General features: G+C 48.0%; 2 protein-coding genes across 4 annotated transcripts; one reads left to right on the forward strand and one right to left on the reverse strand.

Moving 5' to 3' along the window:
• Positions 1-30948: 30948 nt before the first annotated feature.
• On the reverse strand, positions 30949-146393 carry LOC122550216 (protein FAM83H-like). Its single transcript, XM_087987737.1, has 5 exons — positions 146141-146393; positions 107519-107988; positions 101316-101480; positions 35975-36099; positions 30949-34753 (listed from the first exon to the last, which is right to left on the reverse strand). The coding sequence occupies exons 2-5, from the start codon at positions 107963-107965 to the stop codon at positions 31885-31887; spliced, it is 3606 nt and encodes a 1201-aa protein (XP_087843863.1). The 5' UTR covers positions 107966-107988; positions 146141-146393; the 3' UTR covers positions 30949-31884.
• Positions 146394-171441: 25048 nt separating this feature from the next.
• LOC122550355 (IQ motif and ankyrin repeat domain-containing protein 1-like) lies at positions 171442-421513 on the forward strand. 3 transcript variants are annotated; one of them, XM_087986874.1, is made up of 15 exons: positions 171442-171899; positions 171983-172101; positions 203599-203721; positions 305260-305378; positions 334275-334439; positions 341467-341658; positions 346818-346943; positions 348241-348380; positions 351058-351112; positions 369440-369532; positions 381168-381276; positions 391098-391197; positions 408611-408745; positions 410164-410292; positions 421068-421513. In XM_087986874.1, exons 2-15 carry the CDS (start codon positions 172023-172025, stop codon positions 421228-421230), a joined length of 1728 nt encoding a protein of 575 aa, XP_087843000.1. In that variant the 5' UTR covers positions 171442-171899; positions 171983-172022; the 3' UTR covers positions 421231-421513. The 3 variants fall into 3 exon arrangements, with proteins under 3 accessions (XP_087843000.1, XP_087843001.1, XP_087843002.1); XM_087986875.1 differs by lacking the exon at positions 203599-203721; XM_087986876.1 differs by lacking the exons at positions 171442-171899; positions 305260-305378 and having other exon boundaries at positions 171989-172101.
• The last annotated feature ends 20987 nt before the right edge of the window (positions 421514-442500 follow it).

Here is a 442500-nt window from a genome sequence, read left to right on the forward strand (position 1 = left end):
CCATGACTACTGGGTCGGGTCCACGCCCCCCAACAACCCATCCTCCCCTACTGGCACCTTCCCCTGCCACTGCAGGAATTGCAAAACTTGTGCCCACACCTCCTCCCTCACCTCCGTCCAAGGCCCCAAAGGAGCCTTCTACATCCATCAAAGTTTCACCTGCACTTCCACACATGTCATTTATTGTATCCTTTGCTCCTGATGCAGTCTCCTCTACACTGGGGAAACTGGACACCTTCTCGCAGAGCGCTTTAGGGAACATCTCCGGGACACCTGCACCAATCAACACCACCACCCTGTGGCCTAACATTTCAACACCCCCTCCCACTCTGCCAAGGACATATAGATCCTGGGCCTCCTCCATCGCTGCTCCCTCACCACCCGATGCCTGGAGGAAGAATGCCTTATCTTCTGCCTCAGGACCCTTCAACCCCAGGGCATCAATGTGGACTTTACCAGTTTCCTCATTTCTCCTCCCCTACCTTACCCCAGTTCCAACCTGCCAGCTTAGCACTGTCCTCATGACCTGTCCTACCTGCCAATCTTCCTTCCCACCCTCCACCCTCCTCTCTGACCTATCACGTTTAACCCCACCTCCATCTACCTATTGCACTCTCAGCTACCTTCTCCCCAGACCCACCCCCTCCCATTTATCTCACCACCCCTAAACTCCCAGTATCATTCCTGCTCCTCAGGTACTGCCTGACCTGCTGTGCTTTTTCAGTAACACACTCTCAACTAATGTTCACAGTAAACTACCCAACCTTCCAGACAACATTGACCGCAATACCAAGCAATCCTGCCACGGCAACCTCTGCAAGACATGTCAGATCATTGACACAGATACTGCCATCACACATGGGAACACCCCTGACCACGTACCTCGGCCAATATTGTCTTTCTCATACACTGCATTCAAGGATGCCCCGAGGCATGGTATATTGACGAGACCAGCAGATACTATGACAAGGCAGCCTTCGAGATACAAAACTACACAGAATCGCCGAGCAGAAACTGATAGCCAAACTCCATACCCATGAAGACAGCCTCAACTGTGATCGTGGGTTCCTGTTGTGCTATTTGGAACCCTACCATACTGTTCTGTATTTGTAAAATCTTCCTTATTGCCCTGTTTTGACACCATCACGTGATAACTTGCTATGATCTCTCCACCTTCATTAGTTTGTACAGTTTTGGATTACTTGTTACTTTGGTAGACCCTCAGCATGTGACTGTTAGACCTATCACGTTATTCCAGCCTTTTGGTTTGTCTCCAGCACCACCTTATTTTTTATCTCTCTGCCATAATTGATTGGATTATAGGTGTTCACTTGCTATTCAACTGTTAACACTTTACTCACACCATCTGACACTCTTGATCGCCCGCAGAGACTTATCGACTCTCCTCACACCATTAGTATGATCTTTTGCTCTCTCTGCCTATAAATTCTGTGCCTATATGCCTTTCTTCACTTCGCCTGATGCAGGAGCAGTGCTCTGAATGTTCGTGATTTCAAATAAACCTGTTGGACTATAACCCGGTGACGTGTGACTTCTGCAGATGCTGGAGATCAGAGTCAGGAATGTGGTGCTGGAAAAGCACAGCAGGTCAGGCAGCATCCAAGGAGTAGGAGAATCGACGTTTCAGGCATAAACCCATCATCAGGAATGAGGCTTGTGGGCCAGGGACTGAGAAATAACTGGGAGGGGGTTGGGGCTAGGGGGAAGGTAGCTGGGAATGTGATCGGTGGATGATGGTGGGGGTGAAAGTGATAGGTCGGAGAGGAGGGTGGAGCAGATAGATGGGAAAGATGATGGACAGGTAAAGAGGGTGGTGCTGAGTTGGAGGCTTGGGACTGGGATAAGAAAGGGACAGGGGAAATGAAGAAACTGGTGAAATCCACATTGATGGTGTGTGATTGCAGGGTCCCAAGGCGGAAGATGAGGCATTCTTCCTCCACGCAGCGGGTAGTTGGGGTTTAACGATCGAGGAGGCCCGGGAGCTACATGTCCTTGATGGAGTGGGAGAGGGAGTTGAAGTGTTCAGCACGAGGTGGTGGGGTTGGTTGGTGCAGAGATGTTCTCTGAAACGATCCACAAGTTGGCATCCTCTCTCCCTGATGTACAGGAGACTACATGGTGAGTGTCACTTCCGTTGCAGATGTCACTCCTGATCCCATAAACACGCCCACTCCAGTGGCAGTCTCTGCCCCCATTCCAGCTCCAACCCCACACCAGATCCTAGTTCTCAGCCCTGCCATGCTTTTACCATTCCCCCCAGACCTCCCCCTTACTGAGGATGAATGATCAGTCCTCAGTAAAGGCCTCACCTTCATCCCGCTACGCTCCCAGATTAATGAGTTCGACATGCCTTGCGACATTGCAAGTTTCTGATGCCACCTCTGCCTCCAGGCCCACCTTTCCATCAAGACTCCCGCCCACCCTCCGAGGACCCCTTCTCCCACTTCCAACACACTCCATCTACCTGGACACCCCGTATTGGTCTGTTACCTGCCCTTGATCTCTTCATTTCCAACTGCCGCCATGACATAGACCGCCTCAACCTACCCACCTCCCTCACCCACTCCAACCTCTCACCCTTGCAACGTGCAGCACTCCACTCCCTCTGCTCCAACCCCAACATCACCATCAAAGCAGCAGACAAGGCAGGCAGTTCCTCCAAACCAAAGGGGTAGGCATGGGCCTCAGCTACGGCTGTCTCTTTGTCGGGTACGTGGAACAGTCCATCTTCCGCAGTTACATTGGCACCATTCCCCATTTTCTCCTCCGCTACATCAATGACTGTATCGGCGCCACCTTGTGTTCCCATGAGGATGTTGAACAGTTCATCAACTTCACTAACACCTTCCACCCCAACTTCAAATTCACCTGGACCATCTCAGACACCTCCCTCCCCTTCCTGGACCTCTCCATCTCTATCTCCGGCAACCGACTAACCGTGGACATCTACTGCAAACCCACCAATTTCCTGGACTACGCCTCCTCCCATCCTGTCTCCTGTGAAAAACACCCTCCCTTATTCCCAATTCCTCCGCCTCTGCCACATCTGCTCCCAGTAGGACCAATTCCACCATTGACCATACCAGATAGCTTCCTTCACAGACTGCAATTTCCCCTCCCACATGGTCGACGATGCCCTCCAGTGCATCACCTCCATTGGCCACACCTCCGCCCTTGAACCCCACCCCACTAATCACAGCAAGGACAGAACCCTCCCCCACCCCCCCGGTCCTCACCTTCCACCCCACCAACTTCTGGATACATCGCATTGTCCTCTGCCACTTCCGCCACTTGCAAACAGACCCCACCACAAGGGATATGTTTCCCTCCCCACCCCTATCTGTGTTTCGGACAGACCATTCCCTCTGTGACTCCTTTGTCAGATCCACAGTGCCCACCAGCCCACCCACTATTCCCAGCACCTTACCACCACAAGAAATGCAAAACCTGTGTCCACACCTTGCCCCACACCACCATCCAAAGTCCCAAAGGATCCTTCCACATCCGACAGAAATTTACTTGTACTTCCACACGTCATCTACTGTATCAGTTGTACTCAATGTGGTCTTCTCTACATTGAGATAGGATGCTAACTTTGGATCATTTCAAAGAACATTTGAAACCCCCACACCAACCAACCCCACCGCCCCGTGGCTGAACACTTCAACTCCCCCTCACACTCCACCAAGGACATGCAGGTCCTGGGCTTCCTCCACTGCCAAACCCTAACCACCCGATACCTGGAGGAAGAATGCCTTATCTTCCGCCTTGGGACCCTGCAATCACTCGGGATCTATGTTTTTCACTAGTTTCCTCTTTTCCCCTTCCCTCACCTCACCTCACCTCAGCTTATCCCAGTCCCAAGTCTCCAACTCAACACTGTCCTCTTGACGTGTCCACCTTCCTTCCCACCAATCCGCTCCAACCTCCTCTCCAACTTATCATTTTCACCCCCAACTCCATCTACCTATCACATTCCCAGCTACCTACCCCCCCAACCCCACCCCCTCCCATTTATCTCTCACCCTCCCAGCCTACAAGCCTCATTCCAGATGAAGGGTTTATGCCCAAAACGTCAATTCTCCTGCTCCTCAGATGCTGCCTGGCCTGCTCTGCTTTTCCAGCTCCAAACTCTTGACTTGTGTGACTTCTGACCTTGTCCATCCCAGTCCAACTCTGCCAACTCCACGTCATTTCAGAGGACAGAAATTTTTGCCATTGAAAGAGTGCATGAAGGTTCACCAGACTTAGTCTGAGAATGGCAGAACTGTTCCATAAAGAGAGATTAGGTAAACCGGACCTGTGTTCTCTAGAGTTTTGTAGTTGAGCTTTTTCTTAGGAATTTATGTTTGTTGTAAACTAAATATTAATGCTTCATTATTCATTATTATTATCATCCTGCACGTGTCATTGTGGTTTTCCTCCAGGTGCTCCAGTTTACTCCCACAGTCCAAAGCTGTGCAGGCCAAGTGTATTAACCATGGCAAATGCAGGGTTATCAGGATAGGGTAAGAGGGTGGGATGCTCTTCGGTGGATTGGTGTGGACTTGATCGGCTGAACAGCCTGCTTCCATACTATAGGGATTCTTTAATTCTGCAAGAGAGCAATTGAGAGTCAATAATGCTTTGGGTCTGGAGTCACAAACAAGCCATATCATGTGAAGTTGACATATTTCCTTCCCTGAAGTGAACCAGATAGGATTTTTCTGATAATCAACAATGGTTTCAAGATCATCCATAGATCCCAGAGTTTTTCTATTGAACTCAAATTCACCACCGCCATGGTGGGATTCAAACCCAGGTCCCCAGAACATTCACTGAGTTTCTGGATTAAACTCTAGTGATAATGATAATACCACCAGAGAATGATAATGGCCTTAACACTAATTTGCCTTCAAACAGCTGTCCCAGTCTAATTTCTCCAGTTCCTGATAAACTCTATTGTAATTGGCCTTTCCTCAATTTACCACTGTCACTGAGGACCAGTTTTATCCTTATCCATTGCTTTCTTAAAACTTATAGAATTTTGATCACTGTTCCCAATATGCTCCCCCACTGAAATTTTAATCGCCTGACCAGGCTCATTCCCCAATATGTGGCCCCTTCTCTGCTTGGATTATCTACATATTGTTTCAAAAAAAAAACCTCTTGGATGTATCTTAACAAATTCTGCTCCATCTAAGCCCCTGGCACTAAGCAAGTCGCAGTTACTGTTGAGAAAGTTAAAATCACCCAGTAAAACAACCCTGTTTGAATAATCGAATCCCTACAGTGCACGAAGGATGATACGATGTATCTAGAGGTTGGTGGGGTGGTAGGTGAGGACCAGTGGGGTTCTGTCCTGGTGGCAATTGGAGGGGCGGGGTTCAAGGGTGGAGGATCGGGAAGTGGAGGAGATGCAGTGGAGGGCATCGTCAACCACATCTGGGGGGAAATTGCGGTCTTTGAAGAAGGAGGCCATCTGGGGTGTTCGGTATTGGAATTGGCCCTCCTGGGAGCAGGTGCGGCGGAGGTGAAGGAATTGGAAATATTCCCTTCAGACGTGGTTGACAATGCTCTCCACTGCATTTCCTCCACTTCCCGCTCCTCCGCCCTTGAATCCCGCCCCTCCAATCGCCACCAGGACAGAACCCCACTGGTCTTCACCTACCACCCCACCAACCTCCAGATACATTGTATCATCCTTCGTCATTTCCGCTACCTCCAAAAACAGACCCCACCACCAGGGATATATTCCCCTCCCCTCCCCAATCAGCGTTCCGGAAAGACCACTCCCTCTGCGACTCCCTTGTCAGGTCCACACCCCCCACCAACCCAACCTCCACTACCGGCACCTTCCCCTGCAACCGCAAGAAATGCAAAACTTGCGCCCACACCTCCCCCCTCACTTCCCTCCAAGGCCCCAAGGGATCCTTCCATATCCGTCACAAATTCACCTGCACCTCCACACACATCATTTACTGCATCTGCTGCACCCGATGTGGCCTCCTCTATATTGGGGAGACAGGCCGCCTACTTGCGGAGTGTTTCAGAGAACACCTCTGGGACACCTGCACCAACCAACCCAACCACCCCGTGGCTGAACACTTTAACTCCTCCTCCCACTCCACCAAGGACATGCAGGTCCTTGCCTCCTCCATCGCCAGACGATGGTAACACGACGCCTGGAGGAAGAGCGTCTCATCTTCCGCCTAGGAACCCTCCAACCACAAGGGATGAATGCAGATTTCTCTAGCTTTCTCAATTCTCCCCCCCCCCCACCTTATCTCAGTCACAACCCTCGGACTCAGCACCGCCTTCTTGACCTGCAATCTTCTTCCTGACCTCTCCGCCCCCACCCCCTCTCCGGCCTATCACCCTCACCTTAACCTCCTTCCACCTATCGCATTCCCAACGCCCCTCCCCAAGTCCCTCCTCCCTACCTTTTATCTTAGCCTGCTTGGCATACCCTCCTCATTCCTGAAGAAGGGCTTATGTCGATTCTCCTGCTCCTTTGACACTGCCTGACCTGCTGTGCTTTTCCAGCAACACATTTTTCAGTCCTCACTTTCTCCCAGTATGTAGATGGGCCTACTAGAGAAGGGGCAAAGATTAACCTCGTCTCAGGAAATAAAGCAGGGAAAGTGATGGAAGTGTTGGTCAGGAGCACTTTGGGACCAGTGACCCTAATTCCATTAGTTTTAAAATAGCTATGCAAAAGGACCAGCCTGGTCCACAAGTTAAAAGTTCGACACTGGGGCAAGGCCAATTTTAGACAGGAACTGTCAAACATTAACTGGAGGAGGCTGTTTGCAGGCCATGTGGGAGGCTTTAAAAAGTGAGTTAATGAGAGTTCAGGGTCAGCATGTTCCTATTCGAGTGAAGGCTAAGGCTAATGAAGGGCATTTGCCCGAAATGTTGATTTTCCTCCTCCTCAGATGCTGCCTGACCTGCTGTGTTTTTCAAGCACCACACTCTCGACTCTGATCTCCAGCATCTGCAGTCCTCACTTCCACCCTGAAGGCTAAATCTGGCAGGCACAGGGAACCCTAGATGACTCGAATTATTGAGGCCCTGGTCAAGAAAGAGGAGGCATATGATATGTAAAGGCAACTGGGATCAAGTGAAATCCTTGTGGAGTCTTGAGAGTGTTGGAGTATACTTCAGAGAGAAATCAGGAGGGCTAAAAGGGGACACAAGATGACTTTGGTAGATCATAGAGTCCCTACAGTGAGGAAACAGCCCATTCAGCCCAATAAGTCCACACGGACCCTACAAAGAGCAATCCCCCAGACTCATCCCCCTACCTTATCCCTGCATGGCTAACGTAGCTAGCCTACGCATCCCTGAACACTATGGGCAATTTAGCATGGCCAATCCATCTAACCCACACTTTCTATCTGTATTCTAAATTCATCCATACTGTGATCGCTCTTTCCAAGAGGATCCCTAACTATGAGGATTATTCCTGTCTCATTACACAAGACCAGATCTAGAATAGTCTGCTCCCTTGTTTGTTCCATTACATACTGTTCAAGAAAACTATCACAGATACATTCAATTAACTCCTCCTCAGTACATTTGGATTGGCTCAGGCTGGAGGCCGAAGGGCCTATTCCTGGGCTGTAAACTTTCTTTGTTCTTCTTTGTTACACTGACCGAGCTGGTTTGACCAGTCTACATGTAGATTAAAATCCCCATGATAATTGCCGTACCATTTTTATAGGCATTAATTATTTCTTTGCTTATTGCGTGCCGGAATGTTATACTATTATTTGGTGGCATATAGACTACGCCTATCAGTGACTTTTTTTCTTAGAATATCTCATTTCCACCCAAATCGACTCAGCCTTATTCCACATAGAACCTACATCATCTCTCACCACCACCCTGATGTCATCCTTGAATATGAGAGCTACACCACCTCCCTTACCTTCTTGTCTGTCCTTCCGAATAGTCTGATACTCCTGGATATTTAACCATCCCGCAACCATGTCTCCATAATGGCTACTAAATCAATTCATTCACAATGATTTGTGCCGTTAGCTCATCTACCTTGTTTCGAATGCTATGAGCATTCAGGTAAAGTGCCTTTATGCAAGTTTAACAGTAACTCCATTAACAGTATCTCCTGAGTTATCCTTCCTTTTAGTTTCTTTCACAGTCTGCCCTGTAGTTAAACCCTCCTGCACACATGCTAACTTGCTGCTTACCTTTCCATTTACCGTCATACTTCCTGTCGTTCTTCCCTTCCCTTCCCCCTGATTCACTAGTCTAAAGTCCTAGTGACCACCCTATTTATCTTTTGTCACTAGAACACTGCTTCCAGATCGGTTCAGGTAGAGACTGTCCCATCGGTACAGATCTCTCCTGTTCCAAGACTGATGCCAATGCCCCATGAAATAGAACTCCTCTTTCCCACAGCACTCCTTTAGCTACGTGTTTACTTAACTAATTTTCTTATCCCTAAGCCAATTTGCACGTGGCTCGGGCAGTAATCTGGAGATTATAACCTTTAAGGACCTGTTCTTTAATTTTGTTCATAGTTCCTGATAATCTCTGAACAAGTCCTCTTACCTAGCCTTGCCTATGTTGTTGGCCTGACATGGACCACAACATTTGGATCCTCCCACTCCTGCTCCAATCTCTTTTCAAGTCAGTCAGAGATGTCCTGTACCCTGGCACGGTCAGACAATATACCATGTGGGACTCTCGATCCTGCTTACTAAGGATACAATCTATCTCCCAATCCCCTCCATCACTGGTTCAGTATTCTGGAATGCTGTATCAGAACACCAGGAGTGAGGTTAAATGCAGCCATTGGCTCCTAATGCAGCAACTATAATGTCATACATAGTTGAGAACAAACATTTTAAAAATCCTTGATTCCAGTCAAAGTTTGCACTTGAAATGGTCAGATTTCTATCTGAGCATGTGGCTTTACGGTAGTGTTGCTTTTCGCCACAAGGTGGCAGTGTTGTACATTGCAGCTCACACTTGTTAAATTTATGACAAAGAGAAACCTCATTGACAGATTGAGAGAAACTATGTCTGAAGGTGCAATGTGCAATGGAACTAAGTCGTACTGAGGTGTCACTAGATCACCTGATGACTGCTTTCTTTTTTTTTAGGTTTTCCGTAGTCTCATTGGGAATTTGGAATAGCGGGAATGGAGGTTAAGCCAGTTGAATGTTCCTCCTATAGAATATGGGAGGTAAAGGCCACCACTTGTGTCCCTGCTGACTGCATCTGTGGGAAGTGCACCCAACTCCAGCTCCAGCTCCTTGAAATCTGTGTTGGGGAACTGGAGCTGGATGAACTTCGGATCATCCAGGAGGCGGAAGGGGTTATTGAGAGGAGTTACAGGGAGGTGGTAGCACCTCAGGTAAAAGAAGGTTACTGTCAGGGGATGGTAGGGGAATGGGCAGGCAGTGCAGGGATTCCCTGTGGCCATTGCCCTCAACAACAAGTATACTGTTTTGGCTACTGTTAGGGGACGACGTACCAGGGGTAACCAATGAGGCACAGGTCTCTGGCACAAAGTCTGTCTCTGTTGCTCAGAGGGAAGGGGGAAGAGGAGCAGACCTTTAGTTATTGGGTAGTCCATAGTAAGGGGGACAGATAAGAGGTTCAAAATAAAAGCAAATTACTGCGGATGCTGGAATCTGAAACCAGATAAGAGGTTCTGTGGGAACGAGAGAGACTCAGGGTTGGTATGTTGCCCCCAGGTGCCAGGGTTCATGATGTCTCAGATTGTGTTTTCGGGATCCTTGAGGAGGAGGGGGAACAGCCCCAAGTCACGGTCCACACAGGCACCAATGATATAGGTGGGAATAGGGATGGGGATTTAAGGCAGAAATTCAGGGAGCTAGGGTGGAAGCTTAGAGCTAGAATAGAGTTGGTATCTCTGGTTTGCTGCCCGTGCCACATGCTAGTGAGGTGAGGAATAGGGAGAGAGGAGCCAAACACATGGTGCAGGGATGGTGCAGGAGGGAGGGTTTGGATTCCTGGATAATTGGGGCTCTTTCTGGGGTAGGTGGGACCTGTATAAACAGGATGGGGAAATGAGGAAACTGGTGAAATCCGAGTTCATCCCTTGTGGTTGGAGGGTTCCTAGCCGGAAGATGAGGCGTTCTTCCTCCAATCGTCGTTTCGCTGTGGTCTGACGATGGAGGAGTCCAAAGACCTGTATATCCTTGGTGGAGTGGGAGGGGGAATTGAAATGTTGAGCTACAGGGTGGTTGGGTTGGTTGGTCCGGGTGTCCCAGAGGTGTTCTCTGAAACGCTCCGCAAGTAGGCGGCCTCCCATCCCCCCAGCCTGTCTCAGTCAAATCCATCAAATTCAGCACCGCCTTCCTAACCTGCAATCTTCTTCCCGACCTCTCCGCCCCCACCCCAGTCTGACCTATCACCCTCACCTTGACCTCTTTCCACCTATCACATTTCCGACGCCCCTCCCCCAAGTCCCTCCTCCCTATCTTTTATCTTAGCCTGCTGGACCAACTTTCCTCATTCCTGAAGAAGGGCTAATGCCCGAAACGTCGATTCTCCTGTTCCCTAGATGCTGCCTGACCTGCTGCGCTTTTCCAGCAACACATTTCCATATCCTACGAAGAGGCAGGCATAGCTGGGGCCCATGCGGGTGCCCATGGCTACTCCTTTGGTTTGGAGGAAGTGGGAGGATTGGAAAGAGAAGTTGTTCAGGGTGAGGACCAGTTCAGTCAGTCGAAGGAAGGTGTCAGTAGAAGGGTACTGGTTGGTACGGCGGGAAAGGAAGAAGCGGAGGGCTTTGAGTCCTTCGTGATGGGGGATGGAGGTGTACAGGGACTGGATGTCCATGGTGAAGATAAGGCGTTGGGGACCGGGAAAGCGAAAATCATGAAGGAGGTGGAGGGCGTGGGTGGTGTCCCGAACGTAGGTGGGGAGTTCTTGGACTAAGGGGGACAGGACCGTGTCGAGGTATGCAGAGATGAGTTCGGTGGGGCAGGAGCAGGCTGAGACGATGGGTCGTCCGGGGCAGTCAGGTTTATGGATTTTGGGCAGGAGGTAGAAACGGGCAGTGCGGGGTTGTGGGACTATGAGGTTGGAGGTGGTGGATGGGAGATCCCCTGAGGTGATGAGGTTTTGGATGGTCTGGGAGATGATGGTTTGGTGGTGGGAGGTGGGGTCATGGTCAAGGGGGCAGTAGGAGGAGGTGTCCGTGAGCTGGCGTTTAGCCTCAGCGGTGTAAATGTCGGTGCGCCAAACTACTACCATGCCTCCCTTGTCTGCTGGTTTGATAGTGAGGTTGGGGTTGGTATGGAGGGAGCGGAGGGCTGCACGTTCCGAGGGTGAGAGATTGGAGTGGGTGAGAGGGGTGGAGAGGTTGAGGCAGTTAATGTCGCGGTGGCAGTTGGCTATGAAGAGATCAAGGGTGGGTAAGAGGCCAGCACGGGGTGTCCAGGTGGATGGGGTGTGTTGAAGGCGGGAGAGGGGGTCGTCAGAGGGTGGGCGAGAATCTTGGTTGAAGAAGTAAGCGCGGAGGCGAAGGCGGCGGAAGAATTGTTCGATGTCACGCCGCGTGTTGAACTCATTAATCCGGGAGCGTAGGGGAATGAAGGTGAGGCCTCTGCTGAGGACTGATCTTTCATCCTCGGAGAGGGGTAGGTCTGGAGGGATGGTGAAAACACGGCAGGGCTGGGAGCTAGGACCTGGTGTGGGGCTGGAGCTGAGTGTGGGGGTGGGGTTGGGCCTGGGGGCGGGGATGGAGATCGGCGTGGGCGCGGAGTTGGGCATGGTGACGGAGATCGGCGTGGGGGCGGGGTTCGGCGTGGTGACGGAGATCGGCGTGGGGGTGGGGTTAGGCGTGGTGACGGGGATCGGCGTGAGGGCGGGGTTAGGCGTGGTGACGGAGATCGGCGTGGGCGCGGAGTTAGGCGTGGTGACGGAGATCGGCGTGGGGGCAGAGTTAGACGTGGTGACGGAGATCGGCGTGTGGGCGGGGTTAGGCGTGGTGACGGAGATCGGCGTGGGGGTGGGGTTAGGCGTGGTGACGGAGATCGGCGTGGGGGCGGGGTTAGGCGTGGTGACGGAGATCGGCGTGGGGGCGGGGTTAGGCGTGGGGGCGGAGACAAATGCGGCGTTGTGGTCGTGCCGGTTAGTGACGTCACTCGGGGCAGAAGTGGCTGCGGCGACGGCAACCCAGGGGGCGGAAGTGGCTGTGGTGACGACAGAAAGAGTGTTATTCCCGATAGCCGCGGAGGCTGCAAATCTGTCGGCGATGGTCTTCCTGGCGATCGCGGAGGCGGTTGTCTGGGCGGCGATCGCGGAGGCTGCGAGGTCGGTGGGGGCAGAAGTGACGTCATGGTCCGCGGCGGCGGTTGCTGCAGCGGGCGTTGTAGCGGCCGCGTGGTTAATGGCGCCGGACTGATTTCGGAGGCCGATGGAAGATTCTGGAACTGTTGAGGAACCCAGAGTGTGGGGGTAAGTACATGAAAGTTTTTGGTACTTACTGTCTTTAATTTCCGATATGGCTAGGAAGAAATGTTTGATAAGTGTATGGATCCTTCTCTGGATGAAGAACAGTAGAGGTCCTTTGTAGGTCTGTGAGAGTGTTGTCCTGAGCTGGGGCAGGTCTGTGAGAGTGTTGTCCTGAGCTGGGGTAGGTCTGTGAGAGTGTTGTCCTGAGCTGGGGCAGGTCTGTGAGAGTGTTGTCCTGAGCTGGGGCAGGTCTGTGAGAGTGTTGTCCTGAGCTGGGGCAGGTCTGTGAGAGTGTTGTCTTGAGCTGGGGCAGGTCTGTGACAGTGTTGTCCTGAGCTGGGGCGGGTCTGTGAGAGTGTTGTCTTGAGCTGGGGCGGGTCTGTGAGAGTGTTGCCCTGAGCTGGGGCAGGTCTGTGAGAGTGTTGTCCTGAGCTGGGGTAGGTCTGTGAGAGTGTTGCCCTGAGCTGGGGCAGGTCTGTGAGAGTGTTGTCCTGAGCTGGGGCAGGTCTGTGAGAGTGTTGTCCTGAGCTGGGGAGGGTCTGTGAGAGTGTTGTCCTGAGCTGGGGTAGGTCTGTGAGAGTGTTGTCCTGAGCTGGGGTAGGTCTGTGAGAGTGTTGCCCTGAGCTGGGGCAGGTCTGTGAGAGTGTTGTCCTGAGCTGGGGCAGGTCTGTGAGAGTGTTGTCCTGAGCTGGGGAGGGTCTGTGAGAGTGTTGTCCTGAGCTGGGGTAGGTCTGTGAGAGTGTTGTCCTGAGCTGGGGCAGGTCTGTGAGAGTGTTGTCTTGAGCTGGGGCGGGTCTGTGAGAGTGTTGTCCTGAGCTGGGGCGGGTCTGTGAGAGTGTTGTCCTGAGCTGGGGTGGGTCTGTGAGAGTGTTGTCCTGAGCTGGGGTAGGTCTGTGAGAGTGTTGTCCTGAGCTGGGGTAGGTCTGTGAGAGTGTTGTCCTGAGCTGGGGTAGGTCTGTGAGAGTGTTGTCCTGAGCTGGGGTAGGTCTGTGAGAGTGTTGTCCTGAGCTGGGGCAGGTCTGTGAGAGTGTTGTCCTGAGCTGGGGTAGGTCTGTGAGAGTGTTGTCCTGAGCTGGGGTAGGTCTGTGAGAGTGTTGTCCTGAGCTGGGGTAGGTCTGTGAGAGTGTTGTCCTGAGCTGGGGCGGGTCTGTGAGAGTGTTGCCCTGAGCTGGGGCAGGTCTGTGACAGTGTTGTCCTGAGCTGGGGCGGGTCTGTGAGAGTGTTGTCCTGAGCTGGGGAGGGTCTGTGAGAGTGTTGTCCTGAGCTGGGGTAGGTCTGTGAGAGTGTTGTCCTGAGCTGGGGCAGGTCTGTGAGAGTGTTGTCTTGAGCTGGGGCAGGTCTGTGACAGTGTTGTCCTGAGCTGGGGCGGGTCTGTGAGAGTGTTGTCTTGAGCTGGGGCGGGTCTGTGAGAGTGTTGTCCTGAGCTGGGGCAGGTCTGTGAGAGTGTTGTCCTGAGCTGGGGCGGGTCTGTGAAAGTGTTGTCCTGAGCTGGGGTAGGTCTGTGAGAGTGTTGCCCTGAGCTGGGGCAGGTCTGTGAGAGTGTTGTCCTGAGCTGGGGCAGGTCTGTGAGAGTGTTGTCCTGAGCTGGGGAGGGTCTGTGAGAGTGTTGTCCTGAGCTGGGGTAGGTCTGTGAGAGTGTTGTCCTGAGCTGGGGCGGGTCTGTGAGAGTGTTGTCTTGAGCTGGGGCGGGTCTGTGAGAGTGTTGTCCTGAGCTGGGGTAGGTCTGTGACAGTGTTGTCCTGAGCTGGGGTAGGTCTGTGACAGTGTTGTCCTGAGCTGGGGTAGGTCTGTGAGAGTGTTGCCCTGAGCTGGGGCAGGTCTGTGAGAGTGTTGCCCTGAGCTGGGGCAGGTCTGTGAGAGTGTTGTCCTGAGCTGTGGCAGGTCTGTGAGAGTGTTGTCCTGAGCTGGGGCAGGTCTGTGAGAGTGTTGTCCTGAGCTGGGGTAGGTCTGTGACAGTGTTGTCCTGAGCTGGGGTGGGTCGTGAGAGTGTTGTCCTGAGCTGGGGTGGTTCGTGAGAGTGTTGTCCTGAACTGGGGTGGTTCGTGAGAGTGTTGTCCTGAGCTGGGGTAGGTCTGTGAGAGTGTTGTCCTGAGCTGGGGTAGGTCTGTGAGAGTGTTGTCCTGAGCTGGGGCAGGTCTGTGAGAGTGTTGTCCTGAGCTGGGGCGGGTCTGTGAGAGTGTTGTCCTGAGCTGGGGAGGGTCTGTGAGAGTGTTGTCCTGAGCTGGGGTAGGTCTATGAGAGTGTTGTCCTGAGCTGGGGCAGGTCTGTGAGAGTGTTGTTCTGAGCTGGGGCGGGTCTGTGAGAGTGTTGTCCTGAGCTGGGGCGGGTCTGTGAGAGTGTTGTCCTGAGCTGGGGCAGGTCTGTGAGAGTGTTGTCCTGAGCTGGGGCGGGTCTGTGAGAGTGTTGTTCTGAGCTGGGGCAGGTCTGTGAGAGTGTTGTCCTGAGCTGGGGCAGGTCTGTGAGAGTGTTGTCCTGAGCTGGGGTAGGTCTGTGAGAGTGTTGTTCTGAGCTGGGGCGGGTCTGTGAGAGTGTTGTTCTGAGCTGGGGCAGGTCTGTGAGAGTGTTGTCCTGAGCTGGGGTAGGTCTGTGAGAGTGTTGCCCTGAGCTGGGGCAGGTCTGTGAGAGTGTTGTCCTGAGCTGGGGTAGGTCTGTGAGAGTGTTGCCCTGAGCTGGGGCAGGTCTGTGAGAGTGTTGTCCTGAGCTGGGGTAGGTCTGTGACAGTGTTGTCCTGAGCTGGGGTAGGTCTGTGACAGTGTTGCCCTGAGCTGGGGCAGGTCTGTGAGAGTGTTGTCCTGAGCTGTGGCAGGTCTGTGAGAGTGTTGTCCTGAGCTGGGGCAGGTCTGTGAGAGTGTTGTCCTGAGCTGGGGTAGGTCTGTGAGAGTGTTGCCCTGAGCTGGGGCAGGTCTGTGAGAGTGTTGTCCTGAGCTGGGGTAGGTCTGTGACAGTGTTGTCCTGAGCTGGGGTAGGTCTGTGACAGTGTTGCCCTGAGCTGGGGCAGGTCTGTGAGAGTGTTGTCCTGAGCTGTGGCAGGTCTGTGAGAGTGTTGTCCTGAGCTGGGGCAGGTCTGTGAGAGTGTTGCCCTGAGCTGGGGCGGGTCGTGAGAGTGTTGTTCTGAGCTGGGGCAGGTCTGTGAGAGTGTTGTCCTGAGCTGGGGCAGGTCTGTGAGAGTGTTGTCCTGAGCTGGGGCAGGTCTGTGAGAGTGTTGTCCTGAGCTGGGGCAGGTCTGTGAGAGTGTTGTCCTGAGCTGGGGCAGGTCTGTGAGAGTGTTGTCCTGAGCTGGGGTAGGTCTGTGAGAGTGTTGTCCTGAGCTGGGGCAGGTCTGTGAGAGTGTTGTCCTGAGCTGGGGTAGGTCTGTGAGAGTGTTGTCCTGAGCTGGGGCGGGTCTGTGAGAGTGTTGTCCTGAGCTGGGGCAGGTCTGTGAGAGTGTTGTCCTGAGCTGGGGCAGGTCTGTGAGAGTGTTGTCCTGAGCTGGGGTAGGTCTGTGAGAGTGTTGCCCTGAGCTGGGGCACGACTGTGAGAGTCACCACGCCGTCACCACGCCTAACCCCGCCCCCACGCCGATCTCCGTCACCACGTCTAACTCCGCCCCCACGCCGATCTCCGTCACCACGCCTAACCCCGCCCCCACGCCGATCTCTGTCACCACGCCTAACCCCGCCCCCACGCCGATCTCCGTCACCACGCCTAACCCCGCTCCCACGCCGATCTCCGTCACCACGCCTAACCCCGCCCCCACGCCGATCTCCGTCACCATGCCCAACTCCGCGCCCACGCCGATCTCCATCCCCGCCCCCAGGCCCAACCCCACCCCCACACTCAGCTCCAGCCCCACACCAGGTCCTAGCTCCTAGCCCTGCCATGTTTTCACCATCCCTCCAGACCTACCCCTCTCTGAGGATGAAAGATCAGTCCTCAGCAGAGGCCTCACCTTCATTCCCCTACGCTCCCGGATTAATGAGTTCAACACGCGGCGTGACATCGAACAATTCTTCCGCCGCCTTCGCCTCCGCGCTTACTTCTTCAACCAAGATTCTCGCCCACCCTCTGACGACCCCCTCTCCCGCCTTCAACACACCCCATCCACCTGGACTCCCCGTGCTGGCCTCTTACCCACCCTTGATCTCTTCATAGCCAACTGCCACCGCGACATTAACTGCCTCAACCTCTCCACCCCTCTCACCCACTCCAATCTCTCACCCTCGGAACGTGCAGCCCTCCGCTCCCTCCATACCAACCCCAACCTCACTATCAAACCGGCAGACAAGGGAGGCGCGGTAGTAGTTTGGCGCACCGACATTTACACCGCTGAGGCTAAACGCCAGCTCGCGGACACCTCCTCCTACTGCCCCTTGACCATGACCCACCTCCCACCACCAAATCATCATCTCCCAGACCATCCATAACCTCATTACCTCAGGGGATCTCCCATCCACCGCCTCATAGTTCCACAACCCCGCACCGCCCGTTTCTACCTCCTGCCCAAAATCCACAAACCTGACTGCCCCGGCCGACCCATTGTCTCAGCCTGCTCCTGCCCCACCGAACTCATCTCCGCATACCTCAACACGGTCCTGTCCCCCTTAGTCCATGAACTCCCCACCTACGTTCGGGACACCACCCACGCCCTCCACCTCCTCCATGATTTTCGCTTCCCCGGTCCCCAACGCCTTATCTTCACCATGGACATCCAGTCCCTGTACACCTCCATCCCCCATCACGAAGGACTCAAAGCCCTTCGCTTCTTCCTTTCCCGCCATACCTACCAGTACCCTTCCACAGACACCCTCCTTCGACTGACTGAACTGGTCCTCACCCTGAACAACTTCTCTTTCCAATCCTCCCACTTCCTCCAAACCAAAGTAGTAGCCATGGGCACCCGCATGGGCCCCAGCTATGCCTGCCTCTTCGTAGGATATGTGGAACAATCCATCTTCCGCAACTACACTGGCCCCACCCCCCACCTTTTCCTCCGCTACATCGATGACTGTATCGGCGCTGCCTCGTGCTCCCATGAGGAGGTTGAACAGTTCATCCACTTTACCAACACCTTCCACCCCGACCTCAAATTCACTTGGACCGTCTCAGACTCCTCCCTCCCCTTCCTAGACATTTCCATTTCTATCTCGGGCGACTGAATCAACACGGACATTTACTATAAACCAACCGACTCCCACAGCTACCTAGACTACACCTCCTCCCACCCGTCCCCTGTAAAAACGCCATCCCATTTTCCCAATTCCTTCATCTCCGCCGCATCTGCTCGCAGGAGGACCAGTTCCTATACCATACAACCCAGATGACCTCCTTCTTCAAAGACCGCAATTTCCCCCCAGACGTGATCAACGATGCCCTCCACCATATCTCCTCCACTTCCCGCTCCTCCGCCCTTGAGCCCCGCCCCTCCAACCGCCACCAGGACAGAACCCCACTGGTCCTCACCTACCACCCCACCAACCTCCATATACAGCGTATACTCAGCACCGCCTTCCTAACCTGCAATCTTCTTCCTGACCTCTCCGCCCCCACCCCACTCCGGCCTATCACCCTCACCTTGACCTCCTTCCACCTATCACATTTCCAATGCCCCTCCCCCAGGTCCTTCCTCCCTACCTTTTATCGTAGCCTGCTGGACACACTTTCCTCATTCCTGAAGAAGGGCTTATGCCCGAAACGTCGATTCTCCTGTTCCTTGGATGCTGCCTGACCTGCTGCGCTTTTCCAGCAACACATTTTCAGCTAAGATTAAGGCCAATCAAGGATAGTAGTGGGAAGTTGTGTGTGGAGTCAGAGGAGATAGGGGAAGCACTAAATGAACACTTTTCATCAGTATTCACACTAGAAAAAGACAATGTAGTCAAGGAGAATACTGAGATCGAGGCTATTAGACGAGACGGAATTGAGGTGCATAAGGAGGAGGTGTTAACAATTCTGGAAAGTGTAAAAATAGATAAGACCCCTGGGCCGGATGGGATTTATCTGAGGATTCTCTGGGAAGCCAGAGAGAAGATTGCCGAGCCTTTGGCTTTGATCTTTATGTCATCATTGTCTACAGGAGTAGTGCCAGAAGACTGGAGGATAGCAAATGTTGTTCCCTTGTTCAAAAAGGGGAGTAGAGACAATCCTGAAAATTATAGACCGTGAGCCTTAGTTCGGTTGTGGGCAAAGTGTTGGAAAGGGTTATAAGAGATAGGATTAGTGGTGCTGGAAAAGCACAGCAGTTCAGGCAGCATCCAAGGAGCAGCGAAATCGAGGTTTCAGGCAAAAGCCCTTCATCAGGAATAAAGGCAGGGAGCCTGAAGCGTGGAGAGATAAGCTAGAGGAGGATGGGGGTGGGGAGAAAGTAGCATAGAGTACAATGGGTGAGTGGGGGAGGGGATGAAGGTGATAGGTCAGGGAGGAGAGGGTGGAGTGGATAGGTGGAAAAGGAGATAGGCAAGTAGGACAAGTCCTGACAAGTCATGGGGATGATGCTGAGCTGGAAGTTTAGAACTAGGTGAGGTGGGGCAAGGGGAAATGAGGAAACTGTTGAAGTCCACATTGATGCCCTGGGGTTGAAGTGTTCCGAGGCGGAAGATGAGGCGTTCTTCCTCCAGGCGTCTGGTGGTGAGGGAGCGGCGGTGAATGAGGCCCAGGACCTCCATGTCCTCGGCAGAGTGGGAGGGGGAGTTGAAATGTTGGGCCACGGGGCTGTGTGGTTGATTGGTGTGGGTGTCCCGGAGATGTTCCCTAAAGCGCTCTGCTAGGAGGCGCCCAGTCTCCCCAATGTAGAGGAGACCGCATCAGGAGCAACGGATACAATAAATGATATCAGTGGATGTGCAAGTAAAACTTTGATAGATGTGGAAGGCTCCTTTAGGGCCTTGGATAGAGGTGAGGGAGGAGGTGTGGGCGCAGGTTTTACAGTTCCTGCGGTGGCAGGGGAAAGTGCCAGGATGGGAGGGTGGGTTGTAGGGGGCGTGGACTTGACCGGGTAGTCACGGAGGGAACGGTCTTTACGGAAGGCGGAAAGGGGTGGGGTGGGAAATATATCCCTGGTGGTGGGGTCTGTTTGGAGGTGGCGGAAATGTCGGCGGATGATTTGGTTTATGCGAAGGTTGGTAGGGTGGAAGGTGAGCACCAGGGGCGTTCTGTCCTTGTTACGGTTGGAGGGGTGAGGTGTGAGGGTGGAGGGGCGGGATGTGGACGAGAAGCGTTGGAGGGCATCTTTAACCACGTGGGAAGGGAAATTGCGGTCTCTAAAGAAAGAGGCCATCTGGTGTGTTCTGTGGTGGAACTGGTCCTCCTGGGAGCAGATACGGCGGAGGAATTGGGAATATGGGATGGCATTTTTGCAAGAGGTAGGGTGGGAAGATGTGTAATCCAGGTAGCTGTGGGAGTCGGTGGATTTGTAAAAAATGTCAGCGTCAAGTCGGTCGTCATTAATGGAGATGGAGAGGTCCAGGAAGGGGAGGGAGGTTTCAGAGATGGTCCAGGTAAATTTAAGATCAGGGTGGAATGTGTTGGTGAAGTTGATGAATTGCTCAACCTCCTCGCGGGAGCAAGAGGTGGCGCCAATGCAGTCATCAATGTAGCGGAGGAAGAGGTGGGGAGTGGTGCCGGTGTAATTACGGAAGATCAATTGCTTTACGTAGCCAACAAAGAGACAGGCATAGCTGGGGCCCATACGTGTGCCCATGGCTACCCCTTTGGTCTGGAGGAAGTGGGAGGATTCAAAGGAGAAATTGTTAAGGGTGAGGACCAGTTCGGCCAAACGAATGAGAGTGTCGGTGGAAGGGTACTGTTGGGGACGTCTGGAGAGGAAAAAACGGAGAGAAAAATGAGGCGGTCATGGCGGATGGAGGTGTAGAGGGATTGGATATCCATGGTGAAGATGAGGCATTGGGGGCCGGGGAAACGGAAGTCTTGGAGGAGGTGGAGGGCGTGGGTTGTGTCTCGAACGTATGTGGGGAGTTCCTGGACTAGGAGGGATAGGACAGTGTCGAGGTAGGTAGAGATGAGTTCAGTGGGGCAGGAGCATGCTGAGACAATGGGTCGGCCAGGGTGGTCAGGCTTGTGAATCTTGGGAAGGAGGTAGAACCGGGCAGTGCGGGGTTCACGGACTGTGAGGTTGGAAGCTGTGGGTGGGAGATCTTCTCAGGGGATGAGGTTCTATGTGGTCTGGGAGATGATGGTTTGGTGATGGGGGGTGGGGTCATGGTCAAGGGGGCAGTAGGAAGAGGTGTCCTCGAGTTGGTGTTTGGCTTCAGCGGTGTAGAGGTCAGTGCGCCAGACTACCACTGCACCCCCTTTATCCGCTGGCTTGATGGTGAGGTTAGGATTGGAGCAGAGGGATTGGAAGGCTGCTCGTTGTGAGGGTGAGAGGTTGGAGTGGGGGAGGGGGGTCGACAGGTTGAGGCGGTTAATGTCCCGGCGGCAGTTGGAAATGAAGAGGTCGCGGGTGGGTAATAGGCCAGCGCGGGGTGTCCAGGTGGATGCACTGTGTTGGAGGTGGGCGAAGGGGTCCTTGGAAGGTGGGTGGGAGTCCTGATTGTGAAAGTAAGCTCGGAGGCGGAGGCGACGGAAGAATTGTTCGATGTCACGGCGTGTATTAAATTCATTGATGCGTGGACGGAGGGGGATGAAGGGAGTCCTTTGCTGAGGACTGATCATTCGTCCTCAGTGAGGGGGAGGTCTGGGGGGATGGTGAAAACTCGGCAGGGATTTATAATCATCTAGAAAGAATAAGTTGATTAGGGATAGTCAACACAGTTTTGTGAAGGGTAGGTCGTACCTCACTAATCTTATTGTGTTCTTTGAGAAGGTGACCAAACAGGTGGATGAGGGTAAAATGGTTAATGTGGTGTATGTGGATTTCAGTAAGGCTTTTGATAAGGTTCCTGATGGTAGGCTATTGCATAAAATATGGAGACATGGGATTGAGAGTTTGGATCAGAAATTGGCTAGCTGAAAGAAGACAGACGGTGTTGGTTGATGGGAAATATTCATCCTGGAGTTCAGTTACTAGTGGTGCACAGCAAGGATCTGTTTTGGGGCCCCGATGAGGGCGTAGGAGGATGGGTTAGTAAATTTACAGATGACACTAAGGTCAGTAGAGTTGTGGATAGATTCAAAGGATGTTGTAGGTTACATAGGGACATAGATAAGCTGCAGAGTTGGGTTGAGAGGTGGCAAATGGAGTTTAATGTGGAAAAGTGTGAGGTGATTCACTTTGGAAGGAGTAACAGGATTGCAGAGTACTGGGCTAATGGTAAGATTCTTAGTCATGTAGTTGAGGAGAGAGATCTCGGAGTCCAGATACATTGATTCTTGACAGTTGCCACCCAGGTTGATAGGGTTCTTAAGAAAGCACGGTGTTTCAGCTTTTATTAGTAGAGGCATTGAGTTTTGGAACCCTGAGATCATACTGCAGCTGTACAAAACTCTGGTGCGGCCACACTTAGAGTATTGCGTAGAGTTCTGGTCACCACATTGTGGGAAGGATGTGGAAGCTTTGGAAAGGGTTCAGAGAATATTTACTAGAATGTTGCCTGGTATGGAGGGAAGGTCCTATGAGGAAAAACTGAGAGTCATAGAGATGTACAGCATGGAAACAAACTCTTCGGTCCAACCTATCCATGCCGACCAGATAACCCAAGAGACTTGAGGCTGTTTTCGTAGATAGAAGATTGAGAGGCGACTTAATTGAGACATATAAGATAATCAGAGGGTTAGATAGGGTGGACAGGGAGAGTCTTTTTCCTCAGATGGCGATGACTAGCACAAGGGAACATAGCTTTAAATTGAGGGGTGATGGATATAGGACAGATGTCAGAGGTAGGTTCGCTGCTAGGGTGTGGAAAGGACAGCCTGCAACAGTGGTAGACTTGCCAACTGTAACGGCATTTAAATGGTCATTGGATAGACATAAGGACAAGAATGGGTAAAAACAAGGACTGCAGATGCTTAAACCAGAGTCCAGATTAGAGTGGTGCTAGAAAAGCACAGCAGATCAGACAGCATCTGAGGAGCAGGAAAATCGACGTTTCGGGCAAAAGCCCATCATCAAGAATAGAGGCAGGGAGCCTCCAAGGTGGAGAGGTAGCGTAGAGTACAATAAGTGAATGGGGGTGGGGATGAAAATGATAGATTGGGGAGGAGGGTGGGAGAAGGTAGCAAAGAGTACCATGGGTGAATGTGGGTGGGGATGAAGGTGATAGGTCAGAGAGGAGATTGGAATGGATAGGTGGAAAGGAAGATGGGCAGATAGGACAAGTCATGGGGACGGTGCTGAGCTGGAAGGTTGGAACGGGGGTGAGGTGGGAGGAGGGGAAATGAGGAAACTGTTGAAGTCCACATTGATGCCCTGGGGTTGAAGTGTTCCGAGGCGGAAGATGAGGCGTTCTTCCTCCAGGTGAGGGAGCAGCGGTGAAGGAGGCCCAGGACTTCCATGTCCTCGGCAGAGTGAGAGGGGGAGTTGAAATGTTGGGCCACAGAGCGGTGCTGTTGATTAGTGCAGGTGTCCCGGAGATGTTCCCTAAAGCGCACTGCTAGGAGGCGTCCAGTCTCCCCAATGTAGAGGAGACTGCATCAGGAGCAACGGATACAATAAATGATATTGGTGAATGTGCAAGTAAAACTTTGATGGATGTGGAAGGCTCCTTTGGTGGCAGGGGAAGGTTCCAGGAGGGGAGGTTGGTTGTAGGGGGGCATGGACCTGACCATGTAGTCACAGAGGGAGCGGTCTTTGCGGAAAGTGGTGAGGGGTGGGGAGGGAAATATATCCCTGGTGGTTGGGTCCGCTTGGAGGTGGCGGAAATGTCGGCGGATGATTTGGTTTATGTGAAGGTTGGTAGGGTGGAAGGTGAGCACCAGGGGCGTTCTGTCCTTGTTACGGTTGGAGGGGTGGGGTGTGAGGGTGGAGGGGCGGGATGTGGACGAGATGCGTTGGAGGGCATCTTTAACCACGTGGGAAGGGAAATTGCGATCTCTAAAGAAGGAGGCCATCTGGTGTGTTCTGTGGTGGAACTGGTCCTCCTGGGAGCAGAAATGGCAGAGGCGGAGGAATTGGGAATACGGATTGGCATTTTTGCAGGAGGTAGGGTGGGAAGAGGTGTAATCCAGGTAGCTGTGGGAGTCGGTGGGTTTGTAAAAAATGTCAGTGTCAAGTCGGTCGTCATTAATGGAGATGGAGAGGTCCAGGAAGGGGAGGGAGGTGTCGGAGATGGTCCAGGTGAGTTTAAGGTGAGGATGGAATGTGTTGGTGAAGTTGATGAATTGCTCAACCTCCTCATGGGAGCACGAGGTGGCGCCAATGCAATCATCAATGTAGCGGAGGAAGAGGTGGGGAGTGGTGCCGGTGTAATTACGGAAGATGGACTGTTCTACGTAACCAACAGAGAGACAGGCATAGCTGGGGCCCATACGGGTTCCCATGGCTACTGCTTTGGTATTCACCTGGAAACTTCACCAACACATTCCACTCTGACTTTAAATTTACCTGGACCATCTCTGACACCTCCCTCCCCTTTCTGGACCTTGTTACGGTTGGAGGGGTGGGGTGGAGTGGATAGGTGGAAAGGTCATGGGGACGGTGCTGAGCTGGAAATTTGGAACTAGGGTGAGGTGGGGGAAGGGGAAATGAGGAAACTGGTGAAGTCCACATTAATGCCCTGGGGTTGAAGTGTTCCGAGGCAGAAGATGAGGCGTTCTTCCTCCAGGTGTCTGGTGGTGAGGAGCGGCTTTTGCCCGAAACATCGATTTTCTTGCTCCTTGGATGCTACCTGACCTGATGTGCTTTTCCAGCACCACTCTAATCTGGACATATGGATAAGAATAAAATAGTGTACGATAGATGAGCTTCAGATTGGTTCCACAGGTCGGCGGAACATGAGGGCCGAAGGGCCGTACTGTGCTGTAATGTTCTATATTCTATATCAGACTGGATCCGTCAAAATGCAATTCAGTCTCACCTCCCCTTAGATGAAACTGACAATTGCTCAAAAATTAACCAGCAGACTGGTAATAATGCCTTAGAAACATAGAAACATGAAACACAGGAGCAGGAAGAGGCAGTTCCTCATGATCATGGCTGATCACCCAACTCAATAGCCTAATCTTGCTTTCTCCCCATAACCTTCGATCTCATACCTAGCTGTCTCTTGAATACATTCAATGTTTTGGCGTCAATTCCTTCCTGTGGTAATGAATTCCATAGGCTCACCACTCTTTGGGTGAAGAAATGTCTCCTCATTGCCATGCTAAATGGTCCACTCTGAATCCTCAGACTGTGACCCTGAGATCTGGACACACCCACCATCAGGAACATCCTCCCTGCATCTACCCTGTCTAGTCCTGTTAGACTTTTACAAGACTCTGAGAACCTCCCTCATTCATCTGAAATCCAGTGAAAACAGTCCTAACCTCATTAATCTCATACATCAGTCCCACCTTCCCCATAATCAGCCTGGGAAACCTTCGCTGCTCTCCCTCAAGAGCAAGAGCATCCTTCCTCAGAAAAGGAGACAATACTCTAGGTATGGCCTCACCAAGGCCCTGTGTAACTGCAACCACACATCCCCGCTCCTGTCCTCAAAACCTCTCACATGAAGACCAACATCCCATTTGCCTTCTTTACCACCTGCTGCACCTGCACGCTGACCTTCAGCGAGTGGTGCACAAGGTCACCCAGGTCCCACTGCACACTCCTCCCAGTGTACACCCATTCAGGTAGGAATCTGCCGCCTTGTTTTTACTTCCAAAGTGAATAACCTCACACTTATCCAAATTATACTGTCATTGATTTGCGCACTTACCCAACCTGTCCAGATCATGCTGAAGGATCTCAACATCCTCATCACAGTTCACCCTCCCACCCAACTTGGTATCATCTACAAACTTTGAGGTGTTATATTTTGTTCCCTCATCCAAATCATTAATATATACTGTGATTTGCTGGGGTCCCAGCACTGATTCTTGTGGTACTAGTTACTGCCTGCCAATTTGAAAAGGACCCATTAATTCCTAACCTTTATTTCCTCTCTACCAACCAGTTTCTATCCTCTCAATACACTTCCCCCAATCCCATGTGCTTTACTTTTGTACAATTTTTTTTTTATGTGGGACTTTGTCAAATGCTTTCTGAAAGTCCAAATATATCACATTGACTGGCTCCCCCTTGTCAACTCTACTCATTCATCTACGTCTTCATAGAATTCCTTTGTCAAGCATGATTTCTCCTTCATAAATCCATGCTGATTCTCCTTTCTACACTCTCACCTCCTTTGGTTCCTTTTCCCTTCTCCCCATTTCCTACAAAGGTAAACCATCTGAAAGAAATTCCTGCTCCAGCCCTAACCCTGATTTCATTTCACCCTCCAGTTACTTTTGAAATCTCCCAGGTCCTTTCCTTGTCTCACCATGTCCGTGACAACAGATTCTTGACCTCACTACCCACTAACAATTCAGCTGTCTTTTCTGGGCATTCTTCTAGCTGATACTATAAACTCTCTCCCTCTTGCAAAACTGCTGTCATGGCTTCTTCGTATCCACAAAAGTTTTGGTAACATTCTAGACTGTAGATACTTCAGCTTCCTCCATCATCTCTATCATTCCTGAACTTCACTTTCTCTGCACAGTCATCTGTCTCTTGCTTTCCTTTCTTAACTATCTTAGTTCTATATTCTGCCCCTCCCTTTGAGTGTCTCCTGTTCTTCTTTCTCTGCCTTTTTGTCTCTTGCTTGCTTTATTGGTCATTTTTGTTTTTGTTTAATCAAAAATAGTGAGAAAAGGCATCACCCTAAACCATTTCCTCTTTATGACTCCGCAGCTACTCAGCTGTTGTGGATTTGCAGCATCTGCACAGATGTTTTTTCAATTCTTCAATGTTCAGCAATGACCATAGGTACAACAGAAACCTTCCATTAATGAAAAAAAAACTTTTGTTCATGAAAGAGCCATTGTGATTGATTTTTTTAGGAGACTGGGGGGGGGGGGGGGGGGAATCTTATAGAAGTCTATAAGGTTGTGAGAGGCATGGATAGGGTGAATGCAGTCAGTCTGTTTCCCAGGGTTGGGGAATGGAGAACCACACAGCAATAGGTAAGGTTAAGGGGAAAGAATTTTAAAAAGGAACCTGAGGGTCAACGTTTTTACAGAGGGTCATATGCAGAACAGTATAAAGACTCGCCACCTTTCTCATTTAGCATTCTCAGTTCATTATTTTTATTGTTACACAAAGCCCCATGAAGTATTTTCCGCAATAAAGATGCAATAAGAATGTAAGTTTGTCATCCGAAAAAAGCAGCCGGTTTTGTACAGTAGACATGACAACTGACTCAATATAAACCATACACTGTTTATTTAGCTGCTGTTGTGCTGAAATACAAGAGAATATGGTTTATTACATATTGTACTGAGATTTCCAGAACAATACGGTCAGTAATCAAAGCATTGTACATGTATAAAAGGTACTTTTGTTCCAGTTATATTAGCATGTGTGTTGAAACTTGCCTAGTATTTTGTTAATCTGCCCCATCCCCTACCCTGTTAGATTAAACAGATATCTATCCTTGATTTTGCAAATAAATTTGGAGAGTATGGTTCCTTTCAGAAGACCATATTGCATTTAAGTTAATTGAAGATAAAGAGAATGCTACAAAGGCAGTTTTCTCTGCTCTCCCCTTCCTCACTGGTGCAGCCAGGTCACTCTGATATCACCTGGAATAAAGCAAATCTAACATCACACTTGTTCATGTAGTCTGCATTCCTCATCCCCACAGAAATACTTTAACACTTGTTTTTTCTTAAATAAGACCGAGGTTTGGGGGGGGGGGGGGGGGGGGGGGGGGGGGGTGGTGGAGGGGGCGTGGGCCTTCTAGACCATGTCTTATCCTCTGCCTCAATGCCATTTTCCCAAGCTATTGCCATATGACTTGATGTCATTAGTAACTGAAAATATATTCACCTCTTTATTGAGCTTAATGACTGATATTCCACAGTCCTCAAGAGCTGAGAATTCATCCTTCTGAGTGAAGATGTTCCTGCTCATCTCAGTCCTAAACGGTTTGCCTTCTATTCTGAGACTGCTTTCCCTGGTTCGAGAATCCCGCTCTGCCAGCGGAAACACCCATTCTGCACCAAATCTCTCTATTCCAAAAATAAACTTAGAAAATACAAGGAGGCCATTCAAAATGATGACAGTTGATGATCCAACTCAGTACCCTGTTCCTGCATTCTCCCTAACCCTTTGATCCTTTTAGCCCCAAGAACAATATCTAACTCCTCATTGGCCTCAATCACTTTCTGTGGCAGAGAATTCCACTGGCTTGCCACTCTTTGGGTGAATAAACCTCTCCTCATCTCAATCCTAAATGGCTTCCCTGTGTACTTAGACCTTGAGCTGGAAATGTGTTGCTGGAAAAGCACAGCAGGTCAGGCAGCATCCAGGGAACAGGAGAATTGACGTTTCGGGCATAAGCCCTTCTTCCTGAAGAAGGGCTTATGCCCGAAACGTCGATTCTCCTGTTCCCTGGATGCTGCCTGACCTGCTGCGCTTTTCCAGCAACACATTTCCAGCTCTGATCTCCAGCATCTGCAGACCTCACTTTCTCCTACTTCGACCTTGAACCCTGATTCTGGACTCCTTGGTCACCGGGAAATCTATATATTGTGAGCTTCTATCAGCTTGCCTCTCATTCTTCTAAATTCCAGAGAGTACTAGCTTGATCTGCTTAATCTCTCCTTCTAGGACAGTTCCCCATCCCAGGGATGAGTCTGGTGAACCACTGCTGCACTCTCTTAATAGCAAGAATATCTTTGTTTAGGCAGGGGGACCAGACAGAACTCAAGACTCCAAAGTGCAGTCTCGCCTGTGTTCCACACAGTTGAAGCACGTCTACTTTGCTTTTGTATGTCTTCACGGGTAATATTTTCTCTTGATTTGGAGCAGGCAAGGCTTATGACAGTGCAACCTGGGATACGGCCAAATACAGACTCAGTTGCCTTGGCAGAACAACGGTTTAAAAATTTTCTTGTGGATGTGGGCATTGCTGGCTGTCCAGCATTTATTTCCAATTCCTAGTTGCGTTTGAGAAGATAGTGACGAGCTGCCTTCTTGAAGTGCAGTCCATCTGAGGTTAAAAAAAAACTAGCCAGAGTAGCCCTGTCTGGTAGAAGGCAAGTATATCAGGACAGACTTTGACTGGGTTACGTCTTCCATGGCTGGCTAAAGATGAACGGCCAATTGAGGAAGGTGCCTAATGCCAGAGCTAGCATGACTCTGAAAACTGGAACTAAATTAAAATTACCACAAAATGTTCTTCCCAGATAAACCTTCCTTGTCTTGGTCAAGGAATGCTATTAACATCAAATGTAATAAACTACAGAAAATATTCCCTTCTAGGTGTAAAATATATGGACACACAAAATAGCAAAATTTAATTTAAATAATTCCATGTTTCTCCCTTCCTGAAGATCTAGATAGTTACAGTGTCCAGGGGGCAATAGGAAATCCTGCTTTTTCACAGCAGAGGCTGACATTGTATAATTTGTTGTCTGACTGTCCAATCATCTTTCCAATAAATATTACAGTCATTGGAAAGTGGATTTGTACTCTCCAAAAGCCTTCCACATCTTCACATCCATTAGCTTTGAACTTGTTGAAGGGCTTGTGCAGCAGATTGCAAGACTTTGCATTTCAGGGGCATACTGTCAATACTCAACACATTCAGAACAGGGACAGCACGGGATAGATACAGAGTAATGCTCTGCTTACGCTGTCGGAACAGTACAGGAGTAAGATAGATAGAAATCTATCTGTACTCTTTTAAACTGAAAGTAAAGCTTTCTTGACACTGTTCCCTGATTGCAAAACTACAGAGTGGATGGAGGATGTTCCTACTGGTGTCCACCTTCAGGGTTACTTTGACCTGCCGCCTGCTGGTCCAGATTCCTAAGGGATCCACGACATCTGTGTTGCCTCCTTCAACCTGCATGTACCTTCCCAGGAAGGTCAGGACATCTGCTCCTCCAGAATACTGAATGACCTGGACAGAGTGGACATTGGGAAGATATTTCCATTAGCAGGAGAGACTACGACCTGAGGGCACAGCCTTAGGAAGACCTTTTAGAACGGAGATGAGGAGAAAATTCTTAAGCCAGAGAGTGGTGAATCATTGCCACAGAAGGCTGTGGAAACCTGGTCATTGAGTATATTTAAAACAGAGATTGATCCCCTTGACAATCAGGAACCTACATAAAGTTACGGGGAGAAAGTGGGAGAATGAGTTTGAGAAACTTCTCAGCCATGATTGAATGGCAGAGCAGATTCGATGGGCAGATGGCCTAATTTCTACACTTGTGTCTTATGGTCAGGCACACCCATGTTAGGTATGATAGGGGTTAGGGGTGAGATAAACAGAAAAACTTCCTTTACACAATCACCAACAATCATGCCCAGGACAGGGACACTGTGGGGTTACATATAGAGTAAAGCCTCCTCTACTCTTTTAAACTGAAAAAAAAAGCTCTGTCTATAGGGTCCCTGACTCTCTCAAGGACATGTACAGCAAAGGCTTAAATACAGAGTGAATTTACATTTGTTAATGTAAGCCTTTCCCTCATCTTTCTTATTACAAAATAACAGCTTTGTGAATGGATGTAGACAGCGAACTTGCACAGTATTGAAAATATTTACATTTGGTATATATTGCATAAATAGCTGTTTCTAATCAAGCTCACAAGCACAGTGTAGCTATTTCATCTATCAGTGCATTCAAAATGGAACTGAATGTCTATCATGAGGAAGAAGAAAAGCAAGTACTTGTTAATCCCATCGATTAGATTTAGCAATATAAGATAGTCATCAAGAAATCAAAGGCATGGTTTAGAACCTTGCACAGAGCAGACAGTATTGCTCTATATAAGAGGAAGCTAATTTTAAAAACACAAGGAAGATAGAGTGAATTCAATGAAAACCTTGTTTATCATAGACATTATTATCAGAAACCAAAGACTCCATAAGTAGCTCACACATTCTCAGACTTGGGAGAAAACAATATCTGACAGGGTGCTCACATCAGTGTCACTCGTTGGAAAAGGCGTGTGCATGAACAATAAGCAAGACAGTGATGTCAGATAGTTTAAATCTAGGCTAACAATTAAGAATTGCCACATTTGTGAGGGATGTGAACACAGCCAATGTGTGTGATGCTGTACCTTAAACACAAGTTCCTAACTTAGGATAGGAGAGGAAATGGAAAGTGAAAATATTTAAACTGAACTGGTTTGTGCAAAAGATTCACAACATAGATGTTAACACTGGTCAAGTCTGGAACTAGTAGGTGAAATTACTGGCTTTATACATAGCAAACAATTGACCCAAATAGCTAACCCATTTGCACTATGCAAATCTGAGGTTACATTACATTTGCTTGACCAATTGTAGACATTTAACTGCTACCAACGTTTTTTTTTAGAAAAGCAGAAGGAAATTATAACTTCCCACTTAGTCATGAAGAGGATCCCATGTTATAAATGCAAGTTTGTATATGGCTGGCTGCATCTTTGGCATTGCTGGCATTTTGGAATGCCTCACTTCTTGTACACAACTTGTCTGATGTATGAAGGCAGTTATTTCTCTGTTCATCTCACTGTTTCTCTTGCTACCCCTTAAATAGCCCATTTAAAATCAGTCTTCTTCACTTAATATTTATCTGGGCGAAAGTGAGGACTGCAGATGCTGGAGATTAGAGTCGAGAGTGTGGTACTGGAAAAGCACAGCAGGTCAAGCAGCATCCGAGGAGCAGGAATATCGACGTTTCGGACAGAAGCTCTTAATCAGAAATGAAGCTGGGACTGTCGGGGGTGGAGAGATAAATGGGAGGGGGGTGGGGCTGGGGTGAAGGTAGCTGAGAGCAAATATTTATCTGCTTTTGTGTACTCTTCCCCAATTTCTGAGAGTGCTCAATCTTTTCTTCTTTCAAGGTGACTCTATGTTCAAGACTATGTTCAAGTACCAGTATTCCAGTGCTATTGATGACAAGAGACCCGGCCCCACCCAGTTCAGTTGTTGACTTTATAAGATTGTATATATTCTGCCAGCACCATGAAATCCTAAACATAAGGTAGATTGTAAAATGAAAATATTTAATGCCCAGGTCTACACACCTTTCTTCTCCAACCAACTCTTGACTCTCATCCAACTTTTAAAGATTCTTTCATTACAGTGAGTGGATCAGAGTGCTATCTTCCTTGTCTTGCTGTATGTTACTGCACTTATCTAAAATCTGATATTTGAAGCATTTGTATATGGTTAACTGTTCTTACAATTTATAGCAGTGTTCGATATTCTGCACCTTTAAACAAAAATCACCAATATAAGCACCCAACAACTAGCAGTCTGGGTACTTATGGTTCAACTCCACTTAGTTTAGTAAATTACATAGAGCATTAAAACCTCCTAAATGTCCCAAGAAGCTTGGGAATTATTTTTGAAGCTTTCTTTTTGTCTCCACTGTCTGTGTCCTTCGAATCTTGTGATCCATCACCTTGTTGGCCTGGAGAAGTCTCTTCTTTTGAAGAGTCCTCTTTCTTGTAGAAAACTTCAAACCTGCTGTATACTCGTTTCTCTTTTCGAAAACTGTCCATCCTCTTAATTAAAGGATCTATATAGTCAGGTGTATCCTGGGCTTTGCCTTTGTTTTTAATCGAGTTTGAAAACCTTGCTGAGACACCAAATTGCTGCTTTTTATCAGAGTCTGTTTTATCTGACTCAGGAGTAACCTTTTCCTCTGATTCTCCAGGAGTTATATTCTCATTGGTGCTGGCATGATGCACTTTGGCACTCTCAGCTCGATTCTTCTGGCTGTTGGCAGAGATTTGCTCTAGGATGACCTTGGTATCATCTCGAAGATTGCTGCTGTAAAGGGCATTGGAGGTAGATGTGGAAAACCTGCTTCCTTGGACTGTTTGTAAACCTTTGGGTGCAGTGGGGTTGACTGGAGTCCTACGTGGTTTCTCCTCTTTCTCGGAGTTGGCAAGTACCATCTCACTATGGATAGTTTTTGATGGCTTTTCAGGATTCTTATTTTCTATGGCTGGAGTCAGAGGTTGCCCTACGTCGACATTGCTGTGCATTTCTTTTGATTTTGTATCACCAGGAAGGTTGAGAGAACCTTTCCATCTTGAAGGACTCTTTGAAATGGAATTTAAAATTGCAGATTCCACTCCTGTCTCATCCTCTTTACTCTCTCTTGTGTCCAGACACACAGCAGATGAATGCATCTTAATCTTTGCTAAATTGCCATTAGCATCTTCCAATTTTGAGGTAGAAGAGGATCTTTGGGGATTGCTAGCATTATTTGGAGAAGCTGATTCAGAGGGTGGGAATCCTGGCTGCAAAGACTCAATAGCTAACTGAGAGGGTGGGGGTCCTTGCTGCCCTGCTACAGAATTAAAGGCCTTTTCTGGTTTGTCCAGAGGCAGCTTTTCAGTCTTTGCTGACAGTACGACATGTGGTGTTTTAATTTCTTTTGATAATGATGTACGCTGGGTCATTTTGTTAATGGCATCTTGTACCTTTTTGCTCAGTTGAAGGTCTACTTTTGGCCTTGCTTTATGTTGGTCACTCGTTTGAGTGTCTGGGTCATGACCACCCAAAGCAGAGTCAGTCTGCTGCCTACCCAGGTCCAAATCTAGTGGTTTTCCAATAAAAACCTCTTTGGAATTTGGTTCAAATGTTTTGGGAGTTTCATTTGGCAAGTTCTTGTCAGGCATTGAATATTGGATTAGTTTGGTTTGGTCATTGCTACTATTTTCCTGCAAATCTGCAGCTGCTTTAGATTCCCGAATCCCTTCAGGTTCCTTTTCTTCTTCCTGTTTCTGCTCCCTGATGCTCCGGATTCCTTTCCCTTTTTGTGCGATATGTTGTTCTGTTTTGGAATTATTGAAGATCAGTGAAGAACGCAGTCTGGAGCTCCTTTGCAACATAGGGTTGAGTTTACTACGCATGGATTCATGTTTTGCCAACTTCATATTCCGCTCCTCAAATCCTTTATCCGATGAAAGAGATTGGTCATCAGTTAAGTCTGCTTTTGGAGACTTTGAGTTATAGAAATCCAAACGTTTATAACTTGTAATATGTGTAGGTTCTCTGAACAAGGGTTTCTCTAAAGGTGCTGTGTTTTGCCTTGAAACATGAAGCACTTCGTTGTTGCTCTGAGATTCATCTGGTATAGAAACATCATCTTCAAGCTGCTCGGGGTGCTCATCCTGATAACTGAAATAGGAGCCAATTCTCCATCTTCTCAGCCCATGTTTGGTGGGTTGATCATCAGACTTTCGACCCAGACTGGACTCTGTGAAAAGCATTTTTGGATCCAGAACCTGTTTCTGAGTTGGTGACTTTTGACAGGCATATGATTGGCCAATGTTGGGCCGCTTCTGTATTTTCTGCCCTAGCCTTCCATCACCTACTGGATCAAGATCACTTGAACCATGCCGGACCTCTTTGGAGGAGTTGGAAGGTTCATAGTTTGCCGGAAGTGGATGGAGCGGTAAACCAGTCAGACAGGACTCTTCACGATTCTTTAGATCGTACCAGTGCCTTGGTTGTTCTGCTGACTCATTGTACTGATGCTGAGTTGTTCTGTTTTGTCTAAATCGTTCAAGTATTCCCAGGCCATCATTTAGATGCTTACTGTTAAATGAGCTGAACCTATTCCTTGTTAATCCAGGCTCCAAAGGATACCTCTTTTCTCTGAATAATTGCTCAGATCTAGCATCTAATTCATCATAATGCTCACTTATTCTTCCGTATCTACGTTCCATAGAATCGTAACTTTCAAAAGTCCCTTCTGCATAACTTCTCCTTTTAAATGCGTTAATTTCCATCTGCTTTGCTCTCATAACAGCACTGGATGTAGGATCAAACCGAAAATCGTCCTGTTGAATCTGTGTAAACTGTCTCATGAAGCCTCTGATGCCAACTTCCTCCTTGTTTTGCCTGTAGACATCATTCTGTCTAAAACTGTGGCCAAACTGATCACGATCTGGGTCTGCCCATGAATAACCAGAATGCTGTGAAAGCATGTCCTCTTGATGCTTAAATCTAGGGCTTTGTTTGCGTCGCCATCTGTCAGTAGGCTGGTATGGTTTCACTGTGTAAAAATTATCTGGTTCTGGCATGAGATTCTCTACACCAGGGAGAGGGTGAGACTGGGCAAAAAGAATTCGAAATTCTTCATCAAAAATTGCTACAAGTTCTCCCTGAAATCGTTGAACAATACTGCGATGAATCTTCTCAAAGGACCACATAAAGCTGGAGGATAAGGAAAGAGAAATTAAATAGTACCATTGCATTAATGAACATTCAATCTCAAACATCACTGATGATCATAGTTCTGTTCCCTAGAAACATTCCATAAAAACCGAACACTCCACAAAACACTCCTAGTAACATTCTGGACATGGAAATGGAGATGAGTGCCACTACTGCCTTCAAAGCCAAACCAGTGGCTGCCATGTCATTTCTTTTAGGTAAGAGATCATCATCACCTCTAGCAGAACAAGCTTTAATTTCTCATTGTCTGAGACATATTTAGCAAATTTGCCAAGAATGAGTCTTTAACAAACTTCCACAAGCTTCCTCCATTACTTATTTCAATTGTCTGACAGTTTTTATTAATTTCCTTTGAACGCAGATGCAATTCCATTTGGATCTCCCCAGATCCTAGCCTCTCATCATTAAAAAATATTCTTATTTGCCTTTGGTGGAGCTAAAATAAACGGCCTTACAATTCTCCACTGTGAACTCTACCTACCATTATGTCACTCATTCAGTTAATCTGTCCATGCTCTTTTGTAGGTTTAGATTTAGCCTCTTCCTTGTCTGATTGATGAAAATGAAAGGTCCATTCACATTTTTCAAGTTCTTTCACAAATGACTACTGAAGCAAACAGCCAAACTTTATTCACTCAGCCCAAACTGACTTTACAGAGTGGAGTTCCTGTCTTGATCAAGACAATCCTTTCAACTCTCAGATTAATGTATGAGAGAAAATAGGTCTATGTTCAACAGTGAGTAAACAGCGCACATGCAGCAATGAACTGTGAAGATAAGACAAGATGTGGGGGTGCTAGTGTTGGACTGGGGTGGACAAAGTTTAAAATTACACAACGCCAGGTTATAGTCCACCTGGTTTATTTGGAAGTACTTGCTTTCAGAGTGCCTCTCCTTCAAATTAGTATCAACAGCTTGTAAACACCTCAGGCTGTTGGCATTAGAAACAGGTTTTTCCTGTGGGAGATAATGATCTTGCACTGGATTAAAAGGGCTGTGTATCAGTATTAGCATACTGCATGCTTCAGGTGGAATTCTTGACCTGCAGTGATAGTGTCCTAACATCTGAGCCAGGAGGCCTGGTTCAAGTACCATCTGCTCCAGTAGTACTAACATCTCTAAGAAGGTTGATTAGAAAATACCTACTGCATGCTTCAGAGGTTAAGTATTCTGATAAAGGATAGTTAGTCTATCACTTACCTGTAGGAACCACAGAGAACTGCATTACAATCCACCAGCATGAATCGTTCTATCAAGCTGCCAGTAAAAGACATCCCAGATTTGCAGGTGTAGGTTGATCCTGTTAATGTCCTCACTCTCAGGAACTGAAGAGAACGAAAAAAGATAGGTCACATATAAGGTAGTCTCCATTTCTGTTTACTCACACTGTGGTGTGGCAGCACATTATCATTAAACTCACTTGTAACTCATTCAATGCCTTTTCAACTAGTGAATAAAGCTACCCACTAGAGACTACATGAGGATTAGCAAATCCCACCACTGGCAATTTTAACTTAATCAGGCTAACACATTGTGGGTGACAACGGAAAAAGAAATTTTCAGAAGAACTCAATGATTCACTAATATCTTACAGGGAGCCATCTTTACTTTTCATGGCACATAGATGTCACCATTAAGGCCAACATTTGTTGGTTATCCTTAGTGAATGACTTACTCAACTCATTTAGGATAATTAGGGCAATTAAGAGGCAACTACTTCACTTTGGTTCTGGAGTCCCGTGTAGATCACAAGAACAGTACCTTCTTCCTTAACGACTTTAGTGATCCAGGTAGGTTTAAAAAAACCTTTGACTAGCTATATATTCCAGATGTATCAGGTGAATTTAAATTCCACCAGCTACTGGTTACCATTACACACTGTCTCTAGCCCACAAAGTTCTCCAGTCTTATACAATGTTACTGGTGTGGTGGTATCATTGTGCAATTGAGGGTTTGATCGATTATTTCAGAACCAGTCGTGTCACATGGATGTTGCATTTGGCCTGGCCCTGTGGTCCCCAGTGTCCCTGCCAATTTGATTCATTATTAAGAATGGCTTAAAGCACAACATACAAAGATGGCTAAAAGCCATGACAACATTCCAGCCACAGTAAGATCACAAGATCATATGAAACAGGAGCAGCCGTAGGCTATTCAGCCCATTAAGCCTGCTCCACTATTCAATAAGCTCATGGCTGATCGGATTGTGTGCTCAATACTATTTTCTCACCACAGCCCTCTAACATCCCCAATAATTCAGGCCAAAACAAATGTCTGTGTAACTGTAGGACTGTAACAAAGACTGGAGTACTTTGTGGGCTAGGGACAGTGGTGTAATGGTAACCAGTAGCTGGTGGAATTTAAATTGATTTCATTCATCTGAAAGAGAGACAGGATTAATATCGATGTTTTAGATGAGACAGAGGAGGAGGAAGAAGTAGTTGCATTACTGGTTAGGGAGCATATCATGGCAGTGTTGAGGGAAGATGCCCTGGAGTAATCTTGCTGCTCATCAGTGCATTGAGTATTGGAGTTGGGAGGTCATGTTGTGGCTGTACAGGACATTGGTTAGGCCACTTTTGGAATAATGCATTCAATTCTGGTCTCTCTGCTGTAGGAAAGATGTTGTGAAACTTGAAAGGGTTCAGAAAAGACTTACAAGAATTTTTTGCCAAGGCTAGAGAGTTTGAGCTATAGAGAGAGGCTGAGACTCGGATTATTTTCCCTGGAGCATCAGGGTGACTTTAGGGTTTATAAAATCATGAGGGGAATGGATATGGTGATTAGCCAATGTCTGTTCCCCAGTGTAGAGAAATTAAAACTAGGGGGCGTAGGTTTAAAGTGAGAGGGGAAAGATTTAAAAGAGACCTGAGGAGCAACATTTTCACACAGAGGGTGGTACGTGTATGGAATGAGTTGCCAGAAGAAGTGGTGGAGGCTGGTACAACTACAAAATTTGAAAGGAATTTGGATGGGTATATGAATAGGAAGTGTTTAGAGGGATATGGGCCAAATTCTGACCAATGGGACTAGATTAATTTAGGATATCTGGTCGGCATGAACGAGTTGAACCAAAGGGTCTGCCTTTCTGCTGTACAACTCTTAGTACTATGAGTATAGCTCAGGAATAGGAAAGATGCAGTTACAATGCTGGGATTATACTACAGACCTCCCAGCTACCAGTGGGAGATAGAGGAGGAGATAGAGAACAAAGAACAAAGAAAATTCACACCCAGGAACAGGCCCTTCAGCCCTTCAAGCCTGAGCTGATCCAAATCTACTGTCTAAACCTGTCGGTCAATTCCTAAGCAACTGTATCCCTCTGCTCCCCACCTACTCATGCATCTGTCCAGACACATCTTAAATGAATCTACCGTGCCTGCCTCTACCACCTCTGGTGGCAACGTGTTCCAAATGCTCACCACCCTCTGTGTGAAATATTTGCCACATGTATCCTCCTTAAACTTTCCACCTCTCACCTTGAAAGCGTGACCTCTCATTATTGAATCCTTCACCCTGGGAAAAAGCTTGTCTCTATCCAGCCTGTCTATACCCTTCATGATTTTGTAAACTTTAGTCAGGTTCCCCCCTCAATCTCCTTTTTTCTAATGAAAATAAAGATATGTAGTCAGATTCTGGAAAGATGTTAAAGTAATAGGGTTATTGTGGTGAGTGACTTTAACTTCCCCCATATTGACTGGGAATCACTTAGTGCCAGGCATGTGGATGGAGAGCAATTTGTTAGGTGTGTCCAGAAGGGTTTTTTGAAACAGTACGTGGATAGTCTGAGAGAGTTGTTGTACTGGACTTGCTATAGGAAATGAACCAAATGATCAAAGTTTCACGGGGAATAGTGATCATAGTTCTGTAAGTTTTCAGAAACTTAAAGATAAGAGCAAGAGTGAACCTTGGATGAAGGTATTAAACTGGGGACAGGCCAATAGTAGCCGAATTAGGCAAGAATTGGAGAATGTGGATTGGGAGCAGCTTTTTTGGATAAATCCACATCTGACATAGGGGAATGTTTTAAGGACCAATTGTTTAAAGTATAGGAAGGCATGTTCCTGTGAAAATGAAGGTCAGGAATGGCAGGATTCAGGAACTTTGGATGTCAAAGGAAATTATCAATTTTTAGTCAAAAAAAAAGGGAAACATACCTAAGGACTAGGCAACTAAAAATAGATGAAATCCTTCAAGAAGATAGAGAAAGTAGGAAGGGACTCAAATGGGGAGTTAGGAGGGTTATATTCTGGCAGATCAACATAATGAACTGTTGAGTGTCTTGAAATGTATTAAGGCTTACAGGTCCCCAGGACCAGACGGAATATATCCCAGAATATTGTGGGAGACAAGGGAGGAAATAGCTGGGGCCTGAACAGATTTCTTTTCATCCTTTTGACCTCAGACAAGGTTCCAGAGGACTGGAAAATGGCCAATATCGTTCCTTTGTTTAAGGAGAGATACAGAGATAATCTAGGTAATTATAAGCTGGTGAGATTGATGTCAGTGGTAGGGAAGCTTTTTGGAGAAGATACTGAGAGACAGGATTTATTCACATTTGGAATCAAATGGATTTGTTAGTGATAAGCAGCATGGGTTTGAGAGGGGAAGGTCATGTCTCACCACTTGATTGAATTTTCTTTGAGGAGGTGACAAGAATGATTGATGAGGGAAGGGTAGTGGATGTTGTCTACATGGACTTTAATAAGGTATTTAATAAAGTACCTCATGGCAGGATAGTACAAAAGGTAGTCTCATGGGATCGAGAGTGAGCTGACTAGATGGACACAAACCTGGCTTGGTCATGGAAGACAGTATCAGTGGAAGGATGCTTTTTGGAATGGAGATAAGTAACTAGCCATGTTCTGCAGAATGATTAATGCTGAAACCTTTGTTGTTTGTAATATATAGAAATGGACTGCAGGAAAAGTGGGTGGTAATTAGTAAGTTTGCGGAAAAGAGCAAATTTGGTGGAGTTGTAGATAGTGAGGATAGAGCATCAAAAGATACAGTGGGATATAGATAGCTTGCAGATTTGGGCAGAGAAAAGGTTTAATCCAGTCAAATGAGAGGTGATATATTTTGGAAGATCAAATTTAAATGCCAATTATACATTTAATGGCAGAGCCCTTGGGAGCATTGACATACAGAGGGATCTGGGCATACATGTCCACAAATCCCTGAAAGTGGTAACACAGGTGCTTAAGATGGTCATTAGCCTTCTTTACTGGGGTATCGAATGTAAAAGTTTGTTGAGTTTTATACAGCTGTAACACAACTTTAGTTAGGCCATACTTGGAATATTGTATGCAGTTCTGGTCACTAGACTACCGGAATATGGATGCTTTGAAGAGGATGCAGAGAAGGTTTACCAGGATGTTGCCTGGTTTGTAAGAATTTAGTTAAGAGGAGAGGTTGGATAAACATTGAAGATAAGAACTAAGAGCAGGAGTGGGCAGTCTGGCCCTTCGAGTCTGCTCCGCCATTCAATAAGATTTTGGCTGATCTTTTCATGGACTCAGCTCCACTTACCCGTGTTTTAACCATATCCCTTAATTCCTTTATTTTTCAAAAAATGTATCTATCTTAGCTTTAAAAGTGATTACTGAAGTAGCATCAACTACTTCACTGGGCAAGGAATTCCATCGATTAACAACGCTCTGGGTGAAGAAGTTCCTTCTCAGTTCATCTCTAAGCCTGTTCTCTAATTTTGAGGCCATGCCCTCTTGTCCTAGTTTCACCTGCCAGTGAAAACATCCTCTCTATTTCTACTTTATCAATTCCCTTTATAATATTATATGTTTCTATAATATCCCCCCTCATTATTCTGAATTGCAATTAATATAATCCCAATCTAATCAACCTCTCCTCGTAAACCAACCCCCTCAACTCTGGAATCAACCCAGTGAACCTCCTCTGCATCCCCTCCAGTGCCAGTACATCCTTTCTCAAGTAAGGAAACCAAAATTGCACACATTACTCCAGGTGTGGCCTCAGCAGAACCTTGTACAGCTGTAACATAACCTCCCTGTTTTTAAACTCAACCCCTTTAGCAATGAAGGACAAAATTCCATTTGCCTTCCTAATTATACACTATAGCTGCAGACCAACGTTCAATGATTCATGCACAAGGACACCCAGGTCCCTCTGCATAGCAGCATGCTGCAATGTTTTACCATTCAAGTAATAATCGGTTTTGCTGTTACTCCTACCAAAATAGATGACTTCACATTTATTAACATTGTTTTCCATCTACCAGACCTTTGCCCACTCATTCAATGTATCTATTTTGCTGTGCAAAGTTTCACAATCCTCTGCACACGTTGCTCTGCCACTCATCTTAGCGTCATTGGCAAACTTTGACACCGTACATGTGGTCCCCAACTCCAAATCATCTATATAAATTGTAAATAATTGTGGTCCCAACACCGATCCCTAAGGCACACCACTAGTCACTGAATGCCAACCAGAATAGCACTCATTTATCCCACTCTTTGCTTCCTGTCAGTCAATCAACCCTCTATGCTAATACTCTACCCCGAATAGCATGCATCCTTATCTTAAGTAGCAGCCTTGTGCGCGGCACCTTGTCAAAAGCCTTTTGGAAATCTAGGTACACTGCATCCACTGGGTCCCCTTTGTCCACCTTGCTTGAAATATCTTCACAGAATTCCAAAAGATTTGTGAAGTGTGACCTGCCCTTCATGAACCCATGCTGCATCTGTACAATGAGACAATTTCTATCAAGATGCCCTACTATTTCTTCCTTGATAATAGACTCAAGCATCTTCCTTACTGCAGAGGTTAATCTCGCTGGTCTATAATTCCCCAACTTTTGTCTACTTCCCTTTTTAAACAGTGGCATCAAACTTGCTATTTTCCAATTTGCTGGGACTGCCCAAAGTCCAGCAAATTTTAGAAAATTATCGCCAGTCCACCTGCTATTTCTCCCACCATTTCTTTTAGTACTCTGGGATGCATTCCATCAGGGCCAGGAGACTTGTCTGTCCTTAGCTTTATTAGCTTACCCAACACTAACTCTTTCATAATAATAACTGTTTCCAGTTTCTCACCTACCTTCGTCTCTTCGTCACTTACTGGCATTTTATTAGTATCCTCCACTGTGAAGACCAATGCAAAATACCTGTTCAATGCCTCAGCCATTTCGTCATATCCCATAATAAACTCAGAGTGTTTTAACTGAAAAGATGGAGGCTGATGGGAGACTTGATAGAGGTCTACAAAATTATGAGGGGCACAGATAGGATGGATAGTCAGAGGCTTTTTCTCAAGGTGGAAAGGTCAACTACAAGAGGGCACAGGTTCAAGGTGAGAGGGGAAACTTTAAGGGAGAAATGCAGGGAAAATATTTTATACAGAGGGTGGTGGATGCCTGGAACGCATTTTCAATGGAGGTGGTGGAAGCAAGCACGTTAGCAATGTTTAAGATACATGAATGGGAGACGGACAGAGGGATAGATAGCACATATGGGCAAGAGTAGCAGATCTGAATAAGAACTAGGAATTGGTGCAGATTTGGTGGGCTGAGAGGCCTGTTCCTGTGCTGTATTGTATAGTATAACTCAGTCTTTGGAATTTATTCCACAAACTAATTACCTCTTGAGAAAATAAATACGTCTTCATCTCCAACCTAAACAGGAGATCCTGTTTCTTTAAACATTGTGGCCTAGTTTTAGAATCCCCCACAGGGGTCAACATTTTGTCAGCATCTACCCTATCAAGCCTCCTTGTACTTTACATATTTTACTAAGGAGAACAAAAGGTGAAGAAAGGCTGAGAGACTTGAACCTGTTGTCATTGGCAAGAAGATGTCTAAAATGGGATTTGATAGAGACATACAAGATGATCAGAGGATTAGATAGGGTAGACAGTGAAAGTCTTTTTCCTAGGATGATGACGTCAGCGTGTACGGGGGGGCACAACTACAAATTGAGGGGTGATAGATTTAAGACAGATTCTTTACGCAGAGTGTGGTAGACAATAGACAATAGGTGCAGGAGTAGGCCATTCTGCCTTCGAGCCTGCACCACCATTCAATATGATCATGGCTGATCATCCTTAATCAGTATCCTGTTCCTGCCTTATCTCCATAACCTTTGATTCCACAATCCTTGAGAGCTCTATCCAACTCTTTCTTAAATGAATCTAGAGACTGGGCCTCCACTGCCCTCCGGGGCAGAGCATTCCACACAGCCACCACTCTCTGGGTGAAGAAGTTTCTCCTCTTCTCTTTCATAAATGGTCTACCCCGTATTTCTAAGCTGAGTCCTCTGGTTCGGCACTCACCCATCAGCGGAAACATGTTTCCGGCCTCCAGAGTGTCCAATCCTTTAATAATCTTATATGTCTCAATCAGATCCCCGCTCAGTCTTCTAAACTCAAGGGTATACAAGCCCAGTCGCTCCAGTCTTTCAGTGTAAGGTAATCCCGCCATTCCAGGAATTGACCTCGTGAACCTACGCTGCACTCCCTCAATAGCCAGAATGTCTTTCCTCAAATTTGGAGACCAGAACTGCACACAGTACTCCAGGTGTGGTCTCACCAGGGCCCTGTACAGCTGCAAAAGCACCTCTTTGCTTCTATACTCAATCCCTCTTGTTATGAAGGCCAGCATGCTATTAGCCTTCTTCACTACCTGCTGTACCTGTGTGCTTACCTTCATTGACTGGTGTACAAGAACACCCAGAACTCTCTGTACTGCCCCTTTACCTAAATTGATTCCATTTAGGTAGTAATCTGCCTTCCTGTTCTTGCCACCAATGTGGATAACCATACATTTATCCACATTAAACTGCATCTGCCATGCATCTGACCACTCACCTAACTTGTCCAGGTCACCCTGTAATCTCCTAACATCCTCATCACATTTCACACTGCCACCCAGCTTAGTATCATCAGCAAATTTGCTAATGTTATTGCTAATACCATCTTCTATATCATTAACATATATTGTAAAAAGCTGCGGTCCCAGTACTGATCCCTGCGGTACCCCACTGGTCACTGCCTGCCATTCCAAAATGGAGCCATTTATCACTACTCTTTGTTTCCTATCAGCCAACCAACTTTCAATCCAAATTAGTACTTTGCCCCCAATACCATGAGCCCTAATTTTGCTCTCTAACCTCCTATGTGGGACTTTATCAAAAGTTTTCTGAAAGTCCAGATACACTACATCTACTGGATCTCCCTCGTCCATCTTCAGAGTTACATCCTCAAAAAATTCCAGAAGATTAGTCAAGCATGATTTCCCCTTCATAAATCCATGCTGACTCTGACCTATCCTGTTACTACTATCCAGATGTGTTGTAATTTCATCCTTTATAATAGACTCCAGCATCTTTCCCACCACTGAGGTCAGACTAACTGGTCTATAATTTCCTGTTTTCTCTCTCCCACATTTCTTGAAAAGTGGTACAACATTAGCCACCCTCCAATCCGCAGGAACTGATCTCGAATCTATCGAATTCTGGAAAATAATCACCAACGCATCCACGATTTCTCGAGCCACCTCTTTCAGTACCCTGGGATGTAGAACATCAGGCCCCGGGGACTTATCAGCCTTCAGACTTAACAATCTCTCCAACACCAATTCTTGGCAAATATAAATTCCCTTAAGTTCTGGTCCTTCACCCTTGGTAAGGGTGTGGAATGCACTACCTGCTAATGTAGTAAAAACAATGACTGCAGATGCTGGAAACCAGATTCTGGATCAGTGGTGCTGGAAGAGCACAGCAATTCAGGCAGCACCCGAGGACAGGCAAAATCGACGTTTCGGGCAAAAGCCCTTCATCAGGAATAAAGGCAGAGAGCCTGAAGCGTGGAGAGATAAGCTAGAGGAGGGTGGGGGTGGGGAGAGAGTGGCCTAGAGTACAATAGGTCAGTGGGGAAGGAGATGAAGGTGATAGGTCAGGGAGGAGAAGGTGGAGTGGATAGGTGGAAAAGGAGCTGGGCAGGTCGGACAAGTCCGGACAGGTCAGGGGATCGTGTTGCTGGAGGTTAGAAGCTAGGATGAGGTGGGGGAAGGGGAAATGAGGAAACTGTTGAAATCCACATTGATGCCCTGGGGTTGAAGTGTTCCGAGGCGGAAGATGAGGCGTTCTTCCTCCAGGCGTCTGGTGGTGAGGGAGCGGCGGTGGAGGAGGCCCAGCACCTCCATATCCTCGGCAGAGTGGGAGGGGGAGTTGAAATGTTGAGCCACTGGGCGATTTGGTTGATTGGTGCGGGTGTCTCGGAGATGTTCCCTAAAGTGCTCTGCTAGGAGGCGCCCAGTCTCCCCAATGTAGAGGAGACCGCATCGGGAGCAACGGATACAATAAATGATATTAGTGGATGTGCAGGTAAAACTTTGATGGATGTGGAAGGCTCCTTTAGGGCCTTGGATGGAGGTGAGGGAGGAGGTGTGGGCGCAGGTTTTACAGTTCCTGCGGTGGCATGGGAAAGTGCCAGGATGGGAGGGTGGGTCGTAGGGGGGCGTGGACCTGACCAGGTAGTCACGGAGGGAACGGTCTTTGCAGAAGGCGGAGAGGGGTGGGGAGGGAAATATATCCCCGGTGGTGGGGTCTGTTTGGAGGTGGCGGAAATGTCGGCGGATGATTTGGTTTATGCGAAGGTTGGTAGGGTGGAAGGTGAGCACCAGGGGCGTTCTGTCCTTGTTGCGGTTGGAGGGGTTGGGTCTGAGGGCGGAGGTGCGGGATGTGGACGAGATGCGTTGGAGGGCATCTTTAACCACGTGGGAAGGGAAATTGCGGTCTCTAAAGAAGGAGGCCATCTGGTGTGTTCTATGGTGGAACCGCTCCTCCTGGGAGCAGATACGGCGGAGGCGGAGGAATTGGGAATACGGGATGGCATTTTTGCAAGAGGTAGGGTGGGAAGAGGTGTAATCCAGGTAGCTGTGGGAGTTGGTGGGTTTGTAGAAAATGTCAGTGTCAAGTCGGTCGTCACTGATGGAGATGGAGAGGTCCAGGAAGGGGAGGGAGGTGTCAGAGATGGTCCAGGTAAATTTAAGGTCAGGGTGGAATGTGTTGGTGAAGTTGATGAATTGCTCAACCTCCTCGTGGGAGCACGAGGTGGCGCCAATGCAGTCATCAATGTAGCGGAGGAAGAGGTGGGGAGTGGTGCCGGTGTAATTACGGAAGATCAACTGCTCTACGTAGCCAACAAAGAGACAGGCATAGCTGGGGCCCATACGTATGCCCATGGCTACCCCTTTGGTCTGGAGGAAGTGGGAGGATTCAAAGGAGAAATTGTTAAGGGTGAGGACCAGTTCGGCCAAACGAATGAGAGTGTCGGTGGAGGGGTACTGTTGGGAACGTCTGGAGAGGAAAAAACGGAGGGCTTGGAGGCCCTGGTCATGGCGGATGGAGGTGTAGAGGGATTGGATATCCATGGTGAAGATGAGGCGTTGGGGGCCGGGGAAACGGAAGTCTTGGAGGAGGTGGAGGGCGTGGGTGGTGTCTCGAACGTATGTGGGGAGTTCCTGGACTAGGGGGGATAGGACAGTGTCGAGGTAGGTAGAGATGAGTTCAGTGGGGCAGGAGCATGCTGAGACAATGGGTCGGCCAGGGTGGTCAGGCTTGTGGATCTTGGGAAGGAGGTAGAACCGGGCAGTGCGGGGTTCCCGGACTATGAGGTTGGAAGCTGTGGGTGGGAGATCTCCTCGATCCCCTGACCTGTCCGGACTTGTCCGACCTGCCCAGCTCCTTTTCCACCTATCCACTCCACCCTCTCCTCCCTGACCTATCACCTTCATCTCCTTCCCCACTGACCTATTGTACTCTAGGCCACTCTCTCCCCACCCCCACCCTCCTCTAGCTGATCTCTCCACGCTTCAGGCTCTCTGCCTTTATTCCTGATGAAGGGCTTTTGCCCGAAACGTCGATTTTGCCTGTCCTCGGATGCTGCCTGAATTGCTGTGCTCTTCCAGCACCACTGATCCAGAACCTGCTAATGTAGTCAACTCAGCCAAATTAGGGAGATTTAGATAAGCACATGGATGATTTTGGGATAGTGTAGGAGGGCAAGCTGAGAATAGTTCACAGGTTGGCGTAGCATCAAGGGCCGAAGGGCCTGTGCTGCGCTGTATTGTTCTATGTTCTATGATCGAAACTCAGTAAAACCTTTTCTCATAAGACAATGTTATCATCCCAGATACTCCTACACCCACACAATCTCACACACACACACAGGCACTCCTATACACACATGCACACGGACACACATACACACAGACACCCACACGCACCCTTACAGACACACACATTCACACACTCACACATGCACCCCCTCACAGACTTAAGACACTCTGCACTCACTACACACACACATACACTTTCTCACACTCACAACCCCCAACCCAGACAGACACACACACAGACAAAGATCCACATGCACACATATATTTTGTGGGGTGAATTTGTACTTGCAGAGTTACATTGTACTTTGCTCAAAAACTGCATGAATTTATGTAAAACTCCGTTATCTCACTTTTTAAATTAGAATCAATCTAAACATCATGGCATAGACAGAGAACACAGGGGACCAACACCTTCAACATATTGTCTATCTATCACCATTGTTAACAGCTAACCCGAGAATGCACTTTTTTAAAAAAAGGTTTTGTGATTTACACATGAAAGAAGTGAAACTATCACTGTATTCTCACAGATGAAAGGCCTAACAGGCAATCAATTTTTCAATGTATAATTTCAGCTACATCACACTGTAAATTCTTGCTATAAATTCTGTGTGTTAGGATTGAGCCCTCCACTACCACCTGATGAAGGAGCGTTGCTCTGAAAGCTAGTGCTTCCAATTAAACCTGTTGGACTATAACCTGGTGTTGTGTGATTTTTAACTTTGTACACCCCAGTCCAACACCGGCATCTCCAAATCATCCCAGGAATCCACCTGGTACATTTTCTCTGAAATACTTAACGCAAGAATGTCCTTTTTTAAGTAAGATAAATAAATCTCTACACAATACTTGAAATGTAGTATCAGCAATGTTCTCTAGCAAAACTTCTCTACTTTTAAATTTCTTTTAGATCCCTATGTAAAACACTTCATGTGCCAATCTAATTACTTACTGTATCCGCAAGTAACATTTTAAAAATTCATTTATGGGATGTGACATTAGTGGTTCCACAACATTTATTTCCCAAACCTAGTTGCCCTCGACAAAGGCTTCTTGAATTGCTGAAGTCCCTTGGCAAGTAGGGATATCCATAATAATGTGAGAAATGGACTCCAGGATTTTGCTCCAGTGACACTGAAGGAGGAGCAACATGTTTCCAAGTCAGGATAGTGAATGGCTTGGAAGAAAGCTTGCAAGCGGTCATGTTCCCATATATTGCTGCCTTTGTCGTTCTATGACTTAGAGGTGCCAGTGTTGGACTAGGGTGGACAAAGTTAAAAAATCACACAACACCATAGGTTTATTTGAAAGCACAAGCTTTCAAAGGTCAGCTCCTTCATCAAGTGGTTGTGGAGGATAAGACCATAAGATACAGATTTTATAGCCACAGGAGTATAGTGTTATGGAGATGTAATGATACATTAAACAATTTTAGATTCAGTCTTTCATCTTTTAGAATGGGATGTGCTGGTTTCTGCTCTTTGATATGTTAATCCCAGAACTTCTTTTCAATTAAATAGAACATAGAACATTACAGCGCAGTACAGGCCTTTTAGCCCTCGATGTTCCGCCAATCTGTGGAACCAATCTGAAGCTCATCCATCCTACACTATTTCATCCTTGTCCATATGACTATCCAATAACCATTTCAATGCCCTTAAAGTTGGCAAGTCTATTACTGATGCAGGCAGTCCTTTCCACGCCCCTACTACTCTCCGAGTAAAGAAACTACCTCTGATATTTGTCCTTTATCTATCACCCTCAGTTTAAAGTTATGTCCTCTCATGCTGGCCTTCACCATCCGAGGAAAAAGGCTCTCCCTGTCCACCCTATCTAACTCTCTGATTATCTTATATGTCTCAATTAAGTCACCTCTCAACCTCCTCTTTAACGAAAACAGCCTCAGTTCCCTCAGCCTTTCCTCATAAGACCTTCCCTCCATACCAGGCAACATCCTAGTAAATCTCCTCTGAACCCTTTCCAAAGCTTCCACATCCTCCTACAATGTGGTGACCAGAACTGTACGCAATACTCTAAGTGTGGCTACACCAAAGTTTTGTACAGCTGTAATATGATCTGATGGCTCCGAAACTCAATCCCTCTCCCAATGAAAGCCAATAGACCACATGCCTTCTTAACAACCCTATCAACGTGGGTGGCAACTTTCAGGGATCTATGTACATGGACACCGCGATCTCTCTGCTCATCCACACTATCAAGAATCTTACCATTAGCCCAGTACTCTGAATTTCCTGTTACTCCTTTCAAAGTGAATCGCCTCACACTTTTCCGCATTAGACTCCATTTGCCACCTCTCAGCCCAGCTCTGCAGCTTATCTATATCCCTCTGAGATACTGAAGTATTTCCCAGTATTTTTTTTCTCCATCCATAACACCATGTCTTTTGTCTATACATATGTAGAGGGAGGGAGTTCAGAGGACTATATGTTGATAGTTTAAAGCTGTTTCTGCAGTGAGAACATAGAGTGTTGCAAGTGATGGGTATGGACAGAGTGGTTGCATTCAGAGTCTTATTAACTCTAATACAGCGTCCGGAAATTGTTTAAGACCATTCGTGACCAGACATTTTGTAATCATCAGCAAACATGCCCACTTTTGACCTTATGGTGGAGGGATGTTCGTTGATGAAGCAGCTGAAGATGGTTGGCCTAGGGCACTATTCTGAAGAACTCCTGCAGAGATGTCCTGGAACTGAGATGACTGACCTTCAACAACTACAACCATCTTCCTGTGTGTCAGGTTTCTCCCTAATGTCCACTGACTCTAGTTTTGATAGGGCTCCTTTACACCACACGGTCAAATGCTACCTTGAGGTCAAGGGTAGTCACTTTTACCTTAGTAATTTCTGGGAAGGCCTGTGAAGACAGATTGGTGAGAATGGCTCTTGTTCTCTGGCATTTAGAAGAATAAGAGGTGATCTCATTGCAACTTAAAATTCCTAACATCATAGATAAAGGATCCTCCCCCAGGGACATTGTTGGAGAATAAAAGGGAATTTCAGATATGTGGCTGGAGGAGGAACAGGAATGATTGATGCAGATTCCGGGATTTAGATATTTCAGTAAGAACAGAGAAGATGGTAAAAGAGGGGGGTGTGGCATTGTTAATCAAGGGTAGTGTTAGAGCAGCTGAGGTAACGTTTGAGGACTCATCCACTGAAGTAGATTGACTGAAGTAGAAACAGGAAAGGAGGTCACCCTGTTGGGAGTTTTCTGTAGGCCTCCGAATTGTTCCAAGGATGTAGAGGAAAGGACAGCAAAGATGATTCTCGATAGGAGCAAGAGTAACAGAGTAGTTGAAATGGGGGACTTTAACATCCCCAATATTGACTGGGAATACTTTAGTTCAAGTAGTTTAGATGGGTCAGTTTTTGTTCAATGTGTACAGGAGGGTTTTCTGACTCAGTATGGAGACAGGCCAACAAGGGGAGATGCCATATTGGATTGGGTACTGAGGGATGTACCAGGCGAGGTGTTAGATTTGAAAGTAGGTGAGCACTTTGGCAATAGTGACTACAATTCAGTTATGTTTATAATTGCAATGGGCAGGGATAGGTATATACTGCAGGGAAATAGGTATAACGGGGAGAAAGGCAATGATGTGATTTAGGATGGGGAAGGAAACTGCAGGGGATGGACACACTTGAAATGTGGAGCTTATTCAAGGAACAACTATTGTGGGTCCTTGACAAGTATATACCTCTAGGGCAGGGAGATAGTTGTTGAGAGAGGGAGCCATGGTTTACTAAAGAAGTTGAAGTTCTTGTCAAAACGAAGAAGGCAGCTTATGTGGGGAGGAGGCGTGAAGGCTCAGTTAGGGGGCTTGAGAGTTATAAGGTAGCCAGAAAAGAACTGAAGAGAGGGCTAAGAAGAGCCAGGAGGGGACATGAGAAGTTGTTGGTGGATAGGATCAAGGCAAACTCTAAGGCCTTCTATAGGAGTATCAGGAATAAAAGAATGATTAGAGTAATATGAGGGCCAATCAAAGACAGTAGTGGGAAGTTGTGTGTGGAATCTGAGGACATAGGGGAAGGGCTTAACGAATACTTTTCATCAGTATTCACATTGGAAAGGGGCAATGTTAATGAGAATATGGAGATACAGACTACAACATTAGATGGGATTGATGATGACAAAGAGGAGGTTTTAGCAATTTGGAAGATCTGAAAATAGATAAATCCCCTGGGCCGAATGGGATTTATCCTCGGATTCTCTGGGAAGCCCGGGAGGAGATTGCTGAGCCTTTGGCTTTGATCTTTATGTCATCATTGTTGACAGGAGTAGTGTGAGCAAACTAGAGGACAGCAAATATTGTTCACTTGTTCAAGAAGGCTGTAGGGCCAACCCTGGTAATTATAAGCCAGTGAGCCTTACTTCGGTCGTGGGTAAGGTGTTGGAAAGGTTATAAGAGATAGGATTTATAATCATTTGGAAAGGAATAATTTGATGAGGGATAGTCAACACGGTTTTGTGAAGGGTAGATCGTGCCTCACTAACCTGATTGAGTTCTTCAAGAGGTGACAAAACAGATGGATGAGGACGAAGTGGTTGATGGGTTGTACATGGACTTCAGTAAGGCGTTTGATAAGGTAGGCTATTGCACAAAATACAGAGTTTTGGGATTGAAGGTGATTTAGCAGTTTTGATCAGAAATTGGCTAGCTGAAAGAAGACAGAGGGTGATGGTTGATGGGAAATGTTCATCCTGGAGCTCAGTTACTAGTGGTGTGCCACAAGATTCAGTTTTGGGGCCACTGATTTTGTCATTTTTATAAATGATTTGGATGTGGGCATAGAATGATGAGTTAGTGAATTTGCAGGAGAAAGTGAGGTCTGCAGTGCTGGAGATCAGAGTCGAGATTGTGGTGCTGGAAAAGCACAGCAGGTCAGGCAGCATCAGAGGAGCAGGAGAATCGACGTTTTGGACCGGAGCCCTTCATCAGGGATCCATCAGTAAATTTGCAGGGGACATTAAGGTAGGCAGAGTTGCGGATAGTGGCAAAGGATGTTGTGGGTTACAGAGGGACATAGATAAGATGCAGAGCTGGGCTAAGAAGTGGAGTTTAATGTGGAAAAGTGTGAGGTAGTTCACTTCAGAAGAAATAACAAGAATGCAGAGTACTGGGCTAATGGTAAAATGCCTGGCTGTGTAGATGAACAGAGAGATCTCGGTGTCCAGGTGCATAGATCCCTGAAAGTTGCCAACCATGCTGATAGGGTTGCTAAGAAGGCTTATGGTGTGTTGGCGTTTATTGAGAATGTAATTTTTAAAAATAGTTTAGCGATTTACTTATGAAAGAACTGAAACCAACATGGTCATTCTAAAAGATGAGAGACTTAACAAACAATCAAGGTCTTTTTCAATATATAATTTCAATTACATTACACTGTAAACTTTTGCTATAAATTCTGTGTCTTACAATCTTATTCTCCACAACCACCTGATGAAGAAGCAGTGCTCTGAAAGCTAGTGCTTCCAAATAAACCTGATGGACTATAATCTGGTGTTGAGTGATTTTTAACTTTGGTAGGGGGATTGAGTTTCGGAGCCACGAGGTCATGCTTCAGCTGTACAAGACACTGGTAAGGCCGCACTTGGAGTATTGCGTACAGTTCTAGTCACCGCCTTATAGGAAGGATGTGAAAGCTTTGGAAAGCGTTCAAAGGAGATTTACTAGGATATTGCCTGGTATGGAAGGAAGGTCTTATGACGAAAGGCTGAGGGAACTGAGGCTGTTTTCATTGGAGAGAAGAAGGTTGTGAGGTGACTTAATCGAGACGTGGAAGATAATCAGAGGGTTAGATAGGGTGGACAGTAAGAGTCTTTTTCCTCGGATGGTGAAGGCTAACACGAGGTGACATAGCTTTAAATTGAGGGGTGATAGATTTGGGACAGATATCAAGGGTTGTTTCTTTACTCAGAGTAGTAGGGACTTGGAATGGCCTTCCTGTAACAGTATTATACATGCTGATGTTAAGGGCATTTAAATGGGCTTTGGGCATACAAATGGATAATAATGGAACGGTGTAGGTTAGATGGACATCAGATTAATTTCACAGGTTGGCACAACATCAAGGGCTGTACTGCACTGTAACGTTCTATGTTCTATGAAAACCATTTAGGACTGAGATGAGGCAGAACCTCTTCATTCAGAGGATAGTGAATATTTGGAATTCTATACCCAGAGAGCCATGGAAAAGATAGTAGTGGGAAACAAGGAATAGCTAAGGAACCAAACAATTACTTCATGGTGGAAGACACAAGTAATATTCCAAAGATTCAAGAAAGTGAGGGGTCAGAGCTGAGTATGGTGGCCATCACCAAGGAGAAGGTGCTAGAAAAACTGAATGGCCGGAAGGTGGATAAATCACCTGGACCAGATGGACTATACCCCGGAGTTCTCAGGGAGATAGCTGAAGAGATAGTGGAGACATCAGTGGTGATCTTTCAAGAATTGCTACAATCAACGAGAGTCCCAGAGGGGTGGAAAATTACTAACGTGACACCCCTTTTTAAAAAGTGAGAAAGGCAAAAGATGGAAAATTATAGACCGATTAGCCTAACCTCAGTTGTGGGTAAAATCCTGGAATCCATTGTGAGGGCTAAGATTTCTGAATACTTGGAAATGCACAATAAAATAGGGCAAAGTCAATATGGTTTCATCAAGAGGATGTGGTGCCTGATAAATCTGCTAGAATTCTTTGAGGAAGTAACGAGCAGGTCAGCCCAAGGAGACCCATTGGATGTTATCAACCTGGACTTCAAGAAGGATTTGGCAAGGTGCCACATAGGAGGCTACTGAGTAAGATAAGGGCCCATTGTGTTTGAGGCAAAGTATGAGCATGGATAGAGGCCTGGCTGTCTGGCAGGAAGAAGAGAGTGGGGATAAAAGTCTCCTTCTCAGGATGGCAGCCGATGACAAGTGGTGTTCCGCAAGGCTCGGAGTTGGGACCACAGTTTTTCATTTTACCCACGAACGATCTAGATGAAGGAACTCAGGGCATTCTGGCTACATTTGCAAATGATACAAAAGTAGGTACAGGGACGGGTAAGATTGAGGAGGAGGGGAGGCTGTAGATGGACTTGGACAGGGTAGGAAGTGGATAAAGAAGTGGCAGAGGGAATACAATGTGGGGAGGTGTGAGGTTATACACTTTGGGAGGAAGAATAGAAAAATGGATTATTTTCTAAATGGGGAGAACATTCAGAAATCTGAAGTACAAAGAGACTTGGGAGTTCTTGTCCAAGATTCTCTCAAAGTAAACTTGCGGGTTGAATCAGTAGTTAGGAAGGCAAATGCAATGTTGGCATTTAATTTGAGAGGACTTGAATATAAAAGCAGGGGTGTACTTCTGAGGCTCTATAAGACTCTGGTCAGACCACATCTGGAGTATTGTGTGCAGTTTTGGGTCTCATATCTCAGGAAAGATGTACTGGCCTTGGAGCATGTTTAGAGGAGGTTCACGAGAATGGTCCCAGGAATGAAAAGCTGAATATATGAGGAGCATTTGAGGACTCTGGGTCTATACTCGATGGAGTCCAGAAGGTTGGAAGGATAGAGTCATAGAGATGTACAGCATGGAAACAGACCCTTCGGTCCAACCCGTCCATGCCGACCAAATATCCCAATCCAATCTAGTCCCACCTGCCAGCACCTGGCCCATATCCCTCCAAACCCTTCCTATTCATATACCCATCCAAATGCCTCTTAAATGTTGCAATTGTACCAGCCTCCACCACATCCTCTGGCAGCTCATTCCATACACGTACCACTCTCTGTGTGAAAACGTTGCCCCTTAGGTCTCTTTTATATCTTTCCACTCTCACCTATGCCCTCTAGTTCTGGACTCCCTGACCCCAAGGAAAAGACTTTGTCTATTTATCTTATCCATACCCCTCATGATTTTATAAACCTCTATAAGGTCACCCCTCAGCCTCCGACGTTCCAGGGAAAACAGCTCCAGCTTGTTCAGCCTCTCCCTACAGCTCAGATCCCCCAACCCTGTGTAAACCTTTTTTGAACCCTTTCAAGTTTCAAAACATTCTTCCGATAGGAAGGAGACCAGAATTGCACGCAATATTCCAACAGTGGCCTAACCAATGTCCTGTACAGCCGCAACATGCAGCACCTTGCATTTATCTGAACTAAACTCCATCTGCCACTTCTCAGCCCATTGGCCCATCTGGTCCAGATCATATTGTAATCGGAGGTAACCCTCTTCGCTGTCCACTACACCTCCAATTTTGGTGTCATCTGCAAACTTACTAACTGTACCTCTTTTGCTCTCTTCGAAATCACTTATGTAAATGACAAAAAGTAGAGGACCCAGCACCGATCCTTGTGGCTCTCCACTGGTCACAGGCCTCCAGTCTGAAAAACAACCCTCCACCACCACGCTCTGTCTTCTACCTTTGAGCCAGTTCTGTATCCAAATGGCTAGTTCTCCCTGTATTCCATGAGATCTAACCTTGGAAATGAGGAAACTGGTGAAGTCCACATTGATGCCTTGGGGTTGAAGTGTTCCGAGGCGGAAGATGAGGCGTTCTTCCCACCACCCAACGCCTGGTGGAAGAATGCCTCATCTACCACCTCGGAACACTTCAACCCCAGGGCATCAATGTGGACTTCACCAGTTTCCTCATTTCCCCTCCCCCCACCTTACCCCATTTCCAACCGTCCAGCTCAGCACTGTCCTCATGACCTGTCCCACCTGCTAATCTCCCTTCCCATCTATCCACTCCACCCTCCTCCCCGACCTATCACCTCCATCCCCACCCCCATTCACCTATTGTACTCTGTGCTACCTTCTCCCAAGTCCGCCCCCACCCCCCCGCCCACATTTCTCTCTCCACCCTGGAGGCTCCCTGCCTCTATTCCTGATGAAGGGCTTTTGCCCGAAACGTCAATGGTCTCTGGGAGAATTCCGGACAGGGGGAGAAAGGCTGTCTCCGGCCACAACCCCAACCCCCAACGTTTCCGGGGAAGACATTCCAAAACACCCAGGGGATTACTCCCCACGCCCCCAAACCCCCTCTTCTCCCCTCCCCCTCTACTTTTGGGCTCCCCTACCTGGGGAAAAGACCTTGGCTATTCACCCTGTACATGGTCCTCATGATTTTATAAACGTCTGTATGGTCACCTCTCAGTCTCCGACGCTCCAGGGTGAATAGTCCTGCTTATTCAGCCTCTCTCTATAGCTCAACCCTTCAACCTTGGCAAAATCCTTGTAAATCCTTTCTGAGCCCTTTCAAGTTTCACAACATCTTTCCTAAAGCACAGTGACCAATATTCCAAAAGTGGCCGAACCAATGTCCTTGGCAGCCACAATATAACCTCTCATCACTTGTACTCAATGCTCTGACCAATAAAGGCAAGCATTCCAAACGCCTTCTTCACTACCCTGTCTACCTGTGACTCTACTTTCAAGCAACTTTGAATCCTGCACTCCAAGATCTCTTTGTTCAGCAACACTCCCCAGAACCTCACCATTAAATGTATAAGTCCTTCCTGGATTTTCCCTATCAAAATGCAGCATCTCACACATTTATCTAGGTTAAACCCCATCTGCCATCCTTTGATGTGTCCATCTGATCAAGGTCCCATTGTACTCTGAGGTAACCTTTCTTGCCATCCACTAATTTTGGTGTCATCTGCAAACTTCCTAACCATTCCTCATTTATTCACATCCAAATTATTTATATAATAGGGTGAATAGCCACGGTCTTTTCCCCAGGGTAGCGGAGTCCAGAACTAGAGGGCATTGGTTTAATGTGAGAGGGGAAAGATTTATGGAGACTTTCAGAGCAATATTTTCACCGAGAGGGTGGTACGTGTATGGAATGAGCTGCCAGGAGAAGTGGTGGAGGCTGGTAAAATTACAACATTTAAAAGGCATCTGGATGGATATATGAATAGGGAAGGTTTGGAGAGATATGGGCCAAATGCTGGCAAATGGGACTAGGTTAATTTAGGATATCTGGTCAGCATGGATGAGACGGAATGAAATGTATGTTTCCATACTGTACACCTCTATGACTCTAAATGACAAAAAGCAGTGGACAGAGTCTTGTGACACACCACTGGTCACAGGCCTCCAGTCCAAAAAGCAAACCTCCAACACCACCTTCTGTCCCCTACCTTCGAGCCAGTTCTGTATCCAAATGGCTAGTTCTCCCTGTATTCCATCTTGCTAAACAGTCCACCATATGGAACCATGTCAAACGCCTTACCAAAGTTGATAATAGACAATGTCCATGGCTCTGCATTCATCAATCATTTTTGCCACTTCTTCAAAAAAAACTCAATCAAGTTAATGAGAGACAATCAGGCCATTCCCTTCATCATTGATGCCATTTCAAACTTGCACTGAAGGCTTTCAGTTAATGGCAGATGTTAGATGGTGCAGATAGCCTAGGGACTCAGTCACAGTGGGGATTTACAAACACCTGCCATTAGATGGAGCCTGGCCAATACAAAATATAGGTTATTGTATTTTCTTTAAATACTTGAACTAATTATAAAGAAAAACAACACAATAATACCCTGTACAGTATCTTATTTTGCAAGATATTTCAGCGACATGTATGGTACAGTATTTTCAACTTGCATTTTGTCTTTCTTCCTCTCAAAAGATCCAAAGGACCTTAATCTGTGCTTTAAGTCAAATGACTATAACATCGATTCCAATAGGAATCTATGATTCATTTAAAGTCTCAATTTTCACGAATGAAACCACAGATTTTGCTCATATTCCTCGGGGGCATGGTGGCTCAGTGGTTAGCACTGCTACCTCACAGCACCAGGGACCCGAGTTTGATTCCAGCCTTGGGCCACTGTCTGTGTGGAGTTTGCACATTCTCCCCATGTCTAGATGGGTTTCCTCCTGGTGCTCCGGTTTCCTCCCACAATCACAAAGATGTGTATGTTAGGTGAACTGGCCATGCTAAATTGCCCATGGTGTTCAGGGATATGTTACGTGTATTAGTCAGGGGAAAATGTAGAGTAGTAGGGTAATGGGTCTGGGTAGGGTTATTCTTTGAAGGGTCGGTGTGGACTTGTTGTGCCAAAGGGCCTGTTTCCACGCTGTAGGGATTCTATGATGCCTCAGTTAAAATTAGAGAGCAATACAGTACATCTTCACTTAATTAGCATGTAATTCCATTTCTCCACCTGACTTCCTCTCGCCAGATTCTCACTTTAACACCTTCACTGTTGGCTGTGCACTCAGCCAGCTCGTGCTATCTGCTCCACATGTTGCAGTATACTTGTCATATTACATTAGCACACTTACAATTCCTTGAAACAACTCCCTTAATGACTTGGTCTTTGCAATGACAAAATGTCCGATTGCTTATAGTATGTGTGTTGAAGTTAGATGTGGTGTTAGGGTAGATGGTCTCATGAGTAAACATATCACAAGTCCATAAATAAACTACTTGTAGGAAGGGAGGCGGCGTTTCAGGGCATAGGGTGTGTCAGTTTACACAGTGTGGAGCCAACTTTGAAAGATGACTGAGCAGCAATAAAATATTCATGGTGAATAACCTGAACAACAAAGGCTGTAGCATTCCAATCAACTCACGCAGTTTAAAGTTCACATTAAGTGTCATCAAATAATTGCACAACATGTACTATGAACAGTGTAAGCCAAATGAACACTTTCTGCGGGGAGACAGATTGCATGCCTGGATGTGTGTAGCAGCAGTTGGTGCTTGAGTTAGCATTTCCCAGAGTACAGAGTGCAGCTTGTGTGAAGATACAAGTACAAGTTACTAGGGAACTAAGCATTGTCAAATAAGGTCAACATTTGCAAGTAGTTCATTTTAAAAGCCCCTTGTAAATATACATAGAATCTTGCTGACCGTCTATAGATAGCGTCACATTGCTCAAGACCCTTTAATACCTGTGATAAATAGTGAGGATGGACGGACATACATGACAGGAGGATGTCATTCCTGATGAAGGGTTATGCCTGAAACGTTGACTACCCTGCTCCTCGGATGCTGCCTCGGTGTGCTGCTGTGCTTTTCCAGCAGCACACTTTTCAACTTTGATCTCCAGCATCTGCAATCGTCACTTTCTCCAACAGGAGGACATAGACTGGATGGTCAGATGGGCTGATCAGTGACAATGGAATTCAATCTGGATAAATGTGAGGTGCTACACTTGGACAAGCCAAACTGGGCAAGAGAATATATGATAAACAGTAGGATCCTGGGACACATGAAGGATCTCAGTGTGCATATCCACCGACATATTGGATATTTGCCTTTATTAGGCAAGGTGTAGGTTAGAACGTAGAACATAGAGAAGTACAGCACAGAACTGGCCCTTTGGTCCACGATGTTGTGCTGAGATTTAATCCTAATGTAAAATATAGTAACTTAACCTACACACCCCTCAACTCACTGCTATCCATGTGCATGTCCAGCAGTCACTTAAATGTCCCCAATGACTCAGCTTCCACCACCACCGTTGGCAATGCATTCCATGCATTCACAACTCTGCATAAAGAACCTACCTCTGACGTCTCTATTATACCTTCCTCCTAATATCTTCTCGTACCAGTCCATCCTGCCCTGGGGAAAAGTCTCTCTATCTATTCCTCTCATTATTTTGTACACCTCGATCAGGTCTCCTCTCTTCCTCCTTTTCTCCAAAGAGAAAGGTCTGAGCTTATTCAACCTTTCTTCATAAGGCAAGCCCTCCAGTTCAGGCAGCAACCTGGTAAACCTTCTTTGCACCCTCTCCAAAGCCTCTGTATCTTTCCTATAGTAGGGTGACCAGAACTGGACACAATATTCCAAGTGTGGTCTCACCAGGGACTTGTAGAGCTGTAGCAAAATCTTGCAGCTCTTAAACTCATTCCCCCTGTTAATGAAAGCCAAAACACCACATGCTTTCTTAACAATCCTATCCACTTGGGTGGCAACTTTGAGGGATCTATGTAATTGCACACCCAGATCCCTCTGTTCCTCCAGACTGCCAAGAATCCTGTCTTTAATCCTATATTCAGTATTCAAGTTCAATCTTGCAAAATGGATCACTTCGCATTTATCCAGAGTGAACCCCATCTGCCATTTTTCAGGCCAGCTCTGCATCCTGCCTATGTTGCGCTGCAGCCTGCAGTAGCCCTCTATACCATCGACGACACCTCCAACCTTTGTGTCATCTGCAAATTTACTAACCCATCCATCAATCTCCTCATTCAAGTCATTTATAAAAACTACAAAGAGCAGAGGCCCAAGTACAGAGCCTTGCGGGAGCCCACTCAACACTGACCTCCAGGCAGAATACTTTCCATCTACAGCCACTCTCTGCATTCTGTCAGCCAGCCAATTCTGAATCCAGATTCTATGAGCTGGGAGGAAATGGTGGAATAGGCCACAGCTAGAGTACTGTGTGTAGTTCGGGAATCCATGTTATAGGAGGGATCAGTTGTGAAGACAGAACAGATAGATTGGGATTGTTTTCCTAGGGAGAGAGGAGATTGACAGGGGACATGATTGAGATGTATAAAATTGAGGGGTGTAGATAGGAAAAGAGCCTTCCTCTTAATAAAAGGATCAATGATCAAGGCCATAGATTTAGAGCAAGAGGCAGGAGACTTAAAGGGGATGCAAAGAAAAATATTTTCACCCAGAGGATGGTTTAAATCTTGAACTCACCGCCTGTGAGGGTGGTAGAGACAGAAATCTTGATAACAGTGAAGATGTATTTAGATGTGCACAGTGATGCCAAGGCAAGCAAAGGTGTGGGCCAATTGTCAGAAAATGGGATTAGAATAGGTTAGGTGGTTGTTTTTGACTGGCATAGACTTGATGGGCCTTTTTATGGCTGTAGATCTGTAAGATTCCATATTCCTAGGGAATTATATAAATATTGCAATTTTCACAAATGCCCCTGTAAACATTTAGACATGGGGATGTCCCCAGGTAATGCCTGAATTCCTGGGTCATCCGATGAATATTCACAGTTCCAAGCCCCTATAGTTAAAAACTCCTAGTGACGATCGTTATGGTGGCTTCATATTTACTTGTTTTTGTGGATTTGAGTTTGAAGCTTTGTAGACAGCCTGAATATTTTATTTTGATGCACAGTGATGCACAGCTTCAATTCCAACACAAGCTAAGGTCATCATGAAGGTCCCACCATCTCAACCTCATCCCTCACCTAAGGCATGGTGATCCCTCAAGTTAAATCACCACCAGTTGTGTTCTTCTTTCTCTAAGAACAATCCAATATGCCTCTGGGACTATGATGACTTTAGCATTTTAAAAAAAAATCTCAATGAATGGAACACTTTTTTAGACTAATTATTTCTTAGAAGTCAAGGTTTTGTCACAGTACTTGTTTACTGCAGAGAATTTATGACTGTCAGGTTCCAGCCTGTGTTTTGGAGATTGTTTGGGTTTTTCAGGTAGTGATTAGCCAGGGAAGGAGAAGAGCTTCCCAACCCAGCTCTCCAGTTTCTGAAATACCTTTTCTTGTGAGTAGTCAGAGATATCTGGAGCTCTGGCTTGAACCCTGCTTATCCTCCTGAAAAGTATCTGACATTGACAGACATCCTTGTTACCTGTTTGGCCATAGCTGAGATCCCAGAGCACTGTAAACAATGCTGTGAACAATGTTGTTCCATTGTTTAAATGTAACAGGAATAATCCTGGAAATTACAGGCCTGTGAGCCTCACATTGGTGGTCGGAAGATTATTGGAAAAGATTCTTTGAGACAAGGTGTAGACACATTTAGAAGCAAATCCCCTTAACCATTGATAGTGTGATTTTGTGCAGGGGAGGTGTGCCTCACTAACTCGACTTTTTTGAGAAGGTGAAGATGATGATTGATGAGGGAAAAGCAGTTGATGTTGTCCACATGGACTTCAGTAAAGCCTTTGACAAGGTCGCTCATGGCAGACTTGTATAAAAGGTGAAGTCAGGAGTGAGTTGGCAAGAAAAAGTATGAGGAGTAAGCTGGCAGGATGGATACAGAACTGGCTTCCTCATAGGAGATAGAGGGTAGTGGTAGAAGGATGCTTTGCAGAATGGAGGGCTGTAACTAATGGTGTTCCACAGCAATCAATGCTGGGACCTCTGCTGATCAACATAAATGATTTGGAGGAAAACATAGCTAACACAAACATTGGTGATGTTGTGGAGGATTGTCAGAGGACACTGCAGGATACAGATCAGTTGGAGGCATTTGCAGAAAAATAGCAGATAGATTTTAATCCAGACAAATGTGAGATGATGCATTTTGAAAGGTCAAGTACAGCTGGAAATTATACAGTGAATGGCAGAACCCTTACATGTATTGATATGCAGAAAGATATGGGTGTGCAGGTCGACAAATCACTAATGGTGGCAGCACAGGTAGGCAAGGTTGTAAAAAGGCGGCCTATGGCACGCTTGCCTTCATTGGAAGGGGCATTGAGTATAAGGATAGACAAGTTATGCTGCAGCTTTATGCAACTATAGTTAGGCCACAGTTGGAATATTGTGTACAGTTCTGGTCACCACATTACGAGAAGGATGTTGATGTTTGGAGAGGTACAGAAAGGTTTACCAAGAGTATGGGGGATTTTTAGCAAAGAAGAATGGTTGGATATACTGGGTTCGTTTTCACTGGAACACGTGAGGTTGAGGGGGTGACCTGATAGACGTTTATACGATTGTGAATAGCATGGATAGAGTGGGAAGTATGAGGCTTTTTCCCATGGTGGAGGGGGTCAATGACTAGAGGACACGTGTTCAGGGTGTGGGGTGGGGGAGTTTAAAAGGCATTAGCGAGTTTTGAGAAGATTTGTAGCTCAGGCTGAGGCTTTAGAAATAGGTTTGCTCGCTGAGCTTAAAGCCTCATTTCCAGATGTTTCGTTACCCTGCTAGGTAACATCTTCAGTGGGCCTCAGGCGAAGCATTGCTGAAAATTTCTGCTTTCTATTTATATGTTTAGGTTTCTTTGGGTTTGTGATGTCATTTCCAGTGGTGAAGTCACTTCCTGTTCCTTTTCTCAGGGGGTGGTAGATGGGGTCTAACTCGATGTGTTTGTTATTAGAGTTCCGGTTGGAATGCCATACTCCGAGGAATTCTCATGCATGTCTTTGTTTGGCTTGTCCTAGGATGGATGTGTTGTCTCAGTCAAAGTGGTGTCCTTTCTCATCCGTACGTGAGGATACTAGTGAGAGAGGGTCATGTCTTTTTGTGGCTAGTTGGTGTTGAACAGCTTGAACAAATTGATATTAAGGCATGAGTGAGACAGGTTTTTCACCCAATGGGTGGTGAATGCCTGCAATACTTGGCTGGAGGTGGTGGTGGAGCAGTATTCAAGAAACAACTGGACAAGTACATGACTAGGAAGGGAATAGAGGGATCCAGATTCTGTAAGTGAAGACAATTTTAGTATGGAAGGACAAAAAGTGTCAGCGTAGGCTTGAAGGGCCAAAGGGCCTGTTCCTGTGCTGTACTGTTCTATGTTCTAATCATTGGTACTGTGTTTCCTGAGGAAGGTGCATAATAGTTGACAGGAGAAGAGGAGCTTCTCATCGAGAGGAAGAAGGAAGCTTACTTAAGGATCCGTCACAGCTTTAGAGAATTACAGGGTAGCTAGGAAATAACTCAAAAATGGACTGAAGAGCGCGAGAAGGGGACATGAAAAAGCCTTGGTCGGAAGGCTTAGGGAAAACCCAAAGGTGCTCTGCACTTCTGTAGGAATAAGAGAATGATCAGAGAGAGGGTAGGGCCGATCAGTGACAGTGGAAGGAACTTGTTCCTGGAGTCTGCGGAGGTAGGGGAGGCCCTAAATGAGTTTTTTGCCTCAGTATACACTGTGGACCAGGTTAATAGGCTTCAACAGATTGATGTTAAGAAAGTGGATGTGTTTGAAATTCTGGGAAACATCAAGATAGATAAGTCCCCAGGGCTGGACCAGATATATCCAAGGGTACTACAGGAAGCAAGGAATGAGATTGCTGTGCGTCTGGCGATGATCTTGCATCCTTGCTCTCCACGGGAGTAGTATCGAATGATTGGAGAGAGGTAAATGTTGTTCCTCTGTTCAAGAAAGGGAATAGTCAGTCTTACATCTGTGGTATGCAATGTACTGGAAAGGATTCTGAGAGATAGGATTTATGACTATTCAGAAAAAACATAGTTTGATTAGAGATAGTCAGCATGGCTTTGTGAAGGGCAGGTTATGCCTCACAAGCCTTATTGAATTCTTTGAGGATGTGACTAGACAAGTTGACAAAGGTCGAACAGTGAATTTCAGTGTATGGATTTCAGTGAGGCATTTGATAAGGTTCCCCACAGTAGGCTCATTCAGAAAGTTAGGAGGTATGCGATACAGGGAAGTTTGGCTGTCTAGATACAGAATTGAGGAGAAAGTGAGGTCTGCAGATGCTGGAGATCAGAGCTGAAAATGTGTTGCTGGAAAAGCGCAGCAGGTCAGGCAGCATCCAGGGAACAGGAGAATCGACGTTTCGGGCATAAGCCCTTCTTCTGGAATTGGCTGACCTAAAGAAGACAACGAGTAGTCGTGGATGGAAAGTATTCCGCTTGGAGCTCGGTGACCAGTGGTGTCCCACAGGGATCTGTTCCCGGGCCTCTGCTCTTTGTGATTTTTATAAATGACTTGGATGAAGAAGTGAAAGGGTGGGTTAGTGAGTTTGCTGATGACACAAAGGTCGGTGGTGGTGTAGATAGTGTTGAGGGCTGTGGCAGGCTACAACAAGACACTGACAGGATACAGAGCTGGGCTGAGAAGTGACAGATGGAGTTCAACCTGGATAAATGCAAAATGATTCATTTTGGAAGGTCGAATTTGAATGCTGAATACAGACAGGATTCTTGGCAATGTGGAGGAACAGAGGGATGTTGGGGTCCATGTACATAGATCCCTCAAAGTTGCCACTCAAGTTGAAAATGTTGTTAAGAAGGTGTATGGTATTTTGGCTTTCATTAACAGGGGGATTCAATTTAAGAGCAGTGAGATTTTGCTGCAGCTCTACAAAACCCTGGTTCGACCACACTTGGAATATTGTGTCCAATTCTGGTTGCCTCAGTATAAGAAGGGTGTAGAGAAAGGCATGTGGGCTTTAGAAAGAGTGCAGAGAAGATTTATCAGGATGCTGCCTGGACTGGAGGGCTTATCTTATGAAGAGAGATTGAGTCAACTCGGGCTTTTCACAGCAGAGAGAAGGAGGAAGAGAGGTGACTTGATAGAGGTGTACAAGGTAATGAGAGGCAGAGATAGAGTAGATAGCCAGAGACTTTTCCCCAGGGCAGAAATGGCTGTCATGAGGGGTTATAATTTGAGGGTGATTGGAGGAAGGTATAGGGGAGATGTCAGAGGTAGATCCTTTACAAAGAGAGAGTGGTGGGTGTGTGGAATGTATTGCCAGCAGTGGTAGTAGAGTCAGAGACATTAGGAATATTTAAGCGACTGCTGGACAAGCACATGGATGGGCACATGGATGGCAGTAAATTGAGGGGTTAGGTTAGGTTGATCTGAGATTAAGATAAATGCTCAGCACAACGTAGAATCATAGACATATGCAGCATGTAAATAGATCCTTTGGTCCAACTTGTCCATGCTGACTTAATCTAGTCCCATTTGCCAGCACCCAGCCCATATCCCTCTAAACCCTTCTTCTTCATATACCCATCCAAATGCCTTTTAAATGCTATAACTGTACCCACTTCCACTAGTTCTGGACTTCCCCCATCCCAGGGAAAAGACTTTGTCTATTTATCCTATCCATGCCCCTCAGGGGTTTTATAAATCACTATAAGGTCACCCCTCAGCGTCCAACGCTCCAGGGAAAACAGCCCCAGCCTGTTCAACCTCTCCATAAAGCTCAAATCCTCCAACCCTGGCAACATCCTTGTAAATCTTTTCTGAACCCTTTCAAGTTTCACAATATCTTTCCAATAGGAAGGAGACCAGAATTGCACGCAATATTCCAACAGTGGCCTAACCAATGCCCTGTACAGCCGCAACATGACCTCCCAACTCCTATACTCAATACTCTGACCAATAAAGGAAAGCATACCAAATGCCTTCTTCACTATCCTATCTACCTGCGACTCCACTTTCAAGGAGCTATGAACCTGCACTCCAAGGTCTCTTTGTTCAGCAACACTCCCTAGGACCTTACCATTAAGTGTATAAGTCTTGCTAAGATTTGATTTCCCAAAATGCAGCAACTCGCATTTATCTGAATTAAATTCCATCTGCCATTTCTCAGCCCATTGGCCCATCTGATCAAGATCCTGTTGTAATCTGAGGTAACCCTCTTCGCTGTCCACTACACCTCCAATTTTGGTGTCATCTGCAAACTTACTGACTATACCTCCTTTGTTCACATCCAAATCATTTATATAAATGATGAAAAGTAGTGGACCCAGCACTGATCCTCGTGGCACTCCACTGGTCACAGGCCTCCGGTCTGAAAAGAAAAACATCCACCACCACCCTCTCTGTTCTACGTTCAAACTAGTTCTGTGTCTAAATGGCTAGTTCTTCCTGCATTCCATGAGATCTAACCTTGCTAACCAGTCTCCCATGGGAAACCTTGTTGAATGCCTTACTGAAGTCCGTATAGATCATATCTACCACTCTGCCCTCAATCCTCTTTGTTACTTCTTCACAAAACTCAATCAAGTTTGTGAGACATGATTTCCCAGAAACAAAGCCATGCAGATTATCCCTAATCAGTCCTTGGCTTTCCAAATACATGTAAATCCTGTCCCTCAGGATACTCTCCAACAACTCACCGGTCTATAGTTCCCTGGCTTTTCCTTATCACGTTTCTTAAATAGTGGTAACACGTTACCCAACCTTCAGTCTTTGCACCTCACCTGTGACATTCGATGATACACACATCTCAGCAATGGGTCCTGCAATCAACATCGTGGGCCGAAGTCGAAAAGTGTCGTGCTGGAAAAGCACAGCCAGTCAGGCAGCATCCGAGGAGCAGGGAAGTCAATGTTTCGAGCATGAGTGTTCATCAGAAGAAGAGCTAATGCTCGAAACGTCAAATCTCCTGTTCATTGGATGCTGCCTCACCAACTGTGCTTTTCCAGCACCAAACTGTTCGACTCTGATTTCCAGCATTTGCAGTCCTCACTTTCCCCATCGTGGGCTGAAGGGCCTGTACTGTTCTATGTTCTGACAGTTGTTGTGTGCCAGTATGTTGGGCCCATAGCTGTCTGAACATTCTGCACATAATTTCTGCATCAAGGTGACTTATTGGACAAAAACTATTTCTCCCCCAGTGTGAATCTCTACAGACAAACAAGGGCATTTTTTCCCCCTGATTATCAAGCTCCTTTGTTTTAGATTAGATGGATAAACAGCTTGTAACATGGCAATGAATGTAAGTGTAAGTTAACCAGTCCTGCATCTTCAGTGAATAGGTTTTGCTGGGGACCGTGAGAATCTGGTATTGAGATGCAAGATAACTTATGATCATACTGAATGTTAAACCAGGCTCAAAGAGTCAAATGGCCTACTTCTCTTTGCTTCGGAGTTTCTGATGGATATTATTTAAGCCTGATGTACAAAAAGAGTGACTGGCCCTGCAAATAAACAGGTAAAACAGGTAAATTGTGACACATAGAATCAAGGGATGAGGGAAAGACAATCCACTTTTCTCTTGTTGGTCATAACATCATTAATATTGGCAGAATTTCAGAGATCCCTACTTAAAAGAATCCTAGAACTAGGCCATTCTCCCTACTCTCAAATGCAGTGAACTATTAATAGCTCCAGGATTTATCTTTAACTTAACATTTTCTCACTCTCCCAGCTCCAAACTGCAACCAACTTCTCCCAGCAAACATACACCCAGATTAATTAAAACCAGAGAATCGTAAGTTCCAGCCATCTCAATGATGACATAACCTGCTCCAGGCTGTCATTAATTCTCATAACCAAAGGTTTAATTAACTTTCTGCCTTTAGTTTTTGTATAGGATGTGGGTGTCACTGCAAGGCTGGCATTTTTTTTTGTTGATTCCTGGATCGCCTTGATTCAAGTGGCTCTGAAGGCCAATTCAGAAGGTAGTTAACAGTCAAACCATGTTGCTATGGGTCTCCGAGTCACACACAGGCTAGACCAAGTAAGGACAGGAGAGAACCATGTTGATCTTTACACCAATTATAATAGGTCACCATTAGACTAGCTTATTCAGTTTCAGAATTAGTGAATGCTTTTCAGCTAATTTAGCTACAGTTTCCTCCGGATCGGCTTATTAGGCATCAGTCTCCAGCCAAACTGAGCTGCCATATTTACAGCTACATCTCTTCAATTCTGATTCAATTAAATAAATTTAAATAATTGTCTGAACTGCCATCTGTTTTAGGTGTTCTGGCAATCAATAAAACTCAGAATTCATTTTCGTTTCTAGCTGTGAACCTCTTAAAAGCGACAGAACCCCAACCTTTAAAGTACATTAGTCTTCAAGGTTCTTCATTGCATTTATCTTATTTTCTATTAAATTTTAATTGCTCAAGCCAAAACAATACATTTACACGAACTATAAACTAGTTAAATGCAACATCATTATCAACACTCTCTGTTAACTCACCAAAAGACACAACAAGTGAGTTAAATGCAATCTACCCTTAACAAATCCAGTTTGGCTTTTTTAGTTCACCCAAGCGACTGTTAACTTAGTTCTTATTTATCATTCCGAGTAACATAGGACAGTGCAGGACAGTACAGGCCCTTTGGCTCTTGGTGTTGTGCTGGCCTTTTATCCTACTCTAAGATCAGACTAACCTACATACTCTTCATTGTGCTATCTTCCATGTGCCTATCCAAAAGTCATTTAAATATCCCCAATGTCTCTGACTCTCCTACCACTGCCAGCTACGCATTCCACACAGCCACCACTCTCTGTGTTAAGAACATACCTCTAACATCTCCCCAAAAACCTTCCTCCAATTACCTTAAATATATCCCCCCTTATGACAGTCATTTCCGCCCTGGGAAAAAGTCTCTGGCCATCTAGTCTATCTATGCCTCTCATCATCTTGTACATCTGCATCACATCACCTCTCATCCTTCTTCGCTTCAATGAGAAAAGCCCTAGCTCCCTCAAATTTTCTTCATATGACATGCCCTCCATTCCAGGCAGCATCCTGGTAAATCTCCCCTGCACCCTCTGTAAAGCTTCCATATCCTTTCTATAATGAGGCGATCAGAACTGAACACAATATTCCAACTGTGGTCAAACCAAGGCTATACAGAGCTGCAGCATAACCTCATGGCTCTTAAACTCAATGCCCCTGCTCATGAAAGCCAACATACCATATGCCTTCTTAACATCCGAACAACTTGGGTGGCAACTTTGAGGGATCATGGACATTTACCCCAAGATCCCTCTGCACCTCCCTACTGCCAAGAATCCTGCCTTTCGTCCTGAATTCTGCATTCAAATTCCACCTTCCACTTCATATTTTTCCAGGTTGAAGTCTATCTGCCACTTTTCAGCCCTGTTCTGCATCCTGTCAATGTCCCGTTGCAACCTACAACAGCCCTCCATACTATCCACAATCCACTAACCACCATGTCATCAGCAAACTTACTAATGCACTCTTCCACTTCCTCATCCAAGTCACTTATAAAAATCACAAAGAGCAGAGGTCCCCAAACCAATCTCTGCGGAACACCACTGGTCACCGAGCTCCATGCTGAATCCTTCCATCTACCACTGCCCTGTCTTTTACGGGTCAGCCAATTCCGTATCCAGACAGCCAAATTTCCCTGTATCCCATGTTTCCTTACTTTCTGAATGAGCCTACAAAGGGGAACCTTATCAAACACCTTGCTAAAATCCATGTACACCACATCCACTGCTCTACCTTCATCAATGTGTTTTATCACATCCTCAAAAAATTCAATAAGGTCTATGAGGCATGACCTGCCCTTCACAGAGCCATGCTGACTATCTCTAAGCAAACTATAGTTTTCCAAATAATCATAAATCCTGTCTCTCAGAATCCTCTCCAGTTCTTTGCCTACCACCGACATAAGATTGACTGGTCTGTAATTCCCAGGATTATCCCTATTCCCTTTCTTGAATGGGGGAATAACATTTGCCACCCTCCAATCATCTTGCACTACTCCAGTAGACAGTGTGGACGCAAACGTCATCACGAAAAGCGCAGCAATCTCTCCCCTCGCTTCCTGTAGTAACCCTGGATATATCCCATTTGGTCAAGGGGATTGATCTATGCTTATGCTTTTCAAAACTTTCAGCACATCCTCCTTCTGAACATCAACCTGTTCTAGCAAGTCAGTCTGTTTCACACTCTTCTCAGAAACGTCAAGGTCCCTCTCAATAGTGAATGCTGAAGCATAGTTTTCATTAAGGACCTCCCCAACCTCCTCTGACTCCAGGCACAAGTTCCCACAAGTTTACATTTAAACTAAGTAGCGGGGGGGGGGGGGGGGGGGGGGGGGGACAAACTGGATGTTTAAGAAGGAAATTGAAGGGAAAGTTAGAACAAGGGAAGTCAAGAAAGGCAACGGTATCAATGAAGCAGAAAACTCAAAAAGGGATCATGTTGTAAGGTTGAGTGAAATATGAGTTGATGGGAAGGGGGAGGGCAGTAACAAATTAAAAATACTATACATGAATGCACGAAGCATTAGAAATAAGATGGATGAGCTGGAGGCTCTTTTGGAAATTGGCTGATACGATATTGTGGGGATAACTGAGATGTGGCTTCAAGTGGACAGGGCCTTGGAAATGAATATTCAAGGCTATACGTGCTATCGTAAGGACAGACTGACAGGCAGAGGGGGTGGGGTGGCCATGTTGGTAAGGGATGATATTCAGTCCGTTGCGCGGGAGGACCTAGAAGCAGGGGATGTAGAGTCAGTGTGGATAGAGTTGAGAAATACTAAGGGTAAAAAGATCCTCTTGGGAGTTATCTACAGGCCCCAAACAGTAGTCTGGATGTCGGATGTAAGTTGAATCAGGAGCTGAAATTGGCCTGTCGCAAAGATGTTACTACAGTTGTTATGGGGGATTTTAACATGCAGGTAGACTGGGAGAATCAGAATGGTATTGGACCTCAAGAAAGAGACTTTGTGGAGTGCCTCCGAGATGGATTCTTAGAACAGCTGGTGCTGGAGCCTACCAGGGAGAAGGCAATTCTGGATCTGGTATTGTGCAACGAACCAGAATTGATCAGGGACCTCGAAGTGAAGGAGCCATTGGGATACAATAAGCTTCAATCTGCAATTTGAGAGGGAGAGGGTACAATCGAAAGTGACAATGTTTCTGTTGAATAAAGGGAATTATGGAGCTATGAGGGAGGAGCTGGACAAAGTTCAATGGTGCAAAACCTTAGTAGGGATGACAGTGGAGGAACAATGGCAGGTATTTCTGTGTATAATGCAGAAGTTGCAGGATCAGTTCATTCCTAAAAGGAAGAAAGATCCTAGGAGGAGGCATGGGTGCCGTGGCTGACGAGGGAAGTTAAGAAACATATAAAGTTATAAGAGAAAAAGGATAACGTAGCAAAGATAAGTGGGAAAACTGAGGACTGGGAAGCTTTTAAAGAACAACAGAGGATTACTAAGAAGGAAATACACAGAGAAAAAATGAGGTACGAAGGTAAACTGGCCAAAAATATAAAGGAGGATAGTAAAAGCTTTTTTAGGTATGTGAAAGGCAAAAAAATGATTAAGACTAAAATTGGGCCCCTGAAGACAGAAACAGGGGAATGTATTACGGGGAACAAAGAAATGGCAGAAGAATTGAATTGGTACTTCAGATCTGTGTTCACTGGGGAAGACACAAGCAATATCCCTGAGGTAACAGTGGCTGAAGGACCTGAACTGAAGGGAATTTATATTTGCCAGGAATTGGTGTTGGAGGTACTGTTAGGTCTGAATTCTGATAAGTCCCCGGGGCGTGATGGTCTACATCCCAGGGTACTGAAGGAGGTGGTTCGTGAAATCGTGGATGCGTTGGTGATTATTTTCCAGAGTTCGATAGATTTGGGATCAGTTCCTGCAGTTTGGAGGGTGGCTAGTGTTGTACCACTTTTTAAGAAAGGTGGGAGAGAGAAAGCAGGAAATTATAGACCAGTTAGTCTGACCTCAGTGGTGGGAAAGATGCTGGAGTCTATTATAAAGGATGAAATTATGACACATCTGGATAGCAGTAACAGGATAGGTCAGAGTCAGCATGGATTTATGAAGGGGAAATCATGCTTGACTAATCTTCTGGAATTTTTTGAGGATGTAACTCTGAAGATGGACGAGGGAGATCCAGTAGATGTAGTGTACCTGGACTTTCAGAAAGCTTTTGATAAAGTCCCACATAGGAGGTTAGTGAGCAAAATTAGGGCGCATGGTATTGGGGGCAAAGTACTAACTTGGATTGAAAGTTGGTTGGCTGACAGGAAACAAAGAGTAGTGATAAACGGCTCCATTTTGGAATGGCAGGCAGTGACCAGTGGGGTACCGCAGGGATCAGTACTGGGACCGCAGCTTTTTACAATATATATTAATGATATAGAAGATGGTATTAGTGATAACATTAGCAAATTTGCTGATTATACTAAGCTGGGTGGCAGGGTGAAATGTGATGAGGATGTTAGGAGATTACAGGGTGACCTGGACAAGTTAGGTGAGTGATCAGATGCATGGCAGATGCAGTTTAATGTGGATAAATGTATGGTTATCCACTTTGGTGGCAAGAACAGGAAGGCAGATTACTACCTAAATGGAATCCAGTTAGGTAAAGGGGCAGTACAAAGAGATCTGGGTGTTCTTGTACACCAGTCAATGAAGGTAAGCACACAGGTACAGCAGGTAGTGAAGAAGGCTAATAGCATGCTGGCCTTCATAACAAGAGGGATTGAGAATAGAAGCAAAGAGGTTCTTCTGCAGCTGTACAGGGCCCTGGTGAGACCATACCTGGAGTATTGTGTGCAGTTCTGGTCTACAAATCTGAGGAAAGACATTCTGGCTATTGAGGGAATGCAGCGTAGGTTCACGAGGTCAATTCGTGGAATGGCGGGACTACCTTACGCTGAAAGACTGGAGCGACTGGGCTTGTATACCCTTGAGTTTAGAAGACTGAGAGGGGACCTGATTGAGACATATAAGATTATTAAAGGATTGGACACTCTGGAGGCAGGAAACATGTTTCCGCTGATGGGTGAGTGCCGAACCAGAGGACATAGCTTAAAAATACAGGGTAGACCATTTAGGACAGAGATGAAGAGAAACGTCTTCACCCAGAGAGTGGTGGCTGTGTGGAATGCTCTTTCCCAGAGGGCAGTGGAGGCCCAGTCTCTGGATTAATTTAAGAAAGAGTTGGATAGAGCTCTCAAGGATAGTGGAATCAAGGGTTATGGAGATAAGGCAGGAACAGGATACTGATTAAGGATGATCAGCCATGATCATATTGAATGGTGGTGCAGGCTTGAAGGGCAGAATGGCCTACTCCTGCACCTATTGTCTATTGTCTATCCCTGATGGGCCCTATCCTCACTCTGGCCATTTTCTTGTTCCTCATATAAGTGCAGAGTGCCTTAGCCATATCCAATAAAGCTTTTCCATGCACCCTTGTAGCTCTTCGAAGTCCATTCTTCTGTTCCTTCCTGGCAACCTTGTAACCCTCTAACAGCCCTGTCTGATCCTTGCCTCCACAACATTACATAAGCTTCTTTCTTCTTCTTGACTAGATGTTCCACATCCTTTATCCCCCAAGGCACTGCAGGCCCTTCGGCCCTCAATGTTGTGCCGACCTGGTGGAACCAATCTGAAGCCCATCTATGGTACACAATTCCATTTTTATCCATGTGTTTATCCAATGACCATTTAAATGCTTTTAAAGTTGGCAAGTGTACTACTGTTCCATGCCTCTATGACTCTCTGAGTAAAGAATTTAAAGCTATGTCCCTTCATGCCAGCCAACACCATCCGAGGAAAAAGGGTCGCATTGTCGATCCTTTCTAATCCTCTGATTATCTTGTATGCCTCAATTAAGTCACCTTTCAACCTCCTTCTCTCTAACGAAAACAGCCTCAAGTCCCTCAGCCTTTCCTTGTAAGACATAGAACATAGAACAATACAGCACAGAACAAGCCCATCGACCCTCGATGTTGTGCCGACCTGTGAACTATTCTCAGCTCGGCCCCTACACTATCCCAAAATCATCCATGTGCTTATCAAAGGATTGCTTAAATCTTCCTAATGTGGCTGAGTTAACTACATTGGCAGGCAGGGCATTCCACGCCCTTACCACTCTCTGCGTAAAGAACCTGCCTCTGACATCTGTCTTAAATCTATCACCCCTCAATTTGTAGTTATGCCCCCCCCCCCCCCCCCCATATAAGCTGATGTCAACATCATAGGAAAAAGACTTTCATTGTCTACCCTATTTAATCCTCTGGTCATCTTGTATGTCTCTATCAAATCCCCTCTTAGCCTTCTTCTTTCCAATGAGAACAGACCCAAGTCTCTCAGCCTTTCTTCATATATCCTTCCCTTGAGACCAGGCAACGTCCTGGTAAATTTCCTCTGCACCTTCTCCAATGCTTCCACATCCTTCCCGAAATATGGGGACCAGAACTGTACACAATATTCCAAGTGTGGCCGCACCATTGTTTTGTTTTGTTGACGCATGATGTTGCGGCTCCGGAACTCAATCCCTCTACGAATGAAACTTAACACACCATATCCTTCTTAACAGCACTATCCACCTGGGTGGCAACTTTCAGGGATCTATGTACATGGACTCCAAGATCCCTCTGCACATCCATGCTACCAAGAATCTTTCTACTGACCCAGTACTCTGCCTTCCTGTTATTCTTACCAAAGTGCATCACCTCACATTTAGCTGCATTGAACTCCATTTGCCACCTCTCAGCCCAATCTGCAGTTTATCCAAGTCCCCCTGCAACCTGTAACATTCTTCCACACTGACCACTACTCCACCGACTTTAGAGTGGTCTGAAAACTTACTAATCCATCCACCTTTGTTATGCCTGCGTCTCAGTCATTTATAAAAATGACAAACAGATCCTTGTCACTGGACTTCAGGCTGAATATTTTCCATCAACCACCATCTGCTGCCTTCTTTCATAAAGCCAGTTTCTAATCCAAACTGCTAAATCACCCTTAATTCCATGCCGCTGCATTTTCTCCAACAGCCTATCACGCGGAACCTTATCAAAGGCTTTACTGAAGTCCATGTATACCACATCAACTGCCCTACCCTCATCTCCATGCTTGGTCACCTTCTCAAAAAACTCAATTGAGGTTTGTGAGACACGACCTGCCCTTGACGAAACCATGTTGACTATCTGAAATCAAATTGTTGCTTGCTGGATGATTATAAATTTTATCTCTTATAATCCTTTCCAAAACATTTCCTACAACAGAAGTAAGGCTCACTGGTTTATAATTACCTCTACTGCCCTTCTTGAACAAGGGCACAACATTTGCAATCCTCCAGTCCTCTGGTACTAAACCTGTAGACAATTACGACTCAAATAAAAAAGCCAAAGGCTCTGCTGTCTCCTCCCTAGCTTCCCAGAGAATCCTCGGATAAATCTCATCCGGCCCAGGGGACTTGCCTACTTTCACTCCTTCTAGAATTGTTCGTAATTAACCTCGATCCTTTCCAGTCTAATATCTCGTACCTCATTCTTCTCCTCCACAATATTCTCCTTTTCTTGACTGAAAAACGATGAGAAATGTTCATTTAGCACCACTCCGATCTCCACAGGGTCCACGCTCAACTTCCCACTTCTGTCTTTGACTGGCCCTATTCCTACCCTAATCATCCTTTTACCTATCGGAAGCTTTAGAGTTCTTCTTTATTCTATTTGCTAAAGACAGCTCATGTTCTCGCTTTGTTCTTCTTAACTCTCTCTTTAAATCCTCCCTCGCTGATCTGCAACTCTCCATCACCTCATCTGAACCATCTTGCCTCATCAACACACAAGCCTCCTTCTGCTTAACAAGAGATGCAATTTCTGTTGTAAACCATGGTTCCCTTACCTTATCACTTCCTCTCTGCCTGACAGGGACATACCTATCAAGGACACACAATATCTATTCCTTAAACCAGCTCCACGTTTCCATTGTCTGCATCCCCTGCATTTTGCTACTCCATTCTATGCATCCTAATTCCTGCCTAATTGCATTGTAATTGCCCTTGCCCCATTGATAACTCTTGACCTGTGGCATGTACCTATCCCTTTCCATCGCTAAATTAAACATAACTGAATTATGGTCACTCTCTCCAAAGTGCTCACCTATAACTAAATCAAACATCTGGCCTGGTTCATTACCAAGCACCAGATCCAGTGTGGCCTTCCCCATTGTTGGCCCTTTGACATACTGTGTCAGGAAACCCTCCTGTACACATTGGACAAAAACTGATCCATCCGACTTACTAGAGTTATAGCATTTCCAGTCAATGTTGGGGAAGTTAAAGTCCCCCATAATGACCACCCTGTTCCTTTCACTCCTACCCAGAATAATTTTGCTAATCCTCTCTTCCACCTCCCTGGAACTCTGCAGAGGCCTATAAAAAAACTCGAAGCAGTGTGACCTCTCCTCTCCTGTCTCTAACCTCAGCCCACACTCCCTCAGTAGATGAGTCCTCATCAAAAGTTCTCTCAGCCACTGTTATACTATCCTAACAAGGCCACACCTCCCCTTCTTTTACTGTTTTGCCTGTTCTTAATGTGCATAAGGACATTGTTCCAATTCCCTAGTCATCTGGCACCATACCTGGGCCTAAGGGGGATTAGAAAGCTGTGGTCAATGCCTAAGCAACTTCCTCTCTCCTTTTTCTGTGAGTGAGAATAGCATGCCCTGGGATTATGCCAAATGCTCACAATTCAAACAGTGCTACATTGCCTAGCAACAATATCTTTAAGCCTGAATATTTGAACACAAACATACAAAAAAAATCAATGAAATCAGACTTCATTATTTCAACCAGCATTCTTGCTAAATCCATTTGTGAAAAGCAGAAGCTGCAGGACCAGTATTTATCGAAAGGGCCTGTCAACTGCCATAACTGAGGAGATAACACAAAAACTCATTATCTAACTGCAATCTTAACCTGCTTCCAGCATGATCAAACATTACTCATAATACTTGGGCCAATGCTGCTTTGAACATTCCCCTCAATATTACTGACTTCAAGTCGTATTTCGTTTTCCTTTCAGACGCATCACTTTAAAATCTAGATCAGTTACCCCAAACTCATTCTTTTCTATGGACACAAAATTATGGAGTGAATGCCTACTTTACCTTGGCACTTCTTCCTAAATCAGATATCTCAGAACTACAGAATACTGATCTTACTTCCTCACCCTGAGCCAGATTCATTTTATACCTTGGTCCAGCACCTCTCACTAACAAAACATAAGACCATAAGACATAGGAGTGGAAGTAAGGCCATTCGGCCCATCGAGTCCACTCTGCCATTTAATCAGGGCTGATGGGCATTTCAACTCCACTTACCCGCATTCTCCCCATAGCCCTTAATTCCTTGTGACATCAAGAATTTATCAATCTCTGCCTTGAAGAAATTTAGCGTCCTGGCCTCTACTGCACTCCGCGGCAATGAATTCCACAGGCCCACCACTCTCTGGCTGAAGAAATGTCTCCGCATTTCTGTTCTGAATTGACCCCCTCTAATTTTAAGGCTGTGCCCACGGGTCCTAGTCTCCTCACTTAACGGAAACAATTTCTTAGCGTCCACCCTTTCCAAGCCATGTATTATCTTGTAAGTTTCTATTAGATCTCCCCTTAATCTTCTAAACTCCAATGAGTACAATCCCAGGATCCACAGCCGTTCGTCGTATGTTAGACCTACCATTCCAGGGATCATCCGTGTGAATCTCCGCTGGACACGCTCCAGTGCCAGTATGTCCTTCCTGAGGTGTGGGGCCCAAAACTGGACACAGTACTCCAAATGGGGCCTAACCAGAGCTTTATAAAGTCTCAGCAGCACATCGCTGCTTTTATATTCCAACCCTGTTGAGATAAATGCCAGCATTGCATTCGCTTTCTTAATCACGGATTCAACCTGCATGTTTATCTTTAAAGAATCCTCGACTAGCACTCCCAGATCCCTTTGTACTTTGGCTTTATGAATTTTCTCACCGTTTAGAAAGTAGTCCATGCTTCTATTCTTTTTCCCAAAGTGCAAGACCTCGCATTTGCTCAGATTGAATTTCATCAGCCATTTCCTGGATCACTCTCCCAAACTGTCTAGATCCTTCTGCAGCCTCTCCACTTCCTCAGTACTACCTGCCTGTCCACCTAACTCCGTATCATCGGCAAACTTCGCTAGAATGCCCCCAGACCCTTCATCCAGATCATTAATATATAATGTGAACAGCTGTGGCCCTAACACTGAACCCTGCGAGACACCACTTGTCACCGGCTGCCATTCCGAAAAAGAACCTTTTATCCCATCTCTCTGCCTTCTGTCAGACAGCCAATCCTCAATCCATGCCAGTAGCTCACCTCGAACACCATGGGCCCTCACCTTACACAGCAGCCTCCCGTGTGGCTCCTTATCAAAGGCCTTTTGGAAGTCTAGATAGACCACATCTACTGGGTTTCCCTGGTCTAACCTACTTGTCACCTCTTCAAAGAATTCTAACAAGTTTGTCAGGCATGACCTCCCCTTACTAAATCCATGTTGACTTGTTCTAATCCGACCCTGCTCTTCCAAGAATTTAGAAACCTCATCCTTAACGATGGATTCTAGAATTTTACCAACAACCGAGGTAAGGCTAATTTGCCTATAATTTTCTATCTTTTGTCTTGATCCTTTCTTGAACAAGGGGATTACAACAGCGATCTTCCAATCATCTGGGACTTTCCCTGACTCCAGTGACTTTCGAAAGATCTCAACCAACGCCTCCGCTATTTCCTCAGCCACCTCCCTCAGAACTTTAGGATGTAGCCCATCAGGGCCAGGAGATTTGTCAATTTTAAGACCTTTTAGCTTTTCTAGCACTATCTCTTTTGTAATGGCAACCATACTCAACTCAGCCCCCTGACTCCCTTTAAGTGTTGGGATATTACTCATGTCTTCCACTGTGAAGACTGATGCAAAGTACCTATTAAGTTCTCCAGCTATTTCCTTATCTCCCATCACTAGGCTTCCAGCATCAGTTTGTAGTGGCCCAATGTCTACTTTTGCCTGTCGTTTGTTTCTTATGTATTGAAATAAACTTTTACTGTTATTTCTAATATTACTGGCTAGCATATCTTCATATTGGATCCTCTCCTTCCTTATTTCTCTCTTTGTTATCCTCTGTTTGTTTTTGTAGCCTTCCCAATCTTCTGATTTCCCAGTGCTCTTGGCCACTTTATAGGATCTCTCTTTTCCCTTGATACATTTCCTGACTTCCTTTGTCAGCCATGGCTGTCTAATCCCTCCCCGGATAATCTTTCTTTTCTTGGGGATGTACCTCTGTACTGTGTCCTCAATTATACCCACAAACTCCTGCCATTTTTGCTCTACTGTCTTCCTGGCGAAGCTCTGCTTCCAGTCGATTTTCGTCAGTTCCTCTCTCATGCCCTCGTAATTACCTTTATTTAACTGTAACACCATTACATCTGATTTTGCCTTCTCTCTTTCAAACTGCAGACTGAACTCTACCATATTATGATCGCTGCTTCCTAAGTGTTCTCTTACTTTAAGATCTTTTATAAAGTCTGGTTCATTGCATAGCACTAGGTCCAGAATAGCCTGCTCCCTTGTGGGCTCCATGACAAGCTGTTCCAAAAAGCCATCCTGTAAGCATTCCATGAATTCCCTTTCTTTGGATCCAATGGCAACATTATTTACCCAGTCTACCTGCATATTGAAGTCCCCCATGATCACCGTGACCTTGCCTTTCTGGCATGCCTTCTCTATTTCCCGGTACATGTTGCGCCCCTGGTCCTGACCACTGTTAGGAGGTCTGTACATAACTCCCATTTTGGTTTTTTGCCTTTGTGGTTCCTCAACTCTACCCACACAGACTTCACATCATCCGACTCTATGTCATTCAGTTCCATAGATTTAATTTTGTTTTTAACTAACAAGGCCACCCCGCCCCCTCTGCCCACCTCCCTGTCTTTTCGATAAGTTGTAAATCCTTGGATGTTTAACCGCCAGTCCTGAACCCCCTGCAACCATGTCTCTGTGATGCCTACCACATCATAATCATTCACGATGATCTGTGCCGTTAGTTCATCTACTTTGTTATGAATGCTACGAGCATTCAGGTAAAGTGCCTTAATGCTAACTTTCTTATCATTAGAGATATTGGAAGTCATAAGATGTCCTAAGTTATCCTTCCTTTTTGTTGCATTCCTAGTCTGCATCAAGCTTAAATCCACCTGCATACATGCTATGCTCTTACTTATCTTTCCATTTAACTCCATACTCCCTGTCGCTTGCACTTTCCCTTCCCCCCAACTCAGAAGTTTAAAGTCCTACTGACCACCCTATTTATCCTCTTCGCTAGAACATTGGTACCAGATCGGTTCAGGTGGAGACCGTCCCAACGGTACAGATCCCCCTGGTTCCAAAACTGATGCCAATGCCCCATGAAATGGAATCCTTCTTTCCCACACCAATCCCTTAGCCACGTGTTTACTTCCCTAATTTTCTTATCCCTATGCCAATTGGCACGTGGCTCGGGCAGTAATCCGGAGATTATGACCCTTGAGGACCTGTACTTCAATTTCCTTCCTAGCGCTTGATAATCCCCAAACAGGTCCTCCACCCGAGCTTTGCCTATGTTGTTAGTCCCAACGTGGACCACAACAACTGGATCCTCCCCCTCCCGCTCCAATATCCTTTCAAGCCGGTCAGAGATGTCCCGCACCCTGGCACCGGGCAGGCAACACACCATGCGAGACTCCCGATCCGGCTTGCATAGGATACTATCTGTCCCCCTAATTATAGAATCCCCTATAACAACTACTTGTCTTTTTGCTCCCCCCTCTTGAATGGCCTTCTGCACCATGGTGCCTTGGTCAGCTGGCTCATCCTGTCCACAGCCCTTTTCCTCATCCGTACAGGGAGCAAGAATCTCATATCTGTTGGACAAGGTCAAGGGCTGAGACTCCTGCACTCCTGAACTCAGGCTCCCCCTGTCTGCCTCACTTACAGTCACACTCTGATGTCCCTGATCACTAACTGAATGAATTACTTAATCTCCCAGGTGTGACTGCCTCCTGAAACAAAGCATTCAGGTAACTCTCCCCCTCCCGGATGTGCCGCAGTGTTTGAAGCTCAGATTCCAGATCATCAACTCTGAGCCGGAGTTCTTCCAGCAACCAACACTTGCTGCAGATGTGGTCACTGCCATTCACAATGTGATCAGCCAGCTCCCACATCATACAGCTACAGCACATCACCTGCCCAGCCATCTCTGCTTAGTTAAACAAAAAACAGATATACCAATAACCAAAATGTCTTGAACATCACACAAATTATCAACTTCAAATTACAGAACTTAACTTTTGCTAAAACTTGTGCAGTTGAGTTCAGTTTCAGTGACAGCCACATATCCTTAACAAATCCATTTTGACTTTTCGAGTTCACCCAATCGACTGTTAATTTTGTCCAGATTCATTATTCCTGGTGACATCTCCACATTGTGATTAAACTATCTGTCTATATTAATCCTTGCACTGTGTCTTCATTGGATTGACCACCACTCTAAGTCTGCATTGTCCAATATATAGTACATAGAACAATACAGCACAGCACAGGCCATTCAGCCCACAATGTTATGCTGAGCATTTATCTTAATTTATAATCGACCTAACCTACACACCCCTCAATTTACTGCCGTCCATGTGCTTGTCCAGCAGTTGCTTAAATGTCCCTAATGTCTCTGACTCCACAATCACCGCTGGCAAAGCATTCCACACATCCACCATTCCCGGTGTAAAGGACCTACCTCTGACATCTCCCCTAAACCTTCCTCCAATCACCTTCAAATTATGACCCCTCGTGACAGCCATTTCTGCCCTGGGGAAAAGTCTCTGGCTATCTACTCTAACCATGCCTCTCATTACCTTGTACACCTCTATCAAGTCACTTCTCTTCCTTCTTCTCTCCGCTGTGAAACATGCAAGCTCACTCAACCTCTCTTCATATGACAAGCCCTCCAATCCAGGCAGCATCCTGGTAAATCTCCTCTGCACTCTCTCTAAAACATCTACACTCTTCCTATAATGAGCCTGTATTCAGCATTCAAATTTGACCTTCCAAAATGAATCACTTCACATTTATCCAGGTTGAACTCCTTCTGTCACTTCTCAGCCCAGCTCTGTATCCTGTCAATGTCTTGTTCTGGTCTGCAACAGCCCTCAACACTATCTACAACACCATCAACCTTCATGTCATCGGCAAACTCACTAACCCTTTCACTTCTTCATCCAAGTCATTTATAAAAATTACAAAGAGCAGAAGCCCAAGAACAGATCCCTGCGGACACCACTGGTCACCGACCTCCAGGCGGAATACTTTCCATCCACTACCAATCACTGTCTTCTTTTGGCCAGCCAATTCTGTATCCAGACAGCCAAATTTTCCTGTATTCCATACTTCCTAACTTTCTGAGTGAGCCTACTGCGGGCCTTATCAAATGCCTCACTAAAATCCATATACACCACATACACTGCTCGACCTTTGTCAACTTATCTCGTCACATCCTCAAAGAACTCAAAAGGCTTGTGAGGTATGACCTGCCCCTCTCAAAGCAGTGCTGACTATCTTTAATCAAACTATATTCTTCCAAATAGTCATAAATCCTATCTCTCAGAATCCTTTCCAGTTCCTTACCTACCACAAACATAAGACTGACTGATCTGTAATTCCCAGGTATGAGATGGTTTGGATGGAGCCGTTTGGTGTGTTCAGGAGTGTTTTCTATGTGGACAGGCCGACCAGCGGAGAGGCCATTTTGGATTTGGTGCTCAGCAATGAGCCAGGACAGATGTCAGATCTCACGGTGGGAGAACACTTTGGTGAAAGTGACCACAACTGCCTCACATTTACCATAGCTGAAACTTTATTGCTGGAACAGCACAGCAGGTCAGGCAGCATCTAGGGAACAGAAGATTCGACGTTTCGGGCACATGCCCTTCCTCAGGCATGTGCCCGAAACGTCGAATCTTCTGTTCCCGAGATGCTGCCTGACCTGCTGTGCTGTTCCAGCAATAAAGTTTCAGCTTTGATCTCCAGCGTCTGCAGACCTCACTTTCTCCTCACATTTACCATAGCCATGGAGAGGGAAAGGAGCAGTTACCATGGGAAGATATTCAATTGGGGAAAAAGAAATTATGACGCTATCAGACAGGAATTGCGAAGTACAGACTAGGAGCAATTGTTCCACAGAAAGGGCACAACAGACATGTGGAGACTGTTTAAGGAGCAATTGTTGCGAGTGATACACAAATTTGTTCCTCTGAGACAGGTAAGGGGTAAGATTAAGGAGCATTGGATGACATGAATAGAGGAGCTTCTCGTCAAAAGCAAGAAGGCAGCTTACATAAGGTGGAGGAGAGCTTGCTAGAAAGGAACTCAGAAATGGACTGAGGAGAGCCAGGAGGGGCATGAATGGCAAGAAGGATTAGGGAGAACCCAAAGGCATTTTACTCAAATGTGAGGAATAAGACAATGATCAAGGAGATAGTAGGGCAGGTCAGGGATAGCGTAGGGAACTCGTGCATGGAGTCTGAGCAGATAGGGGAAGCCCGAAATGAGTTTTTTGCATTGGTTTTCACTAAGGAAAGGGACCTTGTTGTAAATGAGAACTTCGAGGAGCTGGGAAACAGGCTTGAACAGATCAAAATTGATGAAGTTGATGTGCTGGAAAGTTTGGCAAACATTAAGATTGATAAGTCCCCAGGGCCAGAATCAATTTATCCTAGGCTGCTTCCGGAAGCGAGAAAGGAGGATGCTAAGCCGTTGGCGAGGATCCTTGCTTCCTCAAAGGATTGGAGGGAGGTGAATGTTGTTCCTCTTTTCATGAAGGGGAATAGGGAAATCCGTGGCAATTACAGACCAGTCAGTCTTACATCTGTGGTCAGCAAGGTTTTGGAAAGAATTCTGAGGGATAGGATTTATGACTATTTGGAAAAGCATAGTGTGATTAAAGGAAGTCAGCATGGCTTTGTGAGGGGCAGGTCATACCTAACTAATCTTATTGAGTTCTTTGAGGAAGTGACGAGACAGGTCGACAAAAGTCGAGCAGTGGATGTGGTGTATGTGGACTTCAGCAAGGCATTTGGTAACGTTCCCCATGGTAGGCTCATTCATAAAGTCAGGAGATATGAGATACAGGGAGATTTGGCTATCTGGGTTCAGAATTGTTTGGCAGAAGGCAGAGAGTGGTTGTAGATGGAAAGTATTCTGCCTGGAGGTCAGTGTTGAGTGGGGTCCCGCAGGGCTCTGTTCTTGGGCCTCTGCTCTTTGTAGTTTTTATAAGTGATTTGGATGAGGAGGTTGAGGGGTGGGTTAGTAAATTTGCAGATGACGCAAAGGTTGGAGGTGTCATTGATGGTATCGAGGGCTATTGCAGGCTGCAGCGCGACATAGACAGGATGCAGAGCTGGACTGAAAAATGGCAGATGGGGTTCACTCTGGATAAATGTGAAATGATGCATTTTGGAAGATTGAACTTGAATGCTGAATATAGGATTAAAGACAGGATTCTTGGTGGAGGAACAGAGGGATCTTGGTGTTCAAGTGCATAGATCCCTCAAAGTTGCCACCCAAGTGGATAGGCTTCTTAAGAAAGCATATAGTGTTTTGGCTTTCATCAATAGGGGGATCGAGTTTAAGAGCTGCGAGGTTTTGCTGCAGCTCTAAAAGTCCCTGGTGAGACCACACTTGGAATATTGTGTCCCGTTCTGGTCGCCCTACTAAAGGAAAGATACAGAGGCTTTGGAGAGGGTGCAAAGAAGGTTTACCAGGGTGCTGCCTGGACTGGAGGGCTTGCCTTATGAAGAAAGGTTGACTAAGCTCGGACAGTTCTCTCTGGAGAAAAGGAAGAAGAGAGGTGACCTGGTCAAGATAATGAGAGGAATAGATAGAGTCAATAGCAAGAGACTTTTCCCCAGGGCAGGATTGACTGGCATGAGGGGTCATAGTTTTAATATATTAGGAGAAAGGTATAGAGGGGATGTCAGAAAAGTTGTGAATGCTTGGAATGCGTTGCTAGCAGTGGTGGTGGAAACAGAGTCATTAGGGACACTTAAGTGACTGCTGGATATGCACATGAATAGCAGTGAATTGAAGGGTGCATAAATTTGATTATTTTATTTTAGATTATTTTAGATTAGGAATAATCCTCAGCACAACATCACGGGCCGAAGGGCCTGTTCTATGCTGTACTTTTTCTATGTATTTCCCTATTCTCTTTCTTGAACAGAGGAACAACATTTGCCTCCCCCCAATCAGCCGATATTACTCCCGTGGAGAGTGAGGATGCAAAGATCATCTCCAGAGGCGCGGAAATCTCATTCCTCGTTTCCCATAGTAACCTTGGATGTATCTGGTCTGCCCCTGGGGACTTGTCTATCTTGATGTTTCTCAGTATTTCCAGCACATCCACTTCCTAAATAACACCATGGGCGGCATGGTGGTTAGCACTGCTGCCTCACAGCGCCTCCGGGTGCTCTGGTTTCCTCCCACAGTCCAAAGATGTGCAGGTTAGGTGAATTGGCCATGCTAAATTGCCTGTAGTGTTAGGCGAAGGGGTAAATTTAGGGGAATGGGTGTGGGTGGGTTGCGCTTCGGCAGGTCATTGTGGACTTGTTGGGCTGAAGGGCCTGTTTCCACACTGTAAGTATTCTAATCTAATCAATCTGTTTCAGCCTATTAACTTGTCCATGGTGTTCTCACTATCACTCTCTAATGAATACTGAAGCAAAAAACTCATTTAGGGCCTCCCCTACCTCTTCAGACTCCAGGCACAAGTTCCCTCCACTATCCCTGATCAGCCCTACCCTGTCTCTGATCATTCTGTTTATTCAAAGAACAAAGAAAATTTACAGCTCAGGAACAAGCCCTTTGGCCCTTCAAGTCTGAGCCGATCCTAATGTACTGTCTAAACCTATCGGTCAATTCCTAAGCATTTGTATCCCTCTGCTCCCCACCTACTCATACATCTGTCCAGACGCACCTTAAATGAATCTACCGTGCCTGCCTCTACCACCTCTGCTGGCAACGTGTTCCAAATGCCCACCACCCTCTGTATTCCTTATCTAAGTGCGGAATGCCATTGTGTTTTCCCTAATCCTTCCCACCGAGGCTTTTTCATGCACTCTCCTAGCTGTCCTCAGGCCATTTTTAAGTTATGGAGTCATAGCAATGTACAACACGGAAACAGACCCTTCGGTCCAACCCGTCCATGCCGACCAGATATCCCAACCCAATCTAGTCCCACCTGCTAGCACCTGGCCCATATCCCTCCAAACCGTTCCTATTCATATACCCATCCAGGTGCCTTTTAAATGTTGCAATTGTACCAGCCTCCACCACATCCTCTGGCAGCTCTTTCCATACACGTACCACCTTCTGCGTGAAAAAGTTACCCCTTACATCTCTTTTATATCCTTCCCCTCTCACCCTAAACCTATGCCCTCTAGTTCTGGACTCCTCCACTTCAGGGAAGAGACGCTGTCTATTTATTCTATCCATGTCCCTCATGATTTTATAATCTCTATAAGGTCACTTGTTGGGCCGAAGGGCCTGTTTCCACACTGTAAGTAATCTAATCTAATCTAATCGTGGGTGGCACAGTGGTTAGCACTGCTGCCTCACAGCGCCAGAGACCCGGGTTCAATTCCCGCCTCAGGCGACTGACAGTGTGGAGTTTGCACGTTCTCCCCGTGTCTGCGTGGGTTTCCTCCGGGTGCTCCGGTTTCCTCCCACCATCCAAAAGATGTGCAGCGTTAGGTGAATTGGCTATACTAAGTTGCCTGTAGTGTTAGGTAAGGGGTAAATGTAGGGGTAGGGGTGGGTTTCGCTTCGGCGGGTCGGTGTGGACTTGTTGGGCCGAAGGGCCTGTTTCCACACTGTAATCTAATCTAATCTAATCTAATCTAATGACTGCAGATACTGGAAACCAGATTCTGGATTAGTGGTGCTGGAAGAGCACAGCAGTTCAGGCAGCATCCAAAGAGCAGCGAAATCGACGTTTCGGGCAAAAGCCCTGAAGCTCACCTCGTACCATAATCAGTTAAAATTTGAGAGCCAAAGAATTATCCCAAAAATCACTATTTAAAGTAACAATTGAAATTTTTTTTTAAAATCTAACAGAGAATATTAACTAACAACTATTTACAATTCCTTTTTCCTAAACCTATCTTTTACCTCTCCCTCTACAATACTAGTCCGATTTTTAAAAAATCCCGATTACGATTTACAGAAAAATAATCAGGTTTCATTGGTTTTAATATTATCAAAATACTAAATTCAAACTTAATTGGGGTTTGGTATCTTGGGGCATAATTTAAACTGATTGGCTGAATTTGAATTTGTTTTTGTCTCATGGCAACCCACGTACTCTAGCTGTTTCGACCAAATGTTACCTTGTTCTGGACCTTCTGTGCTTCTCTAAGTCCTTGTGAGCTTTTCAACTGTCTTAAAGGTACAGTACCCCTACACCTTCATAACAATCACAAACAACAGTGGTCCCACCATGGATCCTGTGGAACACCACTGGTCATAGTTCTCCATTTTGAGAAACCCTCTTCTACTACTAATCTCTTACCCAGCCAGTTCTCTATCCATCTAACTAGTACACCCTGGACCCCATGCGATCTCATTTTCTCCATCAGCCTACTATGGGGAACTTTATCAAATGCCTTACTTAAGTCCATGTATTTGACATCTGCAGTCCTTCCCTCATTAATCAACTTTGTCACTTCCTCAAAGAATTCTATTAAGTTGGTAAGACATGACCTTCCCTGCACAAAACCATGTTGCCTATCACTGATAAGGCAATTTTCTTCCAAATGTAAGTAGATCCTATCCCTCAATATCTTCTCCAGCAGGTTCCTTACCACTGACTGTGTTGCTGGAAAAGCGCAGCAGGTCAGGCAGTGTCCAAGGAGCAGGAGAATCAACGTTTCGGACATGAGCCCTTCTTCAGGAACTCTGAAGGGCTCATGCCCGAAACGTCGATTCTCCTGCTCCTTGGATGCTGCCTGACCTGCTGCGCTTTTCCAGCAACACATTTTCAGCTCTGATCTCCAGCATCTGCAGTCCTCACTTTCTCCTTACCACTGACATCAGGCTCACCAGTCTATGATTACCTGGATTATCCCTGCTACCCTTTTTAAACAACAGGACAACATTAACAACTCTCCAGTCCTCTGGGATCTCATCAGTGTTCAAGGATGCTGCAAAGATATCTGTTAAGACCCCAGCTATTTCCTCTATCATTTTCCTCAGTAACCTAGAATCGATCTCACCCGGACCTAGAGACTTGTCTGCCTTAATGCCTTTTAGAATACCCAACACTTTCTCCCTCCTTATGCCGATTTGACCAAGAGTAATCAAACATCTATCCCTAACCTCAACATCTGTCATGTCCCCTCCTTGGTGAATACTGATACAAAGTACTCATTAAGAATCTCATCCATTTTCTCTGACTCCACCCATATCTTTCCTCCTCTGTCCTTGAGTGGTCCAACTCTTTCTGACACCTGCCAAGGTGTCAGAAATCCAATATGGCCTCTCCCCTAGTGGGCCTCTCTGCAGATTGAGTCAGGATCCCTTTCTGGACACACCTGACAAAATCGACTCCATCCAGACTATCTGCACTAAGGAGGTTCCGCTCAATATTGGGGAAGTTGTAGTCATCCATTACAACAACTCTGTTACATCTGTACCTTTCTGAGATCTGCTGTCCAAGCTGTTCTTCCATCTCTCTGCTGCTATTGTGGGGGGGAGGCGAGGGGGGGGGGGGGGGGGGGTCTATAGAAAACACCCAATAAAGTGACTGCTCCTTTCCTGTTTCTGACTTCCACCCATACTGACTCAGTAGACAAACCCTCCTCAACAACGTCCTTTTCTGTAGCTGTGATGCACTCTCTAATTAACAATGCTACTCCCCCTCCTGTTTTAGCCCCTTCCCTGTTCTTTTTAAAAGATCTAAACCTTGGAACATCCAGCAACTATTCCTGCCTCTGTGAAATCTATGTCTCCATTATGGCCACAACATCGTATCCCCAAGTACTGATCCATGCTCAATTCATCACTCATATTCCTGACACTCTGCATTGAAACAGACATCCTTTAACACATCCTTTTGCTCTATCAACTGTGTCTTCTTCCTCACAGACTCTCTGCATTCTATTTCTGCCCATTCAACAACTACCCTCTCCTTTATCTGTAGCTCAGATTCGCACCCCCCTGCCAAACTAGTTTAAACCCTCCCGAAATGCTCTCGCAAATCTCCCGCCCAGGACATTGAAACCCCTCCAATTTAAGTGCAATCTGTTCTTTATGTACAGGTCCCACCTTCCCCGGAAGGTACCCCAATGATCTATGTATCTGAAGCCCTTCCTCCTGCACCAGCCCTCTAGCCACATGTTTAGCTGCACTTGCTCCCTGTTCCTTGCCTCACTAACATGTGGTACCAGGAGTAATGCTGAGATTACTATCTGCTCGCTCTGCTTTTCAGCTTCCAGCCTAACAGCTTGCAGTACGGAGGTGACATTTTTGTGAAATATGAATCCACAGTTGCATCAAAGCAATTTCTCTACACAGCTAAATAAACTTCATCTTGCATGCAAATTTGCCATTGAAATGGAACAAACAAACAAGCTACTTTTCCTCAATGTATTAGTTGAGGAACCAGCCAGTGGGTTCTGCATTATCTACTGAGAGCCTATGCTTGCTTGTCACATGCATTGGGATTCCTACGGTTCTATGTGCTAAAAGATCAATTTTATTGCCAAACTCATGAATATGGCCCTCATCGTCTGCTCATAGGCTTGAGGCTGTAATAAGGTGTATTAAAGCTATTCTGTGTGATAACACTCTGATCAAATCATCAATCATTCTATTTACAATTCTATATGGAATGAGCTGCCAGAGAAAATGATGGAGACAAAAAAAAAATACTGCAGATGCTGAATTCCAAAGTAAACCGGCAGGAGACTGGAAGTACACAGCAGCATCAGGAGGTGGGGAAGTCAATGTTTCGGGTATGACTCTTCTTCAGGACTGGGGTTGGAATTAGGAAGAACTGCAGATAAAGTGGGGGAGAGGAAGGACAGGAAGGGTTATGGGTGGGGAGGGGACGGAATGGAGAGGTATGATAGGTGAATACAGACGGTGGGTACGACCTGTTTGGTCGATAGGAGGAATGAATCCTGTTGGTAGCTGGAGGGAAGGGTCGGTTGGATGGATGGAATGGAGGAGGAAGGGTTGGAAAAGGAGTTTGGGGATGGGCAAGAAGGTTACTTGAAATTGGAGAACTCAGTGTTGAGTCCTATCAACTGTGTATGCATCCTAACAGACACTCTGCATTCTATTTCTGCCCATTCAACTATCCTCTCCTCTGATCTGTAGTTCTGGTTCCCATCCCTTGCCAAACTAGTTTAAATCTTCCCGAAATGTTCTAGCAAATCTCCCGCCCAGGACATTGGTGCCTCTCCAGTTTAAGTGCAGCCCATCCTTTATGTACAGGCCCCACCTTCCCCAGGAGATGGGCAGCCCAAGCAGAATATGCTGCGTTGTTCCTCCAATTTGTAATCTGATTCACTGTGGCAACAGAGGAGACCCAGTGTGGACATGTTGGAAAGGAAGTGGGAAGGGAAATTGGAAGGGGCAGTGACTGGGAGAGTCAGGCTGGCCTTTGTGGGCCTAGTTGAGATGCTCAGCGGAATGTGCCCTTGGTTTACATTCGGTCTCCCCGATGTAGAGGAGACCACATCAGGAGCACCGGAGACAGGAAGTTAGGTTGGAAGAGAGGAAGGTGAGCCTCTGTCTCACCTGGCAGGACTGTTTGGGGCCCTGGATTGAGTGGGGTGGTGGGGGGTGTACCAGCAGGTTTTGCATCTTTTATGGTTGCAGGAGAAGGTACTGGGGGGGGTTCAGGTGTGGTTGGTGGGGCGGATGGCATGAACCAAGAAATGGAGAAGGCAAGTACAATTACAACCTTGAAAAAGACATTTGGACAGGTATTTGGATTGGAAAGGTTTAGAGGTATATGGGTCGAAAAGTGTGGCACTGGAAAAGTAGGTCAGGCAGCATCCTGGGAGCACAAGAATCAATGTTTTGGGCATAATGAGAGGTGGACATAATGAGGGAGTCACGGAGGGATTGGTCTCTGCGGAATGCTGCTAGGGGTGGGAAGGGAAATATATCTCTGGTAGTGGCGTCTCACTGTAGGTGGCCAGAGATGATGCATTGTATCCAGAGATTGGTGGGGTGGAAGATGAGGACTGGGACAGGGATGGGTCTATCCTTGTTGCGGTTGGAGGGGTAGGGTTCAAGGGCGGAAGTGCTGTAAATGGAGGAGATGCACTGGATACACGTCCATCCGCCATGGCAATGGCCTCCAAGCTCTCTGTTTCTTACTCTCCCGCTGACCCAACCAGTACCCCTTCACTGACGCATTCATTCGATTGGCTGAACTGGTCCTCATCCTCAACAATGTCTCTTTTGCATCCTCCCACTGGACCCCAGCACAGCTCCTTCAAGGATACAGACATGTAGGCTATAAGTGTCTATAATGGGGGAATCCATATCAAACACGACCTTCTAATCACTGTAACGACCATATCCTTTTATTTTTCTTTATTTTGGATTGTGGACCAAAATGGGAAAAACTGGTGTGAACCATAGACTGTTGAAAGAGTTGCTGCACTTTCAAAACACTGGAGCTCATTGTGAGTTGTGTTTACATTGCTGCTTTGTTCAAGCAGCAGAGGAAGATGTTTGAGACCAAACCTAATCATGGGCGTGTGTTCAGTAGGCTTCACTCATAAACAGCCTACTAATTTGGTTTCTTCAGTTTGGATCATCAAAGCCAGGAGACATCTGCATTAAAAATATCTTTTAATGATTCCTGCGCAGGCAGACGGCTTGGGTGTGAATAATACAGAAGAGTAAGAGACAGCATCTGTCTTAGCCTTTCTGTAGTGAAGTAAGGCAGAACTGAAAGGTATCTGATCTCTCCCAACATTTGCTATTTCTACTGCTAACCTGCAGCCAGCTGACACTTCTATGGATGTGCAGTCCTTATACACGTCCATACCATACAAGGATGGCCTCCAGGCCCTCCACTTCTTCCTCTCCGACAGACCCATTCAGGCCCCCTCCACCAATACCCTCCTCCGCCTCACCAAACTGATCCTCACCCTCAATAACTTTTCCTTTAACTCCTCCCATTTCCTCCAAATCCACGGGGTGGCCATGGGCACCTGGATGGGCCCCAGCTGCGCCTGCCTCTTTGTCAGCTATGTCAAACAGTACCTACACTTCCTTCACCCAGGCTGAACTGGAGCAGTTCATCGACTTTGCCCACAACTTGCACCCCACCCTCAAATTCACTCCATTTCAGACACCTCCCTCCCCTTCTCGACCTCACCATTTCCATCTCCGGTGACAGTCTACAGACGATGTTTACTACAAACCTACACACTCCCATAACTACCTAGACCATCTCCTCCCACCCAGTATCCTCATAGTCATAGAATCATAGAGATGTACAGCATGGAAACAGACCCTTCAGTCTATTTAACGTCCCGGCCTCCACTGCGCTCCATGGCAATGAATTCCACAGGCCCATCACTCAGGCTGAAGAAATGTCTCCTCACTTCCACTCTAAGTTGATCCCCTCTAATTCTAAGGCTATGCCCACTGGTCCTAGTATCCTGCCTAACAGAAACAAATTCCCACCGTACACCTTTCTAAGCCATGCATTATCCTGTAAGTTTCTATTAAATCTCCCCTCAATCTTCTAAACTGTAATGAATACAATCCCAGGATCCTCAGCCGCTCATTGTATGTTAGGCCTACCATTCCAAGGATCATCCGTGTGAATCTCCGCTGGACACGCTCCAGTGTTAGTGCGTCCTTCCTGAGGTGTGGGTCCCAAAACTGGACACAGTACTCCAAATGGGGCCTAACTAAAGCTTTATAAATTCTCAACAGCACATAACTGTTTTTACATTCCAAGCCTCTTGAGATAAATGACAACATTGCATTTGCTTTCTTAATCACGGACTCAACCTGCAAGTTAACCTTTAGAGAATCCTGGACTAGCACTCCCAGATCTCTTTGTACTTTGGCTTTATGAATTTTCTCACCGTTTATTCTTTTTTCCAAAGTGCAAGACCTCTCATTTGCTCATGTTGAATTTCAGCCATTTCCTGGACCACTCTCCTAAACGGTCTAAATCTTCCTGCAGCCTCCCCACATCCTCAGTACTACCTGCCTGTCTGCCTAACTTTGTATCATCGGCGAACTTCACCAGAATGTCCCCAGTCCCTTCATCCTGATCATTAATGTATAAAGTGAACAGCTGCAGCCCCAATACTGAACCTTGCGGGACACCGCTTGTCACCAGCTGCCATTCCAGAAAAGAACCTTTCATCCCAACTCTCTGCCTTCTGTCAGACAGCCAATCCCCAATCCATGCCAGCAGCTCACCTCGAACACCATGGGCCCTCACCTTACTCAGAAGCCTCCCGTAAATCACCTTATCAAAGGCCTTTTGGAAGTCTTGATAGATAACATCCACTAAATGGGTCTAACCTACTTGTTACCTCTTCAAAGAATTCTAATAGGTTTGTCAGGCATGACCTCCCCTTACTAAATCCATGCTGATTTGTTCTAATCCAACCCAGCACTTCCAAGAATTTAGAAATCTCATCCTTAACGATGGATTCTGGAATTTTACCTACAACCAAGGTTAGGTTAATTGGCCTATATAAGTTTCCATCTTTTGTCTTGATTCTTTCTTGAACAAGGGGGTTACAACAACGATTTTCCAATCATCTGGGACTTTCCCTGATTCTAGTGATTTTTGAAAGATCACAACCAACACCTCCGCTATTTCCTCAGCCACCTCCCTCAGAACTCTAGGATGTAGCCCATTGGGGCCAGGAGATTTATCAATTTTTAGACCTTTTAGCTTTTCTAGCACTTTCTCTTTCTACCATACTCAACTTTGCTCCCGACTCTCCTTAATTGTTGGGATATTACTCATGTCTCCCACGGTGAAGACTAACACAAAGTATCTATTACGTTCTTCAGCTATTTCCGAATCTCCCATCACTCACCTTCCTGCATCAATTTGGAGCAGCCCAATTTCCACTTTTGCTTCTCGTTTGTTTCTTATGTATTGAAATAAACTTTTACTATCATTTCTAATAGTACTGGCTAGCTTACCATCATATTTGATCCTCTCATTCCTTATTTCTCTCTTTGTTATCCTCTGTTTGTTTTTGTAGTCCTCCCAATCTTCTGATTTCCCAGTGCTCTTGGCCACTTTATAGGCTCTCTCTTTCTTTATGATACATTTCCTGACTTCCTTTGTCAGCCATGGCTGTCTAATCACCCCCCCTCCCCCAGATAATCTTTCTTTTCTTTGGGATGAACCCCTGTACTGTGTCCTCAATTACACCCAGAAACTCGTGCCATTGTTGCTCTACTGTCTTCCCCAGTAGGCTCTGCTTCCAGTCAATTTTCGTCAGTTCCTCTCTCAGGCCCCTGTAATTACCTTTATTTAACTGTAACACCATTAAATCAGATGTTGCCTTCTCTCTTTCAAACCGCGGAGTGAACTCTACCATAGTGTTCAGGGATATATAGGCTAGGTGCATTAGATAGGGGAAGTCCAGAGTAATCGGTGTAGGGGAATGGGTCTGGGTGGTTGATGTGGACTTGTTGGGCCAAATGGCCTATTTCCACACTGTAGAAATTCTAATACTAATGGAAACAAGTTCTCCACGTCCATTCTATCCAGGTCTCTCAGTATTCTGTAAGTTTCAACAAGTTCTCGAGTCCTCAGCTGCTCCTCATACGACAAGCCCTCCATCTCTGGAATCATTATTTGGAATCTCCTCCGGACCCCTCCTTATTGCTCAAGCCGCAAAAGCAACCTCAGGTGGAAGCAAAGATTCAGTACATGACAGGAAATCACTTGACTGAATCTCGTCAAATCAGTTGCCTTTCTCTAATGATATTAGTTCCTAAACATGATCTGTCAACTAGATTCCGCATAGATGACAAAAGTAAATGCATTAAGCAAAACAGATTCTTATTTAATAGCTTGGTTTACAGATAGCATCAATAATAAAGAATAAGATAATGTCACTCCTAAGATTGCTTTACTGGAAGGGTATTGACAATTTAACAATGCTTTCATATTAGGTACCATTCAGGTGAAGAGAAATCAGCATCACTACACTATTGTATCAGTGTTGTGGTTCTGTTCGCCGAGCTGGGAATTTGTGTTGCAGACGTTTCGTCCCCTGTCTAGGTGACATCCTCAGTGCTTGGGAGCCTCCTGTGAAGCGCTTCTGTGATGTTTCCTCCAGCATTTATAGTGGTTTGTCTCTGCCGCTTCCGGTTGTCAGTTCCAGCTGTCCGCAGCAGTGGCCGGTATATTGCGTCCAGCTCGATGTGTTTATTGATAGAATCTGTGGATGAGTGCCATGCCTCTAGGAATTCCCTGGCTGTTCTCTGTTTGGCTTGTCCTAAAATAGTAGTGTTGTCCCAGTCGAACTCATGTTGCTCGTCATCTGCGTGTGTGACTACTAAGGATAGCTGGCTGTGTCGTTTCGTGGCTAGCTGGTGTTCATGGATATGGATCGTTAGTGGTCTTCCTGTTTGTCCTATGTAGTGTTTTGTGCAGTCCTTGCATGGGATTTTGTACACTACATTGGTTTTGCTCATGCTGGGTATTGGGTCCTTAGTTTTGGTGAGTTGTTGTCTGAGAATGGCTGTTGGTTTGTGTGCTGTTATAAGTCCTAGTGGTCGCAGTAGTCTGGCTGTCATTTCAGAAATGACACGACCAGCTATCCCTAGTAGCCACATACGCAGACGACAAGCAACATGAATTTGACTGGGACAACACTACCATTATAGGGCAAGCGAAACAAAGAACAGCCAGGGAATTCCTAGAAGCATGGCACTCATCCACAAACTCCATCAACACATGGACCTGGACCCAATATACCGGCCACTACAGCGGACAGCTGAAACTGACAACCGGAAGCGGCAGGGACAGGCCACTATAAATGCCGGAGGAAACACCACAGAAGCGCTTCACAGGAGGCTCCCAAGCACTGAGGATGTCACCTAGACAGGGGACGAAACGTCTGCAACAAAAACTTCCAGCTCGGCGAACAGAACCACAGCACATCCATTATTGTTAATAAATACCTATTCCCACTTTTTGTTTGAGGTAGGGAACCTACGCAATCAATCAAGACTCTTGTGAAAGGTTCCTCAAATGCTGGAATAGGTATTAAAGGTGCAGGTTTTATTACTGCCTGTGGTTTTCCGATTAGTTGATATATATGACACGTCTGGCAAAATTCAACTACATCTTTGTGTAGTCCAGGCCAGTAAAAATGTCTTTGTATTTTAGCCTGTGTTTTCCTCACCCCTAAATGACCTCCAAGTGGTAGTTCATGTGCCACTCGCAACACCTCCTTTCTATACCCGACTGGCAAAACAATTTGATGAATCTCTACCCATTTCTCATCTGCTTGAATGTGTGATGGTCTCCATTTCCTCATTAAGACATCACTTGTTAGGTAATAACACACAGGGATGCACTCACTGTCCTTCCATGTATATGCCTTTTGATACAACTGCTTTAAGTTCTCATCTATCTGTTACAACTCAATGAGTTTTGCAGAGGTAAAGATATTTGCATGTTTACTATTTGCACCTGCTCTGTCCCACTTATCTGATCAAAAAAAAGTCTCTGATAATGCTACTTCAGCTTCCTTACCTGTGCCTTTTGATCTCTCCTGCTTCAGCTTGTTACTCTTTGATCTCGTTACTATACAATCAGGGAAGATTCTTAGATTAAACATCCTGCATTTCTTCAGTTGCCTGCATCTTCACTGGCTTTTCAACTAGAGTAGGCAGCATGCCTACCGGTGAATCAGCTGTATCATTTCGAAGGACAAACTGTATTCCTGGTATTGAGAGTTTTGTCCAACAATCCTGCCACAAATTCTCCACTCCTCTCTGGACTCTCTCGCCTCACTTTACATAACTGAGCACTTTTTGTCTCACCATGATATCCTGTTACCAGTACCTTCTCTGGCAATAGTCGCTCAGGAGTACATATCTCCTCATCCTTTAGCATTACAGACTGACAGGATCCCGTGTCCCTTAATATTGTAACCTCCTTACCTACTACTCCTGGCCTATGTGAATAAACTTTACCCTTACATGTATTTTTTTAAGTAGATCTGGCACTTCTTCCTTAATCAACGTCTGATCAGCTTGTGCACTTTAGTGCAGCTTTCTAGCTTCCACTGTGCTTTCTGTTACCATTCCAACAAACCTTCCAGGCTTGTCCTGTTTTCCTACATCTGGCTTTCTCCCAGCTCACCAACACTTTGATTTTGTCTGGCTCACTTTATTACAATGAAAACACCGGAGCTTTTTACCTTCTTTGTCCCCTTCAAGGATTTCCTTTATACCCTGCGGTAAATTATCCTTATGATTTTCACTGTGATCGATCTTTCCTTTTCCATGTGAGGATTTCTCTTTGCCCAATTTCTATCCCTCATGGACTGAAATTGATTCTGGAAGCCAAGCTGAGTTTTATTGACCAGCTCATAACCATCAGCCCCTTCAGCTGCTAACCTTGCCGTTTTAACTCTCTGCTCTTCCACACTAAGCACACCTTCAGCCTTTATCGCCAACCCATAAACTAACTTCCCTTTCTAAGTGTCAGTTTCTTAAGTTCAATCTCTCTCTCTTCCCTCTCCTGCTAATAATCGTAACTTAAACTGTTTCATTTCTGCTGCCCTTTCCTTATCGCTCGCCTCTAACTCGAGCTGCTTCATTTGCAATTGAATTCTTGCCATCTCTATCAATCCTGATGGATTTTCCAGCAAGTTTAAATGCTGCACTACGGCTGTAAATCTCTCTCCTTTCCTTACAGAAGGAAGCAGCTCCAACCCTAGCTTGTCTGCTAATTCCTGCAGCTTGGCCTTAACCACCTTTTGCAAAACTACCAAGTTCACCTCGTCCACCTCCAGAAAACCTTTGGCGACTGAAAGAGCCATTACTATCCCAAGCTTTATCTACCCAACCAAACCAACACCCGAAATAAAGACACTAGCACCTACCACTTGCTGTTTAAAATCCCACAAAGAGCTCCCAATCTGTTATGGACTAGGGCAGACCACTCAAAACGTTCTTCAGCAGGCAGCCCAGACAGTAACTTTGTTATTTGTTTCAGCAAGCATACAGTGAAAATTACCCGGATTAAGTTAGCTAAGTTGACTACTGGGTTTTAAAACAGACAAAAATTTATTCACAAAATTAAGGAATGTAACACAAAGAACAAAATAAAGAACATCTACAGAAATCAATCTATCCAAACGAAATGTAATTATGCTGTTTCGAACATGCACAACAATCCCAATAAACAAACCCCTTAAACATAGTAAAAATGAAACAGAGGCTTACAGATCGAAGTTAGAAGGGCAGAAGGAGGGAGAGTCTAGCAGCCTGTTTCCACACAGCCCACTGCTACACTGAACTGCTCAGCTCGAGAGCTGGCCATGCCCCCTTGACTTATATAGGTTACTTCTAAAACATAAAAGCTTTGACCTAAAGTCTCATTTGTTTACATTAAACAAAAAGCCTCTCAGTGAACCCTTTTATCTCTGTGTCAAACCAGTCAATTCGGAGCCTGGACTGGTTTACAACCCCTCTGAAAAAAACACGGACACAGTATCCTTGAGAAAAGGAACAGGTTTTAGAAAAAGGGAGCAGCTTTGTGACAGATCCCTTCAGCTTTCAGGAGATCAATCATAACTTGTCATGAGAAAGGCATGCTCACAGTCCAATCTCTGCCAATACCTGTTCATTCACAAAGAACAGTTACATCCGAAACTGAATTATGCTAACAGCAAACATACTTTGGGTAGAGAGGGAAGCGTCAGGGGCATAATCACTTTTTAGCAATACAGCAGTGTATCATCACCCTGAGCAGAATCTCAGTTGACTGAATTTTCTCAACGCAATTTATATGAACACAACGCACCCAGTTGCTAACAACTGACATCTTAATAAATTATGATTTCAAACCATGATCCCCTGAGGGATTGTACAAAGGGCGGGGCTCTTCAGACAGTCTACGTGTTTGTCAGTATTTATAGGAAATCCCTGGCTAAGAAATGATTTGTAGGAATTGCTGTGTAAGAACATAAGAAATTGCGGGAGCAAGACAGTTATTCCCTTAAACCTGCCCTGTATTCCAGAAGATCATGGCTGGTTTGTCCAGGCCTCAACATCTCTTTCATGCCAGTTCCTTATAGTCTTTAAATCTTGAATAACCCTTGTGGAGGCAAGATCATTGAAAATCTCACCCTTTCCTCTTTAAATATTTTTAAGTGATCTAGATTTCACTGCTCCCTGCAGCAAAGGATTAGAGATATTCACTACATTCAGAGACAAAATTCCTTCACATCCCAGCTTTGAATTAATATCCTGCAGTTTGAGATTCCCCAAGTGATTGAAACAACTTATCAACATCTACCCTGTCAAGGCCCCTCAACATTTTAAATGTTTCAAGATAATCCTCATTCTTATAAACTTTGATGAATAATGGCGTAACCAATTTACCCATTCTTGATATCTCAACCGCTTCCAGGGGGGTGGGAATCAAAACTGTATTTTGAGTATACAGGAGGTTGAGAGTAGTGAGGTCAGAACTAAGGTTTCAAGGTCACAAGAGGGCACTGGCAAGCTACTTCAACACCAGGAACATCCGGAATAAGGTGGGTGAACTTGCAGCATGGGTTGATATCTGGGATTTCGATGTTGTGGCCATTTCAGAGACATGGATAGAGCGGGGATAGGAATGGTTATTACAGGTTCTGGGATTTAGATGTTTCAGTAAAACAAACAAAATGATAAAAGAGGGGGTGGTGTGGCATTGTTAGTCATGGACACTATTACAGTTGCGGAAAGGATGTTTAAGGACTTGTCTACTGAGATTAGAAACAGGAAAGGAGAGGTTATTCTGTTGGGATTTTTCTACAGGCCTCCAAATAGTTCCAGAGATGTAGAGGATAGGATAGCAAAGATGATCCTTGATAGGAGCGAGAGTGACAGGGCAGTTGTTGTGGGGGACTTTAACTTTCCAAATATAGACTGGGAATACTATAGTTCAAGTACTTTAGATGGGTGAGTTTTTGTCCAATGTATACAGGAGGGTTTCCGACACAATATGTAGACAGGCCGTCAAGGGGTGAGGCCACTTAGATTTGGTGCTGGGTGATGAACCAGACCAGGTGTTAGATTTGGAGGTAGGTGAGTACTTGTGATAGTGACCACAATTTGGTTATGTTTATTTTAGTGATGGAAAGGGATAGGTATATACTGCAGGGCAAGAGTTATAGCCTGGGGAAAGGCAATTACAATGTGATTAGACAAGATTTAGGATGCATAGGATGGGGAAAGAAACTGCAGGGGATGGGCACAATTGAAACCACCTGATGAAGGAGCAGCACTCCAAAAGCTAGTGCTTCCAAACAAACCTGTTGGGCTGTAACCTGGTATTGTGAGATTTTTAACTTTGTACATCCCAGTTCAACACTGGCACCTCCAAATCATGACAGAGTAATCATATCACCAATTCCTGTTAATTTGATACTGATGGTTTTGTTCGAGGGAACGCTGTGTACCAAAGAAATTGGGTCCACTCTCTGACATTTCAAAAACAGTGTAATGAAATTTTCAAAATCCAGAGACAAGCTCTGTCAAGCTAGCACTCTGATAGTCCTGCATTGGACTCCAAACCTGTTGAATAGACAGAACTGATTCCATGGCCAGCCAATTCAAGAGGCAAGTCTCAACAATTGACCCAGCCAAATTCATCAAATCTAGAGGATGTGTATGCTTTCACTAGAACATTCACTGACATTGCATGAACACAAAACCTTCACATAAAGCCTCACATTTAACTCTCAATTAGGGGACTGTCATGTCATATCAGATTCACTTGAGCTTTGAATCACAAGATGAAGTACCAATATCTATACTAGCAACCATCCAGCTGCTCAAACTTGAAAACAGCTCCTCCTGAGCTTCATAGTCAACCGGATGAAAAGATTCTTACATGCATGTGACTCAGATTCACTTGGCATTTCTTGACCATGTCCAGAAAGTGATGAGACAACAGTTCATCCAATAGGAGGTAGACAGGAACCCCACGACTTGCAGCCTCCAGCACCTCAGCAAACAGATCAAGATCAGTGAAAATATCCATTACAATTGCGATAACCTGCAGTCGGGTTGGGAGGGTGGGGTGGAGGGAGAGGGGGATAAATCAAAACAAAACATCAGTACAACATTCGAAAAAGGCCAATTTTGACGATATTAGGCAAGAACTTTCAAAAGCTGACTGGGGGCAGATGTTCGCAGGTAAAGGGACGGCTGGAAAATAGGAAGCCTTCAGAAATGAGATAACGAGATTCCAGAGAAAGTATATTCCTGTCGGGGTGAAAGGAAAGACTGGTAGGTATAGGGAATGCTGGATGACTAAAGAAATTGAGGGTTTGGTTAAGAAAAAGAAGGAAGCATATGTAAGGTATAGACAGGATAGATCAAGTGAATCCTTAGAAGAGTATAAAGGAAGTAGGAGTATACTTAAGAGGGAAATCAGGAGGGCAAAAAGGGGACATGAGATAGCTTTAGCAAATAGAGTTAGGGAGAATCCAAACAGTTTTTACAAATACATTAAGGACAAAAGGGTAACTAGAGAGAGAATAGGGCCCCTCAAAGATCAGCAAGGCAGCCTTTGTGTGGAGCCACAGAAAATGGGGGAGATACTAAATAAGTATTTTGCACAGTATTTACTGTGGAAAAGGATATGGAAGATATAGGCTGTAGGGAAATAGATGGTGACATCTTGCAAAAATGTCCATATATCACAGGAGGAAGTGCTGGATGTCGTGAAACGCATAAAAGAGGAAAAATCCTCAGGACCTGATCAGGTGTACCCTAGAACTCTCTGGGAAGCTAGGGAAGTGATTGCTGGGCCTCTTGCTGAGATATTTGTATCATCGATAGTCACATGGGAGGTGCCAGAAGACTGGAGGTTGGCTAACATGGTGCCACTGTTTAAGAAGGGTGGTAAGGACAAGCCAGGGAACTATCGGCCAATGAGCCTGATGTCGGTAGTGGGCAAGTTGTTGGAGGGAATCCTGAGGGACAGAATGTACACGTATTTGGAAAGGCAAGGACTGATTAGGGATAATCAACATGGCTTTGTGCATGGGAAATCATGTCTCACAAACTTGATTGAGTTTCTTGAGGAAGTAACAAAGAGGATTGATCAGGGCAGAGCGGTAGATGTGATCTATATGGACTTCGGTAAGGCGTTCGACAAGGTTCCCCATGGGAGACTGATTAGCAAGGCTCGATCTCATGGAATACAAGCAGAACTAGCCATTTGGATACAGAACTGGCTCAAAAGGTAGAAGAATGAGGGTGGTGGAGGGTTGTTTTTCAGACTGGAGGCCTGTGACCAGTGGAATGCCACAAGGATCGGTGTTGGGTCCCCTACTTTTTGTCATTTACATAAATGATTTGGATGTGAGGATAAGAGGTCCAGTTAGGAAGTTTGCAGATGACACCAAAATTGGAGGTGTATTGGCCAGCAAAGAAGGTTACCTCAGATTACAACAGGATCTTGACCAGATGGGCCAATGGGCTGAGGAGTGGCAGATGAAGTTTAATTCAGATAAATGCGAGGTGCTGCATTTTGGGAAAGAAAATCTTAGAAGGACTTATACACTTAATGGTAAGGTCCTAGGGAGTGTTGCTGAACAAAGAGACCTTGGAGTGGAGGTTCATCACTCCTTGAAAGTGGAGTCGTAGGCAGATAGGATAGTGAAGAAGGCGTTTGATATCTTTCCTTTATTGGTCAGAGTACTGAGTACAGGAGTTGGGAGGTCATGTTGCAGCTGTACAGGACATTGATTAGGCCACTGTGGGAATATTGCGTGCAATTCTGGTCCCCTACCAATTGGAAAGATGTTGTGAAAGTTGAAAGGGTTCAGAAAAGATTTACAAGGATGTTGCCAGGGTTAGAGCATTTGAGCTATATGGAGAGGCTGAACAGGCTGGGGCTGTTTTCCCTGGAGCGTTGGAGGCTGAGGGGTGACCTTATAGAGGTTTACAAAATTATGAGGGCATGGATAGGGTAAGTAGGCAAAGTCTTTTCCCTGGGGTCAGGGAGTCCAGAACTAGAGGGCATAGGTTTAGGGTGAGATGGGAAAGATATAAAAGAGACCTAAGGGGCAACTCTTTCACGCAGAGGATGATAGGTGTATGGAATGAGCTGCCAGAGGAAGTGGTGGAGGCTGGTACAATTGCAATATTTAAGAGGCATTTGGATGGGTATATGGATAGGAAGGGTTTGGAGGGATATGGGCCGGGTGCTGGCAGGTGGGACTAGATTGGGTTGGGATATCTGGTCAGCATGGACGGGTTGGACCCAAGGGTCTGTTTCCATGCTGTACATCTCTATGACTGTATTCCACAGCAGGATGTTGACAAAACCACAGTTCTGGTTGGTGAAGGGTTAAATTGTACAACAGACTGAATAAACACAAAAAAACAGAGGATTGCAAATGTTCAACCGTATTCATTTCTGGTCTCCCTGGTATAGAAAGGATATTGTGAAACTTGAAAATATTCAGAAAAGATTTACAAGGATGTTGCCAGGATTGGAGGATTTGAGCTATAGGGAGATGTTAATAAGCTGGGACCGATTTTTTCTAAAGCATCAGGGGCTAAGAGGTGACCTTATAGAGGTTTAATGATGAGGGGCATGGATAGGGTGAATAGCCATCGTCTTTTTCCTCAGGCAGGGGAATCCAAAACTCGAGGCCATAGGTTTAACGTGAAAGGGGAAAGATTCAAAAGGGACCGATAGGACAACTTTTTCATGCAGAGAGTGGTTCGTGCATGGAATGAGCTGCCAGAGGAAGTGGGGGAGGACTGTACAATTATATCATTTAAAAAGGCAACTGATTGGCTATATGAATAGGACAGCGTTAGAGGGTCATGGGCCAAATGCTGGCAAAAGGGACTAGATTAATTTAGGATATCTGTGTCAGATCAAAGGGTCTGTTTCTGTGCTGTACAGCTCTATGACTCCAAGTAAGGAGATAGCGATGAACACAGCAACATCCTGGCAGTCAGTTAAACAGCAGGGTGTGGAACAATTTCAGAGAATTCACTTTGGGAGAAGTCTGAAGAAGCAGCCCATTTGGCTCACCAAGTCTGTTCTACCACTGAATGAGATCAGGGTAACCAGGGTAGTCAGGGATAGAATTAAAGTGTAAAAAAAAAGCACGTACAATGTGGCAAAGATTCGTGTTAAGTCAAAGGATTGGAAAAATTTCAAAGGAAATAGGGGTCTAAAAGTATGAAGCTATATAAGACACTAGTCACACCACAGCTGAATACTGTGAAGCATTCTGGGATCCTCATCTAAGGAAAAATGTACTAGCGTTGGAATAGTCCAGAAACTTTTCACAAGGTTGATCCCTGGTATAGAGGGATTTTCTTATGAGGGGAGGGTAAGCATTTAGAGTACATAGTACATAGAGTATAATTCTAATACTCTTTGACAAGTAGACCCTGTACACATTGAAGAAGAATAGAAGAATAAGGCAATCTGCTTGAAACATACAAGATTCTGGGGGACGTAACGAAGTAGATGTAGAAAGATTATGGGAAATTCTGGATCAGTGGTGCTGGAAGAGCACAGCAATTCAGGCAGCATCCGAAAAGCTTCGAAATCGACGTTTCGGGCAAAAGCCCTTCATCATGGGAAAGTCCAGGACCAAAGGGTATAATCTCCGAATAAGTAATCCCACAGAGATGAGGAGGAATTTCTTCTCTCAGAGGGTAGTGAAACTGTGGAATTCTTTGTCACAGAGGGTTGTGGACATTGGGTCGTTAATTATATTCAAGGCTGAGATAGACATTTTTAAATGAGTTATGGAATCAAGGGTTATGGGAATAAGGCAAGGCAGGGAAGTGGATTTGAGGATCATCAGATTAGCCATGACTTCTTTGATGGGCAGAGCAGACTCGATGGGCTGAATGGCCTACTTCTCCTCTGTCTTATGGTCAGCAAAATGAAGGAATGTTTAACTGACTGTTCAACTGATGGCAATGATACCAGTACACTTCAAAATAGCGGCTGTAACATTCAGCTCTCTCTGCATAATTCAGAGACTGATCCATTTTTTCCATTTTTTTTAAAACAATTTTTTGTCCTTTTGGAATCCCCTTTTATTTCTAATCTTGATGGATGTATGTGCCATTACTTTTTCTTCTCACTAATTTTAAAAAATAAACTCACTCTTTTTCCTGAAGAAGGGCTAATGCCAGAAACGTCGATTCTCCTGTTCCCTAGATGCTGCCTGACCTGCTGCGCTTCTCCAGCAACTCATTTCCATCTCACTCTTTTTTAACTCAAGAAAGCCTGGTTAAATTGCATCCGTGTAAAACGCCTGTTTATTTAGGTCGACAAGGAAAAGTATCCATAGATATATGGAAAATAGGAGTCAGAACAGACCATTAGGTCATCAAGCCTGGGCTGCCATTCTATACAATCATGATGATGACCATCCAATTCAGTAGCCTGTTCCTGCTTTCTCCCCAAGTCCTTTGTTCTCTTTCGCCTGACTCTAACTCCTTTTTGAAAATATTCAATGTTTTGTCCTCAAACAAAATGGGTAATCTCACATTTATCCATTTAAACTGTATCTGTCAATCACCCACTCGCTCAACTTGTCCACATCTCACAGCCATCTCTGGATCCTCCTTTCAGCTCAATCTCCCATTCAGTTTTGTGTTATCTGCAAACTTGGAGATGTTACATTTAGCTCCCCCATACAAACCATTAATATATATTGTGAATAGCTGGAGTCCAAATACTGATCCCTGCAGTACCCAACTAGTCACTGGCTGCTATTTGGAAAAAGACCATTTATTCTTGTTCGTTCTTGTCTTCCAGAATCAAAATATATATTTAATTGATCTGCCATTCTTTGTTCCCCATTAGCACTGCTGCCTCACAGCGCCAGAGACCCGGGTTCAATTCCCGCCTCAGGCGACTGACTGTGTGAAGTTTGCAAATTCTCCCCGTGTCTGCGTGGGTTTCCTCCGGGTGCTCCGGTTTCCTCCCACAGTCCAAAGATGTGCAGGGTCAGGTGAATTGGCCATGCTAAATTGCCCGTAGTGTTAGGTAAGGGGTAAATGTAGGGGTATGGGTGGGTTGCGCTTCGGCGGGTCGGTGTGGACTTGTTGGGCCGAAGGGCCTGTTTCCACACTGTAAGTAATCTAATCTAATCTAATCTAATCACTTTCTCTGTAACAAAAATAGTAATTGCTGGAGAAACTCAGCAAGTCTGGCAGCATCTGTGGGAAGAAAGTTAATATTTTGAGTCCAGTGACGCTTCATCAGAACTTTCCCTGTTTCTTACTGCATTCATTCTGTGCTCCTATATTTGTCCTAACTAATCTTTTCTCTTCACATACTGATAGAAGGTTTTACAATCAGTTTGCATGTTCCCCATAAGCTTACTCTTGCACTCTGATTTTTCGCTCTCATAATCAATCCCTTTATCAATGCCTCACCAATCACAGAGATCCATTTTTAAATTAACCTTGTTGCAACCAACCAAGTAATTGTGCCAATAAAGCAGGGAAGCCAGTTCATCCATCCTCATCCAATGGCTTAATTATTTGGATATTTGGAGCTGTAATGAATTGGGGAATTTCACCTAAGAATTATCACACTGACTAACAAAAATGCTGTGATAAAGTTGTAAAGGGTTCGAAAAAGGATTTTGAAATTTGAGTTTGTAAAAGGATTTACTAAATTATATGATAGACTTGTTGGCAAAATTATAGCCAATTAGACGAAAGGACAAGTGACAAAATGGATCTATAATTGTATATGGACAGCTAATTGTACAAACATTGTTTGGTTTAAATTAGAGGCAATGGTGTGGCACACTAGTGAAAGGGCAGTGACCAATTAGATTGCTCTCTCACAGCCAGTCAGTATCTGCATGTTGCACTGAATAACAACCTCCTGCTTTGCATTAATTTAAATTCTAAAGGCCAGTTAATACCATAATGCATGATTGTTAAAAAAAAGTTCATGAGAAGTTTCTAGGTTTCAGTGTGCAAACTACTTTCTCAATGGCTCAGAGAGAATTCGTATGGATGAATCAGGCTCCAGATATTACCTTGTTATGTAATTGTCCTTATTCAGGTCATGAATCTCCTTACCTGGGTAGCTGATCTGATAAGTCTCCTGAATTCCTCCTTGATGCTGAGCGTGTCAGGCGCTGGTGGATGCACAAAAATAGTAACATCAGAGGGTCCCCTGCACATGTGAATATTCGGCCAGCCTAGATCCAGTGCTGGCGCAGCAATGTCAGTTTGAACTGGCCAATAGGTGCCTGATGAGTCCGATTCATCATAGTCGCCTCCAACAAACTGAAGCTCATCCAAAGGTACCAGAGGTTTCTTCAGGTGCTTATTAATGTGCTCAATCTCAGTGCTGCTGAGAAAATCCACCTCTTTCTCTTCTGCCAGGAAATGGTAGTAAGCATCGATTCCCTCCTCAGCGAGGATATCAACAGCAATGCGGTAATACTCCTTATAGTGAGGTGGGACATAACTGGGATCATTATCTACATCACCCAAAGTCGAACACTGAGAACGGTGTGCCATGTCACAATCACTGCTGCTGCAACCTGCATACACAAATCGGTATTAATCACACAGAGCTGAAACAGTAACACTTACTGAAACATTGCTGCCATTCTTTGTCATTAATTTAGACATAGGGTGAGAGGGCTGAGAGCTCTAACAGAAAATAGGAGATTTTGGACATCATTATGAATCCTAAAGGAAACCATAAGTGTATTATATTAGGATAGAGAAATGAACAAACAACTAAAAGCATTTTAATTAAAATAAGAGTTGGATATGTTGATTCTGGAAGGAGATCACCATCCCTGCAGAGAGGTTTGTGAATGCTGTTGGGGAAAATATAAACCAGATTTTCAGAGGGATCATTGCTAGCTCAACACTCCACATTATAGGGTATTCAGATGAGATAGAGGGGATGGAAGAGGAAGGAGGTGTTACAATATTGATCAAAGGATGAATTCTCACTACCTTGGATGATCATCAAAAGAAGCCATGTGGGCAGAAGGCAGAAATTATTTTTATTCATTCATCAGATATGGGAGCCACTGGCTAGGCCAGCAGTTTTAGTCCAAAGGACAATTAGGAGTCAGTATTGTTGTGGGTCTGGAGTCACATGTAGGCCAGATGACGTTCCCTAAAGGACATCAATGAACCAAATGGGTTTTTCGAACCATTGATTCATGGCCTTCAGACTTTTAATTCCAGATTTTATTCAAATTTTATTCCATCTGTCATGGCAGGATTCAAACCCATCCCAGAACATTGCCTGAGTCTCTCGATTAACAGTCGAATGATAATACCACGAGGCCATCACCTTCCCTAAACGCTGTGGATAGACAGTGGTTGTTTTCCTTGGAGCAGGCAAGACTGAGATGGGTCTTACTAGAGGTATGTAAGATTATAAGGGGCAGAGATAGGCAGAATAGGAAAGTACTTTTTCTGTTTGTAGAGAGATCAGTAACAAGGGGCATAGAATTAAGGTATGAGGTAGAAGGCTGCGATTAGAAGTGCAAGTTTTTTTCATCCAGAAGATGTTGGGAGTTTGGAACTTACTGCTGCAAGGGTGGTTGGGTCAGAAATTCTAGTGAACATTGAAGCAGAATTTACACATTCGCTTGTTTTGCCAAAGCCTCCAGGGATCACAAAATAGGTTTGGTGTTAATTAGATTTTTGATGAGCAGCAGCGAAGTAATGGCTTCCTTCTATGCTGCAAATATTTAGGAAACTAAGAATCACAATTGCTGACATAGGATTTATGTAGGTAGTGCAGTAGGCATGGTGTATGTGGTTTATCAAATGCCTTTCTCGAAAGCGTCCTCTTTGGAAAAGAGATGTAAATGTTAAAGGAGGAGATGGTAAGTCGGGTATTTGATTGGCTAAGGGATAGATTGCATAGCTTAGTTTTCTTGTCGAGGGAAGTGTGCAGATTTGATTTATTGTAGTCACATATCCCAAAGTCCAGGGAAAAGTTTTGTGAGCAGTACAGTCAACTCATAGCAAACAAGGCACACAGATCACAGGGTGCTTAGACAGAGCGAGGCATACAAGGTTACAGCTGCACAGGAAGTGCACAAAGCAAGATCAACATTCAATTTGAAATTAGAGTCCATTCAGCAGTCTAACAAGAGTAGAGAAGAGGCTGCTTGAACCTGTCAGTGCATGTGTTCGAGCCTCTGTATTTTCTGCCTGATGGAACGAGCATTATCAGGGCAGGAGGGTCTTTGATGATGTTGCAGCAACAAGAAGTGTAAATGGAGTCCGTGGATGGGAGGTTGGCTTCCGTAATAGTCTGCGCTGTGCACACAATCTTTTGTAGTTTCTTATGGTCCTGGGCAGAGCAGTTGCCATACCAGGCTGTTATACAGCCGGATAGAATGATTTCTATGGTGCATCTGTAAAAGCTGTGAACTATCTCAGGATTCAATATAGTGATCACTGCTTTTCTCCTTAAACGCAAATGCCTTGCACTTGGTAATAGGGAGCACAAGTTAACAGTGATACTCTTTACAATACTGCGAATTTTCAGAAGAGGACAGTTAAGACAATAGACAATAGGTGCAGGAGTAGGCCACTCAGCCCTTCGAGCCTGCACTGCCACTCAACATGATCATGGCTGATCATTCCTAATCAGTATCCTGTTCCTGCCTTATCTCCATAACCCTTGATTCCACTATCTTTGAGATCTCTATCCAACTCTTTCTTAAATGAATCCAGAGACTGGGCCTCCACTGCCCTCTGGGGCAGAGCATTCCAAACAGCCACCAGTCTCTGGGTGAAGACGTTTCTCCACATCTCTGTCCTAAATGGTCTACCCCGTATTTTTAAGCTGTGTCCTCTGGTTCGGCACTCATCCATCAGCGGAAACATGTTTTCTGCTGGCAGAGTGTCCAATCCTTTCATAATCTTATACGTCTCAATCAGATCACCTCTCAGTCTTCTAAACTCAAGGGTATACAAGGTAAAAACAATGACTGCAGATGCTGGAAACCAGATTCTGGATCAGTGGTGCTGGAAGAGCACAGCAATTCAGGCAGCATCCGACGAGCAACAAAATCGACGTTTCGGGCAAAAGCCCTTTCATCAAGAATAAAGGCAGAGAGCCTGAAGCGTGGAGTTTTTGAGGAGGTGACCAAGCATGTGGATGAGGGTAGAGCAGTGGATGTCATATACATGGATTTTAGTAAGGCATTTGATAAGGTTCCCCGTGGTTGGCTTATGCGGAAAGTCAGGAGGCATGGGATAGAGGGAAATTTGGCCAATTGGATAGAAAACTGGATACCCGGTCGAAGTCAGAGAGTGGTGGTAGATGGCAAATGGTTACAAGTGGAGTTCTGCAGGGATCAGTTCTGGGTCCTCTGCTGTTTGTAATTTTTATTAATGACTTGGATGAGGGAGTCGAAGGGTGGGTCAGTAATTTGCAGATGATACGAAGATTGGTGGAGTTGTGGATAGTGAGGAGGGCTCTTGTCGGCTGCAAAGAGACTTAGATATGATGCAGAGCTGGGCTGAGGAGTGGCAGATGGAGTTCAATCCTGTCAAGTGTGGGTTGTCCATTTTGGAAAGACAAATAAGAATGCGGAATACATGGTTAACGGCAGGGTTCTTAGTAAGGTGGAGGAACAGAGGGATCTTGGGGTCTATGTTCATAGATCTTTGAAAGTTGCCACTCAGGTGGATAGAGCTTGTAAGAATGCCTATGGTGTATTAGCGTTCAATAGCAAAGGGAGTGAATTCAAGAGTCGTGAAGTGATGTTACAGCTGTACAGGACTTTGGTAGGCCACATTTGGAGTACTGTGTGCAGTTCTGGTTGCCTCACTATAGGAAAGATGTGGAAACTTTGGAGAGGGTGCAGAGAAGATTTGCCAGGATGTTGCCTGGAATGGAGAATAGGTCATACGAGGATAGGTTGAGAGTGCTAGGTCTTTTCTCGTTGGAACAGCGAAGGATGAGGGGTGACTTGATAGAGGTTTATAAGATGATCAGAGGAATAGATAGAGTAGACAGTCAGAAACTTTTTCCATGGGTGCAACAGAGTGTTACAAGGGGACATAAATTTAAGGTGAAGGGTGGAAGGTATAGGGGAGATGTCAGGGGTGGGTTCTTTACCCAGAGAGTGGTGGGAGCATGGAATGCGCTGCCTGTGGGAGTGGTAGAGTCAGAATTTTTGGTGACCTTTAAGCGGCAATTGGATAGGTACATGGATGGGTGCTTAAGCTAGGACAAATGTTCGGCACAACATCGTGGGCCGAAGGGCCTGTTCTGTGCTGTATTGTTCTATGTTCTATAAGCTAGAGGAGGGTGGGGGTGGGGAGAAAGTAGCATAGAGTACAATAGGTGAGTGGGGGAGGAGATGAAGGTGATAGGTCAGGGAGGAGAAGGTGGAGTGGATAGGTGGAAAAGGAGCTAGGCAGGTCGGACAAGTCCGGACAGGTCAAGGGGACAGTGCGGGCTGGAAGTTTGAAACGAGGATGAGGTGGGGGAAGGGGAAATGAGGAAGCTGTTGAAGTCCACATTGATGCCCTGGGGTTGAACTGTTCCAAGGCGGAAGATGAGGCGTTCTTCCTCCAGGCGTCTGGTGGTGAGGGAGCGGCGGTGAAGGAGGCCCAGGACCTCCATGTCCTCGGCAGAGTGGGAGGGGGAGTTGAAATGTTGGGCCCACGGGGCGGTTTGGTTGATTGGTGCGGGTGTCTCGGAGATGTTCCCTAAAGCGCTCTGCTAGGAGGCGCCCAGTCTCCCCAATGTAGAGGAGACCGCATCGGGAGCAACGGATACAATAAATGATATTAGTGGATGTGCAGGTAAAACTTTGATGGATGTGGAAGGCTCCTTTAGGGCCTTGGATAGAGGTGAGGGAGGTTGCAGAGTCTACAACCGGGGACACAATTTAAAAATAAAGGGGATGCCATTTAGGACTGAGATGAGGAGAAATTTTACTTGGAAGGTTGTGAAATTTTGGAATTCCCTCTCACAGAGCGCTGTGGAAGTTTGATCTTTGTGTATGTTAAAGTAGAGGTTAATACATTTGATGTTATGGCATAAAGGTTATAGATATACTTTGGGTAAAAGGCAATGAATTGTTTGGTCAGCCATTATCATACTAAATGGAGGAGTAGCCTTGTTGAGCTGAAAGGCCCTTTCCTGTGTAACTCCTCCGATCTGCTCTTGTAGCTACAGTATTTGTATGTCTAGTCCTATTTAATTTCTAGCCAATGGTAATCCCCCACATGCTAACACTGTGAGGAAATGTGAAGTTATTCAGTATGTTCATAAGAATAGAAAAATTGAATATTTTTCAAAAGGTGTAGAACTCAAAGTTCAAAGAGGTTTTGGTGTACCTTGAGCATGCAGGTGCAGCAAGCAATTTGGAAGGCAAATTACACACTGGCCTGTTTTATAAGGGGATTGGAGAAGGAGAATAAAGGAACTAGCAATAATTGTATAGGAACTTGGTGAGGCAACATCTTGAGTACAGTGCGCATGTGAAGGATTTGCTCTCCACATTAAGAAAGCATATGCTTTGGAGATATTGCTGTGTGTTTTCAGGGCAACCCTTTTATTGCTGTGACTATGATGAGAGGTGGCATAAATTGGCCTGTATTCTCTGGAGTTCTGAAGATTGATGGGTAATCTTCTTGAGATATACAACATTTGGAAATGGTTTGGTACAGTAGAGAGAAAGTTTCTGCTGCTTAGGAAATTTAAATTGAGGTGGCATATTTGACTGATCAGCTCCTTATTCTAGAAAATTAAGATCAGGAAAAAGTACTTCATTTAGTTATCGTCATACTTATGAAGGTTATGAAGCATGAGCAGGAAAGTGGAGTTCAGGCCTCCACATCAAATGTGATTGAGTAGCAGTGGAGATGTGATGGGTGTGTGGTCTGTTCCTGTCCCTAGTTCTTGTGTTACTGGAGGTCGATCACCTTGGCCCAAGGGCAGCTCTGCAGGAATTCCTCAGGGTAGTGACCTAGGTTCAATCATCTTCAGCTGCTTCATCATATGACCTTCCCTCCATCATAAGGTCAGAAATGGGGATGTTCTTATTTTAATTCATTTTCCTGTGGAACAAGTGGGCATTGCTGGCTAGGTCAGCATTTGTTGTCCATCCCTACTTGCCCTTGAGAGGATGGTGGTGAGCTGCCTTTTAGAACTGCTGCAGTCGACATGCTGTAGGTTGTCCTACAATGCCAAACTGCACTCATCACTGAACTATGTTCATGACCATACATGACTCCTCAGATACTGAAGTAGGCCAGTCCATTTTCAAAAAGACCTGGACAATTGTAAGGTTGGTCTAGCAGTGAAGACAGTGGAGCAGCAATGGCAGGAGTTTCTGGGAGTAATTCAGGAGGCACAGCAGAAATTCATCCCAAGGAAGAAGACACATAATAAGGGGAGGACAAGGCAACTGTGGCTAACATGGGAAGTCAGAGACAGCATAAAAGCAAAAGAAGCAGCATACAATGTGGTAAAGATTAGTGGGAAGCTTTTAAAAACAGCAGAGGACATATCAGAAAGTAATACGGGAGGAGAAGATTAAATAGAAGAGTAAGTTAGCTAGTAATATAGAAGATTGAAAGAATTTTTTTTGGATGTGTAAAAGGTAAAAGTGTACATTGGATCGCTGGAAAATGAAGCTGAAGAATTGTCATGGGGGAAAATCTGAATCTATGCAGGAGATTGCAGAGGCATTGGTAGTAATCTTTCAGGAATCACTGGAGTTAAGGAAGGACCCAGAGGACTGAAAAATGGCAAATCTACCACCCTGTTTAAGAAGGAAGGGAGGCAGAAGACAGGAAACTAGAAAACTGAAGGAACTGTGGAGCTGTAACTCAAACAAAAATAGAAATTGCTGGAAAAGCTCAGCAGGACTGGCAGCAAGGTTCTGAGGAAGGGTCACTCGAACAGAAACGTTAACCCCACTTTCTCTCCACAGATGCTGCCAGACCTGAGCTTTTCCAGCAATTTCTATTTTTGTTACAGGAAATTATAGGCCAGTTAGCCTGACCCTGGTCATAGAGTCATAGAAGTATACAGCACGAAACAGACCTTTCGGTCCAACCCATCCATGCCGACCAGATATCCCAATCCAATCTAGTCCCACCTGCCAACACCCGGCCCATATCCCTCCAAACCCTTCCTATTCATACAACCATCAAATGCCTTTTAAATATTGCAATTGTACCAGCCTCCACCACTTCCTCTGGCAGCTCATTCCATTCACGTACCACCCTCTGTGTGAAAAAGTTGCCGCTTAGGTATCTCTTATATCTTTTCCCTCTCACCCTAAACCTATGCCCTCTAGTTCTGGACTTGCCCCACACCAGGCAAAAGACTTTGTCTATTTATCCTATCCATGCCCATCTTAATTTTGTAAACCTTTATAAGGTCACCCCTCAGTCTCTGACACTCCAGGGAAAACAGCCCCAGCCTATTCAGCCTCTCCCTATAGCTCAAATCCTCCAACCCTGGCAACATCCTTGTAAATCTTTTCTGAACCTTTCAAGTTTCACAACATCTTTCCGATAGGAAGGAGACCAGAATTGCACGCAATGTTCCAACAGTGGCCTAACCAATGTCCTGTACAGCCGCAACATGACCTCCCAACTCCTGTACTCAATACTCTGACCAATAAAGGAAAGCATAGCAAACACCTTCTTCACTATCCTATCTACCTGCAACTCCACTTTCAAGGATCTATGAGCCTCCACTCCAAGGTCTCTTTGTTCAGTAACACTCCCTAGGACCGTACCATTAAGTGTATAAGTCCTTCTAAGATTTGCTTTTCCAAAATGCAGCACCTCGCATTTATGTAAATTAAACTCTATCTGCCATTTTCCAGCCCATTGGCCCATCTGATCAAGATCCCGTTGTAATCTGAGGTAACCCTCTTCGCTGTCCACTACACCTCCAATTTAGGTGTCATCTGCAAACTTACTAACTGTACCTCTTATGCTCATGTCCAAATCATTTATGTAAATGATGAAAAGTAATGGACCCGCATAAAGGGGTCTTTTTTTCAGGATGGCAGCCGGTGATTAGTGGAGTTTCACAGGGGTCAGTATTGGGATTACAACTATTCATGTTATACATTAATGGTCTGGACGGAGGTGCTAACACCACTGTTGCTAAGTTTGCAGATGACACAAAGATCGAAGAAGGACAGGTAACGTTGAGGAAGAGGGCAGGCTGCACAAGGACTTGGACAGGCTACGAGAGTGAGGAAAAAAGTAGCAGATGGAATAAAATGTGGGAAAGTGTGAGGTTATGCACTTTGGTAGAAAGGATAGAGATGTAGACTATTTTCTAAATGCAGAAAGGCTTCAGAAATCTGAAGCACAAAGGGTCTTACGAGGCTTATTCCAGGATTCTTTTAAGATCAACATGCACATTCAGTTAGCATTAAGGAAGGCAAATGTTCGCATTCATTTTGGCAGGGCTAGAATACAGGAGCAGGGATGTAATGAAACTGGATGGACCACCCAGCCTTGACCTTGGCACCGGAAACAATAATGGCAGAAACATCTCTGTCGACCTTGCAAAGTCCTCCTTTCCAACATCTGGTGGTGAGTGCCAAAATTGGGACAGCTTTCTCTCAGATGAGGCGAAAGTGAGGACTGCAGATGCTGAAGATCAGAGTCAAGAGAGTGGTGCTGGAAAAGCACAGCAAGTCTAGCAGCATTTGAGGAGCAGGAAAATCGATGTTTCGGGCAAAAGCCCTTCATCGGGAAACTTTTGCCCGAAGTGTGGACTCTTGACTCACTGTCTCTCAGATTAGTCAAGTACCAGCCTGACATAGTCATGCTCACAGAGTCATACCTTACAACAATGTTCTAGAAAGCATCCTCGCCATCCCTTGATATGTCCTGCGCACCGGCAGTATAGACCCAGCAGAGGGAGCGGCACAATGATATGTCATTGGGAGAGAGTTGCCTTGGAGTCCTCAACATTGTCTCCAGACCCCATAACATCTCTCAGTTTCAGGTTAAACATGGGCAAGGAAGCCCCCTGCTGGTTACCATGTACCATCCTTCAGCTGATGGATCGGTCCAAGTTGAACAACATTTGGAAGTGTTGAGGATGGCAAGAACACAAAATGTACTCTGGTTGGGGCGGATTTCAGTGCCTCCCAACAAGAGTGTCTTAGCAGCAGCACCACTGACCAAGCTGGTCGGGTCCTAAAGGACATAGCTGCTACACTGGATCTGCCGCAGGTGGTGAGGGAACTAACATGAGAGAAAAACATACTTGACCTCATCCTCACCAATCTGCCAGCTGCAGATGCATCTGTCCATGACAGTATCGGTAAGCATGACCACCACACAGTCCTTGTGGAGACAAAGTCCTGTCTTCACATTAAGAATGTCCTCCATCGTGTTGTGTAACACTATCGCCGTGCTAAATGGGACAGACTTGAATAGATCTAGTAACTCAAAACTGAGCATCCATGAGGCACTGTGGGTCATCAACAGCAGCAAAACTGTACTCCAGCACAATCTGTAACCTCTTGGCCCGGCATATCCCCCACTCAACCATTACCATCAAGCCAGGGGATCAACCCTGGTTCAATGGAGAGTGCAGGAGGGCATGCCAGGAGCAGCACCAGGGATACCTGAAAATGAGGTGACAAACTGTTGAAGCTACCAAACAGCACTACTTGCACGTCAGGTGACATAAGGAGCAAGTGATAGACAGAGTTAAGTGATCTTACAACCAATGGATCAGATCTGCAGTCCTGCTACATCCAGTCATGAATGGTGGTGGACAATTAAACAACTCACTGGAGGAGGAGGCTCCACAAATATCAATGATGGAAGAGCTCAACACATCAGTGCAAAAGATAAGGGGGAAGCAATCACAGCCAGAAGTGCCAAGTGAATGATCCATCTTGGTCTCTTCCAGTGGTCCCCAGTGTCACAGATACCAGTCTTCAGTCACTTTGATTCATTCTGTGTTATATCAAGAAATGGTTTGAACCACTGGATTCTGGAAAAGCTAGGGGCTCTGACAATATTCTGGCAATAGTATTGATGACTTGTGCTCCACAATCTGCCACTGCCCTAGCCAAGCTCTTCTATTCCAGTTACAACACTGGCATCTACCCAACAATGTGGAAAAGGTGCCCAGGTCCATCCTGCACACACGAAAGCAGGACAAATCCAACCTGGCTAATTCCTGCTCCATCATCTACTCTCCCTCAGTAAAGTGATGGATGGTGTCAGTAATAGTGCTATCAAGCAGCACCTGCTCAGTGACCTGCCAGGTTTGGGTTCCCCCATGGCCACTCAGCTCCTGACCTCACTACAGCCTTGGTTTAAACATGGACAGAAGAGCTGGATTCCAGAGGGGAGAGTGATAACCCCTGATATCAAGGCTGCATTCGATTGTCTGTGGCATTAAGGAGCCCTGGCAAAACTGGAATTAACAGGTATCAGGAGGCAAACTCTCTGCTGGTTTGGGTCAAATAGAGTCATAGAGATGTACAGCATGGAAACAGACCCTTCGGTCCAACCCATCCATGCCGACCAGATATCCCAACCCAATCTAGTCCCACCTGCCAGCACCCGGCCCACATCCCTCCAAACCCTTCCTATTCATATACCCATCAAAAAGCCTCTTAAATGTTACAATTGTACCAGTCTCCACCACTTCCTCTAGCAGCTCATTCCATACACGTACCACCCTCTGTGTGAAAAAGTTGCCCCATAGGTCTCTTTTCTATCTTTCCCCCTCTCACTCTAAACCTATGCCCTCTAGTTCTGGACTCCCACACCCCAGGGAAAAGACTTTGTCTATTTACCCTATCCATGCCCCTCATAATTTTGTAAACCTCTATAAGGTCAGTCCTCAGCCTCCGACACTCCAGGGAAAACAGCCCCAGCCTGTTCAACCTCTCCCTACAGCTCAAATCCTCCAACCCTGGCAACATCCTTGTAAAACTTTTCTGAACCCTTTCAACTTTCACAACATCTCTCCGTTAGGAAGGAGACCAGAATTGCATGCAATATTCCAACAGTGGCCTAACCAATGTCCTGTACAGCCGCAACATGACCTCCCAACTCCTGTACTCAGTACTCTGACCAATAAAGGAAAGCATACCAAACGCCTTTTTCATTATCCTATCTACCTGCGACTCCACTTTCAAGGAGCTATGAACCTGCACTCCAAGGTCTCTTTGTTCGGCAAAACTCCCTAGGACCTTACCATTAAGTGTATAAGTCCTTAAGCACTGATCCTTGTGGCACTCCACTGGTCACAACCCTCCACCACCACCCTCTGTCTTCTCCCTTTGAGCCAGTAATGTATCCAAATGGCTAGTTCTCCCTGTATTCCATGAGATCTAACCTTGCTAACCAGTCTCCCATGGGGAACCTTGTCAAAAGCCTTAATGAAGTCCATATAGATCACATCTACCGCTCTGCCCTCATCAATCCTTTTTGTTACTTCTTCAAAAAACTCCATCAAGTTTGAGAGACATGATTTCCCGCTTACTATCCCTAATCAGTCCTTGCCTTTCCAAATACGTGTACATCCTGTCCCTCAGAATTCCCTTCAACAACTTGCCCACCACCAACTTCAGGCTCACTGCTCTATAGTTCCCTGGCTTGTCCTTACCACCCTTCTTAAATAGTGCCTGCCTTCCCAGGAACAAGTCTTCATTGCTTGATGGGCACCATATCCTCAAATATCCACTCACCCCGCCACTGATGCTCATTTGCAGCATTGTGTACGATCTACAAAATGTACTGGAGAAATTCAAAGATCCTTGGACAGCACCTTCCAAACCCAGAGCTATTTAGGAAAACAAGGGCTGCAGATACATAGGAACACGCCCTCCTGCAAGTGCTCAACCTCATCATCATGATGTAAAAATATATCATCATTCCTTTGGTGTCACTGGATCAAAACCCTGGAATTTCTTTCCTAAATTTGGTCTCTACAGCAAAACCATTGATATACATGGTGAACAGAGGCCCTAGAACTGAACCTTATGGCACATCACTCATCAGTGTCTGGCAATGACAGAATGACCCACTTAGTGCTCCTGCCTGTTTTCTATCCATAAGGATGACAGGTTAAATCTTGAAAGGCTCTTTACCCTTTAATTTCAAAAATGCATTTTTAATTTAAAAAGTGTACCACTACATCTGTAAATTCAGTGATTGGCTGACAAGATTTCTGTGGGACAGATTGGATGTAACGCCTAAAGATGTCAAAAAGACTGGATTGTGATCCCATGTCTAAAAGATCACGAGGACTGATGACATCCTGCTCTACAGCAAGCCACACCCTACAGATTGGGTGACAAAACTGCAGATGCATTGTATTCTTTAAAGGGAAAAAACAAAGGTGATGGAAAGACGGCAATCAGCATGGGGTTGCCTCGCCACATTTGGCCTGATTTTGAGAGGTCCAGAGTCAATGTTGATGATTGCTAGAGCAATTCTCCATATCTGCATATCACTATATCGATTCTTGTGCTGGTTATGCCTTGTCAGTGAAGTAGAGCATTCCTATGAAACCTTCCATAAGCCGAAATGGCGGAAAGCGAGGAAGCATTAATTTATATGGGAAAAATTGCCTTTTCTCATAAAAGCGAAAATCCTCTTCGGATTTCTTTTGGTTAGCAAAACCAGATACAAATATATATCTTTGGGCGGTGCGGTGGCTCAGTGGTTAGCACTGCTGCCTCACAGCGCCAGGGAGCTGAGTTCAATCCCAGCCTCGGGCGACTGTGTGGAGTTTGCACATTCTCCCAGTGTCTGCGCCGGTTTCCTCCTGGTGCTCCGGTTTCCTCCCACAGTCACAAAGATGTGCAGGTCAGGTGAACTGGCCATGCTAAGTGTTAGGTGCATTATTCAGAGGGAAATGGTTCTGGGTGGGTTACTCTTCAGAGAGTTGGTGTGGACTTATTGGGCCAAATGGCTGGCTTCCCCATTGTAGGGAATCTAATCTAATCTTTCATAAAGGGGAACTGGCATAAAGTGAAAGTTCAAAAAGCAGGGGATACCTATACTCAAGAGTGGTATTGAAGGAGTCTAGGATATTGGCTCAGAGGTATAATTTGGTGAGCATAACGATATGAGGCTGTTACTTGATCTGGCTTTCCCAATTTTGGCACAAGTCTTCCCTGTAATCATGAGGCTATTTTGCAAGATCAACTGAGTAAAGCATATCTTCATGTTTCCGGTCAAGCCAAGTGGTCTGTCTTTTGTAAAAAAAAAAATTTGCTTATGGGAATCGCTGGCTGACCAGCGTTTATTGAACGTGCCTAGTTGCCCTTGAAGTGGTGCTGGTAATCTGTCTTCTTGAAACGCTGCAGCCCACGTGCTGTAAGTTGACCCACAATGCTGTTAGGGAGGGATTTCCAGGACTTTGACTCAGTAACACTGAAGGAATACTGATATATTTTTAAGTCGGAATGGTGATTGACCTACAGGGGAACTTGTGCTGCCCTTTTCCTTCTAGATGGAAGTGGTTGTGTATTTGAAAGGTGCTGTTCAAGGATCTTGGGTGAATTTCTGCAGTGAACAGGCTTTGGGTGTCTAGTGGGGAGTTATATGCTGCAGTATTCCTAGCCTCTGACCTGCACTTGTAGACACTGCATTTAAAAAACAAGCCCAGTTCAATTTCTGTGCAACAGAAACCCCACGATTTGATAGCAGAGCATTCATGGCTAATTGACATTTCTGAGGGTCTCTCACTTCCATTATCCACCAAACCGGCATATCTTTGGACTGTGGAAGGGCTTATGCCCGAAACGTCGATTCTCCTGTTCCCTGGATGCTGCCTGACCTGCTGCGCTTTTCCAGCAACACATTTTCAGCTGTGGAAGGGAAGCCTGAACACGCAGAGTAAACCCACGCAGACACGGGGAGAATGTGCAAACTCCACAGACAGTCACCCGTGGGTGGAATCAAACCCGGGTCACTGGTGCTGTGAGGCAGCAGTGCTAACCACTGAGCCAGCTTCCACATGAGTCTTTGTCAAATCCCTTGCTACAATCCATGTAGACACAATCAACTACACTGGCCTTATCAAGCCGCCTTGTTATTTTCTCAAAACATTCAATGATGCTAGTCAGACACAACCGATGGGGAAAAGATGGTGCAGTGGTAACATCAGTGGGTTAGAAATCCAGAGACCTGAGCTAATGTGGTTGGGATGTGGGTTCAAAACCCACCGAGGAGAAAGTGAGGTCTGCAGATGCTGGAGATCAAAGTTGAAACTTTATTGCTGGAACAGCACAGCAGGTCAGGCAGCATCCAGGGAACAGGAGATTCGACGTTTCGGGCACAGGCCCTTCTTCAGGAAGACAGATTACCAGCACCACTTCAAGGGCAACTAGGCACGTTCAATAAACGCTGGTCAGCCAGCGATTCCCATAAGCAAATTTTTTTTTTTTACAAAAGACAGACCACTTGGCTTGACCGGAAACATGAAGATATGCTTTACTCAGTTGATCTTGCAAAATAGCCTCATGATTACAGGGAAGACTTGTGCCAAAATTGGGAAAGCCAGATCAAGTAACAGCCTCATATCGTTATGCTCACCAAATTATACCTCTGAGCCAATATCCTAGACTCCTTCAATACCACTCTTGAGTATAGGTATCCCCTGCTTTTTGAACTTTCACTTTATGCCAGTTCCCCTTTATGAAAGATTAGATTAGATTCCCTACAATGGGGAAGCCAGCCATTTGGCCCAATAAGTCCACACCAACTCTCTGAAGAGTAACCCACCCAGAACCATTTCCCTCTGAATAATGCACCTAACACTTAGCATGGCCAGTTCACCTGACCTGCACATCTTTGTGACTGTGGGAGGAAACCGGAGCACCAGGAGGAAACCGGCGCAGACACGGGGAGAATGTGCAAACTCCACACAGTCGCCCGAGGCTGGGATTGAACTCAGCTCCCTGGCGCTGTGAGGCAGCAGTGCTAACCACTGAGCCACCGCACCGCCCAAAGATATATATTTGTATCTGGTTTTGCTAACCAAAAGAAATCCGAAGAGGATTTTCGCTTTTATGAGAAAAGGCAATTTTTCCCATATAAATTAATGCTTCCTCGCTTTCCGCCATTTCGGCTTATGGAAGGTTTCATAGGAATGCTCTACTTCACTGACAAGGCATAACCAGCACAAGAATCGATATAGTGATATGCAGATATGGAGAATTGCTCTAGCAATCATCAACATTGACTCTGGACCTCTCAAAATCAGGCCAAATGTGGCGAGGCAACCCCATGCTGATTGCCGTCTTTCCATCACCTTTGTTTTTTCCCTTTAAAGAATACAATGCATCTGCAGTTTTGTCACCCAATCTGTAGGGTGTGGCTTGCTGTAGAGCAGGATGTCATCAGTCCTCGTGATCTTTTAGACATGGGATCACAATCCAGTCTTTTTGACATCTTTAGGCGTTACATCCAATCTGTCCCACAGAAATCTTGTCATTCCTGAAGAAGGGCCTGTGCCCGAAACGTCGAATCTCCTGTTCCCTGGATGCTGCCTGACCTGCTGTGCTGTTCCAGCAATAAAGTTTCAACTCAAAACCCACCGGAGTGAAAGCTGAATTCAATAAGAAAAATTTGGAAAACAATGATAGCCTATCAGGAACCACATTGAATTCTCATTTTAAAAAAACCCTGGTTCATTAATATCATTTGGGGAAGAAATTCTGCCAGCTTTACTTGGTCTGACCTCCATGTGACTCCAAGCCCATAGCTGATTCTATTGCCTTCTGGCAGCCAATCAGGGAGGGGCTAGCCAAGGCAGCACCACCCCCATCCCAGGAATGAATTAAAAAGGAACAAATCTGGGCTTTTCCAAGTGAGAGAGTTCTTTTTAACCTTTCAGAACATATTCTAATAATTTGCCCACTACTACCCAGACTGATTGAAACACATAAGATTCTCAAAGGGCTTGACAGGATAAATACTGAGAGGCTGTTGACCACTATGGGAGAGTCTAGGACCAGAGGCAATAATCCCAGAATAAATGGGTGCCAATTTAAAACAGAGATAAGGAGGAATTTCTTCTCAGGTTTGACAGTCTTTGAAACTCCTTGCCACAGACTTCTGTGGGGCAGTGTCCTGGTGTATATTTAAGGTAGGAGAAAGTGAGGACTGCAGATGCTGGAGATCAGAGCTAAAAAATGTGTTGCTGGAAAAGCACAGGAGGTCAGGCAGCATCCAAGGAACAGGAGAATCGTTTCCTGAAGAAGGGCTTATGCCCGAAACGTCGATTCTCCTGCTGTGCTTTTCCAGCAACACATTTTTCAGCTCTGTATATTTAAGGTTGCAATCAATGGATTCTTGCACAGTTGGGAAATCAAGGGTTACAATGAAAATGCAAGAAAGTGGAAGTAAAGATTGGCAGATGAGCCATGAGAGCATTGAATGGTGGAGCAAGATTGAGGAACTGGGCCTCCTCCTGTCCCAAATTCATTTCGTTCTCACCAGCCTGTAATTGCTTTGTCTACCCTGGCACCCTCTGCAAAAAAAACAGTAACATGTTGCTGTTCTTCATTTGACCACACACACCAGTTATTGACACACACAGGGACACGGGCACTTCCTGCATGTGCGCGCACAGAGATACGGGTACTTCCTGCGTGTGTATACAAACACACAAACATACACACACAGGTGTATGGGGACTTGCCTGACGGATACACACACACGGGAAACGGGTACTTGCCTGTGCATACACACATGGTAAAATGTAAAATGGGTACTTGCCTGTGCATATACACACACACACGGAAACGGGTACTTGCCTGTGCAAACACACACATGGTAAAACAGGTACTTGCCTGCACGTACACACACACACACACGGGGAAACGGGTACTTGCCTGTGCGTACACACACACACACGGGAAATGGGTACTTGCCTGTGCGTACACACAGGATAAAACAGGTACTTGCCTGTGCATACACACACACAGACACACGGGGAAATGGGTACTTGCCTGTGCAAATACACACATGGTAAAACAGGTACTTGCCTGCGCGAACACACACATGGGGAAACGGGTACTTGCCTGTGCGTACACACAGACACATACGGGGAAACGGGTACTTGCCTGTGTGTACACACACACGGGGAAACGGGTACTTGCCTGTGCGTGTACACACACACGGGGAAACGGGTACTTGCCTGTGCGTGTACACACACACGGGGAAACGGGTACTTGCCTGTGCGTGTACACACACACACAGGGAAACGGGTACTTTCCTGTGCATGTGTACACACACACGCACAGGGAAACGGGTACTTTCCTCTGCCTGCGCATACACACACGCACAGGGAAACGGGTACTTTCCTGTGCCTCTGTATACACATACACACACACACACACACAGGGAAACGGGTACTTTCCTGTGCCTGTGTATACTCACGCGCACAGGGAAACGGGTACTTTCCTGTGCCTGTGCATACACACACGACAGGGAATCGGGTACTTTCCTGTGCCTGTGCATACACACACGCACAGGGAAAGGGGTACTTTCCTGTGCCTGTGTATATAAACACACACACGCACAGGGAAACGGGTAATTTCCTGTGCCTGTGTATATAAACACACACACACACAGGGAAACGGGTACTTTCCTGTGCCTGTGTATACACACGCACAGGGAATCGGGTACTTTCCTGTGCCTGTGCATACACACATGCACAGGGAAAGGGGTACTTTCCTGTGCATGTGCATACACACACACACACACAGTGAAACGGGTACTTTCCTGTGCATGTGCATACACACACGCACAGGGAAACGGGTACTTTCCTGTGCCTGTGTATATAAACACACACGCACAGGGAAACGGGTACTTTCCTGTGCCTGTGTATATAAACACACACACAGACAGTGAAACGGGTACTTCCTTGTGCATGTGTATACACACACACACACACACACACACACACACAGGGAAACGGGTACTTTCCTGTGCCTGTGTATACACACACGCACAGGGAAAGGGGTACTTTCCTGTGCCTGTGCATACACACACGCACAGGGAAAGGGGTACTTTCCTGTGCCTGTGTATACACACACGCACAGGGAAACGGGTACTTTCCTGTGCCTGTGTATACACACACGCACAGGGAAACGGGTACTTTCCTGTGCCTGTGTATACACACACGCACAGGGAAACGGGTACTTTCCTGTGCCTGTGTATACACACACGCACAGGGAAACGGGTACTTTCCTGTGCCTGTGTATACACACACGCACAGGGAAACGGGTACTTTCCGGTGCCTGTGTATACACACACGCACAGGGAAACGGGTACTTTCCTGTGCATGTGCATACACACGCACAGGGAAACGGGTACTTTCCTGTGCATGTGTATACACACACACACACACAGGGAAACGGGTACTTTCCTGTGCCTGTGTATACACACACACACACGGAAACAGGTACTTTCCTGTGCCTGTGTATATAAACACACACACACGCACGTACAGGGAAACGGGTACTTTTCTGTGCCTGTGTATATAAACACACACGCACAGGGAAACGGTTACTTTCCTGTGCCTGTGTATATATACACAATCACACTCACACACACACACACACACACACACACACACACACAGAGGGAAACGGGTACTTTCCTGTGCCTGTGTATACGCACACACACAGGGAAACGGGTACTTTCCTGTGCCTGTGTATACACGCACACACACACACACACACACAGGGAAATGGGTACTTTCCTGTGCGGGTATACACACACGCACAGGGAAACGGGTACTTTCCTGTGCCTGTGTATAGAAACACACGCACAGGGAAACGGGTACTTTCCTGTGCCTGCGTATATACACACGCACAGGGAAACGGGTACTTTCCTGTGCCTGTGTATAGAAACACACGCACAGGGAAACGGGTACTTTCCTGTGCCTGTGTATATAAACACACACACACACACACACAGGGAAACGGGTACTTTCCTGTGCCTGTGTATATAAACAAACACACACACACACAGGGACACTGGTACTTTCCTGTGCCTGTGTATACACACACACACGGAATCGGGTACTATCCTGTGCATGTGTGTATATACACACACACACACAGGGAAACGGGTACTTTCCTGTGCCTGTGTATACGCGCACTCACAGGGAAATGGGTACATTCCTGTGCATGTATACACACACACAGGGAAACGGGTACTTTCCTGTGCCTGTGTATAGAAACACACGCACAGGGAAACGGGTACTTTCCTGTGCCTGTGTATATAAACAAACAAACACACACACACACACACACACACACACAGGGAAACGGGTACTTTCCTGTGCCTGCGTGTATATATATACACACACACACACACAGGGACACTGGTACTTTCCTGTGCCTGTGTATACACACATACACACACACACACACACACACACACGGAATCGGGTACTATCCTGGGCATGTGTGTATATACACACACACACAGGGAAACGGGTACTTTCCCCTGTGCCTGTGCATACGCGCACTCACAGGGAAATGGGTACATTCCTGTGCATGTATACACACACACACACAGGGAAATGGGTACTTTCCAGTGCGTGTATAGATACACACACACAGGGACACGGGTACTTTCCTGTGTGTGTGTGTGTGTGTATGTACGCACAGGAAAGTACCCGTTTCCCTGTGTGTGTGCTTGTGTTTATACACACGCGCACACGCAGGGAAACGGGTACTTTCCTGTGCGTGTCTGTATACACCCACAGGGAAAGAGGTACTTCACTGTGTACACACACACACACACACACACACACGCAAGGAAACAAGTACTTTCCTTGTGCGCGTTTATACACACACACACACTCAGGGAAATGAGTACTTCCCTGTGCGTGTGTGTATACACCCACAGGGAAACAAGTACTTTCCTTGTGCACGTGTACACACACACGGAAACGGGTACTTTCCTGTGCCTGTGTATATAAACACACACACACAGTGAAACGGGTACTTTCCTGTGCCTGTGCATATACACAGGCACACAGGGAAATGGGTACTTTCCTGTGCCTGTGTATATAAACACACACACACAGTGAAACGGGTACTTTCCTGTGCCTGTGCATATACACAGGCACACAGGGAAATGGGTACTTTCCTGTGCCTGTGTATACACACGCACACACACAGGGAAACGGGTCCTTTCCTGTGCATGTGTGTACACACACACACACACACACGGAAACGGGTACTTTCCTATGCCTGTATTTACGCACACACACAGGGAAACGGGTACTTTCCTGTGCCTGTGTATATACACACACGCACAGGGAAACGGGTACTTTCCTGTGCCTGTGTATATACACACACGCACAGGGAAACGGGTACTTTCCTGTGCCTGTGTATATAAACACACGCACAGGGAAACGGGCACTTTCCTGTGCCTGTGTATATAAACACACGCACAGGGAAACGGGTACTTTCCTGTGCCTGTGTATATAAACACACGCACAGGGAAACGGGTACTTTCCTGTGCCTGTGTATATAAACACACGCACAGGGAAACGGGTACTTTCCTGTGCCTGTGTATACGCGCGCACACACAGGGAAATGGGTACTTTCCTGTGCATGTATACACACACACACAGGGAAATGGGTGCTTTCCTGTGCGTACACACACAGGGGCACAGTATTCTGCAGTACGTGTATACACACATACGCACAGGAAAATACCTGTGCCCCTGTGTATACATACACATACACACAGGGGCACAGGTATTTTCCTGTGCGTACACACACACACACACAGGGGCACAGGTATTTTCCTGTGCATACACACACACACACGGAAAGGGGTACTTTCCTGTGCGTACACACACACACAGACAGAGACAGGGAAAGGGGTACTTTCCTGTGCGTACACACACACACAGGGGCACAGGTATTCTCCTGTGCGTACACACACACAGGGAAATGGGTACTTTCCTGTGCGTGTATACACACACACGCACAGGGAAACGGGTCCTTTCCTGTGCCTGCGCATACACACACGCACAGTGAAATGGGTACTTTCCTGTGCCTGTGTATACACACGCACAGGGAAACAGGTACTTTCCTGTGCCTGTGTGTATACACATGGACAGGGAAACGGGTACTTTCCTGTGCCTGTGTATATAAACACACGCACAGGGAAACGGGTACTTTCCTGTGCCTGTGTATATAAACACACACACACAGGGAAACGGGTACTTTCCTGTGCCTGTGTATATGCACACACACAGGGAAACGGTTACTTTCCTGTGCCTGTGTATACGCACACACACACACACAGGGAAATGGGTACTTTCCTGTGCATGTATACACACACACAGGGAAATGGGTACTTTCCTGTGCGTGTATACACACACACAGGGAAATGGGTACTTTCCTGTGCGTGTATACACACACACACACAGGGAAATGGGTACTTTCCTGTGCGTGTATACACACACACACAGGGAAATGGGTACTTTCCTGTGCGTGTATACACACACACACAGGGAAACAGGTACTTTCCTGTGTGTGTGTATATACGCACAGGAAAGTACCCGTTTCCCTGTGTGTGTGCGCGAGTGTTTATACACATGCGCACACACAGGGAAACGGGTACTTTCCTGTGCGTGTCTGTATACACCCACAGGGAAAGAGGTACTTCCCTGTGTATATATACACACACACACGCAGGGAAACAAGTACTTTCCTTGTGCGCATGTATACACACCCTTGCATGGAAACGAGTACTTTCCTGTGCGTGTCTGTATACACCCACAGGGAAAGAGGTACTTTCATGTGCGAACACACACACACACAGGGAAAGGGGCACTTTTCTGTGCGTACACACACACAGGGAAAGGGGTACGTTTCTGTGCGAACACACACACACACACAGGGAAAGGGGCACTTTTCTGTGCGTACACACACACAGGGAAAGGGGTACGTTTCTGTGCGTACACACACACACACAAACACAAACACACAGGGAAAGGGGTGCATTCCTGTGCGTGTGCGTACACACACACAGACAGGGAAAGGGGTGCTTTCCTGTGCGTGTGCGTACACACACACAGACAGGGAAAGGGGTGCTTTCCTGTGCGTGTGCGTACACACACACAGACAGGGAAAGGGGTGCTTTCCTGTGCGTGTGCGTACACACACACAGACAGGGAAAGGGGTGCTTTCCTGTGCGTGTGCGTACACACACACAGACAGGGAAAGGGGTGCTTTCCTGTGCGTGTGCGTACACACACACAGACAGGGAAAGGGGTGCTTTCCTGTGCGTGTGCGTACACACACAGAGACAGGGAAAGGGGTGCTTTCCTGTGCGTGTGCGTACACACACACAGACAGGGAAAGGGGTGCTTTCCTGTGCGTGTATATATATATACACACACACACACACACACACACACACACACACACACACACAAACGGGTAATTTCCTGTGCCTGTGTATACGCGCGCGCGCGCACACACACACGGAAATGGGTACTTTCCTGTGCGTGTATACACACACACACACACACACAGGGAAATGGGTACTTTCCTGTGCGTGTATACACACACACACACACAGGGAAATGGGTACTTTCCTGTGCATGTATACACACACACACAGGGACACGGGTACTTTCGTGTGTGTGTGTGTGTGTGTGTGTGTATATACGCACAGGAAAGTACCCGTTTCCCTGTGTGAGTGCGCATGTGTTTATACACACGCGCACACACAGGGAAACGGGTACTTTCCTGTGCATGTCTGTATACACCCACAGGGAAAGCGGTACTTTCCTGTGTATATATACACACACACACACACAGGGAAACAAGTACTTTCCTTGTGCGCGTGTATACACACACACGCGCACGGAAACGAGTACTTTCCTGTGCGTGTGTGTATACACCCACAGGGAAACAAGTACTTTCCTGTGCGTACACACACAGAGAGGGAAAGAGGTACTTTCATGTGCGAACACACAAACACACACAGGGAAAGGGGTACTTTTCTGTGCATACACACACACACACACACACACAGGGAAAGGGGTACTTTTCTGTGCGGACACACACACAGACAGGGAAACAGGTACTTTCCTGTGTGTGTACACACACAGACAGGGAAAGGGGGGCTTTCCTGTGCGTGTGCGTACACACACACAGACAGGGAAAGGGGGGGCTTTCCTGTGCGTGTGCGTAGACACACACAGACAGGGAAAGGGGAGCTTTCCTGTGCGTGTGCGTAGACACACACAATCAGGGAAAGGGGGGCTTTCCTGTGCGTGTGCGTAGACACACACAAACAGGGAAAGGGGGGCTTTCCTGTGCGTGTGCGTAGACACACACAGATAGGGAAAGGGGGGCTTTCCTGTGCGTGTGCGTACACACCCACAGACAGGGAAAGGGGGGCTTTCCTGTGCGTGTGCGTACACACCCACAGACAGGGAAAGGGGGGCTTTCCTGTGCGTGTGCGTAGACACACACAAACAGGGAAAGGGGGGCTTTCCTGTGCGTACACACACACAAACAGGGAAAGGGGGGCTTTCCTGTGCGTGTGCGTACACACCCACCGACAGGGAAAGGGGGGCTTTCCTGTGCGTGTGCGTACACACCCACAGACAGGGAAAGGGGGGCTTTCCTGTGCGTGTGCGTACACACCCACAGACAGGGAAAGGGGGGCTTTCCTGTGCGTGTGCGTACACACCCACAGACAGGGAAAGGGGGCTTTCCTGTGCGTGTGCGTACACACACACAGACAGGGAAAGGGGGGCTTTCCTGTGCGTGTGCGTACACACACACAGACAGGGAAAGGGGGGCTTTCCTGTGCGTGTGCGTACACACCCACAGACAGGGAAAGGGGGGCTTTCCTGTGCGTGTGCGTACACACCCACAGACAGGGAAAGGGGGGCTTTCCTGTGCGTGTGCGTACACACCCACCGACAGGGAAAGGGGGGCTTTCCTGTGCGTGTGCGTACACACCCACAGACAGGGAAAGGGGGGCTTTCCTGTGCGTGTGCGTACACACACACAGACAGGGAAAGGGGGGCTTTCCTGTGCGTGTGCGTACACACACACATACACACGGGGCACGGGTATTTTCCTGTGCGTACACACAGATACACACAGGGGCACGGGTATTTTCCTGTGCCTACACACACACATGCACACAGGGGCACGGGTATTTTCCTGTGCGTACACACACACAGATACACACAGGGGCATGGGTATTTTCCTGTGCCTACACACACACACACATACACACAGGGGCACGGGTATTTTCCTGTGCCTACACATACACACACATACACACAGGGGCACAGGTATTTTCCTGTGCGTACACACACACACATACACACAGGGGCACAGGTATTTTGCTGTGCGTACACAGACACACATACACACAGGGGCACAGGTATTTTCCTGTGCGTACACACACACACACAGGGGCACAGGTATTTTCCTGTGCCTACACACACACACATGCACACAGGGGCACGGGTATTTTATTGTGTGTACACACACACACACACAGGGGCACAGGTATTTTCCTGTGCGTACACACACACACACACACAGGGGCACAGGTATTTTCCTGTGCGTACACACACACAGGGGCACAGGTATTTTCCTGTGCCTACACACACACATGCACACAGGGGCACGGGTATTTTCCTGTGCCTACACACACACATGCACACAGGGGCACGGGAATTTTCCTGTGCCTACACACACACATGCACACAGGGGCACGGGAATTTTCCTGTGCCTACACACACACATGCACACAGGGGCACGGGTATTTTCCTGTGCCTACACACACACACAGGGGCACAGGTATTTTCCTGTGCGTACACACACACACACACACAGGGGCACAGGTATTTTCCTGTGCGTACACACACACACACAGGGGCACGGGTATTTTCCTGTGCCTACACACACACACAGGGGCACAGGTATTTTCCTGTGCGTACACACACACACACAGGGGCACAGGTATTTTCCTGTGCGTACACACACACACACAGGGGCACAGGTATTTTCCTGTGCGTACACACACACACACAGGGGCACAGGTATTTTCCTGTGCGTACACACACACACACACACACAGGGGCACAGGTATTTTCCTGTGCGTACACACACACACACAGGGGCACAGGTATTTTCCTGTGCGTACACACACACACATACACACAGGGGCACAGGTATTTTCCTGTGCGTACACAAACACACACAGGGGCACAGGTATTTTCCTGTGCGTACACACACACACACACACACACACACAGGGGCACGGGTATTTTCCTGTGCATACACACACACACACATACACACAGGGCCACAGTTATTTTCATGTGCGTACACACACATACACACAGGGGCACAGGTATTTTCCGGTGCGTACACACACACACACAGGGGCACGGGTATTTTCCTGTGCGTACACACACACACAGGGGCACAGGTATTTTCCTGTGCGTACACACACACACACACAGGGGCACAGGTATTTTCCTGTGCGTACACACACACACAGGGGCACAGGTATTTTCCTGTGTGTACACACACACACACACACACAGGGGCACAGGTATTTTCCTGTGCGTACACACACACACACACAGGGGCACAGGTATTTTCATGTGCGTACACACACACACAGGGGCACAGGTATTTTCCTGTGCGTACACACACACACACACACACACACACAGGGGCACAGGTATTTTCCTGTGCGTACACACACACACAGGGGCACAGGTATTTTCCTGTGCCTACACACACACACATACACACAGGGGCACAGGTATTTTCCTGTGCGTACACACACACAGGGGCACAGGTATTTTCCTGTGCGTACACACACACACACACAGGGGCACAGGTATTTTCCTGTGCGTACACACACACACATACACACAGGGGCACAGGTATTTTCCTGTGCGTACACACACACACACAGGGGCACAGGTATTTTCCTGTGCGTACACACACACACACACACGGGCACAGGTATTTTCCTGTGCGTACACACACACACACACACACACACAGGGGCACAGGTATTTTCCTGTGCCAACACACACACAGATACACACAGGGGCACAGGTATTTTCCTGTGCGTACACACACACACACACACAGGGGCACAGGTATTTTCCTGTGCGTATACACACACACACACACACACAGGGGCACAGGTATTTTCCTGTGCGTACACACACACACACAGGGGCACAGGTATTTTCCTGTGCCTACACACACACACACACAGGGGCACAGGTATTTTCCTGTGCCTAAACACACACACATACACACAGGGGCACAGGTATTTTCCTGTGCATACACACACACACACAGGGGCACAGGTATTTTCCTGTGCCTAAACACACACACACATACACACAGGGGCACAGGTATTTTCCTGTGCGTACACACACACACACAGGGGCACAGGTATTTTCCTGTGCGTACACACACACACACACAGGGGCACAGGTATTTTCCTGTGCGTACACACACACACACACAGGGGCACAGGTATTTTCCTGTGCGTACACACACACACACACAGGGGCACAGGTATTTTCCTGTGCGTACACACACACACACACACACACACAGGGGCACAGGTATTTTCCTGTGCCAACACACACACAGATACACACGGGGCACAGGTATTTTCCTGTGCGTACACACACACACACACAGGGGCACAGGTATTTTCCTGTGCGTACACACACACACAGGGGCACAGGTATTTTCCTGTGTGTACACACACACACACACACACACAGGGGCACAGGTATTTTCCTGTGCGTACACACACACACACACAGGGGCACAGGTATTTTCATGTGCGTACACACACACACAGGGGCACAGGTATTTTCCTGTGCGTACACACACACACACACACACACACACAGGGGCACAGGTATTTTCCTGTGCGTACACACACACACAGGGGCACAGGTATTTTCCTGTGCCTACACACACACACATACACACAGGGGCACAGGTATTTTCCTGTGCGTACACACACACAGGGGCACAGGTATTTTCCTGTGCGTACACACACACACACACAGGGGCACAGGTATTTTCCTGTGCGTACACACACACACATACACACAGGGGCACAGGTATTTTCCTGTGCGTACACACACACACACAGGGGCACAGGTATTTTCCTGTGCGTACACACACACACACACACGGGCACAGGTATTTTCCTGTGCGTACACACACACACACACACACACACACAGGGGCACAGGTATTTTCCTGTGCCAACACACACACAGATACACACAGGGGCACAGGTATTTTCCTGTGCGTACACACACACACACACACAGGGGCACAGGTATTTTCCTGTGCGTATACACACACACACACACACACAGGGGCACAGGTATTTTCCTGTGCGTACACACACACACACAGGGGCACAGGTATTTTCCTGTGCCTACACACACACACACACAGGGGCACAGGTATTTTCCTGTGCCTAAACACACACACATACACACAGGGGCACAGGTATTTTCCTGTGCATACACACACACACACAGGGGCACAGGTATTTTCCTGTGCCTAAACACACACACACATACACACAGGGGCACAGGTATTTTCCTGTGCGTACACACACACACACAGGGGCACAGGTATTTTCCTGTGCGTACACACACACACACACAGGGGCACAGGTATTTTCCTGTGCGTACACACACACACACACAGGGGCACAGGTATTTTCCTGTGCGTACACACACACACACACACACACACAGGGGCACAGGTATTTTCCTGTGCCAACACACACACAGATACACACGGGGCACAGGTATTTTCCTGTGCGTACACACACACACACACAGGGGCACAGGCATTTTCCTGTGCCTACACACACACACACAGGGGCACAGGCATTTTCCTGTGCGTACACACACACACATACACACAGGGGCACAGGTATTTTCCTGTGCGTACACACACACACACAGGGGCACAGGTATTTTCCTGTGCGTACACACACACACACACACGGGCACAGGTATTTTCCTGTGCGTACACACACACACACACACACACAGGGGCACAGGTATTTTCCTGTGCCAACACACACACAGATACACACAGGGGCACAGGTATTTTCCTGTGCGTACACACACACACACACACAGGGGCACAGGTATTTTCCTGTGCGTATACACACACACACACACACACAGGGGCACAGGTATTTTCCTGTGCGTACACACACACACACAGGGGCACAGGTATTTTCCTGTGCCTACACACACACACACACAGGGGCACAGGTATTTTCCTGTGCCTAAACACACACACATACACACAGGGGCACAGGTATTTTCCTGTGCATACACACACACACACACGGGCACAGGTATTTTCCTGTGTGTACACACACACACACACACACAGGGGCACAGGTATTTTCCTGTGCGTACACACACACACACACAGGGGCACAGGTATTTTCATGTGCGTACACACACACACAGGGGCACAGGTATTTTCCTGTGCGTACACACACACACACACACACACACACAGGGGCACAGGTATTTTCCTGTGCGTACACACACACACAGGGGCACAGGTATTTTCCTGTGCCTACACACACACACATACACACAGGGGCACAGGTATTTTCCTGTGCGTACACACACACAGGGGCACAGGTATTTTCCTGTGCGTACACACACACACACACAGGGGCACAGGTATTTTCCTGTGCGTACACACACACACATACACACAGGGGCACAGGTATTTTCCTGTGCGTACACACACACACACAGGGGCACAGGTATTTTCCTGTGCGTACACACACACACACACACGGGCACAGGTATTTTCCTGTGCGTACACACACACACACACACACACACAGGGGCACAGGTATTTTCCTGTGCCAACACACACACAGATACACACAGGGGCACAGGTATTTTCCTGTGCGTACACACACACACACACACAGGGGCACAGGTATTTTCCTGTGCGTATACACACACACACACACACACAGGGGCACAGGTATTTTCCTGTGCGTACACACACACACACACAGGGGCACAGGTATTTTCCTGTGCCTACACACACACACACACAGGGGCACAGGTATTTTCCTGTGCCTAAACACACACACACACAGGGGCACAGGTATTTTCCTGTGCCTAAACACACACACATACACACAGGGGCACAGGTATTTTCCTGTGCATACACACACACACACAGGGGCACAGGTATTTTCCTGTGCCTAAACACACACACACATACACACAGGGGCACAGGTATTTTCCTGTGCGTACACACACACACACAGGGGCACAGGTATTTTCCTGTGCGTACACACACACACACACAGGGGCACAGGTATTTTCCTGTGCGTACACACACACACACACAGGGGCACAGGTATTTTCCTGTGCGTACACACACACACACACAGGGGCACAGGTATTTTCCTGTGCGTACACACACACACACACACACACACAGGGGCACAGGTATTTTCCTGTGCCAACACACACACAGATACACACGGGGCACAGGTATTTTCCTGTGCGTACACACACACACACACAGGGGCACAGGTATTTTCCTGTGCGTACACACACACACAGGGGCACAGGTATTTTCCTGTGTGTACACACACACACACACACACACAGGGGCACAGGTATTTTCCTGTGCGTACACACACACACACACAGGGGCACAGGTATTTTCATGTGCGTACACACACACACAGGGGCACAGGTATTTTCCTGTGCGTACACACACACACACACACACACACACAGGGGCACAGGTATTTTCCTGTGCGTACACACACACACAGGGGCACAGGTATTTTCCTGTGCCTACACACACACACATACACACAGGGGCACAGGTATTTTCCTGTGCGTACACACACACAGGGGCACAGGTATTTTCCTGTGCGTACACACACACACACACAGGGGCACAGGTATTTTCCTGTGCGTACACACACACACATACACACAGGGGCACAGGTATTTTCCTGTGCGTACACACACACACACAGGGGCACAGGTATTTTCCTGTGCGTACACACACACACACACACGGGCACAGGTATTTTCCTGTGCGTACACACACACACACACACACACACACAGGGGCACAGGTATTTTCCTGTGCCAACACACACACAGATACACACAGGGGCACAGGTATTTTCCTGTGCGTACACACACACACACACACAGGGGCACAGGTATTTTCCTGTGCGTATACACACACACACACACACACAGGGGCACAGGTATTTTCCTGTGCGTACACACACACACACAGGGGCACAGGTATTTTCCTGTGCCTACACACACACACACACAGGGGCACAGGTATTTTCCTGTGCCTAAACACACACACATACACACAGGGGCACAGGTATTTTCCTGTGCATACACACACACACACAGGGGCACAGGTATTTTCCTGTGCCTAAACACACACACACATACACACAGGGGCACAGGTATTTTCCTGTGCGTACACACACACACACAGGGGCACAGGTATTTTCCTGTGCGTACACACACACACACACAGGGGCACAGGTATTTTCCTGTGCGTACACACACACACACACAGGGGCACAGGTATTTTCCTGTGCGTACACACACACACACACACACACACAGGGGCACAGGTATTTTCCTGTGCCAACACACACACAGATACACACGGGGCACAGGTATTTTCCTGTGCGTACACACACACACACACAGGGGCACAGGCATTTTCCTGTGCCTACACACACACACACAGGGGCACAGGCATTTTCCTGTGCGTACACACACACACATACACACAGGGGCACAGGTATTTTCCTGTGCGTACACACACACACACAGGGGCACAGGTATTTTCCTGTGCGTACACACACACACACACACGGGCACAGGTATTTTCCTGTGCGTACACACACACACACACACACACAGGGGCACAGGTATTTTCCTGTGCCAACACACACACAGATACACACAGGGGCACAGGTATTTTCCTGTGCGTACACACACACACACACACAGGGGCACAGGTATTTTCCTGTGCGTATACACACACACACACACACACAGGGGCACAGGTATTTTCCTGTGCGTACACACACACACACAGGGGCACAGGTATTTTCCTGTGCCTACACACACACACACACAGGGGCACAGGTATTTTCCTGTGCCTAAACACACACACATACACACAGGGGCACAGGTATTTTCCTGTGCATACACACACACACACAGGGGCACAGGTATTTTCCTGTGCCTAAACACACACACACATACACACAGGGGCACAGGTATTTTCCTGTGCGTACACACACACACACAGGGGCACAGGTATTTTCCTGTGCGTACACACACACACACACAGGGGCACAGGTATTTTCCTGTGCGTACACACACACACACACAGGGGCACAGGTATTTTCCTGTGCGTACACACACACACACACACACACACAGGGGCACAGGTATTTTCCTGTGCCAACACACACACAGATACACACGGGGCACAGGTATTTTCCTGTGCGTACACACACACACACACAGGGGCACAGGTATTTTCCTGTGCGTACACACACACACACACAGGGGCACAGGCATTTTCCTGTGCCTACACACACACACACAGGGGCACAGGCATTTTCCTGTGCCTACACACACACACATACACACAGGGGCACAGGTATTTTCCTGTGCGTACACACACACACATACACACAGGGGCACAGGTATTTTCCTGTGCCTACACACACACACACACACATACACACAGGGGCACAGGTATTTTCCTGTGCGTACACACACACACACACAGGGGCACAGGTATTTTCCTGTGCGTACACACACACACACAGGGGCACAGGTATTTTCCTGTGCGTACACACACACACACAGGGGCACAGGTATTTTCCTGTGTGTAAACACACACACACACACAGGGGCACAGGTATTTTCCTGCGCGTACACACACACACACACAGGGGCACAGGTATTTTCCTGCGCGTACACACACACACACACAGGGGCACAGGTATTTTCCTGTGCGTACACACACACAGGGGCACAGGTATTTTCCTGTGCGTACACACACACAGGGGCACAGGTATTTTCCTGTGCGTACACACACACAGGGGCACAGGTATTTTCCTGTGCGTACACACACACAGTGGCACAGGTATTTTCCTGTGCGTACACACACACAGGGGCACAGGTATTTTCCTGTGCGTACACACACACAGGGGCACAGGTATTTTCCTGTGCGTACACACACACAGGGGCACAGGTATTTTCCTGTGCGTACACACACACAGGGGCACAGGTATTTTCCTGTGCGTACACACACACAGGGGCACAGGTATTTTCCTGTGCGTACACACACACAGGGGCACAGGTATTTTCCTTGCGTACACACACACAGGGGCACAGGTATTTTCCTGTGCGTACACACACACACACACAGGGGCACAGGTATTTTCCTGTGCGTACACACACACATACAGGGGCACAGGTATTTTCCTGTGCGTACACACACACACACACAGGGGCACAGGTATTTTCCTGTGCGTACACACACACACACAGGGGCACAGGTATTTTCCTGTGCGTACACACACACACACAGGGGCACAGGTATTTTCCTGTGCGTACACACACACACACCGGGGCACAGGTATTTTCCTGTGCGTACGCACACACACCGGGGCACAGGTATTTTTCTGTGCGTACGCACACACACCGGGGCACAGGTATTTTCCTGTGCGTACACACACACAGGGGCACAGGTATTTTCCTGCGCGTACACACACACACACACAGGGGCACAGGTATTTTCCTGCGCGTACACACACACACACAGGGGCACAGGTATTTTCCTGTGCCTACACACACACATGCACACAGGGGCACGGGTAGTTTCCTGTGTGTACACACACACACACACACAGGGGCACAGGTATTTTCCTGTGCGTACACACACACACACAGGGCACAGGTATTTTCCTGTGCGTACACACACACACACACACACGCGGGCACAGGTATTTTCCTGTGCGTACACACACACACACACACGCACACACACACAGGGGCACAGGTATTTTCCTGTGCGTACACACGCACACACACACACACACACAGGGGCACAGGTATTTTCCTGTGCGTACACGCACACACACAGGGGCACAGGTATTTTCCTGTGCGTACACACACACACACAGGGGCACAGGTATTTTCCTGTGCCAACACACACACAGATACACACAGGGGCACAGGTATTTTCCTGTGCGTACACACACACACAGGGGCACAGGTATTTTCCTGTGTGTAAACACACACACACACAGGGGCACAGGTATTTTCCTGTGCGTACACACACACACACACAGGGGCACAGGTATTTTCCTGTGCCTACACACACACAGGGGCACAGGTATTTTCCTGTGCCTACACACACACAGGGGCACAGGTATTTTCCTGTGCATACACACACACAGGGGCACAGGTATTTTCCTGTGCGTACACACACACACAGGGGCACAGGTAGTTTCCTGTGCGTACACACACACACAGGGGCACAGGTAGTTTCCTGTGCGTACACACAAACACAGGGGCACAGGTAGTTTCCTGTGCGTACACACACACACAGGGGCACAGGTATTTTCCTGTGCGTACACACACACACAGGGGCACAGGTATTTTCCTGTGCGTACACACACACACACACAGGGGCACAGGTATTTTCCTGTGCGTACACACACATACACACAGGGGCACAGGTATTTTCCTGTGCGTACACACACACACACACAGGGGCACAGGTATTTTCCTGTGCGTACACACACACACACACAGGGGCACAGGTATTTTCCTGTGCCTACACACACACACAGGGGCACAGGTATTTTCCTGTGCGTACACACACACACATACACACAGGGGCACAGGTATTTTCCTGTGCGTACACACACACACATACACACAGGTATTTTCCTGTGCGTACACACACACACAGGGGCACAGGTATTTTCCTGTGCGTACACACACACACACACAGGCACAGGTATTTTCCTGTGCGTACACACACACACACACAGGCACAGGTATTTTCCTGTGCGTACACACACACACACACAGGGGCACAGGTATTTTCCTGTGCGTACACACACACACACAGGGGCACAGGTATTTTCCTGTGCGTACACACACACACACAGGGGCACAGGTATTTTCCTGTGCGTACACACACACACACAGGGGCACAGGTATTTTCCTGTGCGTACACACACACACACAGGGGCACAGGTATTTTCCTGTGCGTACACACACACACACACAGGGGCACGGGTATTTTCCTGTGCGTATACACACACACACACACACACACACATACACACAGGGGCACGGGTATTTTCCTGTGCCTACACACACACACACAAAGGGGCACAGGTATTTTCCTGTGCCTACACACACACACACAGGGGCACAGGTATTTTCCTGTGCCTACACACACACACACAGGGGCACAGGTATTTTCCTGTGCCTACACACACACACACAGGGGCACAGGTATTTTCCTGTGCCTACACACACACACACAGGGGCACAGGTATTTTCCTGTGCGTACACACACACACATACACACAGGGGCACAGGTATTTCCCTGTGCGTACACACACACACACACACACACAGGGGCACGGGTATTTTCCTGTGCGTACACACACACACACACAGGGGCACGGGTATTTTCCTGTGCGTACACACAAACACACAAGGGCACAGGTATTTTCCTGTGCGTACACACACACAGGGGCACAGGTATTTTCCTGTGCGTACACACACACACACAGGGGCACAGGTATTTTCTTGTGCCTACACACACACACACACATGGGCACAGGTATTTTCCTGTGCCTACACACACATGGGCACAGGTATTTTCCTGTGCCTACACACACACACACACATACACACAGGGGCACAGGTATTTTCCTGTGCGTACACACACACACACACAGGGGCACAGGTATTTTCCTGTGCGTACACACACACACACAGGGGCACAGGTATTTTCCTGTGCGTACACACACACACACAGGGGCACAGGTATTTTCCTGTGCGTACACACACACACACAGGGGCACAGGTATTTTCCTGTGCGTACACACACACACACACCGGGGCACAGGTATTTTTCTGTGCGTACGCACACACACCGGGGCACAGGTATTTTCCTGTGCGTACACACACACAGGGGCACAGGTATTTTCCTGCGCGTACACACACACACACACACAGGGGCACAGGTATTTTCCTGTGCGTACACACACACACACAGGGGCACAGGTATTTTCCTGTGCCTACACACACACATGCACACAGGGGCACGGGTAGTTTCCTGTGTGTACACACACACACACACACACACACACACACAGGGGCACAGGTATTTTCCTGTGCGTACACACACACACACAGGGGCACAGGTATTTTCCTGTGCGTACACACACACACACACACACACACACACAGGGGCACAGGTATTTTCCTGTGCGTACACACACACACACACGCGGGCACAGGTATTTTCCTGTGCGTACACACACACACACACACACGCACACACACACAGGGGCACAGGTATTTTCCTGTGCGTACACACGCACACACACAGGGGCACAGGTATTTTCCTGTGCGTACACGCACACACACAGGGGCACAGGTATTTTCCTGTGCGTACACACACACACAGGGGCACAGGTATTTTCCTGTGTGTAAACACACACACACACACACAGGGGCACAGGTATTTTCCTGTGCCTACACACACACACACAGGGGCACAGGTATTTTCCTGTGCCTACACACACACAGGGGCACAGGTATTTTCCTGTGCCTACACACACACAGGGGCACAGGTATTTTCCTGTGCATACACACACACACAGGGGCACTGGTATTTTCCTGTGCGTACACACACACACAGGGGCACAGGTATTTTCCTGTGCGTACACACAAACACAGGGGCACAGGTAGTTTCCTGTGCGTACACACACACACACAGGGACACAGGTATTTTCCTGTGCGTACACACACACACACACACACACACACAGGGGCACAGGTATTTTCCTGTGCGTACACACACATACACACAGGGGCAGAGGTATTTTCCTGTGCGTACACACACACACACACAGGGGAACGGGTATTTTCCTGTGCGTACACACACACACAGGGGCACAGGTATTTTCCTGTGCGTACACACACACACACATACACACAGGGGCACAGGTATTTTCCTGTGCGTACACACACACACACACACACACACACAGGGGCACAGGTATTTTCCTGCGCGTACACACACACACACAGGGGCACAGGTATTTTCCTGCGCGTACACACACACACACAGGGGCACAGGTATTTTCCTGTGCCTACACGCACACACAGGGGCACGGGTATTTTCCTGTGCGTGTACACACACGGGGGCACGGGTATTTTCCTGTGCGTGTACACACACACACCGGGGCACCGGTATTTTCCTGTGCGTACACACACACCGGGGCACAGGTATTTTCCTGTGAGTACACACACACACACCGGGGCACAGGTATTTTCCTGTGCGTACGCACACACACCGGGGCACAGGTATTTTCCTGCGCGTACACACACACACACACACACAGACAGGGGCACAGGTATTTTCCTGCGCGTACACACACACACACAGGGGCACAGGTATTTTCCTACGCGTACACACACACACACAGGGGCACAGGTATTTTCCTGCGCGTACACACACACACACAGGGGCACAGGTATTTTCCTGCGCGTACACACACACACACAGGGGCACAGGTATTTTCCTGCGCGTACACACACACACACAGGGGCACAGGTATTTTCCTGCGCGTACACACACACACACAGGGGCACAGGTATTTTCCTATGCGTACACACACACACACAGGGGCACAGGTATTTTCCTGTGCGTACACACACACACAGGGGCACAGGTATTTTCCTGTGCGTACACACACACACAGGGGCACAGGTATTTTCCTGTGCGTACACACACACACACAGGGGCACAGGTATTTTCCTGTGCGTACACACACACAGGGGCACAGGTATTTTCCTGTGCGTACACACACACAGGGGCACAGGTATTTTCCTGTGCGTACACACACACAGGGGCACAGGTATTTTCCTGTGCGTACACACACACACAGGGGCACAGGTATTTTCCTGTGCGTACACACACACAGGGGCACAGGTATTTTCCTGTGCGTACACACACACAGGGGCACAGGTATTTTCCTGTGCGTACACACACACACCGGGGCACAGGTATTTTCCTGCGCGTACACACACACACACACACACAGGGGCACAGGTATTTTCCTGCGCGTACACACACACACACAGGGGCACAGGTATTTTCCTACGCGTACACACACACACACAGGGGCACAGGTATTTTCCTGCGCGTACACACACACACACACACACACAGGGGCACAGGTATTTTCCTGCGCGTACACACACACACACAGGGGCACAGGTATTTTCCTACGCGTACACACACACACACAGGGGCACAGGTATTTTCCTGCGCGTACACACACACACACAGGGGCACAGGTATTTTCCTGCGCGTACACACACACACACAGGGGCACAGGTATTTTCCTGCGCGTACACACACACACACAGGGGCACAGGTATTTTCCTATGCGTACACACACACACACAGGGGCACAGGTATTTTCCTGTGCGTACACACACACACAGGGGCACAGGTATTTTCCTGTGCGTACACACACACACAGGGGCACAGGTATTTTCCTGTGCGTACACACACACACAGGGGCACAGGTATTTTCCTGTGCGTACACACACACAGGGGCACAGGTATTTTCCTGTGCGTACACACACACAGGGGCACAGGTATTTTCCTGTGCGTACACACACACAGGGGCACAGGTATTTTCCTGTGCGTACACACACACAGGGGCACAGGTATTTTCCTGTGCGTACACACACACACAGGGGCACAGGTATTTTCCTGTGCGTACACACACACAGGGGCACAGGTATTTTCCTGTGCGTACACACACACAGGGGCACAGGTATTTTCCTGTGCGTACACACACACACAGGGGCACAGGTATTTTCCTGTGTGTACACACACACACAGGGGCACAGGTATTTTCCTGTGCGTACACACACACACACACACACAGGGGCACAGGTATTTTCCTGTGCGTACACACACAGGGGCACAGGTATTTTCCTGTGCGTACACAGACACAGACAGACAGGGAAAGGGGTACTTTCCTGTGCGTACACACTCAGGGGCACAGGAATTTTCCTGTGCGTATACACACACACACACACACAGGGGCACAGGTATTTTCCTGTGCGTACACACACAGGGGCACAGGTATTTTCCTGTGCGTACACAGACACAGACAGACAGGGATATGGGTACTTTCCTGTGCGTACACACTCAGGGGCACAGGAATTTTCCTGTGCGTATACACACACACACAGATATGAGTTGGTGACACTAAGAGGAGCAGTTTGCTCACCTGGACACCCAGCTCGGAGGATATGAAGCTGGGACTTTTCGCTTGTTCAGAGTGCGGAGAGTTGCAAAGATCTTGGACCCCTCCCTGTTACTGAGCGGGCTGCTCGCTCTCTCTCTCTCTCTCTACCTGGCGCTTGCACCTGATCCGCAGCGAGAGAGCCTGCTCCCTGAAGCGGATCACCGACTGACCGAGTTTGGCAGGGGCCCAGCCTCAGGTCGCAATCTGCCGCCGGCCACAACCAGGAAAGCTGTTCCCACTCCAGAGGAACCTGGAACTCCACATCCGGTGAAGAGAGCTCGTCCCTCCCAGGAAGGTGTGGAGGCTGAGGGCAGGCACACCCACACTGATCAAGTTAACAAACTTTCACCCAACTGGAAAGTCAGGGCTCGTCAAATATCACAGGCACCTTCATATGAAACTGCACAACAAACACAAGATAAAGTTCACCTTTAAAGGTGTCTGGTCAGGTTTATTGAGCTCAATAAGCTAGTCCTGCACCTTTCCAGGATTGCCCTGAAATCACTAGAAGTTACAGAATGAATGTGATTAATTAGTGAGAAAGACAGGTACATATTTAAAATAATGTTTCATGCTGATAATCAGAGAGGAGATGAAAAGGCTGTTTTCCTGAGTAGGAATTCCTACATGCCAGGAAATTAGCAGCAAACCATGTCTGTTGTGGTGCCTGTTAGGACTTGATTTCACCTGGTGGGAACACAGGTCCTTGTACAGTCCTGTATTGGAACAATCCAAATTCCAATTCACTCAGTCACTTCCACTGAATCCCAACCTGCATACTTTCTGCTGCAAAAACTTTTGGAATTATTTCTTTCACCCAACCCCAAACCAAAGTTTTCAGCTTCTATCCTGAGGACGTTAACTCATGTCAAATTATTCTATGTGGAGCAGGCATCCTTAAATATATGACCAATCAGGGCGGACTTATAACTCAATGGTAAGGTCCTGGGGTGTGTTGCTGAACAAAGGGACCTTGGAGTGCAGGGTCATAGCTCCTTGAAAGTGGAGTCGCAAGTAGATGGGATAGTGAAGAAGGCATTTGGTATGCTTTCCTTTATTGGTCAGAGTATTGAGTACAGGAGTTGGGAGGTCATGTTGCGGCTGTACAGGATATTGGTTAGGCCACTGTTGGAATATTGCTTGCAATTCTGGTCTCCTTCCTGCTGGAAGGATGTTGTGAAACTTGAAAGGGTTCAGAACAGATTTACAAAGATGTTGCCAGGGTTGGAGGATTTGAGCTATAGGGAGAGGCTGAATAGGCTGGGGCTGTTTTCCCTGGAGCGTCGGAGACTGAGGGGTGACCTTATAGAAGTTTATAAAATCATGAGGGACATGGATAGGGTAAATAGACAAGGTATTTTCCCCCTGGGGTGGGGGAATCCAGAACTAGAGGGCATGGGTTTAGGATGAGAGGGGAAAGATATAAAAGAGACCTACGGGGCAACTTTTTCACACAGAGGGTGGTACGTGTATGGAATGAGCTGCCAGAGGAAGTGGTGGAGGCTGGTACAATTGCAACATTTAAAAGGCATTTGGATGGGTATATGAATAGGAAGGGTTTGGAGGGATATGGGCCAGGTGCTGGCAAATGGGACTAGATTAGTTTATGATGTCTGGTCAGCATGGGCAAGTTGGGTCTGTTTCTCTGCTGTATATCTCTTTGACTCTATGTAATTGGTCATCCTGTCAGTGTTTGTAGGTTCCTTGGCAGATGCCACAGCTGAAGCCAATCCTGCTGGAGACAGTGGCTGGTCAGGAGGTGATGGAAGTACTGGAATAGATGTAATGTCACTGGGCTAGTAATTCAGAACATTCAGGCTAATGCTCTGGGGGACATGGCTTCATATTGTATGAGTGAAATTTGAGGTCAGTAGAAAATATCTGGCAGAGGATGAAGAGTCTTGTGGTGCAGTAATAGAAAACCAGCTTCAAGTTGGTGCCAAGCTCAAATGAGGGAAGGAATAAACCGATAAAAGAGAGAAACCAGTGGCTGTAGGGGTGGTCTAATCTTCAGAGATTTGGGCTTTTGGACCATTGGGATCTCAAAGGCCAGAAAAGACTGCTCAAAAAAGGTAGATTTCACCTAAACTGGAAAGGGACCAATATTCCTTGTGGGGAGATTTGCAAGTTCTATTAAGGGAGACTAAACTCTTAGAGAAGCGGGGTGCGGTGAGCCTAAGTAGCAGAGTAAATGGAAAGGTAGATGAGAATGGTTCTGAATCTGAAAAGAACAATTAGAAAAGACAAGCAAGAACAAATCTTAATGGGATTACACCATAGTCTCCCCAATAGTCCGAGGGAAATTGAGGAGCAAATATGTCGAGAGATTTGGATGTAAGTAAGAATATTAAACTTGTAATAAAAGTTGAAGTTTTTAATTGGAGTAAGGCAAATGTTAACGGTATGAGACAGGAACTTTCAAAAGTTGATTGGAGTAGACTGCTCACAGGTAAAGGTACCTCTTATAAGATAAAGAAATGGAGGCTAGAGAACTTGGGAAAATAAATATAGATGTTTTGAAAAGGGTTCACATTACAGAGGAAGAATTGCTGCAGGATCTGATTTGGTGTATCCCAGGATTTTGTGGGAGGTTACAGAGGAAATTGTGGGGCCCCTTGCAGAAATATTTGTGTCATCTATAACTACGACTGAGGTGCCAGATGACTGGAGAGTGGCGAATGCTGTACCTTTGTTGAAGAGAGGATGTAAGGAGAAACCTGGGAACTATGGACCTGTGAGTCTGACTTTGGTGGTGGGTAAGTTGTTGGAAGTGGTTCAGAAAGATGGAATATGCAGACGTTTCATTACCTGGCTAGGTAACATCATCAGTGGCGACCTCCAAGTGAAGCGAAGCTGTTGTCTCCTGCTTTCTATTTATATCTTTCTCCTGGATGGGGTTCCCAGGAACCCCATCCAGGAGAAAGATATAAATAGAAAGCAGGAGACAACAGCTTCGCTTCACTTGGAGGTCGCCACTGATGATGTTACCTAGCCAGGTAATGAAATGTCTGGATATCAAACCTACAGCTCAGCGAGCAAACCTACACCCTAAACCTCAACCTGAGCTACAAACCTTCACAAACCTTGCGAGATGTAATATGCATTTGGAGAGGCAAGGAATGCTTAGGGATAATCAACGTGGTCTTGTGCAAAGGAAATCATGTCTCACAAACTTGATTGCTTGAACTTTAGTAAAGCCTTTGACAAGGTTCCATGCTGGATACTAATTAGTGATGTTAGAGATCATGAAATTCAGGATGCGCTTGTAAATTGGACACAAAATTGGCTTAACAATAAGAGATAGAGAGTGGTGGTGGCAACCTGTGATCAGCAGTGTTCCACAGGGATTGGGTGCTGGGTCCCCTTTTGTTTGTCATTTGTATAAATGAGTTAGATGAGAATATAGAAAGCATGGTTAGTAAGTTTGCAGATGGCACTAAGATTGGTGGTGTAGTGGACAGTGAAGAAGGTTACCTAAGATTACATAGAGATCTTGATAAATTGGGTCAATGAGCTGAGGAGTGAGTGGCAGATGGAGTTTAATCTGGATAAATGCAAGGTATTACATTTTGGTAAAATAAATAAGGGCAGAACTTGTACAATTAAAAGTAAGGCCTTGGGTAGTAGTGTTGCTGAACAGAGAGACCTAGGGCCCTCCACACTATCCACAACTCCACCAACCTTCATTACTAGCCCACCCTTCCACTTCCTCATCAGGTCAGTTATAAAATCACAAAGAGCAGAGGTCCCAGAACCGATCCCTGTGGAACACCACTGGTCACCAAGCTCCAGGCTGAATACTTTCCATCTACTACCACCCTCTGTCTTCTATGGGCCAGCCAATTCTATATACAGACAGCCAGGGTTCCCTGTATGTCATGCCTCCTTACTTTCTGAATGAGCCTACCATGGGGTACCTTATCAAACACCTTGTGAAAATCCATGTACACCACATCCACTGCTCTACCTTCATCAATGTGTTTTGTCACATCCTCAAAGAATTCAATAAGGTTTGTGAGGCATTACCTGCCCTTCACAGAGTCATGCTGACTATCTCTAATCAAACAATGGTTTTCTAAGTAATCATAAATCCTGTCTCTCAGAATCCTCTCCAATACTTTCCCCGTCACAGACATAAGTCTGACTGGTCTATAATTCCCAGATTATTCCTATTCCCTTTCTTGAACTAGGGAATAACATTTGCCACCCTCCAATGATCTGGCACTGCTCCAGTGGACAGTGAGGACACAAGATCATCGCCAAAGGTGCAGCAATCTCTCCCCTCGCTTCCTGTAGTAACCCTGGATATATCCCATTTGGTTAAGGGGATTGATCTATGCTTATGCTTTTCAAAACTTTCAGCACATCCTCCTTCCGAACATCAACCTGTTCGAGCAGGTCAGTCTGTTTCACACTCTTCTCAGAAATGTCAAGGTCCCTCTCAGTAGTGAATGCTGAAGCATAGTTTTCATTAAGGACCTCCCCAACCTCCTCTGACTCCAGGCACACTATCCCTGATTGGCCCTACCCTCACTCTGGCCATCCTCTAGTTCCTCACATGAGTGTAGAATGCATTAGGATTTTACTTGATCCTACTCGCTAAAATTTTTTCATGCCCCCTTCCATCCCTCCTAAGTCCATTCTTCAGTTTCTTCCTGGCTATCTTGTAACCTGTCTGATCCTTGCCTCCTCAATCTTAGCTAGGAGAAGATGAGCTCTTGTGCTGCCTGGCCTGCTGTGCTTTTCCAGCACCACACTCTCAACTCTTCAACCTTAAGTAAACTTCCTTCTTCCTCTTAACTAGATGTTCCATATCCCTTGTCACCCAAAGTTCTTCCAACCTACCATCTCTTCCTTTGCCTCAGTAGGACAAACCTATCGAGCACAATCAACTGGTGCTTCCTAAACAACCTCCATATTTCGGTCTTGATTTAATGTCTTATTAAATGTCAGATAAGACATTAAATCAAGGCCCAGTCTGCCCTCCCAGGGAGACAGAAAAGACCAAATTGCTAGTCAGGAGGAAAGGCTCTTGTGGCAGTATTGGGAATGTCCATCCCTCTGGGCTCAAGTTCCCATCTGTGGAGAACTGTTGCTGATCGCTCCAGCACAGACCAATCCATTCAACGTCAGTGGTGGAGAAACTACAGAAACAATAACTTGGAGTACAGTAGTCACACGGTCAATTATGGCTGAATTCGGGAGAGCTAGTCTGGCATAACTTACTGCTGTTTTTTTAAACAGCTAACAATGTATGTTGCTGAGGGAAGTGCTGTTGATGCAGTGTACAGAAACTTCCAAAAGGTATTGGGTACAGAACCAAACAACAGACTTGTGAGGAAAAATCAAGTTGATGGATTAAAAGGGACAAGATCTTGTGTCATAATTGTAGCTTTTCTACCTCTGGGTTCAAGACCCAGCTGTTCTGGAGATCTGTCATAACCTATTCCAAACAGGCTAACTAAAACGAACAATGAAAGCAACAGTGATTGTGTGGAAATAAAACAATAAACTAGAGTGGCTGGAAATCTCAATCGAGCAAAAATGAAAATTGCTGAAGAATCTCCGCACTTTGTGGGAATCTAAGGATGAGATTGCTGGACCTCTTGCTGAGATATTTGTGCCATCAATAACCACAGCTAAGGTACCAGAAGACTGGAGGTTGGCTAATGTAGTGCCATTATTCAAAAAGGTTGGAAGGAAAAGTCAGTGGACCTTTCGTGGGTAACTTGTTGAGGGGGATTCTGAGGGACAGGATTTACATACATTTGAAAAGGCAAGGACTGATTATGGATAGTCAACATGGCTTTGTGCATGGGAAATCATGTCTCACAAACTCGATTGAACCTTTTGAAGAAGTGACCAAGAAGACTGAAGGCAGAGCGGTATTTGTTGTCCATTTGGACTTCAGCAAAGCATTCGACAAGTTCCGCATGGAAGACTGGTTAGCAAGGTTAGATCATATGGGATCCAGGGGGAGCTAGCCAATTGGATACAAAATTGGCTCAAAGGTAGGAGACAGAGGGCGGTGGTGAAAGGTTGCTTTTCAGACTGGAGGCCTGTGCCCGGTGGTGTAGCACAAGGAGCAGTGCAGGGTCTACTGCTTTTCATCATTTATCTAAATTATTTGGATATGAATATACGAGGTATGGTTAGTAAGTTTCTAGATTACACCAAAATAGGTGGTGTAGTGGACAGCGAAGAAAGTTCCTGATGAAGAGCTTATGCTCAAAATGTTGATTTTCCTGCTCCTCGGATGCTGCCTGACCTGCTGTGCTTTTCCAGCAACACACTCTCGACTCTGATCTCCAGCATCTGTAATTTTCACTTTCTCCCAGCAAAGAGAGTTATATCAGAGTACAATAGGACCTTAATGAAGGTACTGCATTTTAGTAAGTCAAATTAAAGCAGGACTTATACAGTAGGACCCCGGGAAGTATTAGAAATGCAGGTGTATAGTTCCTTGACAGGGGCAATGAAGGAGGAGTTTGATACACTTGCCTTCATTGGTCAGAAAATGGATTATGGAGTTGGAACGTCATGTTGCGGCTGTACAGGACATTGGTAGGACCACGTTTAGAATACTGTGTACAATTCTGATTGCCCTGCTAGAGGAAGGATGTTGCTAAATTTAAGAGAAAAGATTTACAAGGACACTGCCAGGATTGGAGGCACACTAGCTTTCAGAGCAACGCTCCTTCATCAGGTGGTAGTGGAGGGCTCAATCCTAATACACAGAATTTATAGCAAAAATTTGCAGTGTGATGTAACTGAAATTATACATTGAAAAATTGATTGTCTGTTAAGCCTTTCATCTGTTTGAATACCATGATAGTTTCACTTCTTTAATGTGTAAATCACAAAACGTTTTTTTTAAAAAGTTGCATTCTCGGGTTAGCTGTTAACAATGGTGATAGCTAGACAATATGTTGAAGGTGTTGGCCCCCTGTGTTCTCTGTCTATGCCATGATGTTTAGATTGATTCTAATCTAAAAGTGAGATAACGGAGTTTTACATGAATTCATGCAGTTTTTGAGCAAAGTACAATGTAACCCTGCAAGTACAAATTCACCCCACAAAATATATGTGTGCATGTGGGTCTTTGTCTGTCTGTGTGTGTGTCTGGGTTGGGGGTTGTGAGTGTGAGAAAGTGTATGTGTGTGTGTGTAGTAAGTGCAGAGTGTCTTACGTCTGTGAGGGGGTGCATGTGTGAGTGTGGGAGTGTGTGTGTCTGTAAGGGTGTGTGTGGGTGTCTGTGTGCGCGTCTGTGTGTATGTGTGTCCATGTGTATGTGTATATAGGAGTGCCTGTGTGTGTGTAGGAGTACCTGTGTGTGTATAGTGCAATAGTGGTCACCTGTAATGTGACATGAACCCAAGGTCCCAGTTGAGGCCCTCCCTATGGGTATCAAACTTAGCTATCAGCCTCTGCTCGGCAACTTTTCTCTGCTGCCTGTCCCGAAGTCCACCTTGGAGGAAGGTTCGAAGCTGAATGGCCTGGACGACTGAAGTGTTCCCCAACTGGGAGGGAACCCTCCTGTCTGTTGATTGTACTCAGGATGCCCGCACAAGAACGGGATACGATGTCCAACTCATCGACCGCCTGTTCCGATGTGCCACAGCAAGGAACCGTAATGACCTCCTCAGGAGACAGACAAGTGCTGCAACTGACAGGGTCCCCTTCATTGTCCAGTATTTCCCAGGAGCTGTAAGACTACCCCATGTTCTTCACGACCTGCAACACATTATCAATGAGGATGAACACCTCGCCAAGACCTTCCCCACACCTCCACTGCTCGCCTTTAAACAACCACCAAACCTCAAACAGATCATTGTTCGTTGCAAACTGCCCGGCTCTCAGGACAACTCCATACAACCCTGTCACGGTAGGTGCTGCAAGACGTGTCAGTGTGTGGACATAGATACCACCATTACACGTGGAGACACCTCCCCCCATGTATGTGGCAGGTACCCATGTGACTCAGCCAACATTGTCTATCTCATACGCTGCAGGCAAGGATGCCCTGAGGCATTGGTGAGACCGAGCAAAGGCTACGGTAACGGATGAATGGGAACCGCACAATAATCAACAGACAGGAGGGTTCCCTCCCAGTTGGGGAACACTTCAGCGGTCCAGGACATTCGACCTTGGACCTTCGGGTGACCATCCTCCAAGGCGGACTTCGGGACAGGCAACAGAGAAAAGTGGCCGAGCAGAGGCTGATAGCTAAGTTCGGTACCCATAGAGAGGGCCTCAACTGGGACCTTGGGTTCATGTCACATTACAGGTGACCACCATTGCACTATACACACACAGGTTAAAAACAATTTTACTGCAGATGCTGGAAACCAGATTCTGGATTAGTGGTGCTGGAAGAGCACAGCAGTTCAGGCAGCATCCAAGGAGCATCGATTTCGCTGCTCCTTGGATGCTGCCTGAACTGCTGTGCTCTTCCAGCACCACTAATCCAGAATCTATACACACACAGATACTCCTACACACACACACACACACACACACACACACAGGCACTCCAATACACACGGACACACATCTACAGAGACGCGCACACAGACACCCACACACACCCTTACAGACACAAACACTTCCACACTCACACACGCACCCCCTCACAGACTTAAGACACTCTGCACTCACCACACACACACACATACATTAACTTTCTCACACTCACAACCCCCAACCCAGACAGACAGACACACACACACACACAAAGACTCACATGCACACACATATTTTGTGGGGTGAATTTGTACTTGCAGAGTTACATTGTACTTTGCTCAAAAACTGCATGAATTCATGTAAAACTCCGTTATCTCACTTTTTAGATTAGAATCGATCTAAACATCATGGCATAGACAGAGAACACAGGGGGCCAACACCTTCAACATATTGTCTAGCTATCACCATTGTTAACAGCTAACCCGAGAATGCAACTTTTAAAAAAAAAGGTTTTGTGATTTACACATGAAAGAAGTGAAACTATCATGGTATTCAAACAGATGAAAAGCTTAACAATCAATTTTTCAATGTATAATTTCAGTTACATCACCCTGTAAATTTTTGCTATGAATTCTGTGTATTAGGATTGAGCCCTCCACTACCACCTGATGAAGAAGCGGCGCTCCGAAAGCTCGTGCTTCCAATTAAACCTGTTGGACAATAACCTGGTGTTGTGTGATTTTTAACTTTGTACATCCCAGTCCAACATTGGCACCTCCAAATCAGGATTGGAGGGTTTGAGTGAAGAGGCTGAATAGAATGGGACGTTTTACCCTGGAGCATTGGAGGCTGAGCGGTGACCTGATTGAGATTAATAAAATCATTCTTTATCCATGGTCGGCGAGTCCAAAATTAGAGGGTGTAGGTTTAAGGTGAGAGGAGAAAGATTTAAAAAGGACTCAACAGACAACTTTCTCATGCGGACAGTATTGCATGTATGGAACGAGCTGCCAGAGAAAGTCGTGGAGGCAAGTACAATGATAATATTTAAAAGGCATGGGTATTTGAACAGGAAGGATTCAGAGCGAAATGGACCAAATGCAGGCAAATGGGATGAGGTCAGTTTGGGATGTCTCATCAGCACAGGTGAGTTGAACCCGACTGGCCTGTTTCCGTGCTGTATAACTCCATAACATCCAGATTCCACATCCACATTCCAGAAATATTTTCCCCAAGAGGCAGCCGCCAATAAAATTACCTGCATTCTTCAAATTGGAGGGTAAATGCGGGAGGTTTTGATTGAGAATCAAACTGAATTAGTAAAATGTTTAATCAAGAAAGAGTTGTTTGGTCTCAAAATATACTGTTTTCATCAAATGAGTCTGAGGCCCATCTGATGTTGACTTGACTAAGTGGGCAACATCTGAAATGAGCAGAACATGGGCTCAACATGTAATCTGTATTGAGGACACATTGAATCTGATGAGACAGTGCTACATTGCCAGAGGTGCCATCTTTTTGATCCAAAATTAAACAAAAACACTTTCCGCTGTCTATAAGAAAATTCATATCACCAAATGAAAAGCCTATGGGCCATTGGAGCAATTTTAAAATGCTGCACAGGATGTGTTAACAGGTCTCTCCGAGTTGAGTGTTTTTATCAGTGCAGGATAATAGTGTAAGCAGCAGTCCAAACCTGGCCAGCTCCAATGCTGCATGGATATCCTTCAGACATAAGGTTAGACCAGCTTCACCATACCTGTGAACCATAGTACAGAGAAGCCTCAATTATCCGGCATTTGATTATCTGAATATCGGATTATCCAAACAAGATCGCGAATTCCCAATGCTTGGCTAAACTATGTTATCCAGCATTCGATGAACTGAATGAAATACTCCCTGCCAGTGTCCTTCGGATAATCAAGGTTCCTCTGTATGGGTTTAGGAGATCTTTAAAACAGTAGATTCAAAACATCTTTCCCATGCCCATGCCCATCCCTCCTTCTTGCCCCAGTAAGCACTTCATGCTGCAAAACAGACCTGCTACAACTTGCTATATGGAAATAATGAGGCGTAAATATCTACCACAGTGCTGAAATTGCCGGGAGCATTTTATTTCCAGTTTTGTGCCACATGTAGATAGTCAGCTGGACTTGGAACATAATTATCTATTGGAATTAAGCCACTGTACCTCATGACCCACCTCATTAGCTACAGTGTTTAAAAAGAAACTGTGCTGGTCCAAGGGTTCAGTCTGCTGGGATTCAAACAGGGCTGGGGATATACAAAACAAAAAACAAAGGTACAGGCAAGGCTGTTTGGTGTGATAGTGTACTGTCTACATAGTCATTATCTCTTTTTCTCTGTATATACTCTTGTTGGTCTGTGCATACACTTGTGGTAATGTATATGTTACAAAAGATTGCTATCCTGTGTGTATATCTCAACCCTGTTGTGTATACAACTATCTGGTTTTCTATAAACTGTTACAGATGTCCAGCATCCACAGTATGTTGCTTTATTGATATATACTGTCCCTGACTGAATATCCTGTGACTCTTTTCAATCATATTCACCCCTTATCTCCATCCAGAACATGGGAGTGCTCGGAGAATCTCTGTGCATTGTCTTTTTACTTTTAACCTCTAAAGTCACAGCGGCTGTAAAGTAGAAAGGGGCCCGAATGTCTCTGTCTTATTGTTGCAGTACTTCTCAATTCCCGGGCATGTGCTTGAAGAGGAAAGCTGGAAATCTGAGGGAGGGGAAGTGCAGCTCCGTTTGGAACATTGGAATCCAAATTAGCTGCAAGTTGATAGCTGGGTGTGCCAATGCTGACAAGTATTGACAAGGTGTAGTCAGGAAAGGAATGTAGAGGACTGGATGACAGCCAAAGACAGCCTCCAGGTGACAAGACAAGGATTTCTTTGTGACAGTGGGTCTTTTGAAGGGACCCTCATTAAGTTATTTGAGGTCACAGCGTGCTGAGTATCGAAGGCAGCAGCTTATCTCAATATGTCAGAATCAGTGGGTACCAACTGCACATCGATCCCATCAGCTCCAATCACACGGCCCTGCTCTTTCTCATTGCTGGAAAGATGAGGTTACTCAGCAGCTGATTCAGGGAAATTGTCCACTGTTATTTTATGCACAGGTGTAACTTAAAAAGAAATTGAAAAGCTAGATTTTCTGTAGCACCTTTCACATCCTCTGGATGTTTCAAAATGTGTGAGAACAAGTGGAGTTTATTTTTAAGAATAGTTACTGTAGGAATAGAACGTCAAACATTACAGCACAGTACAGGCCCTTCGGCCCTCGATGTTGTGCTGACCCGTGGAACCAAACTGAAGCCCATCTATCCTACACAATTCCATTCTCATCCATATGTTTATCCAATGACTATAGACAATAGACAATAGGTGCAGGAGTAGGCCATTCAGCCCTTTGAGCCTGCACCGCCATTCAATATAATCATGGCTGATCATCCTTAATCAGTATCCTGTTCCTGCCTTATCTCCATAACCCTTGATTCCACTATCCTTGAGAGCTCTATCCAACTCTTTCTTAAATTAATCCAGAGAGTGGGCCTCCACTGCCCTCTGGGGCAGAGCATTCCACACAGCCACCACTCCCTGGGTGAAGAAGTTTCTCTTGAGCCCTGTCCTAAATGGTCTACCCCGTATTTTTAAGCTGTGTCCTCTGGTTCGGCACTCACCCATCAGTGGAAATATGTTTCCTGCCTCCAGAGTGTCCAATCCTTTAATAATCTTATACGTCTCAATCAGATCCCCTCTCAATCTTCGAAACTCAAGGGTATACAAGCCCAGTCGCTTCAGTCTTTCAGTGTAAGGGAATCCTGCCATTCCAGGAATTGATCTCGTGAACCTACGCTGCACTCCCTCAATAGCCAGAATGTCTTTCCTCAAATTTGGAGACCAGAACTGCACACAGTACTCCAGGTGTGGTCTCACCAGGGCCCTGTACAGCTGCAGAAGCACCTCTTTGCTTCTATACTCAATCCCTCTTGTTATGAAGGCCAGCATGCTATTAGCCTTCTTCACTACCTGCTGTACCTACATGCTTACCTTCATTGACTGGTGTACAAGAACACCCAGATCTCTCTGTACTGCCCCTTTACATAAATTGATTCCATTGAGGTAGTAATCTGCCTTCCTGTTCTTGCTACCAAAGTGGATAACCATACATTTATCCACATTAAACTGCATCTGCCATGCATCTGCCCACTCACCTAACTTGTCCAGGTCACCCTGTAATCTCCTAACATCCTCATCACATTTCACCCTGCCACCCAGCTTTGTATCATCAGCAAATTTGCTAATGTTATTGCTGATACCATCTTCTATATCATTAACATATATTGTAAAAAGCTGCGGTCCCAGCACGGATCCCTGCGGTACCCCACTGGTCACTGCCTACCATTCCGAAATGGAGCCGTTTAAAGTTGGTAAGTTTACAACTGTTGCAGGCAGTGCATTCCACACCCCATTACTCTCTGACTAAAAGAAAACCCTCTGACATCTGTCCTATATCAATTACCCCTCAACTTAAAGCTGTGTCCCCTCATGCTAGCCATCACCATCCAAGGACAAAGGCTCTCACTGTCCACCTTATTGAATCGTCTGATTATCTTGTATGTTTGTATGAAGCCACCTCTCAACCTTCTTCTCTCTAATGAAAACAATCTCAAGTCCCTCAGCCTTTCCTTATAAGACCTACCCTTCATACCAGGCAACATCCTAGTAAATATCCTCTGTACCCTTTCCAAAGCTTCCACATCCTTCCTATAATGTGGTGACCAGAACTGTACACAATACTCCAAGTGCGGCCACACCAGTGTCTTGTACAGCTGAAGCATGACCTCATGGCTCCAAAACTCAATCCCTCCATCAATAAAAGCTAACACACCGTATGCCTTCCTAACAACCTTATCAACCTGGGTGGCAACTTTCAGGCATCGATATACATAGACACCAAGATATCTCTGCTCATCTACATGACCAAGAAGGTGAAGGTGAGGACTGCAGATGCTGGAGAACAGAGTCTAGATTAGAGTGGTGCTGGAAAAGCACAGCAGGTCAGACAGCATCCGAGCAGCAGGAAAATCGAAGTTTCAGGCACAAGCCCTTCATCAGGAATGATTCCTGATGAATGGCTTTTGCCCGAAATGTTGATTCTATACCTTCTCAGTACACATCCCCATTGCCCAGTGTCACTGAACATTACAGTACACAACTACATTCCCCAGTATCACTGTCCATTACAGTCACACCCGCATTCCCCAGAGTCACTGTCCATTACAATACACACCCACATTCCCCACTGTCACTGTCCATTACAGTACACATCCGCATTACCCAGAGTCACTGTCCATTATAGTACACACCCACATTCCTGAGTGTCACTGTCCATTACAGTCACACCCGCATTCCCCAGAGTCACTGTCCATTACAGTACACATCCGCATTACCCAGAGTCACTGTCCATTACAGTACACATTCCCAATACCCAAAGTTACTATCCATTACAGACAACACCCATATTCCCACTGTCACTGTCCATTACAGTACACACCCACATTCGCGAGAGTCACTGTCCATTACAGTACACACCCACATTCCGCAGTGTTACTGTCCAATACAGTATACAGCTACATTGGCCAGTGTCACTATCCAGCATCACTGTCCATTACAGTACACACCCACCTTCCTCAGTGTGATAGCCCATTACAGTACACAGTCCATTACAATACACACCCACATTCCCCAGTGTCACTGTCCATTACAGCACACAACCCCATTGCCCAGTGTCACTGCCTATGACAGTACACATCGCACATTCGCCAGTGTCACTGTCCATTACAGTACACAACCGCATTCCCCAGAATCACTGTCCATTACAGTACACACCAATATTCCCCAGTGTCACTGTCCATTATAGTACACACCCTTATTACCCGGCGTCACTGTCCATTACAGTACACATCCACATTCCCCAGTGCCACTGTCCATTACAGTACACATTCACATTTTCCACTGACACTGTCCATTACAGTACACACCCACATTCCCCAGTGTCACTGTCCATTACAGTACACACCCACATTCCCCAAAATCGCTGTCCATTACAGTACACATCCCACATTGCCCAGTGTCACAGTCTATTACAGCACATATCCACACTACCCATACTCACTGTCCATTATAGTACACACCCACATTCTCCAGAGTCACTGTCCATTACAGTACACACCCACATTCCCCAGAGTCACTGTCCATTACAGTACACATTCACATTCCCCAGTGCCACTGTCCATTACAGGACACATTCACATTTTCCACTGACACTGTCCATTACAGTACACAACCACATTCCGTAGTATCACTGTCCATTACAGTACACACCCACATTCCCCAGTGTCACTGTCCATTACAGTACACACCCACATTCCCCAAAATCACTGTCCATTACAGTACACATCCCACATTGCCCAGTGTCACAGTCCATTACAGCAGATATCCACACTACCCATACTCACTGTCCGTTATAGTACACACCCACATTCCCCAGAGTCACTGTCCATTACAGTACACACCCACATTCCCCAGAGTCACTGTCCATTACAGTACACATCCCCATTCCCCAGAGTCACTGCCCATTACAATACACACCCACATTCCCCAGAGTCACTGTCCATTACAGTACACATTCACGTTCCCCAGTGTCACTGGCCATTACAGTACACACCCACATACCCTAGAGTCACTGCCCATTAGAGTACACACCCACATTGCCCAGAGTCACTGTCCATTACAGTAGACACCCACATTCCTCAAGGGTCACTGTCCATTACAGTACATATCCCCATTGCCAAGAGTCACTGTCCATTACAATACACATCCCCATTCCCCAATGTCACTGGCCATTGCAGTACACACACACATTCCCCGGTCTCACTGTCCATTACAGTACACACCCACATTCCCCAGAGTCACTGCCCATTACAATACACACCCACATTGCCCGGAGTCACTGTCCATTACAGTACACATCCCCATTGACCAGTGTCACTGCCCATTACAGTACACATCCACATTGCCCAGTGTCACTGTCCATTTCAGTACACACCCACAGTCCCCAGTCCCACTGTCCATTACAGTACACATCCCCATTTCCCATAGTCGCTGTCCATTACACTACGCACCCACATTCCCCTGAGTCACTGTCCATTACAGTACACATCACCATTGCAAAGTGTCACTGTCCATTACAGTACACACCCACATTCCCCAGCATCACTGTCCATTACAGTATACCTCAAATTCCCCATTGACACTGTCCATTCCAGTACACATCCCCATTCGCCAGTGTCACTGTCCATTACAGTACACACCCACATTCCCCAAGAGTCACTGTCCATTACTGTACACACCCACATTCCCCAGCATCACTGTCCATTACAGTATACCTCAAGTTCCCCATTGACACTGTCCATTCCAGTACACATCCCCATTCGCCAGTGTCACTGTCCATTACAGTACACACCCACATTCCCCAAGAGTCAATGTCCATTACAGTACACCTCCCCATTGCCCAGTGTCACTGTCCATTACAGTACACATCCCCATTCCCCAGTGTCCCTGTCCATTACAGTACACACCCACATTCACCAGTGTCACTGTCCATTACAGTATACACCCAGATTGCCCAGATTCACTGTCCATTACAGTACTCACCCACATTCCCCAGGGTCACTGTCCATTACAGTAGACACCCACATTCCCCAAGGGTCACTGTCCATTACAGTACACCTCCCCATTGCCCAGTGTCACTGTCCATTACAGTACACATCCCCATTCCCCAGTGTCACTGTCCATTACAGTACACACCCACATTCCCCAGTGTCACTGTCCATTACAGTATACACCCAGATTGCCCAGTGTCACTGTCCATTACAGTACACATCCACATTCCCCAGTGTCACTGTCCATTACAGTACACACCCACATTCCCTAGTGTCACTGTCCATTACAGTACACACCCAGATTCACTGTCCATTACAGTACACACCCACATTCCCCAGTGTCACTGTTCAATACAGTATATACCTACATTCCCCAGTGTCACTGTCCATTACAGTACACATCCCCATTCCCCAGTGTCACTGTCCATTACAGTACACACCCAGATTGCCCAGATTCACTGTCCATTACAGTACTCACCCACAATCCCCAGTGCCACTGTCCATTACAGACAACACCCACATTCCCCAGTGTTACTATCCAATACAGTACACACCCACCTTCCTCAGTGTGACTGCCCATTACAGTACATAGTCCATTACAATACACACCCACATTCCCCAGAGTCACTGTCCATTACAGCACACAACCCCATTGCCCAGTGTCACTGTCTATGACAGTACACACGCACATTCGCCAGTGCCACTGTCCATTACAATACACATTCACATTTCCCACTGACACTGTCCATTACTGTACACACCCACATTCCCCAGAGTCACTGTCTATTACAGTACACAACCGCATTCCCCAGGGTCACTGTCCACTACAGTACACAACCGCATTCGCCAGAATCACTGTCCATTACAGTACACACCCACATTCCCCAGTGCCACTGTCCATTATAGTATACATCCTTATTACCCGGCGTCACTGTCCATTACAGTACACATCCACATTCCCCAGTGCCACTGTCCATTACAATACACATTCACATTTCCCACTGACACTGTCCATTACAGTACACACCCACATTCCGCAGTATCACTGTCCATTACAATACACAACCACATTCCCCAGAGTCACTCTCCATTACAGTACACACCCACATTCCCCAGTATCACTGTCCATTAAAGTACACATCCCCACTCAGTGACACTGTCCATCACAGTACACATCCCACATTCCCCAGAGTCATTGTCCATTACAGTACCCATCCACATTCCCTAGTCACTGTCCATTACAGTACCTATTCACATTCCCCAGAGTCACTGTCCATTATAGTACCCATCCGCATTCCCCCGTGTCATTGTCCATTACAGTACCCATCCACATGACCCCATGTCACTGTCCTAAACAGTACACACCCACATGACCCCGTGTCACTGTCCATTACAGTACACATCCCCAATCCCCAGTGTCACTGTCCATTACAGTACACACCCAGATTGCCCAGATTCACTGTCCATTACAGTACTCACCCACATTCCCCACTGACACTGTCCTTTACAGTACACACCCACATTCCCCAGTGTCACTGTCAATTACAGTACACACCCACATTTCCCAGTGTCACTGTCTATTACAGTACACATCCACATTCCCCAGTGTCACTGTCCATTACACTACACACCTGCATTCCCCAGAGTCACTGTCCATTATAGTACCCATCCGCATTCCCCAGTGTCACTGTCCATTACAGGACACACCTACATTCCCCAGAGCCACTGTCCATTGCATTACCCATCCACATTCCCCAGTGTCACTGTCCATTACAGTACCCATCCCCATTCCCCAGAGTCATTGTCCATTACTGGACACACCCACATTCCCCAGAGCCACTGTCCATTGCATTACCCATCCACATTCCCCAGTGTCACTGTCCATTATAGTACCCATCCCCATTCCCAAGAGTCATTGTCCATTACAGTACCCAACCACATTCCCCAGTCACTGTCCATTACAGTACCCATTCACATGACCCCATGTCACTGTCCATTACAGTACACACCCACATGACCCCGTGTCACTGTCCATTACAGTACACACCCACATGACCCCGTGTCACTGTCCATTACAGTACACACCCACATGACCCCGTGTCACTGTCCGTGGGGGCTGCCCTGTCTTGGCCATTTCCAGTTTCTGATTGGTGCCAGTGCCTGTTGGAGGGAGCACTGGAGCTTGCACGTGTGCAGCTGGCAGTGACAGGGGCGGGGCTAGCATGCTGATGTCACATCCGTGTGTCTCGGTTGCTTAGAGATTGCCAAGACATCAATGAAACAATGGTAACAATCTGCAAGAGGGCTCGCAGTTTTGGGGGCAACATGCACATACACAGACTACTATACTGGCAGCAGCACAGTGACAGATAAACAGACAGACAGACAGGGAGTGCATTCCCTGTACTGGGAGCAACAGAGAGACAGACAGACAGACAAATTTGGGGTTGGGGTGGGGAGAGAGAGCACTGTACTGGGAGCAGCAGGGAGAGAGAGAGAGAGTGCAATACTGGGTGCTGCAGAGAGAGAGAGTAATATTGGAGCTGCAGAAAGAGAGAATTCAATACTGGGAGCACACAGGGAGAGAGAGAGTGCTATACTGGGAGTGCACAGGGGAGAGAGAGAGAGTGTAATACTGGGAGTGCACAGTGAGAGCGAGAGTGCAATACTGGGAGCAACAGGCAGAGAGAGAAAGAGACTGCAATACTGGGAGCAACAGGGAGAGAGAGAAAGAGACTGCAATACTGGGAGCAACAGGGAGAGAGAGAAAGAGACTGCAATACTGGGAGCAACAGGGAGAGAGAGAGAGAGAGCAATACTGGGAGCAACAGGGAGAGAGAGAGAAAGAGACTGCAATACTGGGAGCAACAGGGAGAGAGAGAGAAAGAGACTGCAATACTGGGAGCAACAGGGAGAGAGAGAGAGAGAGCAATACTGGGAGCAACAGGGAGAGAGAGAGAAAGAGACTGCAATACTGGGAGCAACAGGGAGAGAGAGAGAGAGCAATACTGGGAGCAACAGGGAGAGAGAGAGAAAGAGACTGCAATACTGGGAGCAACAGGGAGAGAGAGAGAGAGCAATACTGGGAGCAACAGGGAGAGAGAGAGAAAGAGACTGCAATACTGGGAGCAACAGGGAGAGAGAGAGAGAGCAATACTGGGAGCAGCACAGGGAGAGAGAGAGAAAGAGACTGCAATACTGAGAGCAACAGAGAGAGAGAGAGAAAGAGACTGCAATACTGGGAGCAACAGGGAGAGAGAGAGAAAGAGACTGCAATACTGGGAGCAACAGGGAGAGAGAGAGAGAGAGAGCGCAATACTGGGAGCAACAGGGAGAGGGACAGAGACTGAAACACTGGGAGCAACAGGGGGGGAGAGAGAGAGAGAGAGACAGACTGCAATACTAGGAGCAACAGGCAGCAAATAGGGAGAGTGCAATACTGGGAGCAACAGGGACAGAGCGCAATAGTGGGAGCACACGGAGAAAGAGGGAGACTGCAATATTGGGAACGCACAGGGCAAGAGAGAGAGTGTGCAATACTGGGAGCGCACATGGAGAGACAAAGTGCAATACTGGGAGTGCACAGTGAGAGAGAGAGTGCAATACTGGAAGTGCAGAGTGTGAGTGAGAGATTACAATACTGGGAGTGCACAGAGAGAGAGAGACTGCAATACTGGGAGCAACGGGGAGAGAGAGAGTGAGTGCAATACTGGAAGGAACAGGAGAGAGAGTGCAATACTGGGAGCAACAGGGAGAGAGAGAGAGTGCAATACTGGGAGCAACAGGGAGAGAGAGAGAGTGCAATACTGGGAGCAACTGGGAGAGAGAGAGTGCAATACTGGGAGCAACAGGGAGAGAGAGAGAGTGCAATACTGGGAGCAACAGGGAGAGAGAGAGAGTGCAATACTGGGAGCAACAGGGAGAGAGAGAGTGCAATACTGGGAGCAACAGGCAGAGAGAGAGTGCAATACTGGGAGCAACAGGGGAGAGAGTGCAATACTGGGAGCAACAGGCAGAGAGAGAGTGCAATACTGGGAGCAACAGGCAGAGAGAGAGTGCAATACTGGATGGAACAGGGAGAGAGAGTGCAATACTGGGAGCAACAGGCAGAGAGAGAGTCCAATACTGGGAGCAACAGGGGAGAGAGTGCAATACTGGGAGCAACAGGGAGAGAGTGCAATACTGGGAGCAACAGGGAGAGAGAGAGTCCAATACTGGGAGCAACAGGCACAGAGAGAGAGTGCAATACTGGGAGCAACAGGGAGAGAGTGCAATACTGGGAGCAACAGGGAGAGAGTGAGTGCAATACTGGATGGAACAGGAAGAGAGAGAGTGCAATACTGGGAGCAACAGGGGGAGAGTGAGTGCAATACTGGGAGCAACAGGGGGAGAGAGAGTTCAATACTGGGAGCAAAAGGCAGAGAGAGAGTGCAATACTGGGAGCAACAGGGGAGAGAGTGCAATACTGGGAGCAATAGGGAGAGAGTGAGTGCAATACTGGAAGCAACAGGGAGGGAGAGAGAGTGTAATACTGGGAGCAACAGGGAAAGAGAGAGTGTAATACTGGGAGCAACAGGGAGAGAGAGTGAGTGCAATACTGGAAGGAACAGAGAGAGAGAGTGCAATACTGGGAGCAAAAGACAGAGAGAGTGAGTGCAATACTGAATGGAACAGGGAGAGAGAGAGTGCAATACTGGGAGCAACAGGGGGAGAGAGAGTGCAATACTGGGAGCAACAGGGAGGGAGAGAGAGCAACACTGGGAGCAACAGGGGAGAGAGAGTGCAATACTGGGAGCAACAGGGGAGAGAGAGTGCAATATTGGGAGCAACAGGGAGAGAGAGAGTGCAATACTGGGAGCAACAGGGGGAGAGAGAGTGCAAGGAGAAAGTGAGGTCTGCAGATGCTGGAGATCAAAGTTGAAACTTTATTGCTGGAACAGCACAGCAGGTCAGGCAGCATCCAGGGAACAGGAGATTCGACGTTTCGGGCACAGGCCCTTCTTCAGGAATGCATTCCTGAAGAAGGGCCTGTGCCCGAAACGTCGAATCTCCTGTTCCCTGGATGCTGCCTGACCTGCTGTGCTGTTCCAGCAATAAAGTTTCAACGAGAGAGAGTGCAATACTGGGAGCAACAGGGGAGAGAGTGCAATACTGGGAGCAACAGGGAGAGAGAGAGAGTGCAATACTGGGAGCAACAGGGGAGAGAGAGTGCAATACTGGGAGCAACAGGGAGAGAGAGAGAGAGAGTGCAATACTGGGAGCAACAGGGGAGAGAGAGTGCAATACTGGATGGAACAGGGAGAGAGAGAGTGCAATACTGGGAGCAACATGGGAGAGAGTGCAATACTGGGAGCAACAGGGAGAGAGTGCAATACTGGGAGCAACAGGGAGAGAGTGCAATACTGGGAGCAACAGGGAGAGAGTGAGTGCAATACTGGATGGAACAGGGAGAGAGAGAGTGCAATACTGGGAGCAACAGGGGGAGAGAGTGCAATACTGGGAGCAACAGGGGAGAGAGAGTTCAATACTGGGAGCAAAAGGCAGAGAGAGAGTGCAATACTGGGAGCAACAGGGGGAGAGTGCAATACTGGGAGCAATAGGGAGAGAGTGAGTGCAATACTGGAAGCAACAGGGAGGGAGAGAGAGTGTAATACTGGGAGCAACAGGGAAAGAGAAAGTGCAATACTGGGAGCAAAAAGCAGAGAGAGTGAGTGCAATACTGGAAGGAACAGGGAGAGAGAGTGCAATACTGGGAGCAACAGGGAGAGAGTGCAATACTGGATGGAACAGGGAGAGAGAGAGTGCAATACTGGGAGCAACAGGGAGAGAGAGAGTGCAATACTGGGAGCAACAGGGAGGGAGAGAGAGCAACACTGGGAGCAACAGGGGAGAGAGAGTGCAATACTGGGAGCAACAGGGAGAGAGAGAGCAACACTGGGAGCAACAGGGGAGAGAGAGTGCAATACTGGGAGCAACAGGGGGAGAGAGTGCAATACTGGGAGCAACAGGGGGAGAGAGAGTGCAATACTGGGAGCAACAGGGGGAGAGAGAGTGAAATACTGGGAGCAACAGGGGGAGAGTGAGAGTGCAATACTGGGAGCAACAGGGAGAGAGAGAGAGTGCAATACTGGGAGCAACAGGGAGAGAGAGAGAGAGTGCAATACTGGGAGCAACAGGGAGGGAGAGAGAGAGAGCAATACTGGGAGCAACAGGGAGAGAGAGAGAGAGAGCAATACTGGGAGCAACAGGGAGAGAGCGCGAACGAGCAATGCTGGGAGTAACAGGGAGAGTGAGAGAGAGAGTGCAATACTGGGAGCAACAGGCAGAGAGAGAGTGAGTGCAGTACTGGAAGGAACAGGGAGAGAGAGAGAGCAATACTGGGAGCAACAGGCAGAGAGAGTGTGCAATACTGGAAGGAACAGGGAGAGAGATTGCAATACTGGGAGCAATAGGGGACAGACACAGAGACAGAGACTGCAATACTGGGAGCAACGGGGGACAGAGACAGAGACTGCAATACTGGGAGCAACAGGCAGAGAGAGTGTGCAATACTGGGAGGAACAGGGAGAGAGATTGCAATACTGGGAGAAACAGGGAGAGAGAGACAGAGACTGCAATACTGGGAGCAACAGAGAGAGAGAGAGCAATACTGGGTGCAACAGGGGGACAAAGACAGAGACTGCAATACTGGGAGCAACAGGGGGACAGACGCAGAGACGGCAATACTGGAAGCAACAAAGAGACAGAGACTGCAATACTGGGAGCAACAGGAAGAGAGAGACAGACAGACACACAGAGAGAGACAGCAGTACCTGGAGCAACAGGAAGAGTGAGAGAAAGAGAGAGACTGCAATACTGGGAGCAACAGGGAGAGAGAGAGAAAGAGACTGCAATACTGGGATCAACAGGGAGAGACAGAGACAGATACTGCAATACTGAGAGCAAGAGATAGAGAAAGCAATACTAGGAGCAACAGGAAGAGTGAGAGAAAGAGAGAGAGTGCAATACTGGGAGCAACAGGGAGAGAGAGAGAGTGCAATACTGGGAGCAACAGGGAGAGAGAGAGCAATACTGGGAGCAACAGGGAGAGAGAGAGAGTGCAATACTGGGAGCAACAGGGAGAGAGAGAGAAAGAGACTGCAATACTGGGAGCAACAGGGAGAGAGAGAGAGAGCAATACTGGGAGCAACAGGGAGAGAGAGAGAGAGTGCAATACTGGGAGCAACAGGGAGAGAGAGAGCGCAATACTGGGAGCAACAGGGAGAGAGAGAGAGAGAGTGCAATACTGGGAGCAACAGGGAGAGAGAGAGAGTGCAATACTGGGAGCAACAGGGAGAGAGAGAGAGTGCAATACTGGGAGCAACAGGGAGAGAGAGAGAGTGCAATACTGGGAGCAACAGGGAGAGAGACAGAGACTGCAACACTGGGAGCAACAGGGAGAGAGAAAGAGAGAGCAATACTGGGCGCAACAGGGAGAGAGACAGACAGTCAGACTGTAATACTAGGAGCAACAGGGAGAGAGACAGAGACTGCAATACTGGGAGCAACAGGGAGAGAGACAGAGACTGCAATACTGGGAGCAACAGGGAGAGAGAGAGTGCAATACTGGGAGCAACAGGGAGAGACACAGAGACTGCAACACTGGGAGCAACAGGGAGGGAGAGAGACAGAGACTGCAATACTGGGAGCAACAGGGAGAGAGAGAGAGAGTGCAATACTGGGAGCAACAGGGAGAGAGACAGAGACTGCAACACTGGGGGCAACAGGGAGAGGGAGAGAGACTGCAACACTGGGAGCAACAGGGAGAGAGAGAGAGACTGCAACACTGGGAGCAACAGGGAGGGAGAGAGATACAGAGACAGATTGCAATACTGGGAGCAACAGGGCAGCAGAGAGAGTGCAATACTAGGAGCAACGGAGAGAGACTGCACACAGGGGGAGAGAGAGACAGACAGACTGCAATACTGGGAGCAACAGGGAGAGAGAGAGCGAGAGCACTACTGGGAGCAGCACAGGGGAGAGAGAGAGAGACTGCAATACTGGGAGCAGTACAGAGTGAGAGAGAGAGTGCAATACTGGGAGCAACAGGGAGAGAGAGAGAGAGACTGAACACTGGGATCAACAGGGAGAGAGAGCAATACTGGGAGCAACAGGGAGAGAGTGCAATACTGGGAGCAGCACAGGGAGAGAGAGAGAGAGAGACTGCAATATTGGGAGCAACAGGGAGACAGAGAAAGAGCAATATTGGGAGCAACAGGGAGAGAGCGAGAGAGAGAGAGCAATACTGGGAGCAGCACAGGGAGAGAGAGAGTGCAATACTGGGAGCAATAGTGAGAGAGACAGAGACAGACTGCAATACTGGGAGCAACGGGGGAGAGGGAGACAGAGACTGCAATACAGGGAGCAACAGGGAGGGAGAGAGAGTGCAATACTAGGAGCAAAAGGGAGAGAGAGCAATACTGGGAGGGCACAGTGAGAGACAGAGCGCAATATTTGAAGCGCATAGGGAGAGAGACAGAGACAGACTGCAATACTGGGAGCAACAGGCAGGGAGAGAGAGAGAGTGCAATACCGGGAGCAACAGGGAGAGAGAGAGCGGTACTGGGAGCGCACGGGGGAGAGAGAGAGACAAACTGCAATACTGAGAGCAACAGGGAGAGTGGGAGCGCACGGGGGGGAGAGAGAGAGAGACAGAGACAGACTGCAATACTGGGAGCAACAGGGAGAGAGAGAGATGGAGACAGCAATACTGGGTGCAACAGGGAGAGAGAGAGACAGATACTGGGAGCAACAAGGAGAGGGAGATACTGTAATACTGGGAGCAACAGGGAGAGAGAGAGAGAGAGAAAGAAAGAAAGAGAGTGCAATACTGGGAGCAACAGAGAGAGAGAGTGCAATACTGGGAGCGCACAGGGAGAGAGAGAAAGACAGACAGATTGTAATACTGGGTGCAACAGGGAGAGTGAGAGAAAGAGATACTGCAATACTTGGGAGCAACAGGGAGAGAGAGAGACAGATACTGGGAGCAACAAGGAGAGAGAGAGACAGACAGATACTATAATACTGGGAGCAACAGGGAGAGAGAGAGAGTGCAATACCGGGAGCAACCGGGACTGAGAGTGAGAGAGAGAGAGCCCAATACTGGGAGCAACAGGGAGAGAGAGAGACTGCAATACTGGGAGCAATTGGGTGTGAGAGATAGAGACAGACTGCAATACTGGGAGGGGGGAAAGAGTCTGGAATACTGGGAGCAGCAGATGGTGGGAGAGATGAGAAAAGCGTGAATCAGACCGTTGAGGCTGGAAGTTAATAATTGCGAATTTTTGTTGTCTTGTGTCCTGCTAACCAGTCTGTGCAGTGTATGAGGGAGGCCCTTTGTTCACTTTTATTACATGGCAGCGGTGGTCCATACGTTGCTGCAGCTGGCTGGCAGGCTGTATTCAGCAGGGTCTCTCTGCCTGAAAGCCCAGCTCCTGCTTTGACTTGCCGAATTCCACTGGAGACCCTTCTCCCTGCTTTGTAAGTGCCTGTGTTATCCTTCCCGTCTTCGACAGAGGCGAGGCAGCACCACATTAACATGAGATCAATTCTCTCTGTTCTAGTGACGCTGGTTAGCAGAGAGTTTTTCAAATGTGATAAACAATGTCCAGTCGGAAAGGAGGGAAAGCAAAGCCTGGAGCTGGGAAAGCACCGAAAAAACCCAGCCAAGCACCAAGAAAAGGTACTGCTCGTGGACGGCAAACTATTTAGGCACTGTGTTGGGAACGGTCGGAAATATGACCACAGAGGCCAGCTGATTATACTCCTCAGTACTCGGCTTTGGGTAGTTCCTTTTACCTTCCTCCTTCCACTCCAGTCCATTCTACAAAGACTCGTGGTCCCAAATACCTCACCCCGCTCTCCCAAATATTTGTTTTCTCTTCAGGTCCTCATTCAATTCTATGCACTGTTGCAATGAATTCCAGAACTTAAGCATTCATTGTGGGCAAACTGGGTTTCTTTTGCCATTTGCCTTAAATTATGCCATCTGGTTTTCAACTATTTCACTCGAATCAATTCTCCTCATTCTAAAGCCCTGCTGATTTGGGACACAGCTGTTAAATCTCCAAGCCTGTCAATCTGAGTGAGAATCCCAGCTTCTCCAATTTATTAACACAATAGAAATGCCTTATTCCTGGAGCCATTCCCATAATTTTACCATCCATACCACTTCCATATTTTCCTCAGAATGAGGTGTCAAAGTTGAGATATCCAATTTGCCAGCTCCCCCTGGATTCCATACGATCTAACCTTCCAGAGCAGGCTCCCAGGTGGAACCTAATCAAAGGCCTTACTGAAATCCATATAGACTACGTCTACCGCCTTGCCCTCATCATTCTTCCTGGTTACTTCATCAAAGAACTCGAACAAATTTGTAAGGCATGACCTCCCATGTACAAAGCCATACTGACTATTCCTCGTCAAACCCTGCCTTTCCAAACACGTGTATCTTATCTCAGAATCTTCTCAAGTAACTTGCCTACCACAGACATTCACCTTATTGGTCTCTAGTTCCTAGGCTTTTCTTTGTATCCCTTCTTGAATAAGGGGACAACATTCACTACCTTCCAGTCTTCTGGGACCTCACCGATGGCTAACGATAATGCACAAATATCAGCCAGAGCCCCTGTGATTTCTTCTCTAGCCTCTTGCGGTGCTTTTTGATATATTTGGTCAGGACCAGGAGATTTACCCACCTTTATACATTCTAGTATATCTAACACAACCTCTACTATGATATGGACTTAATTCTATAAAGACTCACTTGACCTTCCTTTTGGAATCTGCCTGCCTATTTATAAAGCCCAGGATTCTGTGACAATTTGAACTGTATTTTCAACCTATCCTACCACCTATCTATACCAACTTGTGCCCTGATAGCCTCAGGTGCTCCTTTCAAATTGATTTGGCGATGTCAGTATTGGACTGATCACACAACACCAGGTTACAGTCCAACAGGTTTATTTAGAAGCACTAGCTTTTGGAGTGCTGCTCCTTCATCAGGGGGTTGTGGAGAATAAGATTGTGAGACACAGAATTTATAGCAAAAGTTTACAGTGTGATGTAACTGAAATCATATATTGAAAAAGACTTTATGCTTTCCTTTATTGGTCAGAGTATTGAGTACAGGAGTTGGGAGGTCATGTTGCAGCTATACAGGACATTGTTTAGGCCACTGTTGGAATATTGCGTGCAGTTCTGGTCTCCTTCCTATCGGAAAGATGTTGTGAAGCTTGAAAGGGTTCAGAAAAGATTTACAAGGATGTTGCCAGGGTTGGAGGGTTTGAGCTATAGGGAGAGGCTGAACAGGCTGGGGCTGTTTTCCCTGGAGTGTCGGCAGCTGAGGGGTGACCTTATAGAGGTTTACAAAATTATGAGGGGTATGGATAGGGTAAATAGGCAAGGTCTTTCCCTGGGGTGGGGGAGTCCAGAACTAGAGGGCATAGGTTTAGGGTGAGAGGGTAAACATATAAAAGAGACCTAAGGGGCAACTTTTTCACACAGGGTGGTACGTGTATGGAATGAGCTGCCAGAGGAAATGGTGGAGGCTGGTACAATTGCAACATTTAAAAGGCATTTGGATCGGTATATGAATAGGGAGGGTTTGGAGGGATATGGGCCGGGTGCTGGCAGGTAGGACTAGATTGGGTTGGGATACCTGGTCGGCATGGACGGGTTGGACCGAAGGGTCTGTTTCCATGCTGTATATCTCTATGACTCTATGATCTGGATTGTTTGTTAAGTCTCTCATCTGTTAGAATGATCACGTTGGTTTCAGTTCGTTCATATGTAAATCACAAAACCTTTTTTAAAAGTTACATTCTCAAGTGAACTTTAACAATTGGTGTCTGTTAGCCCAGATAATGTATTGAAGGTGTGAGTTCCCCTGTGTGATACTGTCTGTGCCACAATATTTAGACTGAGTCTAATCTATTAAAAAAATTAATTTACAGACTCTGACATGGATCCATGCACTTTTTGAGTGATGTGAAAAGTAATTCTGCAAGTACAAATTCATCCCACAAACTTATATTTGATGTGTCGATGCTGCCTGAATTGCTGTGCTCTTCCAGCACCACTAATCCAGAATCTGGTTTCCAGCACCTGCAGTCATTGTTTTTACCTTATATGGAATGTGGGTGTGTGGGGAGGGTGGGGAGGAATCAGGTGTTGTGAGTGTCTGTGAGAGAGTGGGTGCATGTGTGTGAGTATAAATGGGTAAAAGTCTGTGAGAGGGTGCGTGTGTGTGTTAGAGCAGTGTGCGTGCGTGTGTGTGTAGGAGTGGGTGTATGTAGGAGTTTGTGTCTCTGTGTGTGTGTAGTGCAATAGGGTCGCAACTTGGCTATAAGCCTCTGCTTAGCCACTTTCGTTGTTGCCTGTCCCGAAGTCTGCCTTGGAGGACGGTCACCTGAAGATCGGAGGTTGAATGTCCTGGACCGCTGAAGTATTCCCCAACTGGGAGGGAACACTCCTGTTGTTAATTGTTGTGCGGTGTTCACTCATCCGTTGCCGTAGCCTCTGCTTGGTCTCATCAATCTGAAGATACTAGATTGCAAGGTTTGTAGCTCAGGTTGAGGTTTAGGGTGTAGGTTTGCTCGCTGAGCTGTAGGTTTGATATCCAGACGTTTCATTACCTGGCTAGGTAACATCATCAGTGGCGACCTCCAAGTGAAGCGAAGCTGTTTTCTCCTGCTTTCTATTTATATGTTTGTCCTGGATGGGGTTCCTGGGGTTTGTGGTGATGTCATTTCCTGTTCGTTTTCTGAGAGGTTGATAGATGGTATCTAGATCTATGTGTTTGTTTATGGCGTTGTGGTTGGAGTGCCAGGCCTCTAGGAATTCTGTGGCATGTCTTTGCTTAGCCTGTCCCATAGATGTGTTGTCCCTGTCGAATTGGTGGTTTTTTTCATCCGTGTGTAGGGCTATGAGGGAGAGAGGGTCGTGTCTTTTTGTGGCTAGCTGAAGAAAGTTAGCCACCAGGATACACGAGCACCAGCTAGATACTAGATTTCCAGCATCTGCAGTCCTTGTTTTTATCTAATCAATCTGAAGATACACAAAGCCAATACACCAGGACGTCCCATCATATCAGGCAATGGGACCCTGAGTGAGAACCTCTCTGGCTATGTCGAAGGCATCTTGAAACCATTGTACTGGGGACCCCCAGCTTCTGTCGCGACACTATGGATTTCTTACAGAAACTCAGCACCCACGGACCAATCAAACCAGGAACATTCCTCATCACAATGGACGTTTCCGCACTCTACACCAGCATCCCCACAATGGCAATAGCCTCAGTACTCAACACCAACAGCTGCCAATCTCCGAGCACCGTCCTACAACTCATCTGCTATATCCTTGATCACAGTGTCTTCACAGGTGACTGACAGTGTGGAGTTTGCACATTCTCCCCGTGTCTGCGTGGGTTTCCTCCGGGTGCTCCGGTTTCCTCCCACAGTCCAAAAATGTGCAGGTTAGGTGAATTGGCCATGCTAAATTGCCGGTAGTGTTAGGTGAACGGGTAAATGTAGGAGAATGGGTCTGGGTGGGTTGCGCTTTGGCGGGTCGGTATGGACTTGTTGGGCGGAAGGGCCTGTTTCCACACTGTAAGTAATCTAATCTAATCTAAACCAGTTCTTCATCCAGACACATGGAACAGCCATGGGGACCACATTTGCACCCCAATATGCCAACATTTTCATGCACAGGTGCGAACAAGACTTCTTCTCTATGCAGGACCTCCAACCAACACTATACACCAGGTACATTGATGACATTTTCTTCCTCTGGACCTATGGCGAGGAGTCACTGATAAAACTACACAGTGACATCAACAAGTTTCAGCCCACCATCAAACTCACCATGGACTACTCTTGACTATCTGTCTCGTTCTGGGACACGTGCATCTCCATCAAGGATGGACACCTCAGCACCACTACCTAAAACTCACAGACAACCTCACACTGCTACACTTCTCCAGCTTCCACCCAAAACATATTAAAACAGCCATCCCCTATGGACAAGCCCTACACGTACACCGGATCTGTTCAGATGAGGAGGAATGTGGGGGATGCCCTCATAAGAACGGGATACGATGTCCAACTCATCGAACGCCAGTTCCGACGTGCCACAGCAAGGAACCGTAATGACCTCCTCAGGAGACAGACAAGTGCTGCAACTGACAGGGTCCCCTTCGTTGTTCAGTATTTCCCAGGAGCTGTAAGACTACGCTATGTTCTTCATGACCTGCAACACATTATCAATGAGGATGAACACCTCGCCAAGACCTTCCCCATGCCTCCACTGCTCACCTTTAAACAACCACCAAACCTCAAACAGATCATTGTTTGTTGCAAACTGCCCGGCTCTCAGGACAACTCCATACAACCCTGTCACGGTAGGCGCTGCAAGACGTGTCAGTGTGTGGACATAGATACCACCATTACATTTGGGGACACCTCCCCCCCATGTACATGGCAGGTACCCATGTGACTCAGCCAACATTGTCTATCTCATACGCTGCAGGCAAGGATGCCCTGAGGCATGGTACATTGGTGAGACCGAGCAAAAGCTACGGTAACGGATGAATGGGCACCGCACAATAATCAACAGACAGGAGGGTTCCCTCCCAGTTGGGGAACACTTCAGCAGTCCAGGACATTTGACCTCGGACCTTTGAGTGACCATCCTCCAAGGCGGACTTCGGGACAGGCAGCAGCGAAAAGTGGCCGAGCAGAGGCTGATAGCTAAGTTCGGTACCCATAGAGAGGGCCTCAACTGGGACCTTGGGTTCATGTCATCCTACAGGTGACCCTACTGCACTATCTATATATATATATATATATATATATATATATACACACACACACACCCTCTCACAGACTTATACCCATTTATACTCACACACATGCACCCACTCTCTTACAGACACTCACAACCCCGACTCCTCCCCACACACCCACATGCACACATACAAATATAAATTTGTGGGGTGAATTTGTACTTGCAGAATTACTTTTCACTTCGCTCAAAAACTGCATGAATCCATGTAAGATTCTGTAAATTAATTTTTTTAGATTAGACTCAGTCTAAATATTGTGGCACAGACAGTATCACACAGGGGAACTCACACCTTCAATACATTATCTGGGCAAACAGATACCAATTGTTAAAGTTCACTTGAGAATGTAACTTTTAAAAAAGGTTTTGTGATTTACATATGAAAGAACTGAAACCAACGTGGTCATTCTAACAGATGAGAGACTAAACAAACAATCAAGGTCCTTTTCAATGTATAATTTCAATTACATCGCACTGTAAACTTTTGCTATAAATTCTGTCTCTTACAATCTTATACCCCACAACCACCTGACGAAGGAGCATCGCTCCGAAAGCTAGTGCTTCCAAATAAACCTGCTGGACTATAACCTGGTGTTGTGTGATTTTTAACCTTTCAAACTGTACCTTTGTTTTATGATACCTCTCATCATATTTTAAAATCACACAACACCGGGTTATTGTCCAACAGGTTTAATTGGAAGCACTAGATTTCGGAGCGACGCTCCTTCATCAGGTGGTAGACTATCACCTGATGAAAGAGCAGCGCTCTGAGAGCTACTGTGTTTCCAATTAAACCTGTTGGACTATAATCCAGTGTTGTGTGATTTTTAACTTTGTACACCCCAGTCCAACACCGAAATCTCCAAATCATCTCCTTATATTGTCTTCTTTCTTTAATTTGACTGGGAGGAAGGAAGCCAGAGTTGCAGACAGTAGGTGGAAAGACTGGTTGCAAAAAGAATGCAAATACTTTACAACAAGATATTGATCTGTTAAGTAAGTGGGCAAAAACTTCACAAATGGAGTACAATGTTGGAAAATGTGAAGTTGTTCACTTTGGAAGGGAGAACAAAAAGACAGTCTTATTTAAATGGAGAAAAACAACAAGAAAGTTATAGCACAAAGGGACTTGTAGGTGAAACCCAGAAAGCGAGCACACAGGTGCAGCAGGTAATCAGGAAGGCCAATGCAATGTTGGCCTTTATTTCAAGGGAGTTGGATCATAAGAGTAGGGAAGTTTTACTGCAACTGTAGAAGGTGCTGGGGAGGACATATTTGGAATACTGTGAGCAGTGTTGGTACCTTTATTTAGGGAAAGATGTTATGTTATTGCCAGAATTTCAGAGAAGGTTAACTGGGATGATCCCTGCTGTAGAGGAATTGTCTTAAGAGCAAAGGTTAAACAAATTGGGACTTAACTTACTGGAGTTCAAAAGAATGTGAAATGATCTCATTGAAACAAAAAGGATTTTAAAATGTGTTCATTAGTGGGATGTTTCGAGCTGGGCCCAGCAGTTATTGCCTGCCCCTAGTTGCCCTTGAGAAGGTGGGGGGGTAAGCTGCCTTCTTGAATTGCTGCTGTCCACCTGCTGTGGGTCAACCCACAATACCATTACAGAGGGAATTCCAGGATTCTTAAGGGCCTTGACAGGGTAAATGCTGTTTCTCCTCATGGGAGAATCGAGGACCAGAGAGAATAAAGGGGTGCCATTTGAGTAAGAGTGAGAGGAGGAGGAATTTCTTCTCTTTGGAGGGCTGAGAGTCTTTGGAACTCCTTGCCACAGAGAGTTGTAGGGACAGAGTCATAAAGATGTACAGCAGGGAAACAGACCCTTCGGCCCAACTCGTCAATGCTGACCAGATATCCTAACCTAATCTAGTCCCATTTGCCAGCACTTGGTCCATATCCCTCCAAACCCTTCCTAAACATTTACCCATCCAGATGCCTTTTAAATGCTGTAGTAGTACCAGCCTCCATGACTTCCTTTGGCAACTCATTCCATACACACATCACCCTCTGTGTGAAAAAGTTGCCACTTAGGTCCCTTTTATATCTTTCTCCGCTCACCCTAGACCTATGCCCTCTAGTTCTGAACTCCCCCATCCCAGGGAAAATACTTTGTCTATTTATCCTATCCATGCCCCACATGATTTTATACACCTCTATAAGGTCACCCCTCAGCCTCCGACACTCAAGGGAACACAGCCCCAGCCTATTCAACCTCTCCCTATAGCTCAAACCCTCCAACCCTGGCAACATCCATGTAAATCTTTTCTGAACCCTCTTAAATTTTACAACATCCTTCTGATAGGAAGGAGACCAGAATTGCATGCAATATTCCAAAAGTGGCCTTAACTAATGTTCTGTACAGCCGCAACATGACCTCCCAACTCCTGTATTCAATACTCTGACCAATAAAGGAAAGCATACCAAACACCTTCTTCACTATCCTATCTACCTGCGACTCCACTTTCAAGGAGCTATGAACCTGCACTCCAAGGTCTCTTTGTTCAGCAACACAACCTAGGAAGTTAACATCACATGTATCAGTCCTGCTAATATTTCCTTTTCCAAAATGCAGTGCCTCACATTTATCTAATTTAAAGTCCATCTGCCACTTCTCAGCTGTTGGCCCATCTGATCAAGATCCCATTGTACTCTGAGGTAACCTTCTTCGTTATCCACTCCACCTCCAATTTTGGTGTCACTTGCAAATTTATTGACATATAAGTGAGGAAAAGTAAATGATCCAGCACCGATCTTTGTGCCATTGCACTGGTCACAGGCCTCCAGTCTGAAAAATAACCCTCCACCACCACCTTCTGTCTTCTACTTTTGAGCCAGTTCTGTATCCAATTGGCTAGTTCTCCCTGTATTCCATCTGATCTAACTTTGCTCACCAGTCTCCCGTGGGGAACCTAGTTGAATGCATTTCTGAAGTCCACCGTTCTGCCCTCATCAATCATCTTCGTTACTTCTTCAAAAATCTCAATCAAATTTGTGAGACATGATTTCCCACGCACAAAGCTATGTTGAATATCCCTAATCAGTCCTTGCCTTTCCAAATACATGTACATCCTGTCTCTCAGGATTCCCTCCAGCAACTTGCCCACCACCGAGGTCGGGCTCACTGGTCTATAGTTCCCTGGCTTGTTCTTACCACCCTTCTTAAACAGTGGCACCATGTTAGCCAACCTCCAGTATCAGCAAGAGGCCCAGCAATCACCTCTCTGGCTTCCCACAGAGTTCTTGGGTACACCTGATCAGGTCCTGGGGATTTATCCACCTTTACCCATTTTAAGACATCCAGCACCTCCTCCTCTGTAATCTGGACATTTTGCAAGATGTCACCATCTATTTTCCTACAGTCTATATCTTCCATATCCTTTTCCACAGTAAGTACTGATACAAAATATTCATTTAGTATCTCCCCCATTTTCTGTGGCTCCACACAAAGGCCGCCTTGCTGATCTTTGAGGGGCCCTATTCTCTCCCTAGTTAACCTTTTGTCCTTAATGTATTTGTAAAAACTCTTTGGATTCTCCTTAATTCTATTTGCCAAAACTATCTCATGTCCCCGTTTTGCCCTCCTGATTTCCCTCTTAAGTATACTCCTACTTCCTTTGCACTCTTCTAAGGATTCACTTGATCTATCCTGTCTATACCTGACATATGCTTCCTTCTTTTTCTTAACCAAACCCTCAATTTCGTTAGTCATCCAGCATTCCCTATACCTACCAGGCTTTCCTTTTACCCGAACAGGAATATACTTTCTCTAGATTCTCGTTATCTCATTTCTGAAGGCTTCCCATTTTCCAGCTGTCCCTTTACCTGCGAACATCTTCCCCCAGTCAGCTTTTGAAAGTTCTTGCCTAATACTGTCAAAATTGGCCTTTCTTCAATTTAGAACTTCAACTTTTAGATCTGGTCTATCCTTTTCCATCATTATTTTAAACTTAATAGAATTATGGTCGCTGGCCCCAAAGTGCTCCCCCACTGACACCTCAGTCACCTGCCCTGCCTTATTTCCCAAGAGTAGGTCAAGTTTTGCACCTTCTCTAGTAGGTACATCCACATACTGAATCAGAAAATTGTCTTGCACACACTTAACAAATTCGTCTTACCCTTAACACTATGGCAGTCCCAGTCGATGTTTGGAAAGTTAAAATCTCCTACCATAACTACCCTATTATTCTTACAGATAGCTGAGATCTCCTTACAAGTTTGCTTCTCAATTTCCCCCTGACTATTAGGGGCCTATAATACAATCCCAATAAGGTTATCATCCCTTTCTTATTTCTCAGTTCCACCCAAATAAATTCCCTTGATGTATTTCCAGGAATATCCTCCCTCACCACAGCTGTAATGCTATCCCTTATCAAAAATGCCATTCCCCCTCCTCTTTTGCCTCCCTTTCTATCCTTCCTGTAGCATTTGTATCCCGGAACATTCAGCTGCCAGTCCTGCCCATCCCTGAGCCATGTTTCTGTAATTGCTATGATATCCCAGTCCCATGTTCCTAACCATGCCCTGAGTTCATCTGCCTTCCCTTTTAGGCCCCTTGCATTGAAATAAATGCAATTTACTTTTTTAGTCCTACCTTGTCTCTGCCTGCCCTGACTGTTTGACTCGCTTCTGTTCCCAACTGTACCAGTCTCAGATTGATCTCTTTCCTCACTATCTCCTTGGGTCCCATCCCCCCCACCTTACTAGTTTAAATCCTCCCGAGCAGTTCTAGCAAATCTCCCTGCCAGTATATTAGTCCCCTTCCAATTTAGGTGCAATCTGTCCTTCTTGTACAGGTCACCTCTACCCCAAAAAAAGATTCCAATGATCCAAAAAATGTGAATCCTTCTCCCAAAAACCAGCTCCTCAGCCATGCATTCTTCTGTTCAATCCTCCTATTCCTGCCCTCACTAGCTCATAGCATTGGGAGTAATCCAGATATTACTACTCTCGAGGACCTCCTTTTTAAATTCCTGCCTAACTGTCTGTAATCTCCCTTCAGAATCTCAACCTTTTCCCTTCCTATGTTGTTGGTTCCAATGTGGACAATGACCTCTTGCTGGCCCCTCTTCCCCGTGAGAACATTCTGCACCCTCTCTGAAACATCCTTTATCCTGGCATCAGGGAAGCAACACACCATTCTGCTTTATTGATGCTGGCCACAGAAACGTCTGTCTATTCCTCTGACTAGAGAATCCCCTAACACAGTTGATCTGTTGGAAGCCGACGTACCCCTTGTTGCATTAAAGCCAGTCTCAATACCAGAAACTTGGCTGTTCGTGCTACCTTCCCCTGAGAATCCATCACCCCCTACATTTTCCAAAACCGCATACCTGTTTGAAATGGGGATATCCACAGAAGACTCCTGCACTAGCTGCCTTCCTCTCTTACCCTTCCTGGAGTTAACCCATCTATGTGACTGTATCTGAGACTTTCCCCCCTTCCTATAACTGCCATCCACCACATACTGTTGCTGTTGCAAATTCCTCATCGCTTCTAACTGTCTCTCCAACCAATCCATTCGATCTGATAAGATTCGCAGCCAGCATCATTTATGGCAGATATAATCCATAGTAACCCTTAAACTCCCACATCTGACAAGAAGTACATATCACTGTAAAGGCCATTTTTTTTGCTCCTTCACAATCTACAGACCCAGAAAATAACACCGTCTTATTCCTCTACAAAACACTGCACCAGGTTAAATTTGTAGTTATATGGCTTATATTTTAAATTTAATCAAGAGACATATCTCCAAAAACATATAATCAAGAAAGAACCCACTCTACTCACTACTGAAGATTCTCTGTAGGCCACACTTAAAATAACGATAACTTATCTGATTCTGTGCTGTGAACTTCACCCAACAGGTTCCTCCAAGATCAGTTGTGAATTTCACCATTTGTTAATTTTCCCAGATGCACTCCGATGTCCAGCGATACATGAATTCAAACAGCAAAGGCAGTAACTGTGCAGGTTCTCTCTCTCTCCTGCAATGACCTCACCATGTGCTTCCTTTGTCTATTCTTCTCCCTTTTAAAACTGCTGTTGTTTTGACTTTTTTTTCCTAAAATTCCAAAACAATGCAACAGCATATAAAACAGGAATTGCTGTTCCTGGAATTCGAGGAAATCACCTCCAGCACCGAAAATACCTCAATAAAGGAGCAGCTGTTACAGCCAGAAATTTTTCCCGTCCTCCATCTTGGATTACCCAGAAGGTGCAATCCGTCCATCTTGTATAGGTCACTTCTACCCCAGAAGAAATACTAATGATCCAAAAATGTGAATCCCTCTCCCCTACATCAGCTTCTAAGCGATGCATTCATCTGCTCAATCCTCCTATTCCTACCCTCCCTCGCTCGTAGCACTGGGAGTAATCTAGATATTGCTACCCTCGAGGACCTACTTTTTAAATTCCTGCCTAACTCTCTACATTCTCCCTTCGGAATCTCCTCCTTTTTCTTCCTATATCATTGGTTCCAAATTGTACAATGACCTCCTACAGGTCCCTCTCCCCCTTTTGAGGGTTCTGCACCCTCTCTGAGAAAACCTTGATCCTGGCACCAGTGAAGCAACACACCATTCTGATATTTCAATGCTGGCTGCAGAAACATTTGTGCTTTTAACTAGAAAGTCCCCTAACACAATTGATTTCTTGGAACTCGATGTACACCTCATTACATTAGAGCCAATCTCAATACCAGAAACTTGGCTGTTTATGCTACATTCCCTTGAGAGTTCAACACCACCTACATTTTCCAAAATAGCATGCTTGTTTGAAATGGGGATAGCCACAGAAGGCTCTGCACTACCTGCCTATCTCTCCTACTTTTCTTGGAGTTAACCCATCTTTGTGACTGTGTCTGCGGCTTTTCTCCCTTCCTGTAACTTCTATCCATCACACCGCCTAGCTGTTGTAAATTCCTCACTGCCTCTTACTGCTGCTCCAACCGTTTCATGTAATATGATAAGATTCACAAGCAAAGACACTTCCTCCAGACATAATCATCAGTGACATGGAAACTCTCACTAATCTCCTACTTCTGTCAGGAAGAGCATATCACTCTACTAATGGTCATCTTTGCTCCTTCATAATCGACAGACTCAGAAAATAGCACCATCTGTTTGCTCTAAAAACAGTGTCCCAGGCTAACTTAGTACTTACAGTTTATATTTTTAAAATTTAATCAAGAGACAGATCTCAATACAACATATAATCAAGAAAGAATCCACTATACTCATTACTGCAGACTTACAGCAGGTTACATGTTAAAAACTAGGGTTAGGTACATTAGTCAGGGGTAAATGTAGCGGAATGGGTCTGGGTGGGTTCAGAGAGTCGGTATGTACTTGTTGGGCCAAAGGGCCTGTTTCCATACTGCGGAGAATCTAATCTAATCTAATCTAATCTGAACATCTTCACTTACTCAGCATTGACTGCTCATTAGAGAAAGAATTCCAAAGATTATTCATACTTGAACCACAGGCTTTTCACTCGTTAGGTGAAAGACATTTCTCCTCACCTCACTGGTTTACCCCGAATCCTCTTACAAAGTCAAAAGCATGGATGTTCACTTTGAAATAGAGGGTGTTTGCTAAATATTGAAGTTCAGGCTCAGCTGCTCGAATGAAAAGGCTGGGAGATGGGTTGCTCCATAATAGGTGCTGAAAATGTGTTGCTGGAACAGCGCAGCAGGTCAGGCAGCATCCAGGGAACAGGAGAATCGACGTTCGGGCATAAGCCCTTCTTCATTTCCTGAAGAAGGGCTTATGCCCGAAACGTCGATTCTCTTGTTCCCTGGATGCTGCCCTGACCTGCTGCGCTATTCCAGCAACACATTTTCAGCTCTGATCTCCAGCATCTGCAGACCTCACTTTCTCCTGCTCCATAATAGGGCCATGTAACAATTGGCTGTTAAATGGATGCCTGAACTTTGGTTGCTGTTTTGACAAAAATTTGAATTTAACCAAATACTTTAAATTATAGCCAGGATACTAACACCCAATGGAATTTGAATTTTATTGTTTTGACACCTGAAAGCTAAGCAATTTATAAGAATTTAATGTGTCAAGGGAGGCACATTAAAATGTGTCAAGGGAGGCACATAATAAAGCAGGCATTTTGAAAATTGGTGAGAGAGCAAACTGCCCATCTAGCGTCTTGCTCTCAAAGAAATTAGAAAACGTTCTCTATCAATGGGTACCATTTCATGTAAAACCTAGCTGCAGTAAAAGGAAAAAAGAAGACTACCCAGAGAGATCATCAGCCAGAAGATTGAAGGCAGTGCGGAAGACAGAGATTGTGTGGTCTTGAGATTAAATTAATGTTTAATAAGTAGGTTATTGGAGCAGCATATTTTTATAGAGATGGTGTCAGATAGTAAGTAGTAAAGAAAAGGGGGGACTGAAGATTTGTGAATAGTTTTGTTTAGTGTTCACTATTCAAGTTAGGAAAATATATTGTTATTTTCTTTAAATAGTGGAAATTAGGAACACTCTGTCACTCATATTTTAACAGATTGCAAGGTGAGCTTTTCTAGGTGTTTGGTTTAATTAACAGAGGGGTTCCCCTCCATGTCTTAACAATCCTTACATTGTCATCCCTGGTCTGGAGTCCTCTGTCATCAGAAATGTCCTTCCTGCATCTAGTCCTGTTAGAATTTTACTCTTCTGAACTGCAGCAAATAACGCCATAGTTGATTCAACTTCTCCTCAGTCAGTCAGTCAGTCCCACCATCTCAGGAATCAGTATTGTAAATCTTCACTGCACTTCTCTATAGCAAGAACATCCTCCCTCTAATAAGGAGAACAAAATTGCACACAATACTTCAGTAGGGTCTCACCGAGACCCTAAACTAGTGCAGCAAGACACCCCTGCTCCTGTACTCTAATCCTCTTGCTATGAAAGCCATCATATCATTTTTTTTAATCGTCTGCTGCACCTACATGCTTACCTTTAGCAAATGATTTATGAGGACACATAGGTCTCATTACACATTACACTCTCTCTATAGGCATTCAGATAATAATCCTGCCTGCATTTGCTACCAAAGTCTCCACATAAAAGGGGGGAGGAGTTGCATTGTTGGTCAGGTGTAATATCACGGCTATGCTAAAGGAGGACATTATGCGTAGTGAGGCATTATGGGTGGAGCTGAGAAATAAGAAGGGTGCAGTTACATTGTTGGGGCTGTATTACAGGCCTCCCAACAGTGAGCATGAGGTAGAACAAATAGGTTATCAGATTATGGAAAGATGTAGAGGCAGTAGGCGACTGGTGATAGGAGATTTTAATTTTCCCAACATTGACTGGGATACACTTAACGTCAGAGGTCTGGATGGGGCAGATTTTGTAAGAAGTGTCCAGGAAGGTTTTCTAGAGCAGTACGTCAATAGTCCGATGAGGGAAGGGGCCGTATTGGATCTGGTGTTGGGGAATGAGCCAGGCCAGATGGTAGAAGTTGCGGTGGGGGATTTCTTTGGGAACAGTGACAACAATTCTGTAAGTTTTACAATACTTGTAGACAAAGATGAGAGTGGTCCTAAGGGAAGAATACTAAACTGGGCCAAGGCCAATTATATCAAAATTAGGCAGGAGCTGGGAAATGTGGATTGGACACAGCAGTTTTAAGGGAAGTCCACATTTGAGATGTGGGAGGCTTTCAAAGTTAGATTAAAATAGTGCAGGATAGGCATGTCCCATTGAAAGCAAAGGATAGGAAGGGCAACATTCGTGAACCATGGATGACAGGGGAAATTGTACGAGGAGCCAAGAGGAAAAGGGAAGCGTACATAAGGTCTAAGCAGCTAAGAACAGAACGGGCCCTGGAGGAATATTGGAAGAGTAGGACCAGCCTTAAACGAGGAATCAAGTGGGCTGAGCAGAATTAAGGAGAATCCCAAAGCCTTTTCGTTTTATATAAGAAGCAAGCGAGTAACTAGAGAAAGGATTGGTCCACTAAAAGATAATGAAAGAAGGTTGTGCGTCGAACCTGAGAGAATGGGTGAGATTTTGAATGATTACTTTGCATCAGTGTTCACTAAGGAGAGGAACATGATCAATGTAGAAATAGAAGTTTGATTAGTCTGGATCACGTTGACAAAAGTAGGGAAGATATGTTGGGTAGGCGAGAGGTTATTAAGGTGGACAAATCCCCAGGACCGGATGGGATCTATCCCAGGTTGCTGAGGGAGGCGAGAGAGGAAATAGCTGGGGCCCTGAGAGATATCTTTGTTGCATCCTTAAATACAGGTGAGGTGCCGGAGGACTAGAGGGTTGCTCATGTTGTCCCCCTGTACGAGAAGGGTAGTAGGGATATTCAGGGTAATTACAGACCAGTGAGCCTGACGTCAGTGGTGGGAAAGTTGCTGGAGAAGGTACTGAGGGATAGGATCTATTTATATTTAGAGAAGAATGGGCTTATCAGTGATAGGCAACATGGTTTTGTGCGGGGAGATCATGCCTTACCAACTTAATAGAGTCCTTTGAGGAAGTGACCAAGTTGATAGATGAAGGAAGGGCGGTAGATGTCATATACATGGACTTTAGTAAGGCGTTTGATATGGTTCCCCATGGTAAACTAATAGAGAAAGTGAAGTCACATGGTGTGCAGGGTGTTCTAGCGAGGTGGATGATGAACTGGTTGAGCAACAGGAGACAGAGAGTAGTAGTTGAAGGAAGTTTCTCCAAATGGAGAAACGTGACCAGTGGTGTTCCACAGGGGTCAGTGCTGGGGCCACCGTTGTTTGTGATAGACATCAATGATTTGGAAGAGGGCATTGTTGGTATGATCAGCAAGTTTGCAGATGACACTAAGATTGGTGGAGTAGCAGAAAGCATAGGGGACTGTCAAAGAATACAGGAGGATATAGATAGACTGGAGAGTTGGGCGGAGAAGTGGCAGATGGAGTTCAATCTAGGCAAATGTGAGGTGATGTATTTTGGGAAGTCTAATTCTAGAGCGAATTATACAATAAACGGAAGAGCCTTGGGAAAAGTTGATGAGCAGAGAGATCTGGGAGTGCACAGGTGGATAGAGTGATCAAGAAGGCATACAGTATGCTTGCATTCATCGGACGGGGTATTGAGTATAAGAGCTGTTAAAATTGTACAAGACATTGGTTCGGCCGCATTTAGAATATCGTTACAGTTCTGGTCGGCACATTACCAAAAGGATGTGGATGCTTTGGAGAGGGTGCGGAGAAAGTTTACGAGGATGTTGCCTGGTATGGAAGGTGCTAGCTATGAAGAGAGGTTGAGTAGGTTAGGTTTGTTTTCAGTGGAAAAAAGGAGTTGGGGGTGTGGAGGGATCTGACTGAGGTTTACAAAATCATGAAGGGTATAGACAGGGTAGATCGAGATAAGCTTTTTCCCAGGGTGAAGGATTCAATAACGAGGGGTCATACTTTCAAGGTGAGAGGCGAAAAGTTTAAGGGGGATACACGCGGCAAGTACTTCACACAGAGGGTGGTAGGTACCTGGAATGCGTTACCAGCAGAGGTAGTAGAGACAGGCATGGTAGATTCATTTAGGGTGCATCTGGACAGATGCATAAGTAGGTGGGGAGCAGAGGGATACAGATGCTTAGGAATTGACCGACAGATTTAGACAGTAGATTTGGATCGGCTCAGGCTTGGAGGGCCAAAGGGCCTGTTCTTGGGCTATAAATTTTCTTTGTTCTTTGTACATAAATATAAAGGATCCACATTATATTCCAGGAGCCTGAGTGAATTTCTGTTGTGCATTACGTAGGTGGTACGCACTGCTTCCACTGTGCCTTGCATTGGTGGTGTATGGTTAAATATTCAGAGTGCCAGTCAAGTGTATTGCTTTGTTTAGAATGCTGTCAAGCTTCCTGAGTATTGGAGCTCCACATATCTAAGCAAGTGTATTCTATCACACTCCTTGCAGGTGGTGGGCAGGTTTGGGGAGTCGGGATGTGCGTTACTTGCTGCAAGATTCATAGCCTCTGATGTTCTTTTCTAGTTACAGTACCCATATGGCCAGTTCAGTTCAGTTTCTGGTCAATGGTAACCACCAGCTTGATGATAGTGGGGTGACAACAAAAGGATTTACATTCAAATGTTATTGAATGTGAAGTTGTGAGAGATTCTCTCTTGTTGGAAAGGAATTACCTCAGATAAAAAGGCATCCATAGTCAAAGTTCCCTCTAAGCTGCATGGCTGTTCCAGGGTCCGGACATAGCAATCAGTTTCAGCACACCGACTGTGGCATTGACTTCCAGTTCCAGAAGTTGCTGTTGTGTACTGACCTCAGGCTCGTGCAGTCGGGAAGAAAATTAGAGAGAATGCTATCCTTAGATAGAGCTATATGTGTCCAGTCCGATGAGAGAGGATGCGCTGTTGGACCTTGTTCTTGGTAACGAAGTGAAACGAACCAAGTGGATCAAGTGTCAGTCAGGGTACGTTTAGGAGACAGTGATCATTGTATCATAAAGTTCAGGCTGATGGTGAAGAATGACAGTGGTATGTTTAGCTTCAGTGGGGGGGAAGCTTCTAGAAAAGATTATTCAAGATTGAGATAGTAAAACATAGAAATAGGAGCTGAAGTAGGCCATTCAGCCCTTCCAGGCAAAAGACTGCAGATGCTGGAAACAAGAGTCTCGATTAGAGTGGGGCTGGAAAAGCACAGCAGCTCTGGCAGCATCCGAGGAGCAGGAAAATCAATGTTTCGGGCAAAAGCCTGAAACGTTGACATTCAGCCCTTCCAGCCTGCTAGTAGTCAGCAGAAAAGTTAGCTAACAGGAAGAGCCAGCATGGACCTTGAACAGAAAACTCATATTGAACTAACTGACTTGAATTTTTTAAAGAGGCAATAAAAAAAGTCAAGTTTGTTGATGTGGTGCATGCATTTTCAAATGGCATTTGATATATTGCCACACAGCAGACTTATGTGAAAAATTATAGATCATGGAATAAATGGTCCAGTAGCAATGTGAATACAAAATTGGAAACACAGAGTATGGTCAATGAATGTTTTCTGGCTAGAGGAACACTTGTTGTGCGGTTACCCAAGAGTTGTTTGTTTTCCTGATTTTATTTAAATATAAATGATCTAGATATTGGTGTGCAAGGGGCAGATTCAGTGTTTGCAGATGACATGAAACTTGGATGCATTGTAAACATGGAAGCAATGATGAACTGGTCTCTCCCATCATTGAGGATGGGGAATGCTCGTGGAGCCTCCTCCTCCAGTTTCTGATGAAGAGTCACCAGATTTGAAATATTAACTCTGCTTTCTTCCCACAGATCCTGCTAGGTCTGTTGAGTTTCTCCAGTAATTCCTGCTTTTGTTTCAGATCTTCAGCATCTGCAGTTCTTAGTTTAATTTTACTGTTCATGACTGAATGTGACAGGACTTCAGAGTGAAGAGCTGACCCATTGGTTGTAGAATCACTTAGCTCCATACATTGCATACGACTTTCATTGTTTGTTATGCAAGTAGTTAATCAAGTGGCATTGTTAATCAAGGGTAGTATAACAGCAGCTGAGATAACGTTTGAGGACTCATCCATTGAAGTAGTTTGGACTAAGGTTAGAAACAGGAAAGGAGGTCACCCTGTTGGGAGTTTTCTATAGGTCTCCGAGTTGTTCCAGGGATGTGGAGGAAAGGATAGCAAAGATGATTTGGATGCGAGCATAAGAGGTATAGTTAGTAAGTTTGCAGATGACACCAAAATTGGAGGTTAGTGGACAGCGAAGAAGGTTACTTCAGATTGAAACAGGATCTTGACCAGATGGGTCAATGGGCTGAGAAGTGGCAGATGGAGTTTAATTCCGATAAATGCGAGGTGCTGCATTTTGGGAAAGCAAATCTTAGCAGGACTTATACACTTAATGGGAGCACTCCCAGGGAGTGTTGCTGAACAAAGAGACCTTAGAGTGCCGGTTCATAGCTCCTTGAAAGTGAAGTCGCAGATAGATAGGGGCAGCACGGTGGCTCAGTGGTTAGCACTGCTGCTTCACAGCACCAGGGACCCAGGTTCGATTCCAGCCTCGGGCGACTGTTTGTGTGGAGTTTGCACATTCTCCCCGTGTCTGCGTGGGTTTCCTCCGGGTGCTCCGGTTTCCTCCCACAGTCCAAAAGATGTGCAGGTCAGGTGAATTGACCATGCTAAATTGTCCATAGTGTTAGGTGCATTAGTCAGAGGAAAATGGGTCTGGGTGGGTTACTCTTCAAAGGGTCAGTGTGGACTAGTAGGGCCGAAGGACCTGTTTCCACACTGTAGGGAATCTAATCGAATCTAATCTAATCTAATAGGATAGTGAAGGTGATTGGTATGCTTTCCTTTATTGGTCAGAGTATTGAGTACAGGGATTGGGAGGTCATGTTACAGCTGTACAGGACATTGGTTTGGCCACTTTTGGAATATGGAGTGCAATTCTGGTCTCCTTCCTATCGGAAGGATGTTGTGAAACTTGAAAGGGATCAGAAAAGATTTACAAGGATGTTGGCAGGGTTGGAGGATTTGAGCGATAGGGAGAGGCTGAACAGGCTGGGACTGTTTTCCCTGGAGCATCGAAGGCTGAGGGGTGACCTTATAGAGGTTTATAAAATCATGAGGGGCATGGATAGGCTAAATAGACAAAGTCTTTTCCCTGTGGTGGGGGGAGTCCAGAACTAGAGAGCATGGGTTTAGGGTGAGAGGGGAAAGATATAAAAGAGATCTACGGGAAAACTTTTTCACGCAGAGGGAGGTACGTGTATGGAATGAGCTGCCAGAGGAAGTCGAGGCTGGTACAATTGCAAAATTTAAATGGCATCTGGATGGGTCTATGAATAGGAAGGGTTTGGCGGGATTTGGGCCAAGTTGGGTTGGGATATCTGGTCGGTATGGACGAGTTGGATTGACAAGTCGGTTTCCATGCTGTACATCTCTGTGAGTCTATGATTCTCGATAGGAGCGAGAGTATCGGGGTAGTTGTTATGAGGGCCTTTAACTTAACCAATATTGACTGCGAATACTATAGATAAAGTAGATTAGGTGGGTCAGCTTTTGTCCAATGTCTGCAGGAGGGCTTTCTGACACAGTATGTAGACAAGCCAACAAGGAGTGATGCCACAATGGATTTGGTACTGGGGAATGAACCCAGCCAGGTATTAAATTTGGAAGTAGGTGAGCACTTTGGCGATAGTGACCACAATTCAGTTATGTTTACAATAGCAATGGACGGGGATAGGTATAACTAGGGTAAAGGCAATTATGATGCGATTAGGCAAGATTTAGGATGGGGACGGAAACTGCAGAGGTGGACACACTTGAAAATGTGGAGCTTATTCATGGAACAGCTCCTGCAGGTCCTTGATAGTATATACCAATCAGGCAGGGAGGTAGTTGTTCAGAGAAGGAGCCATGGTTTATTAAAGAAGTTGAAGCTGTTGTCAAGAGGAAGAAGACGGCATTTGTGAGGATGAGGCGTGAGAGTTACGGGGCTGGAGAGTTATAAGTTAGCCAGAAAAGATCTAAAGAGAGGGCTAAGAAGAGTCAGGAGGGGACATGAGAAGTTGTTGGTGGATAGGATCAAGGCAAACCCTAAGGCCTTCTATAGGTATATCAGGAATAAAAGAATGACTAGAGTAAGATTAGGGCCAATCAAAGACAGTAGTGGGAAGTTGTGCGTGGAATCTGAGGACATAGGGGAAGGGCTTAATGAATACTTTTCATCAGTATTCACATTGGAAAGGGGCAATGTTAGTGAGAACACGGAGATACAGGCTACTAGATTAGATGGGATTGAGGAAGACAAAGAGAAGGTTTTAGCAATTTTGGAAGATCTGAAAATAGATAAATCCCCCGGGCTGGATGGGATTTATCCTCGGATTCTCTGGGAAGTCAGGGAGGAGATTGCCGAGCCTTTGGCTTTGATCTTTATGCCATCATTGTTGACAGGAGTAGTGCCAGAAGACTGGAGGATAGCAAATGTTGTCTCCTGTTCAAGAAGAGGAGTCGGTAATTATAGGCCAGTGAGCCTTACTTTGGTTGTGGATAAAGTGTTGGAAAGGTTATAAGAGATAGGATTTATAAATGGAGTGAACAGAGCTTATAACCCTCCTGCTTACATCTCTCAACTTGGGCTCCCTGACTGTACCTAATTAACAAGGAGAAAGTGAGGATTCCAGATGCTGGATATCAGAGTCAAAACGTGTGGTGCGGGCAAAGAACAGCCGGTTAGGCAGCATCTGAGAAACAGAGCGTTGACGTTTTGAGCTTTAGCTCTTCATTGCATTCCTAATGAAGTGCATATGCTCAAAACAATGACTCTTCTGCGCCTTGGATGCTGCCTGACTGGCTGAGCTTCTCTAGCACCACACATTTGGACCCGATTAATGCCCAGTTACATTTTGTGGTCCATCTAGCTGACTGTTACAATCACTACATCTCTCCCCCTCTAAGTCTGGCCACATAGGCCTGTTCTTTTGCTGATAGCCTCTCCTGGGGGAGACCTCACAGTTTCTGACATCCGGCTGGATGTTCTGATAGGCTGGGTATATTTTTTTCTGCCCTAATTGTAAGGTTGCAGGTTTCTTGTGGTCCATTTGTTTGCCTCTCGTACCCACACTTTATATGTCACAGGACCTGACCTCATGGCGACCATGCCTTTATCCATGCAGGGCCATTCCCAAGGTTCCTACACCGAACTTCATCCCCTGAAGCAAAGTGCCTCTCTCACTTAGAGGATTCCCCCAGGTCTGGGAAGATCAGGTTTAACCTGATGTGGAATCTTCTCTCCATTAGCAACTTTGCTGGAGCTGTCCCTGTAGTTGCTTGAGGGGCAGTCAACAATCAAACAGGAACCAGGACAGTTTGATCAGAGCAAATTATTGCAAATACCGGAATCTGCTCTAATGAAGGGGCATCTAGAGTCAAAAACATTAGCTTGCTGTCTTTCTATGGATACTGCCTAACCCACTGTGATTACAGCATGGTTTGTTTTCTGGGCAGTTTGGTATCAAGAAAACATGTAGGCTGCTTCTTTAAGCCTACCTTCAAAGTTTGGACTGCTCTTTCTGCCAGACCATTGAATGATGGTTGACATGGAGCTATCCTTACATGCCAAATGCAATTTGACTTTTGGAAATACTAGTATTCCCTGCTGGTAAATGATGGCCCATTGTCTGTGACTAACACCTCCAGGAGTCCATGTTTTGCAAAAGATGCTCACAACATTTCAATTGTCATCCCTGTGTTTAACCAAGGAACTCCAAGCACATTGAACCACTTTGAATGGGCATTCACAATGACTGAGAACATCGAACACATGAAAGGACTGGCATAGTTGACGTGAAATCAGTCCAGGCTTTATCTGGCAACTTCCATAAGTGTGGGGAAGCCGCTGGTGCTAGTTTTGTTGGCACTAAGGACAATGTTGGCATCCAGTCCTGGCCACCAGACATAATGTCTAGCCCCTGGCTAACCCTGGTGGGGTTAAGCCAGTACCTGGTGTTGGCCTTTACTTGGGACAATCACTCTGGCACCCCATAATAATATGCCGTTCTCTCCGGTGATCTGCTCTCACCGGGTCCAGAAAGGTTTCAGTTCTGGTTGTGACGGCCCATCACCACCAGCTGGTTTAGTTTTGCCAGGACGGGATGGTTTTGTGCCCACAGTCTGATATTATCATGGAAGGGGGCCCAGAATGTTTAAAATCAGAATGGACTCTTCTCGTGGTGGCACCACCAATGGTATATCTGACAGTGGGACTTGGCTCGAGATATCCACATTTGCCACTTGGCCTCCTGGACGGTGTTCCCATTTATAATTGCACCCACTTAGAATGAGAGCCCACCACTGAATTTGACCTGAAGCTATGGGTGGTACAGCCTTGACCTCTTGAAATAGCCCTAGCAGGAATTTGTGGTTTGTTACTATTACAAATTTACGTCTGTAAAAACATTGGGCGAGCTTTCTCACACCAAAATTGACCACCAAACCTTCCTTCTCTATCTCGGCATATCTTTAGCTAAAGTCCAGCAAGCATACACTGTCAAATATTCCTCTCCATTGGGCCACCAGTGAGCCAACACCACCCTGATACCGTACAGGGAGGCATCACATGTCAGCACCACATCTTGCTTGGGATCAAAGCGTGTCAACATCTTAAACAATGATAGCTGCTTTGTCACTTCCATAAATGCTCCATCTTGGCTTGAGACCATTGCCAAGGCTGACTCTTTCTCAATAGCAAATGTGAGAGCACCAGGATGGATTTTTCATAATAATTCACCAACCCAAGGAAAGACCAAAGCTTCAGTACAGATGTAGGAACTGGGGAACCTTTGATCCCACTCACTTTATCTTCCAATAGGTGTAACCTGGTTGACTCTGTAGCCCAAGTGCGTCACTTGAATGCCTGGAATACACATTTTCTCCTCCTAAGGCAGATCCTGTCTTGGGGAAATGTGAAACAACTATGTCCAAGTCCTCTAAATGCTGTTTATTGCTCTTTCTGGTTATTCACACATGATCTAGATAACTGGCGACCTGGGGTGGAATTTAGTGAGTTAGGAAGCAAGTTTAAAAAGTAGGACCTCAGAGGTAGTAATCTCAGGATTGCTACCAGTGCCCCGTGCTAGTCAGAGTAGAAATGAAAGAAAATGCAGGATGAATGTGTGGCTGAAGAAATGGTGCAGGAGGGAGGGGTTCAGATTTCTGGGAGATTGGGACCGCTTCTAGGGGAGGTGGGACTATTACAAACTGGACAGTCTACACCAGGCAGGACTGGAACCAATGTCCTAGGGGGTGGTTTTGCTAACGCTGTTGAGGAGGGTTTAAACTAATGTGGCAGAGGGATGGGAACCAATTGAGGAGGTTGGTGGACAGGAAGGAGGTAGTAACTAAAGCCTGTAAGGAACTAGATGATGAAGTCAGCGTGACTAAGGGGAAGAGTAGGCAGGGAGCAGAGGATGAACGCAGAGGGACTGGTGCTCTGAGGTGCAAGAAGTGCAAGAAGTGTAGTAGGTAAGGCAGATGAACTCAAGGCTTGGAATAGTACCTGGGATTATGATGTTATTGTTATTATTGAGACTTGGTTGAGGGAAGGACATGATTAGCAACTAAATATCCCAGGATATGGATGCTTCAGGTGGGATAGAGAGGAGGGTAAGAGGGGTGGAGGAGTTACATTACTGGTCAGAGAGGATATCACAGCTGTGCTGAAGGAGGGCACGATGGAGGACTCGAGCAGTGAGGCAATATGGGCCGAGCTCAGAAATAGGAAGGGTGCGGTAACAATATTGGGGCTGTACTATAGGCCTCCCAACAGTGAGCATGAGGTAGAGGTACAAATATGTAAACAGATGATGGAAAGCTGTAGAGGCAACAGGCTGGTGGTGATTTTAATTTTGCCAACATTGACTGGGATTCACTTAGTGTTAGAGGTCTAGATGGAGCAGAATTTGTAAGGAGCATCCAGGAGGGGTTTCCAGAGCAGTTTGTAAATAGTCCAACTCGGGAAGAGGCCATACTGGACCTGGTGTTGGGGAATGAGCCCGGCCACGTGGGTGAAATATCATCAGCGGATTACTTTGGGAATAGTGACCACAATTCCATAAGTTTTAGAATACTCATGGACAAAGATGGGAATAGTGCTAAAGGAAGAGTGTTAAATTGGGGGAAGGCCAACCATAGCAAAATTTGGCAGGAACTGGGAATGTAAATTGGGAGCAGCCATTTGAGGGTAAATCCACATTCGATATGTGGGAGGCTTTTAAAGAGAGGTTGATTAGAGTGCGGGACAGACATGTCCCTGTGAAAGTGAGGGATAGAAATGGCAAGATTAGCGAACCATGGATGAGAGGTGACATTGTGAGATGAGCGCAGAGGAAATAGGAAGCGTACTGCAAACAAACGGAGCTTTGGAAGAATATCAAGAATGTAGGACCAATCTGAAATGAGGAATTAAGAGGGCTTTAAGGGCTCATGAAATATCTTTAGAATACAGGATTAAGGAAAATCCCAAAGCCTTTTATTTGCATATGAGGAGCAAGAGGGTAACTCGGGGAAAGGGTTAACCTGCTCAAGTGCAAAGGGGGAAGGTTATGCATGGCGTCAGAGAAAATGGGTGAGATTCTTTGAGTACTTTGCATCGGTATTCACCGAGGAGAGGGACATGATGGATGCCGAGGTTAGGGATAGATCTTTGATTACTCTAGGTCAAGAAAGCATAAGGAGGGAGGAAATGTTGGACATTCTAAAAGTCCGGATGGGATCTATCCCAGGTTACTGAGGGAAGCGAGAGAGGAAAGAGCAGGGGCTTTAACAGATACCTTTGCAGCATCCTTGAACATGGTGAAGTCCCGGGGGACTGGAGAATTGCTAATGTTGTCCCCTTGTTTAAGAAAGGTAGCAGGGATAATCCAGGTAGTTACAGACCTGTGAGCCTGACATCTGTGGTAGGGAAGCTGCTGGAGAAGATACTGAGGGATAGGATCTATTTACATTTGGAAGAAAATGGGTTTTTAATGATAGACACCATGGTTTTGTGCATGTCTTACCAACTTATTGTAATTCTTTGAGGAAGTGACAAAGTTGATTGATGAGGGAAGGGCTGTTGATGTCATATACATGGACTTCAGGGTTTGTTTGATAAGGTTCCCCATGGTAGGCTGATGGAGAAAGTGAAGTCGCGCATTGGGTCCAGGGTGTACTAGCGAGATGGATAGAGAACTGGCTGGGCAGCAAGAGACAGAGAGTAGGAGTGGAAGGGAGTTTCTCAAAATGGAGAACTGTGATCAGTGGTGATCCGTGCTTGGACCACTGATGTTTGTGTTGTACAGAAATGATTTCAAATGGGAGACTGATTAGCAAGGTTAGAGCTCATGGAATACAGGGAGAACTAGCCATTTGGATACAGAACTGGCTCAAAGGTAGAAGATAGAGTATGGTGGTGGAGGGTTGTTTTTCAGACTGGAGGCCTGTGACCAGTGGAGTGCCACAAGGATCAGTGCTGGGTCCTCTACATTTTGCCAATTATATAAATGATTTGGATGTGAGCATAAGAGGTACAGTTAGTAAGTTTGCAGATGACACCAAAATTGGAGGTGTAGTGGACAACGAAGAGGGTTACCTCAGATTACAACAGGATCTGGACCAGATGGGCCACTGGGCTGAGAAGTGGCAGATGGAGTTTAATTCCGATAAATGTGAGGTGCTGCATTTTGGGAAAGCAAATCTTAGCAGGACTTATACGCTTAATGGTAAAGTCCTAGGGAGTGTTGCTGAACAAAGAGACCTTGGAGTGCAGGTTCATAGCTCCTTGAAAGTGGAGTCACAGGTAGATAGGATAGTGAAGAAGGTGTTTGGTATGCTTTCCTTTATTAGTCAGAGTATTGAGTACAGGAGTTGGGAGGTCATGTTGCGGCTGTACAGGACATTGGTTAGGCCACTGTTGGAATATTGCGTGCAATTCTGGTCTCCTTCCTATCGGAAAGATGTTGTGAAACTTGAAAGGGTTCAGAAAAGATTGACAAGGATGTTGCCAGAGTTGGAAGATTTGAGCTACAGGGAGAGGCTGAAGAGGCTGGGGCTGTTTTCCCTGAAGAGTCGGAGGCTGAGGGGTGACCTTATAGAGGTTTACAAAATTGGGAGGGGCGTGGATAGGGTAAATAGGCAAAGTCTTTTCCCTAGGGTCAGGGAGCCCAGAACTAGAGGGCATAGGTTTAACGGGAGATGGGAAAGATATAAAAGGGACCTAAGGGGCAACTCTTTCATGCAGAGGGTGGTATGTGTATAGAATGAGCTGCCAGAGGATGTGGTGGAGGCTGGTACAATTGCAACATTTAAAAGGCATCTGGATGGGTATATGAATAGGAAGGGTTTGGAGGGATATGGGCCGGGTGCTGGCAGGTGGGACTAGATTGGATTGGGATATCTGGTCAGCATGGACGGGTTGGACTGAAGGGTCTATTTCCGTGCTGTATATCTCTATGACTCTACAATAAGACTACAAGACAAACGAGCAGAAATTAGGCCATTCAGCCCATCAAGTTTGAACCATGGCTATTAAGCTTCTCAACCCCTTTCTCCTGCTTACTCCCCATAATCTTTGATCCTTTTGATATTCAGGAGCTTATCTATCTCTGTCTTAAATATACTCAATGACCTGGCCTCCACATTACCTGGCAGTAATTTCCATAGATTCCCCACTCTCTGGCTGAAGAAGTTTCTCCTTATCTCCGTTCTCGAAGGTCTTCCCTTTACTCTGAGGCTGTGCCCTTGGGTCCTGGTCTCTTCTACCAATGGAAACATCTTCGCAACATCTACTCTGTCCAGGCCATTCAGTGTTCTGTTTGTTTCAATTAGATCCCTCTCATCCTATTAAACTCCATGAGTATCGACCCAGAGTCCTCAAACATTCCTCATGTGTTAAGCCTTTTATTCCTGGGGCCATTCTCGTGAACCTCCTCTGAAACTGCTCCAGGGCTAGTACATCTTTCCTGAGATATGGGGCCCAAAGCTGCACACAATACTCCAAATGTGGTATCACCAGAGCTTTATAGAGCCTCAGAATTACTTCCCTGATTTTATATTCAGGTCCTCTCAAAATAAATACCAACATTGCATTTGGCTTCCTAACTACTGACTCAACCTGTAAGTTTACCTTGAGAGAATTCTGGTCTAGAACTCCCAAGTCTCTTTGCACTACAGATTTCTGAATTTCCTCCCCATTTAGAAAATAGTCCATGCCTCTATTCTTCCTACCAAAGTGCATCACCTCACACTTTCACTTTGTCCTCCATCTGCAGTTTCTTTGCCCACTCTCCCGAACTGTCCAAATCCATCTGCAGCCTCCCCGCCTCCTCAATGCTACCTGTCCCTCTACCTATCTTTGTATTGTCTGCAAATGTAGCCAGAATGCATGCCGTTCCTTCATCTAGATCGTTATTGTATAAAATGAAAAGTTGTGGTCCCAACACTGAGCCTTGCAGAATACCACATTTCACTGGCTGCCATCCTGAGAAGGAGCCTTTTATCCTCACTGTCTGCAGAATGAGGGGAGATCAGATAGAGGTATTCAAGATGATAAAAGGTGTGGATAAAATAGATGTGGAGCAGATGCTTCCTCTTGTGGGGCATTCTAGGGTGAGAGATTATAGTCTTAGGATAAGGAGTAACAAATTCGAAACAGAGTTGAGGAGAAACTGCTTCTTTCAAAGGGTTGTGAATCTGTAGAGTTCATTACCCCAAAGTGCGGTGAATGCTTGGACAGTGAGTAAATTTAAGGGGGAGTTTGACAGATTTTTAATTGATAGTGGGTTATAAGGTTATGGGGAGAAAGCCGGAAAATGGGCGTGAGGAATATATCAGACATGATCGAATAGCAGAGCAGACTCAATGGACCGAATGAGCTAATTCTGCTGTGATATCTTATGACCTTATGATACAGCCATGCTGGTATCAACCCCCACTAGAACTGGCTGACCATTTAACCAGATGTTTGTTTTGATTGGATAAAAACCAAAAGAACTGCAGATGCTGGAAATCGGAAACAAAACAGAAATTGCTGGAAAAGCTCAATAGGTCTGACATCATCTGTAGGGAGAAATCAGAGTTAATGTTTCAGGTCCAGTGATCCTTACTGAGAACCTGCGGAGCTTTTCCAGCAATTTCTAATTTTGTTTATTTTTATTGGTTCTGTTTTGGATGTTGCTAAGCAATTTAACTGTTCCAAACCAGCTGTAGATGGACTTTCCAGGGTGTTCACTCTCCTGGATACCGGCCTATGAGTTCTTTTACTTCGTTCAGACCTCATGGGACTCTGTTGCTGCCTTAGAAGTTAAAAACCACCCATCACTAGGTTCTAGTCCAACAGGTTTATTTGGAAACACTAGCTTTCGAAGCGCTGCTCCTTTGTCAAGTTGATGTGGAGCAGGATTATAAGACATAGAATTTATCACAAAAGATTGCAGTGTCATGCAACTGAAATGATATATTGCACAAACCTAGATTGCTGTTAAGTCTTTCATAGAACATAGAACATTATAGCGCGGTACAGGCCCTTCGGCCCTCGATGTTGCGCCGCCCTGTCATACTCAGCTGAAGCCCATCTCACTTACACTATTCCATGTACGTCCATTTGCCTGTCTAATGACGACTTAAATACACATAAACCTGGCGAATCTACTGCAGGCAAAGCATTCCATACCCTTACTATACTTTTCTTTCAGAAAGGGTTGCAGGTTTCTGTTCATTAAGATGAAAGACTTAACTGCAGTCTAGGTTTGTTCAATATATCATTTCAGTTGCATAACACTGTGATCTTTTGCTACAAATTCTGTGTCTATTGATCCTACTCCACAGCTACCTGATGAAGGAGCAGTGCCCTGAAAGCTAGAGCTTCCAAATAAACCTGTTGGACTATAACCTGGTGTTGTGTGCTTTTTAACTTTGTCCACCCCAGTCCAACACTGGCTCCTCCACATCTTATTCATGAAAGTTAGGTCACATGGGATCCAGGGAGAGCTAGCTAATTGGTTTCAAAGTTGGCTGAATGGTAAGAAGCAGGACATGATGGTTAAGCCAGTGAGCCTGACATCAGTAGGAGGCAAGTTGTTGGAGAGGATACTGAGGGACTATCCAACATTTGGATAGTCAAGGTCCAATGAGGGATAGTCAGCATGGATTTCAGATCTTTTAGAGTTTTTCAAAGAGGTAACCAAGAGGATAGAGGAGGGCAGAGCAGTGGATGTTGTCTATATGGACTTTAGTAAAGCCTTTGACAAGGTCCCACATGGCAAGCTAGTCATTAAGGTTAGGTTGCATGGGATCCAGGGAGAGCAAGCTAATTGGTTTCAAATTTTGCTCAATGGTAGGAAGCCGAGGGTGATGGTTGAAGGTTGTTCCTTGGACTGGAGGCCTGTGACTAGTGGTGTGCCACAGGGCTCAGTGCTTGGACCTTTGTTGTTTGTTGTTTACATAAATAACGTGGGATGTCAATGTACAAGGCATGATTTGTAAGTTTGTAGGTGATACAAAATTAGCAGGTATCATTGATAGTGAGAAAGATAATCAAAAATTACAGAGGGAAGTTGATCAGATGAGGAAGTGGGCTGAGGGTTGTCAAATGCAATTCAATACAGATAAGTCTGAGGTGTTGCACTTTGGAAAGTCAAACCAAGGTAGGACTTATACAGTAAATGGTAAAGTCCTGAGGAATGTTGTGGAACAGAGGGACCTAGGAGTACAAGTACTGGACATAGTTTATTGCAAGCAGCCTCACAGGTCGACAGGGTGGTGAAGAAGGCATTTAGCATGCTGGCTTTCATTGGTCAAGGCAACTGGAAAGAGTGCAAAGAAGATTTACGAGGATGGCGCCAGGACTCTTACGCCTGAGTTATAGGGAAAGGTTGGTCAGGACAGGACTTTATTCCTTGGAATGTAGGAAAATGAGGGATGATCTTATTGAGGTGTATAAAATCATGAGAGGCATTGATAGGATTGGACAATCTGGACCTGTTTTCATTAGCATTTAGAAGATTGTGGATTATATAAATTAAGTTTAGAAATTCTGAATGGTCTTGAGATGGTGCATGTTGAAAGGAAGTTTCCTTTTGCTGGCTAGTCAGGAAGTAGGGGAACATTACTTAAGAATTAGAGGTCGCTCTTTTAAAGCAGAATTGGGGAATGTTTTTCTCTCAGGTGTTTGTGTGACCTTACTAAGTAGGAGCACGCAGAGAAGGAACAAGTATAGGCTACCCCATGGCTGATCTGATATTACCTCAACTCTACATTCCTGCCTATCCCCAATAAGCTTTCATCTCCTTGGTAATCAAGAATCTATCTACTCTCTGCATCAAAAGGCAGTAGAGACAAGGTAATTGAATATTTTTAAGTGGAGCAATAAATACCAAATGACACTAATCCCATTTACCTGCACTTGGTCCATAGTCTACTATGCCCTGGCATTTTAAATGCTCATCCAGATGTTTCTTAAATTTGTGAGAGTACCTGCTTCCACCACCCTCTCAGGCAACACGGTCCATGCTTCTGCCACCCTCTGGGTGAAAACATTTTTCTCAGATCTCCTCATAACCACTTACTTCTCACCTTAGAATGATGCTGTCTGGTCTTGGACACATCTGCCAAGGGAAGGAGATTTGTGCAAGCTTCACTGCCTATGCCTCTCAGAGTTTTGGATACTTCAATTATGTCCCCCCTCCACCTCCTAAACTCCAAGGAGAACCAACGCAGCCTATCCAGTTTCCCCTCATTGTCGTCCTACCAGTTGACCTTATTTAACAGTGGGTGCACCTTGTTGGTATGTTTATTAGATGTGGTTTATCTGTTTTTCTCTCCACCTTTTCCCTTAGCTCCTATTAGATCTGCTCCAAGCAAGGAGCCAAACACTTCCACATCCAAGAAGTCCAACAAACCAGACAGTGGGAACTTTGCTGCTGATCAGTCCACTCTATCTCCTGTCAATGATTTGCAAGGTACTGTGTAACCCTAGAGCTTGTGTAGAATAAGTTCCTAGTGAGAACGTGAGACTTCTGAGTGAGAGTAGAAAAAGATAAACTTTGGATGTTGGAAATGTGCACCAAGCTGATTGGAAAAACATAGCTTCAAGTTTTCATAAAAATCTCAGATCATTGTTTTTCCTTTCAAATCCATGCAATCTCCTCCAGTTCTTTGTTCTGGTAGACATTCTCTGCACTCTGTTCCCCATGACAGCAAGCAGGAATCCAACTTAAGACCTCCTCCACTTCACACAAGGCATCCCTGTCTCGCCCTGGTGAATCCTTCCAATCAGCTCCTCCCATGGGCTCGAGCTGCAACCTCTGCAGGCGTAGGCCTGGCCACTGCTTTTGTTTGTCGTACACTCGTCCCTCATGAGACCACAACTGGATTTCCACGGATGGGATTTCATATTGCTGTCTGATTGAGATTAAATTCCATCAGGTCTCCCAAAGTGAAGAGCTTGGCACCAGTTTTCCACCAGTGAATGCCCCCCTCCCCTGACTACAACCATTGAATTCCACCCAGAACCTCTCAATATGTAATACGTTTTAAACCACTGAAAGGGGAGTTGAAAATAACCAGAACAAAGTAAGGACAGATGAAGTGACAAAGGAGATGGTGGTGTGCAAGGTCAGAGCGAGTGATAATGAGACACATGAGGAGATGAAAGCTATGTCTAGAGATGGAATAATGGCAGAATGACGGACAGCTGTTTTATGGAAGGGAAATCAAGAGACAAACGAGAAGAAAACCAAAACCTGCAGAGAGAAGCAAAATAACATTGAGGCAGAGATTATGGTGTGAAACTGTTGAGGAGAATCCAAAGAGATTCTACAAATATATTAAGGGCAAAGGAGTAACTAAGGAGAGAATAGGGCCTCTTAAAGATCAACAGCGCCGGCTATGTATGAAACAGAAGATGGGTGAGATCCTAATCGAATATTTTGTGTCAGTATTTACGATGGAGAAGGACATGGAATCTAGGGAACTGAGTGAAATAAATATTGATCTCTTCAAATGAGTCCACATTACAGATGAGCAGATGCTGAAGGTCTTAAAATGCATAAAGGCAGATGAATCCCTGGGATCTGATCAAGTGTATCCCAGGACATTGTGAGGAGCAATGGAAGAAATTGTGGAGCTCTGGCAGAGATTTTTATTATAAATAACCATGGTTGAGGAGCCGGAAGACAGCAGACCGGCTAATGTTGTGCCATTATTTAAGAAAGGCTGCAAGGAAAAGCTGGGGAACCACAGACCAGTGAGCCTGATGTCAGTGATAGGTAAGTTGTTAGAATGGTTTCTGAGATACCGGATATACATGCATTTGGAAAGGCAAGGATTGATTGGGGTGGTCAACATGGCTTTGTGCATGGGCAATTGTGTCTCACAATCTGAGAGTCATCGAGTCCTACAGCACAGAGACAGGCCCTTTGGCCCAAACTGGTCCATGCTGACCAAAATGTCCTTCCACGCTAACCCCATTTCCCTGCACTTGGCCCATATCTTTCCAAACCCTTCTTATCCATATATTGGTCCAAATGTCTTCAGCCCAAATATGTGAAGAAGGTGTTTGACTTCATTGGTCAGAGCATTGAATCCAGGAGTTGGAATGTGTTGTTATAATTGTACAAGACATTGGCGAGACCATCGTACTGTGCACAATTCTGGTTGTCCTATTATTGGAAGGATGTTATTAAACTGGAAAGGGTGCAAAAAAGATTCACAATGCTGTTCCTGAAACTGGAAGGTTTGAGTTATGAGGAGAAGTTGGATAGGCTGAGACCTTTACCACTGGAGCACAGCAGGCTGAGGTTTATAAAATCATGAGGTGCATACTAAGGTGAATAGCCAAGACCTTTTCCCCAGGGTAGCAGAATACAATTACAACATTTAAAAGACACTTGGACAGGTACGTGACCAGAGGATTGTATTACAAAAGTGATAGATGAGGTGCTAATCCTTGAGCTTGTATTGAGTGTTTCCCCATATCCATGCACATCATTTCCGTCCAAATAACCATCCCTCAGAGAGGGGCAGAGTGGTCTCTGCCTGTCTTTCTTCCCGTTGGATGAAGATGCACTGTCCCCATCCCCATTCGCCCCCAAACCAGCAACCAGTCAGGAGCATGGCAGAGGATAGGCACAGATGTGAGAAAATTGCACTGGACAGCAAGTGAGAGAATGAGAGAGAGGGAGAAAGAGAGACAGGGAGAGAGATAGACTCCAGGGAGAGAGAGAGAACGAAAGAGGGAACGAGAGAGACAGAGAGAGACAGGGAGAGAGGGAAAGAGGATGAGAGATAGAGAAAGAGACACCGAGCGAGGGTGAGAGATGGAGAGAGAGACACAGAGAGAGGGTGAGAGATAGACAGAGAGAGAGAACAAGAGAGAGAGAGAGGGACAAAGACAGGGAGAGAGGGAATGAAATGGACGGCACAGTGGCTCAGTGGTTAGCACTGCTGCCTCACGGCGCCAGGTGCCCGGGTTCGATTCTAACCTCGGTCTGTGGAGTTTGCACATTCTCCCCCTTGTGTCTGCGTGAGTTTCCTCCTACAATCCAAAAGATGTGCAGGTTAGGGTTGATTGGCCATGGAAAATTGCCCATAGTGTCAGGTGCATTAGTCAGGAATAAATGTAGGGAAATGGATCTGGGTGGGTTACTCTTCAGAGGGTCAGTGTGGACCTGTTGGGCCGAAGGGCCTGTTTCCACACTGTAGGGAATCTAATCTAATCTAATCAAAGTCCCTCTTGAATGCCTCAATTGAACTTGTCTCCACCATGTTTCCAGGCAGTTCATTCCACACCCTAACTGCTCGCTGGTTGAGAAGGCTGGTTCTCCCATCACCTTTACTTTGTTTGCACCAGATTTTAAGTCAAAATCCTTTCATTCTTCTACTTTTACAAATGGGAACAGCTTCTCCCAATTTACTCTGTCCAGTCTGCTTCGGATTTTGAAAACGTCGATCACATCTCCTTTCAGCCTTCGTCTTTCCAGGGAGAGCAGTCTCAACTTCTTCAATTGATTCTCATAACTGAAGTTTCTAATTCCTGAAACGATTAGAATTACCCAGTCACAGAGAAGTACAGCACGGAAACAAACCCCTCAGTCCAACTAGTCCATGCTGACCAGATATCCTAAACTAATCCAGCACTTGGCCCATATCCCTCCAAACCCTTCCTATTCATATACCCATCCAGATGCCTTTTAAACGTTGCAATTATACCAGCCTCCACCACATCCCCTGGCAGCTCATTCCATACACGTACCACCCTCTGCGTGAAAATGTTGCCCTGTGGGTCCCTTTTAAATCCTTCCTCTCTCACCCTAAACCTATGCCCTCTAACTCTGGACCCCCCACCCCAGGGAAAAAACTTTGCCTATTTATCCTATCATGAATTTATAAACCTCGATAAAGTCACCCCTCAGCCTCCATCGCTCCAGGGAAAACAGTCCCAGCCTCTTCAGCCTCTCCCTATAGCTCAAACCCTCCAACCCTGGCAACAACTGTGTGAATCGTTTCTGAACCCTTTGAGGTTTCACAACATCTTTCTGATAGGAAGGAGACCAGAATCGCACACAATATTCCAACAGTGGCCTAACCAATGTCCTGTACAGCCACAACATGACCTCTCAAGTCCTGTATTCAATACTCTGACCAATAAAGGAAAGCATTTCAAATGCATTCTTCGCTATCCTATCTACCTGTAACTCTACTTTCAAGGAGCTATGAACCTGCACTCCAAGGTCTCTTTGTTCAGCAACACTCCCTAGGACCTTACCATTAAGTGTATAAGTTCTGCTAAGATTTGATTTCCAAAATGCAGGACCTCGCATTTATCTAAACTAAACTCCATTTGCCACACCTCAGCCCATTGGCCCATCTGATCAAGATCCTGTTGTAATCTGAGGTAACGTTCTTTGCTGTCCACTACACCTCCAATTTTGGTGTCATCTGCAAACTTACTAACTGTACCTCTTATGTTCACATCCAAATCATTTATATAAATGACAAAAAGTAGTGGACCCAGCCCCGATCCTTGTGGCACTCCACTGGTCACAGGCCTCCAGTCTGAAAAGCAACCCTCCACCACCACCCTCTATCTTCTACCTTTGAGCTAGTACTGTATCCAAATGGCTAGTTCTCCCTGTATTCCATGAGATCTAACCTTGCTAACCAGTCTCCATGAGGAACCTTGTTGAATGCCTTACTGAAGTCCATATAGATGAAAATGGTCACTGCAGATACTGGAGATTAAAGTCAAGTTTAGTATAGTGCTGGAAAAGCACTGCAGGTCAGGCAGCATCCGAGGAGCAGGAAAATCAACGTTTCGGGCAAAAGCCCTTTTGATGAAAGGTGGCACAGTGGCTCAGTGGTTAGCATTGTTGCCTCTCAGCGCCAGGGACCTGGTTTCGATTCCCGCCTTAGGCGACTGTGTGGAGTTTGCACATTTCCCCGTGTCTGTGTGGGTTTCCTCCGGGTGCTCTGGTTTCCTCCCACAGTCCAAAGATGTGCAGGTCAGGTGAATTGGCCATACTAAATTGCCCACAGTATTAGGTGCATTAGTCAGAGGGAGATGGGCCTAGGTGGGTTACTCTTTGGAGGGTCGGTGTGGATTTGTTGGGCTGAATGGTCTGTATCCACACTGTAGGGAATCTAATCATCTAATCATCAACAAAGCCGTGTTGACTATCCCTAATTAGTCTTTGCCTTTCCAAATACATGAAATTCTTTCTTTCAGGATTCCCTCCAACAACTTGCCCACCACTGACGTCAGGCTCACCGGTCTATAGTTCCCTGGTTTGTCCTGACCACCCTTCTTAATCAGTGGCACCACGTTAGCCAACGTCCAGTCAAGTTTGTGAGACATGATTTCCCATGCACAAAACTATGTTGATTATCCCTAATCAGTCCTTGCCTTTCCAAATACATGTACATCCTGTCCCTCAGGATTCCCTCCAACAACTTGCCCACCACTGACATCTGGGTCTCTGGTCTATAGTTCCCTGGCTTGTCTTTACCGCCCTTCTTAAACAGTGGCACCACGTTAGCCAACCCCCAGTCTACCGGCACCTCACCTGTGATTATCGATGATACAAATATCTCAGCAAGGGGCCCAGCAATCACTTCCCTAGGTTCCCACAGAGCTCTATGGTACAGCTGATCAGGTCCTGGGAATTTATCCACTTTTATGCATTTCAAGACATCCAGCACTACCTACTCTTTAATATGGACATTTTTCATGATGTCACCATCTCTTTGCCCACATTCTTTATCTTCCATGTCCTTTTCCTCAGTAAACACTGATGCAAAATACTCATTTAGTATCTTCCCCATTTTCTGCGGCTCCACACAAAGGCAGCCTTGCTGATCTTTGAGGGGTCCTATTCTCTCCCTAGTTACCCTTTTGTCCTTAATGTATTTATAAAAACCCTTTGGATTCTCCTTAACTCTATTTGCCAAAGCTATTTCATGTCTCCTTTTGCCGTCCTGATTTCCCTCTTAAGTATACGCCTGCTGTCTTTATACTTTTCTAAGCATTCTCTCTCGCCCTCCTGTCTATTCCTGACATTTGCTTCCTTTTTCTTAACCAAACCTCAATTTCCTTAGTCATCCAGCATTCCCTGTACCTACCAGCCTTTCCTTTCACCCTGACAGGAATATACTTTCTCTGGAATCTCATTTTCTCATTTCTGAAGGCTTCCTATTTTCCAGCCATCCCTTTACCTGCGAACATCTGCCCCCAGTCAGCTTTTGAAAGTTCTTGCCTAATACCGTCAAAATTGGCCTTCCTCCAATTTAGAACTTCAACTTTTAGATCTGGTCTATCCTTTTCCATCATTATTTTAAACCTAATAGAATTATGGTCGCTGGTCCCAAAGTGCTCTCCCACTGACACCTCAGTCACCTGCCCTGCCTTATTTCCCAAGAGTAGATCAAATTTTGCACCTCCTCTAGAAGGTACATACACATGCGGAATCAGAAAATTTTCTTGCACACACTTAACAAATTCCTCTCCATCTAAACCCTTAACACTATGGCAGTCCCAGTCGATGTTTGGAAAGTTAAAATCCCCGACCATAACCACCCTGTTATCCTTACAGATAGCTGAGATCTCCTTCCAAATTTGTTTCTCAATTTCCCTCTGACTATTAGGGGTCTATAATACAATCCCAATAAGGTTATCATCCCTTTCTTATTTCTCAGTTTCACCCAAATAACTTCCCTGGATGTTTTTCCGGGAATATCCTCCCTCAGCACAGCTGTAATGCTATCCCTTACCAAAACGCCACTCCCCCTCCTCTCTTGCCTCCCTTTCTATCCTTCCTGTAGCATTTGTATCCTGTCAGTCCTGTCCATCTCTGAGCCACGTTTCTGTAACTCTGCGTGGGTTTCCTCCAGGTGCTCTGGTTTCCTCCCACAGTCCAAAGATGTGCAGGTCAGGTGAACTGCCCATGCTAAACTGCCCATAGTGTTTGCTGCATTAGTCAGAGTGGATTGAGTCTGGGTGGGTCACATTTTGATGGGTCGGTGTGGACTTACTGGGCTGAAGGGCCTATTTCCACACTGTTGGGAATCGAATCTAATCGAATCGCTATGATTTCCCAGTACCATGTTCCTAGTCTTGCCCTGAGTTCATCTGCCTTCCCTGATTGGCCCATTGCAGTGAAGTAAATGCAGCTTACTTTATTAGTCCTACCTTGTTTTCTGCTTTGTTCCTGCCTGCCCTGACTGTTTGACTTGCTACCTTTCCCGACTGTACCAGTCTCAGATTGATCTCTTTCCTCACTATTTCCCTGGGATCCCCCCACAACGTACTCATTTAAATTCTCCCGAGGAGCTCTAGCAAATCTCCCTGCAAGTATATTAGTCCTCTTCCAATTCAGGTGCAATGTGTTCTTCTTGTACAGGTCACTTCTACTCCGGAGGATATTCCAATGATCCAAAAATGTGAATACTTCATCCATGCACCAGCTCCTCAGCCACATATTCATCTACTCTATCCTCCTATTCCTACCCTCACTAACTCGTAGCACTGGGAGTAATCCAGATATTACTACTCTCTAGGACCTCCTTTTTAAATTATTGTTTAACTTTCTATATTCTCACTTCAGACTTTCCTCCTTTTCCCTTCCTATGTTGTTGGTTCCAATGTGTACAATGACCCCCCTGCTGGTCTCTCTCCCCTTTGAAAACACTCTGCACCCTCTCTGCGATATCCTTGATCCTGGCACCAGGGAGGCAACACACAATTCTGATTTTTCGCTGCTGGCCACAGAAACATCTGTCTGTGCCTCTGACTAGAGAGTCCCCTATCACAATCGATCGCTTGGATCCTGACTTACCCCTCATTACATTAGAGCCAATCTCGATACCAGAAACTTGGTTGTTCATCCTACATTCCTCTGAGAATCCATCACCCCCTGCATTTCCAAAACAGCATGCTTCTTGAAATGCGGATTACCACAGAAGACTCCTGCACTACCGGTGAACCCATCTGCTTGATTGTCTCTGTGGCTTTTCTCCCTTCCTATAACTGCCATCCATCACAATTTCCTCATTGCCTCGAACAGTCACTCCAACTGATCCGTTTGATGATAGGATTTGCAACCAAAGACACTTCCTGCAAACATAATCCTCAGTAATGTGGAAACTCTCCCTAAACTCCCACATTCCACAAAAAGAGCATATCGCTCTACTAAAGGCCATCTTTGCTCCTTCACAATCCCAGAAAATAGCACTGTCATTTTGCTCTTAAAAAAACAGTGCCCCAGGCTAACCTAGTAGTTGTGGTTTATATTTTTAAAGTTTAGTAAATCTCCTATGCATTCATCTCTTTTTCTATAATGCAGTGTCTACAAGAGTACACAGTACTCCAATTGAGGTCTAAAATGTCTTTTACATGTTCAACATTACTTCCCTGCTATTGTACTCTCTGTTGAAAATGTGTTGCTGGGAAAGCGCAGCAGGTCAGGCAGCATCCAAGGAGCAGGAGAATCGACGTTTCCCTCTCTGCCCTATTAATAAAGCCAAGGGCGCTTGCTGCTTAATTAACTGCTCTCTCCACTGTACTGCCACCTTCAATGATCTGTGATACTAGCTCCCTCTGTTCCTGCACCCATTTAGAATTGTACTCTCTATTTTATATTGTCTTTCAATGTTCTTGGGACAACATGCATCACGTCACACTTCATAAGAACTTCAGAACAAGGAGCAGGGATAGGCCATTCAGTTCTTTGAGCCTGCTCTGCCATTTCTTGCAATAATACAACTCATCTCAGCCTCAACTTCATTTACCTGCCCACTCTCCATAACCCTTCTACCCAGCACCTGCCTCATCAATGACATAAGGTCAGAAGTGGGGATATTCACTGATGATTAAACAATGTTCAACACAATTCACAACTCCACAGATACTGAAGCAGTCCATATTCCAATGCAAAAAGGCCTGGATAATATCCAGGTTTGGGCTGAAAAGTGGCAATTAACATTCACATAACATAAATGGCAGGCAATGACCATCTCCAATGAGAAACAGTCTAATCGCTGTCCTTTGGTTATAACCATTATTGAATCCCCCAGTGTCAACATCCTGCCGATTACCATTGAGCAGAAGAGCAGCTCAGAGGCTAGGAACTCACCTTCTGACTCCCCAAAGCTTGTCTACCATCCAAAAGGCACAAATCAGCAGTGCAGCTCCAACAATATTCAAGAAACTCGACACCATCCAGGACAAAGGAGCCGGCTTCTTTGGCACCATGTCTGCAAGCAGCTACTCCATCCACCTAAGATGCTCAGTAGCAGCAGTGTGTACTATCTATAAGATGCACTGCAGAAATTCACCAAAGGTCCTCAGACAGCACCTTCCAAATTCATGATTACTTCTATCCAGAAGGACAAGGGCAGCAGATACATGGGAACACCATCTACAAGTTCCCCTCCAAGTCACTCACTGTCTTGATTTGAAAATATATTGGCATTGTGAGTCTGCGCTGAAAAATGTGTTGCTGGAAAAGCGCAGCAGGTCAGGCAGCATCCAAGGAGCAGGAGAATCGACGTTTCGGGTCTACCCACAGCACATGGACTGCAGTGGTTCAAGAACGTCAGAAGTCTCAGAGCAGCAGATTATAGTCCAAGGTTAATTTGAAATCGTAAGCTTTCGGAGCGCTGCTCCTTCGTCAGGTGAAGTGGATGGCAGCACGCAGGCACAGAATACATAGATGGAGAGATCATGGTAAAGTGAGTGGAAATGAAAGGATGAGCAGATAAATATTCAGCAACTGGAGTGTTTCAGCTTGCAGGTGAAGAATTGGAATTGTAGCCTGTACAAGATAAATCTTAGAAAGTAAGATTCAGTGTTTCATGTAGAGTAACTAGAAGGGTTAGTAAAGTGACTTCTCTAATAAATACCCCTGATCTTAGGACTCATGAATATATCCAGTGGTACTCCCTCATCTATTCTAGTAGTTATAACTTCAGAAAATCTCAAGTAAGTCTGTCAAAAATGCTTTCCCTTTCATAAATCCATGTTAACTTTGTGTAAAGCCATTGCTGTTTTCTAAGTATCCTTTTATCATGCTTTGTAGTAGATTCCAACATTTTCCCTCTTGCTGATCCTGGGCTAACAAGTCTATAATTACTGAATTTTTTTCCTTCTTTCCTTTTTTAAACAGTGAGATTACACTTGCCACTCTCCAATCTGCTGGGACTGTTCCAGAATCTCCAGAATTTTGGAAGATAACAGCCAACACATCCATTGTTCCATGCCCCTCAATTGATACCCTAGGATGTAAATTATCAGACACAGGATTTATCAGCTTTCAGCTCCATTAATTTCTCCAGGAGTTTTTTTTTTAAATAGAGATTTATCTCAATTACTCCTTCCCAAAAGATTCTCTTTCCTTCGCATTTTTGAAACACTGCAACAAGTTAGATTAGATTCCCTACAATATGGAAACAGGCCTTTCGGCCCAACAAGTCCATACCAACCCTCTGAAGAGCAGCCCCTCCATCTCCCTATGACTAATGCGCCTAACACTCTGGACAATTTAGCGTGGCCAATCCACATCTTTGGATTGTGGGAGGAAACCCATGCAGATACAGGGAGAATGTGCAAACTCCACACAGACAGTCACCTGAAGCTGGAATCAAACCCAGGTCCCTGGTACTGTGAGGCAGCAGTGCTTAACTACTGAGCCACAATGCTGCCCAAATGTAGTTGTTTAATTGGTCTGCTATTTCCTTATTCTCCATTATTCATTCTCCTGTTTCAGACTGTAAGAGGCTGCATTTGTCTTTATGAATCTTTTCTCCTTGTATTTTATGAAGGTGCTTGCACTCTATCTTCAAGAGCCTTACAAGTTTACTCTCATGCTCTATTTATTCCTTCTTAATTAACATCTTGATCCTCCCTTCTGAATTCTAAAGTGCTCCCAATCCTCAGTCTTGCTATTTTTTCTTGTGGCTTTTTTGGTCCTGTTTTTGGATCTAATGCTGTTCTTAATTTCTTTTGTTAGATATGAGTGAGCCAACTTTCCAGTTATGTTCTTCATTTGCAAATAACATGTAACTGCTACAGTTCAGACATTTTTTCCTTTAACAATGAGCCACTACCATGTCTTTTGATGAAGGACAAAGTACTGTTTATTATTCTTAATAGCTTGTTGTATCTGCATGTTAACTTCCAGTGACTCAGAACAAGGACGAAGTCTCTTTTATAAAAATCACTTATGGACATGGGTCTCACTGACTGCCCAGCATTTATTGCCCGTTCCTAGTTGCCTTTGAACTGAATGGGTTGCTGAGCCATTTCAGAGGGTAGTTAAGAGTCAACCATGTTGCTGTGGGTCTGGAGTTACATGTAGGCCAGACCAGGTAAGGATGGCAGTTTCCTTCCCTAATGAACATTTATGAATCAGGTAGGTTTTTCCAACAATCAACAGTGGTTTCATGGTTATCAGTAGATTCTTAATTTCAGATTATTAAAATTGCATCATCTACCATGGTAGGATTTAACCCCAAGTCCCCAGAACATTAGCTGATTTTCTGAATTAATAGTCCAGCAATCATACCACTAGGCCATTCCCTTCACATCTTCAAAAGTTCAACAATTGCCAGCCTCACACCATTTAATAAATACTCTATATTTCTCTTTTTTAACAAAAGTGAGTGTTGTATATCAATCTGAACGTGTTAACAAATCTTTTAAGTGCATTAAACGCTACCACTGTAATGAAGTTATGGGGATTTGGAATAATCAAAAGAGCTCAGAAGAGTCAGACCTGAAGAAAATGTGCTTCCAATAGTCTGTACAATAATGGAGATGACATTCATGTCATATGTAAATTGTTACAGTCATGTTTACTCAGCAAGACTTTTCTAGGTAGACCAGTGAGGCCCATCCAGGTGCCTTAGAAATGTTGTCATTGTATCCACCTCTGCTCCTACTTCTGGCAGCTTGTTCCATGCACGCACCACCTCTGCACGAAAAGTTACCCTGCAGGTCTTTTTATATCTTTGCCCTCTGACCTTAAACCTATGCCTTCTAATTTTACTCTCCCCTAACTTTGTAATGACCTTGACTAATCACCCTCCACACCACTCATGATTTTATAAAGCTCCATAAGATCACCAATGCTACAGGGAAAATAGCCCCAGCCTATTTAGCCTCTCCCAATAATCCAAACCTTCCAGTTCCAGCAACATCCATGTAAATCTTTTGCTTTTTAAAACTTGAAAAAAAATAAATACGTGATGGGACTAATAAGTTCAACATGGTGTGTTGGTAATTGTGGGCCCCTGCTCCAACTTAATGGCATGTGTTATTTCTAAATGGTGCCAACTTTGAGAAGTTGCACTTTAGATCTTCAAGAGAAACATGAAAAACAACATGCTGGTGCCCAGGAGACTTCAAAACAAGCAAATGCTGCTGATTGCTGTTGACAGTGAATCCCACATACTTTGTGATGACACTCTTCATACTGACGTAATTCAGAGAATGTTACAGAAAGCATTTCAGACCTGATAGGAAGACATGCAAGTCCAGAAGAAATCAGTGGATCGAAGGCAGAGGTACAGACTACATCATGAGTCGAGTCTATGGAAGCAAACCTAAGATTGTTTCACTCGTGAGCAACCAGACATTAATCCTATCAGTCAAAACTTGAGTAAGTACCTAACTTCCAAAACCTGTCCATCACAGGTGCAAGTCAAGCAGATGGTGGAACACTCTTCACTTGTCTGGATGAATGCAGCTCCAACAATATTCATGGTCCAGGACAAAGCAGCCCCCAAGGAATTCCAAAGACACTCAACCCTCTAAGAGACGATATTTTTCCTCTTCTCCATCTTAAATTAGCATCCCTTTGTTATGATGTGGTGTTCTCTGGTTCTAGATCCTTCTACAAGGGGAAACATCCTCTCAGCATTGACCCTGTTAAGCCCCTTAAGAATCCAACATGTTTCAATGAGATCACCTCTCACTCTTCTCAACTCCAGTGAGTAGAGGCCCAACCTGTTTAACCTTTGCTCATAAGACAAATCTCCATATTTGGGATCATCCTAGTGAATCTCCCTGAACTGCCTTCAATGGAATGATATTTTTACGTTTTATAACTTTACATTTTCTCAATTTATACTCCCTTTTTTTGCCCACTCACTTAACCTAACAATGTCTCTCTGTAAACTTTTGTATCCAAATAAAAAAGAACAAATCCCTCTCACAACCTGCCTTTCCACGTTTTTTTGTCTGCAAATTTGGCTACAGTACATTTGCTTCATTCTTCCAAGTCAGTAGTATATATTACAAGCAATTGCAGTCCCAGCACTGATCTCTGTGGAACTCCACCAGTCACAGGTTACCAAACTGATAAAGAACCCTTCATCCCCACTCACTGTTTCCTGCCCATCAGCTAATTTTTTATCCATGCCAATGTACTACCTCCAACACTGTGGGCTGTCATCTTATAAGTTAATCTTGTGTGAGGTAGCTTATCGAACACCTTCTAGAAGTCAAATATAGCACATCGACTGGTTCCCCTCTGTCCACTCTGGTTCAGACTTCCTCGAGGAACTAATAAATTCGTCAGACACGGTTTTCATTTTATGAAGCCATACTAATCTGCTTGATTAGTTATGAGTTTCCAATGTTTTGCTGTTACTTCTTTAATAATTGATTCTGATACTTGCCAGCAATAGGTGTTAGGGTAATTGGCCAATTGTTACTTGCTTTTTGCCTCCCTCTCGTTTTGAACAGAGGTGTCATTTTGGAATTGTCATGCTCTGCTAAAGACTCCAAGGATTTTTGGAAAATTACAGTCAATGAATTCGTTATCTCTGTGCTACTTGTTTTAAGATCTTGGGTGCAAGCCATTAGGGTCTGGAGACTTACCTGCCTTTAGACCCATTAATTTTGTTTAATATTACTTCTTCGGTGATGACAATTGTGCTTAATTCCTCCCCTATGTTCTTGAGTGGGAGAAATTTGTCATATGAGGAGCAGTTGAGGACTCTGGTTCTATAATCGGAGGGAATTTAGAAGTATTGGGATTTATTATTGAACTTGAAGATTATCAAGAGGCCTCGCTAGAATGGATATGGAGAAGATATTTCCAGCAGGGGAGACTAAGACCTGAGGGCACAGTCTCAGGGTGAAGGGACAGCCCTTTCGTACTGAGATGAGGAGGAATTTCATCAGCCAGAGAAGTGGGGGGTGGGGGGGGTGAATCTGTGGAACTCATTGTCGTATAAGACTGTGGAGGCCAAGTCATTTTATGTATCTAAGACAGAAATAAATAGGTTTTTGGTTAGTAAAGAGGTCAAGGTTATGTGGAAAATGTGGGAGAATGGGTTTGAGAAACTTCAGCCATATTTGGACGGCAAAACAGAATCGATGGGCCAAACAGTCTAATTCTGCACTTTATATCTATGGTCGTATGGATCCTTGAAGTACCTTCCACCATAAAGACTGGTGCAACGTTTCTGTTTAAAATCTGCTATTCTCTGGTTCCCTAAAGCTGTCTCCCCAGATTCATTTTTGAAGGGGCCTCTGTCTACTTTGACTGGAATCAATGTTGAGGATTCCCAGGACAACTGCCTCCCCACTATGCCACTACCTCTGCTGGGTGTGTCCTGCTGTGGGACAGAACATATCCAGTGATGCTGGTGTCTGGGACATTGTGTGCAAGGTATGGTTCAATGAGTATAACTATGTCCGGTATGTGTTTGACTCGTATGTGAGAGAGCTCTCCCAATTTCGACACTAGCCCCTATTACGAAGGAGAGGTTGACAGCCCTCTAATAATTAAAACCGAAACACCAAGAGTCTCGCCTCATAATCTGATAAAAGAAGTGTGAAAAGTGGTATAACCTTACCTCTTACCCCCAACCTGTTACTAAAGAGTGGTTACATGACATTGAATCATTTCACTCTCTCTGTAATTAACAAGTAACAATTTATTTATCTTAACTCCAACAATGAACAAATAAACAGAATTACTTACTAACAGGAAAATTTCCCGCAAGTACTAACTATTCCCTAACTGAACTAAATGCTGCCGGAATGAATGCAGTTCAAATAAACACAAGTCCCATTTATATCAACCTAATTAATGAGAAAACAATAAATTAAACTTAATCTCTCCAAGTTCACACAGTCTATGTCTTTTCCACTTTATCTCCAGTTTTCCTTCTGCTGATCTCCTGTTACAAACACCTTTCTTCCGATGAGTTGTCTGTGGGGAGTTTGAGCTGGAGATACTGTGGGACCTTTGATGGGTCTTTTTAGACAAAATTTAACAATTTTGTGTGAAAGTCTCAGATGGCAGACTTGCTTTCGCTGCAGCTTAGATTTGGACCCCCTTCTGATGGCAGTTAGCTCTCTCCCAATTTTCAAAAAAACACTTTCTTAACCAATGGTGCAACAAATTTTCATAATATATTGGTTTCAGGCTGTCAACACCATCAGTTTTTAAACTCAATTGGCTTCGAATTCGGAGTGTTTGGTTTAAATTAATTGGCCAAATTCAAACCCATTGTCAAAACAAGCTTAAGGTATCCATTCAGAAATCTTTAAGGAGAAAGTGAGGTCTGCAGATGTTGGAGATCAGAGCTGAAAATGTGTTGCTGGAAGAGCACAGCAGGTCAGGCAGCATCCAAGGAACAGGAGAATCGACGTTTCGGGCATAAGCCCTTCATTCCTGAAGAAGGGCTTTTGCCCGAAACGTTGATTCTCCTGTTCCCTGGATGCTGCCTGACCTGCTGCGCTCTTCCAGCAACACATTTTCAGCAGTATCCATTAAGAAAGCCAATTTTCACATATTTCCATTTTAGGGCTGTCTGTACTATTTCCCATCTGCTCACAGACACCTTCTCTGTTTAGCTCTAAGCTTAAAAAGCACTTAATCCCTTAAAGGGACCAGACACTGCTTTTCAATTCACAATTTTTCTACACAATATAGAACGTAGAAAAGTACAGCACAGAACAGGCACTTCGGCCCATGGTGTTATGCTGAGGATTAATCCTAATCTAAAATAAAATAACCTAACCTATGCACCCCTCAATTCACTGCTGGACATGCACATTCCATGCATTCACAACTGTCTGTGGAAAGAATCTACCTCTGTACTTTCCCTATACCTCCCTCCACTTTAAAGCTATGGCCCTTTGTGCCAGTCAGTCCTGCCCTGGGGAAAAGTCTCTGGCTATTGACTCTATCCATGCCTCTCAATACCTTGTACACCTCAATCAGGCCACTTCTCTTCCTCCTCTCCAGAGGGAAAAATCTGAGTTTAGTCAATCTCTCTTCATAAGGCAAGCCCTCCAGTCCAGGCAGCATCCTGGTAAACCTTCTTTGCACCCTCTCCAAAGCCTCTGTATCTTTCCTATAGTAGGGCGACCAGAACTGGACACAATATTCCAAGTGTGGTCTCACCAGGGACTTGTAGAGCTGCAGCAAAACCTCACGGCTCTTAAACTCAATCCCCCTGTTAATGAAAGCCAAAACACCATATGCTTTCTTAACAACCCTATCCACCCAGGGGGCAACTTTAAGGATCTATGCACTTGAACACCAAGATCCCTCTGTTCCTCCACACTGCCAAGAATCCTGTCTTTAATCCTATATTCAACCTTCAAGTTTAACCTTCCAAAATGCATGACTTTGCATTTATCCAGGTTGAACTCCATCTGCCATTTCTCAGCCTAGCTCTGCATCCTGTCTATGTCGCACTGCAGCCTGCAATAGCCCTCGATACTATCGATGGCACCTCCAACTTTTGTGGGCAAAGGGGGCTGAGAGATAAATGGGAGGGGGATGGGGCTGGAGGGAAGGTAGATTAAAATGGTGCTGGAAAAGCACAGCAGGTCAGGCAGCAACCGAGGAACAGGAAAATCAGCGTGACAATAGGTGCAGGGGTAGGCCATTCGGTCTTTCGAGCCAGCACCACCATTCATTTTGATCATGGCTGATCATCCTCAATCAGTATCCTGTTCCTGCCTTATCTCCATAACCCTTGATTCCACTATCTTTAAGAGCTCTATCCATCTCTTTCTTGAAAGTATCCAGAGACTTGGCCTCCACTGCCTTCTGGGGCAGAGCATTCCATATACCCACCACTCTCTGGGTGAAGAAGTTTCTCCTCATTTCTGTTCTAAATGGCCTACCCCTTATTTTTAAACTGTGTCCTCTGGTTCGGAACTCACCCATCTGCGGAAATATGCTTCCTGCCTCCAGAGTGTCCAATCCTTTAATAATCTTATATGTCTCAATCAGATCCCCTCTCAGCCTTCTAAACTCAAGCGTATACAAGCCCAATCGCTCCAGTCTTTCAACATAAGATAGTCCCACCATTCTGGGAATTGACCTCGTGAACCTACGCTGCACTCCCTCAATAGCCAGAATGTCTTTCCTCAACTTTGAGACCAAACTTGCACACAATACTCCAGGTGCGGTCACCAGGGCCCTGTATAGCTACAGAAGGACCTCTTTGCTCCTACACTCAAATCCTCTTGTTATGAAGGCCAGCATGCCATTAGCTTTCTTCACTGCCTGCTGTACCTGCGTGCTTGCTTTCATTGACTGATGTACAAGAACACCTAGATCTCGTTGTACTTCCCCTTTACCTAAGTTGACTCCATTTAGATAGTAAATTCCTGATGAAGGGCTCCTGCCCGAAAGGTCGATTTTCCTGCTCCTTGGATGCTGCCTGACCTGCTGTGCATTTCTAGCCCCACTCTAATCTTGACACCCAACCTCCAGGATCAACAGTCCGCACTTTCGCCTGGAGGGAAGGTAGCTGATAGTGTGTAAGGTCGATGGAGGTGGGGGTGAAGGTGATAGGTCGGAGAGGAGGGTGGAGTGGATAGGTGGGAGGGAAGATGGACAGGCAGGACAGGTTAAGAGGGCGGTGCCGAGTTGAAAGATTGGATCTGGGATAAGGTGGGGGGAGGGAAGATGAGGAAACTGGTGAAATCTACATTGATGCTGTGTGGTTGGAGGGTCCCAAAGTGGAAGTTGAGAAGTTCTTCCTCCAGGTGTCGGGTAGTTAGCGTTTGGTGATGGAGGGGGCCCAGCACCTGCATGTCCTTTGGGGAGTGTTCGGTCACAGGGCAATGGGGTTATTTCATTTCCCCTCCCCCCACCTTTTCCCAGATCTGACCTTCCAACTCGGCACCGCCCTCCAAACTGCTAAGAATCCTGTTGCTAACTCTGTATTTTGCATTCAAATTCGACCTTCCAAAGTGGACCACTTTGCATTTATCCTGGTTAAACTCCATCTGCCACTTCTCAGCCCAGTTCTGCATCCTGTCAATGTTTTGTTGTCGTCTACAATAGCCCTTAACACTATCTACAACACCACCGACCGTTATGTCATCAGCAAACATACTAACCCACCCTTCCATTTCTTCATCCAAGTCATTTATAAAAAACTACAAAGAGCAGAGGCCTAAGACCAGATCCCTGTGGGACACCACTGGTCACCGACCACCAGGCAGAATAATTTCCATCCACGATTACTCGCTGTCTTCTTTCGGCCAGCCAATTCTGTATCCAGACAGCCACATTTCCCTGTATCCCATACCTCCTAACTTTCTGAATGAGCCTACTGTGGGGAACCTTATCAAATGCCTCACTGAAATCCATATCATCACATCCACTGCTTGACCTTCAACCTGTCTCGTTGCATCCTCAAAGAACTCAATAAGGTTTGTGAGACATGACCTGCCCCTCATAAAGCCATGCTGACTATCTTTAATGAAACTATGTTTTTCCAAATAGTTATAAATCCTATCTCTCAGAATCCTTTCTAGTAACACGGACGTAAGACTGACTGGTCTGTAATTCCCAGGGATTTCCCTATTCCCTTTTTTGAACAGAGGAACAACATTCGCCTCCCTCCAATCATCTGATACTACTCCCTTTGCATCATCTGAGGATGCAAAGATCATCACCAGATGCGCAGAAATCTCATTCCTCGTTTCCTGTAGTAACCTTGGATATATCTGGTCCGGCCCTGGGGACTTATCTATGTTGATGTGTCCCAGGATTTCCAGCACATCTACTTTCTTAATATCAATCTGTTCCAGCCTGTTAACCTGGTCCACAGTGTTCTCACTATCCATAAGGTCCCACTCTCTAGTGAATATTGAAGCAAAAAAACTCATTTACAGCCTCCCCTACCTCTTCAGACTTGAGGCACAAGTTCCCTCCTCACCAAAATGCTCTCCCACTGAGAGATCTGACACCTGGCCTGGCTCGTTGCCTTGCACCAAATCCAATATGGCCTTTCTCCTAGTGGGCCTTTCTACAGATTGAGTCAGGAATCCTTCCTGGACACACCTGACAAAATTGGCTCCATCCAGACCATCTGCACTGAGGAGGTACCAATCAATATTGGGGAAGTTGAAATTACCCATAACAACGACACTGTTACATCTGCACCTTACCAAGATCTGCTGTCCAATCTATTCTTCCATCTCCCTGCTGCTATTGAGGGGTCTATAGAAGACACACAATATGGCACGGTGGCACAGTGGTTAGCACTGCTGCCTCACAGCGCCAGAGACCCAGGTTCAATTCCCGCCTCAGGCGACTCTCTGTGCGGAGTTTGCACATTCTCCCCGTGTCTGTGTGGGTTTCCTCCAGGTGCTCCGGTTTCTTCCCACAATCCAAAAATGTGCAGGTTAGGTGAATTGCCCATAGTGTTAGGTGAAGGGGTAAATGTAGGGGAATGGGTCTGGGTGGGTTACACTTCGGTGGATCGGTGTGGACTTGTTGGGCCGAAGGGCCTGTTTCCACACTGTAAGTAATCTAAAAAAAGTGATTGCTCCTTTCCTGTTGACGATAGACCCATGTGCTGGATCAGTGGTGCTGGAAGAGCACAGCAGTTCAGGCAGCATCCGAGGAGCTTCGAAATCGACGTTTCGGGCAAAAGCCCTTCATCAGGAATAAAGGCGGAGAGCCTGAAGCGTGGAGAGATAAGCTAGAGGAGGGTGGGGGTGGGGATAGAGTAGCATAGAGTACAATAGGTCAGTGGGGGAGGAGATGAAGGTGATAGGTCAGGGAGGAGAGGGTGGAGTGGGTAGGTGGAAAAGGAGCTGGGCTGGTCGGACAAGTCCGGACAAGTCAAGGGGATCGTGTTGTTGGAGGTTAGAAACTAGGATGAGGTGGGGGAAGGGGAAATGAGGAAGCTGTTGAAATCCACATTGATGCCCTGGGGTTGAAGTGTTCCGAGGCGGAAGATGAGGCGTTCTTTTTCCATGCGTCTGGTGGTGAGGGAGCAGCGGTGAAGGAGGCCCAGGACCTCCATGTACTCGGCAGAGTGGGAGGGGGAGTTGAAATGTTGAGCCACGGGGCAGTTTGGTTGATTGGTGCGGGTGTCTCGGAGATGTTCCCTAAAGCGCTCTGCTAGGAGGCGCCCAGTCTCCCCAATGTAGAGGAGACCGCATCGGGAGCAACGGATACAATAAATGATATGAGTGGATGTGCAGGTAAACCTTTGATGGATGTGGAAGGCTCCTTTAGGGCCTTGGATGGAGGTGAGGGAGGAGGTGTGGGCACAGGTTTTACAGTTCCTGCGATGGCAGGGGAAAGTGCCAGGATGGGAGGGTGGGTCGTAGGGGGGCATGGACCTGACCAGATAGTCACGGAGGGAACGGTCTTTGCGGAAGGCAGAGAGGGGTGGGGAGGGAAATATATCCCTGGTGGTGGGGTCTGTTTGGAGGTGGCGGAAATGTCGGCAGATGATTTGGTTTATGCGAAGGTTGGTAGGGTGGAAGGTGAGCACCAGGGGCGTTCTGTCCTTGTTACAGTTGGAGGGGTGGGGTCTGAGGGCGGAGGTGCGGGATGTGGACGAGATGCGTTGGAGGGCATCTTTAACGACATGGGAAGGAAATTGCGGTCTCTAAAGAAGGAGGCCATCTGGTGTGTTCTATGGTGGAACTGGTCCTCCTGGGAGCAGATACGGCGGAGGCGGAGGAATTGGGAATACGGGATGGCATTTTTGCAAGAGTTAGGATGGGAAGAGGTGTAATCCAGGTAGCTGTGGGAGTCGACCCATGTGGTCTACTGCCTTCTGGATGCAAGACTTCAGGACATAACAGAATGGCTGGATAAAGTTCTGAAAAGGAAGGTGAACAATCAGTGCTTGCATTTCATTGGGAGGAATTGCAGAATCAGTTTTAGGAGTTGGGAGTTCATTAAAGTTCAGGACCTCCATGATAAGAATCTCAGAAATATTACTTGTGCCAAGTGCTTCACTAGGCAAAGGCAGATCAGGGAGGTAAATGCGTGGCTTGAGGGATGGTCTCAAGGGGAAGGGTTTAGATTTTTGCGACATTGGGATCACTTTTGGAAAAAAAGAAAGCTGGAGGGATGGGTTTCCACCATCTCTGGCCTCTCTCCTATCGGAATGATGTCGTAAAACTTGAAAGGGTTCAGAAAAGACTTACAAGGCTGTTGCTCGGCTTGGAGAAGTTGAGCTATAGGGAAAGACTGAACAGGCTGGGGCTGTTTTCCCTGGAGCGTCAGAGGCTGAGGGGTGACCTTATAGAGGTTGATAAAATCATGAGGGGCATAGATTGGGTAACTGGACAAGGTATTTTCCCTGGAGTGGGGAAGTCCAGAACGAGAGGGCATAGGTTTAGGGTGAGGGGGGAAAAATTTAGAAGGGATATAAGAGGCAACTTTTTCACACAGAAGGTGGTGTGTGTATGGAATGAGATGTCAGAGGAAGTGGTGGAGGCCGGTACAATTGCAACATTTAAAAGGCATTTGGATGGGTAAATGAATGGGGAGAGTTTGGAGGGATATGGGCCGGGTGCTGGCAGGTGGGACTAGATTGGGTTGGATTATCAGGTCAGCATGGACAAGTTGGACTGAAGGGTCTATTTCCGTGCTGTACATCTCTATGACTGATCTATGAAGAGAGATTGGGCATGTATTCTCTGCAGTTTCAAAGCATGAGAGGTGATCTCATTTAAACATACAAAATCCCGAAGGCCAGAGACAAGATAGATGCAGATAAGATATTTACCTTGGTTGCAGAGTCTACAACAGGGGACACAATTTTAAAATGAAGGGGATGCCATTTAGGACTGGAAACAGCAATTACTTTAGGTGGGTGTGGCATAGTAGCATTGGCAGAAACATGGCTCAAGCGACAACAGGAGAGTAGATCATTTAGCGTCCGGGGTTTTGAGGCTTTTAATAGAAACAATAATGGGTAAAAACAGAGAAGGTGTAGCAGTCTTGGTCAAAGATAAGCCTTGAATAGATGCAGTTCCTGAATTAGAATCGAGATGGTTCGAATTGAGAAAGCAGGAAGGGAGCAGTGACTTTGTTAAGTATTTGTTATAGATCTCCAAATACAGAGGAACTAGAAGAGAACATTTATAGGCAGATTCTGTAAATCTGCAGGACAGGTAGGGTTGTGATAGTTGGTGATTTGAATTACCCTTGGGTGGACTAGAAATAGATAGTGTGTGGGGCTATCCAAAGCGAGAGTACCCGAGATGGCTAAGGGTATTGATGAGACAATAAAGTAGAAAAAGTAGATACACACTGGAATAATAATGGCAGTAAATCAGGAAGAGTGTCTCAAATGCAGGAGAGAGGCGAAGGCTAAGGGGAAGCATAAGGAAAGGATGGCAGGCTGTGCTAAAACAAAGTCAAATGTTCATCAAACATATTAACAATAAAAGATTAGTGAAGGATAGTGTGCGGCACATAAGGACCAAACAGGGCAAGCTGCTCACTGAAGCAAAGGATAAGACAGGGGGCTATGAAATAAATATTTGGCGTCTGTTTTTACCAAATTAGAAAATGGTGAGATGTTGGTGCTCAGCATCTGAACTGTATAGTGATAAATAAAGAAGAGGTGCTAAAAAGACTGGCAAATCTCCAGCTAGAGAAGTTGCCAGGCCCAGATGGGATGCATACGAGATTGCTGAGAGGGATGAGGGAACAAATTGCAGAGCCATTGACAGACATTTTCCTGGCCCCTTTGAATATAGAATTAGTCCTGAGGGATTAGAAATGTCATGCCATTGTTTAAGAAAGAGGCAAAAGATAACCCAGGAAACCATAGTCCTGTCAGTGTGACATCAATAGTGGGGAAACTGATGGAAGCCCTGATCTGGTTTATGGTAAATATACACTCAGAGAAATATAACTTGTAACTAGACAGTCAACATGGCTTTGTCAACGGCAGGTCATGTCTGACAAATTGAGTTGAGCTTTTTGATGAGGGTTCTGTGAATGTTCTATATTTGAATTTTCAGATAGGACTTGACACAGTGCCACATGGTAGGTTGGTTAACAAATGAGAAATGTTTGGGATTAATGGGACCTCTGCAACGTGGATTAGAAGGTGCCTAACAGATAAGGAACAGAGGTGGGTATAGATGGGCATTTCTCAGATTGGAGGCCAGTTGAAAATGGTGTTCCCCAGGGTTCTGTGTTGGGAACCTTGGTTTTTCTGGTTTATATAAATAATTTTAGGGATGAGTGTTGAGGGTAAAATCTCTATATTTGGAGAGGGTACTAAGCCAGGGAGAATAGGGAATTGTGAGGATGGTGCAGAGAGACTCCAGAGGGACATTGAACAATTGGCCAAATGGACAGACACCTGGCAAATGCATTTCAAAGCAGGGAAATGTGAGGTGATGCATTTTGGGAGAAGGAACATAGAGAGACAATACCGATTCAATGGGACAACTCTGAGGGAGGACAGGAGCAGAGAAACCTCGGGGTTCAGGGGCATGGTTCTCTGAAAGTGGCCTGGCAAGTTGGAACAATCTTCAAGAAGGCTTATAGGATTCTTGGGTTTATAATTAGGGGCTTAGAGTGTAAACGTGAGGTGGGGATGTTACACCTCAACAACAGACCACATTTGGAGTAAGGTGTTCAGGTCTGGGCACATTATTTAGGTCAAAATCCATGATCGTCCCAAAGGCTGAGATTATTTTATATTCACTCACAGGGTGAGGGCATCTCTGGACAGGCAAACATTTATCGTGCATCCTTAATTGCCAGAGAGCAATTAAGAGGCAACTACATTGCTGTGGATCTGAAGTCACATGTAGGCCAGACAGACATGGGTGTAGCACAGTGGCTCATTGGTTCGCATGGTCTCATAGCGCCAGGGACCCAGGTTTGATTCCACCTTGGGGTACTGTCTGTGTGGAGCTTGCATGTTCTCCCCGTGTCTGTGTGGGTTTCCACTGGTCACTCCAGTTTCCTCCTACAGTCCAATGCTGGGCAAGTTAGGTGGATTGGCTATGCTAAATTGCCCTTCGGCCCAACATGTCCACACTGACCCTCCAAACAGTAGGCAAAAATGAGGACTGCAGATGCTGGAAACCAGAGTTTAGATCAGAGTGGTGATGGAAAAGCGCAGCAGATCAGGCAACGTCTGAGGAGCAGGAATATCGACGTTTTGGGCAAAAGCCCTTCAGCAGGTAACCCACCCAGACCCAATCCTCTACCCTATTATCCTATATTTACCCCTGACTAATGCATTTAACCTACACATCCCTGAACACTATGAGCAATAGAGTCTAAGGATGTGCAGGCTACGTGGGTTAGCTATTGGGAAATGCAGGGATACAGGGATAGGCTAGGGAGTTGGGATCTGGTGGGATGCTCTTCGGAGGATCAATGTGGACTCAATGGGCTGATGAGCCTGCTTCTACACTGTAGGGAATTTATGATGATGAATTTCCTTCCCTAAAGGACATTAGTAAGCCAGATGAGTTTATCTGACAATGGCTTCATGGCCATCATCAGACACTTTACATTAGATTCTTTATTGAATTGAAATTCCATCATCTGCTGTTGTGGGATTTGAACTTAGGTCCCATTAGCTGAATTTCTGGATGGATCATCTTGTTATAATACCACTAGGCAATTGCCTCCCAATTCAGAATCCAACAAGGAGACTAAAAAGATAAAGAGAAAAAATAAATACAATATCAAATTAGCAAGGAATATGAAAACAAACATTAAAGAGTTTCTTTAAATACATCAAAACCAGAAAGGACAATGTGAACATGACCCCTTAGAAAATGAACCTATGGAGACGGTTTTGGGGAACAAGGAAATGGCAGATGGGGTATTTTGCATCAGTCTTTATGGAGAAGGGTACTTTGAACATCCCACTCATACTAAAGAATACAGGGGGAGGAATTAAGTACCAGTACCATCACTCGAGAAATAGTACAGTCGGTTCTGCTATAACGCACGTTTGTTCAACTCGAATTAGCTTTAATGTGATTGAAGAATTTAGACTGTTATTTGTAGAACGCGAACTTTCCTTCCCTGTACTGGCTGTAATACAATTCAGGCCCCGTTGGTTTAAATGGTGTGGCTATTGCATGATTTTCTTATAATGTGAGACCTACAAGAACGGATCTGTCATGTTATATCAGAACTGAATGTATTAGAAAAACTCATGGGCTAAAGGCAGGTAAGTCCTCTGTCTCCTAGGATCCTAAAAGTGGGAGCTACAGAAAGTGGATCCATTGGTTGTAATTTTCCAAAACTCCTTGCGCAATGGAGAACTACCAGAGGCTTGGAAAGCTGTTAATGTGACAGCCCTGATCAAAACGGGATTGAGGCAAAAATGGGTAACTATTGGCCGATTAGCGAAACATCTATTATTGGAAAAGTATTGGAATCAATTATCAAGGAAGTAACAGCAGAACATTAGAAAATCATAATCGAATCAAGCAGAGTCAGCATGGCTTTCATAAAATGATAACTGTGTCTGACAAAGTTTGAACCTGGAGATAGTGAGGACTGCAGATGCTAGAGATCAGAGTCGAGAGTGTGGTGCTGGAAAAGCACAGCAGGTCAGGCAGCATCCGAGGGGCAGGAGAATCGATGTTTCGGGCATAAGTCCTTCATCAGGAATGAGGCTGGGAGCCAAGGGACCCGAGAGATAAATGAAAGGGGGTGGGGTTGGGGGAAGGTAGATAGAGATGATAGGTCAGAGAGGAGGGGTGGAGCAGATAGATGGGAAAGATGATGGACAGGTCAAGAGGGTGGTGGCAAGTTGGAGGCTTGGGACTGGGAAAATGTGGGGGGAGGGGAAATGATGAAACTGGTGAAATCCACATTGATTCTGTGTGGTTGCAGGGTCCCAAGGTGGAAGATGAAGTGTTCTGCCTCCAGGCATCAGGTAGTAAGGGTTTGGTGGTGGAGGAGGTTCAGGACCTGCATGTCTTTAGTGGAGTGTAAGGGGGAGTTAGTGAGGTCTGCAGATGCTGGAGATCAAAGTTGAAACTTTATTGCTGGAACAGCACAGCAGGTCAGGCATCATCCAGGGAACAGGAGATTCGACGTTTCGGGCACAGGCCCTTCTTCAGGGCCTGTGCCCGAAACGTCGAATCTCCTGTTCCCTGGATGCTGCCTGACCTGCTGTGCTGTTCCAGCAATAAAGTTTCAACTGTAAGGGGGAGTTGAAGTGTTCAGCCACGGGGCAGTAGGATTGGTTGGTGCGGGTGTCCCAGAGATGTTCTCTGAAATGATCCACAAGTTGGTGTCCTGTCTCCCCGACGTACGGGAGACCACACCGGGTGCAATGGATACAGTAGATGACATTGGTAGAGGTACAGGTAAATTTCTGACGAATGTGGAAGGATCCCTTGGGACCTTGGACAGAGATGTGGGTGCAGGGTTTGCATTTCCTGCAGTGGCTGGGGAAGGTGCCAGGAGTGAGGTGAGGGCTGGGACTGGTGGGGGGAGCATAGATCTGATAGGGTTAGGGAGGGAAATATATCTCTGGTGGTGGGGTCCATTTGTAGGTGGCAGAGGATGATGCAAAGTGTATGGAGGTTGTTGGGTGGAAAGTGAGGACCGGGGGTGTTTTGTCCTTGTTGCATTGGGAGGGGTGAGGTTCAAGGACGGAGGAGATGCGCTGGAGGGCATTGTCAACCATGTGGGAAGGGAAATTGCGGTCTTTGAAGAAGGAGGCCATCTGGGACTTTCTGAGGTGGAATTGGTCATCCTGGGAACAGATGCAGCAGAGGCAGAGGAATTGGGGATTAGGGATGGTATTTTTACAGGAGGTAGGGTGGTAGGAGGTGTAGCCTAGGTAGCTGTGGGAGGCGGTGGGCTTGTAGTAGATGTCTGTGGTTAGTCACTCACCAGAGACGATGATGCAGAGGTTCAGGAAGGGGAGGGAGGTGTCCAAGATGGTCCAGGTGAATTTGAGGTCGGGATGAAAGTGTCAGTGAAGTTGATGAACTGTTCAATCTCCTCATGGAAGCAAGAGGTAGCGCTGATACAGTCATCGATGTAGCAGAGGAACAAGTGGGGGGTGGTGTCGGTGTAACTGCGGAAGATGGTCTGTTCCATATACCCGACAAACAGGCAGGCATAGCTGGGACCAATGCGGTTGCCCATGGCTACCTCTTTGGTTTGGAGGAAGTGGGAGGATTGGAAGGAAACGTTGTTGAGGGTGAGAAACAGTTCAGCCAGGCAGACGAGGGTGTCAATGGAAGGGTACTGGTTGGGATGGCATGAGAGGAAGAAATGGAGGGTTTGGAGACTTTCATCGTGACAGATCGATGTGTACGGGGCCTGGATGTCCATGGCGAAGATGAGGCATAGGGGGCTTGGGAAACGAATGTCTTTTAAGAGGTGAAGGGCGTGGGTGGTCTCCCAAATGTAGGTGGGGAGTTCCTGGACTAAGGGGGAACAGGACAGTGTCAAGGTATGCAGAGATGTGTTTGGTGGGGTAGGAGCAGGCTGAGACAATGGGCAGTCAGATTTGTGAATCTTGGGCAAGAGATAGTATCAGGTGGTGTGGGGTTCTCGGACAATGAGGTTGGAGGTCGTGGATGGTCTGGTCTGGGAGATGATGCGTCTGTGTATCCAGAAGAGAGAGAGAGAGAGTGTGTGTGTGTGTGTGTGTGTGTGTGTGTGTGTGTGTGTGTGTGTGTGTGTGTGTGTGTGTGTGTGTGTGTGTGTGTGTGTGTGTGTGTGTGTGTGTGTACGCACGCACGCACACAGACATACACTCCCAGACAGGTGCATGCAAACAGACACATACACACACACACTCCTACAGACTCATACACTCACGCACACCCTCTCTCATACACAAGCTCTCTCTCATACGTTCACTCATACACACCCTCTCACAGACTTATACCCCTTAATACTCATACTCATACACACATACACACACTCTCTCACAGACACTCATATCCCGTCCCTGCACACACACCCACATGCATGCACACGCGTATAAGTTTGTGGTGTGAATTTGTACTTATAGAATTACATTTTAATTTGCTCAAAAACTGCATGAATCCATATAAGATTCTGTAAATCCGTCTGTTAGATTAGAATCAGTCTGACCATTGGGGCACAGACAGCCTCACACAGGGCACCTCACACCTTCTATGCTTTATCTGAGCCGACATGACACTAATTGTTCAAGTTCACTTGAAAATGTAATTTTAAAAAAGTTCTGCGATTTATAATGAAAGAACTGAAACCAACATGGTCATTCTAAAAGATGAGAGATTTAATAAACAATCCTGGTCTTTTTCAATGTATAATTTCAGTTACATCGCACTGTAAACTTTTGCCATAAATTCTGTCTTACATTCTTTTACCCCACAACCACCTGATGAAGGAGCAGTGCTCCAAAAGCTAGTGCTTCCAAATAAACCTGTTGGACTATAACCTGGTATGTAATTTTTAACTTTGTACACCCAGTCCAAAACCGACACCTCCAAATCATGGCTACCTCGAGTTCTGGACTCCCGAACCCCAGGGAAAAGACTTTGTTTACTTACTCAATCCATGCCCCTCATGATTTTATAAACCACTATGAGGTCACCCTTCAGCCACTGACGCTCCAGGGAAAACAGCCCTAGCCTATTCAACCTCTCCCTTCTGCTCAATTCCTCCAACCCTGGCAACATCCTTGTAAATCTTTTCTGAACCCTTTCAAGTTTCACAACATCCTTCCTGTACGAGGGAGACCAATCTTTGCAGCCTGTAGATTTTTAATAGTTGAGCTTGAGTATTCAAGTTCAATGAAGCTTACATAATAAAGAGATAGGGAAACATTTTACACAGTGCAGTTTATTTGTCACTTTCTCACTACAATCCATCATTATTTTTCAGGAAGAGGAGACAAACCTTCTGAGATGATATCAGTAGATTCACGTTACTTCACATCAGTGACACCACCTCAGCCTTTAATGTATTCCATAAAAGAGGCAAAGAGTGAGAATTTAGATGTTCCTTTAACCTTCACCTCAGGCAGGGAGGTTTGTAGGGGCCCAACCAATCAGGAAATTCCTTCTATGAGTTCTGGGAAAAATGAGCAGTCAATAGCCAACAGAAACCTAAATTGGGGTGGCAAGAACGTAATGCCTCAGAATAACCAAATCAGACTGGAGCAAGAATATCAGCCTGATATTGCATCACAAGTGAAGGAGGCGATTGCAGCTGGCCTGGCGCAGGCAGATACATCCTTCCAAAAAAAGATGGATGTACTTCAACAAATGGTTGAGACAAATAACAAAAAGACAGAACAAGCAGTTGGTCAAGTGTGTAACTCCGTGAACAGAGTTAAAGTGAACCTAGAGATCGTGGATTCCACCCTTGAGACAATAAACTCCAGACTACTGGAATTCCAACAAAGTATTAAGACTGGGCTGAAGGATCTTACCAAGGAAGTTGGCAACTTGGCTTTTTCACTGACGCAGAAGAGCACTGACAATCAGAAGAACTTAGTTGAGTTATGTGCTGATAATCCAACTTCCAGAAACCTGCATTCCCCAGGCCCAAGGTGGCATAACTCAGAAGGATTTGACAAATATTAGGAGCAAAGAATACATCATGGGTTGTGGATGAATGTACAGTCACCTCAAGGAGCTAGGGAAGAAAGGAGGGCAATAAATAAAATAAAGTGAGGTAATGCTGGAAAAAGATCTGAGTGTATCCTTCACTGCATATATCTAATGGTGTTTGAACTAAAAACAGGCAAGAATTTTTAGAAAGAGGAAATAATTAACATATGAACATAAGAATTCGGAGCAGGGTTTCAGCACTATTGCTGTTCCAATTGCAACCGCAACTCCAAATTTCCACCTCTGATACTCTGACTCCCTTGTTAGTCAAGAATCAATCCATCTCTTCCAAATATTCGAAGTATCTGCTTCCACCACTCTGGGGAAAAGAGTTCTACTCCGAGAGGAAAAGAAATTCTCTTAATTTCAGTCTTCAATGGAGGATTCATTATTTTTACATTTATTTGTACTCTCTCTTACAAGAGGAAACATCCTTTGAGGTGGGGTCTTTCATCCACCTTCTCATGCCCCTTGGTCTCATGAAGATAATCTTCTCCATTCTGATAATGCTTGTCCAACCTTTCCTCATGGGATACTCCCACCCCCATCAAATGAAGCAGTAAACCATGACTCTTTTATGCCATAACCTTCTCTCTTGTCAACGCAGTTCCTTCCCTGCTTAGCTTGTATACTTGAATGGGCAGTTCCCTGGTAGCATTCTGGACAACTCATGTCACCTTTAGTTGATACTATTCATGACTGTTTCTTTCCTCCATTTACTCATCTATTCATGTTGGTAACAACATAAAGGAGAGGAGCAGAAGTTGGTCAGTTAGCCCTCCAAGCATGCTACATTCAAGATAATCACAACTGATCTACCTCATATCACCTTCCCACATTATCCTGATATTCCTTTACTTTCTGAATGCTCAAAAATGTATTAATCTCTGTCTTGAACATAAATTCCAAAATTGACAACCTTTTAAATGAAAAATTTATCTTGTGAATCGAAGTGATTGATTCCTTATTCTGCATTATGCCCTAGATTCTAGATTTCTCAGCCAGAATTAAAATTCTCCAACAATCTATCCTTAAAAATTTGAAATGTTTCAACCCATCATTCTACAAAATTCCATGTATCTAAATCCACCCTTCACACCCTATAAGTAGCTGAATCAGTTCAATTAATTTCCTTCAAATTCTAATTTGCAATTCAACCTCCTAATGATGGCCTAATTTTCACAAAGAAAATTCAGCTTTCTTAATTTTTATTTTGTAATTTACTCTTGATATCCAACCTCACTATTGATGTTTGCTCAATGTCATGCTCTGTACATAGGCCCCCCCAACACAGATAAAAGCTATTTAGGCCATGTCAGCATTTACACGCCATGTAATAAAATACTTCTCAAAGATAGAAGACAGAGGGTGGTGGTGGAAAGTTGTTTTTCAGACTGGAGGCCTGTGACCAGTGGTGTGTGCCACAAGGTTCGGTGCTGGGTCATTTATATGATTTGGATGTGAGCATAAGAGGTACAGTTAGTAAGTTTGAAGATGACACCAAAATTGGATTTGTAGTAGATAGCGAAGGTTACCTCAGATTCCAACGAGATCTTGATCAGATTGGCCAACGTGCTGAAGAGTGGCAGATGGAGTTTAATTCAGAAAAATGTGAGGTACTGCATTTTGGGAAAGCAAATCTTAGCAGGACTTATACACTTAATGGTAAGGTCCTAGGGAGTGTTGCTGAACAGAGAGACCTTGGAGTGCAGGTTCATAGCTCATTGAAAGTAGAGTCACAGGTAGATAGGTTAGTGAAGAAGGCATTTGGTATGCTTTCCTTTATTGGTCAGAGTATTGAGTACAGGAGTTGGGAGGCCATGTTGCGGCTGTACAGTACATTGGTAAGGCCACTGTTAGAATGTTGCATGCAATTCTGGTCTTCCTATTGGATGTTGTGAAAGTTGAAAGGGTTCAGAAAAGATTTACAAGGATGTTGCTAGGGTTGAACGATTTGAGCTAGAGGGAGAGGCTGAATAGGCTGGGGCTGTTTTCCCTGGAACGTTGGAGGCTAAGGGGTGACCTTATAGAGGTTTATAAAATCATGCGAGGCATGGATAGGGTAAATAGACAAAGTCTTTTCCCTGGGGTCGGGGAGTCCAGAATAGAGGGCATAGGTTTAAGGTGAGAGGGGAAAGATATAAAAGAGACCTAAGGGGCAACTTCTTCACACAGAGGGTGGTACGTGTATGGAATGAGCTGCCAGAGGAAGTGGTGGAGGCTGGTACAATTGCAACATTTAAAAGGCATTTGGATGGGTATAGGAATAGGAAAGGTTTGGAGGGATATGGGCCGGGTGCTGGCAGGTGGGACTAGATTGGGTTGGAATATCTGGTCGGCATGGATGAGTTAGACCAAAGGGTCTGTTTCCGTGCTGTACATCTATATGACTCTATGACTGAGTGCCAGATGGAGTTTAATTTAGTTAAATGTGGACTACTGCATTTTGGAAAGGTAAATCAGGGCAGGATGTATACATGTAATGGTAAGGTCCCGGGGGTGTATTGCCAAACAAAGAGACCTTGGGGTAAAAATTCATAGTTCCTTGAAAGTAGAGTCACAGGTGGATAGGATACTGAAGAAAGCATTTGCTACACTTGCCTTTATAGGTCAGAGTATTGAGTACAGGAGTTGGGAGGTCATGTTGCGGCTGGACAGGACATTGGTTAGGCCACTGTTGGAATATAGTGTGCAATTCTGGTCTCCCTCTTATTGGAAGGATGTAATGAAACTTGAAAGGGGTCAGAAAAGATTTACAAGGATGTTGCCAGGTTTGAAGAGTTTGAATTGTAGGGAGAGGTTGAATAGTCTGGGGCTATTTTCCCTGGAGCATCAGAGACTGAGGGTAACCTTATAGAGGATTATTAAATCATGAGGGGCACAGATAGGATAAATAGACAAGTCTTTTCCCTGGGGTGGGGGAGTCCAGAACTAGAGGGCATAGATTTAGAGTAAGAGGGGAAAGATTTAAAAGGGACCTAAGGGTCAACTTTTTCATGCAGAGAGTGCTGTGTATATAGAATAAGCTGCCAGAGGAAGTGGTAAAGGCTGGTCCAACTACAACATTGAAAAGGACGTGTACGTGAATAAGAAGGGTTTAGAGGAATATGGGCCTAATGCTGTCAAATGGGGGAGGTGGGGAGCTAGATCAGTCTGGTATATTTGGTCTGCTTGGATGGTTGGACCGAAGGATCTGTTTCCATGCTGTATACCTCTGTGACCCTCTGAGTCTATAACTGGAGAGGCATTGACCTCATGGTATTATCGCTAAACTAGTAATCCAGAGACCCAAGTAATCCAGAGATCCAAGTAATCCAGAGACTAGTAACCCAGAGACCCAACTCTGTTCTGGGGGCCCAGATTTAAATCCCACCATGACAGATGGTAAAGTTTGAATTTAAAAAAAATCTGGAATTCAGCATCTAATGATGACCATGAAATCCATATCCAATTTCAAGCAAAACCCATCTGGGTCACTTATGTCCTTTAGGGAAGGAAACTGCCATCCTTACCTGGTCTGGCCAATATGTGACTCCAGACCCATAAGATGTGGTTGACTCTTAACAGCCCTCTGTACAATTAGGGATAGATAAGAAATGCTGGTTTAGCCAGCGACGCCCTCATCCTGTGAACAAATTTGTCAAAACTGCTCTGTGTTTGGTGGCTTTCCTGTTGAATTTTCCCCACTATGCTTGGTCACAGTGCCAGGACTTCTGTGAGTCATCAGAGATGTGTGAACTCTAAGAATGCTTTGAGAACATCTCTACTCTTAAAACTGCAGGTAACCCTCCTGCAACAATATCCCCATCAAATGGGTACAGCTCGGGGTTCGGTAGAGGGTAAAGCTACCTCTACTCTGCTAAATTAAAAGTAAAGCTTGCTTGTCACTGTCCCCATCAAATACTCCCAGGAAAGGAACAGCATGATGTTAGATACAGAGTCAGGCTCCTTCAACAATCTCCTAATGGAACACTCTCAGGACAGGGACAGTGAATTGTTAGATACAGAATACTCTTTTAAACTGAAAATAAAGCCCTCTCTCATCTTTTAAACTGAAAGTGAAGCTTTCTCTACACTGTCCCCATCAAACACACACAACAGGGGCAGCATGGGGTTAGATACAGTGTAATGCTGTCCAGCACTTCCTCCTCTGTAATATGGACATTTTTTAAGGTGTGGGAGAAAGTGAGGACTGCAGATGCTGGAGACCAGAGTTGAAAAATGTGGTGCTGGAAAAACACAGCAGGTCAGGCAGCATCCGAGGATGTCACTATCTATTTCCCTCCATTCTGTTATCTTCCATGTCCTTCTCCATAGTAAACACTGATGCAAAATACTCATTTAGTATCTCCCCCATCTCCTGCAGCCCTATACAAAGGCCGCCTTGCTGATCTTTGAGGGGCCCTATTCTCTCCCTAGTTACCCTTTTGTCCTTAATGTATTTAAGGACAAAACTTAACTCTATTTGCCAAAGCTATCTCATGTCCCCTTTTTGCCGTCCTGATTTCTATCTTAAGTATACAGTACTCCTACTGCCTTTATACTCTTCTTAGGATTCACTCGATCTATCCTGTATTTACCTGACATATGCTTCCTTCTTTTTCTTAACCAAATCCTCAATTTCTTTGGTCATCCAGCATTCCCTATACCTACCAGCCTCCCCTTTCACCCTGACAGGAATATACTTTCTCTGGATTCTCATTATCTCATTTCTGAAGGCTTCTCATTTTCCAGCTGTCCCCTTACCTGCGAACATCTGCCCCAATCAGCTTTTGAAAGCTCTTGCCTAATTCCGTCAAAATTGGCCTTTCTCCAATTTAGAACTTCATCTTTTAGATCTGGTCTATCCTCTTCCGTCACTATTTTAAAACTAGTAGAATTATGGTCGCTGGCCCAAAGTGCTCTCCCACTGACACCTCAGTCACCTGCCCTGCCTTATTTCCCAAGAGTCGGTCAAGTTTAGCACCTGCTCTAGTAGGTACATCCACATACTGAATCAGAAAATTGTCTTGTACACAATTAACAAATTCCTCTCCATCTAAACCCTTAACACTATTGCAGTCTCAGACTATGTTTGGAAAGTTAAAATCCTCTACCATAACTACCCTATTATTCTTACAGATAAGTGAGATAAGTATTCTTACAAGTTTGTTTCTCAATTTCCCCCTGACTATTAGGGGTCTATAATACAATCCCAATAAGGTGATCATCCCTTTCTTATTTCTCAGTTCCACCCAAATAACGTCCCTGGATGTATTTCCGGGAATATCCTCCTTCAGCACAGCTGTAACGCTATCCCTTATCAAAAACACCACACCCTCCTCTCTTGCCTCCCTTTCTATCCTTCCTGGAACATTTGTATCCTGTAACATTAAGCTGCCAGTCCTGTCCATCCCTAAGCTATGTTTCTGTAATTGCTATGATATCCCAGTCCCATGTTCCTAACCATGCCCTGAGTTCATCTGCCTTCCCTGTAAGGCCCCTTGCATTGAAATAAATGCAGTTTAATTTATCTACCTTGTTCTCTGCTTTGTCCCTGCCTACCCTGACGGTTTGACTCGCATTTGTTCTCAACTGCACCAGTCTCAGATTGATCTCTTTCCTCACTATCCCCCTGGGTCCCACCCACTCCCCCCACCTTACTAGTTTAAATCCTCCCGAGCAGTTCTCGCAAATTTCCCTGCCAGTATATTAGTCCCCTTCCAATTTAGGTGCAATCCGTCCTTCTTGTACAGGTCACTTCTACCCAAAAGCGCTTCCAAAGATCCAAAAATGTGAATCCTTCTCCCTTACACCAGCTCCTCAGCCATGCATTCATCTGCTCTATCCTCCTATTCCTGCCCTCACTAGCTTGTAGCAGCGGGAGTAATCCAGATATTACTACTCTCGAGGATCTCCTTTTTAAATTCCTGCCTAACTGTCTGTAATCTCCCTTCAGAATCTCAACCTTTTCCCTTCCAATGTCATTGGTTCCAATGTGTGTAATGACCTCCTGCTGGTCCCTCTCTCCTTTGAGAACATTCTGTACCCTCTATGAGACATCCTTGATCCTGGCACCAGGGAAAAAACACACCATTCTGAATTTTCGCTGCTGTCTGTACCTCAGACTAGAGAATCCCAAACACAATCGATCTCTTGGAACTCGATGTACTCCTCGTTGCATTAGAGCCAGTCTCAATACCAGACACTTGGCTGTTCGTGCTACCTTCCCCTGAGAATCCATCACCCCCTACATTTTCCAAAACAGCATGCTTGTTTGAAATGGGGATAGCCACAGAAGGCTCCTGCACTAGCTGACTACCTCTCTTACCTTTCCTGGGGTTAACCCATCTATGTGACTGTATCTGAGACCTTCCCCCCTTCCTATAACTGCCATCCATTACATCCCCTTGCTCTTAAAATTCGTCATTACCTCTTAAGTGTCTCTCCAACCGATCCATTCAATCTGATAGGATTTTGCAGCCAACAGCATTTATTGCAGATATAATCCTCAGTAACCCATAAACTCTCCCTGACCTCCCACATCAGAAAAGAAGTGCATAACACTCTACTAAAGGCCGTTTTTGCTTGTTTCAATCCACAGGCCCAGAAAATAGCACTGTCTTATTCCTCTACAAAACACTGCTCCAGGTTAAATTAATACTTATGGCTTATATTTTGAATTCAATCACGAGACAAATCTCAACAAATATATAATCAAGAAAGAACCCACTCTACTCACTACTGCAGACTTAATGTGCGGCCATGCTTAAAATATCCACTTAGTTGTTTTTGTACTGTGACCTCTCCCAAACAGGTTCCTCCAAGATCAGTTGTGAATTTCACAGTTAATTTTCCCAGATGCACTCCGATGTTCAGCGATACATGAATTCAAATAACAGATGCAGTAAATTGTGCAGATTCACTGTGGTGTCAGTTAGTAGTGTGGGTTTCTTTCTCTCTCCTGCACTGACCTCACCATATTCTTCCTTTGTCTGTTCCTCTCCCTTTTAAAACTGCTGTTGTTTTGACTTTTTTTCTTTCAAAGTTCCAAAACAATGCAACAGCATATAAAACAGGAATTGCTGCTTCTGGAATTCGAGGAAATCACCTCCAACACCTAAGTTCCTCACAAAAGAAGCAGCCTGTTACAGCCAGATATTTTTCCTGTCCTCCATCTTGGATTACCCAGAATCCATATCCTAAATTAATCTAGTCCCATTTGCCAGCATTTGACCCATATCCCTCTAAACCTTCCTATTCATATACCCATATAGATGCTGCTTAAATGTTATAACCATACCAGCCTCCACCACTTCCTCTGGCAGCTCATTCCATGTATGCACCGCCCTATGTACGAAAAAGTTGCCCTTAGGTCCCTTTTAAATCTTTCCCCTCTTAAATCTATATCCTCTAGTTTTGGGCTACCCTCTGCTGGGGAAAAGACTTTATAAACCTCTATAAGGTCACTCTTCAGTCTCCGACGCTCCAAGGGACAAATTGTTATGGACTAGACATGGCTCCCTCAAAATAATTTAAGAAGATAGCCTGGATCATAATTTATTCTTACTTTAACGGCAGGTGTGAAGTGGCTGTTCCAGGTGTGATGTAGCTGCTCAAACCCCACTCGGCTTTCAGCAAAACACAATTTATTTAAACACTACAGTTAAAACACAAACAAAGAAAAACTGAATTTAGAATAACCTAACTATTGGTAAACTTAACCAACCTGAGACAGCAACTATTACTAATGAACTATTCCAGTGCAATAAAATCCCATAAACACAGCCCTTGGCAATAAATTAAATGCAAACACAGATTTTTACAGGCAGGAGGGTACAATATCCAAAGAGAAATTTCAGAGAAAGTCAGAGAAATACTTTACTGAAGTTTGCAACTGTTCTGCACTCACACATCTTGTGACTGCTACAGCTAAAGAAAAACTAGAAAGCCTGTAAGGGGGAACTGGCCACTATCCTTCCATTGTTTAACGATTTAAAAAAACACCCAAAGACCCTCTTAGAACCTAGGCTGTTCAGCACTCTGCCTTTACAACCTCTCTTAAAAAAAAAACCAAGGGCAAAATAATATTTTTAAAGTGACAGCATTGTCACAATAGACAATAGGTGCAGGAGTAGGCCATTCTGCCCTTCGAGCCAGCACCACCATTCAATATGGTCATGGCTGATCATCCTTAATCTGTATCCTGTTCCTGCCTTATCCCCATAACCCTTGATTCCACTATCCTTAAGAGCTCTACCCATCTCTTTCTTGAAAGTACCCAGAGACTGGGCCTCCACTGCCCTCTGGGGCAGAGGATTCCATACACCCACCACCCTCTGGGTGAAGAAGTTTCTCCTCAACTCTGTTCTAAATGGCCTACCCCTTATTTTTAAACTGTGTCCTCTGGTTCGGGACTTACCCACCAGCAGAAACATGCTTCCTGCCTCCAGAGTGTCCAATCCTTTAATAATCTTATATGTCTCAATCAGATCCCCTCTCAGCCTTCTAAACTCAAGGGTATACAAGGAGAAAGTGAGGACTGCAGATGCTGGAGATCAGAGCTGAAAATGTGTTGCTGGAAAAGCGCAGCAGGTCAGGCAGCATCCAAGGAATAGGAGAATCGATGTTTCGGGCATGAGCCCTTCTTCACGGCTCATGCCCGAAACGTCGATTCTCCTGCTACTTGGATGCTGCCTGACCTGCTGCGCTTTTCCAGCAACACGTTTTCAGCTCAATTGTGTACAACCCAAGTCGCTCCAATCTTTCAACATATGATAGTCCCGCCATTCCGGGAATTGACCTTGTGAACCTATGCTGCATTCCCTTAATAGCCAGAATGTCCTTCCACACATTTGGAGACCAAACCTGTACACAATATTCCAGGTGCGGTCTCACCAGGGCCCTGTACAGCTGCAGAAGGACCTCTTTGCTCCTATACTCAATCCCTCTTGTTATGAAGGCCAGCATGCCGTTACCTTTCTTCACTGCCTGCTGTACCTGCATGCTTGCTTTCAATGACTGATGTACGAGAACACCTAGATCTCGTTGTACTTCCCCTGTATAGCCACAGCCTAATCAGCCTCTCCCTATACCTCAAACCCTTCAACACTGGCAACATCCTTGTAAATATTTCCTGAATCCTTTGAAGTTTCACAATATCCTTCCTATTGCATGGAGACATGACTTGAGTGCAGTGTTCCAAAAGTAGGCTGAACCAATGTCCTGTACATGACCTCCCAATTCTGTACTCAGTGCCCTGATCAATAAAGTCAAGTGTACCAAATGCCTTCTTCACTACCCTGTTACCTGTGACTCCATCTTCAATCAACGTGTACCCCAAGGTCTCTTGGTTCAGCTACCCTCCCCAGGACCCAACCATTAACTGTATTAATCCTGTCCTAATTTGCCTTACCAAAATGCAACACCTCACATCAATTTGCCACTTCTTGGCCCATTTGCCCATCTGATCAAGGTCCCATTGTACCCTGAGGTAATCTTCACTGTCCACTATTACCTGGGTTCTAGTTCCAGGTAAGCAGTTTTGAAATATTGAGCAATAACTCATATATATCAGTTAAAACTTATTAACTCCACAGCCATGCTAATGTGCACACATATACAGCTGAAACTTTATTGCTGGAACAGCACAGCAGGTCAGGCAGCATCTAGGGAACAGAAGATTCGACGTTTCGGGCACATGCCCTTCTTCAGGAATGAGCAGAGAGTGTTCAGCAGGAGAAGATAAAAGGTAGGGAGGAGGGACTTGGAGGAGGGGCGTTGGAAATGTGATAGGTGGAAAGAGGTCAAGGTGAAGGTGATAGGTCGGAGTAGGGTGGAGGCGGAGAGGTCAAGAAGAAGACTGCAGGTCAGGAAGGCGGTGCCAGGCTGGAGGGATTCGGCTGAGACAAGGTGGGGGGAGGGGGGATGAAGAAACTGGTGAAGTCCAAGTTCATCCCCTGTGGTTGGAGGGTTCCCAGTCGGAAGATAAGACGCTCCTCCTCCGACCGTCGCGTTGTTGTGGTTTGGCGGTGGATGAATCCAATGACCTGCATATCCTCGGTGGAGTGGGAGGGGGAGTTGAAATGCTGTGCTACAGGGTGATTGGGTTGGTTCGTCCGGGTGGCCCAGAGGTGCTCTCTGAATCGCTCCGCAAGTAGGCGGCCTGTCTCCCCAATATAGAGGAGGCCACACCGGCTGCAGCGGATGCAGTAGATAATGTGGGTGGAGGTGCAGGTGAATCTGTGGCGGATATGGAAGTTTCCTTTGGGGCCTTGGAGAGAAGTGAGGGGGGAGGTGTGGGCGCAAGTGTTGCACCTCCTGCGGTTGCAAGGGAAGGTGCCGGGAGTGGAGGTTGGGTTGGTGGGGGGTATGGATCTGACAAGGGAGTCGCGGAGGGAGTGGTCTCTACGGAAAGCTGATAGAGGAGGGGAGGGAAATATATCCTTGGTGGTGGGGTCCGTTTGGAGGTGGCGGAAGTGACGGCAGATGATGCGCTGTACATGGAGATTGGTGGGGTGGTAGGTGAGGACCAGTGGGGTTCTGTCCTGGTGGCGGTTGGAGGGGCGGGGCTCAAGGGCGGAGGAGCGGGAAGTGGAGGAGATGCGGTGGAGGGCATCGTCGATCACGTCGGGGGGGAAATTGCGGTCCTTGAAGAAGGAGGCTGTCTGTGTTGTGCGTATTTTGAACTGGTCCTCCTGGGAGCAGATGCGGCGGAGACGAAGGAATTGGGAGAATGGGATGGCGTTATTCCCATTCTCCCAATTCCTTCGTCTCCGCCGCATCTGCTCCCAGGAGGACCAGTTCAAAATACGCACAACACAGACGGCCTCCTTCTTCAAGGACCGCAATTTCCCCCCCGACGTGATCGACGATGCCCTCCACCGCATCTCCTCCACTTCCCGCTCCTCCGCCCTTGAGCCCCGCCCCTCCAACCGCCACCAGGACAGAACCCCACTGGTCCTCACCTACCACCCCACCAATCTCCATGTACAGCGCATCATCCGCCGTCACTTCCGCCACCTCCAAACGGACCCCACCACCAAGGATATATTTCCCTCCCCTCCTCTATCAGCTTTCCGTAGAGACCACTCCCTCCGCGACTCCCTTGTCAGATCCATACCCCCCACCAACCCAACCTCCACTCCCGGCACCTTCCCTTGCAACCGCAGGAGGTGCAACACTTGCGCCCACACCTCCCCCCTCACTTCTCTCCAAGGCCCCAAAGGAAACTTCCATATCCGCCACAGATTCACCTGCACCTCCACCCACATTATCTACTGCATCCGCTGCAGCCGGTGTGGCCTCCTCTATATTGGGGAGACAGGCCGCCTACTTGCGGAGCGATTCAGAGAGCACCTCTGGGCCACCCGGACGAACCAACCCAATCACCCTGTAGCACAGCATTTCAACTCCCCCTCCCACTCCACCGAGGATATGCAGGTCATTGGACTCATCCACCGCCAAACCACAACAACGCGACGGTCGGAGGAGGAGCGTCTTATCTTCCGACTGGGAACCCTCCAACCACAGGGGATGAACTTGGACTTCACCAGTTTCTTCATCCCCCCTCCCCCCACCTTGTCTCAGCCGAATCCCTCCAGCCCGGCACCGCCTTCCTGACCTGCAGTCTTCTTCTTGACCTCTCCGCCTCCACCCTACTCCGACCTATCACCTTCACCTTGACCTCTTTCCACCTATCACATTTCCAACGCCCCTCCTCCAAGTCCCTCCTCCCTACCTTTTATCTTCTCCTGCTGAACACTCTCTGCTCATTCCTGAAGAAGGGCATGTGCCCGAAACGTCGAATCTTCTGTTCCCTAGATGCTGCCTGACCTGCTGTGCTGTTCCAGCAATAAAGTTTCAGCTTTGATCTCCAGCGTCTGCAGACCTCACTTTCTCCTGCACACATATGCAGTCAAATACAAAATTACCATTGGTATTATGGGTGGAGGGTAAAACTGGGAAGATAGTTCAAACGTCCTTGTTCACAGGAGTCACTGGGATGATCCTTTTGGCTTGTCAGGACTTACAGATTCTCGATGTTCTTTTGCCAGGTCCTTTCACTTGCTTGAAGCAGGCACAGAGTGACGGGTTCACATCTTATAAAGTCTCTGACATATTGCTTAAAAGTCACAACTTACAACTGGTGAGAAAAAGTGTTAGAAATTAGGAATACTGAGGCAAGTAACTCACCTCCTGACATCCCAAAGCCTGTCCACCATCTACAAGGCACAATTGCCTGGATGGGGGCAGCTTCAACAACACTCAAGAAGCTCAACACCATTCAGGACAAAGCAGCCCAATTGATTAGCACCACAACCACAAATATCCACTCCCTCCACCACCAATGTGCAGTAGCAGCAGTGTGTATCATTTACAAGATGCACTGTAGAAATTCACCAGAAATCCTTAGATCCATTCCGAACCCACGATACCACTATCCAGAAGGACAAAGGCAGCACATACACAAGAACACTACCACTTGTAAATTCCCCTCAAAGTCACTCCCCATGCTGCCTTGGAATATATCACCGTTCCTTCAGTGTCACTGGGTCAAAATCCTGGAATTCCCTCCCTAAGGGCATTGTGGGTCAATCCACAGCACATGGACTGCAGCGGTTCAAGAAGACAGCTCACCCCCACCTTCTCAAGGAGCAACTAGGGACGGGCAATAAATGCTGGGCCCAGCCAGCGATGTCACATCGAATGAATGAATTAAAAAGAAGCCTATCTATATCCACCCTATCATGCCCTGTAACAATTTTATAAGGTTCAAATAGCTCAACCGTCAATCATTGTACCTGAAGGGAAATCAGACCTAATTTAGTCAATGTCTCCTTATAAGTGATTCCCATCTTCTGAGGAATTAATCTGCTCAGTCTCTATTGCACTCCCTCTCTGACAAGTATATCAGACAGTCATAGAGTCATACAGCAAGGAAACAGACCCTTAAGTCCAAGAAATCCACACCGACCATGTTCCCAAATTAAACCAAACCAACCTGCCTGTGTTTGGCCCATATCCCTCCAAACCTTTCCTATTCATGTATTTATTCAAATGTCTTTCAAAATGTTCTCCTGTACTGCATCCGTCACTTCCTCTCGCAGTTCATTCCACACACAAATCAGCCATGTCTTTTTTAAAACTTTCTCTTCTCACCTGAGAAATATGCGCCCTAGTTTTGAACTCCCTCACCTTCAGAAAAGACCTTTGCTCTCCACCTTATCCATGCCCCTCATGACTTTATAAACCTTTATAAGATCACCTTTCAACCTCCTGCACTCCAGTGAAAAACGTCCCAGCCTATCTGGCCTGTTTTTATAACTCAAACCCTCCATTCCCAGCAACATCCTGGTAAATCTTTTCTGAACCCTCTTCAATTTAATAACCTCCTTCCAAAACAACTTACGCATGCTGCTAGTACAGAGTGAAACTGATTGTTTCTTGTTCTTCCCAAATGAGAGCGTAAGACAGTAAAAGTGGAGGTGGATACGGGTGCAGTGGCATCTCTGATTCCTGAAGCAATAGAACATAGAAAAGTACAGCACAGAACAGACCCTTTGGCACATGATGTTGTGCCGAGATTTAATCCTCAAGTAAAATATAGTAACTTAAACTACGCACCCCTCAATTCACTGCTATCCATGTGCATGTCCACAGTCGCTTAAATGTTCCCAATGACTCTGCTTCCACCACCACCACTGGCAACGCATTCCATGCATTCACAACCCTCTGCATAAAGAACCTACCTCTGACGTCTCCTTTATACCTTCCTCCTAATATCTTCAAACTATGACTTCTCATCCCAGTCAATCCTGCCCTGGGGAAAAGTCTCTAGCTATTGACTCTATCCATGCTTCTCATTACCTTGTATACCTCGATCAGGTCTCCTCTCTTCCTCCTTCTCTCCAGAGAGAAAAGTCCGAGCTTATTCAACCTTTCTTCATAAGGTAAGCCCTCCAGTCCAGGCAGCATCCTGGTAAACCTTCTTTGCACCCTCTCCAAAGCCTCTGTATCTTTCCTATAGTAGGGTGACCAGAACTGGACACAATATTCCAAGTGTGGTCTCACCAGGGACTTATAGAGCTGTAGCAAAACCTTGCGGCTCTTAAACTCAATCCCCCTGTTAATCAAAGCCAAAACACCATATGCTTTCTGAACAACCCTATCCACTTGGGTGGCAACTTTGAGGGATCTATGAACTTGCACACCGAGATCCCTCTGTTCCTCCACAGTGCCAAGAATCCTGTCTTTAATCCTATATTCAGCATTCGAGTTCGCCTTTCCAAAATGCATCACTTCGCATTTATCCAGGTTGAACTCCATCTGCCATTTCTCAGCCCAGCTCTGCATCCTGTCTATGTCGCGCTGCAGCCTGCAGTAGCCCTCTATACTATCGACGACATCCCAACCTTTGTGTTATCTGCAAATTTACTAACCCACCTCTCAATGTCCTCATCCAAGTCACTTATAAAAACTACAAAGAACAGAGAGCCAAGAACAGAGCCCTGCAGGACCCCACTCAACACTGACCTCCAGACAGAATACTTTCCAGCTACAACCACTCTCTGCCTTCTGTCAGCCAGCCAATTCTGAATCCAGATAGCCAAATCTCCCTGTATCCCATACTTCCTGACTTTATGAATGAGCCTACCATCGGGAGCCCTATCAAATGCCTTGCTGAAGTCCATATACACCACATCCACTGCTCGACCTTCGTCGACCTGTCTCATCACCTCCTCAAAGAACTCAATAAGATTTGTGAGGCATGACCTGCCCCTCACAAAGCCATGCTGACTGCCTTTAATCACACTATGTTTTGCCAAATAGTCATAAATCCTATCCCTCAGAATTCTTTCCAAAACTTTGCTGACCACAGACGTAAGACTGACTGGTCTGTAATTGCCAGGGATTTCCCTATTCCCCTTCTTGAAAAGAGGAACAACATTCGCCTCCTTCCAAACCTCCGGTACAACTCCCGTGGAGAGTGAGGAGGCAAATATCCTCGCCAGCAGCTTAGCAACCTCCTTTCTCACTTCCCGGTGCAGCCTAGGATAAATCTGGTCGGGCCCTGGGGACTTATCAATCTTAATGTCTTCCAAAATTTCCAGCACATCATCTTCATCAATCTTGATCTGGTCAAGCCTGTACCCCAGCTCCTCTAAGTTTTCATTTACAACAAGTTCCCTTTCCTTGGTGAAAACTGAAGCAAAAAACTCATTTTGGGCTTCCCCTATCTGCTCAGACTCCAAGCACAAGTTCCCTACGCTATCCCTGATCGGCCCTACCTTCTCCCTGATCAATGTTTAGGAAAAGTTAATGGTACTGCCATTGAAACCTGCCAAGTTTATACTACAGACTTACATGGAACAAGTGGTGCCACTGAAGGGCCATGTACTGGTGAAAGTACAGTTAAGAGATCAGTGTGCCAAACTGCCTCTGTACCAAGTGAATGGAGATTACACTGCACGATCCTGGTTCCAGCAATTAAAGTTAAATTGGGATGTGGTTAATAGGGTGGCGGACTCAAAAACAAATTTGCAGGAGATTTTGGACAGGTGTAAGAATGTCTTCAAGGTTATCATTACAAGGTTATCCCAAGAAGACAAGATACTTATGTCAGCATGGTGCTGTGGAACACTACTGGGAATGCCCTGGTCTTGAGCTTAATGGTGGACTTAGTCCTGAGAGGAAGGAACTGTCGTAGAAAGCACCCAGAATTACAGCCTAACTGTATGGGAGGTGGGAGTTGTCTGTTTCAGATTGGTGTTTACTATGGTGAATGAGAGTTGTTATCCCTCCCCCATTAAGAGGAAAGATGTTGGAACAAGCACACCAAGGGCACCCCAGCATGTTGCAAAGAAAAGAAATAGCCAGGAACTACTTTTGGTAGCTTAACGTGGACTTTCAGATTGAGGAGAAAGCAGGACCGTACTAAGGAAGGCGCCACTGTTGTCACTGATTAGAGTGGTGCTGGAAAAGCACAGCAGGTCAAGCAGCATCCAAGGAGCAGGAAAATCGACGTTTCGGGCAAAAGCCCTTCATCAGGAATGAAGGCAGGGAGTCTCCGGGTTGGAGAGATAAATAAGAGGTGGTGGGGCTGGGGAGAAGGCAGCAAAGAGTACAATAGGTGGATGGGGGTGGGGATGAAGGTGATAGATCAGAGAGGAGGGTGGAGTGGATAGGTGGGAAGGAAGATTGGCAGCTAGGACAGGTCATGGGGACGGTGCTGAGTTGGAAGGTTGGAACTGGGGTGAGGTGGGGGGAGGGGGAAAGAGGAAACTGGTGAAGTCCACATTGACACCCTGGGATTGAAGGGTTCCAAGTCGGAAGATGAGGCATTCTTCCTCTAGGCGTCGGGTGGTGAGGGAGCGACGGTGGAGCAGGTCCAGGACCCCCATGTCCTCAGGAGGGCAAGTTGAAATATTGAGTCACGGGACAGTGGGGTTGATTGATGCGGGTGTCCCGGAGATGTTCCTTAAAGCGCTCTGCGAGGAGTCGTCCAGTCTCCCCAATGTAGAGGAGACCGCATTGGGAGCAACGGATACAATAAATGACATTGGTGGATTTGCAGTGAAACTTTGTTGGATATGGAAAACTCCTTTGGGGCTTTGGATAGAGGTGAGGGAGGAGGTGTGGGTGCAGGTATTGCAATTCCTGTGGTGGCAGGGGAAAGTGCCAGGACGGGAGGGGGGGTTTTTGAGAGGCGTGAACATGATCAGGTCGTCATGGAGGGAATGGTGTTTGCGGAAAGTAGAAAGGGGTGGGGAGGGAATATATCCCTGGTGGTGGGTCCGTTTGGAGGTTGCAGAAATGTCGGAGGATGATGCGGTTTATGCGGAGGTTGGTGGGTTGGAAGGTCCCCATGACCTGTCCTACCTGCCAATCTTCCTTTCCACCTATCTGCTCCACCCTCCTCTCTGACCTATCACCTCCATCCACATCCCCATCCACCTATTGTACTCTTTGCTACCTTCCCCCACCCTCCTCTCTGACCTATCACCTCTATCCCCACTCCCATACACCTATTGTACTCCTCGCTACCTTATCGCCAGCTGCCCCCCACCCCCATATTTATCTCTCCACCCTGGAGGCTCCCTGCCTCTATTCCTGATGAAGGGCTTTTGCCCGAAATGTCAATTTTTCTGCTCCTCGGATGCTGCCTGACCTGCTGTGCTTTTCCAGCACCACTCTGATCTAGACTCTGGTTTTCAGCATCTGTAGTCCTCACTTTTGCTGCTGTTATCATGCTTCACCCATGAGAAAGGCCTTAATCACCATGGCAGCTAATCCACATCGATTTCATGGACCACTAGAAGATGGATGCTACTAGTAGTCTTGGATTCCAAATCCAAGTGGCCTGAGGTGGCAGTCATAAAGTCAGTATCAATGGAAACAACAATAGACCAACTTCCTAGAGTCACAGAGGTCTACAGCATAGAAACAGGCCCCTTGGCCCAACTTGGCCAAACCAGAATTAAACTGGACCCATTTGTCTGCCTGCACTTGGTCCATGACCCTCCATACTTATCCCATTCAAATACCTGTCTAAACGTTTCTTAAATGACAAAATAGTACTCACTTCAATCACTACCTCTGGCAGCCCATTACAGTCACTCATCACTCTCTTTGTGAAAAAAATTGCCCCTCTGGACCCTTTCATATCTCTCCCCTCTCACCTTAAACCTGTGCCATCTAGGTTTAGACACCATATCCCATGGGGAAAATCTATTGGCTATCTACCACATATATGCCTCTCATGCCTTTATAAAGTCACCCCTCAGCCTCCTACACTCCAGAGAAAAAAGTTCCAGCCTATTTACCTCTCCTTATAACTCAAACCAGCCAGTCTAGGTAGCATCCTAGTAAATTTTTTCTGCACTCTTTCTAGTTTAACAATATCCTTTCTATAGTAGGGCGACCAGAACTGCAAGCAGTACTGCAGATGTGGCTTTACAAACATCTTGTAAAGCTGCAACAAGACGTCCCAACGCCTACATTCAGTCCTCTGACCGATGAAAGCAAGCATGCCAAAAGCTTTCTTCACCACCCTGTCTACCTGTGACTCCATTTTCAAGGAACTATGAACCTGTACTTCTAGATGTCTTTATTCTGTGAAATATTTGCCAGGTTCAAGTCATGAGTGACAATGATCCACAGTTGGTTGTGCAAACGTTTGAGGAGTACCTGGAAAATCACGGAGTCAAACAATGCCTTGAATTGGAAGGGGATTAATATCCTTGCCAGGGAGATTTGCCAGAGCTGCTCAGGAGGATTTCAATTTGTTGGGGGGTGGAGGGAGATGTGATGTGGGACCCAGGGAGATCGTGAGGAAAGAGACCAGTCTGAGACTGGTGTATTTGGGAAAAGTTGCAAGTCAAATTAGTCAGGGCAGGGACAGAGCAGAGAACGAGGTAGGACTGATAAATTAACTGCATTTATTTCAATGCAAGAGGCGTAACAGGCAAGGCAGATGAACTCAGGGCATGGTTAGGAACATGGGACTGGGATACAGTAACGATTACAGAGATGTGGCTCAGGGATGGACAGGACTGGCAGTTTAATGAGCCAGGGTACAGATGCTATAGGAAGGATAGAAAGGGGGGTAAGTGAGAAAAGGGTGTGGCGTTTTTGATTAGGGACAACATTATGGCTGTACTTAAGAAGGATATTCCTGGGAATACATCCAGGGAAGTTATTTGGGTGGAACTGAGAATTAAGAAAGGGATGATCATCTTCTTGGGATTGTACTATAAACCCCCTCAATAATCAGCTGGAAATTGAGAAACAGATTTGTAAGGAGATCTCAGTTATCTGTAATAGTAGGGTGGTTATGGTAAGGGATTTTAATTTTCCAAACATGGATTGGGACTGCCATTGTGTTAAGGGTTTAGATGGAGACGAATTTGTTAAGTGTGTACAAGAAAATTTTCTGATTCAGTATGTGGATGTACCTAATAGGGAAGGTGCAAAACTTGACCTACTCTTGGGAAATAAGGCAGGGCAGGTGACTGAGGTGTCAGTGGGGGAGCACTTTGGGGCCAGCGACCGTTATTCTGTTAGTTTTAAAATCGTGATGGAAAAGGATAGACCAGATCTAAAAGTTACATTTTTTAATTAGAGGAAGACCAATCTTGATGGTATTAAGCAAAAGTACTCTGGTGATAGATGCTCATAGGTAAAGGGACGTCTGGAAAATGGGATGCCTTCATAAATAAGATAACGAGAGTCCAGAGACAGTATACTCCAGTTAGGGTGAAAGGAAAGGCTGGTAGGTGTAGGGAGTGTTGGATGACGAGAGAAATTGAAGTTTTTGTTAAGAATAAGAAGGAAGCATATGTCAGGTATAGACAGCAGCAATTGAGAGAATCCCTAGAAGAGTATAAAGACAGTAGGAGTATGCTTAAGAGGGAAATCAGGAGGGCTAAAGGGGCCCTGAGATAGCTTTGGCAAATAAGGTTAAGCAGAATCCAAAGAGATTTTACAACTACATTAAGGACAATGACTCTATGACTATGAAAGGGTAACTAGGGAGAGAATAAGGCCCCTTAAATATCAGCAATGTGGCTTATGTGTGGAATCGCAGGATATGGGGGAGATACTAAATGAGTATTTTGCATTAGTGTTTACTGAGGAGTAGGATAGAGAATGTGGGGAAATAAAATAGTGACATGTTGAAAAATGTCCATATTAGAGAGGAGGAGATGCTGGATGTCTCAAGATGCTTAAAAGTGGATAAATCCCCAGGACCTGATCAGGTGTACCCTAGAACTCTGTGGGAAGCTAGGGAAGTGATTGCTGGGCCCCTTGCTGAGATATTTGTGTCATCGATAGTCACAGGTGAGGTGCCGGAAGATTGGAGGTTGGCAAACGTGGTGCCACTGTTTAAGAAGGGCGATAAGGACAAGCCAGGGAACTATAGACCAGTGAGCCTGACGTCAGTGGTGGGCAAGTTGTTGGAGGGAATCCTGAGGGGCAGGATTTGCATGTATTTGGAAGGGCAAGGACTGATTAGGGATAGTCAGCATGGCTTGTTCATGGGAAATTGTGTCTTATAAACTTGCCTGTCTTTTTTGAAGAAGTAACGAAGAGGATTGATGAGGGCAGAGTGATGGACCTGATCTATATGAACTTCAGGAAGGTGTTCAACAAGATTCCTCATGGTAGATTGGTTAAATCTCATGGAATACAAGGAGAACGAGCCATTTGGATATAGAACTGGCTGAAAGGCAGATGTCAGAGAGTGGTAGTGGAGGGTTTCTTTTGTGACTGGAGGTCAGTAATTAGCTGTGTGCCACAAGGATCGGTGCTGGGTCTACTAATTTTGGTCATTTATGCAAATGATTTGGATGTGGATATAGGAGATATGGTTCGTAAGTTTGCAGATAGAGTCATCGAGTCATAGAGATGTACAACACAGAAACAGACCCTTCAGTTCAAATCGTCCATTATCCTAAAATAATCTGGTCCCATTTGCCAGCACTTGGCCCATATCCCTCCAAACCCTTCCTATTCATATAGCCATCCAGATGCCTTTTAAATGTTGTAATTGTATCAGCCTCCACCACTTCCTCTGGCAGCTCATTCCATACATGCACCACCCTCTGCGTGAAAAAGTTGCCTCTTAGGTTGCTTTAAAATCTTTCCCCTTTTACCTTAAACTTCTCGTTCTGGGCTCCCCCAACCCAGGGAAAAGACCTTATCTGTTTGTCCTATCCATGCCCCTGATGATTTTATAAACCTCTATAAGGTCACCTCTTAACCTCCAACACTCCAGGGAAAACAGCCCCAGCCTATTCAACCTCTCCCTCTAACTCAAATCCTCCAACCCTGGCACCATCCTTGTAAATCTTTTCTGAACCCTTTCAAGTTTAACAACATCCTTCCAATAGGAGGGAGACTAGAATTGCACAGATATCACCACAATTGGGGGTGTAGTGCCCAGTGAAGGTTACTCCAGAGTACAACAGGATCCAGAAGAGTAGATGGTCAGAAGGGTGGGGACCTCAAGTCAAGGGTATTCCAAAGAGGAAAGACCAAATTGGCCTGGAATGATACATCTGGGCAGTGGTGGTGGGACTGCTGTCATATATAGTGCAGACTAAGGATGGACTGTTCTGGAGGAGACACGTGGACCAGCTGATCACCACATCTCACCAATGTGGGGACAAGTCCCTCAGAATACCAAACCAGTCCTCATAGGACCAGTGAAGTTGCCTGAGTCATGTATCTCCAAGCCAGAGTTAGTCATACCCAGGGACGAGACAACACCAATATCATTGGGCAACAACAATCAGAGAAGGATGTACCTATGGAATAACAGGAGCTTCCAGATGGCTGGGAAGCTAGACGAGAGAAGGTTCCTGAGATGAGCAGACAGTCTTCGAGGAATTGTCACCCCCAGCGAGACTGATCATGCCAATGAAGACTACGGAAAAGTGGTTTTCTTTCACTCTGTTTTTCTGTGGTATTCCTGATGAGGCACATGTGTTAGCTATAATACTTGTATAATAGTTGTAACTGTTCTATGTGTTTATAGATAAAAGGAGTACGGAAATAAAGGGGATGAGTAATGTATGCTGAGTGTGTGTTGCTTCTTTAAGAGAGCGAGTCAGGTGACCCAAGTGTTGGGTGCTCGATAGGCAGTCTAGGACCAGCTGTGGAGCTGAGAGGGTGCCCAATAAAGTATTTCTTGTTCAAGTTTACCCTTTGTATATCTTGTGTTCCATTTCTGGTTCTAGTGAACCACAAACACAACGATAATGGTCTGTAATTTCTGATTTATGGCATATCCAGCATGAGTGCTACAGCCTGGTATGCTTGCCCTCTCTGACTGATATCATTCCCGATGAGGAATCCTCACCCTCCTCCTTTTCCTTTTTGTCTACCTCTCCTACAGAGTGAGTGATGGAGAAGTGATTGGAGAGGTGATGAGGTGACAGTGTGTGGCCGAATGAGGGGAATACTGATTTAATGAAGTTACAGGCTGACAGCGTGTGGGATTAAGAGGTTGGTTAACTGTTGTAAAACCATAAGAGCTAGGAGTAAGAGGAGGCAATTAGCCTGCTCCATCATTTAATACAAAAATGGTTGACCTCAGCTTGTCCTCAACTCCACTTACCTGCCCACAACATTCAACCTGTTATTAGATAAAAATCCTTAAAGTTTGTAAATGTCCTGTATCCACTGGGATAGAGAATTCCACAGATTCACCAATCTTTGAAAGAAGTAATTTCTCATCACCTCTGTTTCAAATCTGTTATTCATTATCCGAAAACTATGACCTTTCATTCTAGATTGTCCAACGTGAGAAATTGTCGTCTCTACATCTACTTTGTTCATCCCTTTTGCATTTTATAGACCTCAGTTACATTGTGGAGGGTGGGAGAATGGGGTGAGGATACTTAGACAAGAGGGATTGTGGAATTGTAATAACTTGCACTAAGGAATAGGAGACAGTTCATGCCTTGTATTGTAAAGCGTCTTTGGCACAGTAAAGTTCCACAAGGCATTTTGTAAGAACAAATGATGTACAAAAATATTTAAAAACTACCAGAGGGATAGTACAAGGCAATGACAAAAAAACTTTTGTAAAGAGATAGTTTTTAAGGATGTTGAGTAGGAAATCATGACAGAAGAGCACTTGGAGAAAATTCTAGAGCCTTGTGCCTAGGCAGCTGAATGCTGCAAGTGATGGGACAAATACAAACTGCTGGAAAAGCTCAGCAGGTCTGGCAGCATCTGGAGAGAAATCAGAGTTAACGTTCGAGTTGAGTGATCTTTTCTGAGAGCTGAAGAATTCTAAATTCTACCCTTTCTATTACCTCTGACTTTCCCATTTCAATCGGAATTGTCCTCCACCATGAAAATCGGATATTCAATTCCTCAGGTCTGGCTGTTGAATATCCAGGGGTACTCAACATTTCAGAGAGATAGATTGAAAGGAAAAGGAGGTGGTGTGATCTTGCTGGTGAAGGAAGAGATCAGTGCTGTCATGAGAAATGACGTAAGCACGGGAGATCAAGACATGGAATCAGTGTGGGTAGAAATGGGAAATAGCAAAGGAAACAAGTACCTGGTAGGAGTAACCTACAGATTTTCCAAACAGTAGTTCTGCAGTGGGATACCGTATAAACCAGGAAATAGTAGAGGCTTGCAAGATGTGCCAATGGGCTGAGAAGTGACAGACGGAGTTTAATTCAGATAAATGTGAGGTACTGCATTTTGGGAAAGCAAATCTTAGCAGGATTTATACACTTAATGGTAAGGTCCTAGGGATGTTGCTGAACAAAGAGACCTTGGAGTGCAGGTTCATAGCTCCTTGAAAGTTGAGTCGCAGTTAGATAGGATAGTGAAGAAGGCATTTGGTATGCTTTCCTTTATTGGTCAGAGTATTGAGTACAGGGGTTGGGAGGTCATGTTGGGGTTTTCAGGACATTGGTTAGGCCACTGTTGGAATATTGCGTGCAATTCTGGTCTCCTTCCTATTGGAAAGATTTTGTGAAACTTGAAAGGGTTCAGAAAAGATTTACAAGGATGTTGCCAGGGTTGGAGGATTTGAGCTAGAGGGAGAGGCTGAACAGGCTGGGGCTGTTTTCCCTGGTGCGTCGGAGGCTGAGGGGTGACCTTATAGAGGTTTACAAAATCATGAGGGGCATGGATAGGATAAATAGGCAAAGTCTTTTCCCTGGGATGGGGGAGTCCAGAGCTAGAGGGCATAGGTTTAGGGTGAGAGGGGAAAGATATAAAAGGGACCTAAGGGGCAACTTTTTCACGCAGAGGGTGGTACGTGTATGGAATGAGCTACCAGAGGAAGTGGTGGAGGCTGGTACAATTGCAACATTTAAAAGGCATTTGGATGGGTATATGAATAGGAAGGGTTTGGAGGGACATGGGCCGGGTGCTCGCAAGTGGGACTAGATTGGGTTGGGATATCTGGTCGGCATGGATGGGTTGGACCGAAGAGTCTGAGTCCATGCTGTACATCCCTTTGACTCTATGAGTCTATGAAAGGTATGGCAACAATCATGGATGATTTTAACATGTATATAGATTGGAAATCAAATTGGCAAGGGTAGCCCGCATTCAGAGTTCATTAAATGTATTAAAGATTGTTTCTTGGAGCAGTATATTATGGAACCACCCAGGCTACTCTGGGAGTAATGAGGAGGGATTAACTGATTACATCAAAGTTAAGGATCCTCTCGGGAGTAGTGACCATTATATGATAAAATTCAAAATCCAGTTTGGGGGTGAGAAAGTGGAGTGCCACAGTAGGTGTCCTGGAATTAAACAAAGGACATTATATAGGAATGAGGACAGGTTTGGCCTGCGTGGATTGGGCAGGAAGGCTAAATGGTAAGTCAGCAGATGTGCAGTGGCAGATGTTTAAGGAGCTACTCAATTCCTCACAACTAAAATATATCCCAGTGAGAAAGAAAGATAGTAAGGGGGTGGGGGTGGGAGTAAAAAAAATGGCTAAACAAGGAGGTCAAGGACAACATAAAGACAAACACTAAGGTGTACGGTATTGCAAAGAGCAGTGGCAAGCGAGAAGTTTGGGAAACTTTCAAACATAAACAAAGGGATACTAAACAAATTAATAAAAGAGATAAGGTAAATGATGAAAGAAAACTGACACAAAATACCAAAAAGGATATCAAAAGCTTCTATAGGTATATAAAAGGGCGGAGAGTTGCTCATATAAATATTGGTCCCATTGGAAGATGAAGCTAGAGAGTTAATAGTGGGGAACACTGAGATGGCAGAGATGCTGAATCAACACTTTGCCTCAGTCTTGATGATAGAGGACAATAATACCATTCCTGTTGGAATAGGCAGGTCAGAGGCAATAGGAAGGGTAAGACTTAGGACAATCAATATCGAGAGGGAAAAGGTACTCAGCACGCTGTTAGAGTTGAAGGCAGACAGATCGCCTGGGCCTGATGGCCTACATACTAGGGTATTAAAGGAAGAGGTGGCGGAGATTGGGGATCTATTAGAGAGTGTTAGAGAGTCAGGATAGATGGATTTTTTTGCAGGTACAGTAGATAGTAAAGAAAATGAATGGAACTTTCGCTTTTATATCTAAAGGAATAGAATATAAAGGTACAGAGGTATTGTTGCAGCTATACAAGGCATTGGTGAGACCGCACCTGGAGTACTGTGCACAGTTTTGGTCCCTTATTTGAGGAAAGATGTAGTGGCATTAGAGGCGTTTCTAAGGAGGGTCACCAGGTTGATCCCAGAGGTGAGGGGTTTGCCACATGAAGAGAGATTGAACAGTTCAGGCCTATACTCTCTGGAATTTAGAAGAATGTGGGGAGATCAAATTAAGGTATTCAATACGATAGAAGGTGTGGATAAAATAGAAATGGAGAAGATGCTTCCTCTAGTGGGACATTCTGGGACGAGAGTTAATAGTCTTAGGATAAAGGGGAGCAAATTTAAAGCAGAGTTGAGGAGAAACTACTTCTCCCAAAGGGTTGTAAATCTGTGGGACTCGTTACCCCAAAGTGTGGTGGATGCTGGGACAGTGAGTACATTTAAGGAGGAGTTAAACAGATTTTTAATTGCTAATGGGTTACAGGGTTATGGGGACAAGGCAGGAAAGTTGGGACGAGGAGTATATCAGACACAATCAAATGATGGAGCAGACTCAATGGGCCGAATGGCCTAATTCTGCTGCTATATCATAGAATCCCTACAGTGTGGAAACAGGCCCTTTGGCCCAACAAGTCTACACCAAACCTCCAAAGACTGACCCATTCCCCTACCCTATATTTACCCCTGACTAATGCACCTAGCCTACACATCCCTGAATACTGTGGGCAATTTAGCATGGCCAATTCACCTAACCTGCACATCTTTGGATTGTGGGAAAAAATATCAGAGCACCCAGAGGAAACCCACGCAGACACGGGGAGAATGTGCAAACTCCACACAGACAATCGCCCACAGTTGCAATCGAACCTGGATCCCTAGCACTGTGAGTACTAACTATGGCATGGTGGCTCAGCGGTTAGTGCTGCTGCCTCACAGTGCCAGGGATCTCAGTTCGATTCCTGCCTCAGGCGACTGTCTGTGTGGAGTTGCACATTCTCCCCGTGTCTGCGTGGGTTTCCTCCGGGTGCTCCGGTTTCCTCCAACAATCCAAAGATGTGCAGGTCAGGTGAATTGGCCATTCTAAAATTGCCCCTAGTGTTAGGTGCATTAGTCAGGGGTAAATAAAGGATAGGGGACTGGTTAGTCTTCAGAGGGTTGATGTGGACTTGTTGGGCTGAAAGACCTGTTTCCATTCTGTCGGAAATCTAATCTTACTGGGCCACCATGCGACCCTGTTTTATGAAATGATAGAGTAATTGTATCAGAGAAGCTTGTATTAGATTAGATTCCCTACAGTGTGGAAACAGACTCTTCGGCCCAACCAGTCCTCACCAACCCTCCGAAGAGTAACCCATCCAGACCCACTTCCCTCCGACTAATGCACCTAACACTACGGGCAATTTAGCATGGCCATGCAGACACAGGGAGAATGTACAAACTCCACACAAACAGTCACCCGAGGCTGGAATCGAAACTAGGCCCCTGGCTAACCACTGAGCCACTGTGTCACCCTAGATTAGATGATTGCAAAGCTCATGCTGGCTAGTTAGAGGAGGCTGGAGAGATCAAGAGAGGCAAGATGATGAAAGGATTTAGATGTGCAGATAAGAATTTTAAAGTAGATTCAGGAATCAATGTAGGTCACACAGCACAAGTGAAGGGAATTATGTCCAAAATAATACAAGGGCATATGTGGTTCGGCCTCCTGGAGGGAGGGTACAGTGTTGCTCATTGACAGCTGTCTCAGTGAGCTACCATTTGTGAAGCTGCACATTGTGTGAGGTTGTGGATGAGGAGCAAGACGGAGTGTTTTGGAGATGTTTGTTGTTGGTAAGGAATTCAGGTCTGCCCTTCCCCTGCATCATGACTCATCCTTATCTGTGATGAGTGTGTTTGCAATTCCATGCATGCTAAACTTGTAAAACCTGTACTTAATTGAAAGGAACTAGTGTAATGTGCTATCAGTGCTGAACCCTGCTTTACATATTTAGCAGTCACAGAATGCATTCTTCCTCATACTTGGCCTTCTATATATAACTACCACAGCTTTCAATACCAGCCTCCCAGACTTGACAATCACTGATACAGAACTTTCCACTCAGACTCCCAAACTGATGTTTATAGGAATGTTATGAATTTACATAATGACAGTATTCTTGTTGATTGAGTGATAACGTCATTTCACCCTTGTCAAACCTGTTTTCTTTGTGCCCTACATAATAAGGGAGAGGAGATGGTATCATCACTGCACTGTTAATCCAGAGACCCAAGGAATGCTAGATTCAAAGGGGTTTACAGCATGGAAACAGGCTACCCAGTTTTCACAATTAAACTAGACACATTTCCTCCATTTGATCCATACCTTTCCATACTTATCCGATCCATGCATCTCTTCAAATATTTATCTTTTTAATAGAATCTCTACAACCTGGAAGCTGGTCATTCGGCCCATCAAGTCAACTCAGACCCTCCAAAAGGGATCCCACCCAGACCAACCCCTCGACCCTACCCCTGTAACTTTGCATTTCCCATGGAAAACGTGAGGACCAGAGTTTAGATCAGAGTGTTGCTGGAAAAGCACAGCAGGTCAGGCAGCATCCGAGGAGCAGGAAAGTCGGCGTTTCGGGCAAAAGCCCTTCATCAGGAATGGAGGCAGGGAGCCTCCAGGGTGGAGAGATAAATGGGAGGGAGATGGGGGTGGGGAGAAAGTAGCATAGTGTACAATAGATGAGTGGGGGTGGGGATGGAGGTGATAGGTCAGAGAGGAGAGTGGGACCAGAGGTAGAGGATTTGAGCTATAGGGAGAGGCTGAACAGGCTGGGGCTGTTTTCCCTGGAACGTCAGAGGCTGAGGGGTGACCTTATAGAGGTTTATAAAATCATGAGGGGCATGGATAGGATAAAAACACAAAGTCTTTTCCCTGGGGTTGGGCAGTCCAGAACTAGAAGGCATAGGTTTAGGGTGAGAGGGGAAAGATATAAAAGAGACCTAAGGGGCAACTTTTTCACGCAGAGGGTGGTACGTGTATGGAATGAGCTGTCAGAGGATGTGCTGGAGGCTGGTACAATTGCAACATTTAAAAGGCATTTGGATGGGTATATGAATAGGAAGGGTTTGGAAGGATGTGGGCCGGGTGCTGGCAGGTGGGACTAGATTGGGTTGGGATATCTGGTCGGCATGGACGGGTTGGTCTGTTTCTGTGCTGTACATTTCTATGACCCTATGACTCTGTGACTTCCTCTGGTAGCTCATTCCATACACGTACCACCCTCTGTGTGAAAAGGTTGCCCCTTAGGTCCCTTTATATCTTTCCCCTCTCACCCTAAACCTATGCCCTCTAGTTCTGGACTCCCCCACTCCAGGGAAAAGACCTTGTCTGTTTGTCCTATCCATGCTCCTCATGATATTATAACCTCTATAAGGTCACCCCTCAGCCTCCGATGCTCCGGGGAAAACAGCTTCAGCCTATTCAGCCTCTCCCTATAGCTCAAACCCTCCAACCCTGGCAACATCCTTGTAAATTTTTCCTGTACCCATCCAAGTTTCACAACATCCTTCCGATAGGAAGGAGACCAGAATTGCACACAATATTCCAACAGTGGCCTAACCAATGTCCTGTACAGCTGCAACATGACCTCCCAACTCCTGTACTCAGTACTCTGACCAATAAAAGAAAGCATACCAAATGCCTTCTTCACTATCCTATCTACCTGCGACTCCACTTTCAAGGAGCTATGAACCTGCACTCCAAGGTCTCTTTGTTCAGCAACACATCTGTGTCTATGACAGTGTCACAGATAAGAGAGATGTTGAGCTGATTAGTACAACTTCTGTTACTTTGGAGAATGCACTCACATTTAACTCAGCAACCACCTTCAGAACATAGCAACAGGAGGCCATTCAGACCATCAACTCTGTTCAACAACTCAATTAGATAATGTTTTTTTCTGTACCTATCCACTTGTCTTGGTTTCATCACCGTTATTCCTCTTTACCTGGCAAAAAGTTATCAATGACCATTTTGAAATCTAGTTGTAACTATACACAAGTCTTTGAAGGAAGCTCAACCCATTTAAAATGCTGTTGAGAAAACATATGGGACCTTCCAGTGAGAGGCATTTTACACAGAAAGCAGGGAACTAATTTTAAATCTTTACAAAACATTGGATGGGGCCTAATTGCATTATTATTCTTGAATAAGCAGTTTCCAAAGGATGGTGAGGTTTTTGTGGAAGTGCATCATGGTACCAGGGATGTGGAACTTGAGATAAACTGGCTATATGGATATTCGTCATCATGAAGAGTTTTGGTACTTGTAATGATTATAACCTACCAGCAACAGAAGGATTGCTAACCAGAGGACATAGACTTCAGATAAGACTCAGAACCAATAGTGCAATGCAGTAAATTGTGTTAAGTGGGAATGTGTTGCTCGAAAAGATAATAGAAACAAGTTCAATAATAGCTGTCAAAGAGGAATAAGATAGATGCTGGGGAGAGGATGAATTGATTAGCTCATTAAAGAGCTGGCACAGCAGGATGGTCTGAATGATCTCCTTCTCATGGAATTAAAGAATAGTTACAATAGAGAAGGATGCCATTCTGTCCCATCAGATCCATGCTGCTTCTTTGCAGAAGAAATTCACATGGGGCCACTCACCTTTTCCCCATAACCCTGCAAACATTTCCTCTTCAGATAATACATCAGTTTCCTCTTGGATGACTCACTTGCCTCTTTCACCACCACATTTAGAGGCGGCACAGTTGCTCAGTGGTTAGCACTGCTGCCTCACAGCACCGGGGTCCCAGGTTCAATTCCAGCCCCGGGTGACTGTCTGTGTGGAGTTTGCACATTTACCACATGTCTGTGTGGGTTTCGTCTGGGTGCTCTGGTTTCCTCCCAGAATCCAAACATGTGCAGGTCAGGTGAATTGGCCATGCTAAATTGCCTGCAGTGTTAGGTGCTCGGAGGGTTGGTGTGGACTTGTTGGGCCGATGGGCCTGTTTCCACACTGTAGGGAATCTAATCTTAACATCCTCAGGCACTGCACTCCTGATCCTAACCACTTGCTGTGTGAACTATGTTTTCCTCATGTCATCATTGTTTTTTTTCAATGTGTGTCTTCTGGTTCTCAATCCTTATGCAATGGGAACAGTTTCCCCTCCTCCGTGGATATAAACCCCTCTGAATATGTCCATCAAATCTATTCAAACTTTTCCCTCTGGAGAACACCTACTCCAATTTATCCACATAACCAGACATCCTCATCTCTGAATGATTCTGTGAACTCTCACCCAGTCTAGAGCTTTATGTGATTCCAGACTCACTTCAACATGATGACACTAAACTGATTTTTGGTGAGTTTGAAAATCGCCCAGTATTATCCAAATTGTTACAAAAAACTACGGGTTTTTGAAGAAGAGGCCCACCAGCAATCTCTCAAGAGTTGTGATACAGGGGAAATAAAAATATAGAGCTGGACTTGGAATTAAAAATAGTGACACGTCTGCAAGATGCTCAACAGTGAAGGCCTTCGTATTTCTTGATAAATAATCAGGAGGCTGGAAGAACACAGCAAGGCAGGCAGCATCAGGAGGGAGAGGGACACAGCAAGGCAGGCAGCATCAGGAGGGAGAGGAACACAGCAAGGCAGGCAGCATCAGGAGGGAGGGGAACACAGCAAGGCAGGCAGCATCAGGAGGGAGAGGAACACAGCAAGGCAGGCAGCATCAGGAGGGAGAGGGACACAGCAAGGCAGGCAGCATCAGGAGGGAGAGGAACACAGCAAGGCAGGCAGTATCAGGAGGGAAAGGGACACAGCAAGGCAGGCAGTATCAGGAGGGAGAGGGACACAGCAAGGCAGGCAGTATCAGGAGGGAGAGGGACACAGCAAGGCAGGCAGCATCAGGAGGGAGAGGGACACAGCAAGGCAGGCAGCATCAGGAGGGAGAGGGACACAGCAAGGCAGGCAGCATCAGGAGGGAGAGGGACACAGCAAGGCAGGCAGCATCAGGGGGCTGGGGGAACACAGCAAGGCAGGCAGCATCAGGAGGGAGAGGAACACAGCAAGGCAGGCAGCATCAGGGGGCTGGGGGAACACAGCAAGGCAGGCAGCATCAGGAGGGAGAGGGACACAGCAAGGCAGGCAGCATCAGGAGGGAGAGGGACACAGCAAGGCAGGCAGCATCAGGAGGGAGAGGGACACAGCAAGGCAGGCAGCATCAGGAGGGAGAGGGACACAGCAAGGCAGGCAGCATCAGGAGGGAGAGGGACACAGCAAGGCAGGCAGCATCAGGAGGGAGAGGGACACAGCAAGGCAGGCAGTATCAGGAGGGAGAGGGACACAGCAAGGCAGGCAGCATCAGGAGGGGGAGGGACACAGCAAGGCAGGCAGCATCAGGAGGGTGAGGGACACAGCAAGGCAGGCAGTATCAGGAGGCTGGGGGACACAGCAAGGCAGGCAGTATCAGGAGGGAGAGGGACACAGCAAGGCAGGCAGTATCAGGAGGCTGGGGGACACAGCAAGGCAGGCAGCATCAGGAGCGAGAGGGACACAGCAAGGCAGGCAGCATCAGGGGGCTGGGGGAACACAGCAAGGCAGGCAGCATCAGGAGGGAGAGGGACACAGCAAGGCAGGCAGCATCAGGAGGGAGAGGGACACAGCAAGGCAGGCAGGATCAGGAGGGAGAGGGACACAGCAAGGCAGGCAGCATCAGGAGGGAGAGGGACACAGCAAGGCAGGCAGCATCAGGAGGGAGAGGGACACAGCAAGGCAGGCAGCATCAGGAGGGAGGGGAACACAGCAAGGAAGGCAGCATCAGGAGGGAGAGGGGCACAGCAAGGCAGGCTGCATCAGGAGGGGGAGGGACACAGCAAGGCAGGCAGCATCAGGAGGGAGGGGAACACAGCAAGGAAGGCAGCATCAGGAGGGAGAGGGGCACAGCAAGGCAGGCAGCATCAGGAGGGAGGGGAACACAGCAAGGCAGGCAGCATCAGGAGGGAGAGGGGCACAGCAAGGCAGGCTGCATCAGGAGGGAGAGGGACACAGCAAGGCAGGCAGTATCAGGAGGGAGAGGGACACAGCAAGGCAGGCAGTATCAGGAGGGAGAGGAACACAGCAAGGCAGGCAGTATCAGGAGGGAGAGGGACACAGCAAGGCAGGCAGCATCAGGAGGGAGAGGGACACAGCAAGGCAGGCAGGATCAGGAGGGAGAGGGACACAGCAAGGCAGGCAGCATCAGGAGGGAGAGGGACACAGCAAGGCAGGCAGCATCAGGAGGGAGAGGGACACAGCAAGGCAGGCAGCATCAGGAGGGAGAGGGACACAGCAAGGCAGGCAGCACCAAGAGGGAGGGGACACAGCAAGGCAGGCAGCATCAGGAGGGAGAGGGGCACAGCAAGGCAGGCAGCATCAGGAGGGAGAGGGACACAGCAAGGCAGGCAGCATCAGGAGGGAGAGGAACACAGCAAGGCAGGCTGCATCAGGAGGGAGCGGGACACAGCAAGGCAGGCAGCACCAAGAGGGAGGGGAACATTGCAAGGCAGGCAGCATCAGGAGGGAGAGGGGCACAGCAAGGCAGGCAGCATCAGGAGGGAGAGGAACACAGCAAGGCAGGCAGCATCAGGAGGGAGAGGGACACAGCAAGGCAGGCAGCATCAGGAGGGAGAGGGACACAGCAAGGCAGGCAGCATCAGGAGGGAGAGGGACACAGCAAGGCAGGCAGCATCAGGAGGGAGAGGGACACAGCCAGGCAGGCAGCATCAGGAGGGAGAGGGACACAGCAAGGCAGGCAGCATCAGGAGGGAGAGGAACACAGCAAGGCAGGCAGCATCAGGAGGGAGAGGGACACAGCCAGGCAGGCAGCATCAGGAGGGAGAGGGACACAGCAAGGCAGGCAGCATCAGGAGGGAGAGGAACACAGCAAGGCAGGCAGCATCAGGAGGGAGAGGGACACAGCAAGGCAGGCAGCATCAGGAGGGAGAGGGACACAGCAAGGCAGGCAACATCAGGAGGGAGAGGGACACAGCAAGGCAGGCAGCATCAGGAGGGAGGGGAACACAGCAAGGAAGGCAGCATCAGGAGGGAGAGGGGCACAACAAGGCAGGCAGCATCAGGAGGGGGAGGGACACAGCAAGGCAGGCAGCATCAGGAGGGAGAGGGGCACAGCAAGGCTGGCAGCATCAGGAGGGAGAGGGGCACAGCAAGGCAGGCAGCATCAGGAGGGAGAGGGACACAGCAAGGCAGGCAGCATCAGGAGGGAGAGGGAACACAGCAAGGCAGGCAGCATCAGGAGGGAGAGGAACACAGCAAGGCAGGCAGTATCAGGAGGGAGAGGGACACAGCAAGGCAGGCAGCACCAAGAGGGAGGGGAACATAGCAAGGCAGGCAGCATCAGGAGGGAGAGGGGCACAGCAAGGCAGGCAGCATCAGGAGGGAGAGGGGCACAGCAAGGCAGGCAGCATCAGGACGAGGAGGAGAAGTCAAAATTTTGGGTGGAAACCTTCCCTCCCTCCTGATGCGGCCTGCCTTGCTGTATTAGAATTTAGTATAATATTTAGATTCAAATATTTTTAGATTCAAACAGTTCTCCACCATTATTATGATAGATCTGACAATATATGGGGCAAGGCAAAATGAAGAATAAATTAGGATACCTGAAGAACAAAAATAAGCACTGAAAAGAACAGAAGCTATAAAGTGCACATCATTTTGAATGTTATGGTTAATGAACAGAATACCTAAAAGGCTTTTAAATGCTAGAAAATAAAAGGTGGTACTTTTTCATAGCTCAGTCAAGGCAGGTACATTTTTAACTTGTCTACTATCAGCACTTTTCTGGCAATACAAAGATTGAAAATATAAGTCCTGATTGTCTATTAATCCTCTCAAATATTTCCCTGATGTGCAATAGACCAGAGATGCACATCAGAGGTGAATAGTTCTACTCAGGAAATCCTAAAGTCGAGATTTTACCCAAATACCACAAAACTTCAGCATTAGGATGTGTTCCTCTCCCTCCTGATGCTGCCTGCCTTGCTGTGTCCCTCTCCCTCCTGATGCTGTCTGCCTTGCTGTGTCCCTCTCCCTCCTGATGCTGCCTGCCTTGCTGTGTCCCTCTCCCTCCTGATGCTGCCTGCCTTGCTGTGTCCCTCTCCCTCCTGATGCTGCCTGCCTTGCTGTGTCCCTCTCCCTCCTGATGCTGTCTGCCTTGCTGTGTCCCTCTCCCTCCTAATGCTGCCTGCCTTGCTGTGTCCCTCTCCCTACTAATGCTGACTGGCTTGCTGTGTCCTTCTCCCTCCTAATGCTGCCTGCCTTGCTGTGTCCCTCTCCCTCCTGATGCTGCCTGCCTTGCTGTGTCCCTCTCCCTCCTGATGCTGCCTGCCTTGCTGTGTCCCTCTCCCTCCTGATGCTGCCTGCCTTGCTGTGTTCCTCTCCCTCCTGATGCTGCCTGACTTGCTGTGTCCCTCTCCCACCTGATGCTGCCTGCCTTGCTGTATCCCTCTCCCTCCTGATGCTGCCTGCCTTGCTGTGTTCCTCTCCCACCTGATACTGCCTGCCTTGCTATGTCCCTCTCCCTCCTGATGCTGCCTGCCTTGCTGTGTCCCTCTCCCTCCTGATGCTGCCTACCTTGCTGTGTCCCTCTCCCTCCTGATGCTGGCTGCCTTGCTGTGTCCCTCTCCCTCCTGATGCTGCCTGCCTTGCTGTGTCCCTCTCCCTCCTGATGCTGCCTGCCTTGCTGTGTCCCTCTCCCTCCTGATCCTGCCTGCCTTGCTGTGTCCCTCTCACTCCTGATGCTGCCTGCCTTGCTGTGTCCCTCTCCCTCCTGACACTGCCTGCCTTGCTGTATCCCTCTCCCTCCTGATACTGCCTGCCTTGCTGTGTCCCTCTCCCTCCTGATGCTGCCTGCCTTGCTGAGTCCCTCTCCCTCCTGATGCTGCCTGCCTTGCTGTATCCCTCTCCCTCCTGATACTGCCTGCCTTGCTGTGTCCCTCCCCCTCCTGATGCTGCCTGCCTTGCTGTGTTCCCCCAACCTCCTGATGCTGCCTGCCTTGCTGTGTCCCTCTCCCGCCTGCTGCTGCCTGCCTTGCTGTGTCCCTCTCCCTCCTGATGCTGCCTGCCTTGCTGTGTTCCCTCAGATTCCTGATGCTGCCTGCCTTGCTGTGTTCCCCCAGCCTCCTGATGCTGCCTGCCTTGCTGTGTTCCTCTCCCTCCTGATGCTGCCTGCCTTGCTGTGTTCTTCTCCCTCCTGATGCTGCCTGCCTTGCTGTGTTCCCTCTCCCTCCTGATACTGCCTGCCTTGCTGTGTCCCTCTCCCTCCTGATGCTGCCTGCCTTGCTGTGTCCCTCTCCCTCCTGATGCTGCCTGCCTTGCTGTGTTCCCTCAGCCTCCTGATGCTGCCTGTCTTGCTGTGTCCCTCTCCCTCCTGATGCTGCCTGCCTTGCTGTGTCCCTCTCCCTCCTGATGCTGCCTGCCTTGCTGTGTTCCCTCCCCCTCCTGATGCTGCCTGCCTTGCTGTGTTACCCCAGCCTCCTGATGCTGCCTGCCTTGCTGTGTCCCTCTCCCTCCTGATGCTGCCTGCCTTGCTGTGTGACCCCAGCCTCCTGATGCTGCCTGCCTTGCTGTGTGCTTCTCCCACCTGATACTGCCTGCCTTGCTGTGTCCCCCTCCCTCCTGATGCTGCCTGCCTTGCTGTGTGACCCCAGCCTCCTGATGCTGCCTGCCTTGCTGTGTGCTTCTCCCACCTGATACTGCCTGCCTTGCTGTGTCCCCCTCCCTCCTGATGCTGCCTGCCTTGCTGTGTCCCTCTCAATCCTGATGCTGCCTGCCTTGCTGTGTCCCTCTCACTCCTGATGCTGCCTGCCTTGCTGTGTCCCTCTCCCTCCTGACACTGCCTGCCTTGCTATGTCCCGTCCCCTCCTGATGCTGCCTGCCATGCTGAGTCCCTCTCCCTCCTGATGCTGCCTGCCTTGCTGTATCCCTCTCCCTCCTGATACTGCCTGCCTTGCTGTGTCCCTCCCCCTCCTGATGCTGCCTGCCTTGCTGTGTTCCCTCAACCTCCTGATGCTGCCTGCCTTGCTGTGTCCCTCTCCCGCCTGCTGCTGCCTGCCTTGCTGTGTCCCTCTCCCTCCTGATGCTGCCTGCCTTGCTGTGTTCCCTCAGATTCCTGATGCTGCCTGCCTTGCTGTGTTCCCCCAGCCTCCTGATGCTGCCTGCCTTGCTGTGTTCCTCTCCCTCCTGATACTGCCTGCCTTGCTGTGTCCCCCTCCCTCCTGATGCTGCCTGCCTTGCTGTGTCCCTCTCAATCCTGATGCTGCCTGCCTTGCTGTGTCCCTCTCCCTCCTGATGCTGCCTGTCTTGCTGTGTCCCTCTCCCTCCTGACACTGCCTGCCTTGCTATGTCCCGTCCCCTCCTGATGCTGCCTGCCATGCTGAGTCCCTCTCCCTCCTGATGCTGCCTGCCTTGCTGTATCCCTCTCCCTCCTGATACTGCCTGCCTTGCTGTGTCCCTCCCCCTCCTGATGCTGCCTGCCTTGCTGTGTTCCCTCAACCTCCTGCTGCTGCCTGCCTTGCTGTGTCCCTCTCCCTCCTGATGCTGCCTGCCTTGCTGTGTCCCTCTCCCTCCTGATGCTGCCTGCCTTGCTGTGTTCCCTCAGATTCCTGATGCTGCCTGCCTTGCTGTGTTCCCCCAGCCTCCTGATGCTGCCTGCCTTGCTGTGTGCTTCTCCCACCTGATACTGCCTGCCTTGCTGTGTCCCCCTCCCTCCTGACGCTGCCTGCCTTGCTGTGTCCCTCTCAATCCTGATGCTGCCTGCCTTGCTGTGTCCCTCTCCCTCCTGATGCTGCCTGCCTTGCTGTGTCCCTCTCCCTCCTGATGCTTCCTGCCTTGCTGTGTCCCTCTCCCTCCTGATGCTGCCTGCCTTGCTGTGTCCCTCTCCCTCCTGATATTGCCTGCCTTGCTGTGTTCCTCACACTCCTGATGCTGCCTGCCTTGCTGTATCCCTCTCCCTCCTGATACTGCCTGCCTTGCTGTGTCCCTCCCCCTCCTGATGCTGCCTGCCTTGCTGTGTTCCCCCAACCTCCTGATGCTGCCTGCCTTGCTGTGTCCCTCTCCCGCCTGCTGCTGCCTGCCTTGCTGTGTCCCTCTCCCTCCTGATGCTGCCTGCCTTGCTGTGTCCCTCTCCCTCCTGATACTGCCTGCCTTGCTGTGTCCCTCTCCCCCCTGATGCTGCCTGCCTTGCTGTGTTCCCTCAGATTCCTGATGCTGCCTGCCTTGCTGTGTTCCCCCAGCCTCCTGATGCTGCCTGCCTTGCTGTGTTCCTCTCCCTCCTGATGCTGCCTGCCTTGCTGTGTACCCCCAGCCTCCTGATGCTGCCTGCCTTGCTGTGTTCCTCTCCCTCCTGATACTGCCTGCCTTGCTGTGTTCCTCTCCCTCCTGATACTGCCTGCCTTGCTGTGTTTCCCATCCCTCCTGATGCTGCCTGCCTTGCTGTGTTCTTCTCCCTCCTGATGCTGCCTGCCTTGCTGTGTTCCCTCCCCCTCCTGATGCTGCCTGCCTTGCTGTGTTACCCCAGCCTCCTGATGCTGCCTGCCTTGCTGTGTCCCTCTCCCTCCTGATGCTGCCTGCCTTGCTGTGTCCCTCTCTCTCCTGATGCTGCCTGCCTGGCTGTGTTCCTCTCCCTCCTGATACTGCCTGCCTTGCTGTGTTCCTCTCCCTCCTGATACTGCCTGCCTTGCTGTGTTTCCCATCCCTCCTGATGCTGCCTGCCTTGCTGTGTTCTTCTCCCTCCTGATGCTGCCTGCCTTGCTGTGTTCCCTCCCCCTCCTGATGCTGCCTGCCTTGCTGTGTTACCCCAGCCTCCTGATGCTGCCTGCCTTGCTGTGTCCCTCTCCCTCCTGATGCTGCCTGCCTTGCTGTGTCCCTCTCCCTCCTGATGCTGCCTGCCTTGCTGTGTCCCTCTCCCTCCTGATGCTGCCTGCCTTGCTGTGTTCCCTCAGCCTCCTGATGCTGCCTGCCTTGCTGTGTCCCTCTCCCTCCTGATGCTGCCTGCCTTGCTGTATTCCTCTCCCTCCTGATGCTGTCTGCCTTGCTGTGTCCCTCTCCCTCCTGATGCTGCCTGCCTTGCTGTGTCCCTCTCCCTCCTGATGCTGCCTGCCTTGCTGTGTCCCTCTCCCTCCTGATTCTGCCTGCCTTGCTGTGTTCCCCCAACCTCCTGATGCTGCCTGCCTTGCTGTGTTCCTCTCCCTCCTGATGCTGCCTGCCTTGCTGTCTTTCTCTCCCTCCTGATGCTGCCTGCCTTGCTGTGTTCCTATCCCTCCTGATGCTGCCTGCCTTGCTGTGTCCCTACCCCTCCTGATGCTGCCTGCCTTGCTGTGTCCCTCTCCCTCCTGATGCTGCCTGCCTTGCTTTGTCCATCCCACTCTTGATACTGCCTGCCTTGCTGTGTCCCTCTCCCTCCTGATGCTGCCTGCCTTGCTGTGTCCCTCTCCCTCCTGATGCTGCCTGCCTTGCTGTGTCCCTCTCCCTCCTGATGCTGCCTGCCTTGCTGTGTCCCTCTCCCTCCTGATGCTGCCTGCCTTGCTTTGTCCATCCCACTCTTGATACTGCCTGCCTTGCTGTGTCCCTCCCCCTCCTGATGCTGCTTGCCTTGCTGTGTTCCTCTCCCTCCTGATACTGCCTGCCTTGCTGTGTCCCTCTCCCTCCTGATACTGCCTGCCTTGCTGTGTCCCTCCCCCTCCTGATGCTGCCTGCCTTGCTGTGTCCCTCTCCCTCCTGATGCTGCCTGCCTTGTTGAGTCCCTCTCCCTCCTGATGCTGCCTGCCTTGCTGTGTTCCCCCAGCCTCCTGATGCTGCCTGCCTTGCTGTGTTCCTCTCCATCCTGATGCTGCCTGCCTTGCTGTATCCCTCTCCCTCCTGATGCTGCCTGCCTTGCTGTGTTCCTATCCCTCCTGATGCTGCCTGCCTTGCTGTGTTCCCTCAGCCTCCTGATGCTGCCTGCCTTGCTGTGTCCCTCTCCCTCCTGATACTGCCTGCCTAGCTGTGTCCCTCTCCCTCCTGATACTGCCTGCCTTGCTGTGTCCCTCTCCCTCCTGATGCTGCCTGCCTTGCTGTGTCCCTCTCCCTCCTGATGCTGCCTGCCTTGCTGTGTCCCTCTCCCTCCTGATGCTGCCTGCCTTGCTGTGTCCCTCTCCCTCCTGATGCTGCCTGCCTTGCTGTGTCCCTCTCCCTCCTGATGCTGCCTGCCTTGCTGTGTCCCTCTCCCTCCTGATGCTGCCTGCCTTGCTGTGTCCCTCTCCCTCCTGATGCTGCCTGCCTTGCTGTGTTCCCCCAGCCTCCTGATGCTGCCTGCCTTGCTGTGTTCCTCTCCATCATGATGCTGCCTACCTTGCTGTGTGACCCCAGCCTCCTGATGCTGCCCTCCTTGCTGTGTCCCTCTCCCTCCTGATGCTGCCTGCCTTGCTGTGTTCCCCCAGCCTCCTGATGCTGCCTGCCTTGCTGTGTTCCTCCTCCCTCCTGATACTGCCTGTCTTGCTGTGTCCCTCTCCCTCCTGATGCTGCCTGCCTTGCTGTGTTCCTCCTCCCTCCTGATACTGCCTGTCTTGCTGTGTCTCTCTCCCTCCTGATGCTGCCTGCCTTGCTGTGTCCCTCTCCCTCCTGATGCTGCCTGCCTTGCTATGTCCCTCTCCCCCCTGATACTGCCTGCCTTGCTGTGTCCCTCTCACTCCTGATGCTGCCTGCCTTGCTGTGTCCTTCTCCCACCTGATGCTGCCTGCCTTGCTGTGTCCCTCTCCCTCCTGATGCTGCCAGTGTTGCTGTGTTCCTCTCCCTCCTGATGCTCCCTGCCGTGTTGTGTCCCCCAGCCTCCTGTTGCTGCCTGCCTTGCTGTGTTCCTCCTCCCTCCTGATACTGCCTGTCTTGCTGTGTCCCTCTCCCTCCTGATGCTGCCTGCCTTGCTGTGTTCCTCCTCCCTCCTGATACTGCCTGTCTTGCTGTGTCCCTCTCCCTCCTGATGCTGCCTGCCTTGCTGTGTCCCTCTCCCTCCTGATGCTGCCTGCCTTGCTGTGTTCCTCTACCTCCTGATGCTGCCTGCCTTGCTGTGTTCCTCTCCCTCCTGATGCTGCCTGCCTTGCTGTGTTCCTCTCCCTCCTGATGCTGCCTGCCTTGCTGTGTTTCCCATCCCTCCTGATGCTGCCTGCCTTGCTGTGTCCCTCTCCCTCCTGATGCTGCCTGCCTTGCTGTGTTCCCTCCCCCTCCTGATACTGCCTGCCTTGCTGTGTTCCCTCCCCCTCCTGATGCTGCCTGCCTTGCTGTGTTCCTCTCCCTCCTGATGCTGCCTGCCTTGCTGTGTTCCTCCCCCTCCCGATGCTGCCTGCCTTGCTGTGTCCCTCTCCCTCCTGATGCTGCCTGCCTTGCTGTGTTCCTCTCCCTCCTGACACTGCCTGCCTTGCTGTGTCCCTCTCCCTCCTGATGCTGCCTGCCTTGTTGAGTCCCTCTCCCTCCTGACACTGCCTGCCTTCCTGTGTTCCCCCAGCCTCCTGATACTGCCTGCCTTGCTGTGTCCCTCCCCCTCCTGATGCTGCCTGCCTTGCTGTGTCCCTCTCCCTCCTGATGCTGCCTGCCTTGTTGAGTCCCTCTCCCTCCTGATGCAGCCTACCTTGCTGTGTCACTCTCCCTCCTGATACTGCCTGCCTTGCTGTGTCCCTCCCCCTCCTGATGCTGCCTGCCTTGCTGTGTCCCTCTCCCTCCTGATGCTGCCTGCCTTGCTGTGTTCCCTCTCCCTCCTGATGCTGCCTGCCTTGCTGTGTTCCTCTCCCTCCTGATGCTGCCTGCCTTGCTGTGTCCCTCTCCCTCCTGATGCTGCCTGCCTTGCTGTGTTCCCCCAGCCTCCTGATGCTGCCTGCCTTGCTGTGTCCTTCTCCCACCTGATACTGCCTGCCTTGCTGTGTCCCTATCTCTCCTGATGCTGCCTGCCTTGCTGTGTGACCCCAGCCTCCTGATGCTGCCTGCCTTGCTGTGTCCCTCTCGCTCCTGATGCTGCCTGCCTTGCTGTGTGACCCCAGCCTCCTGATGCTGCCTGCCTTGCTGTGTCCCTCTCGCTCCTGATGCTGCCTGCCTTGCTGTGTGACCCCAGCCTCCTGATGCTGCCTGCCTTGCTGTGTCCCTCTCCCTCCTGATGCTGCCTGCCTTGCTGTGTTCCCTCTCCCTCCTGATGCTGCCTGCCTTGCTGTGTCCCTCTCCCTCCTGATGCTGCCTGCCTTGCTGTATCCCTCTCCCTCCTGATGCTGCCTGCCTTGCTGTATCCCTCTCCCTCCTGATGCTGCCTGCCTTGCTGTGTCCCTCTCCCTCCTGATACTGCCTGCCTTGCTGAGTCCCTCTCCCTCCTGATGCTGCCTGCCATGCTGTGTCCCTCTCCCTCCTGATGCTGCCTGCCTTGCTGTGTCCCTCTCCCTCCTGATACTGCCTGCCTTGCTGTGTCCCTCTCCCTCCTGATACTACATGCCTTGCTGTGTCCCTCTCCCTCCTGATACTGCCTGCCTTGCTGTGTTCCCCTCCCTCCTGATGCTGCCTGCCTTGCTGTGTTCCCCCAGCCTCCTGATGCTGCCTGCCTTGCTGTGTTCCCCCAACCTCGTGATGCTGCCTGCCTTGCTGTGTCCCTCTCCCGCCTGCTGCTGCCTGCCTTGCTGTGTCCCTCTCCCTCCTGATGCTGCCTGCCTTGCTGTGTTCCCCCAGCCTCCTGATGCTGCCTGCCTTGCTGTGTTCCTCTCCCTCCTGATACTGCCTGCCTTGCTGTGTTTCCCATCCCTCCTGATACTGCCTGCCTTGCTGTGTTCCTCTCCCTCCTGATACTGCCTGCCTTGCTGTGTTCCCTCCCCCTCCTGATGCTGCCTGCCTTGCTGTGTTCCTCTCCCTCCTGATACTGCCTGCCTTGCTGTGTTTCCCATCCCTCCTGATACTGCCTGCCTTGCTGTGTTCCTCTCCCTCCTGATACTGTCTGCCTTGCTGTGTTCCCTCCCCCTCCTGATACTGCCTGCCTTGCGGTGTTTCCCATCCCTCCTGATGCTGCGTGCCTTGCTGTGTTCCCTCTCCCTCCTGATGCTGCCTGCCTTGCTGTGTTCCCTCTCCCTCCTGATGCTGCCTGCCTTGCTGTGTCCCTCTACCTCCTAATGCTGCCTGCCTTGCTGTATCCCTCTCCCTCCTGATGCTGCCTGCCTTGCTGTATCCCTCTCCCTCCTGATACTGCCTGCCTTGCTGTGTCCCTCTCCCTCCTGATGCTGCCTGCCTTGCTGTGTTCCTCTCCCTCCTGATGCTGCCTGCCTTGCTGTGTTCCTCTCCCTCCTGATGCTGCCTGCCTTGCTGTGTTCCTATCCTTCCTGATGCTGCCTGCCTTGCTGTGTTCCCTCAGCCTTCTGATGCTGCCTGCCTTGCTGTGTTCCTCTCCCTCCTAATGCTGCCTGCCTTGCTGTAACCCTCTCCCTCCTGATGCTGCCTGCCTTGCTGTGTCCCTCTCCCTCCTGATACTGCCTGCCTTGCTGTGTCCCTCTCCCTCCTGATGCTGCCTGCCTTGTTGTGTCCCTCTCCCTCCTGATGCTGCCTGCCTTGCTGTGTTCCCCCAACCTCCTGATGCTGCCTGCCTTGCTGTGTCCCTCTCCCTCCTGATGCTGCCTGCCTTGCTGTGTCCCTCTCCCTCCTGATGCTGCCTGCCTTGCTGTGTCCCTCTCCCTCCTGATACTGCCTGCCTTGCTGTGTCCCTCTCCCTCCTGATGCTGCCTGCCTTGTTGTGTCCCTCTCCCTCCTGATGCTGCCTGCCTTGCTGTGTTCCCCCAGCCTCCTGATGCTGCCTGCCTTGCTGTGTTCCTCTCCATCCTGATGCTGCCTGCCTTGCTGTATCCATCTCCCTCCTGATGCTGCCTGCCTTGCTGTGTTCCTATCCCTCCTGATGCTGCCTGCCTTGCTGTGTTCCCTCAGCCTCCTGATGCTGCCTGCCTTGCTGTGTCCCTCTCCCTCCTGATGCTGCCTGCCTTGCTGTGTCCCCCCAAAATCCTGATGCTGCCTGCGTTGCTGTGACCCTTTCCCTCCTGATGCTGCCTGCCTTGCTGTGTCCCTCTCCCTCCTGATGCTGCCTGCCTTGCTGTGTCCCTCTCCCTCCTGATGCTGCCTGCCTTGCTGTGTTCCCCCAGCCTCCTGATGCTGCCTGCCTTGCTGTGTTCCTCTCCATCATGATGCTGCCTGCCTTGCTGTGTGACCCCAGCCTCCTGATGCTGCCCTCCTTGCTGTGTCCCTCTCCCTCCTGATGCTGCCTGCCTTGCTGTGTTCCCCCAGCCTCCTGATGCTGCCTGCCTTGCTGTGTTCCTCCTCCCTCCTGATACTGCCTGTCTTGCTGTGTCCCTCTCCCTCCTGATGCTGCCTGCCTTGCTGTGTTCCTCCTCCCTCCTGATACTGCCTGTCTTGCTGTGTCCCTCTCCCTCCTGATGCTGCCTGCCTTGCTGTGTCCCTCTCCCTCCTGATGCTGTCTGCCTTGCTGTGTCCCTCTCCCCCTGATACTGCCTGCCTTGCTGTGTCCCTCTCACTTCTGATGCTGCCTGCCTTGCTGTGTCCCTCTCCCCCTGATACTGCCTGCCTTGCTGTGTCCCTCTCACTCCTGATGCTGCCTGCCTTGCTGTGTCCTTCTCCCACCTGATGCTGCCTGCCTTGCTGTGTCCCTCTCCCTCCTGATGCTGCCAGTGTTGCTGTGTTCCTCTCCCTCCTGATGCTCCCTGCCGTGTTGTGTCCCTCAGCCTCCGGATGCTGCCTGCCTTGCTGTGTCCCTCTCCCTCCTGATGCTGCTTGCCTTGCTGTGTCCCTCTCCCTCCTGATGCTGCCTGCCTTGCTGTGTTCCCCCAGCGTCCTGATGCTACCCTTCTTGCTGTGTCCCTCTCCCTCCTGATGCTGCCTGCCTGGCTGTGTTCCCCCAGCCTCCTGATGCTGCCTGCCTTGCTGTGTTCCTCCTCCCTCCTGATACTGCCTGTCTTGCTGTGTCCCTCTCCCTCCTGATGCTGCCTGCCTTGCTGTGTTCCTCCTCCCTCCTGATACTGCCTGTCTTGCTGTGTCCCTCTCCCTCCTGATGCTGCCTGCCTTGCTGTGTCCCTCTCCCTCCTGATGCTGCCTGCCTTGCTGTGTTCCTCTACCTCCTGATGCTGCCTGCCGTGCTGTGTTCCACTCCCTCCTGATGCTGCCTGCCTTGCTGTGTTCCTCTCCCTCCTGATGCTGCCTGCCTTGCTGTGTTTCCCATCCCTCCTGATGCTGCCTGCCTTGCTGTGTCCCTCTCCCTCCTGATGCTGCCTGCCTTGCTGTGTTCCCTCCCCCTCCTGATACTGCCTGCCTTGCTGTGTTCCCTCCCCCTCCTGATGCTGCCTGCCTTGCTGTGTTCCTCTCCCTCCTGATGCTGCCTGCCTTGCTGTGTTCCTCCCCCTCCCGATGCTGCCTGCCTTGCTGTGTTCCTCCCCCTCCCGATGCTGCCTACCTTGCTGTGTACCTCCTCCCTCCTGATACTGCCTGTCTTGCTGTGTCCCTCTCCCTCATGATGCTGCCTGCCTTGCTGTGTCCCTCTCCCTCCTGATGCTGCCTGCCTTGCTGTGTTCCTCTCCCTCCTGATGCTGCCTGCCTTGCTGTGTTCCTCTCCCTCCTGATGCTGCCTGCCTTGCTGTGTTCCTCTCCCTCCTGATGCTGCCTGCCTTGCTGTGTTTCCCATCCCTCCTGATGCTGCCTGCCTTGCTGTGTCCCTCTCCCTCCTGATGCTGCCTGCCTTGCTGTGTCCCTCTCCCTCCTGATACTGCCTGCCTTGTTGTGTTCCCTCCCCCTCCTGATGCTGCCTGCCTTGCTGTGTTCCTCTCCCTCCTGATGCTGCCTGCCTTGCTGTGTTCCTCCCCCTCCCGATGCTGCCTGCCTTGCTGTGTTCCTTTCCTCCTGATGCTGCCTGCCTTGCTGTGTTCCTCTCCCTCCTGATGCTGCCTGCCTTGCTCTGTTCCTCCCCCTCCCGATGCTGCCTGCCTTGCTGTGTTCCCCTCCCTCCTGATGCTGCCTGCCTTGCTGTGTTCTTCTCCCTCTTGATGCTGCCTGCCTTGCTGTGTTCCTCTCCCTCCTGATGCTGCCTGCCTTGCTGTGTCCCTCTCCCTCCTGATGCTGCCTGCCTTGCTGTGTCCCTCTCCCCCCTGACACTGCCTGCCTTGCTGTGTCCCTCTCACTCCTGATGCTGCCTGCCTTGCTGTGTCCTTCTCCCACCTGATGCTGCCTGCCTTGCTGTGTCCCTCTCCCTCCTGATGCTGCCAGTGTTGCTGTGTTCCTCTCCCTCCTGATGCTCCCTGCCGTGTTGTGTCCCTCAGCCTCCGGATGCTGCCTGCCTTGCTGTGTCCCTCTCCCTCCTGATGCTGCTTGCCTTGCTGTGTCCCTCTCCCTCCTGATGCTGCCTGCCTTGCTGTGTTCCCCCAGCCTCCTGATGCTGCCCTTCTTGCTGTGTCCCTCTCCCTCCTGATGCTGCCTGCCTTGCTGTGTTCCCCCAGCCTCCTGATGCTGCCTGCCTTGCTGTGTTCCTCCTCCCTCCTGATACTGCCTGTCTTGCTGTGTCCCTCTCCCTCCTGATGCTGCCTGCCTTGCTGTGTTCCTCCTCCCTCCTGATACTGCCTGTCTTGCTGTGTCCCTCTCCCTCCTGATGCTGCCTGCCTTGCTGTGTCCCTCTCCCTCCTGATTCTGCCTGCCTTGCTGTGTTCCTCTACCTCCTGATGCTGCCTGCCTTGCTGTGTTCCTCTCCCTCCTGATGCTGCCTGCCTTGCTGTGTTCCTCTCCCTCCTGATGCTGCCTGCCTTGCTGTGTTCCCCATCCCTCCTGATGCTGCCTGCCTTGCTGTTTCCCTCTCCCTCCTGATGCTGCCTGCCTTGCTGTGTTCCCTCCCCCTCCTGATACTGCCTGCCTTGCTGTGTTCCTCCCCCTCCCGATGCTGCCTACCTTGCTGTGTACCTCCTCCCTCCTGATACTGCCTGTCTTGCTGTGTCCCTCTCCCTCATGATGCTGCCTGCCTTGCTGTGTCCCTCTCCCTCCTGATGCTGCCTGCCTTGCTGTGTTCCTCTCCCTCCTGATGCTGCCTGCCTTGCTGTGTTCCTCTCCCTCCTGATGCTGCCTGCCTTGCTGTGTTCCTCTCCCTCCTGATGCTGCCTGCCTTGCTGTGTTTCCCATCCCTCCTGATGCTGCCTGCCTTGCTGTGTTCCTCTCCCTCCTGATGCTGCCTGCCTTGCTGTGTTCCTCCCCCTCCCGATGCTGCCTGCCTTGCTGTGTTCCTTTCCTCCTGATGCTGCCTGCCTTGCTGTGTTCCTCTCCCTCCTGATGCTGCCTGCCTTGCTCTGTTCCTCCCCCTCCCGATGCTGCCTGCCTTGCTGTGTTCCCCTCCCTCCTGATGCTGCCTGCCTTGCTGTGTTCTTCTCCCTCTTGATGCTGCCTGCCTTGCTGTGTTCCTCTCCCTCCTGATGCTGCCTGCCTTGCTGTGTCCCTCTCCCTCCTGATGCTGCCTGCCTTGCTGTGTCCCTCTCCCCCCTGACACTGCCTGCCTTGCTGTGTCCCTCTCACTCCTGATGCTGCCTGCCTTGCTGTGTCCTTCTCCCACCTGATGCTGCCTGCCTTGCTGTGTCCCTCTCCCTCCTGATGCTGCCAGTGTTGCTGTGTTCCTCTCCCTCCTGATGCTCCCTGCCGTGTTGTGTCCCTCAGCCTCCGGATGCTGCCTGCCTTGCTGTGTCCCTCTCCCTCCTGATGCTGCTTGCCTTGCTGTGTCCCTCTCCCTCCTGATGCTGCCTGCCTTGCTGTGTTCCCCCAGCCTCCTGATGCTGCCCTTCTTGCTGTGTCCCTCTCCCTCCTGATGCTGCCTGCCTTGCTGTGTTCCCCCAGCCTCCTGATGCTGCCTGCCTTGCTGTGTTCCTCCTCCCTCCTGATACTGCCTGTCTTGCTGTGTCCCTCTCCCTCCTGATGCTGCCTGCCTTGCTGTGTTCCTCCTCCCTCCTGATACTGCCTGTCTTGCTGTGTCCCTCTCCCTCCTGATGCTGCCTGCCTTGCTGTGTCCCTCTCCCTCCTGATTCTGCCTGCCTTGCTGTGTTCCTCTACCTCCTGATGCTGCCTGCCTTGCTGTGTTCCTCTCCCTCCTGATGCTGCCTGCCTTGCTGTGTTCCTCTCCCTCCTGATGCTGCCTGCCTTGCTGTGTTCCCCATCCCTCCTGATGCTGCCTGCCTTGCTGTTTCCCTCTCCCTCCTGATGCTGCCTGCCTTGCTGTGTTCCCTCCCCCTCCTGATACTGCCTGCCTTGCTGTGTTCCTCCCCCTCCCGATGCTGCCTACCTTGCTGTGTACCTCCTCCCTCCTGATACTGCCTGTCTTGCTGTGTCCCTCTCCCTAATGATGCTGCCTGCCTTGCTGTGTCCCTCTCCCTCCTGATGCTGCCTGCCTTGCTGTGTCCCTCTCCCTCCTGATGCTGCCTGCCTCGCTGTGTTCCCTCAGCCTCCTGATGCTGCCTGCCTTGCTGTGTGCCCCCATAATCCTGATTCTGCCTTCCTTGCTGTGTCCCTCTCCCTCCTGATGCTGCCTGCCTTGCTGTGTCCCTCTCACACCGGATACTGCCTGCCTTGCTGTGCTCCCTCAGATTCCTGATGCTGCCTGCCTTGCTGTGTCCCTCTTCCTCCTGATGCTGCCTGCCTTGCTGTGTCCCTCTCCCTCCTGATGCTGCCTGCCTTGCTGTGTCCCTCTCCCTCCTGATGCTGCCTGCCTTGCTGTGTTCCCTCCCCCTCCTGATGCTGCCTGCCTTGCTGTGTTCCTCACCCTCCTGATGCTGCCTGCCTTGCTGTGTTCCTCTCCCTCCTGATGCTGCCTGCCTTGCTGTGTCCCTCTCCCTCCTGATGCTGCCTGCCTTGCTGTGTTCCTCCCCCTCCTGATGCTGCCTGCCTTGCTGTGTCCCTCTCCCTCCTGATGCTGCCTGCCTTGCTGTGTCCCTCTCCCTCCTGATGCTGCCTGCCTTGCTGCGTTCCTCTCCCTCCTGATGCTGCCTGCCTTGCTGTGTTCCTCTCCCTCCTGATGCTGCCTGCCTTGCTGTGTCCCTCTCCCTCCTGATGCTGCCTGCCTTGCTGTGTCCCTCTCCCTCCTGATGCTGCCTTCCTTGCTATGTTCCTTTCCCTCCTGATGCTGCCTGCCTTGCTGTGTTCCCTTCCCCTCCTGATGCTGCCTGCCTTGCTGTTATCCTCTCCCACCTGATACTGCCTGCCTTGCTGTGTCCCTCTCCCTCCTGATTCTGCCTGCCTTGCTGTGTTCCTTTCCCTCTTGATGCTGCCTGCCTTGCTGTGTTCCCTCCCCCTCCTGATGCTGCCTGCCTTGCTGTGTTCCTTTCCCTCTTGATGCTGCCTGCCTTGCTGTGTTCCCTCCCCCTCCTGATGCTGCCTGCCTTGCTGTGTTCCTCTCCCTCCTGATGCTGCCTGCCTTAGTGTGTCCCTCTCCCTCCTGATGCTGCCTGCCTTGCTGTGTTCCTTTCCTCCTGATGCTGCCTGTCTTGCTGTGTCCCTCTCCCTCATGATGCTGCCTGCCTTGCTGTGTCCCTCTCCCTCCTGATACTGCCTGCCTTGCTGTGTCCCTCTCCCTCCTGATACTACATGCCTTGCTGTGTCCCTCTCCCTCCTGATACTGCCTGCCTTGCTGTGTTCCCCTCCCTCCTGATGCTGCCTGCCTTGCTGTGTTCCCCCAGCCTCCTGATGCTGCCTGCCTTGCTGTGTTCCCCCAACCTCGTGATGCTGCCTGCCTTGCTGTGTCCCTCTCCCGCCTGCTGCTGCCTGCCTTGCTGTGTCCCTCTCCCTCCTGATGCTGCCTGCCTTGCTGTGTTCCCCCAGCCTCCTGATGCTGCCTGCCTTGCTGTGTTCCTCTCCCTCCTGATACTGCCTGCCTTGCTGTGTTTCCCATCCCTCCTGATACTGCCTGCCTTGCTGTGTTCCTCTCCCTCCTGATACTGCCTGCCTTGCTGTGTTCCCTCCCCCTCCTGATGCTGCCTGCCTTGCTGTGTTCCTCTCCCTCCTGATACTGCCTGCCTTGCTGTGTTTCCCATCCCTCCTGATACTGCCTGCCTTGCTGTGTTCCTCTCCCTCCTGATACTGTCTGCCTTGCTGTGTTCCCTCCCCCTCCTGATACTGCCTGCCTTGCGGTGTTTCCCATCCCTCCTGATGCTGCGTGCCTTGCTGTGTTCCCTCTCCCTCCTGATGCTGCCTGCCTTGCTGTGTTCCCTCTCCCTCCTGATGCTGCCTGCCTTGCTGTGTCCCTCTACCTCCTAATGCTGCCTGCCTTGCTGTATCCCTCTCCCTCCTGATGCTGCCTGCCTTGCTGTGTCCCTCTCCCTCCTGATACTGCCTGCCTTGCTGTGTCCCTCTCCCTCCTGATGCTGCCTGCCTTGCTGTGTTCCTCTCCCTCCTGATGCTGCCTGCCTTGCTGTGTTCCTCTCCCTCCTGATGCTGCCTGCCTTGCTGTGTTCCTATCCTTCCTGATGCTGCCTGCCTTGCTGTGTTCCCTCAGCCTCCTGATGCTGCCTGCCTTGCTGTGTTCCTCTCCCTCCTAATGCTGCCTGCCTTGCTGTAACCCTCTCCCTCCTGATGCTGCCTGCCTTGCTGTGTCCCTCTCCCTCCTGATACTGCCTGCCTTGCTGTGTCCCTCTCCCTCCTGATGCTGCCTGCCTTGTTGTGTCCCTCTCCCTCCTGATGCTGCCTGCCTTGCTGTGTTCCCCCAACCTCCTGATGCTGCCTGCCTTGCTGTGTCCCTCTCCCTCCTGATGCTGCCTGCCTTGCTGTGTCCCTCTCCCTCCTGATGCTGCCTGCCTTGCTGTGTTCCCCCAGCCTCCTGATGCTGCCTGCCTTGCTGTGTTCCTCTCCATCCTGATGCTGCCTGCCTTGCTGTATCCCTCTCCCTCCTGATGCTGCCTGCCTTGCTGTGTTCCTATCCCTCCTGATGCTGCCTGCCTTGCTGTGTTCCCTCAGCCTCCTGATGCTGCCTGCCTTGCTGTGTCCCTCTCCCTCCTGATGCTGCCTGCCTTGCTGTGTCCCCCCAAAATCCTGATGCTGCCTGCGTTGCTGTGACCCTTTCCCTCCTGATGCTGCCTGCCTTGCTGTGTCCCTCTCCCTCCTGATGCTGCCTGCCTTGCTGTGTCCCTCTCCCTCCTGATGCTGCCTGCCTTGCTGTGTTCCCCCAGCCTCCTGATGCTGCCTGCCTTGCTGTGTTCCTCTCCATCATGATGCTGCCTGCCTTGCTGTGTGACCCCAGCCTCCTGATGCTGCCCTCCTTGCTGTGTCCCTCTCCCTCCTGATGCTGCCTGCCTTGCTGTGTTCCCCCAGCCTCCTGATGCTGCCTGCCTTGCTGTGTTCCTCCTCCCTCCTGATACTGCCTGTCTTGCTGTGTCCCTCTCCCTCCTGATGCTGCCTGCCTTGCTGTGTTCCTCCTCCCTCCTGATACTGCCTGTCTTGCTGTGTCCCTCTCCCTCCAAATGCTGCCTGCCTTGCTGTGTCCCTCTCCCTCCTGATGCTGTCTGCCTTGCTGTGTCCCTCTCCCCCTGATACTGCCTGCCTTGCTGTGTCCCTCTCACTCCTGATGCTGCCTGCCTTGCTGTGTCCCTCTCCCCCTGATACTGCCTGCCTTGCTGTGTCCCTCTCACTCCTGATGCTGCCTGCCTTGCTGTGTCCTTCTCCCACCTGATGCTGCCTGCCTTGCTGTGTCCCTCTCCCTCCTGATGCTGCCAGTGTTGCTGTGTTCCTCTCCCTCCTGATGCTCCCTGCCGTGTTGTGTCCCTCAGCCTCCGGATGCTGCCTGCCTTGCTGTGTCCCTCTCCCTCCTGATGCTGCTTGCCTTGCTGTGTCCCTCTCCCTCCTGATGCTGCCTGCCTTGCTGTGTTCCCCCAGCGTCCTGATGCTGCCCTTCTTGCTGTGTCCCTCTCCCTCCTGATGCTGCCTGCCTGGCTGTGTTCCCCCAGCCTCCTGATGCTGCCTGCCTTGCTGTGTTCCTCCTCCCTCCTGATACTGCCTGTCTTGCTGTGTCCCTCTCCCTCCTGATGCTGCCTGCCTTGCTGTGTTCCTCCTCCCTCCTGATACTGCCTGTCTTGCTGTGTCCCTCTCCCTCCTGATGCTGCCTGCCTTGCTGTGTCCCTCTCCCTCCTGATGCTGCCTGCCTTGCTGTGTTCCTCTACCTCCTGATGCTGCCTGCCGTGCTGTGTTCCTCTCCCTCCTGATGCTGCCTGCCTTGCTGTGTTCCTCTCCCTCCTGATGCTGCCTGCCTTGCTGTGTTTCCCATCCCTCCTGATGCTGCCTGCCTTGCTGTGTCCCTCTCCCTCCTGATGCTGCCTGCCTTGCTGTGTTCCCTCCCCCTCCTGATACTGCCTGCCTTGCTGTGTTCCCTCCCCCTCCTGATGCTGCCTGCCTTGCTGTGTTCCTCTCCCTCCTGATGCTGCCTGCCTTGCTGTGTTCCTCCCCCTCCCGATGCTGCCTGCCTTGCTGTGTTCCTCCCCCTCCCGATGCTGCCTACCTTGCTGTGTACCTCCTCCCTCCTGATACTGCCTGTCTTGCTGTGTCCCTCTCCCTCATGATGCTGCCTGCCTTGCTGTGTCCCTCTCCCTCCTGATGCTGCCTGCCTTGCTGTGTTCCTCTCCCTCCTGATGCTGCCTGCCTTGCTGTGTTCCTCTCCCTCCTGATGCTGCCTGCCTTGCTGTGTTCCTCTCCCTCCTGATGCTGCCTGCCTTGCTGTGTTTCCCATCCCTCCTGATGCTGCCTGCCTTGCTGTGTCCCTCTCCCTCCTGATGCTGCCTGCCTTGCTGTGTCCCTCTCCCTCCTGATACTGCCTGCCTTGTTGTGTTCCCTCCCCCTCCTGATGCTGCCTGCCTTGCTGTGTTCCTCTCCCTCCTGATGCTGCCTGCCTTGCTGTGTCCCTCTCCCTCCTGATACTGCCTGCCTTGCTGTGTCCCTCTCCCTCCTGATGCTGCCTGCCTTGCTGTGTTCCTCTCCCTCCTGATGCTGCCTGCCTTGCTGTGTTCCTCTCCCTCCTGATGCTGCCTGCCTTGCTGTGTTCCTATCCTTCCTGATGCTGCCTGCCTTGCTGTGTTCCCTCAGCCTCCTGATGCTGCCTGCCTTGCTGTGTTCCTCTCCCTCCTAATGCTGCCTGCCTTGCTGTAACCCTCTCCCTCCTGATGCTGCCTGCCTTGCTGTGTCCCTCTCCCTCCTGATACTGCCTGCCTTGCTGTGTCCCTCTCCCTCCTGATGCTGCCTGCCTTGTTGTGTCCCTCTCCCTCCTGATGCTGCCTGCCTTGCTGTGTTCCTCTCCCTCCTGATGCTGCCTGCCTTGCTGTGTCCCTCTCCCTCCTGATACTGCCTGCCTTGCTGTGTCCCTCTCCCTCCTGATGCTGCCTGCCTTGCTGTGTCCCTCTCCCTCCTGATGCTGCCTGCCTTGTTGTGTCCCTCTCCCTCCTGATACTGCCTGCCTTGCTGTGTCCCTCTCCCTCCTGATGCTGCCTGCCTTGCTGTGTCCCTCTCCCTCCTGATGCTGCCTGCCTTGCTGTGTTCCCCCAGCCTCCTGATGCTGCCTGCCTTGCTGTGTTCCTCTCCATCCTGATGCTGCCTGCCTTGCTGTATCCCTCTCCCTCCTGATGCTGCCTGCCTTGCTGTGTTCCTATCCCTCCTGATGCTGCCTGCCTTGCTGTGTTCCCTCAGCCTCCTGATGCTGCCTGCCTTGCTGTGTCCCTCTCCCTCCTGATGCTGCCTGCCTTGCTGTGTCCCCCCAAAATCCTGATGCTGCCTGCGTTGCTGTGACCCTTTCCCTCCTGATGCTGCCTGCCTTGCTGTGTCCCTCTCCCTCCTGATGCTGCCTGCCTTGCTGTGTCCCTCTCCCTCCTGATGCTGCCTGCCTTGCTGTGTTCCCCCAGCCTCCTGATGCTGCCTGCCTTGCTGTGTTCCTCTCCATCATGATGCTGCCTGCCTTGCTGTGTGACCCCAGCCTCCTGATGCTGCCCTCCTTGCTGTGTCCCTCTCCCTCCTGATGCTGCCTGCCTTGCTGTGTTCCCCCAGCCTCCTGATGCTGCCTGCCTTGCTGTGTTCCTCCTCCCTCCTGATACTGCCTGTCTTGCTGTGTCCCTCTCCCTCCTGATGCTGCCTGCCTTGCTGTGTTTCCCATCCCTCCTGATGCTGCCTGCCTTGCTGTGTCCCTCTCCCTCCTGATGCTGCCTGCCTTGCTGTGTCCCTCTCCCTCCTGATACTGCCTGCCTTGTTGTGTTCCCTCCCCCTCCTGATGCTGCCTGCCTTGCTGTGTTCCTCTCCCTCCTGATGCTGCCTGCCTTGCTGTGTTCCTCCCCCTCCCGATGCTGCCTGCCTTGCTGTGTTCCTTTCCTCCTGATGCTGCCTGCCTTGCTGTGTTCCTCTCCCTCCTAATGCTGCCTGCCTTGCTGTGTTCCTCCCCCTCCCGATGCTGCCTGCCTTGCTGTGTTCCCCTCCCTCCTGATGCTGCCTGCCTTGCTGTGTTCTTCTCCCTCTTGATGCTGCCTGCCTTGCTGTGTTCCTCTCCCTCCTGATGCTGCCTGCCTTGCTGTGTCCCTCTCCCTCCTGATGCTGCCTGCCTTGCTGTGTCCCTCTCCCCCCTGACACTGCCTGCCTTGCTGTGTCCCTCTCACTCCTGATGCTGCCTGCCTTGCTGTGTCCTTCTCCCACCTGATGCTGCCTGCCTTGCTGTGTCCCTCTCCCTCCTGATGCTGCCAGTGTTGCTGTGTTCCTCTCCCTCCTGATGCTCCCTGCCGTGTTGTGTCCCTCAGCCTCCGGATGCTGCCTGCCTTGCTGTGTCCCTCTCCCTCCTGATGCTGCTTGCCTTGCTGTGTCCCTCTCCCTCCTGATGCTGCCTGCCTTGCTGTGTTCCCCCAGCCTCCTGATGCTGCCCTTCTTGCTGTGTCCCTCTCCCTCCTGATGCTGCCTGCCTTGCTGTGTTCCCCCAGCCTCCTGATGCTGCCTGCCTTGCTGTGTTCCTCCTCCCTCCTGATACTGCCTGTCTTGCTGTGTCCCTCTCCCTCCTGATGCTGCCTGCCTTGCTGTGTTCCTCCTCCCTCCTGATACTGCCTGCCTTGCTGTGTCCCTCTCCCTCCTGATGCTGCCTGCCTTGCTGTGTCCCTCTCCCTCCTGATGCTGCCTGCCTTGCTGTGTTCCTCTACCTCCTGATGCTGCCTGCCTTGCTGTGTTCCTCTCCCTCCTGATGCTGCCTGCCTTGCTGTGTTCCTCTCCCTCCTGATGCTGCCTGCCTTGCTGTGTTCCCCATCCCTCCTGATGCTGCCTGCCTTGCTGTTTCCCTCTCCCTCCTGATGCTGCCTGCCTTGCTGTGTTCCCTCCCCCTCCTGATACTGCCTGCCTTGCTGTGTTCCCTCCCCCTCCTGATGCTGCCTACCTTGCTGTGTTCCTCTCCCTCCTGATGCTGCCTGCCTTGCTGTGTTCCTCCCCCTCCCGATGCTGCCTGCCTTGCTGTGTTCCTCCCCCTCCCGATGCTGCCTACCTTGCTGTGTACCTCCTCCCTCCTGATACTGCCTGTCTTGCTGTGTCCCTCTCCCTCATGATGCTGCCTGCCTTGCTGTGTCCCTCTCCCTCCTGATGCTGCCTGCCTTGCTGTGTTCCTCTCCCTCCTGATGCTGCCTGCCTTGCTGTGTTCCTCTCCCTCCTGATTCTGCCTGCCTTGCTGTGTTCCTCTCCCTCCTGATGCTGCCTGCCTTGCTGTGTTTCCCATCCCTCCTGATGCTGCCTGCCTTGCTGTGTCCCTCTCCCTCCTGATGCTGCCTGCCTTGCTGTGTCCCTCTCCCTCCTGATACTGCCTGCCTTGTTGTGTTCCCTCCCCCTCCTGATGCTGCCTGCCTTGCTGTGTTCCTCTCCCTCCTGATGCTGCCTGCCTTGCTGTGTTCCTCCCCCTCCCGATGCTGCCTGCCTTGCTGTGTTCCTTTCCTCCTGATGCTGCCTGCCTTGCTGTGTTCCTCTCCCTCCTGATGCTGCCTGCCTTGCTGTGTTCCTCCCCCTCCCGATGCTGCCTGCCTTGCTGTGTTCCCCTCCCTCCTGATGCTGCCTGCCTTGCTGTGTTCTTCTCCCTCCTGATGCTGCCTGCCTTGCTGTGTTCCTCTCCCTCCTGATGCTGCCTGCCTTGCTGTGTCCCTCTCCCTCCTGATGCTGCCTGCCTTGCTGTGTTCCCCTCCCTCCTGATGCTGCCTTCCTTGCTGTGTCCCTCTCCCTCCTGATGCTGCCTGCCTTGCTGTGTTCCTATCCCCCCTGATGCTGCCTGCCTTGCTGTGTCCCTCTCCCTCCTGATACTGCCTGCTTTGCTGTGTCCCTCTCCCTCCTGATGCTGCCTGCCTTGCTGTGTTCCCCTCCCTCCTGATGCTGCCTGCCTCGCTGTGTTCCCTCAGCCTCCTGATGCTGCCTGCCTTGCTGTGTGCCCCCATAATCCTGATTCTGCCTTCCTTGCTGTGTCCCTCTCCCTCCTGATGCTGCCTGCCTTGCTGTGTCCCTCTCACACCGGATACTGCCTGCCTTGCTGTGCTCCCTCAGATTCCTGATGCTGCCTGCCTTGCTGTGTCCCTCTTCCTCCTGATGCTGCCTGCCTTGCTGTGTTCCTCTCCCTCCTGATGCTGCCTGCCTTGCTGTGTCCCTCTCCCTCCTGATGCTGCCTGCCTTGCTGTGTTCCTCCCCCTCCTGATGCTGCCTGCCTTGCTGTGTCCCTCTCCCTCCTGATGCTGCCTGCCTTGCTGTGTCCCTCTCCCTCCTGATGCTGCCTGCCTTGCTGCGTTCCTCTCCCTCCTGATGCTGCCTGCCTTGCTGTGTTCCTCTCCCTCCTGATGCTGCCTGCCTTGCTGTGTCCCTCTCCCTCCTGATGCTGCCTGCCTTGCTGTGTCCCTCTCCCTCCTGATGCTGCCTGCCTTGCTATGTTCCTTTCCCTCCTGATGCTGCCTGCCTTGCTGTGTTCCCTTCCCCTCCTGATGCTGCCTGCCTTGCTGTTATCCTCTCCCACCTGATACTGCCTGCCTTGCTGTGTCCCTCTCCCTCCTGATTCTGCCTGCCTTGCTGTGTTCCTTTCCCTCTTGATGCTGCCTGCCTTGCTGTGTTCCCTCCCCCTCCTGATGCTGCCTGCCTTGCTGTGTTCCTTTCCCTCTTGATGCTGCCTGCCTTGCTGTGTTCCCTCCCCCTCCTGATGCTGCCTGCCTTGCTGTGTTCCTCTCCCTCCTGATACTGCCTGCCATGCTGTGTCCCTCTCCCTCCTGATGCTGCCTGCCTTAGTGTGTCCCTCTCCCTCCTGATGCTGCCTGCCTTAGTGTGTCCCTCTCCCTCCTGATGCTGCCTGCCTTACTGTGTCCCTCTCCCTCCTGATACTGCCTGCCTTACTGTGTTCCTCTCCCTCCTGATGCTGCCAGCCTTGCTGTGTCCCTCTCCCTCCTGATACTGCCTGCCTTGCTGTGTCCCTCTCCCTCCTGATGCTGCCTGCCTTGCTGTGTCCCTCTCCCTCCTGTTGCTGCCTGCCTTGCTGTGTTCCCTCTCCCTCCTGATGCTGCCTGCCTTGCTGTGTCCCTCTCCCTCCTGATGCTGCCTGGCTTGCTGTGTTCCCTCTCCCTCCTGATGCTGCCTGCCTTGCTGTGTCCCTCTCCCTCCTGATGCTGCCTGCCTTGCTTTGTCCTTCCCCCTCTTGATACTATCTGCCTTGCTGTGTCCCTCCCCGTCCTGATGCTGCCTGCCTTGCTGTGTTCCTCTCCCTCCTGATGCTGCCTGCCTTGCTGTGTCCCTCTCCCTCCTGATGCTGCCTGCCTTGCTGTGTTCCCCCAGCCTCCTGATGCTGACTGCCTTGCTGTGTCCTTCCCCCTCTTGATCCTACCTGCCTTGCTGTGTCCCTCTCCCTCCTGATGCTGCCTGCCTTGCTGTGTCCCTCTCCCTCCTGATGCTGCCTGCCTTGCTGTATTCCTCTCCCTCCTGATGCTGCCTGCCTTGCTGTGTCCCTCTCCCTCCTAATGCTGCCTGCCTTGCTGTGTTCCCCCAACCTCCTGATGCTGCCTGCCTTGCTGTGTTCCTCTCCCTCCTGATGCTGCCTGCCTTGCTGTATCCCTCTCCCTCCTGATGCTGCCTGCCTTGCTGTGTTCCTATCCCTCCTGATGCTGCCTGCCTTGCTGTGTCCCTACCCCTCCTGATACTGCCTGACTTGCTGTGTCCCTCTCCCTCCTGATACTGCCTGCCTTGTTGTGTCCCTCTCCCTCCTGATGCTGCCTGCCTTGCTGTGTCCCTCTCCCTCCTGATGCTGCCTGCCTTGCTGTGTCCCTCTCCCTCCTGATGCTGCCTACCTTGCTGTGTCCCTCTCCCTCCTGATACTGCCTGCCTTGCTGTGTCCCTCTCCCTCCTGATACTGCCTGCCTTGCTGTGTCCCTCTCCCTCCTGATGCTGCCTGCCTTGCTGTGTCCCTCCCCCTCCTGATGCTGCCTGCCTTGCTGTGTCCCTCTCCCTCCTGATGCTGCCTGCCTTGCTGTGTCCCTCTCCCTCCTGATGCTGCCTGCCTTGCTTTGTCCATCCCAGTCTTGATACTGCCTGCCTTGCTGTGTCCCTCCCCCTCCTGATACTGCCTGCCTTGCTGTGTCCCTCTCCCTCCTGATGCTGCCTGCCTTGCTGTGTCCCTCCCCCTCCTGATGCTGCCTGCCTTGCTGTGTTCCTCTCCCTCCTGATGCTGCCTGCCTTGCTGTGTCCCTCTCCCTCCTAATGCTGCCTGCCTTGCTGTGTCCCTCTCCCTCCTGATGCTGCCTGCCTTGCTGTGTCCCTCTCCCTCCTGATGCTGCCTGCCTTGCTGTGTCCCTCTCCCTCCTGATGCTGCCTGCCTTGCTGTGTCCCTCTCCCTCCTAATGCTGCCTGCCTTGCTGTGTCCCTCTCCCTCCTGATGCTGCCTGCCTTGCTGTGTCCCTCTCCCTCCTGATGCTGCCTGCCTTGTTGAGTCCCTCTCCCTCCTGATGCTGCCTACCTTGCTGTGTTCCCTCTCCCTCCTGATGCTGCCTACCTTGCTGTGTTCCTCTCCCTCCTGATGCTGCCTGCCTTGCTGTGTTCCTCCCCCTCCCGATGCTGCCTGCCTTGCTGTGTTCCTCCCCCTCCCGATGCTGCCTGCCTTGCTGTGTCCCTCTCCCTCCTGATACTGCCTGCCTTGCTGTGTCCCTCTCCCTCATGATGCTGCCTGCCTTGCTGTGTCCCTCTCCCTCCTGATGCTGCCTGCCTTGCTGTGTTCCTCTCCCTCCTGATGCTGCCTGCCTTGCTGTGTTCCTCTCCCTCCTGATTCTGCCTGCCTTGCTGTGTTCCTCTCCCTCCTGATGCTGCCTGCCTTGCTGTGTTTCCCATCCCTCCTGATGCTGCCTGCCTTGCTGTGTCCCTCTCCCTCCTGATGCTGCCTGCCTTGCTGTGTCCCTCTCCCTCCTGATACTGCCTGCCTTGTTGTGTTCCCTCCCCCTCCTGATGCTGCCTGCCTTGCTGTGTTCCTCTCCCTCCTGATGCTGCCTGCCTTGCTGTGTTCCTCCCCCTCCCGATGCTGCCTGCCTTGCTGTGTTCCTTTCCTCCTGATGCTGCCTGCCTTGCTGTGTTCCTCTCCCTCCTGATGCTGCCTGCCTTGCTGTGTTCCCCTCCCTCCTGATGCTGCCTGCCTTGCTGTGTTCTTCTCCCTCCTGATGCTGCCTGCCTTGCTGTGTTCCTCTCCCTCCTGATGCTGCCTGCCTTGCTGTGTCCCTCTCCCTCCTGATGCTGCCTGCCTTGCTGTGTTCCCCTCCCTCCTGATGCTGCCTTCCTTGCTGTGTCCCTCTCCCTCCTGATGCTGCCTGCCTTGCTGTGTTCCTATCCCCCCTGATGCTGCCTGCCTTGCTGTGTCCCTCTCCCTCCTGATACTGCCTGCTTTGCTGTGTCCCTCTCCCTCCTGATGCTGCCTGCCTTGCTGTGTTCCCCTCCCTCCTGATGCTGCCTGCCTCGCTGTGTTCCCTCAGCCTCCTGATGCTGCCTGCCTTGCTGTGTGCCCCCATAATCCTGATTCTGCCTTCCTTGCTGTGTCCCTCTCCCTCCTGATGCTGCCTGCCTTGCTGTGTCCCTCTCACACCGGATACTGCCTGCCTTGCTGTGCTCCCTCAGATTCCTGATGCTGCCTGCCTTGCTGTGTTCCTCACCCTCCTGATGCTGCCTGCCTTGCTGTGTTCCTCTCCCTCCTGATGCTGCCTGCCTTGCTGTGTCCCTCTCCCTCCTGATGCTGCCTGCCTTGCTGTGTTCCTCTCCCTCCTGATGCTGCCTGCCTTGCTGTGTCCCTCTCCCTCCTGATGCTGCCTGCCTTGCTGTGTCCCTCTCCCTCCTGATGCTGCCTGCCTTGCTGCGTTCCTCTCCCTCCTGATGCTGCCTGCCTTGCTGTGTCCCTCTCCCTCCTGATGCTGCCTGCCTTGCTGTGTCCCTCTCCCTCCTGATGCTGCCTGCCTTGCTGTGTCCCTCTCCCTCCTGATGCTGCCTTCCTTGGTATGTTCCTTTCCCTCCTGATGCTGCCTGCCTTGCTGTGTTCCCTTCCCCTCCTGATGCTGCCTGCCTTGCTGTTATCCTCTCCCACCTGATACTGCCTGCCTTGCTGTGTCCCTCTCCCTCCTGATTCTGCCTGCCTTGCTGTGTTCCTTTCCCTCTTGATGCTGCCTGCCTTGCTGTGTTCCCTCCCCCTCCTGATGCTGCCTGCCTTGCTGTGTTCCTCTCCCTCCTGATACTGCCTGCCATGCTGTGTCCCTCTCCCTCCTGATGCTGCCTGCCTTAGTGTGTCCCTCTCCCTCCTGATGCTGCCTGCCTTACTGTGTCCCTCTCCCTCCTGATGCTGCCTGACTTGCTGTGTCCCTCTCCCTCCTGATACTGCCTGCCTTACTGTGTTCCTCTCCCTCCTGATGCTGCCTGCCTTGCTGTGTCCCCCTCCCTCCTGATGCTGCCTGCCTTGCTGTATCACTCTCCCTCCTGATGCTGCCTGCCTTACTGTGTTCCTCTCCCTCCTGATACTGCCTGCCTTACTGTGTTCCTCTCCCTCCTGATGCTGCCTGCCTTGCTGTGTCCCTCTCCCTCCTGATGCTGCCTGCCTTGCTGTGTTCCTCTCCCTCCTGATGCTGCCAGCCTTGCTGTGTCCCTCTCCCTCCTGATACTGCCTGCCTTGCTGTGTCCCTCTCCCTCCTGATGCTGCCTGCCTTGCTGTGTCCCTCTCCCTCCTGTTGCTGCCTGCCTTGCTGTGTTCCCTCTCCCTCCTGATGCTGCCTGCCTTGCTGTGTCCCTCTCCCTCCTGATGCTGCCTGCCTTGCTGTGTTCCCTCTCCCTCCTGATGCTGCCTGCCTTGCTGTGTCCCTCTCCCTCCTGATGCTGCCTGCCTTGCTTTGTCCTTCCCCCTCTTGATACTATCTGCCATGCTGTGTCCCTCCCCGTCCTGATGCTGCCTGCCTTGCTGTTATCCTCTCCCACCTGATACTGCCTGCCTTGCTGTGTCCCTCTCCCTCCTGATTCTGCCTGCCTTGCTGTGTTCCTTTCCCTCTTGATGCTGCCTGCCTTGCTGTGTTCCCTCCCCCTCCTGATGCTGCCTGCCTTGCTGTGTTCCTCTCCCTCCTGATACTGCCTGCCATGCTGTGTCCCTCTCCCTCCTGATGCTGCCTGCCTTAGTGTGTCCCTCTCCCTCCTGATGCTGCCTGCCTTGCTGTGTCCCTCTCCCTCCTGATGCTGCCTGCCTTGCTGTGTTCCCCCAGCCAACTGATGCTGACTGCCTTGCTGCGTCCTTCCCCCTCTTGATCCTACCTGCCTTGCTGTGTCCCTCTCCCTCCTGATGCTGCCTGCCTTGCTGTGTCCCTCTCCCTCCTGATGCTGCCTGCCTTGCTGTATTCCTCTCCCTCCTGATGCTGCCTGCCTTGCTGTGTCCCTCTCCCTCCTAATGCTGCCTGCCTTGCTGTGTTCCCCCAACCTCCTGATGCTGCCTGCCTTGCTTTGTTCCTCTCCCTCCTAATGCTGCCTGCCTTGCTGTATCCCTCTCCCTCCTGATGCTGCCTGCCTTAGTGTGTCCCTCTCCCTCCTGATGCTGCCTGCCTTGCTGTGTCCCTCTCCCTCCTGATGCTGCCTGCCTTGCTGTGTTCCCCCAGCCAACTGATGCTGACTGCCTTGCTGCGTCCTTCCCCCTCTTGATCCTACCTGCCTTGCTGTGTCCCTCTCCCTCCTGATGCTGCCTGCCTTGCTGTGTCCCTCTCCCTCCTGATGCTGCCTGCCTTGCTGTATTCCTCTCCCTCCTGATGCTGCCTGCCTTGCTGTGTCCCTCTCCCTCCTAATGCTGCCTGCCTTGCTGTGTTCCCCCAACCTCCTGATGCTGCCTGCCTTGCTTTGTTCCTCTCCCTCCTAATGCTGCCTGCCTTGCTGTATCCCTCTCCCTCCTGATGCTGCCTGCCTTGCTGTGTTCCTATCCCTCCTGATGCTGCCTGCCTTGCTGTGTCCCTACCCCTCCTGATGCTGCCTGCCTTGCTGTGTCCCTCTCCCTCCAGTTGCTGCCTGCCTTGCTTTGTCCATCCCACTCTTGATACTGCCTGCCTTGCTGTGTCCCTCCCCCTCCTGATGCTGCTTGCTTTGCTGTGTCCCTCCCCCTCCTGATACTGCCTGCCTTGCTGTGTTCCTCTCCCGCCTGATGCTGCCTGCCTTGTTGAGTCCCTCTCCCTCCTGATGCTGCCTACCTTGCTGTGTCCCTCTCCCTCCTGATGCTGCCTGCCTTGCTGTGTCCCTCCCCCTCCTGATGCTGCCTGCCTTGTTGAGTCCCTCTCCCTCCTGATGCTGCCTGCCTTGCTGTGTTCCTCTCCCTCCTGATTCTGCCTGCCTTGCTGTGTCCCACCCCCTCCTGATGCTGCCTGCCTTGCTGTGTCCCTCTCCCTCCTGATGCTGCCTGCCTTGCTGTGTCCCTCTCCGTCCTGATGCTGCCTGCCTTGCTTTGTCCATCCCAGTCTTGATACTGCCTGCCTTGCCCTGTCCCTCCCCCTCCTGATGCTGCCTGCCTTGCTGTGTCCCTCTCCCTCCTGATGCTGCCTGCCTTGTTGTGTCCCTCTCCCTCCTGATACTGCCTGCCTTGCTGTGTCCCTCTCCCTCCTGATGCTGCCTGCCTTGCTTTGTCCATCCCAGTCTTGATACTGCCTGCCTTGCCCTGTCCCTCCCCCTCCTGATGCTGCCTGCCTTGCTGTGTCCCTCCCCCTCCTGATGCTGCCTGCCTTGCTGTGTTCCTCTCCCTCCTGATGCTGCCTGCCTTGCTGTGTTCCTCTCCCTCCTGATGCTGCCTGCCTTGCTGTGTCCCTCTCCCTCCTAATGCTGCCTGCCTTGCTGTGTTCCCCCAGCCTCCTGATACTGCCTGCCTTGCTGTGTCCCTCCCCCTCCTGATGCTGCCTGCCTTGCTGTGTCCCTCTCCCTCCTGATGCTGCCTGCCTTGCTGTGTCCCTCTCCCTCCTGATGCTGCCTGCCTTATTGAGTCCCTCTCCCTCCTGACACTGCCTGCCTTCCTGTGTTCCCCCAGCCTCCTGATACTGCCTGCCTTGCTGTGTCCCTCCCCCTCCTGATGCTGCCTGCCTTGCTGTGTCCCTCTCCCTCCTGATGCTGCCTGCCTTGCTGTGTCCCTCTCCCTCCTGATGCTGCCTGCCTTGCTGTGTCCCTCTCCCTCCTGATGCTGCCTGCCTTGTTGAGTCCCTCCCCCTCCTGATGCTGCCTGCCTTGCTGTGTCCCTCTCCCTCCTGATGCTGCCTGCCTTGCTGTGTCCCCCTCCCTCCTGATACTGCCTGCCTTGCTGTGTCCCTCTCCCTCCTGATACTGCCTGCCTTGCTGTGTTCCTCTCCCTCCTGATGCTGCCTGCCTTGCTGTGTCCCTCTCGCTCCTGATGCTGCCTGCCTTGCTGTGTTCCCTCTCCCTCCTGATGCTGCCTGCCTTGCTGTATCCCTCTCCCTCCTGATGCTGCCTGCCTTGCTGTATCCCTCTCCCTCCTGATGCTGCCTGCCTTGCTGTGTTCCTATCCCTCCTGATGCTGCCTGCCTTGCTGTGTCCCTATGTCTCCTGATGCTGCCTGCCTTGCTGTGTGACCCCAGCCTCCTGATGCTGCCTGCCTTGCTGTGTGACCCCAGCCTCCTGATGCTGCCTGCCTTGCTGTGTCCCTCTCCCTCCTGATGCTGCCTGCCTTGCTGTATCCCTCTCCCTCCTGATGCTGCCTGCCTTGCTGTATCCCTCTCCCTCCTGATGCTGCCTGCCTTGCTGTGTTCCTCTCCCTCCTGATGCTGCCTGCCTTGCTGTGTCCCTCTCCCTCCTGATACTGCCTGCCATGCTGTGTCCCTCTCCCTCCTGATGCTGCCTGCCTTGCTGTGTCCCTCTCCCTCCTGATACTGCCTGCCATGCTGTGTCCCTCTCCCTCCTGATGCTGCCTGCCTTGCTGTGTTCCTCTCCCTCCTGATGCTGCCTGCCTTGCTGTGTCCCTCTCCCTCCTGATGCTGCCTGCCTTGCTGTGTCCCTCTCCCTCCTGATGCTGCCTGCCTTGCTGTGTTCCCCCAGCCTCCTTATACTGCCTGCCTTGCTGTATCCCTCTCCCTCCTGATGCTGCCTGCCTTGCTGTGTCCCTCTCCCTCCTGATGCTGCCTGCCATGCTGTGTCCCTCTCCCTCCTGATACTGCCTGCCTTGCTGTGCCCCTCTCCCTCCTGATGCTGCCTGCCTTGCTGTGTCCCTCTCCCTCCTGATACTGCCTGCCTTGCTGTGTCCCTCTCCCTCCTGATGCTGCCTGCCTTGCTGTGTCCCTCTCCCTCCTGATGCTGCCTGCCATGCTGTGTCCCTCTCCCTCCTGATGCTGCCTGCCATGCTGTGTCCCTCTCCCTCCTGATGCTGCCTGCCATGCTGTGTCCCTCTCCCTCCTGATGCTGCCTGCCTTGCTGTGTCCCTCTCCCTCCTGATACTACATGCCTTGCTGTGTCCCTCTCCCTCCTGATGCTGCCTGCCTTGCTGTGTCCCTCTCCCTCCTGATACTGCCTGCCTTGCTGTGTCCCTCTCCCTCCTGATACTACATGCCTTGCTGTGTCCCTCTCCCTCCTGATGCTGACTGCCTTGCTGTGTCCCTCTCCCTCCTGATGCTGCCTGCCTTGCTGTGTTCCCCCAACCTCGTGATGCTGCCTGCCTTGCTGTGTCCCTCTCCCTCCTGATGCTGCCTGCCTTGCTGTGTTCCCCCAGCCTCCTGATTCTGCCTGCCTTGCTGTGTTCCTCTCCCTCCTGATACTGCCTGCCTTGCTGTGTTTCCCATCCCTCCTGATACTGCCTGCCTTGCTGTGTTCCTCTCCCTCCTGATACTGCCTGCCTTGCTGTGTTCCCTCCCCCTCCTGATGCTGCCTGCCTTGCTGTGTTCCTCTCCCTCCTGATACTGCCTGCCTTGCTGTGTTTCCCATCCCTCCTGATACTGCCTGCCTTGCTGTGTTCCTCTCCCTCCTGATACTGTCTGCCTTGCTGTGTTCCCTCCCCCTCCTGATACTGCCTGCCTTGCGGTGTTTCCCATCCCTCCTGATGCTGCGTGCCTTGCTGTGTTCCCTCTCCCTCCTGATGCTGCCTGCCTTGCTGTGTTCCCTCTCCCTCCTGATGCTGCCTGCCTTGCTGTGTCCCTCTACCTCCTAATGCTGCCTGCCTTTCTGTATCCCTCTCCCTCCTGATGCTGCCTGCCTTGCTGTGTCCCTCTCCCTCCTGATACTGCCTGCCTTGCTGTGTCCCTCTCCCTCCTGATGCTGCCTGCCTTGCTGTGTTCCTCTCCCTCCTGATGCTGCCTGCCTTGCTGTGTTCCTCTCCCTCCTGATGCTGCCTGCCTTGCTGTGTTCCTCTCCCTCCTGATGCTGCCTGCCTTGCTGTGTCCCTCTCCCTCCTGATGCTGCCTGCCTTGCTGTGTTCCTCTCCCTCCTGATGCTGCCTGCCTTGCTGTGTTCCTCTCCCTCCTGATGCTGCCTGCCTTGCTGTGTTCCCTCAGCCTCCTGATGCTGCCTGCCTTGCTGTGTTCCTCTCCCTCCTGATGCTGCCTGCCTTGCTGTGTTCCTCTCCCTCCTGATGCTGCCTGCCTTGCTGTGTTCCTCTCCCTCCTGATGCTGCCTGCCTTGCTGTGTTCCTCTCCCTCCTGATGCTGCCTGCCTTGCTGTGTTCCCTCAGCCTCCTGATGCTGCCTGCCTTGCTGTGTTCCTCTCCCTCCTGATGCTGCCTGCCTTGCTGTGTTCCTCTCCCTCCTGATGCTGCCTGCCTTGCTGTGTTCCTCTCCCTCCTGATGCTGCCTGCCTTGCTGTGTTCCTCTCCCTCCTGATGCTGCCTGCCTTGCTGTGTTCCTCTCCCTCCTGATGCTGCCTGCCTTGCTGTGTTCCCTCAGCCTCCTGATGCTGCCTGCCTTGCTGTGTTCCTCTCCCTCCTGATGCTGCCTGCCTTGCTGTGTTCCTCTCCCTCCTGATGCTGCCTGCCTTGCTGTGTTCCTCTCCCTCCTGATGCTGCCTGCCTTGCTGTGTTCCTCTCCCTCCTGATGCTGCCTGCCTTGCTGTGTTCCCTCAGCCTCGTGATGCTGCCTGCCTTGCTGTGTTCCTCTCCCTCCTAATGCTGCCTGCCTTGCTGTATCCCTCTCCCTCCTGATGCTGCCTGCCTTGCTGTGTCCCTCTCCCTCCTGATACTGCCTGCCTTGCTGTGTCCCTCTCCCTCCTGATGCTGCCTGCCTTGTTGTGTCCCTCTCCCTCCTGATGCTGCCTGCCTTGCTGTGTTCCCCCAACCTCCTGATGCTGCCTGCCTTGCTGTGTCCCTCTCCCTCCTGATGCTGCCTGCCTTGTTGTGTCCCTCTCCCTCCTGATGCTGCCTGCCTTGCTGTGTTCCTCTCCATCCTGATGCTGCCTGCCTTGCTGTGTTCCCTCAGCCTCCTGATGCTGCCTGCCTTGCTGTGTCCCTCTCCCTCCTGATGCTGCCTGCCTTGCTGTGTTCCTATCCCTCCTGATGCTGCCTGCCTTGCTGTGTTCCCTCAGCCTCCTGATGCTGCCTGCCTTGCTGTGTCCCTCTCCCTCCTGATGCTGCCTGCCTTGCTGTGTCCCCCCAAAATCCTGATGCTGCCTGCCTTGCTGTGTTCCTATCCCTCCTGATGCTGCCTGCCTTGCTGTGTTCCCTCAGCCTCCTGATGCTGCCTGCCTTGCTGTGTCCCTCTCCCTCCTGATGCTGCCTGCCTTGCTGTGTCCCTCTCCCTCCTGATGCTGCCTGCCTTGCTGTGTTCCCTCAGCCTCCTGATGCTGCCTGCCTTGCTGTGACCCTTTCCCTCCTGATGCTGCCTGCCTTGCTGTGTCCCTCTCCCTCCTGATGCTGCCTGCCTTGCTGTGTCCCTCTCCCTCCTGATGCTGCCTGCCTTGCTGTGTCCCTCTCCCTCCTGATGCTGCCTGCCTTGCTGTGTCCCTCTCCCTCCTGATGCTGCCTGCCTTGCTGTGTCCCTCTCCCTCCTGATGCTGCCTGCCTTGCTGTGTCCCTCTCCCTCCTGATGCTGCCTGCCTTGCTGTGTTCCCCCAGCCTCCTGATGCTGCCTGCCTTGCTGTGTTCCTCTCCATCATGATGCTGCCTGCCTTGCTGTGTGACCCCAGCCTCCTGATGCTGTCTGCCTTGCTATGTCCTTCTCCCTCCTGATACTGCCTGCCTTGCTGAGTCCCTCTCACTCCTGATGCTGCCTGCCTTGCTGTGTCCTTCTCCCACCTGATGCTGCCTGCCTTGCTGTGTCCCTCTCCCTCCTGATGCTGCCAGTGTTGCTGTGTTCCTCTCCCTCCTGATGCTCCCTGCCGTGTTGTGTCCCTCAGCCTCCGGATGCTGCCTGCCTTGCTGTGTCCCTCTCCCTCCTGATGCTGCCTGCCTTGCTGTGTCCCTCTCCCTCCTGATGCTGCCTGCCTTGCTGTGTTCCCCCAGCCTCCTGATGCTGCCCTTCTTGCTGTGTCCCTCTCCCTCCTGATGCTGCCTGCCTTGCTGTGTTCCCCCAGCCTCCTGATGCTGCCTGCCTTGCTGTGTTCCTCCTCCCTCCTGATACTGCCTGTCTTGCTGTGTCCCTCTCCCTCCTGATGCTGCCTGCCTTGCTGTGTTCCTCCTCCCTCCTGATACTGCCTGTCTTGCTGTGTCCCTCTCCCTCCTGATGCTGCCTGCCTTGCTGTGTCCCTCTCCCTCCTGATGCTGCCTGCCTTGCTGTGTTCCTCTCCCTCCTGATGCTGCCTGCCTTGCTGTGTTCCTCTCCCTCCTGATGCTGCCTGCCTTGCTGTGTTCCTCTCCCTCCTGATGCTGCCTGCCTTGCTGTGTTTCCCATCCCTCCTGATGCTGCCTGCCTTGCTGTGTCCCTCTCCCTCCTGATGCTGCCTGCCTTGCTGTGTTCCCTCCCCCTCCTGATACTGCCTGCCTTGCTGTGTTCCCTCCCCCTCCTGATGCTGCCTCCCTTGCTGTGTTCCTCTCCCTCCTGATGCTGCCTGCCTTGCTGTGTTCCTCCCCCTCCCGATGCTGCCTGCCTTGCTGTGTTCCTCCCCCTCCCGATGCTGCCTACCTTGCTGTGTACCTCCTCCCTCCTGATACTGCCTGTCTTGCTGTGTCCCTCTCCCTCATGATGCTGCCTGCCTTGCTGTGTCCCTCTCCCTCCTGATGCTGCCTGCCTTGCTGTGTCCCTCTCCCTCCTGATGCTGCCTGCCTTGCTGTGTTCCTCTCCCTCCTGATGCTGCCTGCCTTGCTGTGTTCCTCTCCCTCCTGATGCTGCCTGCCTTGCTGTGTTCCTCTCCCTCATGATGCTGCCTGCCTTGCTGTGTCCCTCTCCCTCCTGATGCTGCCTGCCTTGCTGTGTTCCTCTCCCTCCTGATGCTGCCTGCCTTGCTGTGTTCCTCTCCCTCCTGATGCTGCCTGCCTTGCTGTGTTCCTCTCCCTCCTGATGCTGCCTGCCTTGCTGTGTTTCCCATCCCTCCTGATGCTGCCTGCCTTGCTGTGTCCCTCTCCCTCCTGATGCTGCCTGCCTTGCTGTGTCCCTCTCCCTCCTGATACTGCCTGCCTTGTTGTGTTCCCTCCCCCTCCTGATGCTGCCTGCCTTGCTGTGTTCCTCTCCCTCCTGATGCTGCCTGCCTTGCTGTGTTCCTCCCCCTCCCGATGCTGCCTGCCTTGCTGTGTTCCTTTCCTCCTGATGCTGCCTGCCTTGCTGTGTTCTTCTCCCTCCTGATGCTGCCTGCCTTGCTGTGTTCCTTTCCTCCTGATGCTGCCTTCCTTGCTGTGTCCCTCTCCCTCCTGATGCTGCCTGCCTTGCTGTGTTCCTATCCCCCCTGATGCTGCCTGCCTTGCTGTGTCCCTCTCCCTCCTGATACTGCCTGCTTTGCTGTGTCCCTCTCCCTCCTGATGCTGCCTGCCTTGCTGTGTTCCCCTCCCTCCTGATGCTGCCTGCCTCGCTGTGTTCCCTCAGCCTCCTGATGCTGCCTGCCTTGCTGTGTGCCCCCATAATCCTGATTCTGCCTTCCTTGCTGTGTCCCTCTCCCTCCTGATGCTGCCTGCCTTGCTGTGTCCCTCTCACACCGGATACTGCCTGCCTTGCTGTGCTCCCTCAGATTCCTGATGCTGCCTGCCTTGCTGTGTCCCTCTTCCTCCTGATGCTGCTTGCCTTGCTGTGTCCCTCTCCCTCCTGATGCTGCCTGCCTTGCTGTGTCCCTCTCCCTCCTGATACTGCCTGCCTTGCTGTGTCCCTCTCCCTCCTGATGCTGCCTGCCTTGCTGTGTCCCTCTCCCTCCTGATGCTGCCTGCCTTGCTGTGTTCCTCACCCTCCTGATGCTGCCTGCCTTGCTGTGTTCCTCTCCCTCCTGATGCTGCCTGCCTTGCTGTGTCCCTCTCCCTCCTGATGCTGCCTGCCTTGCTGTGTTCCTCCCCCTCCTGATGCTGCCTGCCTTGCTGTGTCCCTCTCCCTCCTGATGCTGCCTGCCTTGCTGTGTCCCTCTCCCTCCTGATGCTGCCTGCCTTGCTGTGTCCCTCTCCCTCCTGATGCTGCCTTCCTTGCTGTGTTCCTTTCCCTCTTGATGCTGCCTGCCATGCTGTGTTCCCTCCCCCTCCTGATGCTGCCTGCCTTGCTGTGTTCCTCTCCCTCCTGATACTGCCTGCCTTGATGTGTCCCTCTCCCTCCTGATTCTGCCTGCCTTGCTGTGTTCCTCTCCCTCCTGATACTGCCTGCCTTGCTGTGTCCCTCTCCCTCCTGATGCTGCCTGCCTGGCTGTGTCCCTCTCCCTCCTGATACTGCCTGCCTTGCTGTGTTCCTCTCCCTCCTGATGCTGCCTGCCTTGCTGTGTCCCTCTCCCTCCTGATGCTGCCTGCCTTGCTGTGTCCCTCTCCCTCCTGATGCTGCCTTCCTTGCTGTGTTCCTTTCCCTCTTGATGCTGCCTGCCTTGCTGTGTTCCTTTCCCTCTTGATGCTGCCTGCCTTGCTGTGTTCCTTTCCCTCTTGATGCTGCCTGCCTTGCTGTGTTCCCTCCCCCTCCTGATGCTGCCTGCCTTGCTGTTATCCTCTCCCACCTGATACTGCCTGCCTTGCTGTGTCCCTCTCCCTCCTGATTCTGCCTGCCTTGCTGTGTTCCTTTCCCTCTTGATGCTGCCTGCCTTGCTGTGTTCCCTCCCCCTCCTGATGCTGCCTGCCTTGCTGTGTTCCTCTCCCTCCTGATACTGCCTGCCATGCTGTGTTCCTTTCCCTCCTGATGCTGCCTGCCCTGCTGTGTTCCCTCTCCCTCCTGATGCTGCCTGCCCTGCTGTGTTCCCTCTCCCTCCTGATACTGCCTACCTTGCTGTGTCCCTCTCCCTCCTGATACTGCCTGCCTTGCTGTGTTCCTCTCCCTCCTGATACTGCCTGCCATGCTGTGTTCCTTTCCCTCCTGATGCTGCCTGCCCTGCTGTGTTCCCTCTCCCTCCTGATGCTGCCTGCCTTGCTGTGTTCCTTTCCCTCCTGATGCTGCCTGCCTTGCTGTGTCCTTCTCCCACCTGATGCTGCCTGCCTTGCTATGTCCCTCCCCCTCCAGATGCTGCCTGCCTTGCTGTGTCCCTCTCCCTCCTGATACTGCCTGCCATGCTGTGTTCCTTTCCCTCCTGATGCTGCCTGCCCTGCTGTGTTCCCTCTCCCTCCTGATGCTGCCTGCCCTGCTGTGTTCCCTCTCCTCCTGATACTGCCTACCTTGCTGTGTCCCTCTCCCTCCTGATACTGCCTGCCTTGCTGTGTCCCTCTCCCTCCTGATACTGCCTGCCTTGCTGTGTCCCTCCCCCTCCTGATGCTGCCTGCCTTGCTGTGTCCCTCTCCCTCCTGATGCTGCCTGCCTTGCTGTGTTCCTTTCCCTCCTGATGCTGCCTGCCTTGCTGTGTCCTTCTCCCACCTGATGCTGCCTGCCTTGCTATGTCCCTCCCCCTCCAGATGCTGCCTGCCTTGCTGTGTCCCTCTCCCTCCTGATACTGCCTGCCTTGCTGTGTCCCTCTCCCTCCTGATACTGCCTGCCTTGCTCTGTCCCTCTCCCTCCTGATACTGCCTGCCTTGCTGTGTCCCTCTCCCTCCTTATGCTGCCTGCCTTGCTCTGTCCCTCTCCCTCCTGATACTGCCTGCCTTGCTGTGTCCCTCTCCCTCCTGATGCTGCCTGCCTTGCTGTGTCCCTCTCCCTCCTGATGCTGCCTGCCTTGCTGTGTTCCCCTCCCTCCTGATGCTGCCTGCCTTGCTGTGTCCCTCTCCCTCCTGATGCTGTCTGCCTTGCTGTGTTCCCCTCCCTCCTGATGCTGCCTGCCTTGCTGTGTCCCTCTCCCTCCTGATACTGCCTGCCTTGCTGTGTCCCTCTCCCTCCTGATGCTGCCTGCCTTGCTGTGTCCCTCTCCCTCCTGATGCTGCCTGCCTTGCTGTGTCCCTCTCTCTCCTGATGCTGCCTGCCTTGCTGTGTCCCTCTCCCTCCTGTTACTGCCTGCCTTGCTGTGTCCCTCTCCCTCCTGATGCTGCCTGCCTTGCTGTGTCCCTCTCCCTCCTGATGCTGCCTGCCTTGCTGTGTCCCTCTCCCTCCTGTTACTGCCTGCCTTGCTGTGTCCCTCTCCCTCCTGATGCTGCCTGCCTTTCTGTGTCCCTCTCCCTCCTGTTACTGCCTGCCTTGCTGTGTTCCCCCAACCTCTTGCTTATCTTCCTTCGATTTCAGCGTCTGCAGTTCTTTTGTCTATCACCTCCTTGTTTCTTCAGGTCTCACTCAGGTGAGCAGGTTTCCCCTCCTGCACTGTGCCTGCCAGTCAGAACCCCATCCTGAGTGAAGGGCATGTTCTTTGCCACCCAGCAGTGTCAGTTTCGGTAACGAACAAACCCCAGTGTGCGTCACTGACTATGGAGGTGATCGGTGAACAGGAATTTCTTCAAATGAGGCTGTGATTTACTGAGTGGTCTGTGATATAGCTAATGTAATTCATGTCATCATGTTGAGAAGGCTGTAGCTCAGTTTCGCACTTCGAAACAAGGAGCAGGTAAATCCTTCAAAGGTAATGTCAAATACATTATCTGAGATGTTTGATAGATGCATCATGAAAATAAAAGCACACTTTATTACCATAATAAAGAGACCATCCAGAACTCTGGGTGATTCCCTGTCTCATTTTCTGTAAAGTTGGGCACCTATCTGTTTCCTTGTCCTTTGGTTTATATTTCTATAATCTATAATGCACAAAGTGTGGAGTCAAACTCAAAATCAAAGTTTGAGCAGAGAATTTAGACAAGTCTGAGGACAATATTGAGGGAGTGCTGTATTTGTACACTTCATCCTTTAATACTGCATGTGTTCAGCTCTGGTTGTGAGAGCGACATGCTTCCTACTGTGCTAAGAAGGTCCTCGTTGTGTCTAGTTGTTGCTGTCCAGTTGTAATTGGAAGTCAGTATTCGGGTAACATGAAATTAAATGGGTGCATCAGCACATTTCAGTCAATAAACCTTCTGGCCTTTCATTCTGGAGTGGTCTCCACGTGGACAGCGTGTAATTTCTGTTTTTCCACAGAGAGATCTGCCATCATCATTCAGTGTGCATGCCGTCAGTATCTTGCAAGGAAGGAAAGGGTCAAACGTATCACAGCGAAGGAGAACTATGAGGAATTAATGGAGCAACTTCAGAGAGAGGTAGGAGAACCACAATAGACCAAGCAGTCATGTTCACCCAGTCACCCGTTCACATCCTTGTTCATTCCTGCCTGCCTGGAAAATAAAACAGGAAAGCTGGCCCAGCTATGGCTAACAAGGGGAATTAAGAATAATATTAGATCCAAAGAAGAGGCATAGAAACTGGCCAAAAAAGGCAGCAGGTCGGAGGATTGGAAACAGTTTATATTAAAGGGATTGATTGATGGATTGGAAAATTGCAGCATGCTGTTGTGCGGAGAGACCTGGGTGTCCTTGTGCATGAATCTCAAGAAGTTGGTTTGCAGGTGCAGCAGGTAATTAAGAAGGCAAATGGAATAGTGTCCTTCATTGCTAGAGGGTTGCAGTTTAAAACCAGGGAGGTTATATTGTAGCTGTGTACAGGTTGCTGGTGAGGCCACACCTGGAGTATTGTGTACAGTTTTAGTCTCCTTACTTGAGGAAGGATGTTCTGGCATTAGAGAGTCTACAGAGGAGGTTCATTAGATTGTTTCCGGAATTGGGAGGAGTATCTTAGGAGAGATTGAGTAGACTGGGACTGTACTCACTGGAATTTAGAAGAATGGGGGGGGGGGGGGCGGGGGAGATCTTATAGCAACATACAAAATTATGAAAGGGATTGATAAGATAGAAACAGGGAGGTTGTTTCCACTGGTGGGTGAAACCAGAACAAGGGGGAACAGGTTTAGGACTGAACTGACGAGGAACTTCTTTTCCCAAAGGATTGTGAATCTGTGGAATTCCCTGCCCAGTGAAGCACTTCAGACTACCTCATTGAATGTTTTTTAAGGCAAAAATTGATAGATTTTTGAACTGTAAAGGAATGATGGGTTATGGTGAAAGGGTGGGTAAATGGAGCTGAGTCCATAAAAAGATCAGTGGGGCCAGATGACCCAATCCTGCTGCCATTGCTTATGTTTTTATGATTGAGGGTGAAAATAGAGCATGACACTAAGTTTGCAGGGAACATGGAAACTGATTGTCAAAGTTTATATCGGTATGTGTAGAGAAAGCGGTTAGTATAGACAAATTACAGTCAGAAACAGGGGAAGTTATAGTGGGCAACAAAGTGGGAGCTGACCAATTAAAAAAATAAAACAAAGAGCTGCAGATGCAGAAAATCTGACAAGAAAACACTGATTGGTGGAAAAACTCATCTGATTTGGCAGCATCTGTGGGGACAGTTAACATTTTGAGCCCTAAAGGGTCACTGAAAGGTCACCCATTCACTCTGCTTACTCTCCACACCAGACCTGTTTGACTAAAAAATATCGTAGCTCTGGCTTCACAAAGGAGGATACAAATAATTTCCCAAAAATATTCGAGAACCAGGGGTCAAGAGAGAGGGTGAAACTAAAGGAAATCAATATTAATAGAGTAATGGCTTTCTGAATATTGATTGGATTAAATCCTGAGCAAAAGTGAGGACCGCAAATGCTGGAGATCAGAGATCAGATTAGAGTGGTGCTGGAAAAGCACATCAGGTCAGGCAGCATCCGAGGAGCAGGAAAATCAATGTTTTGGGCAGGAGCCCTTTATCAGGAATGAGCAATCCCCACAGCCTGAAAATCTGTATTACAGTGTACTTAAGGAAGTGACCTTGTGGGCACGTTGATGGTCATCTTTCAAGATTGTATAGAGTCTGGAACAGTTCCTGGTGAATTGGAGGCTAGCAAATGTGAACTACTGTTTAAAAAGGAATTCAGGCAGCATCCGAGGAGCAGGAAAATCGACGTTTCAGGCAAAAGCCCTTCATCAGGAATAGAGCTCAATTCCTGATGAAGGGCTTTTGCCCAAAACGTCGATTTTCCTGCTCCTCGGATGCTACCTGAACTGCTGTGCTTTTCCAGCACCACTCTAATCTAGAATCTGGTTTCCAGCATCTGCAGTCACTGTTTTTACTCTGTTTAAAAGGGAAGTAAAGTGTAAACAGGGAATTAAAGGCTGGTCAGCTTGACATTGGTAATGGGGAAAATGCTAGAATCCATTAAACAATAATTAACAGCAGAGCAGTTGGAAAACAGCAAAAAGATTGGACACAGTCAGCATGGATTTATAAAAGAGAAATGAGACTTGATGAATCAGCTGGAATTCTTCCAGGATGTAACTAGTAGAATTGACCATGTAGAACTTGTGGTTGACTTGGACTTTTATAAAGCTTCTGACAAAGTCCCACATAAGAGATTACTGTGTAAAATTAACGCGTGTGGAATTGGGGGTTCCATACTGAGATGGATAGAGGACTGAGTTTACAAACAGGAGACAAAGAGGAAGAATAAATGGGTCTTTTACCAAGTCATAGGCAGTGACCAGTGGACTACCACAGGGATCAGTGCTTGGAGACCAGCTATTCACAATACACAGGAATGATTTAGATGAACAAACTCAATGTCATATCTCCAAGTCTGCAGATAACACAAAGCTGTGTGGGAGCGTGAGGATGCAATGAGATTTGGACAGGCTGAGTCAGTGGGGAAATACAGGGCAGTTTGAGAATAATGTGAATAAGTGTGAGGTTATTCACTTTGGTAAGAAAAGCAGGAGGTTAGATTATTATCTGAATGGTGATAGATTGGGAAAAGGAGAGGTGCAACAAGACCTGGGTGTTCTTGTACACCAGTCGCTGAAGGGAAGGATATAGGTGCAGCAGGTGGTGACGGTGAGTGTGTGGGTACAGCAGGTGGTGAAGAAGGTATGTTGACCTTCGTAGTGAGAGGATTGGGGTTCAGGAGCAGGGATGTCTTGCTGCAGTTATACAGGGCCTTGGGGAGACCACACCTGGAGTATTGTATATAGGTTTGGTCTCCTTATCTGAGGAATGATGCCCTGGTGATGGAGGGAGTGAAGTGGAGGGTCACCAGACTGATTCCTGGGATGGCAGGACTGACGCATGAGGAAGAGACTGAGTTGGTTAGGATGATATTCATGGAGTTTAGAAGAATGAGGGTAAATCTAATAGAACCCTGTAAAATTCAAACAAGACTAGACAGCGTAAACAAAGGAATGATATGTTGTGGACCAGGCCAGACCCCCTCAAAGCATTTCAAGGAGGTACCCAGACCCTAACTTTTCTAGTTGTTTTAAGCAGATGTAAGGTGGATATGCCAGGAGGGATGCAGCTGGTCAAACCACTCAGTTTTAAACAAAATAAATTATTTACAGACAACCGAATGAAATATGAACAAAAGAGAACAGAATATAGAATAACTTAACCTCTGTGAAAACCCAATTGACTCTATTGCAACTTAATGATGCTGTTCCAATTTCCTGCAATTTTCCCGCAGACACACCCCTTGGCAAAAAGGTAAGTTCAAGCCCAGGTTCTTACAGGAGAGATATCAGAGAGAGAGAGAGAAAGAGAGAGAGAGACATTTGTTGAATCAGGGGACCTTTTCTCCCAGCAGCTTTCTTTGACCCAGAAGCTTCAAGCAGACTGCTTGCTTAAACCCACCCAGGAAAGAAACTCTAAACTGGGAGAACTGGCCATTCCCCTTCTCCTCTTTCATTGTACAAGTGTTTAAAAAAAAAATGAAAAGCCGTTTCCCTGATTGTTGCCTTAGGCAGTATCTGTTAGCCATTAGCCCAAAATCCAGACAAATTGGAATCTCTGCCTTTTACAACCCCTCTTGTAAAAACCCTTGTTAAAGGAGCACTGTCGTCACAGGAATGATGTACCCAATGACCAGGGAGTCCAGAACTAGGAGTCACAATCAAGGGATGTGGGATGGAAAACTTAGGACTGAGGTGAGATCTTTCTTCACATAGAATATGGTGAGCCTGTGGAATTCTCTGCCACAGAAAACTGTTGAGGCCAAAACATTGGATGCTTTTTCAAGAGGAAGTTAGAGATTGTTCTTAAGGTTAAAGGGATTAAATGGTATGGGGAGGAAGTGGGAACAGGGTCCTGAGTTAGATGGTCAGCCATGGCATAGGCCTGCTCATATTTTCTAAATTTTGTTTCTCCAGACTCTGCACATTATATTCTTTATTTTCTTTGCTCACAGGATGTGTGTATCACTGGCCTTTTCTCATTCTCTGGTGGGGCGTGGACATTGCTAGCTGACCAGCATTTATTGTCCATCCCTAGTTGCCCTTTACAAGGTGGGGGTGAGCTGTCTTCTTGAACCACTGCAGTCCACATACTATAGGTAGATTCACAATGCTTTTAGGGAGGGAATTGCAGGATTTTGACCCAGTGACGGTGAAGGAACAACAATATATTTCCAAGTCAAGATGGTGAATGGCTCGGAGGGGAACCTGCAGGGGGTGGTGTTCCCATGTATCTGCTGCCTGTGTCCTTCTAGATGGAAGTGGTCGTGGGTTTGGAAGGTGCTGTCTGAGGATCTTTGGTGAATTTCTGCAGTGTATCTTGTAGATAATACACACTGCTGTTACTGAGTGTGGGTGGTGGAGGGAGTGAGTGATTGTGGATGTGGTGCCAATCAAGCGGCTGCTTTGTCCTGGATGGTGTCAAGCTTCCTGAGTGTTGTTGGAGCTGCCCCCACCCAGGGCAAATGAGGAGTATCCCATCACACTCCTGACTTGTGTCTTGTAGATGGTGGGTAGACTTTGGGGAGTCATGTGGTGAGTTACTTGCTGCAGTATTCCCAGCCTCTGACCTACTCTTGTAGCCACTGTCTTTCAATGGCTGAATCCAGTTGAGTTTCTAATCAATTTTAACCCTCAGGATGTTGATAGTGGGGGATTCAATGATGATAATGCCATTGAATATCAAGGGGTGGTGGTTAGATTGTCTCTTATTGGTGATAATCATTGCCTGGCATTTGTGTGACACAAATGTTACTTGCCACTTGTCAGCCCAAGCCTGGATACTGTCCAGATCTTGCTGCATTTGAACTTGGACTGCTTCAGTATCTGAGGAGTCACAAATGGTGCTGAACATTTTGCCAATCATTAGTGAACATTCTCACTTCTGACCTTATGGTGGAAGGAAGGGCGTTGATGAAGCAGCTGGGCGAGGGCCAGAGCATGGGGACACTCCCCTGAGGGACTCCTGCAGGGATGTCCTGGAGCTGGGATGACTAATCTCCAACAACCACAATCATCTTCCTATGTGCCAGGTATAACTCCAACCAGTAGGGAGTTTGCCCAATGATTCCAGTTTTTCTTAGGCTCCTTGATGCAGCTTAGGCTCAGTTGAATGCAGCCCTGATGTCAAGGATTGTCCCTCTCCCCTCCCCTCTGGAATCCAGCTCTTTTGTCCATGTTTGACCCAAGGCTGGAATGAGGTCAGGAGCTGAGTGACCCTGGGGTTACCCAAACTGGGCGTCACTGAGCAGGTGCTGCTTGATAGCACTGTTAATATCTGACCCATTCTCAGTGCCCTAATGTTCCAACCTGTTTGCAGTCTTTCACAGACTGTTTAAACTGTCATGTCTGTTCCAGTTTAGGAGCAACCACAGCAGGTCTACAGCAAGGTTCTGCAAAGAACAATCTGATAATGATCAGATAATGATCAGATTGTCTGTATTAGTGACGTTAGTTGGTGAGAATCATGGACCAGGAGATGAGGCAACTCCCCAGCTGTTCTTTGAAATCATACTATATAGGGTGTTGCCAGGAAGTGAGGGTTTTAAATATAAAAATAGAGTGGAAACACTGGGACATTTTTTGCTGGAGTGGAGGAGACTGAGGGGTGACCTTTTTGAGGTTAATAAGATCATGAGGGGCATGGATAAGGTCTATTCCCTGGGGTGAGCTGTTCAAAGCTAGGGCGCATATTTTGAAGGTGAGAAGATAAATATTTAGAAAGAACATGAGGGGCAAAGCTTTTACACAGAGAGTGGTTCATGTGTGGGATGACCTTCCAGAGGGAATGGTTGATATGAGTACAGTTACAACGCTTAAAAGACATTTGGATAACTTCATGAATGGGAAAGCTTTGGAGGGAAGTGCAGGAAATTTGGGTTGGTTTAACTGGGATCATGGTACGCAAGGAGTAGTTGGACCAAAAGGAGAGTTTCCATACTGTATGATTCTATGACTGTACGCACTGGGAAAGACAAGTGGAGCCCCAGTTTAACAAATCATCTGATAAAACAATAAAGCACTCCCTCAGCACTGACCCTCCAACAGTACTGCACTCCCTCAGCACTGACCTCCGACAGTACGGCACTCCCTCAGCACTGACCCTCCGACAGTGCGGCACTCCCTCAGTACTGACCCTCTGACAATGCGGCACTCCATCAGCACTGAACCTCCGACAGTGCGGCACGCCCTCAGCACTGACCCTCCGACAGTGCGGCACTCCCTCAGTACTGACCCTCCGACAGTGCGGCACTCCCTCAGCACTGACCCTCCGACAGTGCCCACTCCCTCAGCAATGACCCTCCGACAGTGCGGCACTCCCTCAGCACTGACCCTCCGACAGTGCGGCACTCCCTCAGCACTGAACCTCCGACAGTGCGGCACGCCCTCAGCACTGACCCTCCGACAGTGCGGCACGCCCTCAGCACTGACCCTCCGACAGTGCGGCACTCCCTCAGCACTGACCCTCCGACAGTGTGGCACTCCCTCAGCACTGACCCTCCGACAGTGTGGCTCTCCCTCAGCACTGACACTCCGACAGTGCGGCAATCCCTTAGCACTGACCCGCCAACAGTGCGACGTTCCCTCAGCACTGACCCTCGGACAGTGCGGCGCTCCCTCAGCACTGACCCTCCAACAGTGCGGCACTCCCTCAGCACAGACCCTCCAACAGTGCGGTGATCCCTCATCACTAACCCACCAACAGTGCGGGACTCCCACAGCACTGACCCTCCGACAACGCGGCACTCCATCAGCACTGACCCTCCGACAGTGCAACGTTCCCTCAGCACTGACTCTCTGACAGTGCGGCGCTCCCTCAGCACTGACACTCCGACAGTGCGGCGCTCCCTCAGCACTGACCCTCCGACAGTGTGGCACTCCCTCAGCACTGACCCTCCGACAGTGCTGCACTCCCTCAGCACTGACCCTCCGACAGTGCAGCGCTCCCTCAGCACTGACCCTCCGACAGTGCGGCACTCCCTCAGCACTGACCCTCTGACAGTGCAGTGCTTCCTCAGCACTGACCCTCCGACAGTGCGGCACTTCCTCAGCACTGACCGTCCGACAGTTTGGCGATCCCTCAGGACTGACCCTCCGACAGTGCGGCACTCCCTCAGCACTGACCCATTGAAAGTGCGGCGCTCCCTCAGCACTGATCCGCCGACAGTGTGACGTTCCCTCAGCACTGACCCATTGACAGTGCGGCATTCCCTCAGCACTGACCCGCCGACAGTGTGACGTTCCCTCAGCATTGACTCTCGGAGAGTGTGACACTACCTCAGCACTGACCCGCCGACAGTGCAGCACTCCCTTAGCACTGACCCGCCAACATTAGATTACTTACAGTGTGGAAACAGGCCCTTCGTCCCACCAAGTCCACACCGACCCGCCGAAGCGTAACCCACCCAGACCCATTCTCCTACATTTACCCCTTCACCTAACACTATGGTCAATTTAGCATGGCTAATTCACCTAACCTGCACATTTTTGGACTGTGGGAGGAAACCGGAGCACCCGGAGGAAACCCACGCAGACACGGGGAGAATGTGCAAACTCCACACAGAGAGTCGCCTGAGGCGGGAATTGAACCCGGGACTCTGGCGCTGTGAGGCAGCAATGCTAACGACTGTGCCACAGTGCCGCCCTCAGCACTGACTCTCTGACAGTGTGGCGCTCCCTTAGCACTGACCCGCCAACAGTGCGACGTTCCTTCAGCACTGACCCTCCAACAGTGCGGCACTCCCTCAGCACAGACCCTCCAATAGTGCAGCGATCCCTCAGCACTAAAGCACCAACAGTGCGGGATTCCCTCAGTACTGACCCGCTGACAATGCGGCACTCCATCAGCACTGACCCTCCGACAGTGCGGCACTTCCTCAGCACTGACCCTCCGACAGTGCGGCACTCCCTCAGCACTGACCCTCCGACAGTGCGGCACTCCCTCAGCACTGACCCTCCGACAGTGCGGCACTCCCTCAGTACTGACCCTCTGACAATGCGGCACTCCATCAGGACTGACCCTCCGACAGTGCGGCACTTCCTCAGCACTGACCCTCCGACAGTGCGGCACTCCCTCAGCACTGACCCTCCGACAGTGCTGCACTCCCTCAGCACTGACCCGCCAACAGTGCGGCACTCCATCAGCAATGACCCTCCGACAGTGCAGCGCTCCCTCAGCACTGACCCTCTGACAGTGCGGCGCTCCCTCAGCACTGACCCTCCGACAGTGCAGCGCTCCCTCAGCACTGACCCTCTGACAGTGCAGTGCTTCCTCAGCACTGACCCTCCGACAGTGCGGCACTCCCTCAGCATTGACCCTCCGACAGTGTGGCGATCCCTCAGCACTGACCCTCCAACAGTCTGGCACTCCCTCAGTGCTGACCCTCCAACAGTGCGGCACTCCCTCAGCACTGACCCTCTGACCGTGCGGCGCTCCCTCAGCACTGACCCTCCGACAGTGTGGCGCTTCCTCAGCACTGACCCTCCGACAGTGCGGCAATCCCTCAGCACTGACACTCCGAGAGTGTGGCGCTTCCTCAGCACTGACCCTCCGACAGTGCGGCGCTCGCTCAGCACTGACGCATTGAAAGTGCGACGCTCCCTCAGCACTGACCCTCCGACAGTGTGGCGCTTCCTCAGCACTGACCCTCCGACAGTGCGGCAATCCCTCAGCACTGACCCTCCGAGAGTGTGGCGCTTCCTCAACACTGACCCTCCGACAGTGCGGCGCTCCCTCAGCACTGACCCTCCGACAGTGTGGCGCTACCTCAGCACTGACCATCCGACAGTGCGGCACTCCCTCAGCACTGACGCATTGAAAGTGCGACGCTCCCTCAGCACTGACCCTCCGACAGTGCCGCACTCCCTCAGCACTGACCCTCCGACAGTGCCGCACTCCCTCAGCACTGACCCATTGAAAGTGCGACGCTCCCTCAGCACTGACCCGCCGACAGTGTGACGTTCCCTCAGCATTGACACTCGGAGAGTGTGACACTCCCTCAGCACTGACCCGCCGACAGTGCAGCTCTCCCTAAGCACTGACCCGCCAACATTAGATTACTTACAGTGTGGATGGAAACAGGCCCTTCGGCCCACCAAGTCCACACCGACCCGCCGAAGCGTAACCCACCCAGACCCATTCTCCTACATTTACCCCTTCACCTAACACTATGGTCAATTGAGCATGGTCAATTCACCTAACCTGCACATTTTTGGACTGTGGGAGGAAACCGGAGCACCCGGAGGAAACCCACGCAGACACGGGGAGAATGTGCAAACTCCACACAGAGAGTCGCCTGAGGCGGGAATTGAACCCTGGACTCTGGCGCTGTGATGCAGCAGTGCTAACCACTGTGCCACTGTGCCACCGTGCCGCCCTCAGCACTGACTCTCGGACAGTGCGACGCTCCCTCAGCAATGACCCATCGACAGTGCGATACTCCCTCAGCACTGGCCCTCGGCTGGTGCGATACTCCCTCAGCACAGACCCTCCAACAGTGCGTCGCTTCCTCAGCACTGACCCCCACAGTGCGATACTCCCTCAGCACTGAGCCTCTGACAGAATGGCTCTCCCTCAACAATGCCCCTCCGACAGTGTGGCGATCTCTCAGCACTGACCCGCCGACACTGTGGTGCTCCCTCAGCACTGACCCTCCGACAGTGCGGCGCTCCCTCAGCACTGAGCCTCTGACAGAATGGCTCTCCCTCAACACTGCCCCTCCGACAGTGTGGCGATCCCTCAGCACTGACCCACCGACACTGTGGTGCTCCCTCAGCACTGACCCTCCGATAATGCAGCACTCCCTCAGCACTGACACTTCGACAGTACAGTGCTCCCGCAGCACTGACCCTCCGACAATGCGGCGCTCCCTCAGCACTGACCCTCCGACAGTGCGGCGCTTCCTCAGCACTGATCCTCCAACAGTGCCGCACACCCTCAGCACTGACCCTCCGACAGTGCGGCACTCCCTCAGCAATGACCCATCGACAGTGCGGCACTCCCTCAGCACTGACCCTCCGACAGTGTGGCTCTCCCTCAGCACTGACACTCCGACAGTGCGGCAATCCCTTAGCACTGACCCGCCAACAGTGCGACGTTCCCTCAGCACTGACCCTCGGACAGTGCGGCGCTCCCTCAGCACTGACCCTCCAACAGTGCGGCACTCCCTCAGCACAGACCCTCCAACAGTGCGGCGATCCCTCATCACTAACCCACCAACAGTGCGGAACTCCCACAGCACTGACCCTCCGACAATGCGGCAGTCCATCAGCACTGACCCTCCGACAGTGCGGCGCTCCCTCAGCACTGACCCGCCAACAGTGCAACGTTCCCTCAGCACTGACTCTCTGACAGTGCGGCGCTCCCTCAGCACTGACCCGCCGACAGTGCGGCGCTCCCTCAGCACTGACCCTCCGACAGTGCGACACTCCCTCAGCACTGACCCTCCGACAGTGCGGCGCTCCCTCAGCATTGACTCTCGGAGAGTGTGACACTCCCTCAGCACTGACCCGCCGACAGTGTGACGTTCCCTCAGCATTGACTCTCGGAGAGTGTGACACTCCCTCAGCACTGACCCGCCGACAGTGTGACGTTCCCTCAGCATTGACTCTCGGAGAGTGTGACACTCCCTCAGCACTGACCCTCCGACAGTGCGGCACTCCCTCAGCACTGACCCTCTGACAGTGCAGTGCTTCCTCAGCACTGACCCTCCGACAGTGCGGCACTCCCTCAGCACTGACCCTCTGACAGTGCAGTGCTTCCTCAGCACTGACCCTCCGACAGTGCGGCACTCCCTCAGCACTGACCCATTGAAAGTGCGGCGCTCCCTCAGCACTGATCCGCCGACAGTGTGACGTTCCCTCAGCACTGACCCATTGACAGTGCGGCATTCCCTCAGCACTGACCCGCCGACAGTGTGACGTTCCCTCAGCATTGACTCTCGGAGAGTGTGACACTCCCTCAGCACTGACCCGCCGACAGTGCAGCACTCCCTTAGCACTGACCCGCCAACATTAGATTACTTACAGTGTGGAAACAGGCCCTTCGGCCCACCAAGTCCACACCGACCCGCCGAAGCGTAACCCACCCAGACCCATTCTCCTACATTTACCCCTTCACCTAACACTATGGTCAATTTAGCATGGCTAATTCACCCAACCTGCACATTTTTGGACTGTGGGAGGAAACCGGAGCACCCGGAGGAAACCCACGCAGACACGGGGAGAATGTGCAAACTCCACACAGAGAGTCGCCTGAGGCGGGAATTGAACCCGGGACTCTGGCGCTGTGAGGCCGCAATGCTAACGACTGTGCCACCGTGCCGCCCTCAGCACTGACTCTCTGACAGTGTGGCGCTCCCTTAGCACTGACCCGCCAACAGTGCGACGTTCCTTCAGCACTGACCCTCCAACAGTGCGGCACTCCCTCAGCACTGACCCTCCGACAGTGCGGCACTCCCTCAGCACTGACCCTCCGACAGTGCGGCACTCCCTCAGTACTGACCCTCTGACAATGTGGCACTCCATCAGGACTGACCCTCCGACAGTGCGGCACTCCATCAGCACTGACCCTCCGACAGTGCAGCGCTCCCTCAGCACTGACCCTCTGACAGTGCGGCGCTCCCTCAGCACTGACCCTCCGACAGTGCAGCGCTCCCTCAGCACTTACCCTCTGACAGTGCGGCGCTCCCTCAGCACTGACCCTCTGACAGTGCAGTGCTTCCTCAGCACTGACCCTCTGACAGTGCAGTGCTTCCTCAGCACTGACCCTCCGACAGTGTGGCGATCTCTCAGCACTGCACAGTCTGGCACTCCCTCAGTGCTGACCCTCCAACAGTGCGGCACTCCCTCAGCACTGACCCTCTGACAGTGCGGCGCTTCCTCAGCACTGACCCTCCGACAGTGCGAGAATCCCTCAGCACTGACCCTCCGACAGTGTGTTCTTCTTCAGCACTGACCCTCCGACAGTGCGGCAATCCATCAGCACTGACCCTCCGACAGTGTGGCGCTTCCTCAGCACTGACCCTCCGACAGTGCGAGAATCCCTCAGCACTGACCCTCCGACAGTGTGTTCTTCCTCAGCACTGACCCTCCGACAGTGCGGCGCTCCCTCAGCACTGACCCTCCGACAGTGTGGCTCTTCCTCAGCACTGACCATCCGACAGTGCGGCACTCCCTCAGCACTGACGCATTGAAAGTGCGACGCTCCCTCAGCACTGACTCTCCGATAGTGCGGCACTCCCTCAGCACTGACCCATTGAAAGTGCGACGCTCCCTCAGCACTGACCCGCCGACAGTGTGACGTTCCCTCAGCATTGACTCTCGGAGAGTGTGACACTTCCTCAGCACTGACCCTCCGACAGTGCGGCAATCCCTCAGCACTGACCCTCCGACAGTGCGGCGCTCCCTCAGCACTGACCCTCCGACAGTGTGGCGCTTCCTCAGCACTGACCCTCCGACAGTGTGGCGATCCCTCAGCACTGACCCTCCGACAGTGCGGCACTCCCTCAGCACTGACGCATTGAAAGTGCGACGCTCCCTCAGCACTGACCCTCCGATAGTGCGGCACTCCCTCAGCACTGACCCATTGAAAGTGCGACGCTCCCTCAGCACTGACCCGCCGACAGTGTGACGTTCCCTCAGCATTGACTCTCGGAGAGTGTGACACTCCCTCAGCACTGACCCGCCGACAGTGCAGCTCTCCCTAAGCACTGACCCACCAACATTAGATTACTTACAGTGTGGATGGAAACAGGCCCTTCGGCCCACTAAGTCCACACCGACCCGCCGAAGCGTAACCCACCCAGACCCATTCTCCTACATTTACCCCTTCACCTAACACTACGGTCAATTGAGCATGGTCAATTCACCTAACCTGCACATTTTTGGACTGTGGGAGGAAACCGGAGCACCCGGAGGAAACCCACGCAGACACGGGGAGAATGTGCAAACTCCACACAGAGAGTCGCCTGAGGCGGGAATTGAACCCGGGACTCTGGCGCTGTGAGGTAGCAGTGCTAACCACTGTGCCACCGTGCCGCCCTCAGCACTGACTCTCGGACAGTGCGACACTCCCTCAGCAATGACCCATCGACAGTGCGATACTCTCTCAGCACTGGCCCTCGGATGGTGCGATACTCCCTCAGCACAGACCCTCCAACAGTGCGGCGCTTCCTCAGCACTGACCCCCAACAGTGCGATACTCCCTCAGCACTGAGCCTCTGACAGAATGGCTCTCCCTCAACAATGCCCCTCCGACAGTGTGGCGATCTCTCAGCACTGACCCGCCGACACTGTGGTGCTCCCTCAGCACTGACCCTCCGACAGTGCGGCGCTCCCTCAGCACTGAGCCTCTGACAGAATGGCTCTCCCTCAACACTGCCCCTCCGACAGTGTGGCGATCCCTCAGCACTGACCCACCGACACTGTGGTGCTCCCTCAGCACTGACCCTCCGACAATGCGGCGCTCCCTCAGCACTGACCCTCCGACAGTGCGGCGCTCCCTCAGCATTGATCCTCCAACAGTGCCGCACACCCTCAGCACTGACCCTCCGACAGTGCGGCACTCCCTCAGCAATGACCCATCGACAGTGCTTAACTCCCACAGCACTGACCTTCCGACAATGCAGCACTCCCTCAGCACTGACCCTCCGACAGTATAGTGCTCCCTCAGCACTGACCCGCCGACAGTGCAGTGCTCCCTCAGCACTGACCCTCGGACAGTGCAGCACTACCTCAGCACTGACCCTCCGACAGTGCGGCGCTCCCTCACCACTGACCCTCCAACAGTGTTGCACTCCCTCAGCACTGACCCTCCGACAGTGCGGCACTCCCTCAGTACTGACCCTCTGACAATGTGGCACTCCATCAGGACTGACCCTCCGACAGTGCGGCACTTCCTCAGCAATGACCCTCCGACAGTGCGGCACTCCCTCAGCACTGACCCTCCGACAGTGCTGCACTCCCTCAGCACTGACCCGCCAACAGTGCGGCACTCCATCAGCACTGACCCTCCGACAGTGCAGCGCTCCCTCAGCACTGACCCTCTGACAGTGCGGCGCTCCCTCAGCACTGACCCTCCGACAGTGCAGCGCTCCCTCAGCACTTACCCTCTGACAGTGCGGTGCTTCCTCAGCACTGACCCTCTGACAGTGCAGTGCTTCCTCAGCACTGACCCTCCGACAGTGCGGCACTCCCACAGCACTGACCCTCCGACAGTGTGGCGATCCCTCAGCACTGACCCTCCGACAGTCTGGCACTCCCTCAGTGCTGACCCTCCAACAGTGCGGCACTCCCTCAGCACTGACCCTCTGACAGTGCGGCGCTCCCTCAGCACTGACCCTCCGACAGTGCGAGAATCCCTCAGCACTGACCTTCCGACAGTGTGGCGCTTCCTCAGCACTGACCCTCCGACAGTGCGGCGCTCCCTCAGCACTGACCCTCCGACAGTGTGGCGCTTCCTCAGCACTGACCCTCCGACAGTGCGGCGCTCCCTCAGCACTGACCCTCCGACAGTGTGGCGCTTCCTCAGCACTGACCCTCCGACAGTGTGGCGATCCCTCAGCACTGACCATCCGACAGTGCGGCACTCCCTCAGCACTGACACATTGAAAGTGCGACGCTCCCTCAGCACTGACCCTCCGATAGTGCGGCACTCCCTCAGCACTGACCCATTGAAAGTGCGACGCTCCCTCAGCACTGACCCTCCGACAGTGTGGTGATCCCTCAGCACTGACCATCCGACAGTGCGGCACTCCCTCAGCACTGACGCATTGAAAGTGCGACGCTCCCTCAGCACTGACCCTCCGACAGTGTGGCGATCCCTCAGCACTGACCATCCGACAGTGCGGCACTCCCTCAGCACTGACGCATTGAAAGTGCGACGCTCCCTCAGCACTGACCCTCCGATAGTGCCGCACTCCCTCAGCACTGACCCATTGAAAGTGCGACGCTCCCTCAGCACTGACCCGCCGACAGTGTGACGTTCCCTCAGCATTGACTCTCGGAGAGTGTGACACTCCCTCAGCACTGACCCGCCGACAGTGCAGCTCTGCCTAAGCACTGACCCGCCAACATTAGATTACTTACAGTGTGGATGGAAACAGGCCCTTCGGCCCACCAAGTCCACACCGACCCGCCGAAGCGTAACCCACCCAGACCCATTCTCCTACATTTACCCCTTCACCTAACACTACGGTCAATTGAGCATGGTCAATTCACCTAACCTGCACATTTTTGGACTGTGGGAGGAAACCGGAGCACCCGGAGGAAACCCACGCAGACACGGGGAGAATGTGCAAACTCCACACAGAGAGTCGCCTGAGGCGGGAATTGAACCCTGGACTCTGGCGCTGTGATGCAGCAGTGCTAACCACTGTGCCACTGTGCCACCGTGCCGCCCTCAGCACTGACTCTCAGACAGTGCGACGCTCCCTCAGCAATGACCCATCGACAGTGCGATACTCCCTCAGCACTGGCCCTCGGATGGTGCGATACTCCCTCAGCACAGACCCTCCAACAGTGCGTCGCTTCCTCAGCACTGACCCCCACAGTGCGATACTCCCTCAGCACTGAGCCTCTGACAGAATGGCTCTCCCTCAACAATGCCCCTCCGACAGTGTGGCGATCTCTCAGCACTGACCCGCCGACACTGTGGTGCTCCCTCAGCACTGACCCTCCGACAGTGCGGCGCTCCCTCAGCACTGAGCCTCTGACAGAATGGCTCTCCCTCAACACTGCCCCTCCGACAGTGTGGCGATCCCTCAGCACTGACCCTCCGACAATGCGGCGCTCCCTCAGCACTGACCCTCCGACAGTGCGGCGCTTCCTCAGCACTGATCCTCCAACAGTGCCGCACACCCTCAGCAATGACCCATCGACAGTGCGGCACTCCCTCAGCACTGACCCTCCGACAGTGTGGCTCTCCCTCAGCACTGACACTCCGACAGTGCGGCAATCCCTTAGCACTGACCCGCCAACAGTGCGACGTTCCCTCAGCACTGACCCTCGGACAGTGCGGCGCTCCCTCAGCACAGACCCTCAAACAGTGCGGCGATCCCTCATCACTAACCCACCAACAGTGCGGGACTCCCACAGCACTGACTTTCCGACAATGCGGCAGTCCATCAGCACTGACCCTCCGACAGTGCGGCGCTCCCTCAGCACTGACCCGCCAACAGTGCAACGTTCCCTCAGCACTGACCCGCCGACAGTGCGGCGCTCCCTCAGCACTGACCCTCCGACAGTGCGGCACTCCCTCAGCACTGACCCTCCGACAGTGCGGCGCTCCCTCAGCACTGACCCGCCAACAGTGTGACGTTCCCTCAGCATTGACTCTCGGAGAGTGTGACACTCCCTCAGCACTGACCCGCCGACAGTGTGACATTCCCTCAGCATTGACTCTCGGAGAGTGTGACACTCCCTCAGCACTGACCCGCCGACAGTGTGATGTTCCCTCAGCATTGACTCTCGGAGAGTGTGACACTCCCTCAGCACTGACCCGCCGACAGTGTGACATTCCCTCAGCATTGACTCTCGGAGAGTGTGACACTCCCTCAGCACTGACCCTCCGACAGTGCGGCACTCCCTCAGCACTGACCCTCTGACAGTGCAGTGCTTCCTCAGCACTGACCCTCCGACAGTGCGGCACTTCCTCAGCACTGACCGTCCGACTATTTGGCGATCCCTCAGCACTGACCCTCTGACAGTGCGGCACTCCCTCAGCACTGACCCATTGAAAGTGCGGCGCTCCCTCAGCACTGATCCGCCGACAGTGTGACGTTCCCTCAGCACTGACCCATTGACAGTGCGGCATTCCCTCAGCACTGACCCGCCGACAGTGTGACGTTCCCTCAGCATTGACTCTCGGAGAGTGTGACACTCCCTCAGCACTGACCCTCCGACAGTGCGGCACTCCCTCAGCACTGACCCTCTGACAGTGCAGTGCTTCCTCAGCACTGACCCTCCGACAGTGCGGCACTTCCTCAGCACTGACCGTCCGACTATTTGGCGATCCCTCAGCACTGACCCTCTGACAGTGCGGCACTCCCTCAGCACTGACCCATTGAAAGTGCGGCGCTCCCTCAGCACTGATCCGCCGACAGTGTGACGTTCCCTCAGCATTGACTCTCGGAGAGTGTGACACTCCCTCAGCACTGACCCGCCGACAGTGCAGCACTCCCTTAGCACTGACCCGCCAACATTAGATTACTTACAGTGTGGAAACAGGCCCTTCGGCCCACCAAGTCCACACCGACCCGCCGAAGCGTAACCCACCCAGACCCATTCTCCTACATTTATCCCTTCACCTTACACTATGGGCAATTTAGCATGGCTAATTCACCCAACCTGCACATTTTTGGACTGTGGGAGGAAACCGGAGCACCCGGAGGAAACCCACGCAGACACGGGGAGAATGTGCAAACTCAACACAGAGAGTCGCCTGAGGCGGGAATTGAACCCGGGACTCTGGCGCTGTGAGGCAGCAATGCTAACGACTGTGCCACAGTGCCGCCCTCAGCACTGACTCTCTGACAGTGTGGCGCTCCCTTAGCACTGACCCGCCAACAGTGCGACGTTCCTTCAGCACTGACCCTCCAACAGTGCGGCATTCCCTCAGCACAGACCCTCCAACAGTGCAGCGATCCCTCAGCACTAAAGCACCAACAGTGCGGGACTCCCTCAGTACTGACCCGCTGACAATGCGGCACTCCATCAGCACTGACCCTCCGACAGTGCGGCACTTCCTCAGCACTGACCCTCCGACGGTGCGGCACTCCCTCAGCACTGACCCTCCGACAGTGCGGCACTCCCTCAGCACTGACCCTCCGACAGTGCGGCACTCCCTCAGTACTGACCCTCTGACAATGCGGCACTCCATCAGGACTGACCCTCCGACAGTGCAACACTTCCTCAGCACTGACCCTCCGACAGTGCGGCACTCCCTCAGCACTGACCCTCCGACAGTGTGGCGCTTCCTCAGCACTGTCCCTCCGACAGTGTGGCGATCCCTCAGCACTGACCATCCGACAGTGCGGCACTCCCTCAGCACTGACGCATTGAAAGTGCGACGCTCCCTCAGCACTGACCCTCCGATAGTGCGGCACTCCCTCAGCACTGACCCATTGAAAGTGCGACACTCCCTCAGCACTGACCCGCCGACAGTGTGACGTTCCCTCAGCATTGACTCTCGGAGAGTGTGACACTTCCTCAGCACTGACCCTCCCACAGTGCGGCAATCCCTCAGCACTGACCCTCCGACAGTGTGGCGCTTCCTCAGCACTGACCCTCCGACAGTGCGGCGCTCCCTCAGCACTGACCCTCCGACAGTGTGGCGCTTCCTCAGCACTGACCCTCCCACAGTGCGGCACTCCCTCAGCACTGACCCTCCGACAGTGTGACACTTCCTCAGCACTGACCCTCCGACAGTGTGGCGCTTCCTCAGCACTGACCCTGCGACAGTGCAGCACTACCTCAGCACTGACCCTCCGACAGTGCAGCACTACCTCAGCACTGACCCTCCGACAGTATAGTGCTCCCTCAGCACTGACCCGCCGACAGTGCAGTGCTCCCTCAGCACTGACCCTCCGACAGTGCAGCACTACCTCAGCACTGACCCTCCGACAGTGCGGCGCTCCCTCACCACTGACCGTCCAACAGTGCGGTTCTCCCTCAGCACTGACCCCCAACTGTGTGGTACTCACTCAGCACTGAGCCTCTGACAGAATGGCTCTCCCTCAACACTGCCCCTCCGACAGTGTGGCGATCCCTCAGCACTGACCCGCCGACACTGTGGTGCTCCTCAGCACTGACCCTCCGACAGTGCGGCGCTCCCTCAGCACTGATCCTCCAACAGTGCCGCACACCCTCAGCACTGACCCTCCGACAGTGCGGCGCTCCCTCAGCACTGACCCTCCGACAGTGCGGCGCTCCCTCAGCACTGATCCTCCAACAGTGCGGCGCTCCCACAGCACTGACCTTCCGACAATGCAGCACTCCTTCAGCACTGACCCTCCGACAGTATAGTGCTCCCTCAGCACTGACCCGCGGACAGTGCAGTGCTCCCTCAGCACTGACCCGCCGACACTGTGGTGCTCCCTCAGCACTGACCCTCTGACAGTGCGGCGCTCCCTCAGCACTGACCCTCCGACAGTGCAGCGCTCCCTCAGCACTTACCCTCTGACAGTGCGGCGCTCCCTCAGCACTGACCCGCCGACACTGTGGTGCTCCCTCAGCACTGACCCTCCGATAATGCAGCACTCCCTCAGCACTGACACTTCGACAGTACAGTGCTCCCGCAGCACTGACCCTCCGACAGTGCGGCGCTCCCTCAGCACTGACCCTCCGACAGTGCAGCGCTCCCTCAGCACTGACCCTCCGACAGTGTGGCTCTCCCTCAGCACTGACCCTCCGACAGTGCGGCACTCCCTCAGCAATGACCCATCGACAGTGCGGCGCTCCCTCAGCACTGACCTTCCGACAATGCAGCACTCCCTCAGCACTGACCCTCCGACAGTGCAGTGCTCCCTCAGCACTGACCCTCCGACAGTGCAGCACTACCTCAGCACTGACCCTCCGACAGTGCGGCGCTCCCTCACCACTGACCGTCCAACAGTGCGGTTCTCCCTCAGCACTGACCCCGAACTGTGTGGTACTCACTCAGCACTGAGCCTCTGACAGAATGGCTCTCCCTCAACACTGCCCCTCCGACAGTGTGGCGATCCCTCAGCACTGACCCGCCGACACTGTGGTGCTCCCTCAGCACTGACCCTCCGATAATGCAGCACTCCCTCAGCACTGACACTTCGACATTACAGTGCTCCCGCAGCACTGACCCTCCGACAGTGCGGCGCTCCCTCAGCACTGACCCTCCGACAGTGTGGCGATCCCTCAGCACTGACCTCTGACAATGCAGCACTCCCTCAGCACTGACCCTCCGACAATGCAGCACTCCCTCAGCACTGACCCTCCGACAGTGCCCACTCCCTCAGCACTGACCCTCCGACAATGCAGCACTCCCTCAGCACTGACCCTCCGACAGTGCCCACTCCCTCAGCACTGACCCTCCGACAATGCAGCACTCCCTCAGCACTGACCCTCCGACAGTGCGACGTTCCCTCAGCACTGACTCTCGGAGAGTGCGGCACTCCCTCGGCACTGACCCATCGACAGTGCGGCGCTCCCTTAGCACTGACCCTCCGACAATGCAGCACTCCCTCAGCACTGACCTCTGACAATGCAGCACTCCCTTAGCACTGACCCGCCAACAGTGCAACGTTCCCTCAGCACTAACCCTCGGACAGTGCGGCGCTCCCTCATTCTGACCCTCCGACAGTGCGGCACTCCCTCGGCAATGACCCATCGACTGTGCGGCGCTCCCTCAGCACTAACGTTCCGACAACGCAGCACTCCCTCAGCACTGACCCTCCGACAGTGCGGTGATCCCTCAGCACTGAGCCTCTGACAGTGTAACGTTCCCTCAGTACTGACCCGCCGACAGTGCGGCACTCCCTCAGCACTGACCCTCGGACAGTGCAGCACTCCCTCAGCACTGACTCTCCGACAGTGCGGCACTCCCTCGGCACTGACCCATCGACAGTGCGGCGCTCCCTTAGCACTGACCCTCCGACAATGCAGCATTCCCTCAGCACTGACCCTCTGACAATGCAGCACTCCCTCAGCACTGACCCACCGACAGTACAGTGCACCCTCAGCACTGACGTTCCGACAATGCAGCACTCCCTCAGCACTGACCCTCCGACAGTGCGGTGATCCCTCAGCACTGACCCACCGACAGTGCAGCACTACCTCAGCACTGACCCTCCGACAGTGCAGTGCTCCCTCAGCACTGACCCATTGACAGTGCGGCGCTCCCTCAGCACTGACCCGCCGACAGTGCAACGCTCCCTCAGCACTAACCCTCGGACAGTGCGGCGCTCCCTCACCACTGACCCATCGATAGTGCGGCGCTCCCTTAGCACTGACCCTCCGACAATGCAGCATTCCCTCAGCACTGACCCTCTGACAATGTAGCACTCCCTCAGCACTGACCCACCGACAGTACAGTGCACCCTCAGCACTGACTCTCTGACAGCGTGGCGCTCCCTCAGCACTGACCCACCGACAGGGCGGCACTCCCACAGCACTGACCCTCCGACAGTGCGGCACTCCCTCAGCACTGACCCTCCCGACAGTGCGGCACTCCCTCAGCACTGACTCTCTGACAGTGCGGCGTTCCCTCAGCACTGACTCTCTGACAGTGCGGCACTCCCTCAGCACAGATGCTCCAACAGTGCGGCACTCCCTCAGCACTGACCCTCCGACAGTGCGGCGCTCCCTCAGCACTGACCCGCCAACAGTGCGGCGATCCCTCAGCACTGACTCTCTGACAGTGTGGCGCTCCCTCAGCACTGACCCTCCGACAGCGTGGCACTCCCTCAGCCCTGACCCATTGACAGTGCGGCACTCCCTCAGCACTGACCCGCCAACAGTGCGGCGCTCCCTCAGCACTGACTCTCTGACAGTGCGGCACTCCCTCAGCACTGACCCTCCAACAATACGGCGCTCCCTCAGCACTGACCCTCCGACAGTGTGGCGCTCCCTCAGCACTGTCCCTCCAACTGTACCCACTCCCTCAGCACTGTCCCTCCAACAGTTCCCACTCCCTCAGCACTATCCCTCCAACAGTGCGTACTCCCTCAACACTGACCCGCCAACAGTGCAACGTTCCCTCAGCACTGACTCTCGGACAGTGCAACGTTCCCTCAGCACTGAATCTCGGACTGTGCAGCGCTCCCTCAGCACTGACCCGCCAACAGTGCAGCACTCCCTTAGCACTGACCCGCCAACAGTGCAACGTTCCCTCAGCACTAACCCTCAGACAGTGCGGCGCTCCCTCAGCACTGACCCCCAACAGTGCGGTACACCCTCAGCACTGAGCCTCTGACAGAGTGGCACTCCCTCAACACTGACCCTCCAACAGTGTGGCACTCCCACAGCACTGACCCTCCAACAGTGCGGCACTCCCTAAGCACTGTCCTGCCGACAGTGCGACGATTCCTCAGCACTGACTCTCTGACAGTGCAGCACTCCCTCAGCACTGACTCTCTGACAGTGCGACACTCCCTCAGCACTGACCCTCCAACGTGCGGCACTCCCACAGCACTGACCCTCCAACGTGCGGCACTCCCACAGCACTGACCCTCCGATAGTGCGGCAATCCCTCAGCACTGACCCTCCGACAGCGCGACGCTTCCTCAGCACTGACCCTCCGACAGTGCGGCACTCCCTCAGCACTGACCCTCCAACTGTGCCCACTCCCTCAGCACTGACCCTCCAACAATGCGGCGCTCCCTCGCCACTGACCCTCCGACAGTGTGGCATTCCCTCAGCACTGACCCTCCAACTGTGCCCACTCCCTCAGCATTGACCCTCCGACAGTGCGGTGCTCCCTCAGCACTAACCCTCGGACAGTGTGGCGCTCCCTCAGCACTGTCCCTCCGACAGTGCGGCACTGAACCGCCGACAGTGCGACGCATCCTCAGGACTTACCCTCGGACAGTGTGGCGCTCCCTCAGCACTGTCCTCCAACATTTCCTCCAACAGTGCACACTCACACAGCACTGACCCTCCAGCAGTGCGACGCATCCTCAGCACTAACCCTCGGACAGTGCGGTGCTTCCTCAGCACTGTCCCTCCAACATTTCCTCCAACAGTGCACACTCACCCAGCACTGACCCTCCGACAGTGCGACGCATCCTCAGCACTGTCCCTCCGACAGTGCGGCACTCACCCAGCACTGACCCTCCGACAGTGCGGCGCTTCCTCAGCACTTACTCTCGGACAGTGCGGCGCTTCCTCAGCACTGACCCTCCGACAGTGCGGCGCTCCCTCAGCACTAACCCTCGCACAGTGCGGCGCTTCCTCAGCACTGACCCTCCGACAGTGCGGCACTCTCTCAGCACTGAACCGCCGACAGTGCGACGCATCCTCAGCACTTACTCTCGGACGGTGTGGCGCTCCCTCAGCACTGACCCTCTGACAGTGCAGTGCTTCCTCAGCACTGACCCTCTGACAGTGCGACGTTCCCTCAGCACTTACTCTCCGACAGTGTGGCGTTCCCTCAGCACTGACCCTCCAACTGTGCCCACTCCCTCAGCACTGACCCTCCGACAGTGCGGCGCTCCCTCAGCACTAACCCTCGCACAGTGCGGTGCTTCCTCAGCACTGAACCGCCGACAGTGCGACGCATCCTCAGCACTTACTCTCGGACAGTGCGGCGCTTCCTCAGCACTGACCCTCCGATAGTGTGGCACTCCCTCAGCACTGACCCTCCGACAGTGCGGCACTCCCTCAGCACTAACCCTCGGACAGTGCGGCGCTTCCTCAGCACTGACCCTCCGATAGTGTGGCACTCCCTCAGCACTAACCCTCGGACAGTGCGGCGCTTCCTCAGCACTGACCCTCCGATAGTGTGGCACTCCCTCAGCACTGACCCTCTGACAGTGCGGCACTCCCTCAGCACTGACCCTCCAACTGTGCCCACTCCCTCAGCACTGACCCTCCAACAATGCGGCGCTCCCTCAGCACTGACCCTCCGACAGTGCGACGCATCCTCAGCATTTACTCTCGGACAGTGCGGCGCTTCCTCAGCACTAACCCTCGGACAGTGCGGTGCTTCCTCAGCACTGACCCTCCGACAGTGCGGCACTCTCTCAGCACTCACCCTCGGACAGTGCGGCGCTTCCTGAGCACTGACCCTCCGACAGTGCGGCACTCTCTCAGCACTCACCCTCGGACAGTGCTGCACTCTCTCAGCACTGACCCTCCGACAGTGCGGCACTCTCTCAGCACTGACCCTCCGACAGTGCGGCACTCTCTCAGCACTCACCCTCGGACAGTGCGGCGCTCCCTCAGCACTGACCCTCCGACAGTGCGGCGCTCCCTCAGCACTAACCCTCGGACAGTGCGGCGCTTCCTGAGCACTGACCCTCCGACAGTGCGGCACTCTCTCAGCACTGAACCGCTGACAGTGCGGCGCTCCCTCAGCACTGACCCTCTGACAGTGTGGCGCTCCCTCAGCACTGACCCTCCAACAGTGCCCACTCCCTCAGCACTGACCCTCCGACATGTGCGGCGCTCCCTCAGCACTAACCCTCGCACAGTGTGGCGCTCCCTCAGCACTGTCCCTCTGACACTTCCCACTCCCTCAGCACTGACCCTCCAACAGTGCCCTCTCTCTCAGCACTGACCCTCCGACAGTGCGACGCATCCTCAGCACTTACTCTTGGACAGTGCGGTGCTTCATCAGCACTGACCCTCCGACAGTGCGGCGCTCCCTCAGCACTAACCCTCGGACAGTGCGGCGCTTCCTCAGCACTTACTCTCGCACAGTGCGGCGCTTCCTCAGCACTGACCCTCCGACAGTGCGGCACTCCCTCAGCACTGACCCTCCAACTGTGCCCACTCCCTCAGCACTGACCCTCCAACAATGCGGCGCTCCCTCGCCACTGACCCTCCGACAGTGTGGCATTCCCTCAGCACTGACCCTCCAACTGTGCCCACTCCCTCAGCATTGACCCTCCGACAGTGCGGTGCTCCCTCAGCACTAACCCTCGGACAGTGTGGCGCTCCCTCAGCACTGTCCCTCCGACAGTGCGGCACTGAACCGCCGACAGTGCGACGCATCCTCAGGACTTACCCTCGGACAGTGTGGCGCTCCCTCAGCACTGTCCTCCAACATTTCCTCCAACAGTGCACACTCACACAGCACTGACCCTCCAGCAGTGCGACGCATCCTCAGCACTAACCCTCGGACAGTGCGGTGCTTCCTCAGCACTGTCCCTCCAACATTTCCTCCAACAGTGCACACTCACCCAGCACTGACCCTCCGACAGTGCGACGCATCCTCAGCACTGTCCCTCCGACAGTGCGGCACTCACCCAGCACTGACCCTCCGACAGTGCGGCGCTTCCTCAGCACTTACTCTCGGACAGTGCGGCGCTTCCTCAGCACTGACCCTCCGACAGTGCGGCGCTCCCTCAGCACTAACCCTCGCACAGTGCGGCGCTTCCTCAGCACTGACCCTCCGACAGTGCGGCACTCTCTCAGCACTGAACCGCCGACAGTGCGACGCATCCTCAGCACTTACTCTCGGACGGTGTGGCGCTCCCTCAGCACTGACCCTCTGACAGTGCAGTGCTTCCTCAGCACTGACCCTCTGACAGTGCGACGTTCCCTCAGCACTTACTCTCCGACAGTGTGGCGTTCCCTCAGCACTGACCCTCCAACTGTGCCCACTCCCTCAGCACTGACCCTCCGACAGTGCGGCGCTCCCTCAGCACTAACCCTCGCACAGTGCGGTGCTTCCTCAGCACTGAACCGCCGACAGTGCGACGCATCCTCAGCACTTACTCTCGGACAGTGTGGCGCTCCCTCAGCACTGTCCCTCCAACATTTCCCACTCCCTCAGCACTGTTCCTCCAACAGTGCGCACTCACCCAGCACTGACCCTCCGACAGTGCCCTCTCTCTCAGCACTGACCCTCCGACAGTGCGACGCATCCTCAGCATTTACTCTCGGACAGTGCGGCGCTTCCTCAGCACTAACCCTCGGACAGTGCGGTGCTTCCTCAGCACTGACCCTCCGACAGTGCGGCACTCTCTCAGCACTCACCCTCGGACAGTGCGGCGCTTCCTGAGCACTGACCCTCCGACAGTGCGGCACTCTCTCAGCACTCACCCTCGGACAGTGCTGCACTCTCTCAGCACTCACCCTCGGACAGTGCGGCGCTCCCTCAGCACTGACCCTCCGACAGTGCGGCGCTCCCTCAGCACTGACCCTCCGACAGTGCGGCGCTCCCTCAGCACTAACCCTCGGACAGTGCGGCGCTTCCTGAGCACTGACCCTCCGACAGTGCGGCACTCTCTCAGCACTGAACCGCTGACAGTGCGGCGCTCCCTCAGCACTGACCCTCTGACAGTGTGGCGCTCCCTCAGCACTGACCCTCCAACAGTGCCCACTCCCTCAGCACTGACCCTCCGACATGTGCGGCGCTCCCTCAGCACTAACCCTCGCACAGTGTGGCGCTCCCTCAGCACTGTCCCTCTGACACTTCCCACTCCCTCAGCACTGACCCTCCAACAGTGCCCTCTCTCTCAGCACTGACCCTCCGACAGTGCGACGCATCCTCAGCACTTACTCTTGGACAGTGCGGTGCTTCATCAGCACTGACCCTCCGACAGTGCGGCGCTCCCTCAGCACTAACCCTCGGACAGTGCGGCGCTTCCTCAGCACTTACTCTCGCACAGTGCGGCGCTTCCTCAGCACTGACCCTCCGACAGTGCGGCACTCTCTCAGCACTGACACGCCGACAGTGCGACGCATCCTCAGCACTTACTCTCGGACAGTGCGGCGCTTCCTCAGCACTGACCCTCCGATAGTGTGGCACTCCCTCAGCACTGACCCTCCGACAGTGCGGCACTCCCTCAGCACTAACCCTCGGACAGTGCGGCGCTTCCTCAGCACTGACCCTCCGATAGTGTGGCACTCCCTCAGCACTAACCCTCGGACAGTGCGGCACTTCCTCAGCACTGACCCTCCGATAGTGTGGCACTCCCTCAGCACTGACCCTCTGACAGTGCGGCACTCCCTCAGCACTGACCCTCCAACTGTGCCCACTCCCTCAGCACTGACCCTCCAACAATGCGGCGCTCCCTCAGCACTGACCCTCCGACAGTGTGGTGCTCCCTCAGCACTGTCCCTCCAAAAGTTCCCACTCCCTCAGCACTGTCCCTCCAACATTTCCCACTCCCTCAGCACTGTCCCTCCAACAGTGCGCACTCACCCAGCACTGACCCTCCAACAGGGCCCACTTCCTCAGCACTGTCCCTCCGACAGTGCGGCGCTCCCTCAGCACTAACCCTCCGACAGTGCGGCACTCTCTCAGCACTGACCCGCCGACAGTGCGGCACTCCCTCAGCACTAACCCTCCGACAGTCGGCACTCTCTCAACACTGACCTTCTGACAGTGCAGCACTTCCTCAGCACTGACCCTCCGACAGTGCGGCACTCCCTCAGCATTGACCCTCCGACAGTGCGGCACTCCCTCAGCATTGACCCTCCGACAGTGCGGCACTCCCTCAGCACTGACCCTCCGACAGTGCGGCACTCCCTCAGCACTGACCCTCCAACAGGGCGGCACTCCCTCGGCGCTGACCTTCCGACAGTGCGGCACTCCATCAGCGCTGACCCTCTGACAGTGCGGCACTCCTTCAGCACTAACCCTCCGACAGTCGGCACTCTCTCAGCACTGACCCGCCGACAGTGCGGCACTCTCTCAGCACTGACCCGCCGACAGTGCGGCGCTCCCTCAGCACTGACCCTCGGACAGTGCTGCACTCCCTCAGCACTGACCCGCCGACAGTGCGGCACTTCCTCAGCACTGACCCTCGGCCAGTGCGGCACTTCCTCAGCACTGACCCGCCGACAGTGCGGCACTCCCTCAGCACTAACCCTCCGACAGTGCGGCACTCTCTCAGCACTGACCCGCCGACAGTGCGGTGCTCCCTCAGCACTAACTCTCAGACAGTGTGGCACTCCCTCAGCACTGACCCTCAACAGTGCGGTACACCCTCAGCACTGAGCCTCTGACAGAGTGGCAATCCCTCAACACTGACCCTCCGACAGTGTGTCACTCCCTCAGCACTGACCCTCCGACAGCGTAGCGCTCCCTCAGCCCTGACCCTTGACAGTGCGGCACTCCCTCAGCACTGAACCTCGGACAGTGCGGCGCTTCCTCAGCACTGACCCTCAGACAGTGCGGCACTTCCTCAGCACTGACCCGCCGACAGTGCGGTACTCCCTCAGCACTAACCCTCGGACAGTGCGGCGCTTCCTCAGCACTGACACGCCGACAGTGCGGCACTTCCTCAGCACTGACCCGCCGACAGTGCGGCGCTCCCTCAGCACTAACTCTCGGACAGTGCGGCGCTTCCTCAGCACTGACACGCCGACAGTGCGGCACTTCCTCAGCACTGACCCTCCGACAGTGCGGCACTCCCTCAGCACTGACCCTCAACAGTGCGGCACTTCCTCAGCACTGACCCGCCGACAGTGCGGCACTCCCTCAGCACTAACCCTCGGACAATGCGCCGCTTCCTCAGCACTGACCCGCCGACAGTGCGGCACTCCCTCAGCACTAACTCTCGGACAGTGCGGCGCTTCCTCAGCACTGACACGCCGACAGTGCGGCACTCCCTCAGCACTAACTCTCGGACAGTGCGGCGCTTCCTCAGCACTGACCCGCCGACAGTGCGACGCTCCCTCAGCACTAACTCTCAGACAGTGCGGCACACCCTCAGCACTGACCCTCAACAGTGTGGTACACCCTCAGCACTGAGCCTCTGACAGCGTGGCAATCCCTCAACACTGACCCTCCGACAGTGTGTCTCACCCTCAGCACTGACCCTCCGACAGCGTAGCGCTCCCTCAGCCCTGACCCTTGACAGTGCGGCACTCCCTCAGCACTGACTCTCTGACAGTGCAGCACTCCCTCAGCCCTGACCTTTGACAGTGCAGCACTCCCTCAGCCCTGACCCTTGACAGTGCGGCACTCCCTCAGCCCTGACCTTTGACAGTGCAGCACTCCCTCAGCACTGACCCTCCGACAGTGCGGCACTATTCAGATGTTAATCCTCTGAGGCAGCTTCAGGGAAACTTTAAAGTTGTTGTTTTTAATGGTATTATGGTTATTTTACATTTTCCTTTGATTTACAAGGCTAGTATTTGTTTGCTTTGTTGTTGTAATTCCTAATCTATGTTTGTTTCTGTTAGGCCTTTGTTGCTCTAGTGAAGAGAGAGCAAGAGGCAGCAGCGAGAGAACGTGAAAAAGAAGAGAAGGAACGAAAGCAGAAACAGGAGGAACAGAAACGACGCACCCGGATGTTGGAAGCAGCCTTTGATGGGGATGTGGATGAGATGAAAGCATTGTTAAAGGAGGTCAGAAGTTGGTGGTGACCAATTTTGGGAAGGCTTGTTAAATTAGTGTTAGCTATTGTTTTGGAGTCTGTGCTAGACCATAAGAACTCGGAGCAGGAGTAGGCCATCTGGCCCTTCAAGCCTACTCTGCCATTTAATAAAATCATAGCTGATCTTTTCGTGGTTGAAGTGTGTGGTGCTGGAAAAGTAGCATCTGAAGAGCAGGATCTTTTTGTGGCCTGAGCTCCACTTGCCCACCCTCTGTCCAGAACCCTTCATTACGTTACTGTTCAAAAAAGTTATCTGACTTAACTTCAAACACATTTACTGAGGATGCCTCAACCACTTCCCTGGGCAGAGAATTCCATCACTTCACAACCCTCCAGGTGAAGAAGTTTCTTCTCAATTCAGTCTGAAATCTGCTCCCTGTAATCCTGAGGCTATATCCTCTTGTCCTGGTTTCACCTGCCAGCGGAAACATCCTCTCTACTTCTATTTTATCGATTCCCTTCATAATTTTATATGTTTCTATAAGATTCCCCCTTCATTCTTCTGAATTCCAATGAATATAATCCCACTGTACTGTCTCCTCATAAGGCAAGCCCGTCACCTCCAGAAACAGTCTAATGATGGTCTTCTTACTGATATCATAACCTCTTACCAGTTTTTTTATTGATGTATCATAGTAAGCATCCTATCTGGATGCATCACAGCTTGGTATAGTAACTGAGAGTTGTGAACACAGCCCAGTCCATCACACAGACCAGCCTCCCACCCATTGCCTCCGGTTAGACTTCCCACTGCCTCAGGACAGCAACCAACATCATCATACACCCCTCCCACTCCGGTTACATTCTCTTACACCCTCTTCCTTCAGGCAGAAGATATAAAAGTTTGAATACATGTACAAACAGATTCTAGAAGGGCTTCTTCTCTGCTATTATCAGACGTTTGAACGGGCCTCTCAAATGTCAATTTGGACTTGTCTCTCTGCACTTTCCCTGCAGCTGTAACACTTGGTTCTGTTACTCTGCTGCACATTGTATGGTACTGTCCTACCTAATAGCATGCAAAATAACACTTTTCACTGTATCTCAGTACTTGTGGCAATAATAAATCAAACTCCTGATTTGTTCTTTGAAATGAAAAATGTGTTGCTGGAAAAGTGCAGCAGGTCAGGCAGCATCCAAGGAGCAGGAGAATCGACGCTTCGGGCATAAGCCCTTCTTCAGGAGAAATGTCGATTCTCCTGCTCCTTGGATGCTGCCTGACCTGCTGCACTTTTCCAGCAACATGTTTTCAGCTCTGATCTCCAGCATCTGCAGTCCTCACTTTCTCCTTGTTCTTTGAAATGTCAATCATCTTCATGAATGATTCCTTTTCCCTCTAAATGTATTCAATTTATCAATCTAATAAGGCACCAACCAAGTGATTTGTGCAGCTGAGACTATGCATATCATCTCCTAGTGATTTCATATCATTTCAATTCTCCCAACTTGTACATCCATGATTGGGTTTGATTGTTTTATTATATGATTTAATTTGATTTATTATTATCACATGTACTGAGATACAGTGAAAAGTACTTTTAAAAAATGTATTTGTGGGATGTGGGCTTCGCTGGCTGGGCCCAGCATTTATTGCCTGTCCCTAGTTGCCCCCTTGAGAAGGTGGGGGTGAGCTGCCTTCTTGAACCGCTGCAGTCGGTGGCTGTGGGTTGACCCACAATGTCCTGAGGGAGGGAATTCCAGGATTCTGACCCAGCGACAGTGATGGAACAGTGATATATTTCCTTTTAAGACTGATGAGTGGCTTGGAAGGGAACTTGGAAGGGGTGGTGTTCCCATATACCTGCTGCCCTTGACCTTCTCAATGGAATGGTAAAAACCAAAAGAACTACAGTTGCTGGAAATCAGAAATAAAATCAGAAATTGCTGGAAAGTTCAGCAGGTCTGGCAGCATTTCAGGGTCTCTGATCTCGCTCCAAAGATGCTGCCAGACCTGCTGAGCATTTCCAGGAATTTCTTTTTGAGTAGATGGAAGTGGTATTGGGTTTGGAAGGATCCTGTCTGAGGATCTTTGGTGAATTTCTGCAGTGCATCTTGTAGACAGTACACACTGCTGTTACTGAGTGTCGGTGGGGGAGGGAGGGGATGTTTGTGGATGCGGTGCCAATCAAGCGGCTGCTTTGTCCTGGATGGTGTCAAGCTTCCCGAGTGTTGTTAGAGCTGCCCCCATCCAGGGCAAGTGGGGAGTATTCCATCACACTCCTGCCTTGTGCCTTGTAGATGGTGGGTAGGCTTTGGGGAGTCAGAACGTAAGTTACTTGCCGCAGTATTCCTATCCTCTGACCTGCTCTTGTAGACACTGTGTTTAAATAGCTAATCTAATTGAGTTTCTGGTCAATTTTAACCCTCAGGATGTTGATGATGGGGGATTCAGTGATGATAGCATCATTGAATATCAAGGGGCACTGATTAGATTGGCACTTATTGGTGATGGTCATTGCCTGGCATTTAGGAGAAAGTGAGGACTGCAGATGCTGGAGATCAGAGTTGAGAGTGTGATGCTGGAAAAGCACAACAGGTCAGGCAGCTTCCGAGGAACAGGAGAATTGACGTTTCAGGCATAACCCATCATCAGGAGGGCTTTGTTTGAAAAGTTGATTCTCCTGCTCCTCGGATGCTACCTGACCTGCTGTGCTTTTCCAGCACCACACTCATTACGTGGCATTTGTGTGGCATGAATATTACTTGCCACTTCTCAACACAAACCTGGATCTCATTGCATTTGAACATGGGCTGCTTCAGTATCTGAGGAGTGGCAAATGGTGCTGAACATTGTGCAATCATTGGTGAACATCCCCACGTCTGACCTTATGACAGAGGGAAGGTCATTGATGAAGCAGATTGTCGGGCATAGGACATTATCCTGATGAACTCCTGTAGTGATGTCCTGAAGCTGAGATGACTGATCTCCCACAACCATAAACATCTTCCTCTGTGCCAGATGTGACTCCAACCAGCCGAGAGTTTGTCCCTGATACCCATTTATTTGAGTTTTGTGAGGGATCCTGATGCCACACTCAGTCAAATGCAGCCAATGATGTTAAGGTCATTACTCTAATCTTAGCTCTGGAATTCAGCTCTTTTCTCCATGTTTGAACCAAGGCTGTACTATTGCTGGAATGTTGTTTGGGCCTGGACCTTTCGCAGTAACCAGTGTCCCCAGCCAGTTTCTTAATATCACATGGACTGAATCCATTTGGCTCAAGACAGTTATGCTGCTGACAACTGGAGCAGTCTGAGATGGATCTTCCCCTCGACATTTCTGGCCGTAGATGACTGAATGCTTCAGTCTTATCTTGCGCACTGATGTGATGGGCTCTTCCATCGTTGAAGATGGATATTTGTGTGGTCTCCTCCTTCAGTGAATTGTTTAATTGTCCACCACCATTCACAAGTGGATGTGACAGGACTGGAGAGCTTAGCTCTGATCTGTTGGTTGTGGGATTGTTTGGCTCTATTGAGATAGTGAGGAGAAAGTGAGGTCTGCAGATGCTGGAGGTCAGAGCTGAAAATGTGTTGCTGGAAAAGCGCAGCAGGTCAGGCAGCATCCAAGGAACAGGAGAATCGACGTTTCGGGCATAAGCCCTTCTTTAGGAAGAAGGGCTTCCTGAAGAAGGGCTTATGCCCGAAACGTCGATTCTCCTGTTCCCTGGATGCTGCCTGACCTGCTGCGCTTTTCCAGCAACACATTTTCAGCTCTATTGAGATAGTGAGGACTGCAGATTCTGGAAAATCAGAGACAGTAATAGGGTCCTGCCTGAAACGTTGATACTCCTGCTCTTGTGATGCTGCTTGACCTGCGCTTTTTCCAGCTCCAGATTTTATTGACTCTTGCTTAGCTCCATCTATCACTTGCTGCTTAAGTTGTTTGGCATATAAGTAATCCTGTTTGGTAGCTTCAACAGTTTGTCACCTCATTTTCAGGTATCCCTGGTGCTGCTCCTGGCATGCCCTCCTGCACTCTCCATTGAACCAGGGTTGATCCCCTGGCTTGATGGTAATGGTTGAGTGGGGGATATGCCGGGCCAAGAGGTACAGATTGTGCTGGAGTACAGTTTTGCTGCTGTTGATGACCCACAGTGCCTCATGGATACCCAGCCTTGAGTTGCTAGATCTGTTTGAAGTCTGTCCCATTTAGCACAGTGATACTGCCACACAACACGATGGAGGGTATTCTCAGTGTGAAGATGGGATTTTTGTCTCCAAAAGGACTGTGCAGTGGTTACTCTTACCAATACTGTCATGGACAGATGCATAGGATAATAAAGAAGGCATTTGGTTTGCTTTCCTTTATTGGTCAGAGTATTGAGTACAGGAGTTGGGAGGTCATGTTGCGGCTGTACAGGACATTAGTTAGGCCAATGTGGGAATATTGCGTGCAATTCTGGTCTCCTTCCTATCGGGAAGATGTTGTGAAACTTGAAAGGGTTCAGAAAAGATTTACAAGGATGTTGCCAGGGTTGGAGGATTTCAGCTATGGGGAGAGACTGAACAGGTTTGGACTGTTTTCCCTGGAGTGTCGGAGGCTGAGGGGTGACCTTATAGAGGTTTACAAAGTTATGGGAGGTATGGATAGGATAAATAGGCAAAGTCTTTTCCCTGGGGTGGGGGAGTCCAGAACTAGAGGGCATAGTTTTAGGGTGAGAGGGGAAAGATATAAAAGAGACCTAAGGGGCAACGTTTTGGAGTATTGTGTTCAGTTTTGGTCACCTTGCTATAGGAAGGACTGGTAATGCTGGACAGTCAGAGTTGAAAAGTGTGATGCTGGAAAAGCACAGCAGGTCAGGCAGCATCCAAAAGCAGGAGAGTCGCCGTTTCAGGAAAGAGTGCAGAAGAAACTTTACAAGGGCATTGCCAGGACTCAAGGGCCTGAGTTAGAGGAGAGGTTGGACAAGTAGGACTTTTTTCCGTAGAGCATAGGAGACTGGAGCGGGGGACAAATGTTTAAGATCATGAAAGGCATGGATAGGGTGAATGCACTCAGTCGTTTTCCCAGCTTTGGGGAATGGAGATCAAGAGGACATCAGTTTAAGGTTAGAGGGGAAAGAATTAAAGGGAATCTGAGGGACAACGGTTTTACACAGAGGGTGCTACGTATATGGAATGAGCTGCCAGAGGAAGTGGTTGAGGTGGGTACATTAACAACATTTAAAAGGCATTTGGACAAATACACGGATAGGAAAGGATTAGAAGGATATGGGCCAAGTGCAGGGAATTGGGGTTAGTGTGGGCGGACATCTTGGTCAGCATGGACCAGTTTGGGCCAACGAGCCTGTGTCTGTGCTGTAGGACTCTGTGACTGTATGAACAGCACTGATGTACAGAGGTATCTTGGGTTCAAGTCCATAGCGCCCTGAAAATGGCCATGCAAGTAGAAATTGCTGGAAAGGAGAAAGTGAGGTCTGCAGATGCTGGAGATCAAAGTTGAAACTTTATTGCTGGAACAGCACAGCAGGTCAGGCAGCATCCAGGGAACAGGAGATTCGACGTTTCGGGCACAGGCCCTTCTTCAGGAATGAAGATTCCTGAAGAAGGGCCTGTGCCCGAAACGTCGAATCTCCTGTTCCCTGGATGCTGCCTGACCTGCTGTGCTGTTCCAGCAATAAAGTTTCGAAATTGCTGGAAAAACTCAGTAGGACTGGCAGCAAGGTTCTGAGGAAGGGTCACTTGAACAAAAACATTAACCCTACTTTCTCTCCAAAGATGCTGCCAAACCTGAGCTTTTCCAGCAATTTCTATATTTGTGTTACAGGAAATTATAGGCCAGTTAGCTTGACCCTGGTCAGTGGTGACATTTTTAGAGTCCATTATTAAGGATGAGATTGTGGAGTATTTGGAAGTGCAGGGTAAAATAGGGCTGAGTCAGCACGGCTTCATCAAGGGGAGGTCATGCCTGATGAATCTGTTAGAATTCTTTGAGGAGGTAACGAGCAAGTTAGACAAAGGGGAGCCAGCAGACATGACCTATTTGGATTTCCAGAAGGCCTTTGACAAGGTGCCGCACAGGAGCCTTTTCAAGCTCCAATGCTACTTGAATTAGTGAACAGAAGTGTGAAAATAGAATGATGGCATTCATGCCTGAGAAAAACATTGACCTCTGTGGAAAGAGAATTGGTCCCAGAGTTGGCCATGGACAGAGGCCATTACTACCTAAATGGGATCAATTTAGGTAAAGGGGCAGTACAGAGAGATCTGGGTGTTCTTGTACACCAGTCAATGAAGGTAAGCACACAGGTACAGCAGGTAGTGAAGAAGGCTAATAGCATGCTGGCCTTCATAACAAGAGGGATTGAGTATAGAAGCAAAGAGGTTCTTCTGCAGCTGTACAGGGCCCTGGTGAGACCACACCTGGAGTACAGTGTGCAGTTCTGGTCTCCAAATTTGAGGAAAGACATTCTGGCTATCGAGGGACTGCTGCGTAGGTTCACGAGGTCAATTCCTGGAATGGTGGGATTACCTTACGCTGAAAGACTGAAGCGACTGGGCTTGTATACTCTTGAGTTTAGAAGACTGAGAGGGGATCTGATTGAGACATATAAGATTATTAAAGGATTGGACACTCTGGAGGCAGGAAACATGTTTCCGCTGATGGGTGAGTGCCGAACCAGAGAACACAGCTTAAAAATACGGGGTCGACCATTTAGGACAGAGATGAGGAGAAACTTCTTCACCCAGAGAGTGGTGGCTGTGTGAAATGCTCTGCCCCAGAGGGCAGTGGAGGCCCAGTCTTTGGATTCATTTAAGAAAGAGTTGGATAGAGCTCTCAAGGATAGTGGAATCAAGGGTTATGGAGATAAGGCAGGAACAGGATACTGATTAGGAATGATCAGCCATGATCATATTGAATGGTGGTGCTGGCTCAAAGGGCAGAATGGCCTACTCCTGCACCTATTGTCTATTAACAGTGGTGAGATTCTGCAAATAGCATACCGTGTATCTTAGCATGTTTTTGCAAATGCTTCTCTTTGATTGTCCCTCAGGTTTCTGATCTGGACTTCAAAAACGGAATCAGAAATGATGAGATGGGGAAAGTGATTCAGCGACGGCACCAATTAGCACTGGCAGATTGTACTGACGCACACGGCAACACACCTCTGTCAGAGGCTTCCGGTGGGGGACATCCTGAGGCCATTCGGTTCTTGATTGAAAAAGGAGCTAACCCCAACTCAAAGGTATTGGACGGTTAGTGAAGGTGAAAGGTCAGCTCACAACCTTTCACCGCTCACCCTGTAATGTGAGTTCACCGAGCGATGGCAATTTCAACCAAGGGAGAGCCAAGGTTTTACTATGCTGCATGTGTCTCCATGTATGCCTGACGTGATCCATGGTTTTCACTGTCTGAGGGTCCCCATCTCTGTGTATCCTGATGTTTCTCTCCATGTCCTCAGCATATCTCTTGTCTCAGCGTGTTCCTCTGCCTCTCTGTAAGACACCGTGGGTTTGTCTTGGTGTGAGTCTCTGTTTCTGGATCCTCATGTGTTTCCTGTATCTCCATGTGCTCTGTGTATCCCCTACGTGTCCCTGTCTCCCTGTGTCTCTATGTGGTTCCTGCATCACTCCATGTGTTCCCTCCTGCCCATCATGTCAGGGTAATAGAACAGAATCAGGATATAGTGTTATGGTCAAAAAGTGTGGTGCTGGTAAAGCACAGCGGGTCAGGCAGCATCTGAGGACCAGGATCATCGACATTTCTGGCCTTACTCCTTCATCAGGAATATGGAGGGGGAAGGGAGCTGAGAGATAAACAGGAGGGTGGGGGTGGGGCTGGGGGGAAGGGAGCTGGGAAAGCTGTGCTTGTCCAGCACCACACTTTTTGACTCTGACTGTCCAGCATTTGCAGTCTGACTTTTTCCTAGAACATAGTGTTACAGCAAGAGGAAGGGTACAGAGAGAAATTAACTTCAATATATTCAAGGTCTAATCAGAAGTCTGATTACAGTGGGGAAGAAGCTGTTCTTAAACCTGTTGGTCAGTGTTTTTAAACTTTTGTATCTTGTGCCTGATGGAAGAGGGGGTAAGAGAGTCTGACCGGGGTGGGAGGGGTCTGTGATGATGTTGGCTGCTTTCCTGAGGTAGTAGGAAGTGCAGACGGAGTCAATAGATGGAAGGTCGGTTTGAGTGATGGACTGGCCTGTGTTCACACCTCTCTGTAATTTCTCGTGCAAAGCAGTTGCTCTACCAAGCTGTGATGCATCTGGAAAGGATGCTTTCTGTGTTGCATGTATAAAAATGGGTCAGAGTCTTTGTGGACAGGCTGCATTTCCTTCACCTCCTGAGGAAGTGTATAAGGACTATAAGGGGCTAAGTAGGCAACCTTGCAGGGCATGGTGTTGAGGATTATGGTGGAGGAGATACTGTAGCCTATCCTTGGTGACTGCTGTCTGCTGGCCAGGAAGTCGAAGATCCAGTAACAGAGGGGGAAGCGGAATCCTAAGTCTTGAAGTTTGCAGATGAGTAACGTCATAATTATGGTGATGAAGGCGGAACTAAAGTCAATGAACAAGACTCTGATGTAGGTGTCCTTGTTATCCACATGTTCCTGGAATAAGTGTAGGCCAAGGGAGATGATGTCTGCTCTGGACCTACTGTGATGATAGGTGAATTATATTAAGTCAAGTCATTCTGAGAGGCTGGAGTTGATGTGTGCCATTACTAACCTCTCGAAGCATTTCATAATGATTGGTGTCAGAGCCACTGGGCGGGAGTCATCGAGGCACGTTGTCAGGTTTTGCTTTGGCACTGGTATAATTGAGTCTCCTTGAAGCAGGTGGGAACGTCAGATCAGAGGAAGAAGAGGTTAAAGATGTCAGTGAATACTCCCACCGGCTGGTCCATGCACGACCTCAGTGTACGGCCAGGGTCTCCATCTGGGCCTGTCCCTCTCTGTGGGTTCACCCTCAGGAAGGCCGATCTGACTGTGGGTCCAGGGCACCTGGGGCTGTTGGGGCAGGTGACATCATTTCACCGAGCTTCTGTTCAAAGTGAGCACAGAATGGAATGGTCTCATTGGGGAGGGATGTACCATTGAGCTCGTCATCGGGATTAGAGTGGTGCTGGAAAAGCACCCGGGAAGCAGGAAAATCAATGTTTCGGGCGAAAGCCCTTTGCTTGTGCTTTTCCAGCACCACTCTAATCCAGACTCTGATCTCCAGCATCTGCAGTCCTCACATTGAGTTCAACAGGGAGGGATGTACCATTGAGCTTATGGTGGGGGGAGGGGGATGTACCATTGAACTCAAAGTGGGGGGCGAATGTACCATTCAGCTCTTTGGAGAGGGGCATGTACCATTGCGCTCATCAGGGAGGGAGCATTGTTATCAGTGATTCTACTCAGCTACACTTTGTAATCCTTCATATTGTGTAAGCCTTGTGTAAGTCAGCGTGTTTGTGGGGGGTTGGTCTGGAACTCCAGTTTACCCTGATGCTATGTCCCTGATGTCTTTGTGAAGGTCACACCTGGATTTCAGTAGGGAGTGAATCTCCCAGTTCATCCATGATTTCCAGTTGAATAACACTCAGATTAATTACTTTGAGACGCAGTACTCTGCACACTCTGCACACTTGATAAAGTCTGTGACAGTAGTGGCATAATCATTTAGGCTGGCTGCTGGGATGTTGAATATTGACCAGTCCACCACTCCAAACAAAGAGACATAGAGTCATAGAGATATACAGCATGGAAACAGACCCTTTGGTCCAACCTGTCCATGCCGACCAGATATCCCAATCTAATCTAGTCCCACCTGCCAGCACCCGGCCCATATCCCTCCAAACCCTTCCTATTCATATACCCATCCAAATGCCTTTTAAATGTTGCAATTGTACCAGCCTCCACCACTTCCTCTGGCAGCTCATTCCATACACGTACCACCCTCTGTGTGAAAAACGTACCCCTTAGGTCACTTTTATATCTTTCCCATCTCACCCAAAACCAAGCCTTTAGTTCTAGACTCCCCCACCCCAGGGAAAATACCTTGTTTATTTATCCTATCCATGCCCCTCATGATTTTATAAACCTCTATAAGGTTACCCCTCAGCCTCCGACGCTCCAGGGAAAACAGCCCCAGCCTGTTCATCCTCACACTATAGCTCAAATTCTCAACCCTGGCAACATCCTTGTAAATCTTTTCTGAACCTTTTCAAGTTTCACAACATCTTTCCATCAGGAAGGAGACCAGAATTGCACGCAATATTCCAACAGTGGCCTAACCAATGTCCTGTACAGCCCCAACATGACCTCCCAACTCCTGTACTCAATACTCTAACCCATAAAGGAAAGCTTACCAAAAGCCTTCTTCACTCAAAGTTTGTGTGAAGATTTGTAGCTCGGGTGTTCGTTGCTGTGGTTCTGTTCGCCGAGCTGGAAGTTTTTGTTGCAAACGTTTCGTCCCCTGTCTAGGTGACATCCTCAGTGCTTGGGAGCCTCCTGTGAAGCGCTTCTGTGGTGTTTCCTCCGGTGTTTATAGTGGCCTGTCCCTGCCGCTTCCGGTTGTCAGTTTCAGCTGTCCGCTGTAGTGGCCAGTATATTGGGTCCAGGTCGATGTGTTTGTTGATGGAGTTTGTGGATGAGTGCCATGCTTCTAGGAATTCCCTGGCTGTTCTTTGTTGGCTTGCCCTATAATGGTAGTGTTGTCCCAGTCGAATTCATGTTGCTTGTCGTCTGCGTGTGTGGCTACTAAGGATAGCTGGTCGTGTCATTTCGTGGCTAGTTGGTGTTCATGGATGCGGATCGTTAGCTGTCTTCCTGTTTGTCCTATACAGTGTTTTGTGCAGTCCTTGCATGGGATTTTGTACACTACATTAGTTTTGCTCATGCTGGGTATCGGGTCCTTCGTTCTGGTGAGTTGTTGTCTGAGAGTGGCTGTTGGTTTGTGTGCTGTTATGAGTCCTAGTGGTCGCAGTAGTCTGGCTGTCAGTTCTGAAATGCTCCTGATGTATGGTAGTGTGGCTAGTCATTTGGGTTGCGCCATGTCCTCGTTCTGTTGTCTTTCCCTTAGGCATCTGTTGATGAAATTGCGAGGTTATCCGTTTTTGGCGAATACCTTGTAGAGGTGTTCCTCTTCCTCTTTTTGCAGTTCTGGTGTGCTGCAGTGTGTTGTGGCCCTTTTGAACAGTGTCTTGATGCAGCTTCGTTTGTGTGTATTGGGGTGGTTGCTTTCATAGTTCAGGACTTGGTCTGTGTGTGTGGCTTTCCTGTGTACCTTGGTGGTGAATTTTCCGTTCGGTGTTCTCTGTACCCTCACGCCTAGGAATGGGAGTTGGTTGTCCCTTTTCTTCCTCTCTCGTGAATCGGATTCCTGTGAGTGTGGAGTTGATGATCCGGTGTGTTTTCTCTATTTCTGTGTTTTTAATTATTACAAAGGTGTCATCAACGTATCTGACCCAGAGTTTGGGTTGAATTTGTGGTAAGACTGTTTGTTCTAACCTTTGCATTACTGCTTCTGCTATGAGTCCTGAGATCGGTGAGCCCATGGGTGTTCTGTTGATTTGTTCATATATCTGGTTGTTGAATGTGAAGTGTGTTGTGAGGCACAAGTCCAGTAGTTTGAGTATGCCGTCTTTGTTGATGGGTTCAACGTCCTGTTGTCTGTTATGTCTGTTCAGCAGGTTAGCTATTGTTTCTCTGGCTAGGGCTTTGTCAATAGAGGTGAACAGTGCCGTTACGTCGAATGAGACCATGGTTTCTTCCTTGTCTATGTGTATATTTCTTCACTATCCTATCTACCTGCGACTCCACTTTCAAGGAGCTATGAACCTGCACTCCAAGGTCTCTTGCACTCCCTAGGACCTTACCATTAAGTGTATAAGTTCTGCTAAGATTTGCTTTCCCAAAATGCAGCACCTCGCATTTATCTAAATTAAACTTCATCTGTCACTTCTCAGTCATCTGGTCAAGATCCTGTTGTAATCTGAGGTAACCCTCTTTGCTGTCCACTACATCTCCAATATAAAGATATTTCTGCACATGCCCAATCTGTGCCTCAAAGGATGTGTTTATGTGTGCATGTGTGTCTGTGTGTGCACATGCATATCTGTTCTGTATTTGTGCATGTGTTCTATATGTGCACTTGTGTTCTGTCCGTGTGCATTATCTGTGTGGAGTAGTGTGTGTGTACTGTGTGTGTAAGCGCGCACATGATTTCTGTGTGTGTTCTGTCCGAGTGCATGTGAGTGTTTCTGCATGTTCTGTCTGCACGTGCATACGTGTGCGTGTATGAGCATGTGTTCCTGTGTTCACTCTGTCTCTGTGGCAATGCATTTGTGATGTGTTTGTGTGTGGTGTATGGTTTAATCTCGGACTGATTCGTTTATTGCGTTCTTTGCCTGTCAGGGTGCTTATGGAAGAACCCCACTGTACAGAGCAGCCTTTGGTGGGCATCTGGCAGCACTTGAAATGTTGTTACAATTTGGGGGGGACCCTCGGATCTACGCAGAAGATGGCATCACACCTGAAGAGGTGAGTTACTGAACCAGCCATATCAATACAGTGGCTACAAGAGCAGGTCAGAGGCTAGGGACCTCTGACCTCACCAATCAACCCCACCGCCCCGTGGCTGAACATTTCAACTCCCCCTCCCACTCTGCCGAGGACATGCAGATCCTGGGCCTCCTTCACCGCCGCTCCCTCACTACCCAACATCTGGAGGAAGAACGCCTCATCTTCTGTCTCAGAAATACTTCAACTCCAGGGCATCAATGTGGACTTCACCAGTTTCCTCATTTCCCCTTCCCCCACCTCACCCCAGTTCCAACCTTCCAGCTCAGCACTGTCCCCATGACCTGTCCTACCTGCCATTCCCAATGCAAACCCTTGGAACTCCCTCCCATTCCCAATGCAGACCCTCAGACCTCCCTCCTGTTCCCGCAGACCCTCGGGCCTCCCTCCTGTTCCCGCAGACCCTCGGAACTCCCTCCCGTTCCCACTGCAGACCCTCGGAACTCCATCCCCTTCCTACTGCAGACCCTCAGACCTCCCTCCTGTTCCCGCAGACCCTCGGACCTCCCTCCTGTTCCCACTGCAGACCCTCGGAACTCCATCCCCTTCCTACTGCAGACCCTCGGAACTCCATCCTGTTCCCTGTGCAAAGACATTACTTGGAGCAGGTAGGAATGCTGATATAGATAGATTCTTGATCAGTCAGGGAATCGTGGGTTACAGGGAATGGGTAGGAAAATGGATGTGTGGAATGTTGGATCAGCCTATTGAATTGTGGTGCACAGTTGAGGGGCCAAATAGCCTCCTCCTGTTCCTGTTTTTTTATGGTCTTAATGGATTGGATGATCAAACATTTGACCCAGGAATCAATTTTAAACAGTGCCTTAAAGGAAGAAAAGCAGAGAGTGGAGAAGCTGAAATATATAAAGAGGAACTTTAGACCATTTGGCTGAGGCAGGAGTGGCCATGATGAATTGATCCTGGCATTCTGCTTTAGGATTTACCCATGAATGAGGTATTTGAGATCACCTGGTTTCCAACTTAACATTCAGGCAGGATGCATCAGCCGGAACAGTAATGGGTGGTCTGTGCTTTGGTGGGGCTGGTATCAGGAGCTGTACTACAGCCACAGTTTGGATCAAACCTGATCCTGCACTTAACCCCATGCTGGGAGAGAGCTCTGATTACTTGGTGGTGCTGTTCACATTCCCCAGCATTCCTTTTTAGGAAAGTCTGATGAAGTGAGATTGGCATTGACATGGTGGAGAGATTCTGTTTCATTTGTCATAATTGTCTTGTCACTTGTGTTTCTGAGCAGATAGCATCCACTGATGCTGCCATAAAAATTCTTCATGAGTGGGACATCAGTACGACCGTGGCGCTGGGGGAGAAGATGGAATCAGAGAGGCAGCGGATATTAGCAGCTGAGAAGAAACTGAAACTGGAAGAAACGAACAGGTCAGCAATGAAATAAAGCAGATGGTGCTGAAGAAACTCAGCAGGTCTGGCAGCATCTGTGGAGAGAAAACAGAGTCAACCCTTCAACTCCATTGACCCTTCACCAGAAGTTCTCTGCTTTCTCTCTGCTGCCAGAGTTTCTACAGCAATTTCTGTTTTAGTTTCAGTTTTCCAGCATCCACAGATCTTTGTCTGGTTTTAGGTCAGGAGTGAGCTAGTTGCTGGCACAATGATGGGTGCTGGGGCTCCAGGCACATTGTGGAAAACTGCTCCCTCCAGTGGTGCAGCTGGTACATACACCTCTCAAAGCAGCTTTCAGAGATCATTGCTGAGTATACCTGGCAGTGGGCAAAGCAGGTGTGTAGCTATACCAGCAACAAGCCGCTCCCTCATCTTACTGGTCTGAAATAGGACAGGGGAATATTCACCAAAAGTTTGAACTCCTAATCTGTGTCTGAGACTTTGTGTTGTGTGTATTTGTGTTTATTAACCTGTGTGTTAAAAAAAGGGGAAGGTAAGTTTACTCTAGTTTACCAGACCAGAAGGCTGCTCTCTAAATGGAGAGAGAGATGCACACAGCTGCTGGTGGTTTAGCCTGAGGGTTGCCATGCTGTGGGAGAGTCCTTTATAGTGACCCTAGCTGTTGTGGGAATTGTTGGCATCATTCTGCATCACAAACCAGTTGGTCAGCCAACTGAGCTAACTGGCCCACCTGCTTTTGCCCGAAATGTCGATTTCGCTGCTCGTTGGATGCTGGCTGAATTGCTGTGTTCTTCCAGCACCACTGATCCAGAATCTGGTTTCCAGCACCTGCAGTTATTGTTTTTACCTAACTGGCACACCAGCTATGCTCTTGCATGTATGTGCATATCTGTGAGTATGTTTCAGTACGTGTGTTTGCCTATGTGTATATGTAATTGTGTGTGAATGTGCATATGTGTGGGTGTGTGTGTGTTGCTATAATGACAGTCACACAAGTGCATGAGCTTTGCTGCTGAGGTTGAATTAGAGAGCTGGAGGAGTTCAGAAAACTGCTAGTGCTGTGATGGCTGAGCACACCGGCTGCTTCGACCACACAGTTCAATGCTGAGAGATGTAGAACACAGAACAGCACAGCACAGGCCCTTTGGCCCTCGATGTTTTGCTGACCTGTGGAATCAATCTGAAGCCTATCTAACCTACACTATTCCATCTTCATCCATATGTTTATCCAATGCCCATTTAAATGCCCTTAAAGTTGGCGAGTCTACTACTGTTGCAGGCTGTGTGTCCCACACCCCCACTACTCTCTGAGTAAAGAAACTACCTCTGACATCTGTCCTATATCTATCACCCCTTGCTTTAAAGGTATGTCCCCTCGTGCTAGCCATCACCGTCCGAGGAAAAAGGCTCTCACTGTCCACCCTATCTAACCCTCTGATTATCTCATACGTCTCAATTAAGTCACCTCTCATCCTTCTTCTCTCTAACAAAAACAGTCTCAAGTGTCTCAATCTTCCCTCATAAGACCTTCCCTCCATACCAGGCAACATCCTAGTAAATGTCCTTTGGACCCTTTCCAAAGCTTCCACATCCTTCCTATAATGCGGTGACCAGAACCGGTCGCAATACTCCAAATGCGGCCGCACCAGATTTTTGTACAGCTGCACCATGACCTCATGCTTCCAAAACTCAATCCCTCTACCACTAACAGTGAACACACCGTATGCCTTCTTAACAATGCTATCAACCTGGGTGACAACTTTCAGGGATCTATCTACATGGACACCAAGATCTCTCTGCTCATCTACATTACCAAGAATCTTACCTTTAGCCCAGTACTCTGCATTCCTGTTACTCCTTCCAAAGTGAATCACCTCACACTTTTCCACATTAAACTCCATTTGCCACCTCTCAGCCCAGCTCTGCAGCTTATCTATGTCCCTCTGTAACCTGCAACATCCTTCGGCACTATCCACAACTTTGTCTGCAAATTTACTAACCTATCCTTCTGCCTGACCTGCTGTGCTTTTCCAGCACCACACTCTCGACTCTGATCTCCAACATCTGCAGACCTCACTTTCTCCTGCAAATTTACTAACTCATCCTTCTATGCCCAAATCCAAATCATTTATAAAAATGATAAACAGCAGTGGACCCAAAAAAGATCCTTGTGGTACACCACTAGTATTTGAATCTAGGGTGAACATTTCCCATCAATCACCACCCTCTGTCTTCTTTCAGCTAGCCAATTTCTGATCCAAACCACTAAATCACCCTCAATCCCATGCCTCCATGTTTTCTGCAATAGCCGACCGTGGGGAACTTTATCATATGTTTTACTGAAATCTATATACACCACGCCAACTGCTTGTAAAAGAGATGCTCAACAAGCAATCATTGGCAATGGGCCCAAACTAGAGGAGTTAGTTACACAGTGCTAATCTCACTGGGCTGGTGATGCAGGAGCCCAGGCTAATGCTCTGAGGGTATGGGTTCAAATCCCACCATGGCAGATGGTGAAATTAGATTTTTTTTAAAAATCTAGCCCAATGACAACTAGGGAACTGGAATCCAAGGAACAAAAACAGGGCATTTAGTTGAAAATCAGAGGATTAGTTGAAGTAAATGTGTGAATATGAGGTGCTGGGGAAAACTGTGATTCTCTAACCTAAGATCTAATTTTTCTTCTCTCTAGGATTCAGAATCAGATTTCAGAAATCACAAAGGAACTGGCCCAATATCAATATGAGGTACCTGTCCCTGTGGGAGCCTGGTAAATTGAACTGTTAGAACATAGAACAATACAGCACAGAACAGGCCCTTCGGCCCTCGATGTTGCGCCGACCTGTGAACTGTTCTCAGCTCATCCCCCTACACTATCCCAAAATCATCCATGTGCTTATCTAAGGATTGTTTAAATCTCCCTAATGTGGCTGAGTTAACTACATTGGCAGGCAGGGCATTCCACACCCTTACCACTCTCTGAGTAAAGAACCTGCCTCTGACATCTGTCTTAAATCTATCACCCCTCAATTTGTAGTTGTGCCCCCTCGTACATGCTGACGTCATCATCCTAGGAAAAAGACTCTCACTGTCTACCCTATCTAATCCTCTGATCATCTTGTATGTCTCTATCAAATCCCCCCGTAGCCTTCTTCTTTCCAATGAGAACAGACCCAAGTCTCTCAGCCTTTCCTCATAAGACCTTCCCTCCAGACCAGGCAACATCCTGGTAAATTTCCTCTGCACCTTTTCCAATGTTTCCACATCCTTCCTGTTCCTTAGCATTTATGTGGAAACTGATGGCCAGCTCTCGATCAGTCATTCGGATGGGATCCTTTGACCTATGGCACCTTCCTGTTATGACCTGCCTACTTAGATTACTGCTTTGTGTGTCTCTGATTCGCAGCCTGCCCTCTCTATTCACTTACCCTCTCATCTGATTCATTTTTTCCATTTTCCCAGGGTTTTTATCCTGATAATATTTTGCTGATCTTTCTTTGTTTTATTTTATCATTCCTATAATCAAACCGGTGTAAGTCCCGTTTCTGAGGCATATTTTATACAGCAGTGTAGGAATTATTGAGCAATGAAAACCAGCACCAATCCATTTTGTTCTTTGCCTTCCCAGGAAGGAGACAATGAATAAGGAACCGCTGATCAAACAGCAATCAATCAATCGATATAAAAAAAGAGTCGAGAGTGTGGTGCTGGAAAAGCACAGCAGGTCAGGCAGCATTTGCAGTACTACACTCTTGATTCTGATCTCCAGCATCTGCATTCGCCTACCTGATATAAAAAATTTAAATGGAGAAACACTACAGAGGAATTTGGGATTGCTTGTGCATAAATCACAAAATGTTACTGTCCTAATTTTAAACAAAAATCATTCTTGAGGGCCTCGCTGGCTGGCCAGCATTAAAAGCCCAACCTTGGATGCACTTGAGAAGGTGGCCTTTATTTTAATTCCCACTAATGGCCTCACCACCATCTTCTCAAGTGCATCCAAGGTTGGGCTTTTAATGCTGGCCAGCCAGCGAGGCCCTCAAGAATGATTTTTGTTTAAAATTAGGACAGTAACATTTTGTGATTTAGAACATAGAACATAGAAGAATACAGCGCAGTACAGGCCCTTCGGCCCTCGATGTTGCGCCGACCCAAGCCCACCTAACCTACACTAGCCCACTATCCTCCATATGCCCGCTTAAAAGCCCATAATGAGGGAGAGTCCACCACTGCTACTGGCAGGGCATTCCATGAACTCACGGCTCGCTGAGTAAAGAACCTACCCCTAACATCTGTCCTATACCTACCCCCCCTTAATTTAAAGCTATGCCCCCTTGTAATAGCTGACTCCATACGTGGAAAAAGGTTCTCATGGTCAACCCTATCTAAACCCCTAATCATCTTGTACACCTCTATCAAGTCACCCCTAAACCTTCTTTTCTCCAATGAAAACAGCCCCAAGTGCCTCAGCCTTTCCTCATACGATCTTCCTACCATACCAGGCAACATCCTGGTAAACCTCCTCTGCACCCGTTCCAGTGCCTCCACATCCTTCCTATAGTATGGCGACCAAAACTGCACACAATACTCCAGATGCGGCCGCACCAGAGTCTTATACAACTGCAACATGACCTCAGGACTCCGGAACTCAATTCCTCTACCAATAAAAGCCAGTACGCCATATGCCTTCTTCACCGCACTATTTACCTGGGTGGCAACTTTCAGAGATCTGTGTACATGGACACCAAGATCCCTCTGCTCATCCACACTACCAAGTATCCGACCATTAGCCCAGTACCCCATCTTTTTGTTACTCTTACCAAAGTGAATCACCTTTATGCACAAGCAATCCCAAATTTCTCTGTGCTCTAACATTCTGTAGTCTTTCTCCATTTAAATAATATTCAGCTCCTCTATTTTTCCTACCAAAATGCATAATCTTACATTTCCCCACTTTATATTTCATGTGCATGTTTTTGTCCTTCACTTAACTTGTCTATGTTCATCCTCACTACTTACTTTCCAACAGGTTCCTGTGTCATTTGCAAACTTGCCAATAGTAAATTCACTTTCCTTATCCAAGTCATTAATACATGTTGCAAGTATTTGTGGTCCCAGCACTGATCCCTGGGGCACTGCACTAGTCCTAGGTTGCCATCCTAAAAATGCTTCCTGTTATCTGAACTCTCTATTCCATAGGAGTTGGCTAATCCTCTCTCCATTATTATATAAAAGCAAATTACTGCGGATGCTGGAATCTGAAACCAAAAGAGAAAATGCTGGAAAATCTCAGCAGGTCTGGCAGCATCTGTAAGGAGAGAAAAAAGCTGACGTTCCGAGTCTAGCTGACCCTTTGTCAGAGCTTTTCCAGTGTTTTCTCTTTTGCTCTCTCCATTATTAATGTACTACCCCAAAACCGTAGGCACACAATGAAGTTTCACTCCGTAGATCTGGCCAGAATCTGCTGTGTGTTTTTTGTTTTTATTTCAGATTACCTACAGGCATGGTATTCTGTTTGCAATTTGCATAAAGGGAATGTTTGTAGAGTCAGATAGTCAGGTGTGAGAAAATAATAATTCTGCCAGGTTACACAGCAGCAAGAAGTGTTGATATCCATATGTTGGCTGTTGTTTGGGAGGGCTATATTCTTCAGATGGGTTTCTCTTTGTTTCTTCACTAAGTGAACCATGGTATTATTGATGTATTAATAGAAAGATAGCACAGCAATGGTAGATCGAGCACCCTCATCCCACATTTACAATGTATTGTTTTACTGTTGTTTCATGAGTAAACACAGCTGCTGAGGTTGAATAGGATATTGGTGAGGCCTCTTCTGGAGTTCTGTGTGCAGTTCTGGTCACCCTGCTACAGGAGAGATATTAAACTGGAAAGGGTTCAGAAAAGATTGAACAGGATGTTACTGGGAATGGAGGGTTTAAGGAATAAAAATGGACAGGAAAGACTGGAACATTTTTGACTGGACAGTAGGAGGTTGAGAGGCATAGATAAGGTGAATGACGAGGGTCTTTTCCCTGGGAGTTGAAAACATGGAGGCGCGTTGTTCAGGTGAGAGAAGAATGGACATGTGGGGCAATGTTTTTACATAGTGAGTGGTTCGTGTGTGGAAAGTGGTGGATGCAGGTACAGTTATAATGTTTAAAAGACATTTGGATAAGTTCATGAATACGAAAGATTAGGAGGGATATGGGCCAAATGCAGGCAGGTGGGACTAGTTTAGTTTGGGGTTTTGGTTGGCATGGATTGGTTGGACCGAAGGGTCTGTTTCCATGCTTTATGACATTCTGACTCAATGTTTGAGAACTTGTTTCATTGAGAGATGGATGGGGAGTGTGAAACCTCTCCCTAAACCATGTCTTGCTTTTGTTGCAGCCACTGGAAAAGGCAGGGCCCCTTCAGTTTAATCTCTGAGCTGAAAAGTGATGCTGCACCAGACCTATTCTTGAAGAAAAGTAAACACTTGGATTACTGTTTTACAATGTTTAAGAGCAATATTTCTTGATCTAGGACCTACAGGCAACTGAGAGGGTTTGGCATAAAAACTCTTGTGGGTCCATGAATGAGTAGAGATTACCCTCTGCAACAGCATAGCAAGCTACTCAGTTGTATCAAAAACAGGTACAAAATGTGAAGGAACAGATGAAACTGGGTAGACCACCTGACATCAGCTTAAATGAGAATTACAACAGCCCTGTTGACCCTGCAGGGAGCTCCTCACTAACATCTGGGGGCTTGTGCCAACACTGGGAGAGCTGTCTCACAGACTAGCAAAGCAACAGTCTGACACAGTCATACTCGGGGATTCACACCTCACAGACAATGTCCCATAAGTTTGAAAACACGTACCAACAGATTTAAACACAGCTTCTTTGCTCACTATTATCAGACAATGAACAGACCTCTCACATATTAGAGTTGATCTTTCTCTGCACCTTCTCTGTAGCTGTAACATTGTGTTCCATTACCCTGATGTGCTTATGTAAGGTATGATTTGTCTTTTTAGCATGCAAAATAATACTTTTCACCACATCTTGGTATATGTGACAACAATAAATCAAATCAAATCAAATCAGACCCCTCTATCCCCATCCCTGGATATGTCCTGTCCCACCGGCAGGACAGACCAGCAGGGGGGCGGCACAGTGGGATACAGTCAGGAGGGAGTGGCCCTGGGAATCCTCAACATTGATGTTGGACCCCATGAAGTCTCATTGTTTCAGGTTAAACATGGGCAAGGAAACCTCCTGCTGGTTACCATTTACTGTCCTCCCTCAGCTAATGAATCAGTACTCCTTGATGTTAAAGCACTGAGGATGGCAAGGTCACGAAGGTAGGTCCGATCAAGGACAGTAGTGGGAGACTGTGTATTGAGTCGGAAGAGATAGGAGAGGTCTTGAATGAGTACTTTTCTTCAGTATTTACGAACGAGAGGGACTGTATTGTTGAAGAGGAGAGTGTGAAACGGACTGGTAAGCTAGAGGAGATACTTGTTAGGAAGGAAGATGTGTTGGACATTTTGAACAACTTGAGGAAAGACAAGTCCCCCGGGCCTGACGGGATATATCCTAGGATTATGTGGGAAGCAAGAGAGGAAATTGCAGTACCGTTGGCAATGATCTTTTCGTCTTCACTGTCAACGGGGGTGGTGCCAGGGGACTGGAGAGTGGCGAATGTTGTGCCTCTGTTCAAAAAAGGGAATAGGGATAACCCCGGGAATTACAGGCCAGTTAGTCTTACTTCAGTGGTAGGCAAAGTAATGGAAAGGGTACTGAGGGATAGGATTTATGAGTATCTGGAAAGACACTGCTTGATTAGGGACAGCTAGCACGGATTTGTGAAGGGTAGGTCTTGCCTTACAAGTCTTATTGAATTCTTTGAGGAGGTGACCAAGCATGAGGAGTGGCAGATGGAGTTCAACCCTGTCAAGTGTGAGGTTGTCCATTTTGGAAAGACAAATAAGAATGCGGAATACAGGGTTAACGGTAGGGTTCTTAGTGAGGTGGAGGAGAGGGATCTTGGGGTCTATGTTCATAGATCTTTGAAAGTTGCCACTCAGGTGGATAGAGCTTGTAAGAAGGCCTATGGTGTATTAGCGTTCATTAGCAGAGGGATTGAATTCAAGAGTCGTGAGGTGATGTTGCAACTGTACAGGACTTTGGTTAGGCCACATTTGGAGTACTGTGTGCAGTTCTGGTCGCCTCACTTTAGGAAAGATGTGGAAGCTTTGGAGAGGGTGCAGAGAAGATTTACCAGGATGTTGCCTGGAATGGAGAATAGGTCGTACGAGGATAGGTTGAGAGTGCTAGGCCTTTTCTCGTTGGAATGGCAAAGGATGAGGGGTGACTTGATAGAGGTGTATAAGATGATCAGAGGAATAGATAGAGAAGACAGTCAGAAACTTTTTCCCCGGGTACAACAGAGTGTTACAAGGGGACATAAATTTAAGGTGAAGGGTGGAAGGTATAGGGGAGATGTCAGGGGTGGGTTCTTTACCCAGAGAGTGGTGGGAGCATGGAATGTGCTGCCTGTGGGAGTGGTAGAGTCAGAATCTTTGGTGATCTTTAAGCAGCAATTGGATAGGTACATGGATGGGTGCTTAAGCTAGGACAAATGTTCGGCACAGCATCGTGGGCCGAAGGGCCTGTTCTGTGCTGTATTGTTCTATGTTCTATGTTCTATGTTCTATGTCACAAAATGTACTCTGGGGTGGAGCATTTCAATGTCCACCATTAAGAGTGGCTCAGCAGCCTAAAGGACATAGCTGCTACGCTGGATCTGCGGCAGGTGGTGAGGGAACCAACAAGTGGGAAAATCACACATGACCTCATCCTTACCAATCTGCCAGCTGCAGATCCATGTATCAAGGATAGTATCAGTAAAGGTGACCACTGCACAGTCCTTGTGGAGACAAAGTCCCACCTTCACATTGACAATACCCTCCTTCGTGTTGTGTGGTACCTCTGCAGCACCTTGTCAACAGCCTTCTGGAAATCCAAACAGATCATGTCTGCTGGCTCCCCCTTGTCTAACTTGCTCATTACCTCCTCAAAGAATTCTAACAGATTCATCAGGCATGACCTCCCCTTTTCAAAGCCGTGCTGACTCAACCCTATTTTACCCTGCACTTCCAAGTACTCTGCAATCTCATCCTTAATAATGGACTTTAACATCTTACCAATGACTAAGACCAGACTAACCCGCCGAGAGCTTCTTAACTTCTGTTGCTCTCCCTTCTTAAACACGGGTGCGACACTAGCCTTGTTCCAGTTCTCTGGGACTCTCCCTGATTCCAGTGATCCCACAAAGATCACACCAAGGTCTCCACTATTTCCTCAGCTATCCCCCCCTGAACCCTGTGGTGTAGCCCATCCAGTTCGGGTGATTTATTCACCATCAAACCTTTCAGCTTCCTGACCCCATCTCCTTAGTGATGGCCACAACAATCACCTCTGCCCTGACTTTCTTGGCGTTTTGGTGTACTGCTGGGGTCTTCCACTGTGAAAACTAATGCAAAGTACCTCTTCCATTCCCCTGCCATTTCTTTGTTCTCTATTACTGCTTCTCCACCTCATTTCCAAGCAGTCCAATGTTTTAAATCTTCCTCACAGCACACCCTTACATTTAGTTTGCATTATCTGCAAACCTGGACATTTACGTTTGGTTACCACTCCAAATCCTTGAGATATGTTGGTAACATCTTGTGCAAGAGGCTAGAGAAGAAATTGCGGATGCCTGGCTGATATTTTTGCGTCATTGTTAACCAGGGGTTAAGTCCCAGAAGCAAATAGAACATAGAACATAGAACATAGAACAATACAGCACAGAACAGGCCCTTCGGCCCACGATGTTGTGCCGAACTTCTAACCTAGATTAAGTACCCATCCATGTACCTATCCAAATGCCGCTTAAAGGTCGCCAATGATTCCGACTCTACCACTCCCACGGGCAGCGCATTCCATGCCCCCACCACTCTCTGGGTAAAGAACCCACCCCTGACATCTCCCCTATACCTTCCACCCTTCACCTTAAATTTATGTCCCCTTGTAACACTCTGCTGTACCTGGGGAAAAAGTTTCTGACTGTCTACTCTATCTATTCCTCTGATCATCTTATAAACCTCTATCAAGTCACCCCTCATCCTTCGCCGTTCCAACGAGAAAAGGCCGAGAACTCTCAACCTATCCTCGTACGACTTCCTCTCCATTCCAGGCAACATCCTGGTAAATCTTCTCTGCACCCTCTCCAAAGCTTCCACATCTTTCCTATAGTGAGGCGACCAGAACTGCACACAGTACTCCAACTGTGGCCTAACCAAAGTCCTGTACAGCTGCAACATCACTTCACGACTCTTGAATTCAATCCCTCTGCTAATGAACGATAATACTCCATAGGCCTTCTTACAAACTCTATCCACCTGAGTGGCAACCTTCAAAGATCTATGTACATAGACCCCAAGATCCCTCTGTTCCTCCACCTGACTAAGAACCCTACCATTAACCCTGTATTCCGCATTCTTATTTGTTCTTCCAAAATGGACAACCTCACACTTGGCAGGGTTGAACTCCATCTGCCACTCCTCAGCCCAGCTCTGCATCATATCTAAGTCCCTCTGCAGCCGACAACAGCCCTCCTCACTGTCCACAACTCCACCTATCTTCGTATCATCTGCAAATTTACTGACCCACCCTTCGACTCCCTCATCTAAGTCATTAATAAAATGATGAAATAGCAAATGTTGTGCTGTTATTCAAGAAGGGCTCCAAAGAAAAACCTGGGAGCTATAGACCAGTCAGCCTAACATCTGTGGTGGATAAGTTACTTGAGAAAATTCAAAGAGATAAGTTATGCCTGCATTTGGAAAACAGGGTTTGATTAGGGGTAGTGAGTATGGCTTTGTACATGGGAGGTCATGCTTCACAAATTTGTTAGAGTTCTTTGATAAAGTGACCGGGAAGGTTGATGAGGGCAGGGAGATAGACGTTGTCCAAATGGATTTCAGTAAGGTCGTGGATATGGTTCCACATGGGAGCCTGCTCTGGAAGGTTAGATCACATGGAATCCAGGGGGAGCTGGCAAATTGAATACACAATTAGTTTGATGGTAGGAAGCAGAGGGTAATAGTGGAAGGTTGCTTGTTGGACTGGAGGCCTGTGACTAGTGGAGTGCGTCAGGGTCAGTGCTGGGCCCATTACTGTGTGTTATCAATATCAATGATTTGGATGGCAATGTACAGGGCATGCTTAGTAAGTTTCTAGATTACACTAAAACAAGACATTGATCAGCTGGAGAAGCGGGCCGAGAAATAGCAAATGGAATTTAATATAGATAAGTGTGAGGTCTTGCATTTTGGAAAGTTAAATCAAGATGGAAGTTTCATGGTGAATGTTCGGGCCTTAAGGAGTGTAGTGGAACAGAGGGACCTTGGAGTTCAGGTGCATGGTTCTCTGAAAGTGGAGTCCCAGGTAGACAGGGCAGTGAAGAAGGCTTTTGGCACATTGGCCTTCATCAGTCAGGGCACTGAGTATAGAAGTTGGGAAGTTATGTTGCAGTTGTACAGGACGTTGGTGAGGCCACACTTGGAGTATTGTGTTCAGTTTTGGTCACCTTGCTGTAGGAAGGATGTTATTAAACTGGAAAGAGTGCGGGAGGAATTTACAAGGATGTTGCCAGGACTCAATGGTTAGAGCTATCGGGCGAGGTGGGACAAGCTAGAACTTTTCTCTTTAGAGCGTAGGAGACTGAGGGGTGGGGGTTTGGGAAACTTATAGAGGTGTATAAGATCATGAGAGGCCTGGATAGGGTGAATGTACTCAGTCTTTTTCCCAGGGTTGGGGAATCGAGGACGAGAGGGCATCAGTTTAAGGTTAGAGGGGAAAGAATAAAAGGGAACCTGAGGGGCAACTTTTTTACACAGAGGGTGGTACGCATATGGAATGAGCTGCCAGAGGAAGTGGTTGAGGCGGGTACATTAACAACATTTAAAAGGCATTTGGACAAATACACGGATAGGAAAGGATTAGAAGGATATGGAGAAAGCGAGGACTGCAAATGCTGGAAATCAGAGCTTAAAAATGTGTTGCTGGAAAAGCGCAGCAGGTCAGGCAGCATCCGAGGAGCAGGAAAATCGACGTTTCGGGCAAAAGCCCTTCATCAGGAATGGAGGCAGGGAGCCTCTAGGGTGGAGATTTCTCCACCTTCCTCATTTCCCCTCCCCTCGAAACTCAGCACGTTTCGGGCATAAGCCCTTCTTCAGGAAGGATATGGGCCAAGTGCAGGGAAATGGGGTTAGTGTGGATGGTCATTTTGGTCGGCATGAGTCGAAAAGTGTGGTGATGGAAAAACACAGCAGATCAGGCAGCATCCAAGGAGCAGGGGAGTCCATGTTCTGGGCATAAGCCCTTTTCAGGAAGGACATTTTGGTCAGCATGGACCAGTTTGAGCCAAAGGGTCTGTGTCCGTGTTGTAGGGTTTTAAAGACAAAAGGGTAACTAGGGAGAGAATAGGGCCCCTCAAAGATCAGCAAGGCGGCATTTGTGTGAAGCCACAGGAGAAGGGGGAGGTTCTAAGCGAGTATTTTGCACCAGTGTTTACTGTGGAAAAGAACATGGAAGGTACGGAATGTGGGGAGATAGATAGTGACACCTTTAAAAATGTCCATATTACAGAGGAGGAAGTGCTGGATAACTTGAAACACATAAAAGTGGAAAAATCTCCAGGACCTGATCAGGTGTACCCGAGAACTCTGTGGGAAGCTAGAGAAGTGATTGCTGGGCCTCTTGCTGAGATATTTGTATCATCGATAGTCACAGGTGAGGTGCCGGAAGACTGGAGGTTGGCAAACGTGGTGCCACTGTTAAAGAAGGGTGTTAAAGACAAGACATGGAACTATAGACCGGTGAGCCTGACGTCTGTGGTGGGCAAGTTGTTGGAGAGAATCCTGAGGGACAGGATGTACATGTATTTGGAAAGGCATGGACTGATTCGGGATAGTCAGCATGGCTTTGTGGGTGGGAAATCATGTCTCACAAACTTGATCGAACTTTTTGAAGAAGTAACAAAGAGGATTGATGAGGGCAGAGCGGTAGATGTGACCTATATGGACTTCAGTAAGGCATTTGACAAGGTTCCCCATGGGAGACTGATTAGCAAGGTTAGATCTCATGGAATACAGGGAAAACTAGCCATTTGGATACAGAACTGGCTCAAAGGTAGAAGACAGAGGGTGGTGGTGGAGGGTTGTTTTTCAGACTGGAGGCCTGTGACAAGTGGAGTGCCTCAAGGATCGGTACTGGGTCCACTACTTTTCATCATTTATATAAATGTTTGGTGTAAGCATAAGAGGTATAGTTAGTAAGTTTTCAGAGGACACCACAGTTGGAGGTGTAGTGGAGAGCGAAGAAGGTTACCTCAGATTATCACGGGGATCTTGATCAGATGGGCCAATGGGCTGAGAAGTGGCAGATGGAATTTAATCAAGGTAAATGCGAGGTGCTGCATTTTGGGAAAGCAAATCTTAGCAGGACTTATACACTTAATAGTAACTATTGGCCGGTGAGTCTCACTTCTGTTGTGGGCAAAGTCTTAGAGAGAATTGTAAGGGATAGGATTTATGCACATCTGGATAGGAATAATGTGATCAAGGATCATGGTTTTGTGAAGGGCAGGTCGTGCCTCACAAACCTTATTGAATTCTTTGAAAAGGTGACGAAGGAGGTTGATGAGGGGAAAGCGGTAGATGTGGTATATATGGATTTTAGTAAGGCGTTTGATAAGGTTCCCCATGGTAGGCTACTGCAGAAAATACGGAGATATGGCATTGAGGGTGAGTTGGAGGTTTGGATTAGGAATTGGCTGGATGGAAGAAGACAGAGGGTAGTAGTTGATGGCAAAGTTTCTTCATGGAGTGCCGTCACTAGCGGTGTTCCGCAAGGATCTGTTTTGGGACCATTGCTGTTTGTCATTTTTATAAATGACCTGGAAGAGAGGTTAGAAGGTTGGGTGAGCAAGTTTGCGGATGATACGAAAGTCGGAGGAGTTGTTGACAGTGAGGAAGGATGTGGCAGGTTACAGCAGGATATAGAGAAGCTGCAGAGCTGGGCAGAAAGGTGGCAAATGGAATTCAATGTAGCTAAGTGTGAGGTGATTCACTTTGGGAAGAATAACAAAAAGATGGGGTACTGGGCTAATGGTTGGATACTTGGTAGTGTGGATGAGCAGAGGGATCTTGGTGTCCATGTACACAGATCTCTGAAAGTTGCCACCCAGGTAAATAGTGTGGTGAGGAAGGCATATGGCGTACTGGCATTTATTGGTAGAGGACTTGAGTTCCGGAGTCCTGAGGTCATGATGCAGTTGTATAAGACTCTGGTGCGGCCGCATCTGGAATATTGTGTGCAGTTTTGGTCGCCATACTATAGGAAGGATGTGGAGGCACTGGAACGGGTGCAGAGGAGGTTTACCAGGATGTTGCCTGGTATGGAAGGAAGATCGTATGAGGAAAGACTGAGACACTTGGGGCTGTTTTCATTAGAGAAAAGAAGGTTTAGGGGTGACTTGATTGAGGTGTACAAGATGATTAGGGGGTTAGATAGGGTTGACAGTGTGAACCTTTTCCCGCGTATGGAGTCGGGTATTACAAGGGGGCATAGCTTTAAATTAAGTGGGGGTAGATATAGGACTGAAGTTAGGGGTAGGTTCTTCACTCAGCGAGTCGTAAGTTCATGGAATGCCCTGCCAGTAGCAGTGGTAGACTCTCCCTCTTTATGGGCATTTAAGCGGGCATTGGATAGGTATATGGAGGATAGTGGGTTAGTATAGGTTAGGTGGGCTTGGATCGGCGCAACATCGAGTGCCAAAGGGCCTGTACTGCGCTGTATTCTTCTATGTTCTATGTTCTATGTTCTATGTTAATGCTAAGGTCCTAGGATGTGTTACTGAACAAAGAGACCTTGGAGTGCAGGGTCATAGTTCCTTGAAAGTGGAGTTGCAGGTAGATAGGATAGTGAAGAAGGCATTTGGTATGCTTTCCTTTATTGGTCAGAGTATTGAGTACAGGAGTTGGGAGGTCATGTTGCGGCTGTACAGGACATTGGTTCGGCCACTTTTGGAATATTGCGTGCAATTCTGGTCTCCTTCCTATTGGAAAGATGTTGTGAAATTTGAAAGGGTTCAGAAAAGATTTACAAGGATGTTGCCAGGGTTGGAGGATTTGAACTATAGGAGAAGTTGAATATGCTGGGGGGTGACCTTATTAAGGTTTGTAAAATCATGAGGGGCATGGATAGGGTAAAGAGGCAAAGTTTTTTCCCTGGGGTCGGGGAGTCCAGAACTAGAGGGCATAGGTTTAGGGTGAGATGGGAAAGATATAAAAGAGACCTAAGGGGCAACGTTTTCACACAGAGGGTGGTATGTGTATGGAATGAGCTGCCAGAGGAAGTGGTGGAGGCTGGTACAATTGCAACATTTAAAAGGCATTTGGATGGGCATATGAATAGGAAGAGTTTGGAGGGATATGGGCCGGGTGCTGGCAAGTGGGACTAGATTGGGTTGGGATATCTGGTCGGCATGGACGGGTTGGACCGAAGGGTCTGTTTCCATGCTGTACATCTCTATGCTATTACTCTTTGAGAAGGACCCAAAAGCTTTTCACAGTATCCTAGGTGTGGTCTAACTTGTGCCTTGTGCATTTAGAAAATAAAACATAGATCATTGCAGCGCAGTTACAGGCCCCTCAATGTTGTGCCGATCTGTGGAACCAATCTGAAGTCTATCTATCCAACGCGATTCCATTTTCATCCATTTGTCTATCCAATGACCATTTAAATGCCCTTAATGTGGATAAATATGAGGTTATCCAGTCCAGGAACAAAAACAGGCAGGCAGATTATTATCTGAATGGCTATAAATTGAGAGGGAAATGTGCAATGAGACCTAGGTGTCCATGTGTACCAGTGTGTAGGTGCAGCAGGCAGTGAAGAAGGTAAATGGGATGTTTGCCTTCATAGCGAGAGGATTCGAGTTCAGGAGCAGGGATGTCTTGCTGCAACTATACATGGTCTGGGGGAGACCACACCTGGAGTATTGTGTATAGGTCTGGTCCCCGTATCTGAGGAAGGATGTCCGTGATGGAGGGAGGGCAGTGGAGGGTCACCAGACTGATTCCTGGGATGGCAGGATCTGACACAGGAGGAGAGACTGGATCAGTTAGACTGATGAGTGATGGGGTTCTTGTAGAAATCTGTAAAATTCTAACCGGGAGACTGGATTGATTAAAAAACACCATAAGAAATAGGACTCGGAGTAGACGGTTTGGACCTCCAGCCTGCTACACTAATCAATTGGATCATGTTCTTTTGTTCACCCTTACAAAATGAACACATTCAAATTCTTGCACTTTTTACTGCATTTGCCAACATTTTTCCCACTTACTTAACCTATGAATGCCTCTCTGCAAACTAGTTGTCTCCGTCTCACAATCTGCCTTTCCAGTATACGCTCTTCCTTCCTCCAAGTCATGAATATATATTGTAAACAGTTAGAACATGGAACAATATGTGGTCCCTTTGATCCACAATGTTGTGCTGAATATGATGCCAGGTTAAACTAATCCCTTCTGCCTGCCCTCAGTCCATATCCCTCCATTCCTTGCATATGCATGTGCTTATCCAAAAGTGCCTTAAATGCCCCTATTGTATGTGTCCACCACCCTCCCAACAGCACCTTGCAGCCTCCTATCACTCCCTGTGTAAAACACCTGCCTCTCACATCTCCTTTGAACTTGCCCCTTCTCACCTGAAATGCATGCGCCCTAGTTTTAGATCCTGGGAAAAAAGATTCTGACCTTCAACCCTATCTCTGCATCTCATTATTTTATCGACTTCTGTCAAGTCTCCCCTCAGCCTCTGCCGCTGCAGAGAAAACAACCCAGATGTTTCTAGTCCCTCCTTCTAGCTCACACCCTCTAATCCAGGCAGCACCCTGGAAAATCTCTTCTGTACCCTCTCCAAAGCCTCCACATCCATCCTGCAATTGGGCAACCAGAATTGAATGCAGTACCCTAAACACGGCCTAACCAAAGTCTTAGAAAGCTGTAACATGATATCCTGATTCTTGTGCTCAGTGCCCTGACCAATAAAGACAAGTATGCCATACGCCTGCCTCCTTGACCACCCTATCGACTTGTGTGGCCACTCTCAGGGAGCTATGGACTTGACCCCCAAGATCCCTCTGTACATCAATGCTGTTCAGGGTCCAGCCATTTCCTGTATACTTTTCCTTAACATTTGATCTCCCAAAGTGCAGCAGCTCACACTTACCAGGATTAAACTCCATCTGCCATTCTTCTGCTTATATCTGTGACTAATCTATATCCTGCTGTATCCTTTAACAACCTTCTACACTATCTACATTTTTATCCAAGTCATTTATTTATACACATATGTATATATATATATATCACAAACAGCAGAGGTCCCAGTACGGATCCTTGCAGAACATCATTAGTCACGGACCCCCAGCCTGAAAAACACCCTTCCACCCCTACCTTTCGCCTTCTATGGGCAAATCAATTCTGAATCCACACCACTAAGTCACCATGGATCCTGTGCATCTTAATCTTCTGGATGAGGGACTTGTTAAAAGCCTTACTAAAATCTATGCAGACAACATCCACCCTCATTGATCATCTTTGTCACCTCCTCGAAAAATTAAATCAAGTCAGTAAGACATTACCTGCCCTGCACAAAGCCATGCAGCCTGTCGCTCATTAGACTATACTTGCATAGAACAGTACAGCATGGTACAGGCCCTTCGGCCCACTATGTTGTGCCAAGTGTTTATCTTAATCTAAGATCAACCTAACCTACACACCCCTCAATTTACTGCTGACCATGTGCTTGTCCAGCAGTTGCTGAAATGTTCCTAATGTCTCTGACTCTACTACCACCACTGGCAGTGCATTCCACACACCCACCACTCTCTGTGTAAAGAACCTACCTCTGACATCTCCCCTAAACCTTCCTCCAATCACCTTAAAATTATGACCTTCGTGACAGGCATTTCTGCCCTGGGAAAAGTCTCTGGCTATCTACTCGATCTCTGCCTCTCATTACCTTGTACACCTCTATCAAGTCACCTCTCTTCCTCCTTCTCTCCGCTGTGAAAAGCCCAAGCTGACTCAACCTCTCTTCATAAGACAAGCCCTCCAGTCCAGGCAGCATCCTGGTAAGTCTCCTCTGCCCACACTCTAAAGCATCTACATCCTTCCTATAATGAGGTGACCAGAACTGGACACAATATTCCAAGTGAGGTCTGACCAGGGCTCTATGGAGCTGCAGCAAAACCTTGCGGCTGTTAAATTCAATCCCCTGCAAATGAAAGCCAAAACACCACATGTCTTCTTAACAACCCTACAAAACCACTGACCTCTGTGTCACTAACCCACCCTTCCATTTCTTCATCCAAGTCATTTATAAAAACTACAAACAGCAGAGGCCCAAGAACAGATCCCTGTGGGACACCACTGGTCACTGACCTCCAGGTGAAATAAGTTCCATCCATTACCACTCGCTGTCTTCTTTCGGCCAGCCAATTCTGTATGCAGACAGCTACATTTCCCTGTATCCCATACCCCCTAAGTTTCTGAATGAGCCTAATGTGGAGAACCTTATCAAATGCCTCACTGAAATCCATACACACCTCATCCACTGCTTGACCTTCATCAACTTGTCTCGTCACATCCTCAAAGAACCTGATAAGGCTTGTGAGGTATGACCTGCCCCTCACAAAGCAATACTGACTACCTTTCATCAAACGATGTTTTTCCAAATAGCCATAAATCCTACGTCTCAGAATCCTTTCCAATACCTGCTTATCACAGACGTCAGACTGACTGGTCTGTAATTCCCAGGGATTTCCTTGTTCCCTTTCTTGAACAGAGGAACAACATTCGCCTCCCTCCAATCATCCTGTGGAGAGTGAGGATGCAAAGATCATCACCAGAGGTGCAGCAATCTCATTCCTTGCTTCCAGTAGTATCCTTGGATATATCTGCTCCAGGCACAAGTTCCCTCTACTATCCCTGATCGGCCCTACCCTCTCTCTGATTATTCTCTTATTCCTCACGTATGTGTAGAACTCCTTTAGATTTTCTCTAATCCTTCCCATCAAGGCCTTTTCATGTCCCCTCCTAGCTCTCCTCAGTCCATTTTTGAGTTCTTTTCTAGCTACCCTGTAATCCTCTAAAGCTATGCCAGATCCTTGCTTCATCAACTCTAAGTGAGCTTCCTTCTCCCTCTTGACATGAAGCTCCTCTTCTCTTGTCATCCAAGGCTCTGTTACCTTACCATTCCTTGCCTGTCTCATTGGGACAAAGTTATCCATCACTCCCAACAAGTGCTCCTTAAACAGCCTCCACATTTCTGTTGTGCATTGCCCATAGAATAATTGTTCCCAATTTATACTCCACAGCTCCAATCTAATAGCAGTATAATTTCCCCTCCCCCAATTAAATACCTTCCCATACTGTCTGCTCCTATCCCTCTCTGTGGCAATGGTAAAGGTGAGGCAGTTGTGGTCACTGTCACTGAAATGCTGTCCCACCGAGAGATCTGACACCTGGCCTGGCTTGTTGCCCGGCACCAAATCCAATATGACCGCTCCCCTTACGGGCCTTCCTACAGATTGGGTCAGAAAATCCCTCCCTGGACACCCCTGACAAAATCAGCTCCATCCAGATCATCTGCACTCAATATTAGGGAAGTTGAAGTCATCCATAACAACGACTCTGGTACGTCTGCTGCTGCTTTGGGAGGTGGGGGGGGGGGGGGGAAATATAGAAAACACCCAATAAAGTGACTGCTCCTTTCCTGTTTCTGACTTCCACCCATACTGACTCAGTAGACAAACGTGATCAACAACCTTGTTTTCTGTAGCTGTGATGCACTCTCTAATTAACAATGCTACTCCCCCTCCTGTTTTAGTCCCTTCCCTGTTCTTTTTAAAAGATCTAAACCTTGGAACATCCAGCAACTATTCCTGCCCCTGTGAAATCTATGTCTCCATTATGGCCACAACATCATATCCCCAAGTACTGATCCGTGCTCAGTTCATCACTCATATTCCTGACACTCTGCATTGAAACAACTCACTTTAAAGCATCCCTTTTGCTCTGTCACCTGTGTGTCCTTCCTGACAGACTCTTTGCATTCTATTTCTGCCCTGGTTGAGACTTCGCGAAAAGCTCTGATAAATCAGTCCGACTTGATTTCCCTTTCATGAAGCCAAGCTGACTCTGTTTGATTAGATCATGATTTTCCAAATGTGCGTAAATCCTACCCCTAAGAATTCTTTCCAATAGTTTTCCAACCACCGATGTGAGACTCTGCGTCAAAACTCCCTGAATTAGCTATATTCCCCTTCTTGAACAGAGGAATAACGCTAACGACTCAGTAATTGTGGTGCCCGTACAGATCCCTGTGGAAGGCCACTCGATACAGGTCATCAACCTGTAAAACCCCTTCTCCTCACTTGCTGTTACCTGCCAATGAACCAATTCTGTATCCGCACCTATATATTACCTCTGACCTAATTACATTTTGTGAGGTATCTGGTCAAATGTGTTCTGGAATTCTAAATACAATATATTGACTGGTTTCTCTCTGTCCACTCTGGTTGCGACTTCCTCGAATAAATCTCTAATAAATCAGTCAGGTGTGTTTTTCATGAAGCCAAGCTGACTCTGTTTGATTAGATCATGATTTTCCAATGTTCTGCTGTTACTTCTTTAATAATTGAATCCAAAACTTTTCCAACAATAGATGTGAGGTTAATCAGCCTATAGTTGCTCACTTTTTTAATTGTCTCCCTTTTTGAATAGGGGTGTGACAGCAGTTTTCCAACTCTCTGATATTTCTTCAGAATCCAATAATGTTTAAAACTTCCAGAACCTTTGCCGAAGCTCACTGCAGTATTTAGTTTGTGAATATCCTGAGTCGTGTATGAAACCAACTCTGGGAATACAACTAAGAAATTAACTGCAACCATTTTCTTTGCAGCTGCACAAAGCCTACTGTGAGCTTAACAAACGCATTAATGAACATGACAAGTGTGTTTCTAAAAACATGAGTAAAACAGACATCACACTACAGGTGAGTCAGAGGATTTGGGAGGCATGAGTCTCAGTGTTCTGTTTTCACTTAGCCCCCTCTTTCTGCCTCACAGTAACTTTCTTCCTCTTTCTCACTCTCTCCCTCTCTCTCTCTGTTGCGTGTGCTTTCTCTCTCTTTCTCAATTACTGAGCCAGTATCTGATGGCTAGAACATGCAAGCACCCTGCCAGAGTTCCTGTTTGCTGTGATGGAGAATGGAAGCATGAGACTTGCAGGTGAAATCCGCGACAGGTGAAGAAAATGGCAGTCCAAACATCGCAGATTGGGTGAATTGGCCATGCTAAATTGCTCGTAGTGTTAGGTGAAAGGGTAAACGTAGGGGAACGGGTCTGGGTGGGTTGCTCTTCAGAGGGTCGGTGTGGACTTGTTGGGCCAAAGGGCCTGTTTCCACACTGTAGGGAATCTAATCTAATCTAATTGAATTAGTATTGACTTGCTACGAAGTGAAGAATGAGGAAACTGTAGCTATTGTAACAAGGTGGACCTCATAGAATGTGGTTCCCTGATTGGGTTTGTTAATCAGGTCCAATCAGGGAGCCCCGGCTAACAGAGAAACAGAGGAGTATTAGAGATCCAGATCCTCTATGTCCTGTCTCTGATGAGGCTGTGCCAAAGGCAAGGACTTCTCGTGTAAATAAAGGGTGACTTGGTGATGGGATACTGGCCTCTGTGGTGTTATTTTAGTGGTGATGAGAGTAAAACATGATCCTAAAGAAACCTGCTTACAACAGTCATCTTCAGAAGGACTTGGAGAGCCTTGGAAAGTGGGCAGAGAAGTGTCAGATGGAACAGATAAGGGTACACATTTTCATAGGAAAAATAGAGACATAGTGAGAGTGTGGTGCTGGAAAAGCACAGCAGGTCAGGCAGCATCTGAGGAGCAGGACAGTCAACATTTCAGACAAGAGCCCTTCATCAGGAATAAGGACTGATGAAGGGCTCTTGCTTGAAACATTGATTTTCTTGCTCCTCAGATGCTGCCTGACCTGCTGTGCTTTTCCAGCACCACACTCTCACTATGTCCCTATTTTTCAGCACCAAACTCTCGTCTCTGATCTCCAGCATCTGCATACCTCACTTTCACCTAGAATAGAGATGTAGACTATTTTCTAAATGTGGAAAGACTTCAGAAATCTAAAACTGTTTTCCCTGGTGTGTCGGAGACTGAGGGGTCACCTTATAAAGGTTTATAAAATCATGACAGGCATGGAGAGTGTAAATAGCCATGGTCTTTTATGTGGGGTGGGCAGTCCACAGCAAGAGGGTAAAGGTTTAAGGTGAGAGTGGAAAGATTTAAAAGAGACCTGAGGGGTATCCTTATCACGCAGAGGGTAGTGTGTGTATGGAATGACCTGCCAGACGAAGTGGTGGAGGCTGATATTTGAATTTAACATTTAACATGAGATATTTGTATCATCGATAGTCACATGTGAGGTGCCAGAAGACTGGAGGTTGGCTAACGCAGTACCACTATTTAAGAAGGGTGGTAAGGACAAGCCAGGGAACTATAGCTCAGTGAACCTGACCTTGGTGGTGGGCAAGTTGTTGGAGGGAATCCTGAGGGACAGGATGTATATGTATTTGGAAAGGCAAGGACTGATTCGGGATAGTCAACATGGCTTTGTGCGTGGGAAATCAGGTCTCACAAACTTGATTGAGGTTTTTGAAGAAGTAACAAAAAGGATTGATGAGGGCAGAGCATAGATGTGATCTATTTGGACTTCAGTAAGGCGTTCGACAAGGTTCCCCATGGGAGACTGATTAGCAAGGTTAGATCTCATGGAATACAGGGAGAACTAGCCATTTGGATACAGAACTGGCTCAAAGGCAGAAGACAGAAGGTGGTGGTGGAGGGTTGTTTTTCAGACTGGAGGCCTGTGACCAGTAGAGTGCCAGAAGGATCGGTGCTGGGTCCACTACTTTTTGTCATTTATATAAATGATTTGGATGTGAGCTTAAGAGGTATAGTCAGTAAGTTTGCAGATGACATCAAAATTGGAGGTGTAGTGGACAGCGAAGAGGGTTACCTCAGATTATAATGGGATCTTGATCAGGTGGGCCAATGGGCTGAGAAGTGTCAGATGGAGTTTAATTCAGATAAATGCGAGGTGCCGCATTTTGGGAAATCAAATCTTAGCAAGACTTATACACTTAATGGTAAGGTCCTAGGGAGTGTTGTTAAACAGAGACCTTGGAGTGCAGGTTCATAGCTCCTTGAAAGTGGAGTCGCAGGTGGATAGGATAGTGAAGGCGGCGTTTGGTATGCTTTCCTTTATCGGTCAGAGTATTGAGTACAGGAGTTGGGAGGTCATGTTGCAGCTGTACAGGACATTGGTTAGGCCAGTGTTGGAATATTGTGTGCAATTCTGAACTCCTTCAGACTGAAAAGATGTTGTGAAACTTGAAAGGGTTCAGAGAAGATTTACGAGGATGCTGCCAGGTTGGAGGGTTTGAGGAGAGGTTGAATAGGCTGGAGCTGTTTTCCCTGGAGCATCGGAAGCTGAGGGGTAACCTAATCGAGGTTTATAAAATCATGAGGAGCATGGTGAAAAATAGACAAAGTCTTTTCCCTGGGGCGGGGGAGTCCATATCTAGATGGCATAGGTTTAGCGTGAGAGGGGAAAGATTTAAAAGAAATGCAAGGGGCAAATTTTTCACGTAGAGGGTGGTACGTGTATGGAATGAGCTGCCCGAGGAAATGATGGAGGCTGGTACAATTGCAACATTTTGAAAGGCATCTGGAAGGGTTTGGAGGGATATGGGCCGGGTGCTGGCAGGTGGGACTAGATTGGGTTGGGACATCTGGTCAGCATGGACAGATTGGACCGAAGGGCCTGTTTCCGTACTGTACATCTCTATGACTGTATTTAAAAGATATCCGAGTGGATATATGGAAGGGTTTAGAGGGATATGGGCCGAATGCTGACAAACGGGACAAGGTTAATTCAGTATATTTGAGTGACATGAACGTGTTGAAGTGAATGGGTCTGCTTGCATGCTGTATGACTCAGTGACTCTAAATACAAGGGAACTTGGGAGTCCTCGTTCAGGATTCTCTGAAAGTTTACATGCAGGTTCAGTTGGCAGGTCGGCAGATGCAATGTTCGCCTGACAGTCATCTTCCTCCCAACCTATCCACTCCACCCTCCCCACCAACCTACTGACCTTTCACCATTACCCCTCCCACCTGCATCCGACTATCACCTTCCCATCTACCTTCCCCCAGCTCCCTCTCCCCATTATCTCTCACACAACACCAGGTTATAGTCCAACAGGATTATTTGGAAGTACTATTGTAATCTGATCTATAACCTAGTGTTGTGTGAGTTTTAACTTTGTCCATCCCAGTCCAACACCAGCACCTCACATCCTATTTATCTCTCATCTCCCCTCTCTCCCCCCCCCCCCACATTCCTGATGAAGGGCTTATGCCTGAAACATTGACTCTCCTGCTCCTCGGATGCTGCCTGACCAGCTGTGCTTTTCTAGCACTACAAGTTTTGATTCTGATTCTCCAGTGTCTGTAGTCCTCACTGTCTCTTGGTTGACGTGTATCTCAGGCAAGGGAGGAAATAGCAGGGGCTTGGGTTGTAATTTCCAGTTTCTCTCTGACCAGAGGAGAGGTACCAGAGGAATGGAGGATAGCCAATGTGGCACCAATATTCAAAAGGAAGCAAAGGATAAACCAGGAAACAGTCACAGAGTCATAGAGCTGTACAGCACGGAAACAGACCCTTCAGTCCAACCCGTCCAAGCCGACCAGATATCCCAACCCAATCTAGTCCCACCTGCCAGCACCCAACCCACATCCCTCCAAACCCTTCCTATTCATATACCCATCCAAATGCCTTTTAAATGTTGCAATTGGACCAGCCTCCACCACATCCTCTGGCAGCTCATTCCATACACGTACCACCCTCTGAGTGAAAAAGCTGCCCCGTAGGTCTCTTTTATATCTTTCCCCTCTCATCCTAAACCTATGCCCTCTAGTTCTGGACTCCCTGACCCCAGGGAAAAGACTTTGTCTATTTACCCTATCCATGCCCCTCATAATTTTATAAACCTCTATAAGGTCACCCCTCAGCCTCCGACGCTCCAGGGAAAACAGTCCCAGCCTGTTCAGCCTCTCCCTATAGCTCAAATCCTCCAACCCTGGCAACATCCTTGTAAATCTTTTCTGAACCCTTTCAAGTTTCACAACATCTTTCCGATAGGAAGGAGACCAGAATTGCACGCAATATTTCAACAGTGGCCTAACCAATGTCCTGTACAGCCGCAACATGACCTCCCAACTCCTGTACTCAATACTCTGACCAATAAAGGAAAGCATACCAAATGCCTTCTTCACTATCCTATCTACCTGCGACTCCACTTTCAAGGAGCTATAACCTGCACTCCAAGGTCTCTTTGTTCAGCAACACTCCCTAGGACCTTACCTTTAAGTATATAAGTCCTGCTAAGATTTGCTTTCCCAAAATGCAGCACCCCATTGGGTCTAACCTCGTTGGGAGAGAAACTGTTAGAAGCAATTCTGAGGGACAGAATTCATTTTGATTTGATTTATTGTAGTCGCATGTACCTTAGTACAGTGAGAGGTTTTGTTTTGTGAGCAATGCAGGTAGATCATAGCAAACAAGGGCATACAGACCATAGGGTGCTTAGACAGAGGGAGGCACACAGGTTACACTGCACAGGAGCTGCATGAAGCAAGATCAATACGAACAAGGTCAGCATTACTTGAAATTAGAGAGTCCATTCATCAGTCTAATAACGGACAGGAGGAAGCTGTTCCTGAACCTATTGGTGCCTGTGTTCAGGTTTCTGTGCCTTCTGCCTGATGGAAGAGGGTGTAGGAGATCATTACTGGGGTGCGATGGGTCTTTGATGATGTTGGCAGCCTTTCCGCGGCAGTGAGCCATGTAAATGGAGTCCATGGATGGGAGGTTGGCTTCTGTGATGGTCTGGACTGTGCACACCACCTTCTCTAGTTTCTTACAGTCCTGGGCAGAGCAGTTACTGTACCAGGCCGTTATCCACCTGGACAGTATGCTCTCAATGGTGTACCTGGAGAAGTTGGTGAGGGTCCTTATGGACACGCTGACTTTCCTGAGCTGCCCGAGGAGGAAGAGGTGTTGTTCTACCTTCTTCACCGTCACATCTACGTGGGAAGGCCAGGACAGATTGTCAGTTGGAACTTGACCCTCTCCAGTCTCTTAAAGTCTGCTCCATTGAGGTAGATGGGAGTATGTCCTCTCCCTTACTTCCTGAAGGCAATGATCAGTTCTCTTGGATTTGCCAACTGTGAGAGAGAGGTTATTCTCATTGCATCACGTCACCAAGCGTTGAAAGTGTGGTGCTGGAAAAACACAGCAAGTCAGGCAGCTTCCAAGGAGCGGAGAATTGACATTTCAGGCATAAGTCCTTCATCAGGAATGAGGCTTGTGAACCGGGAGGGGCTGAGATAAATGGGAGGGGGGTGGGGTTGGGGGTAAGGTAGTTGAGAATGCACTGCTTCAGGATGCGGCTGAAGAGCTTCAGGGCAGAGGAGATGACCTGGGGAGTGTAGTGAGAGGGAGAGAGTCACTGAGATCCTTGTAGAGCCCCATATCCCCTCTGTATTCTGACTCATTGTTGTTAGACATCTGTCCTGCTACTCCGGAGACATCAGCGAAGTTGGAGATGGGTGGTGGGGGAAGCAGAAACCATCATCACACTTAAGGAGTATATAGAGGTACACTTGCAATGGAAAAGCGTTTAAAGCTGGCAGAATTAGGAGGGTTTTTTATTTGTTCACTAGTGGGACATGGGTTTCACTGATGAGTCAGCATTTATTGCCCATCCCTACTTGCCCAGGGAGGGTGATGATAAGCAGCCTTCTTGAACTGCTGCAGTTCCCTGTTGTGCTTTAAGGGAGAACATTTCAGCATTCTGACCCAGTGACACTGAAGGAATGGCGGTATATTTCCACATCAACAGTGAGGACTGCAGATGCTGGAAACCAGAGTTTAGATTAGAGTGTTGCTGGAAAAGCACAGCAGGTCAGGCAGCATCCGAGGAGCAGGAAAATCGACGTTTCAGGCAAAAGCCCTTCATCAGGAATGGAGGCAGGGAGCCTCTAGGGTGGAGATTTCTCCACCTTCCTCATTTCCCCTCCCCTCGGACTCAGCACCGCCTTCTTGACCTGCAATCTTCTTCCTGACCTCTCTGCCCCCACCCCCTCTCTGGCCTATCACCCTCACCTTAACCTCCTTTCACCTATCACATTCCCAACGTCCCTCCCCCAAGTCCCTCCTCCCTACCTTTTATCTTAGCCTGCTTGGCACACCCTCCTCATTCCTGAAGAAGGGCTTATGCCCGAAACGTCGATTCTCCTGCTCCTTTGATGCTGCCTGATCTGCTGCACTTTTCCACCTTGTAGATGGTGGACAGGTTTTGGGGAGTCAGGAGGTAAGTTACTCACTGCAGTGTTCCCAGCCTCTGACCTGCTCTTGTAGCCATTGTCCAGTTGAGTTTCTTGTCAATAGTAACCCCCAGCATGTTGATAGTGTAGGGATTCAGTGATGGTAACACTATTGACTGTCAAGGGGTAGTGGTTAGATTGTCTCTTATTGGAGATGGTCATTGCCTGGTATTTGTGTGTGCAAATGTTACTTGTCACTTGTCAGCCCAAGCCTGGATATTGTCCAGATATTGTTGCATTTAGGTACGGACTGTTTCAGTGTCTGAGAAGTCGTGAATGGAGCTGAACATTGTGCAGTCATTGGCAAACATCCCCACTTCTCACCTTATGACAGAGGGAAGGTCGTTGACTGAACATCAGGTGTGTAACATTTAAATCAGATGACTCAGACCATCACAGAAGTCTGATATGATCTCTGAAAAGCCATCAGAGATGCCAAGAAGAACAAAGAACATTCCAGCACAGGAGCAGGCCCTTCAGCCCACCAAGCCTGCACCAATCCAGATCCTCTGTCTAAACCTGTTACCTATTTTCTAAGGATCTGTATCCCTCTACTCCCTGCCCATTCATGTATCTGTCTAGATACATCTTAAATGACCCTATTCCACCTGACTCTGCCACCTCCACTGGCAATATGTTCCAAACACCCACCACCCTATGCACAAAGAACTTTCCATGCATATCTCCCCTAAACCTTTCCTCTCTCACCTTGAACTCGTGACCACTAGTAATTGAGTCCCCCACTCTGGGAAACTGTTACTTGCGATCCACCCTGTCTAAACCTCCCATGATTTTGTAGGCCTCAATCAGGTCCCCCCTCAACCTCCTCCTTTCCAATGAAAATAATCCTAATCTACTCAATCTCTCCTCATCGCTAGCACGCTCCATACCAGGCAACATCCTGGTGAACCTCCTCTGCACCCTCTCCAAAGCATCCACATCCTTTTGGTAATGTGGCAACCAGAACTGTACACAGTATTCCAAAGGTGGCCAAACCAAAGTCCGATACAACTGAAACATGACCTGCCAACTCTTGTACTCAATATCCCGTCCGATGAAGGAAAGCATGCCATTTGCTTTCTTGCTACCTTCAGGGAACAATGGACCTGAACACCCAGATCTCTCTGTACGTCAATTTTCCCCAAGACATTTCCATTTACTGTACAATTCGCTTTTGAACTGGCTCTTCCAAAATGCATCACCCTGCAGTTGCCCAGATTGAACTCCATCTGCCATTTCTCTGCTCAACTCTCCAATCTTTCTATATTCTGCTGGATTCTCTGATCGTCTCCTTCACTATCTGCTACTCCACTAATCTTAGTGTCATTTCCAAACTTGCTAAAGAGCTAACCTACACCTTCCTCCAAATCATTTATGTCTATCACAAACAACAGGGGTCCCAGCACGGATCCCTGTGGGACATCACTGGTCACAGGTCTCCATTTTGAGAAGGTCCCTTCTACTCCTACTCTCTGTCTCCTGCTGCCCAGCCAGTTCTCTATCCAGCTAGCTCGTACACCCTGGGCCCCATGTGCGACTTCACCTTCTCCATCAGCCTACCATGGGGAACTTTATCAAACGCCTAACTAAAGTCCCTGTGAATGACATCTACATCCCTTCCCTCATCAATTAACGTTGTCACCTCTTCATTAAGTTGGTAAGACATGACCTTCCCTACACAAAACCATGCTGCCTATCACTGATAAGCCTATTTTCTTCCAAATGGGTATATATCCCATCCCTCAGTGTCTTCTCCAGCAGCTTCCCTACCACTGACGTCAGGCTCACCGGTCTGTAATTACCTGGATTATCCCTGTTACCCTTCTTAAACAAGGGGATAACATTAACAATTCTCCAGTCCCTGGGACCTCTCCCATGTTCAAGGATGTTGCAAAGATATCTGTTAAAACCCCAGCTATTTCCTCTCTCACTTCCCTCAGTAACTGGGATAGATCCCATCTGGACCTGGAGACTTTTCCACCTTAATGCCTTTTAGAATACCCAACACTTCCTTCCTCCTTATGCCGACATGACCTAGAGTACTCAAACATCTATCCCTAGCCTCAGCATCCATCATGTCCCTCTCCTCGGTGAATACCAATACAAAGTACTCATTTAGAATCTCACCCATTTTCTCTGACTCCACCCATATCTTTCCTCCTTTGTCCTTGAGTGGGCCAACCCTTTCTCTAGTTACCCTCTTGCTCCTTATAGATGAATAAAAGGCTTTGAAGTTTTCCTTAACCCTACTCACTAAGGATATCTCATGACCCCTTTTACCCCTCTTAATTCCTCGTTTCAGATTGGCCCTACATTCCCGATACTCTTCCAAAGCTCCATCTGTCTTCAGTCGCCTAGACCTTATGTTCGCATCCTTTTTCCTCTTAGCTTGTCTCACAATTTCACCTGTCAGCCATGGTTCCCTAATCTTGCCATTTTTATCCCTTATTTTCACAGAAACATGTATCTCTTGAACTCTAATCAACCTCTCTTTAAAAACCTCCCACATATTGAATGTGCATTTCCCTTCAAACAGCTGCTCCCAATTCACATTCCCCAGCTCCTGCCGAATTTTGCTATAGTTGGCCTTCCCCCAATTTAACACTCTTCCTTTAGGACCACTCTCGTCTTTGTTCATGAGTGTACTAAAACTTATGGAATTGTGATCACTATTCCCAAAATTAACCCCTACTGAAACTTCAACCATCTGACTGGGCTCATTCCCCAACACCAGGTCCAGTCTGGCCTGTTCCTGAGTTGGACTATTTACAAACTGCTCTGGGAAACCCTCCTGGATGCTCCTTACAAATTCTGCTCCATCTAGATCTCAAACACTAAGTGAATCCCAGTCAATGTTGGCAAAATTAAAATCACCACCAGCCTGTTGCTTCTACATCTTTCCATAATCTGTTTACATATTTGTACCTCTACCTCATGCTCCCTGTTGGGAGGCCTGTCGTACAGCCCCAATATTGTTACCGCACCTTCCTATTTCTGAGCTCGGCCCATATTGCCTCACTGCTCGAGTCCTCCATCGTGCCCTCCTTCAGCACAGCTGTGATATCCTCTCTGACCAGTAATGTAACTCCTCCACCCCTTTTACCCTCCTCTCTATCCCACCTGAAGCATCCATATCCTGGGATATTTAGTTGCTAATCATGTCCTTCCCTCAACCAAGTCTTAGTAACAGCAATAACATTATAATTCCAGGTACTAATCCAAACCCTAAGTTCATCTGCCTTACCTACTATACCTCTCGCATTAAAACAACTGCACCTCAGAGCACCAGTCCCTCTGAGGTACTGCTGCCTTAACATAGCAGCCCAAACCAACCATACGGACACCCACCGCCTGTGACAAGATGTAAACAACATAACGAGATACAAAATGAAGCAGACCAAGATAGTGAACAAAAACACATCCCTCCCTGCTGCGCTCAATGCTTTTTATGCTGGGGTTGAGCAGAATGCCAGCTGTGCTGTGTCACCCAACTCGACAGCCCCAGATGCACCTGTTTCCTCCATCACCGCTGCAGATGTTAGATCGGTCTCCCTGAGAGTCAACCCAAGGGTGACAGGGTCCCCGGCCATGCACTGAGATCCTGTATGGACCTGTTGGCAGAGGTACTCACTGACATCATCAACCTCTCCCTCCTCCAAGCTGAAATCCCCCACCTGCTTCAAGAAGGCCACCATCATCTCAGTCCCAGAGAATGAACATGTAATGTGCATTAATGACTACCACCCGGTGGATCTGCCCTCTCTAACCAGGAAGTGCTTCGAGAGGCTGGTCATGGCTCACAGTTACTCTAGGCTGCCAGGCTGGCTGGATCCCTTACAATTTGCTGACTGATGAAACAGGTATACAGCAGATGGTGTTTCCCTCGCCCTGCCCTCATCCCAGGAACATGTGGATAACAAGGACACTAACATCAGACTCCTGCTTATTGACTACAAATAATGTGGATCTTGCTTTGCGTTGTCCTGTGGAGTGGAACACTCGATACCTCGCTCTGTCTAAGCTCCCTATGATCTATGTGTCCGAGTGTGCTATGATCTGCCTGTATTGCTAGCAAAACAAAGCTTTTCACCATACTTACACGTGACTACAATAAATCAAAACAAATGAAATGATGAAGTAGCTGAAGATGGCTGGGCCTAGGACACTACTCTGATGACCTCCTGCAGAGAAGTCCCAGGGCTGAGACAACTGATCTCGAACAACCAGAAACCTCTTCCTCTGTGCCAGGTATGACTCCAACCAGCAGAGAGTTTGCCCCCTGATACCCACTGATTCCAGTTTTGCCAGGGCTCCTTGATGCCACACTTGGTCGAATCCAGCCTTGAAGTTAAGGGCTGTCCCTCTCCCCTCCCCTCTGGAATCCAGCTCTTCTGTCCATGTTTGACCCAAGGCTATAATGAGGTCAGGAGCTGAGTGACCCTGGGGGAACCCAAACTGGGCATCACTGAGCAGGTTATTGCTGAGCAGGTGCTGCTTGGTAGCTCTGTTACTGACACCGTCCATCACTTCACTGAGGATCGAGAGGAGACTGATGGGGCAGGATTTGGCTGAGTTGGACTTATCCTGCTTTTTATGTAAAGGACATACCTGGGCAATTTTCCACATTGTTGTATAGATGCCAGTGTAGTAACTGTACTGGAACAGCCTGGCTAGGGGAGTGGCAAGTTCAGGAGCACAAGTCTTCAGTCCTATTGCCTGAATGTTGTCAGGGCCCAAACCTAGTCTTTGCAGTATCCAGTGTCTCCAATTGTTTCTTTATCATGTAGAGTGAAATGAACTGGCTGATGACTGACAGTTATGATGCTGGGGACCACTGGAGAAGGTTGAGATGGATCAGCACTTGGCACCTCTGGCTGAAGGTTGATGCAAATGCTTTTCATGGATGCAGCTGAAGGGCTTTTGTTCTCAGTGCTGTCGTGCCCAATGACTGTATTGAGGCCACGATCTTGTCAAATGGTGGTGCACGCCCAAGGGCCTGAATGGTCTAGTCCTGCTCCTAATACACATGCTGTTTTAGACTGCAGCAGGAGGAGAGCATCACAGTAACCGGGGCTTTGACATTGGCCTTGCCGTATGGCCCCTCCTTTCTGAGGTTTCTTTGCTGTGATCTGACAAAGTCCTCTCTCCATTTCAGGCTATTCATGGTGCAGAGGAGCTGTTGGCGGAAAAGAGAGCAGCAGTATCAAGGACAGAAGATAAACTCTCCTTGGCCAAGCTGGAGCTGAGAGAGAAACTGCAGAGAGGCAAGTACAGGTTCTATCCACTCCAGCTTCAGGACTGAGCCCGATCTATCCCACCCCGCTGGATGACAGCCCTGATTTAATCCAGCATAACACTGAAGTGCTGGTGAACCAGCTCACAGACCTGACCCTGACCTCCAATTCACCAGCACCAGGGGTCTGATTTACTGCAGGCAAAGAACTGAAACCACAATCTGCCCCAGTCCTAAACTCAGAGATTCTAATCTTCTGTGCAGAATGAGACTCTAATCACCCTTAACCGCAGGGCTGTTTGTGATCTCCTCCAGCCCCACAGCTGCAGGCTTGCTCAAAGCCTACACAGGGTTTGTCCTGACCTACTCAGTTGTATGGCAGAGGCTTGACTGTAAACACAGGCCCCAAAAAGCACTAACAGTGTGGGAGCTTTATTTTCACAGGTCGACAGAAATGTTGATTTTACCTGATTGTTATCTTCATGTGGTTATCTTAAGATTTTTTTATGTGATCTCTTTTGTCAATGTTCTGTGTCAAAATTTGTTTGCACAAAATTACGAGGTGTGACACTGTTAAAGCTTCTGTTCCTTCTACCGACCTGGTCCGTTTGATTGACACATGTATTGGACACTGTTTGTTTCTTCAAAGAATTGTATACAGGCGCTATCTAATGAAACATTTTACACATATAGAGTGCAGAGTGTCCATTGACTTGAATGTCCATAGAAGGGAATGAGTTAATTAGTCAGACTATTTTGCCAAAGACCTGACAGAGGGAAAATGTGAGAATTTGTTATTCAGGACATTAGAGTAAGATACTTGGAAATGTTTAAGACAACCAGGCAAAATGGAGATGGTTTTGTGAAGGGAGCATTGTGTTTGACCAATTTGATGGACTTCTTTGAGGACGTAAAAAGTAATATGGATAAAGGAGAAACTGTGGATGTCATGTACTGGAACTTCCTAAAGACATTAGATAAGGTGCCACATCAAAAAATGCATGCCCCTGCTGTAGGGAGTAACATATTAGCATGGGTAAAGGAATAGTTCACTAACAGGAAACTGAGAATCTGTAACTAGCAGTGTGACACAACGACTGGTTGGACCTCAATTTTGTGTTAATGACTTCAGTGAAGGGGTGAATGTATGCTCGTTAAGCTTTTAAATGACATAAAGATAAGTAAAACTGGAAGGTGATGTAAGGAGGCTATCAAGGACATAGGTGCCATGAATGGGCAAAAGTTTGGCAGATAGAGTCTAATATGGGAGTATGAACTTGTCCACTTTGAGAGAGACTACAGAACTCTGAGGTGCAGAGGGATCTGGGTGTCCTGGTACATGAATCACAGAATGTTAGTCTGCAGGTATCACAGTGATTCATACAATTATACAGCACATTTAGCCCATTGAGTCTGTACTAGCCTATCTCGAGCAATCCCTCTTCCCAGCATTTGGCCCATACCCTTGAACATTTCAAGTACATTCATCCTTATACCTTTTGAAGTTTGTGAGGTTCCCCCTCCCAGACAGAGTATTCCAGATCCCCACCACCCTCTAAGTGATAAAAACCTTTCCTTAATTCCCCTGAAATCTCCTGCCTTACACTTTAACATTATGCCCCCTCATTATTGACCCTTCAGCTGAGGGGAACAACTGCTTTCCATTCTCCCTGTCCATGCCCCTCCTAATCATTTCCCACTTCTATCAGGTTCCTCCTTCACTGTCCTAAAGGAAAAACCCTGAGCTTATCCAGCCTGTCTACACGGCTGAAACACTCCATCCCAAGCAGCATCGTGGTGAACCTCCTCTGCACCCCCTCTGATGGTGATCAGATCCTTCCTATGTTGCGGAGACCAGAACCTCACACAGCATTAGGAAGGTGAATGTAATGATTTACAATCAGTTCATGGAAATGAAATATAAGATGATGAGATTTTAATTGATTATGTCACATCCAGAGTACTGTACTCAGTTTTGTTCTCATAACTTGAGAATGGATATAATTACAGTTGAAGCGGTTGAGGGAGGGTTTCACAGAATCCCTCTCGTGTGGAAGCAGGTCATTCAGTCTATCGGGTCCACACTGATTCTCCAAAGAGCATCACACCCAGACCCCATATCCACTGCAGTTTAGAAAATTGAGAGGTGACCTTATAAAAGATCATGAGCGATCCTGACAGGAGATACTGGTCTAATGGCATTATCATGAGATTACTAATCCATGGCAGATAGTGGAATTTGAATTCAATACATTTCTGGAATTAGGAGTCTAGTGATAAGCATGGAATGATCATTGCTAGTTATAAAACCCCGTCTGTTTCATCAGTATCCGTGAGGGAAGGAAACAGCTATCCTTACCTGATCTTGCGGACATGTGACTCCAGACCCACAGCAATGTGGTTGTCACTGAACCACCCTCTTGGCAATTAAGGATGGGCAAGAAATGTGGCTTAGTCAGTGACAGCCTTATCATGTGAATGAACCAAAACAAAGACTTAAAGGATGGTGAGGGTATGGCATGGGGCAACTGTGGGGGCACAATAGGAGTGATACATGTGAGCAGTGAAAGCTGGCAATGTACCAAAACATCATGAGATGTGTTTGCAGAGAGGATACTCACCGTCTGGATGACACTAGACCAAGATAAAGACTTTCTACTTCAGACAGAGAGCAGAAGAAGTTTGTTTTTCACTGAGATGATTATCAATATCCTCCTATCTACTGAGGGTCCAAGCTGGGTCAGTGAATACTTTCAAGGCTGAGTTATATGATTCTTGATTGACATGGAAATCAAATAGCACAAATAATCAGTCAGAAATTAGAATGGAGGCTACAGTCAGAGCAGCCCTGATCTTATTGAATGGTGGAACAGGCTGGAGGGAGGCAAATACACTACTCCTGCTGCTTGTACACGTGGGATGGCATGGAGGATATGAGGTAAAAGTCAGCATCGGGTCAGCTGCCATTGTGCTGGAATGGGGGTTTTAAGGGCTTAAAGGATGGTGAGGGTATGGCATGGGGCAACTGTGGGGGCACAATAGGAGTGATACATGTGAGCAGTAAAAGCTGGCAATGTACCAAAACATCATGAGATGTGTTTGTAAACAACTGAAACAGGCAGTTTATCAAAAACAGAAATTGCTAGAAAAGCTCTGCATAGAACATAGAACATAGAACAATACAGCACAGAACAGGCACTTCGGCCCACGATGTTGTGCCGAACATTTGTCCTAGCTTAAGCACCCATCCATGTACCTATCCAAAGGTCACCAATGATTCTGACTCTGCCACTCCCACAGGCAGCGCATTCCATGCCCCCACCACTCTCTGGGTAAAGAACCCACCCCTGACATCCCCCCATACCTTCAACCCTTCACCTTAAATTTATGTCCCCTTGTAACACTCTGTTGTACCCGGGGAAAATGTTTCTGATTGTCTACTCTATCTATTCCTCTGATCATCTTATAAACCTCTATCAAGTCACCCCTCATCCTTCTCCGTTCCAATGAGAAAAGGCCTAGCACTCTCAACCTATCCTCGTACGACCTGTTCTCCATTCCAGGCAACATCCTGGTAAATCTTCTCTGCACCCTCTCCAAAGCTTCCACCTCTTTCCTAAAGTGAGGCGACCAGAACTGCACACAGTACTCCAAATGTGGCCTAACCAAAGTCCTGTACAGTTGCAACATCACTTCACGACTCTTGAATTCAATCCCTCTGCTAATGAACGCTAATACACCATAGGCCTTCTTACAAGCTCTATCCACCTGAGTGGAAACTTTCAAAGATCTATGAACATAGACCCCAAGATCCCTCTGCTCCTCCACCTTACTAAGAACCCTACCGTTAACCCTGTATTCCGCATTCTTATTTGTCTTTCCAAAATGGACAACCTCACACTTGGCAGGGTTGAACTCCATCTGCCACTCCTCAGCCCAGCTCTGCATCATATCTAAGTCCCTTTGCAGCTAACAACAGCCCTCCTCACTATCCACAACTCCACCAATCTTCGTATCATCTGCAAATTTACTGACCCACCCTTCGACTCCCTCTTCCAAGTCATTAATAAAAATTACAAACAGCAGAGGACCCAGAACTGATCCCTGCGGAACTCCACTCATAACTGGGCTCCAGGCTTAAATATTTACCATCTACCACCACTCTCTGACTTCGACCGGTTAGCCAGTTTTCTATCCAACTGGCCAAATTTCCCTCTATCCCAGCCTCCTGACTTTCCGCATAAGCCTACCATGGGGAACCTTATCAAATGCCTTACTAAAATCCATGTACACTACATCCACTACTCTACCCTCATCCACATGCTTGGTCACCTCTGCAAAGAATTCAATCAGACTTGTAAGGCAAGACCTACCCTTCACAAATCCGTGCTGGCTGTCCCTAATCAAGCAGTGCCTTTCCAGATACTCATAAATCCTATCCCTCAGTACCCTTTCCAATACTTTGCCTACCACTGAAGTAAGACTAACTGGCCTGTAATTCCCGGGGTTATCCCTATTCCCTTTTTTGAACAGGGGCACAACATTTGCCACTCTCCAGTCCCCTGGTACCACCCCCGTTGACAGTGAAGATGAAAAGATCATTGCCAACGGCTCTGCAATTTCCTCTCTTGCTTCCCACATAATCCTAGGATATATCCCGTCAGGCCCGGGGGACTTGACTATCTTCAAGTTGTTCAAAATGTCCAACACACCTTCCTTCCTAACATGTATCTCCTCTAGCTTACCAGTCCGTTTCACACTCTCCTCTTCAATAATACGGTCCCTCTCGTTTGTAAATACTGAAGAAAAGTACTCATTCAAGACCTCTCCTATCTCTTCCGACTCAAACACAGTCTCCCACGACTGTCCTTGATCAGACCTACCCTCGTTCTCGTCATTCTCATGTTTCTCACATACGCATAAAAGGCCTTGGGGTTATCCTTGAGCCTATCCGCCAAAGGTTTTTCATGCCCTCTCTTAGCTCTCCTAATCCCTTTCTTCAGGTCCCTTCTGGCTATCCTGTATCCCTCCAACGCTCTGTCTGAACCTTGTTTCCTCAACCTTATGTAAGCCTCCTTCTTCCTCCTTACAAGACATTCAACCTCCCTCGTCAACCAAGGTTCACTCACACGACCATCTCTTTCTTGTCTGACAGGTACATACATATCAAGGACACGTCGTATCTGTTCCTTGAAAAAGTTCCACATTTCCACGACATCCTTCCCTGACAGCCTATGCTCCCAACTTATGCTGCTCAGATCCTGTCTTACAGTATCGTATTTACCCTTCCCCCAATTGTAAAACCTCCCCTGTTGCACGCAGCCATCTCTCTCCATAACCAAGGTGAAAGTCACAGAATTGAGGTCACCATCACCAAAATGTTCACCCACTAATAAGCCCATCACTTGTCCCGGTTCGTTACCAAGTACCAAATCCAATATGGCCTCCCCTCTGGTTGGACAATCTACATACTGAGTTAGAAAAGCTTCCTGGACACACTGCACAAACACCGCCCCATCCAATCTACTTGATCTAAAGAGCTTCCAATCAATATTTGGGAAGTTGAAGTCGCCCATGACTACTACCCTGTGGCTTCTACACCTTTCCAAAATCTGTTTCCCAATCTGTTTCTCCACATCTCTGCTGCTATTGGGGGGCCGATAGTAAACACCCAACAAGGTGACTGCACCTTTCCTATTTCTGACTTCAGCCCATACTACCTCCAAAGGCAGATCCCCCTCGAACTGCCTTTCTGCAGCTGTTATACCATTTCTAATTAGCAAGGTTCTAATTAGCAACGCCACCCCCCCTCCTTTTTTACCACCCTCCCTAATCCTACTGAAACATCTGTAACCAGGAACCTCCAACAACCATTCCTGTCCCTCTTCTATCCACGTTTTCGTGATGGCCACAACATCGTAGTCCCAGGTACCGATCCACGCCTTAAGTTCACCCACCTTATTTCTGATACTCCTTGCATTGAAGTATACGCACTTGAACCCATCTCTGTGTCCGCAAGTATTCCCTGTCAGTGCTACCTTCTCCACAGCCTCCCTACATTCTTGGACATCCTGACAAACAGCTAGCCTACTTGCTGGACTACAAGTCCGGATCCCATCCCCCTGCCAAATTAGTTTAAACCCCCCCGAAGAGTGCTAGCAAACCTACCCCCCAGGATATTGGTGCCCTTCTGGTTCAGGTGCAACCCGTCCTGATTGTACAGGTCCCACCTTCCCCAGAATGCAGTCCAATTGTCCAAATATCTGAAGCCCTCCCTCCTACACCATCCTTGCAGCCACGTGTTCAACTGCACTCTCTCCCTATTCCTTGCCTCACTGTCACGTGGCACCGGCAACAACCCAGAGATGGCGACTCTGTCCGTCCTAGCTTTTAGCTTCCAGACTAACTCCCTGAGCTCCTGAATGACCTCCCCACCCCTCTTCCTACCTATGTCGTTGGTGCCAACGTGCACCACGACTTCTGGCTGCACACCCTCCCCCTTAAGGATTCTGAAGACACGGTCCGAGATGTCTCGGACCCTGGCACCCGGGAGGCAACAAACCATCCGAGAGTCTCGCCCATGCCCACAGAATCGCCTGTCCGTCCCTCTAACTATAGAGTCTCCTATAACTAGCGCTCTCCTCCTCTCCCCCTTTCCCTTCTGAGCCTCAGAGCCGGTCTTGTGCCAGAGACCCGGTCACTGCAGCTTACCCCTGCTAGGCCGTCCCCCCCAAGAGTATCCAAAGCGGTATACTTATTGTTGAGGGGAACGACCACAGGGGATCCCTGCACTGCCTGCTTCCTCCCCTCCCCTGCAGATCTTGCAGAATCTGTCTAAGGGGTGACCTTAACAGAGTTTTATCAAATCATGAGGGGTCTGGATAGGGTAAATAGACAAAGTCTTTTTTCTGGGGTGGGGGGGAGTCCAGAACTAGAGGGCATAGGTTTAGAGTGAGAGGGGAAAGATGAAAAAGAGACCTACAGGGCAACGTTTTCACTCAGAGGGTGGTATGTGTATGGAATGAGCTGCCAGAGGAAGTGGTGGAGGCTGGTACAATTACAACATTTAAAAGGCATCTGGATGGGTATATGAATAGGAAGGGTTTGGAGGGATATGGACCAAGTGTTGGCAAATGGGACTAGATTGGGGTGGGATATCTGGTCGGCATGGACAAATCAGACCGAAGGGTCTGTTTCTATGCTGTACATCTCTATGACTCTGTGACTGTATCTGTGGAGAGAAATCAGAGTTTATGTTTTGAACTGAGTGATCTTTCCTTAGTACTGAGGAAGAGTCACTCAACCGAACCATTAACTCTGTTTTCCCACCACAGATGCTGGCAGAGCACTGAGTTTTTCCAGCAATTTCTACTGTTGTTTCTAATTTACAGCATCTGTAGTTCTTTTGGCTTTCATCAGGGCAGTTTACCAACCAACTACCTCAGCATTTCTGTCCCATTATACTGACTCCAAGCTGTTTCTGGGGTCAGTGAGACAAATCCATTTGTAGAGGGAGCTTTACTCTGTATCTAACCCTGTGCTGTCCCTGTCCTGGGACTGTTTGATGGGGGGACAGTGTAGAGGGAGTTTTACTCTGTATCTAACCCTGCGCTGCCCTTGTCCTGGGAGTGTTTGATGAGGGGACAGTGTAGAGGGAGCTTTACTCTGTATCTAATCCCATGCTGTCCCTGTCCTGGGAGTGTTTGATGGGGGGACAGTGTAGAGGCAGCTTTACTCTGTATCTAACCCCGTGATGTCCCTGTCCTGGGAGTGTTTGGTGGGGGGACAGTGTAGAGAGAGCTTTACTCTGTATCCAACCCTGTGCTGTCCCTGTCCTGGGAGTCTTTGGTGGGGACAGTGTAGAGGGAGCTTTACTCTGTATCTAACCCCGTGATGTCCCTGTCCTGGGAGTGTTTGGTGGGGGGACAGTGTAGAGAGAGCTTTACTCTGTATCCAACCCTGTGCTGTCCCTGTCCTGGGAGTCTTTGGTGGGGACAGTGTAGAGGGAGCTTTACTCTGTATCTAACCCAGTGCTGTCCCTGTCCTGGGAGTGTTTGATGAGGGGATAGTGTAGAGAAAGATTTACTCTGTATCTAACCCTGTGCTGTCCCTGAAGTGGGAGTGTTTGATGGGGACAGTGTAGAGGGAGCCTTAATCTGTATCTAACCCCGTGCTGTCCCTGTCCTGGGAGTGTTTGATGAGGGGACAGTGTAGAGAAAGCTTTACTTTGTTTCTAACCCTGTGCCATCTTTGGCCTGGGAGTGTTTCATGGAGTTAGTGTAGAGGGAGCTTTACTATGTATCTATCCCCAGGCTGTCCCTGTCCTGGGAGTGTTTGATGGGGGGACAGTGTAGAGGGAGCTTTACTCTGTATCTAACCCTGTGCTGTTCCTGTCCTGGAGTGTTTGATGGGGGAATAGTGTAGAGGGAGCTTTACTCTGTATCTAACCCCGTGCTGTCGCTGTCCTGGGAGTGTTTGATGGGGACAGTGTAGAGGGAGCTTTACTCTGTATCTAACCCCGTGCTATCCCTGTCCTGGGAGTGTTTGATGAGGGGACAGTGTAGAGAAAGCTTTACTTTGTTTCTAACCCTGTGCCATCTTTGGCCTGGGAGTGTTTCATGGAGTTAGTGTAGAGGGAGCTTTACTATGTATCTATCCCCAGGCTGTCCCTGTCCTGGGAGTGTTTGATGGGGGGACAGTGTAGAGGGAGCTTTACTCTGTATCTGACCCTGTGCTGTTCCTGTCCTGGAGTGTTTGATGGGGGAATAGTGTAGAGGGAGCTTTACTCTGTATCTAACCCCGTGCTGTCGCTGTCCTGGGAGTGTTTGATGGGGACAGTGTAGAGGGAGCTTTACTCTGTATCTAACCCCGTGCTGTCCCTGTCCTGGGAGTGTTTGATGGGGACAGTGTAGAGGGAGCTTTACTCTGTATCTAACCCTGTGCTGTCCTTGTCCTGGGGGTGTGTGATGGGCCAGTGTAGAGGGAGCTTTACTCTGTATCTGACCCCGTGCTGTCTCTGTCCTGGGAGTGTTTGACGGGGGACAGAATAGGGGGAGCTTTACTCTGTATCTGACCCCGTGCTGTCTCTGTCCTGGGAGTGTTTGATGGGGGACAGTATAGGGGGAGCTTTACTCTGTATCTAACCCTGTGCTGTCCTTGTCCTGGGAGTGTGTGATGGGGCCAGTGTAGAGGGAGCTTTACTTTTGTCGAGCCCATTTCCCTTGGGTGTTTTCTTTTGTTCACCCTGAGGATGTAAGTGTCGCTGTATCACATTAATGTCATTTTTATGGAAATTCCTCTTCAATAAATGATCTTGTAGTGTCTACTTAGGCCTTTTTGCTCAGGGAAAATGTCTGTATAGGAGCCAGGAGTATACTCAAGAACTGGTGGGAAAGCAGCAAGTGATGCTTTTACCTTTTTGTTTGTTCGTGTGAAGGTGGTATCACAGGCAATGCCAGCTTTTATTGCCCATCCCAAATTGTCCAGTGCGCAGTTAAGTGTCAAACACATTACAGAGGATCTGGAGTCACTTGTAGACCAGACTGGGTAAGGATACCCTTCTCTAAAGCGCTTTATCATTCTGGATAGGCTTTTATGACAATGATTACAAAGTCACCATTGTATTAGATTTTAATTCCAAATTTTATCAAATTCAAATGTCACTATCTGCCACAATCGGAGTCGAACCCATGCACCCGCAACATCCACCGAAGGTTTTGATGGTCCAGTCACACCAGCGCGACACCAGCACCTGGTCAGAGTTATAAACACTAAAGGCTGGGATGAGTTATTATCGAGTAAGGAAGTTCCAACATTCTCTTACATGCTCCTAAAATGACTTTCTTTCTTTAGAAGCATCCTTGACAAAGCCTATAGGGGCCCTGTGTCACATTCGTGAGCTGGATGATGTGCTACTGAAGGATGTTGGGAACAAGATCAAACAAGATGGCAGGTACCAGCTTAAATATCCAAACTGCTTCTCTAGAGTAGTCTCAGGTTGCAGGGAGTGTGTTGATGGAGAGTGGGCAGGAGCTGAAGTGTTCCCATCCAGCCTGCTCCATCATGACAATGCTACTCTCTTCTAATCTTACAACAAGAATTGTTTCGCAAACACTATCCATTGGCAGTAGAGAAGCTTGAAATGTCCAGACATTGTGAATGGTGTGATGCATTTACTTTCTCAATTCCTTCTCTTTCTCAATTACTTCCTAAGTGAACAGGCAACACTAAAAAGATACCAAAAGAGTCAGGGAGTGGAGTAATCCTGGATTAGAGATTCCCTACTGTGTGGAAAGAGGCCAGTTTGCCCATCAGGACTGCACCAACCCTCCAAACCACATCCCGCCCAGATCCAGTCATCCATCTTATCCCCATAACTCTGCATTTCCCATGACCAATCCACCTAACCTGCACATCTGTGCACCATAGGAGGTAACCCACACAAGCACAGGGAGAACGTGCAAACTCCATACAGACAGTCACCTGATGCAGGAATTGAACCCAGGTCCCTGGTGCTATGAGGCAGTAGTGCTCACCACTGAGCTACTGTGGCATCCACCCGCAATTTAGGATTGAAAATAAACAGTTGTTCAGGGTCAAGAATATAAAAGGTTTTAGGAGTGGGTGTTTCAAATGATTTCAGATCTGAAATGCACAAAATATCAGGAGTATGCAGGAATATGCTGATCACACAAACTTCAATCTATATCTGGACTGTGTAAACCCAATTAGTACAAATATTGGCGGGTTGAGGGATTTCAAATTCCTGAAATGGAAACTGAAATAACTCCACAGAGACCATAATCCCGTCACCAAATCACCCTTTATTCACACGTGCATCGACCTTGACACTGATCCAGCTCCCAGAGGGAACAGAATGTCTGAGCCTCCTGTTTATTTTTTTATAAACTACTGCCTAACTGTGGTAGCACTTATATTTTCCCCCAGCTCCCATGTGTGTGCGCAGGTGTGAGACACAGTGAAAGACACAAGGTGTACAAAGTTTTATTCAACTTCCACCACCAGGAAGGAAAGAAACACCCAAGTGGCCAGTGACAAGCACTGCCCTTCACATTAAAGGGCAATGCTGTGTGATCAGACAGCGAAGGGGAGGGCAGGGATTAAATCAAAATAAAATTGGTCAGGGAAATAATGCACTGGCAGAGTCAGAATCATTGGTGTACTTTAAGCGGCAATTGGATAGGTACATGGATGGGTGCTTAAGCTAGGACAAATGTTCGGCACAACATCGTGGGCCGAAGGGCCTGTTCTGTGCTGTATTGTTGTATGTTCTATGTTCTATGTTCATTTTGAAAACCCTGGCTAACCCTGGTGGGGTTAAGCCAGTACCTGGTGTTGGCCTTTACTTGGGACAATCACTCTGGCACCCCATAATAATATGCTGTTCTCTCCGGTGATCTGCTCTCACCGGGTCCAGAAAGGTTTCAGTTCTGGTTGTGACGGCCCATCACCACCAGCTGGTTTAGTTTTGCCAGGACGGGATGGTTTTGTGCCCACAGTCTGATATTATCATGGAAGGGGGCCCAGAATGTTTAAAATCAGAATGGACTCTTCTCGTGGTGGCACCACCAATGGTATATCTGACAGTGGGACTTGGCTCAAGATATCCACATTTGCCACTTGGCCTCCTGGACGGTGTTCCCATTTATAATTGCACCCACTTAGAATGAGAGCCCACCACTGAACTTGACCTGAAGCTATGGGTGGTACAGCCTTGACCTCTTGGAATAGCCCTAGCAGGAATTTGTGGTTTGTTACTATTACAAATTTACGTCTGTAAAAACATTGGGGGAGCTTTCTCACACCAAAACTGACCACCAAACTTTCCTTCTCTATCTCGGCATATTTGCGCCGTTTGGCGTTAGCAAAAGTCCAGGAAGCATGCCCCATTGGGCATTCCTCTCTGTTAGGCCATCTGTGAGTCAACACTACCCCAATACCATACAGAGAGACATCACATGTCAACAGTACACCTCACCTGGGATCCGAATGGGCCAACACCTTAGATGATGATAACTGCTTCTCCTAAAGGCTATGTCTTGGCTATGAGACCATTTCCAAGGCTGACCCTTCTTTAAGAGCAGATATAAGGGTGCCAGGCTGGAGGCCAGGTTATGTATGAACTTTCCATACAACTGCCTTGGAAAAACTTCTGAGCACGATTCCAAGTTTTCCAAGTGCTCTTTATCAGTCTTTCCCGTTATTAGCACATCATTTAGATAAATGGTGACCTGGGATAGACCTTGTAAAATGTTCTCCATGATCAGCTGGAAAATAGCACAGGCTGATTATTCCCCAAAAGGCAGTGTCGTATATTGGTACAAAGCCTTATGGATATTAATTGTAGCATACTTCTGGGATTCCTCATCCAGTGACAATGCATGGTTCATATTCAGCTTCATGAAGGACGGATCCCTGCCAGCTTTGCGAGTAAGTCCTCCAAATTAGGAGCTGGGTATTTATCCAGCTGTAAGAAACATAGAACATTACAGTGTAGTACAGGCCCTTCGGCCCTCGATGTTGCACCGACCTGAAGCCCATCTAACCTACACTATCCCGTTTGTGTCCAGATGGACTCTTCATGGTTACAAAGGCCCAACAATGTCTCTTCTTCCTCAGGCAGCTGAGCAAATTTACCATGACGGTGAATACCCTTGCCAACCTTTATAGGTGCACCATCGAGAGCATTCTGTCTGGATGTATCACTACCTGGTATAGCAACTGTACCATTCAAGATCAGAGACGGTTACAGAGAGTGGTGAACTCGGCCCGGACAATCACAAAGGCCCACCTCCTATCTATGGAATCCATCTACCAGGCCCACCGTCAAGGAAAGGCCGCCAGCATTCTCAAAGATCCATCCCACCCTGGCAATGTCTTTCCCTCCATTCCAGGCAACATCCTAATAAATCTCCTCTGCACTCTTTCCAAAGCTTCCACATCCATTCTAAAATGCAGTGACCAGAACTATATGCAATACTCCCAAGTGCAGCCGCACCAGAGTTTTGTACAGCTGCAGCATGAACTTATGGTTCCGAAACTCAATCCCTCTACTAATAAAAGCTAACTCATCGTATGCCTTCTTAACAACCCTATCAGCCTGGGTGGCGACTTTCAAGGATCTATGTACCTGGACACTGAGATCCCTCTGCTCATCTACATTATTAAGAATCTTACCATTAGCCCAGTACTCTGCATTCCTGTTACTCCATCCAAAGTGAATCACCTCACACATTTCCACATTAAACTCCATTTGCCACCTCTCAGCCCAGCTCTGCAGCTTATCTATGTCCCTCTATAACCTAAACCATCCTTTGGCACTATCCACAACTCTATTGACCTTAGTGTCATCCGCAAATTTACTAACCCATCCTTCTATGCCCTCATCCAGGTCATTTATAAAAATGACAAACAGCTGTGCACCAAAAACACATCCTTGTGGTGCACCACTACTAACTGAACTCCAGGATGAATATTTCCCATCAACTACCCTCTGTCTTCTTTCAGCTAGCCAATTACTGATCCCAACTGCTAAATCACCCTCATCCCATGCCTCCTTATTTTGTGCAATAGCCTACAGTGTGGAACCTTATCAAACACCTTACTGAAATCCATATCCACCATACCAACTGCTTTACCCTCATCCACCTGTTTGATCACCTTCTCAAAGAACTCAATAAGGCTTGTGAGGCACAACCTACTCTTCACAAAACCACACTGACTGTCCCTAATCAGCTTATTCCTTTCCAGATGATTATAAATCCTATCTCTTATAACCCTTTCCAACACTTTACTCACAACTGAAGTAAGGCTCATGGTCCATAATTTCCAGGGTTGGCTCTACTCCCGTTCCTGAACAAGGGAACAACATTTGCCAACATCCTCCAGTCTTCTGGCACTACTACTGTCGACAATGATGACATAAAGATCAAAGCCAAAGACTCTGCAATCTCTCCCTGGCTTCCCAGAGAATCCGAGGATAAATCCCATCCGGCCCAGGGGACTTATCTATTTGTACACTTTCCAGAATTACTAACACCTCCTCTTAATGTACTTCAATCCCATCTAGTCTAGTAGCCTCGATCTCAGCATTCTCCTTGACCACATTGTCTTTTTCCAATGTGAATACAGAGGAAAAGTATTCATTTAGCACTTCCCCTATCTCCTCTCACTCCACTCACTATGATTGATTGACCCTAATCTTTCTCTGGTCATTCTTTTATTCTTGATATACCTATAGAAAGCCTTAGGGTTTTGCTTGATCCTCTCCACCAATAACTTCTCATGTCCCCTCCTGGCTCATCTTAACTCTTTGTTTAGGTCTTTCCTGGCTACCTTGTAACTCTCAAGCGCATAACTGAGCCCTCACATCTCATCCTAACATAAGCCGCATTCTTCCTCTTGAGATTCAACTTCTTCAGTAAACCATGGTTCCCACACTCGACCACTTCCTCCCTGCCTGACAGTTACATACTTATCAAGGACACACAGTAGCTGGTCCTTGAATAAGCTGTACATTTCAATTGTGCCCATCCCCTGCAGTTTCAATCCCCATCCTGTGCATCCTAAATCTTGCCTAATCACATCGTAATTGCCTTTCCCCCAGCTATAACTCTTGGCCTGCAGAATATACCGTTGCTAAATAAACATAACCAAATTGTGGTCACTATCAGCAAATGCAGACAGTTCACTGTTTGTTTAAAATCCCCACAAAGGCGAATGACCCGTCTGGCTTTGTGACCAGTGCTGGCCTTTCCACCCACTGGGCTGGTTTGATGATTCCTTCTATTCCCAGCCTCCCTGATTTCTGCCTCTGCTTTTGCCTGTAAGGCAAATGGCACTGGGTGGGATCATGGGATTACTTCCTAGTCGGAGGAGAAAGTGAGGACTGCAGATGCTGGAGATCAGAGCTGAAAATGTGTTGCTGGAAAAGCGCAGCAGGTCAGGCAGCAACCAAGGAACAGGAGAATCGACGTTTCGGGCATGAGCCCTTCTTCAGGAATGAGGAACGTGTCTCCAGCAGGCTAAGATAAAAGGTAGGGAGGAGGGACTTGGGGGAGGGGCGTTGGAAATGCGATAGGTGGAAGGAGGTCAAGGTGAGGGTGATAGGCCAGAGTGGGGGTAGGGGCGGAGAGGTCAGGAAGAAGATTGCAGGTTAGGAAGGCGGTGCTGAGGTCGAGGGATTTGACTGAGACAAGGTGGGGGGAGGGGAAATGAGGAAACTGGAGAAATCTGAGTTCATCCCTTGTGGTTGGAAGGTTCCTAGGCGGAAGATGAGGCGCTCTTCCTCCAATTGTCGTGTTGCTATGGTCTAGCGATGGAGGAGTCCAAGGACCTGCATGTCCTTGGTGAAGTGGGAGGGGGCGTTGAAGTGTTGAGCCACGGGGTGGTTGGGTTGGTTGGTGCGGGTGTCCCAGAGGTGTTCCCTGAAACATTCCGCAAGTAGGCGGCCTGTCTCCCCAATATAGAGGAGGCCACATCGGTGCAGTGGATGCAGTAAATGATGTGTGTGGAGGTGCAGGTGAATCTGTGGCGGATATGGAAGTATCCCTTGGGGCCTTGGAGGGACGTAAGGGGGGAGGTGTGGGCGCAAGTTTTGCATTTCTTGCGGTTGCAGGGGAAGGTGCCGGGAGTGGAGGTTGGGTTGGTGGGGGGTGTGGACCTGACGAGGGAGTCACGGAGGGAGTGGTCTTTTCGGAACGCTGATAGGGGAGGGGAGGGAAATATATCCCTGGTGGTGGGGTCCGTTTGGAGGTGGCGGAAATGACAATGGATGATACGCTGTGTATGGAGGTTGGTGGGGTGGTAGGTGAGGACCAGTGGGGTTCTGTCCTGGTGGCGGTTGGAGGGGCGGGGCTCAAGGGCGGAGGAGTGGGCATCGTCGATCATGTCTGGGGGGAAATTGCGGTCTTTGAAGAAGGAGGCCATCTGGTTCCTGCCTAATGAGACTCTTTTGCTGTCTCAGATTTGCATTCCAGCCGCAACTACAATGGCTGGCTGGCCCAGATCCAGAAGAAAATCTCTACTGTTTGGCCGAGGCTTGGCTTTGTTTTGGGATTTTGCTGGGGGCTGACCTCGAGTCCCTCTGTTCAGGATATGTCATGAGTGGAGGCCTATGACCAGTGGAGTGCCACAAGGATCGGTGCTGGGTCCTCTACTTTTTGTCATTTACATAAATGATTTGGATGGGAGCATTAGAGGTACAGTTAGTAAGTTTGCAGATGACACCAAAATTGGAGGTGTAGTGGACAGCGAAGAGGGTTACCTCAGATTACAACAGGATCTTGACCAAATGGGCCAATGGGCTGAGAAGTGGCAGATGGAGTTTAGAACATATAACATTACAGCGCAGTACAGGCCCTTTGGCCCTTTGGCCCTCGATGTTGCACCAACCTGTCATACCAATCTGAAGCCCATCTAACCTACACTATTCCATGTACGTCCATATGTTTGTCCAATGACGACTTAAATGTTCTTAAAGTTGGTGAATCTACTACCGATGCAGGAAAAGCATTCCATACCCTTACTACTCTCTGAGTAAAGAAACTACCTCTGACATCTGTCCTATATCTATCACCCCTCAATTTAAAGCTATGCCCCCTAATGCTCCCTGTCCACCCTATCTAACCCTCTGATTATCTTATATGTCTCTATTAAGTCACCTCTCAACCTTCTTCTCTCTACCAAAAACAACCTCAAGTCCCTCAGCCTTTCCTCGTAAGACCTTCCTTCCATACTAAACATCCTGGTAAATCTCCTCTGCACCCTTTCCAAAGCTTCCACATCCTTCTTATAATGCGGTGACCAGAACTGTACACAATACTCCAAGTGCAGCTGTAGCATAACCTCATGGTTCCAGTACTCAATCTCTCTATTAATAAAAGCTAAAACACTATACGCCTTCTTAACAACCCTGTCAACCTGGGTGGCAACTTTCAAGGATCTGTGTACCTGGACACCGAGATCTCTCTGCTCATCTACACTACCAAGAATCTTACCATTAACCCAGTACTTTACAATCCGGTTACTCCGACCAAAGTGAATCACCTCACACTTGTCTACATTAAACTCCATTTGCCACCTCTCAGCCCAGCTCTGCAGCTTATCTATGTCTCTCTGTAACCAACAACATCCTTTGTCACTATCCACAACTCCACCGACCTTAGTGTAATTCAGATAAATGTGAGGTGCTGCATTTGGGGAAAGCAAATCTTAGGCGGATTTATACACTTAATGGTAAGGTGGGGAATCCAAAACTAGAGGGCATCAGTTTAAGGTGAGAGGGGAAAGACTTTGAAAGGGATCCAAGGGGCAGCTTTTTCACACAGAGGGAGGTGCGTATATAGAATGAGAGGAAGTGGTGGAGGCTGGTAGAATTATAACATTTAAAAGGCATCTGGATGGTTGTATGAATAGGAAGGGTTTAGAGGGATTTGGGCCAACTGCTAGCAAATGGGACGAGATTAGGTTAGGATATCTGGTCAGCCTGGATGAGTTGAACCAAAAAGTCTGCTTCTGTGTTGTACAAGTCTGTGACTCTATGACTTCCAACTTAGACACAGTTATGATCGCTATTCTAATCAAAGCTCTGTCTCTATCAGATTATTCATTATCACCTTTTCATTGCACAATAATAGACAACTTAACATCTGAACATCATGTTTCTGTAGTGATTATAACAAGGTCAGCCAGGTGGACCTAATGCAATATGAGTCCCCGATTGGGGCTGTTAGTCTGGTCCAATCAGGGAGCCTTAGCTGACAGATAGAAACAGGACAATAGACAATAGACAATAGATAATAGGTGCAGGAGTAGGCCATTCTGCCCTTCGAGCCAGCACCACCATTCAATATGATCATGGCTGATCATTCCTAATCAGTGTCCTGTTCCTGCCTTATCTCCATAACCCTTGATTCCACTATCCTTGAGAGCTCTATCCAACTCTTTCTTAAATGAATCCAGAGACTGGGCCTCCACTGCCCTCTGGGGCAGAGCATTTCACACAGCCACCACTCTCTGGGTGAAGATGTTTCTCCTCTTCTCTGTCCTAAATGGTCTACCCCGTATTTTTAAACTGTGTCCTCTGGTTCGGCACTCAGCCATCAGCTGAAACATGTTTCCTGCAGCCAGAATGTCCAATCCTTTAATAATCTAATATGTCTCAATCAGATCCCCTCTCAGTCTTCTAAACTCAAGGGTATACAAGCCCAGTCGCTCCAGTCTTTCAGTGTAAGGTAATCCCGCCATTCCAGGAATTGACCTTGTGAACCTACGCTGCACTCCCTCAATAGCCAGAATGTCTTTCCTCAAATTTGGAGACCAGAACTGCACACAGTACTCCAGGTGTGGTCTCACCAGGGCCCTGTACAGCTGCAGAAGAACCTCTTTGCTTCTATACTCAATTCCTCTTGTTATGAAGACCAGCATGCTATTAGCCTACTTCACTACCTGCTGTACCTGCATGCTTACCTTCATTGACTGGTGTACAAGAACACCCAGATCTCTCTGTACTGCCCCTTTACCTAAATTGATTCCAATTAGGTAGTAATCTGCCTTCCTGTTCTTGCCACCAAAGTGGATAACCATACATTTATCCACATTAAACTGTGTCTGCCATGCATCTGACCACTCACCTAACTTGTCCAGGTCACCCTGTAATCTCCTAACATCCTCATCACATTTCACCCTGCCACCCAGCTTAGTATCATCAGCAAATTTGCTAATGTTATTACTAATACCATCTTCTATATCATTAACATATATTGTAAAAAGCTGCGGTCCCAGCACTGATCCCTGTGGTACCCCACTGGTCACTGCCTGCCATTCCGAAATGGAGCCATTTATCACTACTCTTTGTTCCCTGTCAGTCAACCAACTTTTAGTCCAAGTTAGTACTTTGCCCCCAATATCATGCGCCCTAATTTTGCTCACTAATCTCCTATGTGGGACTTTATCAAAAGCTTTCTGAAAGTCCAGGTACACTACATCTACTGGATCACCCTCGCCCATCTTCAGAGTTACATCCTCAAAAAATTCCAGAAGATTTCCCCTTCATAAATCCATGCTGACTCTGACCTATCCTGTTACACAATGGTGTCTTTTCACTATGTCAGTGCACATTCACACGTAGCCATCAGTGAAAATATAAGCACTACTGCTGCGCCCCCTTTGGGTGCAGTGGTAGTGAGGGGGAATTTTTTTAAAAAAGAAAGAATAAATAAACTGGAGATTCTGAGAGTCTCCTCACTTGAGAAAAAAAACAGGTGTTTTAGAAATGCCACTCAATTTAGGGACTGACTCTGAGCCAGCCAGTCAGTGTCCATGTACCATGCACGTGGTAATAAAGGGTGACCCAGTGATGGGATACCGGCCTCTGTGGAGTTATTTCAATTATACAATGTTAATTGAAAAAAGTGAAAATAAAAACAGGAATATCAGAGGGCCCCGTTCACTCTGAGAGCTGGTTCTGAGGAAGCCAGACCAGTGTTAACTACCGTTCATGTGTAAATAAAAGGTGATTTGGTGACAGTTTGTCTGCCTCTGTGCAGTATTTCAGTGGTGATGAGAGAAAGACATTATTCTGAAGAAATTCGCCCCACAACAGGCATCTTTGATTGGGGTAAGCATTTCTGGCATCATGCCATTACTTCAGAAGCTTGGCTTGTTCTATCCTGCCATTGAAATCCAGGCCCAGAATGTGGAAAGCATGCATTATTTTCTTCTGGGCAAATGACACTCGGGCAGATGAAAAGCAATGAGTAATTCTCCTGACAGCCTGTGGACCTGCAGCTTTTTTAGTTATTAGGAGCCTAACATTTTGTGGGCGGCACGGTGGCACAGTGGTTAGCACTGCTGCCTCACATCGCCAGAGACCCGGGTTCAATTCCCGCCTCAGGCGACTGACTGTGTGGAGTTTGCACGTTCTCCCCGTGTCTGCGTGGGTTTCCTCCGGGTGCTCCGGTTTCCTCCCACTGTCCAAAGATGTGCAGGTCAGGTGAATTGGCCATGCTAAATTGCCTGTAGTGTTAGGTAAGGGGTAAATGTAGGGGTATGGGTGGGTTGCGCTTCGGCGGGGCGGTGTGGACTTGTTGGGCCGAAGGGCCTGTTTCCACACTGTAAGAAATCTAATCTAATTTAATTTCCTCAGACACAGATACAAAACTTTTGATGAGTTGACGGATTTGGCTAAGGAATATCATGATCCTAAGACTCATCTAATTCTGAGATGCTATCAGTTTTACTCAGTAGTTCGAGAACCAGGGGAATCTGTGTCAGGATTTTTGATGAGGTCAAGATGACTGGCAGAGGCATGTGACTTTGGTTTAACCTTTAATGAAATGCTGAGAGACCGTTTAGTATGTGGGATTAATGATATGACCATGTAAAAGTACTTACTGAAGTCTCTCTGGACTTGAACGCACACCTTTAATGCATTGTCTGAGCTGAGATGTCACCTTTTTTCCTATAAAACCTTAAATTATCTTGAACATGTGACTTAAAATAAGTTCTGGGATTTACATATTAATAAATTGAAACCTGCAACCCATTGTAAAAGATGAAAGACTTAACAACAATCCAGGTTTGTTAAATATATCATTTTACTTGTATGTCACTGTAATCTTTTGCTATAAATTCTGTGTCTTATGGTCCTGCTTCACAACCACCTGATGAAGGAGTAGCGCTCTAAAAACTAGTACTTTCAAAGAAACCTGTTGGACTATAACCTTGTGTTGTAGAATTTTTAACTTTGGATTTGAAACAGACACTACAACTGGCTTTATCATTAGAAAAGACAGCAACTGGAGCATGGGAGTTGAAAACACCAACTGCAGAAGATCACAATGAGTCAGACAGTAACCATGGAGCGAGAGCAAGTGAACATTTTGAGTCTAGATGACCATTCATCATAGCAACAAGGTATTCCGACAGAAGTGGATATCTCACCAGGCTGACTGAGTTTGAGGAACACCACATGTAAGAAGGCAATTGCATATAGAATCATAGAGTCATAGAGATGTACAGCATGGAAACAGACCCTTCGGTCCAACCCGTCCATGCTGACCAGATATCCCAACCCAATCTAGTCCCACCTGCCAACACCCAACCCATATCCCTCCAAACCCTTCCTATTCATATACCCATCCAGATGCCATTTAAATGTTGCAATTGTACCAGCCTCCAGCACATCCTCTGGCAGCTCATTCCATACACGTACCACCTTCTGTGTGAAACAGTTGCTCTGTAGGTCTCTTTTGTATTTTTCCCCTCTCATCCTAAACCCTCTAGTTCTGGACTCTCCGACCCCAGGGAAAAGACTTTGTCTATTTATCCAATCCACGCCCCTCATAATTTTGTAAACCTCTATAAGGTCACCCCTCAGCCTCCGACGCTCCAGGGAAACCGCCCCAGCCTGTTCAGCCTCTTCCTATAGGTCAAATCCTCAAACCCTGGCAACATCCTTGTAAATCTTTTCTGAACCCTTTCAAGTTTCACACCATCTTTCCGACAGGAAGGAGACCAGAACTGCACACAACATGCCTTCTTTAAAAAACTCAATCAAGTTTGTGAGCCACGATTTCCAGCACGATTTCCCATGCTGACTATCCCTAATCAGTCCTTGTCTTCCCAAATAAATATAAATCCTGTCCCTGAGAATTCCCTCCGACAACATGCCCACCATCGATGTCAGGCTCACCAGTCTGTAGTTCCCTGGCTTTTCCTTGCCATCTTTCTTAAATTATGACCCCACATTAGCTAATCTAAATGATTTTGTTCAATGAGTAAAGTGATGGACGGTGTCAGTAACAGGGCTATCAAGCAGCACCTGCTCAGCAATAACCTGCTCAGTGATGCCCAGTTTGGGCTCCCCCAGGGTCACTCAGCTCCTGACCTCATTATAGCCTTGGGTCAAACATGGACAAAAGAGCTGTATTCCAGAGGGGAGGGGAGAGGGACAACACTTGATATCACGGCTGCATTCAACCGAGTGTGGAATCAAGGAGCCCGGGCAAAACTGGAATCAATGAATATCAGGGGACAAACTCTCTGCTGGTTGGATTCATACCTGACACGTAGGAAGATGGTTGTGATTGTTTCAGATCAGTCACTTAAGACCCACAACATCAAAGCATATGTTCTTCAGCATAATGGCACAGACGCAGACATCCTCAGCTGCATCATCATTGAACTTCACTCCATCGTAATGTCAGACATGTGTCACAAAGCTGTTTTTTTTTTTAAAAAGCTGTTCCTTTTCTCAAGGATATGTGTCCTTGGTTATTTTCAGAGAGGTAATAGACCATTCCCGGCAGCGATCAGTCTGGTTTGGTACTAAGATTAAAGGGTATTGAGAGGCCTTTGTGTTTAAACGTAAACAGATGAGACTTCAGCCCAAAGTGGACATGTTTTCGAAGTGACCTGTATAATGAATGGGGAGTGGTCAGCTCTCTAGCTGAGCAGTTTTGTTCAGTGCAGAGCTAGTTGGGTGTTCAACAGTGAGCTGTGTGGGAACTCTCTCTCTCTTTTACCCTTCTAACTTCAACCTGTAAGCATCTGTTTCATTTTTTAACTGTGTTTCAAGATGGTTTGCTTATTGGGACGTTTGTGTGTATTTGGGACAGTATAATTAAGCCTAGTTTGGATAGACTGAGTTCTGTAGAGTTTCTTTATTCTATTCTTTGTGTTTCATTGTGTAATCTTGTGAATAAATCTTTATCTGTTTTAAAATCTAGTAGTGAACCTAGCTACCTCACTCTGAGTAATTTTCACTATTCACTTACCGAAACAAATTGCAAAGTTAGATCTAGGGCTGCCTGCTTAAGAATGTTTTGAGTGGTCTGGCCTAGTCCATAACAGATTGGGGGCTCATCCAGGATTTTAAACAGCGATTGTAGGTGCTAGTGTCTTTATTTTAGGTGTTGGTTTGGTTGGGAAGACAAAGTTTGGGCCAGGAATGGCTCTTTCAGTCACCAAAAGTTTTCTGGATGTGGATGCAGTGACTTTGGAAGTTTTGCAAAAGGTGAATAAGATCAAGCTGTAGGAATTAGCAGAGAAGCTGGAATTGGACCTGCCTGCTTTTGTGAGGAAAGGAGAGATAATTACATCAGTAGCTCAGAATTTAAACTCGCTGGAGAAACAATCAGACTCTCTATAGAGGTGGCAAGGATTCAATTGCAAATGAAGCAGCTTGAGTTAAAGGCGAGAGATAAGGAAAGGGCAGCAGAAATGGAACTGTCGGAGTTACAATTAGCAGCAGAGAGGGAAAAAGAGAGGGCAGCAGCACAGGACGAAAAAGAGAGAGCTTTTGAACTTCAGAAACTGACATTTAAAAAGGAAAGTCAGCTTAAAAGGCTGGAGATAAAGGCTGAGGGTAGGATGTGGGAGGGGGAGAGTGAGGGTGAGCAAGCCCCTGGTAGTCAGAATCCTAGTTAGAAACTGATTAAGTATGTTCAAACATTGCTTACATTTGATGAGAAGGATGTGGAAGCCTTCTTCATCTCATTTGAAAAGGTGGCTAAACAAATGCAGTGACTAGTGGCAATGTGGGTTTTGTTGATCCAAACTAAACTCTCAGATAGGGCTAGTGAGGTATTCGCATCCCTATCAGAGGAGGTATTTGGGAGTATGACGAGGTGAAAAAAGTCATTTAACTGCATATGAGCTTGTACCAGAAGCTTATAGACAACGTTTCAGGAACATAAGGAGAGACCCTGAATAAACTTATATCGAGTTTGAAAGGATTAAACAGAGTAATTTTGATAGATGGATAAGAGCTTCAAAAATCGAGCCAACCCATGATGCCCTTAGAGAGGTAATTATTTTGGAAAAATTCATAAACTCACTGCCTGAAGTAGTGCAAACTCATGTGGAAGAGCAGAGAGTTAGCAGCTGAAGGGGCTGATGGTTATGAGCTGGTCAATAAAACTCAGCTTGGCTTCCAGAATCAATTCCAGTCCATGAGGGATAGAAATTGGGGCAAAGAGAAATCCTCACGTGGAGAGGGATTGGTACATCAGAAGGATAACTTACCACAGGGTAAAAAAAGAGACCCTTGAGGGGGACAAAGCTGTTAAAAGGCTCCGATGTTTTCATTGTAATACAGTCGGCCACACAAAATCAGTGTTGGTGCACGAGGAGAAAGTCAGATGTAGGAAAACAAGACAGGCCTGGAAGTTCTGTTGGACTAGTAACAAAAAGCACAAGGGAAATTAGATAACTGTCTCAGAGTGTACAAACTGATCAGAGGTTGATTGAGGAGGAAGTGTCAGATTTGCTTAAAAGATATACATGCAAGGGTAAGGTTTATTCACATAGGCCAGGAGTAATAGGTAAGGAGGTTACAATATTAAGGGACACAGGATCCTCTCAGTCTGTAATGCTGAAGGATGAGGAGATATGTACTCCTGAGGGACTACTGCCAGAGAAGGTACTGGTAACAGGAATTCATGGTGAGACAAAAAGTGCTCAGTTATGTAAAGTGAGGCTAGGGAGTCCAGAAAGGAGTGAAGAATTTGTGGCAGGAGTGTTGGACAAACTCTCAGCTTCGGGGATACAACTGTTATTTGCAAATGATATCTCTGATTCACCGGGAGGCGTGCTGCCTACTCTAGTTGAAAAGCCAATGGAGATAAACGCAACTGAAGACATGGAGAATGCTTTTCCAGGAATTTTCCCTGATCATGAGATCACCATATCATAGAGGCACAAGCTGATGCAGGAGAGGTCAAAAGGCACAGATAAGGAAGCTGACATAGCCTTATCCGAGACCTTTGTTGATCAGATAAGTGACACAGAGCAGGAGCAAATAGGTAAACATGGAAGTGGCTTTAGCTCTGCTAAGCTGACTGAATTACAGCAGAAAGATGAGAACTTAGAATAGTTATATCAAAAGACATTTACAGAGTAGGAAAGTGAATGCATTCCTGTGTGTTATTACTTAACAAATGATGTCTTAATGAGGAAATGGAGACCATCACACATTCAAATGAGAAATAGGCTGAGATTCATCAAATTGTTTTGCCAGTAGGATATAAAAAAGAGGTGCTGTGAATGGTGCATAAACTACCACTTGGAGGTCATTTAGGGGTGAGGAAAACACAGGTTAAAATACAAAGACATTTTCACTGGCCTGGACTACACAAGGATGTAGTTGAATTTTGCCAGATGCGTCATACATGTCAGCTAATGGGAAAACCAGAGGCAGTAATAGAGCCTACACCTTTAATACCTATTCAGCTGGGTGTAGGTTTGCTTGCTGAGCTGGAAATGAACCTTCCAGCTCAGCTCAGCGAGCAAACATACAACCAGAACCTCAACCTGCGCTACAAATCTTCTCAAAACTCGCTCACCTATTCCAGCATTTGAGGAACCTTTCACAAGAGTCTTGATTGAATGTGTACTCCCCTACCTCAAACAAAAAGTGGGAATAGGTATTTATTAACAATAATGGATGTGTCAACTAGATTTCCAGAGGCAATCCCATTAGACAACATCACAAATAAAAGGGATGGAGAAGAATTACTTAAATCGTTTTACTAAATATGGACTACCAATAGAGATCCAGTCAGATCAAGGATCAAACTTCATGTCAAACTATTCGAGGTGGTTATGGATAACTTTGGAATAAAACAATTCAAATCTACTGCGTACCATCCGGAATCGCAGGGAGTGCTGGCGAGATGGCATCAAACAGTAAAGACCATGTTGAGGGCTTATGGTCAGGATTATCCAGATGATTGGGATAAGGGAGTTCTGTTTGTACTTTTTGCGATCAGAGATGAATCGATCAAATTTAGTCCATTTGAATGAATGTTTTGGGCATGAAGTCAGAAGACCATTAAAAATGGTTAAGGAGAAATTAGTCAGTCAGAATTCAGAGACCACCCATTTGGACTGTGTCAAATTTTAGAGAACGACTAAATAGAGCTGGAGGGTTGGCTAGACAACATTTAAAAGTATCGCAGCATACAATGAAACAAGAAGCGAAGAAGAAATTAAAAATTCACAATTTTTCCATTCGGGATAAGGTATTAGATAAGGTACTTCCAGCAACAGATAAGTCTTTAAAAACAAGATTTAGTGAACTGTATCAAATTGAGTGAGGTGAACTACTTGATAAGGACTCCAGACAGGAAGGAATCTCACAGAGTGTGTCATGCGAATATGCTCAAAAGGTATTTTGATAAGGAAGGGAAGCAAGAGGAGAAGGTGTTAATGACTACAGCACAGAAGGAAGAACAAAGCTCAGGGGATTCTGAATTGGACATTCCTCAAATCAAATTGAAAAATTGGGATAAATTATTGAGTTACCTTCAACAAGAAAATCGAAATGACCTGACAGAGTTATTACTATCACATGGGGAAATATGCGGAAATAATTGAGAAGATATAGGAGATGCTTTTCCGATGAAGCAACATCCTTATAAGCAGAACCCTCTAAAGTTGGCACAGGTTCAGAAGGAGATAGAGAGCATGCTCCAAGATGGCATAATCAAAGTGAGTTACAGTGACTGGAGCTCCCCCATAGTCATGGTGCCAAAGCCAGATGGTACCCAACGGTTATGTGTGGATGATCACAAAGTCAATGCTGTTACAAAGACTGATGCATATCCAATTCCACAGTTGGAGGATTGTGTCGAAAAAGTGGGACAAGCAACTTACATTTCTAAATTGGCCTTGCTCAGAGGCGACGTTGTTGGGCCTTTGTAACCAGTGCGTCCACATGAAGAGTCCAAGAAAGCTTGTTGTGGATAACCACCCCCAGGAGCTTGACACTCTCCACTCGTTCCACCTCGGTGCTGTTAATGTGTAGGGGGGCATGAGTAACATCCCGCTGAAAGTCAATAATGAGTTCCTTGGTTTTGCCGGCATTGAGAGCTAGGTTGTTCTCAGTGCACCATTTTTCCAGGTCTTCTACCTCCCGTCTGTAGTCTGTTTCATCGCCACCTGAGATTCGACCGACTATGGTGGTATCATCAGTGAATTTGTAAATGGCATTAGTCTGGTAGTTGGTGACGCAGTCACAGGTATACAGTGAGGACAGTAGAGGGCTGAGTACTCACCCCTGGGGGGCTCCAGTGTTGAGTGCTAGTGAGGATGAAATATTGTCCCCAGTCTTCACTGATTGAGGCCTGTGGGTCAGGAAACTGAGAATCCAGTTGCAGAGAGTGGGGCTTAGTCAGAGATCACTAAGTTTAGTAATCAGTCTCGAGGGGATAATAGTGTTGAAGGCCGAACTGTAGTCAATGAGTAGGATTCTTACATAGCTGTTCTTGGTGTCTCTGAACAGTGTGCGACTGCACTCCTCTGATTGTGGACCTGTCCTTTATGTTACTGTTGTGTTCCAGGTGGCCTCTCATTATTGACCCATCAGGCCAAGCCAGCATCTTCCTGCGATACCGGGACACCAATTTTTACGATGCTCTCAATCCTGGGCACATGCAGCCCCAGGTTCTCCGGCTCGGGCTCCTTGGAGCCATAAGGTAAACAATTACTTCGGGTTCGAGATCAACAGCCATATCATCAGTATCATAGGCTTCAAATGACCATCATGAAGTGTCGTTGGTGATAGTTATTCTGAACCTGATAATGTCAGACTCACTGGCATCGACATATTATTGCCTGATATTCTGTCAGCATCTGCTGCATGTTATACAATCAGAGAGAGTCAGGCACTGCCTGTAACTCTGTCGACCTCTGTCTGTTATACTGCTGCACACTGACTCACTGTTGCAGATTGATGAACGACAAAGAGAGGTAGGGCAGAATCTAAAAAGCTCAGGAAGATTGAGGGCAGAAAGACCTGAATAGAGCAATGAAGGGCAGAGCTGACAGACAGAAATTGAAAGAAAAGGGATGGAAAACAGGGAGATGTAGGGCAGGGAAACACAGAGCAGGGAGATGGAGGGGCATGGATATGGTGGGCAGGGAGATGGAGGGCAGGGAGATGGTGGGCAGGGAGATGGAGGGTAGGGAGATGGAGGGGCATGGAGATGGTGGGCAGGGAGATGGAGGGTAGGGAGATGGAGGGCAGGGAGATGGAGGGTAAGGAGATGGAGGATAGGGAGATGGAGGGTAAGGAGATGGATGGTAAGGAGATGGAAGGCAGGGAGATGGAGGGTAGGGAGATGGAGGGCAGTGAGATGGAGGGCAGGGAGATGGAGGGTAGGGACATGGAGGGTAGGGACATGGAGGGCAGGGAGATGGAGGGCAGGGAGATGGAGGGCAGGGAGATGGAGGGTAAGGAGATGGAAGGCAGGGAGATGGAGGGCAGTGAGATGGAGGGCAGGGAGATGGAGGGTATGGAGATGGAGGGTAGGGAGATAGAGGACAGGGAGATGGTGGTCTGGGAGATGGAGGGCAGGGAGATGAAGGGTAGGGAGATGAAGGGTAGGGAGATGAAGGGCAGGGAGATGGTGGGCAGTGAGATGGACGGGCATAGAGATGGTGGGCAGGAAAATGGAGGGCAGGGAGATGGAAGGTAGGGAGATGGAGGGCAGGGAGATGGAGGGTAGGGACATGGAGGGCAGGGAGATGGAGGGTAGGGAGATGGAGGGTAAGGAGATGGAGGGTAAGGAGATGGAGGGTAGGGAGATGGAGGGTAAGGAGATGGAGGGCAGGGAGATGGAGGGTAAGGAGATGAAGGGCAGGGAAATGGAGGGCAGGGAGATGGAGGGTAGGGACATGGAGGATAGGGACATGGAGGGCAGGGAGATGAAGGGCAGGGAGATGGAGGGCAGGGAGATGGAGGGTAAGGAGATGGAAGGCAGGGAGATGGAGGGCAGTGAGATGGAGGGCAGGGAGATGGAGGGCAGGGAGATGGAGTCCAGGGTTTACCCAGCCATTGCCATGAAAAGATGGAGCGTGAAGGAACTGTGACTAATGATTTACTTGCGTCAAGGTACGGGAAGATGCTTGTGATCGACATGATGGAGGTGAATATGTTTGAAGCAGTGAGCAGGATATTTAATCAGATCGAAGCAGGCCTGATGGAGAAGCTACTGAATAAGGAATTACTGCAAAAGGACAGGTCAGGATAATGAGCATCACTCTCTCTCTCTCTGTCTCTCTCTATCTCTTCTCTCTCTGTCTCTCTCTCTATTCCCCCCCCCTCCCCCCCTCACTACAGTGGAATATAAAATTGGAACACCATAAAATTCTGGAAGAAAAAGCAAGCTGACTGTGTTACCATTGTCACTTTTTGTGAAACCCCATCCAGTTCATCCCAGAGTTTGATGAATGGTCTCTATACACATCCCAGAGTTTGATGAATGGTCTCTATACACATCCCAGAGTTTGATGAATGGTCTCTATACACATCCCAGAGTTTGATGAATGGTCTCTATACACATACAGAGTTTGATGAATGGTCTCTATACCCATCCCAGAGTTTGATGAATGGTCTCTATACACATACAGAGTTTGATGAATGGTCTCTATACCCATCCCAGAGTTTGATGAATGGTCTCTATACACATACAGAGTTTGATGAATGGTCTCTATACCCATCCCAGAGTTTGATGAATGGTCTCTATACACATCCCAGAGTTTGATGAATGGTCTCTATACACATCCCAGAGTTTGATGAATGGTCTCTATACACATCCCAGAGTTTGATGAATGGTCTCTATACACATCCCAGAGTTTGATGAATGGTCTGTATACACATCCAGAGTTTGATGAATGTGGAGTGCTGGAGAAAGCATAGCAGGTCAGGCAGCACCTGAAAAGCAGGAGATCCATGTTTTGGGCTTGACCCTTCTTCAGGACACTGATGAAGGGTTTTGTCTGAAACGTGCTTTTTCCAGCCCCATGCTTTAGCAACTCTAACTCTCCAGCATCTGCAGTCCTCATACTGTCTACACATGTCCAGGCACTGAGTGGGCGTCTACAATAACCAGGAACATTGAGCCCATGAAAGGACTGGCTTAGTCAACATGCAACTGAGTCCAGGGTTTACCCAGCCATTGCCACGAATGTGGGGGATCTAATGGAGGTAATATTTGTCCTTGTTCGCACTGTAGGCACTGCCCCACTGACATGGCTATGCCTATGTCCAAGTGTGGCCACCAGACATAACCTCTCGCCAACATCTTCATTATGGAGACGCCGGGATAGACCTGGTGGAGTTCAGCAAGTACTTGATGGTGATCTTCGCTTGGGACAATTCCTTTCACTCCCTCTAACAATGTCCTGTCCTCTGCTGTGAGCTGGTCTCTGGGTCCTCCTTTCACTCCCTCTAACAATGTCCTGTCCTCTGCTGTGAGCTGGTCTCTGGGTCCAGAGATGTTTGAATTCTAATATGGCCCTTTGGTTTTTCCCGTTAATACCAATGGTTTCAATTTGGAAATGACTGGATCTTTTTATGGCTAAAATCTGATATTGTAAGGTGTGATTGAGAGCATTTCCAGAAAATGTAATATCATTACAGACACTTCCATTGGGTGTACCACCGATGGTGTACCTGCTCATGGGCAGTTTCTCAATGCGCCTGCAATTGTTACTTGGCCTCCTGGACCATGTTCTCACTTGTAATTATAAGCATTTAGTAATAGAGCCCGCCACTAAATGCAGCCTGAGCAATAAGTGGCACTACCTTGTCCTCCTTAAGCAGACCAAGTATGGGTTTGTGTTCCATGATTATCCCAAATTTTCAGCCAGAAAGGCATTGGTGGAACTTGCTGACTCCAAATATGGCAGCCAGTCCCTTGCTTTCTATCTGGGCTCTGCATTTACCCTCTGCATTAGCCAAAGTCCTGGATGCATATGCTATTGGGTATTCCTCTCCATTGGGCCACCTATGAACTCGGTAAAAACAATACTACCCTGATGCTGACTGGCAGGAATAGCCCATCAGCAGCAGACCTTTCTTGGGATCACAGTGTACCAACACTTCAGGGGATGAGAGCTGTTTATTTACTTCATTGAAAGCTTGGAATTGTCTATGAGACCATTTCCAAGGCTGATCCTTTAGCAGTTGATACAAAGGTGCCAGGATGGACACCAAATTATGCAGAAGTTTTCCATAATAATTTACCAGACCAAGGAATGACCTCAGCTCCTAAGCAGATGGGGAGGGGTGGGGGGGAGGTGCAGTGCACCCTTGATTGCCCTCACTTTATCCTCCAACGGGTGTAACCTGGTCTTGTCGACTCTGTGGCCCAGGCAGGTCACTAAGTGCCCTGAAACATACATTGTTCCCTTCTAGGGCGTATGCCTCTGCCTTGGAAGAATGCCGATCCTAGTTATCAAAGTGTTTCTTATCGGTTTACCCTCTTCCAGGGTAGACCTTGCAAAATGTTCTCTATTGTCCACTGAAAAATGGCACAGGCTGACAGCACCCCAATATATTGGTACTACCCCCCTGGATATTAATTGTGACATACTCGAGGAATCCTCATCTAACCACAATTGGAAGTAAGTTCATGTCCATTTCTGAGCAAGGCAGACCCCCTGCCAGCTTGGGTATTTATCCAGCTGCAAAAAGCAATTTGCTGTTGATTTAAAATCCTCACAAAGGTGAACTGACCCACTGGGCTTCACAATCGGTATGGCCAGTACTGCCCATTCTCCAAACTGGACTGGTTTGATGATTGCTTCACTTCCCAGCCTCCTGATTTCTGCTTCTACTTTAGCTGGTATTTGCCAATGATAAAGCCAGTTGTAGAGCCTGCTTGAAGTCCAGTGGGCTCCAGCAAGTTGGTACTTTGCATGGTTATATCATTCATGCCGTGTACCAGGAGGTCGGTCAGTAAACCCACTCTCTTTCCCACCATTTGACCAGGGTAACAGCCCCAATCAGGGAACTCATATTCTATGAGTCCAGCTGGCTGACCTTGTTACAATGACTACATCCCTCCCCGCTCTGAGTCCACAGAGACAGGCCGGTTCTCTGTCTGGGAGAGCCTCCTCAGGTGTTTTAGCACCAGGTCAGTTTCCTACACCCATTCATTGCTTTTTTCAGTTTAACTTCTGTGGGTTTTTAACGGTTTCCTAATTCTCTGGTTTCACTCTAATCTTCATCACATTGTATGCTTTCTCTCTTACAGTTTTCGCCCTCTGACTTTCCCTGTTAGCCACAGTGACCTCAGCCTTCCTTTGTATGTGTCTTCTACCTTGGGATGAATTTCTGCTGTCCCTCCCAAATTGCCCCAAAACTCCTGGCATTGTTGCTCCACCATCTCCCCCTTGCTATTCTCGCCTTCCAATCAACTCTGGCCAGCTCATCCCTCATGTTTTTTTGGTTACTTTTACTCAACTGTAATACATCTGAGCTGAAAATGTGTTGCTGGAAAAGCGCAGCAGGTCAGGCAGCATTCAAGGAGCAGGAGAATCGACGTTTCGGGCATAAGCCCTTCTTCCTGAAGAAGGGCTCATGCCCGAAACGTCGATTCTCCTGTTCCCTGGATGCTGCCTGACCTGCTGCGCTTTTCCAGCAACACATTTTCAGCTCTGATCTCCAGCATCTGCAGACCTCACTTTCTCCTGTAATACATCTGATTCCAGCTTCTCCCTCTCACACTGCGGGGGTAATTTGATCATCATGGTAGAGGCTGGTACAATTGCAACATTTAAAAGGCATTTGGATGGGTATATGAATAGGAAGGGTTTGGAGGGATATGGTCTGGGTGCTGACAGGTGGGACTAGATTGAGTTGGGATGCAGTTTAATTTAAATAAATGCATTTTTGGAAAGCAAATCTTAGCAGGATTTATACACTTAATGGTAAGGTCCTAGGGAGTGTTGCTGAACAAAGAGACCTTGGAGTGCAGATTCATAGCTCCTTGAAAGTGGACTCGCAGGTAGATAGGATAGTGAAGAAGGCGTTTGGTATGCTTTCCTTTATTGGTCAGAGTATTGAATACAGGAGTTGGGAGGTCATGTTGGGGCTGTACAGGACATTGGTTAGGCCACTGTTGGAATATTGCGTGCAATTCTGGTTGGAGAGTCCAGAACTAGAGGGCATAGGTTTAGGGTGAGAGGGTAAAGATATAAAAGAGACCTAAGGGGCAACTTCTTCACACAGAGGGTGGTACGTGTATGGAATGAGCTGCCAGAGGAAGTGGTGGAGGCTGGTACAATTGCAACATTTAAAAGGCATCTGGATGGGTATATGAATAGGAAGGGTTTGGAGGGATATGGGCCGGGTGCTGGCAGGTGGGACTAGATTGGGTTGGGATATCTGGTCAGCATGGACGGGTTGGACCGAAGGGTCTGTTTCCAAGTTGTACATCTCTATGACTCTGTGATATCATGGTCACTGCCCCCTAGGGGTTCTTTCATCTTCAATTCACTAATCAAGTCTGCCTCTTTAATAAATCAATAAATCCAGAATTGCCTGCTCCAATGGGCTCTACCACAAGGTGTTCCAAAAAAACACATTTTGTTGACAATCCACAAATTCCTTTTCTCGAGATCCACCACCAAACTGATTTTCCCACTCCACCGGCATATTGACGGTCCCCCATGATTACTGGAACAGTGTCTATCTAACATGCTGTTTTATGTCCTGAGTTCTTTTCTGGCCTACATCCAGATTGCTGCTCGGGACCTGTATCAACTCTACCCACTCTAATTCGGCTCCTTTTAAGACTATATCACTTCTTGCTATTAATTTAATTTCATTTCTTACTAACAAGGCTCCTCCCTGAGTCTGCCCACCTGCCTGTCCTTGCAATAGGACGTGTATCCTTCAATATATCGTTCCCAGCCCTAATCCTCTTGCAGCCATATCTCTGTGATACCCACAGCATTGTATCTGTCAATTTCAGTCTGTGTTACAAGCCCATTTGCCATGTTTTGTATACTGTGCGCAGTTGGGTACAATACCCTCAGTTCTGTGGTGACTGCCCCCCTTTTTAGATGTCCTGTTACCTGCTGTGCCTGAGGTTAGACCCCTGACTCTTCCCATTATTGTGGCCTATTACTTGTTCTGGAAACTAACCTCTGTCGAGCCCTGTTTTGTTAGATCCTTAAAACCTCACTGCTCCTCACATTCCACTTTCCACTTATGTTTTTGACCCTAATGTAGACTCGGAGAAAGGGAGGACTGCAGATGCTGGGCTCAGAGTCAAGAGTGTGGAGCTGGAAAAGCACAGCAGGTCAGGCAGCATCCGAGGAGCAGGGTAGTCAACGTTTGAGGCATAAGCCCTTCTTCAGGAATGAGGCTTGTGGACCACATTGATCCTGTGGATCCACTCCACCCTCCTCTCTGACCTATCACCTTCACCCCCACCACCATCTACCAATCACATTCCCAGTTACCTTCCCCCCAACCCCACCCCCTCCCATTTATTTCTCAGCCCCCCCAGCCCAGCCCACAAGCCTCATTCCTGATGAAGTGCTTATGCCTCAAACGTCGACTCTCCTGCTCCTTGGATGCTGCCTGACCTGCTGTGCTTTTCCAGCACCACGCTCTTCGACTCCAATGTGGGTGACACTTCTCCTTTGGGTGCTCTACAATTGCTCAATGCCATCCTTGACCTGGCACTAAGGAGGCAGCTCAGCTCACCATCTGGATGGGATTCTCTGGCTGCAGTCTGTTCGAGCCGTATTGACGCCACACTTGGCAATTTCTCACCTAAACCTGTCCACCTGCTTATTCTCAGGCTCTTTCAACATCCATCTTCAAACCCACCTCTATAATGACATTTTTGTTCACTGTTTCTAATTATATGGGCGGCACGGTGGCACAGTGGTTAGCACTGCTGCCTCACAGCGCCAGAGACCCGGGTTCAATTCCCACCTCAGACGACTGACTGTGTGGAGTTTGCACATTCTCCCCGTGTCTGCGTGGGTTTCCTCCGGGTGCTCCGGTTTCCTCCCACAGTCCAAAGATGTGCAGGTTAGGTGAATTGGCCACGCTAAATTTCCCATAGTGTTAGGTGCAAGGGTAAATGTAGGGGTATGAGTCTGGGTGGGTTGCTCTTGGGCGGGTCGGTATGGACTTGTTGGGCCGAAGGGCCTGTTTCCACACTGTAAGTGATCTAAATCTAAAAAAAATCATATGGAACATCATAGTGGCTCAGTGGTTAACATTACTGCCTCACAGCACCAGGGACTCGGGTTCGATTCTCCCCGTGTCTGTACAGATTTCCTCTGGGTGCTCCGGTTTCCTCCCACAGTCCAAAGGTGTGCAGGTTCGTGTGGATTGGCTATGGGAAATTGCCTATAGTGTTTGGGGATGTGTAGGTTAGGTGCATTAGTCAGGAGCTGAAAATGTGTTGCTGGAAAAGCGCAGCAGGTCAGGCAGCATCCAAGGAGCAGGAGAATCGACGTTTCGGGCATGAGCCCTTCTTCAGGAAGAAGGGCTTATGCCCGAAACGTCGATTCTCCTGTTCCCTGGATGCTGCCTGACCTGCTGCGCTTTTCCAGCAACACATTTTCAGCTCTGATCTCCAGCATCTGCAGACCTCACTTTCTCCGCATTAGTCAGGAGTAAGCGTAGAGTAATGGGGAATGGGTTTGGGTGGGATACTCTTCGGAGGGTCAGGATGGACTTGTTTGGCCAAAGGGCCTGTTTCCATTCTGTAGGGCTTCAGAATACAGGAAATGGCCATGTCTGAGCCAAGGCTTCGAAAAAGCTATCTATTTAATCTGACTGTCTTCTCCTCTCCCCCATTCCCCTGCTAATTTCCCCTTCAGGACTTTATCCATTCTCTCCCACTGAGTGACTTACTACACCATGTTGTTACTATGCCATGTTGTTACTACACTGTATTGTTACTACACCATATTGTTACTACACCATGTTGTTACTACACCATATTGTTACTACACCATGTTGTTACTACACCATGTTGTTACTACACTGTATTGTTACTACACCATGTTGTTACTACACTGTATTGTTACTACACCATGTTGTTACTACACCGTATTGTTATTATACCATGTTGTTACTACACCATGTTGTTACTACACTGTATTGTTACTACACCATATTGTTACTACACCATGTTGTTACTACACCATATTGTTACTACACCATGTTGTTACTACACTGTATTGTTACTACACCATGTTGTTACTACACTGTATTGTTACTACACCATGTTGTTACTACACCGTATTGTTATTATACCATGTTGTTACTACACCATGTTGTTACTACACTGTATTGTTACTACACCATATTGTTACTACACCATGTTGTTACTACACCATATTGTTACTACACCATGTTGTTACTACACTGTATTGTTACTACACCATGTTGTTACTACACCGTATTGTTATTATACCATGTTGTTACTACACCATGTTGCTATCACACCATATTGTTACTATACCATATTGTTACTACACCATGTTGTTACTACACCATGTTGTTACTACACCATATTGTTACCACGCCATATTGTTACCACGCCATATTGTTACTACACCATGTTGTTACCACACTGTATTGTTACTACACCATGTTGTTACCACACCATATTGTTACTCCACCATATTGTTACTACACCATGTTGTTACTCCACCATATTGTTACCACACCATATTGTTACCACGCCATATTGTTACTATACCGTGTTGTTACCACATCCTTGATCCTGGCACCAGGGAGACAACGCACTGTTCTGATTTCCCACTGTCAGCCACAGAAAAGTCTGTCTATGCCTCTGATTAGAAAGTCCCCTATCACAACTGATTACTTGGAATCTGACGTACCCCTCATTACATTAGAACCCTTCCTTAACCTTCTCTGCTCTGAAAATGACCCAACCTTTCCTCCACGCTGTCCTCTCAATCATTTTCACATCCTCCCTAAATCATGGAGTGCAAAATTCAACACACTTGCGGCCAAACTCATTTTTTTAGCTATAAATTTAGAGTCATAGAGCTGTACAACATAGAAACAGATCCTTCAGACCAACCCGTCCATGCCGACCAGAAATCCTAACCAAATCTAGTCCCATTTGCCAGCACTTGGTCCATATCCCTCCAAACCCTTCCTATTCATGAACCCATCCAAATGCCTCTTAAATGTTGTAATTGTACCAGCCTCCACCACATCCTCTGGCAGCTCATTCCATACACGTACCACCCTCTGCATGAAAATGTTGCCCCTTAGGTCTCTTTTATATCTTTCCCCTCTCACCCTAAATCTATGCCCTCTAGTTCTGGACTCCCCACCCCAGGGAAAAGACTTTGTCTATTTATTCTATCCATGCCCCTCATTATTTTATAAACCTAGAATAAGATAGCCCCTCAGCCTCTGACGCTCCAGGGAAAATAGTACCAGTTTTAGATTAGATTAGATTACATTACATTACATTACAGTGTGGAAACAGGCCCTTTGGCCCAACAAGTCCACACTGACCCGCCGAAGCGCAACCCACCCATACCCCTACATTTACCCCTTACCTAACACTACGGGCAATTTAGCATGGCCAATTCACCTGACCTGCACATCTTTGGACTGCACATCCTTTATTCAGCCCCTCCATGTAGCTCAAACCCTCCAACCCTAGCAACATCCTTGTAAATCTTTTTGAACACTTTCAAGTTACACAACATCCTTCCTATAGGAGGGAGACCAGAACTGTGCACAGTATTCCAATAGTGGCCTAACCAATATCCTGTCCAGCTGCAAAATGACCTCCCAACTCAATGCACTGATCAATAAAAGCATGTATGCCAAACACCTTCTTCACTATCCTATCTACCTGCGACTCCACTTTCAAGGAGCTATGAACCTGCACTCCAAGGTCTCTTTGTTCAGCAACACTCCCTAGGACCTTACCATTAAGTGTATAAAAGTCAAGAAAAGCACAGAAGGTCTGGCAGCAGCATCCGAGGAGCAGGAGAGTTGACGTTTCGGGCAAAAGCCCTTCATCAGGAATGAGGCTGTGAGCTGAGGGGGTGGTGAGATAAATGGGAGGGGCTGGGGCTGGGGGGAAGGTATCCATGCCCCTCATGATTTTATAAGCCCATGTTCCTAACCATGCCAGAGCTCATCTGCATCCTGGTTAGGCCTCCTGTAGTGAAATAAATGCAGTTTAATTTAACTCATTCTCTGCTCTGTCCCTGCTTGTCCTGATTGTTTGAATCACTTTTTTTCTCAACTGTACCCATCTGATCGATCTCTTTCCTCACTATCTCCCTGGGTCCCCCCCCCCACCCCACCTTACTAGTTTAAATCCTCCCGAACAGCTCAAGCAAATCTCCCTGCCAGTATATTAATCCCCTTCCAATTTAGGTGCAATCTGTTTTTCTTGTATGGTCAATTCTACCCCAGAAGAGCTTCCAAAGATCCAAAAATGTGAATCCTTCTCCCATACATCAGCTCCTCAGCCACGTATTCATCTGCTCTATCCTCCTATTCCTTCCCTCACTAGCTCGTAGCACCGGGAGTAATCCAGATATTGCTACTCTCGAGGACCTCCTTTTTAAATGACCTCCTGCTGGTCCCTCTCCCCCTTGAGAACATTCTGCACCCTCTCTGAGACATCCTTGATCCTAGCACCAGGGAGGCAACACACTGTTCTGATTTCCCACTGTCAGCCACAGAAACGTCTGTCTATGCCTCTGATTAGATAGTCCCCTATCACAACTGATTGCTTGGAATCTGACGTGCCCCTCATTACATTAGAGCCCATCCAGTACCAGAAACATGGCTGCTCATGCTACATTCCCCTGAGAGTCCATCACCCCTGACATGGGGATTGCCACAGAAGACTCCTGCACTAGCTGCCTCCCTCTCCTACCTTTCCTGCAGGTAACCCATCTACCTGACTATACCAGCACTTTATCTCCCTCCCTGCAACTACCATCTCCCACACCCCCTGGCTCCTGTAAGTTCCTCATTGCCTCTAACTGCCGCTCCAACTGATCCATGCGATCTGACAGGATTTGTAACCAGACACACTTTCTGTAGCCATAATCCTCAGTAAGATGGAAACTCTCCCTAATCTCCCACATCTGACAGGAAGGGCACATCCCTCTACTAAAGACTGTCTTTGCACCTTAACAATCTACAGACCCAGAAGATAGCACAGTCTTACTGCTCTAAAAAACACTGCTCCAGGCTGGCTTAGTACCTGGAGTTTTTATATTTTTAACGTTTAATCAAGAGACAGATCTCAATAAAAAACATGTAATCAAAAACAACCACACTCTACTCACTAATGTAAATTTACAAACAAAAATGTAAGGTTATGCTTTAAAACCAGCTACTTAGCTGCTCCCCTGCTGTGAGCTCCCCACCCAGGTTTCTCCATGGTCAGCTGTGTATGTGCTATTTGTTTATTTTTATCTGAATGAACTCAGATGTCCAGAGATACCTGAAACCAAACAGCAAAGGTAGCCAGCTGTGCAGGTTTACTGTTCCATTTGAATCTCTTCTCATTTGGTCACTGCCTTTGTCTGTCTTCCTCCTTTTTAAAGTGCAATTGTTTTGATTTTTATCCCCCAAAGTTCCATAACAATGCAACAAGCACATTAAACAGTAATTGCTGTTCCTGGATTTCGAGGAAATCACCTCCGGCACTGAAAATGCCTCAAAGAAGGAGCAACTGTTACAGCCACAATTTTTTCCCATCCTCCATCTTTGTCTGTTTATTGTAGATCTCAGCTTATAAAACAAAAGATCCTATTTATCGTTTTTCTTAACCTGTCTCAACCAATGGTTCATACAACATGCTCCTATGTATTTCCCTTTTCAAGTGGCATCATTCATCTCTCACTTTCAGTTACTATTTGACTCTTTGATTATCGATCAGAGAAGCATTCTATAGTACATTAGTCATGGGAAAGGGTTTATAAATAGATATATCTTGTTTATGCCTTTTCTCTTGACAGGTTTCTATCATTGATTAGACCTGGAGATGGGCCGGAATATTCCCGCAATGAATTCTCTCCAACAAGGACAGAAAAATTTCAACTGGTCTTTATCACCAAAATGCAGAATCTCCCAGAAGAGCAGCTCACCATCTTCTATCCAATTCAAATTGTCATTAAATAGCCAATTCAGCAATTCAACACCATCGAAAGAGCCTGAAGCTGATCAGGACCCTTCTCTGTTGACTGTCCTGGTAACCTTCCTTCTTAAAGTGTTTCTCCAAGAATGAAGTCAAAGGATAAAAGCATATTTCCAGCAATCTTTAGGAAGGGAACTAGAACATGTCTTTAGTTTTTTTAATTTTTCTGTCTTTTTCGGCAATGAATCTCAGATTTTCTTGGAATAAATTGTGATATCAGTCCCAGTTGTAATTTATAGTGAAATAAATACAATAAAATTCCATCTGCAAATCTCTGTGCATCCCTTCAAAACTTCATTTCTTTTCAACATTCCTCAATCCAACACTTGACCAAGATTTCAGTCAGCTGCCCTAATCTCTCCATATCAGGCTTGGGGTCACATTTTGTTGGTGCACACCACTTTGAAATACCTTGGGGGCGGTGTATTGAGTTAAAGGGCTATATAAATCCATGTTATTGTGTCATTATACACCTGTCCCCATCCCCTCCCAGGATAATGGAGAAACTCAGCAGCTCTGGCAGCATCTGTGGAGAGAGAAACAGAGTTAACGTTTCATGTCCAGAGACTCTTCTTCATAACTCATGGTAGTTTGGAAAAGGTATTGGAGGTGGAAGTGGGGGGCAGGTGGAGTAATAGCTATTTTCTCTCCACAGATGCTGCCAGACTTACTGAATTACTCCAGCATCCTCTGTTTTTGCCCCAAGGTAAACAGCTGTTTTGAGAATCTGAGATCATTGAACAGTTTTGGAATTTTCTCCAAAATACAGAATGTGTTTGTTTGAGAAGCAACTCTGTTTGGTGAAGCTATCCCCTTCCACTGTAACCCCTTTTCAACAATAAAACAACAATGACCAGAGCAACATGAAAATAGCACCCAAATACCACTAAACAGATGACCTGGTCATTATTCCATTGCTGCCTATGGAGTTGGCTGTGTGTAAATTAGCTCCTGAGTTTCCTGCAATACGACAGGGATATTTTGTGGTGATGCCAGTTGGCATATAAAAACAAGCTTTTGTTTAGGGGCAGTCTTTGTGTTAGGATAATATTGAAAGATCAAATTATACCTATTCTAAATGGATGGTGTGCTCAGGCAGTCAATGTTAAAAGGAGAGGGGTTTGAATCCACAAACAGCAGCTGTTTCAGCAGACAGGGGACAGTGAAGCTCAGGCTTGGAACTTAATTACCGTTGTCTGTCAATATTTGTAAATCCACCTCACAATTGAACTTGTCTCTGCTGATAATGTCGTTTGGTTCCACATCTGCCCATATTTCCAGCTCATCTGTGTACACAGAGCAGCTACATTACCACATTTTCATATCAATATTTCTCAATCTTATTTAATTGTGAAAGCTTTAGAGAGGGTTCAGAGGGGATTTACCAGGAAGCTGCCTGAACTGGAGGGTGTGTCTTATGGAGAAAGGCTGAGGGAGCCAGGGCTTTTCTCATTGGAGTGAAGGAGGATGAGAGGGGACTTGATAGAGGTGTTCAAGACGATGAGAGGCTTAGATAGAGACTTTTTCCCAGGGTGGAAATGCCTATCACGAGGAGGTGTCATTTTAAGGTGGTTGGAGGAAGGTTTAGGGGAGATGTTAGAGGTAAGTTCTTTACACAGAGAGTGGTGGGTGTGTGGAATGCACTGCCAGCGGTGGGAGTAGATGCAGAGACATTAGGGACATTTAAGCGACTTTTGGATAGGCACATGGAAGATAGTACAATGAGGGGTATGTCGGTTAGTCTGATCTGAGCTTAGGATAAAAGGCCAGCACAGCATCGAGGGCTGAAGGGCCTGTACTGTGCTATACTGTTCTATGTTCTGTTAATTCATTACACTTGAGCTTCCTGCTGCAAGCAGAATGGCAACTCTGACCTCTTACCAGCATTTCCACTCTCATGTCCCCCTCATGCCCCTAACTCTGTTCCGCTACTTCTCTGTCTCCTCACCTGTCCTTTCCTCCTCCTGTATCATATTACACCCCACCATTATTCTCCCCCTTTCACTCCCTCCAACTCGCCTCTCCATCCCTTCCCCTGTCCCGTCCCCACAAATGTCTCCAATGGCTCCACCCCTGAGGCCAATCCTGTACCCTGGCCAGTCACAACCACTTGAATCTTCCTCATCACACTAATCGTTCACTCCCTGCACTGTCAGTATCTTGCTGGGCTGCATGACATGGGGAGCACATCAGCATCCATGGGGAGAGACAGTAGCATAGCTGAGAACAAAATCTCTGATATAACACTTTCCCACTTTCAATTCTACCTTTATTTTACCAGAGGGATAGTTCTCCATTTCTGATCCCTTTCCACCAAAAATCACACAACTTCGATCTGTGACCTGATGGCTACAATGAAAAGCTATTCACTTTTTGAATCTTCATAACTCAAGTAGGAAGATGAAGCTATCGAGAGTATGTTTGGAGAAATGTAAATTGTTTTATGGTAGTTATGCGATAGTCTATTTGCTGTGAATGTCTTTGTAGAACATAGAACATAGAACAATACAGCACAGAGCAGGCCCTTCGGCCCACAATGTTGTGCCGAACATTTGTCCTAGCTTAAGCACCCATCCATGTACCTATCCAATTGCCGCTTAAAGGTCACCAAAGATTCTGACTCTACCACTCCCACAGGCAGCGCATTCCATGCCCCCACCACTCTCTGGGTAAAGAACCTACCCCTGACATCCCCCCTATACCTTCCACCCTTCACCTTAAATTTATGTCCCCTTGTAACACTCTGTTGTACCCGGGGAAAAAGTTTCTGTCTACTCTATCTATTCCCCTGATCATCTTATACACCTCTATCAAGTCACCCCTCATCCTTCGCCGTTCCAATGAGAAAAGGCCTAGCACGCTCAACCTATCCTCATACGACCTATTCTCCATTCCAGGCAACATCCTGGTAAATCTTCTCTGCACCCTCTCCAAAGCTTCCACATCTTTCCTAAAGTGAGGCGACCAGAACTGCACACAGTACTCCAAATGTGGCCTAACCAAAGTCCTGTACAGTTGCAACATCACTTCACGACTCTTGAATTCAATCCCTCTGCTAATGAACGCTAATACACCATAGGCCTTCTTACAAGCTCTATCCACCTGAGTGGCAACTTTCAAAGACCTATGAACATAGACCCCAAGATCCCTCTGTTCCTCCACCTTACTAAGAACCCTACCATTAACCCTGTATTCCGCATTCTTATTTGTCTTTCCAAAATGGACAACCTCACACTTGGCAGGGTTGACTCCATCTGCCACTCCTCAGCCCAGCTCTGCATCATATCCAAGTCCCTTTGCAGCCGACAAGAGCCCTCCTCACTATCCACACTCCACCAATCTTTGTATCATCTGCAAATTTACTGACCCACCCTTCGACTCCCTCATCCAAGTCATTAATAAAAATTACGAACAGCAGAGGACCCAGAACTGATCCCTGCAGAACTCCACTTGTAATTGGGCTCCAGGCTGAATATTTACCATCTACCACCACTCTCTGACTTCGACCGGGTAGCCAGTTTTCTATCCAATTGGCCAAAGTTCCCACTATCCCATGCCTCCTGACTTTCCGCATAAGCCTACCATGGGGAACCTTATCAAATGCCTTACTAAAATCCATGTATGGTACATCCACTGCTCTACCCTCATCCACATGCTTGGTCACCCCCTCAAAGAATTCAGTAAGACTTGTAAGGCAAGACCTACCCTTCACAAATCCGTGCTGGCTGTCCCTAATCAAACAGTGCCTTTCCAGATACTCATAAATCCTATCCCTCAGTACCCTTTCCATTACTTTACCTACCACCGAAGTAAGACTAACTGGCCTGTAATTCCCAGGGTTATCCCTATTCCCTATTCACAACATTTGCCACTCTCCAGTCCCCTGGTACCACCCCTGTTGACAGTGAAGATGAAAAGATCATTGCCAACGGCTCTGCAATTTCCTCTCTTGCTTCCCACATAATCCTAGGATATATCCCATTAGGCCCAGGGGACTTGTCTATCCTCAAGTTGTTCAAAATGTCCAACACATCTTCCTTCCTAACATGTATCTCCTCTAGCTTACCAGTCCGTTTCACACTCTCCTCTTCAACAATACGGTTCCTCGCATTCGTAAATACTGAAGAAAAGTACTCATTCAAGACCTCTCCTATCTCTTCCGACTCAATATACAGTCTCCCACTACTGTCCTTGATTGGACCTACCCTCGTTCTCGTCATTCTCATGTTTCTCACAGATGCATAAAAGGCCTTGGGGTTATCCTTGATCCTATCCGCCAAAGATTTTTCATGCCCTCTCTTGGCTCTCCTAATCCCTTTCTTCAGGTCCCTTCTGGCTATCCTGTATCCCTCCACTGCTCTGTCTGAACCCTGTTTCCTCAACCTTATGTAAGCCTCCTTCTTCCTCTTTACAAGACATTCAACCTCCCTCGTCAACCAAGGTTCCCTCACACGACCATTTCTTTCCTGCCTGACCGGTACATACATATCAAGGACACGTCGTATCTGTTCCTTGAAAAAGTTCCACATTTCCACGACATCCTTCCCCGACAGCCTATGCTCACAACTTATGCTGCTCAGATCCTGTCTTACAGTATCGTAATTACCCTTCCCCCAATTGTAAAACCTCCCCTGTTGCACGCACCTATCTCTCTCCATAACCAAGGTGAAAGTCACAGAATTGTGGTCACCATCACCAAAATGTTCACCCACTAACAAGCCCATCACTTGTTCCGGTTCATTACCAAGTACCAAATCCAAAATGGCCTCCCCTCTGGTCGGAAAGTCTACATACTGAGTTAGAAAAGCTTCCTGGACACACTGCACAAACACCGCCCCATCCAATCTACTTGATCTAAAGAGCTTCCAATCAATATTTGGGAAGTTGAAATCGCCCATGACTACTACCCTGTGGCTTCTGCACCTTTCCAAAATTTGTTTCCCAATCTGTTTCTCCACATCTCTGCTGCTATTGGGGGGCCTATAGTCAACACCCAACAAGGTGACTGATCCTTTCCTATTTCTGACTTCAGCCCATACTACCTCCAAAGGCAGATCCCCCTCGAACTGCCTTTCTGCAGCTGTTATACCATTTCTAATTAGCAACGCCACCCCCCTCCTTTTTTACCACCTTCCCTAATCCTACTGAAACATCTGTAACCAGGAACCTCCAACAACCATTCCTGTCCCTCTTCTATCCACGTTTCCGTGATGGCCACAACATCGTAGTCCCAGGTACCTATCCACGCCTTAAGTTCACCGACCTTATTTCTGATACTCCTTGCGTTGAAGTATACGCACTTGAACCCATCTCTGTGTCCGCAAGTATTCCCTGTCAGTGCTACCTTCTCCACAGCCTCCCTACATTCTTGGTCATCCTGACAAACAGCTAGCCTACTTGCTGGACTACAAGTCCGGATCCCATCCCCCTGCCAAATTAGTTTAAACCCCCCCGAAGAGTGCTAGCAAACCTACCCCCCAGGATATTGGTGCCCTTCTGGTTCAGGTGCAACCCGTCCTGCTTGTACAGGTCCCACCTTCCCCAGAATGCAGTCCAATTGTCCAAATACCTGAAGCCCTCCCTCCTACACCATCCTTGCAGCCACCTGTTCAACTGCACTCTCTTTGTGTGTGATCTGTGGCAGCCATTACGCACATCACTTGAAATATGGTGTGGTGTTGAGAGGGCTGGAAATGTGTGGATTTTCAGAAATGTAAGAGAGCCTGCTACTGAAAGAAATGCCGGAGAATAATTTAGAAACAACAGCCTGCAGCTTTGAAATGCAGGTGTATCAACGTGGGAGTGAATTTTCTTTTTCCTGCTGATATGGAAATGATAGGAGATGTGAATTTGGAATTTTATTCATTCCAAATGGCAAACTATGAAATAGCTAAACTTGAACAAATAAGAGTTATAAACCTGTTATCAATCCTGGGTGGCCGGGGCGGGGGGGGGGGGGGGTACAATCTCACTGAGGAGCAGAAAGGCTGGAGTGGAGGAGTTTTGGAAACCTTAAAGACACATTTTGAACTCTATGTCAATGCTAAATATGAACAGTATGTGTTCAACATCTGAGCTCAAGAGGTGTTAAAGTACAGATTGGAGACGACCCAGGGAATCCCTTGTGGACTCAGACCTGTAAAGCCTTTCTTCTGGTTTGTCCCGGAGATTGTACTCTTTGGAAGTCTGGAATAAAAAAACCCCTCTTACAGACGGATTGGTTTAATTTTAGTCATCCCTTTTATTCACTAATAGCATCACTATTACATCATAACACTGATACCTATAAGCTAAACTAACTCGGTTCTGATAACCTCGGAGAGTAGGATGCCAGCTCTCCAGGTACCCCAGCAGGCTACTCTGATGTACTGAAACAAAGTGGCTTCCTTTATACAAAAGTTTACAAAAGCATTGCATGTTAACAGTGAAAAACAATAATTCATAAGGAAGAAAAGTTAATTGACAGGTCTGTATACACTTGACTAATCACTCCTACAGGCCCTAAGCCATTCATTGGGCAGGAAAGACATGCCCAGCTGGGTTAGGCACCTGCTAGCAAGATAAACTCCTGTTATAAAGAGGTACCAGTCTGAGTTAATTGAAGAGTTCATAAGGTAACCTTGCACAGCTCACATGTTAAATATAATTGTTTTGCAAAATGGCTTCTTAGCAACGAGGGCAAACTTTTGACCATAAAATGGCTTCTTGTACCAGAATCTTTTCAATGTTAGGCTTAGAATAACTTTTTTTTTAAAGCTAGGGGCAGACTCATGCTTTTTTAAGCACTGAATCATTCTGTACCTGAGGCTGGGATGTTACCATAAGGTTGCATTTAAACTGACTCATTAGTCTTTGAATTAGCATGCTTTCTTTTCAGGGTTGTGATTTGAATTCAAATAAGATGTAAGATCTGATTTGTTAGAATTGACAATGGGGCAAGTGTAAGGTCTGTAGAGCGGTCTGCAAGAACAGCAAGTTAAAGCTTCATTATTATTACCTTTTACAGAGTTTGTATTTAATAACTGGTAATGGCTACTCAATATTATCATAAAATCCCAAAATGTATCTAAATTCAATCCATAGCAGGTAAGCACTAAGAGTTAATTTTCTACGGGCTCCAATAGCCTCAGCACTAAAATGGTCTCTCTCGCTCTCTCTAGTGTCCTTTTGAATTCTCAAGTCAGGAACTTGTAACAGCAAAGAACAAAGAAAATGTACAGCCCAGGAACAGGCCCTTCGGCCCTCCAAGTCTGAGCCTATCCAAATGTACTGTCAAAACCTGTCGGTCAATTCCTAAGCATCTGTATCCTTCTGCTCCCCACCTCCTCATGCATCTGTCCAGACGCATCTTAAGTGAATCGACCGTGCCTGCCTCTACCACCTCTGCTGGCAACGCATTCCTGATGCCCACCACCCTCTGTGTGAAGTACTTACTGCGTGTATCCCCCTTAAACTTTTTCCACCTCTCACCTTAAAAGCGTGACCTCTCGTTATTGAATCCTTCCCCCTGGGAAAAAGCTTGTCTCTATCCACCCTGTCTATACCCTTCATGATTTTGCAAACCTCAATCAGGTGTCCCCTTAATCTCCTTTTTTCTAGTGAAAATAAATCTAACCTGTTCAACCTCTCTTCATCGCTAGCACCTTCTATACCAGGCAACATCCTCGTAAACCTTCTCTGCACCCTCTCCAAAGCCTCTGCATCCTTTTGGTAATGTGGCGACCAGAACTGTACACAGGATTCTAAATGCGGCCGAACCAATGTTGTGTACAATTTTAACATGACCTGCCAGCTCTTATACTCAATACCCCGTCCGATGAAGGCAAGAATACTATATGCCTTCTTGACCACTCTATCCACCTGTGCAGCCACCTTCAGGGTACAATGGACCAGAACTCCCAGATCTCTTGCCCATCAACTTTTCCCAAGGCTCTTCCATTCATTATATAATTTGCTCGAGAATTACACTTCCCAAAATGCATCACCTCACATTTGCCTGGATTGAACTCCATCTGCCACTTCTCTGCTCAGCTCTCCAGTCTATCTATATTCTCCTGTATTCTTTGACAGTCCCCTATGCTTTCTCCTACTCCACCAATCTTCGTGTCATCTACAAACTTGTTGACCATACCAACAGTGCCCTCTTCCATATCATTGATGTCTATCACAAACAACAGTGGCCCCAGCACTGACCCCTGTGGGACACCACTGGTCACCTTTCTCCATTTCGAGAAACTTCCTTCAACCACTACTCTCTGTCTCCTGTTGCTCAACCAGTTCTTTGTCCACCTCGCTAGAACACCCTGCACACCATGTGACTTCACTTTCTCCATTAGCAAAGATTTTTTTTCTCTCTGCCACACTTGCAAAGTATAATAAGAATCCATTATAATTAATAGCATCTGACTGTTAATTACAAAGCTGTTGATAGTACTGAGTTTCATTTCAGGGTCAGAATCAAACACTGTCATTAATTTCACAAGGGAACAGTTGTGAATGTTATCACTTGGTGTCCTGTTCACACAGATTCACCGATGCTAAAGCGAATGTTCTTAATTGCCTACAGCATCCTGTTATCGCTTGGTGAGCCCAGATGTCCCTATCTTCTGCATTCCTTGAATTTCTCCACTTTTTCTGAGCCTTCCTGTCTGTATATTTTCTAGTGGAGTAAATGTGTTCTACAAGTCAGCAGTACATTTTAGTCTAAATGTTTAAAGACAGGTTTTAAGGCTATAGACTTACTCAGAGGAGTGGGAGCCTATAGATCAATATGTGACCAGAACGATACATCCAATTGAACACTGTGAGTTTAGACACCTGAAAGGCAATCTCTTTTAAGATAGGATTGTCTTAGGCATAAAAGATCCTGCTATGAGAATGTGTTTATTTTGACAGAAGAAACTTACTGTCAAGAAATCTCTTGAAGCACAGACATTCTGAGATTGTTAGTCAGTTGAGCATATTAATGGGGAAATGCATGAGATTTTGCATTACTCTGAGAAATATCCCAGGCAACAACAAACAGGGAAAAGGAAAGAAATATTTGCAGAAGAGCAAGTAGAACAATCAAGGCCAGTTGCCGATGTATTCCCTCACCCCCCTGACGTGTACCTTGTAGATGGTGGACAGGCTCTGGGGAGTCAGGAGGTGAGTTACTGGTGCAGGATGTCTGAGCCTCTGACCTGCTCTTGTGGCCGCTGTGTTTTCATGGTAAGTCCGATTACATTTCTGGTCAATATTAATGCATGATGTTTGGCAAGATGTAAACAAGTTATTGACCACAGGGATCAGATCTGGGTCATCAACTTGTTACAAGTAATATAAATACTTAAAAGAAAGTATTAAAGGGATTGTAGCTAGATTTGTCTTCACACAATGATAGGTAGAAAGGTAAATTGTGAAGAATGTAAAGAAGACTACAAAAGGATACAGATCAGTTCAGTGTACGGGTAAAGATTTGGTAAATTGTGCGTTATTTGGGAAAATGCAAAATCGTCCTTCAGAAAGGAAGAATGTAAAGTCATACTATTTAAATGATGAGAATTTGCAGAGGGATCTGGGTGTAAGAATTGCACAAGGTTGGTATGTAAGTACAGTCAGTAATCAGGAAGGCTAGGGTTCATTGCAAGGGGAATTGAATGCAGGAATAGGGAGGTTCTGCTATTGGGCACTGGTGAGATCGCATCTGGAGCACTGTACACAGTATTGGTCACTTTATTCAAGGGAAGATGTTATTGTGTTGGAAACTGTTTGGCAAACGTTTACTGGAGCCAATACCCAGAAACGACGAGTTACTGTCGAGGCGATAACATAGTGGTGTTATCGCCGGATCATTAATCCAGAAACAGCTAAATTTCTGGGGACCTGGGTTCAAATCCTGCCATAAAAATCTGGAATTAAGAGGCTAATGATGACCACAAAACCATCGTCAGGTGTTAGAAAAATCCATTTGGCTCACTAATGTCCTTTAGGGAAGGAAACTGCTGTCATTACCTGGTCTGGCCTACACGTGACTCCAGACTTATAGCAATATGATTTAGTCTGAACTGCCCTCTGAGTAATTGGAGATGGGCAATAAACACTGACTGAGCCAATGACCCCCTTATCCTGTGAATGAATGAAATATACGATAAAAAACAGGCACAGAAGTAAGCTGTTTGATCCCTCGAACCTGCTCAGCCATTCAATAGGATCCTGGCTGATCTGACACTCCTCATTTGCACTTTCCGGCTCTTTCCCATGACTCTTGACTCCCTGACTGATCGAGAATTTCAGCCTTAAATATCCTCAAGGACTCTGCCTCCACAGCTCTCTTGGCAAGGAGTGCCATAGACTCACAACCCTCTGAGAGAAGCAATCCCTCCTCATCTCTGTCTTCAGTTGGTGCCCCTTTACTCTGAGACTGTGCCCTCTGGGCCTAGACTCTCCCATGAGGGGGACCATCCTCCCAGCATTGACCATGTTTTATGGACGAGGCCAGACTCCTCAAAATATTTTAAGGTAGCCCAGAACATAACGTTTTCTTATTTTAAGGCAAATGTAAAGTGTCTGTTTGGGATATGATATGTGTGTGTATTTTTATGGCAGGATTTGAACCCAGGTCCCAGGTCCCCAGAAATTTAGCTGTTTCTGGATTAATGATCCGGCGATAACACCACTATGTTATCGCCTCGACAGTAACTCGTTGTTTCTGGGTATTGGCTCCAGTAAACGTTCGCCAAATTACTTGACATCAAGAAAAACACAATTTATTTAAACATTGTTATTAAAATTACAGCCAATGAGAGGAATTTAAAGTAGCTTAACTATTGGAAAATTTCATAGATACAGTAGTTACTAATTAACTGTTCCACGATAATAAAATTCCCAAACTCATCCTTTGGCAAGAAAGGAAAATTCGGACACAGGTTGTCCCATGCAGTTCTCCCATCCAGGAGGGAAAAACATCAAGAGAAAATTCAGTGTGGCAGCTAAGTGACATTCACTGAAGCTTCCAACTTTGCACCCCCCCCCCTCCCCGCCCCCACCAATAGCTTTTGAGGCGACTGAGAAACCTGAAACCCAGAAATAAATCTGAGAGCTGGTCCCACCCATTCACGCTGTTTAAAAGAAAGCCCAAGGCCACCCGACTTGTTCACATTACCCCAGAGTGCTGAGCACCTCTGCCTCACAACCTTTAACAGGACAACGCTACCTGTTAAAGTGACAAAGTTAAAAATCACACAACACCAGGTTATCGTCCAACAGGTTTAATTGGGAGCACTAGCTTTCGGAGCGGTGCTCCTTCATCAGCTGGTTGTGTGAGGAGCAGTGCTCCAAAAGCTAGTGCTTCCAAATAAACCTGCTGGACTATAACCTGGCGTTGTGTGATTTTTAACTTTGTCCACCCCAGTCCATCACTGGCTCCTCCACATCTTAAAGTGACAGCAATGTCACCCTGTCAGGTCCCATAAGGAGGAGAAAGTGAGGACTGCAGATGCTGGAGATCAGAGCTGAAAATGTGTTGCTGGAAAAGCACAGCAGGTCAGGCAGCATCCAAGGAGCAGGAGAGTCGACGTTTCGGACATAAGCCCTTCTTCAGGAAGGGCTTTTCCAGCAACATATTTTCAAGTCCCATAAGAATCCAATATGTTTCAATAAAGTCATCTCTCATTCTCTATTCTGCAGGGTGTAGATCCCAACCTGTTTAGCATTTGCTCATAAAACAATCCCTCCATCCCGGGGACCATTCGAGTGAACCTTCTGTGAGCTGTCTCTAATGAAAGGATATCTTTCCTGAAATCAGGACACCAAAGCTGCCTTTTGAAACAAGGTTGGACAGGCTGGGTTTATATCTGCCGGAGTTTTGAACAGTATGAGGTGATGTGATTGAACTATGAACAATCCTGAGAGATTTAGGCTGGGTGGATGTGGAGCGGCCATCTGGAATTCAGGGAGAATCAGATTTACAGTTTAACACCCAGTTAAACAAAGATGAGGAAAAATCTTTGCTCTCAGAGAGTTGTGAGGTTTTGGAACTCTTGCTGAAAAGATAACGGAAACAGATTCTATAAATATGTTTAAGGCAGATGTGGAGAGAGAGTTCCTTTGAGGAACTATCTCTTCATCTTCATCTTCATCTTCATCTTCATCTTCATCTTCATCTTCAGTCACTTCATAGTGGGGTCTGTGAGACACATGATGTTACAGAAAACACCAATGACTAAGAGATTCTCCATCTTCACTTGACGCTCTCCGATTGTAGTCACCATTCTAACAGTCTGAAACTTTTTATAACTTATTCACCTATGGCATCAACTTGGTGTCTGATGTAGAGTGAATTTTCAGGATCATAGAACATAGATCTGAACAGCACAGGAACAGACCTCTCAGCTCATCATGTGCCGAACATGATGTCAAATTAAGCTGATCCCTTCTGCCTGGAGACACCACTGTAATAAAGCAGAGACTGAGAACTAAAGCCAAAACACCCAAAGAGAAGCACCTCACCCCATAGTCTATGAGAAAAAGTGTGAAAAGTGAGGTAACCAGCTCTACAGCAACTTCTTGTGGTTCAATCAAAATCAACAAGTAACAATTTATTTAACTAACTCAAACAGTAAATAAATTAACTAAATTATGAACTAACCAGATAAATCCCTTCCAACTACAAACTATTCTGAAATAAAACAAGATTCTAAAAGGAGGCTGTTCCAATAAATACAAGTCCCACCCATATACAAAGAAAAAGTTGAATTTAGCCTCTTGAAATTATATCCTGGTTATGTGCCTTCTGGAATATTCTGTGCCTTCTGTCAGGAATGTCTTCTCCTCTGATCCTTTTGTCAGAAATGCCTTTTTCCTTCATTGGTACCATTATTATTGAGATGATGTTTTCTCTAATCTATACATGACTATCAGAGCCAATTTCTCTCTGGAGAGCTGAGAGCTGTTAGGATGGGAGGAAGGCAGGTGGCTCTGCTGAGTTTTCAACTGCCTCTTTCATTCATACCCTTGATGACTTATCAATATTTATATTTTTATAATCGGATTGGTCCTAGGTTATCAACACCATCAGATTTGTGCGTGGAGTCTGAGCAGATAGGGGAAGCCCTAACTGAGTTTTTTGCTTTGGGTTTTCACTCAGGAAAGGGACCTGGTTGTGAATGAATACTTAGAGGAGCTGGGAGACAGGCTTGACCAGATCAAGATTGATGAAGATGATGTGCTGGAAATTTTGGAAGACATTAAGATTGATAGGTCCCCAGGGCCCGACCAGATTTATCCTAGGCTGCACCGGGAAGTGAGAATGGAGGTTGCTAAGCCGCTGATGAGGATCTTTGCCTCCTCACTCTCCACGGGAGTCATATCGGAGGATTGGAAAGAGGCGAATGTTGTTCCTTTTTTCAAGAAGGGAAATAGGGAAATCCCTGACAATTACAGACCAGTCAGTCTCACGTCTGTGGTCAGCAAAGTGTTGGAAAGAATTCTGAGGGATAGGATTTATGACTATTTGGCAAAGCACAGTCTGATTAAAGGCAGTCAGCATGGCTTTGTGAGGGGCAGGTCATGCCTCGCAAATCTTATTGAGTTCTTTGAGGAGGTGACGAGACAGGTCGAGCAGTGGATGTGGTGTATATGGACTTCAGCAAGGCCTTTGATAGGGCTCCCCATGGTAGGCCCATTCATAAAGTCAGGAAGTATGGGACACAGGGAGATTTGGCTATCTGGATTCAGAATTGGCTGGCTGACAGAAGGCAGAGAGTGGTTGTAGATGGAAAGTATTCTGCCTGGAGGTCAGTGTTGAGTGGGGTCCCGCAGGGCTCTGTTCTTGGGCCTCTGCTCTTTGTAGTTTTTATAAATGACTTGGATGAGGAGGTTGAGGGCTGGGTTAGTAAATTTGCAGATGTCACAAAGGTTGGAGGTGCCGTTGATAGTATCGAGGGCTACTGCAGGCTGCAGTGCGACATAGACAGGATGCAGAGCTGGGCTGAAAAATGGCAGGTGGGGTTCACTCTGGATAAACGTGAAGTGATGCATTTTGGAAGGTTGAACTCGAATGCTGAATATAGGATTAAAGACAGGATTCTTGGCAGTCTGGAGGAACAGAGGGATCTGGGTGTGCAAGTACATAGATCCCTCAAAGTTGCCCCCTGGGTGGATAGGGTTGTTAAGAAAGCATATGGTGTTTTGGCTTTCATTAACAGGGGGAACGGGTTTAAGAGCCGCGAAGTTATGCTACAGCTCTACAACTCCCTGGTGAGACCACACTTGGAATATTGTGTCCAGTTTAGATTAGATTAGATTACATTACAGTGTGGAAACAGGCCCTTCGGCCCAACAAGTCCACACCGACCCACCAAAGCGAAACCCACCCATACCCCTACATTACCTAACACTACAGGCAATTTAGTATGACCAATTCACCTGACCTGCACATCTTTGGACTGTGGGAGGAAACCGGAGCACCCGGAGGAAACCCACGCAGACACGGGGAGAATGTGCAAACTCCACACAGTTAGTCGCCTGAGGCAGGAATTGAACCCGGGTCTCTGGCGCTGTGAGGCAGCAGTGCTAACCACTGTGCCACCGTGCCGTTCTAGTCACCCTACTATAGGAAAGATAAAGAGGCTTTGGAGAGGGTGCAAAGAAGGTTTACCAGGATGCTGCCTGGACTGGAGGGCTTGCCTTATGAAGAGAGGTTGAATAAGCTCGGAGTTTTCTCTTTGGAGAGAAGGTGGAAGAGAGGAGACCTGATCAAGGTATATAAGATAATGACAGGAATAGATAGAGTCAATAGCCAGAGACTTTTCCCCAGGGCAGGATTGACTGGCACGAGGGGACATAGTTTGAAGATATTAGGAGGAAGGTATAAAGGAGACATCTGAGGAAGGTTCTTTACACAGAGAGTTGTGAATGCATGGAATGCGTTGCCAGTGGTGATGGTGGAAGCAGAGTCATTGGGGACATTTAAGCGACTGCTGGACATACATATGGATAGCAGTGAGTTGAGGGGTGTGTAGGTTAGGTTAGGTTATTTTATTTTAGATTAGGAATAATCCTCAGCACAACATCATGGGCTGAAGGGCTTGTTCTGTGTTGGACTTTTCTATGTTCTATGTTCTATTTAAATTTATTAGATTTTTTGATACCTAAGGGTCTGATCAAATTGATTTTTTAAAATCAGAACTTGTTGTCTAAGTAAAACTGCTTGTTGACCTGCTAATTGTATGGCTTTTTAATGGAAATGTTCCAGTTCAGATGCTGTCAGTGCACCTATGAGCTGCCAAGTTATTGCCCACAAACATCCATTTTACATCTCAAAGCACTGAAAAAACATCATCTTTTAAAGAGATCAGGCAATACTTTCTCCATTTCACACTTTGACAATTTCACAAACATTAACTTCACAACACTACAGTAATGGAATGTTTGGGATTTACCATTCGTTGGCACCAGATTCTTTCTCACTCTGCTAATTGGTCATGTTGACTGTTCCGGCTTCTCCCAGAATGCCCCTCAGTGGTTTCTCAGAATAGTCAACGCTTCAAACATAACGTCTTCATCAGGAAGCTCATTCCTGATGAAGAGCTTATGCTGAAAATGTCAACTGTCCTGCTGCTCAGAGACTGCCTGACCCCAAAACATTAACTCTGATTTCTTTTCACAGACCTTGATCAGATGGGCCAATGGGCTGAGGGGTGGCAGATGGAGTTTAATTTACAGAGTCATAGAGTAATAGAGATGTACAGCACAGAAACAGACCCTTTGGTCCATCTCATCCATGCTGACCAGATATCCCAACCCAATCTTGTTCCACCTGCCAGCACCCAGCCCACATCCCTCCAAACCCTTCCTGTTCATATACCCATCCAAATGCCTCTTAAATGTTGCAATTGTACCAGCCTCCACCACATCCTCGGGCAGCTCATTCCATACCCGTTACCACCCTCTGTGTGAAAACGTTGCCCCTTAGATCTCTTTTATATCTTTCCCCTCTCACCCTAAACCTATGCCCTCTAGTTCTCATCTCCCTGACCCCAGGGAAAAGACTTTGTCTATTTATCCTATCCATGCCCCTCATGATTTTATAAACCTCTATAAGGTCACCCCTCAGCCTCCGACACTCCAGGGAAAACAGTCCCAGCCTGTTTAGCCTCTCCTTATAGCTCAAATCCTCCAACCCTGGCAACATCCTTGTAAATCTTTTCTGAACCTTTTCAAGTTTCACAACATCTTTCCATCAGGAAGGAGACCAGAATTGCACACAATATTCCAACAGTGGCCTAACCAACGTCCTGTACAGCCCCAACATGACCTCCCAACTCCTGTACTCAATACTCTGACCAATAAAGGAAAGCATACCAAACGCCTTCTTCACTATCCTATCTACCTGCGACTCCACTTTCAAGGAGCTATGAACCTGCACTCCAAGGGCTCTTTGTTCCACGTTTTATATCACCCTATGATCTGTACATTATTGCTGACTATAATCTGTCTGTACTGCTTATAAACAAAGCTTTTCATTGTACTTTGGTACACATCACAATAAATCTATCAAATCAATCAAAAGTGATTGAGGCTGGTACAATTGCAATATTTACAAGTTACCTGGATGGGTATATGAATCTGAAGAGTTCAGAGGGATATAGACCAAACGCAGGAAAAGGAGACTGGATTAATGTAGGATATCTGGTCAGCGTAGACCAGTTGGACTGAACAATCTGTCTCCATGGGCGAAGGTGAGGACAGCAGGTGCTGGAAAAGCACAACAGGTCAGGCAGCATCCGAGGAGCAGGAGAATCGACGTTTCAGGCTAAAGCTCTTCATCAGGATTTGTTTCCATACTGAGTCTATGACTTTAAGTCTATGATTCTAGATCCTGCCAGACCTGCTGAGATTTTCAAGCAATTTCTGTTTTTGTGATTAAGAAAGTTACAAGTCCGACAGACTGAATAAGCAGTACACGGGAATTCTGGAAACCTGGGAGCATGTATAATCCAGGGGCTCTCAATGGAGTGCAGGTTCATAGCTCCTTGAAAGTGGAGTCACAGGTAGATAGGATAGTGAAGAAGGTGTTTGGTATGCTTTCCTTTATTGGTCAGAGTATTGAGTACAGGAGTTGGTGGGCGGCACGGTGGCACAGTGGTTAGCACTGCTGCCTCGCAGCGCCAGAGACCCGGGTTCAATTCCCGCCTCAGGCGACTGACTGTGTGGAGTTTGCACATTCTCCCCGTGTCTGAGTGGGTTTCCTCCGGGTGCTCCGGTTTCCTCCCACAGTCCAAAGATGTGCAGGTTAGGTGAATTGGTCTTGCTAAATTGCCCGTAGTGTTAGGTAAGGGGTAAATGTAGGGGTGTGGGTGGGTTGCGCTTCGGCGGGTCGGTGTGGACTTGTTGGGCCGAAGGGCCTGTTTCCACACTGTAATGTAATCTAATCTAATCTAATACAACGTTGAATAAATCTCATTACTGACAGCAACTATTGAAGACATTTACCCACAATTTGTCAAGGTAAAAGTCATTATTGTTCTTGGTGTCATGGATGGTTACTGGCAGGTGGAACTGGCTGAAAGCAATAGGTTTCTAACTGCATTCTGCAAAGGTCATCAGGAAATAATTTGATGGAACACGCCATTTCACTTCTCTCTACTCCAGTGGTATATCAGAGCAGACAGCATTCAGTGGAGTGGAAGCTTTTGTGGAATATCTGCTCATTTGTGGAGGTGGAGACATCATGGAAGAAATCATTGTAGGCCACAATTAGAATCTAGTCCAATCTGGAAACGAGAGACCAGTAAGCCTAACATCTGTGGTGGGTAAGTTACTTGAGAGGATGCTGAGGAATAAGATATACAAGCATTTGGAAAGACAGGGTTTAGTTGGAAGGAGTCGATATGGTTTTATGTGTGAGAGGTCATGCTTCACACATTTGTTAGAGTTCTTTGATGAAGTGACCGGGAAAGTTGATGAGGGCAGGGAGATAGACGTTGTCTAAATGGATTTCAATAAGGCCTTTAATAAGGTTCCACATGGGAGCCTGCTCTGGAAGGTTAGATCACATGGAATCCAGGGGGAGCTGGCAAATTGGATACACAATTAGCTTGATGGTAGGAAGCAGAGGGTAATAGTGGAAGAATGCTTGTCGGAATGGAGGCCTGTGACTAGATTAGATTAGATTCCCTACAGTACAGTAACAGGCCCTTCAGCCCAACAAGTCCACACCGATCCTCCAACCAGTAACCCACCCAGATCCATTCCTCTACCCTATATTTACCCCTGACACTTGCACCTAACACTATGGGCAATTTAGCACGGCCGATCCGCCTAACATGCACATCTTTAGGTTGTGGGAGGAAACCGGAGCACTCAGGGGAAACCCACACAGACACGGGGAGAACGTGCACACTCCACACAGACAGTTGTCCGAGGCTGGAATTGAACCTGGCTCCCTGGCGCTGTGAGGCAGCAGTGCTAGCCACTGAGCCACCGTGCTGCCCCTAGTGGAGTGCCTCAGAGGTCAGTGCAGGGCTTATTGCTGTTTATTATCTATGTCAATGATCTGGATGAGAATGTACAAGGCATGATGAGTAAGTTTACTTATGACACTAAAATAGATGATATCGTGGACAGTGAGGAAGGTTGTCAGAAATTGCAGCAGGACCTTGATCAGCTGAGGAAGTGGGCCGAGAAATGGCAAATGGAGCTTAATATAGGTAAGTGTAAGGTCTTGTGTTTTGGAAAGTCAAATCAAGGTAGGAGTTTCATGTTGAATGTTCGGGCCTTAAGGAGTGTAGTGGAACAGAGGGACCTTGGAGTTCAGGTGCATGGTTCTCTGAAAGTGGAGTCCCAGGTAGACAGGGCAGTGAAGAAGGCTTTTGGCACATTGGCCTTCGTCAGTCAGGGCACTGAGTATAGAAGTTGGGAAGTTATGTTGCAGTTGTACAGGATGTTGGTGAGGCCACACTTGGAGTATTGTGTTCAGTTTTGGTCACCTTGCTGTAGGAAGGATGTTATTAAACTGCACACTGGAAAGAGTGCAGAAGAAATTTACAAGGATGTTGCCAGGACTCAATGGTTAGAGCTATAGGGCAAGGTTGGACAAGCTAGAACTTTTCTCTTTAGAGCGTAGGAGACTGAGGGGTGGGGGTTTGGGAAACTTATAGAGGTGTATAAGATCATGAGAGGCCTGGATAGGGTGAATGTACTCAGTCTTTTTCCCAGGATTGTGGAATCGAGGACGAGAGGGCATCAGTTTAAGGTTAGAGGGGAAAGAATTAAAGGGAACCTGAGGGGCAACTTTTTTACACAGAGGGTGGTACGCATATGGAATGAGCTGCCAGAGGAAGTGGTTGAGGCGGGTACATTAACAACATTTAAAAGGCATTTGGACAAATACACGGATAGGAAAGGATTAGAAGGATATGGGCCGAGTGCTGGGAAATGGGGTTAGTGTGGAAGGACATTTTGGTCAGCATGGACCAGTTTGGGCTGAAGGGCCTCTCTCTGTGCTGTAGGATTCTGTGACTCATCAGATGAACCTGAAGCTGAACAAGTAAAAGGTGTGATTGATCACAGACAGAAATGCAGATTGAAACAGGAGTTTCAACCAGACAAAGACTCAGGCATTGCAGACCATCACCGAGAGAGACGGTAGGCAGATAGAGACAGACAAAGGAAGCGACTGCAGACTGCAGTTAGGCACACAGTCAGAGTCGCAATTAGTGACAGACTTCAGAAGATACAGAGAAAAGGGCAGACAGACAGACAGACAGACAGAGATTGTAGACCAACACAGATACAGAAACTGCAGAGAATCACAGAAAAGAGCTGAAGATATACACAGAGACAGAGACTTCAGAAAGAGACAGCACAACACATAGAAGCAGGCAGCCATTGTGAACCACCAGAGATTGCAGGTTACCACAGAGACAGGGCAGACTGAGACAGATAGAGAGTGCAGAGACAGAAATAGACTGCAGACAGAGACAGAGAGTGCAGACAGACAGCGTGCAGACAGAGACAGATGCAGAGTGCAGACAGAGACAGAGAGTGCAGACGGAGTCAGATAGAGAGTGCAGACAGAGACAGATAGAGAGTGCAGACAGAGAGTGCAGACAGAGACAGAGAGTGCAGACAGAGACAGATAGAGAGTGCAGACAGAGACAGATGCAGAGTGCAGACAGAGACAGAGAGTGCAGACAGAGACAGATAGAGACAGCAGACAGAGACAGATAGAGAGTGCAGACAGAGAATACAGACAGAGACAGATATAGACTGCAGACAAAGACAGTAAGAGAGTGCAGGCAGAGACAAATAGAGAGTGCAGACAAAGACAGATATAGACTGCAGACAGAGACAGATAGAGAATGAAGACAGAGATAGATAGAGACAGATACAGAGTGCAGACAGAGACAGATACAGGCAGATAGAGAGTACAGATAGAGACAGATAGAGACAGATACAGAGTGCAGAGACAAAGACAGATAGAGAGTGCAGGCAGAGACAGATATAGACTGCAGACAGAGACAGACAGACAGAGACGGATAGAGACAGATACAGAGTGCAGAGACAGAGAGACAGAGACAGATAGAGAGTGCAGACAGAGACAGAATAAGACAGAAAGAGACAGAGAATGCAGAAAGAGACAGAAGTAGACTGCAGACAGAAACAGATAGAGAGTGCACTTTGAGATTGTGAGTACAGACAGATGCAGCAAATGGAAACTGGAGATAGATTGTAGAGACTGAAGAAATAGAGAAAAGAGCTGAAAGACAGACACAAGGAACGTGGATGTTCCTTCCCGGAATATGTTTAAGGTAAGTTTGAAACGAGTTTGCTGTCAGAGGGATCAAGGATATAGGGAGGATGTGGGAAACTGGAGCTAAAGCCCAAAGTCAGCCATGATTGGATAGTATGGAGGAGCCGAGTTGACAGGCTGAATGGCCTACTCCTTTCCCCATGAGTTTATGTGCACAGGTTGGCTGCTTGACTGACCCTTCCATCTTAGACTCATTCCAGGGAGTGAACCCAAACAGTTGCCAGAGTTGTGTCCCAGTGGCTGTGGATGAATGATCACAAAGCTGCTGGGCATGAGGAAGTGAACCCTGGACTGCACCAACCAAATAAATGTTAAATCAAATGTTCAACTGCGGCTGTTGGAGATCTCAAACACACAGAGAACACTGGAGCAACTCAGCAGGTCTGGCAGCATCTGTGGAGAGAGAAACTGAGTTAATGTTTCCAATCCATTCTGGAAAAGAGTCACTTGACCCGAA

The sequence above is a fragment of the Chiloscyllium plagiosum genome, unplaced genomic scaffold, assembly GCF_037043375.1.
Source record: "Chiloscyllium plagiosum isolate Xiang-an unplaced genomic scaffold, Cpla_swu_hap1 HiC_scaffold_5, whole genome shotgun sequence".
NCBI classification, from domain to species: Eukaryota; Metazoa; Chordata; class Chondrichthyes; order Orectolobiformes; family Hemiscylliidae; genus Chiloscyllium; species Chiloscyllium plagiosum.

What these genes read in the sequence shown, in the direction of transcription:
- LOC122550355 (XM_087986874.1), top strand. Translation starts at nt 172,023, where the DNA reads ATGTCCAGTCGGAAAGGAGGGAAAGCAAAGCCTGGAGCTGGGAAAGCA. An exon ending in GAGAGAGAAACTGCAGAGAG is followed by an intron (nt 381,277 to 391,097) that starts GCAAGTACAGGT and finishes TTCTTTCTTTAG; the next exon opens with AAGCATCCTTGACAAAGCCT. An exon ending in GAATTACTGCAAAAGGACAG is followed by an intron (nt 410,293 to 421,067) that starts GTCAGGATAATG and finishes TTCTCTTGACAG; the next exon opens with GTTTCTATCATTGATTAGAC.
- LOC122550216 (XM_087987737.1), bottom strand. Translation starts at nt 107,965, where the DNA reads ATGGCACACCGTTCTCAGTGTTCGACTTTGGGTGATGTAGATAATGAT. An exon ending in TGAATCTGAGTCACATGCAT is followed by an intron (nt 36,100 to 101,315) that starts GTAAGAATCTTT and finishes CGTTCTCTTCAG; the next exon opens with TTCCTGAGAGTGAGGACATT. An exon ending in GTTCTCTGTGGTTCCTACAG is followed by an intron (nt 34,754 to 35,974) that starts GTAAGTGATAGA and finishes CTTATCCTCCAG; the next exon opens with CTTTATGTGGTCCTTTGAGA.